Source organism: Heptranchias perlo, chromosome 22 (assembly GCF_035084215.1).
Source record: "Heptranchias perlo isolate sHepPer1 chromosome 22, sHepPer1.hap1, whole genome shotgun sequence".
Taxonomy (NCBI): Eukaryota; Metazoa; Chordata; class Chondrichthyes; order Hexanchiformes; family Hexanchidae; genus Heptranchias; species Heptranchias perlo.
The window spans coordinates 37632012-38208727 of NC_090346.1; the positions used below are offsets into that span (position 1 = coordinate 37632012).

At 43.1% G+C, this 576716-nt stretch overlaps 7 protein-coding genes, 1 long non-coding RNA gene and 1 pseudogene across 19 annotated transcripts in view; 5 read left to right on the forward strand and 4 right to left on the reverse strand.

Annotated features, from left to right (window-relative positions):
• Positions 1 to 3026: 3026 nt before the first annotated feature.
• On the reverse strand, positions 3027 to 25287 carry nme3 (NME/NM23 nucleoside diphosphate kinase 3). Its single transcript, XM_068003305.1, has 5 exons — positions 25083 to 25287; positions 23675 to 23805; positions 19008 to 19109; positions 8498 to 8610; positions 3027 to 6441 (listed from the first exon to the last, which is right to left on the reverse strand). The coding sequence occupies exons 1-5, from the start codon at positions 25126 to 25128 to the stop codon at positions 6324 to 6326; spliced, it is 510 nt and encodes a 169-aa protein (XP_067859406.1). The 5' UTR covers positions 25129 to 25287; the 3' UTR covers positions 3027 to 6323.
• Positions 25288 to 49439: 24152 nt separating this feature from the next.
• Positions 49440 to 82566, reverse strand: LOC137340546 (heterogeneous nuclear ribonucleoprotein A3 pseudogene; annotated as a pseudogene).
• A 31631-nt stretch (positions 82567 to 114197) lies between these two features.
• rhbdl1 (rhomboid, veinlet-like 1 (Drosophila)) lies at positions 114198 to 265909 on the forward strand. Of its 4 annotated transcripts, none has more exons than XM_068003307.1 (7): positions 114198 to 114278; positions 195987 to 196211; positions 198676 to 198824; positions 215083 to 215195; positions 257709 to 257809; positions 263598 to 263658; positions 264781 to 265909. In XM_068003307.1, the coding sequence occupies exons 1-7, from the start codon at positions 114213 to 114215 to the stop codon at positions 265050 to 265052; spliced, it is 987 nt and encodes a 328-aa protein (XP_067859408.1). In that variant the 5' UTR covers positions 114198 to 114212; the 3' UTR covers positions 265053 to 265909. The 4 variants fall into 4 exon arrangements, with proteins under 4 accessions (XP_067859408.1, XP_067859407.1, XP_067859410.1 ...); XM_068003306.1 differs by lacking the exon at positions 114198 to 114278 and adding an exon at positions 183848 to 184000; XM_068003309.1 differs by lacking the exon at positions 114198 to 114278 and adding an exon at positions 183848 to 184000 and having other exon boundaries at positions 195987 to 196097.
• A 4225-nt stretch (positions 265910 to 270134) lies between these two features.
• zgc:112496 (uncharacterized protein LOC541336 homolog) lies at positions 270135 to 282011 on the reverse strand. Of its 2 annotated transcripts, none has more exons than XM_068003738.1 (6): positions 281828 to 282011; positions 281195 to 281371; positions 277998 to 278091; positions 275220 to 275379; positions 274973 to 275125; positions 270135 to 273924 (listed from the first exon to the last, which is right to left on the reverse strand). In XM_068003738.1, the coding sequence occupies exons 2-6, from the start codon at positions 281335 to 281337 to the stop codon at positions 273749 to 273751; spliced, it is 726 nt and encodes a 241-aa protein (XP_067859839.1). In that variant the 5' UTR covers positions 281338 to 281371; positions 281828 to 282011; the 3' UTR covers positions 270135 to 273748. The 2 variants fall into 2 exon arrangements, with proteins under 2 accessions (XP_067859839.1, XP_067859840.1); XM_068003739.1 differs by lacking the exon at positions 281828 to 282011 and adding an exon at positions 281639 to 281720.
• Positions 282012 to 282094: 83 nt separating this feature from the next.
• Positions 282095 to 311866, forward strand: stub1 (STIP1 homology and U-Box containing protein 1). Of its 4 annotated transcripts, XM_068003310.1 has the most exons (9): positions 282095 to 282559; positions 287901 to 287951; positions 295256 to 295454; positions 297538 to 297703; positions 299478 to 299568; positions 302267 to 302329; positions 303925 to 303981; positions 308015 to 308131; positions 308244 to 311866. In XM_068003310.1, the coding sequence occupies exons 1-9, from the start codon at positions 282446 to 282448 to the stop codon at positions 308367 to 308369; spliced, it is 984 nt and encodes a 327-aa protein (XP_067859411.1). In that variant the 5' UTR covers positions 282095 to 282445; the 3' UTR covers positions 308370 to 311866. The 4 variants fall into 4 exon arrangements, with proteins under 4 accessions (XP_067859411.1, XP_067859413.1, XP_067859412.1 ...); XM_068003312.1 differs by lacking the exon at positions 302267 to 302329; XM_068003311.1 differs by lacking the exon at positions 287901 to 287951.
• A 1041-nt stretch (positions 311867 to 312907) lies between these two features.
• On the reverse strand, positions 312908 to 331590 carry jmjd8 (jumonji domain containing 8). 3 transcript variants are annotated; one of them, XM_068003315.1, is made up of 9 exons: positions 331334 to 331590; positions 325823 to 325912; positions 324304 to 324352; positions 323696 to 323792; positions 322483 to 322551; positions 321631 to 321750; positions 320120 to 320187; positions 317592 to 317726; positions 312908 to 315105 (listed from the first exon to the last, which is right to left on the reverse strand). In XM_068003315.1, the coding sequence occupies exons 1-9, from the start codon at positions 331435 to 331437 to the stop codon at positions 315025 to 315027; spliced, it is 813 nt and encodes a 270-aa protein (XP_067859416.1). In that variant the 5' UTR covers positions 331438 to 331590; the 3' UTR covers positions 312908 to 315024. The 3 variants fall into 3 exon arrangements, with proteins under 3 accessions (XP_067859416.1, XP_067859418.1, XP_067859417.1); XM_068003317.1 differs by lacking the exon at positions 331334 to 331590 and adding an exon at positions 330002 to 330193; XM_068003316.1 differs by lacking the exon at positions 321631 to 321750.
• On the forward strand, positions 331302 to 367167 carry LOC137340673 (uncharacterized). 2 transcript variants are annotated; one of them, XR_010966851.1, is made up of 5 exons: positions 331302 to 331715; positions 337716 to 338093; positions 344855 to 344956; positions 362350 to 362457; positions 366371 to 367167. It is a non-coding gene; the product is annotated as an uncharacterized lncRNA (long non-coding RNA). The 2 variants fall into 2 exon arrangements; XR_010966852.1 differs by lacking the exon at positions 331302 to 331715 and adding an exon at positions 336453 to 336564.
• Positions 367168 to 422573: 55406 nt separating this feature from the next.
• fbxl16 (F-box and leucine-rich repeat protein 16) lies at positions 422574 to 531085 on the forward strand. The gene is made up of 6 exons (XM_068003741.1): positions 422574 to 422875; positions 447182 to 447901; positions 490929 to 491437; positions 522986 to 523070; positions 524752 to 524815; positions 527515 to 531085. Exons 2-6 carry the CDS (start codon positions 447194 to 447196, stop codon positions 527661 to 527663), a joined length of 1515 nt encoding a protein of 504 aa, XP_067859842.1. The 5' UTR covers positions 422574 to 422875; positions 447182 to 447193; the 3' UTR covers positions 527664 to 531085.
• Positions 531086 to 548648: 17563 nt separating this feature from the next.
• The window catches only part of cramp1 (cramped chromatin regulator homolog 1), a 62372-nt gene continuing 34304 nt past the window's right edge, over positions 548649 to 576716 (forward strand). The window contains exons 1-10 of one of the 2 annotated variants that reach the window (XM_068003319.1): positions 548649 to 548738; positions 552173 to 552450; positions 561108 to 561307; positions 563968 to 564121; positions 566096 to 566179; positions 567563 to 567611; positions 569791 to 569876; positions 572197 to 572320; positions 573300 to 573381; positions 575289 to 576617. In XM_068003319.1, the coding sequence (XP_067859420.1) occupies positions 552174 to 552450; positions 561108 to 561307; positions 563968 to 564121; positions 566096 to 566179; positions 567563 to 567611; positions 569791 to 569876; positions 572197 to 572320; positions 573300 to 573381; positions 575289 to 576617 (2385 nt within the window). In that variant the 5' untranslated portion in view covers positions 548649 to 548738; position 552173. Of the gene's footprint in view, positions 548739 to 551466; positions 551752 to 552172; positions 552451 to 561107; positions 561308 to 563967; positions 564122 to 566095; positions 566180 to 567562; positions 567612 to 569790; positions 569877 to 572196; positions 572321 to 573299; positions 573382 to 575288; positions 576618 to 576716 lie in introns of those variants that run through there. The other variant, XM_068003318.1, reaches the window with a different exon arrangement.

Sequence of the window (576716 nt, forward strand, 5' to 3'; positions counted from 1 at the left end):
TTTTGACCCAGCGGTGATGAAGGAACGGCGATATATTTCCAAGTCGGGATGGTGTGTGACTTGGAGGGGAACGTGCAGGTGGTGTTGTTCCCATGTGCTTGCTGCTCTTATCCTTCTAGGTGGTAGAGGTCGCGGATTTGGGAGGTGCTGTCAAAGAAGCCTTGGCGAGTTGCTGCAGTGCATCCTGTGGATGGTACACACTGCAGCCACTGTGCGCCGGTGGTGAAGGGAATGAATGTTTGGGGTGGTGGATGGGGTGCCAATCAAGCGGGCTGCTTTGTCCTGGATGGTGTCGAGCTTCTTGTGTTGTTGGAGTTGCATTCATCCAAGCAAGTGGAGAGTATTCCATCACACTCCTGACTTGTGCCTTGTAGGTGGTGGAAAGGCTTTGGGGAGTCAGGTGGTGAGTCACTCGCCGCAGAATACCCAGCCTCTGACCTGCTCTCGTAGCCACAGTATTTATATGACTGGTCCAGTTAAGTTTCTGGTCAATGGTGACCCCCAGGATGTTGATGGTGGGGGATTCGGCGATGGTAATGCCGTTGAATGTCAAGGGGGGTGGTTAGACTCTCTCTTGTTGGAGATGGTCGTTGCCTGGCACTTGTCTGGTGTGAATGTTACTTGCCACTTATGAGCCCAAGCCTGGATGTTGTCCAGGTCTTGCTGCATGCGGGCTCGGACTGCTTCATTATTTGAGGGGTTGCGAATGGAACTGAACACTGTGCAATCATCAGCGAACATCCCCATTTCTGACCTTATGATGGAGGGAAGGTCATTGATGAAGCAGCTGAAGATGATTGGGCCCAGGACACTGCCCTGAGGAACTCCTGCAGCAATGTCCTGGGGCTGAGATGATTGGCCTCCAACAACCACTACCATTTTTCTTTGCGCTAGGTATGACTCCAGCCATTGGAGAGTTTTCCCCCTGATTCCCATTGACTTCAATTTTATTAGGGCTCCTTGGTGCCACACTTGGTCAAATGCTGCCTTGATGTCAAGGGCAGTCACTCTCACCTCACCTCTGGAATTCAGCTCTTTTGCCCATGATTGGACCAAGGCTGTAATGAGGTCTGGAGCCGAGTGGTCCTGGCGGAACCCAAACTGAGCATCGGTGAGCAGGTTATTGGTAAGTGCCGCTTGATAGCACTGTTGACGACACCTTCCATCACTTTGCTGATGATTAAGAGTAGACTGATAGGGCGGTAATTGGCCGGATTGGATTTGTCCTGCTTTTTGTGGACAGGACATACCTGGGCAATTTTCCACATTGTCGGGTAGATGCCAGTGTTGTAGCTGTACTGGAACAGCTTGGCTAGAGGCGCAGCTAGTTCTGGAGCACAAGTCTTCAGCACTACAGCTGGGATGTTGTCGGGGCCCATGGCCTTTGCTGTATCGAGTGCACTCAGCCGTTTCTTGATGTCATGTGGAGTAAATCGAATCGGCTGAAGACTGGCTTCCGTGATGGCTGGGATATCGGGAGGAGGCCAAGATGGATCATCCACTCGGCACTTCTGGCTGAAGATGGTTGCAAACGCTTCAGCCTTGTCTTTTGCACTCACGTGCTGGACTCCGCCATCATTGAGGCTGGGGATGTTTGCAGAGCTTCCTCCTTCTGTTAGTTGTGGAATCGTTTAGCCCTGTCTATAGCATGTTGCTTCCGCTGTTTAGCATGCATGTAGTCCTGAGTTGTAGCTTAACTAGGTTGGCACCTCATTTTTAGGTATGCCTGGTGCTGCTCCTGGCATGCTCTTCTACACTCCTCGTTGATCCCCTGGCTTATTGGTAATGGTAGAGTGAGGAATATGCCGGGCCATGAGGTTACAGATTTTGCTGGAATACAATTCTGCTGCTGCTGATGGCCCACAGCGCCTCATGGATGCCCAGTTTTGAGCTGCTAGATCTGTTCTGAATCTATCCCGTTTAGCATGGTGGTAGTGCCATACAACACATTGGATGGTGCCGTCAGTGCGAAGACGGGACTTGGTCTCCACGAGGACTGTGCGGTCACTCCTACCAATAGTGTCATGGACAGATGCATTTGCAACAGGGTAGATTGGTGAGGACGAGGTCAAGCAAGTTTTTCCCTCATGTTGGTTCGCTCACCACCTGCCGCAGGCCCAGTCTGGCAGCTACGTCCTTCAGGACTCGGCCAGCTCGGTCAGTGGTGGTGCTACCGAGCCACGCTTGGTGATGGACATTGAAGTCCCCCACCCAGAGTACATTCTGTGCCCTTGCTACCCTTAGTGTTTCCTCCAAGTGGTGCTCAACATGGAGGAGGACTGATTCATCAGCTGAGGGAGGATGGTAGGTGGTAATCAGCAGGAGGTTTCCTTGCCCATGTTTGACCTGATGCTATGAGATTTTATGGGGTCCAGAGTCAATGTTGAGGACTCCCAGGGCCACTCCCTCCTGACTGTATATCACTGTACTGCCACCTCTGGTGGGTCTGTCCTGCCGGTGGGCCAGGACATACCCAGGGATGGTGATGGAAGAGTCTGGGACGTTGGCTGAAAGGTATGATTCTGTGAGTATGGCTATGTCAGGCTGTTGCTTGACAAGTCTGTGGGACAGCTCTCCCAATTTTGGTACACATCCCCAGATGTTAGTGAGGAGGACCTTGCAGGGTCGACTGGGCTTGGTTTGCTGTTGTCGTGGCCGGTGCCTCGTGGTCCGTCCGGTTTTATTCTTATGACTTTTTTTAAGCGAGATTTTACAACTAAGTGGCTTGCTAGGCCATTTCTGACAGTAATAGTGCTAGCCTGATACAGACAGCACTTTACTATCTGTATTATCTGCCAGTTGATGCAGTCCTATGCAGATTTGATTGAGAGTCACAAAACTTTGCATTTTCAGTTATCTGAAGTTTTAACCTTTGGCTACAGCCATGATTCTTGGAATGATGTTTAAACTCTACATAACATAGGCAAGGTAAATTTATAGACAACTATTCAAACTGAATTTTGAGCAAATGCTGCTTTTAAAAAAAAACACAATTTTGAACTGGTTTCTGTTTGAGCTGGTTCCTTATTTACTTACTGGCAAACAAAATACAATCAAACCCATCTCTCATTGAGTGCAATACCTGGCATCATATGGCTGTGTTTTAAATCACAGCCCACCAGGGACATACATATGAGCTTCCTCAATACAGTAGCACTGTGAAGGACTCTTGGGAAGACCAGTGGAATTTTCAACCCCAGCAGCAAAATTGAAACATTCTGAAAGGACAGAGAAAAGGCCATTCAGGTACCTTCAATACCCATGTAAAGTCAGAATCCATCAAAAAACATGCAGCATTCCAATCTCACACTACAGGCAGTAATCAGACATGGATTTGTAAAGTTTTTTGGTTTTATTATCAAATGTGAATATAAATAAAGTCATAGTACTCATGACTAAAATGTTTCAGTGACCACTGCAGAATTGCTTGATTTCAAAAAAGTATTCCAACTTTTATGAAATTCTTTAAACACCAAAAGTAAATGTATCCACATTAGTAAGGGGCTGAAAATTGTTTTAATGACATACTAGGTGAGAACCTGAGCCACTCAGATGTGTCAGGCCATTGCATGGTGGACTGCATTACAGCTTCAATATGCTGCACATCCTACAGAGTGGAAGAAAGGGGTTCACTTCTATGATTCCTGACACAGCAAGATCTGGGTCTCGTCGTTGGGTGCCGGTGCAATAAAGGTTAGGTACTCCCCACAAAGAAATTGGGTTGGGAAATAGTGTACTTCCAAGCAGTCAACATACTTGGCTAGAGATTATTTTTGTGTGCATGGTAAGAATGGTGCATAAAACAAGGGGACACAAGAAAACATTTTTTTTTAAATGTGGTTAAAAATTGATAAAAAAGGTTTGTTCAGACCTTTCAGAGTTCATTATTTTACTCACGTTCTATCATTAGAAGCTGCCAGTGTAACACTTAACTCTAATGACCACCAGTGGCAAAACTTGGTTACTGCAACAGTACAATACAGCATGAGTCATTAAATCTTGGTAATGCTAAAAATCTGGCTTGTTTGATTTTTTTTTCTACCCTGGAACTTATGCCATTGGAATTTTCAACCCCACCCACAAAATTGAACCTGTTAAGAGAATAAATGTGTTACACCACAAAATGAATAGACTTTGTGTATACCCAAGGCAGATTATTAATTATAGTGCTCTGGTATTATAGTAGGTACAGCACAGGAGGAAGCCATTCATCCCATCGTGTCTGTGGATAGCTCTTTCAAAGAGCAAACAATCAGTTCCCTGCTCTTTCCCCATTGCCCTGTAAATTTTTTCCCTTCAAGTATTTATCCAATTGCCTTTTGAAAGTTACTATTGAATTTGCTTCACCCACTCTTTCAGGCAGTGCATTCCAGATCATTACAATTCCCTGCGTTAAAAAAAAATTCTCACGTCACCTCTGGCTCTTTTGCTGATCACCTTAATTCTGTGTCCTCTGGTTACCGACCCTTCTGCCACTGGAAACAGTTTCTCCTTATTTACTCTATCAAAACCGTTCATGATTTTGAACATCTCTATCAAATCTCCCCTCAGCCTTCTCTGTTCCAAGGAGAACAACCCCAGCTTCTCCAGTAACTGAAGTCCCTCATCCCTGGCACCATTCTAGTAAATCTCTTTTGCACCCTTTCTAGGCTAGGAGATCTGTACCTTAGTGTTAGGTGTATAGTAATATCTCTTAATGGCCTTGTCCTATAGTTTGATTCACTAACCTTAATACTTATCCGGCATCATTGCCTTTACATTACATTCAGGATAAATCAAACAAGTTGTCTGTGTGAACTGGCATATCTTTAATATAATTCATAAAGAAAATTCAAGTATATTGACCTATCTTGCACATACAGTGTAGTATGGGTACTGTACATATTCCTAGAAACTATAGTTTGCTGTGAATTTCCCTGGTATAATAATCACGCTGAATAAAGGAGCTTTCAAATTCATGTAACGACACTGAGGTGACACTGAAATAAATCTGCTTGGACTAACCCAGGACACAGTGTGACATAAGACCACTGTCCGAAAGCTCCAGCAACAAAAAATACAAAAATAATAATTAAAGTGGATGCTAGGAATGGAATGAAACAGTTTTTCCCATTTCATTATAACATTTTAGCTTCATGTTCTGACAATCGAGGAACAGTCTACAATACAAACCCACACAACATAAAATCTGGTTAGTAAGGTTTGGGATTGAATCTCCTGCATCTTATTCAGCATAATACATTTAAGAAGCTGATCTAATTCACTGTTTAACTTGCCCTCTCAGGACCAGACATACTGTCTTGCTAGTTGTTTCATAGATTGCAGAACGATCTCACTATTTAAAACCATATGATTAATATCAGTATTGCAATAGTGACCGGATAGAGGTAAGAATAATTAGTATTACTCCACAGTCCTTTTTACTGAATTTCACCTGACCTTGAACATTCTACTCAATCTGAATAATCACTCATCACACCAAATCCAAACACCCTTCAGCTGTACTGTTGGAGATGGATGGCATTAAAAAAAACATTCTAAAGCACCATCAATTTCAAGTAACAAGAATCACTTTGGCTACCACCAGTCACTCTCATTATTGACTCTACAAGAACAGGCTTGTCTATAAGAAACTACCAACTTCTCCAGATCTTCCTGCACACAGCCTGCTCTGTGCAGAACCCTAGACATAAAGAAATGAAGAATTCTACATTGATAAAAATGATTAAATAGTACTTTATGGACTGACTTGATAAGAGTTTGATGACCAGACAAAGTTAGAATAGGCCAGACTTACACCCACATGTAGGTTATTGCCCCACCCGACACTGAAACCATTGGTGGTGTGTGGGTCAGTTACAGTCCCATCCCACACAACCGAGGATTGAAGTGTTTTTAAATTTTCATTTGTCAGATTTAGTTGGATGGTTCTCACATAAAAACACCATCCCTGTATTACTCTGTGTCCATGTCACACCTGCAACAGGTTAAAAAAAAAACCTGGAGATGTTGGAAACCAAATAAAAACATTAAAATGGTGGAAATAAGTAGCAGGGCTATCAGTGAAGATAAAAGACAGGTTAATGTTTCAGATCTAGAATCACCCAAAACACAAGCTTTTTTCTTGGTAAATTTCAATTGGATTCTTACGCTCAATTTAGTTGAGCCCAGCATGGAGGCAACATAGTTTTGAAAGAATTTATATACAGAAAGACAATCTCAATGGTACAGAGGTCTATTGCAGTCACAGCATAGACAATTATAATGATGGCACTTCAGTATTGATGGGTTTGTTCCTGAGTGAAGTCAGTCAAAAGACTGGTTTACTCGTAAATCCAGTCATCAGCACAGTCGTTCCAGCAGACCAGCTCGTCCGGGCGGAACCAGAGGGAGATTTCATGTATGGCGCTCTCCACCGAATCACTGCCATGGATTACATTTCTGTAACACACACCAAAATAAACAAACTGGGTTAAACGCTCCAGAGATTCAAGCTGCATCAATGCCGAGGACACCAAAAGTAAGAGTAGAAACCGATTTTTATTATTCATTCATGGGATGCGGGCATCGCTGGCAAGGCCAGCATTTATTGCCCATCCCTAATTGCCCTTGAGAAGGTGGTGGTGAGCCACCTTCTTGAACCGCTGCAGTCCGTGGGGTGAAGGTTCTCCCAGAGTGCTGTTAGGTAGGGAGTTCCAGGATTTTGACCCAGCGACGATGAAGGAACGGCGATATATTTCCAAGTCTGGATGGTGTGCGACTTGGAGGGGAATGTGCAGTGGTGTTGTTCCCACGTGCCTGCTGCCCTTGTCCTTCTAGGTAGTAGAGGTCGTGGATTTGGGAGGTACTGTCGAAGAAGCCTTGGCGAATTGCTGCAGTGCATCCTGTAGATGGTACACACTTCAGCCACGTTGCGCCAGTGGTGAAGGGAGTGAATGTTTAGGGTGGTGGATGGGGTGCCAATCAAGCGGGCTACTTTGTCCTGGATGGTGTCGAGCTTCTAGGGTGTTGTTGGAGTTGCACTCATCCAGGCAAGTGGACAGTATTCCATCACACTACTGACTCGTGCCTTGTAGATGGTGGAACGGCTTTGAGGAGTCGGGAGGTGAGTCATTCGCCGCAGAATACCCAGCCTCTGACCTGCTCTTGTAGCCACAGTATTTATGTGGCTGGCCCGGTTACGTTTCTGGTCAATGGTGACCCCCAGGATGTTGATGGTGGGGGATTCAGCAATGGTAATGCTGTTGACTGTCAAGGGGAGGTGGTTAGACTCTCTCTGGTTGGAGATGGTCATTGCCTGGCGCAAATGTTACTTGCCACTTATCAGCCCAAGCCTGGATGTTGTCCAGGTCTTGCTGCATGCAGGCACGGACTGTTTCATTATCTGAGGGGTTGCGAATGGAACTGAACACTGTGCAGTCATCAGCGAACATCCCCATTTCTGACCTTATGATGGAGGGAAGGTCATTGATGAAGCAGCTGAAGATGGTTGGACCTAGGACACTGCCCAGAGGAACTCCTGCAGCAATGTCCTGGGGCTGAGATGATTGGCCTCCAACAACCACTACCATCTTCCTTTGTGCTAGGCATGACACCACCCACTGGAGAGTTTTCCCCAATTCCCATTGACTTCAATTTTACTCGGGCTCCTTGGTGCCACAGGCAGTCAAATGCTGCCTTGATGTCAAGGGCAGTCACTCTTACCTCACCTCTGGAATTCAGCTCTTTTGTCCATGTTTGGACCAAGGCTGTAATGAGGTCTGGAGCCGAGTGGTCCTGGCGGAACCCAAACTGTTCATAATCACTATTTCCAGATCATCCATTATCATTTCAAACTTCCATTTCTAGTTAAAATTAATGAACAGTTGGACACCACATTTAATAACACCTCTATTCCAGCCATAAAGTTCAACTTTGGGCTGGTACTACAGGTAGATCAACTGATCAGATGGGCATTGGTTTGAGCCATTAGCACCTGTTGCACACCTCTCTCCCGATTGGGAACCCGTTTCTGCACATCGCTGGGTTACCCACAATTCAAACAAGCCTGACACTACTCGAGAACAATTTTAGCCACTTTTCTCAAAGAAACATCTTCCTATGATGGGATACCCTGTGGTGGGGTTGGGGGGGGGCGCTCAAAGGAAAGCTTCATTATGATGGAATACCTACCATATCATTTAATAAACTCTCACTTTTACAGGGTATCTTTTGGGTAACTCAATGGAGCATCCAACTCTGATGGGATATCTTCATAGTACCTGCCAAGTGGCAAGGATGTACTTGCAGGAATCAGAAAAGCAGGAATAAAACATTAGAGATTTGCTGCAGAAACCACTCCTATTTAATGTTACACACAAAATGTTTTACGTTTAGAAATGAATTGCTTAGCTTGTTTTAAAAGATTTTAATCAGACACGTTAAGGTCTTCCATGAGAATTCTATTCAACAAAGAGTGACCTCAATTTCTGCTAAAACCAACTAAGAAAATTCTCACCTGCTCACTTCTACACAGAGGTCCCCTCTGATGGTGCCAGGGGCAGAATCTGCAGGATTGGTCTCTCCCAGCATGGCCCGAGCGGTTTTAACAACATTCAATCCTTGCCACACCTGAAACATTGAGGAAATAACAGTCAGTAACAGAGATTTTGTGGCACATCTTGCAGAATAAGAGGGTCACCGTGTCATTGAATCAAATTAAAGTTGCTGTGCCCTTCACAGCAATGATTCAGTAGAGTAGTTCCTAAAGATGATGACAACAATGCTTCTTTGTTATTTTAAACTACAAACATTTTGTGGCATACATACACACACATTTTTGAAATGGGATTACGACAACAAACAGTTGTCAGCCTTGTAGCTGACTGTATACTTTGCTCAAAGCATTATATCCTGCAAATGTCTACATAGAAGCAAAATGGTTACAGCACGGAAGGAGGCAATTTGGCCCATTGAGTCTGTGCCAGCTCTCTGCAAGAGCAATCCAGCTAGTCCCACTCCCCACCCTATCCCCATAGCCCTGCAAATTTTTACCCTTCAAGTATTTATCCAATTTCCTTTTGAAAGCCACGATTGAATCTGCCTTCACCGCCCCCTCAGGCAGTGCATTCCAGATCATAACCACTCGCTGTGTAAGAAAGTTTTTTCTCATGTCGCTTTTGGTTCTTTTGCCAATCATCATAAATCTATATCCTCTGGTTCTTGACCCCTCTGCCAATGGAAACAGTTTCTCTCTATCTACTCGATCCACTCTATCCAGACCCTTCGAGATTTTGAACACCTCTATCAAATCTCCTCTCAACCTTCTCTGCTCTAAGGAGAGCAACCCCAACTTCTCCAGTCTATGTATGTAACTGAAGTCCCTCATCCTTGGAATCATTCTAGTAAATCTCTTCTTTACCCTCTCTAAGGCCTACACATCCTTCCTAAAGTGCGGTGCCCAGAACTGGACACAATACTCCAGTTATGGCCGAACCAGTGTTTTAAAAAGGTTCATCAAAACCTTTTTGCTTTTGTACTGCATGCCTCTATTTATAAAGCCCAGGATCCCATATGCTTTTTTTCTCAACCTGCCCTGACACCTTCAACGATTTGTTCCTGCACCCTTTTTAGAATTCTACCCTTTAGTTTATATTGCCTCTCCTCGTTCTTCCTACCGAAATGTATCACTTCACACTTTTCTGTATTGAATTTCATCTGCCACATGTCCGTCCATGCCACCAGCCTATGTCCTCTTGAAGTCTATCACTATTCTCCTCCCTGTTCACTACCCTTCCAAGTTTTGTGTCATCAGCAAATTTTGAAATTGTGCCCTGTACACCCAAGTCCAAGTCATTAATATATATCAAAAAAAGCAATAGTCCTAGTACCTCCCTCCAGTCTGAAAAACAACTGTTCACCATTACTCTGTTTCCTATTAGTTAGCCAATTTTGTATCCATGCTGCCACTGCCCCCTTTATTCTATGGTCTTCAACTTTGCTGACAAGCCTATTATATGGCACTTTATCAAACGGCTTTTGGAAGTCCACACACACATCAACCGCATTGCCCTCATCGACCCTCTCTATTACCTCATCAAAAAACTCTATCAAGTTGGTTAAACATGATTTGCCTTTAACAAATCCATGCTGGCTTTCCTTTATTAATCCACACTTGTCCAAGTGACCGTTAATTTTGTCACGGATTATTGTTTTTAAAAGTTGCCCCACTACCGAGGTTAAACTGACTGGCCTGTAGTTGCTGGGTTTATCCTTACACCCATGTTTGAACAAGGGTCTAACATTTGCAATTCTCCAGTCCTCTTGCACCACCCCCATATCCAAGGATGATTGGAAGATTATGGCCAGTACCCCTGCAATTTCCACCCTGGCTTCCCTCAGCAACCTAGGATGATCCCATCCATACAGGACGACCTATCTACTTTAAGTAAGGTCAGCCTTTCTAGTACTTCTTCTTTAATCAATTTTTAGCTCATCCAGTATCTCAATTACCTCTTCACTTACTGTGATTTTTATAGCATCACCTTCCTTGGTAAAGACAAATGCAAAGTACATTTAGTACCTCAGCCGTGCCCTCTGCCTCCTTGCATAGATCTCCTTTTTGGTCCGTAAACGGTCCCAACTCTCCTCTTACTACCCATTTACATGCCGACAGAAAACTTTTGGATTCCCTTTTATGTTAGCCGCCCATCTACTCTCACTCTCTATTTGCCCCTCATTTCCTTTTTCGCCTCCCCTCTGAACTGTCCATATTCAGCCTGGTTCTCACTTGCATTATCAACCTGACATCTGCTTCATCTTACTCTCTACCTCTTTTGTCATCCAGGGACCTCTGGTTTTAGTTGCCCTACCTTTGTCCCTCGTGGGAACGTATCTGGACTGTAACTGAACCATCTCCTCTTTAAACGCTGCGCAATGTTCATTTACAGTTTTAACTGCCAATCTTTGATTCCAATTTACCTGGGTCAGATCCGTTCTCATCCCATTGAAATTGGCCCTCCTCCAATTGAGTATTTTTACTTTAGAGTGGCCCTTGTCCTTTTCCATAGCAAACCTAAACGTTATGATACTATGATCACTGTTCCCTAAATGTTCTCCCATTGACACTTGCTCCACCTCATTTCCCAGAACCAGATCCAGCAATGCCTCCTTCCTCGTTGGGCTGGAAATGTGCTGGTCAAGAAAGTTCTCCTGAACACACTTCAAAAATTCCTCCCCCTCTTTGCCCCTTACACTATTACTCTCCCAGTCTATATTAGGATAGTTGAAGTCCCCCATTATCACTACTCTATGGTTCTTGCACATCTCAGTAATTTCCCTGCAAATTTGCTCCTCTATATCCTTCCCACTAGTTGGTAGCCTATAGACTACCCCCAGTAGTGTAATGGCACCTTTATCATTTCTAACCAAATAGATTCTGCCCCTGACCCCTCCAGGACATCCTCTCTCTCCAGCTCTGCAATATTCTCCTTAATCAATATTACCATCCCCCTCTCCTTTCTTTCCTGCCTTATCTTTCCTGAACACCTTGTATCCAGTCCTGCCCTTTTTTGAGCCAGGTCTCAGTTATCGCCACAGCATCATATTACTGTGTGGCTAATTGTGCCTGCAGCTCACCAACCTTATTTATCATGCTTTGTGCATTTATATACATGCACTGTAAACCAATCTTAGACCTTCTAGTATTCTCTCTTAGTCTGATCCCATCTAATGCCGTACCTATTTCTTACTCTAGTGCTATCTGTCTCTCCCAATCCTTTGTGCACCTTGTTTTTCCTTTCCAATGCTACATCCTGGTGCCCATATAAGTGCAATACAAATATTCAATCGGTAATGAGGTAGATGAAATACTCAATGACTGATTTCACTGATCTATGAGCTGTTAAACTGGTGAACAACTCAAGGTCAAAGTATGCTGTATTACTGTTAGAGTCCACAGTGTTTTTTTTCCCCCCTCTACTCAATTTTCCACTTTTTCTCCCTTCCTCTCAAGATGCTGACTGTTTGCTGGGGTACAACTCTACATGCCAAGTATCTCGCCCAAGTGGCCCATTCTTAATGGTGAGTCTGGACAGTGAGTGTCAGCAAGTTGTTAAACCATGGGAGGCATCACCCAGGCCTAATCCTGTCTTCACCCAGGCCTAATCCTGTCTTCACCCACTGTCCACGAATGTACTTTCCAACATGGACATGGATAGTGATCTGGGCAAGAACCCTGACTGATTTTCCTCTTTCCCAGCTCAAGAACGCTGAGTCAATTGCAGCACCTAACAATGAAGTTCATCGGGAGAGAGAGGGAAACCGGGGAATTATAGACCAGTTAGCCTAACATCTGTTGTGGGGAAATTGCTGGAGTCTATAATTAAGGATAGGATGACTGAACACCTCGAGAATTTTCAGTTAATCAGAGAGAGTCAGCATGGATTTGTGAAAGGTAGGTCGTGCCTGACAAACCTGATTGAATTTTTTGAAGAGGTGACTAAAGTAGTGGACAGGGGAATGACAATGGATGTTATTTATATGGACTTCCAGAAGGCATTTGATAAGGTCCCACATAAGAGACTGTTAGCTAAGATAGAGAGAAAAGTATGGACTTGGTTAGGAAATTGGCTGAGCGAAAGGCGACAGAGAGTAGGGATAATGGGTCAGTACTCACATTGGCAGGATGTGACTGGTGGAGTCCCGCAGGGATCCGTCTTGGGGCCTCAATTAGTCACAATATTTATTAACGACTTAGATGAAGGCATAGAAAGTCTCATATCTAAGTTTGCCGATGACACAAAGATTGGTGGCATTGTAAGCAGTGTAGATGAAAACATAAAATTACAAAGGGACATTGATAGATTAGGTGAATGGGCAAAACTGTGACAAATGGAATTCAATGTAGACAAATATGAGGTCATCCACTTTGGATCAAAAAAGGATAGAACAGGGTACTTTCTAAATGGTAAAAAGTTAAAAACAGTGGATGTCCAAAGGGACTTAGGGGTTCAGGTACATAGATCATTGAAGTGTCATGAACAGGTGCAGAAAATAATCAATAAGGCTAATGGACTGCTGGCCTTTATATCTAGAGGACTGGAGTACAAGGGGGCAGAAGTTATGCTGCAGCTATACAAAACCCTGGTTAGACCGCACCTGGAGTACTGTGAGCAGTTCTGGGCACCACACCTTCGGAAGGACATACTGGCCTTGGAGGGAGTGCAGCGTAGGTTTATTAGAACGATACCCGGACTTCAAGGGTTAAGTTACGAGGAGAGATTACACAAATTGGGGTTGCATTCTCTAGAATTTAGAAAGTTAAGGGGTGATCAGATCGAAGTTTATAAGATATTAAGGGGAACAGATAGGGTGGATAGAGAGAAACTATTTCCGCTGGTTGGGGATTCTAGGAGTAGGGGGCACAGTCTAAAAATTAGAGCCAGACCTTTCAGGAGTGAGATTAGAAAACATTTCTACACACAAAGGGTGGTAGAAGTTTGGAACTCTCTTCAGCAAACGGCAATTGATACTAGCTTAATTGCTAAATTTAAATCTGAGATAGATAGCTTTTTGACAACCAAAGGTATTAAGGTAATGGGCCAAAGGCAGGTATATGGAGTTAGATCACAGATCAGCCATGATCTTACCAAATGGCGGAGCAGGCATGAGGGGCTGAATGGCCTACTCCTGTTCCTATCTGGTAAAGGCCAGAAGGTCACATGTTCCTCGTCTGTGATGATCAGGTAACTCAGTAAAAACCAGCAATGAGGCTTTCCGTGATGAAATTCTTGGTTAGGAGCTTTTTGTGTTGACATTAGTAGAGGTGTGAAACAGATCATCCATCTGTAGGTTCAAGGAATGATAAGTTCTTAGTCTGTAATTACTTCTTTAATCCTTCCCATAATTGGTCATCATACAAATCAAAAATATTCCAGCCATTGTTCTCAATGCTGTGGAATGGTTGTTCTGCAAGGTAATTATTTTACCGTTCAATGTAAATGCTCTTTTAAAATGGAGGCGCAAAAAGGTTCCTCCATGCAGTCCTATTAAGAATCTTTAAAAACAGACACAGGGAAAAACTAATTGTAGAAGATCGATGTCAGGGTAAATATCGATCACTTTTTGTACTTATCTTTTACATTGAAGGTCTCCTTTAATTATTCAGAAGAGGAGCAAGAGGATAAAAGGCGGAGTCCGTGCAAGGCCAGAGTGAGCGAGCGAGAGCGAGGGGAACGCAAGCGAGGGGAACGCGTACACGTGGTTTTTACACAGTTGGCGTCAACTCACACAGGCAGAAATTGAAAGTGATGTCACAAGTCAGCAGGTAGGTGATTGGTTGGTGAGTGTCACTTTTTTTTCTCTATCTAAGTCAGGACAGGAGTTTAACTAAGAGCTTAAATTACTAACTTAAACTAGATAAATTAATTAGTTAATAAAACCAAAAATAGCAAGCGATTAAAAACTTCAATAAAGTAAATAAATAAATTCTGCTTCGACAAGCGATGACAGGGCAGGTGGTGTATTGTAACTGCAGTATGTGGGAGTTGGTGGAAAGCAGCGTGATCCCTGGCAACCACATCTGCAGTAAGTGTCTGCAGTCGAGGAACTTCGGCTCAGGGTTGTTGAGCTGGAGTACGAGCTGCAGACTGTGTGATGCATCAGGGAGGGGGAGTGTTACCTGGACACTTTGATCCAGGAGGCAGTCACATCCCTTAGATTAGGTAGTAGTTTAGATTCAGTGATCATGGACAGGAGGATGTGACTGAGAGTCAGGCAGGTATGGGGACCCAGGTTGTAGTGATGGAGGAATCTCAGCCCTTTACCTTGTCCAACAGGTACGAGGTACTTGCTACCTGTGTGGATGAGAACAAAGGCTGCAGGGAGGCTGGGCAAACTGACCACAGCACTGTGGTACAGGAGGCCATTCAAGTGGGGGGAGTAAAAAGGGATGTGGTAGTGGTAGGGGATAGTATAGTCAGGGGGATAGACTCTGTTCTGTGCAGCCCCAACCAAGAGTCCCAAAGGCTGTGTTGCCTGCCCGGTGCCAGGGGTAAGGACATCTCCTCACGGCTGGAAAAGAACTTGGAGCATGAGGGGGGAGAATCCAGTTGTCGTGGTCCACATAGTTCTACCTATGTCCTAAGAATGGGGTTCTGCTGAGACAGTTTGAGGAGCTAGGGTCTAAGTTAATAAGCAGAACCTCAGAAGGTAATAATCTCTGGATTACTACCTGAGCCACGTGCAAATTGGCATAGGGACAAACAGATCAGACAGCTAAATGCGTGGCTCAAAGTGTGGTGTGGGAGACAGGGGTTTCGATTTATGGGGCATTGGCACCAGTACTGGGGAAAGAGAGCTGTTCCGTTGGGACGGGCTCCACATAAACCTGGCTGGGACCAGCATCCTGGTGAATCGAATAACCAGGGCTGTAGATAGGGCTTTAAACTAAAAAGGGGAAGGGGGGGGGGGGCGGAGGGAGGGGTCAGGTGAAGGGAAATTTAGAAATCTCATGAGGAAAGTCAAGCAATAGAGCAGTGTAGTGATTTGGGTAAAGATAAGCAGCGTTTGGCAGGAAGGCACAGAGAGTTTACCAATAATAGTGGATCAACAAATAGTATCAAAGCAGGAAAAAATGATAATGTCAAAATTAAAGGCTCTTCATCTGAATGCACGGAGCATTCATAACAAGATAGATGAATTAGTTGCACAAGTAGAGATAAATGGGTTTGATTGAATAGTCATTACAGAGACATGGTTGCAAAGTGACCAAGGTTGGGAACTAAATATTCCAGGGTACATGACATTTAGAAGAGACAGGCAGAATGGAAAGGAAGGGGGTGTAGCCCTAATAATAAAGGATGACATAAGGACAGTGGGGAGAAAGGATCTTGGCTCGGAGGATCAGAAAGTAGAATCAGTATGGGTGGAAATAAGAAATAACAAGTGACAGAAAACACTCGTGGGAGTATCTTATAGGCCCCCTAATAGTAGCAATACCGTTGGACAGAGTATTAATCATGAAATAATAGGAGCTAGTAACAAAGGTAATGCAGGGGGACTTTAATCTTCACATAGACTGGGCAAATCAAATTGGCAAAGCTAGTTTGGAGGACGAGTTCATGGAATGCATTCGAGACGGTTTCCTAGAGCAATACATCATGGAAGCAACCAAGGAACAGGCTATTTTAGATCTCGTATTATGTAATGAAACAGGGTTAATTAGTAATCTCACAGCAAGAGATCCTCTGGGGAAGAGTGATCATAATATGTTAGAATTTCACAGTGAGTTTGAGAGTGACGTACTTAAGTCAGAAACTAGAGTCTTAAACTTAAATAAAGCCAATTACATAGGTATGAGGGGAGAGTTGGTTAAGGTAGATTGGGAAACCAAATTAAAGGATATGACGGTTAAAAAGCAATGACAAACATTTAAAGAAATATTTCAATATTCTGAACAAATATACATTCTATTGAGAAACAAAAATTCCATGGGAAAAGTAATCCACCCGTGGCTAACTAAAGAAGTTAAGGATAGTATTTGATTAAAAGAGGCCTATAATGTTGCCAAAAAGAGTAGTAAGCCTGAGGATTGGGAGAGTTTTAGAAACAGCAAAGGACGACAAAAAAATTGATAAAGAGAGAAAATAGAATATGAAATTAAACTAGCAAGAAATATAAAAATGGATTGTAAGAGCTTCTACAAGTATTTAAAAAGGAAGAGAGTAGCAAAAGTAAACTTTGGTCCCTTAGAGGCTGAGAGGGGAAAGATTATAATGGGGAAATCAGGAAATGGCAGATGTGTTAAACAAATATTTTGTATCTGTCTTCACAGTAGAAGACACAAAAAGCATACCAAAAATAGTGGGGAACCAAGGGTCTAATGAGAGTGAAGAACTTAAAGTAATTAATATCAGTAGAGAAAAAGTACTTGAGAAACTAATGGGTCTAAAAGCTGATGAATCCCCTGGACGTGATGGTCTACATCTGAGGGTTCTAAAAGAGGTGGCTGCAGAGATAGTGGATGCATTGGTTATGATCTTCCAAAATTCCCTAGATACTAAAACGGTCCCAGCAGATTGGAAGGTAGCAAATGTGACCCCGCTATTCAAGAAAGGAGGGAACTACAGGCCAGTTAGCCTGACATCAGTCGTCGGGAAAATGCTGGAGTCCATTATTAAGGAAGTGGTAACAGGGCACTTAGAAAATCATAATATGATTAGACAGAGTCAACATGGTTTTAGGAAAGGGAAATCGTGTTTGACAAATCTATTAGAGTTTTTTGAAGATGCAACTAGCAGGGTAGATAAAGGGGAACCAGTAGATGTCGTACATTTGGATTTTCAAAAGGCATTCGATGAAGTGCCACGTTAAAAGGTTGTTACACAAGATAACGGCTCATGGGGTTGGGGGTAACATATTACCATGGATAGAGGATTGGTTAATGGACAGAAAAGAGAGCAGGGATAAACGGGTTATTTTCAGGCTGGCAGGCTGTAACTAGTGGGGTGCCGCAAGGATCGGGGCTTGGGCCTCAGCTATTTACAATTTACATTAATAACTTAGATGAAGGGGCCGAGTGTAATGTATCCAAGTTTGCTGACGATACAAAGCCAGGTGGGAAAGTAAGCTGTGAGGAGGATACAAAGTCTGCAAAGGGATATGGACAGGTTAAGTGAGTGGGCAAGGTAGTGGCAGATGGAGTACAATGTGGGGAAGTGTGAGGTTATTCACTTTGGTAGGAAGAATAGAAGAACAGAATATTTTTTAAACGGTGAGAAACTATTAAATGTTGGTGTTCAGAGAGACTTGGGTGTCCTTGTACAAAAAACACAAAAAGTCAAGCATGCAGTTACAGCAAGCAATTAGGAAAGCAAATGGAATGTTGGCCTTTATTGCAAGGGGTTTGGAGTACAAAAGTAAGGAAGTCTTACTACAGTTGTACAGGGCTTTGGTGAGACCTCACCTGGAGTACTGTGTACAGTGTACAGTTTTGGTTTCCTTATCTAGGGAAGGATATACTTGCCTTAGAGGTGGTGCAATGAAGGTTCACTAGATTAATTCCTGGGATGAGATTCCTATGAGGCAAGGTTGAGTAGAATGGGCCTATACTCTCTGGAGTTTAGAAGAATGAGAGGTGATCTAACTGAAACATAAAAAATTCTGAGGGGGCTTGACAGGGTACATGCTGAGAGGTGGCTGAAGAGTCTAGAACTAGAGGGCATAGTTCTCTAGTTATGGGGTAACTAGAGGATATGGGGTCGGCCATTTAAGACTGAGATGAGGAGGAATTTCTTCACTCAGAGGGTTATGAGTCTTTGGAATTCTCCACCCCAGAGGGCTGTGGATGCTGAGTCGTTGAATATATTCAAGGCTGAGAGTCAGCTTTCTGGACTCTAGGGGAATCAAGGGATATGTGGATCAGGCAGGAAAGTGGAGTTGAGGTTGAAGATCCACCTTGATCTGATTGAATGGTGGAGCAGGCTCGAGGGACCATGTGGCCTACTCCTGCTCCTATTTATTATGTTCTTAAGAGTTTGTTCACCGCTGTTCCCAAAAAGCTGCACCTCAAAAATAGACCAGCTTTTTATTCTTTATCACTTTTTAATATTCAATACTAGTGTTCCTACATTGAACATTAAAAAGTTAAGTCCTCTTCCACACCAGTGTACACGAGTCTGTACCTAATACACAGGAAGATGCTGTGCCATTAAGTAATAGGACTTGGTTCCTAAAATTTGCTGGATAGTTATTCCTCAATCCCAGCCACACCATCTATGAGAGGCAGTAAGTGGTTGTGACCCCTCTCCCTCATCTTCAGAACAGTTAAGTCAGAGGTGAATCTCAGATAACCTTGTATGCCTCCTTAGAGTTGACTAACAACCGAGTGAGAACAGAAACACCTGGGAACAAGTCAGCCAGCTGCTCTTTTTATCTTGCCAAATTGCAGGTAGACAAGTGGGAGAAATACAACTTATAAATTTGGATTAAAAGGAACACACTGTATATTTCTGGCTGCTTTAACATACCATAGTGACCAAAGGGCCAGAGCTCATGTATTTCACCAATCTATTATAGAAAGGCTGGTCCCTCAGTTCAAAGTAGTGAGCTTTTAGTAAGTCTTCTGAAGCCTAGAAAAAAACAGTACACCATTATTTAATTTATTAGACTTCATCCTATCAAACCTTGGAGAATAATATGGAATTAACCTCAAAATATCTGAATGTTATATGTTATATTCTTGAATGATGCGCCAAAGTGAGCAACAATATTGTCATACTAACAGTACATCAAATGGACCAATGTTGAGATTTTTTTTTTATTAATGCACAACATACCTTAGCAAGAGCTGCTACTCATTATTACATGCCCTACATATTTGGACATGACACAAGAAAACATTTTGGTTTCCAACAGAACTTATGGGAATGAATTCACTGAAGCGCTTAAAGCTGGGAAATACCTTTATGAATATCAGTACAGTTCTATTGGTTATATAACAAGAGCACTGTTCCCTTTAAGCTGCGTGAGCATGCGGCTGCACAGCAGTTTGTTGTGTGCCGTGCACTCATCATTCCATCCGCGCACCAAACCAGTGCTCTCTGGTGGAGTTGCTGCTGAGATGACGCCAGCTTCCAATCACTTTGCAGCAAGGGTGGGAGTTAAACTTAGGTTGGACGGGAGCGTTGGGAAAATAGTGTAATAGTTGGATGGGAGCGTTGTACTGCAGATGTCAGCATCTAGTGCGGGTCAGTGGTACAGCTGCTCAGAGACCAGTCTCCACAAATAGTGTACTGTCCGATGGATGTGTGTGTGTATATATATACACACACACACATACACATTGGATAAATAGTGTGTTACACATATATAGGATAAATAGTGTAAAAGTTTTATATATAGGATAAATAGTGTAAAAGTTTTATATATAGGATAAATAGTGTAAAAGTTTTATATATAGGATAAATAGTGTAAAAGTTTTATATATAGGATAAATCGTGTAAAAGTTTTATATATAGGATAAATCGTGTAAAAGTTTTATATATAGGATAAATAGTGTAAAAGTTTTATATATAGGATAAATAGTGTAAAAGTTTTATATATAGGATAAATAGTGTAAAAGTTTTATATATAGGATAAATAGTGTAAAAGTTTTATATATAGGATAAACAGTGTAAAAGTTTTATATATAGGATAAATAGTGTAAAAGTTTTATATACAGGATAAATAGTGTAAATGTTTATATACATTTCCATCCCTTCATGATATAACTGATTTGAGCTTCCAATCAGAAAACATCAGCACACAAGCATTCAGTGAGGAGATGCATCCAATTAAATGAAAGCTTTTCATCTCTAGTGCGAATTGTGGAGAACTGTTACTTTAGTCTAAAGACAAACACGTTTAAGGCATTGGTAGCAAATTACATTGGAGGAAGTCTACGATTAGTGCAATTAACAGTTTTTGTCACCATCCTATTCGACGTTAGCTTCTGAAGTAAACTACAAATGAACCCAAATTATCTGGCATATTGTAATAATTGTTCATCAATTTCCATATTTCATATTTACAAATTAAATATATATATATTTTTTAATTCGTTCACGGGATATGGGCGTCGCTGGCAAGGCCGGCATTTATTGCCCATCCCTAATTGCCCTCGAGAAGGTGGTGGTGAGCCGCCTTCTTGAACCGCTGCAGTCCGTGTGGTGACGGTTCTCCCACAGTGCTGTTAGGAAGGGAGTTCCAGGATTTTGACCCAGCGACAATGAAGGAACGGCGATATATTTCCAAGCCGGGATGGTGTGTGACTTGGAGGGGAACGTGCAGGTGGTGTTGTTCCCATGCGCCTGCTGCCCTTGTCCTTCTAGGTGGTAGAGGTCGCGGGTTTGGGAGGTGCTGTCGAAGAAGCCTTGGCGAGTTGCTGCAGTGCATCCTGTGGATGGTGCACACTGCAGCCACAGTGCACCGGCGGTGAAGGGAGTGAATGTTTCGGGTGGTGGATGGGGTGCCAATCAAGCGGGCTGCTTTATCTTGGATGGTGTCGAGCTTCTTGAGTGTTGTTGGAGCTGCACTCATCCAGGCAAGTGGAGAGTATTCCATCACACTCCTGACTTGTGCCTTGTCGATGGTGGAAAGGCTTTGGGGAGTCAGGAGGTGAGTCACTCGCCGCAGAATACCCAGCCTCTGACCTGCTCTCGTAGCCACAGTATTTATATGGCTGGTCCAGTTAAGTTTCTGGTCAATGGTGACCCCCAGGATGTTGATGGTGGGGGATTCGGTGATGGTAATGCCGTTGAATGTCAAGGGGAGGTGGTTAGACTCTCTCTTGTTGGAGATGGTCATTGCCTGGCACTTATCTGGCGCGAATGTTACTTGCCACTTATCAGCCCAAGCCTGGATGTTGTCCAGGTCTTGCTGCATGCAGGCTCGGACTGCTTCATTATCTGAGGGGTTGCGAATGGAACTGAACACTGTGCAGTCATCAGCGAACATCCCCATTTCTGACCTTATGATGGAGGGAAGGTCATTGATGAAGCAGCTGAAGATGGTTGGGCCTAGGACACTGCCCTGAGGAACTCCTGCAGCAATGCCCTGGGGCTGAGATGATTGGCCTCCAACAACCACTACCATCTTCCTTTGTGCTAGGTATGACTCCAGCCACTGGAGAGTTTTCCCCCTGATTCCCATGGACTTCAATTTTACTAGGGCTCCTTGGTGCCACACTCGGTCAAATGCTGCCTTGATGTCAAGGGCAGTCACTCTCACCTCACCTCTGGAATTCAGCTCTTTTGTCCATGTTTGGACCAAGGCTGTAATGAGGTCTGGAGCCGAGTGGTCCTGGCGGAACCCAAACTGAGCATCGGTGAGCAGGTTATTGGTGAGTAAGTGCCGCTTGATAGCACTATCGACGACACCTTCCATCACTTTGCTGATGAATGAGAGTAGACTGATGGGGCGGTAATTGGCCGGATTGGATTTGTCCTGCTTTTTGTGGACAGGACATACCTGGGCAATTTTCCACATTGTCGGGTGGATGCCAGTGTTGTAGCTGTACTGGAACAACTTGGCTAGAGGCGCAGCTAGTTCTGGAGCACAAGTCTTCAGCACTACAGCTGGGATGTTGTCAGGGCCCATAGCCTTTGCTGTATCCAGTGCACTCAGCCGTTTCTTGATATCACGTGGAGTGAATCGAATTGGCCGAAGACTGGCTTCCGTGATGGTGGGGATATCGGGAGGAGGCTGAGATGGATCATCCACTCGGCACTTCTGACACAGATCATGTGTAATACTATTAAAGATCCTTCTACAATTGTGCTGAAATATAGAATACTTTCCAATAACATTGGTACATTGTAATCAAAACAATGAAGTTGATTTAAATTGTTTTATACAACTGCTATCCAAAAGCCCTCAGTTGCCCAAAGGATTGTCTCTTTTTATCTTTGCCTCCCTCAGTTCAGGTTCTTCATGACCAAACTTCTCCCTGCCTTACATAGAGGCAGCCAAAACTAATGATACCTGCAAGATGTACAACTGTAATGCAATAATTTTTTAAACCCTGCTGACGATTCAATGGGGGGGAGGGGGGGGGAGCTTTAATTAAACTGTTCCCTATCCCCAAATTCACACTGACTGATTTGACAGCTGTTTTGTATTTCTGACTCAACTAAAAAATTCTGATTGCACAGGATTTATTTCTGTTTGAATCAGAGTCATTAAGCTGATTCAACAAAAAGCGGATTGGAATCATTCCCACAGATCATTTTTAAATATAACGAGACTAGTCTGCTCAATCTTAAGTGCAACTTAACAAATCCATTTCATAAATTATATGAATTTATCAGCCAATATAACATTAAATTGTTACAATTATCCATTATTTTGTACATTTGTTCTGTTTGTTATATACCCTGAATAATGTTTTCTAAAAAGATGTTCTATTCAAAGTTGTGATTTTTTTTTAATGGTGGTGCACACAGCCTTTATATCGGTGCACAAACCCAAATTCATTCCGCACATGGCCGAAAAAAATTAGAGGGAACGTTGAACAAGAGATCATGAAATAAAAATTCTTTTGGCCCATCACGCCTATTCTTCCACAGAACATGTGCAAACCTTCCTATTATGGACCCTAACCAGCTATTTAACACCTGCAAGGAAAGTTCTTCAAGTTTTTCTGGTCTCAAAGTAAATCACGTAAACTTCTTGAATATCTATTTAACCTAAGGTCTCATTAACGTATTTTCATTCTTTAAAAAAAAAATTTGTTCATGGGATGTGGGCGTCACCGGTGAGGCCAGCATTTATTGCCCATCTCCAATTGCCCTTAAGAAGGTGGTGGGGTGAGCCACCTTCTTGAACCGCTACAGTCCATGTGGTGAAGGTTCTCCCAGAGTGCTGTTAGGTAGGGAGTTCCAGGATTTTGACCCAGCGACGATGAACGGCGATATATTTCCAAATCATATATTCACCAATCTTTATATTGCATCCAGCTTAATGAATCAGAAAAATAGCACACATGTTTTGAAGAGAAACTATGCCCACTTTAAATGATCCCCTTATTCCCACCAAGTACCTGTGTGTTACTTTATCCATACACAAAAGGTACCTATTTGTACTGAATTACACCTAGACATTCGATGCTAGGTACCTATAGTTCACTATATCCAGAAACACACACTAGGTACTGTACCTGCATTATTTTCATTCCAACCAGTTTAAATCCCTTCTGCTCAAACCGATGTATGATTTCTCCAACCAGACGACGCTGAACTCCATCTGGTTTGATAGCTATGAAGGTGCGCTCATGTATTCCAGTAACTACTAAAAAGTAAACAGAAAATGCAGAGATTTGAAAAGACAGACTTGCATTTATATAGCACCTTTTACGACCTCAGGATGTTCCAAAACGCTTTACCGCCAATGAAGTGTAGTCGCTGTTGTAATGTAGGAAATGCGACAGCCAATTTGCGCACATCAAGGTCCCACAAACAGCAATGTGAGAATGGCCAGATAATTTGTTTTAGTGATGTTAGTTGAGGATAAATATTGGACAGTACACCAGGGAGAACTCCCCTATTCTTCAAAATAGTGCCATAGATCTTTTACATCCACCTGAGCGCAGACAGGATGGCACCTCCAACAGTGCAGCATTCCCTCAGTACTGCACTGGAGTCTCAGCCTAAATTTTGTGCTCAAGTCTCTGGAGCGGGGGCTTGAACCCACCACCTCTTGATTCAGGCGAGAATACTTCCTCTGAGCCATGGCTAACATACTCGGTCCACTTCCCAATGGAATATGGTTGTGACAAAGCTCGTGGGTGACTTATTTAGATGCTAGCTATTAAGTTTCTGTTTTGGCCTATTCTACCTGCAGTGATCTGGCTTCCCCACACAATACAGAATAATAGAATTGTTACAGCGCAGGAGGCCATTCCGCCCATCGAGCCCGTGCCAGCTCTTTGAAAGAGCAATTCAATTAATACCAGTCCCCCACTCTTTCCCCGTAGCCTGCAAATATAGACATCTCACTTCATTGCTGCAAAATGTCATTTATTGCTTCATCTATGCAGAAATATGTACCTACACCAAAAGTTGACACAAAAATGTGACAAAAAGCATGACAGCATGAAGTAAAGTTTTGTAGATAGGAAATGCACACAGATGTTAGACTTTTAATAGGCTATAAATGGATACCGTTCTATACATATAACATTAGAGCTCATATGTTCACTGTTGCAAACAATTTAAATACAAAAAGCAAATTGAGCAAATCTTCCTCGGTGGTATGTAAAACATTGAATTGCTAAATATTTGACTTTCTGTCCTGTGATTAGGCTACGTGAACCACATGATTGTAATTTATCATTGGGCATTAACGTTAATTCATTACATTGCCACACAATATTAATATATTGCACACAGTATAGGTACAATGTGCTGAGTGTTAAACGTCTCAAACAGTTGCCATCCAGTGGCTGTGACTAACCCCTGCTGAGTCAGTACCGGCTCCGTCCGACACTGGACTTCTCTCACCTCCTTCCCACCCTAGGCTGGAAAATGTCCTAAGTAGTCTCTTCCCCGGTTATATCCCTCTCTCACCTATTTGGAACATGTACGCGAAGACGGCCAACGCCACACAAATCATCCTGCCTTCGATGCACCTTTCCACTAGACGAGGAAGGTAAAAGGGAGTCAGCAGTAGCGCGCACAGCGTCACCTACAATAGGTAGCAGTAACACTGACGGGAATGCGCACAGCGTCACCCACAATAGGTAGCAGTCACACTGACGGGAATGCGCGCAGCGTCACCCACAATAGGTAGCAGTCACACTGACGGGAATGCGCACAGCGTCACCCACAATAGGTAGCAGTCACACTGACGGGAATGCGCGCAGCGTCACCTACCATAAGGTCGCAGTACGTGCGCGGCAACACCGACGGGAATGCGCACGGCGTCACACCCCACGGACAGGGGCGCGCAAACTCCTTGACGGAGCGCCCCCCGCCGCTGAGGGGAGCACGTGACCTTCAACTGACATCGGAAGGCGGAGATAACGCTAAGGGAGGAGGTGAGAAGTGATATTCAGGTTGTCAGTCTGAAGGAGATGAACGGCATTATATTCATGTATTTGTTCTATTAATTTGCTTGAATTTCTTTACGTTTGTTCTGAAATTCTCCCCACCTTCCGTGAGTTATGCTGAGTACAATTCCTTGGCGTTGTCGTCTCAAACTGCCCAGGCTCTCTGGAACTTTCTAAAACGTATGTCTGATTTTTAAAATACACTCGCCCATTTTTCCATCTCCGTGTCTCTTGAGGTTTGGGCTTTCGTTGTCTGTTGATTTTCAGTGAATTTTCAACAGCACAGCAAACACCAGAACTCAAGACATGACTCCTGCCTCTCCTCTACTTCCCATCAGGACCTCTGGATATGTCAAAGGGTATCAATCCTAATGGTTCCACCAGTACCCTCTGATATACCTTGCCCCAGTGAACATCCTTCAGTTGTTGAACCTAGAACATCGATAGACTGGCCAACTCTGGGGTGGAGGGGGGATGGTGGTATCAGATCAAGCCTGATTCTGCCGTCATTTGCCATCCATACACACGCATTTTAAGCATAACTTGCTGGAAAGCAGTCAGGCGCATAAACCCCAACTGATTTTAATTTTTTTTGCCAGAGGACACAGGCAAAGGGTGTACAGCCCACCATCAACCCAGATGAGATCAGTGAATTGGAATGGACCAAACTAGGGATTAAAATTGGCTCTTTTTTATGGCTCAGTGCCACAATTCTCTCATCATCTGGAGGAAAAAAAAATCAATCTTTACCACAAATTCCCAGTTCCAATTTTTAAATTTGATTCTAGCTAATGTTTGCAATTATGTTGTGAGAACTTTATTTTGGGGGGAGGGGGGGGGGGTGAAACCTGCACTGAGAGTAGAGAGGGTTGTGATTACGGTAAGTGATTTGATGCAATGCAACACCCGTGACAAATCCTATGTATTTCTGTACTTGCAGCGCTAGAATGATTTGCCTAATTATTGTAATTTTAAATAAACACACCCCAAATGAAGTGGAAAATGCAGGCTTCTGAATGACAAATCACTTACTCTAGTTAAATCTCCTAGCTCCAATTCAGACTGCAACCACTGGTAACCTTGACCAACAAACAGTAACAAACAGATCTTAGCCAGAATTGGTGAAATGGCAGGTTTGTATAGGAGGGAAATTCAGCACAGGATAGAAGTTCCACTTCCTAATATTGTTCATCTAATCTTCCCTTGCTGAGATCTGTAGGGGAAACCTGAATGAGGAAAGCAGAGATGAAACCTTCTCCAGTACATAAACAGGTTTGACGACGTGAAAGGGGTGGATCCTTGACAGGGTGGTTAGGTAGTTTCCACTTAAACTCAGGAACTGTGAGAAAACATGGACTAGACAAATTTAAGTGAAAATTTGGAGTCTCTATATTAAATAGAACAATTTGGTATCTTGGGGTCTGCATTGTTCTGATTGTGAAATATGCCCTTCTTGGCCTGGAGCTCCTGACAATGTTCCTAATAATTTGGAGAGTAATGGATACCTGGTTGTGATTATGGCCGGATTTTCTGCTTTTGTACTTGCCAGATGGTGATTTTTCACCCATTCAGTTGTGGACTGGTGAACCCACTACCAGAAAACTAGTAAGTCTGTAATCTAATCAAGGAGTTTAGAAGATTTATGCATAGGCAATTGTGGCAATTACAAAGCTGTTTTGGACATGGGGACCAAATTCGCACCCCAATACGCCAACATTTTCATGCACAAGTTCGAGCAGGACTTCTTCACTGCACAGGACCTCCAACCAACGCTATACACCAGATACATCGACGACCTTTTCTTTCTATGGACCCACGGCGAAGAATCACTGAAGAGACTACACGATAACATCAACAAGTTCCATCCCACCATCAAGCTCACCATGGACTACTCCTCAGAATCTGTTTCTTTCTTGGACACACAAATCTCCATCAAAGACGGGCACCTCAGCACCTCACTACCGCAAGCCCACGGACAACCTCACGATGCTCCACTTTTCCAGCTTCCACCCTAACCACGTCAAAGAGGCCATCCCCTATGGACAGGCTCTGCGAATACACAGGATCTGCTCAGACGAGGAGGAACGCGATGGACACCTACAGACGCTGAAAGACGCCCTCATAAGAACGGGATATGACGCTCGACTCGTCGATCGACAGTTCCGATGGGCCACAGTGAAAAATCGCATAGACCTCCTCAGAAGAATAACACGGGACGCAACCAACAGAGTACCCTTCGTCGTCCAGTACTTCCCCGGAGCGGAGAAACTACGCCATGTTCTCCGCAGCCTTCAACATGTCATCGATGACGACGAACACCTCGCTAAGGCCATCCCCACACCTCCACTACTCGCCTTCAAACAGCCACCCAACCTCAAACAGACCATCGTTTGCAGCAAATTACCCAGCTTTCAGGAGAACAGCGTCCACGACACCACACAACCCTGCCACGGCAACCTCTGCAAGACATACCAGATCATCGACACAGATACCACCATCACACGAGAGGACACCACCCACCAGGTACATGGTTCATACTCCTGTGACTCGGCCAACGTTGTCTACCTCATACGTTGCAGGAAAGGATGCCTCGGAGCATGGTACATTGGCGAGACCATGCAAACACTGCGACAACGGATGAACGGACCGATCTTCGGGTAAGCGTTCTCCAAGGTGGCCTTCGAGACACACGACAACGCAAAATCATCGAGCAGAAATTGATAGCCAAGTTCCGCACCCCATGAGGACGGCCTTAATCGGGATCTTGGGTTCATGTCACGCTACACGTAACCCCACCAGCGAATAAAAGTTATCTGTTTTTAATACAATGGGTCATTCTCTGTCTTTCTCTTCCTTTCGGATGTTTCTCCCTCTCTCTCTCTCTCTTTTGTTCTGGCCGTTTGTATATTCGGTAGTCCTGTAGGTAACATCTCTCTGTCTGAACACTTTGATTGCCTTGACAACGGGCAGTTGGAAAGATTATCTGTAATCACCAGATATTGTTCTCTGACTATAAATGCGAAACGTTCAAGGAATCCCACTCACTCACCTGACGAAGGAGATAATCTCCGAAAGCTTGTGATTTTCAAATAAAACCGTTGGACTATAACCTGGTGTTGTAAGATTCTTTACATTTGTCAACCCCAGTCCATCACCAGCATCTCCACATCTTGGACATGGAGAAAGGGTGTGTGGAAGTAATTACGAGACTGTAATCCATTTCACGGTTTGAATCATTTATATATGGACCTACCTTATCTTACTGGTCTAGACATTAGTATTTCCTCTGTTTATTCTGTATCTCTCCCTCCACCCCATCTTTTATAATCTGAAACACTCACTCCCCACACTTACTGACTTAATCGAAAGTATGTGATTATTATTATTGTATGATATACAATATACATCCAATTTTATGGAATGAGATTTCTAAAATAGCTTGCTTTACATTTTTTGCGCATATAGTCATAGTCACACCACTGAACTGTCAATATGTTTTTATATATATATATATATATATATATATATACAAAATATATAAACATTTAATTGGAAATGTATAAGAGATGTTATTTAACCATTTGTGTATATTCATTTCACAATATCTTGATTTTATGAGTTTGGCAAAAGTGGACTTGAGCTGGCCCTTGATGCAGGCTCATTGACACTGGTAGCTGAGGGGGTGTACCACATTGAATCCGAACCTCAATTTGAATGGTCTATTAGCATATGAAAAACTTGCCCAGAGAACTTGGCCTGTAGCACATACCATTAAAGGGCATGTTATGGTGGTGACAGAAAGGTTGACATTATTCACAATGGTACAGGAGAAATGTGAGCAGCACTGCTACTTTTTAGATGCTGAAGGGTTGGAGGTGTTGCTGCATGAGGTGCATCAAAGGATGGTTGGCCTACTTGGGGGTGAAGACCATCTGCCAGTAAAATTACAGATGCAAGCTAGGTGGAGAGTGGTCACCAGGTCCTTCACACCTGAGTGCAAATGAGAAGTCATTTGCTGGTACGAGGAGGAAGGTGAAGGTAACTACTTGTTAATTTTACTCATGTTTCTTATGAGGCTATTAACAATGGTCCAAACCTAATTTGGGAACTCCTGTACCCTTTGGGAGATATCAGTAGAATCTTTGTACACAACCATTGGGCTTTTGCATTTGCTTTTTAACTGCACAACACATTTCTCTTGAAGATGCAGATGGCAACCAAGGAACAACAAACAGATGCTGAGGCGTCCAGTCTGAGTTGCTCCTTCTGCCGTTAGGGGGTCAATTAGGAAGATCAACAGCCATGAATGCAGGCGATAGCCTTGTTCTCCTAATAGCCATGCATCCAGTGTTTCTTCCCCAAATAATGGAGGCACCATGGAATGCTGCACAATGAAGGCATGATGCTTATTTCCTGTACAATGAAAAGCAAATTTATTGCTGCACTTATGATATTTTATCCATTTATCGGAAAAATACATATACTGGCCAGCTTAACAGAACCTCATCGGCCTACCATGAAAGGTCACATGAACGGTAACATGAAGGTAATCATCAGCACAATAGTCTTAAAGAATACACAGCAGTACAAAATTTATGATATTTATATATATCTCCATTATATGGTCATGTCATCCCAACTGGCTGTAGCTCCCTACCCTGTGGAGGGAGATCAGAATTTGGGATTTAGAGAGGGTACACTGATTTTACGCCACCTTTAAGTTCAGCTTTAAATTGTGCTGGAAGTGCAGCCTTGCAAATGATGGGTTTAAGCCAGGATGTCAACGTACGTCTTAAATTCTGACATTTATGCTGTATGCCAATCTTACTTATGCTGCTATAAATCGGGTAACTTAAAACAGCAGCTGAGGAAGACTGATGCTGGCATCTTAAAGGTGAATTGCTTTGCTCCATTGTTCTGTTAGAGGCTCATAACTACTTTGGTTTGGCCTATTGTTTTTCGTGCTCTTTATTTTGGAAACCCCTATATTTCATTTAGAAGTCTCCCATGAGACTGTTTTTCAGGAGTAAGAGATGGAAGATCAGCAGGCAACCCAGGAACTCAGGCTCATAAGGAAGCACCTTGGAAAATGTAGACCCTCCCACATATACTCAATCACCAGGGTTGACAGCTTCAGAAAATCATTCCTCAATATATCAATGGAGTTGTGTGTCAGGAGGCCTCTGTGGGACATGTGCAAACATTCCTGGAGCTGCCACAGACTTTTTAAACCTCTGCATTGAAGATTAGCTCTTGGCATTGGACTTTGCCACCATCCCTGCCATCTGCTGCACATCTTCAGAGAGTCTTCGCAGAGACTTTTTATAGTTCTGAAAGCATTTGTGTTTTCACGGCAGGACCATGGAGATCATTGTTTGACTGCTCAGCAGATAGGGTCTGATATCTCCTAAGCCTCCACTAAGGTACATTATGCTCCATCTCCAGTACCTCATCCTATAGCTTCCTTATGAGATGTGAATCATTGTATGTCTATTCCTCATCTAGACTAATGGGGCTCGATGTTACCAGGGCTACGGGTTTGCGGCGGGGGGGGCTGTTGGGCGTGTGGGTAACGCCCCCGGTGAAATCAGTTTGCTCCCCACGCGATCGTAGCCTAATTGGATCCACTTACCTGGTCTTCCGGGTTCCCCACTGCTGATCTGCGCGTCGGGCGGATTGTGCATGCGCAGTAAGCTCTGTCAGCTGGAGGAGCTCTATTTAAAGGGGCAGTCCTCCACTGACAGATGCTGCAAGAAATTAGAAAAATTACAGCATGGAGCAGCCCAGGGGGAAGGCTGCTCCCAGTTTAATGATACCTCACTCCAGGCATCATTAGATGGGGTGAGGAGGAGGCGGAGGACAGAGATCTTCCCCCCGGCGGGTGGGAGGAAGCGGCCTGCCTCTGCCACCAGGAAGGCCTGGCTCGAGGTGGCATAGGAGGTCACCTGCACCACCAACAAATTGCCCACCTGCATACAGTGCAGGAGGCGCTGCAATGACCTAAGTAGGTCAGCCAAAGTGAGTACACTTACTCTGTCCCCTACACTCCGTCTGCCACATCACCGCCCCCACCCCACATCTCCTTCTGCACTGCCAACACTACTCTGTCACATCACCCCTCATACCCACTCAAAGCTCATCCTCATCTTACCTGCACTTACTCACCTCGCCAGTACTCATCCCGCCACTACCACTCAACCCAATCCTCATACAATCTCATGGCTCTATCTCATACTCACCCTCTCATGCATCTCTTTCACGATCAGCCTCTCTCAACCTGCCACTACCTGTGCTGCAGCCACAGGGCATGCATCACGTATGTGCAGTAGGAAGTGTAAGGCAAACGTGTTGTGAGCATGAAGGGGATGCACAAGGGTGTTTGAGGGTTTGTCATGGTTTTTACTTATATTTGATTTCTGACCAACTCACATCACATATTATATTGGCACCACTACTGCCACGTCTTTGCGAATCTTGTCTGGTTTGTGCAATAATGCCTGTTCCTGAGGATCACAATGGAGACCCACACCTGATGTCGCCCATTGTGTCACTGCAAAGTGGGTGTAGGTGTATTTGTAGGGCTCTTTTGTGCAGACGACTGAGAGACGTTGGCGATGTCCCCGGTGGCACCCTGGAAGGATGCGGAGGAGAAGTTGTTGAGGGCAGTGGTGACGTTGACAGCGACAGGTAAGAAGATGGTGCTCGGGCCAGCCGGGTCCAGCTTGGCATGAAGGAGGCTGCAGATGTCCATGACTACATGTCGAGTGACTCTGAGCCTCCGTGTGCACTGCTGCTCAGAGAGGTCCAGGAAGCTGAGCCTTGGTCTGTGGACCCTGTGGCAAGGGTAGTGCCCCCTGCGACGCATCTCTCTCTGCGGTTGCCCTCCCTCCTGCTGTGCAGGTGGATGTGTCACAGCACTGTGTTGTGGAGCTCCATGTGTCAGAGGTGGACGGCTTGGCCGGCGAGGCTGGTGATGCTGTTCGCCCTCCGAGGAGGTCATGACTGCAGCTACGGCGGCCCCCATCCGGAAGATGTACATCTGAGGGGGTCCGCAAGGTAGGTACATGTCTCTGGACCCCGGGGTAAGTGTGCAAGTTGGTGAATTTGATTGTCAGGAGGAGGGTGGTGGAGGCCAAACTTTGTCCCAAGTGACAGAGTGGCCTCCTGCAATTAGTGAGGGTCTCCCCCCCCCCCACCCCCGTCAAATGGACCTTTGCAGCTGCCACAGACTGATAGCTGCAACACGTCCATTTCAACCGGGAGTGTTTCCCCCAGTATGGGAAACAGTCCCAGTTGTTTCTAAAATCCCACCCCTCCTGACATATTCCCTTAATCAGGTCTGTTAATGACCTGAAATACCTAGGTAAATAGTCTCAAGTGGCACCCCGCTGGCTTTAATTGCCTGCGGGTGTCCCACATGCGGGGGCTGCGCGCGCACGTCGACGCGTCTGTGGGGAACCCGGAAGTGGGCGGGTTGGAGCCAGGCTCCCGACCCGATCCGGGATTCCCCGATTTTCGGAGCCCCCCCACCAGGAACGCACCCGATAGCGGGTGCTAAAATGGAGGCCTTGGTATCATCCAAGTTGATCTCTCTGGGCTGGTGAATGCAAGTGATGGAATTCATGACGGAGAGGGCCAATTTCTGATGTTTATGCCAGATGTTGAAGGTTCTGGCCATCTTTCTTGCTTCCAGCTTCTATGGAGATAGAAGAATGAGAAATACAATGAGTTTTTACCATTCCTTTTGGCTCATGTAACGGTCTTCTCAGAGTATGAGCCTCAAAAAAAGAGAAACTACTTCCGATTTTTGACCATTAGGACTTACACAAACCATCTGTGGGCACAGGCCCTCCCATGTGTCCATTAACTGTGTGAGTCCCAGGATTTGCTTTGCCTCCTCCTCCTGCTGTTTCTCCTTTCTCTAGCCTGTGCTTCTTAGGAATTATGTGCAATCTATACTGGTTATTAGACATAGACATTGGGTTAGACAATTATTTGAGAAACCTTATCACTTCTCTTATGGAATTCCCACAGAAATAGTTAGGTTTCAGTGGGCATGTATGCATTGTACAATTCTGTATCCATTTTTAATTGAAATCTTCCACGTGCAGATGTCACTACAGATCATTTAGTGCACAGGGTAGATTTGTGAATGCACTTTTAGGGAAAATGTAGGTCCTGTCTCAAATGTACTAAGTACATATTAATGGCGAAACAGCGGTTTACTTGTACTTCTTTCAATTCGCTGCTCACAATGCAGTCTCCTCTACATTGGGGAGACCAAACGCAGATTCGGTGATCGCTTTGCTGAACACCTCCGCTCTGTCCGCAAGCGTGACCCTGACCTGCCGGTCACTTGCTATTTTAATTCCCCTTCCCACTCCCACTCTGACCTCTGTCCTCGGCCTCTTACACTGTTCCAATGAAGCTCAAGGAACAGCATCTCATCTTTCGTTTAGGCACTTTACAGCCTTCCGGACTCAACATTGATTTCAATAACTTCAGATCATAACCAGTACTCCCATTTTCTCAGACAGCAAATGCTGTTAATGGTTCTGCTGTTGCCATTCACAGCTACTCTAGACCGATCTTTTGTTTCTTAACTTGTCCCATTACCACCCTCCTTGCCTTGCACCATCATCCGTTTTGTCATTTAATCATACTTGCCCTCAACCCTATCACAGACCTTCTCTTTTGTTCTTTCCTCCCCTCCCACCCCCCCCCCCTTTTCCCTGGCTCTGTACTTGCTTAAAAACTTTAACTCTTTAACATCTTCCAGTTCTGACGATCGGTCTTCGACCTGAAACATTAACTCTGTTTCTTTCTCCATAGATGCTGCTTCACTTGCTGAACTTTTCCAGCATTTTCTGTTTTTATTTCAGATTTCCAGCATCCATTGTATTTTGCTTTTGACATATTAATGCCAGCTTGCGGCATTCAGACTTACCTTTGCTAACCTGAGGTCATCAAATCTCTTCCTGCATTGGAGGGGGATCATGGGAGTTGGAAAATTCCCATTGACTACTTGCACTATATCCTTGCACGTAGTCGTGGCTGCTGCATTGGCAGGTCTATGGCACTCAGTCCTACAGTTACATTGTACTGTGCCTAACTTCAATTCTCAAGAGAATTCGAGTCATTCTCTTGAGAGGTTTGAGGCTCTGCTTCTTAGTTCCTTTTTGATCCATGGTTTCAAATTGCCGCGTGCTGTTTCTGCTTTAAGAGCAGCCTATCTCTTTAAATGCAGCATGCAGTGCCCTTAACGCTTCCTCTGTAACCCCCTCCCAGGACATGCGCCTTTGTCCTGTCCAGCAATTTTTAAATTAGCTGGCCTCGGGATTTCTGATGGCGTTAGCATCAGGGCGATTGGGCAGGTTGAAGTCCTACGCTGCTGCACTTATGTTGCTGGATTGCAGGACTTGGAATTTTGGGCCTGGGACTTTTAGGGAGTTATCAGCGCCGGAGTGGGCACATTAAAATCAGTGGAATCAAATTTCCCGCACTCTGGGAGACTGGTGATCAATAGGACGTGGGCAGGTCGTAAAGAGCCCACATAAGCAAGACAAAGCTGCTCATTGCATTGCACCCATAATATTAATATTGGGGGAGCATTGCTTTTCTTAACTCAATGCTTGTCCTTCTAAGTTGCCAGACGAGAGACCTGCTGATGAAAAGAATAAAATAAAACTAGAGCAATAAAATAGTTACAATTGGGGGGAAAAAAATCAGTCAACAAACTACAAGACTTCTTTTGGTTTCTTTAGGAACTAAACCAACAACCTACAAACAGTTTTTTCTCTGTGACAGATGTTATTTAATCATAGTAATTGTGTTGTGGATCATGTTTGATTAAACTCTAATCTGCCTAGCTTGGGCATGTACGATTGTCAAAAGATAATGAAAGGATACTTCAAAGTGATTACTAGGTTGTAATCTAATTGAGGGGTTTAGACAATATTACAAGCCACGAGAGTGTAGATGAATGGTTTATTACCATTATCTGAAAAGCAACATTCAACTGCTTTGAAAGTAGGTATTATGTTTTATAATATATATTGTTAATTTTTAAAGCTGACACTGATTTTAGGGTATGGTCACTGACTGCCAGCACACTGTGGTTCGAACTTTATTTTTGAGTGTGTTGAAGTAGCATTGCATGTGTCTCAGCACTTGAGGTACCATTTTATTGCATTTGGTGGAAGAAAATATCATTTAATAACTATGAAAGTGCTCATTTAATTGGATTTTTAATGTGTTAAAATTTAGGAGGACTGTAAGCCCAATTCATCCTTGGTTTATTATTTTTATGAAGTTCATGGGAGTAGATTTATTCAGTTTTTGGTCAGGCTTTTTTAAGCCAGCAGTGATTAATGGTTGAAGCTGATAGCCAATACATTTTGTGTGTGCATAATGATATCCACATTGAAAGATTATCATGCAACAATCAATAGTTGATTATTAAGAAATTAATGCAAATGCCAGTGCTAGCTGTTTAGCTGGAGCTATCTACTCTAATCCAATTTCTATGCCCTTTCTCCATATCCTTTTATATTCTTTCTTTTAAAATATTTATCCAATTCTCCTTTAAATTATGTTATCATCTCTGCCTCATTTTGCATATGTGGGAAAACATTCAGGGGCAAATTTTCCTCCTTTACACCAAGATGTAAATAATTGCCTGGGCAGAGCACATTGAGGAAAATTGAGCATGGAGGATCACACGCCTGTGAAGGAGCCGGCCCAAATATCCTCTACGCGCTCGACCTAGGCAATTACTTACGCCCAAGCATAAGACAGGAAAATGTGCCCTTCCATGTTCTAATAACCCTTTGTATGAAAACATTTCTTCTGACTTCCCCAAATGGGCAGTTGGAATTCAATATGGGGAAGTATGAGGTCATCCACTTTGGATCTGAGAAAGACAAATGGGAATATTTTCTTAATGGTGAGAGACTAGGAGCAGTAGAGGAGCAAAACCATTTAGGTGTCCATGTACATAAATCATTATAAGCTAGTGCAAAAGGTAATCTAAAAGGCTAATGGAATGTTGACCTTTATCTCAAGGGGGTTGGAATAGAAAAGTGAGGAAGTGATGGTTTAGTTGCACAGAGCCTGGGTCAGACCCCCTTCCCCCTATCATTCTCTGTTCTAGTGAAAAAAGCCCCAGTTTTGGAAGCTTTCCTTCGTAACTATAATCTCCAATTCCTGGTATCATCCTAGTGACTGTTGGCTGTACCCTTTCCATGAATTTAATATTGTTCCTTTTATGGGGTGTCTGGAACAGCACACAATACTCCAGCTGTCGCTTCACCAATGTCTTGTTCTGTGCATTTGTGTTTAGTGTCCCTATATATAAAACCTAGAATATCATTTTCCTTTCTATGCATTTTCTACTGTGGTATGTATGTGCACCCCTAGATCTCATTGTTCCTCCACTATGTAAAGAATATTATGAAATAATATTGTCAGTTGTATATCATAATAATACTTGCAAGGTGCAGTGCTTTGTGTTATCAGACTTTAGGACCATATGGATTCAATTAATTCCAATCTGATTCACATAGATAATACTATTGTAACTGTGCAGTGTTGAGACCACTGATCCAGAGGTCTACTGTGTGCCTGCCCACAAATGAGGTCATCTCGCCCTATAATGTAAGGTCAGCTCATTGAAATGTTTGAATTTGCTCCCAGCAGATTGCTAAGAATGTACTGGGAGAGCACTGAGTTTGTGGAGGCAAGATTTCCTGTGACAGCAGCAGATAAAAGGCCTGTGTGATCGATTATATGGAGACCTGATGCCATTATTGGTCCTATAGTGTCACACAATTTCAATTTGAGTTATGCAGTATACTTGCAATGCCATTTCATTAGGTGTATTATTGGCTCCCAAGTGTTAAGTTTGCAATTTGGATGATAGTATTATGATATACAACCTCTTTCACTAGCAAGCAGGTTGGTGTATTGCAACAGTTCAGTTTTGGTGGTGTGCTGTTTCTAATCTCTAATGTGTCTCTGGAAAGTCATCTGTAGTAATCCTTCCACCAAGCTCTATGACAATCTGTTCCTATCACTACAGCCTATCTTTCTCCTTGTGCATATTTGCATAGTTATACTATATATCTGCATTTTAACTTAAATCCAATAATCTTCCACAACTTCTAAATAACCTTCTCTAAACTTCCTAATTTAGATGAGCTATATTCAGCCTTAAATATCTTAAACTGAACTACTATTTCAAGTAATCTGACTGTTCATTAATTTGCATCAATCATTTCAAGATAAAATTCAGCTATATAAACGTAACCTAGATGTCTTTCTTTCATTATCAACTCATATACTCCCAATGCCGCCCCTATAGTGTAACAAGCAATAAATACCTGGAAGCAATTTCAAGGCTATAATCTCATTTTAGATTTCAGTTAACAATTCTAAACCACTCAAACTGTGCTCTTGCAGTTTCATGAAACTTCTGCTTTGTAATCATTCCCAGATACCCTTAGTATCCTCTGTGTTTCATAATGGGAATTCTCCAATGAACAGTGTCACCTAATAAATAAGGTGCCTGACTTTAGTTTGAATAATTAGCATTCCCATAGATCTAGTGTACTACATTTTCAAATAGATTAATATATTTATTGATTTCGTATCCACTGCTCCCATTTTTTCCGTCAGCAGGTTCTGATAATGGTTCTGCTGTTTCCATTTACAGCTCCTCTAGATCCATCTTTTGTTTCTTTACTTGACCTATTACTACCTCCTTTGCCTTGCACCATCATCCCTTTTCTGATTTAATCACTCCTGCCCTCCACCCTATCACAGAACTTCCCTTTTGTTCTTTCCTTCCCTCCCCTTCTTCCCCCTCCCCTTTCCCTGGCTCTGCACATGGTTAAAAACTGTTAAATCTTTACTTCTTCCAGTTCTGATGAAAGGTCATCGGCCTGAAATGTTAACTCTGCTTCTCTCTCCACAGATACTGCCTGACCTGCTGAGTATTTTTATCATTTTCTGTTTTTATTTAATAGATTTATATTTGTTAGTTGTATACACTACCACTAATAACAGTAATTGATCACAACTAAAGTTTGCAATTTTAAGGAAAATAAATATTATCCAAATCTATGTTGAAAACTGATGTATGTCCAATCGCAATAAACCTGTTGGGCTACTCAGTAAGATTCAAATTTACTCTGATCCCTTGCTCACCCATTCCCTAGCCCTGACACATAAATATTTCAACAAAAATGGCTACTGGGAAAGAAGTAAAAGCAACTCTGCTGTAGAGAATTGACCCTCCAGGCTGATGCCTGCATTCCAAGTCTTTGGTAGAAACAGTCACTGCGTGTTATCATAGTTGGTACAGCACAGGAGGCCATTCAGCCCATCGTGCCTGTGCCGGCTCTTTGAAAGAGCTATCCATTTAGTCCCATTCCCTAGCTTTTTCCCAGAGCCCTGTAAATTTTTTCCCTTCAAGTATTTATTCAATTCCCCTTTGAAAGTTACTATTGAATTTGCTTCCACCACCCTTTCAGGCAGTGCATTCCAGATCATTGCAACTCACTGCGATAAAAAAATTCTCCTCATGTCGCCACTGGCTCTTTTGCCGATGACCTTAATTCTGTGTCCTCTGGTTACCGACCCTTCTGCCACTGGAAATTGTTTCTCCTTATTTACTCTGTCAAAGCCGTTCATGATTTTGAACACCTCTATCAAATCTCCCCTTAATCTTCTCTGTTCTAAGGAGAACAATCCCAGCTTCTCCGGTCTCTCTACATAACTGAAGTCCCTGGCATCATTCTAGAAATATCTTCTGCACCCTCTCTAAGGCCTTGACATCCTTCCTAAAGTGTGGTGCCCAGAATTGAACACAACACTCCTGCTGAGGCCTAACCAGTGTTTTATAAAGGTTTAGCATAACTTCCTTGCTTTTGTACTAAATAGGCTCAATTTTCAAACGGAGCCGGGAAGGGAGTGGGGTGGGGGGGGGCATCAATTTGAGGTCAGGAAACCCATTTGTACGGGTTTATTGGAGTCCTTATGATTTTGACCTAAGGACGTCTTTTATTTTGTTTTGACGGTTTCCCGTCCAACTGACTGGCTGATTGACAGGCTGGTCTCAGTCGGACGGGAAACTAGCCAGGGAGAGGACGTCTGCAGGTAAGCCTGCAGGTAAGTCTTTGTTTGCATGGATGGGGGGGCGGACAGGGGGGCATGGGTGGGCACGGGGACATGGGTGGGCAAGGGGTATAGGCGGGCACAGGGGTCGAGAGTCATGGGGGATGAGATCGGGGGTCAGTCACGGGGGGGCGGGATCGGGGTCATCACGGAGGTCCGCAATCATTGAGGGGGTCAGAAGGGGAGGATCGGGGTCGGAGGATCGGGGTCAGGGGTCCACGATCGGGTTGGGGGGGTTGTTGGGGGTCGGTGCAGGTAGGCTTGTTGGACCTGGGGGAAGCACTCCTGCTCCTCCGGGCCCACAAGCTGTGCCTTTCTAAGCATTTACCTGCAGTTATACAGCGCCTTGGTGAGATCACACCTGGAGTATTGTGTGCAGTTTTGGTCTCCTTACCTAAGAAAGGATATACTTGCCATAGAGGGAGTGCAGTGAAGGTTCACCAGATTGATTCCTGGGATGGCAGGACTGTCGTATGAGGAGAGATTGGGTCAACTCAGCCTGTATTCACTCGAGTTTAGAAGAATGAGAGGAGATCTCATTGAAACATATAAAATTCTGACAGGGCTAGACAGACTGGATGCAGGGAGGATATTTCCCCTGGCTGGGGGGGTCCAGAACGAGAGTTCACCATCTCAGGATACTGGGTAGGACATTTAGGACTGAGATGAGGAGAAATTTCTTCACTCAGAGGGTGGTGAACCTGTGGAATTCTCTACCACAGAAGGCTGTGGAGGCCAAGTCACTGAATATATTTAAGAAGGAGCTAGATAGATTTCTAGGCACAAAAGGCATCAAGGGGTATGGGGAGAGAGCGGGAATATGGTATTGAGATAGAGGATCAGCCATGATCATATTGGATGGCGGAGCAGGCTCGAAGGGCCGAATGGCCTACTCCTGCTCCTATTTTCTATGTTTCTATGCCGTCTCGGGCCTTCTCGCCTTCTTTCACGAGGCGTAAAAGGCCCGGGAATCCCAGCCCCCGGGCTTCAAATGGGGAATTAATTAAAAATGGAGGCCTGAAGCCTTCTTGAAAGGTTTTAAGCCCCCTCATCCCGCCCCCCTGAAAACCGGAAATGGGCGGGTTGGAGGCGGGTCTGAAATGGTGGCAATGTTTAATGCCTCCCCTGCCACCAACCCACCCGTTTTTTACTTTGAAAATCGAGCCCTATGCCTCTACTAATAAAGCTCAGGATTCCACATGCTTTTTTAACAGCGTTTTCAACTTGCCCTGCCACCTTCAAAGATTTGTGTATGTGCACCCCCAAGTCTCTCTGTTCCTGCACCCTCTAATAGAGCTAGAGTATGTGTCACCTCTATCAGTAGAGGTGAATAAGCAGTAATACATATTCAGCTGGACACTATGATAAGCTTGTTGCATTTCTATAACATTTTGAAACATCCTTTATCACTGGCTCCAAAACTTTCCTGCTTCCTTTAGTTATCTGTAAACAGTCTGTAAAATCAGTTGAAGGAAATATTTCAAATTTCTATTGAATGTATCATTCTGATGTTTTTTAAAAAATTATAACTGTTTGCAATCTGCTGCCCCTTACATTCCAATGCCTTTTACACACTGATATTTTTAAAGGACCACCAATGCAAAGCTAGCCAAAAGTACACTAAGTTGACTATGGTTAGCTCATTTGAATAGTTAGCATGAGCTCTCTGTGTGGCTTTGATCTTGTGCTCAGAGCTAGCCTAATGGGAGATGTGGAAAGCCTGGCTAGCATGTAGCCCTTAAAGGACAGAAGCCCAAAGCTAAGTGACTGCTTGTGGGAGCAAATATTGCTTCACTTCTCATAAAGATTCAAAATGAACTTTGTCAGCCTTTGCACAAGTAGTGTGGAGGGGGAGAAAGTGGCAAGCAAAAATGAAAATGCAGAGGTACTAAACAGAGTCTATAGGCAAATGTCATAGTGGTGAAGCACCCAACCTCCATTTTAAAGCTGGTGCGGTGGAAATGCTGCTGCATGAGAGGGGAACAAGAAGGATTTCCCTATTTGGTACTCCAGGACACTCTCCCCAGAGGACAGCAGTACACCATGCCAGTCAAGCTCAACAGTGTGTACAGTGCCTGCAGCACCTAGGAACAGAAATGGGAGAAGATGGCTCACTAAGAATTGTTGCAAGGCAAGACTACGGAACAATAGCATATACCATGTCAAAGGCCAAAGATTGGAACACAAAAGGTTGTCTGTTAGCTTGTTGCATATTTACTTCTTACCCATGGAAAAACTTCCACACAATCTTACAGCTCTTTCATTACATTTCATACATACCCACACTACACTTAAGTACACATTCAAGATGCAAGGGCTTCACGCATCAATTCATTGTAGCACAACCTAGCTGCATGATGCAAGTTTACTTGGCCTGTAGTTGGGGAACATGTCTGCCACTGTGCATGTGCTCCTTCAACTTAAGCATCTCAAGGCTACTTTCCTACTAGTCCCCACTGGAGAAAGACTCTCAAATCACAGGCCGTTGACTCACTTGGAGGAGGCCACCCTGGATATTTTAGCATATCAGAACTTGAAGGAATAGGAAAAGATGAAACAGTGGGCTAACCCCAAGATCAGGGCTCGTACCATCCTGTTATTTGTATTATCTCCCTTCTCTCTCACTCCCACATAGCCATACATTCAATCACACCATGACCATACACAGTATCTTGCAATGCAAGCTCTGTTTAAAGGTATGACAGCATTTTAATATTTGTTTCTCTTCAGTCATTGTAGGCCTGAAAGAGGAGCCTGTCAGTACTGCCAGTGACCGAGAGCAAGGCAAGCACCTCGGTTATATAAATTCAAGATCTTGTGGTTAATCAGTTTGATAAGGTAGCACCAGTTGAGGCAGAGTGCACAGGTGAGGAGGAGCAAGTGGCTGAGGAGGTGCAGGAACCTGCCGACCTTATGGGTGCCATCAGTGCCCCCTGTACTTTATCAAAACCAGCAGTGCAGTGAAATTGGCAACCAATTTCATGCTCCAGTTCCTCTTCAGTAGGAAAGGAGCTGAAAGTGCTAGCCATAATGATTGACGCTTCACTTACTTGCTAGATACATGGGTGGCCAGCATATTAGCTGAGAGTGCAGTGCTAGACTGAAGTGAACCACAGCCATAAATGTTGAGGGCCCTGGTCACCTTGACTGCCATTGGCAGTGCAATGCCAATGTTACAGGTTGACTGCATATAACCTTGCAATACGTAAGTCAAAGCCACAACTCTCTCACTGCTGAGTCAGAACCTGTGAAAGCACTTGCCCTTCATCATTATCAGGTAGGTGTGTGCCAAGGACTACAGATGTTTTCATTTTGTGGTAGGGCAAGGACTCCAAGGGTTAACAATTCCGTTAAAATAGCAGACAAAAAAAATCATATGAATTTGTTAAATCACCGCACAATTTTCTCAGGAACTTAAGAAAAATCTCCATTGAGAACAATGCAATTGTATTATAATTAGTGCTTTAGGATCTATTTTCCCCCATTATAATTATGGTTTTAAGTTTCTATTTCCCGATTATAATTAGTTTCAGGCTACTAACCCCACCCCCCACCTCGATTATAATCACAGTTTGAGGTTTCTTTCCCCCACCAATTATAATTATGGTTTCAGGTCTCTATTCTCCCCCAGTTATAATATGGTTTCAGTTTTCTTTTTCCTCTCCCCCATTTCTGGTGTTTATTTCTAGCCAAACGTAGCCTTTTCATTGTTTTAGCAAAATCCAATTTAAGGATTTAAAAACCTGAGCTCTAAACACTGAACCTAAATTGGTGCTAATAACAGAGTCAAAATGATATGGACAAGCTGCCTTTGTGGCTGTTTTTATTTATTGGATCTTGTTTTGTAACTATAGAACTTTTATTGAACCCTTCAGAATTTTTACATATACACGTGCAAAAAACATAACGGGCAATTAAAAGAATTTCTATTGGCACATTAGTAGCAAGAGGATAGTCAAAAAAGTCGGTAGAGTCACTAAGAGATGAAGGAGACAAGCTTGTAGTGGAGAGTGGGGAAATGACATAGATACTAAATAAGTACTTTGCCTCAGTTGCTACATACGAGGTGGATATTGAGATTGTAGAACCACAGGAGGTAGGTGTAGAACAATTAATGGGTTATTATTCAAAGAGAGATGATATTTAAACTTAAGATGGATGAATCACCAGGACTGAGTAGTTTACATCCAAGGGTCCTGAGGGAAGCTTGGACTATAATTTTCCATTTTTTTTGGCAAAGAAAATTGTGCCTGAGGACTCGGAGGTGTCAAAGGAGACAAGAGATAAGCCAGGAAATTAAATGGCTGTTAGTCTCACCTCACTTGTTGGTAAACTGCTACAGCCCATAACACAGAATATGACACTTGAAGAAACATGAGTTATCAGGGCCGGTCAGCATGGATCCGAAGGCAGATCGTCCTTGGTGAACTTTTATAGAATTTTTTAAAGAAATAACAAAGAGGGTAGATAAAGGAAATGCAATGCGGTTTATATAGATTTTCAAAAACTATTTTATGAAGTAGCACACAAGAAACTTAAAGCAAAGATAACAACACATGGGATTAAGAGAAAGATGGCCACAAGCACTCAGGGAGATAAATGGTTGGAGGGCAGAAAGCAAAGAGTAGCAGTAATAGGAAGTTTCTTGGACCTAAAAGATGTGGCGAATGGTGTTCCACAGTGGTCTGTGTTTGGGCCATGTGCATAAATGATCTGAACTTATGAATTCAGGGAACAATATTGAAGTCTGCTGATGAAACCAAATTGGGGGATATTGCAAATTGTGACAAGGATTGTGAGATTGCAGAAGGACTTAAATAGGCTAGGAGGACAGATAGGTGGTAGAAGAATTTCAAAGTAGAAAAATGGGAAGTAATACATTTTGAAAGGAAGAATAGGGAAAGGAAATACACCTTAATTGGTAAAATGTTAAATGTAGTATAGGAGCAGAGAGACCTTGGCGAGCAGACACATAGTTCACTAAAAGCAGCAGTGCAAGTAGATAGTGCCATGAAAAAGGCAAACAGAATCCCCGGTTTATATCTAAAGGCATAAAGTACAAAAGCAAGGAGGTAATGTTGAACTTTATATGCCCTTAGGCTTAGTTGTACTGTGTGCAGTTTTGGGCACTATTACAGGAAGGATATAAAAGTAATAAAAATGCTGCATTGTAGATTCACTAGCATGTAACTGGAGATGAGGGATTACAATTATGAAGAGAGACTTGAGAAGTTGGGGCTTTTTTTACGAGATCTGAGAAGGATAAAGAGAGACCTAATAGAGGTCTTCAAGATTATGAAGGATTATGATAAGGTAAATAGTGATAGATTGTTTCCACTGGTTAGTGAGTCGGTAATAAGAGAGCACAAATTTAAGATAATCACTAAAAGAATTAAAGTGGAGGTTAGAATGAAAGATTCTTTACACTGAGAGTGGTTAGAATGTGGATTTTTTTTTTGCCACAAACCGTTGTTGAAGCCGAGTCCATAAATTCTTTTAAAAGTGAATTAGATAGTTACTTGAAAAATAGAAATATTAAAGAATATAGGGAAGAAGCGGAAGAATGGGATTAGTCTCGAGGGCTGGTAGCCTGATTGGATGTTCCTGGTGATTGGCACTTTCAGGGAGGGGGTATCACAGCCTCGCAGTCTCTAACTTTCTGCTAATTTATAAGAACATAAGAAATAGGAGCAGGAGTAGGTCATACCTCAAGCCAGCTCCGCCATTCATTAAGATCATGGCTGATCTTCGACCTCAACTCCACTTTCCCGCCCTATCCCCATATTCCTTGATTCCCCTAGTGTCCAAGGGCTCAATTTTGAAATGGTGGTGGCTTGGCAGCGGTGGGGTGAAGGTGCGTGTGGCAAATCCGAATAAACAAAACTTACCGTTTCCAACACGATCGCATTGTAATTGATGGTGATTAACATGCTCTCCAGGTTTTGCGCCCGGCAGCCCGCCTGATTGACAGGCTGGCTGCCGTCAGGAGTTGCAACGCGAAGGGGGGAGAAGAGAGAGAGCGAGACGTCATCCAGCGCTAGAATGGAAGATCGGGGGTGGGGGGGAAAGTGGAAGATTGGGGGTGAAGAAAGGGAGATCGGGGGGATATCGGGGGGCTGAACAGGGGGAGATCGGAGAGGGAGACATCGGAGCAGGTTGGAAAGGTAGGTTGATTTTGTGTCTTAACTTTGTGTAATGGTTTTTTATTTAATTTATTTTGTTTCTTTTTGCCTGATCTGGCCAAACGTAAATCAGAAGCCGTGGGAAAGCCGCCCAGGTAAGTTAAAAATCGTTCTAACTACCTAATATGTCACAAGTAAAGTGCCTTAAATACCTCAATGGGGTGGTATTGTTGGTTCTGGCCATAAAGTAAGCTTCTCAAAACACATCTTTCCAACCAAGCTTTCAGTCACTTCTCCTAACCCTCCCACAAAGGCTCAGCACCTGTTGCTTCTCTTCTGTGAAGTGCCTTGCAATTTTTTTTTCTAAATTAAAGGTGCAATATAAATGCAAATAGTTCATTCATCATTCTTCGTGCCACATACCATATTTTATCTGACTTTACCAAAAGATCACCCATGGGTATATCCCTCAAACATCATGGGCTTAATTTTGAAATGGTGGCGGGTTGGCAGTGGGTGGGGTGAAGGTGCACGTGGCAAACCCGAATTTTAAAAAAAATTACCTTTTCCGACTAGATTGCGATGTAATTGATAGTGATTAAAGTTGTTTCCTGGTTTTGCACCTGGCAGCCAGCCTGATTGACAAGCTGGCTGCCGACAGGAACTGCAACACCGAGGTGGGGGGGGGCAGGGGTGGTGGAGAGAAAGCGAGACGTCATCCAGCGCTGGAACAGAGAATGAAGGGCGCTGAAGACGGAGACATCAGGGGGAGAGGGAGACATCGGGGAGAGAGGGGGACATTGGAGCAGGCGTGAATCGGAAGCCGTGGGAAAGCAGCCCAGGTAAGTTTAAAATCGTTTTAACTACTACGTCAAAAATAAAGTACCTTAAGTACCTCAATGAGGTACATTTGGTTCTTTAACTATCATCCCGCCGGCTTTAATTGCCGGTAAGACTTCCGAATTCGTGAGGCGCAGGCGCACAGACACATCTGTGGGAAACCTGGAAGTCGGCGGGTTGGAGCCGTCTTCCTCACCCGCTCGGGATTTTCCCGATTTTCGCGCCCCCCGACGTGCCCGCAATTTCCTTTGAAAATCGGGACCCACGATTTTATTAAAATTTAAACAGAAAATACAAATCCAGAGAAAGACTGGAAAAAGAAGAGGGTGATTGTGGTCTCCAAGGATAGCTTAAGATTAACGTGACAAGGTTTATAATTATGGCGGTTAAAATTTGCTTTGAGCTCTTCTCCCTCAGCAGGTAGGAAAGGAAGCAACCCTAATCAAATCAAGGGACATATCATCCTGCGGCCAAAACCAGCAACTGCACCACGAAAGAAAACAAGCTCCCACTGATCACATTTATATTTTTTTGAGAAACTGAGCTGTTAGGGTTGAGGCCCATAGTGCAGACAACCAAAATTGAAAAAAAAATGGTAGATTAGGTAAATCAGAAAGTAGTAATTAAGTGAGAACAAGCTTGTGTTTTAAAAACCTGAGGTTTGTAGAGGGAAGGAAAATTCTGGATAGAGAGTTTTCAGTTTGTGATCTGAAGTTCCAAATTTATTTCCTTGGTTAAGAGTTTTGAACTTAAGGCTGCAAGATTAAAGTTATTTGCCAGGAGAAATATTTCTCTATGAAGGGGAGGCCTTTTTCAAAAGAGATTACATAGTTACATTGGGGGTAATTTTAACCCGGACCGGGGAAGTCGGGGGGGGGGGGAATTGAATTGCGGATGGGAAACCCGGAAGTATGAGTTTCCCGGTTTCCCGCCTGACAGGCTGGCCTGATCAATAGGCTGGTCTCAGTCAGACGGGAGAAGAGCAAGGAAAGGTAAGTGTTCAGGTAAGTTTTAGATTGGATTGATGGGGCCGGTGGGGGGGGGGGGGGGGGGCATCGGCAGGCATGAGCTCACCGGAGGGGGGAGGGTGGATCAATCACCGGTGGGGGGGAGTTAGTCATCGGAGGTCAGTCATCGGCAGGGGGAGTTAGTTATCGGGGTCAGTCATCGGAGGTCGGTCATCAGGAGGGGGGGGGAGTTAGTCATTGGAGGTCAGTCATCAGGGGAAGAGTTCGTCATCGGAGGTCAGCCATCAGGGGGGGAGTTAGTCATTGGAGGTCAGTCATCGGGGTGGGAGTTAGTCATCAGGGGTCAGTCATAGGGGGGAGTTAGTCATTGGAGGCCAGTCATCGGGGGGGAGTTAGTCATCAGGGGTCAGTCATCGGGGGGGGCGGTTCGTAATCGGAGGTCAGTCATCAGGGTGGAGTTAGTCATCGGAGGTCAGTCGTCGGGGAGGGGGTTCAGTCATCAGGGGAGCGGGGGTCAGTCATCAGGGGCTGGGGGGTCATTGGGATGGGGATCGGGGTCAGTCATCGAGTGGAGGGTCTGGATTGGGGGTCATTGGGGGTTGTCGTGATCGTTGGAGGGGTGTTGGCAATCGTTGGGTGGGTCGCTGCAGGTAGGCTTGTTGGGCTTGGGGGAAGCGCTCCTGCTCCTCCGAGCCCACAAGCTGTGCTATAAAGGCACTTAACTGCAGTTTAGGGCCTTCTCGTCATGGCGTGAACGAGAAGGCCCGGGAATTCAGGCCCCCAGAGGCTAAAATCACAAAACTTGAGGCCCACGGCCTCCTTGAAAGGTTTTAGTGACCAACCCGGCTCCTGAGAATGGGTTGAATGCCCGCCCCTCGCCCCGCCCCTGTGAAAACCAGAAATGGGCGGGTTTGAAATTGTTTCAATTTTTAATGCCCCCTCCCCGCCTCCAACCCACCTGTTTTTCCAGGCTAAAATCATGCCCGTAGAGTCTACAGCACAGAAACAGGCCATTCGGCTGAACAGGTCTATGCCGGTGTTTATGCTCCACACGAGCCTCCTCCCACCCCTCTTCATCTAACCCTGTCAGCTTATCCTTCTAATCCTTTTTCCCTCATGTGCTTTTCTAACTTCCCCTTAAATGCATCTGTTATTCACCTCAACTACTCCTTCTGATAGTGAGTTTCACATTCTTACTACTCTTTGGGTAAAGAAATTTCTCCTGAATTCCCCATTGGATTTATTAGTGACTGTCTTATATTTCTGACCTCTAGTTTTGGACTCCCCCACAAGTAGAAACATTTTCTCTACGTCTACCCTATCAAACCCTTTCATTATCTTAAAGACCTTTTTTTAAATGGAAAATTCTTTATTCTGAGTCATGATCACAACTAATACATTTATATATCACTTGAATACTGGAGCAATAAAATCAAAAAAAACATTCTAATAAAAACTCACTGGAATGTTCATTTTACACTTCTGGAGGGGGATGGGGAAGTCACCAACTATAAAATAACCTGTTGAACAGTTTATCAAAATATCAATTACAGTCCTTAGGCAGATATCCATGCATGTGGGTTTAATTTTTCCTTTAAAGTCCATGAATTCAAACACTGACTTTTCTGACTAAAAAAAGTCATTTTTCTTCCAGTAGCAGTTGTGCCCTGTGCTTGGCTGAGATTTGTATTGTAGTAACCTGCTGTCTCTCCCTGTCACAATCTCCTGGCTCATCCTCTCCTGCTAAGTACTGTATTCCTGACTTTTAAAAAAAAAAGTTAGAATCTCCGACTAAAGGAACCACCACCACCACTTCCTCCTGCTCCAGAGCCGCCATAGTTACTTCCATAGGGGCCACTCGAGTTCCTTCCTCCATAGCCACCGCCTCCTCCACTACCACCCTTCATCGGCCCGTAGTTAGAGGACTGCTGGTTTGGATAGTTCCCAAAGTCGTTGTAGTTGCCACCACCTCCACCTCCAAAGTTGCCACCGCCAAATCCGCCGTTGTAGCCATCATAACCATCGCTGCCCTGGTTGCCGTAGGTAGGGCTGCCTCTGTATCCAGGGCCACCCCTACTGCCGCTGTAACCACTGCCCCCACTGTAACTGCCACCATTGCCAAATCCATTGTATCCATCGCCGCATCCTCCATAGCAGCTGCCCCCTCCACTACCTCTCGAGCCGCCTCCAAAGCCTCCTCTGCTACTGAAGTTCCCTCCTCCACCACGGCCACCAAAGTTACCTCCGGAGTTACTAAAGTTGCCTCGGCCAAAGTTGCTGGAACTCCCTCGCCCTCTCTGGTTCATGCCTGAATTCTGCATCTCTTCACGGGACAGTGCCTTCCTCACTTCGCAGTTGTGTGCATTGACTGTGTGGTACTTTTGAACAACAATCTTATCAACAGCATCATGGTCATCAAATGAAGGCGAACCCCCTCTTCTTTCCACTCTGTCGATCAGTCATCACTTCAGTGACCTCAATTTTACCAAATTTCTCAAAATAGTCCCGGAGATGATGCTCCTCTGTATCTTCTTTAATGCCACCAACGAAGATTTTCCTCACAGTTAAGTGTGCCCCAGGTCTGGTGGAGTCCTCTCTCGACACTGCACATTTAGGCTCTACAACACGGCCATCTACTTTATGAGGCCGGGCTATCCGGTCACCCCTCACTCAGCCTTCTCTTTGCTAGAGAAAAGAGCCCCAACCTGTTCAGCCTTTCCTGATAAGTATATCCTTTCAGTTCTGGTATCATCCTTGTGAATCTTTTTTGCACCTTCTCAAGTGCCTCTATATTCTTTTAATAATATGGTTAGTGTGGTCAAACCAAGGTTCTATACAAGTTTAACATAACTTCTCTGCTTTTCAATTCTATCCCTCTAGAAATGAACCCCAATGCTTGGTTTGCATTTTTTATGGCCTTATTGGCCTGCTTCGCTACTTTTAGTGATTTGTGTATCTGTATCCCTAGATCCCTTAGCTCCTCTACCCCATTTAGACTGTTATTATCCAAGCAGCATTGGCCTCCTTATTTGTCCTACCAAAATGCACCACCTCAACTTATCTATATTGAAATTCATTTGTCAATTACATGCCCATTCTGCAAGTTTATTAATGTCGGCTTGAATTTTGTCGCATTCTTCTTCAGTATTAACTATACCCCCAATTTGGTGTCGTCTGTAAATTTTGAAGTTGTACTTCAGATTCCTGAGTCCAAATCGTTATTGTAAATTGTGAACAGTGGTCTCAGCACCAATCCCTGTAGAACACTTCTTACCTTTTGCCAGTCTGAGTAGCTACCTGAACCTTTACTCTCTGTTTTCTGTTTTGTAGCCCGCTTGCTATCCATTCTGCTACTTGTCCCCTGACACCACATGCTCTGACTTTAATCATGAGTATACAATGCAGTACCTTATCGAAGGCCTTTTGAAAATCCAAATATATTACATCTACTACATTACCCTTGTGTACTCTTTGTTACCTCTTCAAAGAATTCAATAAGGTTGGTCAAGCATGACCTTCCCTTTTGAAATCCGTGCTGACTACTCTATTATATTTTCAGTTCCTAGATGGCTTCTCTGTCCTAGCCAACAGCAAAAAAAAAAGGTTAACTGGTCACTCATCTCTCCTTTGTGAAATATTACTGCTGCAGAATATCTGCCATATTTTTCTACTGGTCACTCCATTTCAAAAGTAATTTGCAGAGTGAAGCACAAACATTTTGAATGAATGTGGGAGAGAGGAGAGAGGGAGAAGGAGATACCTATGCAGATGTCCTGTGGCGTTGCTCAGTGTGAGTCAGAGGATACACTATTTTACACAGTAGTATTATGCAATGTAGACCATAACATCAGGACCACTGATTCACAGTGACTGAGTAAGTCAAATTCCATCTTTATTAATTGGTTTTCTAAGATTTTTACCAGTACTTTGGTGATCGAATTCCCCAACTCTGTTCATTATTCTGTGAAAACTATAAATGGGTGGCATTTATTGTGTATATATTCCTTTATTTAATTAAGTTTTATCCCTCATAATTTTTAAACTGAGGTTACTCAGCAAGACGGTATACACGGTGTATTCAACTGGGTGCAGCTACTTGGTATTTAGCAAAACTGGAGAAGGGTTTGGGAGTAAGGTGCAGTGGGAGGCAGTGCTGGGTTTTGGTAGTACTGATGCTTGGTCCTAGGTTTTTGCAGAACTGGGGTGGAGATTCCTGGAGTGTGGCAGCAAGGGAGGGATCCTGTAAATTGGCACCAATATGGAGGGGGAACCTGAGTGTTGGCAGAATTGTGGAGTTGAACCAGCTTGGTTCACTGATGGATTCCTGAAATACAAATAATTGTATTTTTAAAAAAATTGTTAAGAATATAATTTAATATAAAACTTCTGAGGAAAGAAAGTCAGGGTTAAAGAAAATTTATTTTTTTGATTATTGATGTCCTCTTTATTATAAGAGAATAAGTTTCAACTCATTGTAGGCAATTTTAACCTAACCCGCCCTTCGGGAAACTGACCGAATTGGGTGCATCGCTGGTTTTACAACCGTCCGATTTTGCCCTCCTTTGAAGTCAATGGAGAGTAATATTAGACAGGATGATAACCAGCATTCTACCTGATCCTGTAGGCTTCCCGTCCAGCAAGTTAGGTTGAAATTGCCCCCATTATGCTTGAAGCTCCTCTTGTTGCTGAAAAGAACCTAAGCATGTGCTGTTAACTGATTCTGGCCAGGAGAAGGGGCTGCTATTGGTCTCTGTGCCCTTGGGCTAGGGAAGAAGAAAAAGTCAAGCTCCTGCTCCTTAACACTCAATCCAGATGGAAAGTGTGCACACGTAGACACTGGATGAGGATAGGATTGGGCTTCCACTGATGCAGTTGAATAGCCTCCCAGAGTGTCAAAATTCACATAATAATAGCCACTTGGATGAGGTACCAGAAAACAAAGTGATGCCATATAATCAAAACCCTACAAGCAGTCAACATGTTTAGAAGAGAATGGATGGGGAGAAAATTGACATGAAAAGAAAACAAAAAAAGAACTGACGATGGCCACCTGAGGGTGCTCCTGTATAATGCAAGGAAGGTCACATGTTTGTTGCCAATTCCCTTATAATTCTAGTGATTTTCTGGTTGGATTAGTTGCTATTCCCCTGTAAGCAAAGTGTATTTCTCTTTAGCTAAAGAATGATTGCAGCACCTAAAGGAAAGTAATTGTCCTTTTCTTTTTTCCTCCCCTTCATGCCCATATCTGCCTTTTAATTTACAAGCACTTCCTCCTTCAGCCAGAGGGGTAGTGCAATCTGGGCCACAGATTCCTCTAAATCTACTATCAATGCTATTTCTTAGCGTGCCTGACAGCAGATAGGGTTCTCTGGTATGCCACTGTCCTCTTCCTCCTTTCCCCCCCTCCCCACTCCCCACCTTGAAGTGCTCCACACAATGATATTCCACCAGGAAAGTAGAAAAATGTATCCACAGAGCAATTACATTCCAATGTAACTTGAGACTGGGACTCAATCTGACAGAGCTTTGATTAGAACTCTAATAGAGTCTGTTAAGGACTTACCAGTCTGCATTAACTTGGACATTTCTATCACAGGACCTGTAGCACATAGTGTCCCATAGTAAAAAATATATATATTTTTGTTGATTATTTGATTAACCTTGTTGGTTTTGATTGTATTCATAATGTTGATTTCAATTAATCATATACATAGCATTTAATATTTAAATATATAATAAAAATGTAAGTTATTTTTCATTAAACAATGTGAAGGAATATATTCGATATGCATAACCATGAGATTTTAGAGTTCATTTGACCCTAAGGCCTTTTGAGAACACCAGAGCTTAGCTACACCCATATTCCCCTTCCCAAGATTCCCAAATAGCTCAGATGCATGGACAGTACACAATTTCTAGCAATACCAATAAGAGAAAATATAAAACAATTTAATTAATGTACATTTTAATAAGTTTTATTAACCCTCATAGTAGTGCCGATGAAAAATTGCCTCTGGGCTTTCAGACAAGTTTCAATAAGCATCACCGGTTTGCTTCACATATAGGAAATGTGGTATGGGAAATTTTGGGGTTTCAAAGCCAGAAGGAGAAGCAGCTTTCTTTTGAAAATCAGGAGTAAGATTTCCTTTATAACAAGTTTAACATCAAAGTTTATGCCATTTCCAGAAACAAAATATTTATAAATCCCATTAGAAGAACTAACTCTAAGTGCGAGGAGATCATGGACTTTGACTCAAAAATTGAGACTATTGGCTTGGCCTCTTGGCCTACAATACTTGACCCTATAATACTCTTCAGTTTCTCCCCTATGTTCTCCACTTTTCTGACTCAGTTGCTCCATGAAACCCACCTTCTCCTTCCTCAGCCTCCTGACCACTCAGAAACTTCTCCTCAGCTTAATATTCGTGATTCTTGACTGCTCCTTCTCCCCAGGCATTGTTCCCTCTTAATCTGTTATCATGCTACTCCTTAAAAATCCTTCAGTCTTCTCCAACTACCAACCCACTTCTAACTTCACAATCCGATGCAAAATCCTCCAAAGTGTCATTGACACTGAACTCTGGGTCCACCATTCTATGTTTGAATTCCTTCAGTCTGATTTAACTTCTGCCCACAGCACCGAGATCAATCCTGGTCAAAAATCAGATCTGCAACTACAATGCCCAAGTCCAACTCATCCTCCTCAATCTCCCTGCGACCTTCAATACGATCAATCACTCCATCCTCCTCCTCCTCCTCTGCTTGGTGGTTGATTTCTGTGGCACTTCCCATTCATAGTTCTATTCTACCCATCCCAATATAGCCAGCACATGTCCTGCAATGATTCTTCTTTCTATGTCCACACGGTCACCTTTACTGTGTTTCAAGTATCTATCCTTGGTCACCCCGTATTCATTTACAGCCTGCCTTTTGCCAACATTATCAATAAGCATGGGGCCAGATTCAATATGTATGCCATGACATGCAGCTTACCTGTCTGCAGCAACCCTTGAAACCACAGGTGTAGCTGAGCTGCCTGTCAACATCAAGTCATGGATGAGGCAGGATTTTTTTCTAGTTTTAAAAATTGGCAATCAAATGCCACTTAATTTGATTTCTGTCAAATTTCACTTTACTTCCCAATTCCATCTCCTTACCCGGCTGCTCACTCAGGCTGAACCGGATGATGCACAACCTGTGTGACTCTGAGTGGAACTTCAAACCCCACACCTGGTCCATCACCAAGATCACCTACTTCCATCTCTGTAATATCACCCACTTCCATCTTACATACTTCTCACTGAAACTTCATCCACATCATCTTTTCCAGTTTCAACTTCTGTAACAGTCTCCAACTTTCTGAGCTCCATACACAGAAACTCCAACTTACCTCGAACTCCACTGGCCGCACCCTATATTCTACTAAGTGCCACTCACCTATCACGTGATCTTCACTGACTCCACTAGCTCACTGGACCCCAGTTTATTGATTTCAAAATTCTCGTGCTTTACAGATCTCCCCCATTGCCTTGTGCTTACCTATCTATGCAACCTCCTCCAGCCCTATGTCCCAGATCAGACTCTATGCTCTTCTGACTCTGGTCCATTATTTTGCTATTATTGATGACAGAGCTTTCAGTTAACATGTCTTTATACTCTGGAATTTTCTTCCTATAGCCCCTTGCTATATCTCTTTCTATCTTCAGAGGTCCTCAAAATCTACTTCTTCAACCACATCTTCAGTTACATTTCCTTACTCTTCTCCCAAACCTTATTTCTTGTTTGAATTCATCCAGTAAAGCTTCAAGGGATATTTTATTGCATTAAAGGCCCTATATAAATGTGAGTTGTGGTGGTTACTGCTGTACTTTTAGTAGAAAATTTAGGTAACACTATGGCTTGAAAAAATATATAAATGCAGCAATGACAGAGAATTAAAGAATGGTTACAGCACAGAAGGAAGCCATTCGGCGTGTCAAGCCTACGCCAGCTCTCTGCAAGAGCAATCCAGCTAGTCCCACTCCCCCGCCCTTTCCCCTTAGCCCTGCAAATTTTTTCCCTTCAAGTACTTATCCAATTCCCTTTTGAAAGCCACGAGTGAATCTGCCTCCACCACCCCCTCAGGTAGTGCATTCTAGATCCCAACCACTCGCTGTGTAAAATAGTTTTTCCTCATGTCACCTTTGGTTCTTTTGCCAATCACCTTAAATCTATGTCCTCTGGTTCTTGACCCTTCCGTCAATGGGAACAGTTTCTTTCTATCTACTCTGACTAGACCCTTCATGATTTTGAACACCTTTATCAAATCTCCTTTCAACCTTCTCTGCTCCAAGGAGAACAACCCCAGCATCTCCAGTCTATCCACATAACTGAAGTCCTTCGTCCCTGGAACCATTCTAGTAAATCTTTTCTGCACCATCTCTAAGGCCTTCACATCCTTCCAAAAGTGCGGTGCCCATAATTAGACACAATACTCCAGTTGTGGCCAAACTAGTGTTTTTTAAAGGTTTATCATAACCTCCTTGCTTTTGTACTCAATGCCTATATTTATAAAACCCAGGATCCCGTATGCTTTTTTAACCGCTTTCTCAACCTGCCCTCCCACCTTCAAAGACCTGTGCACATATACCCCCAGGTCTCTCTGTTCCTGCACCCACTTTAGAATTGTACCCTTTAGTTTATATTGCCTCTCCTCATTCTTCCTACCAAAATGTATCACTTCGCACTTCTCTGCGTTAAATTTCCGCCCATTCCATCAGCCTGTCTATGTCCTCTTGAAGTCTATCACTTTCCTCCTCACTGTTTTCCCCAGTTCAGGTCTCAAGTGTCCCTTTTTGAAGCAGCACGGTGCTTCTTCAGTTTTTGCCTCAGCTGGGTGGAACCTTTGTTGTGCTGCTAGAGGTATGGATACCTGCCTCAATAATTTAAATGACCCTGTCTCCAGGATGTGGGATGAGGTCAGTGGTATAGCAGGTGGAAATCCTGCCCACCATACTTCCACCCCTCTCTCAAAGGGTCCATGGTATTTTTAGATCATGATTATATTCAGTTAATCATTATGTGTGAATTCTCAAGTTTCTGAAACAGCTCTTTCCCTGTTTCCAAAATGCAGTAAGGAGTTGACGGTCATTTTTCTAACTCCTGCCATGTTGGTATAATACGTGTTTCCTCCAGTCACATCTTTCTTTTTGCCACTATGATTTTCTGATTTTATTTCACTTATAATGTCGGGGTCAATGAGATTGCCACAAATCTCAGCATATGCAAGGTTTACCAGCATGCTAATTCAGCAAGTTTCATTCAGTCAGTGATGGGATGTCATCATCTGGCAGAGGCAATGGCTTGTGCTCAGAGGGAAAAAAATGAAGCTGAGACTGCTTTTATATCGAAGGCAGGACAATCCAGTTCAAATTGCCTTTAATAGGCATTCCCATGAGCTGTGAAATTCTTTCCTAGAAAATAAATTCCACTGTACCCCCAATAAGTAAACCTGACAAAATGTCTGGCAAGACTTCACCAGTTACATGACAGTGCCCTTTTAAATCAATAAATTCATAGCAACTTACCCTCTAGCGGTCCTAACCTCTAAACAGCAGTGTAATTTAAAAGATGAAACCAACTACATCACACATTCAGTCAGTATCCATATGATTAAGAAAATAATATAGCTGTCCTCCATATGACATGAACAAATAGTTAAAAATGTATCATTTTTAGGCAAAAGTACAAGGAGGGAAAAAGAAAAATAATGTCCTGATTTTTAACTAGGTGCGAAGCTAAGCTTGAAGAAGGTGGGGCAAGCATCAGGCTGACATGAAGCCTGCGCCATTTTAACTCTCAAGCCTCATTTAAATGAGTTAGGCCCAACTCCCGCCTGATCCTGAAGTTAATCACATGGTGCTGGCAGGCGGGAGTAGCCGAGCATGGCAGGAAGTCGCCATCAGGACGCGTGGGAACGGCCCCAGACAAAGGTAAGTCTAAAGGGGGTGGGGTAGTTCTGGAGGCGATAACAGGTGGGGGGGGGAAGGGAAGCCTGGGGCAGGGGCGGCCCTAAGTTTCCTTGTGCGGCCCAGAGGAGCTCTCTTGCTCCTACTGACCCACAAGGAAACCTTTTCTTAAAAATTAGCGTACCTTTTTCTGGTTCTGTTGCTCCTTGCAGTCTGTAGTTGCTGGCGAGTGCCGAATGTGTGATTGAACGTTAAAATGCGGTCGGGGTCTGAATTATGTCATCAGACCTGGACTTTTGAATACAGTGGGCAGGTGTTAAAACACTTCCCAAAACCCAGGAGTTAAAATACTGACCTTCGTGGGTGTGGCGCCATGCTGGAGGGCAGGATGCTGCTACTATTTTAATCCCCCGCATGTCCCATTTTTGTTGGATGTGGAGGTTAAAATCGGTCCCAATATTTTTCCCTTGCCAGTCGGGCTGTTTTTGAAAATGCACATGAAAGAGTCATCAGGCTTCAAAACCCCCCTGGCTAATCTAATAAAGAAAGGTGGATGAAAACTGATTGATTCCTGTTACTGATTGCCCACTGACTAACTAGGAAGGTTTGAAACTCTCCCAGTGGCTAATTGTAACTGTGAAGGGGTATATTTAAACAAATAGAAAAAATAATCCTGTTTGATTTGATTGCTTTCTCAGCCAGGTTCTATACATTTTTGCCATTTGATTGAGATTGAAGATGGAGAGGAGGGTATCTGACTGGAGCTTATCATCAAAAGGAAGAAACAAATGCTGCTATTTATTGGGCAAGCCTGGGGAGCTTCTACGCTTAGTGCTGATATGTTTCTCAGAATGCTCCATTTCCTTGTGCTTGTATTTCATCAGCTATATTGCACCCATGACGGTTGGTCAATACAGGTCAGAGCATCCAAACAATTCAATTTTGCTGCTATCAGAAGAGGGGCTGGTGTTAAAACTGAAGCGCTGATAGTAAACAATTGTAACTGCAGATACACTAATAATGTTTGAAGGAAATGTATTCCCTAACCAAGTGTGTTCACCTAAATAGATTAATTACAGATGCCAAAAGAGTGGTATTTTGCTTACACCACAATTTGGAAGACATTTTCATTTACATAATGCTCTCAATAAATGGACTTCCATCAGAATTTATGGGTAAGAAAAGATTAGGCTTCTGAAATAGAAAACATTATTTCTCATTTTCTAAGACCTGGTAATTTAGTTTTATTGTTTATTTAATGGTAGAGGATTATTTTTTTTTCTGCTTTCCCAATACAGATCTATGCAAGTCTCTTAAGTGTTTAATTTATTTGAAAAGATTGGGTTTGGGTAGCCCTTGCAGCTGATGAACATAATGTACAAATCTATGTACAGACCATATCTGAGCACACTGTACTCAGATTCTGTACAAAAAATATTATTGAATGCAATCTTGTTCCATCAGTACCTGAGTCCTGCTACATTTTACCAGATGGGTGGGAATCATACTGTGGAATTTCTAGTGTTACAGTATTTTGAGGACACTGCGCAGACTTTTATGTAGCTTCCTGTGCCCATTGATCCTAATCATTGACGAACATCTGACTCTACCACTGGTAAATTGAAGAAAGTGGCAGGATCCAGAAAGCCATTTCAGGGAGCCAGAACCTCGTTGTTTAGTGAATGAATTTCTAAAGAGAAATGTTGAAGTTAATGAACTGCAAAACCAATATGCTAGCTAGCACCATCTGGGTACCGTAAAGTGAAAAAAAACTGGTTAAGTATAAATAAAATTGCAAAATACTAAGGGACGTTGAGGATTCTCATTAGCATCAATACAATTTAAAATGGGTGGCAAGAGGGAAGACAGGCCATGGCAATGGACTGAGGCACAGAAACAATGGGACTCCTACCCATGTAAAAGATGATGGCCCTCATCTTTTTTATACGGAGTGAGAAGGGGACTATATACAGACAGTTTGCAGAACTGCAGAATCTGATAATCATTGTAATGGGACTAATCATTATAAAGGTTACCATGCTTTTGAATATTAGCCAATGTAATCTGGCACAGAACAATATGGTTTTAAATAATACATTAAAGATTATAAAAATGCCACAGTAAAATGTTTAATATCTATACTTGAAAATAAGGTGCCAGATTTTAGTGATATTATGCTGAAGAAGTCTTTAGAAATAATCTATAAACATAATACACAATCTATACCTATGGTTCCTTCCTATATATCACACAGCAGGTTTATCTACAGACCACATTGGAGGCATGAACAATACCTTCATCTCTCTATTACAGGAAGAGCAGGAGGGAAGAATACAGTATAACCAACCATACTCCTCTTTTTAGAGCTTTGTCACTGCAGGATTTTGCATGCTCCATCTCCAGTTCTTGGAAATACCCTGTTCTTAAAAACTTGACCGCAGAGCCACCACATTGCTCAGCACTGCAGCAGATGCTACATCTGCGACAATGCAAACTTTGTAAATCTATTTTTCATATATTTAGTTTTGATCAAGGATAAAAATACATTTTGTAGCATCCTATGCAATTTGAGAAGAAACATGAACCGACGAAAAAGGACCAGTAAAAACCAGCTGGTCGATTGAGCCTGTCCTATACTGTTGTGGTGTAACTTCTGCGCACTATCACTCCCATTTCCCCCCCACCACAAGTGGCCATGTGGGAGAGGCAAAAAAAGAGTACAATACCTTAGGTCAATTTAAGGAAAAAACTGAAAAACCCTTTCTGATCCCTGAAGGTGATCAAGCAAGCTTCAGGAAACCACTGTGACTGGGTGTGACAACCCTTGATGATTCAGCTACTTTCTATATGTAGATATGTTAGCCACTGTCAGGAACTCATTCAGCTCCCTACAGAATGCTTGTGAATCCATACTCACTGCACATGCCGGCAACTTTTACATAGAATTACATTACATAGAATCTACAGCACAGAAACAGGCCATTCAGCCCAATTAGTCTATGCCAATGTTTACACTTCACTCGAGCTTCCCACTCTAATTATCTCTTCCCACACTGCCCTCGTATCTCTCTATTCCCTTCTCCATCATGTATGCACCATGCCTCCTCTTAAATGCATCAATCCTAGTTGCTTCAACCACTCCATGTGGCAGTGAGTCCCATATTCTTACTACTCTCTGTAAATAAATTCCTCCAAAATTCTTTATTTGATCTGTTAGTGGCTACCTTATATTTATGCCACCTTGTTCTGGACTCATCCACAAGTGGAGACAGTTTCTCCATGTCCACTCTATTGTGCCCCATCATAATTTTAAAGACCTCTATCAGGTCTTCTCTCAGCCTCTTTTCCAGGGAAAGAGCCCCAGCCTTCTCAATTTTTCCTGATAGTTGCATCCTCTTAATTCTGATACCTTGTAAACCTTTTCTGCATTTTTTCCAACTTATTCCACAGGACTGTGTGAAATGAAGTACCTCCTAGCATCTGACCTAGTTTGTTCAGCAGCATGCAACCATACATGGTACATACATGCTTGGAGTTGCCCCTACCTAAGTGTATCATGCTACATTTATCTATATTAAAAGAGATTTGCCAGATATGGGCCCATTCCCCCATTGTATCTAGATCCAATTAATTTTTTACATCTAAAGTCCTTATAGCCGCACATGTCTTTCGTGTCATCTGTGAACCTGCAGCTAGTTTCATCCAGATTGTTAATAAAGGTGGTGAAGAGCAATGGCCCGAACACTGATCCCTGTGGGACTACATTAGTGATTGGTCTCCACACAGAACCACTACCGTTAACAACTATTTTCTGTCTACATGAATGCAGCCAGTTTGTTATCCAACCCAAAATCTGCCCACGAATCCAAACTTTGATTCACAGCCTTTTCTGCAGCAATTTAAAAGGCTTTTTGAAAGTATAGGTATATAGGTGGAAATTTTAATTCCTCAGCGGCGAGAGTTGCAACAGGGGGTCCTGCTGATTTTAACGGCCATGCCTCACTAACACACCACTGGCCGTCTTCCCGACCAAATCGACTGGACAGTCTGTGGGAAGCAGTGTAAAGTCAGACAGCACAGAGGCTGCCTGCTAGGCCCAAGGTAAGTATGTGGGAGGAGTGGGGGGGGGGGGGGGATGGAGACAGGGGTTTTGTGGCAGTTAGCGCTTCGTAAAGGGAGTCTGGGCAGGGTAGATCTGCACTTTCCTGTGGGGCCCAGAAGAGCCTGCTCCTTTGGCCCTACAAAGGAAAGTTTAAAACTTACCTGGAAAGGCCACTTCAGTCGGCTGAGACCAGGTTTCAGCTGTCAGAGCTGATGCTGCGGATACCCAGCTTACTTCCGGGCAGAGATTTGGTCGAGGTCCTATTGACGTAATAGGACCCTGGTTTACATTAATGTATGAGGCTTCCGCTTGACTCAGGTGGGCACATCATACACCTCAAAATTCAGGCATTTTAAAATTGCAGCTAAGTAGGAACGGAGTGGGTATTTCACCCACTTCATTTTAACATTTTCAACTGTCCAGTTCCTCAAATTCCCACCACAGTATGAGCTGGGCTTCCAAAATGCACCAACTTTGCAATTTCCTCAAAAGATTCAACTGAGTTGGCTAGACAGGGCCTTCTTTTCCAGAAACCATGCTGAGATTCCGTAGTCATAGAATCATAGAAAGGTTACAGGACGGAAGGAGGCCATTCAGCCCATTGAGTCCGCGCCAGCTCTATGCAAGAGCGATTCAGCTAGTCCCACTCCCCTGCCCTATCTCCATGGCCCTGCAATTTTTTTCCTTTCAGGTACTTATCCAGTTCCCTTCTGAAAGCCATGATTGAATCTGCCTCCACCACCCCCTCAGGTAGTGCATTCTAGATCCCAACCACTCGCTGTGTAAAATAGTTTTTCCTCATGTCACCTTTGGTTCTTTTGCCAATCACCTCAAATCTATGTCCTCTGGTTCTTGACCCTTCCGCCAATGGGGACAGTTTCTTTCTATCTACTCTGACTAGACCCTTCATGATTTTGAACACCTTTATCAAATCTCCTCTCAACCTTCTCTGCTCCAAGGAGAACAACCCCAGCTTCTCCAGTCTCCACGTAACTAAAGTCCCTCATCCCTGGAATCATTCTAGTAAATCTCTTCTGCACCATCCCTAAGGCCTTCACATCTTTCCTAAAGTGCGGTGCCCAGAACGGGACTCAATACTCCAGTTGTGGCGGAACCAGTGTTTTATAAAGGTTTGTCATGACTTCCATACTTTTGTACTCTATGCCTCTATTTATAAAGCCCAGGATCCCGTATGCTTTTTTAACCGCTTTCTCAACCTGCCCTGCCACCTTCAACGTTTTGTGCACTTATATCCCCAGATCTCTATGTTCCTGTAGCCCTTTTAGAGTTGTGCCCTCTAGTTTATAATGCCTCTCCTCGTTCTTCCTACTGAAATGTATCACTTTGCATTTTTCTGCGTTAAATTTCATCTGCCACCTGTCCACCCATGCCACCAGCCTGTCTATATCCTCTTGAAGTCTATCACTATCCTCCTCACTGTTTTCTACCTTTCCAAGTTTTGTGTCATCTGCTAATTTTGAAATTGTGCCCTGTACACCCAAGTCCAAGTCATTAATATATATCAAGAAAAGCAGTGGTCCCAGCACCGACCCTTGGGGAGCACCACTGAACACCTCCCTCCAGTCTGAAAAACAACCGTTCACCACTACACTCTGTTTCCTGTCACTTAGCCAATTCTGATCCATGTTGCTACTGCCCCCTTTATTCCATGGGCCACAATCTTGATGATAAGCCTACCATGCAGCATTTTATCAAACGCCTTTTGAAAGTCCATATACACCACATCAACTGCTTTGCTCCCATCTACCCTCTCTCTTACCTCATCAAAAAGCTCTATCAGGTTAGTTCAACATGATTTGCCTTTAACAAATCCGTCCTGACTTTCCCTAATCAATCCACACTTGTCCAAGTGACTGTTAATTCTGTCCCGGATTATCGTTTCTAAAAGTTTCCCCACCACTGAGGTTAAACTGACTGGCCTATAGTTGCTGGGTTTATCCTTACACCGTTTTTTGAACAAGGGTGTAACATTTGCAATTCTCCAGTCCTCTGGCGCCATCTATGGATGTTTGGAAGATTATGGCCAGTACCTCCACAATTTCCACTCTTACTTCCCTCAGCAACCTAGGATGCATCCCATCCAGACTGGGTGACTTACCTACTTTAAGTACAGCAATGAATGGGAGGACCCTAGGCAAGACAGAGGGTCAGAGGGATCTTGGTGTGCAAGTTCACAGATCCCTGAAGGCGGCGGAGCAGGTAGATAAGGTGGTAAAGAAGGCATATGGGATACTTGCCTTTATTAGCCGAGGCATAGAATATAAGAGCAAGGAGGTTATGATGGAGCTGTATAAAACACTGGTTAGGCCACAGCTGGAGTACTGTGTGCAGTTCTGGTCGCCACACTACAGGAAGGATGTGATCGCTTTGGAGAGGGTGCAGAGGAGATTCACCAGGATGTTACCAGGGCTGAAGCGCTTCAGCTATGAAGAGAGACTGGGAAGATTGGGTTTGTTTTCCTTGGAGCAGAGGAGGCTGAGGGGGGACATGATTGAGGTGTACAAAATTATGAGGGGCACAGATAGGATGGATACTAAGGAGCTTTTTCCCTTCGTTGAGGGTTCTATAACAAGGGGACATAGATTCAAGGTAAAAGGCGGGAGGTTTAGAGGGGATTTGAGAAAGAACTTTTTTACCCAGAGGGTGGTTGGAGTCTGGAACTCACTGCCTGAAAGGGTTGTGGAGGCAGGAACCCTCACAACATTCAAGAAGCATTTGGATGAGCACTTGAAATGCCATAGCATACAAGGCTACGGACCAAATGCTGGAATATGGGATTAGAGTAGACAGGGCTTGATGGCCGGTGCGGACACGATGGGCCTAAGGGCCTCTATCCGTGCTGTATGACTCTATGACTCTATGACCTTTCTGCCTCGTGGGAATGTGCCTAGACTGTACCAAGCCATCTTCTGTTTAAAGGCCGCCCACTGTTCAATTACAGTTTTGCCTGCCAATCTTTGATTCCAATTTACCCAGACTAGATCTGTTCTCATCCCATTGAAATTAGCTCTCTTCCAATTGAATATTTTTACTTTAGAGTGGGCCGTGTCCTTTTCCATAGCTATTCTAATGGTACTAGGATCGCTGCTCCTTAAATGCTCCCCCACTGACACTTGCTCCACTTGGCCTGCCTCATTCCCTAGAACCAAGTCCACCAATGCCTCCTTCCTTGTTGGACCGGAAACGTACTTGTCATGAAAGTTATCTTGAACAGATTTCAAAAATTCCTCCCCCTCTTTGCCCCTTATATTATTATTGTTAGCCCAGTTTGTATTAGGATAGTTGAAGTCCCCAGTTATTACTACTCTATAGCTTTTGCACCTCTTTGTAATTTCCCTGCAAATTTGCTCCTCTATATTCTTCCCACTAGTTGGTGGCCTATAGAATATGCCCAGTAGTGTAATGGCACCTCTTTTATTTCTTAACTCTAACCATATTCCATATTCTCCTTCCATATTCTCCTTAATCAATACTGCCACCACCCCCCCCCCCCCCCCCCCCACTTTCTTTCCTTCCCTGTCTTTCCTGACTGCTTTGTATCCAGGAATATTTAGTACCCAATCCTGCCCTTTTTTGAGCCAGGTCTCTGTTATCACCGCAACATTGTATTCCCATGTGGCTATTTGTGCCTGCAGCTCAAAACCTTGTTTACCATGCGTTTACAACACATGCACTGCAAACCAGTCCTAGACTTTCTTGCTCTCTCTCTTAGTCTGATCCCATCTAATACTGTACTATCACTTGCTCTAGTGCTGTCTTTCTCTCACGATCCTTTATGCCCCTTGTTTCTCCTTTCCAATGGTGCATCCTGGTGCCCATCCCCCTGCCAAATTAGTTTACCCCCCCCCCCCCCCCCCACCCACAGCACTAGCGAACCTCCCCGAGAGGACATTGGTCCCAGCTCCGTTGAGGTGCAACCCGTCTGGCCTGTACAGGTCCCACCTTCCCCAGAACTGGTCCCAATGCCCCAGGAATGTAAAGCCCTTCTCTTTCAGTGGTACAGTGCATCTCTAAATGATCCCTTCTAGCAACTTGGCTGTAACTGAAGTGAAACTAATGGGCCTATAGTTTCCAAATTCTGAATTATTGTCCTTTTTTAATATTAGTACATGAAGGAAAGAAAGTGTCAGGAACCAGAAAGCCACTTTTATAGAGTTAGAACTTGGCTGTACAGTTAATGGATTTCTAAAGAGAAATGTAAAAGTTTGGACTGCAAAAAGTGCTCAAAAATTCCTGACCTCATCGTTATAACCTCGGTTTATAAATATGATAAAGTGTTTTGGAAAGCACTTCACTGTGAGGATACCTTATGCCTGTTAAGTGAGCCTGTGTGACATTGTGAAAAATCTAACATGAATGCACTAATCTTTTACCCCTGAGTTTCACAGAGGCCAAATTCTTTATCAAGAATTCACATTAAATACTTGGAGGATTTAAATAATAAAGTCCTAGGTGACACTGCATTAATGTTGGCAAAACTGCTATCCTATGAGATTTTTATACAACTAGGCTTGTGCCATTTAATTCAACTATTTAATTGAAAATTGTAATTGATAGAAAGCATAACTGACTAATCATATTAAGCCAGATGGTGTGATACAGTTGGGGAGGGTACAGAATTCACAAATATTGAGTGGGATGCAGTAATAACACATACTTTGGATAGGATACAAAGCTACACACACATTTATGGGATAACACTGCATACATAGGAGGGTAAGATATTATAGTATTATGCACATATTTATGGGGGTGGTGCAATGCTACACTTGGACTCAGCTGTCAGCATTGGGAAAATGTTATGTGATGTCACAATTCTGCCAATGAGGATATCACAATGATGCTATAAGGGGATTTAAATTCTTCTCTAATATCTGCATCTATATAATACTTTTAAAATCTTGTGACTGCACACACTTCTTGTTACACTTACTTTCCGTTCCACGATTTTGTCACACCTGTGTGTCAGTTAGCAACACCTGAGTAATGCTTGGATAATGCCTGGGATGTAATGCCTTGAGTTACACCTTAGGTATCTTACGTTTCCCTTATTTTTCAAATAGATGAGGAAACAGGAATTTGGCTACGAAACAAGTTTGTGTCCGCTGTGAGGACTGAACTGGCTACAAGTCTGTAAAATAAAAACTCAAGACCAAGAGTCTCGAGGCAGCTCCTCTTTAATACAGAAGTTGAAGCCCATCGGCAGGTTTCTACCAATCTCCTTGACACTTCTCCCCTCAATTATAAATCAAACAAGTACTGGCAGGTGTTTAAACATTATACAGAAATAGCCAACATAACATAAACACATCACAACCTCAATAAATTTTGAGACACACATAATAGAATATACTGCAACTGATGTTAAATGTGATTGGCTTCAAAATGGTCACATATTTGATTTATGAGACAAAAATGGTATTTGAGTAGCACCTGGCATGATTCTGTCTGCCAGCAACAGGCATATCTTTCCTAAGTGTGTGGGTCTAATTCTTACGAGCACTAATCTTATCCTCTGCACTACTCTCTTAATTTCTTTATATGTATGCCTTAGCATTGTAAAATCATTTTCTTAATATACTTTCCTGTGAATTATGTAATCATATATTCCTCTAATGATGACAGAAAAACAGTTACTTACAATCTTCATTCAATGTTATTTCAACATCCCTTTTAATTTCATTTTTTTGGAACTATAGTCATGGTTGGTGGTGAATAAGTAAAACACTAATTTAATCTTGTGATTCAAATGACATTCATAAACCACTTCAGCTTTCTTCTCCGTATATGATAAATTACAGCCGTATTACTTATTCCCAACAATCTTTAATTCCACAATAGTGATATTCTCACGGTCCATTTTTTTTGAAAATATATTTTCTATATTATATATTGTGCTGGCTGAATGGACTTCTTTTGTGCTCTAATTTCTATGATTCTAAATATTTATTATTTCCTTCGATTTCATTGCTCACCCACCTGTGATACATGGAACAGAAATTGCGAGGCTGTCTGTGCAGAACATTGTTAGATTCATGTGTGGTTTGGAGCGACATATTTGTACCCCTGATTCTGTGCCCCGCACCTATATCCAGGGAGGCTTTGTGCCATCAGTGAAGTCTTGCAATTTCTGTCCTTGTTTCTCAATGCATTTTAGAATAAATTGGAAGAACATGTCCCAATTTATATTCTATTTATGATCCCAGTAACACAATTTTGAAGAGGTATTTTTTCTAGTCCTAAGAAAAATCAATTGAAAGTGCTCTGTAATGTTATTTTGTCATTGAGTTGTTTCTTATTACAGTCACATGATTACTAAGGACCAATGAACAGTGGTTACCATGGACAGATAGGGTTTCTTGTCATATAGTTCCCACAGATTAATCACAGTGCTCAAAACCATGATTACTAGGGAACAATAAGTCAGTATTCTATAAGCAGAAACCTACTGAATCCCTACCCCCACTTGGCCTGGTTTTACTGGCATTGGTCCAGAGCCCTATCAATGTACAGAATAATCATGATTAGCTGCAGCCATTGAGATTGCTCAAAAGCAGCATAAACAAAATGGCCAAGTGAACTCTACTAGCCAATTGGATTGCTCAGAAGGGACACACCCTTTTATGTACAGATATATAGATAGATACAAACAATCTTTAATTCTATTCCTGCAATACTTAGGGACATCTTGACTCAGCCACATCACTCTAAACACCACAGGGACAACGCAGTTTGGGATTGAAGTGATATTGCCTCTTTGCTAAAATAATTATGAGCCATCCTTGAGTATCTACAAAAATTCAATGGATTTTTATCGTCCATTTTTTATGATCATTTATCAGAATTCAGAAAATAGTTTGTGTATATTCTGGTATACTGTATATATTCAAATATACATTTCTAACTATACAAGGATTGGCCAAATGGTTATGAATAATTGTAAATCTGCATAGTCTATTGGCCATGAACAACCATCAAAGATCATCAAATAGGGTAGGCAAATTTCAAACTATTTCATTTCAAAAGTCTTTGAGCATCGCTCAGTAGCATTTCATGACATTTTATAAATATTCATTAAAATGCCAGCTGGTACCTTCACCCATATCCTGCACTGGCCAAAAGCTCATTGAAAAACACCCAAATAAAAACATCTACAGAGAGCCAAAATTCAAATGAGTTAAAACTTAAAACAAATGTTTGGTTCAAATTAGGTTATTCATTTAAAACCACTAACAAGGGAATGCTTTGGTAGCAATTGACTGGGGCTAAGTATGAAACTGGTGACATGTTGTTGGAAGTAATTTATTTCACAAATCAGTCCACAAAATTTAAATAAGAAAGTCATGTTCTGCACTGAGATATATTTAAAAGCAGTGAAAATAACCTTATTACAGTTTAATAATTTCTGGAATTTTTCAATACATTTTACTCCTGGATAATTTAAATCCATGAAAATAAATCATATTTTACCATTAGTTTTGCTTTCTAAAAGTGGTAATTGTAATAATAGTTTCAGAAATAAATATATACAAACACTTAGGACTTGATTTTACCACCCGCTATCGGGTGCGTTCTCGGCAGGGGGCCCCGAAAATCGGGGAATCCCGGAGCGGGACCGGATCCCGTCTCGAACCCGCCCACTTCCGGGTTCCCCACGGACGCGCCAGCGTGCGCGCGCAGACCCCGCAGGTGGGAATCCCGCAGGCAATTAAAGCCAGCGGGATGCCACTTGTAAGTATTTATCTTGCTCGTTCAGGTTGTTTACAGGCCTGATTGAGCTGTTTTATTAGGAAGGGTGGGATTTTACCTTGAACTGAGACTGTTTCCCATACTGGGGGAAACACTCTCACTCCAAACGGACGTGTTGCAGCCAGCAGCCTGTGGCAACTGCCAAGGTGCATTCCACAGGTGGGGGGGGGAGACCCTTCACCAACGCAGGAGGCCACTCCGTCACATAGGGCAACGCTTGCCCTCCACCACCCTCCTCCTAGCAAGAAGATTCACCGACGTGGAACCGCAACCCCGGTGCGAGGACAAACTTACCTACCTTGCAGAACCCCTCAGACCTACACCTTTCAGATGGGGGCCGCCTTGACCTCCTCGGAGGACGAACAGCATCACCAGCCTCAGCAGCCTCGCAGGCCACGCCGTCCGCCTCAGACACGTGGAGCCCCACAACACGGTGCTGTGGCACATCCACCTGCACAGCAGGAGGGAGGGCAACCGCAGAGAGAGATGCATCGCAGGAGGCACTACCCTCGGCACAGGGTCTACAGACCGAGGCTCAGCTTCCTGGACCTCTCTGAGGAGCAGTGCATACGGAGGCTCAGAGTCAGTCGCCAGGTAGTCGCCGACATCTGCAGCCTCCTTAATGACGAGCTGCTCCCGGATGGACCAAGCAGCATCTTCTTACCCGTCGCCGTCAAAGTCACCACTGCCCTCAACTTCTTTGCCTCCGGATCCTTCCAGGGTGCCACCGGGGACATCACCGGGGTCTGTCAGTCGTCTGCACACAAGTGCATAAGGCAGGTTACCGATGGGTTGTTCCACAGGGCCTCACACTACATCAACTTTGCCATGGATGACCGCAGCCAGATGGAGAGGACGGTTGGATTCCATGCTGTGGCTGGCTTCCCACGGGTGCAGGGTGTAATTGATCGCACCCACATAGCAATACGGGCACCTCCACATGAGCCAGGACTGTTCATCAACAGGAAGGGGTATCACTCCATGAACGCCCAGCTCATCTGTGACCACCCCCAGAGATTCCTACACGTGTGCGCCAGATACCCTGGCAGCTGCCACGATGCCTTCGTCCTCAGGGAGTCCACCGTCCCGCCCCTCTTCCACTCATCCAACACCGGCAACGGCTGGCTCCTCGGCGACAAGGGATATCCCCTGCACACGTGGCTTATGACACCTCTGAGGCACCCCATCACCGAGCTGCAGCGTCGATATAATGACAGCCACATTGCTACCAGGTCTACAATTGAGCAGGCTATAGGGGTGCTCAAGATGCGCTTCAGGTGCCTTGATCGTTCTGGGGGAGCGCTCCAATACGCGCCACTCAGAGTGGGATGAATTATAGTTGTCTGCTGTGCCCTGCACAACATGGCACAACAGAGAGGGGTGCCGCTGGAGGAGGCCCCATGCACATCCGCCACCCATATTGAGGACGACGATGAGGAGGAGGAGGAGGAGCAAGAGGAGGAGGAAGGACCCATGGGCCGAACACTGGCTCACCTGGATGCTCGTTAGGCCAGGGAGGCACTCATATGTCAATGGTTCTCCTAACATCAGACTGTCTGAGGCGTCCAGACCTCATCACGTGCACAGAGGAGCGGCCATACCAGCCCCCTCCACAGAAGAGTGGTGCCATTACTCCTGCACCCACTGTAGTGTGAACCAATGGGTAGGACCAGGTGTTCGTCGTCATGATGAGCCCCACGAAAGGGACCTATTGCACAAGCCGCTCAAGAATGGACAAGAGGTGGCAGTAGTGGTGAGAACAATTGTGTTTATTGTGTATGTGCAGTAAACGACTATAAATAAAAACATAACAAATTGTCATACACCCTGTTGCATTCCCTTTGTGTTCATAACACCCTAGCCTTACGTTTGCGGGGACCCCTACGTGGTGCTACCCCTGTGGCTCCAGCAGAGGTAGTGGCAGGTTGCTCTTGTTCGTGCCCTGACCGGGTAGATGCTTTGGGCCGACGCCCCCTGGGTTTCGGTGCCCGTGAGGGCACCTCCACAGACTGCTCCTCCTGCACCTGTGTAGGGGCAGACTCGGCCACCTGGAGAGGAGGCACCATTGCGGGTACTGGTTGAGAGGGGGGCAACGGGTGAGACGTGGGGACACTTTGAGTAGCGTCCCCACTTCCATGTCCCCGTTCACCAGCTTCCCTCTCATGGCCTAGGCCCACATCACTCCTTCCACCCTGCTGGACGGCAGTTTGGATGACCCGTGTGAGACCTTGCAAGGCCACCTCTAATGTATCTGTCAGCCTGTTTATGGTGGCAGAATGTTGCTCACCCTGAATCCGAACATCCGTTGTCAGGGCCTGGATGGACTCAATGTTGAGCTGTGTATGATGCTCGAGGGAGGCTAGCCTTTCCTCCACCGCAGACGTTCCCGCACCTACCCGTGACACTATCTCGCGGATACCCTCCTGTACTTGTGCCACCATTGCCCTCATGCAGGAGTTGGACTCCTCCATCACCTGCGCGATTGTGGAGAGTGCGTGTGGCACCTCTTCCAGTACCTCGGCAATGTGCTGGTGCCCCTTGATGACTCTCCTTTTGACTGGTGGCCCCCTGGGTTCAGCATCTGGGTCCGGCTGAGCAGAGCCTGAAGAAGAGTGCTCCCACCGACGCGGACTCTTCGCGGCTGCCCCTGCCACCAGGGTCTGCTCATGCTCACATGTGCGCAGTGACTCACCATGTGCAATCCCAACTAATTGAGGAGGGGGACCCACCGAGGTGTGTGTATCTGCGCTGGTGGATGCTTGGCTCATATGTGACGATGGACCCTCAGAGACCGGCATGTCCTCTGAGGAATCGCCCTCCACAGACACGGCGCTCGCAGACGGCCCTGCAAGAGAACAAAGGGCAATATCAGGCATGTGCACAAATGTTGAGGTGCGGCAGATGCCAAGTGATGCTAAGATCATTCGCGATCATGAGTACTGAGTGTCAGCTTTCCGTTACCGGACGTTTCTGCAGCCCCAGCCTCGCCATCCGCCACGGACAGGCAATGCAGCGTGTGGCTGATCTCCAAGGCGTCCAGCTCTGCGTGCGTTAGAACCACCTCGTGTGGCGGGCCCCCTTCAGTGCGTGCCCTTTCCCGGGTGTTCTTGCATCTCTTCTCCTGTCAAGGCAAAACACAGATGCGGGATTGAGTGATGATTGCATTGTGAGACGCTTCAAGCATTGGTGTGGGTGGGTTGAGCGTGTGGGAGATGGATGGGAGGATGCGTGTGCCACTTGCCCATCCCATTGTATGGGGATTGGGGTGTGTGGTAGTGTTTGAATGGGGACAGGGACGGTGGGTACGTGCAGGCACGGTGAGGATGATAGTTGAGTGGCTGTGAGGATTGATGCGGGAGCGCTGTGGTGGCAGTGCAGAAGGGGTTGTGAGGTGTTTGAGGTGATGTGGAAGACGGAGTGTGGGAGAATACGTTAGTGTACTCACTTTGCCGGACCTAGTGAGATCATTGAATCTTTTGCGACACTGGATCCATGTTCTTGTGGTGTTGCCCCTGCTGCTAACCTCCGCGGCCACCTCCGCCCATGCCTTCCTGGTGGCGGAGGCAGGGCACTTCCTTCCATCGCTGGGGAACAACGTCTCCCTCCTCCTCCTTACCCCGTAAGGAGTGAGTCGTCAGAAAATCGTGGGGCAGCCTTACCCCTGGGGTGCTCCATGGTGTGCTACTTCTTGTTTGCAGCAGGAGGAGCATTGGTGGACTGCCCCTTTAAATAGAGCTCCACCATCACTCAGACGTCACTGCGCATGCGCAGGCCGCCGGCGCGCAGCTGAGCAGCAGAAAACCCGTAACCACAGGTAAATGACTTCAATTATCCTGTGATCGCGCGGGGGATGCACTCATTTCACCGGGCGCGTTACCCAAGCGCCCGATAGCCCCCCCGCTGGGAACCCGCAGGCCTGCTAACATCGGGCCCTTAATCTGTGAATCTTCATATAAGGATGGATAGAAAGAAACATGGATGCAGGATGCTGACTATGAATTTTATTTTTTCATATAACTCAACAGCAAAATCATACAGTAGGAACATTCAACAAAGTATTCGGCACATTAATAACAACGCCTAGAGCAGTTCAAAAACTGTATCCAATTCTAAATTTCACTGTAGTAACAGCTCACATGACCTAGCAACTTTGACTAGATAAGCTATCCCAAATCACTCATATTTTCTATTAAATATACTAGTTAGTTTTCTAAAGCTGTAGACACTCATTGCCTGAATCCTGAAACAATATTTCATACAGCCAAAGAAAATAAACCTAAACTGAAATAGAACCTCCATCTGCAAGTATGCAAAAAAGAACATGGCTAACAACATCTACACTTATTCGTAATTAATTAAATTAACTTTACATTTATATTCGTTTGTTGATTTAAAACACTGCATACCATAAATGCTGCAGAAGGCAATGATTTTTTTCCTTGGAAAATGTTTATCCCTTTGCCAAAATCAATGCAGAATTTTTTTTACGCTTTTATTTTACAGTTTAGATAGCAAAGCATATGAAACAGATTGTAGGAACATTTGGTACAGAGTGGGAAAGAAAGCTTCAAGAACACATTTTAACAGGATGGAAGAGCAAAGATTTAGAACAGATCTTCATTTGTATATTCAACAAATTGAATATTCAAGACTATGCATATTTATGTGAAAATATTAATATTATTTTATTTCAAATGCTGCATAACTTGTTGCCAAATATTTTTGAGGATTAAGAACGAATCAAGGTGACCCATTGCCATACCTGGTTGGTTTACCATTGTGTTGCACATTAAGTAGTATAATATGGATTTATGCCTGTGATTTCTTTGTAAGATCCTGATTTTGAACAGGTGGCTGGGGGAGTTATCATTAAATAGCCCAGGCATTTACTTACATGGGGCAGGGAATACAGAGATAAGTCTTGGCATTCATTCTTGTGGTCAGCTGCAGAATGGCTGAAGCCAGGGAGGAGGTCACCCAGCTACCCTCTGAGCTGAGGAAAGATGCGACATATAGAAACCTAAGCGAGTGACAAAATAAGTGAAAAAATATGTATGCTTGGGGGGTTATAAAATAAATTTTAAAAAGAATAATATATGTGCTAAAACCAGCACTAATTTTGATGGCTAGTTTGTTTGAAGGCCACTTGAGACCTTTTGATATGGCATTACTTACGCTACTTGTGTAACTTGCAATGAATTTGTGGGTTTTAGGCCAACTTAAAAATATCTAAACAATGCCAAAGTATTATAATAAAGCTTACTGGAGCACATTGTGCTCAGGAACTAGAAATTGCTCAGTAGTTATAATATACCAAAGAACAGCAATTGCAGCTCCAAGCAGATGGTCCAAGTAGGAAAAAGCTGAAACTGACAAATAGAATATATTGGAGTCACAAGACCTTGTTCCACCTGAACTGAATTACTCCAGATATTTTCAGTTCAGCATGAATCTTGGTTGATATCTGTTGTGGTTTGCAGAGTGATTTAGAAATTAATTCTGTCCTTACACTGCTTGCCCAGAACAGTTCAAATGATCGAAATAATCGACATTTAGGCTACTATTACTTTCAAAGCACGTTCTGATGATTTGCACTAGAATCAGCATGGCTACCATACTGGAAATGTATACAGCAGGTTGAACTGGCATTGGTAAAGCGAGCACGTCAACACATACATGTCTAAAGAACCTAGCAGCATGAATCTTTGGAATTCTCTACCCCAGAAGACTGTGGATGCTGAGTCATTAAATATATTCAAGGCTGAGATGGATAGATTTTTGAACTGTTGGGGAATCAAGGGATATGGGGATTGGGCGGGAATGTGGAGTTGAGGTCGAAGATCAGCCATGATCTGATTGAATGATGGAGCAGGCTCGAGGGGCCGTATAGCCTACTCCTGCTCCTATTTCTTATGATTCTTATGTTCTTATGAAATGGGAGTACAGCAACAATTGTTTGCCATTGTTATATTTCCAAGAATCCTGGGTACTATCAATTGCACATATGTAGAAACATATATCTGTGACAAAAATGGAGAATTCGTCCGTTGTTTAGTTTTCCTTTTTCTTTATGGCAATTCTGTGGTTAAATTAGGTTTTCATAAAAAAAACTACCACACTCAGTCTGGCAACTGCACATTCTTTAAGCCAGTGTGTTTGTCCCTAGAGTCAAACTGACCACGTTCTGCTACAATGGGAAAAGGGCCAAAGAATCCTGGAGCCCTATTCTACCATTGCATGGATTTCCAGCTGCCAGTTGTGACCCCATTGCAAAACCTGGGGATGGGGTTATTAACATAAAATGGGCGGGTGCCTGCACCATCTATAGCATCTGTGGAGAAAGAAACAGAGTTAACATTTCAGATCAAAGACTGTTGCCGAGCTTTTCCAGCATTTTCTGTTTTTATATCAGATTTCCAGCATCTGCAGTATTTTGCTTTCCATCTATTGCATCGTTTGGGCATCTGCCCTGCAATAGCCCAGGAATTTCAAAGAAGAACCTTGCCACTGCACTGGGGGAGCAGGCAGTTGCGGCTAAAAATAATTATTTAAAAAAATAAAATATGTAGCTAAAAATGTTCTTTTCAATGCGATTGATTGTTGCTGGGAACTAGCATTAGGCCTTCACCACCACATTGCTAAATTAAGTACACATGCTGCATACAGGTGTACTTTCCTTTAGCCCTAGTTAAGCCAGAACTGGTAGGACTCTTTGATTGATGTCACAGAGGATGGAGTGGACACAAGAAGTACCTGCTCCCATCGTGGTTGGAATTTTCCCACTTAAAAAAAATGAGTGGAGATGTAGGAACAGGAGTAGGCATTTAACCCCTCGAGCCTACTCTGCCATTCAGTTAGATCATGGTTGATATGTACCTCAACTCCATTTACCCACCTTTATTCCATATCCCTTGACACCCTTACCAACAAAAATCTATTGATCTCAGTCTTAAAAAATTCAATTGACCCAACATCCACAGCCTTTTGTACAGCAAGTTACCTCCAAGTCCGTGCGCTGTTATCTTTGCTAATAATTTCTTGTGCGGAACCTTATCAAATGCCTTCTGGAACACCACAGAGACAAGATCTATAGACACTCCCTTCTCCACCATGCTAGTGAACTCATCAAAAAATTCAACTAGATTGATCAGACATGACATATCCTTCATAAATCCATGCTGACTCTCTTTGATCAGCTGATACTTGTCCAAGTGTACAGTCACTCTGTCTCTGACTATAGATCCCAGTAACTCTCATAATTGATGTTAAATAGACAGGGCTGTAGTTAACTGATTTTTCCCGTACTCACTTCTTAAATAATAGTGACATTTCTAATTTTCCAATCCAAAGGTAGAATTCCTGAATCTAGAGAGCTTTTGGAAAATTATGATTAATGCATTTGCAATTCCTCACTGATTTCTTTTAATACCATGGGATGGAAACTATCAAGTCTTGGAGATCTGTCTATCTTAAGTCCTATTATTTTCTCCATTATCTTTCTGCTGGACTTAAATCTTCTTCACAACTTCCAAAGACAAGGAATTTTGGGGCCAAGATGTCTTCAATACGTTAACATTTTAATTACAAAATTGTTAGTGCTAATGCTTTGCTAGAGCATTTCCTGATAATGGTCTGCATTATCTGTCTATTAAACATGGCAATTTGTTAGCTTTGCACCTTGTTTGCTTTGTAATATGGATATTCATTTTGTAGTCCTCCTCTGGAAAATTACTTAAAAGGAACAGTTTTGAAATCAAAGTGGCAGGATGGCTAATAGGCTTTAGGAGATCAGTCTTATATCTTTGACCTTTACTGTGATTGACAACTTGATTTAATTGTACCGTGAAAGCTATCTCTTGATATTTTTCTCTGGGGGCAGGAGCTGATTGGCAGCTCCTTGCCAAGGCAGAGAAATATATTTAACCACTTTTTGCCAGTTCAGCCATTCTCCCTATTGTACTATACTTCTGCCAATGCAGAGCTTGAGATAGAGAATGGACTTGAGAATAAGCTTTTGGTCAGCTGTAACCATGGTCTAAAAACATTGCTAACCATTGTAATACAGAATTTACTGCCCTCGCACGGGGAAAGTATCAACTCACTTTATTCTTAAATAGACTTCTGGAGTGTTGAAAATGTGCTTTTCATTTATTGATCAGTCTGCTAGAACACCTCACCCGGACAAGCTGACACATACAGTTATTTGTAACAGTATCAGGGTTTATTCATATAGGTGAAGTCAAGATGGATAGTATCTTGCATACCTTTCCACACGATCTGGACATTAGATCAAGTTATTCGATAACAATATTGTGTTTGGAGTTTCATGCCTCTTCTAGCATTAGGAAGTCTTTTGAAAATTGAAAAACAACTCCTGATTAAGGTGATTAAAGTGTCCTTTTTTATAGGTTTCTTATGGATGATCTCTTGCAGTTTCTTAGTCTTCAGTGGTCATCCTGCTGGATTCTCGCCACCTCTCATTTTCAGCAGCTGAAGAGGTGAACATATTTGTGATGGTGGGATCTTGTAAGTCTCCAGTTCTTGATCCACATTCACAGTGGTTGGTGTCCCCGGATGCTGGTAGTTTTTTTTATGTTTTAGGTCCAGAAAGGTATGTTTGGATGAAGCATGGTGACAGCAAACCAGTGCGGACTATGTGGATGCTTAACTGAATGAAAGCAGAATAGATTATCTAATTTGTGTAATAAGAGGAATGTGAAGATGGACTGTAAATTACAAGATATGACAGAATGTGTTAAATACATAGTTATTATATTTGATGTCTGCACGAGACAAATAATCATTTAAATTGCATGGACTTGTGGCTAATATATTTTAATATACTTATGACTGTAGATTTCAGACTTAGCAAAATCACTGAAGTTTTGCAACATTATCTGTTGACCTTCCACACCCAGCTGGCATACATCACCTTCTCATCAACAATGTTCAGTGATTTTAAAGACAAGGAACGTATTTTGCCTTGGGTATTAGTGTTTAAGAAAAATAGACATAACCAAGTTGGTGAGCAAAAGGAGTAATTATCCCTAATCTCAGTTTCACTCAGAACCTGAAATGTATTTTTTTAGAGTGGCAAAAAAAACCCTGCCAAAAGAAATCTGTTGTTGATGTCTTGTTCATGAATGTGAAGGTCTCATTTAAGGCCTATTTCAGAGGTCTCCAAGTGGCAAGAGATGTCTGGCTCTTGACTGCAATGATGTTTTATTCAGTTCAAAGGCAGTATATTAATTTAGCGAATTCCATTCAACATACATACATACATGGCAAGTCCAGTTAAAAAGTAGGGAGGATGGGAGTGGACTAATCAAAGGAAAGGGTAGGTTTAGCATATACCTATGAAAGGAAGGGTATGATAATAATGGTAAGTACAGGTAAAAACAGTTACTATGGACTGCCATGTTGCAGCAGGGGTAGTGTGGGGAAAGGAGATACAGGAGACATACCAGGTTTACAACTTTTTTCCATTTCATGTAAAAATAAAGCAATATAGTAGCAAAATAATTAAAACTTTTTTTAATGGTAAAGAAAAACATTCAATCAATAAAAGTAATAAAACAAATTCCTTTCATTTATCATCAGGCAGCAACATCTTGAATATTATTTTCCTTTCACCACAGTGTCAAACTCCTCATGAAAATATCTAGCCTATGCTTCAGGATTTCAAATTAAAATTGTTCTTTGAAAAACAACTTCAGTCACTTTTTTAAAATTTCTGTCAGCATTATACTAGATACAGAAACCTCTGCTCTAAAACAGCAATTTAATTTCAGCTGGCGATGACCTCTTGGTCTGGGCTTAGGAGTCAGGCTGAGGTTAAACAGAACCCAGCAATTGGGCACTAAGGCCAGTTATCAGAACACTGAGCAAAGGGGTACCAAAGTTCTGGACCTGGATTGTACAGAGGCTGTCCCGGCACTGAAGCTGGGAGAGCGGCAGGCCTGTCGCTGAGACCAGGGAGACTGGTGGGTGAGACAAGTAGGCTGTGCGCTGAGGCTGGGGAGAGTAGCAGGCCCAGTATTGAGTCAATTTAAATGTTTATAACACTGTCAAGAAAGGTAGAACATATTATGTTGCCCATGATAACATATACAGTGTAACTCCTTTGCTATTGTTTAAGATGCGGGTTTCATAGAATCATAGAAATTTACGGCACAGAAGGAGGCCATTTGGCCCATTGTGTCTGTGCAGGTCGAAAAAGAGCCATCCAGCCTAATCCCACTTTCCAGCACTTGGTCCGTAGCCTTGTAGGTTATGGCACTTCAAATGCATATCCAGATACTTTTTAAATGTGATGGGGGTTTCTGCCTCTACCACCTTTAGAGGCAGTGAGTTTCAGACCTACACCACCCTCTGGGTGAAAAAATTTCTCCTCAACTCCCCTCCAATCCTTCTACCAATTACTTCAAATCTTTGCCACCTGGTTTTTGACCTCTCTGCTAAGGGATACAGGTCCTTCCTAGCCACTCTATCTAGGCCTCTCATAATTTTATACACCTCAATTAAATCTCCCCTCAGCCTCCTCTGTTCCAAAGAAAATAACCCGAGTCTATCCAATCTTTCCTCATAGCTAAAATTCTCCAGTCCTGGCAACATCCTTGTAAATCTCCTCTGTACCCTCTCTAGTGCAATCACATCTTTCGTATAATGTGGTGGCCAGAATTGTAAGCAGTACTCTAGCTGTGGCCTAACTAGTGATTTACACAGTTCTAGCATAACCTCCATGCTCTTACATTCTATGTCTTGGCTAATAAAGGAAAATATCCTGTATGCCTTCTTAACCACCTTGTCTACCTGTCCTGCTACCTTCAGGGATCTGTGGACATGTACTCCAAGGTCCCTCTGTTCTTCTACACTTCTCAGTACCAAGGCTGGTGAGGAATAAATTCATGGATGACAAGCATTTTTCGGGGCTGCTGACCTTAGTGTAAAAAAGAACTAAAAATGGCAAGTCCCCATCCCTGATTAGCTTCCATTTACTAAAATCTCCACTCCAATTCTTTGGACTTCTGTCACATCTCTCATCTCATTGGTCAACAGCCCTGTGACTGTAATACTGTGGACCAGTGATAAATGAGAAATTTCAATCATGTGGTTCATGTAGCCTAATCACAGGACAGAAAGACAAATATTTAGCAATTCAATGTTTTAGATACCACAGAGGAAGATTTGCTCAGTTTGCTATTTGTAGCTAAATTGTTTGCGTTTGCAACAGTGAACATGGGAACTCTTATGTTGTTATATGTATAGAAGAGTATCTATCTATAGCCTATTAAAAGTCTAACATCTGTGTGCATTTCCTATCTACAAAACCTTACTTCATGCTGTCATGCTTTTTGTCACACTTTCGTGTCAACTTTTGGTGTAGGTACATATTTCTGCATAGATGGAGCAATAAATGACATTTTGCAGCAATGAAGTGAGATGTCTATATTTGCAGGCTATGGGGAAAGAGCGGGGGACTGGTATTAATTGAATTGCTCTTTCAAAGTGCTGGCATGGGCTCGATGGGCTGAATGGCCTCCTGTCCTGTAACAATTCTATGATTCTATGTAAGCTGGTACTAAGGTTCAAGTAGTTCCACAAAATGTCATACAGTTAGGGTGAGGCAAATTGGATATTTAAATTATTCATTTCTATTTGGTTATTGCTGTGTCATATTATCATAAGGCATTGATAATGGTGGGACATAGTGACATAGTGAAGTAATTAAAGCTCATGATGTTATGAAGCAAATTACCCTCACCCTTCAGGATGTGCATTACACCTCCTTAATCACTCATGGATTGATATGTTAATGTTGATACGGTCTCCCAAAAAAATCATATGAAATACTCTTTCACCTAGCTGCAACCTGCTCTGTTTATATGACAGTCAGGAAGAACCTGATTTGATTAATGCAAGAAAGTTATTTATTATTTATTTGAATGCATGAACTCCTGCATGGCCCCGGTGCATCCTAGGAAACATTCAAATAATAAACCACTCAAGTAAAAATACATTTATATTTGTTTTTTTCAAAGGCTGCACACACAATCTGAGCATACATTTATATATCGCAGGTGGTGTTGTTTCACCTCTTGTATTAGGTTTCAGGCTATGTACTACTGCCTCTCATTCTGAACCCTTAATAAATATGTGCTATCACAGAGGAAGATTTGCCCAGTTTGCTATTTGTAGCTAAATTGTTTGAGTTGCAACAAATAGTGAACATGAGAACTCTTCCTTATATTGTTATGTGTATAACCTGATATGTATCTATTAAAATCTTAGTCTATTTGCATTTCGGCCTAGACATTCGATCGTACCCAAAAATGGGCATGCGGGGGTGGGGTGCACATTGCATGTGCCTGTTGATGTTGTCCCGGGCAGCACGTATTATTCGTGCTGCCTGCTCATTATCATGACTCAGGTGCGCAGTCAGTGTTACCCACGCTATTCATTGGCTGCATGCCTGTTTGGGGGGCTGGACATTGGGCCACTTAAAGGCAGCAAGTACCTCTTAAAGGGGAGATGCTGTCTGGCTGCAGATAACAGGGAAAACTTTTAAGGAGAGAAATAGCTGCATCGAGCACTGAGAGGGCACCAAGGTTCTCTGATCCTGCTTGGAGGCCCTGGTGCAGGCGGTGGACAGGAAGAGGGAGACCCTCCCCACCTCAGGGGACAAGAAGCCCTCCAGACATCAACTCTGCTACCAGTGGGAAGAGATCACTGAGGAGGTCAATGCCAGCAATTTAGCTCCAAGGACATGGCAGCAATGCTGCAAAAATTCAATGACCTCACCAGAGTTGCCAAGGTAACAATACTGCCCTCTTACTCTCTGCTCACACCTCCAGCAACCCCAGCCTCACTACTCACAATACTCCCCTACCCCCACTTTCCATCACTCTCCTACAATCACTGCAGTACACAGCACTGCTGCAGAGGACTCGTATGCTGACTTCGAGGGCTCAGCCTACCGAAGAAGGCATAAACCAGGAAATACTAGGTGCACTACCTGCCAGCAAGCTTGTGCACAATTACTCAGAGCATGGTAGCGTCCAGCGCCAACTTGGGTCATGGCTTCGTGTAGAGCATGGAGATCATTCTATCCAACGTGGACCGAGCGGTCAGCTCCATCAACACGACAGTGGCGCCTTCTGTTCTGGAGGCTCTCCTGATAGTTCTCACAGCTGCCATGGAAGCTCAGATGGCTGCCATTTTGGCTTTGGTTTGGGGTGGGGGCCACTGTCGATGGGGGCTTCCAGAGCATTATATCACTCCTTCACTCTGTTCTCGGGCAGAGCCACAGGAATGCTGAGGCGCCGACCCAGGAGAGTGGCCGTGGTTCCATGGGAGAGGCACTTACTGTCCTCTCTAAGGATGATAGCATGCCAGTTGGCTCGCCATCCACTACTCCAGTGCCCTTGTTAGTGCCACACAGCCAACTCACACCGAGATGCTGCATTCTGCAGCCGGGCTCTCAAGGCCCAGAGCTGCTTAAGGTTACCTATTACGGCCATCTGAAGTGTCTACAATGGAAGTTCATCATCCTTCCGCCTCCCAAGCTGCAGCCATGGGGGAGACACTTCATAAGAGCATAGGATAGGTAAATGAGCACATGAGACAGGCACTACAAGCTTGCACAAAGGTGAATCATAATTATATCTGTTCACTGTTAGGTACAGATGGAATTGAGTTGTTTGATAAATTTGTTTTTTGTTCTGGATTTGATGTTACTATTTATATTTGTAGTGAAGTGAAGGCAAGACCCATAAGGCTGGACTGAAGGAAGGCAGTCAGATGGCAGTTGTAAGGATGGTGGTAAGGATTATGGGACCATTGGTGTATTGGGGATTGGAGGGATGGTTTAGGTGAAGCGCTCTTTGATAAGCTGCTCTCTGCGTGCTCTGGCAACTAGGGGTATTGGTGGTCTTTTCATGCGCCTCCTCCTGCTGCACTTCTTATTGCCCAGGTGGTGATAAGGGCTAGACCCTCATTATCGCAAAGTTATGCAGCATGCTGCAGACAACCACAAATCTGGATACCTGCTCAGGGGTGTACTGTAAAGCTCCTTCGAAACAGTCCAGGCAGCAGAAGCATTGCTTGAGCACGCTGATTGTTTGATCACGTTTCTTATGGCAGCATGGGTCTCATTGTAGGCCAACTCTACAGCTGTGCCCAGATTCCTGACAGGAGTCATGAGCCACGCCTGGAGGGACACCCTTTGTCGCATAGTAGCCAGCCTTGATGGCGCAGGATGAAAGAGTTCATTACTGCTGCCAGGATACCGGACACAGACCTGCATGATGCACTGCCTGTGGCCGCAAACCAGTTGTACGTTCAGGGAGTGGAATCCCTTTCGATTGATAAAGATGTCAGGTTGGTGGTGGGGAGCACGCAAGGCAATATGAGTGCAGTCTATGGCACCGTACACCATGGGGAAGCCTGCAATACGAGTGACACCTACCGCTCTCTTGTCCTGCTTCACTTTGTCCATGGGGACAAGAGAGCCCCCTTGGTGACCTCTCTGATACAGCGGTGGACCGTGAACGTGATGTGATACGTCGCTGATGTCACCTGCTGCAGCTTGAAAGGAGTCCGTGGCATAAAGGTTAAGGGCCACGGTGACCTTGACAGCCACAGGCAGTGCTGTTCATGCCCTGGTGTGAGGGTCGACTTGAAGCTGCAACAGTTGACATAGCTCAGAGACATCCTTCTTTGTGAATTGCTCCCCAGTGAAGATTACGTAATACAAGAGCTTGACTACCCGCTGTGGGTTTGGCCTCCTGCGCAGTTCCCTCCTTCTCCTCCCTCTTGTCGCAGCCTCTCCTGCTCTCTGCTGTCTTCCTTGTTGCTCTCCCTCGTCCTCCAGCCCCGAAGGCAGTCCTACCAGACCACCAACGACTACAGTCAAACTGTTTAGAAGGCAGCCAACAACAGTACAACAGCAGCAAAATCTTCTTCTCAGCAGTCAAACTTAACTTTCCAGAGTCAGAAAATGAGCCAAAAAGTGCCCGGAAGCTCACCAGCAGCCAGAAATGACTAACAACTAACCTGTAAGTTCTGCATGATCTCTTTATATAGTGCTGGTGAAGGGTCCTTCCTGCCTGTTAGCACCACGAGTTGCTGGGCGAGTTTAGCATGTGGCGAGTCAGGCACTGGGGCATACCAAAATCGGAAAATGGTCCTCCAACTCGTGCAGGACCCTAATTTGAATAAGTTATTCAGTGTTTTCCATAGTTCTGTCATGCACTCTGGACGCCCATGGAGGAGCCCGATCCAATATGCATCAGTGGCATTCAAGCTGGCCATATGATAGGATGCTTCTGTCTTTGTCTCTAACAAAATTTATTTGTCTGTTTTTCCACACTATTTGAACACATGCTAGAAGGCAAATTTCAACAGCTTTATTTAGGTAAAATTTATTAGTGTATTTTTTTAAAAAGTAGGACCCTGTGTGTGTGAGAGAGAGCGAGAAAGAGAAAAAGAAAACATGACTAACTGTATAGATTACATACCTATTGTAATTTAGTTAGTGTTTAAATTATAAATACTCTATAAACTTCAGGAAGCACATTAATCTGTGAGACAGATAGATAAAGATCTTTCCTCATCCAAATTTGAGTTCTTTTCTTGTGAGACAGAGTGAGAGAGAGAGAGAGACACACACACACACGCACACACACATACAAGCAGATAGAGAGAGACTTTCAGATAGAGACAAAGGCAGAAAAAAAGAGAAAGAGACTAACACAGAGAAACAAATTCAGGAACCAATCACAAAATGTCAAATGTAATGTTTAAAGAGATCTCTAAATTACAAACCAGTGCTATCAACCCTGAGATGTCCCCATGCTTACCCCCACCCAGTGCTGTCAGATCTGAGATGCCCCCATGCTTACCCCCACCCAGTGCTGTCAGCCCTGAGATGCCCCCATGCTCACTCAGCCCCATGGTCTCCCACTCTCCTCACTGCTGAGATACCAGGAATTCACCACTAAGGGCTACAGAGGGAGTAAAAGGCAGCATTCCCAGCTAGCTTTGGAGCTCTCCCAGACATCTGGAAATGCCCCTTTGATGTGGGTGATGGTGGGGGGTGCAAGATTGCCCCACCCATGAAAATGGCAGATTGAAAAACATGGAGCAGAATCCTGTCAGAATTGTGTTCTGCCCTATCGTCTGGTCCCCATTCCAGAGATTTGCCAGGATTCCGACTTGGCCCTGATGGGAGTTTCAGAGCCTCAGATATCTAAGTCTAACCAGTACATCTTGCACACCATCTTGCTGTGTATTCTCAACATTAAAACTGGTATGGAATAAAAATTAAATATAGAAGTAAACGAAAATAGAGGCCACTCATTTACAATTTTGACAGAATAATGGAAATCAATCCCCCAAGCGCCAGTAAAGATCCTAGACTGCCATTTAATAAAAATAGAATTTCATTTATTCAGTTACTGTAAATCAATCGTCCTGATTTTAACCTATATATATATAGATATGTGTGTGTGTATATATTTACATACACTAGCAGATGTCCACACCGTTCCTCATGCTGAATCAGAAGTCACAGTGTTGTGGGGACAGGGTGGTGGGTGCTCGGAAGTGGGGGAGGGGATCGCGTCCAGTGAAAGAACATGTAAAAAATTTTTATTTTTTTTGTTGTTTGGTGTGTAGGGATAGCTGAGCTGCTAGAGCAATCTCACCAATCAGGGAACTAGTTCTGTTTTTAACCAAGTTGTGTTTTTAGTCAAGAGCTCTATAATGTGATCCTTTTGCCCTCCTCTCATGTGGATATAATACACAGTGCTATCTCCTCATAGGTGAGTTAAAGTTTCAGCATGTTCACATGTTAGACATGGTGCTTACAGGTGGATTAGGTATCTCAAATACTCTCTCACTCCGTCTCATAAACAAATAGAGGTAATCCATGGGGTTCCGTTCAGTATATAAGTACAGCAAATGCTTCAGTATGCCATTAATCTCTCTACCAGCTCTCTCTGAGGATAGTTCGGGGTGGATTGAAGCTGCTTTATTTGGCTCTGTTGGTATTAATGTGTAACTATCTGAATCATACAATTAGTATCCTAGTGGGACACAATCCCTTCTGGGAACCCAAGTCAAGTGAACATTTTTAACAATGCTACAGACATGATTTCCATGTCCAGTGATGCGAGAGCTACTGCCCAGGAACCTTGATGTATCATCTACCATTGTCAATATGTACTATTTCCATGATCTATTCCTGAAAACCATGAGACCTATAATATCTAAGCCCACCCTCTGACTGGGTAGGGATTGTTGCAGTCCCCTGCTTTACCTATACGCTGACATTGGTCACGTGTATTACAAAATTTAGCTGTGTCCTTAGAGATACTGCCCATGAAAAACCAAGTTACTCATGGTCTCCCACCGTAACTTCGAAGGGATACTGGCGGAATCACTGGAGAAGCAACACAAATGGCCATTTTCAGACATTTACGCTATTTCTCAGGGGGTCTTTACAGATGGAAACTGGGGGAATCCTCACAAAATTTCAAGGCCAATAAAAATGCTGCAACAATTTGCTCTATGTGTTTCATTCCTGATATACTGTAAGTGGAATACCATGAGCCACCTTTAATAAATCTTAGCAGTATGCCCAGGGCTTCTACTGGAACACTTAGAATCATAGAATCATAGAAAGGTTACAGCACGGAAGAAGGCCATTCGGCCCTTCGAGTCCGTGCAGGCTCGATGCAAGAACACTTCCCGTGCTTCAGCTGGTTCTGATCTCCATTGTCAAATCAAAAACCCTCATACTAATACCACTCCACTGGCTCAGGTGGTGAGCCACTGATGCCCCATGCGGCCTGAGCTTATGGAACTCCTAGAGTGGGATCAGTCGGCTAAGCTTGGTGCAGTTCAACCTTCATAGGCTCCCCTGGTCGATTGTACTCTGCTCCCTTGCATGCTTTTATAAAGTTTACTGCTGCCATGGCAGCAGGAACTTCCTCATTATGCGGCTTTGGCACTGCCTTCAGTTTGGATTGTGAAATTGTATGCTCTGATCTACTGCAGAAGGCGGCTGCTGCTGGTGGTGCTGGTGCAGCCTGGGTCTGGCTTCACTTTTCAGTCTTTACCTGATTCTGGAATAATACGTACGCTGTCTCTGCCTTATACTTAAATTTGTTCCCCAGTAATACATGGTGGTTTAATCTGTTCACAGCTTGTACTATGCATTCATCCATCCAGGGTGGAAAGTCCAGTAACACCTTGGCTAAAGCAACTCATGCTTTCCTTATAAAAACATGAACAAGGATCTTTCTCCCTTTCAGGTATTGATCTTCCTCGACCAGCTGTGAGCTTACTGTGAACACCCACATAAGCACCACATAACTCGATCTTCAGCTTCTAGACAGAGCTCCATACATGGTCATGTATAAAGAACAAAGTGTATTTAATCCTATCTGGTAACAATAATACAAATTAACCATTGCAACTGCACTCGTCTTCTGCGTCTCTTTCTGTCTCTATCATGCCCTCTCTTTCTGTCCCTCTCTATCGCAGCCTCTCTCTCAGTCTCTATTGCGGCCTCTCTGTCTCTCTCCAGAGTCTTTCCTTACATGGCCAACGTCCCTTTCCCCAGGGATGGAAGGGGATCACAAATCCACCTTCCCACAGCCCAGTCCCTCAAGATCGTTACAAGATGAGAGTACATTCTGAATACCGTAAAATGGGAAGTGAGCTGATTATTTGTGAGTTCTGGACTGTGAACCACAGAAGGCTTTGTGAAGGTTAGGTTGAGGTGCAATACTGGGGTTTGTGGCAGTATTTAGACTCCCTGGCTGTGCTGCAGGCTTCCATTTGGACCAATAATTAGTCTCTCGGTGCACCTTCTTATTATAATTGGAACACAACCTGTAAAACTTTACGAGACCCTGTGCTACTGCAGAACCTTGACCATCTGTCATTTTCTGTCAAGCCGCCTACTGTGTATGAGGCTCCACTGGCGGTACAAGGCCCCACCGGTGGTGTGAGGGCCCATAGGTCCCTGTTGTCACCCTTTTGGGACATATTCTGGGATGCAGCTCCAAGGACACAGTGCTACGGCCGATTCTCCAGTTAGTTGGATCACCCTTTGGTTGACCGATGTGAGTGGTTCTCCCCTTCCATGCACTTACTGGTTCCTCAAAACTCTTGGGGCTGTATAATAGTTGGCATTTTTAGCTATTTCACTTACGAGGTGATTTTACGAACTTGTACTCTTGGCTCGGAGCTTTGCCTGCTGGGAGTGCACATTGGGAGCTCTTGCACCCACCCCACAGCTTTCCATCCATCAAAAATAGCGACGGGGGGGGCGCATATGTCTAAATTCTCAATATGCATTCCCGGTGGGTGAAGCTCCATGCCAGTAGCACAGATTTGGAAATGACCCCTCTAGAGTTTTATATTTGTTTTCCAGTAATCAAGCGCATAAATCATCTGCAACTACCTCTAGAAACTGGCATCAGCATATGCTCACCTATTTCCTTCCTTAATTCTGCAACTCCTCTTGCTTTCACCATTCTCTTTCCTCCTGATGTTTGTGCTGCTCCTTTGCAGCCTCCAGTTTAAGCACTTCTAACTGATATGTGCATCTTTATCTTTTTTTTGTTATCAGAGGGGCTAGCTCTCAGTCCACATACTTTAAGCCCGGATACTTTTTTTTAACTGCTCTTTGCTTCTGCTTCTTCAATTTAACTTCAGTCTGTTTGGTTTGTGACTGCATTGATCCCATTTTAGTTGCTGACAATTGTTATTGTTCGCTACAAAATGCAGCTTCTGCGTATAAACCTATTACCAGCACCTCAACCTTCTTTGTTACGTATATGGGAAATACTGTGTTGCAGGGCAAATAATCCTTCCTTATATTGTAAACTTTCTACAAGATAATATGTATGATTCCACTGTGTCCGATGTCAACTTCAAAAGATTGATAAAATCCAGCCAAACTTTTTATATCAGGATAAACTATTAAACACGTTTAATAACGAAGGGAATTATTTAGATACAAACAGTATAGATGAAATATTGAAAGTCTGAAAACAGTCAGATAATATCCTATAAATTCTTCTTACAGAACTTGTGGGTTTTTTCTTAAGAAGAAAGAAACAATTCTGTTCCTCAGAGAAAACAGAGCACAGTCTGTGTACAAATGACGTAAGTGCAAGCCTACAGAACCTCATTTATCCTCATGTTCCATGGCAAGATAAATTGAACAGCTAACACAAGAAATGCGCTGTTTTTTATATATTTAATTCCCGTGACGAGCAGGCACTTGCTTTTAAGACCAATCTGTCACATAAAGGTGATTGACTAAGCAATACCAACAATCTTTACATATCAATATATATTAGACACATTCCATTCACACTTGGTTCAAAGCACCTTTCATTTAATTGATTTTTCTGATCAGAAACAAGCAGCCTTCTTCCCACAGCTTGTCCTGATGGGAATACAGGAAGTGCTTTTGTGATATATCAACTCTCAACAGCTTTGTAATCTAAACATTAGCATGTCAAAATACTTCACCTTTTCAAAGAGCTACTGCAGCAGCAAATCAGACACCTTATCCAGATTCTTCCACAGGAGCTATGCTGGCTCCCTGGCATAACTCCAGTGCATGTTTTTGGAGCCGCTCTGTTGGCTCCCCGCTCTCCCCTACCATTTCTGGATTTTTCCGCTGGACGTGATTAGAGATGTAGAATAATATGGTTATTCTAATGACATTCAATGTCATTCTACTAACACACAAATGATGGGACTATGCCATCTGAAGTATTTCCCGTTATTTGTGCCCTAGCAACACTGGGAACTAGGAATGTGGGTTAAATCTTGTCGGGGAACCATTTAAAGTTAAAGGGCCACCTTGGCTTTGCAACTGATTGGGCCAAAACAATTTTGGCCAGTCCCAGGATCCGCTGGCTAAGTTATGCTCCGGCAGACACGCTAAACCTGCTACTGCCATTTTACGTTCCCTCTACCCTGGCAGGCTGTCCTGCTGGGAGCCCACCTAAAACATGCAAAAGTGCCTGACATCGGTGAAGAGTGCAGGAAATTCAGGGAGTGGGTGCAAAGCTGAGATTCCACTGGAGTGGAAAATCTTTAAGCGAAACATGCAGGCCCTGAAATTCCACAAGGGTTTTCCTAGTCTCCTGTCACAACTCTGGCGGGAGACCAGCAGAAGCTCCAGAGAAACAATGTAAATGGCCATTTGCAGTCACTTATACCATTTCCCCAGGGGTTCCACTGATCCCCTATTGGAGTTATGGCAGGAGACTGGGAGAACCACCATGGAATTTCAGGGCTGCTGACTTTTAACGAAGGTGCAATCTGTAATTTGAGTGTGGTGTTTAAAGTCTCTATTTGAAACAAATAAAAGCAAGAGGAACCATGGAAAAAAATTGTACAGATGTTTTACCTTGTGTTTGATCTTTGGGACAAAAACAAATTCTGGTTACTTTCGCGGTCTTAAAACTTTTTTTCTGGAGGCATTCTCAGTAACTTTCCATTGGAGAGGCCAGGGCTTACACACAGCAAGTTCTGGCATGTTTTGTGAATGGCCAGTCTTGCTGTCAGCCATAAACATTCTTATAAGTTGCATGCACAGATGTATGCTGTGAGCACTAGCTTGCTGGCTTGAGTCTCCTCACCTAATAATAACTTCAAGTCTCAGGCTTATCACATAGGCACAGGTTTATATCTACATTCACAAGTGTTAAAAAGTGTTACAGGTATTTAAAACACAGAGGCCAAAAAATTTGAATGCGCAGCACTCATTTTTCAGGAGCTAGATGGGCTCCTAAGCTTCCAATATGGCAGGCAGGAAGTGCACGCTCATTACCAGCTGGAAGAGCACTGCCTGCCATATTAGTAAAGGCCAAAAAATCAGCGTAAGCAAATAAGGGGCCTAACGCCTTTTTGAAGCCCTCACTGCAGAAATTGGTTTACCCTGAGGCAACAGGTGCCAGCTGCACTCAGGACAACTAGGTCTACATGCAGTCTACATCGCCGGCTTGATGATAATGAGGCCCAATATTGGGTGCACCTCGGGCCTCACTATTCAGGCGCAGGGATCGTACTCAGAAAACGATCCCTTTAAAATGGTTATTTTTCTTCTATCATGTATTTCTTATAACATAGCGGAAAGTTTAAGCCAGCTGAGAGCACAGAAGGACCTGGAACATTTGTTCTGGTCTAACAATTCTGGCTCAGCAAGCGATGGCTAATTCTGAGTTTTAAAAAAAATTTGTTCTCAGGATGTGGGCAACGCCATCAAGGATACATTTATTGCCCATTCCTAGGTGCCCTGAAGGCATTGAGAATCAACCATGTAAAATGAGACTGGAGCCATGTATAGGCCAGACCAGGTAGGGATGGCAGGTTCCCTTCCCTAATGCACATTAGTGAACCATTTGGGTCTTTACAACAATCGGGTAGCTTTTATGGTTACTTTATCTGCTGCCAGCCCACAAATTACCAGATATACTGAATTTAATTTCCCAACTTGCATTTGGGGATTTGAATTCAGAACCTCTAGATTTCTAGTCCAGTACCATAACCACTCAGTTAACTTTTCAAATCCCTGTGATCTGAATAGCTGAATTTTACCTCACTTAAAGACCACTTCAGAAGTAATGTCTAGCCCTTATGTGTCAACCTCAGTTCAGTGGTAGCACTTTTGTCTCTGAGGCCAAAGGTTGTAAGTTCAAGTCCCACTCCAGAGACATGAGCGCATAATCTAGGCTGACACTTCAGTGCAGTACTGAGAGAGTTCTGCACTGTTGGAGATGTCATCTCTTGGATGAGAAGTTAAACTGAGATCCAGTCTGCCCTCTCAGGTGGATGTATAGGATCCCATGGCACTATTGAAAGAAAAGCAGCAGAATTCTCCTGGTGGCCAACATTTATCCCTCAACCAGTACCACCAAAAACAGATTGTCTGGTTATTTATCGCATTGCTGTTTGTGGGGACTTGCTGTGCATAAATTGGTTGTTTTGTTTCCCTACATTACAACAATGACTATGCTTCAAAAGTACTTCATTGGCTGTGAAGTGCTTTGGGATGTCTTGAATGCGCTATATAAATGCAAGCTCTTCCATTGTTTACTACAAATTCACTCATTAAGTAATATTTATATCACCTAGAAATCTGTAAGTGATGTCAAACAAAAGACATAACTAATGAAGGTGTGCTTCCAAATTCTACTGTAAAAACTTGGATAAAATGTCAGTATTAACATTGTAAGAAATGTAATAATTCATAAGATTTATAAATTATTTGAAATGAATCTCTGTTAAAAGTGTCATTTCAGTCATGAGAGGTCATGTGCAAGTGTTCAGCCATTGTACCATATGTTTATAAGCAACTGAAACAAGGTTTATCAAACACTTTTGCATGAAGAGTCCATCCCTTGAACTGAATGTAATAGTGTCAGGCCTGGGGCTTTATACGCAGGCTTGAGGATGTATGGTGGTTACCATTTTAAGTTAGTCTGTAGCTGCTGTAATAAAGCAGTGTATCTACATGTATATGGAAAAGGACGTATTTGCTGGGTCAAATTGCCATTCATAAATACATACCAAAGTGGAACCTGATAACACTATTCCAGAGTGTATGTAATATTCAGGATTTGTGCAGCATTCAGGCCCCGATATTTACACCGCAGCGGGGAGGGAGCGGGGGCAGGGATTATAGCAGCTGGGAAACCCGGAAATACCGCAAGCTGGACGTCCTGCCAAATTTAACAGCAGGACCTCATTTAAATTTTTTGTCTCCATTTCTCAGCTGGCAGCCAGCCAGAATGAGAGCCTGGTTGGCTGCCGTGCTGGAAGGCCTGCGCTGGTAGGCCACAGCCAGGGAGCGGAGAGGAGGGAGGGAGGGAGAGATCGTGGCGGTCGGGTGGTGATCGGAAAGTTTGTTGAGGGGGGAGGGGAGATCGGAAAGGATCGGAGGCTGGGGGGAGATTGGAGGTCTTAGGGAGATTGGAGGCCATGGGGAGATCGGAGGTTGGGGGAAGATCAGAGGTTGGGAGAGGTCCGGGGGAGATCGGAGGCTGGGGGGAGGGGAGATCATAGCCGGGGGGTGGGGGAGAGAGAACGGAGGCTAGGGGAAATCAGAAAGGACGGAGTGGGGGTGAGGGGGGTGGTGGGGTGGGCGGGGGGAGATCGTGGGTCAGGGTGGGGAGATCGAATCTCAGAGGGGTCTGATCCCTGTTGGGGGTGGGGTCAGCTAATCATAGGGAGGGAAGCAGGTTTGCTTAGTGGTCTGGGGGGAAGCGCTCCTGCTCCTCCTGGGCCACATGCAGTGCCTTCAAGTTTTCCTTCTTAGCTAGATTGTGATGCAGGGAGACTCCAAAAAGAGGGAAAAGAAGAGAAGAACCTTTTTAAAAAAAAATGTAAAAATAAGATTTTTACATAATTGGTTCTAAAATTGATAAAATAAAATAATGTAATACCAGCAATCTCTTAGAGGAATCACGTGAAAGACATGTTGAGCTAGGAAAGGGTTAATACTTGAGTCTTTAAGATGCTGTATACCTCTCTGTTTCTCTGCAGAGCAGCAGTGTGACTGTAGGGTCCCCGTATCACTGCTGTAAGTGTAATTATGTTCGAGCAGGGCCCACTATCTCTCATCAGAGGGAGCTGTTGAGGCAGCAGCTGTGTGAAAAATCCTACAGTGAACATTCGAGCCATGTCACTCACTCTCAATTTGTTTGGACATGATTGGCTGCATCTCTTCTAGGAGCTTGTTGGCATTCTGTTGTGTAGATGTTGGCTGTTGAAGGACGTTGTGCAGAGAGGGCCTGGATCGTTACTGCTTTGCAAGCTCTCCTCAGTGCCTGTGAGTGCTTGTGCTTCTGTCTGAGTACTGGGAGAGGCAGAGAATTCTTGCCTGGTGTGTGTGCAGCAAGCTCAAGGTTGTATATGGATAGGAGCTCTCTGCTTCAGCTCATACAGGAGCAGGTCAGTATGTCTTTAGTCACCCTCCCACACTTGGATCATCTCATTCCAGAGTTCTCATCTTTTATTACTCTGAATGTCATCTCATATTATTGAATCACAAGCCACATCTTCACACGGTCTTTTACATTTTATCTGTCTGGTTGAATAATTAGCTATTATCAGTGCAATGCGAACACTGGAGCTGAGGAGAGCGAATGCAAAAATGTAGGAAAGAAAGATGAGATGCAGAAAAACCAAAAGTAAGAGGGAAGTCAGAGAGCAGGTTATTAAACTAACAGCACTTTCCTCAGAAAGGGAGGGGAGAAAGAGAGGAGGGAAGTCCTGAATTAGAGAATGATAAAAGGGAAAGGGGATAAAAATGAAAAGAAAGGGAAAGAGCCCTAGATACACAGAATAAAAATAACTTAAAAAGGGAGTGAGAAATAAGGGGTGAAGATAAGAAAGAAAGGAAATGAATTGGAAAGAGAAAGCAAAGCAGAGAATGCAGTGCAGCAACAGAGTGATGGAGAAAATTTAGGACAGGAGAGCAGTCAACTGCAGATACTCACTGAGAGTAGGATGTAGAGTCACAAACTCTTATAATAATAGAATTTTGGCACTGGTCATAAATAAGGTCTTATTCAATTGTAAAGTAACTTCTACATTAACTAATAGGTACAATATTCTGGGAATTGAATCGACATGAATAAAAACCTGCTCTACCTATAACTATGGTCCTCATTTCTTTTAACTCAGCCCTTTTGACTCTAAATTCCCATAACATGCTTTTGCCCTGATGTTATCTTACAATCTGTACAGAGTATTATACATTCTTGTTTTATATTATTTTTTAGAAGAGGGCCATGCTAAGGATTATTTAACAAAACATAGCAAGTACAAATTAGACTATCCAAGCCATAAGTAAAATGATTTTATGAATCTTTTAGCTATAGATTAAAGTGTGTCAGAAATATTGCTCTAAAAGATTCATTAATACAGTCATTGCTGATAAAAAATTACTGATTTTCCAAAAAATGTTATGCTTGAAACGTATTTCTTGAGATTGATCTTTTTAAAAGGAATTTGTAATATATGTATCTTGGTTAATTTAATCACTGATACTACAACTGAATCTATTTTTGAATGCCTTATTATGCACCATACAATTCTTACAAGAGCTGTCAGTGTATGAAAGATGACTGACATGGTCTGAACTGATATTTTTCAGTATGCTATTGCATAGGTGGGTAATTGGGGGATGTTTTATACTTCAATCAGAGTTATGCCTTTAATAGCTATGCCTCAATCAGGAATTTTGTACAATAGGAATGAATGAAAAGCCATTTGGCCAATTGTAGTTCTTTGGAATGGGAATGAATAGGAAGTGATTTGGTTAATTGGATTTCTACATAATGGGAGTGAGTGAGGATTGATTTAGTCCAAAGAAATTCTATGCAGGGAGAGTATATGGGAAACAACTTGGCTTATTGAAATCTTTAATAATGGAAATGTTGAAGAAGTGACTTGGTTCATTGTAAGTCTGTATAATAGAAATGAATAGGAAGTGATCATTGGAATTTTTGGTTTTTTTTATATTAATTCACGGGACACGGCCATCACAGGCAAAGCCAGCATTTATTGTCCATCCCTTGTTGCCCTTGAAGAGGTGGTGATGGGCTGCCTTCTTGAATCAGTGCAGTCCGTGTGGTGATGGTACTCAGACAAAGTTGTTAGGTAGGGAGTTCCAGGATTTTGACCCAGCGATGTTGAAGGAACGGCCATATATGTCCAAGTAGGGATGGTGTGTGACTTGGAAGGGAACTTGGAGGTAATGCTGTTCGCATGCACCTGCTGCTCTTGTCCTTTTAGATGTTGGAGGTTGTGGAGGGCTTGGAAAGTGAATTGTAATGAGAAATTTGATTGTTTTTCTGTTATTCAAATCCCAAGAATATGTTACAGCCTGAAACGTCAGAACGCCTCTGTTATTTAAAAATAATTGAAAAAGTTTAATTTCATTATATTTCCCACTACCACTTTTTAATGTTGCCATTATGGCTGCCAGATTTTTCAGCTCAGCTCTGGACCATGTGACACAAAGAAGAGACACTTTACACAGAGCTGTTAGCACTGGGCAAATCTTAAGTGTGAGATTTGTAGCCGCATACCCAAGGCAAAGACATAATTTTCATTAAACATGATGGCCTACAGTTTCCTCTGCATTTGCGCCCAGATACACACGTAATCTGGGTGCAAAGAAATTAAGTGGCTTAACAAATAAGCGAATTTTGGGCATAAGTGAGTTACACACTTAACTACAATACGTCCAAGTCTCCTCGATCTTTTACCTCCATCCAGCAAACCTTTTGTCTGAACAAATCTCCTCCCACAAAACTGGCCATGCCCCTGATTTTCAAATGCGAGTATCTTCTAATTGCTCTTGTTCGTTGGCCCCTCACCATTGAATGCAGATTTTCAGGCGCAGCAGGCAACAAAATCAATGCAAATTGCAATTCTTTGAGCGTTTAAAAAAAAGCCTTACTGAGATCTGCTCTGTATTACCTGTTTCTTTTAATGCATTTTTATGGCAAAATATGTCACATTAAAAATTGAAAAGCTACTTCGATTGTAGGTTCTTAAAAATGCTGTGCCTGATGTGCATGAATGATGGTTAAATGAGTTGAAACTTCAATATTAAGACTCAAAGAAGAAATATACTGGTATGGGTTTGGCGTTTCCTTGGCCCCCGATTGTTTCCACTGGTTTCTGCTGATTTGTGCCAGTTTGCCCATTTTTTGTCTGCGTGAATTCTAACGAGATTGGGAGGATACATGGGTGTTTTTTGACATCGGCAAAATGGGCACAGCTTCAGGCAAATTTCAGGTGCAACTTCCGGGTTGCACCCACAGAGGAAAGTCCGGGTCGACAACTGATTTTTAAGAAAAAGGCTTATCTATCTGAGGTCAACAAAACAACAACTTGCATTTATATGGCATCTTTAACATAGAAAAACATCCCAAGGTGCTTCACAAAGGCATATGGGAAAAAAATGGATGTTGAACTGGAACTAGGAGTCCCAAGCACAGTGGCTAAATTTGCAGATGAAACAAAGCTAATGAAGGTGGTAGACTGCAAAGCTGAACATAATAAACTATAGGTGGACTTGAAAAGACTTGGGAATTGGGCAGACAGGTGGCAAATGAAATTCAATCTAGAGAAATGCAAAGTGCATTGGGGACATAAAAAATTCAGGAAGGAACTATTACTTAAATTGGAGGAAAATAATATGTATTGAAAACGAAAGAAATCTAGGGGTCCTGGTTGACAACAAATTGAAGCTATTGCAACAATGTCCAGTGGCAGTGCGTAAAGTAATTCAGATGTTGGGATGTATTAAAGGGTCAATATTAAACCAAAATAGTGAGATAATCCAGCCACAATTGTTGGTGCGATCTCACTTACAAAATTGTGTACAGTTCTGGTCAGCGCAGTACAGAAAGGATATTGCAGCTCTTGAAAGGATACAAAAGAGGGCAACCAGAATGATTGAGGGAATGAAGGTATTGGATTTTGATGAGCTTATTATGAGTAAATTGGGCATGCTCTCTCTGGAAAAGAGATGGTTGAGAGGTTTTATGATTGCTGTTTTGGGGATTTTAAAGGGACGAGAAAATGTAGGCGATGACAAGCTGTTTCACCTTGTCCAGAACAGACAAACCAGAGGACATGGCCTGTGTATGAAGGGGAGTAAATTCAAAACTAATCTGCGGATACATTGGGGTCGATTTTGAGTATTCTCGCCTGGCATTAATGGGGCGGTAATGGCCTCAAAATGGGGTCAGCATTACCGCCCTGTTAACACCACTGATGCAGCTGGCTCCATATTCAAAGGGGCCTACTGCTGGGTGTCCAAAGCACCCACCTTTTTAATAGGGAAATCAGGGTGCTATGACATAAATAGGACCCCCATTACCATTTTAGGTGGGAACGAGTCGGAGCCTGTGCAGTCCACGGGCAATGGAAGAGAAGTGGCCCGCTAAAGGTAAGTGTTCAATTATTTTTGTGGGCCCCGGGATCGCCCACCCTCCACGATCGCGACCCTGACTATAACTTACCTTACTGGCGGCAGCTCTGGATGATTTTCAGTGTTTAATCTGGCGAGCTGTGTCGGGATGCCTTTTCGGCCTCACCGGAATGGGGGGCTGATCTATGCACTCCCCCGGTCAGCCGCCCAAAAGTCAAAATCTATCCCATTATTTCAGTGAGCAACTGGTAAATCTATGGAACAGGCTCCCTAAGGGGACAGGGTGAAGGCAGATAGGGCTATAAATTGGGCCGTGTAATGCCCGTTTTGTAGGCGCTACGCAGCCTCCTAAGGACCCAAAATGGAGTCCGGAATGCGCATGCACGCTTCTAGCGTGACGTGCGCTGGATGCTATCTTGGAAAAGGCATTTGCGCAGGCACAGATAACCATCAGCATGTAAAGTAAGGAGAATATGCGTTAGATCAGTGTGCAACGCTGATTTAAAGGGACAGATACGATTTTGGAACTCAGTGCTCCACTGTCTTCTCCTCGCACAGCTGAACAGGTCGTAAACACCATGGAGGACCCCCCACCGGCGCTACTTAAAGAGATTGTGCAGAATTTACAGGTTAGTTGCTGGATTATTGCTTCTGGCTGCTAATGCATTTGTAACTGTTTTTGGAGGTCTTCTATTCTTGAATAGTGGGACTAGGGGACATAGCCTAAAAATTAGAGCCAGGTCTTGCAGGAGTGAAGGAAACACTTCTACACACAAAGGGGGGGTAGAAGTTTAGAACACTCTTCTGCAAATGGCAGTTGATGCTAGCTCAATAGTTAATTTTAAATCTGAGATTAATAGATTTTTGTTAACCTACGGTATTTAGGGATATGGAGCTAAGGTGGGTATATGGAATTAAGTCACAGATCAACCATGATCTCATTGAATGGTGGAACAGGCTCGAGGGGCTAAATGGCCTACACCCGTTCCTATCTTCCTATGTTCCTATAATAAAGTTTCAATACTCTACAGGGAGTGGGATGGCTGACAGGCAACAGCAAGAGCACTGGCAGAGAGCCAGGGGTGAGACAGCAATGCTGTCATCCTGAGGGAGGTCAGCAGGTTCATGTTCCATGGAGCCACTGCCACTTGCTGCCTCCTGTTATGCGCCACATTCTCCTGCAAGAAAGTAGGACATGTCAGTGAGTGCCCTGCAGGATGTTTGGGTGATGTGCCTGTCATGGTTGAATAGTTGCCAGTGTTTGTGATGTTTGAGTTGTGGGTGGGCAGCTTGCAACAGTGGTAATGTGTGAGGGTGAGAGGAAGCATCTGATTGGAAGAGTTAAGTACTGATTGAAAGAGTTTGTTGGTATGTTGGTGATGGGGGGTGTAGTGCGTGGAGCAGTGGATGTGGCTAGTGGTGTAGTTGATAGGAGTTGACAGTTGACCTCACTCACCTTGACCACTCGTGTCAAAGCATTGAACTTCTTCCTGCACTGCATCCAAGTTCGTGGTGCTATGTTCCCGGTATTGACTTCGTCCCCTACTACCTCCCACTGCCACTTGAGCATATATCTGGAGGGCTTCTTGCCCCCCCGTGGATATAGGATGCCCCTCCTTCTGTCCATCTCTTGCACCAAGGCCTCTAGTGCATCACCAGAGAACCATGGTGCATGCTCTCTCGCAGGCCCGGTACAAACTCAGATTGGCAGATTGGTGAGGTCTGGCATGCAAATTGGAGGATGTGGAATTTAGTAGTGCGCAACCTTAATTTAATGTTTTAACATAACTCAACAGTTTTAAACATAGGGACAGGATCTGCATCTGTGCTTTTTGTGTGCGATGTCTGATCTCCGTTCAGACTCCGAGCGGACCCGTATCTTATATTTTGCAAATAAGAGATGCAGGCTGCCTTTAAGAGGTCCCGGCTGCCTTTAAGAGATACAGGCTGCCTTTAAGAGGTGCATGCTGCTTTTAAGAGGTTCAGGCTTCCTTTATGCGGTGCTAGCCACTCGCACGATATTGGGCCCACCCGTGCTGGTGAGCAGCCACTCAACAGCGCAACTAGGCCTGGCTGCTCGCAGTTATCAGGAAAATGACCAGGCAGCACAAATCTCACGTGCTGCCTGCATCTCAACAACTGGGCGCGTGTTAGTCGCGCACCGCGACCCCCGCGCCTGGATTCGGGGGTTAGCGAATTTAACCCCCATAGTGTTGATTAATTCAAATGCAAATTAGATAGATTTCTTTCAGAAAATAATATTTTGGCATACAGTATATGAATAATTTGAGACATGATGTGGTAAGTGTAGCATGTTTAGGAGGAACAGGTGACTTTGGACCTATGGTTCTGAAATCTCTCCACCACTGGAGATTTCCCTCGCTTCATGTCTGGGTCTGTTGCAGACTAATTGATAGAGATTGATTGCTGTGATTAGTCAACAACTCCATTATTATTGTATAACGCGACTACCAGGATGGCATAAGGCGAACTAGGTGGACTTTGGTCCTTTTCTTCGTCTAGCAATTCCTATGTTCACCAACAACAACTTGCATTTATATATTGCCTTTAACATAATAAAATGTCCCAAGGTGCTTCACAGGAGCCACATAAGGAGATATTAGGACAGGTTTTAAGGAGTGTCTTAAAGGAGGAGAGAGAGGGAGACAGGCGGAGAGGTTTAGGGAGAGAACTCCAGAGCTTAGAACCTAGGCAGCTGAAGGCACGGCCACCGATGGTGGAGCAATTAAAACGGGGATGCGCAAGAGGCCAGAATTGAAGGAGTGTAGAGATCTTGGAGAGTTGTAGGGCTGGAGGAGGCTACAGAGATAGGGATGGACAAGGCCATGGAGGGATTTGAAAACAAGGATGAGAATTTTAGAATCGAGGTCTTGCCGGACCAGGAGCCAATGTAGCTCAGCAACAAAGGAGAGATTAGTAAGGTGACCAAAAGCTTGGTCAAAGAGGTGGATTTTAAGTAGGAAAGAGTATTTATGGAGGGAATTCCAGAGTGTGGGGCCTAGGCAACTGAAGGAACAGCCACCAATGGTCAGGCGAAGGGAGGGGGTGCACAAGTGCCCAGAGTCAGAGGAACGGAGAGCTGGAAGCAGATTGTAGAGCTGGAAGAGGTTACAGAAATAGGGAAGGGTGAGAGCATGAGGGGATTTAAGGATGGCAATTTTAAATTTGAAGTGACAAATAGAAGCCAGTGAGGATGGGGTAATGGGCGAGCAAGACTTTGTGCAGGATAGGATAGCAGAGAGTTTTGGCTGAACTGAAGTTTACAGATCGTGGAGGATGGGAACCGATCATGAGAACCTTGGAGCAATTTGGTCTGGAGGTGACAAAGGCATATATGAAGGTTTTAGCTGGAGATAGACAGAAGTAGGGACGGAGGTGGGCAAGTTCATTAACATGTTACTGCTGATGCAGAAACTGCCATTGATATTCTTCAGTTATTGCTGGAGGGTAAGAGAAATCAGCAGAAACATTGGACTGAAGCTGGGTATTACTGGCATAATCCATGGAGATGTGACATTATGCTCCTGAAGTGGGAGGGCAGAGAGTTGAATCTCATGCTCAAGACCCTCACCCAACTTGGGAGTGTTGCTAGGTCAGAATGAACACATAGGCCCTGATATTTATGGGGAGGCAAGGAGGGACCGGGGATGACTTTTAGTGGCCAGGAAACCCGGAAATATGGGGCACGCGGAGGTTCTGCCAAATTTAATGGCAGGACCTCATTTGAATTTTTCTTTTCCGTTTCCCGCCCGGCAGCCGGCCAGATTGAGGGCTGGCTGTTGGGCGGGAAGGCCTGTGGTTGAAGACCACGGCCGGGGACCGGAGAGGAGGGAGGGGGGAGGAAGAGATTGCGGGGCGGGGGGGGGATGCAGAGGGGGGGAAGAGATTGCATAAGAACATAAGAAATAGGAGCAGGAGTAGGTCAATTGGCCCTTCGAGCCTGCTCCGCCATTTAATAAGATCATGGCTGATCTGATCCTAACCTCAAATCTAAATTCATGTCCAATTTCCTGCCCGGTCCCCGTAACCCCTAATTCCCTTTACTTCTAGGAAACTGTCTATTTCTGTTTTAAATTTATTCAATGATGTAGCTTCCACTGCTTCCTGGGGCAGCAAATTCCACAGACCTACCACCCTCTGAGTGAAGAAGTTTCCCCTCATCTCAGTTTTGAAGGAGCAGCCCCTTATTCTAAGATTATGCCCCCTAGTTCTAGTTTCACCCATCCTTGGAAACATCCTCACGGCATCCACCCGATCAAGTGCATTCACAATCTTATATGTTTCAATAAGATCGGCTCTCATTCTTCTGAACTCCAATGAGGAGAGTCCCAATCTACTCAACCTCTCCTCATATGTCCGCCCCCTCATCCCCGGGATTAACCGAGTGAACCTTCTTTGTACTGCCTCGAGAGCAAGTATGTCTTTTCTTAAGTATGGAGACCAAAACTGGATGCAGTATTCCAGGTGTGGTCTCACCAATACCTTATATAACTGCAGCAATACCTCCCTGTTTTTATATTCTATCCCCCAGCAATGAAAGCCAACATTCCGTTGGCCTTCTTGATCATCTGCTGCACCTGCATACTAACTTTTTGATTTTCTTGCACTAGGACCCCCAGATCCCTTTGTACTGCAGTACTTTCCAGTCTCTTGCCATCAAGATAATAACTTGCTCTCTGATTTTTCCTGCCAAAGTGCATAACCTCACATTTTCCAATATTGTATTGCATCTGCCAAATCTCCGCCCACTCACCCAGCCTGTCTATATCCCCTTGTAGGTTTTTTATGTCCTCCTCACTCTCTACTTTCCCTCCCATCTTTGTATCATCTGCAAACTTTGATATGTTACACTCGGTCCCCTCCTCCAAATCGTTAATATAGATTGTAAAGAGTTGGGGACCCAGCACCGACCCCTGCGGAACACCACTGGCTACTGGTTGCCAGTCCGAGAATGAACCATTTATCCCAACTCTTGAGCATGGGGGGGGAGAAGAGATAGAAGGGGGGAGTAAGAGATCACGGGGTGGTGAGATCGCGGGGAGGGGGTTGGCCGATCGTGGCAGGTTTGCTTGGGCAGCCGCATTGATGCATCCTGCTCCTCCTAGCCCACCAGCAGTGCTGGAAAAGCACTTACCTACTGGATCTGGCAGTTCTTGCCTCCCTTGAGCTGCCGGGTTTCCCAAATCCTGGGAAACCTGGCCTGCAGCCGTTAAATCTAAATGGCTGCTAAAATCTGAGGCAAGCAGCCTCATTAATGTATTTAAATTACTGACCCACCTCTTGAGAGCAGATTACTCGCCCGACCTAGTTAAACCAGAAGTGGCCCGTTCACAGCCGGTTGGGGTCGGGTTTCACATTTTCAGGAATTTGGACCCACCCTGCCCCTCTCCTGCCCGTCCTGGGGAGTTAAAATCCCCCCATAATTGCTGGAGATGACTCCCATCTTGTGCAGACACATCAGTAGCCTTGACCTAGTTAGATGCAGGAATTCTGACATATTCATATTAATGACAGGTGCACAATGGGTGAACTTTATGCAAGTTAATTTCCCAGAATGTTCACCTGCAACCACAAAGGTGAAAATCAGAGCCATTAATATACCTTCTTACTGTAACAAAAAGTATATACAGTAATGAGAACACTTGTCAGAGCCTTATAAAGGACAGACTAATCACAGCAATAAAGAACCAATACTTAATTCTCAGGAAGATCTTAAAACTTCTTTTCCCTGCCATTAGAAGAATATTTTAAAAGATTTCCAGTCATCCAACTCAACTCCCTTCCTACACACCACATTCTCATAGCTGAACAAGATCGCTTGTGTTTTTAAAATTTTTATTCCTTTCTCCATGTCTCTCCGCACCAGGCTGCCTCCTGCTTAATCCATGTTCTATCTTCAAACAACTATTACTGTATCACAGTACTGCTATCACAGCCAACTGGTGGGATCTATGCACATGAGCTCCTTTCAGCATTATAGTTTATGAAGACATCCCTCGGGTTTTCTGCACCACTTTTCACTGTGGGAAAAAAAGCTCTCCACAGGCTGGAGATTGAAATCCTTTGCTGGGGGATGGGGGTTGGCCGATTCCTGCCAATACGACAGCTTTGGATAGGCTTGGTTTTACAATATTGTGAAGAAAGTAGACGCTCTGATTTTTGAGCTTTTTTATTCCCTGAATTCGGCTCTGAGCAAAGATATGCTTTTGCTGGTCAAAAATGAAACCGAATGTTTGTAACCTGAAAATGTTGAGTTTAACCGACAAAGCAAGTTTTGAAGGACTAGATAAAATATTTTAAATATTCTTATCACCCCCTCACCAATGAAACTTGGTTCAGCCGTCTGTATATCAATGTTGTCCAACAGTTAGGGGAGAAGATGAAGCGCCCCTGTGCCAAACAGGAAAAGCAATTGCATGTGTCACACCTAAACTGCAGCATGCTGTTGTAGGTGTTTCCAGGTTTTATCAGGTTTAATCCTAATTTTGCAATTCATCTTTTGGTGGGTAATTATTGGGTTTAACCCTAACATAATAAGGTTTAGCTATAATAGGGTCAGCTAAAAGGTTACGTTTTGCTGTGAAATAATTCCCCTGTACATATTATAATTTTGCGGCACCTTTTTCTATCAATTCATCAATGACACTGCCTTTTTTTTAAAAAAGAGTTAACAGCTGACTGTAATGTGACAAACTTGGACACTAGTGGCCTGAAACAGGAGGCCAAGCTGAAATGCCTGTTCTTTTCTATTTTAATAGCTGAGACCAGCCAAGAGAGCAAGGAGTAGCTTAATGATTCTGCAAGAGGTAAGGAAATGAATCAGTTCAGGGCCAAGCAGTGGAGAGTCTGTGCTTGGGGTTATTTTTAGAAGATCCATGGTGGAACTGGGTGATTTATTAAAAAGTAAATGGCTGAAAGGTGTTGGGAATATAACTGGTAATTGCCAAAGGGTGATTGAGGTTTATAGGTCCAAATCAGTGGTTGGTTGTTTTTTGGTAAATCACTGAGTCCTGCCATATTTTATTTGCACCACACTCATTCAATGAGCTGACCAATTTGTTCTCCCTTAAAATTTAAAACAACAAAGTGCTTTATTTTAAGTAGACTTCCAGTGTCTGGAGGCTGATGTGCAGCCTGTGAAACAGAGTTACTATATTGCAATGCGGTCATATGGCACTTGCTAGAAGGTCGATGGGCAAAGGTTTTATTGTTTTGCATTGTTAGGATCCTTATGTTATAATACGTACAGTTTTTTCAATCACTTGTCTTTGCACTTAAGTAATTGTGATGAGAAGATTTAAAATGAAATTTACCTGGTATAAGAATTTTCCTCTGATTAGTAATTATTAACCATGAGGCTAATAGCCAGGGAGAAATGTTTCCTTTATTGTGCACATATATGCATGCAGCAGGGGATGCATCACATGACTTTGGGAGTCAAATCAAATACTAGGCTCAGAAATAATTCATTACAAAGGAACCACTAATAATCAATCTATACATGTGCTATAAAAAAATCATTATCTGAAGCACACGGTGGAAGGAAGTTAAAATTCACTCAAGTTTGATGTTTTACAGCTCATGTATGGCTCCTGTACAAATAGGGTAAAACTACTGCATGATTAGTGTGAGATGTGAGTGGTATGAAATCAGGGCCAGGTTTGAGTCAGAGGTACAGTGGATATACTATCGCTGTAATGCTTTGGTGAAGAACCAGCTGAATGTGAGATTGATTGTTATAGGAAGCTGATTCATTTAACGATGAAAGTCACAATCTTGGAGCGCTTTTTTTCGTGAAACGTAATCATAACGGTCTATCACTTTCACTTTTGTGTGCAGGGTCATTGTTAACAACACTTATGTAGAACAGCATAGCAACAGTGGTAATGACTCCTGGTAATGTATGTCATTGCTCTTTATGGGTGTAACTGTCAGAATGCCATTAAGGTCTAACATATGTAAAATAGACACAGTGTTGTTAAGCTATTGCACTTGCTCCAGCCCGATATCTTTTAATGGTTCACTAAGATGTAGTACTGAGATTATTGCTGTATTTTATTTATTCATCACTTTTAAAAAACATGGTTAATTTTTGTGCTCATCAGGTTGAACGATGTCTGTGCTGGAGAATGGAACACTTTGTCCATTTTAGTCAAACTCAGCTCAGGTACAACATAGGTTAGGTGGAGAGCAAAGCCCTAGAATGTGTGTTAACCTCAACCTCAGAAAATGGCCTCCTTTTGTACCACTATGATATTTACATTTCCTCCATTATCCACCTTTATGGCCTTTTAGAGTGAGAATGTGAATTTGTAGCAAATTAAGAAGAGTTTTGAGCTGTGGGTCTGTCCACAAACTAGAAACTGGAGATGCAGAGTCTCACTAGATAGTAGAGCTGATTTGAGAGTTGAGCACAGTCAGATGGACAAACTCACTGCACTTCCCATGTTTCAGTCATTAATTATAATCCGACAGTCTTTTAAATGCTGGCATGACTTGTTGATAACTTCAAAAAATGTAATGCTTCAAACCTCAGTAAATGTAGATAATGTAATAGTCACAAACACTTTGTAATGAATCAACCTATCAACCACTACAAATTGTTAATTATTACTGGAAAAAATATATTTCTACAAAAAGTTGTTTGTTCCTAAATTACATCTTCACAATACAGTAGCCTATAGTATTGATAATGTCAACCTCAAGCATATAATAACCATCAGGGATATTCAATAGTTCCTCTGTTTTGTTGCTATCATTGTGTTTGACTTAATGAGATCTATGGCAATTCCTGTATTTTACAAGGAAAAAGTTACTTGCATTCATAAATGAGATGGAAAATAAAGAAATTTGTTAATTAATGACTGAAAAATCTACAGGGAAGTATGTTTGTACCTTAGAGAGAAGGGGCGTTCTGATAATTCATTAATAGCCCATGCATAGGTTTCAGTTGTTTGTAAGCTGGAACATTACATGGTGTATGAAACAGAGTACGCAGAATGTGTGCCTCTTCCATTGAATGTAACCATCATGGCACCATGCTGCTATTTCTATGGTTTTAGTCATATTTTTTATTAAATTTTCAGACATAACAAGGGAATACAGAAGCTTTTGCATCAAGCACTTTTGCAAACGAGTAATTTTCAATACATGAGATTTATTTTAACAGTGACACTTATGGATTAAGTATGCAAGTCCCAATATTATAATAATTTCTGCCCAGATTGTCCCTGTGTTGTGATTACCGCGCTTTTCCTGCCGATTGCACATGTCACCAATGGTGGTAATCCAATACTTACTGTAATCACCGCTACTAAGCATTGCCCAAGTTTTATTTAAATAAACTATAATTGAATATTGTATATTTGTGTTGAAATTGTGATGTGTGATATTAGTAGCAAATATGTTCATTTGTTCACATGAACGTCACCTGTCCGCAATGTTAATGCTGTTTTGAAATAAGCACCTAAATCCTTTTATTAAAATAGTGGACAAAAGAATTTTGTACGGATGTATTAATGTATTTGCTGCTCATATTGAAGAACTGGATTTCAACACCATTGCCTATCAAACACCAATTACGACAGTTATTTGGGGCAGATTTGAGTAAAGTAAGGAAGATATCAGTTTCATAAAATAACTTCCACCTCCATTTGAGGTATTTAGTCATAATTGAATTAGCGTTAGATACCACTGTCCAGGCACTCACTGCTCATGAGACATTCACGAGTTAACAAATCTCTCATATTACTGGTGCCTTTTGCTTTGGTCATTGATACTGTGCATCATAAGTTACTATTACCTTGCATGAGTGCCATTGAAGGCAGTGGCATGGTTGTAACAGCACTCAGATGTAAAGAGGCAACCTCTAGTGATCTGACAACACTATAGACCCAATTTTTTGTGGGTCTTGTAATTTGTCATCAGCTCTGCTTTGAGTTGGTTCAATGGTGAATTTTAAAAGTTCCACCTGGCAGAAACTGGGTGGGTAGACAGTTAAAATCCACCGGATATCTTACCTATTAATGTCCTACCAGGATCTCACCATTTCTGATATTTACTGGCACTTCCTTAAAGGTGGTTAAGCAGCCTGCCCAAAGCCTGCAGGGTCCTTCTTTAAAAATGTGGATTGGGGTCCGATGATGTCATTGGGCCCTAACTGTAATTTTAACTCCAGTCCGAGTGGGCAAGCTGCTGTGACTGTCCTGCCAGGTGAAGGCCTGTCAAAATAGGATTGGAAGCAGAAATGTCCATTCAAGGTAAGTTTTTTTTACTTCCCTTTGTGGGGCCAGGAGGAGCAGGAGTGATCCCCTTGGCCTCACAAAGGAAATTCAGACCTCCCGAGCCCTGGACTACCGCTCTCATCCCACCACGATACATCTGGAACCTCTGTCTCCACATTTACCTGAGGTCCAGGGTGGGAAGTCAGCCAACGGCAGGTTGATGAGGCCCAGCGTTTAAAATCGCCATGGCCTCATTCTGCCACATGTGGGCAGAAAATTAGCAAGGCAGCGCAGTTTCTCACTGGAAACCCACTATGTTAAAATCCATGTGTTTGCGTGCTTGTGTCCTGACACTATGAGGTGCATTTCCCTTTGGTTCAGACATTGGGAGTCCAGCCGGCAGAATGTAACCGCCAGCCATCTGATAGCTCCAGTGGGGGACCGGGTCTATTTTGAGGACAGGGCCTCATTAGCATTTGGCCAGTGGGATGCAGGTGGAAAATAAGCACCCGTGGCAGCCCGCCAACTCTGGGCCTCTGCAATATCGGGTGGCCTTGCCCACATCCAGAAGGTATTACAAGGGCCTACTCCCGACTCAGGTGGGTGCTCCGGCCGCATAATGGTAGGCCCAGGGGAAGATTGCGGCAGCCTCAGCAACGGTGGGAACTGGGCAGTAAGTCATTTCCCACCATTTTCGGGATAATACCACCCCATTTCAGCTGGGTGGGAGGCCTCAAAATTGCTCCCGAATTTGCTTAGTTATAGAACCACGCAAATTCACAGAAGCATCTCCACTGTAAAATTTTTGTATTTGAAAACTTCGGCAGAATTTTCCTCTTATTTCAGTTGCACCTGTCATAAATCTATTAATTTGAGTGCAGATATTGACATTTCCCGGACCTGTCCTGAACCACCTCCTGAATCAACCTTTAATGGACTTCCAGGAAAAGTGGTACTAGATGGCAGTAAAAACAAATGAGAGTGGCACACAAAGCTTGCTGGCCTCCGTTGGAGCATCTCTCTCCCAGGAACCAATCCACAAGGTAAAGGTGCCAATGGGCAAAACAAAGGAATGGGAGTGTAGAGGAGGAGGGAGAATCCTTTATGATTTATATATCTCGTCTATTTTACACATCTCTGGAACTCTCCCCTGGAACACTTTGGTGATTCATCTGTTATTGCTTTGGATCTCTCCAAAGTCCTTGACGTGATCTGTTTGTATTGGCCCCTTTGGTAAGGGCAACTTTTGTACCACTATGTTTCGGAATTAATTGTTAAACCTAGACATGCTAAATCTATAATTGAAGTGAATAAGACTCAAGTTTATAAGTGACTCTTTCTGCTTATGGAATTTTTTTGTCTAGCTGTGAACACAACAGCAGATGGTGGGAAAAAAGCTTAACTGTAACAGGCTCATCCACTGCTTCTTTTTTCCACCAACTCAGAGGCTTCCCAGGACCCTGTGCTCTCTTTATACGATTACTTCCTCGGCTCAACATCCAACCTTATCCACTGTTTTGCTAATGATTTCACTTTTCAAATTGCATCCACTCATTGTTCACAACCTCTAGTCCTCTTGTAATGCAATGGGATGATTACTAGACTTTGATCCCTTCCATGCCTTTCAATGGGGCATTGGAAATCTTGTTTCTCCAATTGTTAAAAGACACAGTTTCTTCATGATTCTTGTATTATCTTCGATAGCTCTTCCTTTGATGGCTCTACCTTTAGCCCTTCCTTCTGGAATCACAAGGTGCAATCTGTCAGACATATTTTCAAAGTGGTGGTTTGCGCTTACACTGAAATAAGATCATCCAGATACAACTCTATGCCTATATCAATCAACTGAAAAGGTTTCTACTTCCTGAATATGCAGCTAATTTTAAATATCAAACATCAAATTCTGAAGATAACTTCAGGTTTTCCAGGCTCTAGTCTCAATGCTTTCATTTGGAGTCGGTTGATATTGGATTGGCTCTTGCACCAAGGGGACCAAATGAACCCATGAATCTTTGGGGACTCTGGTTATGACCTGAAACCACCCCCAAGAACACCTTTTCACTGCCCTAAAATTAGAAGAGTACTGAGGTAACAAGGTACTTTGAATAACCAGCAGCAGTATTGGTTGTACATTTGGCCTCCTGAAACAAGGATTTTAATGTGTACATCACCCTGGATGTGCTCTCCAATATGTACTACATAAGTACACTTTTACATTGCAGGCATAACCTGGCTACATAGAAGAGCATACAAATTGACATTTTGGAGAAAAGATGTGGAATTCTAGCAACCAGAAAGAAGAGATGTCCTGGCAGTGATAAGAGAATTCCAAGCTAATCAGATGTAAGAACAATTTTCCCAAAATATTTCAGAACTACGCAATGTGAAATCTGCTGAAAGCAATATTACAAATGTGAATTTTTAAAACCAACAGAAACAACACAACAGCAATGATCATTGTTATGTTAATCATGGTAGAAAAGAACTACAGCATGTTGTCAACTTATGCCGTTTGAATTGCCCCAGGGAACAGCAAGACTTTGCGCTGTCTCACTTGAAGCCTTCTGTTGTCATTTCAAATTATGTGTATTTTGCACTTCACACTACCGCAGGCATGATGCTGACCAGAGAGCTGCTGTCATAGGAACATAGGAATAGGAGTAGGCCATTCAGCCCCTCGAGCCTGTTCCTCATTCAATTAGATCATGGCTGATCTGTATCTTAATTCCATCCATCTGCCTTAGTTCCGTAACCCTTAACAAAAAGCTATCAATCTCAGTTTTGAAATTTTCAATTGACTTAGCCTCAATAGCTTTTTGGGGGAGAGAGTTCCAGATTTCCACTATCCTTTGTGTGAAGAAGTGTTGTCTGACATCACCACGGAATGGCCTGGCTTTAATTTTAAGATTATGCCCCCTCGTTCTGGACTCTCCCCCCAAAGGAAATAGTTTCTCTCTATCTACCCTATCAAATCCTTTATTCATCTTAAACACTTCAATTAGATCACCCCTCAATCTTCTATATTCAAGGGAATACAACCCTACTCTATGCAACCTAGCCTCATAATTTAACCCTTTTAGCCCCAGTATCATTCTGGCGAATCTGCACTGCACCCCCTCCAAGGCCAGTATATCCTTCCTTAGGTGCGGTGCCCAGAACTGAATGCAGTACTCCAGATGGGGTCTAACCCGAGCTCTGTATAGCTCAGTCCTGCCAAAGGGGTTCCTAGTCAAATTGTACAGGATTTTGCAGAGCAGCCATATTAGTGTCTAGGTGGAAGAAACTAGTGTGCATGACATCCCAAATGTCTGTTAATACTTCATGCAGAAAGGTCTGTAACTCAGCCCAAATGTGAGCCAAGCCAACATTCGGAGCTGAACGTATTCTAGGTCCCATGTCAGCAAATCAAGACAATATCAGACAGCACCTCAACACATAATCCAGTTAAACCAACCAACAAACCAGATTGTAAACTAGCCCCATCTTGGATAAAACAAACATGCATACGGACCGAATTTCTGCCAAGAGAAAATCCATTACATCATTAAATTTTACAGGTCTTACATGCCTGATTTCACACCATTTCTTTTCATGCTGACCATACAAAATGGAGTTCTTCCATGCTTTGTTGCACTGAACTACACTTGCACAAATGTTGTCACTGTGGGTATAGAAAAATTTAGACTGCTAAAAATAAAAGAAAAACAAAAATAGGAGAAAACGACTCTCACGTGGGTGGCATTTTGTGTTCCTTGTCAAGAGCTACCTGTCATCATAGCAATTAAATAAGGAGGTGAGATCTATAGCTGGACCTGTAGCACCAAAATGAGAACTGATTGGGCATTTTATCCCCTAATTTTTTTGCCTTCTCCTTTCCTGAAGGTGGAGATTCATACTGGGGTGGGATTTCATGAGGTCCTATTTGGTGGTTCACTCAAGTGGTCATTCTTCCCATGTACGCCTGGACAAAACCAGTAAGGCTATTTTATCACAGAGGCCATCACATCTGAGCTCTATCCTCTCTTTACCTGACATATTGCACGCATCCAGCAGAGTTACTGGATAGTGATCAGGTGCAAGGACCCTGTCTGATTTTTTTCTGCCTCCCTGGCCTAGAGATGCTGAAGTCAATTAAAATGCCCCAACCAGTTGTCATTGGTTAATTCAGCATATTACAGTGGTTCAGTCTGGGATCTTACTGGTTTGTATCGCTCAATATTACAATCACACAGTTGTTTTTTTTTGAAGTAATACAACTTAGTTCCTGCAGTTTAGTTGAGACAGAAGTTGTGTCCATAGTCCATACTGGGCTAAGGCTAGATTATGTAACCATTCTTTCTTGTGGTCTAATGGAGATGGGAGTTTGTGCTGCAGAGCATCATAGTCCAATTGGAGAGGGACGTTTACCCGTAGTTTTTAGTGGTCTCATGGGAGAAGGATTGTGTTCTTATTTCTTAAAGGTCTATGGAGGTTGAGGGGGCAAGTTATTTGTACTCCTTGGTGATCTAGTGATTGAGTATGTGCTTGTATTTTGTAGTGGTGGGGGTTGTGTCCATATCTCTGGTGATTTAGTAGGTATAGTCATCCATAATCCCTTAAATTGGCTGATTAATTGCTTTGGGAAGGAGGTCTGCATCAGATTTTTGTTAATGAATAGGTGCTTTTTTATAGTCTGAGCAGAAATTCCAAACTCTTGAAAGCTTAAATCGTAACATAATGAAATCTTGATATTAAAAGGACTATGGAAAAAATTGCAGGATCAACGTAGAAAAAAATGGAACTTTAAAGCATTCTTATAGTAAATGTTCTCAAAAGTACTGGGATGTGCTAGGAATGTATCCGGTTCCTGAACAATATTATTGCTCACTTAGGTGAGTTTGCATATTCAGACCTGAGAAATACGTTTAAAATATTTGCAAATGTAATTATACAAAAGAATGAGATTGTTGCTGGAAGATCCCTCGGAGCTGCTGCTGCTCCGCCAGTGTTACTGCTCCAGAAGTGGGGCGGAAACCTCCTTGAAATACCACACCATTAAGAAGACGGCTGTTGGGTTTTGCTATGATTCCTCACAGGGTGAGACTCTATTTGTAAACGGCCATCTGGGGAGGTGCCAAATGAAAGTGTGGTGCATCTCCTAAGGAAGAAGGGAAAATTGGAGGGTAAGCCAACCTAAATTTAGACTCTTACCAAGTTTCTAATAAGAAATGTCATTGACAAAGGCTTTGGTACAGGTAACGTGCTTTTGATTTTTGTTGAAGAATTAGTGTATCATGTCAATGGGCTAAATTTGGAGGGAAATAGTAACTTATAATTGGGAATGGCGGTAGTAAATAAATAAATTAACATACAGTAATGATTGAACATGCTCTAATTGTCCTTCCTTGATATGTCTTGCAGCTCGATCCAGAGAATACTGGTTTCATTGCAGTGGAGCACTTTTCCAATCTGCTTCAGAGCCATGAATTACAGCTGGACCCCACCAAACTTGAGATGCTGTTTGCTCTTGTACAGAGCAATGAGCAGGGCCAGATCTGCTACCACGAGCTCGTCACCCTGGTGAGTAACAGGACTATGCAGAAAATTCAGCAGGTGCCAAATGTGAGACCTTTTATAGAGATACTAGGCAATACTTTAGTACAGTAGTACCAACATGTGACAGGATACAGAGATGTTAGATTGTATAGGAATGCCAATGTGTGATAGGACAGAGATACTAGGCTATACATTAGCAACTAATGCTAATGTGAAATAGGACTGTACATTGATAGCACTGTGAGCTGGATATACAGATACTAGGCTGTACAGTAATGCAAACATGAGCGAGGATACAGGATACTATGTGAAACTGGATTTATGGATAGTACAATTTGTATAGTCTGTGTCTCCAATGCTTTGATCATCATAAGTGCATTGGTGTCATTTTAAAGACAAGATTGTTCTAATGAATTAAATTGGTTGAATTTGATTTTTTACAGTGTGGAATGGGGTTTTGTGCAACTCCACGTGCTGATTGTCATTCTGGCAGAAACATTCAGTCCAATTTTCAACTGTGATATGGTATTTCCACAAAGCTTCCATTTATTTCTCAGGAGCCTTGCTGCGTGGTGGGTCTTGATAGTTTAGGAGCACAATTTGCTGTTAACATTGTTACTGGTGGTGATCAATATGTAAAATTCTGCATGAAGAGATGCCTACACAGGCAGCTACGGGTAATGGAGACCGATGGGTATGTTACCTCACAGATTTAACTAAATTATGGGTGTTTGGGGGTGAAATTCAATTTTGTCAGGGTGCAAAATAGGCAAGTCGGCCACCCGCTATACACCCCCGCCGAAATTGAACTTCACCCCTCTGATGTTATGTGCAAGATTATAGAAAAATAATGTGCACGTTGTGGTCTAAGAACATATAATTCACAGGTACATAATTTCCAGAAGGTACAAGGCATCAAAACAGCTTGTATGTAATATTGCTACTGGAGATATAAAGGGAAATTAAGTGAGGCTGAGCTCCTGGAACAAAGGCTTTCTAGGCAGGAGCGCAAGTCAAAGATAAAAGCTATAAAACTGTAGCTCTGATTCTCCAATTGTGCTCCCATGTCGCATGGTTCCACACTGGGAGCTCAGTCTCACTGAATTTGCCCTATGGTGCCTTCGTTAGATTTTAGTGTTGATTAAGGCGAAGAATGTTAATGCTGGTGAATTGAGCATATTTTCACCCTTGCAAAGGACTCCCATATGATGCAGCAGCTAGATGCAAAGAAAAGCTCTCTGTAGAACATCACTCCTATTTGCAGCTGGTAGGAACTGGTGTTACAAACTGGATAGCCAGGTGGTGAAGGATAGAATACTAGAGGCTAGTCTTCAGTTGCTTCCAAGCCTTTATTCACAGAGATCAACATTACACACACCACACCTTAGATAAGCTCTCTTATATATGGATACAAGAGAGCCCCAACGGATACACACCACCTGAATACAATTAACACTAATTGATATAAATCACATGGATACAATTAACAACCGGGTTGAGTTGAGCTAGTATTACAGGCGTGAACAAAAAGTTCTGGGTTGGATTTGTATGCTGATCCGAGGATTATAAGGACGATGTGTTAAGCCATTGCACCAACAAGTTCTCCCACCTTCTATACATGCTAAATAGACTGGATTACAGTGCATTGTATATTACTAGAGTATTTTGTTTATGTACCAGAATATAATAATACCATGGCCCTTGCAGCAGCCCCCCTCATACTGCTTGTGCTTACCACCAGGTAAACTAGAACTGCAGTCCAAGCGGGAGAAATTGAACACCGTTGAGCCCATTGCGGGGGGATGAATTTTGGGTCGCAATTTCCCATGCATGAACTCTCCCAGAAGTGCGCAGGCTGCCGAATTGGAAGCAGATAAATTCTAGGTGTGCAGGGTGCCTGCCTGGAACAGGTGTTAGGCACTCTGTATATGTAACTCAAGGTCCCAACACTTCTTGTAGGACCCCAATCGATATCGGTCAGCAAATAGGGTGTAGCTCCGGCCAGTTGTTTTGGGTCCAGCGGCTTAACCAACGGTTTTTAAATGGCGGTCCTTAAAGTGCTCATCCTGACTGCACAAAAATGCTGCGGGCCGCTGCTCGCCCATGCCCAGCCTCTTCTGCTTTGCTTCCCAGCCTCCTCCCAGGACATACCTTCAGACCGGTGCGACGATGGAGCCGGCCAGAATTAAGGGTACGGTAGCATAGTGGTTATGTTACTGGGCTAGTAATCCAGAGGCCTGGACTAAAATCCAGAGTCATGAGTTCAAATCCCGCCACGGCAGCTGGCGAATTTAAATTCAATTAATTAATTAAATTCAATTAATTAAATAAAAATCTGGAATTAAAATACTAGTATCAGTAATGATGGCCATGAAACTACCGGATTGTCGTAAAAACCCATCTGGTTCACTAATGTCCTTTAGGGAAGGAAACCTGCTGTCCTTACCCGGTCTGGCCTATATGTGACTCCAGACCCACAGCAATGTGGTTGATTCTTAATTGCCCTCTGAAATGGCCTAGCAAGCCACTCAGTTGTAAAATCTCGCTACGAAAAGTCATAATAAGAATAAAACCGGACGGACCACCCGGCATCGGACCACAAGGCACCGGACACGACAACGGCAAAACACCAAGCCCAGTCGACCCTGCAAGGTCCTCCTTACTAACATCTGGGGACTTGTGCCAAAATTGGGAGAGCTGTCCCACAGACTAGTCAAGCAACAGCCTGACATAGTCATACTCACAGAATCATATCTTTCAGCCAACGTCCCAGACTCTTCCATCACCATCCCTGGGTATGTCCTGTCCCACCGGCAGGACAGACCCACCAGAGGTGGCGGTACAGTGATATACAGTCAGGAGGGAGTGGCCCTGGGAGTCCTCAACATTGACTCTGGACCCCATGAAATCTCATGGCATCAGGTCAAACATGGGCAAGGAAACCTCCTGCTGATTACCACCTACCGTCCTCCCTCAGCTGATGAATCAGTCCTCCTCCATGTTGAACACCACTTGGAGGAAGCACTGAGGGTAGCAAGGGCACAAAATGTACTCTGGGTGGGGGACTTCAATGTCCACCACCAAGAGTGGCTCGGTAGCACCACTACTGACCGAGCTGGCCAAGTCCTGAAGGACATAGCTGCTGGACTGGGCCTGCGGCAGGTGGTGAGCGAACCAACACGAGGGAAAAACTTACTTGACCTCGTCCTCACCAATCTACCTGTCGCAAATGCATCTGTCCATGACAGTATTGGTAGGAGTGACCACCGCACAGTCCTCGTGGAGATGAAATCCCGTCTTCGCACTGAGGACACCATCCAACGTGTTGTGTGGCACTACCACCGTGCTAAATGGGATAGATTCAGAACAGATCTAGCAGCTCAAAACTGGGCATCCATGAGGCGCTGTGAGCCATCAGCAGCAGCAGAATTGTATTCCAGCACAATCTGTAACCTCATGGCCCGGCATATTCCTCACTCTACCATTACCAACAAGCCAGGGGATCAACCCTGGTTCAATGAGGAGTGTAGAAGAGCATGCCAGGAGCAGCACCAGGCGTACCTAAAAATGAGGTGCCAACCTGGTGAAGCTACAACTCAGGACTACATGCATGCTAAACAGCGGAAGCAACATGCTATAGACAGAGCTAAGCGATTCCACAACCAACGGATCAGATCAAAGCTCTGCAGTCCTGCCACATCCAGTCGTGAATGGTGGTGGACAATTAAACAACTAACGGCAGGAGGAGGCTCCGCAAACATTCCCATTCTCAATGATGGCGGAGTCCAGCACGTGAGTGCAAAAGACAAGGCTGAAGCGTTTGCAACCATCTTCAGCCAGAAGTGCCGAGTGGATAATCCATCTCAGCCTCCTCCCGATATCCCCACCATCACGGAAGCCAGTCTTCGGCCAATTCGATTCACTCCACGTGATATCAAGAAACGGCTGAGTGCACTGGATACAGCAAAGGCTATGGGCCCTGACAACATCCCAGCTGTCGTGCTGAAGACTTGTGCTCCAGAACTAGCTGCGCCTCTAGCCAAGCTGTTCCAGTACAGCTACAACACTGGCATCCACCCGACAATGTGGAAAATTGCCCAGGTATGTCCTGTCCACAAAAAACAGGACAAATCCAATCCGGCCAATTACCGCCCCATCAGTCTACTCTCAATCATCAGCAAAGTGATGGAAGGTGTCGTCGACAGTGCTATCAAGCGGCACTTACTCACCAATAACCTGCTCACCGATGCTCAGTTTGGGTTCCGCCAGGACCACTCGGCTCCAGACCTCATTACAGCCTTGGTCCAAACATGGACAAAAGAGCTGAATTCCAGAGGTGAGGTGAGAGTGACTGCCCTTGACATCAAGGCAGCATTTGACCGAGTGTGGCACCAAGGAGCTCTAGTAAAATTGAAGTCAATGGGAATCAGGGGGAAAACTCTCCAGTGGCTGGAGTCATACCTAGCACAAAGGAAGATGGTAGAGGTTGTTGGAGGCCAATCATCTCAGCCCCAGGGCATTGCTGCAGGAGTTCCTCAGGGCAGTGTCCTAGGCCCAACCATCTTCAGCTGCTTCATCAATGACCTTCCCTCCATCATAAGGTCAGAAATGGGGATGTTCGCTGATGACTGCACAGTGTTCAGTTCCATTCGCAACCCCTCAGATAATGAAGCAGTCCGAGCCCGCATGCAGCAAGACCTGGACAACATCCAGGCTTGGGCTGATAAGTGGCAAGTAACATTCGCGCCAGATAAGTGCCAGGCAATGACCATCTCCAACAAGAGAGAGTCTAACCACCTCCCCTTGACATTCAACGGCATTACCATCGCCGAATCCCCCACCATCAACATCCTGGGGTCACCATTGACCAGAAACTTAACTGGACCAGCCATATAAATACTGTGGCTACGAGAGCAGGTCAGAGGCTGGGTATTCTGCGGCGAGTGACTCACCTCCTGACTCCCCAAAGCCTTTCCACCATCGACAAGGCACAAGTCAGGAGTGTGATGGAATACTCTCCACTTGCCTGGATGAGTGCAGCTCCAACAACACTCAAGAAGCTCGACACCATCCAAGATAAAGCAGCCCGCTTGATTGGCACCCCATCCACCACCCTAAACATTCACTCCCTTCACCACCGGCGCACTGTGGCTGCAGTGTGCACCATCCACAGGATGCACTGCAGCAACTCGCCAAGGCTTCTTCGACAGCACCTCCCAAACCCGCGACCTCTACCACCTAGAAGGACAAGGGCAGCAGGCGCATGGGAACAACACCACCTGCACGTTCCCCTCCAAGTCACACACCATCCCGACTTGGAAATATATCGCCGTTCCTTCATTGTCGCTGGGTCAAAATCCTGGAACTCCCTTCCTAACAGCACTGTGGGAGAACCGTCACCACACGGACTGCAGCGGTTCAAGAAGGCGGCTCACCACCACCTTCTCGAGGGCAATTAGGGATGGGCAATAAATGCCGGCCTTGCCAGCGACGCCCACATCCCGTGAACGAATAAAAAAAAAAAATCAGAACATCTGACTGATTTTTGCAGCTCGATGGTTCAATGCAAATGAAGCCCGAGGCTCAATTTCACTCGGGCCTCAGGCTGATATCTTTGGGTGCGCATTGGGATCACACTGCCCATTTTGCTCCGGAAACTGGCACGAGTTGAATTTCATCCTCCTTGACTGTAGTGTCTGTCATGAACAACGATCAGTTGTCTTCTTTGAACATGTCTCAACTTTCTTTCTTTTCATTCATTAAGTGCTTTTTCTTCTTCTCATGGGTTAAGACTCCAGGAACCTCTTAGGAGATCATTGCCAAATGACTGATTCAAGTTCACAGTAAGGCTAATCCTTGAGAGTGAGGTCCTGGAGCTTGGAGTGGGCCATGGTAAAAATCAGAAACTGTACTCCAGGCCTCGGACTACCCATGGTCAATGATATAGGAGATGTACTAGTTTGTAAATATAGGATGATACAATAATGGGTATAAATTAAACAGCTTCTCCCGTCCTGCTCTAATTCTATTAAAGATGTCTTTAAAGTACTGATCAGTAATTCACTAAATCAAAGTCAGCAAACACTCATCTGAGGGAGAGAGAAGTGTTTTCTTGGTAATGGAGTGCAGAGCATATCCAGCAGTGTTCAGTTCTAAGGTTTGTGTGTGGAGGTCTGGATGAGAGATGTAAGGCCAGGAGTAGAAACAAGCAGCAGTCATCTCCCTTTGTAATACACAATGGGTCGATTGGATTGTACAAGGAAACCTCACCAGCCACTTTAAAACAGATACAGGGTCAGACACGAAAGCTTTACACATCTCTGGGAGATAAAAGCCATCATTAAGAATACTTTGTTCTACTGTGAGAGTTGCTGTTACTGCAAAAACACTGCAGTTTCAATAGGATTAAGCATCTTATTAATCTTAATATCTATCATGTGTAAAAGTCAGTTGAAAAGTGATGCAAATTTATACAGATTCAAAGCTTATTGTAAGAACATATAATTAATGACAAGGAGAGAAGTTCTGGTTGTTTTCAGTCTATTCTTGTGAGGTGATTGATGAATTTACTGAGTTCACAGTAGCAGCAGTGAAAAGTAACCTGGAGATACCATTTGAACTGAAGTCCTTAAGATATAGTGGGGTAAATTTTCACCTTCACCGCATGGGTGGTAATCTGGCATCACCACATTGCACAGGTCAAAATGTACTGTTCAGGTGGCCATCACGGTTTATATCCTTCCTTGTGGACCCAGCAAAGCAGAAAGAGCAAGCACTCAACTTTTATCCAGTGGCAGGAATCCTCCAGGTCCAGGGTTGGATGGGACCTATGTGCCATGAAAGGCTCCATTTGACCACTCTCTCAATTACATTACCAGTTATGATTATCATATACTTAATGTACAACATTACCACACACTACCACTCTTGATCTCAGGCACTGGGAGAAGGCATAGTGATATTATGGAAAAGGAGTGTTGTTGCGGGTCGTGAGGCCATGGTAGGCTAGGAGGTGAGTCATGCTTCTAACTTGTCTCAGGGTGTATTTGGGTACTTGTGACTTCACTTACCTTGGTCATCCTCTTACGGTCATAAAATCTTTTTCGCCACAGTGTGCTCATGTGTTGGGTGGTGGAAGTGGCACTGACTGCCTGAGTCACCTCCTTATATACTATGTGAACTATCCTCTTCTCTGGCTTCCTGTCCTTTGTTCCCTAGGATATGTTTCTTTTTTGCTCATTTCATTTGAGAATCTGGGGCTCTTAACACAGCTGAAAACATTGAGGCTACTTCTCCTTTCCACATTCTTGAGTGCTCCCACTGCTGTCTCTATGATAATGATTTACTTAAGTTGCCTGCCCCCAGTTGCAACATTTTATACACTACAGACTGGGGTGGGCAGTGGCGGTAAACCTGTCAGGAGTGAGAAGACCACTCCAAACCTGCCTTGTATAGGAAATTATATTGGATGAGGAGAAATTTCTTCACTTAGAGGGTTGTGAATCTTTGGAATTCTTTACCCTAGAGGGCTGTGGTTGAGAATATTCAAGACTGAGATCGATAGATTTTTGGACTCTAAGGGATTCAAGGGATATAGGGATCGGGCGGGTAAGTGGAGTTGAGGTCGTAGATCTTAATGAAAGATGGAGCATGCTTGAGGGGCCATATGGCCTACTTCTGCTCCTATTTCTTATGTTCTTATTAGCCCCGCGCCATGAAAATAGCACAGGGTTATGCCGGGGTCACATATGCAGGTAGAAGTTCCGCCACTCTGCACACATGGTGGGAGGAGGAATGCCCAGGCCTCCTTGTCTGTATTGCTCAGTGCTACACCATGTATTACATTTACGTTGTGTCCGCCACAGACAGACAGGCGGGGGACATCCGTGAATATATTAAAATCTGGGTCCCATGACACCTGATGTAATTTTAACAAAAAGTTTTAACTAAAACAGAAGAGGCTAGAAAATATAGTCATTTTTAGTGCTTTTTGTTTCCTTGTGGGCCAGGAGGAACAAGACTGAGGAAAAATGAGTTTGAGTATTCTCACTACTGTTACTGGAGAACACATAACCACAGCACAAAATTCCATGGCCCCAATTTTCACTCCCTCCGCCCAGCAGGAATGGGGCAGTAGTGCCCCAAAAAACGCAGCAATACACCTACTGTCCTGTTCCTGCCTGCTGCTATTTTGTTTGTGGTCTCCGCATGGGATGCCCAGGCGCTTGCCTGTTTCAGACAGGAGCCTATTTGTAATTTGCTAATAGGGGTACCATAGAAAGAAATAAAGACTTGCAATTATATAGTGCCTTTCACGTCCTCAGGTCATCCCAAAGCGCTTTACACTTTTGAAGTGTAATCACTGTTGTAATGTAGGAAACGCGGCAGCCAATTTGCACACAGCAAGGCCCCACAAACAGCAATGTGATAATGACCAGGTAATTTTTTTTAAAAAAGTGATATTTGTTGAGGGATAAATATTGGACACGACACCGGGGAGAACTCCCCTGCTATTCTCAAGATAGTGCCATGGAATCTTTTACGTCCACCTGAGAGAGCAGATGGGGCCTCGGTTTAACATCTCATCTGAAAGACGGCATCTCCGACAGCACAGCACTCCATCAGTACTGTATTGGAGTGTCAGCCTAGATCTTGTGCTCAAGTTTCTGGAGTGGGACTATGAACCCCCAACCTTCTGGCTCAGAGGTGAGAGTGCTACCACTGAGCCACAGCTGATACATAAAGGATGCACAAAGGACCCCTGACGCAATTCTGAGGTACCAATGAGTGGAGCGTGCACTGTGCTTACTCTGTCCGTTGGTTACCAGGCACGAGCCACTTTCAGCACATCACCAGGTTGTATTTATTGGAAATACTTTTCCATTGAAAAATTCCTCATTTGAAGAGAATGTTTAAAGCACAAATATTCTAAATCCCCACTTGCGACAATAGATTAATTCGCATGTGGGCTGCCTCAAACTGCATTGAAAACAAACCACAAAGGAACAGAGTGCATCATTAAACGTGTCGGAGTTCTCCCCCTATCCCACCATAACTTTGGCGACAGATTGGCAGAAACCCCAGGGAAGTGGCTGTTCAGAAGTTTCCACTGAAGTTACAGCAGGAGATTGGGAGACTCCTTATGGAAATTCTACCACATCTTTTTGAACCTTTGTATCTATTTAAATTTACCTCATTCTTTAGCAGGGTAATGTTTGCTGCTGCATGCTGAATAGGACTTTCCTGTTCATGAGTTATTAGCCCAGTCCACTCATCTGATTTAAATCATGTCCCATGGGTCTTCAGAAGAATTCCTCTATTTTTATATGCAGATAGCATTTTAAGAGCAAGATTTTGACACCTCAGTTATTTTTTAAATCCAATATGACCTTGTGCCTTATGCTTTTTGCCTGTAGCCCAGTTATTCAAGAATAGCTACATAACTTCTTGACCCAGTTCTTTTGAATTCCTTACAGTAACTCCCCCGCCCCATCACATTTCTTAGTGTTGCACACAAGCTAGCCTGGCATTGACAGCTCCCCATGGTTGCTGTAGCTGTACACTTCAGCAGGTATCTTAATTTATGGTGTAGGTGAGCTATTTGTCTTTGTACCTAACCTAAATCGACTATACTAACCACTCAGGGATTATATCTACTCTCCAAGCCGGCAGGGCATTTCATTAAATGTGCCTGTTCTGTTAAGTCAGTGATTGGTTCTGGTATTACAAAAGTTACCTAGTTCCAAGCCCACCATGACCGGATAGAATGCAAATATTTATTTTTATTCATTCTTGGGTATGAGCGTCACTAGCTGACCCACCTTTATTGCCCATCCCTAGTTGCCCTTGAGAAGGTGGAGGTCAGTCTTCTTGAACTGCTTCGGTCCATATGGTGAAGGTGCTCCCACAATTCCTAAGGGAATCAGAGAGGAATTCTCCAGATTTCTTTTCTCCTAATTGACCTGGGTTTTTATCTGGGTTTTTTGCCTCTCTCAGGAGATTCCATTGCTCCGGGTGGGCTGGGGAGTGTGTGTATTGTGATGCAAAAGGCATCAGAACTGTATGGGACAGGCTGGATGGATCAGCAGGTCTTTTTCTGCCTGTCATTTATCATACGTTCATAACTCCTTCTAAAAAGGTGCTAAATTATTTTATTGTGCACTATTTTTAAATAGGCTGATTTCATTTGTAAGTTTAACACTACTTAGTGACAAAAAGGGGGGAGCTTTAATCTCCCCAGGATGAGCGGGAGAGGGGCGGGGGGGGGGGTTAAATTCATAAAAATGTGAAATCCGACCAAAACCTGCCGTGAACGCGCCTACTTTTGGTTTAACCAGGGCGGGTTGGGGGGCGGGCGAGTAACCCGCTCTCAAGAGGTGGGTCGGTAATTTAACTATGTTAATGAGGCTGTGTGTCTCAGATTTGAGCAGCTATTTGAATTTAACGGCTGCAGGCCAGGTTTCGGGAAGCCCGGCAGCTGAAGGGAGGTGAGAACTGCTGGATCCAGCAGGTGCTTTTCCAGCACTGCTTGTGGGCCAGGAGGCACAGCAGTGTTTCTCCCTGGCCTCCCAAGCCAACCTGCCGCAATCTGCCTCCCTCCCCATGATATCCAGACCCCCTTCCCACGATCTCCAGACCTCCTCTCCACGATCTTCAGACTGGCCCCCCCTGTGATCTCCAAACCCCCACCCCGCAATCTCCAGGCCGACCCGTGATTGCTCCCTCCTCCACGATCTCGCCCTCCCTCCCTCCCCCGCAATCTCGCCCTCCCTCCCTCCCCCGCGATCTCGCCCTCCCTCCCTCCCCCGCGATCTCGCCCTCCCTCCCTTCTCTCCTGTCCCCGGCTGTGGCCTTCTAGTGCAGGCCTTCCTGCCTGACAGCAAGCCAGGCTTTCAATCTGTTGGCTGCCAGCCGGGGATCGGTAAATTCGGGAGGACCCCGCCTTCCCCAGCCACTAAAAGGCGCCCCCGCTCCCTCCCCACCTCCCCGTAAATACCGAGGCCCAAGTGAAAGCTCATGTTTTAATTTACTCCACCCACTATCAGTGTGATTGGATGTCTGTGCCATGTCATAGGGATTAGAATCATAGACATAGAATGGTTACAACATGGAAGGAGGCCATTCGGCCCATTGAGTCCGTGCCCGCTCTTCACAAGAGCAATCCAGCTAGTCCCACTCCCCTGCCTTTTCCCTATAGCCCTTCAAGTACATATCCAATTCCCTTTTGAAAGCCACGATTGAATCTGCCTCCGCCAACCCCTCAGGCAGTGCATTCCAGATCGGAACCACTTGCTCTGTAAAAAAGTTTTTCCTCATGTCGTTTTTGGTTCTTTTGCCAATCACCTTAAATCTATGTCCTCTGGTTCTTGACCCTTCAGCCAATGGGAACAGTTTGTCTCTATCTATTCTGTCTAGACCCTTCATGATTTTGAATACCTATCAAATCTCCTCTCAACCTTCTCTGCAATAAGGAGAACAACCCCAACTTCTCCAGTCTATTCATGCAACTGAAGTCCTTCATCCCTGGTACCATTCTAGTAAATCTTTTCTGCACCTTCTCTAAGGCCTTCACATCCTTCCTAAAGTGCGTTGCCCAGAATTGGACACAATGCTCCAGCTGTGGCCGAACCAGTGTTTTATAAAGGTTCATCATAACATCAGTGCTTTTGTTCTCTATTTGTAAAGCCCAGGATCCCGTATGCTTTTTTAACCGCTTTCTCAACCTGCCCTGCCACCTTCAACAATTTGTGCACATATACCCCCAGATCTCTCTGTTCCTGCACCCCTTTTAGAATTGTATCCTTTAGTTTAAATTGCCTCTCCTTGTTCTTTCTACCAAAATGTATCACTTTACACTTCTCTGCGTTAAATTTCATCTGCCATGTGTCCGCCCATTCCACCAGCCTGTCTATGTCCTCTTGAAATCTATCACTATCCTCCTCACTGTTCACTACCTTTCCAAGTTTTGTGTCATTTGCAAATTTTGAAATTGTGCCCTGTACACCCAAGTCCAAGTCATTAATATATATCAAGAAAAGCAATGGTCCCAGCACTGACCTCTGGGGAACACTGCTGTATACCTCCCTCCAGTCCGAGAAACAGCTGTTCACCGCTACTCTCTGTTTCCTGTCACTTAGCCAATTTTGTATCCATGCTGCCACTGCCCCTTTTATTCCATGGGCTTCAACTTTGATGACAAGCCTATTATGTGGCACTTTATCAAACGCCTTTTGGAAGTCCATATACACATCAACTGTATTGCCCTCATCAACCCTTTCTGTTACCTCATCAAAAAACTCAATCAAGTTAGTTAAACACGATTTACCTTTAACAAATCCAGGCTGGCTTTCCTTAATTAATCCATTCCAAGTGACTGTTAATTTTGTCCTGGATTATCATTTCTAAAAGTTTCCCCACCACCGAGGTTAAACTGACTGGCCTGTCATTGCCGGGTTTATCCTTACACCCTTTTTTGAACAAGGGTATCCTTACACCCTTTTTTTGGGACAGGAAAATGCCCATTGGTGCTGGCTTTAAGCAGCGACAATGTATATTTACAGCTCAATGGCACAAAAAATGCCACCTCCCAACTCACTGGAGATAGGCTGAATGTATAGCACACTGCTCATATTATCTCATTTTTGAAAAGCAATGCGTACCGCTACCCCTAATAATTCTGGGGGGACCCAGGCAACCTTTTAGAAAATGTTGGTGGAAGCAGGTGTTCTGCTTCAATATCTGCTAGTGTATAATGGTTCCTCTATAGCATTTCAGTAAAATACCTCACACTTAAAAGATCGTAGCTCCACTTAAATTTTAATGTTGTGCTGAACAAAATTGGTTTTAATGCTAATTTTTATGTGAATAGATATTGTAAGGATAAAGTCAATCTGGGCCTTGTTGTTGTTTTCATATCTTCACACTCTTCCCTTGGAGAATAGTGTGAAGTAGTGAAAGGATTCGCAGGCTGATTAACAGTCGACAAGACAACAATGTGAACGGTCCTTCCATCACCGTAACCATCTTTATACCAAGCTGACAGGGTGGTTAGTCCTATATGGCAGGAGGATTTTATGGACTCCCACAACCCATAGGATGAGAGGAGGCCATCCACACCCATTGGACCTGAGTATATCGCTGGATGTCAGCCCAGAATTCAAAGCCAGCACCAGTCTCTGTTCAGCAGGACTGTCTGGAGCAGGGTTTGAAACCTGCAGCTTCTCACTCAGAGGCAGGAATGTCACCAGTCAGCCAAAAACTCGATCCATTCTGGGGGGTTGGGGGGTGGTTCTTTATGAGCTATGGAGCCATAAATAATGTGTTACATCAGAAATGAGGACTGCTCACACTTTAGCGGGCTGGCCATACCATCAGCAGAATTTTAACTTTGAAAAACAGGTGGGTTGGTGGCAGGGGTCATTGAAAATCACATCAATTTCAGACCCGCCTACAACCCGCCCATTTCTTGTTTTCACCGGGGTGGGACGAGGAGCGGGCAACCAATCCGCTTCCAGTAGGCGGGTTGGTCACTGAAACCTTTCGGGGAGGCTGCGGGCCTCCATTTTGAAAGGTTTTGCAATTTCAACCCCTGGGGGCTGGGATTCCCGGGCCTTCTCCTTCACGTCACGTGAAAAGGAGGCGATAAGGCCCAAAACTGCAGTTAAGTGCCTTTTTGGCACAGCTTATGGGCCCGGAGGAGCGGGAGTGCTTCCCCCAGGTCCAACAAGCCTGCCTGCAGCAATCCCCCAATGATCGCGGACCCCTGCAATGACCCCCAACTCCCCCCCAACGATCATGGACCCCGCGATGACCCCCGATCCCCCCCCCAACGATCGCCGTCCCCCTCCCCAAAGATCACCAAACCCCAGCGATGACCCCTGATCCTCCCCAACCTCGGTGACTGACCCCCGATCCCTCCTCCCCATGACTGATTCCTCCGATGACTGTCTCCCCCCCTCTCATGACCCCCTTGCCAATCGGTCCCACATGCCCACCGGTACCCCCATGCCTAATGGTGCTCCCATGCCCATCCATGACCCCATACCCACCCATGTCCTCCCCCATCCATACAATGAAAGACTTACCTTTTCACGTCCTCTTCCTTGCTCTGCTCCTGTCCGACTGAAGCCAACCTGTCAATCAGGTTGGCCAGTTGGACGGCAAACTGACAAAAAAAAAACGTCCTTACGTCAAAATCGTAAGGATGTCCGGGAAACCCGTACTTCCGGGTTTCCCATCCGCGATTTGACCGCCCCCGCCCCCTTCCCGGCTCCGGGTTAAAATTACCCCCCATGTACCCGTCTGCTTTGCTGAAGAGGAAAGAGACATACTTTGAGTGACACAATCAATTCCTCCGAAGATAAAGGAACATTTTCCAACCAAAACAACTTCTTTCCCAGAATAGCTTTTATCAGAAGGTCACCTTTCCTCTGTTAGTACTTAATTACATTGAGCTGATGCATCAAGTCTTTCACTGCCTCCAGACGCTGATTTACCTATTTTATTCGGTGCTGCAAAGCATTACTTCACGCCGTTGAATAAAGTATTCATGAGGCCATAAGTATCTACTTTCAACATGCTTTTACGCCAGTGCATTAGATTTTTATTGGGCACCTCAGAGTGGAAATGGCCTCATGTGATGCGTACAAAACACAGTCTTTTCCAAACCAGGATAGAAGAGCAAGTGGAAAAATATTTCAAAAATTAAAATGAAATGACACTACAGATATTCTGGACCTTGAAGCCTAACCTGGAAGTAAGGGTATTTTTATTGTATAATTTTGTAGCTCTGGACCACACATGCTCCACTCATTCATGGAGTATTTTGCAGCATGGTAGTAGCAGCAGCAGTTGCCCTGTTGAAACTAGGACAAGATAATAATAGCCATGATGTGGAGATGCCGGTGATGGACTGTGGTGGACAAATGTAAGAAATCTTACAACACCAGGTTATAGTCCAACAGTTTTATTTGAAAATCATAAGCTTGTGATTTTCAAATAAAACTGTTGGACTATAACCTGGTGTTGTAAGATTCCTTACAAGATAATACTAGGCACATAGTAACAGGAGTAGGCCATTCAGCCCCTCAAGCTTGTTCCACCATTCAATTAGATCAGGGCTGATCTACATCTCAACTCCATTTACCCACCTTGGCTCCATATCCAGGTGATAATGATAGTACCTCTGGATCAATAATAGTGCTGCCTCCATCCCACCTCTTCCTTGGTGTGCATCATAATTAAGTGGATTAGCCCTGAAATTCTACAAGGGTTCCCCTTGTCTCCTGCTGCAACTTTGCCGTTTCCCCACTGGAGTTATGATGGAGGAACAGGAGATTCTCCTGTGGAAATTCAAGGTCATGGTGTCTTTGTTGCCTTAGCTTCAGCAATTCCTTCACTGCCTTCAGCAGTTAAAGGATTGGAAGGAGCGGAGCTCTGTAATAGGCCCTCTCCCTCCATTTACAACATTTGGGGCCATTACTGTCGCTACCCTGGGCCTATAGCCAACTTTCACCTGGTGGTTCCAGGGAGCAACAGGAAGAAAGGTGGATGGGAGGGTCCCACACTCTCGTTAGCATTTACAGGGGCGGGCATGGAAGATGTGACCAGTGGCAGACCGGGGGAGGGAGGGGAGGAAAATCAAGATTGTGGTGGAAGGTGGCAGTAGGCCTCATCACCTTGTTCCCTGTTATCTCACCTGATTTGGAGCGGGATAGCAGAGGAAAATCCAGGCCAGTATAAGTCTAGGATTCTACTGCCAGTGCACATACACCCTGTTGTCACTCCATCCCACCCAACCCCACCCCACTCGACTCTACTCTACTCATTCCCATCAGTCTGGACTGGATTTGAGCTCTACTTGAAGAAAGGACATAGGAACAGGAGTAGACCATTCAGCCCCACGAGCTGTTCCACCTTCCAATTAGATCATGGCTGATCTGTATCCAACCGCCTTGGCTCTATATTTCTTGGTTAGAAAAAAATCTATCGATCTCAGATTTAAAATTATTAATTGAGCTAGCATCTACTGCTCTTTGTGGGAGAGAGTTCCACACTTCTACCACCCTTTGTGTGAAGAAGTGTTTCCTAACTTCTCTCTTGAATGGCCTGGCACTGATTTTAAGGTTATGTCCCCCTGTCCTAGACTCCCCCACCAGCAGAGAAAGTTTCTCTAAATCCACCCTATCAATTCTTTTCAAAATCCTATAAACCTCAATCAAATCACCCCTTAACCTTCTACATTCTGGGAAATACAAGCCTAGTTTATGTAATCTCTCCTCATAATCTAACCCTCGTAATATTCTGCTGAATCTGTGCTGCACTCCTTCCAAGGCCAGTATATCCTTTCCAAGGTGAGGTGCCCAGAACTGTACACAGTACTCCAGATGTAGTCTAACCAGGGTTTTGTATAGCTGTAGCAAAACTTCCTCCCCTTTATATTCTAGCCCTCTACTTATAAAGTCTAACATTCCATTAGCCTTTTTGATTATTTTTTGTACCTGACCACTACATTTTAGTGATCTGTGTACATGGGTCCATAAATCTCTTTGGACCTCCACTGTCCCTAGCTTTTCACCATTTAAAAAATACTTGATCTATCTCTTTTTGGTCCAAAATGGATGACCTCACACTTACCTGCATTGAAATCCATCTGCCACAGTTTTGCCCACTCATTTAATCTATCAATGTCTTTTTGTAATGTTATGATCCTGCTTACACTACTTACTATGCCACCAATCTTGTGTCATCAGCAAACTTGGATACATGGCTCTCTATTGTCTTATCTAAGTCATTAATAAATATAATAAATAGATGAGGCCCCGGCACAGATCCTTGTGGGACACCACTAGTCACTTCTTTCCAATTCGAGTACATACCTATTATCCCTACTCTCTGGTTAGGCGGTAGAAGACAATCTAATAATCAGATCAATAATTTGCCTTCAATTCCATGAGCTTTAATTTTAGCTAACAGTCTCTTTTATGGAACCTTATTGAATGCCTTCTGGAAGTCCATATAAACTACATCCATGGACATTCCCCTGTCTACTACTTTAGTTACTTCCTCAAAAAAATCAATTAGGTTTATTAGGGCAGTGGCCTAGGCCCAACCATCTTCAGCTACTTCATCAATGACCTTCCCTCTCTCAAGGTCAGAAATGGGGATGTTCGCTGATGATTGCACAATGTTCAGTTCCATTCGCAACCCCTCAGATAATGAAGCACTCCATGCTCGCATGTAGCAAGACCTGGACAACATCCAGGCTTGGGCTGATAAGTGGCAAGTAACATTCGTGTCAGACAAGTGCCAGGCAATGACCATCTCCAACAAGAGAGAGTCTAACCACCTACCCTTGACATTCAATGGCATTACCATCGCCGAATCCCCCACCATCAGCATCCTGGAGATCACCATTGACCAGAAACTTAACTGGACCAGCCACATAAATACTGTGGCTACAAGAGCAGGTCAAAGGTTGGGTATTCTGTGGCAAATGGCTCACCTCCTGACTCCCCAAAGCCGTTCCCCCATCTACAAGGCACGAGTCAGGATGAGTGCAGCTCCAACAACACTCAAGAAGCTCGACACCATACAGGACAAAGCAGCCCACTTGATTGGCACCCTATCCACCACCCTAAACATTCACTCCCTTCACCACCGGTGCACCGTGGCTGCAGTGTGTACCATCCACAGGATGCACTGCAGCAACTCGCCAAGGCTTCTTCAACAGTACTTCCTAAACCTGCGACCTCTACTACCTAGAAGGGCAAGGGCAGCAGTCACATGAGAACAACACCACCTGCACGTTCCCCTCCAAGTCACACACCATCCCGACTTAGAAATATATCGCCGTTTCTTCATCATTGCTGGGTCAAAATCCTAGAACTCCCTTCCTAACAGCACTGTGGGAGAACCTTCACCACATGGATTGCAGTGGTTCAAGAAAGCGGCTCACCACCTCCTTCTCAAGGGCAATTAAGAATGGGCAATAAATGCTGGCCTTGCCAGTGATGCTCACATCCCATGAACGAATAAAAAAAAACATTAGATATGATCTCCCTTTACAAATCCATGTTGGCTCTCTCTAATCAGCTCAAATTTCTTTAAATGCTCAGTCACTCTTTCCTTAATTATAGAGTCCAATAACTTCCCCACAACAGATGTTAGATTAACAGGTCTATAATTTTCTGGTTTCTCTCTCTCACCTTTCTTGAATAATGGAGCTGTGACTCATTGTCATTTGTTCCTTCTTGCAATAATTCTTTTTGCAATATGGAATATTAACTTTCAGTTCTTTCAGTTTTTGCCTGAGTGTTTCTGTTGCCGTTTCCATTTACTATTTACTGAACCAATTGTTTTTCATTAAATTACTAGATGTTTTATAGTAAATGTCTGCAGCTACTGCAACACGCAGACAGGATGATGCTTACTATGGAAATGTGTGAGGCACAGAATACAATATTTTTCAGTGGTTAATCACCCATGGAAATAGAATACTGATTAATAGCTCTTTGAGTGGGGGTGAAGGGGATGTAGAACAGGGGTCTCCTCCCTCAGAGAAAGCCACTGGGAAAAACAAAATGAATATAGAAATGTGAACTATCTGTTCTTGCTGCCTCTGGGAAGTGACACATTTAATATGAACTGAAGGTTGAAAAGTTAGGCTTTGGGCCACATGAAGAGCCCAGGGTCTCAATGTGTAATGATTCTTGCACTGTTAAGCCATGCGTTGCATTATATAACCAATAAATTTCCTGCAGAGTTACATGCAGTACATCATGTAAGACAAATGAATTACCTGCCAGACCATATGCTTGTTTCAATAAAATTGGGCTTACAACTGTGTCCTGCATTCTATTTAAAATTGGGCAGTAGGGGAAGGATTATATTAAATATAAAAGCAAAGCATTTACTGTGTAGTGTCTGAGTTACTGTGTGAATTTGTGTTTGAAAATACATGCATATGTGCATTTGCATCACTGCATGTTTGTATAAATATTGTACATCCATATGTCATTGGGGTAGAATTTCTCCAGGTGTTCCCTGTTCTCCTGTGTAACTTTGGCGGAAACCATGGAGAAATGGGGTAAATGCAGTTTACAAAATTTTTCTGGGATTTCCAGCGATCTCCTACCAAAGTTACGGCAGGAGATCAGGAGAACCCCTGTGGATAGTCCAGGTGTGTGTGTTTCTGTGTGATGGCCAGTGTATGTGTAACAGTGTGTCTGAGTTTCTTTGTGTATACCTGTGTGGCTGCATGCGTTTCTAACTCTGTATGCAGCTGTATGTCTCTATGTGTGACATTTTGTTATCTAACTGCATGTCTGTGTTTAATTGTATGGGGTTCCCCGATCTCCTGTATAAATTCGATCTCCCGTTAAAGTTACGGTGGGAGATCGGGAGAACACATGGAAATTGCAGGTATGTTTCTTGTGTCTGAATAAATGTTTTTCTATACGTAGTTTTGTTTCTCTTCAGTCTTCTACATTATAATACTACTCTCTTGGAATTACTTTTAAACTACACCACCAGTTCACAGTTGAAGTGCATGTGCAAATTGGTTGTGATATTTTAGCTAATATGCATACGCTGAGTGCTGATATTGTGACATCAGTCATGACATCAATATGGAGTTAGTAGATACATTTGAACTTGATGACATCAGGAAGCAACATCATGGGCAGAATTTTAACAGTGAAAAAGGGGGGGGGGGGGGGTTGGAGGCGGGTAAGTCACTAAAACCTTTCAAGGAGACTGTGGGCCTCCATTTTGAAAGATTTGCGATATCAACCTCTGGGGGCCGGGATTCCTGGGAACTTCTTCTTCACGCTGTGTGAAAGGAGGCGAGAAGGCCCAAAACTGCAGTTAAGTGCCTTTCTGGCATTGCTTGTGGACCCGGAGGAGCAGGAGTGCTTCCCCCAGGCCCAACAAGCCTACCAGCAGCGACCACCCCCAACGATCGTGGACACCCCCAATCTCTGACCACCCACCCTCCCCCCGCCACGATTGCAGACCCAACCCCAGATCTCCAATCTCCCTCCTCAATGATTGCGGATCTCCACGATGACCCCCGATCCCGACCCCCCCCCTCATGACTGAACCCCGATCCCATCCCCCATGAATGACTCCTCCGATGACTGACTCCCCTCCCATGATCCCCATGTCCATCGATGCCCCCATGCCCACCCATACCCATTGGTGCCCCCAGGCCTATCAGTGCCTCATGCCTGCCCATGCCCATCAGTGCTCCCATTCCCACCCATGCCCCCTGTGCCCACCCATGCACCCCCCCCCAACGCATACAAACAAAGCCTTACCTGGACTTACCTTGTCACGTTTTCTTCCTTGCCCTGCTCCCATCCGATTGAGACTAACCTGTCAATCAGGCTGGCCAGTCAGACGGCAAACCGACAAAAAAAAGACGTCCTTACTTGAAAATTGAAAGGACGTCTGGGAAACCTGTACTTCTGGATTTCCCATCTGCAAATGGACCCCCCCACCCCCACCCCGTCCCCTTCCGGGCTCCGGGTCAAAATTCTGGCCCATGACATCACCACTGAAACACATTGCTGCCATCACAATAGCACGTTTACTAAGTATTGATGTATAGAAATCCCAGTGGACAATGAGCCTTTCTTGCTGCTGGTCCAAAAAATATCCAGCAAGTTTATATTGATGTTGCCCTTGGCAACCGGAGTCCTGTGCTACCCAAGTCAGTAGCTGAAAAACATTGGGTCAGAATTTACTGTGGCCAGTGAATGAACGGCGCCCGCTGTTTGTTAGACTTGCCTTTGCCCATTTAATTTCCATGAGACTTTGCACTGGAAGTTGCTGTAAGTGGGAGATGGAAACAGTGCAGCGCCCTCTACAGGGCATCTGGGATATGTGTGAACACGGCAAGCAACCGTGTATCTCCTTAACCAATCAGATTTATGGATTGTGAAATGAACAGTGCAGAGTCTGAATCAGGAGGTGTAGGTTAGAATAGTGAATTCAATGTCAAATCAGGTACAGAAAGCAAAATAAAGAGAAGGAAAGAAAAATTGGATTGTGAGAGAGAAAAGAGATAGAAAGAAAAAGTAAAAAAAAATTAATTTAAATTTAAAAAATATCTCCAACAACAATTTAAAAAATGAAGGAATGAGACTTCAGGCTTATAATAGTTAATTTTCAGTGCCAGAGAGGTTGTTTGGCAGTAATTAAGACTTATGGCACCACTAAAAAGGGTACTTAGACTGAAATGGACAAAATCTAACTTTCTGTGGTGAGTTTAGTTCATATCTACCGTGCAAGTACAGGAGCTACACGCCGGTCAATGAATTCGAATGGTGAGTCAGACAGCAAAATGCCGTTTTCGTGAAGCTAATGGCGGAGTGGCACATCTCAGACAGCAACTTCCGGATTTTCGCGTTTAACCTTGCATCTGCCCTCGCCTGACGTTGCTGTGCAATTTGTGCATAAATAACGGTGAGGGCCGTTAGCCTCACCATTATTTTGACAGCAAACTCTGGGCCAATATAAAAGTGTCCCGGCCAAAATTTATTCCTCAATCAACACACCAAAAACGGGTCTTTATCTCACTGCTGTTTGTGGGACCTTACTGTGCAAAAATTGTTATGTTTCTCTACATTACAACAATGACTACACTTCTAAATACATCATTCACTGTGAAGTGCTTTGGGATAACCTGAGGTCATGAAAGGCACGAAATGAATGCAAGTTCTTTCTTTCTATAAAAGTGCCATGTGAGTGCATTTTGTGTGTGTGTGTGTGTGTGTGTGTGTGTGTGACTGACTGCCTGTTTATCTGTGTTTGTGCGACTGACTACATGTTTGTGTGAGTGTGTGACTGACTGTATGATTGTTTGTGTGTTACAGAAACTGTCTATCAGGCAGATGTTCAGAGTGCTGCACAGAAAAACACTAGGGTAAAGTTTTATCAGCCTTCTGCACTGGGAATGCACAGTGGGATTTCGAGTCTTGCCGAATTAACAAGTGGAATATCGTGGGCCTCTGAATTGGGCACACCCTAACTCCCTCTAGGGATGATTCCCTAGGATTACCCTGTGCAAGGCAACAGTCCATAGAAAGTGCTGGTTGGGAAATTGCGGGCCCATAGCACCTAATTATCTGTCTGTTAATTTAAACAGACAGAAAATCAGGGGTTACGGACGGGGATTTCCTAAGTATTGATCCCTGTGAGGGCTGTCCCATGCTGGGAACATCCGATCATGGTATCAGCTCTAACATATGCTCCCAGTGGATTAGACTGTACACCGTAAGTGCTAATGATGAAAATTTACAACATGTCAAGACAGTAACTGCATACATTTACTGAGCCACTGCTGCTGAATATTTCACTCCATTAGTCGTTATGTCACGTCTGTTATAAATGAAGCTGCTTAATCTACTGACACTTGGTCAGGTGGGATTCCAGGATACTGGCACCTATTAGCTAGCTCCCAGCATTTACACCGCAAAATTAGGCTGCATTGAATCATAGAAGTTTACAGCACAGAAGGACATCATTTGGCTCATTGTGTTGGTGCCGGATCTTTGTTAGAGCAGTACAAAACTAATCGCACCTTCCTGTGCTCTCATCTTCCTCTTCAAATATTTACCTAATTTCCCCTTAAAAGATGCAATGATATCTGCCTCATCCATTCCCTGTGGCAAAGCATTTCACGTTCCAACAACCTTCTGCATAAAGAAATTTCTCCTGATTTCCTTATTCTCTTAGTGACACTTTTAAATTGATGACCCCTCATCACTGATTCCCCAACCAGAGGAAATAGTCTTTCCTCGTTTGGTCTATCAAAACTTTTTAAAAACTTCTATTAAATATTCTCTTATCCATCTCTGCTCCAGTGGAAATAATCCTGGTATCACAAGTCTTTTCTCATAACTATAGTTTCCCATCCCAGGCATCATTCTGGTGGATCTACACTGTGTGCTCTCCATGGCTTTAATGTCCTTTCTATAATGAGGTGACGAAAACTTCACATAATTTTCTAACTGTGGCCTGACCAATGTTTTGTACAGATTTATCATTACTCTTTATTCTTATGCTCTATGCCCCTATTTATAAAACCCAAAATGCTGTAGGCCATTTTTATGGCTTTATCTACCTGCGCTTGCACTTTTTGGGAATTATGTATTTGCACCCTAAGGTCTCTGTGTTCATCCACACCCTTCAGTGTCTTTGCATTGAATCACATTCCTTGTTTCTCCACCCATTACCTCACACTTATCCACCATTTTTCCTTACATCTCTGTGAAGTACTTTGGGACGTTTTTCTATGATAACAGTGTGATATATATACACAACTTAGTGTTGTTGTTAAATTGCATCTGCCATCCCATCTGCCAATGACACTATCTATGTCTTCCTGATGTCTTTTACAGTCCTCCTCGCCGTTTGCCAAACCCTCTACTTTTGTGTCATCAGCAAATATTAAGATTGTGTGCCTTATATCAAAATCCAAATCATCTTTGTAGCTGTGAATAAAAGTGGACCCAGTACGGACCCACTTTCAACCCTTCTCTAATCTGAACAATGCCCACTGACTCTAAGGGGGTAATTTTAACCCCCTAGAATGGGTGGGGGAAGGGGGTGGCGTTAAAAATAATATAATGGGAAACCCAACCCCAACCCGCCTCCAAGGCGCCCACTTCTCGTTTTAACAGAGGCAGGTGACTAACCTGCTCTCCGGAGGCGGCTCCTTAATTTAAATATTTTAATGAGGCTGCGTGCCTCAGATTTTACCTCTGTTTCAGGTTTTACGCTGGCCGGCCGGGTTTACCAGGCCTCAGGAGACCTGGCAGCTGAAGGGAGGCAAGAATGGCTGGATCCAGCAGGTAAGTGCCTTTCCAGCACTGCTTGTGGGTCAGGAGGAGCAGGAGTGCTTCCCCCGGCCCACCAAGCAAACCTGCTTCCATCCCTGCGATCGGACCCCCCGCAATCGGTCGACCCTCCCATGATCATTCGACCTCCCCCCACCATGATCGATCAGACCCCCGACCTACTTCTCTGGTCTCCGACCGATCTCTCCCTCCTCTCCGCTCCCCAGCCACAGCCTGGTGCCACAGGCCTACCCGCCGACAGCCAGCCAGCCTCTCAATCTGGCTGGCTGTGGCCGGGAAATGGAGTCCAAAAATGTTAATTAGGTCCTGCCGTTAAATTCATCAGGATCTCCGGGAAACTCATACTTCCGGGTTTCTCGGCCGTTAAACCTCCCCCCCCCCCCACCACTTCCTCCCCGCTTTCCCATAAATATCAGGGCCTAACTCTTTGTTCCTATCCATTAATCAAATTTCTATCCTTCTTTTACATTTCCTCTTGTACCATACAACTAAATTTTTCTAACAAACTACTGGCCCTAAAATTCTCCCATCGTAACCCTCAGAGAAATTGTGTGAATGGCAAAAAAGGCTGTTTATGCGGTTTCTCTGGGGCTTCTGTGGGTCATTACCAAAGTTACAGTGGAAGACAGGCAGAGCCCCTCAGAATTTCAGGGCCACCATAGCTATTGCGTTCCCTTTAACCTACAGGTCACTTCTTCAAAAATAGATCACATTTCTCAAACATGACCTGCCTTTAACAAATCCATATTCCCTTATACTAGTGACAGAGTTGGAGCTAGCTCCCAATGGGGCTGTGCAAACCATCGCAACTACTCTCCAAACCCCAGATTACCTGTGAACAACACCTTGGAGATCAGTTAGGGAGCATTCACTTTAAGTTTAGTATATTCTTAGAGAGTCTAACTCCACTTTCCTCCAGTGTTAGGTCGGGCACTGATTCTGGATTCAGGGCGCATTTATACTGCTACTTGTGTCATTGCAAAGCGATTTTGCTTAATAACCCAAATTTTCCACTCTGCTTGGCAGTAAGCTACGTTGGCCCATCGTCAGCCCATATCAGAAAATTGCAGGTGTGAATCAAAATATGTGGCTAAATTTAAAATAGCAAATGACCAGAAAAAAGCCCTTTAGTGAAGAATCAAAGATACATAGCTCCTAAAAAGATTTTTAGGGGTTGATTTTAACCTTACCCACCAGCAGGTGAGCAATTAAAAATGAGCAGGTTACTTACCTGCTCAGATCCAGACCATTTCCGATATTAATCTGTAGGTAGGTGAGGCGCACGCCTAAAGCAGGCAGGAGCCTCACAAATCTATGCAGATTGGGGTCCTATTGATCCCGATGCAGTTTTAACTGGGGCCTGAGTGGGGGAAGCCGATGCAATTTTTCTGCTAGGCAGAAGCAGGTCTGCAGCTGGTCTGAAGACAGAAGATGCCCTCCAGGTTCGTCTTTCTCCTCCTGGCCCCACAAACGGCCTCCCCTTCCCCAGACTCCTCCACTTCCCTCTCACGAGACCCTCTCAAAACTCTCTACCTACCACTTACCTGGAAGACAGCGGGAGGCCAATGGCAGTCATTCTGCACCAGATTCACAGGTGGGAAGTGAACTTTTAAATGAAACCCGGCGGTTAAAATCACCATGGACTCTTGCTGCCTCTGCCGGGTGGGAAGTCAACTCACCAGAGCAGTTTCCCACCGGAAATGCGTTCAGAGTTAAAATTCACTCATTAACCTAGAATTCGTAAAAAACAATTACTCACCTGAATCTTCTGATTCTGGTACATGCTCTGGTAAATGTTTCTTTTTAAATTGACTATTAAATAAAAGTATCATAACAATGTTCAAAAAGTCTCATGTTTAAACTTGCTAATCATATTTATTTAGTAAAGTCTTGCAAGTCTCATGGATAGTGCCAATTAAATCACATATTGTTTTCTTTATAAAAATGTTGAAATCTCTACTTTTCTATGTGTCCCTTCAGAAATGCATTAACACAATGCGATGTAAACATGATTTTACACATATTAAACAATTTTGGTAAATCATTCATATTGTTCAGCTTCCACATTATGCACCAGTAAGGTTTAAGCACTCATTTTAGGTTATCTGTATGTTCATGGCTAAATGTAGCAACCAATTTGTTACTGAGTCATACAGACCAAGAAGGTCTAAGATTCACTCCCCAGTCTGTGCTGAATTACTCTATTGCAGCCATCTTAGCAGTCAGGCCATCTCATTTGGCCTCAGTATCCCTGGGTCTGGGAGGGGTAAATATACTCGGGTTCCTGATCCTCATCACCATCCATTGTCCTCTATTGAAGTTGTGGGTGTGTGGATGCCAGGTGAAGTCATTGTTAAACTTGACCATGGTATGTTCTGTGATTGAATACCCTGCTAACTCTCATTGCCTAAGTCAGCAGCACTCAATTTTTAACCGACAAGCCAACTTGCGAGCCTCTGTTGCCATCCTTGGTCCAGTTTTGTTTCTTACTTCACCTGCTGTTTTGCCCTTGCTGATACCGCTACCATTGCAGATCCTGCCTCTGGTGCTGCTATTGTTGTCGTTTCCTGATCCCAATATGGTCACCATGGTTTTGAGGAGCACAGGTTGGAGGGTGGGCAGCTGAACACTCAAAAATCCTGCTCAAAACTGGTGTCCATTTAATTGGTTAGTTAGCCTATTACATCATGGACTGACTAGCCAACATAATGGAGAGACATTGTTATTGGCCAAATAGATCAGAGTGCCATAGGCTGATGGGCCAACAGCGTGGTCTTTCCATTCTAATGGCCAGTTTCATGAGTTGATTGGCCAATAGAGTAGTCTCTTATATTCTATTGGCCACTCACATGGACTGATGGCCAATTGAAATGCCACTAGCAACTGGTGAATGAAACACCTGCAGGTAACAGTACATACAGCTGAGAGAAAATGAATGCACTGTTCACAGTACAAACATGTGGGCTGAAAGAAAGGACTTGCATTTATAAAGCGTCTTTCATAACTTCAGGATATCCCAAAGCGCTTTATAACCAATGAAGTACTTTTGAAGTGTAGTCACTGTTGTAGGAAAAAGCAGCAAAGATTTCATGAAAGACACTTGAAGGAAAGAAATAGGGAAAAAGTAAACAGAAATTGTTATTATGTATTTTTGTGTAGGCAACCTTTTTTGAGTGGGGTAATGTGTGTATTGTGTCCCTACTTGGCTCATGTGGTTTCTCTGTACTACACACATTCTATGCCTAACAGGATGGGCTGGAGACATGAGTCCACAGTGTTGTATCTTAGCTACAATCAACCAGCAAACAGTTCCATAGGTTTTCCTGGGCCTGATAATAACTCGGAGCTGGGAGGAAGGATTTGCGGATGGGAAACCCGGAAGGAAGGGTTTCCTGCAGGTCCTGCCAAATTTAACCACAGGACCTGTTTTAAATTATCTCAACAGGTTTCCTGCCCAACAGCCAGCCAGATTCACAGGTTGGCTGTCTTGTCAAGCTGGAAAGCAGCCAGGGAACGGATGGCAGGTAAGTCCAACATTGTGGGGGAAATCGAACATTGAACATCGGGGGGCGGGGTTTGGAGGTCGGCTGATTGCGGGGTGTTTAAAAGGTAAACTTGGTGGGCCAGATGGAAGCACTCCTGCTCCTCCTGGCCCACAAGCAGTGCAATAAAGGCACTTACCTCATGGATTTGGCCCTTCTCGCCTCCTTTCATCTGCTGGATTTCCCGACGTCCGGGAAACCCGGCCTGCAGAAGTTTAAAATAAAACATTATTTAAAATGGAGGCAAGCAGCCTCCTTAAAATATTTTACTGACCGTCCCGCCTCCTGAGAGCAGATTGGTCGCCCGACCCCCAACCCGCCTCTGCTAAATCTGGATGTGGGTGGGTTGGAGGCGGATTGGGGGTCGGGTTTCCCATTTAAAAAATTTTTAATTGCCCACCCGTCCTGGGGATTAAAATTACCCCACATGCCTTTAGGTTCCCCTTGGTCCTCGTTCCCAAAAAAGAAAGCTTCTGAAATTGGAAAATTCAGTACCCAACTGTTACAAGAATGTTCCCGCCTTGGACAGGGCTAATGATTGTAAAGGATAATGAGTGGCAAGGAAAATTGTGGAGTCCATCACTGTCGGGAATCCAGAGCTGATATATGGTTTTGTGAAGGCAGGTCTCCACTGCGTCCTCTTGGAAAAATGAATGGCGCAGGGTTTATGAAACTGGCAGTATCTGATCTACAACCAAATGTTAGACAACTGGCTTGTGGGTATGTTGACAATCTAGTTCAGAAAAATAGTTGGCAATCTACCTCATTGTACTGTTTCCAATGCTAAGTAAAAACTAAGTTAATTATAGGATGTTTGTTGGTATTTTCTTTTTAAGTGTGTATATGTGGCTCATATACTATTGTTGAAAATAAGCAGATGGGTTGCCTTATGATGAGTCTGAGGGAAGCTCTCAAGCAAGTCCTTGCTTGGGACTGTTGAGTAAACATTAGTGAGTACTTCTGGTGTAAAGCTCATATATGAGGCATTTGGATGAAGTATCAGAGGGATGTCAATGGAAGTACGTTCAGTAAGCATTAGCACCATCAGGAGACGAGGGGGGAAAACTGGGAAAAAAATGCTTACTTTAAATTGGAAATTCTACCACTCATTTAGAAAAATGAAGATAAATGTACTGACTTAGATGCGTCAGTAGTATTAAAACCTAGTTGGAATGTGACTTATATGCTGGTAGTATAAGGAGCTTCAAATATCTGAAGTTACTTAAGGTGATTGGATTTGCCTCCTAAACCAGTGCTTTTAGCTCGGGTGCAATAAACGTTTATTGCTGTGCTAAACTCATATTGGAATACACAGCATGTCACTACTACTGCTAAAAGTGCCCTTGCTATCAAGAGAACCATTTTCCACCTGGTAATTGGGCTGTAAAATTACCTTGGCAGACCTTTTCCTGTATGTCTCTGTGTACGTATGTTCGTTTGTGAGGTTCAGGAAGCTGCTGAAAGCATTTTTGAGATATGTGGGCAAGGAGGTGGCTATTAGTGAAAGTAGTTTAAGGGAAGCCTACATTGTGCGGGATTGAAATCCTTGCTGTGTGCTTGACAGACCTTTTTTTTTACTGCAGCTAATGTGACCCTACCATAGACAGAGCACTCTGTACTAGGGAGATCTTTTTATTGATGTCCAGGCTATAAATTCACAGAGCTGGCTGTGATTTCAGCTGCCCCTCCTCCTAAGTGATTAGTGTGAGGGCCATAATGCTAATTAAAAAAAAATTTCCTGGGTTTTCCAATGCTGAGGTAGTGAAGTGGAAGATCTTCCATCAGCGTTAAAAACCATCAATCCCTTTATTACAACTTCACTTCTGCTGTCTTTTCTTATTAAATCAATCATAGCTCAGAAATTAAGAAGAGGAGCAATGCTTCTGTATAAATTAGATGACTAATGATGGGCTCAATTTCTTTTCGTTTAAATGTAACACTGTTGTTAATCACTTCACTATATGAGTCACTAGCTTTTTAAACTCGGTATCCGGAACACTTTGGAATGTGCCAGGATTCTTTCATACACTTTGCCAAGTTAGAACATAATGTTGTCTGTGCCACTGCATTACAAATGTTGTGTTGTAGGCACTTGTCCAGGAAAATTAGGCAACACAACCAGTCATTAATGGACTTGTAGTTCTCAGGCACATTCGTGTAAGCAGGACCAATATTTTGGTTTGTGCAGAGAATGCACTGTGTGATGATCTATCCTGCAGTTCTGCATTGTTCCGCGACTATTATTCTGTGACTGTACTACTATTCAGTGGCTATTCTTCCATTTCATACTGTTCCCTTGCCCTGTATTGCTCTTTGGGTCTGTTCTGTTCTCTGTCTCTGTATTGTCCTTCTTTTCTGTGATCCTGTACTGTTTTGTGGATCACGCTGTTCTGTGGCTCAGTGTTATTCTTTAGCTCTGACCTGTTCTCTGCCTCAATGCCATGCTCTGGCCCTATTCTGTTCTTTGCCTCTGTATTATTCTCTGGGGCCGTACGGTACTCTGACTGTGCACTGTTCTGTGGTCCTGCGCTATTTATTCTCTGGCTCTGTCCTGCAAGCTCTGTACTGTCTGTATGTTTCTCTGATTCTATTGTTTGTTGTAATCTATAATTTTAGAATAATGCTGAGAGTGCCTTTTTTAGGGCTTCCTCCCATGCTGTAGAAGTGAGGGGCAGATTAGTCAACAAGTTATATAATCAAAGGAACATTTAAAGCTTGGACTTTGCACTCCACTGGCAGAGAATAATTATGGCCCTGGTGCAGCTAATTTCCATTTTAAATACTGGGTATGAACTAGAGGGAGGACTGACAGATTTGATACACTCAATGTGGGAAATATATTAAAATATTCCTTTTTCTCCCTTCCCTCAATCATTCTGGAAACCCATGACTGGAGCCCTACCTTACTCAGGCTGTGGCTCATTCGTTGCGCAAAAGGAGAACACATTTTTAAAAAACAGAAATCTAGTGGTGTGGCGATGAAATGCCTCTCTTGTTTTACCAATTGTATTGCTTCACTTCGGATAACCATTTCCATCTACACTCGACCTGTTTACATGGCAAAATATTCAATCTCTTCACCGGCCGCAGGAAAATCTTTGTGATTATTTCTTAATCGATGAGATTTGATGCTGTGAGGTGACGTTATGCCTCCCGCTGGAGGGGTTAGATGACCAGCATCTCTCCACATGTCGAGAGTATCTCTGGGCTTCATTAATGGAGTGCCCGGGGGGCAAGAATTTGTCTGGTCAGAAATAGCAACGTGGGAGCATTTCCCCTGTTCAATATTTCTAGCAAATTTGGTATAAAAGAATGTCTTTATGGCTTTGTCAGAAAGACTGAACAGAGGAAATCTTCACAAAGACGCGTACCGTATTGCCCCACATAGCAACCAATCTTTACTCACTGATGGTCAGGCGTAACACTTGACGAAACTTTCTGAGTCCCTGTGCTTGCACGCCGCAGGTGACATCGGAAAATCAGGAGTGTTTTGTCTGTGATTTTCCCTCCACTAACTGATATTAATGATGTGGAGATGCCGGTGATGGACTGGGGTGGACAAATGTAAGGAATCTTACAACACCAGGTTATAGTCCAACAGTTTTATTTGAAAATCACAAGCTTTCGGAGCTTACCTCCTTCGTCAGGTGAGTGAGTGAGTGAGGAGAACCCCTCACTCACCTGACGAAGGAGGTAAACTCCAAAAGCTTGTGATTTTCAAATAAAACTGTTGGACTACAACCTGGTGTTGTAAGATTCCTTACATTTGACATTAATGGGCAGAGAATCTCAATCAAAGCACCTCTGGTTTTCCGATAAGCCGCTGGCAGTGTCTGAGACCTTGCTGAAGACGCGAGGTCTCAGAAGATTCCACCTATGACTTATAAAGAATTCACACTCCTATTTGAAAACATTCTTAGTCCTTTCATAGTAGGGATCTGATGCTGACGAAACTAGCAGCTAACTTTATAACTGTTGCAATACTGTTATCCCCAGCTTCTGAGAGACCCACCAGAAGAGCTGGTCTCCAAACTGGGGGCACAAACTGGAGATGAGACTTTGATGTGAGTGCTGCTATGAACAAAAGGAACACTGACACCAAAGCCGTGGACAGCAGAAAGACGCGACCACTAACAGACTGAGTGCCTGAATTCCTCTCACCGCCTCCTGTATAATTAATGAAATAAAAAGAACTGCGAGTCCTAAAGATCTAAATACAAACAGAAAATGCTGGAAGTGCATAATAGGTCAGTCAGCATTTACAGCTAAGCAGTGACCTGCAGTTGCTAATGAAGCTGTTTTTGTGTGGGGGAATTCATCCCTGTGGATTGTGGGAAGCCGACCAATCATTGAACCTGTCAGAACACACAATTAACACTTGTGGAGCAGATAAGAAGCCACTTAAATGGTGGCAAACCTGAAAAGGTCATTATTCCAACTGGTTACTGTCAAAACTCATAGGTCACCTCGCCCAGATACCAGCTCAGAAATTCCTGGTGAGGTCTTTTGGGGCAGAACTTCAAGGCTGTGCTCATATCCTGAGTTTAGCGTCATTTACATATCGTAGAAAGGATGCCCACACCAATTTACAGCACCGATGGGGGAAATTGTTTTGGGTGGCGAGGGAGGAGTAAATTCACTGTGGTATCTATATGCAGAATAAGTGGGCCCATGACCCTCTGGGAGGGGTAGGACAAAGTTAAAAATTTGGCTGGTTTCCTACTAGGCCATTGTCCGTAATTTAAATTAACATTTTAAATCCCTCCCTGAAGGCCTTAACAATGATGGACACTAGGAAATGCTCCCACCCATATTATGCTGTTTCTCCCTCACCAGGCCCCAGGAATTTCAGGGTGGTAATTTCCATTCTGTAGCACTAGAAAATACAGCACCATAGAGTAGGACACTAGAATGAATAACATTTCCCTCAGTCTTACAGTATTAAAAAATAGCAAGAGTTGTGGGATAAGTTATTAATAGTCCAGTGGAACTTCAGTGTAACAGGCCTACCAATAACATAATCCTGTTTAGAGCCCTGCACATTCATGACCTTCAGCAGTCCTAATTTGGCCTTCTGTACTTGCCGACTATAATTGCAATGTAGTTGGCAAGTCTTCTGTTGTTCAGTCTTTCCTCACCCATACGCTGCTCAGCTGTTTAAATTGTTGGTGAGTGTGTTGTTGATTAGCTGGTTTTCTGTACATTCAATGACATGCAGGTTATTTTTTTTTGTCTCCAGGACTACTCAGTGATGTGCCCTGAAGCTGTAGTAAACCATTATTCTACCCCATGTCACATGATTAACTGGGTTCCCCTCGGGTATAACCATCATACTCCCTGGGCCTCGTTTCAGTTGTAGAGTGAAAGGTCCCATTGTCCAGACTGCACACCCAAAATGTTTATTAGAATCTCTAAAAGTCACACATATTCTCCCAGAACCAGCAATGAAAACAACTCAGAGAAGAGATAGTGTAATCCAATTGAGGGGTTCAGAGGATTACAGACAATCTTTGTAACATGCTTTTAAGTCATTTTGCTGCAATTTTTCTTTAAATGGATTTCTCATTCCTGACATGAATGTCAAGGTCTTTACTTTAAGTCAGTAAGAAATCCACTTAAAACATTTCCATTTTCTTCCATATTACCGGTGATTGTGTTGTCAGCTTAGAGAACTGATTCCAGCCTAGCCATTTCCATTTCACTACACTTGAAGCACAGCAACTTCACTTTTCAAAAAAAAACAAAGAAAGAGATCAGTCTGGTTAGGAAGGCATAGTAATACGCTGGCACCCGGCTAAGTGGTAGAATGGAGGCTTGGTGCCATGGAGGGATTGCTGCTCCTGATTGTTATTCCATGCTGGAAAGTGCATGCTTGGGGGCATTGGGTAACATCACAATTGGGCTTGGCTATGGATACCCCATGGTCATATAGCCTGGCGCTGCTCATTTACATGTAAAAAATGGCCACCAGCGAGATACTAGAGTGCTGCCGTCACCCATGGAACTGGACCTCTGCATGAGTCAACACTTTCAGAGAGAAAAGCAAAATCTGGGGAAGTGGAAAGTATTTAAAAGCTTTCTGCACTGTGCTGTATGGTCAGAGTTGTCTGCTCAATACTTTTGAAAGCTTCTAACTATTGACAGTACAGCAGATGGATGTCATTTAGAAATCCTCACAGTGAAGATTGTTCCAGAATGCTCTTCCATTCTTTATAACATTATTGTTGCAGATGGAATATTCTCTTGAATGTAACAACATTAATTATTTTGAATGATTTCCCCCATTCCTATTTTTTGTTAATTAAATGTTTATTTTTTATTGATTTTCATTAGAAACCTACTTTTACATTTAAAGATTTATAAGAATGATTCCTCAAAATACTGCATACGTATGCAATACATGCCTGTACTTTTTGCACAATTTTTCAAGTTGCTTCTCGGTGGGCCTAATCTAATGGTGTCTACTATCTCTGTAACGTCCTCCAGCCCTACAACCCTCCGAGATCTCTGCGCTCCTCCAATTCTGGCCTCTTGCACATCCCCGATTTTAATTGTTCCACCATTGGTGGCCGTGTTTTCAGCTGCCTAGGCCCTAAGCTCTGGAATTCCCTCCCTAAACCTCTCTGCCGCTCCTTTAAGATGCTCCTTAAAACCTATAGCTTTGACCTAGCTTTTGGTCACCTGTCCTAATTTTGTTTGATAATCCTGCTGTGAAGTGCCTTGGGACATTTTACTACATTAAAGGTGCTTTTATTGTTGTTGTTAAAGTAATCTTGCATATATTACTTCTGTGATTAACAGCACCATAATATAAAAATTGGGGGGTAGAAATTGGTCATCGTTGTGCCTGTTTTCCGGATGAAAAACAGGGTAAAAAAATGACCAATTTCGCAGGGCTATGCCTTGCGCCCCAAGTACACGTGAAAAACATTCAACTCCGTATTGGCCTCAGAAATTTTCAAGCATCTGGGGCGGCCACCCAAAACAGGCGTTAGGCCCCTTGTATATGCTGATGAGGGTCCTGACGCCTGTTTTAGGACCCCTCTGGGAATTTGGGCTACCCTGAGCGGAGCATATGTTGGGTCTACTTCGCTCAGGTTTTCCAGGTGTGGTTGCAGCCTAGCAAGCGGCCGCTATCAAAAAGGTAAGCTTCATTTAAAAATAATTCATGTGGAGCTAGGAGGAGCAGGAGAACTCCTCCTGGCTGCAGAGCACTCCTGCCGCCCATGATTGATCCCCTTCCCGCTGTCTTCTCCCCCTCCCCCTGGTACTTACCTGAGGCCCTCTGCTGGTGAGGAAAATGGCCCGAAATTCGATTGCCGAAATGGGTCAACTGCCTGTGGAGGCACAATAGGCGCCTGCAGCTCGGCAAATCATTGAAATGAGGCCTGTGGCCCAGCCTCGGACACTACCGGTGCCAGATGAATTTCCACCCCAGAGTGTGATATGGAAATGGTGCCTCGATATAGAAATAAATATTATTGTTATACTCTACTTACTGGTTGGGATAACTGCAGACACACATATAATTGCAGCAAAAGTGTGACCGTTTGTGTGTCTCTGTGGGATCAGGCTGCGTGTCCATGGAGAATGCTTGAACACAATCCAAGGTATTTACATAGGATTGTGTGATGTTGTCCACAATACAAAAATGCAAGATATATGGATGCATGTTTCAGCACTGTTGTAGAATCAGAATTGCTTCAAATACTGAATTTATATAAAGCCTTGCTTTGGCCAAGCAATTTGGATTTGGGGTTTCGTTGGCAGGTGTAATCCAGTATTGAGAAGCGCATAAACTGCGTTTCCTATGGCAACCTATTTCCAGTGCTTTAGTTACTTCTATAATTGTCCCAAGTTTGCATTCCTACTCACTCTTCTAGTCCTGTTCTGTGGTATTCAGCCATACAGAAACATCAAAATCAACCAGTAAGAATTGCTTTACCCAGCACACCAGCTTGAGTCTAAGTCCCTGAAATCTATGTGCATCCCAATGTAAGTGCCAAAATGTGCCTCCACCACTGACTCCGCCAAAATTCACAGGGACAGGAGAGGTCCACTAACGATTATCTGAATGGCGGGCATCAACATCACTGGAGTACATATTCGGCACCGACTGCCCACCAGAGAGTGATAGGTGAGGGGGGTGGGGATGGTTATGTGGGCCCCCCGGAAAAAGAAGATTGGTAAGGGGTCCTCTTTAAAATACTTTGTTGTTAAAAACATGTGTTTTCCCTTTACTGCTGGTTATTGGCAAGCTGTGCATGGTCTTGCCAGGTATCCCTCTGCCAATCCAATGTCCCTTTGAGGGCTGCAGGTGTGGAAACTTCCAATGTAGGAAATCCACAGGACCTGACGCATTTAGATCCTGGGCTAGATTCTAGCCCTTCCGGTGGACTCCTGCCAAAATTATAGCGGGAGTAAAAAAATAGTGCTGGAGAAATTAATGGGACTGAAAGCCGATAAATCCCCAGGGCTTGATAATCTGCATCCCAGAGTACTAAAAGAGGTAGCCATGGAAATAGTGGATGCAATAGTTGTCATCTTCCAAAATTCTATCTATAGATTATGGAACAGTTCCATTGGAGGTTGGCACATGTAACCCCACTATTTAAAAAAAGAGGGAGAGAAAACAGGGAACTACAGATCGGTTAGCCTAACATCAGTAGTGGGGAAAATGCTAGAGACTATTATAAAGGACGTGATAACAGGACATTTAGAAAATATCAACGGGATTAAACCAAGCCAACATGGATTTATGAAAGGGAAATCACATTTGACAAACCTACTGGAGTTTTTTGAGGATGTAACTGGTAGAATAGATAAAGGAGAACCAGTGGATGTGGTTTATGTGGATTTTCAGAAGGTCTTTGATAAAGTTCCACATAAGAGGTTAATGTGCAAAATTAAAGCACATGGGATTGGAGGTGTACTGGCATGGATTGAAAATTGGTTAACAGACAGGAAACAGAGAGTAGGAATAAATGGGTCTTTTTCGAGGTGGCAGGCAGTGACTGGTGGGGTACCGCAGGGATCAGTGCTTGGGCCCCAGCTATTCACAATATATATCAATGATTTGGATGAGGGAACCTAATGTAATATTTCCAAGTTTGCTGACGACACAAAACTAGATGGGATCGTGAGTTGTGAGGAGGATGCAAAGAGGCTTCAAGGAGATTTAGACAAGTTGAGTGAGTGGGCAAATACATGGCAGATGCAGCATATTGTGGATAAATGTGAAGTTATCCACTTCGGAAGGAAAAACAGAAAGGCAGAGTATTATTATAATGGTGATAGATTGGGGAATGTTGATGTACAAAGGGACCTGGGTGTCCTTGTACACCAGTCACTGAAAGGAAATATACAGGTGCAGCAAGCAGTTAGGAAGGCAAATAGTATGTTGGCCTTCATTGTAAGAGGATTTGAGTATAGGCGCAAGCATGTCTTACTGCAGTTATACAGGGCCTTGGTGAGACCACACCTGGAGTATTGTGTGCAGTTTTGGTCTCCTTACCTAAGAAAGGATATACTTGCCATAGAAGGAGTGCAGCGAAGGTTCACCAGACTGATTCTTGGAAGGCAGGACTGTCGTATGAGGAGAGATTGGGTCGACTCGGCCTGTATTCACTCGAGTTTAGAAGAATGAGAGGGAATCTCATTGAAACATGTAAAATTCTGACAGGGTTAGTCAGACTGGATGCAGGGAGGATGTTTCCTCTGGCTGGGGGGTCCAGAACGAGGGGTCACAGTCTCAGGATATGGGGTGGAACATTTAGGACTGAGATGAGGAGAAATTTCTTCACTCAGAGGGTGGTGAACCTGTGGAATTCTCTACCACAGAAGGTTGTGGAGGCCAAGTCACTGAATATATTTAAGAAGGCGCTAGATAGATTTCCAGACACAAAAGGCATCAAGAGGTACGGGGAGAGAGCGAGAATATGGTAATGAGATAGAGGATCAGCCGTGATCATATTGAATGGCGGAGCAGGCTCGAAGAGCCGAATGGCCTACTCCTGCTCCTATTTTCTATGTTTCTAAGTTTCTATGTACACTGGGAGAGCCAGTCCTTATCCATCAAAGCTATCTGCAGTAATGTCTGCCTCATAATAGAGATAATAAAAATGTAATTCTTACATAATGGTCCCAGGTTGCATGGAATTATGTTTGCAACTTTTAAACACACAAGTTTTCATCAGCTAGACCTTTTATAAGCTCACTGATAGCTTTGTGGGTAAAGTTGCTACCTTTCTTAGTATTGTGCCATAAAAACCGGGAAGGTCTCACCTTCAATGCCAGGTCTGTGCTTGGACAGCTGAGCTCAGCCTGGCGCTACTACTGCTGTCAGCATCTCCTGGTCTAGGAAGGGGAAAACTCAGCCACTGCTGATCACTGTCCAATCCAGGGTTTACGCTCTTGATCACTGTCCATAAGGGGAGAAAATAAAATAAAATCATAAACCATTCTCCTGATGGCTTAATGAATAAGCGTGTGGTACACCTGGTCTCTAACCTGGCTTCCCAAAGTCTCTCCTCCGCCATACACTTCAGTTAATACAATACTCTGCTGCCCATATCCTATTCTGTACCAAGTTACATCACCTCTGTCCTTGCTGACCTATATTGGCTCCAGATCCCCAACATCTCAAATTTAACATTTTTATCCTTGTGCTTAAACCCCCCTCCCATGGCCTTGCCTCTCCCCATTTGTGTAATCTCCTCCAGCCCTACCAGCCCTCCCCACAACCTCTGTTCTTCTTCTGACTCTGGCCTCTTTTGCATCCCACCCTTTTTTCACTCCACTATTGACAGCGAATCCTTCAGCTTCTCAGGTCCCTCTGTGAATACCTCTGCATTTCTACCTCCTTATCTCCCTACCATTCCTCTCCTTCTTTAAGACCCTCCTTAAAACACCAACCCTTTTGATCAACCTTCTGATCACCCCTCTTATGCTGTCCTTCTTTGGATAGTCATGCCTCTATGACGTGTGTTGAGGCCCTTTTTCTACAATAAAGATGCTATATAAATGCAGTTTGTTGTTGTATTAAATTACAGATCAGCAAGGTACCAGTTTGATCACTCATTGGTGTTGAGTTAGCTGAACCAGAGTAGCTCTGTGAGTGCTAGAATTGGCCATGTTGTCCCCAGTTTATGGAAGGGGAAAAAAGTATTCATCCAGGGTTCCTGCTCCTGAAAAAATGACAAGTGTAGATATCATGAGGATATGATGACCGGGATTCTCCTCTTTGAGGAGGAATTTCAGCAGGCAGAACTTCCAACCACGCCTCTGAATCAGGCCCAAAATGATCCATTACCCTGGATCGGGGATCATTTTCAGTGGTCAGCGGGACTCCTGCCACTGAGGAAACCTGCCAGTGCAAAGAGGACAATCCTGATGGTCCATCATCGGGTCACCATAACAGCACCAGAAGAGATGGCAAGGGATCTTAAAGGGACAGAAATGCCCGAAAGTTGGCATCAAGGCTCCCAAGACTGAGGCCGTCAGCAGATAAGTGCTGGGCCTGAATTGGAGGGAGAGGAGGCTGCTACAAGGCCCTCTCCCTCCAGTGGGGAAACCTAGGGTCTTTAACACACTTCTCAGGGCCTACTGCCATCTTTCACATCATGGCCCCAGGAAGCAGTAGTAAGTGGGTGGACAAGAGGGAGATCCTCTGGGGATCCAGGCATTGCATCCCCGTCATCATTTGTATGCAGCGGGTGGAGAAGGAATGATCAGTGCCGGTCCCGGCGGGGGCTGGGGGATGGAAATACTGGTTAGTGTGGTGAGGTGGGGATAGGCCTCACTGCCTGAATTTTCCATTGTTCTCCGCCACTATTGCACCCAATTGCAGGTGGGATTGCGGAGGAGTATCCAGCCCAATGTATCTCGACTGTGGCGCCAAGTCAACCAGGTCGTTTCCGTATTCTCTGAACGTGATAAAACAAAAAAGAAATATTTTCAGCTACTGTTCAAGTGTCTCAGTTACTGATATGGGTTGAACAAATCCTTAATAGTCTTTTGAAGCCCTCTAATGGGATCAATAAAAGTCAATGGGCACTGATGGAGAATCTCCACGTTTGTCAGAACAAGGTCCACCTGGAGTGCGGAGCCATTAAAGGAAGTGACAAAATCACTGAATTGTGAGAATCAAGGATTTAGCAGGTAAATGACAAAAGCTTAATCAGTTGTGATAAGAAAATGTCTCTATGTAGCCTTTTTAACTTCTTTCTCTTCAGCAGTAAAAATAAACACTTTGGTTGTTTCGAGGTTTCAATTTCAAAGACTGAAAGGTTGGGGATATTGGCCTCCAAAACCAAGCTCAGACTGCAGTCCTTTTCAGACCTGACAAACATTAGTATATTCGTCCCATTAGACCTCTTAGGATAATATGCCTTGCCACCATTATGTGCTTGGGACTTGGTTACATTCTCCCCTCCCCCTCCCCTCCCCCATCAGATTGCTTTAGGGAATGGCCAAACTCTTCCCAGTAGACCACTCGGGATTGAATGTACTTCTCCGACAGGCTACTTGAGATTGGATTAATAAACAGGCCAACAATCAGAGTGTTTTAAATATGAGATGGATTGAATACAAAATAAATGTATTGCCATAAGGTAAAAAAAGAAGCATATCAGAGAATAGGGGCTCAATTTTAGGGGGAACTTGCGGGTGCGTTGAGGGCGGTGGGGGGGGGGGGGGGGGAGTGGGGGGCTCCCAAAATTGCGGAAATCCCGTTCGGGTTTGGAAGCCGGCTCCAACCTGCCGACTTCCGAGTTTCCCAGGGATCCACCTGTGTGCGCGCGGACGACCAAAAACCGGAAGTCTCGCCAGCAATTAAAGCCGGTGGGATGACATTTAAAGAGCCAAATGTACCTCATTGAGGTACTTAAGGCACTTTACCTGTGACAGATTAAGTGATAGTAATGATTTTTAACTTACCTGGGCGGCTTGGTGAAATCAGGTGCGAAGGGCCGGATCAGGGAAAAAGAAACTAAATAAATTAAATAAAAAATCACAGAAGGAACACAAAATGAACCTATCTTTGCACCCTGCTCTGATGTCCGATATCTTCCTCTCCGATCTCCCCCTCTTCACCCACCCCCGATTTCCTCCCAATGTGCCCCTCTTAACCCTCCTGATGTCCCCCTCTTCACCACCCCCTGATGTTCTCCCGATGTCCCCCTCTTCACCCCCCCAATGTCCTTCCGATGTCCCCCTCTTCACCCCCGATCTTCCCTTCTCCCCTGATCTGCCCCTCTTCACCCCCGATCTGCCCCTCTTCACCCCCGATCTGCCCCTCTTCACCCCCGATCTGCCCCTCTTCACCCCCGATCTGCCCCTCTTCACCCCCGATCTGCCCCTCTTCACCCCCGATCTTCCACTCTCGCCCCCCCCACCGATCTTCCAATCCAGCGCCAGATGACGTCTCGCTCTCTTCCACCCCCCTCCCCCCAGCATTGCAGCTCAATCAGGCTGGCTGCCGAGCCCGCAACCCGGAAAGGATGTTAATCATCAGCAATCACCATGCCACACCCACCTACACCCGCCCCCCCCCCCCCCCCCCCGGTGCCAACCCGCCACCATTGCAAAATTGACCCGTAGGGCTCTGTGGATATATAGAGAGATTAAAAGTAAACTGAAATTTAAAAGGGAGACATAGGGCTCGATTTTACCACCTGCTGTCGGGTGCGTTCTCGGCGGGGGGGCCCCGAAAATCGGGAAATCCAGGAGTGGGACCGGATCCCGCCTCGATCCCGCCCACTTCCGGGTTCCCCGCTGACGCGCCGACGTGCGCGCGCAGCCCCCGCTGGTGGGAATCCCGCAGGCAATTAAAGCCAGCGGGATGCCACTTGACAATATTTAGTTAGGTATTTCAGGTCATTAACTGACTTGATTAAGGGACTATGTGGGATTTTTGAACAACATGGGACTGTTTCCCACACTGGGGGAAACACTCCCAGCTCGAATGGACGTGTTGCAGCTGTCAGCCTGTGGCAGCTGCAAAGGTCCATTTGACAGGTGGGGGGGGGGGGGGGGGGAGACCCTCACCCATTGCAGGAGGCCACTCTGTCACTTGGGACAAAGTTTGGCCTCCACCACCCTCCTCCTGACGGTCAAAGTCACCAACGTGCACATTTACCCCGGGGTCCGGAGACATGCACCTACCTTGCGGACCCCCTCAGATGTACATCTTGTGGATGGGGGCCGCCGTAGCTGCAGTCATGACCTCCTCGGAGGGCGAACAGCATCACCAGCCTCACCATCCACGCCGTCCACCTCTGACACGTGGAGCTCCACAACAGAGTGCTGTGACACATCCACCTGCACAGCAGGAGGGAGGGCTACCGCAGAGAGAGATGCGTCGCAGAGAGCACTACCCTCGCCACAGGTTCCACAGACCAAGGCTCAGCCTCCTGGACCTCTCTGAGCAGCAGTGCACACGGAGGCTCAGAGTCATTCGACATGTAGCCGTGGACATCTGCAGCCTCTTTCATGCCGAGCTGCTCCTGGCTGGCCCGTGCACCATCTTCCTACCTGTCGCTGTCAAAGTCACCACTGCCCTCCCGAACTTCTCCTCCGCAGCCTTCCAGGGTGCAACCGGGGACATCGCCGATGTTTCTCAGTCGTCTGCGCAGAAGAGCCCTGCAAATACACCTACACCCACTCTGCAGTGACACAATGGGTGGCATCAGTGGTGGGTCCTCATAGTGATACCCAGGAGCGGGCATTTTGCACAAACCGGACAGGATTCGCGAAGACATGGCAGTAGTGGTGCCAATATAATGTGTGATGTGAGTTGTTCTGAAATTCAATATAAGTAACAACCATGACAAACCCTCAAACACCCTTGTGCATCCCCTTCATGCTCACGGCACGTTTGCCTTACGCTGCCTACTGCACATATGTGATGCATGCCCTGTGGCTGCAGCACAGGTGGTGGCAGGTTGAGTGAGGCTGGCCGTGAGAGAGATGCACGAGAGGGTGAGTATGGGATAGAGCCATGAGATTGTATGAGGATTGGGTTGCGTGGTAGTGGCGGGGTGAGTACTGGCGAAGTGAGTAGGTGCAGGTAAGATGAGGATGGGGTTTGAGTGGGTATGAGGGGTGATGTGACAGAGTAGTGTTGGCAGTGCTGAAGGAGATGTGGGGTGGGGGCAGTGATGTGGCAGACGGAGTGTAGGGGAAAGACTACGTGTACTCACTGTGGCTGACCTACTGAGGTCATTGGACCGCCTCCTGCACTGTATGCAGGTGGGCGATATGTTGGTGGCGCAGGTGACCCCCTCTGCCACCTCGAGCCAGGCCTTCCTGATGGCGGAGGCGGGCCGCTTCCTCCCGCCTGCCGGGTGGAAGATCTCTGTCCTCCCCCTCCTCCTCACCCCATGTATTGATACCTGGGGTGAGGCATCATTAAACTGGGAGCAGCCTTCCCCCTGGGCTGCTCCATGCAGTCATCTTTGCTATTGGTTGCAGCATCTGTCAGTGGAGGACTGCCCCTTTAAATAGAGAGCCTCCAGCTGACAGATCTTACTGCGCATGTGCAGCCCGCCCGACGCGCAGATCAGCAGCGGGGAACCCGGAGGAGCAGGTATGTGGATCCAATTAGTGGTTTGCCTGCTACGATCGCGCGGGAAACCCACTAATTTCACCAGGCGCGTTACCCACGCGCCCGCTAGCCCATCCGCCGAGAACCCGCAGCCCTGCTAAAATCGGGCCCATAGATTCATAGAATGATACAGAAGGAGGTCATTCGGACCATGATGCCTATGCTGGCTTTTTGAAAGAGCTATCCAATTCGTCCCACTCCCCTGCCCAGTGTTTTATCAAGGTTTAGCATTACTTCCTTGCTTTTGTAATCTTTGCCTCTGTTTATAAAGCCAAGGATCACATATGCTTTTTTAATAGCCTTCTCAACTTGTCCTGCCACCTTCAAAGATATGTGCACCTCCAGGTTTCTCTGTTATGATAAAATTAGGGCTAACTACTAACGATAATAATGTGGAATATAGAAAGTGTATTGGGGAGGTGGAAAAGGGAGATTAGAAGGGCTAGGAACTGTAAGATAAAAGGAAATAGTAAAAGAATAGTTAAAGAGAGGGTAAGACCATTCAGCAACTAAGGGGGGAGTCTAATTATGGAAGATAAAGGTATGGCAAAGATATCGACCCTAAAATTCTGTTGGGGTTCTCCTGGTCTCCCGTCCTATCTTTGGCAGGAGACCAGCGGAACTCCCTTAGAAACGGTGTAAAGGGCTGAAAATGGACATTTAAATCATTTCTTTGGGGTTTCCGTTGGTCTCCTGTTGAAGATAGAACAGGAGACTGAGAGAACCACTGCAGAACTTTAGGGTCGATAGCTCTGCCATACCTTCATCTTCTACAATTAGACTCCCCCCTTCATCGCTGAATGGTCTTTCAGGGCCATTACATATTTTACAAATGATGGTGGAAATGAGAATGTAGATGTACTAGAAGAGGATACGCAACAATTGTTAGAGATAGCTGTAGAAAAGAAATTGCTTCTGAAAAGAAGAACTGAATTCAGGATGTTGAAAGAAGTCAGAAATGTGATAATAGAGGCTCTGGCCACAATATTACAATCCTTAAATATGCAATTGCGCCGTTGGACTGTAGAGTAGCTGATGTAAAACATTTGTTCAAGGAGGGAGAGAAGGATAAACCGGCTAACTATAGACCAGTCTAATGTCAGTTGTGGATAAACTTAGAATCCATACTTCAAGATAAAATTAGTGAGCTTTACAAGCGCATAGGTTAATCAAGGACAGCCAGTGCAGACTTATTAAAGGCAAGTCATGTTAAATTTAAGGCCCCGATTTTAACTCCAGTTGGGTTTTGGGTAGGTGAGTGGTGAGGTGAGTTGGAAACTCATCCGTTGGTGCAGAAATCAGGCCTGGGCTATTTTAATTGCCAGGCCTCATTAACATGCCAAAAGTCGACATCCCATTCGGACCGGCGGCATATTAATAGGCGGGAAGCGGCTGCTGACCAAGGATGTTCTAAACCACATGAGTGTTTCATAGGAAGTTGTTCAGATCTGAAACACAGTCTGAAGGTCAGAACACATTTCTTTATTCATTAGCTTTTCTGTTCAAACAAGTGTCATCTGGAGAAAGCAGCCTATTGATAGCAGAGGGTTAAACTACTTGGTAACTCAGAGTCTGAAGGAATCAGCTTAAATCACAGTGGCCTCATGCATCAGATAATGCAGCATGAAGTGAAACTATATTCTTTTTCAAATTTTCTCTTATCTTACTTAACACATTGTCAGACATTCTGCCACATGTGATTCATCCTATTTCAAAGTGACTGTTGGGTCATTATCTGTTTATAATGGAGTCTGTGAAATGTGGATTGTTTGTTTTAGCTCATACACCACTCAGAGCCTACTCAGCTGGTACTGAGTAATCAAACAATGTTCAGTACTACAAGCAAATCTGTCACCTGGGCTCAAATCTATGTCAAAAAAATTCAAGCCTAAGAAAAAAATATGAAGATCCTATAGATTAATTATGGAGTCTGCTATGTGCCATAGTTTTGTTAAATTCCATTCTAAGTCCTGAACCAATTATCAGTTCTGTATTGAGGAGAATAGGGTTGAATTTTATGATTTGTTTGCAGAAGTTCTTGTATCGTTTTGTAGATAGTTTTCCCTTATCGATCTTCATTTGGATGACCTTAAATCTTCTCAACTATTTCTGCCTCAGCCCATCTGCCACTGAAACCCTTAACCATGCCATTGTCAGCTCCAGACTTGGCCAGACTGTACTCATTTAACATCTTCCAGTTCTGACGAAAAGTCTTCGACCTGAAATGTTAACTTTGTTTCTTTCTCCACAGATGCTGCCTGACTTGCTGAGTTTCTCCAGCATTTTCTGTTTTTATTTCAGATTTCCAGCATCCGCAGTATTTTGCTTTTGACTATTCCTATGCTCTCCCGGATGGTCTCTCATCCTCCACCCTCCATAAACTTCAGCTCATCCAAAACTCTGCTGCCCATATCCTATCCCTCACTAAGTTCTGCTGACCTACATAGGCGCCCGGCCTCCCAAAGCCTCCAATTCAAAATTCTCATCCTTGTGTTTAAATCCCTTCATGTCTTCATTCCTCCCTATCTCTGTAACCTCCTCCAGCCCCACAACTCCCCCCGAACTCTCCATTCCTCCGACTCTGGGCTTTTGTGCATTCCTTCCTCCATTTGCCTCACAATTGGTGGCCATGCCGTCAGCTGTCTAGGCCCCATGTTCTGGAATTCCCTCCCTAAACCCCTCCACCTCTACACCTTCCTTTCCTGCATTGAGGTCCTTCTTTCACCAATCTTTTGGTCACCCCCTTCTTCTTTGTCTTGGTGTCCATTTTTGTCTGGTTACACCTCTGTGAAGTGCCTTGCAACATCTTTCTACATTAAAGGCCCTATACAAATGCAAATTGTACATCTGCCTGCCTATTTCTCTAACGCTTGCACACACACACACACGCACACACACACGGTTGAGTGCTGGACTAAATTCATAGGGGTTCAATTTCCATGAGGGTTCTCCCATTTGCCTGCCATAATGTTACGGCAGGTAAGCAGAAGAACTCCCGTCGAAATTCAACCCCATCTTCTATGCTGACCAACATTTGGTCACTTTATGTTAATTGATGAATATTCACTTTGACTACAGAAGGTTGCCCTGATTCAGTTCTTTGAGGAAGTTTATGCCATATTTCCAATAGATTACCAAGAATTATACATACATAGGGTATTAGAGCCCCACCAGGGGTAATATTTGTTTTTGGCATTATGCTGTCACCCATCTCTCCTCTATAAGGGTGCGAGGCTCTTTTGAGTTACAAACATCCAGCTCTTGTCACACAAGTTATTTTGGAACAACAGGAAGGAGAAATAGCTGGTGGAAAAATGGGTATCCTTGAAAAAGCTCAACTCTCCTGATTATAGTTGATACCTACAAAATCTACATTCACTTATTGATGGAATACTGTAGCACTACTTGGCAGGAAGCAGAATGAACTCATCTGTTGCTCTAACATAATTCAGTCCAAAGCCTATAATACCAGAGTTCGTTCCCTACATCACAGAGATTCTGGCTTGGCTGCCAACCCTCTGCAGTGTCATGATTGCAACAGCTGCTAACACTTAAGTCAGACCTCCATATTTGTGGATGGCAAGAGGCACATATCCATAGGAACTGGAAAAAAGGACTCATTAATTCACGGGATTGGTTAGCAGAACGCATCCTCCCTTTGGTGTCCAGGGCTGAGTGTTGGTCATTTAAAAAGCAGGCCTAATATACCACTAGGTTTATTTCTCAAATGTAATTCTGAAATTATTTTCTGAAATGTAATTAGATCTCTTAAGATATAGAAGAGTCTTATACACATGATAGTTTACCATATTCTGTAGGTTATTGGAGCATTATATTTTGGTAAGGTTATTGGATTCTTCAAAGTAGCAAGTGAGCCTTGCTTGTAACTATCCCAGCTTCCATTTTCTTTGCTAGAGTGGATAGTCAGCATAGCCTTATAGGCAGGAGACATTGCAATATATTTTCTCTCCCACCTGTGCGTACAACACACTAAAAATAACATAAGAACATAAGAAATAGGAGCAGGAGTAGGCCAATCGGCCCCTCGAGCCTGCTCCGCCATTCAATAAGATCATGGCTGATCTGATCCTAACCTCAAATCTAAATTCATGCCCAATTTCCTGCCCGCTCCCCGTAACCCCTAATTCCCTTTACTTCTAGGAAACTGTCTATTTCTGTTTTAAATTTATTTAATGATGTAGCTTCCACGGTGTACAATGCAAATTGTATGCAGTACTGATCACAAGCTGTTTGTTGCTGAATTTTAAATATGTTTACTTGTTGAGAATTTAATGGGAATTAGTTCAGTGGAGGGGAGTAGGAGGAGATGGCTTTTGATTGAGCCCAAAGGCTACATATGACTGAAAACAATGCAAAGATGGATTTTCCACTGGGGTTGTCCTGATTTATTGCTGTAACTTTGGCAGGGGATCAATGGAATCCCCGAGAAATGGTGTAAATAGCTAAAAAATGGCCACCAACATTTCTCCAGGGTTCCTGCTGATCTTCGGCCAAAGTTACTCCGTGAGATTGGGAGAACTCTGCGGAAGTTCTCCCCTCGTATTTAATTCTATTTCAGTTATATGTATCCTTCTGGCTCAATCTAATCCCACCTCCTTCACTCCCCTCCATTGAACTAATTCCCATTAAATTCTCCCTCAGGATTTAATCTTAAATTCCAAAAATTTAAAAAGCATAGTCACAGTTTCAGGCAGAAGACCTACAGTCCATTAGGCCGCCACTGCTGCCTCTCCAGCCCATTGTGGGGTCATTTTAACTTTGTGCGATAATGTAAAATGGGCAATAGCAAATCAGCATTGATGTCAATGGAAATGAAAATCGGGAGAGATGTATAACAGGCAGCTGAAGCAATATTGCCCATTTAACACTATCGCCCAAAGTCAAAATTATCCCCATTCTCTCCCTTCCATGGTTGATTCACGCCCTGTGAGTGAGCTTTCCTTGATTTTTCTTGGCAATTGCATAGCGACATACTAAAAAAGCTGAAGTCTGAAACATCACTGACTTTTAAAAAAAATCACAATGGACGTCTGAATGCTTGTGCGTGTGTGTATGTATACGGCTTATGCAAGCATTGTGATAGTTTGAGTTTTTTAATCTTTGCTTAAAACTTTGCTCTGTGAGCGCTAATGTATAAAATTATCCTGTAGTGTGCAAAAAAAAAAATCAAAAATGCTGGAAAATGCATAGTTGACATCTGAGAAAAAAAGGTAGTTTAAGATTTCAGGATCCAAAATATTAACCTGTCTTTCACTTTCAGATGCTGACTGACCTGCTGTGCATTTTCTGTTTTTATTTCAGATTTACTGCATTGACATATTTTCTTTCTATCTCTGACATACTGAAGTCTGGATTTTCCAATTGGACACTCCTCTGATGTGTTCAACCCTGTCCCCTCTGTAGCTTCTACGGTCATCCTCATTAGACTATTATGGGCAAGCTGCAGACACCAGAAATATCTTGCTCCAACACTTCTTGATATCTTCTCTGCTGCACCTGGAGGTGTCTTCCTCCTCCTCAGCTTCCATAACAATGTCTCTTTGTGGAGCAAAGTTGTACAGCATAAGAAATTCTAGAAGCTCTTTTGCAGGACACCCCAGGTTGATCTAGGAACTGGATTCCAGTAGTGTGCTTAATGGTAACTCTGGTGGAGGCATGCATCTCATTGTATCTGGGTCCAGCTGATGATCTGGGAAACTGCAGTGTTATGATCCATGGCTGTAGAGTCTTTAATCCCCACAGTAGCTTGAAATGCTAATGCATCAAATCTGTGTACAGTTATGAATTTAGCAGTTCTGCCTATGGTGGAGCCAAAAACACATGTTCCTATTTGAAAAATCTAGGTTTATGAGTTGTTTTTTTTCAGTTTTTCTTTAAATGAATCTCTTGTTCCTAACATGAAGCTCAAGATCTTTACATTATGTCAGTAAGAAATCCACTTAAAACATTTCCATTTTATTGCATATTACCAGTGATTTTGTTGTCAGCTTTGAGAACTGATTCCAGCCCAGTCATTTTAATTTCACTACACTTAAAGCACAGCAATTTCACAAAAACAAAGAAAGAAATCAGTCTGGTTGGAGAGGCATGATAATGCACTGGCACTCTGCTGAGTGGGAGAATGGAAGCTTGCAATAAATGATGTATTTCTGAATAATTTCCAGAACTCAGCCAAGCCACCTTGGAGGGAGGGAGGTGGAGGGGGGGGAGGTGTGGGGTAGGTTGCTGAATAGGGAAACACACTCTTGATGGACAGGGAAGGGAAAATATCTCCAGTTTGTCTTACATAACTCCCAATGGCTGGTTACAGTTCTAACAAGAAGTTGGAGGGGATATCAGGGCAATTCCAGTTTTTGGAGCTTGGGTAGAAAGGCTGGAAGATGGTGACATAACCCATGTCAAAAAAAATTGAGGGGAGATAACATGACCCTCTTATCACCCCCCTCTCCCCTCCAGTATTTGTGCCTATGTGGGGGGAGGAACAGCTCCACATTGCTCTTGCAGAACCTCTAGTGATTGGTTACAGTTTGGGAAGAAACTCCAGGTTCTGATCAAAGTCTGTACCCTAAACTCTAATCTATTTTTCTCTTTCAGATGATGACTGGATGCTGTGCATTTCCAGCATTTTTTGTTGGTTCCTAATCACCCTGCCAAGCTTTCTTTCATGCAGTACTATGTAAAGCATGGCGTGCTGTGATTGGGTTGCTTCAGAAGAACCATCCAGCATAAGTGTTAATCAGATATTCACATATTGTGATGCCACCAGGGGTCTGCGGGCACAGCTGTCTTTGGGAAGAGGAGCTGCCACCAACATCTGCCAAAGTGAGGTAAGCCACTTCTCTTAGCAGATGTGGGGGGTGCGGTTGCCAGCTGGAGGGCACGCAGCACCTCTCTGACAGCCCTTTGCAGCTTTTCCTCTTCCTTTGAACACATCAGCTCGGAGGCGAACCCCCTGGTGGCAATAGGGGGCACACTGGGCAAAAAAAATCAGTAACCACACATGCCATAGTTAAAAAAAATAAAAAATAAATACAAGAAGAACATAAGAACATAAGAAATAGGAGCAGGCCCCTTGAGCCTGCTCCGCCATTCAATCAGATCATGGCTGATCTTCAACCTCAACTCCACTTTCCTGCCTGATCCCCATATCTCTTGATTCCCCTAGACTCCAAAAATCCATCAATCTCAGCCTTGCATATACTCAACAATTCAGCATCCACAACCCTCTGGGTAGAGAATTCCAAAGATTCACAACCCTCTGAGTGAAGAAATTCTTCCTCATCTCAGTCTTAAATGTCCTACCCCTTATCCTGTGACTATGCCCTCTAGTTCTAGACTCTCCAGCCAGGGGGACACAACCTCTCAGCATCTACCTTGTCAAGCCCCCTCAGAATCTTATATGTTTCAATGAGATCACCTCTCATTCTTCTAAACTCCAGAGAGTATAAGCCCATTCTACTCAACCTCTCCTCAAAGGACAACACTTTCATCCCAGGAATCAAACTAGTGAACCTTCATTTCACCGTCTCTAAGGCAAGTATATCCTTCCTTAGATAAGGAGATCAAAACTGTACACAGTTCTCCAGGTGAGGTCTCACCAAAGCCGTGTACAATTGTGTAAGACTTCTTTACTCTTGTACTCTAACCCCCTTGCAATAAAGGCCAACATGCAATTTGCTTTCCTAATTGCCTGCTGTACCTGCATGCTAACTTTTTGTGTTTCTTGTACCTTTTAAAAAACCTAATGCCCTTTAAAATCTCTGGACGTTTTAAAAGCCCTCCAGCTTGCAGGTCTGCCCCAGGCCTTCTTCCTGCTAGATTTCCATGGGAGTGTTGCAAACTCAGGCCTAGAAATTGGGCATTGAGTGCCGCACCGAAACTGGTGCGTAAAAAGACCACATAAAATTGGTCCTTTTGCATCATCTGGATGCGACCGGTGTGCTGGGAAATGCTAGTCGTGCCCCAAGAGGCGATGTACCAGTTGCAAAGAGGAGGAAAGTCGGATGGCAGGGACGCTGGCACCGGGCCTATGGTAAGTCTGAGGGAGGAGGAGGTCGGGATTTCCCAGTTTCAGCATGGTCACCATGGAGGAGCAAAGGCTCTGGTTCTGTGCAACTATTACAGTTTCAGAAATTAGATACAGAGTAGTACAGGGGAAGGGGGAATTATAGCTTCTAATGCCACCCCCCCCCCCACTCCCCGCCCTCCAAGTGAAATGAATTGAACTTTGACTTGTACCTGCGAGGAAATAATCCTCCCTAGATCTGGCAGACTGCAGAATTGCTTTACTTACTATTATTGCATAGTGAAACTCAGCTTATATAACGTTACTGCACCAAACTAGGGAGTTGCACACCTCCTTAACATAGTATTAAGAAAATAATTGAGTGTTCTATTTCTGTCTATATGAATGGGTTTTGATTCAAATCCATCAAAAGTTAGATGTGCTGTACAGCAGCCATTGGCACACAATCAGCAAGTGAGCAAGGCTCGGGGAGAAGTATATCTTAATATTGAAAACAATCCTACTATAATTCATCCTTAGGCTCAGAATCTGCTTGTATAGATGATTGCTTAAATTTGTTTGCAAATTCTATCTGTTCTTGACAAAATTGACATTAACGTTTAATAATGAAAAATAAGGATTTTCAGTTGATCAGGAGAAATGTTTGTTTGTTGGAGATTAGCCATTTCATAAGTTTGCATTGACCAGATTTTTTCTGTGTATTTGTTCACATTGAACGGTGTTAGTGCTGGGAAATTAAACACTCCCACTTTGGATACCTAGAGTCATCAACAAGGATTCCTAAGTCAGGTGTAGCACAGTTAGACTCATAGTAAAGCTTCCTCTACTCTTCCCTAATAATGTGCCTCAGCTCCAGCCTTAGATGAGCACCCCTTATTTCACCAGTGTGTAAATTTTCTATTTCCCACACCGGTCATCCTGTGACTTCTCCAAGAGAGATTGCCAAACTAGAGAACTTTTTATGCTGTGGGCCATTAGAAACAGGATTGAAGCTGCCATCAGTCTAGGCTTGATTTGAAGCCAAATCCCGGAGATTGGAGGCCAGAACTGAACTCATAGCACCACCTAGTCTCACTGATCAGATATTGGCAAAAATATTTATTTTAATTAAGAACTATCAAGGCTATGTGCATTAAAGAGATATTGTCATTTAACAAAGTGTCTTTTACTGTTACTAGTAAACAAAGGTTGGATTTATCTTGAAATCTCCCATAATTTGACTACCATTTGCCACTATAAATGTGTCTAATTGTGTATTCCAAATCAGTGTGAGCAAAATCAAGACCATGGAAAGGAATTTTCTGACTTTGCATTCCTAGTGGGGAGCCTGTACTTTTACACACCCACTTTTAACCTGGAAGTGGAGCAGGGTTGCGGTCACGACTCAAAAAACTACTCATTCTTGGGGGTTAAAAATTCCCCCAGGTAGGCTATCATGCCATGATGCCAGTAATGGTTTGGATGTAATGCACACCAAAGAGTAAACTGCTGTGAATTCATAACTGGACCTCCTCGTTCAGACCTAATCATCCCCCTACGGTGAGAGACATGAAGATTGTATGCACTGAGAGTGTGCAATCTGAAGGAAGTCGATGAGTGCACAGTAAGATCATTAGCCAAAGAATGGACAGAGTCCAATGATGAGGAAGTCATTTATGTGACGATGGAACAAAGTAGGAGACAGGACAGTGGACTGGGGACCCCCTGAGTTAGTGGGAAAAGAGTCAGGGAATGAATCATCAACCACAATGCAAATACAGCAATTGGCAGGAATCTGAACTCCCAAACCCCCTCCTCCCACTATAGGATTTTTGGTGACCCTCAAATCTGGTATGCTAAACCTCCTACCCCCAACTACAACTTGTGTGTTAATGGCGAAATATATTAGGCCACAGTTGCTGTAAAAATAACGGCGCTCACGACTAATGGCGCTTGATGTTATTTAAGGGTAAATGGTACAGCAACTTCAGGCGAGGAGCAGATGCACATTTAAATATGAATATCCAAAAGTTGCTGTCCGAGTTACGCCTCTCTGCCGTTAGCTTCACGAAAATGGCATCTCACCCTTAGCCTCCCCTTTTATTTAGGAACTTGATGTATATGCCCATTAATTGCCTATTAAACTCGCCACAGAAAGTTAAGTCTTGGCATTACAAGTGTAAGTACCCGTTTAACGACGTGATGATTGTTAATTACTGCCAACCAACCTCTCTGGCACCGAAAATTAACTATTACAAGTGTGGAGTCTTATTCCTTCAGGTTTTGAATTTTTCAGGGAGATTTTATTCTTACTTTTCCTTTCTGTCTCTTTTCTTCTCTCAATCCAATCTTTCTTTCTTTCCTTCTCTTTATTCCTCTTTCTGTACCTGATTTGACATTGAATTCACCCTTCTACTTTACACTTCCTTCTCAGTCCTTCTTGTGTTTATTTCCCAATCCTTAAATTTCATTGGTAAAGGAGATACCCGGTTGGTTGCCCTGTTCACTCAGATCCCAGATGCCCTGTTCCCCTCATTGCGCCGTTATCAGCTCGCACTTTCAGCAACTTTGTGGGCAAAAGTTTTTTGAGCTGAAGGGTCTAAATAACAGCAGACACAGTTAGATGCCTTTCTACAGCAAATTCTGGCCCATTTCTTTTTGTTTTTGCTTGAGTGGTTTTGTTTGTAAAATAATTCATGTCTCAAAGTCTAGCAATCTATCACAAGTGCCCAACACAAACACAGATTATTTACAAGAACCACTAGTCTCAATGTCATAAGATTTGTCTTTTCCTCAAATTATATATTCTCTATGAAAATTAAACTTTCACCAGGGTGGAGGAAAGGAGGCTTTATTCAGTTCTGACAAATCTCTCAGCTGGTGTATTTCAATGTCTCCTCGATGTATATTCTAATTATTATTTGTCTATCTCTGTTACCTCTGTAGGATTATGCCTTGTGGTTCTGTCGTGCTGCATTATTCTACTATTGAATTATATTGTTCTTGCAGACACTGCAATAAACAGGCATGTTACACAGTGAAGGTGCTGATACTCCACTAATCCTTCTGCAGATCTTTTTGACCCAACCAAGTGCTCTTGACTTATTTGTTGACTGTTGCAGTGTTCACATGTACAGTGAGCTGCCTAGCAGTGTCTTCCTTTTGTCAGTCTCTCTGTGTCTTGACGTGGAATTTAGTTCAGCTTTGGATGTTGTCCTTGGTTTTTCTAGTATGGGCTTTCTGTTCCTATATATTCCTTTCATCTTTTTTGGCAATTATATAAAAAAATGTTTTCTTTCTCCCGTCTCTCTCTCCATATCGAACATTACCTCTGCTTGAGGGGATGGCTGGGGATCTGCTCCCAATGCTTTGCCAATGTTGTTTTTCAGTTGATGATTAGATAACTTTCCCAATGATATTCCATACCTCTCCGTAAGGAGGTGCCTGGCCCCCACTGCTGGCACCCCCCGAGATTAGGAAATTCATTTCTGGTGGGGAATGGTCAGTGTTGTGCTTTTTTAAAATCACAGGTAGGGTTGCAAAAGGAATTATTCGGAAACAAATGCATCAGATCTCCCAAACATATCTGACTACATTATATCCAAATGAACTTGTCTTTACGCATACAAATAATAAGTGCCAGCAACTACAGGCTAACAGCATCATATAAATAATTAAAAATACTAAATCAGAGGGTAGGGAGACAGCACAGCCAACCTCTGGGCCTGCTGGCTTCAAAGAGAGAGAGAGAGAGAGATGGAGAAATTTCCAGTGTCAAATCCTTCCTAGCGCAGTGATTGAAATTGTGTCTGGTACCCAGCAGAGGGTGCAAGTGTGTGTAGCTGGCAATTCTAGAGCAGGGTCAGAATTACATCTGGGGTGAATAACCCTGGACTATAGGAGCTGTGTAATTACAGCAGTCCGGTGCACCTGTCCAAATATATAGGAGAAATGGCTAAATTAAACACAAATACAAGTTGTGCGTTTGTACCCAAATTTGTACCCTTGCCATGTAAGAATATCAGGGTCCACATTGAACCTGAGAGTAGTCCATGGAATGATCAGCCATGTCCTCAGAGCAGTCAGTACAATAGGCACATGTGCCCTGGGAGTGGTCAGTAGTACAGGCACTTTCAACCTGGGAGTGAGCATCATAGGTACATCCAATCTGGGAGTGAGCATCACAAACATATTCAATCTGGGAGCGAGCATCACAAACACATTCAATCAGGGAGCGAGCATCACAAACACATCCAATCTGGGAGCGAGCGTTACAAACACATTCAATCTGGAAGCGAGCGTCACAAACACATTCAATCTGGGAGCGAGCATCACAAACACATCCAATTTGGGAGTGAGCATCACAAACACATTCAATCTGGGAGCGAGCATCACAAACACATCCAATTTGGGAGTGAGCATCTTAAACACTTTCAGTCTGGGAGCGAGCGTCACAAACACATTCAATCTGGGAGCGAGCATCACAAACACATTCAATCTGGGAGCGAGCATCATAAACACATTCAATCTGGGAGTGAGCGTCACAAACACATTCAATCTGGGAGCGAGCATCATAAACACATTCAATCTGGGAGTGAGCGTCACAAACACATTCAATCTGGGAGTGAACATCACAGGTACATCCAATCTGGGAGTGAGAATCACAGGTACACCCAACCTGGGAATGGCCAGTATTATGGACACATGTAGCCTGTGAGTGCTCAATGCCAGAGATGCATGGGATTTGGAAGCTGTTGGTACTGTAAGGGTATTTAATCTGGTCATTGCAGTCTTTATGCTATTATCACTCATCACTAATTAAAATGAATCAACAAAATAATTTGAAATCCCAGTTGGAAGAGCAGCTGAACTTTGCTGAAATGGAAATCCTCCATAAATACAATTTCAGGGCCATCATGAGCACGTGATGCATCTTAATTTTTTTTAGCAAATTAATAACCTTGCATCAAGGCTGGATAAAAAGAGACTTCCCGGTGTAGTAACCCTGCTCTCAATTGGTTTTATTCTATGGTCTCAGTGCTGTATATTGTAATTATTGTTCTTAATTGCATCACGTTATAGTCTCCTAGCTAATTTGATTTAAAAAAAACTTGAGAATTATAGCAATTCCTGGGAATTGATCAGCCCCCACTCGAGGTAACAGTGTTAAACTACCCTCAGTGCTGAGAACTTAGTTTTTTTTATGGAACTTGCATCATTAATAATTCAGACTTGCATTACAGAAGCAATAGATTTTCTGTTCCATTGGGAATTGTGAAGTTTGTTTCTATATTTGTTTCTTATGAATTTGTGTGATCCTCATTCAGGCTCTCCCTCAGGTACAGCATTGTGATTTTTCCAACTGTTTTAACTGCTAAGTGTTCAGCTGCCATTTTCTTCCATGTTCTTCATATCACTTTGGAATATCTGAGTATATCTTATTCTCCAGAATCATTTAACATGCACCAGCAAACCCACCAACATCTGGCAGAATTTATACTAGTAATGTACTTTAAAATAATCAAAATGCTTTTCAAAATAAATCCCCAAAAGCCTGTTGGGAGCAACGCAATAATAGTTAAGTACTTTGGAAGAAAAACTACTTGATAGGCTAATTGTATGAAGTGCACTTAGCATTTTAAACAAATGCAGCTGGTACTGTGTAAAGGCTGATAGCGATACATATATCATACACATCTCATATAGAAGCTGAATACTGCTTTATTGGGGAGATAGGCAACAGCAGTTGGATAAATGGCGTACATCTCCTATTTGAACAGAGTCTATCAGAGATGCCATAAGAGTGAAAACAAGCTCCTCCATCACCAAGACAGCTTGTCCCTTTAGTGTTATACACACAGTCCCTAAAATTCCTGGGGCTGGAGAGGGCGGGAAAGCAGACACATCATCCCCCGGGAGGGCCGGAATATGGGGTGGAACCTAGGATTCTGGCCTGTTTAACTTGTGCAAGAAATTCTGGTCAGGGAGAAGTGGGAGGGTCTTCCATCTATGTCAAGGGTGCGTGTCTGGGGGAGTTCCCTGGCTACCATGGGAATTCCGTCCAGTACACCATATAAGCCCCAATGGGACTTTTGCCAACTGGGAGCTGGTGAAAGTTCCTTTGACGGCTGTATTAAGGATGCAAAAAGTAGCACAGGTGCAGGCAAAGGTAACCAATCCCACAACTGTACCTTTGTGACCTTTCCTGGGTCTTCCATTTGCCATCAGCGAAACATAATGCTGCTCTGATTTTCTGGTGTGCTGTTGGGGAAGGCACTTCCGATGCATCTTTATAGTTGTGGCCGCCTGCCCCAAGGATTTAAATGACCCCGTCCCCCAATTTGGGATGTTGAGGTCCATGGGCAGATAGTAGTTCTGCTCTGCCACACTCACCCCATTGGAGAGTAATTCCAGAAGTGAGGTGAGAGTGATTGCTCTTGACATCAAGGCAGCATTCGACTGAGTGTGGCACCAAGGAGCCCTAGTAAAACTGGTCAATGGGATTCAGGGGGAAAGCTCTCCAATGGCTGGAGTCATACCTAGCACATAGGAAGATGGTAGAGGTTGTTGGAGGCCAATCAATGCAGCCCCATGACATCGCTGCAGGAGTTCCTCAGGACAGCATCCTAGACCCATCTATCTTCAGCTGCTTCATCAATGACCTTCCCTCCATCATAAGGTTGGAAGTGGGGCTGTTCGCTGATGATTGCACGGCATTCAATTCCATTCGTAATTCCTCAGATAATGAAGCAGTCCATGCCCGCACGCAGCAAGACCTGGACAAAATCCAGGCTTGGGCTGATAAGTGGCAAGTAACATTTGTGCCGCTTAAGTGTCCAGGCAATGACCACCTTCAACAAGAGAGAGTCTAACCACCTCCTCTTGACATTCAATGGCACTATCATTGCTGAGTTCCCCACCATTAACATCGTGGGGGTTACCATTGACCAGAAACTCAGCTGGACCAGCCACATAAATGCCGTGTCTACTAGAGCAGGTCAGAGGCTGGGTATCCTGCACCAAGTGGCTCACCTCCTGACTCCCCAAAGTCTTTCCACCATCTATAACACACAAGTCAGGAGTGTGATGGAAGATGGAATACGATCCACTTGCCCAGATGGGTGCAACTGCAACAACACTCAAGAAGCTCAACACCATTCAGGACAAAGCAGTCCTTCTGATCGGCACCCCATCCATCCAAGACCAACAGCACCATCATTTCCAAGTTCCTCTCCAAGTCACACACCATCCCGACTTGGATGTATATTGCCATTCCTTCATTGTTGCTGGGCCAACATCTAGGAACCTAACAGCATTGTGGGATTACCTTCACCACATGGACTTCAGCGGTTCAATAAAACGGCTCACTGCCACCTTCTCAAGGGCAAATAGGGATGAAAAATAAGTGCTGTCTTTGCTAGCGATACCCACATCCCAAGAATGAATTTTTAAAAATCCTGGAATTTTGGGGTCATACATTCCAAGTTCTGTGATAGATGCAATCAACTGGGTGATTAACAGAAATTCAGAGATGATGTGAGCTAGAAGCACATGAATGAGGAATAGAGTGTAATAAGCAGCACGTGCAGTATATTTTGAGATATTTTAAACAGAAGCGTGTCTTGTGTCCTTTATTCTCTACAATTCTGTTCTTAGACATTGGCTTTCTACAGTGGTTAACACAAAACTTACAACATTTAGAGGAAAAAACTACAGGAATTAAGGCAGAGGTATGTACAAGCCATGTAGTGCCAGACGAGAATTAATAGTCAGCTTTTGTCCAAATGATGCTGTACGTATATAGGAGCTGGCTTCAAGACATACATAAAAACATAAGGTATGGAATGAGCAGATTAGGACTCCTGATTCCAGCAGACCACATACAATTTGCTATCATGGATTCCCACCGACTTTAATCTGCCAATGAAGGTGAACATCAATTAATTTCCAACAAGGGAAAGATCAGTAAAATTTCTTTCTGAACCAAAATGTAATTGAGGGAGAATTCCAGCAAGTTAATCTAATATTACAATCTATATTATTCTACACCTGAAAAGTTGCATTTCACAGATGAGATTCCCCTGGTCTGAATATGACGAGAACGATATTATCCTGTATAGTATATGACCCCAGAGGGCAATTAATTATTACCTTTTTACCCAATGTACATTCTATGGATGAAATTATATGCTATGTACTATGTCAAAGCATACGTGACATTTATGTAATGGACCTGTCTAGTCTCATAAGTAGCCCAGCGAATCTTCTACATGGTTGGGGCCATATCTGGGCCCAATCTATACTGCTTGACAGCAAAGGCCAGGAAATGCCCTTAACTTACATAAGCTCAGATTTTTCTTTGGTTTGCAGTTGCTGCCAGAAGTGCAGTGGGGGCAGGACTTTTGCCTGCAGCAGCTTAAAGGGCCAGACATCATCACAAAGGAGGAGTGAAAATCATTTCAGAATGTCATAAAGATCTGTTGCAGAACAGAGAGGCTGCACTGGAAATGCAGCTGGCCCAAATAAAGCAGAGCAGGAAATCCCTTGTTTGGGATTGAGCAGAGAAGGCCCTTAAAAGGAGCCTTCATGAGGAGGAGGAAGCATTGGAGCTCCTGGGGATGTAGACAGTACATAGGAACATAGGAACAGGAGTAGGCCATTCAGCCCCTTGTGTCTGCTCTGCCATTTGATAAGATCATGGCTGATCTGTGATCTAACTCCATATACCTGCCTTTGGCCCATATCCCTTAATACCTTTGGTTGCCAAAAAGCTATCTATCTCAGATTTAAATTTAGCAATTGAGCTAGTATCAATTGCCGTTTGCGGAAGAGAGTTCCAAACTTCTACAACCCTTTGTGTGTAGAAATGTTTTCTAATCTCGCTCCTGAATGGTCTGGCTCTAATTTTTAGACTGTGCCCCCTACTCCTAAAATCCCCAACCAGCGGAAATAGTTTCTCTCTATCCACCCTATCTGTTCCCCTTAATATCTTATAAACTTCGATCAGATCACCCCTTAACCTTCGAAACTCTGGAGAACAACCCCAATTTGTGTAATCTCTCCTCATAACTTAACCCTTGAAGTCCGGGTATCATTCTAGTAAACCTACGCTGCACTCCCTCCAAGGCCAATATGTCCTTCCGAAGGTGCGGTGCCCAGAACTGCTCACAGTACTCCAGGTGCGGTCTAACCAGGGTTTTGTATAGCTGCAGCATAACTTCTGCCCCCTTGTACTCCAGTCCTCTAGATATAAAGGCCAACATTCCATTTGCCTTCTTGATTATTTTCTGCACCTGTTCATGACACTTCAATGATCTATGTACCTGAACCCCTAAGTCCCTTTGGACATCCACTGTTTTTAACTTTTTACCATTTAGAAAGTACCCTGTTCTATCCTTTTTTGATCCAAAGTGGATGACCTCACATTTGTCTACATTGAATTCCATTTGCCACAGTTTTGCCCATTCACCTAATCTATCAATATCGCTTTGTAATTTTATGTTTTCATCTACACTGCTTACAATGCTACCAATCTTTGTGTCATCGGCAAACTTAGATATGAGACTTTCTCTGCCTTCATCTAAGTCGTTAATAAATATTGTGAATAATTGAGGCTCCAAGACAGATCCCTGCGGGACTCCACCAGTCACATCCTGCCAATGTGCGTACCTTCCCATTATCCCTACTCTCTGTCGCCTTTCGCTCAGCTAACTTCCTAACCAAGTCCGTACTTTTCCCTCGATTCCATGGGCTTCTATCTTAGCTAACAGTCTCTTATGTGGGACCTTATCAAATGCCTTCTGTAAGTCCATTGACATTCCCCTGTCCACTACTTTAGTCACCTCTTTAAAAAATTCAATCAGGTTTGTCAGGCACGACCTACCTTTCACAGATCCATGATGGCTCTCTCTGATTAACTGAAAATTCTTGAGATGTTCAGTCACCCTATCCTTAATTATAGACTCCAGCATTTTCCCCACAACAGATGTTAGGCTAACTGGTCTATAATTCCCCGGTTTCTCTCTCTCTCCTTTCTTAAAAAGCGGAGTGATATGTGCAATTTTCTAATCTAGAGGGACAGTTCCTGAATCTAGAGAACTTTGAAAGATTATAGTTAGGGCATCCGCAATGTGCTCACCTACTTCCTTTAAAACCCTGGGATGGAAACCATCTGGTCCTGGGATTTGTCACTCTTTAGTGCTATTATTTTCTTCATTACTGTTGCTTTGCTTATGTTAATTTTATCGAGTCCCTGTCCCTGATTTAATATAAGTTTTCTTGGGATTTCTGGCATGCTATCCTCTTTTTCGACTGTAAATACTGACGCAAAGTAATTGTTCAACATGTCCGCCATTTCCCCATTGCCAATGACAATATCCCCACTTTCAGTTTTTAAGGGGCCAACACTGCTCCTGACCACCCTCTTTTTCCTAATATAACAGTAGAGGGAGTCAGAGGGCTGCTGCCAGCTGAATGCTCATCATGACATTCTGCTTCTCTTCTTTCTCATGCCATTGGACCACATATCAGCTGTCAGCAAACTAGATCATGTCACTGTCAAGAAGAAGCAAAGGAGAAAGAACAATCAGACCTCTCTGCTTTGGCCCTGCCAGCACTTTGTCACATGCACTGTCACTCACGCTTTCCCTATCACCACCTGAGGGGCATTAGAGAGTGAGCAAGAGGGGAGTACACATGGTGATACATAATATATAAGTGGACAGGAGGAGGAAGACATTGCTTCCCAGAGGGTCAGGTGGCATTACCCCTTGGGCGAATAGCCTTGGGATCCAAATCTCCTGAGTCCTGCTTTTAGAAGAAGTTTGCTTTCAGAGCATCAAATGTATGTGCGGGCACTCTGAACAATTTCCAACTATCTGCATTTGCAGCTCCATGATGTATGGGTTTGCAGTATCATAGTCCACCCTGGAGTGTGTGTGTTCCAGGCCAATCTGCAGTGGAGGCCCCCATGGCAGATTCCCTAAAGATGGTGTTAGCTTCTTCCAGGGATGCTCAAACTGCTGATAAAGAGGCTTTAGTCGCCAGAATGGACAGGACTGTCTTTTTTGGCTTTGACAGGCTTGCTGAGTGGTTACAGACAACCATCTCTCAGTGCTTCACTGATCTGATTGGCACCAGTAGGTCTGCTTTCGTGTCAGTCAACAGCTATGCAGAGCCAATGCCCGGTACTAGTGGCATGACAGGAATGCATTCATATGATACTGTGTCTCTCAAAATAGCAGTGCATAAACAGCCCCTCCACCAGCCCCCTATGATGCCTGCACACGGCAGAAAGAAGGCAGGGCCAGGCTGCATAAGAGGGGCACCTGTATCTCTTGGGACCTAGCTTCCATGAGACAAGGGCCACCTCAGTTCCAAGATGCTCCTAGTGGAACACAGCAGGCAGCCAGTTCAGGTACTCCAACCACTGAGGTAACATCTAGGAGAAGCATCATGCTAGGTTTAAGAGGTTACACATCACCCACTGACACCAAGAGAAAGCAAACATGGAAAGCAACATTAAGCATGCAAATACAGTATGGGTGTTGATTAAAATTGTAGTTGCATTAAGATGTTTGTGGATGATGGCACCTTTGTGGTAGGAAGATGTAAACAGGACTGTTCATGCACTGGGTAGAGGTGGTATTCAACAGGTCATGTAACAGATTGACATAAATGTCTTTTGCAGTCATAAACAAGTTGTCCTCCACATCCTCTTCTGGCTGCTGCTGCTTCTCTGGCTGATCCACTTGGTGCCCTTGTGTACCTTTCTCTTCCTGGACTACCACGAGGAGACCTCTTTGTAAGGCAAAGTTGTGTAGCACGCACCACACCATGATGTTCCTTGAGACCCTAGCTGGAATATATTGCATAGCAGCCCGATGCTGATCCAGGCTCTTGAAGGGTGCTTTCAGAATTCTAGTTAAGAACATAAGAACATTAGAAATAGGAGCAGGAGTAGGCCATATGGCTCCTCAAGCCTGCTCCGCCATTCAATAAGATCATGGCTGATCTTTTACTTCAATTCCACTTTCCCACCCTATACACATATCCCTTAATTCCCTTAGTATCCAAAAATCTATCAGTCTCAGTTTTGAATATACTGAACAACTGAGCATCCACAGCCCTCTAGGGTAAAGAATTCCAAAGACTCACAACCTTCTGGGTGAAGAAATTTTTCCTCATCACAGTTCTATATGGCTGACCCCTTATCCTGAGACTATGACCCCTAGTTCTAGGCTCTCCCAGCCAGGGGAAATAACCTGTCAGCATCTACCCTGTCAAGTCCTCTAAGAATTTTATATGTTTTAATGAGACCATCCCTCATTCTTCTAAACTCCAGAGAGTATAGGCCCATTCTACTCAATCTCTCCTCATAGGACAACCCTCTCATCCCAGGAATCAATTTAGTGAACCTTTGTTTCACCCCCTCCACGACAAGTATATCCTTCCTTTGGTAAGGAGACCAAAACAGTACATAGTACTCCAGGTGAGGTCTCACCAAAGTCCTATATAATTGCAGCAAGACTTCTTTATTCTTATACTCCAATCCTCTTGCAATAAAGGCTAACATACCATTTTCTTCCTAATTGTTTTCTGTACCTACTTGTTAACTTTCTGTGATTCGTGCACAAGCACTCCCAAATCCCTGTGAATACCAACATTTACTAGTCTCTCGCCTTTTAAAAGATAGTCTGCTTTTCTATTTTTCCTACCAAAGTGGATAATTTCACATTTCCCCACATTATACTCCATCTGCCACCATCTTGTCCAATCACTTAACCTATTTATATCCCTTTGCAGCCTCTTTGCGTCCTCCTCACAGCTTACTTTCCCACCTAGCTTTGTATCGTCAGCAAGCTTGGATATATTGCACTCGGTCCTCTCATCTAAGTCATTGATATAGATTGTAAATGGCTGAGGCCCAAGCACTGATCCTTGCGGCACATCACTAGTTACAACCTGCCAACCGGAAAATGACCCGTTTATTCCTACTCTCTGTTTTCCGTCCGTCAACCAATCCTCAATCCATGCTAATATATTACCCCCAATCCCATGAGCCCTAATCTTGTGTAACAACCTCTTGTATGGCACCTTACCGAATGCCTTTTGAAAATCTAAATATACTACATCCACTGGTTCCCCCATATCTACCCTCCCAGTTACACCTTAAAAACCTCTAAAAAATGTCAAACACGATTTCCCTTTCATAAAACCGTGTTGACTCTGCCGAATCATATTATGATTTTCTAAGTGCCCTGTTACCACGTCCCTAATAATAGATTCCAGCATTTTCCCTACTACCGATGTCAGGCTAACTGGCCAAAAGTTCCCTGTTTTCTCTCTCCCTCCTTGTTTCAATGAAACCACCACTCATTCTTCTAAACTCCAGTGAATATAAGCCCATTCTACTCAATCCCTTGAATACCGGGGTTACATTTGCTACCTTCCAATCCATGGGAACCGTTCTAGAATCTAGGGAATTCTGGAAGATCAAAACCAATGCATCCACTATCTCTGCAGCCACTTCTTTTAAAACCCTAGGATGTAGGCCTAAAGGTCCAAGGGATTTGTTGGCTTTTAGTTCCATTAATTTCTCCAGTACTTTTTCTTTACTAATACTAATTACTTTAAGTTCCTCACTCTCATTAGACCCTTGGTTCCCTACTATTTCCGGTATGTTTTTTGTGTCTTCTACTGTGAAGGCAGATACAAAATATTTGTTTGAAAAATGTCTCTGCCATTTCCTTATTCTCCATTATAATTTCTCCTGTCTCTGCCTCTAAGGGACTCATGTTTACTTTGGCTAATCTCTTCCTTTTTACATACTTGTAGAAGCTCTTACAATCTGTTTTTTATATTTCTTGCTAGTTTACTCTCATATTCTATTTTCTCCCCCTTTATCAATTTCTTGGTCATCCTTTGCTGATTTCTAAAACCCTCCCAATCCTACTACTTACTGCTCTTTTTGGTAACATTGTAAACCTTTTTTTTCAATCTAATACTATCCTTAAGTTCTGTGCTTTACGATGATTCTGGTGCAAAAATGGACTTTGATATAGTGTTGCCTCAGCTGCTATCCTGGAAAACATGCTGATTTCATCAACCATGGTTATAGATGGTAAGCCTTGGCCTCCCAGGATCCGTTCAGAGACTTGCCTTTCTGGGTCAAAGAGTGCTGGCATTGTGGACTGCTCTAAAATGAAGGCATTATGGCGTTTCCAGGAAAGCAAGCATTCAATGCATGATGCAGTGCTATTGGTCAGAAATAAATTGGAGATTGAAAGAGTGGAATCCTTTCCTATTGGTATAAGTGATGGTATTAATCAAAGCTGTTCTATAAAACAGTGGTACCTAATTATGCAGCTGCTGGTTATCCATGGGGAAGTGGATGGACTGGGTTGCTGTCGCAAACAATGCAGCTGAATCTTGCTTTATACATCTGTACAGAGCTGATTTGCCAATACAACTGAAATCCCCACTAGGAGCCTGGAATGACCCTATAACATAATAGTTTGGGGTGACTGTGACCTTTACAGCTACTGACAGTATGGTGCCTTTGGAGGAGGTGGGCTGTTGGTCAGGTTCCAGCATTAGGCATAACTCATTGATGGCTCCCTTTGTGAAGTGCAGCATCTTCAAGTATTGCTCGTAGGTCAACTGGCGATAGAAGTGCCTTAGTCGATATATTCTGGAATTAGGGCACAGGCAGGTAGGTGCCATATGCCCCATGGGTGCCTGACCAGCCTGACCTTCCTTTATTGCTTCCTTCTCCTCGTCTTCCAAGAAATCAAATTACAGGGATATACCCAATGTGAGACCTTTTAGAATTGGGGGTGGGCCCAATTAGTCTCAAAAATGGGAGCCATACAGTAGAAGGCACAAAGGTAGATGGTGGAGCAGTTGTCAGCAGTGAAAAAACAAAATGAAATAATCAAATATGGCTGACAAACTTTTTATGAAGCCTTTCATAAACGACCTGGCGGGGTAATTTTGTGAATCAAAGTGATTCTTTATTTAGTAATTTAAAAAGAGCACATAGCAAGCATGAAGCAACTCAATTAATACAAGGATTACTCTACCCGATAATACAAGTGGGGGTTCATAACATTCCTTACTTAATGATTTAAAAGAGCATATGAGCAGACAAAAAACAAAGCAAGCAAGTAACGGATACAACCTTATGCATCAAAGCAGTCGTCTAGGTCAAAGCAGTCGTTTAGGTCCAAAAGTAGGGAGTTGATTACTGTGGTAACAGGTGGTGTGTTGAATGATGTGTTGGTTAGTAGGTCGAGGCTCCTTGGCTCATCATCAGTGTTTTCCTCTTTGTCCTAGTTCAGTAGTAGAGTTGTGAGATTCTGTGTCTTCCCATTTGTCTTGTTGTCAAATTGCACAAGTCGAGTCTTCTTGTCAAAGTCCAGAAACACAGACTTTTTGTCGAAGTTATTTAAATGTACAGTCTGTTGGTTGAAATTCAGAAGTAGAGTTTTTTCTTCAAAGTTCAGAAGCAAACTATCAGAGTGCCCATTATTCGAGGCGCTCATGCCTGTTGAAGTTCCTTCCTGCTGCTCTGATGTTGTCTATTGTCTGTTGTTTTGACTACTACAATGTCTTATCTTTATATGCTTCTGAGCAAATAGGTGTGAACCAAGTTACGAGAAGGCCCAATTTGTCCATAGCATTAAGATGGGTGGCTGGTTGGACCACTCATGAACCGTATGAACCCCTTATATCCTCCCCTTTGTGCAAAGCCAGGTGTCCTCTTATCTTTGTCCTTTGCAGTTGTTCTGAACATTGAAAACCTTCTGGAAGCTTCTGGAAGCTTTTCCTTATCAATTGTTATTGAAAGTTGCAGCCTGTTTACAGTTTCTGTACTGTATTGCTCCTGCAGTGTTAAACTGATGTTCAACTGTCCAATTTAAATGGTTTGCATTTTGCTGTTTTGCAATTGTGCATTTATACTGTAATATCCAGGGTAAGTTATCCCTTGCTTTCAAATGTACTGTAAATGTACTATCCAAGTGAATGTCCAAACCCTTAAAGGGACTGATTAACCCTTTATGTTGAATCGTCCAGTAGTTCAAAAGAGTAAAATGGGGTTTGACCCAATGTCCAAAATCCTTACAGCCCTTTAAATCGACCTCCACCTTTACATTGTCACCTCACAACCCTGCACACTTGTTTTATATGGTTGTAATGAGTAATGAGCGGTTTTGAGGTATTAATGACAGAAAATGAGATGCATGATATCACCCTGGCATCACCAACTCATTTAAATACAGGCACCCATTTTAGGGTGAGTGCTTCTAGCACTGGCCAGGAATGATGGTGGGAAATTGGGCGGCTGAAAAAAATGGGTAGTAAAATCCAGCGTTACAGTTCATGCCCCATTTCAGCCTGCTGAATAAAGGGGGAAGGTCTGTGATAGGGTGGAGGGCAGGAATGATTAAATGACAAAAGGGATGATGGTGCAAGACAAGGAGGATGGTAATGGGACAAGTTAAGAAACAAAAGATGGGTCTAGAGTAGCTGTAAATGGCAACAGCAGAACCATTACCAGCACCAGCTGTCTGAAAAAATGGGAGCAGTGGTTATGATCTGAAGCTATTTAAATCAATATTGAGTCCAGAAGGTTGTAAGTGCCTAATTGAAAGATGAGATGCTGTTCTTTGAGCTTCATTGGAACAGTGTAGGAGGCTTGTTATTTAATCACTCCTGCCCTCCACCCTATCACACACCTTCCCTTTTGTTCTTTCCTTCCCTCCCTTCCTCTCCCCCCACCCCTTTCACTGGCTCTGTACTTGATTTAAAAACTGTTAAAATTTCAACTTCTTCCAGTTCTGATGAAAGGTCATTGACCTGAAACGTTAATTCTGTTTCTTTCTCCACAGATGCTGCCTGACTTGCTGAGTATTTCCAGCATTTTCTGTTTTTATTTCAGATTTTCAGCATCCACAGTATTTCGCTTTTGGTAACGCAATTATGTCATTAAACAACGGCGCCCCTTTAAGTCGACCGTGTATTATTAGGGGATCGCACAGTGATCCTTCTTTGTTCTTCAGGAAACAAGAATCTTGGGCCAGATTTTACTCTGAGCGACCGTTCGTTGGACTTACACTTGCCCATAGACTTTGTATGGGGTTTTGCACGGCAAGTTGCTGTCAGCCAAAAAGCACAGCGCCCTCTACAGGGCATCTGAGACCTGTGTGAACAGGGCAAGCAACTGTGTATCTCCTTAACCAATCAGATTGAAGAATCGTTAATAAGCAGCACAGAGTTTGAACCAGGAAGTTTAAGTTAGCATAATGAATTCAATGTCAAATCAGGTACCTAAAGCAAAATAAGGAGGGAAAGAAAGATTGGATTAAGAGAGAGAGATAAAAGAGACAGAAAGAAAAAGTAGAAAAAAATGTATTTTGTTTAAAAAAAAATCTCCAACAATAATTAAAAGCTGAAGGAATGAGACTCCACACATGTAAAAGTTAATTTTTAGTGCCAGAGAGGTTGTTTGGCAGTAATTAAGACATACCATGTTGTTAGAAGGGTGCTTAGACTGGAATGCACAAGCCCCAACTTTTTTTGGCACGTTTAGTCTGTACCTCTGAGGTAACTACAGGAACTTCACAACGTTCAATACATTTGAATGGTGAGTCAGACGGTGCGATGCCGTTTTCGCACAGCTTATGGAGGAGCAGGGCATCTCGGACAGCAACTTCTGGATTTCTGCGTTTAACTGCGCATGTGCAGTCGCCAGAAGTTGCTGTCCGATTGGCACATAAATAACAGTAAGCACCATTATTTTTACAGCAAAATCCGGCCCGTTGTATTTAGAGCTATTTATATTTTCAATTGTATTGAATCTAGTTAATAAAATAAGATCTCAACTGCTTATGTGGGATTAATTTGTCAGTTACTTTTACTACCATTAAAGGAGTTTTCAGCAATCCCTGGACAATAATTAGTTTTGGAATTTTCCAATATTTGGGAATTTTCCAATGTCGCTCTGGTGATTACTTTAATGATTAACCTACTGAATTGGTAACATGTGCTGACCTAATCCCTCAATTGGAAGAGTACTTTCTGCTTAAGGTAGGTCCTCTGTAACAGTGCGTCCATTCACAGCCTGCTCAGTGGGATCCTCATCACTCTATGTCCCTTTGTTTTAGCAAGGCTAACTTTCTTACAAATATGCACAAACCTCAATGCACGGTGATTGTAAAACTGGTTCGAACTGATTGTGTAATCAATAAAATACGTGGTTGATCTTCCTAGCGCTTATGGGAACACAATGATCTCTAGTCTGCGCTTCTAAGTATACTAATATACCTCCAATTGCTCTCTGAAAGTTCTAAAAAATGTCAACATTAGGAAATCTTGTTGATTTTCTAGGCTCTGTTTTAGCCAATCCAGTGGCACCAGTAATGGGGAAGTTTAGCTTGAGCCCAGGAGAAGCTTGATGCACGTTAATGCAGGCTGTAACTTCAGGCTGGCTAGAGAACTGATCCAGAACCACTCAATACCACTGGCTGCATACAATTACGTACTCAGCTAGTCGAGTGTCTTCTGGGATCAGTCAGCACAGAACCTCCTGCCAGGCTGGTCCAAAGTCCCAACATCGTTGAAATGAATAGAGCAAATCTGGGATGCAGATACTCGTCTCCACATCTGCTGTCAGTGGAATGACTGAAGAGGGAAGGAGACCCAAAATGGTAGGTCTTTGTGAGTCTAGAAAATCAACAACATTTTATGATTGGTAACACATTTTGCTATAATTACATTTTTTTCAGAGAGTGATTAGGGTACACTTTTAACGGACACTATAACCCCCAGACTTTCCTACCCCTATAATGATTACCTCGTGACTGTCGCCCTCTGTCTTTGCATCATTGCACTCCAATGTAATTGTTTGATTTAAACACAAATATAAAAAAAGCAACAAATTTTACAAAAATTTAGTCACCTCATGATTACTTCACACAAAAGCTCCTATGCCAATTAATGTCATAGAGTTTGCAATTAAACCCTACACCCAAAGGCTGTTCCTCTATCGAATCATTTCGCTACAGATGATCTCTCATAAATTCATTTTATACAAGCTCCAGAACCTTTGCATAGATCCGCTCCTCCTCAAGCTGTTGGCAGTTTCAGTGAACGGTGTTCATAACTGACCCAGAGCGTATGCACAGATCAGCTGTCCTTTTTATTCAGTGACTCTTTAAACAAACAGATTCATTTTATTGGCTTTAACCTGGGACAGTGTGTGGGATTCAGAGGAGCATGTCCTGTAAATTTGATTATTTTTTCCTCTGCTATATTATTTGTAGTCCTGTCAACATGTTGGGCTGTTGAAATAATCTAATAGGTTGCTATGCTGGGACCTTAGCAACAGAGCAGCCAATGGCTGTACTTTTTTTTACTACAATTTCAGCCTTATCAGTGGAGCTAGGGGAAAAAAACCCCCAGCACATAGATTGTGTTATAAAAAAGAAACAGCTCATTTAAAAACATTCTACTGCTTCCCTTTATTCTCCTCAGTCGGTACCACTTATCTTTATAGCCATTATATACAGTCTGCTACTGCTGGGAGTTAGCTTTCATTCCCAAATCTTTGGGAAGAGAAAATTAAATGTCAGAGACAGAGTAGTAAAATATTCACTGCAAAGTGCAACAATGGAGCTTTGTGCCCAAAGCTGTACATGATACCCAGGGCCTGACGTCCATCAGTTCAGAAAACACAGGCGTAAAGCATGTTTTTTGATCTTTTAATAAATCCTGCAATGAAATCAAAGTAGTACATGGCACTCCTAAGTACTAACTATGAGAAATGGGAATTTGTAAGTGCCAATGAAAAATTAGCAGACAGGAGATCAGTATGTTTTTAATGCAACAACGAAGGAGGCAGTGCGGGATCTGGCTGTAGGAAATTAATGGGGACAAAAGATACGGTAGGAGTAGGGGAACATCTAAGAAACAGCAACTGTAACACAACTAGGTTCATTATGAAAATTGAAAAGGAGAAGGAACAGTCAAAGATAAAGATACTTGATTGGAAAATGAAAATTTTAATGAAATAAAAAGTTAACTAGCCTGGCTAAATTGAAAGGAAAAATTGGCATATAAGACAGTGAATAATCAATGGGAAACATCTAAACAAGAGATGATTAGGCTACAAACTAGACATATTCCCACAGGAGGTAAATGGGGTGCAGCAAAAACTGGAGTTGCTGGATCAGTGGAGAAATTAAAATTAAAATGGGACTTAAAAAAGGATCATATACCAAATCTAAAAATATTAATACAAAAGAAAATAAAGTGGAAGGGACTGGAAGCAAAAAAAATTAGAAAGGTCCAGGAGGGTTTTGTGAAGAAAGACTGGCAGGAACATAAAGGGAAATAGTAAAGGATTTAATAGACACATAGGAGAAGATTTTTAACTCCCGGCATGGAACAGACAGGCAGCCATTTTCAGGGCCGGGCCTCACTTTCATACCGTCGGCAAGTTGCGTGCCCTGAATGGGTGTCCTGCTGCACCTCGCCGGCTCTGGGCCAGCCCGATATCGGGTGGCCTGGTTGCCTAACCAATCAGCAGGCAGGTAAGTCCGGGGATGGAGGGGACTGTACGCGGAGAGGGGAACCCGAGAGGGCAGCGGCCCACAGTATTCTTGTGGAGCCCAGAGTAGCATTCATGCTCCTGACCCCATAAAACTGTTCTGTACTTACCTTTTCTGCTTCACCGCCCAGTATGTACATCATAGCGCCCCCTATTTGCATGCAGATGTGAGATTTCTGTGCTTGTTGTGCGCAAATTGGCTGCTGTGCTTCCTACCTTACAACAGTGACTACACTTCAAAAGTACTTAATTGGCTGTAAAGTGTTTTGAGATGTCCTGAGATCATGAAAGGCGCTGAATGAATGCAAGTCTTTTCTTTCTTATAGTGTTGAAAATTTGGTGTGGCTCAAATTATAAAAGTCACTGGGCCCTGCTGGTAAAATGCAGAGGGAAATCAGAGAGGAAATTCGGAGGCTCTGACTATGATCCTTCAAAAATCCTTGGACATGGAAGTTCTGACAGAGGACTGGAGGGTTACCAATGTAACCAATGTAATGGGACAGAGTAGATAGATACAGACTGTTTCCAGTGATTGAGGAGTCTGGAATGAGAGTACAAAGAAATGATTAAAGGTAAGAGATTTAGAACAGAGAGCAGGAGAAACTTTGTTCACACAGAGGGTTAGGAGGCTGTGGATGCAATGACTATATCAGCATTTAAGATTAGGTTAGATAGGAGGTTGAAGGAAAAGGGAATAAATGGATATGCATTCCACATGGGATTAGGATTATGGCTCTTGTGGTGGATGAACACCAACACAGACTGGTTGTGCCGAATGGCCTGTTTCTGTGTTGTAATTTCTATGTAATTCTTTTCGGTTAGCTATCCATAAGAAGTATGGAGAAAATCACAATACACAAGGAGCAAAGGCGGCAGTAAAACACATGAAATATGTACACTACTTGCACTGCACATCTTAATATTAATTCAGTGTTACTATATCTTGCAGCCTGTCGTTCTTTATTGCATAGAAAATAAAATGTCAATTGTCGAAAAACTAAATAATAAAACATATGTAGCCAATTTATGCACAGGAAGATCCCACAAACAGCTTTGAGAAAATGATCAGATAATGTGATTTAATGATGTTGATTGAAGAATCAATGTTGGCCAGGAAACCAGCAGAACGTATTTCAATACAGTTAAATGTGAGATGGCGCATTTTGGTAGGAAGAATGATGAGGTTGCATATTGCTTGGATAATAAGTCTAAATGGGTTAAAGGAGCAAAGGGATCTAGGGTACAGATACACAAATCACTAAAAGTGCAACACAGGTTAATAAGGCCATAAAAAAGGCAAACCAAGCAATGGGGTTCATTTCTAGAGGGATAGAATTGAAAAGCAGAGAAGTTATGTTAAACTTGTATAGAACCATGGTTAGACCACACTTGGAGTACTATGCCCAGTTCTGGTCTCCATATTACAAAAAGGATATAGAGGCACTGGGGAAAATGCAAAATAGATTCACAAGGATGATACCACAACTGAGAGGATATACCTATCAGGAAAGGCGGAACAGTTCTTTTCTCTGGAAAAAAGGAAGACTGAGGGGTGACCTGATAGAGGGTCTTTAAGATAATGAAAGGGCTTGATAGGGTAGATGTAGAGAAAATGTTTCCACTTGTGGGGGTGTCCAAAACTAGAGATCATAAATATAAGATAGTCATTAATAAATCCAATAGGGAATTCAGGAGAAACTTCTTTACCCAAAGAGTGGTAAGAATGTGGAATGTGCTACTACAAGGAGAAGTTGAGGCAAATAGCATAGATCATTTAAGGGAAAGTTAGATAAGCACATGAGGGAGAAAGGAAGAGAAGGATATGCTGATAGGGTTGGGAGGAGGCTCATGTGGAGCATAAACTCCGGCATAGACAAGTTGGGCCAAATGGCCTGTGCTGTAGACTCTATGTAACTCTCCTACTCTTCTTTGAAAAGTGCCACGGGATCCTTGTCCACTTGAGAGGGCAGATGGGGCCTCAGTTTAATGTTTCATCCAGAAGTCAGCACCTCCGACAGTGCAACACTCCCTCAGTATTGCACTAGAGTGTGAGCCTCTGGAGTGGGGCTTGAACCCACAACCTTATGACTCAGAGGTGAAAGTGCGACCATTGAGCCACCTAATTAGACAATATTAGGTAATATATGCTAGCAATTTTAATTTGCAGTTCAAATGAAAAAAACCTGTGCCTGGACCTGATAAAAAGCATTTAGAAATGACTTTTAAATGGATTTTCTTACAAAAATAAGACGAATCTTATAACTTCATCCAACCCTATCAGCATATCCTTCTATTCCTTTCTCCCTTATATGCTTACCTAACTTTCCCTTAAATGCGTCTATGCTATTTGCCTCAACTACTCCTTGTAGTAGCACATTCCACATTCTTACCACACTTTGGGTAAAGAAGTTTCTCCTGAATTCCCTATTGGATTTATTAATATCTATCTTATATTTATGAGGCTAGCTGTAGACTCCAAGAAGATATCAATGGGTTGGTGGAGTGGGCGGAAAAGTGGCAAATGGAGTTCAACCCGGAGAAGTGTGAGGTAATACACTTAGGGAGGGCAAACAGTGAAAGGGAATACGCAGTAAACGGGAATGTATTGAGAGGGGTAGAGGAAGTGAGAGACCTTGGAGTGCATGTGCACAGGTCCCTGAAGGTGGCAGTACAGGTAGATAAGGTTGTGAAGAAGGCATACGGAATGCTCTCCGTTATTAGCCGAGGTATAGAATACAAAAGCAGGGATGTAATGATGGAACTGTATAAAGCGCTGGTAAGGCCACAGCTGGAGTATTGTGCACTGTTCTGGTCACCACATTACAGGAAGGACGTATTTGCTCTGGAGAGAGTGCAGAGAAGATTTACAAGAATGTTGCCAGGGCTTGAAAATTGCAGCTGCGAGGAAAGATTGGATAGGCTGGGGTTGTTTTCCTTGGAGCAGAGGTGGCTGAGGGGAGAATTGATTGAGGTGTACAAAATTATGAGGGGCCTAGATAGAGTAGACAGGAAGTACCTGTTTCCCCTAGTGGAGAGTTCAAGAACTAGAGGACATAGCTTTAAGCTGATTGGCGGAAGGATTAGAGGGGACATGAGGAAAAACTTTTTTACCCAGAGGGTGGTGGGTGTCTGGAATTCACTGCCTGAATTGGTGGTAGAGGCAGGGACCCTCAACTCTTTTAAAAAGTACTTGCACCTGCACCTAAAGTGCTGTAAGCTGCAGGGCTACGGACTGGGTGCTGGAAGGTGGGATTAGAATGGGCACCTGGTTGTTCTTCGAGCTGGCGCGGACACGATGGGTCGAATGGCCCCCTTCTGTGCTGTATCTTTTCTATGGTTCTAACGTTACCATCCGAGGACATCATCAGAATTTTCCTGAATGTTATACATTTCCTTGCCATTGTTCCTATATTTGTTCCTGTAGGCCCACAGAAGTGAAAGTTTAGCAACCTTTCAGCAATACCAGCAAAAATAATAAATTGGCACTATTTAAATAGCACATTTAAATAGCACCAATAGTCTCAAAGCAGTTCATAAAGGTGTAATCAGAAACATGGATGCCAAGCCAAAGAAGTAGATATTAGAAGGGACCAAAAGTTTGGTAAAAGAGGTGGGTTTAAAGGAGGGCCTTAAAGGAGGAGAGATAGAGGGATTTAGGGAGAGAATCTCAGAGCATGGAGTTGAGGAGGCTGAAGGCATGGCCGCCAATGATCAGACAAAGGGACGGGGATGCACAAGTAGAATGGAGAGTTCGGCGATGGGGTGGGGGGAATGATTGTAGAGCTGGAGGAGCTTATAGAGATAGAGAGTGGTGAGGACATGAAGGGATTTAAACACATAAAATTCTCCTGGTATTTTGTAAAATGGTGAAAGAGCGCAATAGTCCTGTCTGATTGAGACTGGAAAACCTCATTAACATATAAGTGCTACTTAGCAATAGATGCCATGCATTGAAATTGCTGGTTTGGTGGCACCCTATTATATAATCATGGAAGATGTTCATATTTTACCTGTACCGTGATGTCTCACTTTTAAAATCTCTGCAATCTGTTAAGAGGCTGTCAAGGGGGATGCCAGCAGATATTTTAGGGAGCATTTTAACTGGGAATGGATTTGGGTGGGTGGTGGGCGGGCAAGTGGCCAGTGCCTCGGCGTTGGCAGTGTGAGACCTGGGCGATTTTAACTCCTGGGCCTCATCTGCATGCCACCAGTCAGCTGCACGCCCAAAATGGATGGCAAGTGGCAGTTGGGCCGAGGGCAGGAACAGAGGTTCAGGCAGCAGGAGGCCGTCTGCCAGCACCAAAAGAAGGCAAGAAGGAAAGTGGTGGGCAGGGACTCTTGGGAGGGTCTCGTGGGAGGGAAGCTACAACGGCTTCTCCGCTTAGGCCAGAGTTAAAATTGCAGTCAGGGCCCATTGGCATCATCTGACCCCAATCTGCATATCGCTGGGTGAGTCACCCCGGACATTTTAGCTCACCACCCGCCCGGGCAGGCAGGGTTAAAAGAACCCCCTTTATCTCTATTTCTGTCTCTCTCACAAGCTGCATTGTATTGGGTTTGTGTTGTTAGTACTGCCGGCTCCTGACGTGAGCCTTGTGCAGCCGGGGCAACCCCCAAGCAAACTTGATGGATTGCCAAAACCGACCATTGAGAAGACCCAGCAACCATTTACTAGCAAATTTTCCTGTAATTATGTAAACCCTGTAGATTTGGATTGATTATCCAGTCATGTTTGTTTATGAACCCTGCAAATATAGAGGGATGTCTTATACATGAGTGCAATTTGTACAAGAAGCCTCTGATATACGTAGTTTTATTTTAACTAAACTGGAACATAATGCCCTTGGGACCATACAGCATTTACATCTACTGTATAATTCACCTATCTATCCATTATGTTGTACACCATAGTGTGCCTGCCAGCAGTGCTCTACCTCAGTAACATAATTAATTAAAAATTCAACAGTTAGCTGCTTAGCATTAACAGGCGAGAAGGCCCAGAGCACAGGGGCTCCAACACACTGTGCTACATGGGCAGGCATTTGTCACTTCCCAAGAGTGAGTTCCGAATCTGAAGTGTCCTGTTGAAGGGCAGAGGTTGAGAAGAGGCAAATTTGTTCTACACAAGGAGGGAGGGTAGGCTTGTACTGAAGTCACTGTGGACTAGCGTTGTCCAAGTCCCCTTGTTGATTCCTCCCACCCTGTGGCTTATTGTGGAGTAGGAGTAAAAAATTACTACTGGACTGACATTTTCCTACGTTTGTTAATTTTACTGAATTTGAAAATGTGTTTTGTAAATGATTATTGATTCGTTAAAATGAATATACAGAGAAAAATATTGAGGCCGATCTTAGCATTTCACCATAACTGAGGTCTGCTGTCTTTAACAGTCTGATTGTATAGGAGAATTTGATTTGACTGTAGACCCTGCCAGGGTGTTAACTGTGTGCCAACCTCTATATTTACATGTTTCTGGCATACACCAATATTGTAAAGACTGAAAAAAGTGGAGGCATGCGGACATCAATTAACATGCTAGAGATAATTTAAGTGCATCAGTTCAGAGCATATGTTCCAATTGGTCAGGCCTGATTTCCATAGTTACAACTGCAGAGCTGTGGGCTGTTGTCATGGAAATACTGCAAGCTAATTACAAAGTGTGTTGATAAGGCACATACTGAATGAGCTGGGTGATTACTCTCCCCCACCCCCTGCTGGATTCATCATACTCTTGTGAACCTGCTCTTTACTTTCCTCCCTCCTTCTTGCAAAAACAATCAGATCAATTTTAATTTTATTTCAGCACTCTTATTAAAGCTGTTTTGGTTTTGAAAGGATTCAATGCAGAGAAGGAGTGCTGAACTCACATGTTCTAGATTGAGCATATGAAATTTTTAGGTTGCAGGTGATTTTTTTTGTTGCATGAAAACAACAATCAGTGTTCAAGAAGTGACAACAAGTAGAGGGCATTCATTCCCCATTAAAAGGATCATATACTACCTTGGAAGACATGCAGAAATTCTACTCCTCACACCAGTATGTCAGCGTGGCTAGGATTCTACACCTCACAATGACAGTGAAAGAAAGGACTTGCTTTAATATAGTGCCTTTCACGACCTCAGGACGTCCCAAAGCACCTTAGAGCCAATGAAGTACTTCTGAAGTGTAGTCACTGTTGTAATGTAGGAAATGCAGCAGCCAATTTGCTCACAGCCAGATCCCACAAACAGCAATGTGATAATGACCAGGTAATTTTTTTTAGTGATGTTGGTTGAGGGATAAATATTGGCCAGGAAGAACTCCCTTGCTCTTCGAAATAGTACTGTGGGATCTTTTATGTCCACCTGAGAGGATGGTTTAATGTCTCATCCAAAAGATGGCACCTCCGACAGTGCAGCAAGGGAATGTTAGCCTAGAATTTGTGCTCAAGCCTCTGGAGTGGGACTTGATTAGCAAGGATCAGAGACTATCCTCCCTTTACACAGGATCCGCAGGGATCAGAGACTATCCCCCCTTTACACAGGATCCGCAGGGATCAGAGACTATCCTCCCTTTACACAGGATCAGCAGGTATCAGAGACTATCCTCCCTTTACACAGGATCAGCAGAGATCAGAGACTATCCTCTCTTTACACTAAATCTGCATGATTCAGAGACCATCCTCCCTGTAAATTGGATTAGCAGGGATCAGAATCTATGCTCCTTGTATATTGGATCAGCTGGGATCAGCGACTATCCTCCTTATAAGAAGTAATTCTTATTTCATCCCATTAGTCTTGTCTTGATTCAGACCCAGGTCCCAGAGGTGAAAGGGCAGTGTGCTAACCCACTACACCAGGTATTCCTTCGAAAGAGTGGTAATCGAACACAAAAGAATTATCAAAAATTTGTGAGGAGGGGAGTTGGGGAGAGAGGGAGGTAGGAAGTATCTAGTCATAATGCTCCGGCCATCATGGTGTGGGGCAGACATGATGGACCAGCTGGTCTTTTCCTGCCTGTCAATTTTGTATGTCTGTAAAAGAGGGATGGGAAACTGTGAGTTAATATTGTGTTGGCACGGAGCACTGTAGCACCAAAATGCATGTCAGTTTAGGTTGTCAGATAAAGACAGTAATGTGTTGTGAAATCATGTAAAATACTCCAGGTAACTGCCTTGCAGATACTGTCAGAGAAAGGTGCATGATGTGACCCTAACTTTTCCAGCTACATCATAACAAACTAAAGAAAAAGAGAGACATTTTATTTCTCAACCAGCGAAACTTTGCTTATAAATTAACAGAGATGTAGAAGCCGTTCTATAAGTGAGTATGCTGTATATCATGTATGGTATTTATTTTTGGGACTGGGGTGAGGGAAGGATTCACGTCAGCTGCTTAATGATCTTAGGTCTATCTCATTCTTTACCACATCATGGGACCACTTTTAATTCGCTCCAGCTGGTGTAAACAAGATGGTATTGGCCTCAAAATTGCAGCGATGACCTTACCACCCTGTTTGCGCTCCCGATCCACCCGCCAACCTTATTTAGGGTCCTGAGAAGTGCGGCCCAGGGGTCTGCCTGTGGGAGCCTCAATGCAGCATGCAAATCAAGGTCCTATGACGTAGATAGGACCCCAACGCAATTTTTAGGTTCCAATTGGTAGACCGTGTGCAACACTCGCTCTGCCCATTAGTATCAGGCATTGCGTGGCCAGACCAGTAGTTCTTGAAGGAACTGCTACAGGAAAAGTTAGGAAAATTTTTCACTTTTGATTTTTGTAGAGTGTAACTGCTCCTCCTGGCCCTGCAAATATCTTCCGGTGCGCTTCAGAGCCACTGGAATTCCCACCTCCCTGCCTGGACTGGTGAGCTGCCTGTGAATACTGGAACAGTCCAGCTGGCCTAACATAAATGAGGCCTGGCCCTCAAAATGGTTCAAGTCTCTTGGCAGGGTCATCGGGTGAGTGGCGCAATCGCCCCATCTGCTGCCAGCCCAAAATCCTCCCAAATTTCTAATTGACCCCCCAAGGGGGTCATTCTCAACTTTGCTGCTTGGGCAAAATCAATGGAATGAAAACCGGGCTGGTTCTACAATGGGACGGCAAGTTACCGCCTAGGCGACCCATTGAAAAAGACCCCCAGTTTCTTCACCATGTCCTGCCATACATCTGAACTCTCCAGAGTTACGCTGTGACCCAAAAATTCAAATTCTGGTTTAAAAACCCCCAGTTGATCTGACTCCAAAGTCAAAAAGTCGCTGTGGTCTGTATGAATTAGACTATCCCATCCAAGTGCTAATAACATAAGGTGGAGCTGCCAACGGAATATGAAGCCCATTAATCCCGTAAGCATACAGTACAACTGTCTGTTTACACAAGAAACTTAAAATCACAAGAGACTACGGGTTTAAATTTCTGACGTTAGCTAATATGAAGCAAAATTCAGATCCCAGCATGGCATTACTGGCAGTTTAATTTGCAAGCTGGAAACCTTTGGATACTCGCCAACGTGAATTTGTTGCCAGAGGCAGGTGATAGATAGTGAAAGCTACGACATGAATCCTCAACAACATGGTTGATAGACACTGAGTAACTAATGATTGCAGTTATGCAAGAAAAGCTGGAATGTGACACCCTGGAGGGTTGTGTTTGTTATTCTGACATTAGCAAATATAGTATGCCCTATGTGACACCATAAGATATCTGCAACTTAAGAGAGCAGGAACTGTTGCATAGTTATGATCCTCTTAAGATCCAAGCAATTAAATGGAAACTTTGAAAAGCATTGAGCATATCTAGCTCTACACCTGAAAGGACAGAATTCTTGTATGCATACAATCTGGTGTTCTATTCCAAGGTGTTTGAGAACCAAATATTTCTTGGCCAATTTGGAGCTATCACGATTAGGTTTATGTCTTCTTCTAAGACCTTGGGAACAAACCTGGATGTTAGAGGAAATGGTGGAAAAGTGTAAAGAAACTTCCCCACTCAAGAGACCATCTAGTGCCTCAATTTGTCTAGCTTGATCCTTGGTTGTCTTTCTGTTTGTAACTCCAGCTGTCAAAGATTATTTGTATTGTCCTTAAGTAATGAGCCCTTACGAAAGACTTACGAATCCCTATGAGATGTTGGACAAAGAATAGTGAAGTTTTAACAACAGTAATACGTTGCATTCAGAATTAATCCCTCTCTACTTGTTTATGAACCTCATAATGGTGAAATTGTCTGTCTGATTGTTACCAATTTGGCAGCCACTCATTCTTTGAATAGCAAAACTAACCACACTATTCAGAGCTTGAGCCAATTGATGTGTCACGATATGTGTTCAGGCTAACACCCTGCGTCCATGCTCATGGTGCAGCATGTATTTGGGAAGCATTGGCTTCAGAGTGAGAGGCAGTGGTGGAATGTGTGGTCCTGCTCGGTACTTTAATTTCTTCAGACTGCTACCTTAAGGTGTTGGCTGCCTCCCGGTTGATTTTGATGTCTTGGGACATTGGAGAGTTTGAGTAATGGTTTCTGTCAAATGAAAAGCTAATTTAGATGAGTCTAGAAAAGTCCTACTCAGAAAATATTTCCGACGTTGGTTTGGAGTATGTGTGTGTGTGGGGGGGTTAAGAGTTAAACAGCTGTGCACATCAATCTGGTTTGTGTTTGCATATGCACATTTGTGTATGCGCAACGGTCTGGCATGCACCTGTTCATGCAGGTGTCAGCCTGATGTGCACACGTGAACACTGGTTAGTGCATGCACGTATCAGTCTGGTGTGCACGTGTGTGTCAGTATGGTGTGCACATGTCAATCTGGTATGCACTCATGTTTGTCAGTCTGGTGTGCACATGCACATATGTGCGTCAGTCTGCTGTGTACATATGTGCATCAGTCTGATGTGCATCTGTGTGTTCATCTGGTGTATGTGTTAATCTGATCTATGTGTGTGTGTCAGCCTGCTGTGCGCGTGTGTGTGTCAGTCTGCTATGCGCAAGCGTGCGTCAGTCTGGTGTGTGCATGCGTGCCTGCACGTCAGTCTGGTGCTGATTTTTCTGATGTTTCTTTGTGATTTTGTGTCCGCTATTTTCACAGGCCTCCTTCATCTCTTGTTGCAGATGAGCAGCAAGCGCTCAAGCAGCTTCCGACGAGCAATATCCAATGGACACAGGAACCTGCCACGTGAATTCCTGCTCGATGAACCCGGACTTACTTTCTACAAACGTTTGGTGAGGCATGTAGCATACGAGATCCTACCGTGTGAGGTGGACAGGCGCTGGTACTACAGCCAGTATCGAGGCTGCCCACCGCCTCTCTTCATGACAGTCCTCACAACCATTCAGGTCAATATCAAGTTTGGTACAGTTCTGCCAAAAACTGGTTATGCATTTGTTCCTTATAATCACTCTTGCATTCTAAACTCAACACTGATAACAGCAAACTCCAGGAAATATCTCCAAAAGGGCATTGCTAATAATCCCTGTAATCTTCTCGTTATTTTGTGTGTAGAGTAAAAAATCTACCAATGTTTTAAAAACTAAATATGTGGGGGGCTCTAAGAAAATTGTTGTAAAATGGGATGCTGATTCATTACTGGCGAAGACTAATCTCAACCCCTTCAACTTTCACCATCACTACATACAATTCCAAGATCCATACCAAAAGGCAATTATTTGTGAGAAATCAGCCAGTGGTTGATTATGTAAGTGCTCTCATCACAGAGCCATAGCAAAATGAAGTCCGGGGAGAATCCTCATCTTCCCACACACAGCTATTTGTTGGTAACTGCTTTATAATGGTGGTTAGTAACTGCCAATCAATCAGGTGAGATAATGTGATTAAAGGACTGGAATTTCTTTTTAAGAGTTTTTCTTCACATATAGATTGGTTCCAAATAATGTAAATAGGGCCAGGCTCCTGCCAACAACTAGCTACTTGTCTTACAATCTTTTTTTTCCCTGTTCTAATGAACAGACTGTTGGCAAAGAAGTCTGAGTGAGATGTCCAGTGGCTAAACGTCTGATAGATTTTGTTGTTATCTCTACAGACTTACCGTGCTACTGTGGGAAAAGAGGGAAAATGGGAGAAAATTGGAAGACAGGCTAACCAGCGTTACAGTTTTTTTTATTTAAAACTGATTTTAAGATTTTAGTTTATAACACAGGATTTATATTACAATAGTAAAATCATTGTTGACATTTGAGTAGTCTTAATACTTTTAATATTAGAGTTTGTTTCAACATCTCAATGTATCAGCTGAAATCTTGGCCAACCCAAGGACTATGGAATCTCCCTACACCTGTCAGCATTCTAAGGGATAAGGACATTGGACCTGTGACTGTGGAGCCAGATAATATTCTAGTATAAGAATTTAAAATAAAAACAAGTCTATTTCTTGATAAATGCTACAACCATATTTCCTTTTACAGTACAGACATGTTGTTGATATACCTGCTGCTATTAGAGTGGGGGACTGCGCTCGAAGGGAGTATGGGTCGAAGAATAAGGGCTAATGTTGTAGCCCTGTCTTCAATTCATGCTCCCTTTCAGCAAGGCTTTCTTGCTTGGAGTGTGGCATTGCTGAGTTTATGCTATCAAGTTATTTTTATTCTTAAATTGGAAAAATTATTTTGGTATTAAGAATAACAGGCATTACTGTTAACATGGGCAGACATCAAACTACAAGCTGCATTAAATGAAGTGTCAGTCGTTAAAAGTGGAACAGAAGAATTAAAATAAATAGGAAGAAAGCAACAAAGTCAGTCACTCACCTCCCACTTCCACTAAGCCTGGCATTTGAATGACACAAAAGTGATTCACTGGATCTTTAATGAACAGCGCTTTAATCCTTCATTAAAAAGTTGCATTGCTTTGGCTGCATAGCTTGTTGAATTGACCTCAATGATTACAGTTTAGTTAATATTTAATTGACATTTTTTGCTGACTAAATTAACTAGAACAGGATAAATGGAAGTATGTTGCATTTTTTCACTTGACTATGAATTGCTGTAACAATGTGAGAAGATGCAAAAGTAAAGAAAGAATTAACAGCTTTTCATATCCTCAGGACATCCCAAAGTGCTTTACAACCCGGGGATTTCTTTTGAAGTGCATTCACTGGGGGTAATTATGACTTTGGGTGATCATGTAAACTGGGCGATAGCAATTCAGCCAGTTATACAACTCTCCCGATTTTCATTTCCATGAACGGGTGGCCGAGCCGATATCGCCCAAAGTTAAAATTACAGCCAGTGTTTTTATATAGGGGAATGCGGCAGCCGATGTGTGCACAGCAAGGTTCCACAAACAGCAAATGAGATGAACGGCTAGTTAAGCTGTTTTTGGCAATGCTGGTTGAGGTAGGAATGTTGGTTACGGCATAGAGAGAACTCCCTGCTCTTTTTCACTCTACCTGAGCAGGCAGACCATTGCCAATTGAGTCCATGAGCATTTTATTTTTAACAGGTCAGTTTGGAGTAGAATTGTGCAGAACATTCAATTTACAAAATAGTAATGGGTGAGGCCTGAGAGCAAATCTCTTCTCTGCTGGAGAATGGGGCACGGCATGAAGAAAAATATAAATATATAAAGTAACTCACAATGGAAAAAAATCTAGAGTTATTGCAAATTATTTCTTTTAATTTTGTCTCAATTTATTTTTATAAAGATAATGGCCTCCTCTTACCAATTTGTCATGTCTCTTTTTACCTGGGTTTTATAAGCTGCTGGTTTGATTTGTAGAGCTTTTCTATGTGAGCAAACTGAGTGAATAGAATGCTAAGGTTCTTAATTATATTTCTCTTTCAGATTATTATATTTATCTGCTATGGAGCCATGCTAAATAAGTGGGTTCTACAGACGTATCACCCAGACTACATGAAGAGTCCTCTGGTCTATCATCCTGGACATAGGGCTCACGTCTGGAGATTCTTCACCTATATGTTTATGCATGCTGGGTAGGTTGGACAGATTTTGATCCATGTGATGGATTAAACAGTACATAAATATCAAAACCCTGATTACAGCTATAACTGGAGGGATGGAATTCATGCCTACAGTTAAAGGATTTAATTTAGAAAGTCTACTGTAATTCCACCAGAAACCACGTATGGTCAGACAGTGAGGGGAAGATCATGGGCCCGATTTAAGCACCCGCTATCGGGTGTGTTCTTGGCGGGGGGGCTCCGAAAATCGGGGAATCCCGGAGCGGGTCGGGAGCCCGGCTCCAACCCGCCCACTTCCGGGTTCCCCACAGACGCGCCGACGTGCGCGCGCAGCCCCCGCATGTGGGACTCCCGCAGGCAATTAAAGCCAGCGGGGTGCCACTTGACAGTATTTATTCTGCTATTTCAGGTCGTTAACAGACCTGATTAAGGGAATACTTCAGGAGGGGTGGGATTTTAGAAACAACTGGGACTGTTTCCCATACTGGGGGAAACACTCCCAGTTGAAATGGATGTGTTGCAGTCATCAGCCTGTGGCAGCTGCAAAGGTCCATTTGACAGGTGGGGGGGGGAGACCCTCACTCATTGCAGGAGGCCACTCTGTCACTTTGGACAAAGATTGGCCTCCACCACCCTCCTCCTAACAACAAAATTCACCAACTTGCACACTTACCCCGGGGTCCAGACACATGTACCTACCTTGCGAACCCCCTCAGATGTACATCTTCCAGATGGGGCCGCCGTAGCTGCAGTCATGACCTCCTCGGAGGGCGAACAGCATCACCAGCCTCGCCGGCCACGCTGTCCACCTCTGACACGTGGAGCTCCACAACACAGTGCTGTGACACATCCACCTGCACAGCAGGAGGGAGGGCAACCGCAGAGAGAGATGCTTCGCAGAGGGCACTACCCTCGCCACAGGGTCTACAGACTGAGGCTCGGCTTCCTGGACCTCTCTGAGCAGCAGTGCACACGGAGGCTCAGAGTCACTCGACATGTAGTCGTGGACATCTGCAGCCTCCTTCATGCCGAGCTGCTCCCGGCTGGCCCGAGCACCATCTTCTTACCTGTCGCTGTCAAAGTCACCACTGCCCTCAACAACTTCTCCTCCACATCGTTCCAGGGTGCCACCGGGGACATCGCCGACGTCTCTCAGTCGTCTGCACCAGGGAGCCCTGCAAATACACCTACACCCACTCTGCAGTGACACAATGTGTGGCATCAGGTGTGGGTCTTCATTGTTATCCTCAGGAAAAGACATTATTGCACAAACCAGACAAGATTCGCAAAGACGTGGCAGTAGTGGTGCCAATATAATATATGATGTGAGTTGGTCAGAAATTAAATAGAAGTAAAAACCATGACAAACCCTCAAACACCCTTGTGCATCCCCTTCATGCTCACAACACGTTTGCCTTATGCTTCCTACTGCACATATGTGATGCATGCCCTGTGGCTGCAGCACAGGTCGTGGCAGGTTGAGTGAGGCTGACCGTGAAAGAGATGCATGAGAGGGTGAGTATGAGATAGAGCCATGAGATTGTATGAGGATTGGGTTGAGTGGTAGTGGTGGGATGAGTACTGACGAGGTGAGTAAGTGCAGGTAAGATGAGGATGAGCTTTGAGTGGGTGTGAGGAGTGATGTGACAGAGTAGTGTTGGCAGTGCAGAAGGAGATGTGGGGTGGGGGCGATGATGTGGCAGATGGAGTGTAGGGGAATGAGTAAGTGTACTCACTTCGGCTGACCTACTTAGGTCATTGCAGCGCCTCCTGCACTGTATGCAGGTGCGTGATATGTTGGTGGTGCTGGTGACCTCCTCTGCCACCTCGAGCCAGGCCTTCTTGGTGGCAGAGGCAGGCCGCTTCCTCCCGCCCGCCGGGGGGAAGATCTCTGTCCTCCCCCTCCTCCTCACCCCATCCAATGATACCTGGAGTGAGGCATCGTTAACCTGGGAGCAGCCTTCCCCCTGGGCTGCCCCATGCTGTAATTTTTCCTATTTCTTGCAGCATCAGTCAGTGGAGGACTGCCCCTTTAAATAGAGCTCCTCCAGCTGACAGACCTTATTGCGCATGCGCAGTCCGCCCGACGCGCAGCTCAGCTGCGGGGAACCCGGAAGACCAGGTAAGTGGATCCAATCAGCCTGCGATTGTGCGCGGGGCAGACTGATTTCACCGGGCGCGTTACCCATGCGCCCAGTCGCCCCCCCCGCCGCGAACCCGCAGCCCTCCTAATATCGAGCCGCATGACTTTGTGCGATAGTGTAAAACGGGTAATAGTGAGTCGGCAGCCCATTTTACATCTCTCCCAATTTTTATTTTCATTGACGTCAATGAAAATAAGCAATGTAACAGACTCCCTGGTGAAACGGAGCTGCCAGATGCACTGCTCCTCACTTAACTGGAGGTATGATGTTTTGGTCCTGTAAACACACATGGGGAAGTTTGTGCAGCTCTGAAAAATAACTTGCAATATTTTGTGTTCTCATCTACAGCAACCAACACAGCCAGAAATAGGCATAAAATTACAGGAAAGATGTGATTGCACTAGAGAGGGTACAGAGGAGATTTACACGGATGTTGCCAGGACTGGAGAATTTTAGCTATGAGGAAGGATTGGAATAGGCTTGGATTGTTTTCCTTGGAACAGAGGAGGCTGAGGAGTGACTTAATTGAATTGTCCAAAATTATGAGGGGCCAGATAGAGTGGATAGAAAGGACCTATTTCCCTTAGCAGAGATGTCAATAACCAGGGGGCATAGATTTAAAGTGATTGGTAAAAGGATTAGAGGGGAGCTGAGGAAATTTTTTTTCACCCAGAGGATGGTGGGGGTCTGGAACTCACTGCCTGAATGGTTGGTAGAGGCAGAAACCCTCAACTCATTTAAAAAGGACCTGGATGTGCACCTGAAGTGCTGTATCCTGCATGGCTACGGACCAAGTGCTGGAAAGTGGGATTAGGCTGGGTGGCTCATTTTCGGCTGGCACGGATACAATGGGCTGAATGGCATCCTTCTGTGCCATTAGTTTTCGATGATTCTATGATTCTAAAAGCAATCTAAAACAACTAATCAGGTTCTTACCTAACTGGAGCTGAGCATCCCTTTAAGTAATTTGGTACAGCCTCCCTCCTGACTGTCCCTGCCCGGGATTTGAGGGTGGGTTTTAGACTGGGCCAATTCAGTGCTCAGGAAGTTGAATTTAGCAAGAGGTCCTTAAGCAGGCACAGGACTCACGTTTACATATATTTATTAGGTTCCACCGGTTTCAGGTGGGCTACCGTTTCAGGTGACTAAAACCCGCCCGACCCAATGTACATCAGGCCCAAGAGATCACCACGTGAAATTCGGAGGGCTACTGCCCATTTTACCAATGCAAAATGGGCGGCGATGAGTTGAATTTCTTCTCCTCTGTGTGTGATAAATGGAGAGAGCATATGGGACAAATGAGCGGTGTGCGGACAACAGAGGATCAGTATGTAGGTGACAAAGGGAGAACATATATGAAATAAATAAACAGTGTTCATGCGGGGTGAAAAGCCTGGGGAATTGTTCATGTTGAGCCTATTGGAGGTTTTCACATATGCAGAATTCTTCTCATTCCAATAACATCCTGACTGTGTTACTGTAAGGTTCAGGTTATGATTGATTGCAACTTTAACAGTTTGTAATTGAAAATCCTTCCACTGGCAGTTGGGCTGAAACAGCATCACGATGCATCAGCATTATAGTTCCATTGGAAACATATCTTTGTTCTCAGGAGGGAAATACTTCCACACACACTCTGTATCTGCTTTCAAACAATTACCTTGTACATCGAAACTCACCAGCCTTAATACAGTGAATATTCAATTTGCTCTGCAGCTTTCAAAATATGCACACTGTTTGCCAGGTATCTTGCGCAGAAATTATGTTGTTTATTTCTAGTAGTAGATATAAATCTGGAGAGACATGGTCGTCAGCACGTACCACATGATTGTTCATTCAATAATGTGGGCTGGATTTTGTGTCCACATTCCTTGATATGCATTCCCATCACATCAGCCTCTGCACTGTGAGTGCAAGTTCATAAAATTTGCCCCTGTATATAAATAAGAATATCCTTCATAAAAATGCTTTGGGCTCAATTTTTACTTCTCCTGGCAGAAACCAGGCTGGGGGGGCAGTTAAAATGGAGTGGGGGACTTACCCACTCCTATCCCACCCTGATCTGGCCGTCTGCAATTTTAAATTGCAGTCGGCAAGGACAAATGTCCTCAAGCCGGTGGGGTCCTTTATAAATATGCAGATGATGACATCTGAGCCCAATTTGCCATTTTAACTTGTGGCCTGAGCAGGGGAGCAGTGGTGGCTTCCCCACTAGGCCAAACCTGCTGAGAACATCAGCATGTACTAACTCCTATACCAAGATGGCGTCCGGCGCACGTCATGCTGGAAACGTGCGTGCACATCCAAGACGCCATCTTGGATCTCAGAGAGGCCATGTAGCGCTGAAACAACGGGCACTACACTGCCCAATTTAGCGCCCATCTTGTCTAAAATCTTACCAATAAAGCCATAGTCAGTACAAAACAGGCCTGTTTGATATTTGTGCTATTCCATGTACCCGGTAACCATGTCAATAACTATCAGATGGAATGAATCCCTTAGGATAATGGAGTTTTCAAGAACTGGGAATTTAAACATTTAATTATTTGATAGAAATCATAGAAAGTTATGGCACAGAAGGACGCCATTCAGCCCATCTTGTCCGTACCAGCCGAAAAAGAGCTATCCAGCTTAATCCCACTTTCCAGCACTTGGTCCGTAGCCCTGTAGGTTACGGCATTTCAAGTGCACATCCAAGTACTTTTTAAATGAATTGAGGGTTTCTGCCTCTATCACCCTTTCAGGCAGTGAGTTCCAGACCCCCACCACCCTCTGGGTGAAAAAATTTCTCCTCAGCTCCCCTCTAATCCTTCTACCAATTACTTTAAAACTATGCCCCCTGGTCACTGACCCCTCTGCTAAGGGAAATAGGACCTCCCTATCCACTCTATCTAGTCTCGTGATAACAGTCCGCCAATCCCCTGGCACCACGCCTGTAGCCAGGGAGGATTGGAAAATGATGGTCAGAGCCTCCATTATTTCCTCCCTTGTTTCTTTTAACAGGCTGGGATACATTTCATCCAGGCCTGGCGATTTATCTTCTTTCAAAGATGTTAAACCCCTTAATACTTCCTCTCTCACTATGTTTATCCCATCCAATATTTCACACTCCTCCTTAACTACAATGTCTGCATCGTCCCCCTCTTTTGTGAAGATAGACGCAAAGTATTCATTAAGAACCATACCAACATCTTCCGCCTCCATACATAGGTTATCTTTTTGGTCTCTAATAGGCCCTACTCTTTCCTTAGTTATCCTTTTGCTCTTTATGTATTTATAAAACATTTTTGGGTTTTCCTTAATTTTACTTGCCAGTATTTTTTCATGCCCTCTCTTTGCTTTCCTAATTCCTTTTTAATTTCACCCTTGCACTTTCTATACTCCTCTAGGCTTTCTGTAGTATTGAGCTCTCGGTATCTGACATGAGCTTCCGTTTTTTGCCTTATCTTACCCTGTATGCTCCTTGTCATCCACGGAGCTCTAAATTTGGCACTCCCACCCTTTATCTTTGTGGGAACATGTTTACTCTGAACCCCTTGAATCTCCCCCTTGAATGCCTCTCACTGCTCTGACACTGATTTACCTTCAAGTAGCTGTTTCCAGTCCACTTTTGCTAAATCACTTCTCAGCTTAGTAAAATTGGCCTTTCCCCAATTGAGAACTTTTACTCCTGTTCTATCTTTGTCCTTTTCCATAACTATGCTAAATCTAACTGAATTAAGATGACTATCACCAAAATGCTCTCCCACTGATTCTCCTTCCATCTGCCCAGCTTCATTCCCTGAAACTAAATCTAGAACTGCCCCCCCTCATGTTGGGCTTGCTACGTACTGGCTAAAAAACTTCTCCTGAATGCAATTTAAGAATTCTGCGCCCTCTATTCCTTTTGCATTGATTGTATCCCAGACAATATTAGGGTAGTTAAAATCCCCTACTATTGTTTTTGCACTTCTTAGAAATTTGCCTACATATTTGCCCTTCTATCTTCCTCTGACTGGGGGTCTTTGGTACACTCCTAGCAGTTTGACTGCCCCTTTTATGTTCTTTAGCTCAACTCGTACGGCCTCATTTGATGATTCTTCTAACATATCATCCCTCCTCACAGCCATAATTGTTTCTTTAACCAATATTGCCACCCCCTCCTTTTTTATCCTCCTCTCTATCTCATCTGAAAACCCTGCAACTAAGAATGTTGAGCTGCCATTCCTGCCCCTGATTAAGCCATGTTTCAGTAATAGCTAAGATATCATACTTTCATGTGTCTATCTGTGCACTCAGCTCATCTGCCTTATTCACTATACACCTTGCATTGAGGTATTTACCATTAAGCACTGCCAAACTCCTTTGTTGTCTAGTTTCTAACCTTTGTATCCTCTGCCTTCCAAACTCACTTACTAATTTTCTGCCTTCCATTTCCAGCTCTGCTTCTCTCCCTTCTGAATCTACACTCCTATTCAACTTGTTGATGTTTGAGACATTTCCCCTCCCCAAATGTGGAAATGATTTATGATCGGTTTACCCTGTTGTTCCATGGAATCTCTTGATGCTGATGGCCAGCTCTTCCAGTGGACAGGAAGGAGTTTCATAAAACATTATTTGCTGAGGAACTCCACCTTATATTGGAAAATAGTATGACAGTCATAAAGAGAGCCATGGACAGTTTTATGAATTGGCGCGGACGGTTTTATGAATTCCCTGTATAAAATTAAAATAATGGACTTATTTAGTGTTGTCCAAGGGATAAAAAGCTGTTGCAGTGCTTCATAGTAAATCAATTTCAGAGAAAGGATGATTTGTGTTAACTGTGTAAGGTCAGGCAAGGAATAGATTCAGCACATATCTTAAAAAGATGACTGCATTCTGAATTTCTACATAATCCTCAAAGTCATAAATAAAGGGCCAGAAATTGCTCCCGATATAACGGAGGAGCTCAACAGCACTCTCCGTTTTTAATGACAAATTGAAGGAGCAAGCTCCCGTGTTTGCACACGCACACTAAAATGTGGAAATCATGAACTTGCTCCTGTTGGTTTGCTGGCCACTTGACAGCTTCGAATTAAAGGGCCAACACACGCTGCAATTGAAAAATCGTAAACTTGCTCATTTGCCCAGCTGGAAAGTAGCTAATTATGCCACCAAACAGTTACCCTTAAAAATACCAGGTCTAAACTAAGTTTTAAAAGCGCGGTTAGTCTTAATGACTGCCAAACAACTAAAAATGAACTTTTAAAAATGTGGTGTCTCATATTACTCCTTATTTTAATAGTTTTTGGTTATTAAAGAAAATTTTTTTAAAATTATAAAATGTAAATTTTTTTATTTTTCCCTTCTGTCTCTTTAATTTAATTCAATTATTTCTTTGGCTTTTTATATAAAAAAAATTAACTTTTATTTACAATGAAATCCAGAATACTAACTTTAAATGAATGAAGTCTGCTTGTCTGCTTGGGCAATGCAGCCTGAATCTGTGGGCGTGACTTCTCTTCCTGACAGATTTTGTGGGCGTGTCTTCTATTCTCAAAGCCTGTTCCATGCGCGTCAACTCACGCTGCTCAGAGGCTGAGTTGATAGCGCACAATATTTTTTAAAGTTCAAAATCGAGCAATTCGACGCCACAGAGCCCGCAGTAAGTATTTTCGTTAATTTAATTCACAGAAGCTGCGGTGAGCGTTGTCACCCTGCTCTGCGCGATTTCTGGCCCAAAGAATACACTTAACAGCACCCCTCAGACTTTCCATCTGCTCATGTTTTATGCTTTAAAATTGTCGGGGATCAAACATTTTACCAGTAGCAACATATGCACATATGAAAAATGACGGACAGGAAAAGACCTACTGGTCCATTCATACAGTTGTGATTCCTTATGCATCATAAACATACACTCCCCAGCCTACCTGGAGCCATGCAATCTGCTGGGAGAGGCAAAAAAACATAAAAATCCAGACGAATTAGGGGGAAAAAATCTGGAAAATTCTTCCCTGACCCTTTTAGGTGATCCATACTAGTCTCGGAGACCACCCTGGCCCTGATTAACGTTACAAGGTACCTACCTCTTCTACGAGGTGATCTCCGCCCCAGTCGGAAACAGATCCAGCACTCTTCAACACGGTGAAGTTCTGCTCCACTAAAATAAATGAAGGATGCTGCCTGTGGCTTTGTGAATTTCAATCCTCATTCAAGACATAACGAGAGTGAAATCTCATTATATTACTGCAGGGGAAAATCTTCATAAAATATATGCTTGTAGCCTCTAGCCAACCACAGCACGGCAATGAGAAGGATGGAAAGATACCAGTAAGTGTGTGGGCATCTCAGTCTGTAAAAATTAGAACTGCTTGGCAAGTCTGATGAATTTTATTCATCCACTTTTCTCTTGGCCTCTGCTGAACGCAGTGACTCACGCTTGGTTACAGTCCCCCCTGTGTCTCACTCAAGTCACCATTCCTCATGTGTGAACCTGGACTGTGATGGATGGTAGACTGTTTGACTATTCACCACGTGTAAAGAATGTTCAAGCTCAAGTCTGACTAGCCATCGTAGGATTGTGATCAGGAGGAAATATTATGGGTGCCCCCCACTCCCCTCCTGGCCCAGGTAGCACCCCCACCACAATCCCAACTGAAAGTATGAATCAAACAACTAAGTATCATCAAACATCATTGATTGACTTTGTTCCAGTTATACTTCTGCTTTCTAAGTCTGCTGAATGAGGAATTGTTGAAAAGGAATAATTACAATTAATGGGCCAGAAATCGCTCACCACCAGACGCCGTTCCATAATGGTGTCCTCTCTCTCCGCCGGCAAATCCAGGGAGCAAGTTCACGAATGTACACGTGCACTAAAACCCATTGGTTCACCAGTGGTTTGACAGCTGCGAATTAAAGGGGCATGGTACACTACAATCACTGGAATCATTCAAAAATCGTAAACTTACCCATCTGGCCAGCTGAAACGAAAATATTCAGACCACTAAAAGGTACGCTGAAAAATACCAGCTCTACACTAATTTTTAAAAGCGCGATGATTCCTAATGACTGCGCAAAAGCTAAAATTTAAATTTTAAAAATGTGGACTGTCATATTTTATTTTAATATTTTTTTGATCAAAAAAAAATTTAAATTAAAAATGTAATGCTTTTTTACTTTTAATTTCTGTCTGTTTCATTGAATGAAATCATTTGCTTGGCTTTTTATAAGAAGATATGTTAAATTTTTATTTACACTGAAAGACTTTGAATGATTTCTACTTGCCTGCATGTGGGCATGGCTTCCATTCCACAGACATTTCCCATGTGAATCAGCCCAACCTGTTCAGAGGCTGGGTTAATGTCACAATTTTTTTCAAAGCTTCAAAATCACGCAAATCTATGCCACAGATCCGTGGTAAGTAAATTTGTACATTTTATTCGCAGGAGCTGCTGCGAACATTGCCACGCCAATTTGAGCAATTTCCGGCCCTATGGGCTCAATATTAGGAGGAAGGCGGGTTGGCAGCAGGGGTTCGACTGGGAGCGTGGGTAATGCACCCAGTCAATTCGGGGTGCTCCGCACATGATCGCAGCCTAAGTGAAGGCTTTGCTTCCGGGTTTCGCGCTGGAAAACTGCGCAGCGGGCGGACTGCGCAGCCGCATCATAGGCTGTCAGCTGGAGGAGCCCTATTTAAAGGGGCAGTCCTCCACTGACTGATGCTGCAGAAAGGAGCCAAAATTACAGCATGGAGCAGCCCAGTGGGAAGGCTGCTCCTAGGTTTAATGATGCCTCACTCCAGGTCCTACTGGATGGGGTGAGGAGGAGGAGGACAGAGATCTTCTCCCCGGCGGACGGGTGGAAGTGGCCTGCCTCTGACATCACGAAGGCCTGGCTCGAGGTGGCAGAGGAGGTCACCAGCACCACCAACATATCACACATCTGCATACAGTGCTGGAGGCGCTTCAACGACCTAAGTAGGTCAGCCGAAGTGAGTACACTTACTCATTCCCCTACACTCCGTCTGCCACATCACCGCCCCCACCCCACATCTCCTTCTGCACTGCCAACACTACTCTATCACATCACTCCTCACACCCACTCAAAGCTCATCCTCATCTTACCTGCACTTACTCACCTCGTCAGTACTCATCCCACCACTACCACTCAACCCAATCCTCATACAATCTCATGGCTCTGTCTCATACTCACCCTCTCATGCCTCTCTTTCACGGTCAGCCTCACCCAACCTGCCACTACCTGTGCTGCAGCCACAGGGCATGCATCAGATATGTGCTTAAGGCAAACGTGTCGTGAGCATGAAGGGGATGCACAAGGGTGTTTGAGGGTTTGTCATGGTTTTTACTTATATTTGATTTCTGATCAACTCACATTACATATTATATTGTCACCACTACTGCCACGTTTTTGCAAATCTTGTCTGGTTTGTGCAATAATGCCCTTTCCTGAGGATCACCATGAAAACCCACACCTGATGCCACCCATTGTGTCACTGCAGAGTGGGTGTACGTGTATTTGCAGGGCTCTTTTGTGCAGACGACTGAGAGACGCGGCGATGTCCCTGATGCACCCTGGAAGGATGTGGAGGAGAAGTTGTTGAGGGCAGTGGTGACTTTGACAGCGACAGGTAAGAAGATGGTGCTTGGGCCAGCCGGGAGCAGCTCGGCATGAAGGAGGCTGCAGATGTCCACGACTATATGTCGAGTGACTCTGAGCCTCCATGTGCACTGCTGCTCAGAAAGGTCCAGGAAGCTGAGCCTCGGTCTGTAGACCCTGTGGCGAGGGTAGTGCCCTCTGCGACGCATCTCTCTCTGCGGTTGCTCTCCCTCCTGCTGTGCAGGTGGATGTGTCACAGCACTCTGTTGTGGAGCTCCACGTGTCAGAGATGGATGACGTGGCCAGCGAGGCTGGTGATGCTGTCCGCCCTCCGAGGAGGTCATGACTGCAGCTATGGCGGCCCCCATCCGGAAAAAGTACGTTTGAGGGGGTCCGCAAGGTAGGTAAATGTGCCTGCACGCGGGGTTAAGGTTACAAGTTGGTGAATTTTATTGTTAGGAGGAGGGTGGTGGAGGCCAAACTTTGTCCAAAGTGACAGAGTGGCCTCCTGCAATGAGTGAGGGTCTCCCACCACCTGTCAAATGGACCTTTGCAGCTGCCACAGGCTGGTGGCTGCAACACGTCCATTTCAACTGGGAGTGTTTCCCCCAGTAGGGGAAACACGCTCAGTTGAGATGAAAATCCCACCCCTCCTAAAATATCCTACAAATCAGGTCTGCAAACGACCTGAACTATGTAATTAATTGCCAGCGGGAGTCCTGCATGCGGGGGCTGCACACGCATCTAAGCGTGTCACTGGGGAACCCAGAAGTGGGCGGGTTGGAGCCGGGCTCCGGATCCGCCCCAGGAATCCCCAATTTTCGGTGGCCCCCCCGCCACGAACTCGCCGGCTCGGACGTTCAAAAATTGAGCCCCATGTGTTTACAAAAAGGTGGAGGTCTTTAGCAAACTATACTGAGTATAAAACAGCTCAAATGGACTAACACAAGGGGTTTGATGACGTTACAAACTGTGAGATTCAAGTTTTATTCTCCTTTGTTTGCCTCTCCCATGAGTTGCCATTAAAATCATAGAATTTTACAGCACAGAAGAGAGCCATTTGGCCCATCACACCTGTACCGGCTCTCTGAACGAACTTTCCACTTAGTCATGTTCCCTGTCGTTTCCTCATACCATTTAATTTGTTTTTCAAATATTTATCCACTTCCTTTTTAAAGGCTATCATAGATTCTGTTTCCACCAGTGTTTCTGCTAGTACGTTCCATGTCCTAACAACCCTCTGCAAAAAAAATTCTCTTAAGCTCTATCTTCATTCTTTTGATGATGATCTTAAATTTGTGACCCCTTACTTACTGACTCACTGACCTATTAACTTTATCAAAACACCATGTAAATTTGAACACCTCTATCAGATCTCCTCTTAACATGTCTATGTCCTCCTGAAGTTCTTCCAGTCCTCTGCACAATTAATCACACTTTCTATTTGAATGTCATCTACAAATGTTGCTATTGTGCCCCCTATATCCAAGTCCATATCACTTATATATATTGACATTGACCCCTGGAGGACACCACTGTTAACATCTCATCAGTCCAAAAAACATCCATTAACCACTGATCTCCGTTAGCTGTCCTTGAGCCAAGTTCCTAGCCATGTTGCCAAATATGTAATTAATACTAAATCAAAAGCAAATTACTGTGGATGCTGGAAATCTGAAATAAAAATAGAAAATGCTGGAGAAGCTCAGCAAGTCAGGCAGCATTTGTGGAGAAAGAAACAGAGTCAACGTTTCAGGTCGAAGACCTTTCCATTCGTCCCTAGACGAAAGATCTTCGACCTGAAACGTTAACTCTGTTTCTTTCTCCACAGATGCTGCCTCGCTTTCTGAGCTTCTCCAGCATTTTCTGTTTTTATTATGTAATTAATACCGCACACCTTAATTTTATCAACAAGCTTCTTGTCACCTTATCAAATGCCTTTTGAAAATTCATATACACAATATCCATCACATTTCCTTTATCAATACTTTTTTTTGGCAAAGAACTGAATGCCTTTTCCAGTGTGAGTTCCACCAACTATTTTGTTACAATTTCCTTATCTGCAGTATCGTATCTAATTGTTCTACCTCCTCCTCTATTTCTTCACAAGATTTCCTTTTATGTCTCTACTCAGCTCGACCCATTCTTTAACAATTCTTTTATTTTTTATGTGATTATAAAATCCTTGACTATTTCTCTTCATGTTTTCTGGCAGTCTTTCTTCATAACTCCATCTTAGCCTTTCTAATCTTTTTCTCATTCACTCTCTGGTTTCTATGGCCCGGCATATTCCTCACTCTACCATTACCAACAAGCCAGGGGATCAACCCTGGTTCAATGAGGAGTGAAGAAGAGCATGTCAGGAGCAGCACCAGGCGTACCTAAAAATGAGGTGCCAACCTGGTGAAGCTACAACTCAGGACTACATGCGTGCTAAACAGCGGAAGCAACATGCTATAGACAGAGCTAAGCAATTCCACAACCAACGGATCAGATCAAAGCTCTGCAGTCCTGCCACATCCAGTTGTGAATGGTGGTGGACAATTAAACAACTAACGGGAGGAGGAGGCTCTGCAAACATCCCCATCCTCAATGATGGCGGAGTCCAGCACGTGAGTGCAAAAGACAAGGCTGAAGCGTTTGCAACCATCTTCAGCCAGAAGTGCCGAGTGGATGATCCATCTCGGCCTCCTCCCGATATCCCCACCATCACAGCAGCCAGTCTTCAGCCAATTCGATTCACTCTACATGATATCAAGAAACGGCTGAGTGCACTGGATACAGCAAAGGCTATGGGCCCCAACAACATCCCAGCTGTAGTGCTGAAGACTTGTGCTCCAGAACTAGCTGTGCCTCTAGCCAAGCTGTTCCAGTACAGCTACAACACTGGCATCTACCCGACAATGTGGAAAATTGCCCAGGTATGTCCTGTCCACAGAAAGCAGGACAAATCCAATCCGGCCAATTACCGCCCCATCAGTCTACTCTCAATCATCAGCAAAGTGATGGAAGGTGTCGTCGACAGTGCTATCAAGCGGCACTTACTCACCAATAACCTGCTCACCGATGCTCAGTTTGGGTTCCGCCAGGACCACTCGGCTCCAGACCTCATTACAGCCTTGGTCCAAACATGGACAAAAGAGCTGAATTCCAGAGGTGAGGTGAGAGTGACTGCCCTTGACATCAAGGCAGCATTTGACCGAGTGTGGCACCAAGGAGCCCTAATAAAATTGAAGTCAATGGGAATCAGGGGGAAAACTCTCCAGTGGCTGAAGTCATACCTAGTACAAAGGAAGATGGTAGTGGTTGTTGGAGGCCAATCATCTCAGCCCCAGGACATTGCTGCAGGAGTTCCTCAAGGCAGTGTCCTAAGCCCAACCATCTTCAGCTGCTTCATCAATGACCTTCCCTCCATCATAAGGTCAGAAATGGGGATGTTCGCTGATGATTGCACAGTGTTCAGTTCCATTCGCAACCCCTCAAATAATGAAGCAATTTGAGCCCGCATGCAGCAAGACCTGAACAACATCCAGGCTTGGGCTGATAAGTGGCAAGTAACATTCGCGCCAGATAAGTGCCAGGCAATGACCATCACCAACAAGAGAGAGTCTAACCACCTCCCCTTGACATTCAACGGCATTACCATCGCCGAATCCCCCACCATCAACATCCTGGGTGTCACCATTGACCAGAAACTTAACTGGACCAGCCATATAAATACTGTGGCCACGAGAGCAGGTCAGAGGCTGGGTATTCTGCGGCGAGTGACTTACCTCCTGACTCCCCAAAGCCTTTCCACCATCGACAAGGCACAAGTCAGGAGTGTGATGGAATACTCTCCACTTGCTTGGATGAATGCAGCTCCAACAACACTCAAAAAGCTCGACACCATCCAAGATAAAGCAGCCCGCTTGATTGGCACCCCATCCACCACCCTAAACATTCGCTCCCTTCACCACCGGCGCACTGTGGCTGCAGTGTGTACCATCCACAGGATGCACTGCAGCAACTCGCCAAGGCTTCTTCGACAGCACCTCCCAAACCCGCGACCTCTACCACCCAGAAGGACAAGAGCAGCAGGTACATGGGAACAACACCACCTGCACGTTCCCCTCCAAGTCACACACCATCCCGACTTGGAAATCTATCGCCGTTCCTTCATTGTCACTGGGTCAAAATCCTGGAACTCCCTTCCTAACAGCACTGTGGGAGAACCGTCACCACACGGACTGCAGCGGTTCAAGAAGGCGGCTCATCACCACCTTCTCAAGGGCAATTAGGGATGGGCAATAAATGCCGGCCTCGCCAGCGATGCCTACATCCCATGAACGAATAAAAAAAAATACTCTGCTTATTTTGTTTTGTATTATTGGCCCTAAATTTGTCATATCTCTCTTTTGTAAGTCTCTTTTTAATTTTAGTTTGTTATTGATCGGAGAAACTCCAACTTCACTTCTTGTGGGAATATGTCCAGTTTGTGCACTAATCATCTCCCGTTGTTTGCCCACTTTCTTTTAGCGACCAGACCAATTCTTCATCCATATATATGGTTAAACATATTGACTATTTGAAACTCTCTTGTCTTCTAGCAATTTGATTGCTCTGTGCACACAACATGTGCCTCAATCTACCAATTGAATTGATCTGTTGGAAATATATGACTAATTCTTCCAATTATCTGCTTATAATATTTCAAAGGAAGTTTGTTGCTTTATAACATCCTGATTGGTTTGTGAGAACTACATGATCTATTTTCTGCCTCCACATTTTGGGCCATGCATGGCCCTGCTGTGGTTTAAAGGTTTCCCAGACCCACTGAGATCTCCAATCCAGAGCCCTATAATGGTTCAAACTCTGACAGTTTCTGTTGGGGATGAGCGGCACTGCTAATACCAGAGCCTCTGTCTGTGCTGTCCCAGCTTCCACATTCAGGAATACAGTTGTTAAAGAGCTACAAAGCTTTTATTCAATGGCATTTCCCTCCCCAAAGTAAATAACATGGCCTTGGTACAATCTGATGGTTGTGGTAGAAAGAGACAATGATTGATGTTAGTATTGACTGATCAGAATTGACACCACACTGTAATGTGGGAGTTAGCATGTGGGAGAGTGGCATTGGGCAGGTGTAGCACAGATGCCAGCACTGGGCCCACAGGTTAGGATAAGGCATGAGGTGGCCTTGGGCTCTGTTACTGGGGACAAAGTATTGGCCAATGCGGGGCCAACATCTGACACACATTTCCTGATGCAGGGGCCACAAGAAAGGAACACTGTGGGAGATGCTCAAGTATTGTTTGGATTTTGAAAAGGCGTACTGATTTCCATTTGTTATAAATATTTTTATTCTGTTGCAACATTTTGCATGTCAGTCGGGTCATGTTTAGTTGATTTTACAAAATTGCAGTAAGTATACAACAATGTACTTTAAAAGAAATAAATGTAATTGGGAGTTGAGCTCATTGAATGCTAACATTTACAATGCTTAGAAATCCTCTAAAAGCAAGTTAGTTTGACTTTAACACAGGCTCTTGTGGTTACCACAGGTTGGAGCAGCTGGGGTTCAATGCTTTCTTGCAGCTGATGATTGGAGTGCCACTCGAGATGGTCCATGGGATTATGCGCATTGGTCTGCTGTACCTGGCAGGTGTGCTAGCAGGTGAGGCAGCCCTTTGGTGAATGTACACACTACAGTTTCATTCAGGTAAGGCTCACATACACAAGCATAAATACACATAAATATTGCTCAGGTGAGACTGACAATTTTAAAATTTGGTTTGGGATTTCGTGACATTGGCTGGGCCACATTTATTGTCCAACCCTGTGTTACCCTGAGAATGTGGTGGTGGCCCTTCTCTTGGAATCACTGCAGTCCTTGTGGTGATGGTGCTCCCATGAACGTATTAGGTAGGGAATTCCAGGATTTTAAGCCAGCGTTAATGAAGGAATGGCAGTATATATCCAAACCACGATGGTGCATGACTTGGAGGGAAACTTGCAGGTGATGGTGTTCGCTTGACATTGCTGCTCTTGTCCTTCTCAGGTTCTGAAGTTGGGAGGTGCTGCCAAAGTAAGCGTGGAGAGTAGCTGCAGTACATTCTGTAGATAGTACATACTGCAGCCAAGGGAGGGGTTGGAAAATGAGTTTGGGGCGGGGCACTGATCAAGCAGAGTGCTTTGCCCAGGATGGTGTTGAGCTTTTTGAGTGTTGTTGAGGCTGCACCCATCCAAGCGAGCGCTGAGTATTCCATCACAATCTTGAGCTGAACATTTGTATATATTACACAATAACTCAGGTGAGGCTGTATTAGAGGCCATATTGTATCTAGTTCCTCTCTTGTTGACAGGTTTAGATCAAGTGCTGGGAACACTGACAAACAAAATCATTTAATTGAGGGGACATAATCTTAAAATTAGAGCTAGACCAGTTAGGAGTCAAATCAGGAAGCATTTTATTCACACAAATGGTAGTGAAAATTGGGGACTCTCCTCCCCCAAAAGGCTGTGGATGCTGGGTCAGTTGGAATTTTGAAAACTGAGATCAATGGATTTTTGCTTGGTAGGGGCACAAAGGGATTTCGAGAAAAGGCGGGTAAATGGAGTTGAGGTACAGGTCAACCATCATATAATTGAATAGCAGAACAGGCCAGGGACGCTAATTGACCTACTGTAGTTCCTATATTCCTATGTAAAGTACAAACAAAAGTAGATGTTTCATGTGGTATGGAACTGAATCACATTGCCAATCACATGCTGGGCACATTTATCTCAATGACATTCTCAGACTTGGCTCCATCTTACATACCAATTCCAGTAATTTGCTGATTGACAATACAGCCACACTCTCTACCTTTCTAGTTGGATATCTTCATATGGCTGAACCTCAAATTCACCCATGGTCTTCTACCTTGGCTCAAGCTGAAGGGGATGAACCTCTCACTTTATCACAATATAATGAGTCCTAACGCGCCATAAAAAGAAGCTCATAACTTTCACCATATACAATTCCACAGGCTATTATGTTGACTAGAATAACTTTGTCTGGGGCTATTACTGTGACTGTGACTGAATATGGCTCTGGATGTAGTTATCTCTGTTGTTAATATGTGTCAATTTTACTCTTCCACAACTCCACCTAAGTGAATTGTATAATGTTTATTTTCAGCTGCTAATTTGGTAAAGCAGACATAAGACTAATTATGTTGCCCAACTTTTGAGTCATGTCGGGTCATGATTGTTACCAGCACTTAGTAGTGTAACACTAAGTATTGGATATATAGTATAAGTAGAATTGGTGACTTCCCAAGCAGTTGCAATAATTCATCTCATGACACCAGGCAGAATATAGCCCACCTGGCCTTTGGTTCATGAATTATTTTCTGCTGCTTCCATAGGTAATTGTATGTACTATATGCCAACTGGATATTTGCTAAGGCTGCTGCTCGGTTACCATTATCAGTGCTGTACCATATAGACCAGTGTACTTTGTAGGCTGTTGATTTTTTCTTCATTACTCCAACCCCTATGAGCAGCAGCAAGACATTGGGGGTAATTACCTCAGGGGTTCTGATGCTCGTCTGCCGTAACTTCAACAGAAGAGTCATGGAAACCCCTGAAAATGGCGTTTACACACTTCCTGGGGTTTCTGTGGCTCCTATGCCAACATTACGGGGGACAAGCAGGAGAACCCCTGTGTAAATTTGCCCGCACTGTTACAAAGTGTTGCATGTAACGAGCTGGCAGAACCCGTGGCAAAGCTTGCCAAGAGAAGGTAGCCAAATCTGAGGCAATTCAAACATAGAAAGACAGAAAGAAAGAAAGACTTGCATTTATATAGCACTTTTCACAACCTCAGGATGTCCCAAAGCCCTTTACAGCCAATGAAGTACTTTTGAAGTGTAGTCACTGATGTAATGTAGGAATATTTAATAAGTTAATTAAATACACTAAGGCATAGATTCATATATGTGCTTCTTGAAAAGTCCTAATTCACAAAATGGATAGAATTGACACATAGGAAAGTGTCACCACCACCACCACTGCATTGTATGTAGCGTATCTATATTGTGATCACTTCCAGAGAAATTATGATAATCAGCTCATCAAGCCAGCTCCTTGTGACAAAGAAAACACTGACCTTTCTTCCTGACAACCAAAGGCAATTGAGTGAAAGCTGCAGGATATGAGTCTAAATTACTGATCACTGTCCAATTATACTGTACCAATGTATTTTCAGTGATCTTAACAGGACTGGGGCTATAAGACTAAAAATGACTATTTCTGATATTAGTGGACAAAAGCTTAACATGCTATGACAGTCCTCTGTCCACTATTTTAATTGTAAATAATTTTACAACACCAAGTTATAGTCCAACGATTTTATTTGAAATTTACAAGCTTTCGGAGGCTTCCTCCTTCCTCAGGTAAATGTCAGGAACTCCTCGAAGCCCACGCGTTTATAAATCACAGAACAATACATGGTGATTACAGATAGTGTTTGCAACTGCCCGTTGCCAAGGCAATCACCGTGTTCAGACAGAGAGGTGTTACCTGCAGAACCCCTGAATATACAGTCAACAAAAAAAAAACAAACAAACAGAAAAAAAAACAGAGAGAGAGGCAGAAACATCCGGAAGGCAGAGAAAGCCAGCAAATGACCTGTTATATTAAAAACAGATAGCTTTTGTTCGCTGGTGGGCTTACGTGTAGCGTGACATAAACCCAAGATCTCGGTTGAGGCCGTCCTCATGGGTGCGGAACTTGGCTATCAATTTCTGCTCGACGATTTTGCGTTGTCGTGTGTCTCGAAGGCTGCCTTGGAGTACGCTTACCCGAAGGTCGGTGGCTGAATGTCCCTGACTGCTGAAGTGTTCCCTGACTGGGAGGGAACTCTCCTGTCTGGCAATTGTTGCGCGGTGTCCGTTCATCCGTTGTCGCAGCGTCTGCATGGTCTCGCCATCAAGCTCACCATGGACTACTCCTCAGAATCAGTTTCTTTCTTGGACACACGAATCTCCATCAAAGACGGGCACCTCAGCACCTCACTCTACCGCAAGCCCACGGACAACCTCACGATGCTCCACTTTTCCAGCTTCCACCCTAACCATGTCAAACAGGCCATCCCCTATGGACAGGCCCTGCGAATACACAGGGTCTGCTCAGACGAGGAGGAACGCGATGGACACCTACAGACGCTGAAAGACGCCCTAGTAAGAACGGGATATGACGCTCGACTCATCGATCGACAGTTCCGACGGGCCACAGCGAAAAATCGCATAGACCTCCTCAGAAGACTAACACGGGACGCAACCAACAGAGTACCCTTCGTCGTCCAGTACTTCCCCGGAGCGGAGAAACTACGCCATGTTCTCCGCAGCCTTCAACATGTCATCAATGACGACGAACACCTTGCTGTGGCCATCCCCACACCTCCACTACTTGCCTTTAAACAGCCACCCAACCTCAAACAGACTATCGTTCGCAGCAAATTACCCAGCTTTCAGGAGAACAGCGTCCACGACACCACACAACCCTGCCACGGTATCCTCTGCAAGACATGCCAGATCATCGACACAGATACCACCATCACACGAGAGGACACCACCCACCAGGTGCATGGTTCATACTCCTGTGACTCGGCCAACGTTGTCTACCTCATACGTTGCAGGAAAGGATGCCCCAGAACATGGTACATTGGCAAGACCATGCAGACACTGCGACAACGGATGAACGGACACCGCGCAACAATCGCCAGACAGGAGAGTTCCCTCCCAGTCGGGGAACACTTCAGCAGTCAGGGACATTCAGCCACCGACCTTCGGGTAAGCGTACTCCAAGGCAGCCTTCGAGACACACAACAACGCAAAATCGTCGAGCAGAAATTGATAGCCAAGTTCCGCACCCATGAGGACGGCCTCAACCGAGATCTTGGGTTTATGTCACGCTACACGTAAGCCCACCAGCGAACAAAAGCTATCTGTTTTTAATATAACAGGTCATTTGCTGGCTTTCTCTGCCTTCCGGATGTTTCTGCCTCTCTCTCTCTTTTTTTTTCTGTTTGTTTGTTTTTTTTTTGTTGACTGTATATTCGGGGGCTCTGCAGGTAACACCTCTCTGTCTGAACACGGTGATTGCCTTGGCAACGGGCAGTTGCAAACACTATCTGTAATCACCATGTATTGTTCTGTGATTTATAAATGCGTAGGCTTCGAGGAGTTCCTGACATTTACCTGAGGAAGGAGGAAGCCTCCGAAAGCTTGTAAATTTCAAATAAAATCGTTGGACTATAACTTGGTGTTGTAAAATTGTTTACAATTGTCAACCCCAGTCCATCACCGGCATCTCCACATCATCATTATTTTAATGCAGGTGTTGACCTATTTATTTAAAACGGTGGACAGGGTGCCTATGAGTGCATTAAACATATCGGAAACAGTAATCATACATTTCCAGTGAGGATTCACACTCAAAAGAAGCACAGATCAAAGATAGATCTACGACACACTTGTAGCATTGATTCTTTGAGGCTGTAGTCCCCTCAAGCGTGGATTAGTGGAATTGCCCTTTTACTGCAACTTATTTGTATAGTATTGGCTCTCTTTTTCATAGCCAGATAATCAAGTAGCTCCTTTACATTACAATATTAGAAATCAAGGTGCTGCTCCTTTCAAATCAGACGCATCTGTTCCAACTTTCAGAAGATGCTTTTAATCAGTAGTGGGGTACCTGTAATGGGTGCATTCAACCAGAGAATATTTGGTTCCCATGGCATCCCTCCTTAACATTTATAAAAAATCAATAAGAACAGTCGCTCCCTCCCCAATGCCAGAGCTACTTAGCTAATGCCTCCCCATTCTAGAGCACGGGAGGCAATGTAAAAAAGAGCTTTCAACATGGAAGTAAGTGTCTTTATATGCCATTTGCAATAATGTATTTGAAACATATAAAGAGCAACCCAGACGATCATTTCATTTTGTATTTCACTTTTAAGGATTCTGACTTTGTTTTATTTTTGTAAGCTTGCTTTTGAATCCTGGGTTTAGGGTAGGAAACACACAAATACTCTCGGAAATCTGTTAAATCAAGGTAGAAGAGTTTCTTTTTTTTTTACATTAGGTGATCAGAGTTGTTGATTTGGAACAATAATCAACTTTTTCTATGGTATATCTTTTCCCACACAGTAGAACTTGTCACATTTGGTTCTGTTGACATATTCTGCACAATCACCTCCTTTGCTGTTCATTATTCTCATTAAAATTCAGCTTGCACATTCAAATGTGCTCACTGCCCTTCGGCTGTGTTTTCAACTAAAATCTTGACTTGTCAGACACTGATTATAGTTCTTAAGAGAAACTGTCTTTGCCACAAAGGCTGTCATGTCTCCAGCACAGGCTGCTTCAAAGCTGTGCAAGAATCAACCGTTAATTTGAGTGGGTGTCTTCATCAATAGAGGAACTTTAATTTCAGCCACACTTGACACAGTTCAAGTCACATCATGTGAGTGTTGTATGCCGGAATAAAGGGAGTGGTTCCTTCTGTGTATGTGAAATATGTGTATTCTGAAAGCAGATTCAATAGTAACTTTTAAAAGGGAAATGGAAAAGGAAAAATTTGCAGGGCTTTGGGGAAAGAGCAGGGGAGTGGGACTAATTGGATAGCTCTTTCAAAGGGCCGGGACAGGCATGATGGGCCGAATGGTCTCCTTCTGTGCTGTATGATTCTATGATTCTGTGTGTATTTTTATCCATTTCACTCCACTTTTCGCTCCTTTTGAAGGTGTTGACTCATGCTGAAGTATGTTCCAAGCCATCAACAACCCTCCTGCAATTTGCTCAATTAATCGTTCTTCATGCATGGAGTAGATCTTGACTTTGTGGGTTAGTGTAAAACGGGCAATAGCGATCCGGCACCTTGTTTTATATATCTCCCGATTTTTATTACAATGGAAATAAAAATCGAGATGTAAAACGGGCGGCTGAACCGATATAGCCCGTTTTACACTATCGTCCAAAGTCCAAATTACCCCGAGTGTCAGCAGACTATTCAGCTGTAGGGAACACCAAGCCCATTCTGCTATCAGTCGACGTCCACACATCCATGACTTCCCAGCATAGGATAGCAAACAGGAGCGGGAACCCTGGCTGGTTTTTCACTGTTCCTTGCACAGGAATGGTGAGGCCTATTGTAGCAACCTTATTTCTATCCCAGCTGAGATCATCTTGATCAGCAAGCCCAGAGATCAAACCTGGGACCTTCTTGGTCTATATGGCTCAGTACCACACGGGAGTGCGCATTTACATACTGACAATACCTCGATTTTAAAATTCACATCCTTGTTTTCAAATCCCTCCATGGCCTCGCCGCTCCCGATCGCTGTAACTTCCTCCAGCAGGGCCTATACTCTCTGGAGTTTAGAAGAATGAGAGTTGATCTCATGAAACATATAAGATTCTGAGGGGCTTGACAGGGTAGAGGCTGAGAGGTTGTTTCCCCTGGCTGGAGAGTCTAGAACTAGAGGGCATAGTTGCAGAATAAGGTGTTGGCCATTTAAGACTGAGATGAGGAGGAATTTCTTCACTCAGAGGGTTGTGAATCTTTGGAATGCTCTACCCCAGAGGGCTGTGAATGCTGAGTCATTGAGTATATTCAAGACTGAGATCGATAGATTTTTGGACTCTAGGGGAATCAAGGGGTATGGGGATCGGGCAGGAAAGTGGAGTTGAGGTTGAAGATCAGCCATGATCTGATTGAATGGTGGAGCAGGCTCGAGGGGCCATATGGCCTGCTCCTGTTCCTATTTCCTATGTTCTTAGCCCGACAACCTCCGAGATCTCTGCACTCCTCCAATTCTGGCCTCTTGCACATCCCCGATTTTACCATTCAGCTACCTAGGCCCTAAGCTCTGGAATTCCCTCCCTAATCCTCTCCGCCACTCCACCTTCCCCTCCTTTAAGATGCTTCTTAAAACCTACTTCTACCTGTCCTAATATCTCCGTGTCAAATTGTGTTTGATAACTCTCCTGTGAAGCGCCTTGGGACGTTTCACTACGTTAAAGGCGCTATATAAATGCAAGTTGTTATTGTTGTTGTTGAATCACTGAGGAAGCTATATGGGTGTGTATTAAGTAAATAAAGTTTGGAAGTATATTCAATGCTGCAATGTACTTGATAGGCTCAGATGACATTAAATTGTCAGAGCACAGCTTGTGAACATTCTACAGTTAATTAGATCTTAAGAGTGTGTTACAACTTTGGACACAATTTCAGATTTTGTTCTGATGAAAGGCACGACCTGAATCATTACACCATCTTATTCTGATACTGGCTGACTATGCTACATGTGCAGCATTTTCTGTTTTTATCCCAGTCATCACTTACGATGAATAATATATACAGTATTTTAATTACATCATTTTTGGAGTATTGAAGGTCAAGTTTCACTGGAGACCACGTGTACTGTCACTGCTGCAGTTGTTTCAGTATTTTACTGATATAAGCATACTGAGTTTTCCACACAGCTGTATATCACAAGACGGGAAGACTCTGCACTTCATTTGATTATTATGCTAGATTGTGGTTGCAGTTGGATGAACTGACAGAAGAAGTTTTAAAGTTTTAATAAAAATGCTTGCTTTTAATCAATTTTAGGGGTACTATATTGCATTCCTGTACATACCATATAGAGTCATAGAAAATTACCTCACAGAAGGAGGCCATTCGGCCCATTATGTCTGCGCCAGCTGAGAAACAAACCACTCAACCTAATCCCACTTTCCTGCATTTGGTCTGTAGTCCTGTAGGTCACGGCTCTTCAGGTGCACATCCAGGTATTTTTTAAATGAGTTGAGGATTTCTGCCTCTACCACCGTCTCAGGCATGAGTTCCAGACCCCTACCACCCTCTGGGTGAAAACATTTTTCCCATTTCTGCTCTAATCCTTCTACCAATCACTTTAAATCTATGCCCCCTGGTTATTGACCCCTCCGCTAAGTGAAATAGGTCCTTCCTATCCAGTCTATCTAGGCCCCTCATAATTTTGTACACCTCAATCAAACCACCCCTCAGCTGCCTCTGTTCCAAGGAAAACAACCCCAGCCTATCCAATCTGCCATCATAGCTAAAATTCTCCAGTCCTGGCAACATCCTTGTAAATCTCCTCTGCACCCCCTCTAGTGCAATTACATCCTTCCTGTAATGTGGTGACCAGAACTGTACACTCAAGCTGTAGCCTAACTAGTGTTTTATACAGTTCCAGCATAACATCCCTGCTCTTATATTCTATGCCTCGGCTAATAAAGGAAAGTATTCCATATGCTTTCTTAACCACCTTATCTACCTGTCCTGCTACCTTCAGGGATCTGTGGACATGCACTCCAAGGTCCCTCACTTTCTCTACACCTCTCAGTATCCTCAGTATTGTGTAGTCCCTTGCCTTGTTTGCTCTCCCCAAATGCATTACCTCACACTTCTCCGGATTGAACTCCATTTGCCACTTTTCAGCCCGTCTGACCAGTCCATTGATATCTTCCTGCTGTCTACAGCTTTCCTCCTCACTATCAACCACACGGCCTAACTTTGTGTCATCCGCAAATTTCTTAATCATGCCCCCTACGTTTAAGTCCAAATCGTTAATGTATACCACAAAAGCAAAGGACCTAGTACTGAGCCCTGCGGCACACCACTGGAAACAGCCTTCCAGTCACAAAAACACCCGTCGACCATTACCATTTGCTTCCTGCCACTGAGCCAATTTTGGATCCAATTTGCCACATTCCCTTGGATCCCATGGGCCTTTACTTTTTTGACCAACCTGCCATGTGGGACCTTGTCAAAAGCCTTGCTAAAATCCATGTAGACTACATCAATTGCGTTACCCTCATCGATCCTCCTTGTCACTGCCTCGAAAAATTCAATCAAGTTAGTCAGACACGACATCCCCTTAACGAATCCGTGCTGACTGTCCTTGATTAGTCCATGCCTTTCTAAGTGACAGTTTATCCTGCCCCTCAGAATTGATTCCAATAATTTGCCCACCACTGAGGTTAGGCTGACTGGCCTGTAATTACTCGGTCTATCCTTCGCTCCTTTTTAAACAATGGTACAATGTTAGCAGTCCTCCAATCCTCCAGCACTATGCCTGTATCCAGTGAAGTTTGGAAAATGATTGTTAAAGCCTCCGCTATTTCCTCCCTGGCTTCTTTTAACAGCCTGGGTACATTTCATCCGGCCCTGGTGATTTATCCACTTTCAAAGATGCTAATCCCCTTAATACTTCCTCTCTCACTATGTTTATCCCATCCAATATTTCACACTCCTCCTCCTTAACTTCAATCCCTGCATCATTCTTCTCCTTTGTGAAGACAGATGCAAAGTATTCATTAAGAACCATACCCACATCTTCCACCTCCACACATAGTTTACCTTTTTGGTCTCTAATAGGCCCTACTCTTTCCTCAGTTATCCTCTTGTTCTTAATGTATTTATAAAACATCTTTGGGTTTTCTTTGATTTTACCTGCTAATATTTCTTCATGCCCTCTCTTTGCTTTCCTAATTTCCTTTTTAACTTCACCCTTGCACTTTGTATACTCCTCTAAGCTTTCTGTAGTATTGAGTTCCCGGTATCTATCATAGGCTTTCTTTTTCTGCCTTATCTTACCCTGAATGCTTCTTGACATCCAGGGGGCTCTAGATTTGGCAGCCCCTCCCTTTTTCTTTGTGGGAACATGTTTACCCTGAACCCCTTGAATGACCCCTTTGAATGTCTCCCACTGCTCTAACACTGATTTACCTCCAAGTAGCTGTTTCCAGTTTACTTCTGCTAAATCACTTCTCAGTTTAGTAAAATTGGCCTTTCCCAATTGAAAACTTTAATTCCTGCTCTGTCTTTGTCCTTTTCCATGACTATGCTAAAACTAACTATGTTATGATCACTACCACCAAAATGCTCTCCCACTGCTACTTCTTCCACCTGCCACTCTTCATTTCCTAGAACTAAATCTGGAACTGCCCCCCCTCCCGTTGGGCTTGCAATATACTGGATAAAAAAATTCTCCTGTATGCAATTTAAGAATTCTGCACCCTCTATACCATTCACACTGTTTGTATCCCAGTTAATATCCCCTACTATTACTGCCCTATTGTTTTTGCACTTCTCAGAAATTTGCCTACATATTTGTTCCTCTATCTCCCTCTGACTGTTTGGGGGTCTATTGTACACTCCCAGTAGTGTGACTGCCCCTTTTTTGTTCTTTAGCTCAACCCATACGGCCTCATTTGATGCTCCTTCTAAAATATCATCCCTCCTCACAACTGTAATTGTTTCCTTAACCAAAATTGCCACCCCCCCTCCTTTTTTATCCTTGTCTCTATTGCGTCTGAAAACCCTGTAACCAGGGACGTTGAGCTGCCAGTCCTGCCCCTCTTTAAGTCATGTTTCTGTAATAGTTAAGATATCATATTGCCACGTGTCTACCTGTGCCCTCAGCTCATCTGCCTTATTTCTTATAATTGTAAACAATTTTACAACACCAAGTTATAGTCCAGCAATTTTATTTTAAATTCACAAGCTTTCGGAGATTTTCTCCTTCCTCAGGCAAATGCACATTTGCCTGAGGAAGGAGAAAATCTCCGAAAGCTTGTGAATTTAAAATAAAATTGCTGGACTATAACTTGGTGTTGTAAAATTGTTTACAATTGTCAACCCCAGTCCATCACCGGCATCTCCACATTATTTCTTATACTCCATGCATTGAGGTAAATACATTTAAGGACTGCCAAACTCCTCTGTTGTTTATTTTCTAACCATCGATCCCTATATATAAATATATAGAATAATAATGAATATCCTGCATTGGTTCCATGCTATGGTCTAATCAGGTGGTTTATATATAGAGTAATGGACAAAGTGATTACAAGGCTGCTTCAGTGAAGTCATTGAACGAAGAGACTGAAGCAATTATAAGCATCATCTTGACCTCTGAGAGTAGATTACAGCTTTGATGGAGGCCTCTGGTACCTTATTATTTCTAATATATGCTGTTTCTGTTTTATATGTGATATTTTATTCTATTTTCTTGCAGAATTTGTGTCAGCAGTAACTCTCAGTGCAGATGACAGCTGTCAGGAGGCTCCATTTCATTGGTCTATGTTGGAATTCTCACAGCATGACTAGCAATAGTGATGTCAATATGGCTACTTTATTGAAAAATAATGTGAAGTTCGTTCCTGGCAAACTCTACCTGCAGACTGCACTACAGATTATGGGACCAATTTTCACAGCTTCCATCTGACAGGAACGAGGTGGTAGTGCGCTGATAATGTCAGTGCACCACTTGCCACCTGGTTCCTGCTCCCAGTATAGCTGCTGCCATTTTCGTTGGGGCCTACACATGGGTGGCCCAGGCGCCTACTTGTAATACGCTCATTGGGTTCCTATGATGTATATTGGACTCTGTCGAAATTTTGAGGTCCCAATTGGGAGAGCATGTGCTACCCATTGATACCAGGCATTGAGCGGCCTAACCAGTGGTCCTTAAAGGGAGCGTTGCAGGCTGCTCAGAAAACAGCCCAGGTAAGTTTTTAAAAGATTTCTGTGGGGCATGAATGCTCCCCCTGGCGGCTCATCCATGTTCTCCCTCCCACCCCCCCCCCCCCCCCCCCCACCTTTAAGATACAACTTCTGGTTTGGTTCTGTGTAGGAGCCAATGGAGTTCCTGCCCCCCCGGCACCCCGAGGAGCTGCCTGTGAGCGTTGGCAATAATCAAATGAGGTTCGGGCCTCAAAATGGCTCAGGTCTCATGGCAAGGATTTCGGGCAGGCGGCTCAAGTGCTCCTCCTGCCACCCACCCAAAGAAAAATTTACCCCTATTTTGGTGGCATTGTTCAAGCAGATTATATGAGAAGTTGTACTGGCTTTTGTCCTTGGTGCTGCTGTTTGTTGTTTTTTATTGGAAAAGCAGGAGATCGGAGATTCCAATAGTGGGCTTAATATCCCACAGGATCCTGCTCCTCGTAGAGAACTTTTGGAGCTCAAGGCATGAGATTAACATCCAACAGTACGTGACTTCATGTTAATATCAGTAGAGTAGAAGTGATCTGTAAGGTCTTGAAAAAGGCTGGATAGGAGGTGGAAAACCATTAGGAGATAAATGAAATTATCCGTGTAATGTTTGGAAACAGAAGGCAAATGTAATAGGCTGTGTCGGATCTTTGGATCTGGCTTGAAAAGAAAAGGCTGTAGAGGGATAATGGGCCTAATTACAATTGTTTCCATTGCAGCAGCAGTCAGCCAAACACTGCAGGTTTGGGTTTCCCACTCTGAGAAGAAAACCCAGTAGATGTGGTTTTGCAAGACCAGAGAACCCAGCACCTGCAGCTCTTAGCGTCATATCTTGCTGGGAGTGGCTCACATGAAAGCTGCCAGAAAATTCAAGGAATTCCCCATTGAAGGAGCAGGTGGTGGGTGTTGGATTCCTGCCACAGAGAATGGATAGGAGGGTAAGGCCATTCACTGCAGCTTAGATGTTGCCTTAATAGAATCTTACAATTGTGTTTCTAAACTAAGATTGACCGGCCACCTCTGCTTTGCTTACCGATCCCTCCGGGTACCAATCCCTCCCAGCCCTGGTCACTCCTCCTTCCTCACTTACCTCAGGGCCGCTGCTAGCATCGCTTCAACCATGGCCAAGAGCCCTGCGAGCTGCCTCTTACTCTCCGTAGCTCGCCCGTTTCATGGAAATGAGTCCTGAGGCTCAATATCGGGGGCACCTCAGGCCTCACCATTCAGGCTCAATGATGGTACCCCGTGCCCCCTGTGCGGCCACATTTCTAGGCCGATGTGATTTGTTTTTTTAAAATAACCGAGATGGTAAAACTCTCCATTTTTATTTGATTGTTGCTGTAATTTTTTGTTTCTCCCTGTGGGAAGTGCATGGCCTCTCCCACAGTGATGTAACTGATAGCAGGAGGTCCCCCTACCATCATGTGGTGCCAGGTGATGGTGCTTCAACATATGCTGCTACCTATTACCTTCGGGTCCCTCTTTTATCAGTGGATTGAATAAAGGACTAGGATTGAAATCCAGTGAATGAGCTAAGGCCAGAGGCAAGACATCCAAAGGAGAATTTTCTGACATCTAAAAAGAGGAAGAAGGTTGACTCAGATACTAAAAGCGATTAGCCAAACACGATTGCCAGTTGATTGATATCATTGGGTGACAGCAACAAGCAGCAATTTTTAATAAGTGGCATTAACAGGAAATAGTCTTCAGCAAGTGACATCAGTGGAAAATAAACACAGAAATTGATAGCTGACATTATCAAGCATGAGCCATCAGTTGCTCAAAAAGGGGGCACATATTTCCTGCTTTTAGATATATTTAGCTCTAGCATTAATGCACAAGTTTAGCCTGAAGTTTTTGGGATATCACTGGTAAGGTGTTTCCCCTTATCTCAGCAGTTTTGCAACTGTATTCAGTACAGACACAGTGTATTATTGCACCTTTATATTATTGTACCTTTGGAATGAAAGAAGTAACTTACGTATGAGTTTTTAGCATTCTCTGACAATTGGCATCAGCAGTATTAGTCTTCAGTGAGTGAAATCAGTGGGCAATAGAAGAGACTAATGTCCATTGTAGACACAAAGAAAAGATTGTAACTGGTACAAAATGGGTGAAAAGGTTTCCTGAGGCATTCTATCACATTACATAATTTTAACTTTAGAACATACAACTGGGGCAGACCGAGGAATCAGGAGGTGCAGAGTTTGGTTTCTTTTTAAGTCTCTTGTCCTGTCTCTCCTTGTTCTCTGCTGCTTGTAGAAACATATCTAAGTCAAGAGAATTAATAAATACTGACTTCAAGCTATAGAGTAAACCATTGCCTATTGGCTAACAGAAAGGACCTTCTATGTGCAATAATTCTTCAGCTTCAGTCATTGTAACAGAGTCTCAGTCACTTCTGTAACCTTCAGGTTGATATTTTAGCATTAAATCCTTCAATTGCATGCATCATTTGTATAATATGGACTCCAGCAAAGATACCAGTGTACTGTTGCATGAGTTCACACAGGTTGACAGCAGTTATTTCCCACAGAGTTAATTCTCAATATGCCCGCGGGGAGGGCACTGAACAGAAGGCCAGGCATTTGCTTACAGGAGAAAAGGATAATTAGAGAGATAGCTAGCCCTGGGACTGCATTATATTTCTCATACTGACAAGTTACAGGTTGGTACTGCCAGAGCTTGCAAGACCTAAAGAGGGAACGAGGCAAAAATATATATAACAGTTGAAAAATTGATTCCATCATAAAAAGGGGATGTGCAGACATTCAAAGTTTAAAGACAATAACAATAGTTATCAGTAATCAATATTATTACACAAAAAATAAAATGCTTGAATATTCAATTTGTACTGCAGGGGATGAATCACATATCTAACACATTCAATATTACCTGAATTGATGCATTGTTTTTTTAAGTGTTTATTAATGTTTAATTACTATTTAAATTAGTAGCGTGCACGACACAATTACAGAGACCACGTTGTTCTTTTCACTCTTTGCTTCCCCTCATCCCGAATAAGCCATCAATTATTTTTTTCTTCAGATAGGCATCATCCTGCCATTAGTTGCGAGCCAACGGGAACTCAATCCGTTTCAACTGGAAACCCCACAACCGACTGTTGCACTTGAACTTAATCTAAGAGTAAAAACTCCATTCATTTTATAATATTTTGCTGTTGCAGGCAAGCCTCTTCGCTCCGATCAATACAAGTAGTCTATTTGATTTATATTTTCTGTTACATCTTCGATTGAAATGTAGAATGCGTTCGAGGCAGTGCGCTTGCTGTGTTTGTGGATACTAAGAGCCTCTACTCTTCCTGACATTTTGCTGAAATATAAAGCCTTTCAATTACACAAGGGAATAATCATCATCATCATTATTTAATGCCTGCCAGAGCCTCATTTCTCCAGCTTAAGCGTCCGTGAGGTCGTGTTTTAACATTTGGCCAGTATTTACCTGTGACTAATAACGGAGATAAATTTGGTTCGGTTCAATTTGGGTATAGTTTTATGATGTATGACTTTTAACTGTCTTCAGTCACACAGCCACGACTAACAGAGTTTGCCTCCTTGATTAACAGCCCACGGGCTGTGCGGCTTTAATAATGATGTACTCTTAAGACTCAGCTTTGATGACATAATCATTAAAAGCGTTGAACCTGTTAACTGACACACGCTACTCCCCACAACATCGTAGGAACATCACGCAGATAACAGCGCTACCTGCAGCACCAGCCATGGCGAGGAATCTCTTCACAGTCACGCTCCAGTGCACACATTTCAGCACCCCGTCACGTTCAGCACTCCTTAGACACACTGTCCATAAGGCACTGGCAGGCCTGACGCACACGTTTATTTGCAGAGTATTTAATCTTCAGGACAAAATTATCACCTTGGAACAGCAAGTATGTGAGCTGTTTGTGTCAACAGTATATATTTTGGGACTATTGCCAGTGCATGGAGAGCATTTGTAGGATTAGATCATGTGTGGATAGGAACATAGGAACAGGAGTAGGCCATTCAGCCCCTCGTGCCTGCCATTTGATAAGATCATGGCTGATCTGTGATCTAATTCCATATACCTGCCTTTGGCCCATATCCCTTAATACCTTTGGTTACCAAAAAGCTATCTATCTCAGATTTAAATTTAGCAATTGAGCTAGTATCAATTTTTTTTTATTCGTTCACGGGATGTGGGCTCCCTGGCGAGGCCAGCATTTATTGCCCATCCCTAATTGCCCTCGAGAAGGTGGTGGTGAGCTGCCTTCTTGAACCGCTGCAGTCCGTGTGGTGACGGTTCTCCCACAGTGCTGTTAGGAAGGGAGTTCCAGGATTTTGACCCAGCGACAATGAAGGAACGGCGGTATATTTCCAAGTCGGGATGGTGTGTGACTTGGAGGGGAACGTGCAGGTGGTGTTGTTCCCATGTGCCTGCTGCTCTTGTCCTTCTAGGTGGTAGAGGTCGCGGGTTTGGGAGGTGCTGTCGAAGAAGCCTTGGCGAGTTGCTGCAGTGCATCCTGTGGATGGTACACACTGCAGCCACAGTGCGCCGGTGGTGAAGGGAGTGAATGTTTAGTGTGGTGGATGGGGTGCCAATCAAGCGGGCTGCTTTATCTTGGATGGTGTCGAGCTTCTTGAGTGTTGTTGGAGCTGCACTCATCCAAGCAAGTGGAGAGTATTCCATCACACTCCTGACTTGTGCCTTGTAGATGGTGGAAAGGCTTTGGGGAGTCAGGAGGTGAGTCACTCGCCGCAGAATACCCAGCCTCTGACCTGCTCTCGTAGCCACAGTATTTATATGGCTGGTCCAGTTAAGTTTCTGGTCAATGGTGACCCCCAGGATGTTGATGGTGGGGGATTCGGTGATGGTAATGCCGTTGAAAGTCAGGGGGAGGTGGTTAGACTGTCTCTTGTTGGAGATGGCCATTGCCTGGCACTTATCTGGTGCGAATGTTACTTGCCACTTATGAGCCCAAGCCTGGATGTTGTCCAGATCTTGCTGCATGCGGGCTCGGACTGCTTCATTATTTGAGGGGTTGCGAATGGAACTGAACACTGTGCAGTCATCAGCGAACATCCCCATTTCTGACCTTATGATGGAGGGAAGGTCATTGATGAAGCAGCTGAAGATGGTTGGGCCTAGGACACTACCCTGCAGCAATGCCCTGGGGCTGAGACGATTGGCCTCCAACAACCACTACCATCTTCCTTTGTGCTAGGTATGACTCCAGCCACTGGAGAGTTTTCCCCCTGATTCCCATTGACTTCAATTTTACTAGGGCTCCTTGGTGCCACACTCGGTCAAATGCTGCCTTGATGTCAAGGGCAGTCACTCTCACCTCACCTCACCTCTGGAATTCAGCTCTTTTGCCCATGATTGGACCAAGGCTGTAATGAGGTCTGGAGCCGAGTGGTCCTGGCGGAACCCAAACTGAGCATCGGTGAGCAGGTTATTGGTGAGTAAGTGCCGCTTGATAGCACTGTCGATGACACCTTCCATCACTTTGCTGATGATTGAGAGTAGACTGATGGGGCAGAAATTGGCCGGATTGGATTTGTCCTGCTTTTTGTGGACAGGACATACCTGGGCAATTTTCCACATTGTCGGGTAGATGCCAGTGTTGTAGCTGTACTGGAACAGCTTGGCTAGAGGCACAGCTAGTTCTGGAGCACAAGTCTTCAGCACTACAGCTGGGATGTTGTCGGGCCCCATAGCCTTTGCTGTATCCAGTGCACTCAGCCGTTTCTTGATATCACATGGAGTGAATCGAATTGGCTGAAGACTGGCTTCTGTAATGGTGGGGATATCGGGAGGAGGCCGAGATGGATCATCCACTCGGCACTTCTGGCTGAAGATGGTTGCAAACGCTTCAGCCTTGTCTTTTGCACTCACGTGCTGGACTCCGCCATCATTGAGGATGGGGATGTTTGCAGAGCCTCCTCCTCCCGTTAGTTGTTAAATTATCCACCACCATTCACGACTGGATGTGGCAGGACTGCAGAGCTTTGATCTGATCCGTTGGTTGTGGAATCGCTTAGCTGTCTATAGCATGTTGCTTCCGCTGTTTAGCATGCATGTAGTCCTGAGCTGTAGCTTCACCAGGTTGGCACCTCATTTTTAGGTACGCCTGGTGCTGCTCCTGGCATGCTCTTCTACACTCCTCATTGAACCAGGGTTGATCCCCTGGCTTGTTGGTAATGGTAGAGTGAGGAATATGCCGGACCATGAGGTTACAGATTGTGCTGGAATACAATTCTGCTGCTGCTGATGGCCCACAGCGCCTCATGGATGCCCAGTTTTGAGCTGCTAGATCTGTTCTGAATCTATCCCATTTAGCACGGTGGTAGTGCCACACAACACGTTGGATGGTGTCCTCAGTGCGAAGACGGGACTTCATCTCCACGAGGATTGTGCGGTGGTCACTCCTACCAATACTGTCATGGACAGATGCATTTGCGACAGGTAGATTGGTGAGGACGAGGTCAAGTAAATTTTTCCCTCGTGTTGGTTCGCTCACCACCTGCCGCAGGCCCAGTCTAGCAGCTATGTCCTTCAGGACTCGGCCAGCTCGGTCAGTAGTGGTGCTACCGAGCCACTCTTGGTGATGGACATTGAAGTCCCCCACCCAGAGTACATTTTGTGCCCTTGCTACCCTCAGTGCTTCCTCCAAGTGGTGCTCAACATGGAGGACTGATTCATCAGCTGAGGGAGGACGGTAGGTGGTAATCAGCAGGAGGTTTTCTTGCCCATGTTTGACCTGATGCCATGAGATTTCATGGGGTCCAGAGTCAATGTTGAGGACTCCCAGGGCTACTCCCTCCTGACTGTATATCACTGTACCGCCACCTCTGGTGGGTCTGTCCTGCCGGTGGGACAGGACATACCCAGGGATGGTGATGGAAGAGTCTGGGACGTTGGCTGAAAGGTATGATTCTGTGAGTATGGCTATGTCAGGCTGTTGCTTGACTAGTCTGTGGGACAGCTCTCCCAATTTTGGCACAAGTCCCCAGATGTTAGTGAGGAGGACCTTGCAGGGTCGACTGGGCTTGGTGTTTTGCCGTTGTCGTGTCCGGTGCCTAGTGATCCGATGCCGGGTGGTCCGTCTGGTTTTATTCTTATTATGACTTTTCGTAGCGAGATTTTACAACTGAGTGGCTTGCTGGGCCATTTCAGAGGGCAATTAAGAATCAACCACATTGCTGTGGGTCTGGAGTCACATTTCGGCCAGACCGGGTAAGGACGGCAGGTTTCCTTCCCTAAAGGACATTAGTGAACCAGATGGGTTTTTACGACAATCCGGTAGTTTCATGGCCATCATTACTGATACTAGTATTTTAATTCCAGATTTTATTTAATTAATTGAATTTAATTAATTAATTGAATTTAAATTCGCCAGCTGCCGTGGCGGGATTTGAACTCATGACTCTGGATTTTAGTCCAGGCCTCTGGATTACTAGCCCAGTAACATAACCACTATGCTACCGTTTGCGGAAGAGAGTTCCAAACTTCTACCACCCTTTGTGTGTAGAAATGTTTTCTAATCTCGCTTCTGAAAGGTCTGGCTCTAATTTTTAGACTGTGCCCCCTATTCCTAAAATCCCCAACCAGCGGAAATAGTTTCTCTCTATCCACCCTATCTGTTCCCCTTAATATCTTATAAACTTCGATCAGATCACCCCTTAACCTTCGAAACTCTGGAGAATACAACCCCAATTTGTGTAATCTCTCCTCGTAACTTAACCCTTGAAGTCCGGGTATCATTCTAGTAAACCTACGCTGCACTCCCTCCAAGGCCAATATGTCCTTCCGAAGGTGCGGTGCCCAGAACTGCTCACGGTACTCCAGGTGCGGTCTAACCAGGGTTTTGTATAGCTGCAGCATAACTTCTGCCCCCTTGTACTCCAGTCCTCTAGATATAAAGGCCAACATTCCATTTGCCTTCTTGATTATTTTCTGCACCTGTTCATGACACTTCAATGATCTATGTACCTGAACCCCTAAGTCCCTTTGGACATCCACTGTTTTTAACTTTTTACCATTTAGAAAGTACCCTGTTCTATCCTTTTTTGATCCAAAGTGGATGACCTCATATTTGTCTACATTGAATTCCATTTGCCACAATTTTGCCCATTCACCTAATCTATCAATATTGCTTTGTAATTTTATGTTTTCATCTACATGTAATGTAAATGTAATGTTGGGCAGCTTACCACCAAATGCATAAGACCAAAAAGGCTAGATGCACTAATGCCAATGAAGTGCAGATGGCAGGCCATAAAGTTTATCTCTTCTTTTTGAACATACCATTTATCGATTTAACTGTCCATTGTACGCTGATGGAGCTAACACGTGCCCGAGGTATAGTGAGGTGAAATTAATTTAATCTGTTCTAATACTCCTGCTGAATTTAATGGATTTAATTATTTGTGTGCCAGCGCTGGTTCATTTAATTAGTCAGCTATTTTCTCAAGTGTGACCAATGAGGGTCTGTAGACCATTATTCTAAATGCTATCCATGACACTAACCAATATGTCAGCAACATGGAAAGATGAATCTTTCATTGTCTTCATCTATGGTAATCAGTTACACTGTTTTTCTTGAGGAGCACGCCTAGAAATTTGAGTGTGCCCACAAATGGGCCGCCAGGAGGGCAAAGAAAACAATCCCTGCGCCTGAATGGATAGGCCTGAGGCATGTAATATTGGTCCTTGGGCCTCATTATCATTGAACTGGCGAGCTGCGGTCACCTAATGGGCACCTTCAGGCAGCTTGCTGAGAAGAGAACTCAAAGATCAGGCTGCTGCGTCTCCTGCAGTGGCCCTCAGGTAAGTCCTTAAAGTTGACCGGGAGAGGGGTATTGATGGGGATCGGGACATCGGTGGAGAACAGGAGAGGGGCATCGGTGGCCAGAATCAGGAGGAAAGGTAGCAATAGCCAGGGTTGGGAAGGTGGGTTGTGGCGGAGATCAGAGAGGCTAGCAACGATGATCGGGAAGACTGAGGTCGTGATGGGGGGGGGGGGGGGAAGTGGCAGCTGGCAGCGGCCCAAATGGTTTTAATGTGGGGCCGGGAGGAGCAGCTCCACATTCAGGTAAGTATATTTTAAAATTTTACCTTTTTGGTGGCAGCCTGCAGTGGTCCCTTTAAGGATCACCTGTTAGGCAACATGTAAACCATGTTTTCCTGAACGCCGCATATGCAAAGGACCTAACGCCTGTTTCATGCATGGGCTGTGGATGCTCGATTTTTTGCCTATACCAATATGGCGTGCGGTGCACTTTTGGCTTGTAATGAGCGTTCACTTCCTGGCTGTCATATTGGAGGCTCAGAGGCCGTTTAGCACCTGAAAAATGGGCATGGTGTGATTGAATTTCTAGGTCTGAGACTCAAAATATATTCCACAAATAAATGGCTTCACACCCCATGAGCATCAAAGCATTCACAGGTTATCCAGACCATTTAATCATTAAATTCTTTATGTATTCTGCTATGAAATATGTAGTATTCTGTTTGTGGTAAGTATGTCATTATAATCTTGAGTCATTTTTGCAATTTAAAAAACCCATTTTTAAATGCCAAAAAGCTATTAATAATAACATGATAATATAATAAAATAGTCAATGGGAAATTACTGTCTGGAAGAGGTTATTTAGTGTGAAACTGCTGTGCAAAGACTGAGGATCCCTTCATCTGGAGGATGATATTTGTCATGCATGGGTGGTGGTGTTAATGCCATGGTGTTTTGTCAGCTATTCTCTTCCATCTTCCATTTCTCTGTGAGGTGACGTTACGGTGATGATTTGCTTTGTCTCATGCTATATCTATTGATGGTTTGATTTCAGTTTCTACAGATGTTGCATTGGTACATAGCATGACATGAAACTGAAGCAACCTCAGCTCAGGTTTGATGGAAGTTAACAAATAAGTAGCGTAAAATAGCTACTGCAATGTGGCTGTGTTACTCTACTGAGGACTTTTCAGGGGGCACTGCCTGCACCGAGAGCTCTGCTGAATGTGTTGACTATCAACAACAAGAACAACTTGCATTTATATAGTGCCTTTAACGTCCCAAGGCACTTCACAGGAGTGTTATCAAACAAAATTTGACACCGAGCCACATAAGGAGATATTAGGTTAGGGAGGTAGGTTTTGAGGAGCGTCTTAAAGGAGGAGAGGGAGGTAGAGAGGGACAGCGAGATATAGAGAGGGAATTCCAGAGCTTTGGACCTAGGCATGGCGGCCAACGGCGGAGCGATTAAAACGGTGTTGCGCAAGAGGCCAGAATTGGAGGAGTGCAGAGATCTTGGAGGGTTGTAGGGCTGGAGGAAGTTACAGAGATAGGGAGGGGTGAGGCTATGGAAGGATTTGAAAACAAGGATGAGAATTTTAAAATCGAGACGTTCCCGGACCGGGAGCCAATGTAGGTCAGCGAGCACAGGGGTGATGGGAGAACGGGACTTGGGATACGAACAACAGAGTTTTGGATGAGCTCAAGCTTATGGCGGTTGAAAAAGGGAGGCCAGCCAGGAATAGCCAAGTCTAGAGGTAACAAAGGCATGGATGAGGGTTTCAGCAGCAGATGAGCTGAGGCAGGGTCAGAGACAGGCGATGTTAGGGGTGGAAGTAGGCGGTCTTGGTGATGGAGTGGATATGTGGTCGGAAGCTCATCTCAGGGTCAAATAGGATGCCAAGATTGCGAATGGTCTGGTTCAGCCGCAAACAGTGGCCAGGGAGAGGGATGGAGTCGGTGGCTAGGGAACGGAGTTTGCGGCGGGACCAAAGACAATGGCTTCAGACTTCCCAATATTTAGTTGGGAGGAAATTCTTGCTCATCCAGTAGTGGATGTCGGGCAAGCAGTGTGACAAATCAGAGACAGTGGAGGGGTCGAGAGAGGTGGTGGTGAGGTAGAGCTGGGTGTCGTCAGCATACATGTGGAATTTGACGTGTTTTTGGATGATGCCGCTGAGGGGCAGCATGTAGATGAGAAATAGGAGGGGGCAAAGGATAGATCCTTGGGGGACTCCAGAGATAATGGTGCGGGAGCGGAAAGAGACGCCATTGCAGGTGATTCTCTGGCTACGACTGGATAGATAAGAATGGAACCAGGCGAGCGCAGTCCCACCCAGCTGGAGGATGGAGGAGCAGCATTGGAGGAGGATGGTGTGATCAACCGTGTCAAAGGCTGCAGACAGGTCGAGAAGGATGAGATAGGATAGTTTACCGTGGTCACAGTCATATAGGATGTCATTTGTGACTTTGATAAGGGCCATTTCAGTACTGTGACAAAGGTGGAAACCTGATTAGAGGGATTCAAACATGGAGTTGCGGGAAAGATGGGCATGGATTTGGGAGGCGACAGCACATTCAAGGACTTTGGAGAGGAAAGGGAGCTTGGAGATGTGGCAGTAGTTTGCAAGGTCAGAGAGGTCAAGAGTAGGTTTGCGCTGCTGCAGACGTTATATCTATTGGAGAGGAAGATTAATTGCAATTATCTCTATCTCAGGGGAGAGGGATTACTTGGAATGTAAAGTTAAATAAATTCATAGGGGAGAAGTGACATAACACAAGGATGTCAAAGCTCCATTGCAAACAGGCCTTAATGTATACCTGCCAAAATATCTCCTAATACTTTTTGCTAGTGGCCAACATCATTTTTGCTACTTAATGAAACAGGCTTGTAATTAAAAATAGTGACATATGTGATGTTATCTCACCTGTATATGTATTACCAAAGTCCTGGTATAAAGATAGTGTAGTTACTAGTGAGGTCTCCTACAATTCCACTGATTAGTATTCCCTGTCTAGCCCCATAGAACATTTTCAGTATCTGTCATCCTCTGCTGCAAATTATGTCTCTGTCTGGTATTTTTCTATTAGTACAGTGCAAAAGCCTAGAATATAATTGTTTGAGTCAGATATGTGACAGTTCACATTATTATTAATGTAGGCCTTCTGAATTTCCACATGCACATCTAGATCGCTACGTGATATAGTAGAGAGAGAAAATATAGATAATTTTGAATGGTGATGTAACTACATAAAGGTATGTGTGTGTGGGGGAAAGGGGGGGAGGAGGCGAGAGGTGGGAACCTCACTAATCCTTTGTGAAAGTGTAGAGAACAAGAAACGTTGAATAATCCTGAGAGATCAGAGTAGCTGGGTAACCCTGAGGGCAGATTACAAAGAGGAGCTGGGTGATACTGAGCAGAGGTTACATGTGCTGATTAATTCTGAGGAGAAATTAAGTGGAATAGATAATTCTGAACAGAGTTTGGAGGACTTGGGTAAATGCAAGTTGTTGTTATTATTGGAATTTGCGAGCCCTAGGTTGGGTAGGTTGTGATAAGACAACGCCAGTTAGGATGGGCACCGTGCGCACAATTGGAATTGATCTGTAAAGTGCTAGTGATGTGATGGCATTATTCACAATCTTCAATTACAGGTTATTGAAAAATGAACGGCAATGATTTTAATGCAGTGATATTTTTAAAGACAATAATTATTATGCTTTGTCTCTTTTTATGTTTTTAATTTGCTTGTATCAAAATTACTCCTTAAACCAGCTTTTACTTTTTCTTTACATGTTATTTTTCCATTTGGGTGTATTTTTGCTATCTGTTCGATCTAGAAAGTTAAATATTGCTGGAGTTTGTGCTATGTTGGGAGAGACATAGCAACAAGTGGAGTTATGATCATTGCTGCTTAAATAGTGACTACTTTTCAAAAGTACTTCATTGGCTGTAAAGCACTCTGGGTCGCCCTGAGGTCGTGAAAGGCGCTATATAAATGCAAGTCTTTCTTTCTTTAAACTGTAAAGACTATGTCTGACCAACTCAGAGCCTACAAATCCCTGCACACAAATAATAATACTTAGTCTGCCAGTTGAAAAGAAGAAAGATTCTAGTTTTGCTCCTTATGTATCTAATTATTGATTGCATATTCAATAATTGTTGTATCCTCTATTAGATCAATTGCTAGTCTCCCAATTAAAGCTGTACTGTATGGTATAGCTATGTAATGCTATGACTGCAGCCTGTCATATTGATTTGTGTCTCTAAACTAGCCTAGAACTAACCCTTCTGTCATGGTCTGACTGAGGAATAGTGACGCAATATAATTTGTGGATGTTCTCTGTAAAATTACTGTAAATCATCAATAATGGACAGACATTGATTGAACAGTCTAAGAACAGACAAGAAGAGAGAGATTTATATCCAAATCCCTCTCTTACTCAGTGCTCCACCAGACATTAAATCATTCCATTTCTACAAAGGGGTTTTATTTCAATTAAGTTCATGAGGCTGCTCTCAATGCAGAAATAGATTTGCAGACAGTCTGATTACATAGACTTAGCAACACAATGCATTGTGTAGAGAGCACCAGTGAAACAACGCATGATTAGAATAATTTAGAAATACCATACAAATGGATCAAATATAGTGGCTCGCACTGATGACCAGTTTCATTCCTAAATATCAAAGTTACGTCATTTGTGGGTGTTGGAATGTTTTATTTATTTCACCTCCATTATCGTTACTGTCTGAACAAAATTAGTGGGAATTGTTTTAAACTTTTAAATTGTAATGTTGTACTAAATTGTTTTTAACAGGTGTGATCACATTAATGCTTGTGGTTGTTGTGGGCATCAGGCTTCATCTGCTTTGGCCTTGTGTTATCAGTGGATTGAAGGCTAGGTGATTCTGAAATGTTGGTTGTTTAACACTATGATTTATGATTGAGGGACAGTATGTGATTGGGACTGTGCATAGTATTTTCAGACGTGTATTATCAAATTTATTATCAGTGATGTGACATCACACATAGGATTCTGTCAAAATGTACATAGTACAAATAAAGTGCTATTGAAATGTATAGCACACAAAGGACAAGATACAATGTTGATGAGTGGTTCCTGGTTGTTGAATGATAAGTGGACATCTGGTCCCTCGGAGCCTAATGGTGATATGGCCTTAGCTTTGAGTATCACGAAGCCATTAATTTTGGACTCTGGACATTTAAAATATGAACCCTCAGTAGAATTTCCCAGAACTGGTGCTTTGATGTTACATTTAATACATTAAACACAAAGGGGTAGAAATTGGTATGCATTGTGCCTGTTTATTGGGTGCAAAACGGTGCAAAGAATACCAATTTAGCAGTGGGAAGGCCTACGCCCAAACTGCAAAGTCATTGATCCCATTGCTAAATTCGTGAGGACCATTTTTTAGGCGTTCACGTTAGGCCCCTTAAATATGTTAATGAGGGGCCTGACGCCTGTTGAAGGACCCTGCTACAAAATTTGTTACCGATGAGCGGTGCAGGCATTGTGCCTGCTCCACTCAGGATTTTCAGCAGCCCTTGCGGCATTTTAAAAATGTATTTAAAAAAACATCTATTTGTGGAGCCAGCAGGAGTAGGAGTGCTCTCACCGACTCTACAGTTCTGGCAATTGCCAACCCCCCCCCACACTGGTTGCCCGATCCAACCCACTTCCTGGAATTTACCTGAGGGCTGCATCATTTTTTTTGTGGATGCGGTGCCTGCGTTGGCATTTCGACCCGATGATGTAGATGAGGCACGAGGCCCATTGTGGGACTGCTCCAGGCTGCTCTGATTGGGCGTGCGGTCCAAGTCTGGGCCCCAAAAACGGGCTTAGACTAATTTCATGCCCAAAGTGTTTTTCTGTTATAAAGAAAGCTAAGAGTGGACATATGATAAAGACAACAGAATAGTCATTTATGTAAAGCATTTCTGTTCTTTTTGGTGGATTGACCCACTTAAAATTGGATTTGTTCAAGGTCCCACAGTTCAGAATTCAGCTTTTAGGGCTACCAAAAAAGCTGCATCTGATTATCAAAGGTGAAGTTTATCAGTTCTCTGATGGGAATAAGGTTTAATGGACACTTACTTAATGGAATGGTTGGATGAGATAAAGTGAAAGCACCCCTCTCTTTTGGCTAGCTGTTGATTGGGGATTTTAATAGATTGGCCACTTCCACACTCAAAACTAATTATGCTGAAAATTGAGAACAAACCCATTAAGAGATGGCATTATCTGCAATTTGATTTGAGAGAATATGTGGGAGTATTATGTTGACACCCATTGATCTTTCGATGTCCCTGAACCATGTTTTGTGTCCGCACAGCCACAGAAAACCCAAATTGAAAATCTTAAAGCAAAGGGATCTCTTGAAGCAATGAACTGGAACACATTTATATTATGTACATGAGCAACTGCTAAGAACAGATCCTCTCTTTCAGCAATTCATGAGTCCATAAATGATGTGCTCTGCTAAGCCATGGTTGGTGATGAAGCCACAGAGTAGGAGGATGTGTTGTCTCTCTTGATTCCACACAGGTTGAGAACAAAATCAATGCTGTGCCATGAGGGTTAAGCGCTGAGCTGGAGGCCAGGTCCTCCCCCAAAGGTGGTGCAGAAAAACCACTGGTTGAGGCCAATCTTGAATAGGGATTGGTTACAGAGCAACAGAGGGGGTAATTTTAACCTAATCCGCCTGGCAGGAAACTGACTGGATCAGATCAGCTGCCTGTTTTACACCTTGCCTGAGTTTACTCTTGATTGAAGTCAATGGAAAGTAAAATTGGGCGAGGTGTAAAACCGGAGTCTGACCCGATCCCATCAGTTTTGCATTGGGCGGGTTAGGTTAAAATTAACCCCGGAGGCTTAAGATCAGCTGCACTCTGGAGAACTCTAAAAGAGGGATAAAGGAAAAATGTAGAATAATTTCAACAAAACAAAAATAGTTAATCAAGAAACAACAGACAGAGTTCCTTGCTGGCATTGTTTCATTGTACAGTTGACGTGAAATAAAATAAGAACATAAGACAGAATGCGAACAGGCCATTCGGCCCATCAAGCCCTTCCTTTCACAGATGCTGTACAGTCTGCAGTATCGTGGATTCTAATCAACTTACACGAGTTCTGCAAACTTTTTTCTTGTCTCCCAAAGGTAAATCAAGAAAAATTCCAACTATGAGTGGAACTTTCCAAAGCCCCACCTCTGGTAGGGCCTTGCACACAGTAGATGGCTTATCGGAAAATTGTGGGTGTGTTGCCTGTAATTTCCCACCCATTTAATAGACATAAAATGCAGGTAATACACCCATTATTTTCTGATAAATTACCTGCTACGTGTGAGGCCCTACAGTTGGCGCAGGGCCTTGTAAAGTTCTGTCCTATCTATCCAACTTTACATTCTGCAGGATACATCGAAGGCTGGTTGCTTTTCTTGACACGCCATTTCCATGGTCTCAACGACTCAAGAACCATCATGTTCTACACAGTTTTCTATTATTTCTATCTGAAGCTGTTCTTAATAATCCTCTACCTGATTCCTAACCAGTTCTTTTTCCAGTTATTTTCTAAAGATGCTAATTGGCTCCCTGTTGGCTTAGTAGATTCACCCTTGAGTAGCTGAGCTACATAAATCACAGATTTGATCCCTGGTCTGTGCTGAGTTATCTGATTTCAGCCAGAGTGCGGTAGAAGCGCTTCCATTGGTTTCAGTGGCCTTGATTAAAGAGGGGAAAATCAGCCAGGATTCCTGCCTCTAACTTACAATCTATTGTCCTGCTGGAACTGTGTGCGTTAGGGCACTGGATGACAAAAGGAGCAAATTTGGCCATCATGTGCTTATGGTCAAATAGTCTTACTGTCCCTCGTTGTCAAGGCTCATGCAGGAAAAATGGGCACTTTGGAAAGGTAGTAGAAGGCAACCAGTGCCCACTAGGAAGTAAGGAGAAGAAAAAATGGCAGCAAAAATTGGGAAGAAAGAAAGTAGAAGTGTTGATCAATGCAGCATTAATTGCTCTAACCGGGACTGTATTCCACATTTCTGAAAATCTGTGGGGAGAAAATCCTTTTAATATCAAGTTTTGCTGGAGGCTTGTTAATTTTAGATTCATGTTTTCTAGTTTTATGATCACAGTCTGATGATTGAATATTTATTTGAGGAGCAATTTTCAGCCAAGTACTGAGTGACCTAGTGACACAGTCTGTTACCCTTACTGACCAATATTATACCTCCCATTATAGTGTTTCTGAAATGGAAAATTAAAAATACATTTTTGCAATACAGGCAGACATTTTTTGAAAGTTTGTTTTCAGTATGCCTGGCTGGTTGATGTTGTGAATGAGCTAGCTTGCTATTTTTACGGGTGGAAGGAAGAAACAAAGAATGCTGTGGTGACGTGAAGTGTGGTGATATATTGAAAGCAAATAAGTTTAAAAAAATTTTTCCAGTAGGATAATTTGGAGTTAAATTATAACAATATTAAAGTAATAAAAGTATGGATTTGCCCACATTCACTGCTTGAAGATTTAAACTTTAAGAAAGAAAGAACTTGCATTTATATAGCATCTTTCCTGATCTCAGGATGTCCCAAAGCGCTTTGCAGCCAATAAAATACTTTTGAAGTATAGTTACTGTTGTAGTGTAGGAAATGCAGCAGCCAATTTGTGCACAGCAAGGTCCCACAAACAGCAGTGTGATAATGACCAAATAATCTGTTTTATTTATGTTATATGAGGGATAAATATTGGCCAGGACACCAGGGAGAACTCCCTGGCTTTTCTTCAAATAGTGCCATGGGATCGTTTACGTCCACCTCAGAGAGCAGCCAGGGTCTTGGTTTAACGTCTCACCCAAAAGACTGCATCTCTGACGATGCAGCACTCCCTCAGTACTGCACTGGAGTGTCAGTCTAGATTTTCTGCTCAAGTCCCTGGAGTGGGACGTGAACCCACAACCTTTGGACTCAGAGGCGAGAGTGCTACCACTGAGCCATGGCTGACACCTGAAGATTTCTCCATTCTGATATTTTGGATAGAATTGCTGCTTCATTCCATCGCATTTAATCAGTCTGATGGTGGGTGTGCTGTCAAATCTAATCGCATAGGCTTGCATCACCTGACAAGCCAAGAACAACCCAATTACAGAAATCGTGTGAGGAGGAGCTCCATGCTCTGGTCACACACATAGTCTGACAACACATTGGGCAAGAAATCACGCATAGCGGTGAGGAAATGCTCACCGCAGGACCTGCAAATTTAATTAACGAAAATACTTAGTGCGGGCTTTGTGGTGTCGCATTGCTTGAATTTGAACTTTAAACAATTAATCCAACCTCTGAGCAGCGTGAGTTGCCGCGCGGCTGGAAAAGTCTGTGAGGAGAGACTGCGCCCACAAAATCTGTCAGGAGGAGAAGTCACGCCCACAGATTCAGGCTGCACTGCTGAAGCAGGCAAACAGACTTCATTCATTTAAAGTTAGTATTCTGTATGTCATTGTAAATAAAAAAAGTACATTTTTTCAATAAAAAGCCAAAGAAATAATTGAATTAATTAAAGAGACAGAAGAGAAAAGTAAAATTTTTTTTTAATTATTTAATTTTAATTTTTTTTTAATGACTAGAAACTATTAAAATAAGGAGTACTTTGAGACTACACATTTTTAAAAGTTAATTTTTAGTTGTTTGGCAGTCATTAAGACTAACCGCACTGTTAAAACTTACTTTAGACCTGGTATTTTTAAGCGTACCTGTTTGGTGGCGTAATTAGTTACTTTCCAGCTGGGCAGATAAGCAAGTTGGCGCTTTTTCAATGATTTCTCTGATTGCAGCATGTGCTGGCCCTTTAATTCGAAGCTGTCAAATCGCTGGAGAACCACTAGGAGCAAGTTCACGATTTCCATGTTTTACTGCACCTGTGCAAACGTGGGAACTTGCTCCTTCAATTCACCACTAAAAACTGAAAGCGCTGTTGAGCTCCTCCGGTAGCAATTTCTGGCCCATTGTGTTTATTCATATTAAGTACAGTCTCTCTGCAGAATGCCTGATAGTAAGGGGTTGTGGATATGGATATTATCAGGGACATGCTGTATCTATCTATAGTGTTTAATTTGCTCTGTGCATTACAAGTAGCACACAGGCTAATTGCAGGTTATGCAGAAGTAATTTTGCGATTTTTGTATTAATTTTACCTAGGCTCCTAAATTTGCTCCTGGGTACATACCGGCCCAGACCAGGTTTTAACACTTTTTTTTGTTTGTTAATTGCTTGTTTTGCAGCAGTTTACATGAAACAAGCAAATTTACTAAAGATTTACTTAATTGCCACACTATATTAACTTCCTTCCCTTAAATTTGGTGTTAAAGCACTGGAGGGAGAAGGCAGAGTTCCGGCAGTGACCAGAGTAGGAGATAATGCCCAAGGAGGAGTCTTTCATTGAACTCTGCAGTACAAATATTGCATCAAGTTCAAGTGCTTCAAACCTTGGAGGAAGAATATCAGAGTCCATGAACACAAAAGTTCAAGGTCATAGGAGGCAGTCATATAGCCTTGGTATTACCTGATGGAATGTGACTTCCACTGATGTGTAACTCACATGGACTTCAGCAAGGAACAGTGACCCTGAAATTCTGCAAGCGTTTTCTGTTTACTTTGTTTCTCTGAGAGCTCCGTTGGTTTCCTGCCAGATTTATGGTAGGAAAACCGGGAGAGATCTTTGGAATCTTAGGGTCAGTGTGTAGGGAGACTGTATCTCAACAGAATTGTGATCTCAGACTTGGCTTAACTCCTGGAATCCAGCCTGCAGCAATGGAGCAAGATCCATATGGCACTCAGTAGAACTAAAAGCAATCACACTATACAGACTGTTCCATTAATACAAGTGGTTTTGAATCCCTTCTTGATGCTTTTCATAGTGTGTTTCCATGTGCATCAAAACTTTGTTGAGTCTTGGACAGTGGACCTTATTGTCTCAAAGTCATCAACGACAATGTCTGTGAAAGATGCTGCAAACGTGTTTGCTGCCTCTGTATCTGAGGTCTCCACTGCTGATGACACTGATGCTGCTGGCTGCTCAATGGCAGTCCACGGAGCAGGTATCTCTTGCTGCACAACACGATGGCCGAGAATTTTATCAGGCTGTTCTTCCGATCGGCCGACGTAACATTGACAGAAATCGGCAGAAACCTGTTTATGCGGCGTAAAGAAGGTTTCTGTCTATCTTCTGCCGAAGTTACGACAGCTGATGTCAGAGAAGGAGACAAGACTAGTGGGATAATTAAATCCAATGCAATTTCTGCCAGTTCAGCCTCTGGTGCCCCCAAAATACCGTATGCTTGTATGAAGTGGGCGTACAGCACTGCCAGGTGGTGGAAGTGGGGCCCACCAAAATTTGGAAAGGCTGGTTTCCTTACAGCAGCCAGTCATAAAGCAATTGGCTGCCCTAAGGATAGCAGCCTTGCTCTTCACCTACACCTGCCAGCTATCCTCTCCAGTGGTTTGTCTCCACCATCAATCTTTTACCTTCCCAAATAACGGGCTGCCCCTGCACCACTACTTGTGCAGGTGCCCACGTACTTCTTGGAAACGCCCCAAACTTTGGGAATTCAGACAGGGTCGGGGTGCCTAGGCTAGCAGAGTAAGTGTGAGATGTTCAGACAGTGGCTGCAGATGCTAGGCTTGGAACCCAATTTTAACTCCGGGCCAGTTTCAAGCAGATGGGTAGCGGTGGGATTAAGAAACTCATCTGGGGTATTTTAACTCCTGAGCCTCATTTAAAACCTCTCCTGCCGACTTCACACCGGTTCTGGCTGGGAAGTTGGCATGAAGCGGGGGAAAATCGCGCGACCCAGAGGGCGCACACCCGAGACCAGATAGGTGGCTGGACCAGCTGCTGGGGCCGTCCCACAGGGGTCTCTCGATCAGGGAGGGAGGGCAAGTTCGTGGCAGTGAAGACCTCAGCTTTCCTTGTGGGACCTCTGAGTTAAAATTGCAGTTGGGTCCCCGATGACATCATCGGGACCTGACATGCATATGTGAAAACGGACCCTTCCACCTTTGGGTGCCTGCTCAGTTGAGTAGGTTAAAATTGGGAATTGTCAGCTCCTGGCATCTCCAGGGCAGTTAAGTGTCCTGGCGATTTTAACAGCGCAACGCCTGGTTACAGCCGAACGGGTAGGGCTAAAATTGCTTCCTTGAACTTAAGCCTAATTCTGACCTGTGCCAGCAAATAAAATTGCATGTGCTTATTTTTAAAAATTGTTTTGTTTTTTTTCTTCAAAAGGTTATGGTTTTGTGACATTTCCTGAGTCCAGCCATGTACTAATCCAACAGAGGCAACATTCACAGTGAAATGGAAATTAACTTGCTCTTTTATTTAATTAATGACTGACCCAGCAGCAGAATGAACGGCAGTTGCCTGACAGACCCATTAAATTAAAACTGCATGTTTCTCACACATGAATATTTTTCATTCAACAATGTAATCAAATATTTGAACCTTAGTGACCTGTAGTTGGGACTGATTAATTAACTCTTCTAACTTTAGAACAAACAGAGATAGCTGGTTCCATATCAGGTTAGCACCTGGCTATTATAAGTTTTCAATTCCTTGGCTTTCTCTGTGTGGTGGTTATGTTACTGGACTAATGATTCAGAGACCTGGACTAATACTCCAGGGAATCTCAGTTCAAATTCCACCACGACAGCTTGAGAATTTGAATTCAGTTTAAAATAAATCTGGAAATAAAAAGTCAGTGTCAGTAAAAGTGACCATGAAGCTGTCGGATTGCTGTAAAAACCCAACTGGTTCACCAACATCCTTTAGGAAAGGAAACCTGCTGTCCTTGCCTGGAAGGGCCTATATGTGACTCCAGTCCCACACCAATGTGGTTGACTCTTAATTGTCCTGTGAGGTAGCCTAGCAAGCCACTCAATTGTATCAAACTACTCAAGAAGTAGGCCCGCGACCACCTTCTCAGGGCAAAGGAGGGATGGGCAATAAATGTTGGCCTTGCCAGTCATGCCCACATCACAAGAATGTATATTAAAAAGAAATCACTGTAGACTTTCTGATTGGTGTTATTTTAATGCTTGCATTAACCTGTTTTAAAATAAATTAGTAATGCCACCATTGAAAGAAAATCAGAGAATCTAGGCAATGAATACAGTAACAGTTTACATGCTGGTGATCTGCTGCTTACAAAGCAAACTCAATCCTTCAGTACCCTTCATATGATGCCACATAAGTTCAGTCCAAACATCACAGTCAGCTTCACTACCCTTTCACCTGGGGCAAATTTGTATCTGTAGCCCGGGATGTTTATGGGCCCAATGAGGTGTATCATAGCAAAAGCAAAATACTGCGGATGCTGGAAATCTGAAATAAGAACAGAAAATGCTGGAAATACTCAGCAAGTCAGGCAGCATCTGTGGAGAAAGAAACAGAGTCAACGTTTCAGGTCGTGACCCTTCGTCAGAACTGGAAGATTAAGCAGTTTTTGAGCAAGTACAGAGCCAGGGAAAGGGGGGTGATGGGAGGGGAGGAAAGAGCAAAAGAGATGGTCTCTGATAGGGTGGAGGGCAGGAGTGATTAAATAACAAAAGGGATGATGGTGCAAGACAAGGAGGGTGGGAATGGGACGAGTAAAGAAACAAAAGATGGGTCTAGAGGAGCTGTAAATGGCATCTGCTGTCCAAAAAGAAAATGGGAGCAGTGGTCATGATCTGAAGTTATTGAAATCAGTGTTGAGTCCGGAAGGTTGTAAAGTGTCTAATCGAAAGATGAAGTGCTGTTCCTTGAGTTTACATTGAGCTTCATTGGAACAGTGCAAGAGGTGGAGTTCAAGAGAGGTCAGAGTGGGAGTGGGACAGGGAATTAAAATGGCAAGCGACCAGCAGGTCAGGGTCACGCTTATGGACTGAGCAGAAGCGTTCAGTGATCACCCAATTTGCATTTGGCCTCCCCAATGTTGAGGAGACTGCATCATGAGCAGCGAATACTAAATTGAAATGAGATCAAGTAAATCGCTGTTTCACCTGGAAGGAGTGTTTAGAACCCTGGATGGTGGGAAGGGAGGAGGTGAAAGGGCAGGTGTTGCATCTCCTACGCTCAGGAAAGTGCCTTGGGAAGAGGAGCGGGTGTTGGGGGTGGTGGAAGAGTGGACCAGGGTGTCGCGGAGGAAGCGGTCCCTTCGGAATGCTGAAAAGGGAGGGGAGGGAAAGATATATTTGGTGGTGGCATAGCGCTGGAGGTGGTGGAAATGGCGGAGGATGATACGTTGAATGTGGAGGCTAGTAGGGTGGAATGTGAGGCCAAGGGGGACCCTGTCATGGTTCTGGGAGGGAGGGGAAGGGGTGAGGGCAGAAATGCAAGAAATGGGATGGACACGGTCGAGGTCCCTGCCAACTACTGTGGAGGGGAATCCTCAGTTGAGGAAAAAGGAAGACATTTCAGAAGGTGGCATCATCAGAACGGATGCGACGGAGACAGAGAAACTGGGAGAATGGAATAGAGTCCTTACAGGAAGCGGGGTGGGAGGAAGTGTGGGAGTTGGTGGCTTATACTAGATATTAGTTGACAGCCTATCCCCAGAAATGGAGATAGAGAAGTTGAGGAAGGGAATAGAAGAGTTGGACCATGTGAAGGCATGGGAAGGGTGGAAATTGGAAGCAAAGTTGATGAAATTTTCCAGTTCGGGGCAAGAGCAGGAAGTGGCACTGATACAGTCATCAATGTACATGAAAAAGAGGTAAGGAAGGGGACCTGAGTAGGACTGGAACAAAGAATGTTCCTCATATCCCACAAAAAGGCAGGCATAGCTAGGACCCATACGGGTTCCCACAACAACATCTTTTATTTGGAGGAAGTGAGTGCAGTCAAAGGAGAAGTTGTTCAATGTAAGAACAAGTACAGCCAGGTGGAGTAGGGTGGTGGTGGATGGGGACTGGTTGGGCCTCCAGCCAAGGAAGAGGCGAGGGCCCGCAGGCCATCCTGGTGGGGATGGAGGTGTAGACGGACTGGACGTCCATGGTGAAAAGTGTATCATGGGGTTGCTAACCCTCCTGGATAGAGTCTTCCAGAATTAATGATTGATCTACCGGGCGCTGCTGCAGACAAACCAGGAGAAAAATACTTTTTATTTGTGGCTCAGCCTTGCCCGCCTCCGTATCCCGCACTCTCAATTTACGCCCTGCACCATCCTACCTGCCTCTCTGGCGCTCGACCCGTTGGTTATCTTCAGTCTCAGCCACAGGCTGCTGGAATTTCCTCGTGGCTGGTCCGCCCCGCCGCCATAAATATGCCAGAAACGCAGCTTGCCGCATTACCGCCGAAGTTATGCCGGTGGAGCGGGACCAGCCACGAGGAACTTCCCTGTGCCTGTTTCGATTGCTGTCTGAGAATTTCAACGGAGAAACTCTCCTCATCTCCTGTCCAACCAACCTGTGACTGATTAGTGATAGAAACTGTGCATTCCAGTTCCACTCTTCCCCATTGAGAGTATTTTGTTAGTATACAAAATGAACAAGGAAGTCAATGGAAATAAAAATCGGGAGAGATGTAAAAAGGGCTGTCGATTCACGATCACCGTTTTACACTATCGCACAAAGTCATGATCTACTCCACTGTCTTTTCCCCTTTGGGACAGTAATCATTTAACTGGTTCACCACTGCCTGGAGTAATTCCCTCTATACTGTTGTGACACCACCATCAATTTGACATCCTTCTACGGTAAGGAACTGCAGTGCAAATTTTGCCAACTGGAGCTCTCCAGTATAGAACGAGTTAACAGAAAATTTTCTTTATTTGATCTTTTATTCAGTGGGACTGATATAACTTATTCTTGGGATATTTCTTTCTCTCGCTTTTAAAACATACTTTATTATCTCATTAAGACTATAGCCTTTGGACATGCTAAAAGAAATATCAATATCATTCATAGAAACTCCACAAAATTATTAATCTTTTTGGGGTAATTGGTGTAGACCAGAAACATTATAACAACATTTCTCCTTTTCATTCTGTGGATGCCTCACACACCAAAAGGATACCTGTTTTTCACAAGATACCTGAGGGCAAGGGTCAGTGAATATTTTGCTAAAACTTGTGAGGAGTTTTAATAAAACCAGCAGATAATGTACCCACAACCTTACTGATAAGGAGTTAGGAGATAAATTAAAAAGCAGGACCTCAAAGGTAGTGATCTCAGGATTACTACCAGTGCCACCATTTCTGTCTTTTGTTTCTATCCTTGTTGATGAATGTGTGGCTGCAGAGATGGTATAGGAGGGAGGGATTTAGATTCCTGGGACATTGGGACCGGTTCTGGGGAAGGTGGGACCTGTACAAGTGGGATGGGTTTCACCCGAGCAGGACCGGGACCGATGTCCTCGTGGGGGTGTTTGCTAGTGCAGTTGGGGAAGGTTTAAACTAGAATGGCAGGGGGATGGAAACCTGAGCAGGGAGACAGAGGAGGGGGAAACAAGGATAGAAACAAAGACAGAAATGGAAGAAGCAATAGTGGAAGGCAGAGAAAACAAGGGCGAGAAACAAATAGGGCCATAGTGCAAAATAAAACTAAGCTGACTAGCAATCTTAAAAAGACAAGTCTAAAGGCATTGTGTCTTAATGCATGGAGCATTCGCAATAAGGTAGATGAATTAACAGCGCAGATAGTTATTAACGGTTATGATATAGTTGCGATTATGGAGGAATGGCTGCAGAGTGACCAAGGATGGGAGCTGAACATCCGGGGTAGTCAATATTTAGGAAGGACAGACAAAAAGGGAAAGGAGGTGGGGTAGCGTTGTTAGTAAAGGAGGAAATCAATGCAATAGTGAGGAAGGATATTGGCTCGGAAAATCACGATGTGGAATCTGTATGGGTGGAGCTAAGAAACACCAAGGGGCAGAAAACGTTGGTGGGGGTTGTCTATAGGCCCCCAAACACTAGTGGAGATGTAGGGGAGGGCATTAAACAGGAAATTAGAGACACATGCAAGAAGGGTACAACTATAATCGTGGGTGACTTTAATCTACATATAGATTGGTCAAACCAAATTAGCAATAATACTGTGGGGGAGGAATTCCTGGAGTGTGTACGTGATGATTTTCTAGACCAATACGTTGAGGAACCAACTAGAGAACAGGCGATCCTAAACTGGGTGTTGTGCAATGAGAAAGGATTAATTAACAGTCTTGTTGTGTGGGGTCCCTTAGGGAAGAGCGACCATAACATGATAGAATCCTCATTAAGATGGAGTGAAGTAATTGAATCCGAAACTAGGATCCTGAATCTAAATAAAGGAAATTACGAAAGTATGAGGTGTGAGTTGGTTATGATAGATTGGGGAACTTTACTAAAAGGGATGACGGTGGATGGGCAATGGCTAATATTTAAAGAATTTGTGCAGGAATTACAACAATTATTCATTCCTGTCTGGCGCAAAAATAAAACAGGAAAGATGGCTCAACCGTGGCTTACAAAAGAAATTAGGGATTGTATTAGATCCAAAGAGGAGACATATAAAATTGCCGGAAAAAGCGGCAAGCCTGAGGATTGGGAGCAGTTCAGAATTCAGCAAAGGAGGACAAAGAGATTGATTAAGAGGGGAAAAATAGAGTACGAGAGTAAACTAGCAGGGAACATAAAAACTGACTGTAAAAGCTTCTATAAACATGTCAAGAGAAAAAGATTAGTGAAGACAGATGTAGGTCCCTTACAGTCAGAAATGGGGGAAATTATAATGGGAAACAAAGAAATGGCAGAACAATTAAACACATACTTTGGTTCTGTCTTCACAAAGGACACAAATAATCTCCCAGAAATGTTAGGGAACCAAGGGTCTAGTGAGAGGGAGGAACTGAAGGAAACCAATATTAGTAAAAAAAAATAATGCTAGGGAAATTAACGGGGTTAAAGGCTGACAAATCCCCAGGGCCTGATAATCTACATCCCAGAGTACTAAAGGAAGTGGCCCTGGAAATAGTGGATGCATTGGTGATCATCTTCCAAAATTCTATAGACTCTGGAACAGTTGCTACAGATTGGAGGGTGGCAAATGTAACCTCACTATTTAAAAAAGGAGGGAGAGAAATCACAGGGAATTACAGACCAGTTAGCCTAACATCAATAGTGGGGAAAATGCTAGAGTCTATTATAAAAGATGTGATAACAGAACACTTGGAGGGCATTAACGGGATTGGACAAAGTCAGCATGGGTTTATGAAAGGGAAATCATGCTTAACAAATCTACTGGAGTTTTTTGAGGATGTAACTGGTAGAATAGATAGGGGAGAACCAGTGGATGTGGTGTACTTGGATTTTCAGAAGGCTTTTGATAAGGACCCACACAAGAGGTTAGTGTGCAAAATTAAAGCACATGGGATTGGGGGGAATATACTGGCATGGATTGAGAATTGGTTGACAGACAGGAAACAGAGTAGGAATAAGTGGTGGCAGGCAGTGACTAGTGGGGTACCGCAGGGATCAGCGCTTGGGCCCCAGCTATTCACAATATATATCAATGATTTGGAGGGAACTAAATGTAACATTTCCAAGTTTGCAGACGACACAAAGCTGGGGTGGAATGTGAGCTGTGAGGAGGATGCAAAGAGGTTCCAATGTGATTTAGACAAGTTGGGTGAGTGGGCAAGAACATGGCAGATGCAGTATAACGTGGATAAATGTGAGGTTATCCACTTTGGTTGTAAAAACAGAAAGACACGTTATTATCTGAATGGTGATAGATTGGGAAAAGGGGAGGTGCAACGAGACCTGGGTGTCCTTGTACACCAGTCGCTGAAAGTGAGCAATCAGGTGCAGCAAGCAGTTAGGAAGGTGAATGGTATGTTGGTGTTCATTGCAAGAGGATTTGAGTACAGGAGCAGGGATGTCCTACTGCAGTTATACAGGGCCTTGGTGAGGCCACATCTGGAGTATTGTGTGCAGTTTTGGTCTTCCTATCTGAGGAAGGATGTCCTTGCCATGGAGGGAGTGCAACAAAGGTTTACCAGACTGATTCCTGGGATGGCAGGACTGCCGTATGAGGAGAAATTGGGTCGACTAGGCCTATATTCACTTGAGTTTAGAAGAATGAGAGGTGATCTCATCGAAACATATAAAATTCTAACAGGACTAGACAGACTAGATGCAGGGGGGATGTTCCCGATGCCTGGGGAGTCCAGAACCAGGGGTCACAGTCTCAGGATACAGGGTATGCCATTTAGAACCGAGATGAGGAGAAATTTCTTCACTCAGAGGGTGGTGAACCTGTGGAATTCTCTACCACAGAAGGCAGTGGAGGCCAAGTCATTAGATGTATTCAAGAAGGAGACATATATATTTCTTAATGCTAAAGGAATCAAGGGATATGGGGAAAAAGCGGGAACAGGGTACTGAATTAGACGATCAGCCATGATCATTTTGAATGGCGGAGTAGGCAGAATGGCCTACTCTTGATCCTATTTTCTATGTTTCTATGATTGGAACTGATGGACATATTTTGCAGGAGCAGTATGGTTATTTTAATGTTTTTCGCAACATGAAACTGCCCTGCAACTCTAACCCAGCTGATTAACAAATCTTATTAGAGACTGAAATTAAAAATAATAAGAACAGGTTGTGATCAGTCTGTGACCACAGCGATGATAGTGGCATCATTGTTATTTAGCAGATGTGTTGCAATGGGATCTCCTTGCCGAGGTACTCCCAATAAGCACATTGGGTAAATAGAGGGCTACATAGTGAAGTCTTGTAATGTGAACAGTTAATGAATATTAACTGGGGCACATCACAGTGGGAAGTAATGAAGACAAAAAGGAAGAAAAAAATAAAGATCCATAATGAACTTTCCAATGCATCTGAAACATCCAGCTGAGTTCAGGCATGATGTAAGGGTCTTGCTGTTGTATTGATTCACACCCGCTAGAGTTCTACTGCTTAAACAGTGTCCTCATTCTTTCAGAAAACAGAATTGTAGGAATTGATAATGATACAAATATTGGATTAAAAAGGATAAACAACCACAACTTGGGTAGTTTGGAGTCACTGGGGTAGATCTTGATTTTGTGCGACAGTCAATGGGAATAAAAATCGGGAGAAGTGCAAAACACGCTGCCGACTTGCTATCACCTGTTTCACACTTTCGCACTGTCAAGATCTACCTCGCTAAGTGTTAGTGAACAGTACCCAGCAAGGAACTGGTTACAGACTTATATACACTGACAAGAAATTGGACTACATTAGCCACAAGGGTACTAGCCTCAGACTCAACAGTAACAACTGGATGCATTTTCAAAATTAGAATGAGAGGAAAATGCAAAAATCCAAAAATAGCCAAGACAATACTAGCCACCAGGGAAATGGGCACAGACCCAACACTAGTCATCAGAGAACCAAACAAAAATCCAACAGTAGCCGTTGTGGAACCAGACACAAACCCAATACTAGCCACCATGGAACCAGACGTAGCATCAACACTAGCCACCAGGGAACCAGACGTAGGATCAATACTAGTCTCCATGGAAGGAATCTTACAACACCAGGTTATAGTCTAACAAATTTATTTTAAAATCACAAGCTTTCGGAGATTATCTCCTTCGTCAGATGAATGAATGAAAAGGTTCTCAAATCGCATATCTTAAGATTCCTTACATTTGTCCACCCCAGTCCATCACCGGCATCTCCACATCAAGTCTCCATGGAACCAGACGTAGGATCAATACTAGTCTCCATGGAACCAGACGTAGGATCAATACTAGTCACCATGGAACCAGACGTAGGATCAATACTAGTCACCATGGAACCAGACGTAGGATCAATACTAGTCACCATGGAACCAGACGTAGGATCAATACTAGTCACCAGGGAACCAGACGTAGGATCAATATTAGCCACCAGGGAACCAGACGTAGGATCAATACTAGCCACCAGGGAACCAGACATAGGATCAATACTAGCCACCAGGGAACCAGACGTAGGATCAATACTAGCCACCAGGGAACCAGACGTAGGATCAATATTAGCCACCAGGGAACCAGACGTAGGATCAATACTAGCCACCAGGGAACCAGACGTAGGATCAATACTAGCCACCAGGGAACCAGACGTAGGATCAATACTAGCCACCAGGGAACCAGACATAGGATCAATACTAGCCACCAGGGAACCAGACGTAGGATCAATACGAGTCACCAGGGAACCAGACGTAGGATCAATACTAGCCACCAGGGAACCAGATGTAGGATCAATACTAGTCACCAGGGAACCAGACACAAATTCAACACTAGCCACCAGGGAACCAGAAGTAGGTTCAAAACTAGCCACCAGGAAACCAGACACAAAACCAACATTAGCATCAGGGAAGGCTGTACAGACGGGATGACCATCACCTAAACCGGAGAGGCAGCTGTTGCTTGCAGGAAGTAGAAAATCCACACTGTTCATTAAAAAGTGTGAAGAAAAGACCAGTAGGGCATATGGGCAGGGTGGGGACAGTTAGCCAGATAAGAATTCTGTACACAAATGCACATAGCATAAGAAATAAAACATGTGAGTCAGAAAAGGGAACTTTGAAAGTTAGTAATATCAACACCTTAAATCTGTAAGTGCTCAGGATACTGAAGCTGGATCCTGACTCTAACAGGTCACAAACTTAATTATAGGTGGAACATGGACGCTTTCTGCTCAAAGAATCGACTCCCTGGCATATTGGAAATGCTATCCTGGCTGATTGGATTTACACAGGGTAATTCTATGTTTATAATTACGTACGTGTCATTCTGTTTTTGTGTTGCAGGCTCCTTGACCGTTTCGATCACTGACATGAGGGCACCCTTGGTTGGAGCCTCTGGTGGCGTCTACGCGCTCTGTTCCGCACACTTGGCCAATGTTGTCATGGTAATAGATTTATTTGTGTTATTATTCCTACAGCAGTTATACAAAACAATACAAATAAACCAGAGTAATATTGAGTCGTATTGAGGGTCAAGGTTTATGCTCTCCAGCAGCAAGTGCTTTTTTTTGGCAAAGTACAAATCCTGAATCATGTGTTGTGTCTTGAAGAGGATCTACACCCCCATAGTGAGTTCCAAATCTCTGCCACTTTGTCAGAGGAAGGCAGGACTGCACCATGGCATTGCAATTGGTTACAGAGTGTTATTGCCATGGGTCAGGAGCAGTTTGTACCAGTGGGATAATTGGAGAGTAAATCTCTTCAGTTACAAAATCCAGGAGTTTATTTTTCTCTCCTTCTTTAGGTTCCTCCCCGCTCCTTTCACTATTTCTTGGCCAGGAGGGTGGGTAAGCAATGAGTTTCCACACTCCTGCCAGTAACAAGCTGTACCTAGCCACTGGGAGGTGTGAGAGTAACCTGAGTGATTTGCCCTCAGGATGTGCTCTGCATGTACAGGAATGGTGGTGATGTTTCCCTTTACCCAATAGTTAAAATCCTCCCCCCCCACCCAGAGGAAACCGGGCAGGAAGGCAGTTAAAGCAGAGCGGGGCGATTCACCCACTCCGTTCCCGTCCCGATCTGGCCGACTGCAATTTTAAATTGCAGGCAGCTAAGACACTTGTTTCTAGCCAACTGGGTCCTTCTTTAAATATGCTGATTGGGCTCCAATAACGTCATCCAGGCCTGACTGCTATTTTTACATCAGGCATTAGTGGGGCAGCAGCGGTGGTTTCCCCACCAGGCCAAAGCTGAAGGCAGCTCCATCAAGGACCAGTAAGATAGGTTTTTAAAATTTATTTGAAGCTTCCTTGTGGGCCAGGAGGAGCAGGAGTGCCCCTCTGGGTCCCACCAGGAAACCTTGGGCCACCCCTGCCCCAGGCTTTTTGATCAGACCCCATCTGGAGTACTGCATGCAGTTTTGGACAACAAACCTCAGGAAAGATTTTTTTGTCTTGGAGGGTGTACAGCACAGATTCACCAGAATGATACCAGGGTTTAAAGAGTTAAAATATGAGGACAGGTTGTAGAAACTTGGTTTCTGTTCCCTTGAGTTTAGAAGTTTGAAGGGTGATCTAATTGAAGTCTTTAAAACAATAAAGAGATTCAATAGGATAGATACAGAGAAACTATTTCCTCTGGTGGGTGAATCCAGAACAAGGAGGCACAATCTTAAAATTAGAGCTAGGTTAGTGAAATGAAATCAAGTGAAATCAGGAAGCATTTTTTCACACAAAATTTAGTGGAAATCTGGAACTTACTCCCCCAACAGGCTGTGGATGCTGGGTCAATTAAAATTTCCAAGACTGTCATCGATAGATTTTTGTTAGGTAAAAGGTATCACTGGAGCAAAGGCGGGTAAATGGAGTTGAGATGCAGGTCAGCCAAGATCTAATTGTATGGTGAAACAGGCTCAAGGGGCTGAATGGCCTACTGCTTCTCCTATGTTCCCTCCCCAACCGCGATTGCTACCTGACCCCGAGTCAACCTACCTGATTATCAGGGACCATTTTGGCGGGTCCTGCTGCCGCCCAAATTTCCGCTCCCACCTGCCAACCAGGTAGTGAATCCCACCGGGTTCAGGTGGAGTCCGATCTACATTATGGAAATGAGGCCCGGGACCTAAAATCACATCAGGTCTCAAGCTTACTGCTCGCAGCCCCCCGCACTCCCCCCACCTCCCCGACATCGATCCTGCCTTCAGAAAAATCAACCCCCAAGACTCGGTCTGGTTCCTTTGTGTGATGGCCTGGCCAAGATCAAGAATTCACTTTGTGAAGAGCTGTAGGAAATATTAGCATTATATCTGAATAAAGTGATCAGAAAATTCCAGTTAGTTCCTATTGTCAGTACAGATACAGCGCCTGCTGTTCTAGTCACAAGTTGTTCAAAAACTCTAATCACTAAACCAAGCTGTCATATATGAGTGGATCGCACGGTATAAAAAATGGATTACTGTAGTTGGCTGTATGAAGTGCATGACCTGGGAGGCACTGGTAAGAGGATAAAAGTGAGAGGGATGAAGAAGGAATATATACCCTTTAAAATAGTTAAATGGCTCATTTTGGGTTAGGGACCTTTGATTTATGGTAATGTTCCTTGTTTGAACCAAAAAATGGATCTGTGTTTTTTTTTAGAAGCTCAGGCAAAGGGCCAAAGTCCAATAGTGCGGGACACCAACAAAAGAGTACAAGATAAATCAAGAATTATTGACTAGGTGACACCGAGTGTAGGTACAAGTGAAAGAATCTGAAAGCTGATACAGCTAAACCTTGCAGTTGTGTGGCTGCATTTATCCCTCTGGCTCTGTTGGATTGCAGGGTTGCTGACAGCACCCAAGTTAATTTGGACTTTTCATTGGTTGGAAACTGATCTTTAAAGCTGGAATTCATCCATTAAAAAACATTTTTTATAGTGTCCCTACCTCCAAAATGGACCATAAAGGCAAGGAGGCAGAAGAAGAACAAAAGGGGAAAAAATGTTAGAATATAGAATCAGGATAGAATCGGTAAAAAAAAAGTTCAATTGAAAGTTCAACTAAAAAGTGCAACGGAGCAAATAGAAGAAAAAATAGGAGGAATACAATGGAACGGCAGAGTGCGAATAACTTGGGTGGTTATTTTCCTATTTTGATGCAAAATTTGTGTTTTAGGTGTTTAATTAAGTAGTGCTAGGTTAATGTTACTTGTTAAGGATGTTTGATTAGTCCCATTACTGTAATATTAATATTATTTTTAATGTCACAGTGTGTGAGCTGACAGCCCAGGGAGACAGAGAAACTGCAGGTCAGGGTGCTGGACATACATTCCCATTTATTATATAAACAAATCTAATAATTCATCATGCCCAGCAATGTTTGGTTGATTTTTATCTTCATCCCAATTCCTGTATGTGTAGAGCACATCCCCAGTAAAAGGTAATGCTCATTTGTTGTCTAGTGTTGCATGGCTTGTGTGTGACTTCTGTAGCTGCTGTAAACCGGGGTAAGTTGTACATCCACTGTAGCAGGCAGTGGTTGATATCTGAGAACAAGAAACCCGTGCTGTTGGTAGAGGAACTGGTGTCCATGTGTCCAGTATTTCAGGCGGGCACAGCAGCTGTACAAATCATTCACCTCCCATACAAACATGTGCCATTACACATAGCTCCTGACTAATACATGTGCTGGACTCAGTACAGTGCATTCTGTGAAAAAAGCCACTTTTGAGTCACTGATAACTCAAATGTTCCTTCCTGTGGTGTCAAATGAATGATTTGCTAGAAGTTGAATATTGTTTGATGTGCCAGCCAAGTCTGGCCAGTTCCACATATTTCTCGCACTGTTAAACAGTCGTCTGGAGTCTGGAAGCAGATGATTTAAGACACTGCAAATGTAAATTACAAACTTCAGAGGAGCTAAGATGGAGTTAAGGAATGATAAATTAAAACAAAGAAAACTTTCAAGAGCTGGATTCCCAGTAAATTGGTAACGGTGAAATACTTAAGAAAATAAAGCTGTTGAAGAAATTGCACAGCTAATGCAAGGAAATTCTCCAGAAAGCAAGGAAGAAGGGAAAGAGTATTTGCCTTGGGGGAAGGCACAATACTGAGCAGCAGGGGTCTCTCCGTCCTTTGGCTCCACCTTTGGGTTGTATACATAACAGTTTCAGATCAGATGCAGCTTCCAATTATTTGACTTGCTTGTCAGTTGCAGCAGACCGCCAGCGTGTTGGTGCCATCTGGTGGCTGAAGCAGGAAATGGAAATGACAGCCTGTGTTAATTTGGTGAGATGTAAATTAGGCAACAGCTCAACCAATAGCAGCACCTGGATTTAGGCACATGGTGCAACAGGGACAATTAAAGGTCCAGACTGTCATTGAAATTGCTTGTTTAACTGATTAACTTGCAACAAAAAAAACAGTTCCACAGTTAGATGGCATTCTAAAGAATGAAATTCAAATATCTTGTTTAAAGACATTGCTGTTTTCTTTGTTGCCTTGATTAATAAATTTAAAAAAATAAACGTTTGAATTTTTAAAATGGGGTTGATGTTTTGTCAACCAGTTTTGTGTCATCGAAAGTTCTGTCAAAAAAGGTGATTCTGCAATTCCCTAATTCTCTAGGCCATGAAGTTATGCTGCAAGGCATAAGCAAATGAATGGTTAAAATGTCTGTCTGAAATTCTTCTCTCTACTATTTTAGTGTTAATTTTTAACCCATTTATTTTAAATGTGTACATAAAGCCAGAAAATGTAATGACTAATCCTAAATGAACAAAGGTTTTTGGTGTTTCCTTGACTTTCCGCTACCATGTTCCATCTAAAAATGTTAATATCAAGTTTATTCATTTTCAGAAATTGTAAGACAATTGTTAGCAAATTCCTCAATCTTGTTGACCAGTGAATCATCACAATGTAATCCAGTGAACTAGTCATTGAAACAGCAAAACTAGTTAACTGCAAATTGTCACTACACCAGAATGTCAATCAGTCACCATAAGGAATTTACAAGTGTCACGGTCCAGGGGTAATCTCCTGTCATAGTTTTTTGCTTGCTGTGGATCTTTACAACCCTAATAATGGGGCAGAAACATCCTACTTCATGTTTTAATTCTGTGCTCTTATAAATGTCACTGTATACTTTTTAACATAGATAATATTATATGTGTAAATAACTTTTTTCTACAAATGTATGCACATCAAGTTGGGAAATCTCCAGTTCGGAGGCTGAAATATGTCCCAGTCTTTCACTTCATGTCGGCATAGAGCACTTCCTGCTCGGGTATAGAGTGGATTAGAAATTAGACTTTCATCTCATTAGTGGGGCTTGATTTTAACAGAGGCGACTGGACAGTGTGCTAACCAATTGTGGTACCCAGCTATCTGTACATAAAAAAAATATTTTGGTGCAGCTGTGGAAACTAGGTTCATTATGGAATTAAATTGGAAGCTTGAAGTTAACTGCCTAACATCACTTGTTACCATATATGTTAGGAAGCATGGGTGGTACTCATTCTAACATAACAAAGATGTAACTCAGCAGTTTAAGGCAGCAACACCAAGTTTCCAAATGTCAGCACAAATTGCAAATTTCCCATTAAAACCCAGGTATGTGTTATATTGTGGAAACACACGCCACCCAAATGATTCTATATGACACATAAAGCTAGAGTGTGGGAGGCTGATCTTATTCCACTTTCATCAAGTTTTCCTTAATGTTGGCAGGAAGTTTGTTGTACAATGATTTGAACTGCAGTGATAAACAAATTTTTTATCACTGCGCACTACAGGGAAAGAAAGGACTTACATTTACATCATGTTTTTCATGCTCTCAGTACAGTGCTTTGAAGTATAGTCACTGTTGTTTTGTAGGCAGATATGCCACCCAACTTGTGCAGAGCAACATGGGTAAATAACCAGTTAATCTGTTTTTGGTGGTGTTGTTTGAAAGATGAATGTTGGCCAGGATACCAGGAGAACTCCCCCGCTCTTCTTCTAATAACATTATGGGATCTTTTATGTCCACCTGAGAGGGCAGATGGGGCCTTGGTTTAATGAAAGATTGCACTTCCAACAATGCGTCATTACCTCTGTAGCGTATTGAAGTATCAGTCTAGATTATGTGTTCAAGTCCTAGACTGGAGTGAACCATGAACCCTTCTGAGTGCTACCACTGAGCCAAGACTGACACTTACAGAATAACTGGAGTATAACGCACCCTGAGTATGTTACAGCATGTTATCTATTACCTTTCAGAACTGGGCGGGAATGCGGTGTCCCTATAAACTGCTCCGAATGATCTTGGCACTTGTCTGCAGTAAGTACCGTGTTTTTATAAGGGCTTTGTACCATGCCGCAGTTGTTCTACACAAGCTCACACAACTGTTCACTCATTATCAGGACTAGGGCCCTTTGGTCCTTTAGGTTAAGCAACTTTTTAGACTGTTGTTTATCTTCTGATTGGCAAGCACAAAATGGAAGACAACAAACAATGGCACCGAGAAAATCCCTGGGATAGATTTCCTCCATGTGGTTTTCGGATGGCCGGCTGGCAGAGCGCACTGGTTGGCGACGGGAGAGGCAGTCCATTTTGAGGGCCACCCCACATTAACATAGGGCTACCTGTGGTAATCGAGCACCAGAGGGCAGCCCGTCGGTCCTGGGTCCAGGAAAAGGGAGGTGTGGGGGGATGGGGGGGGGGTCCCGCTATCGGGCAGAGTGGGGGAGCTGATGCAGTAGGACTCAGGTTGTTTTTGTGGAACCTAGAGGAGCAGTCCTGCTTCTCTTGGCCCTACAAAAATAAATTAAAACTTACCTTCTGGACTCCTCTTTGGCTAGATGAGTAGAAACTGTGCAGCGTGTGCATGGTTCATGCTTTGCACAGTTAAGTCCTAAAATAGGAATCGAGGTCCTATGTCCATCGTAGGAGCACAATTTGCACTCAAAGAGTGTAGGGCCTGACTCAGGCGGGCTCTCTGACCACCCAGCAGTGGGCCCTTGAGAATATAGGTCGGCCATACCATCGACGGAACGGGGCGGTGAATCATATCCCACCATGTTTGGGGTGCTAACACCCCATTTCCATCAGCCATGATGCCTCAAAATCTCCCCCCCCCTTCTGATACAGTAGGCTTGGCAATACATTCAACTTCAGATGAACATATGCCCTATTCCAGGCATAGGATTACAAAGAAAAAGCTACATCCCATTCATTCCCACTGTATAGAGCCTCACCGAACCAGATTGTTTCCTGTTCACTCGTTAAAATACCAAAGTGCCTAACCCCTTCGTATTCACATGGTAAGTACTGCAATAATGTATTTCATATTTTGTTTGGAAAATTTATACAGGTGAAAGGACAGAGTTGTAGCTTAGATTATCTACTTATTTTGTTCCATGTTTTGAATTTTTAAACTTATGTTCTCTTTCCTTTTGGCAGTGAGCTCTGAGGTTGGCCGTGCAGTATGGCTCCGTTTCTCCCCTCCACTACCCTCTTCTGGCCCCCAGCCCAGCTTCATGGCACACCTGGCTGGTGCAGTAGTGGGAATCAGTATGGGACTCATCATCTTGCGCAGCTACGAGGAGAATCTCCACCAGCAGTGTGCCTGGTGGGTCATGATTTTCTCATACGCCATCTTTGTTGTATTCGCAATTTTCTGGAACATTTTTGCATATGATCTCCTGGGTGTGCAGATTCCACCTCCGCCGTAGGCAGCTGTAACTCTGCTTTGGAACCTGTCCCAGCAGAGAGGTTTAGTTGGCTGCGGAACCTCTTTGTGAATGAAGAAACATGAAATGGACGTTTCATGAACAACTGTTAAAATTGACATTGTGACTACCGATTTCTATCATCATTGTGTTTGGCAGGATTTGTATCTCAACGACTAGACAATGAGTAAACACCACACAAGTGATAAATATCACTTGCAAATTATGGGATTTTGAGAATATAGATGGAAGATTGAAAATATTTTTTTTGGTGAGCCAGGTGTTGTGGAAATCTAACACTATGCTAAAGAATCTCCAAGCCAAACCACTGAAAAATCCAAATAAGTGGAGCTTCTGTTTAACCTGATATGGAGTGCACATTTTCATCCCATAGGGATGCACCCCACTTGCCTAAGCCCAGAGAATTTAGGTGCAGGTTGGAACGAGCCAAGGCTTAGGAACCACCAAGTATGCATAGGAATGTTATCGGCTAAACCCATTTACAGGTTACAAGCACAGAGCACTGGTAAGCGTCATGCTGCTTGTCCATCTAGGACCACCCTTATCTGGTATGATGGTCTAAACAGGCATAAGTGAGAAAGCCCACATTCAAACCCACATAAAATTCCTTTTACTATCTCTCCATTTTCTCAAGAACCTCACTGTATTTTATGTACATTTCATCAAATGGGATATGAAGGTATACTGAAAAAAATTTAAATGACAAGAATTATATTGTGGACAATGACCTACACCATCCTTACTTTGACCTATAGCTGCTGGTTAAGTCTAATGTGTTAAATTTCATACGGATGTTTTCAAGCCAAAATGTCTCAATAAATATTGACCTTGATCACAAAGGCCCGTTTGTACATGTTTGAATGAAGAACTAGATTTATCAGTTTTGTATCAAGAGCTACCCATGGAAATAAAAAAAAATCATATTTCCACGGGCTTGATGGCCGGCGCGGACACGATGGGCCGAAGGGCCTCTATCCGTGCTGTATAACTCTATGACTCTATGGTATGACATTGTGATCACTGGGGATGAAGATTACCATTGTTCGCTATTTCACTGGAAATCCACATCCCTAGTGATCACAATGCCAACCCAGTGGAAATATAACTTTTAAAATTCCCATTGGTACTTTATACAAAACTAAATACAAGGGAAGTCCTACTCAACACAAAGGAATCTTTATAGAGACTTGCAAAGGGATTGAATTGGAACATAATTAATACAAAGAAACTTGAACAGCAGTATTTTGTTTATATTAATCAGTTATTTAGTGAGAAGTTATTAAGGGAATGATACAAGCCATGATATAAAAAGCCATGTAGTTAATAATATGAAAAGATCAGAGGATTAGGATATATATATACTTCAAGAAATAAACTCGCATTAAAGTATACCTTGGTGTGAATAAAATGTTAAGAAAAACGTTTGTAAAAAGAACGGATAGTATTACTGAAAGGAGATTTGGATTTTGTTAAGAAAATAAAGTGGAAAGACAGGTTAATTGATAAGTCACTAGCTAAATGTGCTACATTAGTGAAGAATGAAAATTCACATGGTAGACAGTCTTGAAAGATTGTTAGGAGTCATGTGAAAAATAAGAGGAATGATGTACCAGATGATTAGTTATGTGTAAAATATATTTAAGATCTTGGAGGACGATTAGGGGAAAAGCAGTGACCATCGGGGTGTGGAGAATGTAAACAAGGCATTAGGTATGGACAATAACACAGTATGGCTTCTGTGTAAAATGGTATCAAAAATTACTAATAAAAGTAATTGTGGTTGGGATTCAGATGTGTGGATAAAGAGATGTTACAGGAGACAAGGTTAAATCTACAGTTGTTTTCTTACTAGGGCATAAAATGAACACAGAGAACTTAAAAGACTAGAAAATAAGCTGAGGTTGTACATGAATGATCAGTGATGCCGTCTACTCTTAATTCAAAGTTGTTTAATTCAAATTAGCTGATGATTTAATTTTTTAATGCTAAATTCCCACTTTGCTGCCATTTATATTGCTTAATTCATAGTAATGGATAATTAAACTACTTAGCCCAAAAAAATGACTTTTAATTGTCAGGGGTAGATTGTAGAGGCAATAGGTATTCTTAACGATGGGTAAAGGTGTATTTTCCAGTTGCTAAGGTCAGTGGCATTGGAACGGAAGATGTGCTGGAGGACTGAAAAATCTTGCTCAGATCCACGTAACTAGATCTGCTCCATTTTAGTGTGATTTTCTACCAGGCCTTTAGACTAGTCTAATGTGGTCTTACCTAAAAAGGAGCTGTGAAACCTAGATTTTCCTCACCTTATCAACAGATTTTTGGACATTATATAGTATTGGAAAATGAGCGGAGGTCCCATTTTATCAGAAATGCATGCTAATACATTTTCCAGAGGGTGGGACCAGTGGCAGTAAAAGTGCCCATTTCAAATTGCAGATTGAGGTTCCTTCCTTTCTGAGTCTAATAAAGAATCACACATGTCAGAACTTGCAGTTTGTAAGCCTCTTCCAGTCCAGTGATAGAAAAGCCCAGAAGTCTGTAATTCTTTACTATACAAAAACCTTAAAACATAGTAAACCATGAACATTTGGATTTTTTCCAAAGTACCTGCCAAGGTACAACATTAACTCTTCAACTCTTTCTGGAGGTAATTTTCCTGAAAACAGTTTAGGTTACAATATTCAAGGGTAACATATGACAAATGAAATTTAAAAGAAATGTCAAATTTCAAAGTGTAATCTTTACATTTGTAAAGTCACAGCATCTGCCTTTCTTTTATACTGAAAATCAAAATCAATGCTTTTTTCGTACTGATAGATTTATTTATCGATCTGTGGAATATTTATCTCCCTGCAGTGAGCAAGGAAGAAAAATATAATTTTCCAGGAACCAATCAAAAAAACACTTGCTCCACTGTTTCTGGGCAGATGGCTTACAAACTTCTTTCCAAATTCTTTCACTGGAGATGTGCACACCTGTCCCACTTCCACAGTCCAGCAACCACCTCCTCCCCCTTGGAACAGCATTACCATTGACTCACTGACCAATGCCATGGGAAATCTGCTGGTATGTAAGTTCAGCATGTATTACCCATTACACCTGCCAGTATGCAAAGTGTTTTCTGTATTATACTTCAAAATAAAGTATTTAAAGAGAGAAAACCAGTTAGTTGGAATCTACAGGGAAATTGCAGAAAAACTCCCCTAGCAACAGATTATCCCTTGTTGACCCAGGAATCAGAATGTGTATAACTTTGCCATAGCTATTGCACGTAAAAGAAAGTCAGCCTGACCTATAATTAACCCGAACATTGATTTCAACAATGCAAAGCAATTATACTTAATAGTCTACAGGTTAGCAACAGGATAGTACAATTTGTATTATGTGGTATAATGTTCCTGCTCTTGTGAAGCAGCATATCCTGTGACTTACCTACCATGAGGAGCACTACAGGAAATCCACTCATATCTAAATATATTTTAAATGGAGTAGTAACTTGGTTTTGAGATAGAAGTCTGGAGATGGTCTGGCTGTGAGGAAAGATAGACTCCTTTTTAATCAGGATTTAATTACAAGAAAGCTTCTTTGATCTAGTTCTCAATTGAATTGTATACAACAATGGTTTTAAAAGGCTTGTATCTTAGACAATGTAAGTTTAAATTCTCCATGGGATTGGGATTGTCTTTGTGCTACTGTGACTTGATGCTACAAGTGTTGGAGCGATTGTTCCTGTGATCATAGATTGATTGACTGACAGGACTGCCTCCAAAGGAATTAAAAAGATATATGATGTTAAATATTTTAAGTGGGTCAATAGAGGTTAAATAGATGTTCAGAATGTATTGAACTTCATGGCTGTTCGATGGCAACATACTCTATGTGAAACATCTTCAAATAATTACCCTCCAATTAAACTACCAACAAATCATAGGCACTACAGGTGGGGAGGCTGCTTAAAGGGATATTAACCTGCTCTCATTTAGAATGCTACAAAGCTTTGGCAGACATTTTGCTGGTGGTTTTTGGCAAGTCACTCGATTCCAAAGTGCTTGTAGTGGCTGGACACCCTTCTGAAGTTATAAGGGGCTACTTTTTCCAAAATGGGCAGACACTGGTGGAAGGAGCACATGAAGCTGCAGCTGCAGGGAGATCACCAGAAGGAAGTGAGCTTGCAGGAATCCTTACGTGTATCAATTTCAGTTCTGATATGGCTGGTGGAACTGCTCTGTACTTAAGGAAAGCACCATCATAGGTAAGAGTGGGTATGTTAGAAAATAAAAATGTTGTCCACTTTGTTATCAATTCCAATCTGTCACAATAAGATCACCACATAGCAGGAAACTTTGTGCCCCACTATCCCAGTTTGAGCAATATTGTTGCCAAAAAGATTGTCACTTCGATGCTAATCCAATTGGGATAATTGCATTCTGATTTATAAAAAAATCTCATAAAAGTTAACACAAAACAATTTGTCACACTTAATATCGAACAAATGCTTTGAAATAAATCACTCTTCAAAAGTTACTAGGAGCTAAGCAGACTCAGGCCAACTGGAAAACATAAGGAACCTATCGAAGAGCAATAAATTATGCTGCTGCCAGGCCACCAAAGCCATTATTTTTAAGTCTAAGTGGCAGCAGCGCGAAAAATGGCTTTCATCCAGGAAAATGGCGATCGCCATTGATTTTAATGGATATGCTAATCAAGAACCTAATCCCCGTTTTAGAACCAGATGCCAATTTCAGCAGGACTTACCTGCAGGCTGGCTCATCATCAAACCCGGCCAATTTTGGGATGCTCCTGACCAGTGAGCTGCATCGGGACGCCTGCTTGGTGTTCCGCAGCTCGCCGGTATTATGGAGATGAGGACCGAGGCCCAATTTGTGCAAGCTTCAGGCCTCCAGCTTCCGACGCGCGTTCTAGATGCATCGCCAATTTTGAGCCAGTCCCTGGCAATAACTGAATTTCTCGGCCATTGTTTCGTAACTATTTCTTGTAACTAGCTCAAATTGCATAAATTAGTGAAAGAACTCAAGTCATGTGACACGCAAACCTGTAATTTGGACTTTAATGTGTATTCTGGCAGAAAAGTACAGACTAGGGTTTTGTTCGGTTTTTTTTGCATCTTCCCACTCTTCCCTTGGAGAATAATGTGAAATAGTGGAAAGATTCACAGGCTGATTAACAATCGCAAATGGCCTTAACCATCTTTAGACCAGATGATAGGATGGTTAGTCCCATACAGTGAGAGGGTTTTATGGGTTCTTACAAACTCATACCAACCGGAGGTGAATATCTCGCTGGATGTCAACCTAGAATTCAGAGTTGAAACTCACTGGGACCGTCTGGAGAGGGGTTTGAACCCTACATCCTCTGACTCAAGAGTTGGGGATGGTACCACTAATCCAAAGGCTCACTCCTGCTGATTATGGTGATTACAATAGATGTAGACAGAAATTAAAAACACTCGGTTAGCATTAATATTCACTTAAGTGCAATCAGCTGTACACTATTCTTTAGCGCAAGTGTCAATTATTGTCTGATTGCACTCCTGTGAAGCGTCTTGGGACGTTTTACTATGTTAAAAGTGCTATATAAATGCAAGTTGTTGTTGAAAGCTCTGCTATAACGCACTAATAAGCTATGCAATCATCTGACATTGATCTTGCATCAAGACAAATTTTGAAAAACCTCTCTCTGCAGGCTTCACTTTGGATGACTCCCCACACCTAATAATGTACAATGGATTGAATAAAGTTGGTGGACATGACTGACCATGTAAACTTTCCACGGTGTCTGGCTGTAGGTGGTAGCTTTTATCAGACACACACTTGGTCTTTCCATTCAACTCCCAACATTTTATTAGAAAGAAATGCATACAGTCTCCCCATTTCATTTAAAAAGATACCGCAGAGCAAGTGAGATGAAGAGGCCAGTAGTAAAAAATCATTTTCAAAAAAAAAGTCCAGCTTAAAAAAAGTACAATCTACAATTCAATTTTACAAAAGCTCACAATTAACTACGACATTTACAAAGCATAACTCCACTACTGCCAAACACAGACGCAGGACAGCGTACGTCAATGGTGGTAGTGTGGTGTTACGGTGAGGTCAGGTACATGGAGCAATATCAATTTCAAATTTATTAACAGATGGCAGGCATAGAAAGTGGTAGTAAAACTGAATAAATTACAAGGAAAGAATTTTGTTGTGTTGCAAAGCAAAGCAGAAGTAACAGGAGAATTGTACAATTTAGAATGGCAAAATGTTCCCAGGTCAGGAATTTGGAGAAAATAGCAAATTTAATCACAGTAAACAGCTCAACTTGAAACTGCTCAGAGATAGTGATTCTCAGGGAGTGAGTTTCCGCAGGGTTTCTCCCATTTGCCTGCTGTAACTTTGGTGGAAGAGTTGCGGAAAACCCCGGAAAAGCTCAACCGGGAAACCCCTTCCCCACCCCCCAAAGGTCTGATCCAAAGAAAGTTATTCCACCTTCACTTCTTCAGGTTGCACGCTTCACCGGAAACTGAGCACGTAATTGAGGAAAATAATCACTACCCCAGACTTCATGGTTCTGACTGTTTCACTGAAATAAAGTCGAAATTTTTTTTTTAAAGTATAAAATTGGTGGGCAAATATTCATATCAGGAATTTCCTCGGCGGGGGGTTCTCCTGATTGGCAGCCGTAAGCTTGACAGAAACCATGGATGGATGCAAAATCTGGGTTTCCGCCAAGGTTAGGCTGACTGATGGGCAGAACCCCCAAGGAAATTCCTGGCATAAAGACCTTGTGAATGGAGCCATCAGTTTTCGTTGATTTGAGATACAATTAACTGCTCTATATAGCAGAGTGTTCCCTCCCTTTATAAGCAGGCTCTGCTAGGTTTAATATATATAACTGGTCAAAATGATCTGTAAATTTTCATCAAATTGTATTGCTGACACTTCTGCTAAAAATCTACAGCCTGAGAAAAGCTGCAAATTTTCATATTTCACTTTCTACACCCTCCAGTTAAGAATCGGAATAGTTTATGTGTAGCTGTTTATTTTGCAACTAGGCATTGGTGCCAATTTCATGTGACTGTGCAATCATCACCTCAGTAACATTTGTCATTGTGAAATTATATATATTTTTTGCTCACAAACTTGCAGCATCAATAGAATAGGTGCAGTGGGAAACAGGAAATGATTCAAGTCATGATGTTGCAAAACCTTGTAATTCACTCAGACATCTTCTACTCATTACCAGTGATTCACTTTCTTGTGCGTCACTATTTCATCTCTCTTTAAAAAAAAATAACCCGTACAAGCGGATCTTCTATAAGATTATTCGAGGGTACAGATACACAAATCACTAAAACTGGTGACGCAGGTTAATAAGGCCATAAAGAAAGCAAAACAAGCAGGGGGGTTCATTTCTAGAGGGATAGAATTGAAAAGCAGAAAAGTTATGTTAAACTTGTATAGAACCTTGGTTAGACCACACTTGGAGTACTGTGAACAGTCCTGGTCTCCATATTATAAAAAGGATACAGAGGTACTGCAGAAGGTGCAAAAAAAATTTACAATGACACCAGAACTGAGAGGTTATACCTATCAGGAAAGATCAACCACACTGCGGCTCTTTTCTCTAAACAAGAGAAGACTGAGGGGTGACCTGATCGAGGTCTTTAAGATAATGAAAGGGTTTGATAGGGTAGATGTAGAGAAGATGTTTCCATTTGTGGGGGAAACCAGAACTTGGAGCTATAAATATAAGATAGTCACCAACAAATCCAATAGGGAATTCAGGAGAAACTTTACCCAAAGACTGGTTAGAATGTGGAACTCGCTACCACAAGGAGTGGGTGAGGCGATTAGCATAGATGCATTTAAGGGGAAGCTTGATTAACACATGGGGGGAGCAATGAATAGAAGGATATGCTGATATGTTAGATGAAGTAGAGAGGGAGGAGGCTCATGTGCAGCATAAACACCAGCATGGACCTGTTGGGCCGAATGTTTTTGTGCTGTACATTCTATGTAATTCTATGAGATATGCTGGAGGGTACTGGCAGGAGCATATAGCATGTAACATGCAATGTATTATTTTCTGCCAAGGTGGAGCTCTTTTTAACCTGGCCTTTCCCTTTCAGACCACAAAGCCAAACTGCTCAATAGGCATATTGTGAGGTCAATTAGAGGCTACATAGTGTTGATGAACAAAGTTTCTGTGTAGCTTCTATAAATCTCCAGTTCCACCCATTGAAGATAGGCCAGGTTATCAAGGTCAGTAGAAACCAGCAAGAAATGACTGGCTTTATTTAATCTTTTTAAAGCTGCTCCTTGCTCCTTGGTAGGTCCGCTATGTTCAGTTGGGATTTTTTGTCATTTTATGAGCCAATCAGGTGCAAGTGTTACACAAACTTTGCATGTGCAACACCTTCAAATGTGACAGATGCACTAGATGCAAGAGTACATAAATAGCAATAATGCTTTATGTCGCATGTTACAGAGGGATGATGACGTTGCTTTCCCTTCATCCCGGGCTCAATTATCACTCCCAAGTGTCTGCCTTTTCTGAATGGTTTCAGCCCTCAATACTAGTTGGTACACCTTCCAAGAGTGCGAAGCTGGAACATAATATCGCTCACTCTGCATTATGTGGCTGTTTTCATAAAGGGACTGACTGGCTTGTCATTGTATCTTCTGCCTTTTCACAGGTCTCCTTGCCTTGTCTTTTTCTTTATTCACTGTTCTGTTTTGATGCAGCACAATGTCCTCCAGCAACAAGGGTTTAATATTTTGGCCCACAGCCCAGGTCCAAAGACACTGTTCAATTCTGTGAGGTGTCCAGTCCTTCACCAAATCAACTGTAAAAGATGAATACATCATTACCTCATGGCAAAGCCTACTTATTGTCATGTCACATCACACTGTAACATAGGCCATCACCGCATAATACATTCCCTTAAACAGGAGTGCACCACTGAGCATAACCACTGCATGTCTTATAGAAGGTAAAAAGCAACCTACCAAGGAGGTGAATTTCAAAATTAATTGAATATCAAAATAGCTACAGTACAACCCTCCGTTTATTTACTGTTATTCTGTAGAGTTCTAGTGTGAAGAACAGGGTTGTAATCATCACTAATAATTACCATTATTTACATAGACACTACTTACATTGTAAATCTAGAGATGGGAGAAAACTTATTCTTGTTGAATTTTCTCCTTCCTTTGACCAAGGTGCCAACTATCTGTGAGCTGTCTCAGAGAAAAAGAAACTGATAGGACAGCATACTTGGCCAAACTGGTCTCCTAACATGTGTAATTGACAATTGTATGATACCAGCCTATTGCAGCAGGGGGGTCCCAAGCTTAGTCCTGCTTTTCCCAAATAGACCACTTTAGCCACATCGCTGACATGCTTTTATTGGATGAAGACAGAACTTGCGTTTATATAGCACTTCTCATGACATCCCAAAGTGCTTCACAGCCAATGAATTACTTTTGAAGTGCAGTCATTGTTGTAATGTAGGGAAACAGGACGTACACTGAACAAAACTCAAAGACTAACAATTTCAGCACCATACAGTTTTGACTTCAAGTAAGGCTTCCTTACTTGACCACAGTCCAACAGCCTGCTCATAACTCTCATTCAATCATCAAGGTCCTCCTCTAGCCCCTTGTAATCACCTTGTGCATTATACATACAGAGTAGGGCCTTTGCAAGAAAATACTTTTAATACATTTACCTATTAGACTAGTAAACACTAGTTTAGATTGGTTCAGACCAGGTGTATACAACAGTAACTCCTGGGAAATCGTTGGCATTATTACATTATCACAACAGCAGGATTTCCTTTGGCACACAGCAAGTGAAGAAAGTGCACATCTGTGAAAATGGGAAAAACTTACTCTCGTTGAGTTGTCTTGCACATTCCCTCACTTTGTCCAGGTATAGGACGTAGTGTTTAAGTGTGTACTGAATGGGAACCAAGCCTGGGATTGACTGCACCACTTCATCGGCCATGAATGCAGCTTCCTGTGGAGCGCCAGCCACCAGCACAGCTAAGCAGGAGCAAGAGAAAAGCGTCCATTAGAATACAAATGTACCGCACGAATAGGGAATGTAAGTAATCTGACAGGGTGTTTTCTTTCCTACCTGATGCAGTAGCAGGCCCTAGTGCTTTCAGCTTACTGATCTCTGTGATTGCAGCTGATATGTCGGGAAGGAGCTTGAACGCTTTTCGTGTGCACGACTCCACACTGTCCGTGGAATTAGTCTTTACCATCTGCTGCAGTCTTGGGCGGAACTTACCTCTCTGCAGGTAGTAGGGTGGAGGGAAGGGAAAGAAAACTCAAATTAAAATGGAGTCAAGGTGACTGACTGACTGATTTTTAAGCTTAAAGATTTGAAGGTTAATAGAATTGGTAAATAACTGGGTCATCACAGAAATTGAGGAGTTCAAATCTGCACTCTCCTGCAATAGCCTCACTCAAATATACAGCACATTGCCATCGACCACAGCACCCTGTCAGTTAATCCTAGAGACAATGCAGAGATAATGTACATTCCTCAAGACAAAGTGACCATCCTGAGGCACTGCATGTGCCTTTAGCCCACAGTGTCTTCCCAAAGCTACATTCATAAGATACACTGGCTTTCCTTTAAGTGTCCTAGCACAACCAGATTATATCTTTTACTAAAGTGTGCTGGCATACCCACAGGAATGGTAGGTTTAATTGCAGTGGTATAATATCTGAATATGAAGGCATCGCAGGACTTATCCACATTTTTATACTGTGGAGAATGAATTTCTGCAAGGAGATTTAGATGCGCTGGGGGAATGGGCCAGAGTCTGGCAAATGATATTTAACCAAGGTAAGTTTACATGGAACACAACTGAAATCAGTTGAGAGAGAAAAGGATCTTGGTGTTATAGTAGATAATTCTCTAAAGGCTCATGACCAATGCCGAGAAGCCGTAGCCAAAGCAAACAGGGTATTAGGTTGTATTAATAGGACTATTGACTATAAAACAAAGCACATCATTTTGTCCTTGTTCAAGACTTTAGTTAGACTGCATTTAGAATGACCAGTGATGGTCCCCTCATATGTTGGATGATATAGAGGCTATGGAAAAAGTTCAAAGGAGGGCCATTAGAATGATTCCCAGCTTAAAAACATTAGTTACTATGAAAGGTTTAAAAAGCTGGGTCTATTCACTTTAGAGATGGGTAGACATAGGGGTAAATTGAATGAGGTATAAAAATAAGTTAAAGGACTAGATTGTGTTCCTAACGATAGATTAGGGAGACCAGTGGTCTTGTGTACAAGTTAGGCAAGGGTAGGGCTAGATTAGATGTTAGGCAGTTCCTCTTTTCCCAAGAGGATGGTAGACCTATAGAACCAATTACCGGCTCTGTGGTGGGTCCTGACTCTCTGCAAACCTTCAAGAGAGCTGGACCAGTTCCTCATTGGGGCGAAGATCACGTCTTAGAAAAAGTTAGGTAAAATATCAGGTAATACCAGAATGGCCAATGTGGCCTGGACTTGTTTTTGACTGCCAAAGGTGGTCAGAGAGGAATTTTCCAGATTTCCTTCCCCCCCCCCACCCCATTAATTGGCCTTAAATACGAAACTTGCAATCAGACTGGGAGGCTCTGGACCTCGCAAGCCACCAGGCAAACTGTAAACAACAGCATTTTGCATGGATTAAAATGCTGTATTATTGTATGGATAAAGTTTCCCTCTGGACTTCCCTATCTTTGTGCAATAACAAAACTGTCTTCCTCATTGCGTTTCTAGATTTCAAAAGCCCACAGTTGCAGCTGTGTAAAGGCTACAGACCACGAGGCAATATCCAGAGTTTACTCATTGCAGTCACTCCTGGTACTACGAACATACAAAAAGATACTACGAACATACAGGCTGTAGAAAAAACATCTGGTTGATCAAAGCTGACCTACAGAGTCCCGATGCGAGAAACATCATGATTAGATACCCCCTAGCCATCGAAGCAGTGTAATCTCCTGGGAGAGGCAAAAAAAAACAAGTATAGCACCTTATGACGTCCCAAAGTGCTTTACAGCCACATCGATTACTTTTGAAGTGCAGTGACTGTTTTGCAAGCTACCTTGGCAGCCAATTTACACACAGTAAAGTCCCACAAACAGCAAGTGAATGTCTGATCAGATACTCTGTTTATAGTGCGGCTAGATATTGCCTGCTAAAGGTAGTGTGGTGTGCTGCAGCTCTAATGCGTTGTGCCAGGAAGTGTGAGGCAAGTCATTCCCCTCACAAGTAAGCTCCTGACCACAATTACCCGTCCAGTAGACAGTAGTTGCTTCCCTACAGGAAGGAACAAAATTAAAAATGAGCTGGATCAACAATGCAGTTGATCTGTTAAGCTCTTTTCAGTCACAGAATGATAGGCTGTTTAGGGAGAACCATGAGAAGGAACAGAGAATAGTTATTTCCCCAGTGCCAATAAAGAGCCTGAAGATAGGAAACAAGTTACATCAGATTTTAATCCCACCACAGTGCATTAATGACAACAAAAAGGGAGGATTTTCTCTGCCACTCTATTGCGCCGAGTTTTAGTAGAAGGGGGAGAAGTACTCTTGCAGGATTTAAACATGAAAACAGAACTCTTCCAAAGGCCTGGTCAGATGGTAACATTAAGCCACACTGACACATAAATGTCAAGTTTGATCCTAGTCTGAGTAGAGATAATGGATCTCAGCCCAAGGACCACAACTGGCCTCCATTCCCCTGGGTATGGAGGAGGGAAAAAGATTAGCAGAGTTCTCACTCTTGAATGTTATGTAGTGACCTCTGCTGTAAAATAAAATTTAAAAAAAAACATACAAACATCCTGAAACAAATTTGATTTTCTTGACATTTTACATATAAACCCGACCCTGCCCAGCAGACTTACTGTCAGTTTCCATTCCATCAATTGAACCAGCTCGGCATGAGTGAGGAATTTCTCTGCGCGGCTACAGACAGCTGCGGGTAATTCTTCTTGATACCTGAATTAGAACAGTAAATATTGACCATAAATACCTGTCAAGAGCGTGAGAGAGCGCGCGCGCAAGTATTTTAACTAACTTTTCCCCATCCCTACGTACAATAAACCGAGGCCCTATCTACCTTCTAATGTTGATGTAAAAGATCCCATGGTATTTTATTGAAGAGTTGGGTGTTCTGCTGATGTCCTGGCCAACAGTCTTCCCTCAAACAACACCTTCAAAACAGATCAATTGGTCATTTATCTCATTTATTGTTTCTGGAAGCTTGCTGTGTGCAAATTGGCTGATTCATTTGCCTATAAAACAACACTGATAATTTGAAAAGTAATTTGGGATGTCGGACGACATGAGGGGCACCCTATAAATACAAGTTATTCTTTCTATTTTTTTTGCCCTTCTCAGCATCATGATCACAGACATCATTAGCCTGTCAACACACTGGCCATGGTACTGCTCTCCTGGTTCCACTCCTACCTGTCAGACCATTGATATTACATTGCCTCAAATGGTTTTTCCTGCCATGTCCATATGGTCATCTTTAGCGTACCCCAGTATTCCATCCTTGGCCCTTTTTTTTCCATTTACATGGTGATTACTTTTACTCCAAATACTTTGGTGATGCTATTGAGAAGCATGGAGTCAGCTTTCACATACATGTGATGCCATCCACCTCACTATCTCCTCCATCGTATTCACGGCTGTTGCTATCACCTTCATTGGCCAATCCAACATTAAGAACCGAATGAGTCTAAACTTCCTGAGCTTAATATCAGCAAACATTAATGTGCTTCCAATTTCAACTCCATCTATCTCTCTGGCGGCCACTTCAAACACAGATGTGGAGAATCTTGGGGGGAATTTTAAACCCCCAGGATGGGTGGGACAGTGGCAGTTAAATTGTTAAAAATGGGAAACTCGACCCCAACCCACCGCGAAAACGCCTACTTCCGGTTTAACCGGGGCGGGTTGGGGGTTGGTCGAGTAACCCGCTCGAGAGGCGGGTCGGTAATTATAATATGTTAATGAGGCTCCGTGCCTCAGATTTTGTCAGTGACTTGGATTTAACATCTCCAGCATGGGTGGCCCTGGAGATGGAGCACGCGATGTCTACCGGTACGCTTGAGGCTTTCCACGACTGGTGGGCACCGCAGGGACTGGAGTGCATCCTGGACCAGAATAATAACATTTTGATTTGACACTTGTTTTGGTTTTTTTGGTTTCTGCACATAATCACACCCTAAACCCCCCCCTTCTTATAAAAGGGGGGGCCTAAAAACACACAAAAAAAAACATTTCCAGCATGAGTTTCCCGGGACGCAGGAAACCTGGCAGCTAAAGAGAGGCGATCCAGCAGTTAAGTACTTTTACAGCTCTGCTTGTGGGCAGGGAGCAGCAGGAGTGCTTCCCCCCCCGGTCCCCCAAGCAATCCTGACATGATCGGCCGACCACCCCCATCCCCATCCACGATCCAATCTCCGCTCCCCCGATCTCTCTCCCCACCCCCCAGCAATCCGATCTTCTCCCCCCCCCCCCCCCCACCGTGCGCGCGATCCGACTTCCCCCACTCCTCCTCCTCCTCCTTTGATCCCCCATTCCTGCCTGCCAGTGGCCAGCCTTTCAATCTGGCCAGCTGTGAGATGGGAAACAGAGTAAAAAAATTCTAATGAGGATCTCTGCCTGCCTGATATTTCCGGGTTTTCCAGGCGCTCCCGCTCCCTCTCCGTATATATCGGGGCCTTGGTGTATTGCTTGACGTTGAGCTCAGCTTCCTCTCTGACATGCAATCTGCCACCAAGGCTACATCCCCCCCACCGCGCTCCTATGTCTTTGTCGCTAATGCTGAAAGCTTTATCCTTTCTTGGCTGGGCTTCTCTAATGTTCTCCTTGCCAGCCTCCCCACATCTGCCATCCATAAAGTACAATTCATTCAAAATGCTGTGGCTCATGCCCTCACCCACACTAAGGCCCATGTCCCCATCACCCCTGTCCTCATCAAACTCTACTGGCTTTTTGTGTTGCAGGGAATCAACAATAAGATTCCTGTCCTCACCTTCAAATGCCCCTATCACCTTGCTTCTTCCAACCTCCATGACCTCCTACAGCTCCTGTCCTGTATGAACTCTGGTTCAGCAATACCAGTCTACTTCTCATTCCTTCTAGTCCACCATAGGCAACCACTCCTTCAGCCACCTTTCCCCCATACTCTGGAATTCCCACCTTCAGCACTCTACATTGTCACCACACTAGTTGACTTCAAAACTTCCTTAGGACCATCTTCATCGAGTGTGATATTGCTATTTCCAGAGTCTCTTATTCCCACCCACTGTCCACTCACAATCTCCTGCTCTCCATGGTTGGAGATGTCTCTTTCCACAAAATGAGCACTGTAGAAATTTAAAATCTTTTCCTCGCTTAAAAGGTGTTAAAATCCAGGTTATTGTTCACAGCACTTGATCATTGCAGCTTCAAGGTAACGTGTATCTTCTTTGTGACGAGCACTTTCATTCTTCATTATACACCTATCACACTTGCGTATGTATTTCTGTAACATCCTCCAGCCCTACAACCCTCCGAGATCTCGGCACTCCTCCAATTCTGGCCTTTTGTGCATCCCTGATTTTAATTGTTCCATCTTTGGCGGCCGTGTCTTCAGCTGCCTTGGCCTCAAGCTCTGGAATTCCCTCCCTCCCTCTCTCCTCCTTTAAGATGCCCCTTAAAACCTACCTCTTTGACCAAGCTTTTGGTCACCTGTCCTAATATCGCCTTATGTGACTCGGTGTCAAATTTTGTTTAATAATGCTCCTGTGAAGCACCTTGGGACATTTTACTACGTTAAAAGCACTATATAAATGCAAGTAATTTGTTATATAATGGAAATCACAGGTTCAAATGAGTGGATTACAGTTTTCTAAATATACAACAGTCTTAATCTCAGGCCTGAGTGCATAAATTTGCCAGATTAGGGAAAAAAAAGATCAGCTGATCAAGTGAAAGAGAAAGACAGAATAAACCAAACAAGAGGCTGTGATTCTCCCTCTCTCCCAGAAGATTTTGTTTCTCTGCCTTTGTTGTCCTTGTACAATATGCCAGATCTACCTCTCACCATTTATCCAGTGCAGCTAGTTTGCCTGCCTTCCCTCCTTTGGACGCTGTTGTCTTTGCTTCAACCACATCCCAATAAAGAGCAAACACAGACCTCCATACAGCGGGATCCTTACAGTTATACAGTCCTCCATCTCCAGACATGGCTTCACTCACCAAGCAGCTTCAACCTGTAGGGCTACAGAAATTGGTCATTTAAAATTACACAGAACTAGATCTACCGGCTTAAAAATTTGCTGCACTAATACCCACTGAGACCTAGAACTTTACAGATTTGCCTGGGATGAAAACCACCTCAGGAAATTCAACATTTCTCCTTAAACGTACAAGGCAGGATCTGTATAAGAGATAGAATACGACTGGGAGCAATCAATCCCGCTCGAACTCACAGGAAACAAATCAGACTTTAGATAAAACCAAACTCTGACATTGGTTGGACACTTACACGAAGCTTGAGCTGCTACACCTCAAAGTGTTTACTTTACAACATAAATTGCACCAAAGTCACTAACAATCCCACAACTTCCACATTCAAAAACATCGGCCCAACCCCCCGCGGCGCCTGTTTGTGCCAATCATTCGCAGATTCATACCATTGACTATTTCGTTACTAAATAAGTGTATTTAATTGTACCTGTTTTATTTAATTTACGAAACGCGTACACATTATCCTTTATGCGTAAACATCCATTCATTCATTCATTTGACTTTTAGTCTCTAAAGCGGGGAAGGCACCATTTCCATTAGCAAGATGGCGGCGCGGCAGCTTCACTGCACAGTCACCACAGCTTTGTGCTGGTAATCGCTTTCCCTTGTCAGTGCAGAAAGATGACGTCACCTCGCCTGAACTGGACATCCCATCTTGTGGCGGCACATAGAGATTGCGTCACTCGCACTAAGACGTCACTCGTGGGCGGCGATGGAAGACGTCATTGAGCGCGGCTGTTTCCGTGCGTCTTGTACACAAACAGCGCTCGCGGCTTTAGACTCTTTTAAAGCGGTTCCAATTACAAGAGACAGCCGGGCCCAGACCCCGAGCCCCGCCGTGTCTGCCCCCCTGAACTCTGGTTACCGAAAGAGAGCAAATCATTAGGGATTCCTCTTCCTAACTGGCCCCGTCCCCGCCGCCTACGGCCTGGGCCCACTGCATAGCCTCGGAGTTTCCCCAACAGCTACAGGCCCGTCAGCAGCTGCAGGGAAACCGGCTTTTTCCTGCGCGTGTGTAGCTTCACCAGGGATCCGGAGAAACAGCATGTCCGGAAGCCCCGAGAAGAGCCTGACAGCCCAGGACTTGAAGGAGCAAGGGAATCGCCTCTTTCTCAGCAGAAAGTATCAAGAAGCAGCGGCCTCTTACAGCAAGGCCATAGTGAGTATCTCAGCTAATGTCCATAGAGCAAACAGCTCAGCTTCAAACAAACTCCCCAATAACAGCTCAAAGCACAATAGCACATGAAGTACCAGTCACCCTGTCATTCATTATGCTTTGTCATCCCTGCTTGTAGTATTTGGCACTTATGAATATCAAACACCAGAATAAAAGGGCAAGGGTTCATGTGACCTGTTCAGGAATAACAATCGTGATACAATGGTTGCAGGCCGTTGTTGGCTCTCGCTAGTTCCATATGCAGTCTACCAGTTTGCTCCTCTGCCACATTCAGTGCTTCTGCAACCTAAACCTAATGGTTCAAAATCTAGCACTTATTCTGTGCATATGTAAAATACATATACATGGGAAAAATATATATGTACTATAAATCACATTACACTGGTCCAATGTTTTTGAGCTTGTTGCATAATTGAAGGGCCTGTGTTAGAAGGCTGAGTGTTTTTGAAGATCTATGAAATGTGTATGTTGGGATTTATGTGATCATAAGCTACCCAAGATTTGTTCTTTGTTGTTTACAATGTCATCTGAATCATTATGGTGCCACACTGTTGTAACAGGCTCCAAAATTATCTGTCTCATTTTCCTCAGCCATTTTCATACTGTAGCCTTGGTATATGATTCACTAATGTACACTGCTGTTGTGATCCTGCAAAGACTGAAGTATGACTTTAGTCTATCGTTTATCAGCTGGCCAGTTGATGTGCATGCGTGTTAGATCACAACAATAATGTAGAAGAAATAGGATTCATTTTGCATCATCTCCACATGCGGCTGGATATCTGGATTTTTGTTACAGTGATGCATGTTAATTAGTTGAATCAGTAATTGACAGACTGCCAAAATCATGGGTGCATTCTTAAAGATATGCACTTAAGGGGCACAGTGACATGAAGTTCTTGATAAATCTTTTAGGCTATGCGAACATTAGATGAAAATTGTACTTGATTCTACTTTTACAAACAATGCATGGTCATTCCACCCGAAACAAAGTAAACATTTTTTGATGAAGACACTGCCTCTTTATTTCTGTAAACAATTTTACAACACCAAGTTATAGTCCAGCAATTTTATTTTAAATTCACAAGCTTTCGGAGGCTTCCTCCGAAAGCTTGTGAATTTAAGGAGGAATGAAGGAGGAAGCCTCCGAAAGCTTGTGAATTTAAAATAAAATTGCTGGACTATAACTTGGTGTTGTAAAATTGTTTACAATTGTCAACCCCAGTCCATCACCGGCATCTCCACATCTTTATTTCTGGATACAAGCTAATCATTCAATTTCTTCCTAATTAGCACATGCTGAATAACAAAATCAATTCTTTGTTGACTATTTACTTTTCTCCTCTTTCTCTCTCTTTCCCCCCCCTCCCATTAAGTTAAGTTTGAAGATCCTTATGATGTTTCAACTCTTTAATTGAACTGTTGGAGATCGCCCTCATTCTGATTTGCCCACACTATCGTAATACTATGTTTTAACATACAGAATTTGAGCAGTTTTTTTAAGGTTATTTTACACATTCATCTCTCCAGAGATTACTGTTAAAACATTAGTTTTAAAAGAAGCAAGGGAGGAAATAGGGAGGAAAGCAAAGGAACTGTGACCATCATTTTCCAATCGTCACTGGATACAGGCGTGGTGCCAGAGGATTGGAGGACTGCTAATGTTGTACCATTGTTTAAGAAGGGAGTGAGGTTTACAGGCCAGTCAGTCTAACCTCGGTGGTGGGCAAATTATTGGAATCAATTCTGAGGAACAGGATAAACCGTCATTTAGAAAGGCACAAAGTAATCAAGGACAGTCAACATGGAGTTGTTACGGGAAGGTCGTGTCTGACTAACTTGATTGATTTTTTTGAGGAGCTAACAAGGGTAGTGCATTTGATGTAGTCTACGTGGATTTTAGCAAGGCTTTTGACAAGGTCCCACATGGCAGACTGGTCAAAAAAGTAAAAGCCCATGGGATCCAAGGAAGAGTGGCAAATTGGATCCAAAATTGGCTCAGTGACAGGAAGCAAAAGGTAACAGCCGATGGGTGTTTTGTGACTAGAAGGATGTTTCCAGTACTAGGTCCCTTGCTTTTTGTGATATATATTAATGAATTGGACTTAAATGTAGGGGGCATGAATTAGAAGTTTGCAGATGATACAAAAATTGGCTGTGTTTTTGCTGGTGAGGAGAAAAGCTGCAGCCTGCAGGACGATATCAATGGACTGGTCAGTTGGGCAGAAAAGTGGCAAATGGAATTCAATCCGGAGAAGTGTGAGGTAATGCATTTGGGGAGGGCAAACAAGGTAAGGGAGTACACAATAAATGGGAGGATACTGAAAGGTGTAGAGGAGGTGAGGGACCTTGGAGTGCATGTCCACAGATCCCTGAAGATAGCAGGTCAGCTAGATAAGGTGGTTAAGAAGGCATATGGAATACTTTCCTTTATTAGTGGAGGCACAGAATATAAGAGCATGGAGGTTATGCTTGAACTGTATAAAACACTGGTCAGGCCACAGTTTGAGTACTGTGTACATTTCTGGTCACCACATTACAGGAAGGATGTAATTGCACGAGAGAGGGTAAAGAGGATTGTACAGTTGCTATGAGGAAAGATTGGATAGGCTGGGGTTGTTCTCTTTGGAACAGAGGAGGCTGAGGGATGATTTAATTGATGTGTACAAAATTATGAGGGGCCTAGATAGAGTAGAAAGGAAGGAACTATTTCCCTTAGCAGAGGGGTCAATAACCAGGGGCTATAGATTTAAAGTGATTGGTAGAAGGATTAGAGGGGAGCAGAGGAAAATTTTTTTCACCCAGAGGGTGGTAGGGGTCTGGAACTCACTGCCTGAAAGGGTGGTAGAGGCAGAAACCCTCAACTTATTTAAAAAGTACCTGGATGTGCAGCTGAAGTGCTGTGACCTAGAAGGCTATGGGCCAAGTGCTGGAAAGTGGGATTAGGCTGGGTGGCTCATTTTCGGCTGGTGCGGAAACAGTGGGCCGAATGGCGGCCTCCTGTGCCATAAATTTTCTATGATTCTGGTCAGTTTTTTTTAAGGTGCTCCTGTCTCCCTCTGGATTATCTGCAGTGATGGGATAGTAAGCCATTTGTGTATTATACTGCCCCACAGGAACCTGTGGAATAGGATTAGGTTCTAGGTGGGTATGAATGTTCTACTACCATTTTCTTAGGAACAGGAATAGGACGTTCAGCCCCTCGAATCTCGAACCTCACCCCTCAACCTTCTAAACTCAAAGGAATACAAACCAGATTTATGCAACCTCTCCCCATAATTTTACTCTTCAAGTTTTGGTATCATTCTGGTGAATCTGCACTGTATCCCCTCCAAGGCCAGTATATCTTGAAGTGTCGTGCCCAAAACTGAATGCAGTACTCCAGATGGAATTTGACCAAGGCTCTGTACAACTAAGGTGTCGCATCCTCACTTGTATTCCAACTCCCTTGAGATAATGCCCAACATAAGAACATAAGAAATAGGAGCAGGAATAGGCCATAGGGCCATTCAATAAGATCATGGCTGATCTTCGACCTCAACTCCACTTTCCTGCCCGATCCCCATATCCCTTGATTCCCCTAGAGGCAACAAATCTATCTATCTCAGCCTTGAATATACTCAACGACTGAGCATCCACAGCCCTCTGTCGTAGAGAATTCCAAAGATTCACCACCCTCCGAGTGAAGAAATTCCTCCTCATCTCAGTCTTAAATGGCTGTCCCCTTATCCTGAGACTATGCCCCCTAGTTCTAGACTCTCTAGCCAGAGGAAACAATCTCTTAGCATCTACCGTGTCAAGTCCCCTCAGAATCTTGTATGTTTCGATGAGATCACCTGTCATCTAAACTCCAGAGAGTAAAGGCCATTCTACTCAATCTTTCCTCATAGAACAACCCTCTCATCCCAGGAATCAATCTAGTGAACCTTCGTTGCACCGCCTCTAAGGCAAGTATATCCTTCCTTTAGATAAGGAGACCAAAACTGTACACAGTACTCCAGGTGTGGTCTCACCAAAGCCCTGTACAATTTTAGTAAGACTTCCTTAGTCTTGTACTCCAAACCCCTTGCAATAAAGGCCAACATGCTATTTGCCTTCCTAATTGCTTGCTGTACCTGCATGCTAACTTTTTGTATTTCTTGTACGAGGACACCCAAATCTCTCTGAATACCAACATTTATTAGTTTCTCACCATTTAAAAAATATTCTGTTTTTCTATTCTTCCTACCAAAATGAATAACCTCACATTTCTCTACATTATACTCCATCTGCCACCTTCTTGCCCACTAACTTAACTTGTCTATATCCCTATGCAGACTCTTTGTGTCCTCCTCACAGCTTACTTTCTCACCTAGCTTTGTATCATCAGCAAACTTGGATACATTACACTCGGTCCCTTCATCTAAGTCATTAATATAGCTGAGGCCCAAGCACTGATCCTAGCGGCACTGCACTAGTTACAGCCTGCCAATCTGAAAATGACCCATTTATCCCTACTCTTTTTTGTCCGTTAACCAATCCTCTATCCGTGCTAATATCCAGGCTAACATTCCATTAGCCTTTTTGATTGGTCTTTGTACCCGTGCACAAGCTTTTTACTGATGTGTGTACAGGGATACCTAAATCCCTTTACTCTCCACAGCTCCTAGTCTCTCTCGATTAAGAAAATATTCTGTTTTGCCTTGCTCAGATCCAAAGTGTATGACCTCACACTTCCTCACATTGAATTCCATCTGCCATAGTTTTGCCCACTCATTTAGTCTGTTTATGTCCCTTTGTAACTTCCTACTCCCATCTACACAACTTACTATGTCTCCTAACGTAGTGTTGTCCCACATTGGAAGTGGCAGCCCAGGTTCACACAATTCTTTCTTTTTTATAACATTTTTTAAGAAGCTATATTCAGAGCCTATTTTAGTTAGATTGTATCCTTAAGTCTAACTCAATTTGTCTCTTAAACTTGGCAACCAAATACTGTGCGAACTCCTCAGAATCTCTTTGCTGGGGAAGGAACAGAAATGTGATGTTTTGATAAGATGTCTTGCTAATCCGCTCTGGTGGTAATCCTAGACTATATGATCTGTATCTGAACATATTGCATACTGTATGTCAATTTTTACACCACATGTGTGGACCATTAAATTATTATTCAGTGGCATCTCATTTGTATAATCTAGGTATGAAGATTAGGACTTCTTCCCTATGCTGTCTCATCAGTGCTCCCAAACTGTGTGCGTTGAATGATTTGTCACGGAGCCAGTCTAAGCTTCTATCTCCGTAGCTCACTGGCACTATAAATATAAATATTTTTTAAAATCGGCAGGTCAGGAAGGAACTGAAGCGGAGAGAGTGTCCCTGTTGCTGGTGGAGATCGGTAAGGCTGCATGCTGGCACTGATGAAATTTTACTTATATTCTCATAATATTTAGAGTGAAAGGTCTCTGCTAGAATAAATATATATATATATGATTTATTTATACATAGTTTATAGATACAGATTTATTTATATATTATTTATATATATATATATATATATATATATATAGATTTTATATATCACATTTATATATATCTCATAAATAGATTTATTTATATATATCGTGTGTATATATAGCTTTATTTATATATACATCATATATATAGCTTTATTTATATATATATATGTCGTATATATAGATTTATTTATATATATCTTGTACATATAGATGGATTTATATATCACACATAGATGGATCACATGTAGATGGATTTATATGTATCACACATATAGATGAATTGATATACATAGACACAAATCTGTATACATCATGTATGTATACAGATTTGTTGATATATGTGTGTACATGACATGAGATATATATATATATATATATATATATAACTACACACATTTTTATTTATATATATATATATTAGTGAGCCTTCGCGTCTGTGCATCTAATGTTCATTCTAGCTATGATGTTTTCAATGTGGTGGACAAAATTGTCTGGAGGGGGAGAGGCAAGATGGTTCACAAAGATGTGGGTGATGTGAAAGCAGCTTTCACATTTACAATAGCGCAGGATGGAAATTGATACAGCTGTAACATTTTCTACTGTTTAATTTACACTACCCACATGGCTGATGGCAAGCTGTTGATTATGGATTTATTACACTTGTTAGCAGGATTTGCACAACTTGCAAATTTCTTTGGATACATTCCATATCAGGCAACTTGCCATGATTGGTGATTCCTTTCACAGGTTGCACCTGTATCGCCAATAGCACTGGCATCAAATGCCAGCACTGAGTTGCGTGATAATTATAGACTATGTAGTTTCAGAATCTGAAACAACATAAAATAACAAAATATACATTAGTTGGCGGGTATCAACTCCTGTAAGAAGATTTTGTTTAATATTTTATATTCGTCCATTCTGTTGAATTAAATGCACCAGTTAACATTTATTTATTTTTTTTTGTTAGGGAAGGATATTAAGGATTACGGAATCAAGGAGGGTATAAGAAGTTAAGATACAGATTAGCCGTGATCTAATTGAATGGCGGAACAGGCTAGAGAGGCTGAATGGCCTACTCCTGTTCTTACGTTCCTATTAAAGGAAAAGGAAGGCTAGAGGGAGGCTGTTGGAAAATAATCCTCTTATCTGAAACCCTCAGACTGGTTTTAAAGTCAACCCCCCCCATGTCATTTGCAATGGATCTGCTCTGGAATGCACGGGGTGGGGGAGATGTCTCGCATAATTAACATCACCATAGTAACCCAACTCGAGGATTTCCATGTCAATGATTAAACAAAAATATCAAGTGTTAGGGGCGTGCTATTTTCTAATATAAAAAGAGGAAGGACTTTGAGCAAGAAGTGTCTCCCACTAGACTTTCCCAGCCATATAAATTTATAGAGCCTTTGGAGCTCATGGGAGGTTTAAATGCATTTCTGATCATTTTTGTTTAAAATTGACTTTAAGAAGGTAATCCACCCTAGTTTGAAGTAGTATAACTATAACAGTACTGGACAGAAGCAGTTATAGAAATCAGGCAGACGGATGAACCATATATAGATTGTGTCATGGATGTGAAGGTAGCAGATTTTGTTGCATTTAGGATCAGCTGCTCTTATTTAGTTGATTACCCGATGTAAGCAGTTGTGCTCTTTGAGCAAAAGCCAGATGTGCTTTGTGTAACAGCTAGTCACCTTGTTTGACATGATTCAGCATAACCACCTGCTACTGCCATAAACTGGATCTTGTGCTGAAGAGCTCAATGGGATAGTGTTCTTTTTTTAAAAAAAGAAGAACCTTCTCCCAGGTGCGTAGTAATTAGTTGACATGTTCTAGGTTTTTAATGAAAGCCCCACCATATAAATTTCCTGAAAAAGGATATGAGGTGTACTTCTTACACAAAATATATGAATGGAAAATAATTATACCTAGTCGATCTCCTGTAGTGTTGCATGTGGGAAGTCATGGGGTGCCAATGAAGTGGACTGCTTTGCCCTGGATAGTGTTGAGCTTTGAGTGTTGTTGGAGCTGCAGTAATCCAAGCAAGTGGAGAGTATTCCATCACACTCCTGACTTGTGCCTTGAAGGTGGTAGAGAGACTTTGGGGAGTCAGGAGGTGAGTCACTTGCTGCAGAATATCTAGCCTCTGACCTGCTCCACCTTGTGCTGCTCCTGATTTTTTTTTTTAAAAACATTTTTAGTGACCTTGATTTTTATTCCTTTTTTGCTACTGTCAACTTTTACATCATCTGTTTTTAAACACCTTTTTGCTGCTACTGATTTATTTAATTATTTTTGTGCTGTTGATTTCCCCAAATCTCTGGATGTGGTTTTTTTTAATAAACGTTTACTAACCTGATTTTTTTTGCGAGAATTACTGGCTTCAATTTTTTTGGAGATATTTACTGTCATGATTTTTGAAGAGATTTATTTACTGGCTTGATTTTTAAAAAGATCCAACGTTTAGTGCTATTTTTTTTCCATTTTTCGCTGCTCTTGATTTTTTTCACGACTATTGCTGATTCTGTTCTGCTCACCCAAAGATTTAGTTTGTGCTTGTGGGTGTGAGTAACGTAACATTTGCTCACAAGTAGAAGATTTTACATTAAAAGCCTTTACACAGTACAACCTACAGGTGTAGTAGCTATTGCAGGTAAATGTGGCTATCTTTAAAATGAAAAGCAGGGACTTGGGCAGAAGGTAGAAGCAGCAGTTCTGTGATTTAGGTGGGTGGCCACTGTGTCTGGGGTGTAGAAAGAGAGGCCAGTGATGCTACCATGTGCTAGGGATGGAGTCAGAGATTTGGTTGGTGGCCACCTGTAGGGGGCTGGGGCTTCTCGTTCTCATGCTCAGCCTTTGTGAGCCTGCATCATTCAGTTGATCCAAAGTGGGCTATTGTCCCATTTCTACACCCAGTGCAGAGTCACAGATGGGGAATGTGAGCACTACTAATGAAGAGTGCTCAATCCTAAAAAATCCACTAGGATAAACGGCTGATTTGTTGGTAGGTTCGTGGGAATTTTAAAAAAAAATCATAGGCAGTGCCAGCAGCTTTGTCAGCAGGAGTGTTCTGGATTCATGGGCACCTTTTGCTCCCTGCAGTGCTGCTTTCCTCCTTCAATAGGGACCTGCAGTATTGTAGACTCCTGAGGTAGGACCCAAATGAAGCATGAGAGCAGCACTGCTGTGAGTGGGGGCTGCACGCTTATCCGGTGCCAGAAAAGCTGGTAACACTGCTAGTAATTTTGTTTTGTTGCCACAAACCTATCAGAAGATCAGCTGTTCTGGTGGGAAGGGTCAAAAGGAAGGCCTCTGTGGGCTGAATAAGAATGGGAAACGGACATGATTTGGGCTGTGTGTTGGACACACTCAGATTACAGTACTTACCTTAGCTGGTACTTTAGTTCCTTGGCGATCATTCCAATGTTTGGACTGTAGTCCTTTTTCTGAGGCGATCTACTTCAACTGAAGGACTCTGCATTAATCATCACTTGCATGAAGAAAAAATGTCTCTATGTTCTTCTATCCTTTGAATGCTGACACATTTCTGACATTTGGTTTTCGGAAGGAATTGTTCAGATGAATGCTGTCATCAAATGATTTTCCATCTTGATACTTAATGCACCAACCATTATTGTGGCACTGATGATCCCAGTCAACCCATTTCACCTTCCAGCTCCATTGTCTGGTATGAAAATGGAGGAATTGTCAGCTGCAGATCAGTCTAGTTCCAGAAATCTGGACCAAGTCTTATTTGACTAGTTTGACATGTAGTTGGCATGTTGAGTATCACAAAGAATGAAGTGACAAAAGGCCATTTGATCAGATGACATTCCCATGATCCCAGGATTAGAAGCTTATTATTGCATGGAATTTTTAATAACTTGAGGCTATGTTATCCTTATAACTCTCAATCCATTTCATGAATAAGTTATTATCTAGCTCTGTTTTAAGGAGTTGATCAGTGAATCATTAACTAAATGGGAGTCTTCGGTATGATATTACTCTTGTTTTTGATTGGGTAATTTTACAGTCATGCACTCTAGTCCTATGATTGCAGCTTAAGGTAAATAACTTGATTACATTCACATCATCCATTTTAAAGACCTGGATCATATCCCCGCACAGTCTTTTCTTCAAGGAAATACATTCTGCCACATTATCGTAATAACCATTTGAGTACTGGGATTATCCTTGTTACTCTTTTGAGAATTCTCTTCAAAACATCAATACTCTTTTTGAAGATAATGTGCTCAAAACTCCAAAGAATACTACAAATTTGTCCTTGCTGATGGTTTATATAGGGCTTGAAAAAACACTTGGTTCTGCTTCTAATCAAGTGTCTTTGAGATATCTGCCAGGATTTGAGTAGCCTTGCTGATAATGATTTTCTATTGACAACATGCATTTAGTGAATAGCTAATAATCACACACGGATTTTTATTTGCTTCCATCTTTCCAATTCCAAGAAACATATCTGTGTGCAAATGGGCTTCACCCAATTCTATATCTTGTTGGCTTATTTCAAAATGGGTCCTCTGAATACCAGTTTCTGGTGTTTACTTCTTCATTGGGATTGGTGGGCACCGTATGATATGCTTTGTATAACTATCTCTGCCTTTAATAGTTAATATTAGTTTGAGTTTGGTTGTCATGTGTTCCCTGTTTAAGATGAGACATTGGTTTAAGAAAAAAAAATTACATGTGCCTTCCACTTGTTGATGTGTTCCTGTGGATGTTGCTGTGAGTGACACCAGTAAAATACATAAATATTTCATACTTCCTGTATTAAACTGCATTGCTTACATTTTACTGCATTAAATCCCATCTGCCTTGCCATGTCTGCTTCAAGGAGAAAGGAACTTAATAAATTTTATTTCAAATATTGCCTTTAATATGCAGATTTTTATGTATTTTTTAAAATAGCAGTATTGATGGCAAATATAAAATGTAACTATAATGATGCCTCCCATTTATGACCAGTCTGCTAAACAGAAAGTAGTTACTTGGGGGGAGGAGGGAAGGTATCTTAGTGTGCCTGTTGTGGCATCAGACTTCATCCAAGATGGTAAGAAAAAAGATTGGTTACCAATATTAAAATGAGTTTCATTAATGAGACTAAGCAAGAAAAACATCCTCTTCACACCAAAGTATTGTCTCATGGCCTTGCCATAATTTTGCCCATTCAAGTTGCAACAAAAAAGAGAGGACACTTGGCATACCTGCATACAGTTCAGTCCACAAGTAGTATGAAACCATTACAATTCAAAACATTCATTTAAAAAGAATCACAGTAGGACTACTGACCAGCACTTCAGTTGCTCTTCAGCATTCTCTAATGCTGAATTAACATTACAGCCTAATGTATTTAAACTCCTTTTCTGCCCACATCTGTTTTCTTTGAATTTTTTTTAAATTAAAAATTTTGGGGAATTCTGAGATGGCTTCGCATGATGAGCTTGGGTAGGAACTGAACTGCTGGTTGCTGTCCGTAAGTAGTGTAGTCCTGGATGCAGAACTTTAGCAAATGCCCTATAATGATCTAAGTGCAGTAGATACACTTACTTACTAATTTTAGGTTGGATTTATACTGTAAATGTTGGCACCTCAGACTGACTTCCTGTAGAAGGTCTGATACCTCGGGGTCTTAATATACTCAGTCATCTTATGAGTTATACAGCTACTTTTGAATTTATGTACACTAAAAACTACTTTCCATGGATGTAAAAGCAATTGTATAAGTGCAGCCTTAGTAGATTTGTGGGACCAATCCAAGTATAACTTGTACTACACATTCTAAATGAACATTAATGGTGTCATGTAAAATTCTCCTAAGCATTTCCCTATAACGAATGGTAGACTAGTTGTATAATTTCCTGACTTGTATCCTGTTCCTTTTATGAACATTGGGATTACTGTGCTTGAGCCATCCTGCTGTCATCAGGTATAGCCTCAGATATTTGTAAAGCTACTAAAAATACTAAAAGGAAGTATACCTGTAGAATGATTACATGAATGGGAACAGTGGGCTGTGGGATTCAATTGGAACTTTTGATATCACATGATGGATGTTCAGCACAATGTCTGGTTCCAGCCTGTATCTGCCCAGCAGTTCTAAAGCATAAATGATGATGCCAAGGGTTGACCGAGAGGCACCAGTGAGTGTGAACATATCTCCCTTTATAACATTTAAGATTATGTGACAGGTCAGTAGAAGACACCTCTGTTTACTAGAGCCTCACCTACATTTTCAGGCATTCCAGGTTGTATCATGCCTGGTTCAGATGCCCAGTGGTTATAGACTTCAGTCCTTGGATTGACTTTGTCATTCAGAACCCTGTCCTTGGGAAGGATTCCATTTTAAACTCATTCTCACCAGCTTCTTAGACATTCTGGCTCCAGGAGCTTCAAACATAGATAAGGCATACATCTGGATGCATCCAAAAAAAACTACACGTGGGACTTGGGTTATCAGCCTATTTCCTGGTGCTATTTCTTGCACATCTTACAGCAATTGGGCACTATGGGAGATTGTCTTTACAAATTTGCACGGTAGTCAAAAAGCATCATTGGATGCCTGGGTCACAGACTTTGTCACATTCCTGGCGTATATCCAAAAGTTCATAGGGTCCTTTTGAAATGGGTAAGAGAATGCATTATTGACAGAAAATTCCTGGATGGAAATGGAAGGTTTCCATTCATAAGCCACATAAGAAGAAATTCTTTAGCCCAGGAAAAAAAATAGCCTTCTTTCCCATCCCTTTGATCTTCTCCTTTCCCAAAACAAAAATACAGATGAAACATACTGATATGGGACCCAATGCAACTGAATTGGAGGGGCTCCGCGGCGTTGAGACACTAGTTTGTCAGTCATTGGAACCTTGATTATCTCTGTTACCCATACAACTTTTTTCTATGCTTTGATTTTTTTTGATTTACACATCTATAGCTGCCATTGCCTGAAAGCGCAGAATGAGAAAGGATATCATAGATCACCAGGTTCCTTCTGATTAAGATTTCAAAGGAATTCACTGTCTTCTAATATAATATAGTGATCTTTCTGTGTGAAGCACTGATATCACTGTGTAGTACTGTTTAGTTTGCTGACTAGAGCTGTAACTTTCCAGTTTACCTTCTACTCTCATGATATTTACTTCCATCTCTTGGCTTTGTTTTTCAGAACCGTAACCCATCTGTGGCTGTGTACTACACAAACCGTGCTCTGTGTTATGTGAAGATGCAGCAGTTTGACAAGGCGGTGGCAGACTGTAAACATGCCCTGGAGTTAGACAGCCAGTCTGTTAAAGCCCACTTCTTCCTGGGACAGTGCCAACTGGAAATGGAGAATTATGATGAAGCTATCGGCAACCTGCAGAGAGGTCAGGGGTCCTGCTTTTAGCCGTCTTAGCCAATCAGTGCATAAGTGTTTACTGAACTGCATTAATAAGAATGATGAGGGATCTAATCTTTTTAGCCCTGTGGTTAAGAGCTGCTAGCGATTGGGAACTCAGCATGTGGACGATTGTGGGTGCAAATCGTACCACTGTATAGAGCTGGTCATTTGACATGAATCCAGCCACTCTGACCTTGATTGTTGACCTAGCAACAATTTGAGTGCTTTAAAGTTTTCAAAGAAACTTTCAATTTTTGTCATTAAAGTGCTGTTTAGCAATGACCTTAGAAAGCGGTTGCCATTTAGTTTCTTGAGATTCTGCTCTCCACAAGTGTAAGAGGGTAAGAATGTATCAGTGCTTCCATAAAACCATATTTTTTAATTAATTGTGTCTCCACTGTCCAACTCAAGACTTTTATATAAATACCTTGGCTTTTTTATGAATATTTCTACTCTGACCATTTGATTAAGTGAGATAATCAAAACACAGTTTTTATGGGATATTTGCAGTCTGGTTAGCTGTGCTCAACAATAGTAAGGATACTAATGTTAGGGAGTGAAACACTTTCCCACTTCATCATGTGCAATGTCCAGCATTTCCAAGATCAGGTGTTGCACAGGCCAGATGCAGGGTAGGGCTCCGTCTGCTTTGCTTCAGCAATGTGCTCACCCGCAGAAGAACAACCCTAATACACCAGCCTGACATTTTCTGTACCAACCATAACTGAGTCTCTGAATGACACTACTAGATGTGTGCAATTTTGAATTATGGTTAAATGCTTAATGGAGCTGGGTTGAGATTGCTTCAAAGTCATTTCATAAAGGATCTAATGGCTACTATCTGAGAGGGGAGACTTTTATCTCATTAGTCTGGTAGATGAGGGTAAGAAAGGAATGAAAACATAACTTGTTTCATTGTAATCACTCCTCAAGGCCACTGACAAGTTATCTCATCAGGCCCTTTGCACTTGTGAAGGGTAGTTCCAAAAACATGTCACTCCTGTGATGTGACCAAGTCAAATGTTGATGTTTAATCCCCATATTAGCTGGAAGACGGTTTCAAAGGCCAGTTTCCCAACCAATCAGGTCCCAGGTCCGGGGTGGAGGGTGGAATGATGGGAGAAAAACAAAATTTATTTTATTTTTAAAAATTTACATGTAAGATTTGAAACAAAAATTGAGCAAAGAGAATAAGGAGGAAAAATAACAAAACAGAAGGAAACTTTTAAAACCTTATAATAAAGCTGCTTCGGAAACTTTAATAGTATTCTTAGTGTAATAGGGTTTTATCTATCTCTGTGTGCAAACTGAAGCTTTAAATTAGGTGACCAGGCCAAGTAATACAAGTGGTCGAGGGGTTAAATTTATTGCCTTTGAAAATCCTTTTTCATTGACAGTTGGGTGTCCTGTACAAGCTGCCAAAAGTCTTGTTTATGCCAAGAACCTGGTGCTGTAATCTGGTCTTGACATTTGGCGCCACACCATTGTTAGGCTGGTGAGGAGCTTTACTAAGTACTTTTTTTTTGAAAGCACATGGGTGCGCATATGTTATGTGCGTAAATGCGCACAGACTTTTTCTTATTTAGATATTCCATGGCATGAGGCCGTATGAGGGGATAAGTGATGAGTAGAAAAGAGGAGAAACTTAGTGACTATTCTGCAAAGATTCAAATTGTGAGACTATTGTCAGGTTACAATTTTTTTTAAAAAAGCTTCTGAATTGACACTGTTGTAAAGTCTGTTCCTGAGATTTTCAGAAAAGTCTGAACACCTGAAACCCCTCGTAAAGGGGATAATGAGTATACAGTGATCTTTAACAGGCTGCTGTTATTTATGAAAATTAAAGAGAGATCATGGAGTGAGATGCTATTAATGGCAGAGTAATTGTCATTAATAATTGTTCTGAACAGAGTTTTGTAAAGTTGGATTCAGTTTCCTTAGTTCATAGTATGTTAAAAGTAAAATTTAAGTAATGGCTGCCCTTATTTGAGCACTGCTCATTCTTGGAAAGCTAGGGTAATCTGTTGCTTTCTGTTTTTATAGCTTGTATACAAACTCCCTTTTTCCAGCTTATAATTTAGCAAAAGAACAAAGGCTGAACTTTGGGGATGACATTCCAAGTGCTCTGAGGATAGCAAAGAAGAAGCGATGGAACAGCATTGAAGACAAAAGAATTCAGCAGGAGAATGACCTCCACGACTACCTCGCCAAGCTGATCCTCTCAGAAAAGGAAAGGTATGGAGTGGTTAGTTTTATGAGTGCCTCAGTTCACAGGCCAGTGAAGAAATAAATAGTCTTAATTTCTAAATATTTTGAAAAACTGCTAAATTTTATGCTCATCAAGGTTAGGGACATTACTGGGAAGGAGGCGACATGGAACACTTTTACCACGTGTTGTCAGCAGTGTGCCTCTCAGGACAGGTACGTCATTGGTTACAGAAACGGAGAAGCTTCCTCTACACCGACGAACAATGTTAACTCCAAATTCAGCACTTTGTGACATTTCCACTTCCTATCCCAGTATTCTTTTTGGTTTCTCTGGCTGCTGTCGCCACCCTTGTTGCCTGGGAAATGGATCATACTAAAGGTAGGTATCTAAACTACATTAAATATAGGGTAGAGAAACTATTACTCTTGACTTTTTAATAAAAAACACGTTCTGCAGATCATTAGTGGTGGAATCACATGAGAAATTCTATTGTAGTGGCATGCCTTTGGCAGGATTGCAATAGTATTAACGGACAGCCAGTGGAAGTATCCCATCTCAGCAATTCCAAACTGCATTAAAAGGATTGATTTTGTAATTCCATTGCTGCCAGGCCATTACTGTATAGGGTTCAAATTCACACTAACAGTTTTTTTTTGCTTCAGATTTCTAAGATTTCAATTGGGTTTTCCAGTGCTTTTTGGCATTAATTTCACGCATTCTGATGGAGCCTCAAGCACAAATTGTGCTTATTTGAATAGTTACCAGGAATATACTTGCACTAGTAAATCTTATCATTGTACCTTGTTTAAGCAACTGAACAACAACATGCATTTATATAGTATCTTTTAATGTAGAAAAACATCCCAAGGTTCTTCAGAGGCGTAATCAGACAGAAATGGACACAGCCAAAGAAGGAGATATTGGGAGGAGTTGGTCAAAGAAGTGGATTTTAAGGAAGGTCTTAAAGGAGGAGAGGGGACGGAGGGGTTTAGTAAGGGAATTCCAGAGCATTGGACCTGGGTGGCTGAAGGCATAGCTGCCAGTGATGGCGGAAATGGAGGGTGAATGCATGAGGCACTATAGTTTGTGAGGGGGTGTGGTGCTGGGGGAGGTTACAGAGATGGGGAAGGGTGAGGTCATGGAGGGGTTTAAACTAGGGGGCCTGCCTGTTCCTCCAAAGACCACAAACTGCGCCGTGCTGTGCCAGGTTAAAGGGGGAGGTGGTTCCACCTCCCAACCCCTGATGGATAAAGCAACGCCTCCTCAGCCCCCCTTTTAAGGAAGATGCTTTGATAACTTTTTTTAGGAAAGTGCTAGAGTTAAATCTTCCCATGTTCATGCCATGATCCTAGCCTGGACACTCGGGAGGGACCCCACATGCATCATTTGGGACCTGATGGGCCTGGCGTACTACTGCTGGTGATGTGCAAGCTGATGGGAGGCTGGGGTTGTGTGAACTCCTTGCATTAGGAGTCCTTGGTCCCACCCCATCTTGCATAGCTAATCTTGTAAGTAGTGGGCAGAGGGCTTTGCTGCCTTTATAAGCTCATGTAGAATCCCCAGTGCAAAGCCGAGACCTAGAGTATCTGAGTCCTTCTGATGCACTCCCGGTTGCGTTATGATAGGAGTACACGGGAAGGACCATGGAACTTTGGCCTTTCTGACTTGGGAGCCCACCAAAATCAAAGCAGTTCTGCTGCTCTGGTGACAGGGAATAAACTCTTGTAGTAGGTTACTGTGACAGGCTCTAGTGCATAGGGATTTTCTGATATTTACGGTATTATTTTTTCCATCCAACAGGGAAGTGGAAGAATGTAAACGAAAACTCCATGAAGAAAACATGGATGAGGCCCGAACCCGAATGGAAATTGCAAAAATAGAAGCCAGACATGTAAGGCCTGTTTTTCCTTGTTGTTAGCGTTTACCCTTTAAGCACTAAAATGGAATAATATAGATGTACAATCTTAGGTCTCCATGAATTCGGTGAAGGAATCTAGTGAATGTTATTGTGGTTCATAGTTGAGATTATTTGAGTGGTGTTGCACCAAGCACTGGGCCACTTTTTTATTGTATACAGATTATTTTCCTTTTCAGAATCCATACCTTGTTTTACAGCTGGGGAAATGATTTTTCTCTATTTCTGATTTTATTTCAATAAAAGAAAAATTGAACATGTGAATTACAGTTCAGTTTTTCCAACACATTTTTCTTGTGTTAATGGCTTTATGGCAGGTTCTGTAAGCAGATTGTGTCAGCCATGAATGGAGTCAAAGTACCCCAGGTCTAACAATGAACCCTAATCATGGCAAATTACTTCTTGGTAAACATATATGATGTCCACTATAATTCAGGCATCAGTAAATAACATATTTAGATAACATTGTGCAGGCTAAATAATTGTTTAGGTTTCTTTACAAATAAAATTATTCACAGGATCAAAAACATAAGCATGATGCTGGACAGCACAATATTGAATGAGAGGACTGGAATCAGTCCACAAAGAGTTATTCTATTCTTTTCAGAATGTTGCTGTTAGTTTTTCTTTTAGTTTCTTAGAATGAGCAGCTTTTTTTTGATGAATCAGATGAGCTTTCACTTGTTCTGTGGTAAATTGCATAGAGTTTTGAAATGTATCTTTCAGGATAAGATGTTACATGTGAGCTTCAAATGGCAACGGAGCCGGGTGTGCTCTTGCTAGAACTGGGGCATTTACCCAATGGATCCTCTTTGGTGTAAAACCATGTCTTTTAATAAGTCAAGCACACAAAATATTAAACCTTGACAAGACAGTGGGATAATGGCCAGTAATACATGCATTTTCTTCATTTTAACAAAATGAGCAACACCCTGAAACTACATCTCAGTCTGACGAATGCTGCATCCTTCAATATTTTAATCATGATGCCTCATTGAAGGAATCCTTTATCAACTAATTTGTGATCATTAACCTTGCCTGGTTCACGCAGCCTGAATGTATCTAGCACACTGACTTACATTTGGCAAAGGACCACTTTTTATCTTAAACCCTTGCTATTTAAACTAATAGAAAACCAAAGGCACAAATTCCTACATTTGTCACAATATGTACTGGACCAAAGTATACAACTTCATCCATGAGAGTAATGGAGTGGCCAATGCATTTGAATCTTTATTTCTTCGCCAACATCTAAAATATAATTCAGTCCTTAAAGGGTTAATCTTACTGACTGTTATATTGCAGTAATACTGCATTTACTGTTGGAAGATGTTACGTTTTTAGGTTCGTTTACTCTTTTTTACTCTAGATATTTTTGGTTTTTGTTCTTCAGACCACCGTGCTAGGATGCCCTAGCTCTCTTCCCAGAGAGTATTTTCACTTGCTCTCATATATCGTAGGATGTCTGGGATAACGAGTAAAACCATTTTTTGATACTTGATACACTGGTTTTATCCCATGCCTCCATGGGATCCTCCCTATCTTTGAAAGTCGGCAGAACGACGTTACACTAGACCTTTTGTTTGGCAGCTAAAGCCCAAAATATGTATTAAACGGTACAGTAATACAACAACAGTAACAAGACACATATGTTTACAGTAGTTAAACTTTGCGAATTTGGAAAGTGGTAAATAGTTTGCAATTCTTTTGATGAAGCTGTGATATAATTGCTTTTTTAGGTAGTGCTGCTTTAATTTTTTTCCTTACTGAGTACAGAAATTATCTGGCTTAGCTAATTCTCTTCAGTGGTTCTCTTCCAGGGCTACAGATCAATGTCAGTGATTTGATAAAAGCAGCCTGATAAATATCCCTGAAACAGTAACTGGAGCTTCATAACTTTTAAGTACAGTCCACTTGTCTTAAAATCCCTTAATTCAAGTTATCTGATAATTCACATTTTTAAAACTAAATTCCCATTTTTTTCCTGTTAAGGACATTACTTAATTCAAATTATTGGATAATTCCATTTTTTTCGTGCAAAAAAACCCACTTCCAATTATCAGATGTAGACTGTGGCTTGCAGCTTTTTGAATTTAACCCACAATCAGTCCACAACATCTTGCACAGCCTATATTTACTTGAATCCTTGGCTCCTCCCTCAAGCAAACTGGTGACCAACCGAACAGTCATCGTAAATTATATCGAGTTGGGACATGATTTCTGTGTGTAGCTGGGTTTTAACCTTTTATGTACTGTGGCAGAATTAAAGAAGTCAAAACCAAATTAAATATTAGACAAAAATGCTTCATTTTTGTCAGCAACCTCATCGGCTTCAATACCACTGGCTTTCAAATCAGACCGTCACCTGCTATCTTTTAAAAACTGACCAGTTGAATGTCCAGATTGGTTTTGGTGTCAGCAGATAAGGGAAAGTATGTCCTCTGCCTCCCTGCATGCCATTTTCCTTTTGCAGTTGGATTGCCGTCCTATTTTTCCACTGTTTGCTTGACCACTATGCAGGGATCGAATGAAAAAAAATAAACTTTAAGATTTCCTGCACAAGCAGATGCTTATGAAAGTGCAGCAATTTCTTCCTCTTCCCTTTGTGTCTAAAATGTTTCTGACTTGGTGAATCATAGAAATACATCGCTTTTTCTGTTTTGCCTTTTCACAGCAAATGGGTCCGGAAGGGATGCATCCTAGGTTGCTGAAGGATGTAAGGGTGGAAATTGCGGAGGTACTGGCCATAATCTTCCAATCATTCTTAGATACGGGGTGGTGCCAGAGGACTGGAGAATTGCAAATGTTACACCCTTGTTCAAAAAAGGGTGTAAGGATAAACCCAGCAACTACAGGCCAGTCAGTTTAACCTCGGTGATGGGGAAGCTTTTAGAAACGATAATCTGGGACAAAATTAACAGTCACTTGGACAAGTGTGGATTAATTAAGGAAAGCTAACACGGATTTGTTAAAGGCAAATCATGTTTGACTAACTTGATTGAGTTTTTTTGATGAGGCCGCAGAGAGGGTTGATGAGGGCAATGCGGTTGATGTGGTGTATATGGACTTCCAAAAGGCGTTTGATGAAGTGCGACATAATAGGCTTGTCCGCAAAGTTGAAGCCCATGGAATAAAAGATGCAGTGGTAGCATGAAAACAAAATTGGTTAAGTGACAGGAAACAGAGTAGTGGTGAACAGTTGTTTTTCGGACTGGAGGAATGTATACAGTTGTGTTCCCCAGGGGTCGGTACTAGGGCCATTGCTTTTCTTGATATATATTGATGACTTGGACTTGGGTGTACAGGGCACAATTTCAAAATTTGTAGGATGACACAAAACTTGGCAGGGTAGTGAACAGTGAGGAGGATAGTGGTAGACTTCAAGAGGACATAGACAGGCTGGTCGAATGGGCGGACACGTGGCAGATGAAATTTAATGCAGAGAAGTGTGAAGTGATTCATTTTAGTAGGAAGAACGAGGAGAGGCAATATAAACAAAAGGGTACAATTCTAAAGGAGGTGCAGGAACAGAGAAATCTGGGGGTATATGTGCACAGGTCGTTGAAGGTGGCAGGGCAGGTTGAGAAAGTGGTTAAAAAAGCATATGGGATCCTGGGCTTTATAAAAAGAGACATAGAGTACAAAAGCAGGGGGGTTATGATGAACCTTTATAAAACACTGGTTTGACCACAACTGGAGTATTGTGTCCAATTCTGGGCATCGCACTTTTGGAAGGATGTGAAGGCCTTAGAGGGTGCAGAAAAGATTTACTAGAATCGTCCAGGGATGAGGGACTTCAGTTATGTGGATAGACTGGAGAAGCTGGGGTTCTCCTTAGAGTAGAGAAGGTTGAGAGGAGATTTGATCGAGGTGTTCAGAGTCATGATGGGTCTAGACACAGTAGGTAGAGAGAAACTGTTCCCGTTAGCAGAAGGGTCAAGAACCAGAGGACACAGATTTAAGGTGATTGACAAAAGAACCAAAGGTGACATGAGGAAAAACTTTTTTACACAGCGAGTGGTTATGATCTGGAATGCACTGCCTGAAAGGGTGGTGGAGGCAGATTCAATTGTGGCTTTCAAAAGGGAATTGGATAAGTACTTGAAGGAAAAAAATTTGCAGGGCTACGGGGAAAGGGCGGGGCAGTGGGACTAACTGGATTATACTTGCAGAGAGCCGGCATGGGCTCGATGGGCCAAATGGCCTCCTTCTGTGCTGTAACCATTCTATGATTCTATAAATCCTGCAGCTGTGCTCTTATATGGTAATGTATAGCTGACAATTATGATTTGCTATTCATGCTTAACTACTGATTTTACTTGTATTTCACAGGACAAGTATATGAATGAAATGGATGATTTATTCTCCCAGGTGGATGAAAAGAGAAAGGTGAGTGGCTGAATAGGACATTAGCGATTGATTAATATCCGACTCCTATGTATCTAGACCAAACTGGTGCTAGTTTATATTGAAATCAAACAGTTATTATTCATAGTACCCAATTCCCCAAATGCACTCACACTGTGCAGAGTAGTATCTAGGAGCTGGTCTGATCAGCATGAGTGGTAAAGAGAAGCACTGCAGTAATCAAGACATTCTGTGTACCACCCATTATGTTTTTTTTCAATTTATGTTTGCCTCTCCTAGGAGATTGCATGGCAGGGGAGGGGGAAGTTGACAGTTGGTTGCACCGTCGGGTTGGGATAGATTTGGTGGACCTTGAGGGCCATTTCCTGTCCTTTTTCATTTGTTTGTATGTATGTAACAATATGCTTTAAGGTTTTTCTTTGTTCCCCCTTTAACCCCAAAAGACAGAAAGCAAACAAAGGAGACAGGCAACAGATGTAGCAATGGGGCAGTGAAGGGGAAAAAAAAATAAGGCGGGGAATCTAAGTGACAAAGGAAAAGAAACCTAAAAACGAAAGAACACAATGTGGAAATTAACCTACCGTATCAGTGGTGTTGCTGTATTTTGCGGAGCCATATAACTCATTTATATCATGGTTTTTCATGTGTGGGCTTTTAGGGAAGATGTGGTTTGCTGAATGTTGACTAGGTTGTAACTCAAATTCACAAATTGGAGGATGGATTGATCCATGCTGCTCTTGCACACCCAATAGTCAGATCAACAGCTGCATTGCTAGAGACCTGGAAGCAGGTTGCCTATTTACACATTCAACTAGGGAATGGTTTAAGGCCCAGAATCCTGAAGGAGGTTTTGTTACTCAAAGCTTTGATAGTAGCATCTTTTGAAAATTCTATTCCATCCCCAATTTCTGTACTTTGGGTGAGCAAAATAAATTGCAACTACAGATTTTTATTTGCAGATAATCATGCATGTGTCACCATCGGCCATTAATATATAAAGTGCCAAATTTGAGATGTTGTGTACTATTAGTAGTGCATCATTGTTTGATCTGAGTGGATCAAGCTTATCTTCAGGAATTAAACTTTGTCTGAAACATGGTCTTTCATTTTCTGTGCTGTTCAATCTAGCAGTATATACATGAAAATCCAATTAGATAAAATTCAATATGACTGCCACTGGTAGTATGAAGTTCTTGTGACCACAGTAGTTTTAAATTCACCGGTTCTTAAATGTGCTTCCGCCAGCCAGATTTTGAACCCTTTCTAAATTCAGTATAATTTGACCAGCTTTGCGATACCCATCATGGATTTGTCTATTTTCTTGCAGTCTTGTTATTTCTAAACCATTGCTAAATTTTACCTGTAGATTTCTGTCAGACTCGCTGACTATTTAATTGAATATAATTGTGCATAATTGAAGAGATGGTTTTCTAGTGACTGTCATGACTGAGACTGTGAATGGGATGCCACCACATTTAATCATAATTGTTCTGATCAAAACAAAGATGACTCCAACCATATAATTTTTTTCAATTCCCTCTTTTTCCCATATGACTCACAGTTAATCTCCTGATTGGTCTTTGGCAATAGTGTTTTTTTTAACCCACACTTCAGTCCAGAATTTTCTGTCAGGAAACATCTTGCCTGTGCATGCCACCTCGCTTTAACAAACTGAGATTGGCAACCTCAGGCTGTTTGGAAATTATGGACATGTGTTTTTTTGTTTTTCTTTTGCTAGATATACCACTTGGGTTCAGTGTCAATGGCCACTCCAGTAAGTAAACCTTGTATCCCCTATGAACCAGAAGGTGTCTTCATCTGCCCAATATCTAGCTAAATGTAACGAGGCCCAGGGACTGAACAGAGGGCCGTTGCCACTACATTCCAGCTTACTGGAATATATTGTGTGCCGACATTTGAATTGTCTTCAGTAGGCTGAGGCTCAAGCTATAAACCACCAGATGAATTTATTTAACATTAAATGTGTTCACTTGGTTAAGTGGTCGCACTCTTTCCTCTAAGTCAGTTGATTCAAACTCCACTCCAGGACTTGAGCACTTAATCTAGGCTGACACTTTACTGCAGTCCTGAGGGAGTTCTACATTGTTGGAAGTGCTGCTTTTTGGATGAGGTGTTAAAACAAGGCCCCATCGGTATGTTCAGGTGAACATAAAAGTTCACATGGCTCTGTTTTTGACGAAGAGCAAGGAACCTTTCTGGTTTCCTGGCCAACATTCATCCCTCAATCAACACCACCAAAACTGGTCATTTGTCTCGATGCTGTTTGTGGGATTTTGCACAAATTGTCTGGTGCATTTCCTTATAAAACAACATTGATTATACTTCAAAAGCAATTAATTGGTAGTTAAGCACTTTTGATGTGAAAGTTGTTAAATAATTGCAACTCCATCCACCCAGCCTCTTTTTTACATAGTTCTGTTTTCAGACTGATAAAGGCAGAATAATGTACAATTGGAGTTATTACATAGTGGTAATTTAATTAAAGGATTCTGTTTATTTATATAGTGAATAATGGGAATTTGGGATGAATGTAAAAGCTGTAAACTAATCCCAGTTTGCGACATGTAGTTGCAACACAATACCTACACTGAAGAATTTTTTTAAAATTCATTCATGGGATGTGGGCATTGCTGGCAAGGCCAGCATTTATTGCCCATCCCTAATTGCCCTTGAGAAGGTGGTGCTGAGTCGCCTTCTTGAACCGCTGCAGTCTGTGTGGTGAAGGTTCTCTCACAGTGCTGTTAGGTAGAGAGTTCCAAGATTTTGACCCAGCGATGATGAAGGAACGGAGATATATTTCCAAGGCGGGATGGTGTGTGACTTGGAGGGGAATGTGCAGGTGGTGTTGTTCCCATATGCCTGCTGCCCTTGTCCTTCTAGGTGGTAGAGGTCGTGGGTTTGGGAGGTGCTGTCAAAGAAGCCTTGGTGAGTTGCTGCAGTGCATCCTGTAGATAGTACACACAGCAGCCAAGGTTCGCCGGTGGTGAAGGGAGTGAATGTTTAGAAGGTGGATGGGGTGCCAATCAAGTGGGCTGCCTTGTCCTGGATGGTGTCGAGCTTCTTGAGCGTTGTTGGAGCTGCACTCATCCAGGCAAGTGGAGAGTATTCCATCACACGCCTTACTTGTGCCTTGTAGATGGTGGAAAGGCTCAGGAGGTGAGTCACTTGCTGCAGAATACCCAGCCTCTGACCTGCTCTTGTAGCCACAGTATTTATGTGGCTGGTCAATGGTGACCCCCAGGATGTTGATGGTGGGGGATTCGGCGATGGTAATGCCGTTGAATGTCAAGGGGAGGTGGTTAGACTCTCTTTTGTTGGAGATGGTCATTGCCTGGCACTTGTCTGGCGCAAATGTTCCTTGCTACTTATCAGCCCAAGCCTGGATGTTGTCCAGGTCTTGCTGCATGCGGGCATGGACTGCTTCATTATCTGAGGGGTTGCGAATGGAACTGAACACTCTGCAATCATCAGCGAGCATCCCCATTTCTGACCTTTTGATGGAGGGAAGGTCATTGATGAAGCAGCTGAAGGTGGTTGGGCCTAGGACACTGCCCTGAAGAACTCCTGCAACAATATCCTGGGGCTGAGATGATTGGCCTTCAACAACCACTACCATCTTCCTTTGTGCTAGGTATGACTCCAGCCACTGGAGAGTTTTCCCCCTGATTCCCATTGATTTCAATTTGACTAGGGCTCCTTGGTGCCACACTTGGTCAAATGCTGCCTTGATGTCAAGGGCAGTCACTCTCATCTCACCTCTGGAATTCAGCTCTTTTGTCCATGTTTGGACCAAGGCTGTAATGTGGTCTGGAGCCGAGTGGTCCTGGTGGAACCCAAACTGAGCATCGGTGAGCAGGTTATTGGTAAGTGCCGCTTGATAGCACTGTCGACGACACCATCCATCACTTTGCTGAGTTTGTTTATTAAGTGATTCACAGTTTGTCACTGGGAAATAATCAATATAAGTTATAATTAACAAATTCCTCTGTTATTGCTATACTGTGTCTAATGTGATCCACTCTGTTCTGCATAGAAGCGAGATATTCCCGACTACCTCTGTGGAAAGATCAGCTTTGAGTTGATGAGGGAACCATGCATCACACCCAGTGGGATCACATATGACAGGAAAGATATAGAAGAACACCTTCAGGTAGGGAAAGGAAAAACTGATGAACTGTGACATTTGTGAATGTTGTGAAGATTTGTGGTCAGTTACTGTGCATCAAAGCAAATGCATTTAATCTGTTTATTTCCTTTTTCAGCGAGTGGGACATTTTGACCCTGTGACTCGAAGCCCTTTGACTCAAGAACAGCTGATTCCAAATCTGGCCATGAAGGAGGTAATTGATGCATTTATATCAGAAAATGGCTGGGTGGAAGATTACTGAACTGGATTCAACACCATCAGGACTTGCACATTTGCACTGCAGCGGCAACTCGATGACTTGTACTAACCAGATGAGTGAGAGTGAGCAAGCCACAGAGACCGAGCGAGGGAGAGAAAGGCGATATACAGGGGACGCCTGTGGCTCTGTACCTGAGGGACACTTATCATTTTGCTTGTGTTTAAGTTTCTTTATGTGCATGTATATAAATCTCATTTGCCACAGGAAATCTGAACCTAGAACAATTATTAAAGTGTTACTGGCTCTTTAATAATGCTTGGTGCAGTGGGGGTAGTCTCTTTCACACAGTTTTGGTTTCTTTGTCTATTTTTGTCTTTATGTATAAAGAATAATTGAGTTCTGTTCTGTAGGCTATTGAGTGCATTCTCCTTTTTAGATTGTGAAATATTGGTATCTGGTCTCCTAGCGAAGTGAAAGTCCCTGACATCGAGCACTTAAGCAGCCTGTATGACTGAACATGTAATTTGTGTCCTGCATTTACATTTTTGAGGACAGATTTTAAATTGTTTCATTCACAGTTCTTATTTCACTCCTTACTTCCCCCCTCCACCATTAGATTGCCTTGTTGCCATAATACTTTGCCTTTCAGCTGGCAGGCTGGCTCACCAGCAAGAATCTAGACTGCAGAGTTCTCCATGGTCGCTGTCAGTACTACTCTTATCAGCTGGTGTATCTCAAGAGGACAGTGTAGATCGGGCTGTGGAATTTATGACTGCTTTCAGTACTGCTCCTGGGCTCACTCCAGACAGGTGGTATGTGTCAACAGGTAGGGAGTGTGGGATGGACCAGAGACTTTTCTGGAGCTGCTCTTCAGGTGATTTCCTTTTGATACTTTTCAGAAAATCAGAATATATCTGGCACATCTGAATGCAAGTATGCCACACCCTAATCTATGACCAGGCTCCTGCGGGGTTGGATGAGAATGGTTCGTTTCCCTCTTTCCTGAAATTTCTATGGATCCTTAATTAATCAATGTACAATGTATGCCTGCATGACATGCCAGTAATAGATCAGGAGCCCAAAGGACAGAGCAAGTAGCCTGTGTTTAAGTTTCTAGATGTTGTGACCTCACTAGATATTGGAGAATGTTTCTTGCAAGTATCTGTGGATCATTTTAGATTAGCTGTGTTCAGAGTCTGCTTGCCCATCCGAGAGTTAACAAATCTGATGGACTGAGAAGGATTAGATACCTGTTCCCAGGTATCTGGCCAAGGCTTTCTATTGTGTATTATCTGGTTAGTGCACCACATGGTAAAGATGACATCAGCAGCTAAATCTCCACTTGATCTTTGATTCAGGATCAGTCCCCTTTTCCCGATGCAGATTAAAGCAACACTCATCCGTGCCTACAATAACATGGCCAGTATAAGCCATTCAGGGTAACTTGTTCATTAGAAAGGACAGGTTAATCACTTGCAGAAAATGTGAATAAAATGCCTACACAGTAACTAAATACTGGTATCTAGACAGTAGAGATTTCTGAAGCAGAAAAACTTGGAATTCAAAGACGTGTAACCCATTCCATGGATGTTTTTTTATTCGTTCATGGGATGTGGGCGTCGCTGGCAAGGCCAGCATTTATTGCCCATCCATAACTGCCCTTGAGAAGGTGGTGGTGAGCTGTCTTTTTGGACTTTGCCCATCCTTCTTTTAAGTAGGAAGATAACTGTTGGTGAAAACTGAAAATCTTAATTAATTGCCCCATGTAGTGCTTTTTTCTTTCTTAAAACGTTTCTCAAAAAGGAAGTGTGATATCAGCCCAGGAGATCCCTGTCTTAGGTGCTTTTATATCAGTACTTCACTTAGTAAACAGGTGATTTCCTTTTGATACTTTTCAGAAAATCAGAATATATCTGGCACATCTGAATGCAAGTATTGAAATATTCTCACTTTAAGCGTTAAGTCCCTTTAAAGAAGGTATTCACTATGTTAACAAAATTATAAATAATTGGAATTTTGATTAGTGTGTAAATTATTCAGCTCCAAAACTGACAATATTGAGATGTCTCTTATTCCCCCTCCTGCCCAACTGCTTATCAGTGGTCTTGTAAACGGGGATAGTGGTGATATACCGCACCAAAGTATTTATGGGTTTCAGCGTTGGTGATATCCAGTTGCATTGAAGGAGTGATGGGGTGGAGACAGATGATCTATAAGCATCCACTCTTGGGATGTAATGGCTTTGGTTTGCTTCCGCCTCCCTGGAATGTTGGTCTCTGATTAATCCATGGCCAGTGTCTGTCTGTGTGGTATCCCTGAATAAGATCAGGAATTCAAAGTACAAGAAATTACTCTTGTCTTATGTACCTGCTTTGTGTTGAATGGGATATTCTAACTTCATAGAGCAATTGTATATCAGCTTCATGTTGTATTATTTGGTTTTGGTTGATAATTGTTTATAGTAATTGTACACTTTTTGTTTTAATCCATCTAGTGTGGGTAAAAATGACTGGAGACTTGGAACTTTTATGATTTCTGTTCAGTTTTACTTTGAAGATTAAATGGTTGATCTATTGGTTTCCAGCCAGCTGAGAGATCTCCTTTGTGTTTTGTGTATGATTTATTGAATAGACACAGAATTAAACAGTTGTGAAAATCATAGTTCACACTGCACTGTGCTAGTTTGTACTGTATGTAGGATGAGTTGGATGCAATCTAAAGCATAGCTCAATTTACTCTTGTGTACCTCAAACTGTACAGAGAATACTCCACTGCACCAATGTCAATTCAAAAAGTGTGTATCATTACTCTGCTGTCCTCCTGTCGCTGGAGAATGTGACTGGTCTGACTTGTTAATTTATTCACTCAGCATTGCTCTGTACCATGGAAGGGCATGTTTTGCAAATCAGAACAGGCTGCCTAACTTTTTTTTAAAAAAAAAACAATTAAATCCCCAAACTCATCACTCTTTCCCACTTTCCCCACCCCAGTTCACCAACACTATGTATGGTCCAGATAGGAGGACAGCGAATTTTGTGAATGCTGTCCTGACTGCTGATCAAACTGTCTGGGGATAGCGTTCCTCAGATGACTTGGCCAAGACCAGGAAACTTGGTCTGCATAGGAATCTAGAGTGTGAATCCCTGTTAAGTATGGAACAAAATAACTCAGTCCATTGCTCTACCATTGTAGCTATTCAAACATGCCCAAATGTAATCTTTCATGAATTGCATCCTAGACTTGTAAACTTTCTAAGACAGCCACATTTAAAGTCACCTTTTGCTGTGGATTTGAGACTTTTATCTAATTAGCTGTCTGAGGGAAAACCATCCTCTTATTTCTGGACCGGATTTAATACATGTCTAAGACTTAGAGTCAATGTTTGTTTAACAGTATGTTGACTAGTCATAATGGTTAGAAAGTTTTACATTCTGTAATGAATTCCAGAAGTTGTTAATTGACAATGTTACCTGATCAGTATCTGACTAGAAGAGAGTAAAACCATGTGATCTAATAAAGTAACAGGAGTTTCTTCTATACGTCCTTGGGAGGTATTAATTTGTGTTTAATGTTGTGATTTTTTCTTTGTTCTTGTATGTGAAGAATGTATTTGGAATCAGAAGTACTAAATTATTTTTTTTAAAAAGTTACTCCCTTTTGGGTTTGCTTTCATCTCTTCTGTCCCTTCCATCATCCCCAGCTACAGGCAGGCAGATAACCTCCCAGACTTCTGATGAAGCTGGTCTATACTCATTCACTAAGGCATTCAAGAGAGACTTTTTTCAGTTCTTTTCATCTCCAAGACTGGTAACTTCGATCGTGAATCATAGTGATATAGGAGCAACGTTGGATTTAGTAAGACTTAAAATTGGGTTCTTCAAGTCATGATGGCTAATTGCATTGGGTCTGTTGGGACTATGTGCCAGGGAAGAACTCTGTCCTCAGGGGGTGGCCAAACTGCTGAAACTCCACCTTAGTCTGTGGACTGAAGCATGGCTCAAATGATGCTGCAGACATGTTTTGATACATGTTGTGGTATCAAGCAGTCAAATGTTGATCTGTATGAATGAGAAATGGAATAATGTGATTTTACTCTTCCATCTTGAAGGAATACTGAGATAGGGTTGCTAGAAAACCTTGGTGAAATACTATTTGGGTGGTGGTGGTGGGTAAGACTCAGTCCTAATTTGCTGAATGTTTAGATACTAAGATATATGGATTTTGTTCACACTAGTTTTTACTAGTGAGATTTATTACCTTACTTGTACTCTTTTTGCAGAACAGTAATTCTATTTGGAGTTAATTACTATACATTTGTACAATAAGTTGCTGTCATACAGTACTGCCCCCAATGTGATGACATGAGATGTTGCCCATAATTCCCTATCAGTGGGTTCATGTTACTGAGATAGGGAAAATGCAGAGTAAAGGCTATATCCTTGTGCCTGGAGTGGCACACTTGTAGATGGTTACAGAGAACAGCATTGGTAGGAGTCTAGACTCCAGTTCAGTGGTAAAGAGGAAACTTTACAGAGAAGGACTGAAATAAATCTTTGCTCTCAGACTACTTTAAGACACTATAGGTTTGGCATTTTTAATTTCCTCTGAGAATGAGGAGGCTTCTTTCTATGTTTACAGTCAAACATTTATTTTTCACTGGGGTGGTCCAATGCATCTTTATTACAACATTTCTTAACTTTTCCTGCGATCTTTCGCCTGAGAGGCTGACTGTGGATTACATGACTGTCTGAGAACTGGCTCCATGGTCCGTCAGAATCTGGCTGGTTCACTATTGTGCCCATCCTTGTGTCCTGGAAATGTGTGAAATTGAAATGCAAAAGCAGCAGATAAAGGCAACACAGTGGGGCCTTTGAAAAGTGCCATGGAAATGTTTCATTTGACTATTGAAGAGCACCAGATTCCAGTTAGGGCAGACTCTAGTATTTCAAGCCATCTAGAGTGCTAGCCAAATATTAGTACAAGACAAAAACATTCAGTACTAATAAGTAGGGGAAAAACATTTTAAAAACATATGCCTGAAAACTTCCTAGTGACACTCAGGCATATTTGTGCAATGCAGGGATCATAGATTAGGGACAAATTACTTAACACATAGTGATTTCTCCCCATCCTCACCATCTCACTGTTACTAGGAGCTGAACACTTAAATTTGATCTTTCCTGGAATGAGATATTAACATGTAAACATAATACAATATGCAGTCATTTTTTCACTCCTCAGGAGTCAATGTCAAAGGTGGTTTGGGTCAGAGAACTGGTGCTAGAGTGATGTAGTCTTATCTCCAAGTTGTGCTCCCTTCAATTGCAGTTGCACACTGGGAACGTAGGCTTGGTAAATTATTCCTTGATGTAGATATGATTTCCTCCAGAGATTACTGTAATAACATGACTGATTTGATGAATTACAGATGCTTCAGTCACTTGTCTAGCAGATAAATATGTCACTGTGTATATTACAACTATTTATTCCAGGGGTGTTCAAACTTTTTGATTGCCCTGGAGCTCCTTTTGAACAATTACAATACAAAACACTAATTCATCATGATAAGGGTGTGAACTCAGAAATCAACATGGGGTTGGTTCAGTTTGAGAATTTATTAAAAAATAATTTTGTGTTGAATACTGATAGGTGAGGTGTGCTGAGTGCAGTATCCTGGAATATGAACAGGGGGCAGGTTTTGGATAGTTGAAAAATTTGTGTGTAGTTGTATTTCATGGTCGAGGTCCTTTTTACTAATCTAGTAAAAGGCACAATGCAAGTCATTCAACGTTAATAAATGCACAGAACACCAGAACAGCTTGTCTTTTAAGGTTCGTTGAAGTATATTGTCAGGATAATGTAAGTGAAATTTACCCTTGTTGCTAATTGAAGGCATGCTTTATTTTCTATTGTCTTTTTTTAAATGCCTCCCTATAATGGATCCTACCATGTGCCCCTGTGCATGACCTTCTCTCTTCGGGAGGTGGTGGAGTGGTAACCACACGGCAGCAAACTAGGAGACAGCATAATACCTGCAACAACTCTACTTACAGTGGGAATCATTTAGTTACTATCTATACAACCAGCAGTAATTACTGGTGGGGGGTGGGGGAGGGGAGAGGAGAGAGGCAGGGCTTGTAGACCATAGTTTGGACACCTCTGGTTTACCACTTAATTACTATTTTTATGTTGGAATCCAAACACTAATACTAATTTTTTCACTCAGTCAATGCCATCCGTGTATATACTGCTGACATCTCTCAAAAGTCTCTGGTGTTTCACATGCCTCCTTTATGTTCATCTGCAGCAGCTTTGCTTCAAACAGTGGTCTTGAATGGATTCTCTAGTGGTCAAAGGATTTGGCCGGCCCCAAAACAGCACCCTGAGCAACACAGACCTGTGGAAATTTTAGATGAGTTCTTCCTCTTCCCACCCCCCCCCTCCCCCCAAAAACAGGGAAGGAGGAGCAGAGACTCTTAGAAATATTTGGTTAGGGAAAGCTCCTTCATAACCATATTTGACCCTACAAACAAATCCCAGCTAGATGGACTGCAATGGCCTTTTCCAGTCTTGTTCATTGCCAGACCCATTCAGGGTAGCTAATTTAGAAGAAAGTTTATGATCTCTCAATGCAGTGTAGATACAGAGAGGCTTGAAAGAAAATGGCTGGGGTGAGTTATATGAATTTTCTTTGAGGTCACCCTAAAAATGTGGAAATGAAGACACTGGTGTCGATATTAAGGGTTGCATGCCACCAGCGATCTGGAAAATACAGCACCTGCAACAGGAAGAACAAGTTTCAACTAACATTGAAACGGTCTCAGAATATGACACACTATAAATGAGATGGGCTTTAGGCACAGTGCACTAGATACAGTATAGCAGAGATGTCAACCTTTAAGTATTGAAATCAGTGAGATAGACTCTTTAAAACCTGGGGGGGTCGAGGGCCCTTTGTATTAACTACACTCCCCAATTTGGTGACATCCGCAAATTTTTAAATTGTGAACAACAGTGGTCCCAGCATCGATCACTGTGGAACACCACTTCCCACCTTTTGCCAGTCTAATTAGCTACCCTTAACCCCTACTCTGTTTTGTAGCCAGCTTGCTATCTATTCTGCTTCCTGTCTCCTGACTCCACACACTCTGACCTTAGTCATGAGTCTACAATGAAAATCCAAATATATTACATCTACTGCATTACCCTTGTCAACTCTTTCTGACTGTGGAAACATCATGGCCAAGCCCAATCCCTTCCCGATTTGCACTTGCACAGCAAGCGTTACTGGATAGTGATTAGGAGCAAGAACCATCCTGATTTTTTGTTCCCTAAACCAGGGGCACAGAGGCCAATTGTGCTTCTTCTGGTACCCTGGCTGAGATTGACTAACTCAACACAGACCAGGGATCAAACATGACACCTTTCTAGTCTGTGGGGCTTGGGTACTCACTAGATCAACTCATGGAGTCATCTGGGAACTCACAATATTGTTTAATTGCCCAAGATAAAGATCTGTTGATTCTTCTGACAGCTTGAGTGGGTAAGGAAATTTTAACCTTTGTGCAAATGTAGACAATTGTAAACAATTTTACAACACCAAGTTATAGTCCAGCAATTTTATTTTAAATTCACAAGCTTTCGGAGGCTTCCTCCTTCGTCAGGTGAACGATGTGAAAATGAAATCCTCGAAATGAAATCGCATTTATAATTCACAGAACAATGCTTGGTGAGTACAGACAGTTTTTTCAACTGCCCGTTGCCAAGGCAATCAGTGTGCAGACAGACAGGTGTTACCTGCCAGGTCTCACAGAATATACAAATCACCAAAAAAAAAACAACAAACAAAAAAAAACAGAGATAGAGAGGTAGAAACATAGAAAAGACAGCAACTGACCAGTTATATTAAAAACAGATAACATTTGTTCGCTGGTAGGGTAACGTGTAGCGTGACATGAACCCAAGATCCCGGTTGAGACAAGGCATCGGTAAGATGGGCTAATTCTGTGTTTGTATTTTTTGATAGCAATATGGTCATGTGACAGACAGGTAATCATCTCCTCCTGAAGCCTTTATTTATTTATCCCAATCCTGATTTCTTTCATGCAGGAGTGTACAGTTCCATGTCTTGCACAAGTGGCCATTTGTTATGCGTGAGCCTAAACTACTAATGGTGGTAGGCTATTCAATCATGCAGTAGGGACTGGCTGGCATTACACTCGAGCCCAATCCCGTTTACACAAAGTCCATACACTTGCATTTTCCAGCTGAGGTCAATTGATAGTAATCAGATGCAGGGACCCTACAACCAATTTTTTTTTCCCCTACTTACCCTTCCAAGTGCACTAAGGCCAACTGTAATACTCCCACTGCTACATTCGTCTTTCAAAAATATATATATTTTCTACTATTCTGAAGGCACTGATTCTTGCTGAGGTTAAGTTTCATTTAGTACTTTGCCCAAATGGACATTCTTTATGTACGCCTAGGCTGTTCATTCAACTCCAGAGAGGCATCACAGCTGAACCCGATTCTGTCCTACATTGGTAAGACCAAAGCCACCATCTTTGGCACCCCTAAAAACTCTGTACCCATACCATCAATTCCATCCCATTCCGCAGTCACTATTTCAGGATGAACCAGGCTGTTTGCAATCTTGGCATCCTATTTGACTGAGCTGAGTTTCCCGTTCCATATCCTCTCTATCACAAACACTGCCTACTTCCATCTCCATAACATTACGTGTCTCCGCCCCTGTGTCAGCTCATCTGCTGTTGTCACCTCCAGACTTGACTATTAAAGTTCTCCAGCCTTGCCTCCCATCTTTCACCCTCTATAAACTGCAGCTCATCCAAAACTCAGCTGTCCATATTCAATCATTGGTTCCCAGTTCCTGAACACCTCCAATTTAAAATTCTCATCCTTGTGTTTAAATCTTTGTGGCCTCCCGATCTCTAACTACCTCCAGCCTTACAATCCCACCACCCCCCCTCCCCACTCCAAACTTTTAGTTCCTCAGCCACCTAGGCCCCACACTCTGGAATTCCCTCCCGTTCCACCTTTGAGACCCTTAGAACCCACCTCTGTAACACCTCTTAATATCTCCTCCTTTGGCACGGCGTCCATTTTTTCCTTGCACCTCTGTAAAATGTCTTAGGATTTTTTTTTCTGCATTAAAGGCTATATATAAATGAAAGTATTTGTTGTCATCCTTGCCAATTATCCATATATGTGTTGTATAAAATGTACATTATTTTAGCTCACCTCTCCTGGGTGTATGGTGCACTCCATTGGTTTATCCACCTCTGATAAATGTGGGTATGTGTCAAACATCCATGAAAGGGTTGTCCTGTTCGGGTGAAACTCTGGCATTTTTCCCGGTGGGTAAAGAAACCAGCGCTGACCAAAATATTTAAGAAGGAATTAGAACAAATGGATTGACTCAGAACATGAGTATTTACAAATTAGTATTTACAGGCATTCCACTAACAGTAGGTCTAAAGTGTAGAACTTTCTGAAAAACAAAAATATACTGCTACAGTGTCTATTTAAGAATCCACTTGTTTATCACAAAAGCTGACCAATATAAGACTAATGAATCATTAGCCCATTGGTGAACTGCCTCCCAACAAAGAGGACAAACCCTCTGAATAAGTAGTCAGGGGTGCAGGGAGCAGAAGCTTGGAAACAGAATGTGAGCCTCAGAAACACTAACATCACAGCTTGTGATCAGCAGGCCATGTGGAACATACAATTATTAGTCAAATATAGACATTACATCCTCATTTGACACAATAGGAGCTGTGACACCAATGGAAAAGATACAACAGAGATTTATGCCAAACAGGAAAAGTGGCTGAACATAATTATTGAAACACCTATCTGACAGACATTATGGGATGAGATTTCAGTCTTATCCATAAACCAATATTAAATGATGTTGTGGTGGCAACAGGACCCAACTCAGCTTTATATGATGCATTACTGGCAAATTTCAACAATTTTAAAAACATTTTTTTTTCTAGAGACATCAGTTAAATATTTGAGAATAAAGCCACACCTTAGAGTATTTATTAACAGCTCTCACTAACAACCACAACATTGCCTTTGGGACTGTAACAGCTCGCATGATTGATCATTAAGGACTCTCAACGTGGAAGGCAAAAGAAGTGGGGAGAGGGGAGGAGAAACTAGAAAGCCAAAGAATTAAAAATTTATTCCATGAGTTTAAATGCCAGGCAAGTGCTATACACTCAGACATCTGTTCAAATTTTTTCTTTAATACGTATTACCTAATTTTACATAAATTATATGGTGAGAATACAGGAGCAAGATTGAATAATCACTTACTACAGTGCATCAACTAGGGTGGAACTAGCTGTACAGAGCTAACAGAAACAAATTGCTTTATAATCAGTGAATTTCTTCCTTTTTGAAAAATTAACTTTTGATTGGTCTTTTCTGTAAATGTACTTCACTGATTGAAAATAAGTTAGAACCATAGAAATTTATAGCACGAGGCAATTCATCCCATCGTGTCTGTGCCAGCTGTTTAAGCAAACTAAAACTAATCCCAGTGCCTCAATTTATCTCCATAGCTCTGTATCTTCCTCTACTTCAAATGTTTATCTAAAAGCTGCAGTGGTCTCTGCTTCAATTGCTCCCTGTGGCAAAGAATTTCATGCTCATTATCAACGCTCTGCACGTGGAAATGTCTCCTAATCTCTCTCCTTTTTAACTAATGACCCCTTGTCACTAACTCTCCAACCAGAAGAAATAATCTTTCCCCATTCTTTACCAAAACTCTTCATAATTTAAAAATCCTCTATTAAATCTCAGCATCTCTGCTCTTGCAGAAATAATCTAAGTATCTCAAAACTATAGTTTCTCAACCCTGGTGTCATCCGGTTGAAACTATGCTGTACACTCTCTATGACTTTAATGTCCTTTCTATAATGGGCTACCCAAAACTGCATACAGTTATCCAACAGTGGCCTAACCATTGCCGTGTACAAATTTATCATAACCTCTTTGATCTTGTACTCTATGTAAAACCCAAAATGCTATTAGCTTTTTTATGTCTTTACATACCTGCACAGGCACGTTCAAGAAATTAAGCATTTGAACCCTAGCTCTGTCAGTTCCTTCACACCCTTCAACATCTTTCCATTGAGTGTACACTCCCAATCCTTGTTTTTCCTCCCAAAATGCATCACCTGACATTTCTCTGTAATAAATTGCATCTGTCACCTGCCAGCCCATTCTGCTAACCTGTCTATGTCCTCCTGAAGTCTTTTCCAGTCCCTCTGGCTGTTGCCAAATCTCCATCATCAGCACATTTCGATATCACTCTCCCTATTCCCTCCCTATGAGGGGTTTTGATAGAGTAAATGAGGATAAACTTATTGTTTATTGGCAGGAGGGTTGGTAAACAGAGGACACAGATTTAAGATAATTGGCAAAAGAACCAGAAGGGAGATGAGTTGTTTTTTTTTTAAACCCAACGAGTCATGATCTGGAAGGTACTGTCTGAAAGGGCAGTGAAAGCAGATTTAATAGTAACTTTCAAATGGGAATTGGATAAATACTTGAAAAGGAAAAATCTGCAGGGCTATGGGGAAAGAGTAGGGGAATAGGACTAATTGGATAGCTCTTTCAAAGAGCCAGCACAGGCACAATGGGACGAATGGCCTCCTTCTTTGCTGTATGAGTCTGTGATTCTATTCCTAATAATGCTTATGAAGAATCTGCTTCTGCAGGTAGTGAATTCCATAGAGGACTGAATTTCTCACCTTTCGTCCGTATATAACCTCGGAATATCCCGCTCCATGCCAGTGGAATGGCACTCCTGTACCTACACCTAAAAGTCAACACCCCCCAAAAAAACAAAACACTTTAAAGTTTTTCCTTCATTCCATTCCAAATTATATACAATCAAGAGGATGAGAACAAGTTCATCAATAAACCCATGCATGCTGACCCAGATAGCACAGATTTTAATGTGCATTCTTCATACCCTTTATGGATATGCTTGGTAACGAAGGCAGAATATGACCGAATATGAATTCCCAACCCCCCCCCACCCCCAGGATAAAATTAGTCCTTTAATTGAGGCTAGGATTAAAATAATTTTCATAAGTAATTAGGCCTTTTTGTCATTAAGAGACTCCTTCCTTATTTTCTCTGTGACTCCTTGGTTTTCACATACCATCGGCATGCAGTCAAGCAACCTGCTCCCAGGTTTCTATCTGCGATGCTCTGAAACCAGCTTCCAGGTTAGCAAGAGCAGCCCAAGATAATTCTTCCCTCTGATTTTCCCACCCTCCCTTTATGAAGGCACTGGGTCTCCACTACATCTCCCTGTTTAAATAGCAAAGATTGGCCTTCCGTATATGTGGTGTCCCAGTCAAAACTACTACCAGAGGTTAAAGCAGGCTGGAAATGTCCAGTAGGCCATTTGGTTCTTGCTTCAACCAGCCCTTGTAGTATTGTCTCTTGTAATCAGCTACATCGTCACTGGCCACTCCTGATCTCTCGAGATTAGTAAAAGACTGAAATATGTCTATTGAGCATGCACCAATCTTGTGCACATCCCTGCTTCAATTCAGGTTTCATTGTCTGACACATGCTCCCAGCATAGCTTTCTGTGTTACTGCAGGTACACTGCTTGATTTTAAATTTGAAAAGTTCATATTTTAATCTCTTATAATGTTATTCTAACATTATGTGGCTTGGTGTCAAATTTTGTTTTATTACGCTACTGCGAAGCACCTTGGGATGTTTTACTATGTTAAAGGGGCTATATAAATGCAGGTTGCTGTTGTCGTTACCTGTCTTGTTGCTTTGCTGCTCACTTTACCAGCCTAGACCTTGCTCTTCCTGTGCCTAATGGCTCAGACCCTGTGGTCTCTGTTCTGACACCCACAATTGGCTCTGATTCAGTGACCCTGCTCTCTCTTCTCCACCATTGGTTTGAACTCCATGGCTTTGCTGCACCCATTCCTGCAGGCTTCAATCTCACAGCCTTGCTGCTCCCGTTCATGCTGTCTTGGGCGTGTGGCCTTCCCAATACAAGGTAGGTTTCATATTTGAACCAATTTGAAGTCAGTCCAGAATAAACTATATCCAGGTTTACTACTCCATCTAAGCCATTCTGCTTGCCACATCCCTCTGTTCTGGCCACTGTATTATTAAGTATATTTTTTGGCTTGCACATATGCAATATTACACATGCTATAAAAATAATCTATCGGCAATGGGCTTGTCTTGTTCAGATCCAGCAGTGCAGAAGCTATGGACTTACCTGCTATCCCAAAGCTATAAGCTCCTTTGGTACAAGGTAGCTGGTATGGAGGCTGGATGTATGTTCTGAAGAGCGAGTCCCACTCTGTGAAATTGTTATCTCCAAAGAAGTACAATGTATCTGTTCAAACAGGAAGCATCATGAATACTATTTAAACAGCTCGTGAGCGCAGGCCCCGATCACCGCGCTCACTACTGTCCCACTGTAATCACATGTTACAATAAGGGGCTTCGTGGGGAACACACTAGTTAACAATATGCTCATCTTTAATAGGTGGTGCAGTATGCTGGAGACCTACACACTGTAGCACCACACTGGTGGAACGCAGATTCAGTTTCCCCCGTACCAATGCGGCCTGATCTTGGCCATGTTGTCTTGGGGAGCTCAAGTGCCTCCCCACAGAGGAGAGTGCATTGATGAAGGCTCGGAAGCAGGTAACCAGGTCAAAAGTTGTGCATAGCCCAATGTGATACAAAAAAAAAGTTTTTCTCTATTTACATCTTCATTTGAAATGGGTCTCGTTAAAAGTGAGTTTTGAGGTAAGTTGTTATGGTACCAGATGTGAACTCTCTTTTGTTATTGATTCACTCAGTGTCCAAAGTTTAAATAATAATTCTGGAACTGGAACTGACGTGATGTATTAATTTGAAAATATGATTTGAGTCAAAGTGCAGGAACCTCCTGTTTGAACAGAAAGCTCTGAGGACACTACGTTTTGACCCATTATTCTTTCTTTGTCTGTTGTTTCTGCTGTGTACCTCTTGGTCTTCGTGTGTATGAAGTGACGGCTTTTGGAATCAATAATGTTTTAGTTAGAGTTACATGATCAAAACTTGGAGAAAAATAACTCACCACTACCCAAAGAATCCAAAGACTGAGGCTTCATCATGTGCTCAACATATTCTTTAAAAGGAACATCAACTGTGAGGAAGAGAAGGGAAACTATTTAGTTACAGACATGCCAGTGCAGAGAAAGAACAGTTACAAAGGAGAGTATGCTGCATCACCTGGAGTATTAATGCACAGGCCCAGAGTGGTGGTGACTTAGGGTCATCTCCCCAATCTTCTTAAATTAGGTAGGCTCTGTGCTCGGGACAGGATCCAAGTAGGGGAAATAAAGCAGGTCCACCAGATACGCTGAGTGGGGGGGTAAGAGCCAAGGGAGAAGACACAAGTGTGCTTTCGCTTCTGTTATACTGATTTCCACGACAGATGCAGATAGTCTATTCATCCTCAATTTTTAAACTTACAATATTGCTTGCATTTTGGGAGGGAAGAAAAGAAAATACTAGAAAAGCATTGGGTTGATATATATCTGTTTACATTTATTTCATAGTAAGCAGCTCCTTGATTCACTGGTGAATCACTAATGGGCCCATATATTATAGCAGCCAGACAGGTGTGTGAGGTTGATTAGCAGTTGGAACCTGGGAGGCCACAAAAATTGTTCCAACCTTGATGTTTCACATTTACACTTTCAATAAATTCAGTAAGAAAACGGTGTGTGTTTGCCAAAGAATGAAGAGAACTGTAAAAGACTTCAAGAAGACATGGGCTAGCAGAATGGGGAGATAGGTGGAAGATACAAATGAATGTGGATAAGTGAGAGGTAATACACGTCGGAAGGAAAAGGAAGGAATGGGAGTACACACTTAATGGAAAGATGACGACGGGTATGGATGAACAGAGACAGCTAGGGGGTTCAAATATATAATTCCCAAAAAGTGCGAGTACAGGTACATAAAGTCATAAAATTGACTAACAGCATTTTGGTTTTTATAAATAGAGACCATAGTGTGTTTCAAAGGAAAATTGGATAAATATTTGAAGCAGAGGAAGATACAGGGCTATGGGGAGAGAGTGGGGCAGTGAGATCAGTTTTGGGTTGCTCTGGCAAAGAGCTGACACAAGCATGATGGGCCAAAAGCTTCTAAAAATATAAAATAAAAGGGAGATGTAAGCAAAATACATTGAACTCATTCACTGGAGAAACTAAGGGCGCAAGGTTAGAATTATATTTAGCCTACAAAGGGGTATGGAATGTGTTTACTCAAAGCATGTGTACCTTTCTGATAGGAGTAGGTGTTTGCGGTGCTTAGTCTCACCAGCCGATTTCCAAACTCCTGCAGGAGACTTTGTTTTGAGCAGAGCGCCCGGAATTGCTGTAAAATACAAACACACAAAATGCCAGGTCACAGTATAGCTTTCAGAGAGGGTTTAGCATTTCATTGTTTCCAGTCGTGGTATCTGACACTAATAGCTGCTATGACATCCCTATATTTTGACATCACATGACGAGTGGAATAATGGATTGGCTTGGAGTGAATAATAAGACTATAATTTAAATGATGAGTGCAAATTACATCATGAACCACATGACTGAAGCTTGAGTACGAGATTAAAACTTGAGCACGAGATTAAATTACAGCCCTGGTATCCAGTGCACAACTGTGCTTCCACTCAACAGCAGAGTACAATTAGATTTTTGTTTTGTTTAGCACAGCAACAGTCAGCAGGTGTCTGGGGTATTGGGCTGGCTTTGGTTTGTGTGCATGTGTGTTCAAAGCAAATATCTATCAAACATGAAATGCACTCGAGTACAAGATGCAGCAAGATTTCTTCTCACTCAGTTAAGTTTGGACAGAAAACAGCACAACATCAAGGGTCATTCACCTCATTCTGTGTGATTCCTCGGATAATCACTGGCTTCGAATATGCATACCTGTAAAACAAGGACATTCTATATTTTACTTTAGAATTGGAATATCCAAACTTTTTGTCATCATTGGCTGCTAAGTGCGTACCATGAAGTCGGGAAGTGGGGTGGGGGGGCCACATAAAGTTTAAATCCATGCTCCCATTAATTTGCATTTTAAAAGAAGTTTTAATACTAACTGAGCTTGATCTTCTCATTTGGTATTTACCCATCAATGAGGCAGCAGTGCCAAGAACAACCATTTTCAAACCTGTAGGCCACAAAATTCAAACATGATAAACCAGGACACGAGAAATACAAACACAAATAGCTCAAGGGCCCCACATGGCCCTTTTGCCCATTTCACATATAAAAATGGTTCTCCTACTTCAATTCCTCATCCCTGTTCCCAGCTTTAGCTACAATGTTTGAGCATTCCCAGATCAGAAGAGAGCAAACAAAGGCCTGGAATTCGCTGCAACGGAGATATTGCGACAAAGGCCATAAGTTGGATCCTCCAGTGGCAAATCTATGCCAAACTTTTCTAATTAGAATATGTCACAACATGCACAGCAGCGAATCAGAATCAGAAATCAATGGCCAATGTATTGATCCCACCTCTAATGGTGCGAGAGGCCAGTCCCAATATCCAGAAACTTATAATAACATTTCTAATTTTTTTTCTATTTTCAGAGGACCTTGTTTGGACTAGAACCTCAATTCCTCATTAATAAACACAATTCTTTATTTGTGCAGACTTTTAATTTCAGATATCTCTTGTCTGCACGTCAGGTCATGTAACAAATGGCTATGGTCTCTTTCAGGGCAGTTTTTTTTAAGTGGCCGCTAGCATAAAAGTGACTGTCTTGCAATTAGGGTTTTGCTTGGATTCACGGAATCAGGAGATGTGAATATATCTCGCAGAGGATCATGCTACTTCCCAAGACGATAGCTCTGTATTGATCAAAGGAAAAATCCGGCCTGTAGATTGCTTCCCAATAATTACAGGCTAATTTGGGTCAATAGGCAAGAATTGGTGTGTGATCTGTGCCGAGCTCCACAAAGACTCCCAACCCCTGCAAAATAAAACAACCCGCTTCCTCAGATACAAGTTCATAAATCAGGCTGCTGCCAGGTCTCCAGAGCCATTAATTTTCAGTCTAAGTGGCAGCGGGGTGAAGAATGGCTTAAATGTGGCACTTTTGTGATAGCCATAGATTTCAATGGGGTGGAGCTATGATAATCTGTTTCTGTTTTTGACGAGGGGCAACGGCGGAGCGGCACAAAAGTCCCAGGAAATTATAAACTGGCGTAAGTCACTCAAGCCACAATTTCCTGGAACTTCTGCGCTACAATCATGGTGTACATTGTAGATGCGCCTTCTGGGCCTTTAAGGTGGAGGTGCTTGGAGCAGATGAAACAGATTTGATAATGGGACTGTGCTCAGGCGAGATCTACTCCAAACTCCAAGAGGATTGCAAGGCATGCTGTACTTACCGATGAATAAATTCAGAATAAGTCAAAGAGTCTTTCACTTCCACGTTGCAGGGCCCTTTGCCAACCATCTGCTTGGAGTGGTCTGTGTGCCTGCAAAAATGAGGTGCAGAAATGTTGGTTCCAAGATATCGTACATTATGATTGGCAAACGTGATTAAAACATTCAAAACAGCAAATCAGCAACAGATATCCAGAAGGGAGCTACAAGGCTGTAATTTGATCTGGGTTTGCAGAACAAAACAACAGTGACTTCACTTCAAAAGTAATTAATTAACTGTGAAGCACTTTGGGACATCCTCAGGACATGAAAAGCGTTGTATAAATGCAAGTTTTTCTTTCCTTCTTTAGACACGAAGAACATCAAACTGAGTGGTTTCCAAGCGACATCTGAACCTCAAAACTAAATTTGGGCCATTTAACTCACTGCCAAATATTTAATTATCTACACCATATAGTAAAAATATTTCTACCACTCACATGGACATACAGACCACCGAATATGTTTTAGTTATTTTATGGAACTGTATTTGTAGAATTTATTCAGCTTTGGGACGGGACTATTTTCCTATAATCAATTCAGTTTCCTGAATTGCCACAGGCAAGGTTCCCAAAGCACCATTATAATCTGCCAGAGCACTAGTCTACATTTCTATCACTGTGACTCACAGGTACTGTAAAAATATTGTGTTTAAAATTGACAGTTCAGAAAGGAACCGTAACAGTTTGTTCCTCTAAATGAACAGACATTAGCAATGCCAGTGTTAGCAAGCTATTAATCACAAGAACAGAACATTTCAAACTAACTTCAAGACACTGATGAAAGTACACAGCCACTAGTTACACTTGCTCATAATTTCTAACTTTAAATCATTGTTAATGACCATTTCAAAGTGACAGACAAAATCTTCTGGAGAGGTGAAAACTGCTTCACAAAGCCGTAGGGTATTACAGTTCACTTTACAACTACAACATACTAAAATAAAATTAACATAATAAATCCAAACTCGCCTCTATTATATTTATACTACACATGATTTAAAGAGAATATACAATGGCAAATTGATGAATATGAAAATTTACTACATGAGTGAGCAGGTTGTAGCCATGGAGTTTGTGAGGTATTTGGTAACCCCAATCAGGACATAAATTGTACATTGAATGCTTTGCCCATCAAGTAGCATACATATATATAATCTAAATATATATGTGCAAAATTTGCCTTACTGACCATTAACGAATACTGCACGGAAGCTTTCATTACGAGACTGAGATAGGAGCTGACTGACCCAAAACTATACGATATCAAAACTGAGATGAGGAGAAACTTCTTCACTCAGAGGGTGGTCGGTCTGTGGAATTTGCTGCCCCAGGAAGCTGTGGAAGCTACATCATTAGATAAATTTAAAACAGAAATAGACAGTTTCCTAGAAGTAAAGGGAATTAGGGGTTATGGGGAGCGGGCAGGAAATTGGACATGAAGCTGAGTTCGGATCGGTCAATGCCCTGTGGGTGGCGGAGAGGGCCCAGGGGCTATGTGGCCGGGTCCTGCTCCGACTTCTTGTGTTCTTTAGATTTGTGGTTGGGATCAGATCAGCCATGATCTTATTGAATGGCGGAGCAGGCTCGAGGGGCCGATTGGCCTACTCCTGCTCCAATTTCTTATGTTCTTATGTTCAAACTGGTCTGTCTTTCAGCGAGGATTTGTTAGCAGCATGTCTCTGGTTTATCAAATGTTTAGTATTTATTATGCCAATTGCATAATAGACAACTGGCAAGGAATTACAGGCAGTAATTCAATCAGGTAGTTCTGATAATGTTGTAAACAGTGAGAGTGAAGTATTCAATATTTGCAGAACCTATTATTAAAATCAGCTCATGGAGACTTGGCTGGTGTATTCACAGAAGGTGGCTGTAGGTGGAGAGCAGGAAACACGTGGAATAAATTTACAACGATGCATAAGTGAAAAAAAGTGGGGGGGGGAAGAAAATCTCCTGCAGAGATAATGTTTTTTTTTTATTTGAAGTTGACACTGGAGCCGTGCAGTAGGCATGTCACTATGCATTCCTTGGCTCAGTGGTAGCACTCTTGCCTCTGAGTCAGAAGGTTTTGGGTTCAAGTCCCACTCCAGAGACTTGAGTGCATAATCTAAGCTGACCCCTCATACTCTTTCCCAGCTCCTGCTACATTAACTCCATTCCCACTAAACTGCTGACCAATTTCCTACCCAGCCCCCATGTTAGGTGTAATTGCAAATGGTTCCCTCTCACTTACTGCACCACTCCCTTTCAAAACTGCCATCATCACTCCCCTCAAAAAACCTACCTTTGACTCTTCTGTCCTTGCACTCCATCTCAAATCTCCTTTTCCTCTACAAAGTCTTCTACCTCCATAACATAACCCAATGCTGAAATGCTCATCCACACCTTTTTCACCTCCAGATTCGACAATTCCAATGCTTTCCTGGCTGGCCTCCCATCTTCCACCCTCCATAAACTTCAACTCATCTAAACCTCCTCCAGCCCCACAAGCCTACTCCGGACAAACTTTCTGTTCCTCTGGCTCTGGCCTCTTGTGCATCCCCTTCCTTCGCCAACCAATGGTGGCTGTGACTTCAGCCACCTATGCCCCACACACTGTAATTCCCTCCTTGAACCTCTCTGCCTCGCCACCTCCCTCTCCTCCTTTAAGACCCTCTTTAAAACTCACCTACATTAAAGGTGCTGTATAAATGCAAGTTGTTGGAAAGGAACTCGTTGGGAGTTTTTCCACCACTTCCACTGATGTTGGGGAGGGTGGAAGGTGTCAATGGTGTACGTGGCTGCACTATGCCTAGATGGAGCAGGCGTGGCAGGTGATCTTTTCCCATCCGTTGTTTCACATGTTATTTGTCCTTTTTATGGTCATATCTACTTGCGCTGTCACCTTTATGAATCTGTATATCAGCACACCAAGGTTTCACTGCTCCTCTACTCCATTTAAAAACTCACCAGTTAACACATATTTCCCAAAGTAAAATGTATCCGCATCCTATATCTCTGTTCCTCCAATTTTAATTACTCACCTGTAAAATTGCATTTATTAGGAGTGAATTTCACTCATTTTGGTATAAAAATGTGACCTATTTTAATCTGTTAACAATAAACATAATTCCATATGGTTAAATGGGTCTGTCAGTATTACTGCTTGATCTTGAATCGCAGCAATCACAATTCTCTGATCCTGACAGCTTTCTTACCTAATGTGGTACTATAACAACAACTTGCATTTATATAGCGCCTTTAACATGGTAAAACATCCCAAGGTGCTTCACAGGAGCGTTATCAAACAAAATTCGACACCGGGCCACATAAGAAGATATTAGGGCAGGTGAACAAAAGCTTGGGCAAAGAGGTAGGTTTTAAGGAGTGTCTTAAAGGAGAAGAGGTAGAGAGGGACAGACAGGTTTAGAAAGGGAATTCCAGAGCTCAGAGCCTAGGCTGCTGAAGGCTCGGCTGCCAATAACGGAGCGATGAAAATCAGGGATGCGCAAGAGGCCAGAATTGGAGCACTGAGATCTCGGAGGGTTGTAGGGCTGGAGCAGGTTACAGAGATAAGGAGGGGCGAGGTCATGGAGGGATTTTAAAACAAGGATGAGAATTTTAAAATTGAGGTGTTCCCACACCGGGAGCCAATGTAGATCCACGAGCACAGGGGCTATGGATGAATGGGACTTGGTGCGAGTTAGGATATGGGCAGCAGAGTTATGGATGGGCTCAAGTTTATGGTGGGTGCAAGGTGGGAGGCCGGCCTGGACAGCATTGGAATAGGCGAATTTGGAGGCATAACTGAGGGTTTCAGCAGCAGATGAGCTGAGGCAGGGGCAGATGATGTTATGTTGGTGGAAGTCGGCGATCTTGGTGATGGAGCGGATATGTGGTCGGAAGCTCAGCTCAGGCTCAAACAGGACTCCAAGGTTGCAAACAGTCTGGTTGAGCCTCACACAGTGGCCAGGGAGAGAGATGGAGTCGGTGGCTAGGGAACAGAGTTTGTGGCGGGGACCAAAGACAATGGCTTCAGTCTTCCCAATATTTAATTGGAGGAAATCTCTGCTCATCCCAATACTGGATGTCGGACAATCAGAGGCAGCGGAGGGGTTGAGAGAGGTGGTGGTGAGGTAGAGCTGGGTGTCGTCAGCATACCTGACGTCATGTTTTCAGATGATGTTGCCGCTGGGCAGCATGTAGATGAGAAATAGGAGGGGGCCAAGGATAGATCCATGTGGGGAAGACAACTTCTTGCAACTTTTATCACTGATGTTCCCAGACCAGCCATGCCATGGGCTATCAAAAGCAAAATACTGCAGATGCTGGAAATCTGAAATAAAAACAGAAAATGCTGGAAAAGCTCAGCATGTGAGGCAGCATTTGTGGTGAAAGAAACAGAGTTAACGTTTCAGGCCGAAGACCCCTTGTCAGAACTGGAAGATGTTAGAGTTAAGTTTTTAATTAAGTACAGAGCCAGGGAAAGGCAGGGGGAGGAAAGAACAAAAGGGAAGGTCTGTGATAGGGTAGAGGGCAGGAGTGATTAAATAACAAAAGGGATGATGGTGCAAGACTAGGAGGGTGGTAATGGGACAAGTAAAGAAACAAAATATCAGTCTAGAGTAGCTGTAAATGGCAACAGCAGAACCATTACCAGCATTTGCTGTCCGAAAAAATGGGAATAGTGGTTATGATCTGAAGTAATTGAAATCAATATTGAGTCTGAGTAAAGTGCCTAAACGAAAGATGAGGTGCTGTTCACTGAGCTTACGTTGAGCTTCATTGGAACAGTGTAAGGGGCCGTGGACAGGGAGATCAAAGTTTGAGTGGGACGGGGAATTAAAATGGCAAGTGACCGGCAGGTCAGGGTCACGCTTGCGGACAGAGCGGAGGTGTTCAGCAAAGCGGTCACCCAATCTGCGTTTGGTCTTGGGGAGATCACAGACCTTCCCTTTTGTCCTTTCCACCCCCAACCCCCTTTCCCCTCTACCCTTTCCCCGGCTCTACCCCCAACCCCCTTTCCCCAGCTCTACCCCCCCCTTCCCCTCTACCCTTTCCCCTGCTCTACCCCCCCCCCTTTCCCTCTACCCTTTCCCCTGCTCTACCCCCCCCCCTTTCCCTCTACCCTTTCCCCGGCTCTGCACTTGCTTAAAAACTTTAGCTCTTTAACATCTTCCAGTTCTGACCAAAGGTCTTCGCTAACTCCGTTTCTTTCACATCGTTCACCTGAGGAAGGAGGAAGCCTCCGAAAGCTTGTGAATTTAAAATAAAATTGCTGGACTATAACTTGGTGTGGTAAAATTGTTTACAATCCGTTTCTTTCCTCACAGATGCCGCCTGACGGTGCTGAGCTTTTCCAGCATTTTCTGTTTTTATGCCATGGGTTGTAAGGTGTTCTCCATGGCTCCTCCCATTAACCATCCGCTCCCCGCACCGAGTGACTCTCGACCCAACATGAACAGAACAGGAAGCGCAGTCTCCGTCTCTCACCAGCCTCCATCCGCCTCCAGGTCTCCCGGTGAAGCTGCGGCGAGCAGCGCCAGGGTGAGCAGGGCCGGGGCCGGGGGGGCGCACCGCTCCATCGTGCCGCTCATCTTGTGCAGGGGCGGGCGAGCTTGTATCTCCCGGGGACCGGCCGCTGCTCTCAGTCACCCCGCATTAACCCGGGCCCTTCCAGATTCAGGAGAGACAGCGCCCGGCAACGACCGCTCGCACTTCGCCGGAGGAGGAGGAGGAGGAGGAAGGTGCCCGCAAAGCATCGCGGGAGCTGTAGTCCACTCGCTCCCATCGCACACCGCGCAGGGCGACGGCGTGGTGCATCACGGGAGCTGTAGTCCATTCATTCCGTCCCTGGCCAAGCACGTGCTTCCAGGTACTTTTGCCATAGTTTTGCTGAACTCCATGGGGGTCAGCGTTTGCAGTTGCACATTTCATATAATCATCCCTGTGTACTAGAGTCGAAGCATGATTTATATCGTAAGATAGATGAAGGTGGCCATTTGGCCCCTCAAGCTCATCCATTCAGAAAGACCCTATAGTTCCCTCATCACTGCATCCAACTATACTACTTAAATGATTCCGGGGTTTTCATCCCCACCACCATATCCAGAAGTCTGTACTGTGTGTTGATTACTCTTTGTGTGAAATACACCCTTTTCTTTGGCACTGTCCCTGTCCCCTTCAAAACCACCATCACCACCCACTACTAAGAACACCCACTTTTGATGTAGACTGGCCTCTCTAATCTTCCTTTCTTCTTTAAGGTCCTTGGGTATGCTATTGTCTCTGAACTCCGTGCCCACCTCTCTCAAAACTCCCTGTTTGAATCCCTCTACTCTGGCTTCCACCCATCCTATAGTACCAAAGCAACCCCAGCCAAAGTCATGAACTGCTTCTTCTGTGACTGTAACCATGGTATGCTATCCCTCCTTGCCCTCAGCGCAGTGTTTGACCCAAATGCTCCTAGCTATCTAGATGAAGCAATAGCTTCTGTTCCTAACCCCACACTGTCACCTTCAGCGTCCCCCAAGGACCTTTCATTGGCCCCCTCTTCTGCTTTATCTATGTGCTGCTCCTCAGCAACATCATCTGCGGACATAGGGTCATCTTCCATATGTCTACTTCTGCACCAGTCCTCTTGATTCCACAATTATGTTGGACTGCCTATCTGACATCAAGTCTTGTTTGAGCCACAACTTCCTTCCGCTGAACATCAGGAACGCCGAAGCCATCATTTTTGGTGCCCATCATAAACTCCACTCCTTGACCAGTGATGGCATTCCACTCCCTGGACACTTGTTTAGGGTGAATCCTAAAGTCCACTTTACTTCCACCCCTGCAACATTGCCCACCTCCGCCCCTAACTCAGATCCCCTGGTGCTGAAATCCTTATCCATGCTTCTGTCACCTCCAGACTGATTTCTCCAATGCTTTCCTTGCTGGCCTTTCATTCTCCTCCACCCATAAGCTCCAACCTGGCCAAAATGCAGCTGTCCACATCCTGTCCCGTTAAGTCCTACTTGCCCATAACCTCTGACCTGACTAAACTACATTGACTTCCTACCCCTCAATGCATCCAATTTAAAATCCTTGCCCTCATGCTCAAATCCGTCCATAGCCTCACTCCTCCCTACTTCTACAACCTTCCATATCATTTGGTCCCCGGATTCTGGCCTTCTACGTATCCCCCTCCTTTTACTCTGCCATCAATGGCACAGCTTTCACTCACCCCAGCCCTACTCACTGGAACTTCATCCTTAAAGCTCTTCACCTTTCTACTTCTCTATCCTTTAAAAACATTCTCAAAATCCATCTTTTTGAAATAGCCTTCAGTCACCTCTCCTAACTTTTCTTCCATACCATGGCATCCATTCTTCTATTGAGTCTCTGTAAAATGTCCTGGGACATTTTGTACTATTATGTTGCTATGTGGTTGGATGCATATAGAGCCTCTAATTGTACTGATGGGCACTTCTCAATCTCCTTGGAACAACAGCTATTTAAACTGATTGATTACCTCATTCTCCATTGTATAGCCTCCCTCATATCCACTCCTGGATATGCACCATTCTTAATTATAATAAAAACAGAAGATAATATTCAGCATGTCAGTCGGCATTTGTGAAGAGAGAAAGAAGTTCATGTCTTGGGGTATATCTTTCATCAGAACCCTTTGCCTGTTCTTATTTGGCCGAACCACACCAATTTCAACTGTTTTGCTGCTAGCAGTGAGTTGTCACTCCGTCGGACTGCGCAAACAATTTATTCCACAGAGTAACATCAGTTATCTCCCTTAAAGCACAACTAAGAGCTCCAAGGAAAAATGCTAAAAGGCTGATCAGACAAATATTTTTACATAATCGACCAAGGGCATTGTATTGGGATTAGCATTAGCACCTGCAATCTTATAAATCCCAGATCTACACTCCAGCTACACACCCAGCCTTCATTATAAAACTCTCAGTTATAATACATAATGCATCCCAACCTCAGTTCTAACACCACTTTTATTACCCCTACCTTCATTATAATGCTCTCGGTTGTAACATTATCTCAATATATTTCTCTCTCTAATAATGGTGATTTCTAACACTACCCTTATTATAAAGTTTGATTCCAGCTTTTCAAGGTTCCATTTCCTACTGTTATTAAACATTCACAGTAGCGTGCACCTTGTAATAACAAACACAGTGCCTGTCACTGCTACGGATGAGTTTGGTCTATGTATGAAATGCCTTCTCAAGATAGAAGAGCAAGTAATGATTTAACTTGTAATATTTAAAAATGCAGCACATACAAAAGGATGCTTACATGTGTTACATGTCTGTTGCTATTCTTGTAGTGCCTCTCTTTTTCTGATCTCTTTGGGCTTTGTTACATTATCTCCTTTCAGGAAGTCACTTTCCCAGCTAGGTATCGGGGCATTACTGTGGTGAGACACTGAGTGTCATCAAGTCAAGGCTTTGGCTGAAACATGAGTCACAATGTGTTCCACCATTCCTTTGTGAGTGGCACCTGCAAAGGCTGGGGTGGTCAAGGAAGCAGTTTGGAGTCCTCAAGCCACAGTTGTTAATCTTTCATGTTTGTCAGGCATTTCATATTGTGTCCCTTTTGTCCGTTTGGGTTAGGTTGGGGTCCTGATTGGGTTGGGGTTCTGATTTTTCCACAGAAATAAATAGTAAACATTCTTACAAGAGATGAAATAAATTCAGCCCTCAATGTGTCTAGTGCTCAGCACTCAGTGGTAGATAACCTTACTGTATTATTATAATTGATACTGTCTGGCATTTAGCAGTGTACAGGCCTGCCAGCTGGAAGAAGAAAGTCTAGGACACTGCAGGTCCTGATGCTCTTTCACCATTAATGCTCCAGAATGAACTAATTTGGGATTCTGTGTACTGGCGCGTGTGTGGCACAAATCTCACATTTATGCACTGGTGCACCTTGGTTGTAACATGGCCATTGTGGGTAATTCTTAGTCTGCCAGCATACATTATACTAATACTAATGCTCTACTCATGCGTTAACCCTAACTCACTTCATTAGTGGAGCTGTTGTCATCTCTTACTGCTATTATGAAAACAGATGTGGACATATGTTAGCAATGAGTCAGTGTAGTCACACTGCAGCAGGCCAAGATTTCAGTACACTGTTGGCTCTTATGGAGCATAAACACCGGCATAGACCAGTTGGGCCGAATGGCCTGTTTCTGTGCTGTACATTCTATGTAATTCTATGTAAATCGCTGAAGGGTGATAACCTCAGATTTCAGAATTACACATTCGTTGCAAGGGGTACAAGACCACTGCAGCTGACACCTCCTGCTCAAACACTCTCCGCTCTCTCACTTCACCTGACATTACTGAATGGGATTCAAACATTGTTCCTCTTTCATGCCATCTGACACCTTTGGATAGTGCTCACTCCACTATTTCTTGCCATCTCATAATACTGCATTGCATTCAAAACCTCTCCCTGCCTAATGCCAACCAACAATACTGCAGGGCAGTCAAACACTCCTTATGCCAAAACAATCACTGATATGTAAAACCTCTGACTTAGTCACATCAACGTGATGAATTATTGGCTAAATACCAAGTAAAATTGTGGGATCATTTCAAAAGCTGCAGTACCATTGGATACCTCCTGGTGGCGGTGCTGATATTATTTCTCACTGTGCTGAGTATTGCCACCAACAGTGGTGCAGAGCCCTGAATACAGAGACTTCTCCGTGTAGCAATTCAAATCTGTTATTTTCTGTTTCGGTTTATTTAATTTAATGATATAGTGGATCTACAGGTATCATGCTAACATGCAAAAAAAAAACTATTGCTCAAAACACCAACAAAGCAATAGGACTGTGCTATCTGGGATCAGTCAGTTGCACAGAAGTAAGGCTACACTAATGTGGGGTCAGGAAGAAAGAAAGGACTTCCATTTATATAGTGTCTTTCATGAGCTCAAGACATCCCCAAGTGCTTCACAGCCAATGAGGTACTTTTGTAGTGTAGCCACAGTTGTAATGTAGGGCAATGTGGCTGCCAATTTGCACACAGCAAGCTCCCACAAACAGTAATGAAATAAGTAACCAGGTATAACTTTTTTTTTAAATGATGTTGGTCAAGAAATAAATATTGGCCAGAACAACTATCCTGCTCTTCTTCAAATTTGCCACAGGATCTTTTGCATTCGCCTGTGTGGGGACACCACAGGGCCTTAGTTTAACATCTCAACAGCCAGATGGCACCTCCAACAGTGTAGCACTTCCTTGGTACTGTACTGAAGTAATGGCCTGGATTATGTACTAAGTCTCTGGAAGGGGGCTATGAACCCACAACCTTCATGGTTTAGAGGCAAGAGTGTGCAACCACTGAGCCAAAGCTGACACTACTATTTAGGCATAGCACAGCAAAACTTCTCGATCATGGGTCAGTTAGTCACACTGCAGTAAGAATGCAGTAACATTGGTTCAGTTCAGTCACATCGCAGTGAGATTTTTCGAGTTTGTGTACTTAAAACCATAAAATCTCTATTTTAACTTTTAAATTTTTTTTTAGCTGGACCAAGTATTGCAAATCTAAACTGGGTTTCTGTCAGCTGTATTCTAAAATAAGTTTCTTTAGTCTTTGAGTAGGGGAAGTGAGACGAGTACGCAGACACCATCTGGAGAATAGTTGCCAGCTGCAAGGAGAGGTGACTCGTCTCAGTTTAGTTCCTTGCCCGTAAGTAGAACCTAATCAGCTCAAGGTTGTTTGGCTAATACCTCAGTTTTTAAAAATGATAATGTATGCAAGTTTGCCACTGTGAAGGTAGGCGGAGGACTAGTTGCCTGTGGTTGCTCCAATGATTAAAGGAGTGCCATGCCAGATGAAAATTCCAAAAAGCTTTGTTTCAGGCCTGACCTAATAAACAATCCCCCAGACAAGCCTCCCCACATCCCATCCACTCTGGTAATAAAGATAATTAATATAATTACTGGCCTGCTGAGAAAGGATCAGGAAGTTCTTCAAAGGAATAGGCTGAGTGTGAATCCTTTGATCTGGAGCGTTGAAAGCCTGCTTGCTTGATAGAAGTGCAGCTGGCTTTCCTCATTCCGCTGTTCAATTCTGGTTGTTTGTAAAGATGGAGGCTCACTTCTGTGGCCAAGGCAAGAGCATCGCCTCATATATACAAACATCGGTACCAGGAATTCTTACAGCGCATTGACTATGTATGTACAGATACATACATAGACAGATTACGCTGTAAAGAAGATAGTTTTAAACTGTTCTGGATTGATTTGGGGGAGTGGGACTAGCTGGATTGCTGTTGCATAGAGCTGGCGCGGACTTGATGGGTCGAATGGCCTCCTCCCGTGCTCTAACCTTTCTATGATTCTATGATTTAATCTTTATAATTAAAACCCATCTCTTTGATCAATCCTTTGGTCAACACTACCCCCCCCCCTCCAATATTTCTTCTGTTTTCAGCATCCATTTTTGTCTTATTACATCTCTGTGAAGCGCTTTGGGCTATTTTACTATGTTAAAGGCACTATATGAATGCAAGTTATTGTTGTGTACCGGCACAGGCATGATGGGCCAAATGGCCTCCTTCTGTGCTGTATGATTCTATGATTCTATGATTTGCGCTGTCAGTGTCTTGCTGTACCTTTTTCATCTGTGTAATCCTAATTCTTGTAAATAAATTGAATTTATAGTTTTAACTTGACTGATATGGGTCCAGTGTGCTGTTTTTCTGATTTTTGAAGTGCAAGGTGGATGATGCGTGCAGACTCCAGTGTGAGAAAACTCAGTAAAAAGGGTAATTGTTAGTGCTTTGGCACACTACTCCTGTTCACAGAGTATGTAAAGGTGTACGTTTCTGATCATAGGAGACACATGACTGCCCGTGGAAACTACAGTTTGCTGCAGACATGAATGGAGTTGGGAAACAACCCGAATTGTAACAGTCATCTCACAGGAGAAGAAAAAACTTCAAATAGACAGAAACAATCTCCAATGAATTGTGTTCAATGAGAGCAGCATAAAAGATTATGTCATTCTGGCTGCTGCCAACAACTTGTAAATCTGTGAATCCAGCAAACAAGTTTTATTGTGAGTATTCCCAGGGCACAGTGTCAGCACATCCAGGGGAAGAACTGTAGAAAATCCACCAGAAGAAAATTAAAGGCTGGCTATCTGACAAAGAGTTCCATGATCTTCAGTTGTAACAAGAGGAAACCACCGAGGAGCCATTCGTCTCATCCTGTGTAAGTTTAAACGGAATTTGACTCAATAATTATGGAGATAGCAAAACCAAAAAGCTTTTCCAGGCTTTAGTCACCTTTAGGCCCACAGATATGTTTCTATACAATACCCCACTACGCTAGTCCAAGCATATGTCATCAAGTAGTGCCTCTTCTTGCCTTTACCCAAGCACATGTCACCTTGCAGGGTTCCTGCCCCTAGTCTGCCTAACCCAGAGGCATCACCCTGCATTTCTTGCCTGCTGTAACCCTAGGATATATTGCCTTACAATGCCCCATAACGCAGCTCTATTGATGACTGTTTTGCGTACTGAACCCTGTAAAACATTGTGTAATATTATGCTTGACCTGCCAGAGGCCCACAATGACAAGTGGGTAGTGGAGGTAGACAACCAAAGGGGATGCACAGAAACAAAATCATACATCAAGTGGCTGTGAAATGATATTAGCTAAAATCAATCTTCATACAAGTGATTGGACATCAATGTCTCACACTTGTGTGCAACGCATTGAAACAGGTAAGAATGATGGAAACATATATATGCACTTTTTTATATATATTATTTGTTATGAGATATGGACAATGCTGGCAAGACCACATACAGTGCCCATCCCTAATTACAAGCAGTGTGCTCACAGATAAGCGTGAAGGGTACACAAGTCCAAATGCGTAAAGGGGGTGGATAATTCCATTCAGCTTCACATTTTCTCGTAGCTCCTAAGACGAGTGATGTCTATAATCAGGCCACCTTCAACAACGGAGATATGGACAAAATCCCAATCTCTGTCCTGCCCTACTTTGCCCCTTAGTGATAAATGGTGGGCCGTTGTTGTGACCACCTAGTGAATAAACACCAGACCCAATAGAGTGGCTATTGTGATGATCACAAAGTAGCTGAATCTGCCTGTTGGAAAAAAATATATCCAATGAATCTCTGTTATATAAAAACACATAAAATATCATTAGGATGACAAACGTTGCAGAAATAAAAACAGCCTCACAATCAGATTAATGTGACACTACGTGTAGTGATATCATGGAGAGTGTGACAATTTTGAAAGTACGAGAAATAGAATATTACTAGGGTTCTGAAGCGAATGGTTATCCTATTGGGATATGACGGATGGTGGGCAAACAGCTATCAGGGTTTAAATCATTAGTGCAATCCAGCACAACTATATAAGGAGGAAAATAATACCACAAGCATCTTACGTGTTGTCTCCAGGTCTGGCCTCTGCTGCTAGAATTTACAATCCTGCAGCACTTATTGTGGCTGTTAAAGTGCTAGAAAATGAACTAATCATGTTCTTTCTCTGCCAATCAGCTCCAGAATACCCACAGATTACGTCAGAGTGGATAATCCTTGCGATGCCATCAAACCTCGGGTACATGAAGCATTCTGCCTCCCCAATTCCATAGTCTATTTCTACATAAAAGTTCTTACAACTAGCACACTTCAATCACACCTCAGACATTATACCCACAGTGTTGAAAGTATTAAAAAGAAAGAAAGAAAGCCTATCATTTTTTGCTGGTTATAATGACCTTGAAAACCAGGACTCTCCCCAAAGTAGCTGCCAATCTACAGAAACTTTCCCTCACAACTAACCTCTAGCTCATCCCAGGGTGCGCCTATTTTGACTACTTCCCCACAAGGAGCATCTGAGCGGTGGCCTTGAAGGGACAGGTCATGTTAAAACACAGCTCCATCTTAGCAGCTAAACACTGCGACTGTGCTCCACACTGCAAAGCCACAGGAGATCAGCTAGATTATTAAAATAGTTACTTGGGAATGTCTTCTAGGCAGTAATTTCATGTGAATGTTCATGGGGCAATTTTAAACCAGCCCAGGTTCACTCTTCACGATTTATCATGTTATCCGAATCCTTTAATAAAAGATCTGCCTGGTAATCACTCCCCGCTATCCATATTCTCCATTTAACACAGCATCAAGTATAATAACCTGAATGAATGTAGCAGGATAATGGTAAGGAGTAGACAGTCCACATTATCGTAGGGTTGTACAGTACTCTGGCTCTATGGAATAGTTTATATAAATATAATCTTTTGTTTCTTTTAGAGGATGATTCATGCCATTTCACAGATTTTTATGTTACCAAATCACATAGTGCCACTTAGCCATTAGATGGCGCTTTGAAGTACATAAAACAGTAAATTTCCCTGTGCAGTTTGCAGCAGCAGATTACATTCAGAATCTCATTAATTAGAAGTGAAGAGCAGTTGATACAATTCGAACTAGATTGCCGTGTCTTCCAAGAAATGACCAATGCTCCCAAACTTCTGGCTGTTTTCTCTGGTCATTTCCCAGTATCTTCACAATCCACATCCAGAAATATCAAACATTTTTTTTGAGTGTTCTCACTTGCGTGTGTATCTGAAGGAAGACTTTTGATCCAAGATTATAATCTAACATTTGCTCTGACGTATCTTTCTGTTTCTTCGCCTCAGCCTCTATCACCAGCCACCCTGCAAAACAAAAGTAGGAAGACAGGAATGTACATTGATAGTCTGTGACAAAATCTCAAGAAATTGTCCTTTGTTGGGTACTTTATTCAAAGTTCTGATGCCCATGGCTTTAATGGCTATGAGATCCACTGAGTCACGTACCACCAAGGTTTCACTCCATGAATTAATGAAAGGGAGAGCGATGAGAACCTCATTACATTTGATGTATCAGGATATGTCTGAGCCTCAGTATCTTGACTCAGAAGCGGTATGTTAACCAATTACGTAATCTTTGCAGCTGTTAATACTGGACAATCTAAAAAGGCCAACAAAAAGTATTTTGACACCAAAGTCAAAGCAGTAGAATGGGATGTGGAACAAACAGTGATGGTAAAAACATACCAATCAGCAGGGCCATTCGCAGCTCACTTTTCTGGACCATATCCCATTGTGGATAAAGCCAGTCCATCTGTCTACAAAGTAGCCCTGAAAAAGGGAAAAGGAAAATGGCTCTATGGTGCAATATGTTTTCATCCTCCTTGTCCCATAATATGGGAGGGAGGTGAGTAATCTCTTCCTCCATTGGGCTGATTACACCATGTACATGTCCCTTGTATTCCTTTTTAAATCATTAAATAAAGTGCGTTGCGAACTGTATTATTGGGTAGAGTAATCCACGTATTGATTGAGTTGCTTCATGCTTGCAATGTGTTCTTTTTGACTCCTTAAACAAAGGATCACTTTGATTCATGAAACTACCATGTCAGGGTGGCTTTCTTTGTCTGAACTATTGTCCAGGTCCACGAATCTCTGGGAAAGACCCAAAATTTCCTACATGCTCTAACATGCTGCATCGCATATTGCCTATCTCTCAACCTATGTTTGATGGCTACCTCCTTCGTCAGGTGAACGTCAGTGTTCCACCCGATCCCATGGGTTTCCTGCCCGGTAAGTTAGGTTAAAATGACCCCTCTTAGACTGTATTTATACTATGTGCTTTAGGAACTCTAACCAGTGTGAGATGACATTCTGGAGGGATGGGCTTACATCTCAGAGTTTGAGGTCTCATAAACAACAACTTGCATTTAAATGGCACCTTTAACATAGTAAAACATCCCAAGGCGCTTCACAGGAGCGTTATCAGACAAAAATTGACACCACAGGGCTATAGTGTGCTGGTAGCGTTGTGAGATATGCTATCACTTTTGCATTAATGTGCACCTAAAATACTTTGCTTGTTGCATGTGTTAGAGCAACCAGCGATGCTGTGTGTAGAATCTCCTATTGTACTAGAAAACCCAGGGGCAGCGGGTGAAACGTCAGAAATAATGGATACAGAATGAAAAATAGCTCTGTTTCACAGCTTGGACTGTAAGTGGCCTCTTGCATCTGACTGATTGCAAACACTTGTAGAATTTATTGAATAGATTGAATAATACCGGAGGATTATGGGACCGAAAAAGATAATACACATGGACACATCATCAGAGCCCGAGGAGGAATTTCTAGCAGCAGCTAATTAATTCATTTTAAAGATCTGTTCCTTTATTTAGCATCCAGGCTTGGCTCCCTAGGTAATTTCTGTGTCTGTAAGTGGAGAAGTGGAGCCCAGGGCTATAAACACAGGGGACAGTAACAAAATTCATATCAGAGTTTGCTAACCCAGTTGGCATGCTAATGCTTTCATGGCAAGGCATCCTGGGAAGACACGTGTAAGATAACTGTCAAATAATTGACTTTCTTCTGTGGTGATGGAGGTTGGTGATCTGAGTATTGCCTCCTGGGTCTAGAAACCGTTTTGAACCAGATTGTAGCATGTCACGAGGTACTCGAGGGTGCCCTGACTAATACTGCAGATCACCTCCACTAAGCATGATATATGTAGGCAATCCTTCAATCGGGCTACCTGTTCTGTTGGGAGCTAGCTCTCCATTTGCTTTAATCAGTCTGAGATCTTATATATGCCGCAACAGGGCTAGTGGGATTACTCACTTCAGCTAGCGTCAGAATATCTGAATTTTATTACTTCTGTCTCATTTTAGAAAACGGCCTATTCTCCCTTTTTTTTTTAGGCACCTTTCCCATGTATTTGCTGACTGAGTGAGTGGGCAGGCGACCTGCTTACAGAGCCAGCACAGGCCTGATGGGCCGAATGGTCTCCTTCTGTGCTTTATGATTCTCTGAGGGTCTCTGCCCTTACCCCTCTGTAACACTGTAAGAAATATGCAATACTGTCTTGTGGTCATTCACCTTCCTTTCTTTCTCCCCTGCTTCCTTTCTTATGGAGGAGTTTCTCTGCAGCAACTATCCCCCCCTCGATCCTTCAAGACACCCCAGCTGAGACCGGGATCATACTGTGAGGGGACCCCAGGAACCAATCCACATCCTACTGCTCCGCAGCATAATCTATAGACAGACCAACACGACACCAATGTCAGGGCCAACTCTTGGCCGATGGTTGTGAGCATGGGCTGTATGCCTGGACATGGAAGTTTCCAATTGGATGCTGGCTTTTTATCATCTACAGATGAGATTTTAATTTCTTGGAGTAAATCCAGATACTGTTAGAATAACATTAATAAAATCCTCAGAATCCTCCCCAATAAACAGAACTCTAGGGAACCCTCTCTAGTTGCAGAACTTTATATAAAGAAATATATTGCTGGCAGCTTCATCAGTCCCTGAGAACTAGGCCGGCCTTTCTATTCCGATAGCCTTGATGTAGAGAAGTCTTCTGTGGTTTGTCCTTTAATTCTCTTCCTTCCAGTGCTCATTAATGTAATTCCACGTGGCACATTGTAAAGAGGGTCCCCTCAGCTTTCACCATCTCTTTTGTTGAGAACAGGAACTGACTTTCGTTTTTGTTGCCAAGTTTGAATGGAGCGCTGGACACAGTTAGACAAAAAATAAAGCAATTTACTAAGACACAAGAAAAGCAGATTGTCATTCAGTACTCCATGGGCCACATGCCATGTTGCAGATCAGGCTGATATACTATACTGCAAGTGACCTCAATAACACATATCATCAGGCCTGGCTGCGCTGTGGTAAGTGGGTGTTAGTATCTTACATACAGTTACATCCATTCCGGCCAATGTCTCGATCAGCTTAGCCAAACCAATTCTCGTGCAGCTACATATGGTTGGACCTCATGCTCTTGGTGGAAGGGGAGAATTTCAGTAGATATGGCATAAAAGGGATAGTTTTTGGTCTGGGCCCATTAGGCGCTGCGTGACTAGCCAAGAGGCCGGAGGAGCGACAGAAATTGGGTCTCGGTGTGAGCTGTCAGTGCTGGTCGCGCCTCCATGTGCAACTCGCCCGAGCGAAGACATCACTGACATCAGCCGTCCGGTAAGTCCTGGGAGGAGGGACAGCAGCGGTCTACGGGGAAAAAGGGTGGGGGGACAATTGCCACTCCTGTGAAGTCAGAGCATCACTCCTGCTCCTCCTGGCTGTATGGGATGATTTTTAAAATATTTCTTTTTTAATCTTACCTGTTGTCGGCAGCCACGGGGGCCACTAAAGAATCCTGAGTGGGGCAGGCCCGAATTTTGAAAAGGGGTCGTTTAACAGGTATTAGACCCGTACTTATATATTTAAGGAGCCTAACGCCTGCGTCAGGCGTCCGCCCAGGATGCCTAAAAAAAAGGCCCCCACAAATTTAGCAGTGGGACCACCACCTCCGTAGATTGGGCGCAGACCATTCCACTACTAAATTGGTATTCTTTGCACTCGTTTTAAGCCCAAAAAAACAGATGCAATGCATACCAACTTCTACCCTAAAGTATCACAATAGGGCCATCCATTCTGGGCTGTATATGCAGCTCGTAATTTAACTTCTCGTGATATATGTGTCACAATGCTTCACCCAAGATAAATTGCTGCACTGTTTTCCTCTTAAACAACTTAAAATATTTGTATCACATTGTAATTTATACACATTACATCACAGCCTACGGTTATAGTCGCTCATTATTATGTGGCTCACAGCTAGGACCCAGATCTAGCCCCAGCCCTCCTGAAATTAGAGTGGGAAAGCCCTTGACACTATTTTACAGCTCAAGTGAGACAAAAGAGATGGATTTTGTAACTGTATACTTAATCACAACTGGGTAGTGAACAGAATAGCAAAAGTAAGCCCGAATGGTTAAAGACGTCGGTCTAACGCCAAACTAATTCAAGCTGAAAGGGAATGTGTATGTAGATTTTTCCCTTAATCTTTAATATTATTAAGAGTTACATCTGTATACTTTCTGGTGTGATTTAGTTCCCTTCTGTTATTGGCTTCTCTGTCTAGAAAAAGATGATTGGAGGCTGCCTGCAAACACTGCCCTCAGACCACGATTCCTATTTACACGATGGCACTGGAATGGAACAAGCAACTCTGATAAGTGCACAGGTAAATCTTTTATAACATTCTAGCTGACAATTCAGTAGAATAAATTTTAACCCTTTTGAGGACTGTGGGGTCAATTTTCAGATGGCCGAGCGGATGCGTTCGTGGTGGGGGGGTTCCTAAAATTGGGGATTCCCAGAGCGGGTCCGGAGCCCGGCTCCAACCCGCCCACTTCCGGGTTCCCCAATGACGCGAATCGGTGCGCGCGCAGCCCCCGCATGCGGGACTCCCACCGGCAATCAAAGCCGGCGGGATCCCACTTAAGATCATTATCTGGGTACTTGAGGTCATTGACAGACCTCATTAGTTGGAGATTTTAGGAGGATTCGGATTTTGGACTACCCAGAGCATGTTTCCCATGCTGGGGGAAACACTCCCTCTTTATCAGACGTGTTGCAGCCAGCAGCCAGTGGCAGCTGCGAAGGTCCATTTAACAGGTGCGGGGTAAACCCTCATTCATTGCAGCAGGGCACTCTGTCACCTCAGACAAAGTTTGGCCTGTCACACCGTTGTCTCCACACTCCAAATTATTAAATCATACCCTAAACTCTGCTGTCCAAACACATTTACCTACTTTGTGGACCCCCTCACACTCTCACCATCAGGATTGGGGGTGGGGTCCATTGCTGCATTCATCACTCCATTGAAGGACGAGCAACATCACCAGCCTCGCCAGGCATGTCGTCCACCTCCGCCACGTGGAGCTACACAACACAGTGCTGCGCAACAGGCACCTGCACAAAGTAGTCGTGCAACTACACATACACCCACTGTAGGGTGACGCAATGGGTGGCATCAAGGGTGTTCATGGAGAACCTCATGAAAGGGCATTATTGCACAAGCCGGTCAAGAATGGTCAAGACGTGGCAGTAGTGGTGACAATATAATATGTAATGTGAGTTGATCAGAAATCAAATATAAGTAAAAACCATGACAAACCCTCAAACACCCTTGTGCATCCCCTTCATGCTCACGACACATTTGCCTTACGCTTCCTACTACACATACGTGATGCATGCCCTGTGGCTGCAGCACAGGTAGTGGCAGGTGGGGTGAGGCTGACCATGAAAGAGATGCATGAGAGGGTGAGTATGAGACAGAGCCATGAGATTGTATGAGGATTGGGTTGAGTGGTAGTGGTGGGATGAGTACTGGCGACGTGAGTAAGTGCAGGTAAGATGAGGATGAACTTTGAGTGGGTGTGAAGAGTGATGTGATAGAGTAGTGTTGGCAGTGCAGAAGGAGACGTGGGGTGGGGGCGGTGATGTGGCAGACGGAGTGTAGGGGAATGAGTAAGTGTACTCACTTCGGCTGACCTACTTAGGTCATTGAAGCGCCTCCTGCTCTGTATGCAGGTGCATGATATGTTGGTGGTGCAGGTGACCTCCTCTGCCACCTCGAGCCAGGCCTTTGTGATGGCAGAGGCAGGCCACTTCCTCCCGTCCACCGGGGAGAAGATCTCTGTCCTCCCTCTCCTCCTCACCTCATCCAGTATGACCTGGAGTGAGGCATCATTAAACGTGAGAGCAGCCTTCCCCTGGGCTGCTCGAACATGTAATTTTGGCTCCTTTCTGCAGCATCAGTCAGTGGAGGACTGCCCCTTTAAATAGGGCTCCTCCAGCTGACAGCCTATGATGCGGGTGCGCAGTCCGCCTGCTGCGCAGCTTTCCAGCGCGAAACCCGGAAGCCAAGGTAAGTGGCTTCAATTTACTTACGATCACGTGGGAAACCCACCGATTTTACTGGGCGGGTTACCCACTCGCCCAGTCGACCCCCCGCTGGCAACCTGCCTCCCTCCTAATATCGGGCCCTGTGTGTTACTTTTTCACTAATATAAATGTAATCAAGAGCAGTACTATATTGCTTTGAAAAGGTGTTTCCCGAATGCTATGAATTCAGAGTGTGAGATGCCACAGGGTACTGGAACTCCAGCACATTGTATCACAGAGTGATAGGATGTGAAATTGTACCTGTGAATCCCAACATCTCAGATTCCTGTTCTCCTAGTTGAGTAAATAACCTGGAGTTACACGTTGAAAGGAGTCCCAGGTTCCATTTTAATGTGGTATTTGGGGCACAGCTCTGTATCCTATTTAATTATAGTACATAAATTGCACAGTAATTTTATGGTTTGCCACGTGGATTGAAATAAAACAGTCAAGTAAGGTGGACTCCATTCAGTGGGTATCTGTGTCACAGATATTTCATTTGACACAATGTGAAATGATATGAGGGAAAAATGGAATGTGGGTCAGTACCATTCTGTGGGGATTCCCTGCAAACTTAGGCTGATGTTGATGAAAGGGTTAATAGAAAGTCCCGAGGGCCCAGTGAACATTCTGTTTTAAATAATAAATTCATAGGGAGGAGGGGGAATGAGGTTGGGAGGAATGACTGACTGCTCAGAAAAGCACTGTTGCTTTTTGTGAATGTGCCACCATTGGTGGAAGCTGGAATTTCTCCTGGTACAGCTGGTATTGAATTTGTAGTAAGAATTGGATTCAAACCCTAAATAAAGTGATTATATATCACCCACAAAGAGCAAACACTCCACCCCGCAAACAAAAATGTGGCCAATTCCACCATGTCAAATACTTAAGTTAAAGGAGCACTGTTGTCCTGACAGTATCAAGTCAGCTCATTTCCCGTAGTGTCTAATATGGTAGTCTCGCAGTGGTGTTTTCAAAACAAACCGTTTCAGGAACTTAGTACACTTGAAAACTTCCCACTACAATGAGAATGCCTCTTTAAACAGTAAAAATGTTTTAAGATAAACAATTCTGTGACACAAACAGAATACGCTGAGACTGTTTAATATTTCAGAGGGCACAAAGCTCACCCAATTACTGACCACTCTCCTTGCATCAGTGAATCAGCAATCTTCCTGGATAATTTCTTCATTAACCCTTTGCTGGACCTGCTGCCAGGTGTGTCCATATCTTGTGATTATATTCACCCACTTTGTATGACTTAATCCCGGGCTTCCTTCTGATCCTGGGATTTGGGGCTCTGGGCTTTGGACACCATCTGATGCTCTGTAAAGCATGGCTTGTATGTTATTTTAGCAAAGGATGGCACATTTCAAATCAGCCCTGCCGTCAGTATTACCATATGGTTATTTACATGAACTAAAGGCTTTTTGTGGCTTCTTTAGTTGTTTGTAACCATGGTTATGATTGGACTGCAATTATTGAGTGACTTAAATTTCTGACAGCAGCATAAGAGAATTCAAGGGAAGTTGATGGATGTACTTATACTGCAAAGCTCTCAAAATACCTCTATCTCCAACTATCTCATTTTTGGGCGGGGTGGAGAGGTTTTTATCCTACTTATTCCACAATACATCAGACCCGGGACTGTTTAATGCTGCCAGCAGGTTAAAAAAGTGTTATTCCATTACCCTGCACCGACTTGCCTCCCTTGTCTTAAATGAGAAGAAAAAAAATTCAACCTTAATTTTTATCAAAGGAGCAGTGGGATTTTTCCTTTCCTTCGTTGGTTCACTTTTTGTTGAATCCCAGACCACCTCAATAATAAATTAATAATTAAAGAACATCCAAGGAATGTGTTATAAATTATATCCCGATATTCACCACTCTACTTTATTCTTGCTGTTTATTCATTTTTAGTCTCTGCCGGCGAGGCTGAATGAAATTTTAATAAGTGTGGATTTGAAGGAGCTCTTCACTGGCGTGCTCTTGCTATTCTTACCCACACGCAGCACTGACATTTTAATGGTTATCATTTGTTCAGAGACGGATGGATCTGAAAATACTGAACCTTGAATAGGCTGGCGCTATTAAGAAAAAAGACAGCTGGGACAATGGCTGGCCTCTCTTTGCACAGGGAAACAAAGAGGAGAGGCAACAATCATTCCCGTCAGCCTTTAGCAGTGTTTTCTTTCATCTCTCTCCACTCCAGGTCCGTGCGCGCAAGTGCTGACGCTAATGGTTGGAATTAAGCTGATCCTGCACATATAAACAGTGGGTGAACCCGAGAATAAAGAGCAGCTGGGCAAAAAGGGGCATGAATGAAATACACACACACACACACACACACACACGTACAGAAAGAATTAATTATTCAGAGTGCAGCTTACCCTGCGTTATCAGACTTAATGTACTGCATGTTTTTTCGACAAGCGTGTTCAGGTTCCAGCAGACACCAGCTTCAGATTCGAATCTGTTGCCAAACACCCTCGTAGGGCCTCTGTTTCTTCCTCATGAATAGATGGTGATAAATGGTCTGGCCTCATAAAGCATAACATTGTTTGTACATTACTACAATCAAGCACTTATATCTGACCGGAATTTATGTATTTGGGCAGGAAGGTTGTCTACTGTGTCTCACAGCACGGTGTATACATGAGTACAATCAGACCTTATGCTATCGCTGCATATAGTTTATAAATACTGTATATTTATATCATGATTTTATATACAGGTACCGTCTGGTCTGGTGTCCGCAGCTCTACTCATTTACAGAGTTCAAGCTTAAAAACTGAATGGACAATTTGGTACAATATTTACTAACTCTTTGAAATTTTTGGTGGTAGAAATTTGGGCCTGCTGGGCCGGGAGGTGGGTGGGGGTCGGAGGCTGAGAGAGGGGCCAAAGGCTGGAGGAGAATGGAGGCTGGGGTGGAGGGGCAGGGGGGGGGTCACAGGTTGGGAGGAGCACACCTGCTCCTCCTGGCTGCACAGTCAGGTAAGTACATTTTAAAAACTTACCTTGTTGGTAACAGGTAGTCAAAAGGTCTGATTTTCCTGAGTGTAGCCAGTGCTGGCACGGGCTACCTCAGGGCAAACCAATCTTGTAGTTGGGGCCTCAAACAGGTGTTAGGCCCCATATTTGTATATGTAAAGGTCCTAATGCCTGTTTCTGGCATGGGCACTGGACAATGATTTTTTGTCCTTTCCCAACATGGTGGGCAGCAGACTTCTGGCGGGAAATGTGCACGTATTTCCTGCGCGCCACGTTGGGGGCTTAGTATGCTGGTTAGTGCCTGAAAAACGGGCGCTGCACAGCCACATTTATAGGTTTTGGTATCAGCGCAGGCCAGGGCTGTATATCACACTGAGTAATTAATCCCGTTCATGTTGCGAAGCTTCTAAGCTACTGGTTTTGAGAAGCCCAACAAAGGAGCACCAGAGACGTTAGAAGTCAGCATTTTTGGAGAGGTACAAGTGTCCCAGGCTTGACTCCCTCTGTGATAAGCCCAGAGATTCCCTCTGCCTCTCTCGGCCCATTGAAGTGCTTGTCGCTGCCTCCTTACAAGCAGCAACCCCAACCATTCTCTTCTCTCACCGGCCTTCCCACCCAGTGCCCCCACTGAGGGCTAATCTTGCCAATCTCCTTTCTATCCCACTCATCCATCCCACCGCTGACCCCGTGGACTCTGCCAGCGGATCAACAATCACCACCCCGCTCCACATCCCCCTCCAGAATGAACGTTCACTTGTGAACAAGGCCCTTGCCATCTATGAGTTTATGGTGGATTGACATCATGGCCTTGACAAAAACTTGGCTCACGGGTGATGACACCTTGTCTCTTACTGAAGCCTCCTTGCTTGGCTATACCATCCGCCACCTGCCCCGCCCAAATTGCCGCAGTGGTGGTGTAGCCCTTATCACCAAATCTCACCTTGGACTGTCCCCCTATTCCTCTGGCACCTTCTCCTCCTTTGAGCACCTCACCTCATTCCACCCCTCTCGCCTACTTTAAAATCATTGTTTTCTACTGTCCACCCAAGCCCCACGCCAAGCTTCTCACTAAAGTATCCTCACTTCATCCATCTCTGATCACTTCCTTGTATCCCCTAACCACTCAGGTCCCCCTTTACCCTTCCAATCCCACTTTCTTCTGCGTCCGCTCCTGGAAAAAATTCTCCCCCGTCACTTACAACAGCGCTTTCAAATTGCCAACTGTCTAGTGTTATGCCTTCCATCGCCACAATATTTCTGCAGCTACTGATCTGCTCAATCACACCCTCACTTCCACCTTTGATGCCCTTGTCCCAAGTAAAACCTTTACTCTGTCCCAAAGAAACAGCAAAAGAGAAAGAAAGGAAGAAAGGAGAATTACATTTATATAGCATCTTATTATGGTGCTCAGGATGTACCAGAGTGATTCACATCCAATTAATTGCTTTTTGAAGTACATTCACTGTTTTATAGGCAAACATGGCTGCTAGTTTTTTGCACAGCAAGGTCCTACAAGAATGTTGCCCAAGACATGAAAGAAGTTCAGCTGTTCTTCAAATAGTGTCCTGAGGTCTCTTGTCCACCCGAACCATTGGAAGAAGCAAACAGGTCATCAGTTTAACATCTCATCTAGAGGATGGAACCTCTGACAATGCAGTACTTCTTCAGCATTGCACTGAAGTGTTAGTCTGCAATACGTGCTTAAGTCCTGGAGTGGGGCTTAGAAAATGTTGCCTAGGACGTTGCTCAGTACAACGTCTAACCAATAAAGTCATACAGGTCTCCTTCAAGAGTGGAATAATCATTGTATTCAGCAGCTTCCATGCAGTGGTTTATTATTGGTGTAATTATTGCAATAATTAAAAAATATATAGAATCTACAGCATAGAAACAGGCCATTTGGCCCAACTTGTCTATGCTGGTGTTTATGCTCCACATGAGCCTCTTCCCACCCCTCTTCATCTAGCCCTATCAGCATATCCTTCTATTCCTTTCTCCTTCATGTGCTTATCTAGCTTCCCCTTAAATGCATCTATGCTATTCGCCTCAACTACTCCTGGTGGTAGCAAGTTCCACATTCTTACCACTCTTTGGGTAAAGAAGTTTCTCCTGAATTCCCTATTGGGTTTATTGGTGACTATCTTATATTTATGACCTCGAGTTTTGGTCTCCTCCACAAATGAAAACATATTTTCTACGTCTACCCTATCAAGTCTTATTGAAATTTTTTTTTGTTGTAACATTTAACCTAGTGTGGAAGTCTTTTTTCTTGCATTGAGCAGAGCTTGATGTCTGTAATCATTATGGTGCATGTGATACTATCAGTTGGCAGGTGGTCGTCAAGGATGCATGAAGGAATGTGTGTTCCTGGTGGTTATCAAGTCATAATAGGAGGCTTGCTTCAATCAATTTTATTTTAGTACTGGTTTTATAATCTTATTACTGTAGGTAATTAGAGATATATTGACAGTTTGCTTTATTTGACTTTATTAAGTAGGTAATTTTATAATTTAGTTATGGTAAGTAAATTAGTTTAGGTAAGTAAATTATTTGCTGTCATCTGGGTTGTGTAAGCATGTTTTGTTTATGTTATTGCCACAAGGAGCCCAGCTGTAGATCTGAGGCACAAGTTGCTATGGTTACAGCTGGTTTCATGCTGGTGTTGAGAGTGTGCGTTCAGCTTTTGATATTTTATTTTGAATTGTTGCTTCCTTGTGGGAAAGTAAGACCATTTGGCAAGGGCCCCAAAAACAGAAATACAAGGTTTAGCACTTGCCCCACTAATGGGAGGCTCGTGCGGAGTTTAAAGAGATGTGCACATTGTCCAAGGATTTCAGAGTCACTGTTGGAGCAACAGGAGGAGCAGGAAAATGGGCAAGTCAAACATTTTGTGCACCACCAATTTATTTTATATTCTATGCCAATGTAATTTTGTCTGCCCTACCAATATTATTTTGCTTCTGGTGACCCTGTTGCGCCATCAGCTCACACGCATTCACTCATTCACACACACACACACACACACACACACACAAAGTCCCACGTCCTACAGGGAATCATAGAATGTTACAGCATAATCTGCACCAATGAGCCACCTAACCTAATCCCATTCTATTTGCTTCCTATACCCTTTAGTGGTCCTCTTTTTCAAGGAACTATCTAATTCCCTTTGAAAAGATTTTTTGGACTCTGCTTCAACAATAGTTTGTGGTGACAATTCCACATTCTAACCACCCTCTGTCTAAAGAATTCTTTTCTGATCTCCCCTTTAATTCTTTTCATGACCTCTCATTACCAGTGAAAGCAACCTATCACTATTTATCCTTTCGTAACCCTTCAGAACCTTGTGGATCTCTATTAGATCACTCCTTAATTTTTTCAGCTCCACTGGAACGTACGTACATTTTCCCTATTCTCGTCTTTCTTTGGATAATTAAAATCTCCCACAATCATAATTCTAATGTTAATATACATGTCTCTAATTTTTCTACAAATTTTCTCCTCAATTTCCTTTCCATTGTTTGGTCATCAATAATATATTCCCAATAATGTATATTATCCCTTGCTATTATTCAGCTCAATGTAAAGGAATTCTTTTTGGATTACACTTTTGTTTAAATTCTTAAGTTCTAGTCTATGATATTGGGCCCTATAACAACTGAATTTAACCACAGGACCTGTTTTAAATTATCTGGACAGGTTTCCTGCCCAAAAGCCAACCAGATTCACAGGGGGAAAATCGGGCAGTGCGGGGGGAGGTGGGGGTAATCGGGCAGTGGGGGGGAGGTGGGGGTAATCGGGCAGCACGGGGGGAGGTGGGGGTAATCGGGGCAGTGCAGGGGGTGGGGGTAATCAGGCAGTGCGAGGGGTGGGGGTAATCGGGCAGTGCGGGGGGTGGGGGTAATCGGGCAGTGCGGGGGGTAGGGGTAATCGGGCAGTGCGGGGGGTGGGGGTAATCGAACAAAGCTTTTCACAGTAGTGATTTGATATTTTTGAATTCAATCATAATCAATGGGTTGGAATATAAACAGGATAGAAATATATTTCATTGCAAAAAACACAAATCTTAGCGTCTGCAGGAAATGAATAAGTATATAGTTCGGTAGAACTGAGGGCAGTGTACTCTGGCAGGTAATGCCTATTTTTAAGTTCTTGCCCCATTATTATTTTGCCCAACTGTTTTTTTGTTCTCCCCTTATCATGCATCCTTATTCTTTAGGCGATGAGGCAGCCAGCAAACTTTCTCCGGGCCTCTACCAGTACTGCTTGGAAACTAGCTACTAGCTACTAACAGATGTATGAGGACTGCTGGGTTGAATTGCCTTCATGTTTTAGCCATGTCCCTCTGCCAAGTGCTTCTTCAGATTTCATAGGTAAAATGAGAAACTTGCGCTAAGGGGGACTGTGGTGCTAACGCCAATATTAAATAATGGGTTAGTATTAGACCTGCATTTGGCCATCACAATTTGATCAGAAAGAAGTTGCACTGAACAGACTCAGTACTTTCTCTCCCAGGTCCCAGGTAATGGGGAAACATACAATCCGGACATTAAAATCTGGACTTTAAATGCTCCAATCTGGTAGCTGGACTTTGAGCTCTGATTTTGTTCTGATGCTCAACTGGGGATTCAGATTTTATGTTGAATAGGTGGGTATTACTTCCACTTTTCCTTCTACAGTTACCTGTGTGGCATTTTGTTTTCCACACCACCCATCCTTAGGGCTGTTCTACCACCCAATCCCTAAGACCTTGCGTTTTCTAAGGGAAGGACCACGTAATATATTAAATGCGTTATTTTGTTCTCATTATGGATCATGGAAAGAAACGCACTCATTTCATGCAGCGGCAGCCCGAGAGGTTGATTGTAATCTCATTCCCCGTCCTATTGCCAGCAGTTTATTAAATTGAACATGGGGAGTGGGGGGGAAATTGAACATTGTGGGGGGGGGGGGTTTATGATCAAACACTGCGACTCCCCCCCACAATGGGGGCAGGTGGGGGTCGGCCGATCGCTGTGTGTTTAAAAGGTAAGCTTGGTGGGCCGGTCGGGGTGGGGAAGCACTCCTGCTCCTCCTGGCCCACAAGCAGTGCAATTAGGGCATTTACCTCATGGATCCGGCCCTTCTCACCTCCTTTCAACTGCTGGGTTTCCCGACGCCCGGGATACCCGGCCTGCAGAAGTTAAAAATAAAACATTAGTTAAAACGGAGGCACGCTTAAAATATTTTACTTACCGACCCGCCTCCTGAAAGTGGATTGGTCGCCCGCCCCCCAACCCGCCTCCATTAAAACCAGAAGTGGGTATGTTGGGGTCGGGTTTCCTGTTTTTAAATTTTTAACCCCCTGCCTGTCTCCTCCCCCACCCACCCTGAGGGGTCAAAATTGCCCCTTATGTCTCTAATTAATACTTCCACTCCTTCCTCCTTTCTTCCTTCCCTATCCCTCCTGAAAGTCTTATACCCAAGAATATTTAAGTGCCGATCCTGACCTAGCAGTCATGCTTCGGTTACTGCTATTCTGTCATGATTTTCTATTTTATTCTAGTTCCCCAATTTTGTTTCTTGCACTCTGTGTATTAAAATATATGCATTTTAGTTTGCATATGTGCAATATCATATCATGTTACATTGTATAAATTGTGTTGTCAAATCAGATATTCCATCATTGGGAAAACTTGTGTAAATCAGCAGAGCTAAGCTCCCGAGGCTGCTCATATTTTATTCTATTCTTTTCTATACTCCTGATGTGAAACCCATTCATCAATTCCAGTATGTTTTTGAAATGTCAAGTGATACCCTTGGAAATACAGCAGATCTATCCTGCTTACCTCTTTGCTCCGAATGGTTTGCAGAAGGCTTGTTCTGGTCTCCTTCACACAAAATCCAGAAACATTTCTTTGAACATGGGAAATATCTCCCTTGATTAAGACACCAACGGTAATCCATTTATGTAATGAATCGGGGGACTAATCAACATTAGTCTACCCCACAAAATAAAATGTCGATCATTCCCAAGATTAATTACATAAATGGGCTAACAGAGGTAATGATTGAGTGGTATGCATTTGTACATTTAACTGATAACTAGCAACATCACATAATGTAAATCTGTACGCTGTATTTATCAGGGTTCAGCACCATGGAGAGTGTTTAGAACTGGTTCCACTTTACATTCATCAACAATTCGACATTTACCATACGGTGGAGGAGCTGAAACCTAAATGCAAAATGCTTTAATACATTGTATGAAATTCCCCTGTCCCTCATTCAATGTTAAAATAATGGACAAGCAAATATCCAATAATCGCATTAACATGTTCATTACAAATATTACACAGTGATTTCAGGCATTGGCGATATTACATTGGTGTGGTTAACCTCTTTGCTGATCAAAAGACACAATCATGAGTGATGACAGTGTTTCTCATCAGGGAATATTGCACACTCACCCATTATATATTGCATTTATAGTATAAATGTGGGAAAATGTAATTACATTTCTGAAGTATGAAATTCACACCTATATTACAGATTTAATATGCCTTCAAGTGCAATACCATGTGGTACTTTGAAATATCAACAGAAATGTGGCACTGCAACAGGAAGTAAAGCAATGGGGAAGGAATTGCAATACATGTATGTATTATAAATAATAAGTTATTCAAGAAATCTTGCAGAGAATTTGGGAAAGTAAGACAATTAGAGGAGAGTTTGCAGGCAATGAATATAAACAAGCCAAGTTTCACTTTTGCTTTCTATGACATTATTTGAATTCCTTGTAATTCCTGGAGAGTTATCCATTATCTTCTGTACATTAGACTGATAAAACATTGAGGTAGACTATTTACCTTTACTGCCTGGGCATTAAATATCTCCTGGGCAGAACACAGAAAGGAAAATCTGGTGGAGAGGGTTGCACGCTGGTAACAGAACCTGTCTGATTTTCCGTTCATTGAAAGTAAAAGAAGGAAAATCTGGTGGGTTCTGTAAGGGGCGTGTGATCCTCCCTGCCAAGTTTTCCTCTTTGCACTCACGTAGGTGGTGAATTTGTAATATAGGTGTGTGAAGTTCATACGCAGCGAGTTGTTATGATCTGAAATGCACTGCTCGAAAGGGTGGTGAAAGCAGATTCAGTAGTAGCTTTCAATATACTTGAAAAGGAAAAGATTGCAGGGCTCTGGGGAAAGAGCAGGGGAGTGGGACTAATTGGATAGCTCTTTCAAAGAGCCAGCACAAGTATGATGGGGTGAATGGCCTTCTACTGTGCTGTATGATTCTATAAGATGTATATGTGCCCCATTTCCTCTCACAGTACACAATATTTTATTGGGTAAGGCAGGGTACAGTGCTAACTGACTGCAGTCACTTAACATATCCCTTTGCATCGTCACTGGAGTGTGAAGCTGGGTTTGAGGTAAGAGTATCAGACCTGGATCACTCGAGAAAGAAAGAAATAGAGAGTAATTGCACACAATGGCTCCGATTTCATCGCGGGGTGGGATCAGTCTGTGCGAGGGTACTGGGTGAGTAACAAGCTCGCATGTCGAGGCCCGGAGAGATTTTGGGCTCAATTTTGAAATGGTGGCGGGGTTGGCAGCCGGTGGGGGGGGGGGGGGGGGGTGTGCGTGGTTGGGGGAGGGGTGAAGGTGCACTTGGCAAATCTGGAAAAAAACATACCTTTTCCGACGCGATCGTGATGTAAAGTTCTTTCCGGGTTTTTCACCCTGCAGCCAGCCTGATTGACGGGCTGGCTGCTGACAGGAGCTGCAATGCCGGGGGGTGGTGGTGGTGGGCGTGGGGGAGAGAAATGGAGAGAGAGTGAGAGAGAGAGTCACATGTCACCTGGCGCTGGAATGGAAGATCGGGTGGGGGGAGAGAGAGTGGAAGATCGGGTGGGGGGAGAGAGAGTGGAAGATCGGGGGAGAGAGAGTGGAAGATCGGGTGGGGGGGGGGGGAGAGTGGAAGATCGGGGGGGGGAGAATGGAAGATCGGGGGGGGAGAGTGGAAGATCGGGGGGGGGAGAGTGGAAGATCGGGGGGGGGGAGAGTGGAAGATCGGGGGGGGGAGAGTGGAAGATCGGGGGGGGGAGAGTGGAAGATCGGGGGGGGGAGAGTGGAAGATCGGGGGGGGGAGAGTGGAAGATCGGGGGGGGAGAGTGGAAGATCGGGGGGGGAGAGTGGAAGATCGGGGGGGGGAGAGTGGAAGATCGGGGGGGGGAGAGTGGAAGATCGGGGGGGGGAGAGTGGAAGATCGGGGGGGGGGGGAGAGTGGAAGATCGGGGGGGGGGGGAGAGTGGAAGATCGGGGGGGGAGAGTGGAAGATCGGGGGGGGAGAGTGGAAGATCGGGGGGGAGAGTGGAAGATCGGGGTGGGAGAGTGGAAGATCGGGGGGGGGAGAGTGGAAGATCGGGGGGGGAGAGTGGAAGATCGGGGGGGGGGAGAGTGGAAGATCGGGGGGGGGGAGAGTGGAAGATCGGGGGGGGGGAGAGTGGAAGATCGGGGGGGAGAGTGGAAGATCGGGGGGGGGGAGAGTGGAAGATCGGGGGGGGAAAGTGGAAGATCGGGGGTGGGAGAGTGGAAGATCGGGGGGGGGAGAGTGGAAGATCGGGGGGGGAGAGTGGAAGATCGGGGGGGGAGAGTGGAAGATCGGGGGGGGGAGAGTGGAAGATCGGGGGGGGAGAGTGGAAGATCGGGGGGGGAGAGTGGAAGATCGGGGGGGGAGAGTGGAAGATCGGGAGGGGGAGAGTGGAAGATCGGGGGGGGGAGAGTGGAAGATCGGGGGGGGGAGAGTGGAAGATCGGTGGGGGGGAGAGTGGAAGATCGGGGGGGGGAGAGTGGAAGATTGAGGGGCGGGGAGAGGGAGATGTCAGACATCGGAGCAGGATGGAAAGGTAGATTGATTTTGTGTTTTAGCTTTGTGCAATGGTTTTTTATTTAATTTATTTTTGCCTATTCCGGCCCTTCACCATGCGTGAATCAGAAGCCGTGGGAAAGCTGCCCAGGTAAGTTTAAAAATCGTTCTAACTACCTAATGGGCTTCATTTTAGCACCCGCTATTGGGTGCGTTCCTGGTGGGGGGGCTCCGAAAATCGGGGAATCCCGGAGCGGATCAAGAGCCCGGCTCCAACCCGCCCACTTCCGGGTTCCCCACAGACGCGCCAATGTGCGCGCGCAGCCCCCGCATGTGGGACTCCCGCAGGCAATTAAGGCCAGCGGGATGCCACTTAACAGTATTTACTTCGCTATTTCAGGTCATTAACTGACCTGATTAAGGGAATATGTCAGGAGGGGTGGGATTTTAGAAACAACTGGGACTGTTTCCCATACTGGGGGAAACACTCCCAGTTGAAATGGACGTGTTGCAGCTGTCAGTCTGTGGCAGCGGCAAAGGTCCATTTGACAGGGGGGGTGGGGGTGGGGTGGGAGTGGGAGGCCACTCTGTCACTTGGGACAAAGTTTGGCCTCCACCACCCTCCTCCTGACAAGAAAATTCACCAACTTGCACACTTACCCCGGGGTCCAGAGACATGTACCTACCTTGCGGACCCCCTCAGATGTACATCTTCCGGATGGGGGCCGCCGTAGCTGCAGTCATGACCTCCTCGGAGGGCGAACAGCATCACCAGCCTCACCGGCCACGCCGTCCACCTCTGACACGTGGAACTCCACAACAGAGTGCTGTGACACATCCACCTGCACAGCAGGAGGGAGGGCTACCGCAGAGAGAGATGCGTCGCAGAGGGCACTACCCTCTTCATTGTGATCCTCAGGAAAGGGCATTATTGCACAAACCAGACAAGATTCGCAAAGACATGGCAGTAGTGGTGCCAATATAATATGTAATGTGAGTTGGTCAGAAATTCAATATAAGTAAAAACCATGACAAACCCTCAAACACCCTTGTGCATCCCCTTCATGCTCACGACACGTTTGCCTTACGCTGCCTACTGCACATATGTAATGCATGCCCTGTGGCTGCAGCACGGGTAGTGGCAGGTTGAGTGAGGCTGACTGTGAAAGAGATGCACGAGAGGGTGAGTATGAGATAGAGCCATGAGATTGTATGAGGATTGGGTTGAGTGGTAGTGGCGGGATGAGTACTGGCGAGGTGATTAAGTGCAGGTAAGATGAGGATGAGCTTTGAGTGGGTATGAGGGGTAATGTGACAGAATAGTGTTGGCAGTGCAGAAGGAGATGTGGGGTGGGGGCGGTGATGTGGCAGATGGAGTGTAGGGGACAGAGTAAGTGTACTCACTTTGGCTGACCTACTATGGTCATTGGAGCGCCTCCTGCACTGTATGCAGATGCGCGATATGTTGGTGGTGCAGGTGACCTCCTCTGCCACCTCGAGCCAGGCCTTCCTGGTGGCAGAGGCAGGCCGCTTCCTCCCGCCCACCGGGGGGACGATCTCTGTCCTCTCCCTCCTCCTCACCCCATCTAATGACACCTGGAGTGAGGCATCATTAAACTGGGAGCAGCCTTCCCCCTGGGCTGCTCCATGCTGTAATTTTTCCTATTTGTTGCAGCATCTGTCAGTGGAGGACTGCCCCTTTAAATAGAACTCCTCCAGCTGACAGACCTTACTGCACATGCGCAGTCCGCCCGACACGCAGATCAGCAGTGGGGAACCCAGAAGACCAGATAAGTGGTTCCAATTAGGCTGCGATCGCGCGGGGGGCAGACTGATTTCGCCGGGCGCGTTACCCACGCGCCCAATAGCCCCCCCCGCTGCGAACCCGCAGCCCTGGTAACATCGAGCCCAATATGTCACAGGTAAAGTGCCTTAAGTACGTCAATGAGATACATTTGGTTCTTTAACTATTATCCCAATGGCTTTAATTGCCGGCAGGACTTCCGGATTCGGGAAGCCCGTGCACACACAGGTGCGTCTGTGGGAAACTTGGAAGTCGGTGGGTTAGAGCCGGCTTCCGAATCCGCTCTGCATTTCTGCAATTTTCGCAGCACCCCTGCCCCCAACGCAACCGCAATTTAAGTTTAAAATTGAGCCCTTTAACTCCCAGGCCTCATTTTAATATTCAGGCCCTGACTCCCGCCTGATACTGGCAGAAATCATTGCCTGGCTGACGGGTGGGAACAGGAATTCAGGTGGCACGAGTCCACACACTGGAGATTGCACACTGCCCAGCCAAGAGCATATCTGTGCATACCATATTCACATATTATATCATCTGCAGTGCTCTATTCTGTGGGATATTGTACAACACTGAAGTAAAGCCTTGCTCTTTATAATTGTTGCCTTACACAACTGTGTGCTGTCTTATATCACATGTCAGTTCATCATGGCTACTCCACTCTTAGTAATTTGTTTATTTGCTAACACTATTTGCAACGTCAGCTTAAGACTCCCATGAGGACTGCAAGTACACAAATCCTAAAATAATATCACCAGCACTTCTGAGAGTGTAAGAAGATACAAACTCCACTGGGTATTTTCACTAATGAAAAATATATATAGACATAAAATTCTTCCTGTATAATGTGGAACATTCAACACACACACATTCCTAATGAATGCAAGCTGAAAACCCGAGGCAAACGTGACATGTGGCAGTGTCATATCTAGGTGAGAGGCAATGCAAGTATCGTTTGTGACCATCAGCAATGGTGAAAGGACTAGTATACCATTACTATATTAGAAGTCAAATGCAGAGTGCACATTTTATGCCCATAAATCTTACTTCCTGTTATCATAATTTTTGTGTTAATGTTCCCCATTATAACTTCCTGTGTCCACATTTCCCATTCAATTTTGTTATGTCAACCATCACGGTGCAGTTGCAGGCTGTCTACTATCCTCTGGAAAAGAAGAACCCCCTAACGTCTAACCTGGCCCTACCCTTATGTAACTTTTACACATAGATTATTTCAATTTGACAAATTAGGGAAGACCTAGCAACAGAAATGCAATCTAGCCCTTTAACTAGTTTATATATCTATCAAATCACCCTGCAGTCTACGCATCTCTAAAGTAAGTAGGCTCAGCTTTTTAAGCCTATCTGAGTTACAAAGGTTGTTTAAGCTGGGCCCTCCTCTGAACCTTTTCCAAAGCTTTTATATCATCAATTATATGAGGGGGCCAAAACTGGATGCAGTATGATAAATGTGGTCTAACCAAGCCTGGATCGATCAATACAGAATATCGAGGTCACCTGCAGGAACTCTTGTGATCCTAGCAGAAGCATGGTGGTCTGGCTTAAAGACAACTCTTGCAGTACTCTTCTATTCATAATCTTGTAGAGGACTGACGACCCAGCCACATACCTCTGAGGTGGTGGGTTCTTGAAAAGAGTAGGAAGTTCTCAAGAAGTTCATCAATCTACATGAAATTTAACGGGGCAAGATTTCTACATCACTGGTCAGGTACAAATTGGGAAAACTGTGATGTTACCAATGGTGTGTATTAGGGCTGAGTTTTATTGTAGATTCCCACTCTTCTACCAGCTTTTCCAGCTGTTGTCAACATTTGTTTGTTCCAGCATGGATAGCATATCATTTCCAAACCAAGGAATTGAATGCTTGTGACTGAAGAGAGTTTTAATCCTTATGGATTGGAAATAGTTGGACAAGATTACAGCAACTGGAATTACCCACATGGAATTATTGTCACTTGTCCATTCACTGTCTAATTCTGTCTATTTATGCTTGGATTATTTGGTGAATGCTTGTCTTTCAGAGACAGGAAGCTAACCAATCTACAGAAGATGCTGCAGGGTTGCAATCCCAGATGTCTATTTGGATTCTGGGATTTTGGGATTCACTCTTGCAAAGCCTGTGAATCCAGGTAGGATTTAGGATTACTATTTACCATCATACTATGGTTTATGGATCTGGTATTTATGTGCTCATCTGTTTCCCTGGTGTAACACCAAGAACCTTCCTCCAGTTTTGATCATTTCACTTTCATAAATCCCCATGTGAATCTAAATCCAAAGTTACTCATTCCTGTGCTTTGCTCAGGATACAGTGCCATTCTATTTATTTCTCTGGCATTTCAATTGCTGGTTCATTAATACAATCACAAAACTATTGATCTGATCAAATACTCAAGATGCATAAGAATTGGTTTTCAGCATTTTTATAAATGGCTCTGACTGATACATTATTGTTTGTCCCTTATGCCATTCTTTTGTAGCATACTCTAAGACTTGCATCTGCTTTCTCAACCAAAGGCTTTTTTTGGAGTCCACAGGAGCAGTAAGGGTTGAAGGCATATTTTTGAATAACAGTGTCCAACATAGTTCAGACAGCTTGGCTTGTGTAAGCACAATCCTAAAATCCCAGGAATTTTAGGCTGCGAATTTAGGATATTAGGGCCTTTAAAATGGCTGGGGTCACAGAGTTGCAGGGGTTAATACGACCAGCAGGGAAAGCAACATCACTCTTAATGACATCCACTCGTGATTAATAAAGGGAAGGGATCAAGTGTGTTTCCCTGAGGAACCTCTGTGTAGCTGCCTAAAATTTACCTATTACAAATAAAATAAGCTAGCAGAATATACATTTTAATACATGTATCATAGCAACTTAACAGATACCACAAGAGAACAGCTTTTTATGGAGGCCTGGATGCCTTAACGCATTAGTGGGCCATAGAAATGTCATGGTAGCTTCAGTTATTTCATGGTAAGTTCATTATAAACATTGTCTGGAGGGCTTGAAATACAAACGTTGATTCTCAGGAGGTTGAAATAGCTTCAGTAAACCACAAGAAGTAGTGATGAACCAGTGCTGGGCCCTAGAGCCACAGAGGTGTCAATCGAGGCCAGAAATCACAATTAAGCTTGTTTCATACCTGTGCTAGTGTTACAGGTACCCATGAGGTGTGAGAGACAGTACTGTGGAATTGGTGCTTTTAGGCACCGTTTAGCGGCCAAAAAACAGGCATAGCAGGGTCCAATTTCTACCCTTTTATATATATGACATTTTAAATCTTGGAATATTATAATTTTACCAAGTAGGGTGCTAACAGGGAGCTATCTCTTTCAGAATGGAAAATGCGTGCAGTTAATAATTTAGGCTCTTTTGTATTACTATTTTTACAATTCCTTTATTCTGTATATTATTTCTTCCATTGTTTTCCTCAGTGACATGGATGAATTAATTATACCTTCTTGCATAATAAAGCCTGAAGCTAGCCAATTCACTCCTTCGTCCTCCCTACCACCAACACAAAACACCCTGCTGTTGAATAACCTTATTAAATAGCTCATATTTATCTTGAGAAAATGTTGAGGAACTTGGCTTATGCTTCAGGTCATTTTTAAAGAGATGATATTCTATCTAGAAAATTTATATCACATAATTGTTTTCAATTAAAATATCATCTTAAAAATAGGCAGAGTGGCAAGTCTGCTTCTCTATCAGTCCTGTGGTTTTCCAGTTTGCAAGTGTGTCAGGCTCTCTGTTACATCTTTGATACTATTGATAGCTTAGAGGCAGAGCAAAGGGAATTGAGACCAACTGAGGTGAGGGCTCAGGAGAGTGACTGTTTAGAGCATAGGAACAGAGGAACAGGAGTAGGCCATTCAGCCCCTCCAGCCTGTTCGGCCATTCAATTAGATCATGGCTGATCTGTATCTTAACTCTATTTACCCGCCTTGGTTCCGTAACCCTTAATACCCTTGCCTTACAAAAATCTGTCAATCTCAGCTTTGAAATGTTCATTTGACCCCTAGCCTCAACAGCTGTTTTTGTTTTGGGGGGGGGGGGGGGTGGGGTGGAGAAAGAGTTCTCAATTTCCACTATCCTTATGTGAAAAAGTGCTTCCTGCCATCACCCCCGAACTGCCTAGCTCTAATTTTAAGGTTATGCCCCCTTGTTCTAGACTCTCCCACCAGAGGAAATAGTTTCCCTCTATCTATCCTATCAGCTTCTTTAATCATCTTAAGTCTCTCAATTAGATCACTCCTTAATCTTCTATACTCAATGGAATTAACACCGTGGCTAGGCATTGGCCAATTCAGTGGGTTGGAATATTTTCCGTTCATGTCTGGATCTTGGACCCGAAATCAGATCGGGACGATGGGATGAAATTCCGCACTTTGCCAGTTGTAAGGGTAATAAATTCATTTTGACATTTGTAGCCTAGTTCCTAGTGGATGCGACCTGAACACCCAAAAATTGTTCATAATTTGGCAGTGAGAAGCTACAAGGATGACTGTTGTGGGAAATGGAAATGTAACACTGCTATTCTTCTAAGGTTGGGGACTCCGGTGCAATCTCGGGTCAGTGTGGGGGGAGTTTTATGCTGTAACTGAATTGGAAATACTTGCTGCCAACACTGGATTCCAAAAGTGGGAAAGTGTTCCATTCTTCAGCACTGACATCCCCTATTTTAATGAGCACTAAAAATGTACCCTCCAAGAGACTTAGTAAGAATTCGAAGCAGTTCACTCAGCAGGGAGTAAGCTACGTTAACATCAAATTAAAACTATAATAAACAAAGTAATCCTCAGCATTAAGGAGAGTTACCATCAAAAATAAGTTATTATGTGCTCATTATGAAATAGAGCTCTTGAGATAAGTGCAAAATCATTAAATTAATTTACTTGATCTGTGAATGTATTTAAATTCATGAGTTTAAAATAATTGATTAAGTAAAATAAAATCTATGCTCTTTCTTGATATATTTAATTCTTAGCTAAAACCCAATAAAACACTTCTTCTTCATCATTGTGTGTTGGGTTTAGTGTATATTGTGTGAATGGTATAGTTGCATATGCCATTGATGAAAGTGAGGGTTTGTTTAATCTGTGTCTTTTTAGGTAGCTTAAGTTACTAATGACATCTTCTAAATAAATGGATTAAAAAAAACCTATCTCTACTTTAGAATGCTCCTGAAAACTGGATATAGCAGTTGCGTGTGTCCATAACTCAAACAATAGTCTTCAGGTCATCAAGTTCAGCATGGTGAAAGCATTTGAAATTCAGGATTCCGATCTGCTCAATTAGTTCATTGATGCAGATGGAGTCAGCCATTGGCTGCCTCCCTGGTTGGCCATCGTGCTCGCTGCGATGTATTCAAATTACATCCCCAGGAAATTTAGGTATAAGTTCACAATGGGAAGACTGACTAGCGAAATGGCCTAATCTACAGTGCACGTCGTCAATCGCTCTGTTCCAAGGAATTCTGGGCCAACGTTTCAAGTTTGGTCTGCTACATGCTGTGTGATTGGTTCAGTTTTCATGTGACTAACAGGTCCTCTTTAAAATTAAATGATCAGATATTCAAAATCCAGAAAATCCCAGTATACTCTTTCCTGGGATATAAAAAAAGGAGTTGTTCTGTTCAAATTGGAGGATTAGAAAAGAACCAGTCAGTTTGAGACTCCTGATAGAGAGAAAGAAAATCCATTTGAATTTCTAAGAAACAGCGTAGGTTAATTAGACTCCCATAGTGATTACAAAAAATTTAAAGGAAAAGAAACACCAGGGGTGAAATTCCTCTTGTAGGTAAAGCAAAATGGCCGTTAGGGAATTGGCAGCCTGTCTTACACTCGGCCCGATTTTCTTTTCCATAATTATTGAAAATTATTTACAAAGACATAGCTTAATTCTTAAGAGTTGCAATTTTTTATTACATTGTCCACTCGAGGAGTTGGGGGAAGGATATCCGCTTTAAATACATCATTATATATCATACTTGTTTATCTTTTGTTTAATAAATTTGCTAAGTATTTGCAATTTAAAACTAGGTCTGATGTGATGTTGAACTCCTTTTGAAGACTGGAGTAAGATTTCATGGATACATAAGGTAAGTCCGGTAGCTAAAAGCATCTACCAGATATTTTCCCCAAGCATGTTATGAAAACCGTACCTAAATCTCAAGGCAAGGATAAACATTGTCAAAAATATGGAGAGTTGGGATCACCTTTGATACGATACAACAGCTGACTAGAGGAATTCTTACCCCATGGTGCCTTACATAGGGCCTGCAGTATATTATTCCAACTAAAGGTCACTGTGTGGGCATGCCCTTCATTCACTATCTCAGCTAACCGGAAACCGTGTGGAAACGTCTGATTCATCCACCCTATCAACTAAAGGACAACTCATGGACTTACCAACTTTCTCAGATAGAGGGCACTTTGTGGACTGTCCATGGCTCACCAGTCCTCTTCGTTGGACACCATGATGCAGGCCCAAAAAAAATGGAGAATTCCTGTTCTTGACTGCAATTAACGACTCGCTAACAAAATTGTGGGAATGCGTGGCTTTGAAATGTGTGCTTTTTGAGAATGTGATTTCATTAGCAGATTGTTAATTACTTGTGTGATGTGACAACTGAAGGTGAGGTGACAACTGAAATTCAAAAATTAAGATATCATCTCAATTATAATAAAACCAATTCAGTTTGTCATTGTACTTTTACATTGATGCCTATCTCTTGTTGGCTTCCATTTTATAAGTGTTTGGTACAACACAAGGCCATGAACTGCTCTGTAAAGACTTAAGATTACTACTGTCTTTGGAGACAAGTAATAAAAGGAAGGTGGGTAATTTATGAACCCCAGTATAATCCTTGCTCCAGTGTTTCGATAACCCCATGAAACTCTGAATATAAGCTGTTGTTATCATCACATGCAACATCTGCATCACATCAGTCAACAAATGTCATGTTCTGTAGGCCTGGGTTTGAATTTATTGGTTTAACCATTGATTTGTTTTAAAGAGAGTTTAAAAAAAAATCTGTGACAGCGTGTGGAGAACAGAGAACAGTGAGAAAGGATTGTTTTCTGAGGCTGACTCAAGTTGCATTCAGCTGACTTTCTGTGCTGTGGAGCGGAAGATTTGTTCCAGTTACTGTACAGACTGGAACAAAACCAAGCATGTGATCTTAATGCATGCATTGATTCTCCTCAGGACTGTGATGGTTGACTCCAAATACCAATCTCTTTTTTTCTTGATGGCAGTATGCTTTGTGTCTGCCCATCTCATACATTTTGTCTGACACTCTAGGCAAGCTTGAAGATTGTATTAACATCTGACTCCTGCTGTTTTAGTAGTGGGGAATGCATCCACTTTAATAGGCGGCCGAGGAAGGCTTTTTCTGTCAGAATCAAGCTTTAGGCTCTGGCTCATGAACACAGAAATTTTAGACTTTTCAGGGTTGAGACCCAGTAACTCATCCTTAATGTGTAAAGAAAGAACAAGAAGAAAAAGCACCTTTACAGCCAATGATGTGCTTTAGAAGTGTAGTCACTGTTGTAATATCGGATACAATTTGCGCACAGCAAGGTCCCACAAACGGCAATGAGATAATGACCGGATAATCTCTTGTAGTGATGTTGGTTGAGGGATAAATATTGGCCAGAACACAGGGAGAAGTCTCCTGCTCTTTTTCGAAATAGTGCAGTGGGATCTTTTACATCCACCTGAGGTGGCAGACGGGGCCTCGGTACAACATCTCATCCAAAAGACGGCACCTCCGACAGTGCAGCACTCCCTCAGCACTGCACTGGAGTGTTAACCTTGGTTGTGTGCTCTAGTCGCTGGAGTGGGACTTGAACCCACAACCTTCTGACCCAGAGGTGAGAGTGCTACCCACTGAACCATGGCTGACACCTACATATTGTCACATAGGTCTGTACACAGAGAATCACACATCCATCTTGAAACACTAGCCCCAATTTTAACTCTGAGCTGGAATCGGGCAGGCGGCGGCTGAGGTGAGTGCCAAAACCCCTGACCTCTGCAGCGTGAGACTCGGGAGATTTTAATTCCTGGGCCTCATCTGCATGCCCCCGATCAGCTGCCTAAGCAAAACCAGCGATAGCTGTCCGGCGAGTGGGAGCAGAATGTTGGGCAGCAGAAGGCTGCCGGCCAGGACTGAAGAAACGGTTCCCCGCACTCGTAAGTTGCAGGGTGGAGTTTTCGGGAGGGTCCCGTTATCAGGAAGTGGGGGAGCCTGGGGTAGGGGAAGCCTAAACTTTCCTTGTGGGGCTCGGAGGAGCGCTCCTGTTCCTTCTGGCCCCTACAAGGAAAGTTTAAAACTAACTTTAAAAACTTACCTCTTTGGGTTTCTTTTGGCCCCGACTCTTCTTCCCACTAGCTTTCCCTGGCGGGAAAGCCACAACTGCTGCCCCACTCAGGCCACTGGTTAAAATAGCAGTCAGGCCCCAATGATGTCATCGCAGCCCAATTTGCATATTTAAAGAAGGACCCCCTCAGGTTTCAGATGGGTGTCCTTGCTGCCTGCTTAGAAGAGCAGGTTAAAATTGAAGACTGTGGGAAGGGAGCAGGACATTGGCAGGTGATTTTAACTGTCAGCCCGGACTGTTTCTGCTTTCCACTACTGATCATAAAGAAACATGGCTTCCCCAGATAGTTCAGTTGATACATGAAGTACATGGTATGGAACATAGCCAGACATAATGGGAAGGCCCCCAGGCTCAATTCCTGGTTCTATGTTGAGCTAGCTGATCTCAGCCAGGTTGGCAATTGAGGTGCTACAATAGGTCTTAGCTAGGGATGGGAAACAAAAAAATCAGCCCAGGTTCCCACCATTGATCACTATTTGGCGATCCCTGCCGGAACACATGCAGGAGTGGATATCAGGTTGGGGACAAGATTGGCCTCATATGATGCCTCCTGTGACTAAATAGTTGCCAAGAAACACTGACGAGGCTTACACATGAAAAATTGCCGTTTGTTCAAATGTGTGCCGGTGGTTTTAGGAGGGGAGACAATTGGAAGAAAAAGGAATATTGACGGCAGCTATGGAAAACCCTTCTGATTACACCATCCTGTACTGCCAGGTGGAGCAGGTTTGTGGTTTCAAGTGGCCCTACATTGCCCTGGGATTAGTGATGGCGATTGGCAAGCCCCATCACGGTCCTTGTAGCAGTGCTCCAACAGAAAAGCCTAACTCTGTACTGCACGTAGAGTGTAGTAAAATGTTCCAAAGATGTTAAAATCATTCTGCTTTTTCTGGGCACTATTCTGAAATGATTGTAATAAAATGATGACCTGTGGAGAAAAGGACTTCAGATTCTTCCCTAATCCACTAGATGGAGTGAGGGTGCACATGACATGAGTTGGGGACACCTATCTCTGTGAAAAGGTGATTAAACAGCGGTTAGTAACTCGTCCATCTGAAACGAATGTTATACTGAGGTGACTGCTCAGTCTGCTCAGATCCTGTCTCGTTGCTGATAAGCTGAAATGTATTTTCCTTAGTGGGGCTGTCTAAAGTTGCACTCTGCTATATTCACACTGTTTTTACTTATCCAGTTGCACCTCTTCTGACAAGGATGACCGGGATGCATGCTGCCTAGCAACTGATTTGTTAAGGGAGAATAACTGGCCACTAGGTGAAGTTTGGGTTAAATCATTTCATTTCTCATCTGAGACCTGCATTAGAATCCAGTCGAGACAAAGGGATGACAGTGTCCATTCTGATTGAAAACTTAATGATGTGATCGGTTACAACACTGTACTATTGTCTCAAGATCAAACCGAGGCCCTACAGGTGAGAGGAAAGCATGCTAAACCACTTCACTTACTACTGCCCAATTTGGACTGCCTCAGTCCATAGGTCAAGTCATTTTACCCTGTGCTGTAAAGGTTATTGTAGTTAGGGTAAGATACAATGTCAAAGGAAATATAAGGGGCTTCCTAATTTGCATCTTACTATGTCACTATTACGAGTAGAAACAAGAGGATTGATTTTAACTCAAGGCGGGCGGGAGTCTGCCACGGTCTCCTCGGTGTGTGGCCTGGGTCGTTCTAACTCCTGGGCCTCAGTTAAATTGGGTGGGTATTGTCCTCCCACTTCCTGGTGGTGTAAATACACTTCTACTTTAATTGCACTTGGCTGGTGTCAGCAATTGCAGCATAAATTTATTTGCACTGTCTCCCCTACCCCCCCAACCTCGCCCGAAGTCGGCAGGAACGAGCTGGGCAGGCGGGAGTGGGAAATCAGGCAGGAGGTCCTCGCTGCCGGGGACCCAAGGGAATGGGTCCCTGGCATAAGGTTAATGCTAGAAGGGAGGTCTCCAAAGAGCTGCCGGTGGTGGGAGGGAGAGTGAAGGCCGGGGCTGGTGAGTCCCCGAGCACTCCTGCTCCTCCGGGCTCACAAGGAATCCTCACTAAAATGTAAAAAAAAAACAATACTTACCTTGACCTCTTCTGGCCACTCTGCTGCCTCCTACTATGTTTTGCTGGCAGGTTTGGCGCTGTCAAGTTAAAATGGGGCTGTTGCGCCGATGACATAATCAGGCCGCGACTTTTCCATGTAAAATAAGCCCCCGCCTCTTGCGCCCGATCTAAGATCACTTAAAATGTTGGTGGGATGGGAATACGGCGCTATCCCCCTCCATCGTAACCCCCCCACCCGCACCATTCCCACCGAACGGGCAAGGTTAAAATCAATCCTAAGTTTCTGTTCCCACCAAAATATATTAAGTTCTAACAAAATGCGTGAACATATAAACTATTATATCTGTTGTATTCAAGGAAGTGACATTGTTTTTATCAGTGAATTAATGGATAGTAAATATCATTAGGTGAAAGCAAGTGAGAGTCCCACTATGTTATATTGGAAAGTTTGCCAGATATTCCTTTGGCAGCCATATTGGGGCTGTCTAGGATGGGAGGTGAGATACCAAGTGAAAACAGAAAATGCACCGCATGTCAGTCAGCATCTGAAAGAGACAGTTCAATGAAAGCTCCCCTGTTCCTCTTCCGCGCAAAGAACTCCATGACACTGTGTGGGGTACCAACAAACTGCACCATTTCCAGATTTTATACATAGCCGCTCTATGTCAAAGGGCGGGTGTCCAGTGGTAATTTCACACAGCTTCACTTTGATATAAGGGTCAAACCTAACGCAACATTGAAGATGCTGGCCCAGAGTTATTCCAATGTTACACTATCTGCAGAACTGCTAAACATCAATACACCAAGAAGCCTCAGTCCAAGCCTAGAAAACATCCTGTTGCTAGGAGATGTTGGTTTCCATAACAACAGCTGTGCACCAGTCATCAGCAGCCTAACCTGTCCCCGGCAGTGTCAGTCGGCAGAGGTTTTGCCTTAATTCCAACAATTTTTAAAAGGACTCGGTTCTGTGACGCTCAGGTCCTGACAACCAATCACAACTCTTTAGCGATTGGTGAGGAATCAGGTCCCTCACACAATCTCACCCCAGTGAATGGACACCAGAATAGCGCACACTTTACATACTTATACAGTGTCAGCTTGGAATCCCAATCGAACAGGAAAGAAATTGTTAAGCCTCTGGATTAATAATACCATAAACCTTTTGAAAAACTCGTTCACACAGCTTCATTTTGATATAAGGGTCAAACCTAACGCAACATTGCCGGGGACAGGTTAGGCTGCTGATGACTGGTAAATATTAGATATGATGCATTATTAGTTGAATAATTGAACAATCCTGCTTTTTGTACGCCTCATGTGTGCCCTCAGAATGAATTGACCAAGATACTGGTAAGCACCTGTAGCACAATCCAGTAGCAGTCTGGAGAGATGTGGAGCAGGCGGCTGATCCCATATCACCCATTTTACACTATTGTCTAATGTCAAAATTACCCCCCTTTCCCGCCGCCGTGTGCAATGCCACGTGAAATCAATTATTGTTTTGCTCACTGATAGTCAAGCATTTGGAGCATGGTTGTGATGTTCAATTGCTAACTTGGCCTGTCCTTACAAGCCAATGATCTAAATGGGCAAATCCAGTTATTTGTAGCTACTTATAAAGCACTGAGGTCAATCAGAGGGCGTTTAGAATTGCTGGTAAATTTCAGGCTCCAGGTCAATGAATGGCAATAAAAGATGAATTACTTTTGCCACTTTGAAGTGTGATGCACAATGTGCTAGACAATATGGGCCCGATATTAGGAGGGCGGCGGGTTTGAAGCAGGGGGTTGACTGGGTGCGTGGGTAATGCGCCCGGTGAAATCGGGGTGCTCCGCACGCAATCGCAGCTTGATTGAAGGTATTTACCTTTGCTTCCGGGTTTCATGCTCGAAAGCAGCGCAGCGGGCGGACTGCACATGCACAGCATAGGCTGTCAGCTGGAGAAGCCCTATTTAAAGGGGCAGTCCTCCACTGACTGATGCTGCAGAAAACAGGCAAAATCACAGCATGGAGAAGCCCAGGGGGAAGGCTACTCCCAGGTTTAATGATGCCTCACTCCAGTCTTAGTGGATGGGGTGAGGAGGAGGGGGAGGACAGTGATCTTCTCCCCGGCGGGCGGGAGGAAGCGGCCTGCCTCTGCCACCAAGAAGGCCTGGCTCGAGGTGGCAGAGGAGCTCACCAGCACCACCAACATATCGCGCACCTGCATACAGTGTAGGAGGCGCTGCAATGACCTAAGTAGGTCAGCCAAAGTGAGTACACTTACTCTGTCCCCTACACTCCGTCTACCACATCACCGCCCCCACCCTACATCTCCTTCTGCACTGCCAACACTACTCTGTCACATCACCCCTCATACCCACTCAAAGCTCATCCTCATCTTACCTGCACTTACTCACCTCGCCAGTACTCATCCCGCCACTACCACTCAACCCAATCCTCATACAATCTCATGGCTCTATCTCATACTCACCCTCTCATGCATCTCTTTCACGGTCAGCCTCACTCAACCTGCCACTACCTGTGCTGCAGCTACAGGGCATGCATCACATATGTGCAGTAGGAAGCGTAAGGCAAATGTGTCGTGAGCATGAAGGGGATGCACAAGGGTGTTTGAGGGTTTGTCATGGTTTTTACTTATATTGAATTTCTGACCAACTCACATTACATATTATATTGGCACCACTACTGCCACGTCTTTGTGAATCTTGTCTGATTTGTGCAATAATGCCCTTTCCTGAAGATCATAATGAAGACCCACAACTGATGCCACCCATTGTGTCACTGCAGAGTGGGTGTAGGTGTATTTGCAGGGCTGTTTTGTGCAGACGACTGAGAGACGTTGGCGATGTCCCCAGTGGCACCCTGGAAGGATGCGAAGAAGAAGTTGTTAAGGGCAGTGGTGACTTTGACAGCGACAGGTAAGAAGATGGTGCTTGGGCCAGCCGGGAGCAGCTCGGCAGGAAGGAGGCTGCAGATGTCCACGACTATATGTCGAGTGACTCTGAGCCTCCGTGTGCACTACTGCTCAGAGAAGTCCCAAAAGCTGAGCCTCAGTCTGTAGACCCTATGGCGAGGGTAGTGCCCTCTGTGACGCATCTCTCTCTGCCATTGCCCTCCCTCCTGCTGTGCAGGTGGATGTGTCACAGCACTGTGTTGTGGAGCTCCACGTGTCAGAGGTAGATGGCGTGGTCGGCGAGGCTGGTGAAGCTGCTCGTCCTCCGAGGAGGTCATGACTGCAGCTACGGCGGCCCCCATCCCGAAGATGCACGTTTGAGGGGGTCCGCAAGGTAGGTAAATGTGTCTGGACACCGGGGTAAGTGTGCAAGTTTGTGAACTTTATTGTTAGGGGGAGGGTGGTGGAGGCCAAACTTTGTCCAAAGTGATAGAGTGGCCTCCTGCAATGAGTGAGGGTCTCCCCCCATACCTGTCAAATGGACCTTTGCAGCTGCCACAGGCTGATGGCTGCAACACGTCCATTTCAACTGGGAGTGTTTCCCCCCAGTACGGGAAACAGTCTCAGTTGACTTGAAAATCCCACCCCTCCTAAAATATCAGGTCAATCAGGTCTGTAAATTACCTGAAGTACCTAGTTAATTACTTTAAGTGGCATCCCGCTGGCTTTAATTGCTGGCGGGAGTCCCACATGCGGGGGCTGCGCGCGCATCTAAGTGCGTCCCTGGGGAACCTGGAAGTGGGTGGGTTGGAGCCAGGTTCCGGACCTGCCCCGGGAATCCCCGATTTTCGGAGCCCCCCCGCCACGAACACACCCGCTCGGGGGTGCGAAAATCGAGCCCTAAGACTTTTTATGTTTAGGTTTGTGGTTCAGTTATGATGCTTTTGAAAAATTAATTGTCATAAAGTGAGATTGTACTTGATTGGTTTACTCAGTCATCCAAACCCCAAGCCTTCTTCCCAAACATTTGTCTTAGATCAATAAATAGTTTGCCATTCAGCTCCTTTGAGCTTTCTCATTGATACTTGCAATTGGAGTTTGTAGCCCTTAATTTTTGAGGGGGTTTTCCTGGTCTCCTGCTGTATCTCTGGCAGAATCCCCAGGGAAGTGGCATTTTTAGCCATCGATGCCATTTCCCGGCAGGCCTTGCAAATTATGGCAGAAAACCAGGAGAACTCTGGAGCAATTTTGGGGCCTTTATCTTATATTACCACTGATAATTGGCAGCATTATCCTTGCCTTTTACAGTGTTCGGATATTGGGCCCGGTCTATAACAAGGTCAATTGTCAAGAAGAGAGGATTTAGGTGAGAAATAATGCAGATGATTAACATTCCTGTATTTAAGGCAGTGGGACACATCTGAGTTTTTGAAGCAAATGGTGGTCATCAATTAAATGGTCATTAAGAAACTGGAGTATTTGAAGGGTCATAAAACAGGAGGCCCAGGTGCAATGCTTTGGAGAGCTCAAGGAATTATGGAAAAGGATTAGAAAAAGATCAGAAACATGATGATTAGAAAGAAATTCAAGACTGGCGAGAGAGAAAAAAGGTGATAAATCCAAACTGACATGGGTTTAACATACTCTATCCATGAAAGCCCCAGGGCTCAGAATGTGTACTGATATTCTGTGAAGCCACGTGTAGCATTGTGTCACAAATAAAGTCACTTAAACAGTAGCATGTGATGTTTCATGTAAGACAGGGGAATTACCATGTGCTGGTGTTGATAGACTGTTTTGGTTTCTACACCTGTGCCCTGCTTTCCCTCGAGCCTGGGGACAGGTTTTGTTGAACACAAAAGCTTCAACCTGCGACATAAGGTTATTCAGTAGATTGCAGGCTCTAGCGTACCACATAGAAATGACTGCAGGCTTCATTGCAATATGTTAAGTGCCTGGTCGCATATACTCTGAAGTCCTACCTCTAGATCCTTATCGCCATTTCTTGATACTGACTTTTACTTTTATTTGTGTTGCCTTTTTAGACATTGCATGAATGGTTGTACAGCTGTTGGTTTGGGCAGGGTTTCACAGTGACGTTTCCTATTTGAGTCGATATGCCAACTAAATGGACGTGTATGGAGATTGTTTATTTAGCTACACACAGCTTTTCTGAGGTGGGACATGTGGGAGCTGTTTTTAAGCTGTACGCAACTGTCAATAGATAGGATATAGGTGGGGACTGTTTTTAACTGAACAGGTGATTTAAAGGGACACTGATATGATGAAAACATGTTGGACGTCCTTCTTTCTGTGCTTATCAAATACTTTGAGGGTGGAATTCAACTTCCTCAGAGGCACAGAACAGGTGGTAACGGATCAGTTGCCTATTATTCACCTTGGCCAATTTTCCTTTTCATTGACTCCATTTTGTGCCCCCGCTGAAGTTGAATTTCACCCTCTATGACTTGCTGAAACCCATCACTGCACCACGAAAACACTACTGTGAATGATTATGATGACAGTAGAAAATTCTGGAAAGCCACAGTGGGGCCAATTGTTATCTCACTACTGCCCTTTTATGTCTGTAGATGAGGCAGTAGTGGGACAAAAATTGCAATAAATAAAAAGCCAATTTACCACTGGAAGTCCACTTGTTCTGATTTTCGAGTGGACCTTGATTTAGGTGGCCAGTGCTCTCGCTGGAAACAGGTGGGGCTTGATCATTACTTACTAGGGTGGCGGGGAGGTGGGGGTAGGTATCTGGTGCTGTTGCAGGGATTTAAAGGGCTGCAGGGTCAGTTTAATCAAAGGTGTTCTTGGTGGTGAAAGATCTTTTAACTTAACAAAGTATTTGACAATTGTACAGAGGTGACATAAAGGCAGCATTCGACTGAGTGTGGCATCATGGAGACCTAGCGAAACTGAAGTCAATGGGGATCAGGGGGAAAACTCTCCAGTTGCTAAAGTCATACCTAGCCCAAAGAAAGATGGTTGTGGTTATTGGAGGCCAATCATCCCCAACCCAGGACATTGCTGCAGGAGTTCCTCAGTATAATGCCCTAGGCCCAACTATCATTAGCTGCTTCATCAATGACTTCCCCTCCGTTGTATGGACAGATGTAGGGCTTTTTGCTGATGATTGCACAGTATTCAGCTCCATTTGCAATTATTCAGACAATGAAACAATCCATGCCTGCATGCAGCAAGACCTGGACAACATCCAGGCTTGGGCTGATGAATGGTGAGTAACAGTCACACCGCACAAGTGCCAGGCAATGACCATCTCCAACAAAAGAGAGCCTAACCGCCTCCCCTTGACATTCAATGGCACTACCATCGCCGAATCCCTCAGCATCAACATCCTGGGGGTTGCCATTGACCAGAAACTGAACTGGACCAGCCACATAAATGTTGTGGCTACTAGAGCAGGTCAGAGGCTGGGTAGTCTGTGATGAGTGGTTCACCTCCTGAATTCACAAAGCCTCTTCACCACCTACAACATAGGAACATAAGAACAGGTGCAGGCCACTCAGCCCCTTGAGCCTGTTCTGCCATTCAATGAGATCATGGTCAAGACACAAGTCAGGAGTGTGATGAAATACCTTCCACTTGCCTGGATGGATGCAGGTGCAACAACACTCAAGAAGTGGCAGCATCACCTCCTAAACCCACAGCCTCCACCACCTTGAAGGACAGCAGGTGCATGGGAACACCATCACCTCCGAGTTCCTCTCCAAGTCACACACCATCTGATTTGGACATACATCACTGTTCCTTCATCATCGCTGGGTCAAAATCCTGGACTGATCTCGCTATTTCCCACGGCACGAGCAGAGTTAGATAAGGGTATCAAGGAATATAGAACAAAGGCAGGAAAATGGAGTTGAGGTACAGATCAGCCATGATCTAATTGAATGGCAGAACAGGCACACGGGTCTGAATAGCCTTCTCTTGTTCCAATGAGTGCCTGCCCAGCAGTTCAGTGGTCTGCTCCTCATAGGGGGTGAGCTCACTGAGGTCCAGAATTCCCCCTCAGCTCCTTTGTCTCGCACGGGCATTGTGCACAAGTTTCTCCTGTGACAAAATTGAGTGAATTAAGTGTAAACTGGTAATTGAAGAATGTCTCCCAGGCAGCATCAGTTAGCTGATGCAATAAATCTGCTAGTATCACCCTGTAGAAGTGGAGGAAGGGGTTTTAAATTTCTGCATCCATGTAATTGCTGTTGGGGGAGACGGCAACACAGATTGGAAGATACTAAACAATAATACAGTGCGACAGGTTATTTGTGCAGGTATAAATTTTTGAGGGTGAACAGTGTGTTCGTGCCTAAGGAAGAAAGGCAGAGTGACTGTTGTTTTACCTTGCTTGCCCTCGTAAGGTCATTGAACTTCCTCCAGGACTGGTCTACAGTTCTGGAGGTAAGAAAGGTGGCACTCAGTACCACTGCCACCTCCCTCCACATGGCATGCAAGACACTCCCAGGGACACCCAGAAGTCTGTGTGTGTCTCTCTCTCTCTCTTTCCTTTTCATTTAGGAGTGTCTGAAGGTCAGTCTCATTAAAATTGTGTGCTCTTCTTTTCCATGCAATGCCCTAGTCCCTGCTTTGACTGCCTTTGCCAGATCTTCCAATGGAAGAAATGCTTTAAAAGAGGCACAAAATCACATATGAACCATACAGTACAGCTACCCAACCGTCAACTCACTGAACCAGATACTTTTCTACTTTATCTTCTAGTCCCCAACCTGTTACTTTAATCTTCAGCCATTCCTAGCTTCTTAATAACTCCACTGCAATTTCAAAGCCCCAATCCCTGTTACGTAGCAGTTGCACTACTGAACCAGCAATGGGTGTTTAAAGGAGCTGACCCCTCAAATAACGGCAGGGTCAGCACTGTGGAGGGTCGGCGGGCAAAAGTTCCTGGCTCAGGGGCACAAAACTGAGGTAAACGGTCCCATGGAATTTAGGGAACTTGGTTTCCAACCTTTTATTAATAATTTAGTAGTTCCGCTACAAAAATGTCCCTTGATTAAAACATAAACATGGGCTTTACTATTGAGCAGCCCAAATTTTTTTGTGGGGTCAGGTAGGGGTCAGAGGCTGGTTTGCAATCGCCTGTATTCCCACTGACATTAATTTCCGGAATTTGACAGCTCTGAAATGAGTGCGTATGCCCCAAGCTGCAGAGAGACAGAGAATGAATCACTTGCAGGAAACACACAGAAAAATGGAACGCACTTTTGTCTCCTCTTCCCGAGCATGCCGCTAATCTGTTCCTTTCTTTGAATCCAGTGACCATTTTGATGTTGAAGGCTTTATTCAAAACAGAAGACTTGTTCCCAGACAGGTCAATTCAGAGGGTGTGTATTCGTCATCACATTTGAAGAAGTCCGTCAAAATGGCAGTGGTGTAAGGAGATGAGAGTTAATGATATGAAAGCAGCAGACGGTTTTCAGCAGTTGCCTGATGAATAGTAAATAGCCATCATCTTTCTAGTGTTAAAAGGTTAATCAGCAACACAAGCAGGCAGTCACCAGTGATTCATCAGGGCCATTAGACTTCTGGCCTGTGATACTTCAGGACAGGAGATAGTGCCTTTGTTGCTTATTTCCTGGTTACAAATTACAGTACGCATAGTACCAAAAAATGATGGACTTATACCGTCCGGACCAAATCCAGGTATATTGTTCATCCTAGAGTATTACTTAGGTTCTTTAAATTTAATTTTAACCTTTTATGACCTAAAGCTGTATATTTGGTAGCCTCTCACTACAAGAGTCTCTGATACACTTCACCCTTCACTAAAGCATCATACTCACTAAAGCACTTTCTGATATACCACCTTTCATTATGCTAAGGTTTAACGCACCACGTCCTTTGTAATAACACTGTCTGTTACATAATGCCCTTCCTGTAAAACGCTCTAATAGTGCACCCCCTTACTATAACACCATTTTATATGTTGCATTTCTCATTATAACACTGTTTGATAATGCTGTTCCCCTCATTTTAACACTGAATGATGTACCACACCTTAGCTATAACACCGTCTGATGAATCACACTCTTCCTACAACACTCTCTGGTGTACTACATCACTCACTAAAATACTGTGTGATCATTCTTCACTATCCAAATGTCTGATATACCACACCCTGACCATGACGCTGTCTGATAAACAATGCCCCACACTATGGGCACGATTTTAACATTAAAAAAACGGGTGGGTTAGGGGTGGGGGCATTCAAAATTGCAACCATTTCAGACCCGCCCCCAACCCGTCTCCAAGCCGCCTCCAACCCACGCACTCTGGTTTTCACGGAGGCAGGACGAGGGGCGGACAACCAAGCCGCTCCCAGGAGGCGGGTTGGTGATTAAAACCTTTCAAAAGGGCTGTGGGCCTCCATTTTTGTAGAGTTTCCGATTTCAACCCCTGGGGGCCGGGATTCCTGGGCCTTCTCCTTCACATCATGTGAAAGATGGCGAAAAGGCCCGAAACTAACAAGTAAGTGTCTTTCTGGCACAGCTTGTGGGCCCAGAGGAGCAGGGGTGGTTCCCCCAGGCCCAACAAGCCTACCTGCAATGACCCACCCCCCGCCCCCAACGATCGTGGACACCCTCCCCAATCTTCAACCGCCTCCCAAAAATCATGGACCTCCACGATGAATCCTGATTTCCCCCCCCCACAATGATCACAGACCCCCGATGACCCCCGATCCCCCCCAATGATCATGAGCCCCCGTGATGACCCCCAATCCCCCCTAACGATTGTGGACCCCCGTGATGACCCCCGATCCCCCCCAACTATTGTAGACCCCCGCGATGACCCCTGATCCCGACACCCTCCCCCGTGACTGACCCCTGATCCCTCCCCCCATGACTGACTCCCCCGTGACCCCCATGCCCGCCGATGCCCCCGTGCCCACCCATGCCCCTGTACTCACGTGCCCACCATGCCCCCTCTGCCCCTCTGCCGCTATGCCTGTGGCCTTGTGCCCACCCATGCCACTGTGCCACCCCCATCCATACAAACAAAGACTTACCTGTGCACGTCCTCTCCCTGGCTGCTCTCTTGTCCGACTGAGGCTAACCTGTCAATCAGGCAGGTCAGTCAGATGGCAAACCGACAAAAAAGATAAGACGTCCTTACGTCAAAATCGTAAGGACGTCCAGGAAACCCATACTTCCGGGTTTCCCATCCACAATTTGACCCCCTGCCCCCTTCTCAGCTCGTGGTCAAAATCATGCCCTATTACACTGTCTGATATACCCTGCCTCTCACTATAACATGTATGATATACCATGCCATTCACTCTAACACTGTCTGATGTAACATGCTCTTCAATGTTATGCTGTCTGTTGTACCATGCTCCACAGTATAAGCATCTAATACATTAATTTGGCCTTGCAGATCATGTTCCTTAGGGGTATGCAATAGAAACTGAGCTCGGTTTGAAGTCTATAAATTAGACCATTTATACGAATCCTGTGATTTGAGTATTTGTTCCCACAGGGCACCAATTAATTTGCACCAGAGGTATAATGCTGACTTTTTTGCAGGAGTCTAATTCCATTCCAAACCTGCCTACCGCACTTTTGTCTGTAACAGGACAATATGTAGGAAGAAGAGAGGGAAAGATGTGCCACAGCTGTCAACTTTTCCATTTTTAATAACTCACAAAATGAGACAGCTAGTTTTGAGAGGCTTGGAAGAGCATTTCTTTTGCAAATAGGAATCAGAATACTCTATGCAAACGAGCTACATTCAACACATCAGGCTAATCAGAAAATAGATTTTACTTTTAGCGCAAGAAATACAGATCCCATCAACATTAAACTAATCAGCGTATAATGATTCCAGCAAGAGCAAGAACAAATTATTAAAATTTGATCATTGGGCCATATCATCTTATGGTAGTTTGTTCATATCTTGATTATTCTCAAAGGAAGCACAGGTTAATAAAAAATATAATTGTGTGTCAGTTGTGGATCAGTTGGCTGCACTCTCGCCTCTGAGTCAGAAGGTCATGGGTTCAGGATCCATTCCAGAGACTTGAGCACAAAACGCAGGCTCACACCTCAGTGCAGTAGTGAGGGAATGCTGCACTGCCTGAGGTGCCATCTTTTGGATGAGACGTTAAACTGAGGCCCCGTCTGCCCTCAGGTGGATGTAAAAGATCCCACGGCACTATTTCAAAGAAGAGCAGCAGTGTTCTTCCTGGTGTCCTGGCCAATATTTATCCCTCAACCAACATCATTAAAACAGATTATCTGGTCATTATCTTATTGCTGTTGATGGGACCTTGCAAATTGGCTGCCGTGTTTCCCTATATTACAACAGTGACTACACTTCAAAAATACTCCATTGGCTGTGAAGCACTTTAGGATGTCAGATAGGTAAGAGAGGAACCAAGCGAGGGCAGTCCCACAGAGCTGGACAACGGAGGAGAAGCTTGAGAGAGGATGGTGTGGTCAATGTGTCAAAAGGTGCAGAGTGGCTGAGAAGGACGAGGACGGATAATGCACACGGTCATGGTCACAGAGGATGTTATTGGTGACTTTGATTAGGGCCGTTTCGATGCTGTGGCAGGATTGAAACCTGATTGGGGAGATTTAAATGGAGTTGTGGGAAAGATAAGCAAGGATTTGGGAGGTGACAACATGTTCAAGGACTTTGGTGATTGGGGATGGAACAGTAGTTTGCAAGAACAGAGGGGTCAAGGGTAAATTTTTTGAGGGGGGGTGATATTGGTGATTTAGAATACAATACTCTAGTACAAATCCCACTCCAGAACCAATCCCACTCCAGAATCACTCCCACTTTAATACAGATCCCACTCCAGAACCAATCCCACTTTAATTCAGATCCCACTCCAGAACCAAACCAACTTTAAGACAGATCCCACTCCAGAATAAGCCCCGTTCTAATACAAATCCTACTCCAGAACAAATGCCACTTTAATATAAATTCTACTCCTGAACAATCCCCATCCTAATACAGATCCCATTCCAGAACCAACATATTCCCATTCCAGAACCCACCCCACTTTAGTACAGATGCCACTCCAGACATATCCCACTCTAATGAAAATCCAACTGCGGAACAATTTCCAACCCTCTGCAAACTCTGCTTCAGTATAAACCTTATCCAGAACAAATCGCAGCTATATATAAGCTCCAGCCCAGGAGAGATCCCCAGTACAAATTCCAGCTCAGTACAATCATAAATACAGACTTATGCTCTACTGAAAGGATCCTGCTAAATATGAAGGAATATTTTGAGGTTAATGAATCGGTTCCCAGGTGTTATTTGTGCTTCATATTTTTGGGTGTTTCCTTTAACTGACAATAATATTGGTCCAGATATTGCTTTTAAAATAATGGTGAGCCTAACAGCTAGTGGCGAAATCGAAGAGCAAATTCTGGCGCCCACACATGCGTAATCAAATGCCAAAAACCGGAACTGGCTCTTCCTGGTTCGTCGGTGATGTGACAGCTTCGCCTTAAAGGGATATCACCGGCTGAAATCAATAGAATCAACAGACCAGTGCCAACTTGCTCTCCTGCACAGCTGGAAATGAACAAATTTCGCCACAAAACAGGTACACTCAGTTTTTTGAGTCTAAACTAAATTTTAACAGTGTGGTGTCTTAATGACTGCCAAACAACCTCTCTGGCACTAAAAATTAACTTTTAAAAATGTGGAGTCTCATTACTCCTTATTTTAATAGTTTTTGAACATTTAAAAAAAAATTAAAAATTAAAACCTTTATTTTGCTTTTCCTTCTGACTCTTTTGTCTCAGTCTTTTAATCTTATCCTCTCTTTATTTTTTTTCTCTATGTCAATCTATAATACCTTATTGGGCACATCCAGGTTTTTAGCCTGCGCGGTTTGTGAATGAACTGCACTTCCTGGTTCTCACAGCGTGGCTTGCTTCAAGCTGATTGGTTGAGGGGCCTTACAGATCCTTTCACCACTCACACAGCCCGGGAAAGAACACTGATGTTTTTTGAACTCACTGTTCAAGGGAGCTGCCTCCAAAAAGAAGGTGGTAACTTAATGGGTGAAATTAAATCTAATGAGCGGCGAGCACCGCTGGTTCGCCACTTGGAGCAAATTACGGGTCAATCTTTCACTATCATTGTGTCAGTAATTGTTTGTTTGTTCCCTTTACTGTTGAGGGGTGACTTTCCTTCACGTGGAGAAAATTGGAGGGTTTTGTGGCATGGAGCACATATGACAATAACACTGCTTGTGCTTAGAAAGACAACAAGGTAGCAATCACAAAGAGCTCACTGTATGAGCAAGGCAAATCTGAACTGCTCCTTTGGACTCATAATTTATTTACAATGTTATTCATATTAGTATCAGTGAGGGGTTCAAACACATTGCCGATGCATTTTTGTTGAAATATTCATATTCAGCGTTGTCCTTAATTACGAGGTTGTAGTGATTTCTTACAATTCTCTTCTATATCCATCACACAGCAACAGTGGTCTAGGATATTGTGACACAATGCCCCAAATCTTCAGCATTACATAGCAGCTGGGCACCCTGGGTATCTACACCATTCATAAGGTCAGTGTAATTTATCTGGAATGTGTCTCTTGCCTAAATGCACAGCTGTGCTGTTGGTATGAGTGAACTGGGCTGAATGGTTCGAATGCTGTTGTTGGTGTCTCAGACTATCTTGGGTTCACTTTTTTCATAACATGTTCCTTTTATATTTTATTTAGCTTCAGTCTTCTTTGTGTTCCCTCTTCTGTTTCCTAGCTGATTGGGTGGGCAGGGGACTTGCTCATTGTCAGTGTCGCTCCGTAATCAGCCACTGGAAGACGTGTGACAAAGTCCATGGTAACTAGTCCTCTGCATTTCTTTTTCTCCTTATGGAAGAGTGCCTCATCTCTGCTTAGCTTCTCCGCCTAGATGAGATGAGAATTCACCATGTGTACAATCACATGTACAAATCGGACATCGGTGACGTGTTGCATTTGGCTACTCAGTTTGTTCCTTTTGATTTTGTGTGTATGCAACCTGGGGGGTCATTTTTACCTTCACCTCCTGGGCAGTAATGAGGCAGAACAGATCGCCGGCCCATTTTAGAAATTGTCCGATTTTCATCAATCAATGGGTTGAAGATCAGGGGAGCTCTAGAACAGTCGGGCGGTTTGCTCTGCCACATTACCACCAAGGTGGTGCAGGTGAAAATTACCCCCTGTGGTTTCATCAAGGTGATAATTGTCATCTTGGACAATGTGAAGCAGAACAGGTAGAGAATGGTTCCTACTGGGGCAGTGTGAAGCAGAATTGGTTTAGTGCAGAACAGAATGGACTGGCATGAAGCAGAATCCGCAAAGCATGGGCAAGAATAGGACAGTATGAAAGGGAACAAGTATAGTATCGGTCAGATTGGACAATCACTATGCAGCATGGATATACAGGCATTCTATGCTGTTTGGGTATAGCATAGGTCAGAATGTGGGAAACATGCATTTATAGCACAAATTTAACCATTCCAGCTCAATAGATGTTCACAATCTACCTACCAGCTATAACAGTGAATGTTGCAGTACATTTTATGCTGCAATATGGAGCCTCAATCCACACATGGGAGTGCCTCAGGCTTTAAAGAGGTTTCTGTCCTTGATTCCAGCATCAATGCACTGCAACATATATTAGAACTATATCCATACTTAAATATTAACATCACTGGTATTCCTATTAAATACTGAAATTGGCCTTTTACCATCTGAGGCTGTGCAGGAAGTCTAATACGTAATGTCACCAACCATCTGTGCATAGCTGTAACTGTCCCATAATGTAGTGGGGGGGAGCAGCTTGGTAATGTAATTGTATGTTAGAAGACTAACCTGCTTAAACATTAATGTCTCTCCCACCATAAGGAGCCCATACTGTCTGTTGCTCATAACTCTTATTGCTTATTAAATATTTCTACACAATAAGGACATGGGAATTCGTCACAGTTAGGCAACACATCAATCACTAGCACAACTCAACCAAGTAGACTGCAGTAGCTTACAGTTATTCATTACAAACCTACTTGGTACCACACACACATAGAACAATCAAATTAATTCAAATTCTAATGGCATCAGTACAATGCACACTGCCCATAGAAGGTCCTGATAGTAAACTGCAAATTATTGCAAGTGGAATCATCTTCTCTACATCTGCCCCCATCCACATATCCTACCTTATCAAACCCTTTCATAATCTTAAAGACCTCTAGTAAGGTCACCCCTCAGTCTTCTGCACTTAATCCTGTACAATTAGCCCACTAAGCAAGGTTCTAACTGAATGTAGGTGCATGATGTATGTTCATTGCTTTGCACACAAATTGCGATGCAATTTGGTCACTTGGGTGTCAAGGGCTGAGTTCTTCAGTTTTTAAAAACTTTGTATCAACTGGCGGGAGAAGTTTGCTGGTAACAATATGTATGGTAAGTCGCCTCTGTTTGAAGGGATCTTTTGCTGTCTCCATTCTAACACCTGTTCCTCTTCTGTTCCTCCTCAGATAGTGACAGTGAAGAAGCCAGCAGCTTACATCACTCACCCTACCTGGTGCTGGCACCAGCTTAGATACACCAACACTGTGGGTTTTAGGAAGTCCGAATGAGGAAGAAGCACTGGGTGAGGCATTGAGACACTAAGCATGAGTGAGGACGAGCGAGTGGAGGTGGCAGCATAGGAACAGGAAGCATCTGGCTCAGTGCAGAAGTCAGCCCACACGGCAGGGTTTTTCAACTATTCATTTTAATGGATGGAAAATCCTGTGGAACCCACTGACCTCCACACAGAAATTCCTGATATTCACTCCTGGCATGTAAAGCTCTGTGTTAGGAGCGCAGATTGATAAAATCTACCCTAAAATAAATATGTCACGAATGTTACCCGGATATTGAGCATTAACTTGCTTTATTTGGTGCATATGATCATGGACAATTTGTGCATTCATTAAACAAAGCCCCCTTTCTGTTTCTGCATACTATGGGGTTGGTGATAGAGGACTATGATGGTCACATCAGTGCCACCTTCAGGAAAACCTGCTACCTAGCAAAGGTTCTATGTCCGCTCATGATACTGCCACTTTCTCACAGGGAAACTGATGATAATTTCCCCTGGCAAAGAACATTTCTGTTACTTGATGTGTCTGCACAGTGGACTGACACATTGTGCAGATATCACCGGTGGTGACTTGGAATGATCTAGCGGTGCAGAAATTAAAGGCTGTTGACACCTTCACAGTCACCTGTTGTCAGTGTATGCCCTGCGCAAGGAGATGACACAACTCAGTCAATGCCTCCACCGTGAAGTGTAGGTGGTGAAGGCTGATCTCCTCTGACATACCAAAGTATCTTTGGCTTGGTTTACCCCTGGTGTAAGGGCAGGTAAGGGCAGACACCTCACGTGTAATTATGCCTGCGTCTGATCCCTTCTCAGGAGCTTCTCTGTAATATGTGAATTAAGCGGTGGGTGACATTGTTTTTCCTGCATGCTGCGTGATGAGTTATGAATGCTCATCGTGCCCATATATAATGGGCATTCATGGTTGCTAGGGTATCAGTTGCTATGGGGTTGGTGGTAAGGGCGTGGATGGCCACACATGTACTGCCTGTAGGAAAACCTACCATCTAGCAAAGATTCTGTGCTTTCTCATGATGCTGCCACCTTCTTACTTTAAAGACCTTGTAAGAAGATTCAGTGAACAAATTTTGGGCCATTTCTTCGTGTTTTTTTTCCCCTCTGTGCTGCCATTTAGGTTTTCAGGAGCCTTTGTGGCATTAGTACTGTTGCTACCTTTTCCCCGACAGCTCCATTTGTGTCACAATGGGTTTCCCACTATGAATCTCTGAATAGCTAAGCTTTTTGGAAGAAGAAAAGGACCAATGTAGGGATGCCAGGCAGGTCCAGATTGCACCACAGCTGTCCTGTATCCACCTGTATCTACATATAGAGGTGCACATATCTCACTTTGACACAGCATGAGTGCCAGCAGAGGCTCCAATTCCCAAGGGAGGCTATGTCAGTAAGTCCAATAACCCAAATATATGATGGCCTAACTAGCCTCTTGGTGCTGGATGTTTCTTCCACTGCACTTCAATCACAGTATTTCATGCTTTAAGTGGCACTGTGTGAAAGAAGGCATTCTAGTATGATGAACAGTTACCATAACCTGATTGCCATTGTCTGCCAAGTCCCACCAACCATGCCTCCAGTCTGTAGCGTACTCACCTCGCAACAATCATGGGGAGCTGTTTTCACAGGTTCCGGTCAGCAGGGATCCAGATGTTGAACTATGCCATCTGCTGCAAGGACACCTGTATCTAAGATGCAGCATACAGCTGGCACTGCCAGTAACAGTTAGTTGAAGCCTCAAATCTGCTTCCACATCCTTTCAGGACCTATGGGGATGGTATCCTTGTGTGACAAAGAGGACCACCCTCCTTGCTGCCACCTCAAAAAGCACCATCAAACAGACGATTGGGTGTTGGGCTGCTCCATCATTGCCTGTGGATTCCATTTCATGCCTCCACATTAAGCTTTCTTTCACTTCACTTTTGCCTGTCATAGCTCTCCCCCTCAGCCTGGACAAAGACTGCCAAGGAGTTGAAATGCCTTTTGAGCTTTTCCAAAAGCTGTAACAACTTTTGGCCCTTTATTCCACCACTCCCCATTAGGTATCCACATCCCTTTAAATTTGACCTAAATTGCAATTTTCCAGTCCTACTACCCCCTGCACCTGGAGGTATGAATAATTATGATAATAAGCTGACCACAGAAAAATGCTTGCAATCAGCATATACTTCAGATGAGCTTTGTACTCATTATCAGCGATTCGTAACTGAGTTGTACATTTACTGCAAAATCTAGGCTCAACTCCCAAAGGCCCAAACATCCCTTCCCTCCAGCGCCCATTTTATATGGGTGCTCTGTGCTGTTAGCAAATTCCTGGTAAAAGGCAGGGGAAATTGCAGCTGGCAATCATTAACATAAATCTGCATCTGTAATGAGGCTCTTGCATTCTTAGTACAAAAGCATTTGTTTTCTTGCTGCTTAATTATACCTCTTATAAATTGGGTGAAATAAAGGCCTAAGGCCTACTTACCTGATTCTCTGACCTTAGCTCACCCTATCATGCCTGTGCTACCAATGTATCCAATGGTGAAATCTACCCTTACCTATATTAACTATGTACACTCTTTGATTTCACTATCACTCTCCGTCCTCCCTTTTCATTAACAAAAAATATGACTGCACTATTTTGGGTTATTCATTCAGTCTCATTCTCTCTCTCACATACAATATAAAGTCTGCACGGCTGTGAGATTGGTGAGTCAGTCACACAGCAATAGGTCTGCAGTATCATTCATAATCTGAAAATATCCACCAAATATGTTCTGTTTATAAGCCCAAATTCTCTGTACAGTTCCATAGATAGCCATAAACCACAAGCTAGCTATAATGATGTCACCATTCCCAGAATGAATTAAATTGAATGAATCACTGTGCTATATTTAATTTAACACATAAGACTAGAATTGAAAATTGTCCCTAAATATTCCTATTTGCAAAGCAAGCTGGTTCAGACACTTGAATGTTTTCACTGTGTTGGATGCGATTAACCTGCGGTGAAGGATATATGTTCTTGCCTGCGATCCCCTACATAGTGATCTTTGATTATGGGCTGGGTTGTTTTGGTGGGTGAAAAGGGGAGATCAGGTGCTTCTGCGCGGGAGGGATGGTGTGTGTGGGTGGGGCGGGGGGGTGGGTGGGGGAGCCAACAGACTGATAACTCTGCGGTGAACGATACACACGTCTTAAGGAAGGAAAGCATGTGGGATCCCCAGAAACCCGAAAGCAGCATATGTGTGACCTCCCTCCTGGCTAGGGTACAGAACCTGGCTCATGGCACATGCACAGCAAGGCCTAAGGAGGAAAAATAGGATCAAATAACAATTATACAAAATCAACCTCCATCAATCCTATGGTATTAGCACCTGGTTTTGACCTCGTATGGAGGAAATTCAATCCAGAGCATTAGATATTTTGTCAGTAAGTCAGCTTTAAAATACACTTTGTGAATTTACTGTGCTTTTGGCACAGTTAAATCTGCTTTTTTGTCTCTCAGCTGCTGTTCTGTGCCCTCCTGGATCCAGTATCAGATAACAGATTGACTATGAGCATCGTCACCGTCCTGTCAGCCGTTGTTTCATTCCAGGGAAATGAATACAACCACTGTCCCGATCCTGAAAAGCAGGACTCAAGAGTGGCAGGATGAATCTCGCTCAGTTTCTGGCTACTATGACCTCACCTTGCTCGCCAGCTGTTTAGTTGCACGCGACCGAACGAGCGACTGGCAGAGCTGAGCTGGTACCAAGCTGTGACCGGCTGATGTTTTTATCTCCAGGTCACGCTCGCTGCTCACAGGCCACTGGGGAGCTTTTCATCAGCTTTTCTGCTGTCAGGAAGGAGGTGGGAGCTAATCTGTCCACGTTCTCCACGCTCTGTTCTCGCTCATAAGAGCTTGTCCTTTAGCCAGTGAGAGAACAAAGCTTGCAACAACTTAAAGCCGGCATCAGCATAGATTTATTTTAGCACTCGATGTTTCACTGACAACATAATGAAGAGCCGCCTTGACATAGAAGGATTATATTGGCATTGGATGCCTCAAGGCTTCTCATTTTTTCTTGTCTATCATGAAATTAGAAATGGAAGCTCAGGCAGAGCAGTGCGCTGACGTTCTGCATTACCGAGTGTAGGAGTGGGACTGTGTTCACAGCCTCCAGATAATGAGAATTACGCTTCGTTGGGCCTTTTGGCGCTGGATGCTACCATAATGCATTTCTTTCAGTTGTCTCTACATGCATCCCATAATAATTGACAGGGCTCTGACTAGGGCAAGTGATTTAGTGTGTGACAACATCCCATAACAAGTTCCATAAACTTGTAAATTTATTGAGTGTGGTGCAATTGGCTGCCCAAGTACTGCAGTTTTGCATGGTCTCAGAGACCATGGGAACGCAAAGCGATAACAAATCACTTGCTTTAATTATGACACAACCCTCCTGATAATGGGCCAATTCACAGGAAGAGAAATTTTTTATCGGGTAACAGTATCCTGCAATCAGTGCAATATTTTATTAATTGAGTTCAGTAGCTGGATAGATTACACTGTAGAACAGACCTGTAAGGGGCAGAGATCCTATGCTATCTCCACCAACCCTTTATTACTGAATAGCTGTCTCTGCATCTCTTTCAAAGACATCCTCTCCACGCTGAAAAAGGTAACCCAAAAAATATTAGGACCTCATGTTGACGAGTTTACCAAAGGTTATTTGTTGGTAAGATATAGCTTTCAGCTCTCTCTTGTTCCGAGCAAGCTACAAAAAAAAAAGGGCCATCACTTGTTTCGCAGGGAGGAGAAAAACAGCTCTCAGCAGCCACATGGGGTTCATTCTCTAATCTGTAAAAGCAGCTGCACAGCATTTTCAACTTGACAGTATTGCAAATTCCAGCTTTTGTGACCGATTGTTAAAGTGAGGCGTTTGGGGCAATATGGGACTACCCTGAGCTCTCTGTGTAGCTGGGCCAACAAGGGAAAGCACACAGATAATCATTATGGCGAGAGAGGATTAAGTAAATAAGGTTATTTAAATGCATTTTTATTTTTATCATAATAGGGTACCAGATTCAAGTGAGAAGGCATAGGAATGGGTTCTGTGCTCCATGCTATTCCACTGGCATTGCTGAGCTGCTCACAATAGCAAATGTGCACTACTGTCAGACTAGATAAGGGCAGACAAAAATCAGGATGCACAGAGTGTGATTATGTGGTATCATTGACTTATGACTTATGTGGTATCATAGCTTTAGAGGAAGCAAAGTATAAACTTTTGTGAAATTTATTTTGAAAGCGATTAATGTTATTTCAGCATTACTCCCTGCACACTGCAAGCATATATTTAAAAATCTAAAATACATTGTAGTATATATCATACCATTGTGTATGAGTAATGCAATGTTGCAGTGAGCCGGTGGCTGACAGGCTATACCATAGTGTGGAAGATGTGTGTTTACAACTTGGTGGGAAGCTGCAAGCCTCTACTCAGCATTTTCCTCGCTGAGAAAATGAGAGAATGAGTCCTGCAATATTCAGCTCAAATGCAACACTAATACTAACCGTCCAGCGGAGATCTGGGAGAAAATTGAGTGCTGGCCTGTCTTGGTTGGAGGGTGCTGCATTCTATAGGGACTCTGGAGAGGGTGAGGAAAGAAAATAATAAAATGTCTTTTAATTAAATAAAAACTAGTTGGTCTTCTGTGGCGTTGTACATGGGGATTCAAGGCCAAGTGCAGAATTCAGGTCAAACAGGGTCAGAAGGCAGTGGGATAACTGGATCCAGGTGCAGAGGGAAGGGGAGGGTGGAGGTCAGAGTGGACAACAGGAGAGAGGGGGAAGGGGAGATTGGGAAAGGGAGAGAGGAATGTGAGAGGAGGAGGATTGGGAAGAGCAATGAAGGAAGGTGGACAAAGCGGGGGGAGAGGGAGAGAGAGGAGGAAGTAAGGAAGGGAGAGGGAAGCGGATGGGACAGGGAAAGATGGGTAAGGGGGGAGAAATAGGGAGGAGGATGAGGAGGAGGAGGGGTGGAGGAGATGGGGGAACAGTGGGATGGGCACATTCAAAAAGCCCCGCATTGTGTCTCTTTTGGGGGGGAGGTGACCTTGCCTTGTATGATGTCCTTTTTTTGTCTTGGAGTGGGGAGGGTGGGGGAGTTCTATAGAAGATATATGTAATTCTGCACAGTGGGTGGGTGAAGTTCAGCGCAAAATTCAATGGGATAATCGTGCCAAATGATGGGGGGAATATGGCACAGGGATGTGTCAGTGGCTTTGGGCAGTGATGTGGCTGGAAATTCCAGTAAGGTGGGGTTTTTGGACCCAAGTTTGGTGGTGAGATGGCCGTCTGGCCAGAATGTGGTGGGAACATTGAGTTTATGGTGCGGAGGGACCCTGGGGCCAAATTGCTGGTACAGTTCAGAGGCAGCCAGTAATAGAGTTTTCAGAGAGGTGACTTTATTAATGAGAGACCTGAGGAGACAGCCGCAAAAGGTTTCAACAGTTGGTCAGTGTGTGGGAAACTGTTATTCTTGCTAATGTTACCACGACACATTTAAAATGGAAACTGTGCATTTACAGCACCTCTGACAGGTGTACGTGATACTGCAGGTACATGTTGACACTTTTATAATGGCTTTTCCCATTGACCGAGCCTGATACAGGAATTTGCAATGCTTTTTTAAATGGAATGTTGTGACCCACTCAGCATTTTTAATATATAATAGATAAGTAGTGGATCAGTGAGGTGCGATACTAATGCAGTGTGATGTAGAATGGTAGAATTTGGATTTGTATCTGTGATCCTTCACATAATGAGCACCTGATTTCAGCAGTGTCGTCATGGGGGAGCCATCAAAGAGAGTTAGTGCTTCCATCATGGTAGAATAGTCAAATAGCTTATCACCTGAGGCCACTGTTGTGCAGCTAATGACTAATGGGGGAATGAGTGGAGGAGAAGGGGGTATAAGAGAGAAAAAAAGAAATAATTATTTGAAATTAGGACCTTTGAATATTCCTGCGCTGTTATATCCAACTTAAAATAAATGGGGTTAATGCCACCATTACTGAGAAATATACTATCTTTTTCTCTATCTCTGTCTCTCACTTATATATATATATACACACACACAGATATATACACATACAATGTGGTAATAGAGGTTTTACAGGGGTGTGATGCTTTTGTGTTACATAATAATGTACTCTGTTTAATAGAGATGCCTCCTGCAGGTATATTTTATATAATGACTTAGTTTCATATTTCTCCTTTTTTCAGTGTAAGAGATGCTCCTATTTATGTCTTGTTTTCACTGCTGCCTGCCAGGAATGCTGTGCAACAGTGCTTTTATTGCTGCCATGTCTGGTGTGGATGTATAAGTGTCATTGTTGAATAGTCCAGGTTCTTTGACAGATTAATGAAGTGTGCTATAACCATCTGCTCTGAAATTCTCACAGGATAAGAATGCTCATCCATAGACTGGAACTGCTTTTTGTAAATTTTCAGGTAGAACATGTTCCAGAAACCTTCTGAAACATCCCACACTTGAAAATTATCTGGCCAGTAATAGTCACAGTGCTTATGGAAAGATGTAGATATATTGGAAAGGTTTAATCAAGAGCAACACAGATACTACTGCGTCTTAAATCAACTTATGAAATAAAAGGCTAAAGTAATAAATATGTTCTAATTGGAAAATGGGGCTAAGAGAGGATATAATCTATTATAGACACTCAGAAAAACCTTTATTGTTTTCCTGAACTATCAAAATTCAGCTATAATTAACCAGAAGATTCAGTAACTGAAAGAAATAATTAATCTATTTAATCTGTTAATCAGCTCCCTAGTTATGGTAAACATGTCCCATAATGCACATTGGTTATAGGATGTGGAACTAAAACTGTGAGAATTATAAAACACCAAAATTAGGAAATCATAATAAAAGGAGTGGTAGTCCCATAGCCCATTGCTGTGCACCCATTCTGTTATGTCAGTATTAATTAGAAAAGGTGTGTATTAGAGCATTCAGCATACAGCATAGATTCACCAGATTTTTACCTGAGATGAGAAACTGTAGTTAAAAGGAATGATTTGAGGGACTGGGAATATTTCCACTGGAGCAGAGGAGGGAACAAAGAGATTTAATAGAGGTTTTTTTAAAAAATGAAGGGTTTGATAAGGTGAATTGGAAAAGACTATTTCCTTTGCTGGGAGTCAGTGATGAGAGGTCATGAATTTAAAACTGGCACTAAGAGTGAGGCGAGAGATCAGGAGAGTTTTTGGAACATGGAATGTTTTGCCACAAGGAATAGTTGAGGCGTAAACAATTGTAACTTATTAGAGAAAATTGGATACATATTTGAAGTGAATGAAGATACAGAGCTATAAAGAGAGAATAGAGCAGTGGGATTAGTTTTGGATTACGCTAGCAAAGAGCCAGTCCAGACATGATGGACCGAGTAGCTTCCTTCTTTCTGTAAACTTTCATGGTTCTAAACTATACATATGGTTCTATCATATATAACAGCCTTCTGAATCAATATGAGCCACAAAAATAATTTTAAGAATGCATTTGTTTTCAAAGCCTTGGTATAATGAGAATTATGGGAATGCCACACTCGGACCAGTTGTACTGTCATTAGGTAGAGTTCAACACATGGGCTCAGAAATTGCTTAGAAAAGAACGATGGGCTCAATAGCGCTCACCGTTGTTAGTGGCGAAATCGAGGAGCAAGTTCCAGCATTCACACATGCGCAGATAAATGCAGAAATCCGGTACTTGCTCCTCCTGGTTCGCCGGCGATATGACAGCTTTGCATTAAAGCAATATCGCTGGCCGCAATCAACAGAATCAAGGGACCAGCGCCAACTTGTTCTGCCCAGCTGGAAAGTAACTAATATCGCCGCAAAACAGGTACGCTTAAAAATATCAGGACTAAACTTAGTTTTAATAGCGTGGTAAGTCTTAATGACTGCCAAACAACAAAAAAATAATTTTTAAAAATGTGGGGTCTCATTACTCCTTATTTTAATAGTTTTTGGTCATTAAAATTTAAAAAATTAGAAATTTTTTTTTACTTTTTGCTTCCTTCTTTTTTATTTAATTCGATTATTTCTCACCCTCTCTGATTTTAGTGCTGAACCTTCCACTTCCTGGATTTTACGTTCTTGCTTGCAGAAACCATTCGTAATGTGTCAAAAATTGTGCAATCTGATTGGTGGAGGGGAGAGAGTGATCCTCTCACTTCTCCCATGAGTCCTAGCTTCGCTGGAACTGACGCGGGGCTCTTCTCCGCTTCCTTAAAGGAAGTGCCTGCTGTAAAGACCACGGTAAGTTAGTAGGCTAATACTATTGATTCACCGCTCCGAGCAATTTCTGGGCTAATACCTGAATTAGGACCAGGAGATTGGCAATACAAATTTGTGCTGTAGCCATAATAAAGATACAATACGTGAACGACTGTCCAGATGAGATGAGGAGAAATTTTTTCTCTCAGAGGGTCGTGAGTCTGTGGAATTCCCTTCCCCAGAGAGCGGTGGAGGCAGGGTCATTGAATATTTTTAAGGCTGAGTTAGATAGATTCCTGATTAACAAGGGAGTCAAAGGTTATAGTTGGTAGACGGGAAAGTGTGGTTGAGGTCACAATCAGATCAGCCATGATCTTATCAAATGGCAGTGCAGGCTCGAGGGGCCAAATGGCCTACTCCTGCTCTTAATTCGTATGTTCATTGGTTCGTATGTGACACCAATCTCTCAAAATTGGAAAGTTAGAGCCCTATGTATTAGGTTTGGTGACTGAATCATTAGTCTGATTAGGAAGAGAGAAGCATAAGTGACAATGCTAATGTTGCCAAATTGCTTTTAGTGATTGTGAGCTGAGTGCTGATATCTCTAGAAATTGGAATAATTTTCATTTTAACAACCAGTGACAGAAGAAACATTGCCAGATTCAGCAAGGGGCACTCAAGAGCAAACAGTAAAAACAGAAAATGCTGGAAAAGCTCAGCAAGTGAGGCAGCATCTTTGGAGAAAGAAACAGAGTTAACGTTTCAGGTCAAAGACCTGTCATCAGCATCTTGTTGGGTTTACAGCAACAAGTGTTACCGTGAACATATGGAAAAAAATGCATTTCATACAGAAAGTTGTCAGGAGGGAGATTTTATTTTTGATCAGCCAATTATTCGCCATGTGCAAAAATCCATCATAAGAGTCTCCAAACATGCTACTGAGAAATTTACACGCACCTGTAGGGTTTCTGCTTGTCTAATATGGAGTTCACATTCCGTATATCCAAGTCCTGAGAGTCACCAAATGTGCACTGGGATATCCCTAGAGTTTAACCAGTTAAAACTGCACATTTTGCCAGCACAGAGCACTGATAAGCTTCCCACTGTTTAGTCAATAAGTGCCACCTTTCCTGCTAGGGCATTGGCTTGCATAGTTATCTGGAGCCGAATGAGGAGAATCCAGCCGCAGTGGTTTGTCAACCTCTCCGAGTCCCATTAGTGAGGCAGGCTGGCTAGACAATCATCAACTGTGCCCTGATGCACTGCAAATCTGCTGGGTTCAGCTATCAGATTACTGAGTCTACTATGGAAGGTGGACTTGGTTTGAGCTTGCATCCCCATCTTTGAGCTCTCTTGACCCCAACAAGCCTCACTTACCTCCTCTCCGAGGAAGATAGTCAAAAGTTGGTTGTTAGAAAAGTGACAAGTATAGATTTGACCCCTAGCAGGTAAATAGGAGTTCCTCAGAGCAGCATGATTCCTAGCACTTAGCATGAGATGTGTGAGTGCATCCATCCTCCTGACCACAGATTGGACATGCACTATATCCCAGTGAACAGTAGATCCACTAATTGGAGGTGCAGAGCTTCAGCAGAAACTGCTTGCCTCTCTGCAACACAATCACAGTTGTCTCAGAGCCACGGTCATGCGAACGCATGTTCTCATATCCAGTCTCCAAGTAACATCTTCTAGCAGCTGACATCCCAAGAGTCCCCATCAGCTTTACAGAGGGCATCTACTTTCAGCATGGTGGAAGGATCTGCACAAGGCAGCTTACATCGTGTCAGTCACATTGATGTTCAAGCCCAGTGCTGTGTACCAGGCTTGCTTATCACCAACTGCTAAATTCAGGTCCTCATGTCAGGGGCTTCAGCAAAGAGGTGTGCTCAGCATGAGGCTAACTCACTCTCCAGGGTCCTCAGTGAGAGGTCAGTGTAGGCCAGAGCCCTCCTTCACTACAACTGCTTCTCTATTTTTACCACAAATCGAGCTCACAGCGTTGTCCTGGATCTTGCACATGTGCCTGAGGAAGTTGAAGAAAGACAGGAACGACCAAAATGCCTTTTGCCGCTTTTTAGTGCGATCCAGTAGGCCTGCATCCAAGCTGAAGTTGGCATCCACTAGGACCTCCACGTACCGCTATGAATCAACATTTGAGACACATGTTTCTCACATTTTCCATTCAATACTTTTGAGGTACCCTTTTCAGCTGTGCAGGGCCATAATACTGTACTTGGGGGAAGCCACACTGCTTGAGTGCTGTGTAAAACGCACTAGATTTCGAGGAGATTTTGTCAGCAGCACAACATCATTTGTGAAAAGGAGCACTGCAATACTTTCAGAACAGAAGACAGTGAATAAGATGGGTGACTGTGGGCAATCTTGCCTCACTGCTCTTTTGAGACAGATAGGTTCATTGAATTTCCTGTTCACCTTAAGATGGATTTTGGAGCGGACGTACACAACCTGGATAAAATCCAAGACTTGGTCTCTATTCCCACAGTCTCCAACTTCATCATAAGGGCTGCATGAGGCACTAGGTTAAGAGGCTTACAAAAACACTAAGTAGGATTTCCCTGTTGTCCTGCGATCTCATATGAAACCACAACCTGCCTACAGTTTCCTCACAAAAGCAAAGTCCTGTCTATGCCTTTCTGATTGTTCTGCTATCCTCTGATATTTTCTGTGACAACCCAAAGAACCACTTTAAGAACCGTTGCTATCAACAAGAATCATCAGTTGCTTTCAGGTTCATTAATACCTCCCTTCTGATGGATAGAAACCACAACTGCACTCTGGGACACTGAGGGTCAGCCTGCCTCCAAATGAATCCTATTCACCAACCTCGGAAGGGCAGCTCCAAGGTGAGTTCCTGGTTGCTGGTGCTTTTGTCCAAGACAATTGCATTTTCCCCTCTCCCCCACACACACTCAGTGGAAAGAAAAGTGCATGCCAAGATAGTCACAACTACATAGGCAATTGTTGTGCCTCTCAGGATCGAATGCTGACATCGCATAATTGGTTAACCCCAATAAGCAAACAGAGAACACTGCTAGAAGGGTTTGTTTCTTTGAAGCTCCAGGCCTGATATGTTCCAGTCACCCAAGAGGAGCATTGCTAAGTCAGGAAAGTGTTCTGCAAGGCTACCCAGACAAATAGTTCAAACCAAGCACTGCCCATTATCTGTTAACAGATTTTAAAGGCAAGCAACCAAATTCTTACTGCATCAGCAAACAAGCATTCACCTCAAACCAGCGTAGACCTAATCCAAACACGTAAATGTTAGAATTCTGCTGTTGGCCCGCCAGTGACAATGATTGAAAAAAAATACAGTCCATAATTCAGAAATGTTTATTCAGACTTGCATATGGGAAGCTCCACGGTTTGTCACAGGAAGGAACAATGCCAATTCTCCCAGAATACAGGATGGTCAATCCTGTAATCTGCCCATTGTGGGATCAAAGGGACTGTTCTTATTAGGGGTTACGGGGAGCAGGCAGGAAATTGGACATGAATTTAGATTTGAGGTTAGGATCAGATCAGCCATGATCTTATTGAATGGCGGAGCAGGCTCGAGGGGCCGATTGGCCTACTCCTGCTCCTATTTCTTATGTTCTTTCTTATGTACACTGATTAGCCCATCAGACAATACTGTGGGTTCAATTCAAGAAAAATACCCATCAACCTTTGGACAGCACAACAGATCATCTCCCAAAAGATGCGCACTAGGACCACATCCAGAAGATGTGGACAAAATGCTAAAATCTTCACATCCTCCCTGGCATTGTACCAGTACCCCTGCAGACCATTTATATAAAAGTTGGGGTGGGGGGGCGGTATAAAATACAATCTATGAAGAATCTTCAGTTGCTTTTCTTACAAACAATTACTGGTAGTGTCTTTTGTTTTGGGATATATGACTGCAATAGTAACATTGGAAAACAATATACATGGGTCAGAAATATGCAGTCTATGTCTAGAAGGTAAGTGGGTTAACAGATAACATATGCGTGGCCAATGTGACCTCCCGGACTGGTTTCAACCGCCTGAAGGGGTCGGAGTGGAATTTTCCAGAGTTTATTTAGTGGCCCTGGTTTTGTTCCCTGTATTTTTTTAACCTCCAGGAGATTGGGAGGGCTGGGGGAGAGAGGTGGGGGAGGTGATAGGAAATGTCTTGTCAGGATGCTCCAGTCACCGTGAGTGTGGGGCAGGCTTGATGGACCAGATGGTCTTTTCCTGCCCGTCATTTTCATATGTTCGTATGTACATATAAGAACTTGTTGCTTCTCACTTGCTCACTACATTCCACAATATGTTGACCAGCTTGCATACTGGTGCGAACCAGTTCCATGTCGTGAGAAAATAGTAGCAGTGATGGGCAACCTTGCTGTACACTACAAATTAAATTTAGATAGTTTAGAGCAACACCATTTGTAAGAACTGCAGAATGAGAAGAAAAATACAGGACAAAGATTAAATGGGATTATTCCTCACCAAAACCCACTGTCTCCATGACCTCCAGCTGGTCCGTCCAATCTAAGGCCTCCTCTGCATCAAAGAAAACGCAAGAGCTGGATAATTCAATGAACACAAACCAAGAATAATACTGTACAGACATTAAACAGGATCCATATTAAAAAGGAAATGTCCTCCTCAGAACTCCTTTAAAGGAGGGAGCTACAGGATCAGGACCTCTTTTAAAGATCACCATCGTCAAAGATCAGTAAAAGTAATGGGCGTTTTAGGACCAATTTTCCTCTTTACAGTTCCAATGCGCTATGGAGAAGAAAAGTGGGAGGAGACTCGGTACATCAGATCAGCACCCCCACTGTGTTTTCCAACTTGACGGACATGGGTCCACTCCTGCAATATGCATAGGCCCAGTGTTGCTAGGAAAACGAGGTAGGAGAGGATGGTCCTTGCCCTCCCATCTCAGTTTCCTCCGTGTATGTCCATGGGGCACCCAAATGCAGGACCATTTCAAGAAGCTGACCGTGAAGCTTGCGTAGGACCTGCCTCAGATTGGAGAGTCTGAGAAGGGGTCAGAGAGGCATGATATCAGACTTTTTGAAGAAAGAATGGGCCTGATGCCAAGCAGCAGGACTGGCTGTTAATGGCCCGGGATAGCAAAATTGGGTCTAGAGAGGCCTCGACAGGTGCAGTACATTTTGGGCGTGCTGCATTAACTAGTGCCAAGTGTTGGTGAGGTGCGGGGTGGGGTGAGAGGAAAATCTGTCCCAAAATCTTTTTATTTGTTTCTTTTTCAATTGATTTAAAAAAAAAATATTTTTGTATAAATATCGAGTGCTGATGACACATGAGGGGTCTGTTTTGGAGGAATTATAAAATTCAACTGTGTAAAATAGCTGAATTGACACCCACACGGTTAAAATAACAAGATTACTGAAGCACCCCTGAGTTAATGGCTGTATCATTACCGACGTTAATCGAGCTGCATTACATTGCTGGGCTCAGTAACTACTCTGACAGTTAAATCAATGATGTCATCATCACTCATTGTTTAAACAAAAAATACCCCAAAAAGTAAGTACAAAAGCACATAAAGGATAAACAGAAATAGCCATTACAATGGATATTAAAGCTACTAATAACTGTCAGAATTTTAAAGAGTTACAGTTGGTGAAATTCCTTGGGACTAATAGGGCATTGGTAGTGTCTGAAACGCTAATGTGCTTTGGTTGCCATCCCCAGTATTATCGGATGCAGAGGCCTGAAGGTACTTTGTTCCCGATGTGGCTAGTGAGCCATTACCCGCCTGGAGTGCTTTGAGCACTGAGAGTCTGCCCACAGACAGTGCAAAAGGCTCAATATGGCCTCAATGAGGAGGTCCTCCCCATAATGCCACTGGGAGGTGTGAGTTCTCCAAAGACTGAATGCATAAAATGGCTGCTACGAGGGAGACCTGTTCCCTTCATTTGGGTTCTCATTGTTAAGAGTGAAGTGCTGCTCCAGACAAACGTCTTAGCCTTTTTGATTAACCTGTAGGGGTGACACTGAATTGCCCCAGTGTCACTGGACGGAAATACAAAAATGTTAAGGCAAGTGCCCTAGGGCACCACAAATATGATAAATAAACAATAAATAACTATGCATAATTCAGCGGCATTACACAAATAATAATTAAATCATAATGTTATTGTGAATATTAATGATCCCCTCTATACCCCATGATGCCCACCGGTCATGAAAGGCCTCAAGGTGTACAGTACATGCTCTGAATGTCTTAGCATTTGATTGTTTCTGCACTGTTTTTGGTTTTGCTAGACAAAGAAAGTTATTGAAACTTGTTGGAGCCTTCCTACTAGCTACTTAAAGCTCCATTGCATCTTTTGTTATTGGTTGTACAGCTGCAGTTGTTAAAGACTTTATTGGCCCCCAGCTATGGGTAATCCTATGGGCATATCTATCTATTTGCAGATTCTGGGGGAGGAGGACCAGAGGAAGCATGACAGACAGGTGACAATGTACCTTAGATGCTTCATTCAGATACATCCTTATGCTGACACTGATATTTACAGGGCCAGAGTCTCTTATCTGGACTTGTCTGAATAAACCTTCCTAATATAAGGAGTATGCACGCCTCATGAGTGCTGTTTGTGCTGATGGTGCAACAGGAAAAAAATTACTCCTTACATCACCTCAAATGGTTTCTCTTCCTGTGCCTACATAGTCACTTCTGCTGTACCTCAGGGTTCCATCCTTGGCACACTCCACTTCATCATTTACATGCTTCTCTCTAGTGATGTTATCCAGAAGCATAGGGTGAGCTTTCACATGTATGCTGATGTCACCCAGGTGTACCTTGGTAACTCTTCCAGTGACCCAACAACTGGCTCCAATCTGACATAAAACCCTGGATGAGGCACAACTTCTCTAGCTTATTGTTAGAAAAGCTGAAGCCATTCTCTTTGTCTCCTTCAATCACCTACACAACCTCGACTTCATCTCCCTCTTTGGCTGCCACCCCTGGCTTAGACCAGAAGTTCAGAACCTTGGCATGTTGCTTAACTCTGAGGTCAGCTTACTCACCCACATTCAATCTGTCACCACGACAGCTTTTCTTTCACCTCTTCACCATCACCAACGACTGCTCCTACCCCTGTCATCGCTGAAATCCTAACCCATGCTTTGCTTCTCCATTGCTCTCCTTACCCAGCCGCCATCCTTCCAACATTCAGAATCTACAACTGATCCAGTACTGTAGCCCATGTTCTCATCGCCCTAAGGCTCACACCTCCATAACTCCTGTCCTCACCAAGCGTCACTGGCTCCCAAGTCTCAAAGGGTCAACCCTCAGATTTTTATCCTCAGTTTCAAATCCCTCCACAGCCTCACCCCTCCCTCCTCTGTGGCCTCCTCTAACTCTATGTCCTCCATCATCGGCTTGCTTCTTGTTCTACACTCTTTCTGTTCCACCATTGGCAGGTGTTCCTTCAGCCACCTTGTCCCTGCCCTCTGGAACTTCTTTCCTCAACATCTCCACCTTGCTACCAACCCCTGTCTTCAAACACCTCCTTAAGACTCTCCCTGTTCGACCATGCCTTCGTTGCCTCCTATCACTCATCCCTGTTTCTTTTTTTTCCTTCTTCTCCCACCCTGATTGGTGTCAACTTGCAGTCCACCACCCTGTAAAGCTCTCTGAGGTATCCCTTATTACATAATGAGTGCGTACAAATATAAATTGCTGTTGTGGATTGCTTTCCTTACCTTCAATCATTAATTTCATTGACACTCAAGTTGAGCCATAGATGACCTGGTCATTATGGTGCTGATAATGTGATGCTTGGTTTCTATTACTCAGGTGTACATCAGGTGCAGATGGCTTATATTATTAAGCACTGAGACCTGAGGCTTGCTGTTTGCCTGTTGCACATAGTAGTATAAAATAAATTGGGGGAGTGCCTGTGATACTGAGGGCCTGTGCATCAAGCATGTGCTAGGCTCATTAAGACCACCAAAAAATGTGAATGAGGTCCTTGCCCCATAATGTGGTCTCAGTGCTTGAGCAGCGGTGCTGGATGTCAGTGCCTATATAAAATGGGAGCTGGGTGGTCAACCCATTTGTTTAGGTTGGTTCTTGTTCCATAAGGGAGGGTGTGAGTAGGGCCATGGAGCAAACTAAAGATGAGCAACACATCAGGTAAATCACTTTAATAGGTGCACGTTAGTTACATATTGATTTTCTTGTTTATGTAATGTGATCCTTGGGTTTAATTATTGTGGCTATTCACATCTTCTTAATGCTACACTTCATCTGCCATCTGTGGGTGTCAGTTAGAGCGAACTGTAATTGAGCTCTGCCTAAATAGAATCTATGGATATCCCAATGGCCATCTGTTTCTATTTGTTGGTTCTGGAGGAAGAAGCAAAAGATCAGAGAAGGCGTGCGGTACGGTTCAGCTAAATCATCCAACTTATTAATTAACATGGCTGATTTCCCGCCGAAATTGGGTGGGAAGTCGGCGGGAAGCGGTGGAAGGTCGAACGACCCGGAGACCGCCTGTGGGGCCCAAGGTAAGAGCGAGGGCAGAGGGGGACAGGCATTCCATGGTGGTCAGCAGTTTGCGAAGTGGGTTGGTGGGGTGGGGTGGTGGGGTTGGGATAGAGAGTCCATGGTGGAGGAGGCCCACACTTTTCTTGTGGGCCCCAGCGGAGTACTCCTGCTCCTCCTGGTTCCACAAAGGAAAGTTTTAAACTTACCTGGCAAGGCCTCTTTGGTCTTCGGACCTGGTTGTAGCCGCAGTGGGTGCCTCGCTCGTTTCCGGGTTAAGATGACTCTAGGACCTCGATTTGCATAAATATATGAGGCTCCCACCTGACTCAGTCAGACACCTCATGTGCCTGAAAAATCAGGCATTTTAAAATTGTAATAGAGCAGGAATGGAACGGATATTTCAGCCGTAGCATTTTAACTGCCCACCTGCCCGGGTTTCCGCTGGGCGGGGGAGTTAAAATTCCCCTCTGAGGTTACAGGTGATTGTATTTTGTTGAATTGGTTGTTTTAAATTTGACTCAGTTGTAGCCAGGGTTACACAATGGGAAGGTACAAATGTTACAAATTAGTTATTTGTTTTACAGGAAGTCTACAGAATTCCTGATCCAAAGAAAATCCTAATTAATGTATGTATGTCACCTTACCAGCTCTATAATTATTAGATTCAACCGTGTAACATCTACACTGCTAGATACAGAATACTAATCCCAAGACAGCTCATTTTGAAATCTTATTGCAGAACAATTCCTCTCAGACTTGGTAGAAGTTTTAGTGTGTTTAAGGAGATGGAAAGAGAAAGGACCTAAAGCAGATATGTGCAATTCATTTACAATCTCTCCACTGATATTGCTGGGGAGATTGCATTTGAGATGTTGACAGATGACATTACACAAGTATTTATTGACTGGGTCGAGGGCTAGAGTGGGAACCTATTGACTAAAGGCTCACAGAGGTCAGTGAGTGTGTCATAATGACAAAAACCAGAGGCCATTGAACACATTGATTACTTTGATTTCCTGCTGTCTATTTAATTTTAGTTGTATTAATGTAGGCTGAATGTTTATGTCTCCTTTGGTCAACTTATCACAAATACTGAATTGAGATCAGCCAGAGTATAGCTAGCATGTTTTAGTAGAATTTCTAACATGTTTTGTGCTATTTTTATCATCTCGAGGGCATGTTGAAAATACAAGTTCTGTTGGAATTCTCATATATAGTAGCGTGGGTGGTTAGATCAACACATACTTCATCTGTACATAACTGTAATTCCAACAGAAGAATTCCAGGAAGCTAAAGCCCTTTCCATTCATTCCTAATGTACAGAATTTCAGTGAAATCGTTTATTCCCTTCGTATAGAATTCCAGTGGACAATTCTTTCCCATTGTATAGAATTCTTCATCCAAGCTGAATATTGAATCCTTAACTAAGTGTGAGGGCCAAAACTCCATGTCATTTACATCAGGATCACACCTGCCGCAACCCTCCAGTGCTGACCCTGCCAGAGTTAGTACAGTCAGTGGCACCCCATTAGCTTCGGACCAGCGGGCACGAACACCACTAAAGGTGCATCTTGCAGCACATACTTACCCCATGCTGCTGGAGACTCCGATGCCTGCTAGCTATCGGGAGGTGGGGAGGTACCCAAGACCAGCCTCTTCCCTCACCCCCACCCCAAGAGGCCACATTCTGTTTCTTCCTGATACTATTTTTTTTTAATCCTCATCTTCAGAGGTCCAGGCTGCATCTCTAATCTGGTGGTGGGGCCTACTGCCGGCCTTCTGGAGGCTGACACGCCTCATCTGACTAGATATACCGTACCCAAGTGTTACACTGGATCCCTTATGTGCTCGGGAAGCAGGGTTTCCCATTGTAGGAGGCCTCCGCCCCCTGGCTTCGCCCCCTCTGACATGGCTGGCCTTGCAAGATGTGGACAAAGGCTCTATCCATAGCATTGCCGAGAGGGGCTACCCAACTGAGGCCCCACACTGCGCAATTCCACTAGACACCTGCCAAGGAAATCCAGGCCCAAGATGTTGTCAAATTGTCTTCTTTTGGATATTCTCCACACTCAACTTAAGATCAGACGAGAAAAGCCCATTCAGTCCATCAAAACTCATCCCTAATTCTCCAAACCCAGCGTCCCACTACATTTTGAATACTGCTAATGACTTTGTCAACACTACCCTGCCTGGCAGATTGATCCAAATACACATCACCCTCTAAGTTTAAAAAAAAATCATCTTAACATATTAGAAATTTACTTTTCATTCATTTACATTTATGTTTTCTGTCCCCACTAGTTTGATTTACTTCTAAGTATTATTCCAGGTTTACCTGACTTTCTAATATTTTATACACCTTTGATGAGTCCCTCTTCAACCTTTATCTTCTGGACTTCAGAGTTAAAGCTTCTCTAATATTGTCTCACAGCTTATCGCCTTTAAACTTGGGGTCATTTTTATCCCCTTCTGTGCACTTTCTTTGGTGCATGCAGATTTTTTTTTGTAGCATGGTGACCAGTATATTTTAAAATCTTACTATAACCTCTAGATTTATAAGGACAGACTGAGCCCTTGTCGTCCTCTGTACAACTAGAGAGGAGAGCTGAGCGCCCAATTCAGTGAGATCAGGCCATTATAATAATATGAATCCATTCCCTGTGCTTTTTCCATGAGCTGAGGGAGCACAATAAATGGAAGATGGTGGGGAATTCTGAGAGCAGTAGGTCTTAAAGTGCTGCTGCTCCATTTGAATGTTGCTGGTTACACTGGCTGAATTGAAGAGCAGATATAAAAGGCTGGAAAGGGAATGTGGGCAAAATTGACCCCTTCGTTGATGGAAATTTTGAACGTTCTGTTGGAAGAAGTGTACCAGAGCAGTGTGGCTGTATCTAGGGCTGAGGAGAACCATAATGTGCAGCACGAATGGCAGGTGGTGGCTGATAAGAGTGAAATGCATTCAGGAGTGAGTGCCTGGGGAAGTACACTGCACAAATGAGGAGAAGCAGAAAGGCAGGAATAACCTGAATGGAGAGCTAGGCTTAGATGTTCCTCTGCTGCAGGGGTCATGGATTTTTACCTGAAGGGGGCTGCCTTCAGAGGCCATCTCACTAAGGAACAGATACACATCATGCAGTCCTTTAAAAATATTCACAGCTCCCTGTATGGTATATCGGAGATTATGCAGAAGTGCTGCCCTGACACCTGCGCAGTATTGAGAGAGGAATTGGCAAACCTGTCCACCATGGAGCCAGTGACAACTTCATGAGCATCACCGAGCCCCCAAGGATAGAGGACCACAGAACAGATGAAAACTTCCACTCATGCCGCTGTGACTATGGCTGTTGAGGCCTGGCTTCAAATTTACAGGAGGTGCTCAGCTCTGACTTGGAGAGCCTAGGGAATCAGCAAAATGGAGCCTTGATGGGAGGTTTCACACTTCTAGCATGGCCAATGTTCTGTTCCCACACAGATCCCTGGTCATCCATAAGGAGTACCCAGCAGCTAGGGCATGGCAGGGGGAGGCACGGGTAAGGTAGCTACCTCTCTCGATGATGCTAATGGTGTCCAATCAAATCGGCATCCTCAGAGGACTGAAGAAGTAGACAGGATCAGTCAAAGTGTTGGCCGTAGTTACAGGGCCATTTCATGACCCAACACAGTGCCATAACCTCATCATGAGGCTCCCATTGAAGAGCAACAAGATGCTATCACACTTGCTCCACCCACTGAATGTACATTGAGAGGGAACACAAGATTAGGAAAGAGACACCACACACCATATACCCTCACCAAGGGCATGCACTGGGGAAGAATACAGTAAGAGAACACACACAAAAGAGCAGAATGGAAATAAACTGATTTCATATTCTTTTGAGTGTAGTGTGTACATTCTTTTCAGAAGGGACATGTTAATGTAGCAAATGGTGAGTTGATAGGCATTTATGGTAGTGCTGTTGATGAGGCAAGGAATGCTGTTCATAAGGCCACTAGATTGTGCTGAAGACCATTGGACGGGGCACATTTACAGAGTTAATTAAAAGTCCTATCAATGAATGATGCATCAGTTTCCCTGGCTGCACATCGCATCAGCCATTTCTTCTTTCTCCTCCTCCTCTTTTGTCAAAGCTTCACACTGCCCCTCCTGCAGAACTCTCTTCCACAAACAGCAGTTGATGCTAGCTCAATTGTTAATTTGAAATATGAGATTGATAGATTTTTGTTAACCGAAGGTATTAAGGGATATGGAGCTTAGGCGGCTATATGGAGTTAGGTCACAGATCATATGATCTCATTGAATGGCGGAACAGGCTCGAGGGGCTAAATGGCCTACTCCTGTTCCTATGTTCCTGGTCCTCCTGCTGCATCACTACCCATCTGTGAAAGGTGGAATAGCGCTACATACAGCAGACACAGATAATATTTGACACCTTGTCAGGGTTATAAATCTGTCCCTTATCTGTCCAAATAATGGACCATTTGCTTGAGTGGGCCAGTTGTATGTTCCACCAGAATTCAGCGCAGCTCTGAGCTTTGTTCTATCTGCAGTCTGGCTCTGTTAAGAACTTTCTTAATGGAGTCATTAGCCAGAGCTCTAAAAATAGGTGTTTGAGGATTTTTGGCATGTTTTAATTTAATGGTATGTTTATTATATTGTCTAGCAATTTCTTGTATATTTTGGTGGGGTTTGTAAATAGTTTGATTGCATTTCTAGTATATTGTGATGGAGTACGTTTGGTTTAGTTTACAATTTATCTTAGTGGAGTGTCTGCTATTATTTTTTGATTGGGATATATTAAAGTAATGTGGACCAAAGTTTTATGTAAATCCATGTGGTCAGTATCAATACACAATCAAAATATACCACAAACATCCAAGTTCTTGGGCTACGACTGGTTAAGTTTGAAGTCAGAGCACCCCTGTACAGAAAAGATCTGAGACTCGTGATACAACGAAGACTGAGGGATATCTTTAGATTATGGAAGCAGGCCCTATTCTAGAATTTCATTTATTTAGCCACTTTTTGTAGGCTAGCTACTGGGTATTAAAAACTCCATGAAGATAAAAGAGAAACTTTCCCAAATACATAAAATATGAAAAATCCTAACTCAGTGTTACCGGTGAATATCTTTATTCTGGATTGTTTGGAGGTTACATCAGTTCCTCATCTAGGAATTCACTGAATTGCGGACAATGATGGTTTAATTTGGTCCCTTCGCTCACACCTAGAATAACAGGACATCAAGGCTATAGTTCAACTGAAGAATTCAGATGACTTCAAAAACCCTGAGAGTGAAGCTTAACCAATTATGAACATAATCATAACCCTGAGACTGAATCACTGTCTCTAAGTCATTCAAGTTATTTTATATTCAATTACGCCCATATGAAAATACCTAACCAAAATGTGGGAAAGATCATATTTTCTTGTCTAATTTTCTTAATGATTCTTGTGGAGGATGCTGCACTTGGTTGCCTGCCCACCTTCTTTGCCTGGAAATAATACATAGCATTGGGAAATCTGGAAGGAAGAAAATATTCAGAATGGACTGGAGATATATATATATATTTTTACCAAAAAAACTGTTCCTCTCATAGAGGAAAATGTCAGTAGAAGGAGACATAACATCAGTTATAAGGGGCTATTCCTATCCCCCCATTATCCCCAATGAAATCCTACTTTTAGTGCTTCAATATGGAAATAGATGTTATTACAAGAACATTACATTGCCAGTTACACCGACCTTAATGTGCACATGAGACAAATGGACTGGTGTCACCATGATACAGTTAGCAAAGCATCTCCTTATAAAATCAATTGACCCAAGCCAAGCAAGTGTCAACTGCTGGACCACATCTCTCAGCAAAGGGAAGAAAGGTCTCTGACTCAGCATCTGCATGAGGGAGCTCTGCTGGGAGATGCTTCTGTCTGCTAAAAGAATATTCTTCCTACAAGGCCTCTGTCACTGCCAACCTTCAGGCCAGCAACATACATAATAACGAACGGCATACTCATGGTAGAAACTGTATATTCTTCTTCAATGATCTAGTGAAACTGACAAATACTTTTTAACCTCCTCTTCCTTCCCTTCACTGTACCTCTACATTGTCCCACATATATAAAGAGATAGGGTAAGCCATTTTGAATTGATTATTTCGTAACTCAACATGCAATATTTTGTTTGTAAAATTTTAATACACTATATACACATGTGGTATAAACAGAATTACTATCTCAGGAGCTTTAAGATACAGGAAATAGTTCAACTTGTCATGTAAAGGAGCACTTAACCCACTCAGCCTTTAAATCGGTGAGTAATGCCTCCTCAATGTGAATAACATTTGTATCGTCTATGCCCCATCAGTAATTGTATACATACCATGTTAGTACTCTGTGTTATTGATAAAGTGCAGCTTGTCAAGAAGATGAACCAAGCATGGCAATTACAACACTAGTTACCATACTAAAAGAAGCTGCAAAGGAAATAATACCATCTCAGATGTGGGATGGGGTGTCATGATCATCGTCCTAGCTTACAGTTTCACTGGAACATCTGCCACATGAATCATTGAAAGTAGATAAGAAAATATGAAGTTTCCCACATTCTGAAAAGATATTTTCATATAGATATAATGGGCTTCAATTTTCTGAAAAAATAACCTTGTTTGAACGATGCACGCTATTATTAATGTGCAAATCGGCCAGCAGCTCGTGGTGAGGAAGAGCTACCCAGCGAATTGCGAACCGGTACAAGTTGCTGGACTATTTGCACTGCTCCGCCGTTAGCTTTGCGAAAATGGCATCTTGCGCTTAACCTCTCCGTGAGTTTCATGAAGTTGCTGCATTTGCACATTAGTTGCCCATCAAATTTGTCACAAAAAGTTAAAGCTAGTAATTAATAGCATAAGTACCCTTTTAACGATGTGATAATTGTTAATGACTGCCAATCAACCTCTCTGGCCCAGAAAGTGAACAATTAAAATGTGGAGTCTCGTTTCTTCAGGTTATTGTTGGAGATTTAAAAAATGTCAGGGGTTAAATTCGATAACCCCGGAATCCGGGCATGGGGGTCGTGGTGCGCGATTAACCCGTGCCTGGTTGTTCCGATGCAGGCAGCAAGTGAAATTCGTGCTGCCTGCTCATTTACCTGATTGCGGCGTGAGCAGCCAGACCTAGCTGTGTTGTTCAGTGACTTCTTACCAGCAGGGGGGCCCGATATCGTGTGAGTGCCTTGCATCTCTTAAAGGCAGCCTGCTCCTCTTAAAGGTAGCCTGCACCTCTTATGTGCAAAATATAAGATATGGGTCCGCACGGAGTCTGAATGGAGATCAGACATCGCACACCTAAAATACAGATGCAGATCCCGTCCCTATGTTTACAAACTGTTGGGTTATGTTAAAACATTGAATAAAGGTTGCGCACTACTAAATCCCACATCCTCCAATCTGCATGCCAAACCTCACCAATCTGCCGATCTGAGTTTGTACCGGGCCTGCAAGAGAGTGTGCACCAAAGTTCTCTGCTGATGCACTAGAGGCCTTGGTGCAAGAGGTGGACAGAAGGAGGGGCATTTTACATCCACATGGGGGGGGGGGGCAAGAGGCCCTCCAGACATATGCTCAAGAGGCAGTGGGAGGTAGCGGGGGACGAAGTCAATACCAGGCACACAGCAAAGCAAGAAGAAGTTCAATGCTTTGACACGAGTGATCAATGTGAGTGAGGTCAACCATCAAATGGCGTCTCCTACCAACTACACCACTAGCCGCATCCACTGCTCCATGCACTACACCCCCCATCACCCACCTACCAACAAACTCTTTCAATCTGTATTCAACTCTTCCAATCAGATGCTTCCTCTCACCCTCCACTCATAACCACTGTTGTAAGCCGCACACCCACAACTCAAAGGTCACACACACTGGCAGCTATTCAACCATGACAGGCACATCATGAAAACATCCTGCAGGACACTCACCGACACATGTCCCACTTTCTTGCAGGAGAAGGTGGAGCGTAACAGGAGGCAGCAAGTGGCAGTGGCATTTAACCCCCCGAGTCTGTTCCGCCATTCAATGAGATCATGGTCGCTCTGTGACCTAACTCCATATACCCGCTTTAGCCCCATTTCCCTTATTACCCTTGGTTAACAAAAATGTATCAATCTCAGATTTAAAATTAACAATTGAGCTAGCATCAACTGCCATTTGCAGAAGAGCGTTCCAAACTTCTACCACCCTTTGCGTGTAGAAGCTTTTCCTAACTTCACTCCTACATGTCCTGGCTCCAAATTTTTGGCAATGTCCCCTAGTCCTATTATTAACAGGTACAATTGTATCAGCAGCCAGAAGCAATAATCCAGCAACTAACCTGTAAATCTTGCATGGTCCCTTTAAATAGCGCTGGTTGGGGGTCCTCCACGCTGTCTACGACATGTTCAGCTGTTCGTGATTGACAGTGCATTGGCTGGAGTGTTGAGTGCCAAAATGGTATCTATCACTTTAAATCAGCGTTACACACTGATCTAACGCATATTCTCCTTAATTTATATGGTACCGGCGTTTGTTATCTGCGCGTGCGCAAATGCCTTTATCAAGATGGCGTCTGTCGCACGTCACGCTAGAAACGTGCACGCGCACTCCGGAAGCCATTTTGGGACCTTAGGAGGCCGCATAGCACCTGAAAAAACGGACGCTACCTGGCCCAATTTATAGTCCGTCAAATTTTAAATTTAAAATTTTTTTCTTACCTTTCCTTTCTGTCTCTTTTTCTCGCTCTCTCTTAATCCAATCATTCTATCCCTCTCTTTATTTCTCTTTCTGTACCTGATTTGACATTGAATTCACCCACTCTAATTCACCCTCCTTCTCAGTCCTTTATTTATTTCTCCATCCTTAAATCTCATTGGTTAAGAAGATACCCGTTTGGTCACGTCCTTCACCAAGGTCCCAGATGCCCTGGTTCCCTCACTGCGCCATTATCAGCTCAAACTTCCAGCAACCTACAGGACAAAATATTTTTGAGCTGAAGGGCGCAAGAGAAAATCTGTCTAACCGGGCACGTCGTGAGATGCCCCACTCCAGCAAATTTTATGCCGATGCATTTATAAGGTTCTTGCATCCTATCTGGCATCAAGTCCTGGATGAACTAATTGGCTGCAGATGACCAGCTGATGCAGTGCATTGATGTGCTAATACTGTCTGCAATGGAGTGATGGGATTTAGTTTCACGTCCTCTGATTCCCCAACATGGTAGGTTCCTGGCTTCAATCAGGCTGATGGTGAAAACACGGAGCAGAGACAATGTACTCCCCCCGTCAGGAGGGGAAAACTGGAGGCTGACTCAATGTGTGTCACTTTTGCACATCACCCAGTGGCCAAACGGAGCGGTGTAGGCATAAATCTAGCAGCAGGTCAGGGGATGCTGTGCAGCATTTGGCAATAAGCCTAAAAAGGCTGAAGGATTAACTAAATAAAAAGGATAAAACATTTTTCTTCTTAAGTATTTTCAGAACTTGCCAAGAGCAATGTCCTTAGACTACCACCCACTCAATATAAACACTCAAATGAAGGAACTCAGAATGAAATCTTATGCTCTCAAAACCTGCTGGGACAAATATATGTGTGTGGGGTTTGCAGCAGTTAGTGCTTTACAATTCTCATGCCATGGATAGGATTACACTGCAGTGTTATCACGTGTACCCCTCAATCCCTCCCGTTCACTTATGGACTGAAAGCCTCTCACTTTCTGCTGTCTGCCTCTTTCCCTTTTTGATCCTCTCCATCAAGCAGCTATCTTTTATCAGTCAGTCCTCTCGTTCTCGCCCTTCCATTCCTGACTCTCCTTCCTACCCACTGCTTTCCATTCTGCCATCGCTTTACAGAACTCCTTGAAGCGAACAGTGTGACCCATAATCACAGGCTGAGCCCCTAATAGCACTGAATCAGATGAATTGCTACATGTACAACATCAAGTCACTCATCTGTCCACTTGCTCGCGGAACAGGACACAATATTTAAAAAAATGACACCAGATACATAGGAACAGGAATAGGCCATTCAGCCCCTCAAACCTGTTCCGCCATTCAATGATCATGGCTGATCTGCATCTTAACTCCATCTACCCGCCTTGGTTCCATAACCCTTAATACCCTTGCCTGAGAAAATCTACCAATCTCAGTTTTGAAATTTTCAATTGACCCCCGCCTCAACAGCTTTTTGTGGGAGAGAGTTCCAGATTTCCACTACCCCTTGTGTGAAGAAGTGTTTTCTGACATCACCCCTGATCGGCCTAATAAAGAATTACAGGCAGTGAATATAAATCCAGTGGTGCATTACAGAAAACAAATGATTGAGTGATGTGACTCGTATAACTCAGTTGTGACTGCCAGTACCACCTACTCAATGGTTTACAATCCACTGCTGTCTGGAGCGTATCCTCGATGATATTGTTCATTTTTGTTACAAAAACTCTTTAGTTGTCATTGTTTTTTAAAAGTTTAATATCTTGCTAAATATCAAAGGGTGGGTTTCTAATGATGCAGCCATTGGTATGATAGAAAACATAGCTTTAAAAGTGAGTTCTTGACTCCAATTTCTGACTCTGTAATATTCCATAAATGTGCATGACTGGTGTGTTATGGAGCTGAAATGTGGGCCGAGATCATTATTGCTGAGTTTCCACCACAATGCTCCTTGATGTGAATTTCAGCGGATCAAATGAATGATGCAGAAAGTTCATGCCAGCAAAAGGCTGGAGGTACATTTTAATATGGTAATTAAGCAGAAGTGACATCATTGAGACACTGATGCCATTTTACAGCAGTTATGCTGGAAGTACACTACTTTTTAAATTTGCCCGTACAAATTGGGCATCCAGTGTTGATCAACTGTGTCTTTATATACAAAGTTATTTAATGGAATGGCCTGCAAATTTATGCTGTGCATTCAAATCGCTTTTGATACTTTTACTGTGTTTATTTTTGGCCAATTCTGTGGCTGAAGTGCACGGTTGGCTCCTCGAAGATCTGGACAACCCTCTGCAGCCCTGGCTCATGGCACCTCTAAAGGAGCCGGACACTGAGCAAAGGCACAATGAAATGCATGTATCTATAACAGTCATTATTGAACACTCCATAGGCATGGTGAAGCAGACCTAGGCCAATCAAGGGCTCCTACTTTATAACTCAAAGTCTCATGCATCACTGTAGTTTGCTGCATGCTCCACAACCTCACAGGCTGGCTCAGGCCCTTGCAGACTGATATCAAGACCCACCTCAATCCCAAGAGCTTGTCAGGGACACACAGCAGCCATATACTGCGCATACTCCTACCACTGGGAGGGGTGCAAATAGAAGAAGCCCTAGATTAGGTTCTAGAACACATTGGTCACCAAGAGAAAGACTAGGGTGACCAGCAGTAGCAGTATATACTAATTGCATTTAAGGCAAGAAAATTTGGTACCCTATCCAGAGAGTGTTCTTGATATGATGTGGATACTGTATTAGTAGGTGACAGGAATTGTATCTTTGGCAGTTTGGTAGCAGTAAAATCAATGGAAGTGAAGTCACATTTGTTGAGTGCATGCTGAAGATACAGGGAGGACTATTCAGGCAAGGGGTGATAGGCTAATTATGAGAAGATATCCTTAAGGTCAGCCTGGAAAATGGTTCCGCCAGCTGCATCCATAGCCTCCTCCGTTCCTCTACATTGTCTCCTTGCTGATGCTCATTGCCTTCCTCTTCCAGGTAGCCCATGTTGATTCTTCATTGTACTGTGAGGTTGTGGAGCAATGCAGCAAACCACCATTGTTATACGAACATATGAACATACAAAATTGACAGGCAGGAAAAGACCAGCTGGTCCACCAAGCCTGCCCCACACCCTGATGGCTGGACCATCATGGCTAAATACTTCACCACTCCCCTGACCATCCCCCCCACCCCCACCTCACCCCTGCAGCCATGTAATCTCCTGGGAGAGGCAAAAAACAGAGAAAAAACCCCAGGGCCAATAAGGGAAAAAATACTCTGTAGAATTCCTCTCCGACCCCCTTAGGCGATCGAAACCAGTCCAAGAGATCACATGTACCAAGTGTTACCTATAAAGACACTTACCTTCTATATGATGTGATCTCTGCCCCAGTCAGGAACTGGTCCAGCTCCCTCATGAAGGCATAGAGAGAGTCAGCATCCATCACACTAGCCGGCAATGTATTCCAGAGGCTCACAGTAACATCCAGTCTATTCCTACTCTTATATAGTTTAAACTCGTGTCCCCTGGTCTTCCCCAATCTGTTAAACTGGAATAATCTATCAATAGGGATGCTGACCAGCCCTTTAATTATTTTATAGACCTCTATTAGGTCACCTCTAACTGTGCGCTGCTCTAAAGTAAATATGATGTGGAGATGCCGGTGATGGACTGGGGTTGACAATTGTAAACAATTTTACAACACCAAGTTATAGTCCAGCAATTTTATTTGAAATTCACAAGCTTTCGGAGGCTTCCTCCTTCCTCAGGTGAATGTTGTGACACAACATTCACCTGAGGAAGGAGGAAGCCTCCGAAAGCTTGTGAATTTCAAATAAAATTGCTGGACTATAACTTGGTGTTGTAAAATTGTTCACTAAAGTAAATAGACCAAGGTCCTTGAGCCTATCTGAGTAGCTGAGGTTCTTTAAGCTCGGAATCATTCTTGTAGCTCTCCTCTGGACCTTTTCCAAGGCCAATATATCACCCAGCATGTGGGGGGACCAATACTGGGCACAGTACTCTAAATGTGGTCTGATCAGCGACCTGTATAGGTACATGTACTCCATTGTGCCTTTGTTTGGCAGGCGTGTGCAGCTTCTTTGGAGGTGTCATGAGCCAGGGTTGCAGAGGATAGTCTTGGTCTCCAAGGAGCCAACCTTGCATTCTTCACCACAGAATTGGTCAAAAATAAACCCAGTAAAAGTATCAAAAATGATTTGAAAGCACAGTTTAATTTTGCAGGCTATTCCTTTAAATAAGTTTGTATTGAAAGATCAACACTGGATGCCCAATTTATATGAGTAAGATTAATCTGTAGTGTAGGCTTAAAGGTAAGTGGATCCTGCCAACTAATGGGCAAGCATCCAATAACGGATATTGTTCATGCCAAGAGCTCACCTACAAATATCCTCAGATCCTGGAAATATACTCAGGGCCAGCACACTGATGGTCAGGTACCCAATTCATGTCTCAGTGAAGGCCACGCATGAAAATTTGGGACCTGGGACTCTGATACCTGCAGTTTCTGATATGGATGCCAGGTAATGAATGTAGCATGCATCATACTGCATGCTAAATATTATCATCTTTTTCCATAAACACCAGGGCATGGAGTTTCTGCTTTAGGTACAATCAGCATTTGGATGCAAATTGTGTCTGAAAATTGCGCTGGCGCATTTTACGTTGAGTTTATACTAAAATGCATTAACATAATCACAAACATAAAATCTGTCATAGACCAGCACAATTCCGCAGCTTAACATAGCATAATCGTTTATTTTTTTGCAATCAAAAATGGGCTTATCACTAAAAATAAGCATTTTTAATAAAGGTGTCCAGTCCTCTGCCTGTGAGTAACCTGATTTAAAATCACTGAAAATGACTCAAAAAAACTATACTGAAGCATTTACTACTTTCATTGGTGTACGCTAATCAGTTTCTTAGTAAATTAATATCTTTAATATTTAAAAACGTTTAAACCGTGCCTACTAGTGCCTGTGCGCCTAAGAAAACAAGCGCACAAGCTTAATTTTAAAACCTCCTTGAACGGCCGCAGGCGGTTGCAATCTGCGGAAACTCACCTTCCTCGTTGTTTCCAGCGGGGGTGGGGAGGTGGGGTGGGCGGCTGCGTGGCCAGTTTTGTGGCTGGTGCCGGCTTCAGCCTGATTTTTTTTTAGCATGCGCAAAACATCGCGGAAACTCGAAGTACGGCCAGTGTAAATCGAAATTCTGCGATGTTTTACTCTGAATCGGACGGATTGCGCTGAAAAAGCCAGCGCAATCAATGGAAACTCTGGGCCCAGATTTCCCACGTATGGTCATCCTTGCACACCCACACAATACTGGCCCCAACCTACACAAACATGCACTCGCCTCCACACACACAATCAATAACAACAAGGCAGATACCTCTCAGAGCTCTAAAAACTCTTACAGAAATTGTTTAGGTGGTGAGAGTAATAACTGAATTACCAGAATCATTGTGTCTCAGTGTGTTGGCTCCTAATAAGCTATGATGCAAACACAAGAGGGCTAATGTAAAGGGAGGAGGCATAATGCTGAGGAGGTTCTAGTTCTCCTGCAAATGCCTTTTAGGTGGTCTGGTAGTGGCTCTTGCTATTGTTGAACACTTATTGAGACCCATATTTTCTCACAATGCCCAATTTCCAAAAGTACATTTCAAAGACACACTGCCAGATCTCTTGTTCTGGATGCTGCTGATGTTCCAGTGAGGTGTATGCACTCACGTGGTGCATTTTTCAAACAAGTCAACCTGAATCAGGAACAAAGCTTTATTTCCATGGCAGAAAGGTTAGTTTTGTACCACTGTCTGCCTCAAGTAAAGACAAAATAGAATGAATTCAGAATGCAAAAACAATTTCAGAAATTCATAATTGTTTTGGAATAGTTCTGTCATATTATAAGTTCTATGTCTCAGTTGGGGCATCAAGATGGACTGTTGAGTGAAGAGCAGCCATCCTTCAGAGCAAGGAATGTGTGTGACATTATTACCCACTTTTTAGCAACCAGTTCCAGAGTAGCAATGTCAGAAGTCTGAAAACGGGCAGTCAGGTCATTTTCTCTGCCGTGGAATGGTATGTGCCATTTAAAAACCTGAAACGGGTGGGGTGGGGGAGATGGATGGAACTTGATGGTCCAGTACATTAGCCACTAGCCTTCCAACTCAATGACATGGATATAAATCCACCCAAGCACAGAACTGCAACTTAATTTGGCTGTAAGGGTTATATTTCCCTCTGTTTAATGGTCTTAGCAAAACATGTGTGTAAACCAATGGTAGGAAATGTTAATGAACTAGTTATCTGTGTTTAGCACTTCACTGAAGATTGCTCCTATCCAAAAACGAGTTTAGAAAATTGTCAATAAGTGAGAGGAAACAGAGCTAAAGGCTTAGTAAAAGCCAATCTTGAGACCTGATGCAGAATTACTAAATGTGAAGGTTATTAGAAAAGTGAGTATTTTAATTATTTTTAAAGTATTTAAGGTGTCTAACTCCAAACTAGACATGAGTGACTTTAATGAAGACTAAGATTTCAAAATGCCACAGCACCAATGATAGAACTGGAGTTTTCTATCCCAGAGCATGGGTATAGTGGCCACTGGAATCCTGCAGTGCAGAAGCAGGAGAAGCATAGGGTGACGAGAGAGTACAAAAGGCATTGAAGGCACATGTCTGACAGAACAAACTACTCCTGGCACTGGGTCTGCTACATGTTATAATGGAGGAGCAGTGCATGAGTATGCTCACATTTGGCAGGAAGGCTGTGGTTAAGGTGTGATGTCTGATTAAAGATGACTTACAGGAACAGTCTATGATCTGCTCAGCTCAGGCAGTGAAGGTCACCAGTGCCATCAACTTCTACGCCACAGGGTTCTGACAAACATCCACTGGTGGTAACTTAAACTGTAACCCCATGCATCCAGCTACATAAATTTCAACATTAACCAGCAACAGGCTAGCTGGTGTAGGCAAGGGAGCAGCCATGTTAGGAGATCTACTATATCCACACTTTCAAGGCCTCCCAAAGCCTTGCTCCCTAGAAATTCATTTCTCATATTCAGTGAAAGGTTTTGGTGATAGGGTACACCATCTACAAACAGAGAAGTTTATAGCCCATTGTGTCTGTTTTGGCTCTCCTTGAGCAATCCAAAACTAATCCCACTGCCCTGATCTCTCCCTCCATAGCCCTGTAGCTGCCTTTGCTTTCAATACTAATTTTCCCTTAAAAAATGCAATGGTCTTTGCCTTAAGTATTCCCTGTGACAACCCAAGCTCCAACAACCTTCTGTGTAAATACATTTCTCCTAATGCCAATTTTAAATTTATGACCCCTTGTCACTGACTCTCAAACCAGAGAATTTAGTCTTCCCCTATCCTCTTTATCAAAACATTTCATAATTTTAAAGCTCCTCTCAGCCTTCTCTTCTCCAATAAAAAGAAATCCCTGTATTTCAAGTTTCTCCTCAAAACTATAGTTTCCAATCCTGCCATCATCCTGGTGAATCTGGGTCCACAGCTCACAGTTTAGCAATGAATTGGCTCTCATCTGGGGGCTTTAGTTTTCTCTCTGCACTGTTTTCTTAGCACACTGCTTAACACATTGATGTTAAATTCCTGTCTGTGCTATCTTAACACAGCTATTAACCCACTTATTTTCAAAAGGTTGCATAACGCAGATAGGTGTTTAATGTGATGGAATCGATCAAAATTGTGCTTAGAGGAAATTAATCCCCATTGGATTGCTCAAGGTTGTTTGTACCAGAAATAGAAATATTACACCAGTCCAGTGTTTTGCTGAAATTGAGGTTGAGAAACATTTTTCAGAATGCTTGATAACGACTGGGTGCAAAAGTGAAAAAATGTCCTGATCCACCACATTACCATTTCTCACCCTCACTGCACCATTCCCCAGCTGGTTGGGTGACCACAAACCTTTCTTGGGCCTCTGTCAACATTGCTTTGTAGCTGGCCGCTAGGAAAGAGATCCGAGTGCACCTTAATTGCTGTAGAATGCCACAACAGGCATCCAAAACTTCAATCAGTGATTATTAGTACAAGGAAGAAAAGCAAAATACTGTGGATGCTGGAAATCTGAAATAAAAACAGAAAATGCTGGAAACACTCAGCAGGTCAGGCAGCATCTGTGGAGAGAGAAACAGAGTTAATGTTTCAGGTTGATGACCTTTCATCAGAACTGGAATAAGTTAGAGATTTAACAGTTTCTGAGCAAGTACAGAGCCAGGGAAAAAGGGCGGGTGGAGGACAAAAAGGAAGGTCTTTATTAGCAATAGTACAGGGAGGGGCAAGTGGTTGGTTCAGAAGCGAAAAAGGTAAAGTTACTGAAAGAGATGTAGTGGGTGATTGTTTTTTTTGTACCTGACATATAAAATGGGTAGAATCTCCGCATTCTGGGGGAGTGATTGTGCTAGAACCAATCGACTTGCAGCCCCACGGTCCTATTATGTAATCCTGCTCCCGCTGAGCATCTAGACTATATATAAAGTGTTAATTTGGATCATCATAAACAAACTGAAGAGGGCAACAATTTAATTTAAAGGAACAGTGCACCTCATCTTAGAACGGAAGTGAGATGCTCCTCTGTGTCTAGCTTGTAGGACTGTAATCTGTCCAATCCATATTTAAAATAATGGTACAGACATTGCAGCTGGAATGTTACATTTATTTTTAAAAATCTATTTTAATTGTATATCTTTTATTTGGCAGCTTGAAAGAGTCGCCAACAGCAGTGATGGTTAGTGTGCCTTCCTTTAAATAATTCAAAAATAGCAGCTTTTGTCCCTCCCCCTATTTTCTCCCCCTCTGCCTGGATCTACTGCATCATTCTCAAGAGTAAGAGGGCAGGTGGGCAAGCTGTTCACAGGCCCCTGAGGACGCCACTTGGTCTAGCTCTTCGGATCTGTTTCTATGGGGAACCAACTGGCTTACACTTGGTGCCCACTTCTGATGGCACGATTGAGATCAGAAACTCAGAACATGGGAAATTATCAGAGGGACTCAAGAGTTACTCTCCCCAAGGCACAATTCACTGTAAAAGCATCCTTGTGCTGCTTTGGCGCTATCTCGGCCTGTCTTTCTTTAAGTATTATTTGTTTTTTCTTTGCTTCAGAATCGTCGTTCCGCCTAAAGCCCTGAATCTTTCTCTTAATTAGTTAAAAACCCCTCCCCTTCAAACGCAGTGCAATTTTAGAATGAATCGCAGGAAAATCATATATTTATTAACAAGTCAATAAGTTCAATTCTGCAAAATGCCCATTGATTTACATCTCAAAAATCTAAATCGATTGAAGCAGCTTGTTTTTTCCCCCCCGCTGGAGGTTTAATCGTTTTCGGTGCTGGTGATTTCAGCAATAACGAAATTGCACATGAAAAGGGGGAGGAAGATCCCGGAGCTGAAAATAGAGAGATAAACAAGGGGAGGGGGGGTAGGGAACAAAATCAAATAAACACCAGGATCCCTGTGCAATTGATTAAATTCGCCTTGAGGTTTAACGCAATGTAGCGGCGGAAAGAGAATGAATTGAATAAACGTAAGGAGGTTGAGTGCGAAACCGGAAGAAATGGGCAGGTGACGACACTGCGAGATGTGGCGACAGATCCCAGCCCCTGCCATGAATTATTGAGCTTTCAGCTGCTCTCGGGCTCCCAGCACAGGGCTCGCCAGGCGCTGCTGGCCGTCTCCACAGCTCCGGGATATTTCCTCGGTTTGGGGCTTTCTTGCTCACCTTCTCAGGCCCTTCCTCTTCCTTTTTGGTTCGTAATCGTTAGGCAGAGGAAATCGGGAGTTGCACTGCGTTGTGTTTTTTTTTCGACCCCGGAGACGCCTAATCGCTGGCGTGTGCGTGATTGAGAGCTCGGGGCGGTCACACTGCGAGGGGCTGGTTTTAATTTTAAAATTTCAATAAAATCTTTGCCACATTCTCCGGGGAGAACGCCAAGGAAACAATGGACCAGGGTCAATTCTAAACGGTAAGAGGTTGCTTTACGTCTGATGAAATCCATTCTGCTGAAATCACGCCGATAACATATCTCTCTCCCTCTTTGATTTGTTGCAGAGTAGATGTTCAATTCTGGTATAATTGTAAAACACCATTAGGAGCTGGGTGTCTGGCCCTGGCAGGTATAATGTGGTAGGACATGTTGGGATAGTAGAATCAGGGAGGAGTGCAGGAATGACAGAGCTTGTGTGTGAGAGAGACGGAGAATATATGTGTGAGAGTGAATTGAGTGTATGTAAGAGAGGATGTGTGCAGGACAATTTATATGTGTGAGAGAGTGTCGATGTGCATGAAAGAGAATGTGAGAGATAATGTGTGAGAATGTCCATGTGTGTTTAAGGGCGAGAGAATGTACGTGTGTAAAAGCATTTTTGTGTGAGAATTTACTTGTGAGAGAATGTATATGTGTGTAAGAGAGCGTGTGTGTGCGAAACTATGTGTGTGTGTAAGAGAGGGTATATGTGTATGTAAGAGGCAGAATATATGTGTGTGTGTATGTCTGTGTGAGGGAGAGGATGTACATGTGTGAGAGAGAATGCATGAGTGAGAGAGAATTGAAGCCGAAATCACGTAAACATTTAAGAATAGATTAGATAAGTGAATGAAGGAAAGGAGTATAAGGGGATATGGGAACAGAGGGGACACATGGGATTAGGACTACTGCTCTTGTGGCAGATAAACGCCAACACGGACTGGTTGGGCTCAACGGCCTGTTTCCGTTATGTAATTCTATGTATAGTGTGTTTAAGAGAGATGTGTGTGTGGATGCACGTGTGAGACAGGGAAATGTAAGTGTGCACGTGTGTATGAGATAATGTGTGTATGTCAGAGAGCCAGTGAGATGTGTCTGTCTGTCTCTATGAGCGAGAGATAGATAGGGAGAGAAAAAGCTTGTACGACGGAGTATGGAATCAATCGTATGAGAGAAAACTACGTGTTGGAGAGTGTATAAGAAAAGGTAAGTGTGTGTGAGCAGTGTCTAAGTGTGCGTGTGTGAAAGAGAAAAATGTGTATCTGAGTGAGAGAGGAAACGGGAGAGAATGTATATATGGGTGTGTGCTTTACAGTGAGTATCTGTACATCTGAGAACGTACATATAGCGCGATGATTCCTGAGTGTATGTATGAGGCTGTGTGTTTGTGAGAAAAAAAAGCATGTCAGTGAATGTGAGAAAGCATGTGTACATGGGTCGAGTAGAGTTGTGTGTAAACCGTTTCCTTTTGTACATTCGTTTTCTTATTCGGTCGAATCTCTGTGATCTGTTGGGAGATCCTTTTATCTCCCAACTTTTCATTCCTTGGCTTTGAGATTGAGAGTCGAGCCCAACGGGCCCTCCCTCCCCCATTGCAGGATTCGGGCACAGACCCGGGCACAGATCCACTTTGTTTCAGACACTAACGTCACACGGGTGTTGGCTGTTAGAAACTCCAGGATCCATCAGACCTGACGGGGAGAATCCATCTGGAACTGAAATCTGGAATCCTATCTCTGGGACAAGCAGTATGATTTTTTTTGAATATACAAAATCTATCGCCTTAAATCACCTATTTGTTAAATATTTGAGTGTGTGTGTTTGTGTGCGAGAGTTGGTGTGTGAGGGGGTCACTATTGGTAAGCTTTATGGATCTGGAGTTTCTGTGATTCTACCAATGATCGTGTTGTGCAAATAGACAGCGAGGCCTGTGAAAATGCCCACACAGTGTTCCTGGTTAATATATATAATAGTTTATTTGTACAGTGAATATTTTTCATGATTTCCGAATTCTTGTTGCCTTTAGTGAAGATGTATATACTCTTTGGTCGCCGGACTACCCTGGGTTACTGGAACTGCTTAGTGATTGATGTACTATTCGGTGAATGTTCAATTTACACTCCTTTTAAGTGACGGGAATAAGTGGGGATTGAGGACACGGTCGAGGCCGGTTTGTTTCAAGGTTTCTGAAATTATTAGTCTAACGTGTGGTTTTGTTGGGCGCTCAAGTTTACAGCCATTTTCGATGCCACATTTTGGCCCGGACGCTTCCAGTCAGTGGACAGAGCTGAATTACAATCCATGGACCGAAATTGTGTTTAGAAGGACAGCTGGTGCTGAAAGGACAGTTCCATTAAAATGAGTTTTTTTGAGGGCAGAGCCCAACGGGCAGACTCCGGTAATGCCCCAGGTTTACTTCTCTTGTGTTGACACCCATAGAATACAATAAGCAATCATTTAATTTATGGGAATGTGTGTCAATCCTCTTCATATTAATAAGATCACACTCATCTCCCACAGGTCACATTTTCTTTGAACGCTGCCCTTTCCTCTTTGAACATATTTATGGAGTCGTTTTATTAATTTTATTATGCCTGCGAATCCTTTTTCTTAATGCTATAGGCCCCAATAATTTTACTTTGATTTTGAAGTATTTCCTAAAATTTGTAATAGGGAAAGGTAAGCAATTGAATGGAGGAACAGGCTGGAAGGGCTGAATGGCCTACCCCCGTTCCTATGTTCTTACTATTGAAGCTGTTAGTCAATCAAGTAGACCTAATCTTGATCACAGACTGTTGTTCGACTTGACTCAATGGTTATAGTCACGCCCACAGGACGGTCTGACTGCAACGAAAGTAAACAAATGCATCAAACTTAAAACACAACACGCCATATAACAGCATGCTTTTTCTTTATAAAGTCAGCTTTATTTCGGGGAGTGCATTAGAGTTAGGGCGAGTAGTGAAACCTTGCAGCTTTAAGTTCAACTAGAATTGATAACGTTTTAATAGGAACTTTTCTCCTACACTCTGTTTGACACTTCCATTTCCTTATCGGAATCATGTCCAGAAATTTCAAGTTCTTTTATTTAATCGAATTCAACTGGCGGGCTTTTGCTTTCAGAATCCCGCATCCAGGAGATAATATCCAATCTCCAAACAAAACGGGGCTGAATGGCTCTGATCTTTTCATTAATGCTATATGTAGATAATCCCCCCTCCTCTCTATGTTGTAATTATTGGGTCTTTCTCGGTGTCTTTATATTTTTCTGAGGTCTTTTCTTTCATGGCATGATTGAAATTTAGCTACACGTCATTAGCGCATGGTCTTTACTGAAACTATTGACTCCTTTCTGGAGTACAGTTCCACAGGTACCTCTGGTAGCTCATCCAAGGAGCCATTATTCATGCGTCGACCTTGACAATGTCAGCGGGCTAATGGACCACGAACATGATGGTCAAGCCCAATTCTATGCTCATCTGATATCCACACACATAATTTCAGCAAGGGCCCCTGGCAAGTGATTGTGAGGAGGATGCAAAGAGGCTTCAAGGCGATTTAGACAAGTTGATTGAGTGGGCAAATACATGGCTGATGCAGCATATTGTGGATAAATGTGAAGTTATCCACTTCGGAAGGAAAAACAGAAAGGCAGAGTATTATTATAATGGTGATAGATTGGGAAATGTTGATGTACAAAGGGACCTGGGTGTCCTTGTACACCAGTCACTGAAAGCAAACATGCAGGTGCAGCAAGCAGTTAGGAAGGCAAATGGTATGTCGGCCTTCATTGCAAGAGGATTTGAGTACAGGAGCAAGGATGTCTTACTGCAGTTATACAGGGCCTTGGTGAGACCACACCTGGAGTATTGTGTGCAGTTTTGGTCTCCTTACCTAAGAAAGGATATACTTGCCATAGAGGGAGTGCAGCGAAGGTTCACCAGATTGATTCCTGGGATGGCAGGACTGTCGTATGAGGAGAGATTGTGGTGACTAGGCCTGTATTCACTAGAGTTTAGAAGAATGAGAGGTGATCACATAGAAACATATAAAATTCTGACAAGGCTAGACAGACTGGATGCAGGGAGGATGCTTCCTCTGGCTGGGGGGGTCCAGAACGAGGGGTCATAGTCTCAGGATACGGGGTAAGACATTTAGGACTGAGACGAGGAGAAATTTCTTCACTCAGAGGGTGGTGAACCTGTGGAATTCTCTACCACAGAAGGCTGTGGAGGCCAAATCACTGAATATATTTAAGAAGGAGCTAGATAGATTTCTAGACACAAAAGGCATCAAGGTGTATGGGGAGAGAGCGGGAATATGGTATTGAGATAGAGGATCAGCCATGATCATATTGGATGGTGGAGCAGGCTCGAAGGGCCGAATGGCCTACTCCTGCTCCTATTTTCAATGTTTCTATGGCTCTATTAGGAGCAGGAAACCTTGGCTGATTTTCCTTTCCTTAACTCAGGGCCGCAGAGGCAAATAGCGGTGCCTCTACTCTGCCTCAGTTGGGATCAGATAACTCAGCACAAGACCTGCGATCGATTCTGGTGACCTCCTGGTTTATAGGACACAGATACTCCCTGGTTAAATAGGGTGAGCCGGGATGGAGGTGAAACTCTCGGGTCTGTTGAGATCAGTGGGGAGCCATCCGCCTGTATTATGGCAGGAATATTATGATGAAGCTGTCATCATTCCGAAAAGAATTGAAACTCTATTCGCGGTCGCTTTACTGAAAGATGTAAGGAATGTTTACAACGCCTTGCTGCTTTCTTGTTGTTGTCTAACCTCTTTAACCTCGAGGTTGATTTTCTTTTTGTTTGGAAATTTGGATTATAATTAAACACACGACATTAACTAATAACACACAGAGTTGTGATGGCCTTGGAATATAGATGGGTCGGTGGAGATCACGGGTCCGCCAACAGCTGGCACAGTCTGCCAAGTAGACGGGAGCCAAACATCACCCATAACAATGATCCGTTCATCTCCACTTTACAGCCGAAGAAAGGAATATCTATCCTTTCATGCCCATCTCTCTTAATAAAGGCTCATCTACCCACCCGTACCAGTTGTCAGGAACATCTAACCTATCACGTGCGGCTTTTCTTAGTCCTGTTGACTGGTCTCCAAGATCCCGATACGGGTAAGGGGGGGGGGGGGTGGGAGAGGGGTGTGGTGGGGGGAGGGAGTGACTCCGTTCATTCACCGCTTTTCAAGGACCTGATCCAGTCATCACTCCGCGAGCTCTGTTCAGCTATCGCTTCCCAGCGTCGTGGTGCGGAGGCCTGTCCCTGGGGGTCTCACTTAATTGTTGCTCTCCAGAGTGCTGATCCAGATCTGTCGGACCTTGGTCTAGTTATTTGCTGCTCTCCGAGGTTCTGATCCAGCCGCCGCCCTCGGGATCTTGGTTGGTTTAGTCGCTGCTCTGCAGCCGTTCTTGCTGGAATTCTCATCTTCAATATTGCGAGTTATAGTCCCTCCTGGGTCGTGATTGTGGTCCGCCGTGATCGTAAATTAAAGCAGCTCACAGCCGCCTAGCATCCTCACGCAGGTCCCTAGGCAGCCCTCGACTAGCCCCTTTTGTAAGTCCGTAGACGCTGGCCAGAAGAGTAATACAAATCCGGGTCTGACCAGGACACACACGGACCGGGAATGATCCCAAATTGATCGGGACGCCCAGGGAGACCAGCGACAGTGATCCCAACCCGCAAGGAGATCGGGCAGACCCAAAACTGACTGGACCGACTTGTGTCCAGAAGCAGGATTTTGTAAGCGTTTCTGAGTGAGAAGCGACACTGATCCATTCAAAGTCCTTGAATATTTTATATATGTCACCACTCATTTCAACTGAAACCGCGTCTCTTTATTGTCCGCCAAGTTGCGTGTCGACAGATTCAGAATTCGGTGAGATATCATGGAATCTTTATTCTGTTTTTGCAAACCTTTTGGGTAACGCTGTTTAGTAAATATTAAAGAATTGTGATCGTGATGGTGCGTAAAAGAGACAAAAAAGACAATTGACAAAGAGAGAGAGAGCAGATATTGAAGGGTGTTGACACAGTAAGAGAATAGATGAGCGTATTCATGGAGGAAGGGCAAGAGAGTATTAAATACAACCAGAAAAGGTGGCGGGGTGGGGGGGTTTACCAGGGCAGTTACTAAGAAAGAATAGTGTGTCAGCGTGTTGATGTGTGTGTTAGGAGATGGGCTGTGTAAAAGTGAGAATGTGTTATGTCAGACATGAGAGGGTGGGACACGTGAACGAGAATGTGTGTGTGTGTGCCAGAAACAGAGGGAGAGGATTTCAAACAGAACATAATTATGTACACGCCTTATCTGTGAAAGTGTGCGTGGCCGTGTGTTTATGTGAGTGGGAATGTGTGACTTAATGTGGGAATATTACGTTTGTGAGTGTTGTGTAAATCCGAGTGTGTAAGAGAGTGAGTGCGCGGGTGTGTGAGAGCATGGTGTGTGTGTGTGTGTGTTTGCTCGAGTTAAGATTAATCTGGGAGTGCGTGTATCAGAGCTCAGATTCAGTCAGGCACAGCGCTCAGATTCTCAGTCTCTGTCTCTCTCTCTAGAGACCCGAGTGGTAAAAATATCCTTCAAACGGCTCAGTCTGACGTGAGGATCTGCAGCTAAGAGGCTGGGGGCGGGGAGCAGAGCCCAACACGATACAAAAAAAAAACACTGCAGTCCTGACGCAGTCTACCCTTATTTGTTTCACATCCGATCAGTTATTAGTGGCAGATCTGGTCAGTGGGACCCAGCAGCCCGATCAGCACCAGAATCAGTTTAGAAGGGACCGACACCAGGTGTAAGATAACGGTCCCTAAAAAGGATGCGACCAGATGGCGACCGTGCGTTTTAATTCGCCGATTAATAAACTATTGTGTGCTGTCGGGCTGAGCATCTGGCTGAGGTTTGGTTGTGGCAAACGATCCTCGGGATGCTCCCTCTCCAACTGGGGTCACAATCTGAGCGCTGCTCCATCCCACTGCGAGCAGGTACCAGATCCTAGCGGCCCTTGCTTTCTGCTTGAAGTGACCAGAAGTTACCACCCCGACGTTGGTTTTAAACTATTTGTAACGGGCGCACACGTTTATTTGGCAACGTGTCCATTTTATTGAAGCGGCCCCGCCTGAAATGCGACGTGTGTATGTGTGTGTTTTTTTACAAAGAACCCCATTCGCTTCCGGACACGTTCGCCTCACCTCCTCTTCCGCCTTCTAAGGGCTTTTACTGAGGCGGGTTTCTGGCTCTTATGCATTTCTCGGATCTTTATTATTTACAAATGCTTTCCTGCCCAGCTACCCATTAAAAAGCGTGCTGTAGCAAAGTCCGGATATAAAAAGCTTCTCAGGACCAATAATCCACCAGGTACTAACCCGATGACCCCCAGGTACTAACCAAGCATCCAGGACTGGCTCTTCCTGCTAGTGAATTTCACAGATAAACGGGATGAATGGGATTCACAGTCCATCGCCGCCAGGATAATTTATCAGCACTTGACACAAGGAAACGACATTAGGTTATAAAAGTGCTTTTATAAATATAGAAACACGGTCACCAACTCCAAATATTAAGTAAATGAATTGGAGGGAAATAATAGCGACGTTTTTCTGTTAATGTCACTCATTTTGCTTCTCTGAACCGAGACATTACTCTATTCGTTATAGATGCTTGTTACACATTTTGAGATAACCAGTTTCTGCTCTAGTGAGGGGTGGGAACCTGTGACTTACCAAAAATGCTGGTTACAGCAGCTTAGGGGAGAGGCAGCTTCTTCATTCAATGAAACTATATAGTTTGAAATTCTTGGTGTTGCAATGCCGTTTGTTGTAGATGTTGGATTTGTACGTGTGTATCTGGGGGCGGGGAGGGAGGTCGGTGTCGCTTTAAATCTGAACTCACTCCCCTTCTGCTCATGACTCGATTTATCAGCCGCCGTCAGGAATTGCGGTCTCACCAATGGCGATGACTCGGGCTATTTTTACCAGCGGGTTTGGAGCCGCTGGCGGAGTTGTCAGCGCCTGATGTCTCCGGGGGGTGTGTGGGTGTTGTCCAGCTGACTGTAGGTGAGAGAGGAGATGTTCATTTTAGGCCAGTCACAGCCATTTCTCGGTTGAATAGATGGAGAGGGGGAGACATGGCGATTTAAATGGCTGTTGCTCCAGCACGGAGAGGCTTTGAGTGGCAAACGGCAGGCACCAGGAGCAGGTAGGTAGGGCTGCTTTGAGTGAGTGAGTGAGTGAGTGTGTTTTTAAACAGTCAGATGTAATTACAGCAACTCATCCATCATGAAAATCCGAGAGGGAGAAAGGGAGGGCAGTTTAGCAGAATATTCATCCCTAGATCCAATCGGGATATTTCGCACTATCCTTCAAACTGGCTGCTTTGAAATCGGTCGCATTATATCGACACACCTGTTTTATTCTGCTCTCTTATTCATCCCCCCACCCCGGAAATCCTTTTAATTCCTTCCGATGGTCGGGCCACAGTCAGACGGGAAGGATGTTAGGAGCCTCATTTCAGGGTGGATGTGTTTAATACCCCTGAATGCCGCTTCAGAGACTGAGCTTCATGATGAAGATATAAAGCTAAATCTATCTTTTGTTATCCTCCTACTAACAGTCTCAAAGCCATGGGCCTGTCTTCCAGAATGCGTTCGATTGGATCCCTTTATGGATTCACCATTCCGGCTTCACTGGGACTTAGTCTCGTTGATGTTTTTTTTTTCTTGAGTGAAAGAAATCTATTATTTTCGTCTGCTTTTTGGGGCTGTTTGGACCCCTGTGTCAAACTGGTTGGTTTGATACCATTCTTGTAGGGATCGCCTGCACGTATCAAACAGGCCTCAGTTCGACGTGAAAATGAAGTTGGTACGTATTCGACCATGTGTTGCATGTTTTAGGGTCTGTAAAGGAGAGAGGGCTTCATCCGCTTCTAGTGGGGAGGCTCCCCGTTGGATAGGGCACTAATTGTTATTAGAGCAGCATGATTCCTATGGATGAGTGGGTTTATCTCCAGGTGTTTCTGGAGTTCTTGGGGAGGGGCACGACTTCACTCAGAACCCCGTGATATGGAGTGGATTAGGCTGATTAAATCGCAGTGTTTGAAGCCTTCTGCGCATCTGTGGTTGATCGTGGGTATACTCAACAGGTTTACAACATGTCTGTGTGTTCGGTCATTTTGGAGTGGACATTCTCCTCGACCAATCATTGTTGCAAAGTAGATTGTGAGCTAAAGTGGTCTAATGTTGGTGGAAAGTAGCAATTGCCTGTTGGCCCCGGGTTAGACCTTCTCCGAGTACTGTCTAGCAAAAATGAGGAAACGAAGTTTGATTGTTGCTTGTGAGGAAGTGATGCAGTACTTCAAGGCACCATCAAATGAAACAGTTGTTACTTTACTCGAGATTGGAACTGGATGTAGTGAGCTTAAGGAAGTGGAACATTTTTAGGGATCATCAGAGCAGTGAGAGAAGTGAATAGTACAGAAGAGTTTTCTGTCCCAGAGCACGGGTGTAGTGGCTATTTGGAGGTATATCACAGTGGAGCAGAAGAGCTTGGTTCAGGAGTGCAGAAGGCAAAGGAAACACGTAATGTACATGTAATGTACAACAGGTACTATCCAGGCAATGGCTGCACTGTAACTATCAGCTATAGTGCATGAGAAAGCTTAGCAGGAAGGCAGTGACTGAGGTGTGCTATCTGATCCGTGAACACCTACAGGCATAATCAACAAACTCCCAACGCTAGCAATGGCTGTGAAGATCATCTCTCCATCTAAATCTTATTCCACAGGCACACACCACTGCTAATTCTATGCTGCCCCCCCCCCCCACGTTTTACTTTAGAAATATAAGATTGAAGCAATGTTACTTGGCCCATGGAAATTCCATCCTACAATATATTTTCTTTCCCATCATAGCACATATAATACCCTACTATTTTCAGATTTAGTATCTTACTTGCTACATTTTTGCTAATGTTTGTCAGTATAGCATGTTACAATTGTGCACAGTTATGCTCTCCATATTATAAAAAAGATATAGAGGCATTGGAGAAGATGCAAAAAAGATTCACAAGGATGATACCAGACCTGAGAGGATATACTTATCAGGACAGGCTGGGGCTCTTTCCCTAGAAAAGAGAAGGCTGATGGGTGACTAGATAGAGGTCTTTAAGATAATGATAGGGTGGACACAGAGAAAATGTTTCCACTTGTGATGGAGTCCAAAACTAGAGGTCATAAATATGAGATAGTCACTAATAAATCCAATAGGGAATTCAGGAAAAACTTCTTCACATTTAAGAATGTGGAATGCGCCACCACAAGGAGTACATGAGGCAAATAGCATCGATGCATTTAAGGGGAAGCTAGATAAGCACATGAGGGAGAAAGGAATAGAAGAGTATGCTGATAGGGTTAGATGAAGAGGGGTGGGAGGAGGCTCTTGTGGAGCATAAATGCCGCATGGACCAGTTGGGCCAAATGGCCTGTTTCTGCGCTGCAGTCTCGGTGTAATACTTCCTTCATACCTACATATTTCCTGTGTTGCTATTATGCAGTAATATTTTTGCTTTATTTTTGTGTTCTCCTTTAAGTCATGCAATTTCTTCTGCACCTCACACCAGGCTGAAGCAGAGTTCTGTCAGTCAGTAACATGTATGGTTGCTTGGCACCTCCTTTGCATTCTAAGGGGTTGTTGTCTTCCTACCAAAAATGCACACACATCACTGGTACATAAATTACCAGCACTTGTTAAATTGAGGTCTTTACAATTGTTGTTCAACCATTTTCAGCATTAAATTTTGCATTCCACAGCTGGATGAATAAACTTTTCAACATTCAAATGCAGTTGGTTGCTTGTTAAAGGGTCATCATTGTGCATGGATCATAATTGGCTATTACTTTTTGATTTCCACCAAAGGAGTTTCAAATCCACATGTTCCCATAATTTTACTCGTGCTTTGTTAATTACACTGAAAAATGGGCATTCTCCTATGGTAAAGGAATATCAGCCCTTCAGTCATCCAACATATTGAAAGGAAACAGATAAATGAGTCAAAAGAATAAATGGAAATGAAACTTGCTTAAGCCTGGACATTTCAACCAGATTTGTCACTAAACTAATCCAGGTGGGAGTGTAAGCTGAGACCTGTTTTGCCAGATGCAGGAACAGAACTGGTGAATATTCTAAAGCACTCCCATGTCAGATTTACAATAAATTATATATTTTCCCTTTTATTTCTTTGATAACTTCTTGTTATTTTCCTCCATGGCCACAAAAAGATCAGAGACCACAAAATTATTACAATATTTTCTTAAACAGTGAAGAATTTAGGGTAAAAAATCTATATGAAATGGCTGTCACTAGATCTGTTCTGTGATCCTTGCTCATTTTAAGAAGTCAGTACTTCTGTTGCTGGGGTGGAAATGGAGACTGAATTAAAGCAAACCATGCTGTACATGTTCTACACTCAAAGCACCAGCTGCTGAAAAATTGAGTATAGTAACATGCACGGAAATATACTTTTACCACAAAGACATTTTTAAAAAGGCACCAGTAAGGGACAGTCCAAGGCGGACTAGTCTATGAGCATTGAATGGCGCTCAGACATTCTCCCCTACCTCACATCACTCAGTAACATTGAATGGCATTCAGACATTCTCCCCTACCTCACGTCACTCAGTAACATTGAATGGCACTCAGACATTCTCCCCTACCTCACGTCACTCAGTAACATTGAATGGCACTGAGACATTCTCCCCTACCTCACGTCACTCAGTAACATTGAATGGCACTCAGACATTCTCCCCTACCTCACATCACTCAGTAACATTGACTGGCACTCAGACATTCTCCCCTACCTCACGTCACTCAGTAACATTGAATGGCACTCAGACATTCTCCCCTACCTCACGTCACTCAGTAACATTGAATGGCACTCAGACATTCTCCCCTACCTCACATCACTCAGTAACATTGACTGGCACTCAGACATTCTCCCCTACCTCACGTCACTCAGTAACATTGAATGGCACTCAGACATTCTCCCCTACCTCACGTCACTCAGTAACATTGAATGGCACTCAGACATTCTCCCCTACCTCACATCACTCAGTAACACTGAATGGCATTCAGACATTTTCTTTCCACACAAAAAAAAATAAGATTAATACTTAACAGGGGAATAAAAAAAAACTAGCTCACAACACTCCTCTCCTTCACACACACAACCCTGGTGCTGCCACCTCAAAACCACTCATTCCGTTTCCGTTTCTGTGCAATATAATTGTAGCTAAACTATTTTGAAAACAGAAATTCACATCCTGTGAGAAAAATTGTATGAGGGCTTCTGATATAAATATTCAAAGTGAGCTGGTTGACAGTAAGTTTCTTCCAGCCCTGATTTTTCCAGGCTCTAACGATGGTGCAGAATGTCACTGGTGGGGGACACATTTTGGAAAATCTGGCCCGAACCTTGTGCCCCCATTCTACTGCACAAAATGACACTGTGCTACAGCATGCTTGAACCTCATTAGTATGAATTATTTATTTTAAATTGGTCCCATACCAAATTTATATATTTGGGCAAAGGTCCAGCCACAGTACACATATCGCCTGTATCAGTTGGGTACAGGTGGGGTCCTGGAACCTGACCCACTTAAATAGGATTCTTAAAGGGAGATTGTCGTTTGAGTGTGTTTTTCTCTTTGGATTTGTAAATATATTCTGACTCATTTTGCTCCGTGCATTGATTGGTTTTATTGGGTAGTTGGCATTTTTTGTGTTTTCGTCCAATGCTTTCCTTCATTATTTTTGTTTTCTTTGAAAGAAAGAAAGACTTGTAACGCCTTTCATGACCTCAGAATGTCCCAAACTGCTTTAGTCAATTAAGTGCTTTTGAAGTGTAGTCACCATATGATGTAGTCATTTTAATAGTATCATACAAAGTGGTGAGCAGGGGAATACCTTTGGGGCAGGTTCCCAAAGTACTACATGGTTTGGACGAGAATGAAGGGCCAACAAATGCAGCCACCGCCATCCTGGGTCCTGCATTTATTGACTTCTTTACACATACTTGGACATGTCAAAGGAGACCTGTCTTTGCTGCTCTTGCTTCACTGGACAGGCTGACACAGAGATGTACCATCTGCCACTGGAAGACCTGCAGACAATAGCTGGAACAGGAACAATTTCTCCCATAAAAATGAAGGTTGCCACAGCCTGTATGGACATCATGTTACCACGTCCATCCAAGCCACTGCAGGGGGCATCTGCCACATCAGGCAGTCTACAGTGCACACACGTATCATGCTCGTGACATATTACATTTGTAAGTGGCAGTACCTTCATCAATTCCCCGTGACAGGGAAGTATCAGCTAGACAGGGTGCAGAGCTTTCACTGGGTGGTAGGGTTTCTTTGAGTGCAAAGTGCCAAAGACAATATTATGTGAATATCTGGGCTCCTCATTGCAACCCCATTGTCTACATGAACAGGAAGGGTTTGCATTCAAGTAATGTTCAAGTGGTATCTGACCATAGAAGCATAACTATGCACGAGAATAGCCATTATCTAGGAAACAGCCACGGTGTCTTTGTTATGCCGCAGACCATAGTGTCGTCAATTTTTGAAAGAGAAGAAACAATGGGGGGATGGCCCTTAGGAGACCCAGGCTAACTTCTGCATTGATGGCCGCTGAGCCTGCTTAGAAACCCACTGAGAAGTCTCCTAACAGTGGAGAATCATCTCAGGTTGGAATCCTGAACATGATTTTGTTGTTCCTTCGCCACTTCCTTCCCTTGCAAGGAAAGTGTGTGGTTCAGCTTTAGCACAATGAAAGAATGTATGCAAAAGGACAATGGCTGTGGACAGTGCTCAAATTGTACCTCGGGTATGTACAATGCATGATGGGCCTCACAAGAGATATGTGTAAAAGTGAGGAACACACTTACAGTCACTTTCCTTCTGATACCAGCAAACTCCTTCCTCAATTGCAGCCAGGTATGAAGGATCTGGGTGACAGCACCAACATGGTTAGCAATCTTCTTCCAAGCAACTTGCACCTGTGCTTTTACTGGAGAGCAGTCTTCAGCCCCAAATAAGGCTGCCTTCCTTTGGTGCACCTCCTACAGCAGAACCTCCAACCCTTCAGCCCAAGTGTATACACTGTGCCATTATGAACAATTAGTCCACTTTTCTGCCATTGCCATAACTTTTTTTTATTCATTCGTGGGCTGTGGGCATCACTGGCAAGGCCAGAATTTATTGCCCATCCCTAATTGCCCTTGAGAAGGTGGTGGTGAGCCGCCTTCTTGAACTGCTGCAATCCATGTGGTGAAGGTTCTCCCATAGTGTTGTTAGGTAGGGAGTTCCAGGATTTTGACCCAGCGACAATGAAGGAACAGCGATATATTTCCAAGTTGGGATGGTGTGTAACTTGGAGGGGAACGTGCAGGTAGTGTTGTTCCCATGTGCCTGCTGCCCTTGTCCTTCTAGGTGGTAGAGGTTGCGAGTTTTGGAGGTGCTGTCGAAGAAGCCTTGGCAAGTTGCCGCAGTGCATCTTGCAGATGGTACACACTGCAGTCACGGTGCACCAGTGGTGAAGGGAGTGAATATTTAAGGAAGTGGACGGGGTGCCAATCAAGCGGGCTGCTTTGTCCTGGATGGTGTTGAGCTTCTTGAGTGTTGTTGGAGCTGCACTCATCCAGGCAAGTGGAGAGTATTCCATCACACTCCTGACTTGTGCCTTGTAGATGGTGAAAAGGCTTTGGGGAGTCAGGAGGTGAGTCACTCACCACAGAATATCCAGCCTCTGACCTGCTCTTGTAGGCAGAGTATTTATGTGGCTGGTCCAGTTAAGTTTTTGGTCAATGGTGACCATGTTGATGGGGGATTCGGTGATGGTAATGCCATTGAATGTGAAGGGGAGGTGGTTAGACTCTCTCTTGTTGGAGATGGTCATTGCCTGGCACTTGTCTGGCGCGAATGTTACTTGCCACTTATGAGCCCAAGCCTGGATGTTGTCCAGGTCTTGCTGCATACGGGCATGGACTGCTTCATTATCTGAGGGGTTGTGAATGGAACTGAATACTGTGCAATCATCAGCGAACATCCCCACTTCTGACCTTTTGATGGAAGGATGGTTAATGATGATGCAGCTGAAGATGATTGGGCCTAGGGCATTGCCCTGAGGAATTCCTGCAACGATGTCCGGGGGCTGAGATAATTGGCCTCCAACAACCACTACCATCTTTCTTTGTACTAGGTATGACTCCTGCTACTGAAGAGTTTTCCCCCGATTCCCATTGACTTCAATTTTACTAGGGCTCCTTGATGCCACACTTGGTCTTGATGTTAAGGGCAGTCAGTCTCACATCACTTCTGGAATTCAGCTCTTTTGTCCATGTTTGGACCAAGGCTGTAATGAAGTCTGGAGCCGAGTGGTCCTGACGGAACCCAAACTATGCATCGGTGAGCAGGTTATTGGTGAGTAAGTGCCGCTTGATAGCACTGTTGATGACATCTCCCATCACTTTGCTGTTGATTGAGAGTAGACTGATGGGCGGTAATTGGCCAGATTGGATGTGTCCTGCTTTTTGTGGACATGACATATCTGGGCAATTTTCCATTTTGTCGGGTAGATGCCAGTGTTGTAGCTGTACTTGAACAGTTTGGCTAGAGGCACGGCTAATACTGGAGCACAAGTCTTCAGCACTACAGCTGGGATGTTGTCGGGGCCCATAGCCTCTGCTGTATCCAATGCACTCAGCCGTTTCTTGATATCACATGGAGTGAATCGAATTGGCTGAAGACTGGCTTCTGTGATGGTGGGGATCTCGGGAGGAGGCCGAGATGGATCATCCACTTAGCGCTATTAACTTACTAGTGAGCTACAGTTCTTTACCAGCTACTGCCTTGCTGGATTTTACACTTCCCTGCTATGCCAAGGAAAACGTTACATTTGCCTGTAGCCAAAGCACATTAGGGGGAAGGGCTGACACTGTTATGTATAAGGTAAGAGGTGACTGGCAGTGTGTTATGTATAAGGCAAGAGGTGACTGGAAGTGTGATATGTATAATGTAATGGTGGCTGGTGTTATGTTATATATAGGCAGTAGATATCTGACAGTGTGCTAAATGCAAGTTGTTATTGTTGTAAACTTCAGCTCATCCAAATCTTTGCCCGTATCCTATCCCGCACTAAGTTTCGATCGCCTGTCACCCCTATGCTGGCTTACCAACATTGGCTCCCAGACTCCCCCCCCCCCCCCCCCCCTGCCATGTCTAAAATTTAAAACTCTCATCCTCGTGTTTAAATTCCTTCATGGTCTCACCCTTCCATATCTCTGTAACCTCCTCTAGTCCTACAACCACCCCCCACTCCCCCCCCCAAATCTTTGTTCCTTTAACTCTTGTCTTTTGTGTATTCCCTCCTCCCCTTTGACCCACTATTGGTGGACATGACTTCAGCTGCCTGGACCCCACACTCTGCAATTCCCTCCGTAGATCTCTCCACCTCCCTCTCCTTAAAACCCACCCCTGTGACCAAACTTCTGGTCACCTCTGCTAATATCTCCTTCTTTGTTCTTAGTGACCATTTTTTATCTGATTACTCCTCTGTGAAGCACCTTGAGACATTTTTCTATGTTAAAGGTGCTATATAGATACAAGTTGTTGTTGCTGGTGGTGGTGGTGATAAAGGAAATAGGTTAACTTCTCTATTAAAATAAAGTACAGAGGATTGTCATGTAAACACATTAATTTCTAGGGCAATGTGAGTAAAGTTGAAGTGACCAGGAGGGAGTATTTTACTGAAAAATGATACTCCTGTACATATTATGGTATAATAATGTAATTGGGATTTAATACTTCTATAAGTTTTGTCTAGTGGTTAATTAGTGGTTAATAATACTTCTGCATTTTTACGTAGTTAATATTATTTCTGTTGCTGTTAAAATAGTCCTGTATTTATTATTAACACTTTTTACTTTTGCTGGGGTCTAACTCAGATACATAATTTTGTTTTCTAGTGATATAACACTACTGTGTATATTTGTACAGTGTGGGTTACATAGGTATGTCACTGCTGTAAATGTACTTCAGATGCTCTCTATTACCATGTTATAACACATTCTATATTATTAATGGTTATGAAGCAGGACAGCTTCTGCTGCTGGGCTTCAGTGGTAATGTGAATGCTGGCTTTCCTGCTGTTCACTGCTTGACACAGGCATCTACACAATCCAGGCTGAAGCTGGGGATTTATTGCAAAAAAATGTATACAACACAATTTATGCAAAATGTGCTTATAGTCATTTGCACTAGGGAAAAGGCTCAGCTTAAGAAACAGTATTTATAACAAAAACACGGAGATTAGTTCTTTTTTTTGGAGAAGAAAACTCTTAAGCTCCATATAGATTCTGTTTAATACACGGAGTGCTCTGTCTTTATCCAGGATCTACCACATATTCATTTTTTATCATTGGACGTACATAGGAAAAAATTCAAAGTGCGCACTCTCTTTACTGAGCAGCTATTGGTCAGTGTGGAAAGGCTGCCCATAGTCTCTCCATGTAGTTCAGCCAGCAATATGGCAACATTGTTATATATCAAAAGGCAAAGAATAATCTCTCAGGCAGATCTCAGTAAATGGGAAACCTCCACAAAATGATAAAAGTGAATGTACGTTTGGAACAGAATGAGGTAGTGGGAAAGAACTCTGTCCTTCTACCTCTGGGACTTGAGTCTGAATCCAGGCCAAATCAATGGATTGAGAGGCTCCTCTCTATCTACCAACTAAAACACATAAATCCAGGTAAAATAGGTTTGAGCAATCTCAACCCAGTTCCAGGCAGCACCAATCGGTAACATCACTCAAAGAAGCCACCAAAATAGAAATGTCACATTGTTGCAGTAGAGACTGTTTTTCTGAGGTTAGGGTTGAGGCATCTTTGGAGATGAGTTCCTCTGGTTGCTAAGTGTAATTTGTTAAAGGCAAATCATGTCTGACAAACTTGATTGAGTATTTTGATGAAATAACAGAGAGGGTTGATGAAGTGTATATGGACTTACAAAAGGCATTTGATAAAGTCCCACGTAATAGACTTGTTGGCAAAATTGAAGCCCATGGGATTAAAGGGGTAGTGGCAGGATAGATACAAAATTGGCTAAGGGACAGAAAGCAGAGAATAGTGGTGAACGTTTGTTTTTCAAACTGGAGGGAAGTAAACAGTGGTATCCCCTAGGGGTCGGTATTAGGACCACTGCTCTTTTTGATATATATTAATGACCTGAACTTGGATATATAGGAAAGATTTGCAGGGCTATGGGGAATTAGCAGAGGAGTGGGACTAATTAGATAGCTCTTTTAAAGAGCCGGCATAGGCATAATGAGCCGAGTGGCCTCCTTCTGTGCTGTACAATTGTATGATTCTATGTAATAAAATTGTGAGCATGGCAGGAAGATTTCCTATGTTCACCATTTCTAGCAAAATCATAAATGTATCTATTAGATTGATAAATGTATATATTTGTTCGATATGTTGCTAGCAGTAATGAATATAAGAAATCTTTTCATTAAGTTTATGATGTTGCTACACATGGCAACCAGAGGAAATCCTCCTCATTTCATGGGAAAGATTCAAGAGATCGTTATATGAATCCAGCTCAAGGTATAGCTGACCTGGACGTGCCTGTTACTGATGTCGGAGGAGAGTTTGGTCACTCCTAATCTATCCTCTGGCTCAGCATCCATTTTCCTTTCTGCCTCTGTGAAGTGCCTTGGGATGTTTTTTTATGTTAAAGGTGCTGTATAAATGCAAGTTGTTAGACGGGATGTAATAAGTGGAAAAAATATTCTATTCCCCATCCTGAACAGCTCTCACCTTTTAATAAGCACCAAAGTTTACCAAAATACTGGAGGAAAGTTTAAGTATTAAATTAATTTTTGGAGTCTGGAGTTACCCTTCAAAAATGTTTTAACAAATTGCTTAACCCATTAGCAAGAACTCTGCTTGCTCAGTGCTTCCCGATACAAGACGTTCAGTTGGTTCCATAAATGCTTCCAATTTTTTCTGAGCTGCAGGATTCCTGAGGGTTAGTCAGATTGGGACACTGACATGAAGTGACGTGAGATGATGCCAAAGATTGTTACCTACACAAAGCACCTATATGGGAAACTGAGGGTGTGGAGATTGCAGTGTGGGGAGAGGGGTTCAGCTCATCTGTCATGTGATATAATTTATTATTCTACAATGCCTGTGATTACTAATATTTTTTCCTTCGCATTGACATTCCCCATGTGTTCTGGGGATAAAGCTGGGTGTGTTTGTTTAAATTTTAAACCTAGTTCTTCAGCAAGTTTCAAGAACAAACAATGGCATAAACCTTGACCTTGGGCTCATATCCAGCTCTGACAGCTGAGGTGGATACTTGCTTGGCCTGATGGCACTACTGTCTGTCCTTGGGTTGTTAAAATGTACGGCTCCCTCCCGGTTCTAACAGTGAAACGGATCCCATACTAACCTCTTGTGCTCATCAGTTTCAGATCCTAAATCTGAATCTCCCCTTTATCACTGTTATGGTACTGCCCTTTTCTTTCCCTTTGAAAAAAATCCATGAGTTCAACGAACAAAGCAAAGCTGATGGGCGATTCATTTCAGATCGGGGAAGTTATGTAAACGTGATACCGCATTTTAGAAAACGCATTCTGCATTTTATAACTTTCAATGCTATTATAATTTTGATACCTGATCCATTGTTTATTGAGATGTCCTGTGTTTGCTCTTAACAATTTAGGGGATTTCATCATTTTTATATCTTTAAAAAATTGCCCTGGAGGTTCCACACCACATCTGCACTCACCCACTGACCTATTAGGTAAACACATCATGTGGTGTGGTAACAGTCATCGGAGGCTCCTGGGAAGTGTGTGTATGTAGACAAGCGTTGGCTTGGTGTGATGCCCTCCTTGGTCAAGTAGCTTGGACCTGGCTCCATCTTGGAAGACTGGCCTTATATTTTACACAACTGGCATTAATGCATTATTACATTAAGTTCACTCAGAAAAAAACACAAGCACTTAGATTATGGGAAAGGCCAAAGTCACACTGCTGTGGGGGAGAATGCTGTTCTAAGCACTGTATGTAGACTGTGCCAGATACTTTATTCAAAGCTTCATTAGGGATAAACAAATCTCCTCGTGCTGAGCACTGAGCTTGGTCAGTCCCAGTGCTGTACTGATCCTAGTCAGTGCTACATTATTGGAAACAATGACTCAGCTCATAACCCAGTAAAAGAGTGAAATGTCCCTTTGATGCGACTTGTAGAATAACACATGTGAGAGTGTAACAAACAGCTCCCTCAGACCCAATCCCATGCCCATTGGGCCTACCTCTGTACAGAGGCGGAGTACTCCTTTTTATATATTTGTATTTACACTGTCAAAGGGAGGTGGGGTGAGAAGCATGATCTTACGCTAAGTAGTGACAGATGTGCTACTTTTGATTTGCCTGGGGAGCTTGTTTTCCAGCTGGTAGGTTCATTAGGCCTGGGTCTGAAGGAATTGTGTCCAATCATATTGTGTGCGGCCTCCTGGACTGCTGTCCAGAATGGCTGAATGAAGTGTCCAAGTGGACATCTAAAACAGTCGTTAGGCCTCTTGAAAATGTAAATTTAGGGCCTACGCTTGCTAAAGGACCCCTTTCAGAATTTAGTTCATGATGAGCAGGGCATGTGCCCGGCCAGAAAAATCACATTTTCTGTGGAGCCAAAAGGCTCCCCGACTCCACAGTCCTGGCGATCGGCCTTCCCCCATTGTTTGATCCAAACCCCCTTCCGGAACTTACCTGAGCACTGCTGCTGGTGGCCTGAAATTCATTTCTCTCATGGAGCGAGCTGCCTGTGGAGACACAACAAGCACCAGCAGCTTGCCCCAAATATATAGATGGAGGCCCGAGGTCTGATTTCAGGCCGACTTTGGGCCTCTCTGTCCGGGCGTGCTCTGCTCGCGCAGCGCTGAGCCTGGGCCCTAATATGTGACTACTCCTCCATAGTACTTCATTGGCTGTAAAGCACTTTGAGACATTGTGGAAAGGTGAGATACAGATGCAATTTTGCTTTTTCTTTTCCAACCAGTACCTTCTCATCAGCTGTTGCTCAATTTCTTCAGCGCTATGACATTCAAATGACAACTCTCGTTCCTGACTTCAGCCATGCTCCTTGATGCTGTTTTTAACCGTCCTCTCTCCTGTGTCCTGTTGGGCTGTCTCTGATTTCAAGTCAGCACTGGGAGCCTGGATAGAAGTCAAGAGAGAAAGTCATCACAATGCTGGAGGAGTGGTGCAGAACAACAGCTGACAGAAACAGCTGCTAGGAATGAACTGGTTTGTTGTTGCTGGATCCACTGTCTTTCCAATTATATAGAGTACTTATGGTATGCAAGGTATTCGAAAACCCCGCCAATCCATCTGAACTAAAAGCAGCTCACCCACATCTTAAATTGATCATGAGGGTCAGCCATTGCTTTATCTTGGCGTGTGTAAAGACAATGGCTATAGTTGTCTGTGTTGGGTCCATATGTCCTTGTAACGCTAATTTATAATTTAAGTTTAAAAGCAATCTGTTCAATGGTAAACCAGTTCACAAAGAAACGCCACAGGCTAGAAGCTCAGATTGCACTAAACAACACTTGTGGGTGGCGGTAACAAGTCCACCAAGTCTCCTGGAGGTTTAGCTTCCTGTTTGCTGGTTAAGAAAAAATAAATTGCTTGAGGTGTCGATTGTGTCTACAGCGAGCGCCATTGCTGCCAGAAGATTCATGCTCAAAATGTCTGGCAGATGACATGCCAGCACCTTGCCATCATGCAGCCCACCAATCAAAAGCACGGAAGTGACTCCTGGGTTCTGGCACACCACATGGCTGTCATTTCAAGCTACAGCAGATGTGAACTGTATTTGCTGTCATTTTAAAAAAAAAAATCCTTTTTTGTTTTTGTGGAGATGAGGAAATTATACCTACGGGGGGCAGACTTGGCAAACTGGTTACCCATCAGCTGCATGTCCTGTGTATGAAATTGGAGCCTGTAGCCTTGCAGTACTCCTTCAACTGCTGATACTGTTCTGTTCCCGGCATATGAAAGACAATTGTTTAATCCCTTTGAAGCTGAAGGCTTTACAACGCAGCTAATTCCTGAACTGAGAACATTTTTGGCTACTGTACAATCTTAATTTATGGATAAAGCTTGTCAGCGCCTGATTCTATGTGGTTTTAGAAATCCATCCCATTGAGCTCCTGAAACAATAAAACCACATCTCTAATGAAGCCATGCTATAATTACAGTCAGTAAATGATCTCTGACTTGGCAACAAATTATGAGCCACCTGGCTGGAGTCAAGGATATGTGGGTAATAAAAGACAAGAGTATCACCATTAGAACCCCATTTTAACAGTTACACGGAATGTTTTACTTCAGACTTTAAAAAAAAAAATAGCTTAAAGTCATTGCTGATGGTATAATTGGAGAACGGAGAGGTACTGATCATGTGAGGAGGCTGAATGCATCTTCACTGATATTCAGTCATTAACACAGAATGTTGCAACCTCGGTATCAATGACGCCTGATAGCTTAGCTCCTTCAATGTATCAAGTGGACAGTAAATATTCGCAAAGCTGTCAACATTTGGAGTGAGGTCTATGATCACAAAGACAGACAGAATGCAAATCCATTTAAATGGATGAGTCTTGTAAAATGGATGAGATTTCTAAACGCAAATAAGCAAATCTCATCCCATATGAGTGAAAGCTGACAGGTTAGCAATAAACAGAAATTTTTTTTTTTTTATTCGTTCACGGGATGTGGGCGTCGCTGGCAAGGCCGGCATTTATTGCCCATCCCTAATTGCCCTTGAGAAGATGGTGGTGAGCCGCCTTCTTGAACCGCTGCAGTCCGTGTGGTGACGGTTCTCCCACAGTGCTGTTAGGAAGGGAGTTCCAGGATTTTGACCCAGCGACAATGAAGGAACGGCGATATATTTCCAAGTCGGGATGGTGTGTGACTTGGAGGGGAACGTGCAGGTGGTGTTGTTCCCATGCGCCTGCTGCCCTTGTCCTTCTAGGTGGTAGAGGTTGCGGGTTTGGGAGGTGCTGTCGAAGAAGCCTTGGCGAGTTGCTGCAGTGATTAAAGATGTCCAAACCAGAATCATATGTACCAGTAATATGTATAGTTACAAATTATGTTGGTTATCTAGCAGCAGGAAACCACTACTGCATCAAGAATTTCTACACTTTGAATTCTTGAATTTAACACTGGACTCCTAAAAATCGAGCATGTGAGTCTGAATGAACTCTTTGGGGAAAGGATTAATTTGGTCACTGTGGCCGAGAATTTCCTCGAAACTAATTACACCACTGTTGCCCCTTTAAAAGAAATTTGTGCCCACTGGTTTCCTGCAGGGGGAGTTACACATGGGTTTCCTGGGTCTGTCCATTGGTGTAGTCAGTGGTGTAAAACCCATGTAGAATGGGTGTAAACAGTTGGACTACCTGGAAACTCCTGTGCATCCTTTAAAAAGACAGTTCAGCCTGCATTCTTCAGCAGCAGACTGGGGGGCAAACGGGAAAGAGAGGAACATCGCTGGGCTCATTCTTGTAAGCTCTTGTGACTGGATATGATTACAAATCATTTATCTGTCGTCTTAGTCATGGAATAGTGCAAGTTGGGGATGGGGTGGAGTTCCTCTCCTGTACATTGTTAGTCATTATTCTAAAATAGCACTGATGGTTTAAGACAACAGAAAGCCAGACAGAAGACTGTTAAAACTAATCATGGTTCTTTTAAACTGTTTAGTTTTAAAGGATCCTGGTAGTTGGTGTCACTCTTTAACTGATGTCTACTGTATTGGGAGTACAGGTTCACAGAACATTAAAAGCAGCACTTCAGGTTGATAAGGCTGTTAGCAAAAGCTAATGGAATTCTAGGTTTTATCTCAAGAAGTATAGAATATAAAAGCCACGAGGTAATATTGAGCCTATATAAAATCTTAGTACAATGCAAATTACAATGACACATTGGAAGTGTTTAAATTATGAAAGGATGGGACAGAGTAGATAGCAGACTTCTAATAGTTCTTGTTTCCAGCAGCTGAGGGGTCAAGAATGAAAGGCTATAGATACAAGATTAACTGTAAGAGATTGAGAACAGGGAGCAGGAGAAACTCCTTTGTACAGAGAGCTGTGAGGCTGTGGAATCCACTTCCAGGGTTAGTGGTTGAGACAGAATCTATGTCAACATTAAAGATTACATTGGATAGATGGATGAAGGAAAAAGATTTGAAGGGATATGGGAACACGGTAAGTGTGATTGGAACTATTTGCTCGCATGGAAATTAAGCAGCAACACGGACTGCTAGGGCCGAATAGCCTGTTTCTGTGCTGTAACTTCTTTGTATTTATATGTATTTTGATAATCGTTTCTAGTGTACTGACCTGTGATCTTGGTTTGCCTGCAGTGAATTTGAGAAATGTCTACACATAGCTCCAGTGACATCAAGCCTCCCTGCATGCCTAGGAACGGACTAGTCAAGATTCCAGCCCAGTCCAATGGATTAGGATCAGCCAGCATCACCAAAGGAACCCCCGCCGCTAAAAACCGATTGTGCCAGTCCTCTTCTATTCCAACAGTGCTCCCACCGCCTCTACCTAACCACAGTGAACTGGCTTCAGTACCACAGGCAGCGCACGTGCCATCATCATCTCTGTGCGGAGTGACTGACACTATTCCACTGGTGGAACCAAACTCTGACGAGATCTTGCCAAGTATATGCCAGCCATCAGGGTCCAAAAGAAAACTTTCAATCTCTTCAATGGAAGGACAGTTGCCTATTTTGGATGAGAAGATCCTCAACCGACTCTTCTGGTACTTTTCCTCTTGCGAGCGATGTGTTTTGGCACAAGTGTGTAAAGTATGGAGAAAGGTGTTGTACCAGGTCAAGTTCTGGGAAGGTATCACCCCCATTCTTCATGCAAAGGAGCTGTATAATATACTTCTTAATGGAGAAAAGGAGTTTGTCAATCTGCAAGGATTTGCTATTCGTGGCTTTGATTCTTTCTGCCTGATTGGAGTCTCTGATCTGGACATTTGTGAGTTTATAGATAACTACCCTCTGTCCAAGAAAGGTGTGAGGTCTGTGAGCTTGAAAAGATCAACCATCACCGATGCAGGACTTGAGGTGAGATGGCAACTTTCTATATTCCTACTTTTATTGACCCCTGTTACTCTGTGGTACTCCTTCCCCCTGCTATCTCACCTCTCCAGACTAAGCTTCTCATCTCCTTTTATTTAGCCTCCCATTTCACAGGCCATATGTGTAGTGAGTCATGTAAGTCGTCATCCTGAAAACAGACTGTAACTAATCAAAGGCAGTCAACAGGCTCCCATCTTGTTGAATATTGCCACTTTATCCATGTGGCCTTGACATATTAACATGTTTTGCAGTGGCGGGGAGAGGGGTGGGGTGAAAAAGCATCATTAAAAGAGGTACACACAATAAATAAAAGCACTAAAACTTTACCAGTTTTTTTTTCTGTTTGCAGTAAGTCTGTTTATTTTAAAATTGATTTTATTGACCTGACAGCAGTGAACCACCATTTTGGAAATAACGTTTCAAACAGCAGGGCTGTCCCAACGTGGAACTAGCACTGAAGTTGATTAAAAATGGAATTTGCTACAGGCAAGTGCTTAGGGCAAACATTACAACAATACTTTTAGGCCCTGATTTTAACTCTGGGTCAGTTTTGGGTGGGTGAGCTGCAGCCAAAAACAGACCCGGGGTATTTTAACTCCAGGGCCTCATAATCTCACCGGCGGGTTTCCCACTGAACTGACTGAACCAGCCGGAAACCCACCCACTTCCGGGGAGCAATTTCCCACGGGTCAGCCATAAGCCTATTTAAAGTGGGAATGCATCTCTTAAAGCGAGGTTGCATTACCTTGTGGCTTCGTTCATTTCCAAGGTGCTAGAAGAAGAATCTTCTCTGAAATGAGTCATAGGCAAGTCAACAGGTTCTCAGAAGCCTCTCCTGGAGGTACTTGTGGAAGAGGTGAGGGCGAGGAGGGATCTTCTGTTCCCCAGCAGTGTCAGGAAGGTTGCCAAACATGCTGTCCACCTGGCATGAAGAAAGATCTCAGAGGTTGTCAGCTCCAGGGGTGTGACCCCCCAGGATGTGGATACAGTGCAGGGAGTGCGTCAAAGACCTACACAAGTAGCAAGGGTGAGTACTGCCCTTCATTTATCCTTCTCTCTCTACAACACATGGCAGCAGTCCTTCACGTTCGTCCCCCAACACTATTCCCTTCCCTCGGTCACTTCCGTCACCACCCAGCACAAGGCAAAACTACACCAACTCTCATTCTCATTACAAACACACATTCACTTTTTCCTTGCTTCATTCGCACCAGCCACTAATACCATTCTCCCTTCACTTGCTAGCCTTTGGACAATCATCAACTTCTATCAGGATTCCTTCCTCGCTTCACACTTGCTTCCCATTCAACACCTCCTCATCCTGCTTGCAGCTTGCTTCTATCTTCTTCTCAGCACATGCACAAGTCCCACACATCTGCACTCTCCCTTTCAGTAACCACTCACTAACTCTCGCCTCTCTTTCTGCAGGACAAAACGGCGCACAATAATTGTTTCAGGATCAAGACCAGAGGAGGACCAGCTGACCGTATGATCCTGAGTAAGCTGCAGCAGCAACCCTTGGAAATGTGTGGGCCCGACAGAGCAGTGTGCATCGGGCATTTCGAGGCTCGGGGTTTCGTTGAGCAGGGTCTCTGACAATTATTTGTACCTCTTCATTAAGCATTGGAAAAACGCAGGTTAAGTCAGCTTGACTACATCAATTCACATTGTGATGCAACCTTGCGGCCTGCGAATGCCGTCCTAATTCTTGTCCCTTTTCTCTTTCCTCTAGGTCCTTCTCAACAGCCACAGCCCCCAAGGAGGACACCGCTGAGGAGGAGAATTCTTCTGAGCAGGCACCATAATGCGCTCCACCCCACCCAAGCATCAGCACAGGGATTGGCACCGTGGCTGGGTTAGAGATTGAGTTAGAGAGGTATGCACGTGGTGAAGCGCCTAACAATAGTGCACAGAAACAGGTACTAGTGGCAGGGACAGTCCAGGAGACAGGTTGCCGAAGTGCATGGTCCTCTCCGAGGAGCACAGAGATGAGGACTTCACCCGCCCAGCATTGGGAAGAAAACTGCTTGCCTCACACAGGTGAGATTTTGGAGGCCCTGCCAAAGAGTTTCACCGTCTTGGCTGAAAGTATGGAGGAGTCCATTTCCAGCCTGAGTGGTGTCATCTCACATGTCTGCAGTCTATCTTGGAGAGTGTGGCCATGCTCAAATGGCTACCATGCATATTCTGGGGTCAAACCTGTGCTCTGGCTTGGATAGGCAGACATGTGCCTTGGAGAGGTGACGTCAATCTTGGAGAGATTGGTACAGCAAGTCAATAGGGGCTTTCAAGGAGTCACTCATCTTCTGTACTTTGCCCTCCTGCAGGTGGAAGTGATGAGCCCCAGCCCCATGGGAGTGGCACGTGTTGACTCCTCAGGGTGTCAGCACATTTGGTCCCTTGTCACCCCTCCACCAATGCCCAGGACGGTGCCAGGAAGTCAGCTGGGCCAGACTGCCCTGGCAAAACTCGAAGTGCCAAAGTTTACACCCGGGCCGCCTCAGGCTCGAGCACCCAGGAGTCGCCGACCACAGTCATCTCAAGGGTTCCGAGCAATAGCAGCCATCCAATGTGGGGGACATCTCATAGGGGTAATAAAGGAAACCTTCTTTTAAGATATGCACTAAGGGTTGAGCACTTGGGTGTCAAAATATTCAAGTTCAATCTTTTGTTTGTAAATAAATTCATAATTTATTCACATTTGGGAGTTTGTTGTATGATCTCTTTTTATTGCAGCTAGTTAGTCTGCATGGTCGGAATGGCACTGATATAGAGGTTGGCTGAATGGTCTGACTTCATTAATGCAGAATGAAGGGAGTGGTGAAGTGGGTAAGAAAGACTTCTAATGCAGATCGGGCGATTGAGCAGGCCAATGAAAGCGCTGAGAGATCAACTGCTCCCCGGCCTCTCTAACTGCCAGGCATTGTGTTGCCCCTCCTTCTTCTGATTCTCCCTCACCGTCACCCAATTCTTCCTCATCAGATGATGCCTCTTGCTATTTCTCCAACTCCAATCCTCGTTGCACGGTCATGTTGTGCAGAAAGCAGCACACGACTACGGTACGACCCACTTTTTCTGGGGCATGTTTCAGGGAGCCCCCAGTCAGATAAAGGCACCAGAACCTTCAAGATGCCAATGATATGTTCCTGGTGGCCCCAGGGTTATTATTGTACCTGTGCTGCTCAGGTGTGATGGAGTTTTGGAGAGGTGTCATTAGCCAGGTGCGGAGGGGGTATCTCTTGTCCCTTTTGACATTCCTGGAGGGGTGGAATAATGGGGGAATGAATGAGTGTCTGGGGATGAAAGCATTGTGGCAGCCGTCAGCAAAACTGTCACAGACTTGCATCATCCTTTGGCGGCAATCACACACCAAAAGTAAAAAGAAAGAACTTGCATTTATATAGCGCTTTTCACAATCTCAGGACATCTCAAAGCACTTCATAGCCAATGAATTACTTTTTGAAGTGTGGTGACTGTTGTAATGTAGGAAGGAAAGCTCCTGGCTGGTCCTCTGGAGCCCTGATAGCTACATGTGCACAGTCAATGATGTCCTGTACACAAGAGAAGTCAGCCACTGCTGCGAATCCCAGAGCATGCTCATTTAGGTTGTTGGTGTCCATTGGAAAAGTAATGTACTGATTGGCTCTGGTTAAGAGGGCATTGGTGACCTGCTTAAGGCAGCTGTACACTGCAGACTGGGAGAAGTGGGAGATGCCGCCTGTAGCAGCCTGAGGTGAAAAAGTTCAGGACCTGGAGTGACTTGTGCAGCCACTGGCAAAGCATGGCCCCCTGGTCCAGCAGGCAGAAGGTCCTGGCATACTGCTCCTCTGTGATGCCCAGGAAATGACTTTTGGCCTACAGATCCTGTGGGCTGGGTCAGGCCTTCTATGGACAGCCCTCCTCACCTGCTGTCTTATAATAGGCCAAGCTGCTGCTCTTCTTCCTTCAGCTATTTCTCCATCCAGAATAAAGAAGCAAAAATTTCACCCATGATAGGCTGAAATTGCTTAGTCAGGGTGAGTAAGGCAGACAAATCAAAAAGAAGCAATCTCGAAGCTCTGAAATGCTTGGCAATCCACCAATCAGAAAAGCACAGTGATGCGAATAATCCAAATGCCTGCAGGTGAGTGCCTCTTTAAACTAATCTTCCAGTCATGTCAGTCAGTTTTTGAGGCCAAAGTTTTACTGACCGGGTTGGTCACTGAGCAGGACAGAAAATAACGTCGGGGTCCCAGTGACAACATGGGACGCTGATTTGAAGATGTTCACCAGTTTCCAGCAGATGCGTTTCTGAGCTGAGTCAGTGACATCATTAAGTTCACAATCAGGGAGATGACGGTGGGAACGGGGCTGTGAGTGGATTTCTGCAATTTTAACCACTCACCTGCCCCGTTCCGGCCAAGTAGCTAGGGTTAAAATTGGGGCTTTAAAACTTCGGCTTATGTTATGACATTGGCCTCCTTTAAATTCTTACAAATGCAAAGACAATTGAACAAAATTGATCAAGCCACAAAAGATAAAAATCCTTATTAAACAACAGTTCAGTTGGTTTTCAATAATTACTAGGTTGCACATTAATGGGAATTGTGTTTTACTGTTTACTCAATCAATAGTTGGGAAGAGAACACTCCCATTTGTAAAATTCTCTTCCCAGATCTGTTAATATCAATGCAAATCAAAAAATTTAAAAAGCACTGCACAAGTATATTTTGTGATAATTTGGTTAGAATCATTAATGATTGATATTTTAGTAATGTCCCATTTACATTTCTTTCTTGAGATGCCTATTTTGCTTTCGTCGTTTGTGTAATTCCCGTTTGCTTTTAATTTGTGATTTCATTCTGCTTCACCTCCTCTGAATTTTAATGTATAGGTTATCTCACCATGTGTTTGTAAATCAGCCTCTGCCTTGTTCAATGTTGTCTTCTTTGAAACTAACAGGTGTCTTTCTATCTGTTTATCTCAGACTCTAATATTTTTCAACTGCAAAATAATTTACTTGTATAACAAAGCAGTGAACTTTTCCTGCAATTTACTGTCAAATTTACTGTGTACAACTGCAAGAGACTATTCCAGGCAATCAACATTCCTGCTGGCCCTGTTCCTTAAATTCAAGGCTCTATCAGGCTCCTACATCATTCAGGCCTCTAAGGTTCCTACATCCTTCAGGTCCTACATCAGAAAGTTAATATTCCAACAGGTCCTATGGTACAAATTCAATATTTGTTGGACCCAATGGCACAAATCTAACATTCCTGCACCATTAATACACCTGCTCGAGGGGCCGATTGGCCTACTCCTGTTCCTATTTCTTATGTTCTCATCAGTTCCTATGTCACAAATCTGACATGCTTCAGGTCCTGTTATAAAATCAATATTTCTTTATATTCTATCCTGCATAGGGAAAGATTTCCTCTGTGCACCATGTGTAATGAAATCTTAAACCTGTTTGTATAAAGAATGCATTTACGATTTTGTTACATGAAGTGCACAGAAGAATCTGCCCCCCATGGTATTTTGAAATGGAAATGGTTATATGACATTGCGATAGTAGGAAAAGTAATTGGAAAAAGAATTCCTTACTATGCATCTACGGTATTATTAATGGTGACAACCAGCTCCTGGTGAACTGAAGGCTGCCATTTAATCATGGAGTTTAAGATGGTGAATATAAAACTCTCGAGCTTTGCACTTAGGCTTCATCTGAACCCCTCAAAGACAATTTAAAACTGAGAATGCTGGAAAAACACAACAGGTCCACCAGCATTTAAAAAGAGAAAGTACAGGTGAATCTTTCAGGTGCAGACCTTTCGCACAGAGTCTATACCCAAAATGTTAACCTGCCTTCCCTTTTTCAGATGCTGATGGGCAAGTTGTAAATTTCCAGCGCTTTTGTTTTTGGTTCAGATTTGCAGCATTAACAAGTTTTTTTTACTCTTTAAAGAAAACACTGCCTCATAGTCAGCGAGAGGTATCCACTATTCTTCATATTATAATGCCCCTGTGAATCATGGGACAGCATTACTCTGCAGCAATTACAGTCTTTCAGTCTTAAACAATTATCATTTCATCATCACCTTGGACTGTCATTACCATGGTTTTCATTTTATTGAGACTATGATATATATCACATTGAACAATGTATTATTGTGAGTAAGTTTAGCTTAATTTTGTATTTTAAAGGATTTCAACAAACCATTTGAACTTTGGTGTTGTGGCTAATGACATCATCTGAATCAGATTAAATTATGACCACATTACCTTCTCCCACCCATGCTCGATATTATGTGAAATGTAAATGTATAGTGATAATAGTACACGGCATAATGATGACCTATACACCCACCTCCCAGCCTGGGGGTGGGCGGGGGGTTAACACCTGTGGGGGAAAAAGGGAGGAACCTGTTAATACCAAATGACAAGTGATGCAACAAAATAGTTTAAAAGTTCTTAAAGAAGAATCTTGGATTAGTAATTAGTTGGATGTATGCTACATAATCTATGTGTGGCCCCTTTCAGGTTCAGTGCTGAACCCTGTGTGTCACCATCTTTGTGTACAATACGAACCCTTTGTATGGAACTTACTACTGTATGTATGCATAAGTCATGTAATACCAGGTTTAAGGGACTTATAAAAAGTGCACAGAGAATGCACTGGAGCTAATACGATGTGAGTAAACATTTTTCTCTGATGTGACTACTGCTGTGTGTGATTTATAACAGTGATAAATGATATTGTGGTCATTCATAGCACTCCATTTGGTAATGAAATGTGGAATAAGTTTGAATCAAAACTTATGTTTTGAACTATTATTGAGACTTGAAGCTAAAAGTAGTTACTAGCCCTGTGGCCCTGTCCTGTAACAGTACAACATACATTACTTAAACCCCACTTAGCATTGATATGATAGCTAACAATGTGGTGTGGGCGGGGTAGGAATACAAGAAGTTTTTGTCAAGGTTTTATTCTATGGCAGTGAAAAGACACCCAGAGTTCTGAAGTTTATTTCATTCCTTTCCACAGCATCGATGCAAACATTCTTGCATCAATAACCAGGGCAAACCTAATCACTACTTTCTGATCTATCTTGTCTTCTCTTTTATGTTTTTGAACCATTGCGATTTCCTGTACTATGAACTTTGACCTTTCACCTAGGCTAACCTGTTAAAGAAAAAGTTTGAACTAGAGAAGACCAGTACAAACTCCATACTGGGATAACAGCTCACCAGTTTGATATGGGATTAACTGGTATAGTGATTGTTCCTGATATAGAAACTTACCCATAGTGATTGATAGTGATGTACAAGCTAACCTTCTGGGCATGTGACTGATGCTGATATACAAACTCGCCCATGTGGGTTTATGATTGATGCTGGCAATCGAACTTATGTATGTGGGTGTGTATTGATGTCAGTACAATAATTCACCCATTTGGGCGTTTAACTGACACTGGTATGTTGTGGGATTGACACTATAATATCCCATTTCTTGCTGTGTGGTAGACACTTCCATTGCATTAGCTTTAGTGTATTCCGTTCCATGCTTTGTGACACACACTGTCAACAATGAATGATTGAGACATGAAAAAATAGAGCAAGGGTGTGAGCCAGGAGTTCATGGCTAAGAAATATATTATGACCAATAGTAGATTAGATGTGAATTATTTTAAACAGAAGTGTGTCCTGGGTTCTTTATTTACCTGAGTCTAGAAATTGTTGTCAGAGTTAAGCCTAATGCCTTGAATCGGGTTGATTGGAAAACCCTACTAAACAGAAAGAAATGGAATGCCTTTAGAACCATCCTAATGCAAAGAGTCATAAGAAGGGTAGATTGTCAATCAAAGCCAAAGTGGCTAACTGGTTATATGCACGGATAAATCAGACTTAAACAAAAATACTTTTACAGACTAAAAGAAAATAATTCTGAGGAACGGGGATAGGTATTGTGCTCAGCTAAAGGCAACGAAAGCTGCTATCAGAGCAACCTAAAAGTCATTTCGTTCCCTCATATGGTGACTGATATGGAGGCCATGGAAAAGGTTTAAAGAAGGGCCACTAGATTGATTTTCCTTCTTTCCACCTGTGTTACCATCTCTTTTCAGCACTGCAATGAGAAAGGCAGCAATGGGCCCCAAGAAGCAACAGTAACCACCCTGATGTGGCCCCATGAAGGGATAAGGCCTTGTAGCAGCCGTCTTTCCCTTCATTTCACCCTCAACACTTACTTGTTAAAGGTCTTGGTATCGACAGAGGCCTTCAGTGGGACAACTCCTGTAATTTTCATGGTACTTCTGCCCCTTTAAAGCCCCTCACCAGAACTTCTGGTGCTGCAGCGGTATCTTCGCTGGAATTCATCACCTTTGCACTGGCAGGCTCCCTCTTGGCACTGAAAATCTCACGGTATCTGCCGTGCATATGTAATGAGCCCCAACCCAGGGAAAAGGAGTCGGGGGCTGAGGCAGATACGGAGGGGCGGGTGGAAGTCCTGCTCCACTGGAACTCCGGCCTGAAGAGCAGAATCCCTCCCAATCATTGTAAATTTTCTTTCCATGCTCTAGGTTTCAGTGTACAGTGGGGGCTGCTTTCAACATCACATTGGCACTGGACATAGCAGAGAAGGCTGACTATGATGTCAGGAAGAACATACGGTGTATTGTCTGTCAATTCCCACTATTTTACTACATAGTGGGATTACAGTACGAGGCACAGCTACCTGGCAATGACTGTGGAGATGTACCCAAGGTTGCTGAGATTTAGCAGGAAGCCAGCTCCTAGAGGAACCCCTCCAGACCACACGTAACATCTATATGCACGGTCAATGACTGTCAAAGTCAACATGGTTCTCATTTTTATACATTAAGCACCTTCCAGACTAACACTAGGGATATCTGCAAGTGTGTTTGCTGTCCATCTATGTATTAAGGAGGTCACAGATACATTAATCTGCAGGGCTAATGATTTCACCAGTTTGTTCCTGACCAAGAGCAGCAACATGGAACAGCAACACAATTTGACAGAATTGTTGGTTTTCTCAGGGCTTCGAGGCCCCTTGACTACACCCGCATGTGGCCATTCATGTCTCTGTGCACATTGCTGTGATCTGTAGGACCTGAAAGGGATTTGATTCTGTCAGTGTGGACAAGGGATATGACACACAGGTTAATTCCTGCTTCCCTGGAAGCTCTTGTAATGCCTTCATTTAAAGCCAACATCGAGCTGCCCTTATTTGAAGGAGAATAAAGGGTAGAAGAATAGCTCCAGGAAGATGAAGGGTACCTAAATCCATCATGGCTCATGTCACTCATGAACAACATCAGAGGGCGGGTACAATGAGGTTCATGCCATAACTAGAATTATTATCGAACATACCATTGAGATCCATGATTGGGGCAGCCTTACACTACAACCCCCTCTCACCAAAAATCTCATTTGCAGCATGCTTGATAACTTTATTTTAGAGCAAAGAGGTGCCAACATGCACCTTGACGACCAAGACGTCCAAGCCATGCAAGAGTAAGCAGGGGAATGCCAATGAGAAATTCTGAGTGGTACCAGCAATGCCACTCGGAGGATTAGTCGGATGCCTTCTAAGGAATGCCACAATTACACTATTTATCAAAGGGAACATCACACCTGCAAAGTAACCATGCCCAAACCACTTGACCCGACATTTTCACAGTCAGCTCTTGAAATCCCATCTAGTGCAATCTTATCCTGCTATATTATAATCAATGACAAACAAATATTGAACACAATGTTCAAATTAAGTTTATTTCCTTTATTGTGATTGTGTATTGTGTACCTGTTGACAACCTGATTTGGCACAGTGCCAACCCTTCATGCTTGTGCTATGTTTAGAGTTGTAGCACCTAATCTATTACTCCTTCTATGTGTTTCCCTTGTGGAAGGAGTAAGTGTGTTGACTGATTGCAAGGTTTCAGACAACCTGCTGGGATTCTAATTATTTTTGACCTCCTTGGGCTATGCATTGTAAGGGGCACTGGTGCTGCCTGATTTCTGCCACCACCTCCCATGCCTAGTGCACCAGGCACATCTGGTGGGAGGAGGGGGTGTTATCAGTCCAATAAAACGAATACCTTTTCTGTTTGACTCCTTGCAGTACAGCTTTCAGCCAGTTACCCTGCCTTTCCTCATTCTAAAACTCAATTCTATAGCAAATTCGCTCAGTAAACATCTGTGCTTCCCATCGCATTACTAATTCAACTGTTTAAATGCTTCCTAATTGCACTTCACAATGATTAAGAGGATTTGTGCTTCTTCCTTTTCATTGGCTGGCCTATTGTGTGGGCGATATAGTGCACATTTATGCCACAGACTGAAAACAGCAAAATTGCATGTAAATCAGCAAGCTTTGTTACTCCCACAATTTTTGATTTCTAGTTAACCCCTGAATATCACCAACTTTCTCGCGTGAATTGAGAATGTTAACTTGACAAAACCTAGCAAATACAGGATGTGCATGTGAATCAGAAGTGGTGGTATCGCTGAGTCATTGGTCATTATAATAACTCTGCGGTGCACAGTAGCCAATGTGAATTATTCACTGTGCACCATGAAATCTTTCAGCATTATAAAGAGTAATTTTTAGGCCGCCCTTCCAGTGCAAACTGGGCAGTAGCACCCCAAAAATAGTGGGGAATGACTTACCTTCCCATTCCTGCCGTGGCAATGTTCCCCCAGGTGGGCAGCCAGAGTGAATCAGGCAGTAGGCCCATTTAAAATGTAAATTGGGGTTCTATGATGTACAAAGAACCACAATTGCCATTTTAGAAGAGAAGTGATCAGGTCATGCTTCATGCACGCTTTGACCAGTTTCATCAGCATTGGAGCCAAAGAGGCCCTGACATGGTAAGCTTCATGTTATTCTTGTGGGGCCCAGATGTGCAGGAGTGCTCCTCCAGGTCCCACAGAAATACTGTGGGCCGCTGCCGGCCTGGGCTCGCCTCCCCTCGGCCTCACTTTCCCCCCACCCCTATCTCAGAACCTACTTGCAATTGCCACCATTATCCCAGCCAGCTGACATTCCTGTGACCCAAAATCAGCGAGCTGCCTCAGGACACCCATTTGATCCACATTTCCACTACACACCGACATTGTCCACAAAATTTCAGGACCTAGATTACAAAATATTCAAAAGACTGTTCGATATCACTTGAGTGCAACTATCCCACATTTAGTGTTAGCACAGATCTTTTGTGCCATTTTGAGTAGTGATAAAACTCATGTTTCAATATAAATTATAGGATAATTGATACCTGTGCATGGTAGTAACATGTTGAGGGGGTTACTTCTGGCCCTCAGTCTGACAATCAATCAACTGAGCTACCTGGCCCTCATAAAGTTCTAAATCGGTTGATAATTTAAAAGCCAATTTTACTTGAGAGACTCCAAAAGAGTAAGAAGCTAACTTTCCATGAAACTTGTCCTCAAAGTATAGTTGAGGTCTTATCTTGTATCCATAATTTATTCTTGTTGAAACCAAAGATGTGCCCCAGTTTCAAACAGTTAAACCTTTGAAAGAAACTTCTCTTGAAAAATTACCCATAAAATTAGATTAAAATCTTGGAAACCCTTCTCAAGTTATTTGTTATTTCTTCATTTTTATAAATTGATTACAGTTGTGTTTGCATATACTGTACACTGTAGATGTAGACATAAGGGTCATGGGCATAAGAATTTGAAGCGTAAATAACCAGGTAGCAATCACAGCCTTTGTTATGGTAAGTTTGATTGACTTACTTTTTTAAAATTGTGGACGGGTCAAAGATGAAACAATCAGATATATAAAACAGATTTGTTCACCTATGAAAAAGCACCTTTTTAAGTCATATTTTACTGGTGAAAATTACTTGAAATATTTGGTATAAATGTGTTTATTTTTGTTTCCCTTTAACCTTGTTGAGCCCCTTTTCCATCCTTCACCCAATGTCTTTGACACATCTTGTAGAATGTTGGCGGTGAAGTAATCTGTGAATTATTAACCCCCTTTTTGATATTGTGAGGACAGAGGTGATTTTATGGTTTAGATTACGTTGCCATGGAGATGATTTATGTTTCTTGCTATTTTTTAAATTTGAACTTTGCTCCCGGTAGTTTATCATTGAACTTGGATTTGTGCCCACACAAAGCTATTCCCTTGTGTGTTTCTTGATAGTAATATTCCATATAGAGGTTTGGAATGATTCTTTCCCCCATTAGTGAGGTAGAGATTAACAGTTGGAGCTGAAATATGCAGGAGGGGCTTTCATATATCTGCCACAGCCATTCGCATGTTCTTAAAGTAGTGTGTCTGGCTGTGCCTGATTCTTACTCAAGATATCATAGCTAGCCTCTTCTGCACATACATCATGTCAGAATGTGCACAGAGGAGATTAGTTGCTGTATTGAATGGTTGAGAGTCAGTCGCAATCAGACGCGCTATTGTAGGAGCCATGGCGCGAATGGGGGGGGGTTCAAAAAAGGGAACTGCCCGCTGAAAACATGGATGGTCGACAACCATGCTAGGCCTTCGTACTATTCTGTAAAGCTCTTCAATAAACATCCTGCAACGCAAAACAGATTTGCTAAACAATCCTTCGTGTTAGAGGACAGAGGTCTTTATCTTTATACACAGTTGCCATGGAAAGACCATCCTGTAACAGGGGGAGCCAAGCCATGCAGTGGGAAGCTAGGCCTTGCACTTGGGGAAGCTGGGACGAAGTCTCATTCATTAAGAATGATGATCAGGTTTCAAAATTTTGATATATGTAACTCTTCAACAATAACCTCAGTGTTTAAACCGATTTATGATCTGGCTCACTCTGTCTTGCTGAATGACAAATCTCACTTCTTACATTTCCCCAGTGTCCTAGTTCTGAAAACTGGTCCTGTAGTGAAGGAAGCCACACCTGAAGTTGGGTCCTTCATTAGAGAGGCTGAACTAGTTTTAGTGATTTAGGGTGCATTTACACTGCAACTATAGCATAGATGCTTTGCTTTCCACAGATGCTATAATTATAATGCAAATGCAGCCTTATAATCCAGAATCGGGACTCAACCTGACACTGCAGCAAAGTGCTGTGAGAATCTCTGATGGAAGGAACCTCCTTCTGCTTCACTTCAGATTCAGTTTGGGCCTTATACCAACCGATTAACACTCCACAAATTTAGTGTTGGTGTGAAGCTGAAACTGCTTTGCATCAAATGTAAACCTGCAGTGCAAATACACCATGAATTGCATTATTCCAGTGGTGTTTAATGTGGCAGGGGCAAATAGTTACATAGATTCCTATATTAATTCTTGCTACAGGTAAAACAGCAACAGCATGCCATTGTAATCTCACATGCAGCAAATTAGTATTATTCTTTGAAGTCAAATAAGGTTGGCAGCAGACATCCCAGTATGAAAACATTAGCAGCAAAATGCATTCAACGTATCACGACTTGCATTAAAATGCAAATTCAAATTACAAATAAATACAGTGAAAGTCCAAAGAAGATAAAACTCCATCTGCTAGGATGAGCTTTTTTCAAAGATCTGGCATGGTACATACTCAGCAAGGGAATTCAAACATTTAGTGGAAATATTCGGATATAAATGATAGATGTTTAAGAAGAAGAAGGAAGAATATTGGAGGGAACTTCACAGTCTCTTTCATTTTTGTCTTTGAGCCTATGATAGGTCATCTCCTCATTCACTTTCTTGTCTTTTCTCCTTTTTCTTTACTCTGGGTAGAGCTGATAGTAACACTAAGGGAAACGATTACATTAATTGACTAGTCGATGAAAGCTGGTTCTCTTTGCTATATCTGCACAGAATCTGATATATAAACTGTATAAAAAGCCCAAGGTTAAGCTAGTTTAGAATGCGGTGATATTTGAAAAATGAAAGGACTGAATCCATCTATCCAGAGTTCTGTAGCTTCATCATGATATTATGGTCACTGCACTTCCAGTTACTAGCAATGCAGCCCAGTGTCAGTCATGTCCAAAGTGTTGCCTATGTCACTGTCTATGAAGTGTTCAAGTGAGTTGATTTTCATGTAAGCAGCTGTTTGAAGACCAGAGAGTCAGTGACAGCAGTGGGAATCTCAAGCATTTTGTTGTTAGAAATTAACTATTGATTGGCTGTAATTTTTTTTAATAGCATTATGGCTGTGATACACACTTGTGTTATGTTATCATGTTTACAACATGACTCGAGAATGTGTCACCACTTCTTGGGTTTATTGCATATTTGAATTTAATGCAACAGGAAAAAATGTTCTGATGATCACCAGTACAAACCACCAGTCTTCATGGCGTGGGTCTTGTATATCACTTTAGATTAACTCTTGCTGTGTTTATACTGAGATCTTTTGCCATAGGGTCAAATCTGTACAGGGAGATCACAGGAAGGTGCTCCATTTTTACACTAAAGCAGTGGGACAGCCTTAAATTATTTTTAAAATATTTTTTTTAATTGTTCATTTATGAATTCTTGGAAGGCATGTTTGTTGGAAATGAAAGACATGTATAGACTAGTAGATACTCGACTGCAGGAGGTGGATTCAGCAGCCTTTCCAATGGCGCTTTCTCTGAAATGTTTTAATGGTTCTACATTATAAAATTGGTTATGTTTTTGTTTAGTTTTCTCTTAGACTTTGATTTAGAAATAAATTTGAAGCAGGGACAGGACATGTTTTCCAATAGTATCATTGAGTTGTCTATTGGGGTTGTTGTCGCATAATCCTTGGTACACAAGCGTAGCCAGTTGTCTTGCAAGACATTTTATCGTGGCTGCAGCAGTCCTTTAGAATAAAATCCTGTTAGATCAAATCTTGTTTAAGGCAAATCTCTCTGGCTACTCTTGCCATGGAGCTGCATGAGCTTGAATAGAGATAAAGCCATTAACCGCGAATATTTTTGTGATCATGTCACTTCCACGGTCTGTATGTTAGTTCAGCTTCCTCAAAGATTGTTTTTTTAAGCCAGTTCCCTGATGATGTCATCAACATGCCCTGAAAGTCCACATGGGTTCTATTTGTATTGTATCGTAACTCTGACAGAACCCCCCGGGAAACACCATAAATGGCTGAAAGCGGCCATCTACGCCTTGCTTTGGGGATTCCGCTGGTCTCATGGCCAGACTTACGGTGGGAAAACCTCCGCTGAATTTCAGGGCTAGTATATATTTTTTTGAGGCTGAAATTAATCATATAAACAAAAAGCAAAACAACTCCAGATGCTGGAAATCTGAAACAAAAACAGCAAATGCTGGAAACACCCAGCAGGTCAGGCAGAATCACCGGAGAGAATAGATGAGTTAACATATCAGGCGTAGATCCTTCATCAGAACTGGAAAAAAATTGCAGGCGAGCAGTATTTAAAAAGGAACAGAAAAAAAAGAGGGTGGAAAAACACACACACACGGGGAAGAATTAGAATGACCTGTAAAGTGCTTAAATGGAAATCAGAAGATGCTTAAATGGCTGTAGTAATATCTGGGTATCAGGGATAGTGAAGATATGCCTGAAGTGACTAATGACAGTAATCTAAAATATGGAAGCTGCAAAATATACAGTAAGAAAGGTAAAGACCCCAAAATGTAACAGTGATTATGCTAATTTTATTGACTAATGTGTACAATTCTTGGTTTACATGTCAATGAGGGGGAAAATTGAGGAAGCCTATATTACAAGCCTCATATGCTTGAATCAAGATGCACGAACCGCATCTACATCGTACAGCTGAAAAAGAGTGACTTTTTTGTACAACTGCCAACTCAAATCCGCAGTAATTACAGCCTCAAGACTCCCATTAACTTGCCCTGTTGGGCTGCACGTACTCTGGGCTGAGTACACACTAGACATTATACTGTTGGATAGGACATTTGCAGTATTGAGTTGCATGCACCCATTGTGCTGCCTTATACACTACATGAAATATCTTGCTTCACTTAAATGATTAAGCTCACGTGGACTAACCTTACATCATGTGATTCACTTAATAGGGACCAAAGGAAAATTCTTTTCCACAAACCATTACGCACTGGAAGATTTTAATTATTTACCCAATTAATTAAATTGAGGGCCGTTTACCATATCTTGGTTGCTTACAAAGGTTCCCGTAAAATAGTTACAGCATTTGTTATTCTGACTGAATGGAGTTTCTCATTAGGATGTAAAGACTGAGGTGCTGGGCGCGATGTTGGTTGTGCTCACTACATGCCTATGTATGGGTTCTGTCCTGTGCACTATTTGTTTCGCAGGCATTAACCAGCATATTGTAAATGGGTTAATTCCGGCATAAAAATAGTCCACAATGGAATGTAATACGAATGCACTAAGAGTTTGCACGTAAAGTTTGCCAGTTGGAATTTCTGCTTTATGGACGGTTTTGCTGGTCTCCTACCGTAACTCCAGAGAGAGAGACTGGTGGAACCCCCAGGAAAGCGCCACCGATGGTCGTTTGCAGCCGTTCATGTCATTTTCCTGGGGGTTCCCACTGATCCCCTACTGGAGTTAGACTAGGAGGCCGGTAGAACCCCTACATTATTTCAGGGCCACAGTTTCCGGTATCTGAAACTGCATAACAGCATCACAGTTAAGTATGGTTTTAAAGCAAAATATGCTGATTTTTGGTGGCCTATGACTGAGGAAAGTGTATTCATTCTTCTACTATCTAGTAGACGCTATTGACTATAACAATTCACTCCATTTCACATCAATGAAACCATGATTTAAAATATTGATTTAACATTTCTAATTTGATTATTCTAGAAATATATTCATAAGATAGCAGCTTACGTTACAGGAAAACTGACAGAATCATGTTCATAATTTAATTTTCCAATATTTGTTTGTTAAAATGTTTTTTTTTATATTCCTGTGAAATCCATCCCCTTTCCCAGCAGTGACATCCAAATGTAGCTCTTTGAAGTCATATTTTTGAAGGAAATATGTTTAATTAAAAATCTGTTTTGAAGGACAGTTCATAGTTACAACATTGAGACTAAATGCAAATTGCAGACTTATTGACATTTGCAGTTAGGTGTGCCTTGGAAAAAGTTTCCAAGCCTCAGCTGAGGCATTTAGTGGAGGGATAGCAGTTGGGCTGGATGAGCACCCTTGGGTGCTTTAACAAGTCAGCTGTTGGGTTGACTGAGGAGCTTCATCGACCACGTTCATGGGAGGGTCCACAGTTTGGACTATCCAACAATGCAGACCAAGCAAGATAGCATAGGATATTTTCAAACCGAATGGATCTGTACAGGAACATTAATTGATTTGCGTACTTCAGGGTGTATTTACTCCTGTGCATTATTTGACACTCCTGGGAGGAAGAATTGGTGAACCAGGTGGAACGACTCTGCCACTTTAGAAACCAGAGTTACTCTACCAATAGAGAAAGGAGAACCTGTTCTTCAGAGTGACAGTGATGTTCACGAGGACTGATGTTCCTGTTGTATACTCCCAAGAGAGTTGAAGTGTGCAGACAGTTATCTTCCTGTAACACTGTTCTTTGCTACTGTAACACCTGATTCTTGCCATCCCATGTCAACAATGAAATCCCTAGGTCAGGTATAGCACAGGCCAGATCAAAGTAAAACTCCTACTCTGCTCTCATACTGTACCTTACTGTAACCTCAGAAAAGTATCCTTTACTATGCCAGAATTATTTTTCTCTCATTTATTTGTGGTATTTTGGTTTCTTTGGCCCCCCTCCCCAATATTGAAACACAAATGCTCTGGGTATTTTTATTTTAAAATGACTTTTTATAGAGCTTGGAGGAACCCATGGGCAGTTGGGGGCTCCTCTACCAAGCACTGATACCTAAATTGTTTAGATAAATTGGCAGATCATCTCATGGTGAGTCAGGGCTTTGAACAGGGATGTTATGCCAAGTAATATTACCAAAGACACTGACTTATCAGCACTGGGGCAGCCCCAGGATCTTGGAGCACTGGGAAGGGGACCTAGAGTAATGGCAATATTGGGATGAGATCTCAGGGTCCAGCAGTGTTTTAAGGGATGTTTCAGAGTCTGGGAGCACTGGATCAGAGGTCCTGTGGTTTCAGAAACACTGAAGATGGGGGTTCTGACTATACTACAGCAGGTCTTAAGTTCTGGGACCATGGGGCGTATGGTCCTGGGATCTTGGAGAATTGAGGTGAGAAGTCTTAGGGTCTGGGAGCATTGGAGGCATTTCTGAGATCAGGGCAAACTGAGAATGCAGCCTTGGAGTTTGTGGATCCTGAAAGGGGGGTCCTAGGATCTGGAATTAGGAGAAGTCTGGAGGGTCCTGGGTCTGAGAAGGCCTGGCAAGAGGGCTTTGGAGCATTAGCAAAGGGCACTTAGGCAATATTATGGTGGGTTGGGACCAAGAAAATGGGACCCAAACTGCCCATGATGCCTTTAAAATCATTAAACCACAACCCTTTATCATGTTGTCACTTATCAGGTTCCTCCCCCAACTCTCAGGACCCAACCTCCATTTTTACCATTTTTAGATGGTTCTTGTTTTAAGGCATTTAAGTGTAAATTTTCTTCTTAAAATTAAGGGATGGAAAATCATGCCGGAAGTGCACAATTTCCCGATATGTCGTTGTGGCCTGCACCAGGAGTTCAGAAGCAGAAAAATTACCTTAAGTGCACTATTGTGAGTTTGTCAATTTATACAGTCTTTAATAAACATCACTTTTCATAAACAAACAAAAATTATTTTATAAAATGCTCAAAACGTCATCATTTGCATAGTTTCCAAGTTTTTACATAAAAAATTCCGTAAGCCTCAAAAATGGTTCAGAAGAGAGATTTTTAAATTGAATTTTTAACAACAGTCCATTCACTATAAACAATGGCCCTGAAATTCCACAGTACGTTATGTAGATGGGAGCAGGGAGTTATAATGGGACATGGACAAACCTTTGGCAGATGGAGTTTGATGTGGGGAAGTGCGATCTGAGAAAGACACACTGGAGTATTAATGGTGAGAGACTAGAAGCTGTGGAAGAGCAAAGGGATTTAGGTGTACAGATGTACGCAAATCACTAAAAGCTAGTGCACAGGTAGAAAAAGTAATTTAAAAAGGGTAATGGAATGTTGGCCTTTATCTGAAGGGGGTTGGAATTCAAATGTGAGGAAGTGATGCTTCAATTTTACAGAGTGTTGGTCAGACCCCATCTGAAATATTGTGTTCAGTTTTGGGCAGCGAACTTCAGGAAAGGCATATTGGCCTTGGAGGGGGTACACCAGAATGATACCAGGGTTTAAAGGGTTATATTATGAGGACAGGTTGTGTATCTTAGTTTGTATTCCCTTGAGTTTAGAAGTTTGAGGGGTGATCTAATTGAGCTCTTTAAAATGAGATTCAATAGGATACACACCGAGAAACTATTTCCTCTGGTGGGGGAATCCAGAACAAGAGGGCATATTCTTAAAATTGGAGCTAGGCCATTTAGGAGTGAAATCAGGAAGCCCTTATTCCACACAAAGGTAGTGGAAATCTGGAACTCTCTCCCCAAAAGGCTGTGGATGCCGAGACAATTGGAATTTTCAAGACTGAGATTGATAGACTTTTGTTAGGTAAGGGTATCAAGGGATATGGGGCAAAGGCAGGTAAATGCAGTTGAAGTACAGATCAGCCATGATCTAACTGAATGGCGGAACAGGCTAGAGGGGCTGAATGGTCTACTCCTGTTCCTATGTTTCATGTTGGGTTCTTTCAGTCTGCTATTTTCAGTTGTTTACGCTGCTTCCCCCAATCTCCTGCCAGAGTTACGGCGACACACTACCAGAACCCCTACTGAATTTCAGGACCAATCACTTTGCTTTCTTTTGTAATCATCAATAAAGAAACCACGATCGCAGGTGTTTTTATTCACAGATGTTGTCTGTCTGTCAGTTAGGTGAAACGTTTTTTGAACATCCTTTTTAGGCGAAGACCCATGAGAGCTGAATCCTCTAATGCCACATCCTCACTCAGTCCTCTGGCTCCTTTATACTCTGTGACTCATGCAGTGTTGCATCCTCCCTTCCACTATCTACAACCACCCAAGGTAAAAGTGTCTGAGCTGGTGTGTGGGTGTGGAAAAGCAAGTGATGGAAGGAGTGATATCGAAAGGGTTGGGATAGGGGAACATGGGGCATGATCTTGATCCAGGGACTGCTGGGTGGCCTGGTCCTCATCACCCTCCTCCTCGTCATAACCTGTGAGGAATAAATTTCTTCCCTCCCTCCTCCTCTTTCCGTTGTCCTCCGTCGCTGTGATAGATCTGCAGGAGAAGAGGCCATAAACTAAGAATGGATGAGCGTAATCCCTAGAGATTGAGGACACAGTAAAAAGCGAGGATTTCTCTGCAAATTTGATTCTTTACAGGGATCACATGGTGAATGTCTAAGTCTACACCAACTGACCTGGAGCTTGCACAGTCCTACCGACCTCACCATCTTCCTCAGGTGGAACAGAGTGCCCCACTAAAAGTACTATGGCTTGCTCCTCATAGGGAGTTATCTAGTTTATGTCAAAAATGCCTCCCCTGGTCACCTGCCATTATAAGCCAATTTCTCCATCAAACAAGATTGAGTGCATTAGTTGAAGGCTAGTATGTAAAGGATATCTCCCAGGTGGCATCAGGCAGCTGGTGTTATAGATCCGCTGGTAGCACCCACTTAAAGTACAGGAAGGATTTTTAAGCTTCTGCGTGCAAGTCAGTCTTATAAGGACGGATGCCCAACACATATTACAAGGTGAAGAGTTAAAGACCTCTTGAACCGCAGCTCAGTGTGAAGGACAACTTGTCCTGTGAGTAAAAATAGAGGTTGATTAGTGTGATGGTGCACATGGTGATCAAGAGAGTAAAGGGACCGTGGCAGTTGAAATACCTTGCCTCGTCAGGTCATTGAAGTTTTTCCTGCACTGGTTTGCTGTGCTGGTGTGAGAGGGGTGGTACTCAGCTACTGCCACCTACCTTCACATGGTTTGTGAAACACTCTTTTGGGATTACCTCCCATGGGTACCCAGCAGTCTTTCTCTCCTCTGCTGCATTTAATCTATGAGTCTGAAAGTCAGACTCACTGAAACTTTATGCCTCATTGCAGTGGACTAATCCTTTCTGTCGGCTCCTGTAGTTGGATCATTCCTATAAAATTGTAGAAAATCTCTGGTACGACATCTATGCACACAAGCTGACATTCGATAAACTCGACAATCAGTACTTACCTTCAGAAAATTTTAAAAGCTGCTGAACCAGTTTCTCCTTCCCCTGATGGAGTAGTGCCATGTTCCACAGGACTTGTGTTCCTGGCATGTCAATGGCTATCTAAATGAGCTGATCCCATGTTTTACAGCGAGGTCAGCACTGCAACACATCGCTGGACAGAAGTCTTGCCTCTGAAGCACAAATACAGAATAACTAGCCCCTTGAATCTTTGGGTACAATGATGTACAAATTAGACTGGGCCTGTTTTTGGGCCCAGATTCAGCATTGTGCGTGCAGCATATGCCAGAACAGAGAGGCCTGAGGCCGTCCCTAAAATTAGGCCTCGGGCCTAGGGTTGCCAACCCTCCAGGAATGTCCTGGAGTCTCCAGGAATTGAAGATTCATCTCCTGGACACTGCTGCGAGCAAACCAGGAGAAAAATCATAGGGGCAATAAAAAAGACTGTATGTTTCTTTCTCCATTTTCTTTGGAAACTTTAATTTCTTAGTTATAGAAAAAATTGCAGGTGAGAAAAACTGCTGTTTGGGGGTGGGGCAGATGGATTCAGGAGGTCATGTGATGAAACCTCCAGGAATACATCCAGCCAGAGATGGCGACCCCACTCGGCCGTCATCTACATCTTCGCGGCGAGCTGCTGGAGCCTGTCGCGCCTCCACAGGCAGCTCGCCCCATGAGAAAAATAAATTATGAGCCGGCAACGGAGGGAGAGAGGGAATCACCAGGTCTATGGAGTTGGGTGGGGTGGGGGGTGGGGGTTGGGGAGCACTCCTGCTCCTCCTGGTTCCACAGAAAGGTTATTTGATTTTAAAAAGTATATATTTTTTTGAATTTTTGTTATAAAACTAACCTCGAGTTGGTGATCGCAGGGCTTGCTGAAGATTCCTGAGCGGGACAGTTCCACACCTGCCCCGGCTCATCGGTAACAATTTCTGTGGAGGAGTTCTTCAACCGGTGTTATCCCCCCTCATTAACATAGTTAAGGGACCCAATGCCCGTTTTAGGCATCCGCCAATGCCTAATAACTGGTGCCACACAAATTTAGCAGTGGGACCAACGCCTGTGCAGATTGTCCCACTGCTAAATTGGTTTGCTTTGTGCCCGAAAAAACAGGCTCAATGGTACCAATTTCTACCCCAACATCTTTAGATGGTGTTTTCATTATAAACGTTTGCATAGGGATTTTTGAATGTTAAATGTTGGCATAAAAAGTGGACTCAAAATGATGACAACAAGATGTAAGGCTTGCAGATAGGAAGTGTGCACCATAAGCAAGATTTTAAAAATAATATAGGTAGAGGTGCAGAACGAGCAGACTGAAGCAAAAATGCCAATGATATTATTGCAATTTTTAATTCCAGTTATTTTGCAAATGTTCCATCCAATTCTGAGCACTTTTAACAATCTGTCGTCCTACCTTTGCTTTACAATATCAGAGCACCAGTAATGCTTTTTCTGGAAGGCAACCAATTCAGCCGTGCAAAGAGAATGATTTATTTATTTAAATGGCTTCCTGTGGCTGGAACCTATGGGAATCAATGGGGAGGAAGAATTTGATGGAAGAAATAAAATGCTTTAAAAAAAAATCTATAAAACCATTTTTGTGATTGAGGCCAAGTGAATATTAATTCTTAAACTGGGGCATGCTTCGTATCAAAACATGGGAATGGAAATATTGCATAGGTGCATTTAAGGGGAAGCTAGATAAGTACATGAGGGAAAAAGGAATAGAAGGAGAGGCTGATAGGGTGGGAGGCAGCTTGTGGGGAGCATAAACACAGGCATAGACCAGTTGGGCCAAATGGCCTGTTTCTGTGCTGTAAATTGTACATAATTCTATAGAATTAATCACCTGTGCAATAATAATACTGGCTCCGTGCACCTGCCTTATAACTAAAGAAATCCTTAGTTTTACTGGCAATGACTGACTGATTATTGTGCAGAAATGAGCACATCCCGAGCAACACTGGCTTCTCATCCCGAGCAACACTGGCTTCTCATCCCGAGCAACACTGGCTTCACATCCCGAGCAACACTGGCTTCTCATCCCGAGCAACACTGGCTTCACATCCCGAGCAACACTGGCTTCTCATCCCGAGCAACACTGGCTTCTCATCCTGAGCATCACTGGCTTCACATCCCGAGCAACAATGGCTTCACATCCCAAGCAACACTGGCTTCACATCCCGAGCAACACTGGCTTCTCCTTTAGCTGACAGTACACCTCTATGTCGGAAACAATTAAAGGCACAAATATGATTGGGTTTCTCAGCCAGCTCCTTCACACTATCGGGTTCAGTACCTCTTGATGCCAGATATCTCAAAGCTGTTATCAACAGTAACTTTTAAAACAAAACCATTCAAATAAAATTCAACAGAAACAGACGAGGAAAAATATGTTAAATAATAATTCACTGCAAAAAGGTCCTAATTGCCCACCCGTTCTTTACAATTGATTAAACTACTGCATAGTCAATGGAGATCCCACAATCAATGAAACTGGGTATCTCTGATGCACATGTCAGACACATTAACATTTAACCATCTGCTCCTGCTTTCAACCTCTTAACTCTTAATAACATGAAAACCTAAGGGATCACCCTTAATTGTCATCATTTACAAAGAGTCTTCAGTGTGGGTAATGCTCGGTGTGTACATTTAGATGTTGTAATGTGTATTGGGAGTTCTCTGTTGCTCTGATGATCCTACAGGATGATTTTGGTTTTCTCCTTATTCTTATATTCAGCGCATATGTGAAGAAATCTTGGAATTGTTTTTATTAAGTGTCCAATGTGTGATATCTACAGGTCACCTACCTGATTTCAGTTTGATGGCCTCCTTCACAGAGTACTGACAATAAGAACCCAATTCAACATTAAAATCATCCATTTTCAGAATTTCTTACTTTACACTTTTGGTAGGGGAAAGAAAGATGCAGTGTGAAAAAAAAACTCTCCAGAGTTGATCATTAGTTATTTTCAATACTATGGCACACTCAAATCTTCTTTGCTACATTGGATGAAATATTATGGGCAGTAATCGCTCCACTATTGGCGGCCGTGCCTTTAGCTGCCGAGGCCCTAAGCTCTGGAATTCTCTCCCTAAATCTCTTCTCCTCTCTACCTCATTAGGTCTGCACTTTGGTGAAAAGCCTCATAAGAAGCAGCTAATCAAACAAAGAGTTTTGTTTCCAAAGGAGTTTCTTGGGGTTAATTGAGACACAGCATGTCCTCAGAGAATATGCTAATCAAACTCAAATCTGTCCACAGACTCTGTCAGGCCACTTTGGTATTGCTGTGAAGTTTTAACATTGGCACATAGTTGAAAACTGCCTTCTATATTTTTAAGCCCTGAAGTGTAAGCCTGTGTACTCCTTTATAGACCTTTTAATATAATCTACAATGTTGTAATATACTCACCCTGAGTGAGACTTGATAAGTCTGTATGGGGGAGCAATTCAACCTACGACCATCTGTTTTGTGCCCGAAGTGGACGCAAATTAGCTTGGGCACCTTTTAGTCATCCAGGTCGTCTGCCTGAAACATGCATTAAGCTCGTTAAATACAACCTATGCCGGTTGTAGGACCCCGAATGCGAAATTCAGGTGCAAATGGGCGGAGTTTGCATTGCGCATGCTCCACCTAGTTTACCAGGTGATGAGCAGCCTCACCAGCAGTCCTTAAAGGGGCACCTGGAAGCCGCTCAGAAAAACGCTCAAGGAATCTCCAGTTTTTATTTTTCTGGGCCCAGGAGAAGCAGGAATCCTCCTCCTAGGCCCACAAACAAACTCCAGCTGGCTGCCAGGGCGTTTGAGACTCCCCCCCCCTGGGATGACCCCCATCTCCCCCCTTCCAGACCCAATCTGCCGGCCTGCTCTTTGTGAGAGTTGGCTGATTTCCCGCCCTCCTTGGCCAGTGAGCAGCGGAGGAGAGCCTATTTGGCATCGGGCTTCAGGCCGGCATGGACTGTGGTGTGGAGCAGTTGCTCCGTCAGCATTGCTCCCATTTTGGATGTAAGTCGAATTTCTACCCCTATATCTGAGGAAATAATACAACTACTAATGGATATTTGCTGTAAATCATTCTTACTGACCCTGCTTAAGAAATGCTTCCCTGTTGTGCTCTCTTTGAAAATAAGAACAGCTTGACTTAGTTGATGGCACTCTTATCAGATGGTTGTAGGTTCACAGCTCTACTCTAGGAATTGGACACATAGTTTAGGCCAACATTCCTTTGCAATACTGAGGGATCACTGCATTGTCAGTGGTGCTGCTCTTCAGGTGAGATGTTAGACTGAGGCCCTGCTGCCCTGCCCGTTCTAGTGGTTCTGATGAACGTTAAAGATTCCATGGCACTATTGGAAGATAGGACATGAAGTTTTCCCAGTGCCCTGAGCAGCATTTTTCCTCGAGCAACACCACCAAAAACAACTCACAAATCACTGCATGTTAAAGTAATACAATGGGGTAAATTTTAACAGGGAGCAGGAAGAGGGTGGGGTGGGGGGGAATTCCGGATGGGAAACCCGGAAGTACGGGATTCCCAGACGTCCTTACGGTTTTGACGTAAGGACGTCTTTTATTTTTTTTCTGTAGGTTTCCCGCCCAATGGGCCAGCCAGATTGACAGACTGGCTGTCAGTCAGACGGGAGAGCAGCCAGGGAGTGTATGCCAGCTGGTGAATCTTAGATCGGGGGAGGGATGGGGGGGGTCGGTCATTGGGGGGAGTCATTGGGGTCAGGGTCAGAGATTGTGGGGAGGAGGTGTCGGAGATTGTGGGCGGGGGGTCGGAGATTGTGGGCGGGGGGGGGTCAGAGATTGTGGGGAGGGGGGTCGGAGATCGTGGGCGGGGGGCCGGAGATCGTGGGAAGGGATCGGAGATCGTGGGAAGGGGGCTCGGAGATCGTGGGAAGGGATCGGAGATCGTGGGAAGGGGGTTCGGAGATCGTGGGAAGGGGGGTCGGAGATTGTGGGGAGGGATAGGAGATCATGGGAAGGGGGGTCGGAGATCGTGGGAAGGGGGTTGGAGATCGTGGGGAGGGATCGGAGATCGTGGGAAGGGGAGTCAGAGATCGTGGGCGGGGGGTCGGAGATCGTGGGGAGGGATCGGAGATTGTGGAGGGGGGTCGGACATGGAGGGGGTCGGCCGATCGCTTATGTGGGATCGCGGCGGATAGGCTTGTTGGGCCTGGGGGAAGCACTTCTGCTCCTCCTGGCCCAAAAACAGTGCAATAAAAGCACTTACCTGCTGGGCCGGGCCTTCTCGCCTCCTCTTACATGGCGTGAAGCAAAGGGCCCGGGAATCCCGGCCCCCAGAAGTTAAAAATAAAAAACCTATTAAAATGGAGGCCCGCAGCCTCCTTAAAAGATTTCACTGACCCACCCACCTCCTGAGAGGAGGTTGGTCGCCCGCCCCTCGACCCGCCTCTGTTAAAACCGAAAGTGGTCGGTTGGGGTCGGGTTTTACTTTTTGAGGATTTTTACCTTCCCACCCGCCTTCAACCCAACCGTTCGTGGGGTTAAAATTTACCCCAATGTGTGGGAAACACTTTGAGATGCTTCTGAGTGATAAAGTGCCACATAAATCTTTCTTTATAATTTAAAGCAGAGGTAAACCCAATTGGTGAAGTTGCTCCTTATAATTATAATGGCTGAACTTCACTCTAGTTAATTATTGTAAATGTTTGCTGTTCTACTGCCCAGAGGATTCTGAGCTCACTTGTTTGGGCCACCTGAGTTACTGTGACATGTATTTTCAATTTCTGTGGGTCAATATATTGCAGTCCCTTGGTTCCTGCCAGGGTTAGCAGTCTATGGCATCACTCTCTTTTAAATACTGAAACTGAAGTTACTGATGTGGGCTTCAAACTGGAACAGTGAGTCATTTATTTTACAGCACAATCTTTTATCAGAATGATCTCAGTCCTGGTAATGCATTGACCTTAGTAACTATTAATATGTGCCCTCCTTGTTGATTCACTGATTAAAACATGGTTGACCTAATTTTTTTAACAAGGCAGCAATGGAGTATAGATCCTTTTTGGAGAATTAGTGTACAGATGAATTAGAATGCAATATTGTTTGTGTGGCTCTCACTCAAGTGCTTAGAATTTCATAATCCTGCAAAAATTGTCAAGCTGCAGATCTAATTCACCATGTGAATGAAAGGGTGTAGACAGATGCTTGTGATTCCTGTCACAAAGTTTCTGATTACCAGAACTGAGGTATTGAACTGAGGCCAGGTGCTTGCTTAGAGGAAGAATTACATGCAGAGAAAATCAGAGGATGTGCACCATTGTTCTGCACCTCTTAGCAACCAGCTGCAGAGCAGCACGAGGAGATGCTACTTTTTACAGAAGCAAAATACTGCAGATGCTGGAAATCTGAAATAAAAACAGAAAATGCTGGAAATAGTCAGCAGGTCAGGCAGTATCTGTGGAGAAAGAAACAGAGTTAACGTTTCAGGTCGATGACCTTTCGTCAGAACTGGAAGAAGTTAGAGATTTAGCAGTTGTTAAAGCAAGTACAGAGCCAGGGAAAGGGGGGTGGGGGTGGAGAACAGAGGGAAAGGCCTGTGATAGCGTGGAGGGCAGGAGTGATTAAATGACAAAAGGGATGATGGTGCAAGGCAAGGAGGGTGGTAAAGGGACAAGTAAAGAAACAAAAGATGGGTCTAGAGGAGCTGTAAATAAGAACATAAGAACATAAGAAATAGAAGCAGGAGTAGGCCATCTGACCCCTCGAGCCTGCTCCGCCATTCAACAAGACCATGGCTGATCTTCTACCTCAATGCCATTCTCCTGCACTATCCCCATATCCCTTGATGCCTTTAATATCTAGAAATCTATTGATCTCTGTTTTGAATATACTCAATGACTGAGCCTCCACAGCCCTCTGAGGTAGAGAATTCCAAAGATTCACCACCCTCTGAGTGAAGAAATTCCTCCTCATCTCAGTCCTAAATGGCCAACCCCTTATTCTGAGACTGTGACCCCTGGTTCTAGACTCCCCAGCCTGGGGAAATATCCTCCCTGCGTCTATCCTGTTGAGCCCTGTAAGAATTTTGTATGTTTCAATGAGATTAGAAATGGCAACAGCAGAAACATTACCAGCACCTTCTGTCCATAAAAATGGGAGCAGTGGTTATGATCTGAAATTATTGAAATCAATGTTGAGTTCAGAAGGTTGTAAAGTGCCTAATCGAAAGATGAGGTGCTGTTCCTCGAACTTCCGTTAAGCTTCATTGGAACATTTTAATTCTCCATCCCACTCCCACTCTGACCTCTCTGTCCTCAGCCTCTTACACTGTTCCAATTAAGCTCAATGAAAATCCCTGATTTTCTTCACTCCACCATTGGTGGCTATGCTTTCAGCTGCCTAGACCCTAAGCTCTGGAATTCCCTGCCTAAACCTCTCTGCCTCTCTACCGATCTCTCCTCCTTTAAGACACTCCTTAAAACCTACCTGGTTGGCTAGGAAAAGGCATGCGAAGTTAGTGCATCTGTAGAATGGGAGTGGGGAAACATAGCTGAAGAGAGGAAGGAGAGAGATAATTTTTAAAAATTTAATAATCTACAGAAACCAGCAGTGTTGCTAATCATTTTTCTCATTGCATAAGTAGGAGTTAAGGAACCTGACCAATGGGAAAAAAGGCTCTAATTTTTGGCACAACTGAGTTGGGATCAATTTCAACAATGAGGGTTTGTATATGGATGACTTCAACCTCTACTCAGCAACCTTGAGTTCTGGCTTTGTGATTCTCTGGAGCCTGGAGACAAATAATGTACATAAGAAATAGGAGCAGGAGTAGGCCATATGACCCCTCGAGCCTGCTCCGCCATTCAATCAGATCATGGCTGATCTTCGACCTCAACTCCACTTTCCCGCCCGATCCCCATATCCCTTGAAAATGTAAATTAGCAACCTGAGTACGTAATCTGAGCATTTGCGATGTTGATGTGCTCTGAAGGTTTGGATAATTTAACAATGGATGGAATTAGAAATAAAACTGTGTGGAGATACATGGAGTGAGGTACAGCAATGTTTTAGAGTTCAACAACATTTATTACATTGTGATAGGAAATGATTCTTTTTCTCTGGCTACTGCTGCAAATCTGCCATTTTCATGTTTTGTATGATGGCAGTATCACACATACAATCTGACATATGGATTGAAGCAGCAAGGGTGATGCTTCTCTCTGTATAGTGGCTAATGACAAATTTGTAAATATCTGTATCTACCTATCTATAATCCAGTGGCCCCAAATTCCTATGGGCTTAGCAGCATACCTGGTGTTAGTTGACTGAAGTGCAGCAAAGGGGATGGAAAATTGAGCTTCCATTGGGGCCTGTTTGGGCCAAACCCTCAATCCATCACAAACAGGGGCTATGCACCAGAGAGCTCACAGTCCAGGGGAGGGAATACCACAGCTGAAATTTCCTAAAGCCTCTGTATTGTCTAACTACAATTGGTTCGGGGTTGACAATTGTAAACAATTTTACAACACCAAGTTATAGTCCAACGATTTTATTTCATTTACCTGAGGAAGGAGGAAGCCTCCGAAAGCTTGTAGATTTCAAATAAAATCGTTGGACTATAACTTGGTGTTGTAAAATTGTTTACAATTTACAATTGGTTCAGCAGTGTAAGAGGGATCCACCAGGGTGTCCAGGTCAGGTGCATGTAGTATCCATTTCCTGTCCATCACACTCTTCCATCGTACTGTAAACATTGTAAATTTCTGTGTCACACTTTAAAAATGTATAAAAGAAACCAAGCCAATCATTGGGAATATACAAATTTCACCCAGCAACTGAATGCACCTTTATTGACACAAGAGCCAGAATGTCTGTAGCTCATGACTGGTCTTACCAATCACACTTTAACAAAGGAAGAAAGCCAAGGTTCTGACCTGCTGCCTGAAGTGCAATTAAACCCTGATCTCACCCAATATTTACCTAATAGCAATAAGACCATGTAGCCGTAAAGAGATATCTTAGGGGTAAAACAATATAATATGCATTATGTGGTATAGTGCTTCTGTTCTTATTAAATGGTATATCATGGCTTACCATGAGTAACACCACAAAAGATCCACTAGTAATAAATTAAAAATGGCTCATCTATTGGGTGCACACGTCACACTCCAGATGTCACATTCCAAATAGATGCCTTCCCAGCTGGTTGCATTTTATTACTGATAGACCAGAGACAAAGAAAGAGGTGAGAAAACTCAAAATTAAACCTTGTATATGCCAATGAACTGCTCTGCTATTTTGAGAAGGGAATAAACCGTTCCCATGCTTCAGCTAGCATTTGTTGCCTGATTCTTTGTACTTGCACTGAGCTGGTTCCTGAGAGCAAGTATTTACACCTTTCTTAAGAAAATATTCACTGCCAATGCCCCCCTAATTCAGTCATTAAATAATATAATTTCTTGTAGTCATCTATGCCATACATCTGAATGTTTTGAATTTTATTCAGTTTCAGATTTATCAAAATATAACTGTGTATGTTTGTCTGTATGTTTGTGTACTACCTTTTGTGGATATTGAAGTAATACAGCAAAAGGCCATGGTGCCTATATTTTATAGTGTGTTGGGCCTTAACACTGATAGGTGATAATATCACGCTTAAAACAATCAACTAGCCCGGGGAGATTTTCAGTAAAATAACTGCTCACATGTATATAACTTTTTTTTAAAAAGTAACTTATCAGCAACCTTCAATTTTGCCTGTTATCCTCCTTATGGAGACTCACCATTTGAGATCTCTAATCACACCAGCACATGCTTCAGTGATTGATTGTGGGTGTGCTCACCTACTCACACCAATGCTTCAGATTGCATGTGGTTCTGATTTAGTGGTGCCCTAAAATGGAAATGTCTGGTGAAAGCTGAGTACTGCAATGTACTCAGCGGGTACTAACTTTTCTCAGATCAAGTACTTATTAATGACATCCAGGTTGATCTAAAATGCCAACTTCTGTGTAATTGACTGCAACCTCACCAGATTACTTGGGAGCTGCCCCCATCACCTGTGTAATTGGAATAGTTCTGGGTGCGAAAGGAGCTTTGAAATGGCAGGTCCACAGAAGGGGAAAATGAATTGCTCAATTGAAGGTATTTCCTTTAAGGAAACAGATACACTTCTGATTTTTTTTTACCTTACAGTTATACACTTGAGAGTATATTTTTGCTGAAGGTAATTCCCACTAGACTTTATTTCTCCCTCAACTGTACACATCTGTTAAATATTTAATTTGCATTTCAGATTAACTGTGTTGTAAGCAAGTTGTGGACAGCTGGTTTGGTGAGGAACTAGAGAATTCATACCATACATCAAACAAAATCTTCACCAGTATCGTGCGTCTCAAAGAGTAGCTTGTAAAACACATCTGATTCCTTTACCTCCTTCTAAGCCATGAACGTACATTACAGTAGGAACTGGCAGCTGCTCATTTTACTGCCACGACCATTTTCTTAGTTAACGTGTAATGTATTGACACCATCTGTTGTAAAGACTCTGCCTGTCATTTTTCATAATCTCTTTATAATACGCGCAACTCTCCTTCTAGTTGATTAAACAGTAATATGCTTAAGGCTTAACTGAAAGCACTGGGCATGTATTTTGTTATGAAGATAACTCGTGGATATTGAACTTGCCTAATGTTTGTACTTATATTAATAAAAAAAAAGGTTTAAAGACTAGCCGAGACATCAGATTCTCTGGAGTTTTACTGTCAAATCAGATCCATAGTTAATTAACATTCTAATAAAAAAAAGGATGTGACTACCAGGCAGCCAGCTGATAGATTAAGTATTTTCACAGGCTAAATAAAATGGTTCGTAAACTGAATCTGAAATTAAATCATGCATATTTAAGTTGATCCATAAATCAGTTGCCTAACAAATTGGTTCACAAATGTATTTATTGATTCAGTTATTTACTAATTATCAAATGCATTCATATATTTGTAAATTAATGCAATTTAGAAATTAAAAATGTACATTTACCTGAATACAGACAATTAAACTTAAATGTATAAAGTAAAAATATACCTTTTATACATAAATTGGAATCTAATTCTTAAGCTTTAAGACTTTTACTTTAACAGAGCACAGTTCAATGGATACAGTTAAATACTTACTCACATAGATGCAATCTAAGCATAGAATTCCAAGTGACCAAATTATTTCCCACTAACTTTTATTTTATGAAACTTTAATAGACCACCATAGATCTACAATGTGCTGAGCACATTTGCTCTTCCAATTATATAGAATTCTAACAGATTCAATTACTTCCCATTCACTTTCATGTTATATAATTGCTGATGTGCATATAACACCAAAATGATTATTCCTTATGGAAGGATTAAATATGTTCCCATTCTTTTTCCTTTTTCCTGTGCAGATCACCCTGGTTCATACATCATCTTCAGCACACACACAGCTTCTTGTAGAAGATCATACTCAGTGTGATTTAAGATTCAGCATGCAGTTTATATAAAATATACATTTGTAGTGTATTTGTTATGTTGAGAGTTTTATTCAGTTTGGATCCTACTTGCTACCTATTGTCAGTTTTAATGCACTCTGTGTTGATTTGTGTTGATTCTGACACCAGAGGATTACTGTTTGTGATGCCATAGCTTCATCCGCATCAATTGTAATCTGCTGTTCATTACCAGGGAAGTCAGTGGGCAGTGTGTATCCTAAATCAGTTAACTAGAAAATTGAGTACATTTTTTCAATCATTTGCAAATACAAATATTCTAAAATTTTGAATTACATAACTAAACAAACTTACAATTGTATGACCTTATTTAGCAGTTAGATAATTCATTAATGGATACATTTTTGGATTACAAATCTTTTATTCTCTAACCGTATACTTTGTGTTATATTGTATTACTTCCCTTTCTGAGGAGCAGGCCTCACTACTCAGCTTTTACCAATGACACTCTGCTGTTAGGCACAAGGTTGAATCCGGGACAACTCATTTTCCAGACTTCTGTCTCTTCTTCATGTCACAGTTCAAATAGGAAGCTCGTTAAGAGAAGAATGGGGATGGGAGCTCATGCCCCAATAAATAGCATTTAAGCCCAAAGATTTCAGTTCTGATTTAATTAAAGTTGCAGCTGGAAGTGTTGTATGTACACCTGACAGAAAACGCTTCATTCTATAAAAATCATGTGTGGGGCTTAATGGAGTGGTGGTCGGTTACACATGGCACACGGCAGGAGTGGCATTTTGTTGCATGAGAACTGAGAACTTCATAGTATGAGTGAAGTGTACAGTATCGGTTGAGTATTGCTCCATTTCACAAGGGGAGTGCGCAGGACTGAGATAGAGGCATTCCAACAAACAGGGCAGAAGTAGCAGCACCAATAGTTAATGTAAGCTGAGAGAGGAGAAGGAACCTGATCAGGGCCATGAATCATCCATACTAAATGCAGCTAGGGCCTCATTTAATAGCCATTGCTGGTTTTCCCAGAGGATATCTCACTTTTCCAATACCAGCATAGCTGAAACACTACAGTTTTTGGGAGGCAAGATTCAAGTATTTCCAGTGCAGGCGGTCAGGATTTGGAGTGTAAGTCAGATGCACTAAATTTACACCCCTTCTAAAATACACGCTAAATTATGGTGCAAGTGGGTGCTAGCTGAAGATGTGCCCACCCCCAGAGTGGCGCATGTATCCAAATGAAAGGATAATGAGGCCAAAACCTGCTGTCACAGAAATTCTGTCATTTACCCCTCAATTGCACCTGACTTAACTTAAGCTTGTAGAAAAGAAGGGTAAGTTACTTGCATGAATTGTCAAACCAGGAAGTGGTTGTTTACAGACTGAGGGCGCTAAATTGGGCCATGTAGCACCTGTTGTTTCGGCGCTACACGGACTCTCCGACACCCAAGATGGCGTCTTGGAATCGCACGCACGTTTCCAGCGTGACGTACGCTGGACGCCATCTTGGTATAGGGGTCAGCGCAGATGCAGATGACGCACCCTGGAATCATGTAAAGTAGGGAGAAAATGGCTTCAATCAGTGTGCAACGCTGATTTAAAGTGATAGACACCATTTTGGCACTTAACGCTCAACTCAACGCATAGTCTTAACTCCAACCATTTGAACGTGTCTTAGAGTGCCTGGAGGGCCCCCCACCGGCGCTATTTAAAGGGATCATGCAGGATTTACAGGTTAGTGGCTGGATTATTGCTTCGGGCTGCGGAGACATTTGTAACTGTTTTTGGAGGTCTCCTACACTTGAATACTAGGATGCGGGGACATAGTCTAACATTTAGAGCCAGGCCGTGCAGGAGTGAAATTAGAAAATGCTTCTACACGCAAAGGGTGGGAGACGTTTGGAACGCTCTTCTGCAGATGGCAGTTGATGCTAGCTCAATTGTGAAAGTTAAATCTGAGATTGATAGATTTCTGTGAACCAAGGGTATTAAGGGATATGGGGCTAAGGCAGGTATATGGAGTTAGGTCACAGGTCCACCGTGATCTCATTGAATGGTGGAACAGGCTCGAGGCACTAAATGCCACTGTCACTTGCTGCCTCCTGATATGCGCTACCTTCTCCTGCAAGAAAGCGCAACATGTGTCTGGGTGATGTGCCTGTCATGGTTGAATAGCTGCCAGTGTGTGTGGCCTATGAGTTGTGGGTGGGCGGCTTGAAACAGTGGTAATGTGTAAGGGTGAGAGGAAGCATCTGGTTGGAAGAGTTGAGTACTGATGGAAAGAGTTTGTTGGTATGTGGGGGATGGGGGTGCAGTGCAGTTGGTAGGAGACGCCACTTGACAGTTGACCTCACTCACCTTGACCCCTCATGTCAAAGCATTGAACTTCTTCCTGCACTGAATCCATGTTCATGATGCTGTGCGCCTGGCATTGACTTTGTCTCCCACTGCCTTTCGGATATATGTCTGGAGGGCCTCTTGCACCCCCCCCCCCCACTCTTCCCCACCCCGCCCCCACCCGCCGATATAGGATGTCCCTCCTTCTGTCCACCTCTTGCACCAAAGTCTGTAGTGCATCAGCAGAGAACCTTGGTGCACGCACTCTCGCAGGCCTGGTACCAACTCAGATCGGCACATTGGTGAGGTCTGGTGTGCAGATTGGAAGATGTGGGATTTAGTGGTGCGCAATCTATATTCAATGTTTTAACATAACTCATCAGTGTGTAAACATAGGGATGGAACCCGCATCTGTGTTTTACCTGTGCGATGTTTGATCTCTGTTCGGACTCTGTGCAGACAGTAGATTGTTATTTTCAGCAAATAATGGGTACCAGCTACCTTTAAGAGATTTCGAAGAAACATCCTCCCTTTAAGAGATTGAGCTCCCCCTGGTGGTGGAAAGTGCAAATTACATTGATTTCATGTGCAAGGCCTGGAATGGAACGCTGATTGCAGGTAAGACTTTGGGTGGGCCCAAACTTGGGTCCTGCCTGAGCAGGGGCCATTGGGCGCGGGGTAATTGCACATCACAATAGCTGCGCCCAAAAATGGCCCCTATCCAATTTTTCCCCCTGAGTGTCCACAATCTATGAAATGTCAGTTTTGACTGAAGTGATTAAAAAAAATTTCCTCAGCTGTGTTGTTGCTAAGACAAGATTCTGCACAATGCCTTTCAGCAGTTTCAGGCAGGGAAATCTTTTGCTTCCACTCTTCTCTCATGGAGCCCTTACTATCTGGTTCACTGCGACCATTCCCATATATGTCCTTATGATGGAGACAGAACAGGTGCAGAAGAAAGAAGAAATGGGAGAGGCATGCAACAAAGGAGATGGAAACCAACAAGAAGATACCCTCTCTCCAGAGTCTACAGACCACGCTACTCCTCGACAATGTATCAGAAGAGACCTGCTTAAGGAGACAACGGTTCAATAAGGAGGCAGAGAAGGAACTGTGTAACATTGTCTCACATTGCAAACTAGCAACCCCCCAAACACAAAAACCCAAACAAAGAACAGACATACCACAGAACACTGGACTTCAAATCACAAAGTGGTTTTACTGTGCACACATATTTACAACAAGCACTTCTTTCTACCACTGGAATCCCTCTCTGCCATTCTCACACACTGCTCAAGCACAGCCGAGGCGAAACCTGAGGGCTAGTGGTGCTTGGCTGTGCTGTGGTATTATAAGCCCCTTGGGGCAAAGGTGGCCCTTGTCTCAGGGCTTCTAAGGTCTAGGACGACTCCTTATCAGGCTGTATCACCACTGCAGATGCATGGGTATCCTGGTCCTGTAGCCTGCCGCCAATACGAGCAGGCATCTTGGAGATGTTGGAAAAGCCACATGAGCTGTCATCAGGAGAGAGGATAGCATCATGAAGGTAGGTTCTGGGCACACTACTTTGCGAGATCCTATATCTAAGTGGTCACTGGTCAGCGAGAGGGCAGACTTGATGGTATCAGTTAGATCCTACATATTGTGAAAGATGTTGCTGCAAAGTTCTTGGAAGCTGATTGCTCTTGTTATCTACAAATGATCCCCCAAGGCCTAAAGACCAGTGGTCAAAACATCCATATTGGATGCACAATCTGATCTGAACGCCTCTCTGTTAAGGTGGTTGAATGTAGATGTTCCTGGCGCTAACACCCGTTCCAGGTAATGTGCATTGTGAGAAATCCTTCTTGTAGATTGGCACTGAGGATGGCATTGGACTCCATTATGAATCCTGCTACTTGTCTGAGGTCCTCCCAGATAGCTTCTCAGTACTTCCGTATGAGTGTGATTCTCATCCCAGATCCTTCTTTCTTAGAGCAAAATCATTGAGATCTGAGTCGGCAGGCTCGAGACCCAGAGCTAACTACAGTGGAGCCACCGCTCCCCACTATAAGATCTCACTTTAACCTCACATCTTGTGTCGCTCCCAGTGAGAAAACCTCATCAGAACTACCTACATCCTCTTCTATGGGTCCTGCTACATCTCTTTCCCCGACAGATTTAGGCGCATGGTTCCCCAGGATCTCCAAGCTTCGTCCTCATGAGGAATCACAGATTTAGGGCTGCGGATACCACTTCCTGTGGCCTGAGATTCCTGATGTTATGGGCCACCTTCTTTTGTGAGACAGAAGAAAAGAGAAGAAGTCATGAATATAACAGTGAAGGCTGGATAGAGTCTTGTGAGAATAGTTCGACACATAAAGTGGCAGAAAGCAAGAAAGAACAGGTGTTGTAAGTTAGGAAGGCTTCTTCATGCATGGTTATGGTTTAGTCTATGTGTCCATGTGTTGACCCATGCTCATATACTGGTATCTGCTCAGTTCATGGATTTGAAGAGGTAGGGTGGGAGGGATCAGATTTCAGTAGCTTTTTCCATTCCAGCACTGAGAGCAGGCTTGCTGCAAATGCTGGTAGATGTGGTACTATTAGTATGCGACCAGCCCTAGTATTGCACTCGTGCTGCTGTAATTGTGATGTCACCAGCCTTGTACAGCTTTGAATGCTCCATTTCCCATTTGGGACCAGTGGTAATTCCATGCCGATCACTACTTGCTGCAGAATTCCTGTATAGCTTAGGTACAAGAATCTGCTGCCGACTTTCCATAACTGCTTAAATCTATCTGTTGTGCCTGTACGAATAACATGCACAAAGGTGCACGCAGGACACATGTGACGTGTAAAGCAATGGGATTTAGTTGAATGACTGTGACCATTGATATTTTTACTTCATGAAAACACTCAAACTCTCACCAGTATTGCCTTTTTGTTTAACTTGGAATAGGATCGCCTGAAAAGTTACTAGCTTTGAGGGTTAAAAAAAACCAACAGAACAAATATCAGAGGACAAACAAAGCACATTTGTTTTGCTTGCATTCCTGTCACATAAAAAGCCATGATGACAGGTAGAATCACAGGAGATTACAAATAAGATCAAAACCCTTCATTTCTGTGGGTATAATCCAAGAGCTAGAAATATATGGGCATTAGCGCACATAGTGATAAAGTACAATGCTGTGGTCGAACAAGAAGCTCACATTATACCCTAAAGCAGTAAAAAAATATGTATACATGCCAACCTAGAAAATTAGTAAAAGCTGACCAGCTGCTTCACAAAAGCTGACACAGCCTCAGAAAAGGTGCAGAGGGATCTGGGTGTCCTAGTACATGAATCACAAAAAGTCAGTATGCAGGTACAGCAAGTGATTAGGAAGGAAAATGGAATGTTGTCATTTGTTGCAAGGGGAATGGAATATAAAAGCAGAGATGTTTTGCTCCAGTTGTACAGGGCATTGGTGAGACCAAATCAAGAATACTGTGTGCAGTTTTGGCCTCCTTATTTAAGAAAGAACATAATTGCTTTAGAGGTGGTTCAGAGAAGGTTCACTCGACTGATCCCTGGGATGAGGGTGTTATCTTATGAGAAAAGGTTGGACAAGTTGGGCTTGTATACATTGGAGTTTAGAAGAATGAGAGGTGATCGTATTGAAACATATAAGATCCTGAGGGGACTTGAAGGGATAGATGCTGAGAGGATTTTTCCCCTTGAGGGAGAGACTAGAACTAGGGCACACAATTTAAAAATAGGGGTCTCCCATTTAAGACAGAGATAAGAAGAATTTTTTTCTCTCTGAGGGTCGTGAGTCTGTGGAATTCCCTTCCCCAGAGAGCGGTGGAGGCAGGGTCATTGAATATTTTTAAGGCTGAGTTAGATAGATTCCTGATTAACAAGGGAGTCAAAGGTTATAGTAGGTAGGGAAAGTAGGGTTGAGGTCACAATCAGATCAGCCATGATCTTATCAAATGGCAGAGCAGGCTTGAGGGGCTGAATGGCCTTCTCCTGCATTTAATTCGTATGTTCGTATGTAAAAGCTGACAGCTGAAAAACAACCCTGAATAATAGGCCTTATGACACAAGAAGATGAGAGGTTGCATTGAAAGTGCAGCGGCACATGAACAGGTCTCCTTAAGCTGCAGGTGCACCCAACTTTTGATCACTTTTATTGTAGTGGAACAATCCTAGAGTACATAAAAGGGCAGTTTGCAACAATGATCATAGAATCACACAGCACAGAAGGAGGCCATTCGGCCCATTGTGCCTGTGCCGGCTCTTGATAAGAGTTATCCAATTACTCCCACTCCCCTGCTTTTTCCCCATTGCTCTGCAAATCTTTCCTTTTCAGGTATATATTCAATGCCCTTCTGAAAGTTATTATTGAATCTGCTTCCACCGCCCGTTCAGGCTGCACATTCCAGATCATAACAACTCACTGAGTAAAAAAAATTCTCCTCATCTTCCCTCTGGTCCTTTTGCCAATTATCTTAATATGATGACTATAAAAATTACTGAAGAGGAATGTGAGCACTGAAGTGTGAGATTTATTTTCAACAGGGATCTGTAATATGTCTCCCCAAAGAACGTTTTGATTTTTGACACCCTTTTGTATATTTTCTGGCATTTTAGAGACTATTATAATTCTGCCTTTCAAACCAAAAACACTTTCTGGAAGGATTACAGATATTTTCAATATGCAAATAAAACTAGTTATCTGGACTTCATCACAACATTATAGTTAAAGTTAAAATAAATGAATTAAGCCTTCCCGCTAATGAATAAAGAAATGTCAAACCAATGTGTTGAGCATTCTCCTCCTATTATTACCAACAGTAATTTCTACCCTATGTTGCTCTTTTCAGCCTGTCATAAAAGGTTTATTTTATCTTATTGAAATAAAAACCATTACATTTAAATGGTGTGCACAAAAATGTGGCTTCCAGGAACAGGCATTAGGGACCTGAATTTTGTGCTGTCATGTGCACCTGACTGATTCCCTCCAGTATGGGGGTGGCAATCTATTATATGTTATTGATTATTAATGTCATTCTCATATTTCCCTGCGGATATTGACTGCTCTAACACAGGTTGTGTGGGATCTTTTCTCGATCACTCCATGTACAAAGGCACCTCCAGCATGTGAGTGCAAACAGACTGAAAAAAGTTATAAGGACATAACCAGACACTGTGACTCACACACACAAACAAGCCCCACTCCCCACAATGGTCAATATCACATCGTAGCAGTGTACTGTAGCAAAATCCGACATATGGGAATCTCAGTGTCTCCTCAAATGTTTAAATTAAATAAAGCTCATCACCATTTCTATCCCACTTTTTGGCCCTGATATTTACGGGGAGGCAGGGACGGAGTGGGGGTGACTTTTAGCGGCCGGGAAACCCGGAAATATGGATAACACGGAGGTCCTGCCGAAATTAACGGCAGGACCTCATTTGAATTTTTTCTCGGTTTCCCGCCCAGCAGCCAGCCAGATTGAGAGGCTGGCCAGTTGCCGGGCGGGAAGGCCTGTGGTAGAAGGCAGCAGCCAGGCAACCAGAGAGGAGGGAGGGAGAGATCACGCGGAGGTTGTGGGGGAGAGATCACGGTGGGGGGTGGAAGAGATCGCTGGGGGGGAAGGTCACGTGGGGGAAGAGATCGCGGGGGTGGGGGCGGAGATCGCGTGTCGGCATTGGATTGTGGGGAGGGAGGTGGTCGGCAGATTTTGGGGTTGGGGGAGGGGTTGGCCAATCATGGGGAGGGAAGCTGGTTAGTTTGAGAGGCCAGAGGGAAGCACTCCTGCTCCTCCTGGCCCACAAGCAGAGCTGGAAAAGCACTTACCTGCAGGATCCTGCTGTTCTCGCTTCTCTTTAGCTGCCGGGTTTTGCGAGCCCTGGGAAACCCAGCCCATCGCTGTTTAATCTAAATGGCTGCTAAAATCTGAGGCACGCAGCCTCATTAACATATTATAATTACCGACCCGCCTCTCAAGAATGGGTTACTCGCCCGCCCCCAAATCTGCCCCGGTTAAACTGATAGTACGCGCATTTGTAGTAGGTTGAGGTTGGGTTTCACATTTTTAAGAATTTAACCCCCCCCCTTTTATTTCCAAACCCTGGTCAATAAAGTCAGTATTCACAACAAGGAGCATTCTCCTTATCTCAAAAAAAGTGGCTGCAAACAATCTTGAAGAAACGAAATGTTTAAATAAGTCAACACCTGGGCCTCCCTCGAAAGTTCCTTTGAAGAAAATTGAAAGTTTTAAAAAGGTGCATTTTAACAGCTTTGTTATGTACAACTTACTTATTGACACACATTAAATCAAAACACTTGCAACTCAAATTCTCAGAAATCATCAGATCATCTCAAAACTTTTCTGTCTCTAGTTTTTCCTGAATGAACAGTGACTGAGAAAAGAATGGTCCCAACAGCCTTCAGCTCTGCCCCTTACCAATGATCTAATTGGTACTGACAGCCTCCATTTGTGCCTTTTGACTGATCTGATTGGTTCATAGTAACAACCTCCAATCCTGGTTTAAAATTAAGTTGATTTTTCTTGTGATATGCTGATAAGTTACACGTACAGATGGCCCGGAGCACTGCTACAATCAAATAATAATGAAACTAAGGCCCTTCATTTCCACAGGCTTCTCCTGATTAACTTTTACAGAACTAGTGGAAAAATGGTGTAAACGGCTGTTTTTAGCATATTTAGCCTGCCCTGTAATTGTGATATTAGGGGTGATTTTCCTCTACTGTTGCAATTCCAGCTTTTTTTGCCTAGTTACTGCAGCAAAGCTATCCCAGCAGCAAAGTAAACCGACTGTCCCCAATTTTCCATGGTTGGCTCATTTGAATAATTATTCATAGCTGCCCATGCAGTTTGGCCTTGTGCAGAGAGCAAACCTAATGGGGATATGGATGATCTGGCCAGTCGGTCCAAATTAAAGGGATGCGCACAATTAAAGGTAAATGTCTGCAAAAAAAAAAGGACAAGTATTGTTTCATCCTTTCTAAAACATCCAAATGAATTTTACATATTTGTCAACCCTTGCCAAAGTTAGGGAGTGAGAAGTACTGGGCATGAATGAAGTGAATGGAAACCCGTAGTGCAGGCGCTGAAACAGATTTTGTGGGCAAGTGGCAAAGCACCCAATGCCCTGCTTGATGGCTGGTAAAATGGACATGCAGTTGCATGAAGTGAGTGTAAGGAAGGAGTGCCCTCTTTGACACTTCAAGGCATCTTCCTCAGAGTACAGCTGTCCACCATCCTGTGGAATCTGACCGTAGATAATCAATATGTAGTGATTGGATGTGATTTATATATAATTTGTGACATTGACCGTAACTCGTGAGCCCTTTCATAGAGGTGAATCCAACAGGTCAGCCCACTTATGGGATTATGAATCACATCCCACAGGTTTGAATAATGCATGTCCTATGTCAACTATCCAGTGAACATTTGGACGCACGACCAGATAACCATCACTAATTGGTAGGATATTAAAAGGCTGTAATGCAGTCCCAGAGTTCCAATGAAATTATTAACCACTTAGGCTTTGTTCTTTAAGTCTGACATCACCTGAGCTCTTGTATTCCAGCTGTATAAATTACAGCTGTACTAAAGCCAACTGTTGTTCTGTATTTAACGTTAAATCACAAAATAGGACATGACAACTGCACTGAGTATGAATTATGCAATAGCTATTTGAGTCAGAAATCAAATTTCCAAAGGTTGTCCTCTTGGCTGATTATGCTGATCACGGTTGACGAGATTAAATGGTATGAGGAAAATTTCTATTTTGGAAAAAAAAAATCACTTCAATTAAAAAGAAATGACTATATTCACATTCTTTCTTCTGTCTTGTGTTTGATTGCTGAGATGGTGCAGGGGGACCAATTCAGTTCTTTGTCTCATTAAGTAAGTGCGGTGCCAATTTAAAGTTATTGGGATGTGCAGGTAAGGAATCGTTGCTACATTATTTTATACATTCTCTCCACTCTTTCCATTCCCTAGGTAATGTTGGAGCAGATGCAGGGACTCGCCCATCTGGAGCTCTCCGGCTGCAACGACTTCACAGAAGCAGGCCTCTGGTCCAGCCTTAATGCACGGATTACCTCCCTGAGTGTTAGCGACTGTATCAACGTGGCGGATGATGCGATCGCCGCCATTTCGCAGCTGTTGCCGAACCTTACTGAGCTGAATTTGCAGGCCTATCACGTGACGGACACGGCCATGGCCTATTTCACTGCCAAGCAGGGATACACAACACACACGCTGCGCCTGAACTCCTGCTGGGAGATCACCAATCACGGTGTGGTGAACATGGTGCACAGCCTGCCCAACCTCACCGCCCTCAGCCTCTCCGGCTGCTCCAAGATCACCGACGATGGCGTGGAGCTGGTGGCAGAGAACTTGCGGAAGCTGCGCAGCCTGGACCTGTCGTGGTGTCCACGCATCACTGACATGGCGCTGGAGTATGTCGCTTGTGATCTGCACAAGCTAGAGGAGCTGATTTTGGACAGGTAGACCAAAGGCTACATCTGCATTGATAGTAATAATGTAGGCAGTTCATAGGTTACCGTAAGACATATTAAATATTAAATTGGTATCTGGTAACTCATTCAGTAAAGCAATGCACAATGTGAATTTTCATATATAAGTGTGAAGACCCACATAAGGGTCTTCAACTTCTTATAGATAAATCTCCAAATGCAGTTATGAACATAGAACAGAATGTATTAACTGGCAACAATAATACAAGCCAACGACTGCAACAACGCGTCACCTCCTGTCTCTTTCTCTCTCTCTCTCTCACTGTTTCTCTGCACAGAACTGTCCGCTTTTACTTTATATTCTAAACTTCCCCCTGTATTTCCCCAAGGTGGGAGGAGCCATGGCTCCACCTTCCTACAGCCCAGTTTCCCAGGACCGTTACAAGAGCAGCCGGAGTGTAAAATTTGCACATCGACTTGATTAAGTGAGAGTCCAGGTTGTTACCACCACCTGCACTTTAACCAAAAGAACCCGGACGGTGGAGACACCAGTTTAGTCAACGGGAGGCACCAGGTTCCAAAACCACACCTTAACTCAGCCCAGGTCTGCTGAGAGAGTCACTGCTGATAAACTGGGATATGGATGGAAGTTAGTTTAATTTGAAACTAAGTGGGGGTAATTAGATGACTGGCCCCATCTGTTGTTTCTTTGTCCCATGATTCACTTCACACACACACAGCATATTCTTTGTCATTGAATATAATGTTCACATCCATTGTTGCTGTGCTGCAAAACTATTTTTTGTTTATTGATTTACAATAGTTGTTGTTTTGAAGGTTCGTGAAATTTAGTTGTGATTTGGGGAGCTTAAAGAGGCATCGTATACACACAAGGGCTTGCTAGGGAAATGAGGAATCACAGCAGCAGTACAAAGCTGACATATTCATGGTAACAAAATGTTTCAAATGCAATTTAGATTTCAGCTTTCAAACTTTATTATTGAGATGTTTTGGGCACTTATATCTTCACTACAGCTATTGTCAATAGCTTGAGATTGTCCACTGAATTAGCCATGATCTGATTGAATGGCGGAGGAGGCTTGAGGGGCCGTATGGCCTACTCCTGCTCCTATTTCTTGTGTTCTTATGAATGAGCCCTATTTACTGTCATGTACACTAAGTTGCCTAACAACCAAACTCCTTTGACTATCCATGAAATACACATACAGATAGATTGGAGTGTGTATTTCTCTGCATCTCTTCTAATTAACTTATCCTTTCACTACCTACTGCAGACCATGGGAGATATTTTTATCTGTTACACATAAAGGCACTTTAAACAGATTACTGTATTGCCATTAACTTTGTTCATTTTACACCGAACAATTAATGTGCCCAGTTTTGGTTACTCTGGACATCATCATACAGTTGGCAGAAATTGAAACCATCTGAACAGATGTTGGTTTATTTATACAAATTTATTATTTTTATCTATGTAAATGAGCCTCTTGACCTATGTAAGTGATCTGACTTAGTAAAGACGGGTGAGAAGTGATACACGAGGTCATGCTTCAGCAAAAGGGAACTTAATCCACTGGTAATCAAATACAGAAAAAGAATCTTTTCTAGGAAACAAAGCCACTCTATCCATGGCACATGACCATTCTAATGCATGGGTCAGTATTACCAAAGGAATGAATCGGTAGACTGCAGAAATGCCATTGATTGTTGAACGGGAATTGATGACCTTAACTATTCAGCAAGGTGTAAATTACAAAACCTTTGAAAGATCAAACCTATACCACTGAGCTATGAAAGGACACCAAGGAAATTGCTAACAAGGCCTGAAAAAAATCATTATCCTGATATTCCATTTGCAGTGTGACTTAGACATTATCCACTCCTCTGAGGCTGCTACAAGATTTGGTAAGTCATGAATTAATTTCCATGTAGTTTTTCAATAAAAATGGATATTCTCACTGTAAAGTATATAGTCACTGTTATATGGATACTAATGGTAAAGTCCGCTAATAATTCTCTTTCTTGTTGATTGTGTGGCAAAGGAATAACTTAGTTGCTTATTGTCCATCATCTGGAATAGTACTACTTTAGACACATTGGAAGTCTATACAGAGTTCAGAGTCTAATAACGTAAACTCTTTTATTTCTCCACAGATGAGCTCACCATTGAGATGACGCAGGAGACTGTCACAATTTCGGAAGATGATGAAAAGGCAATGGAATTCCTCCATCAAGTAGGACTAGGGCAAACACCCATAGGTTTTGGGGTCCAGACAGGTGACAGTGCTGTTTAGTGACAGGGGAACACATCACCTGTGACTAGAACCTCCCTTTGAGCCTTTACATTCTGCAGTGCATGATGAAGAGTTGTGCTAGAATGCTCGGGGACACACCCGGCTGACAGGACAAGTGCTGCCATTTTCCACCTCCATTTCACACTGAGCATGTTGAAGGAGGCCATTTGTTACTTACATGAGACAATGCAAGTGTACATATAGAGTGCACTCTGGGAAACCTCGATGTGCAGTGACGTGACACTGTTGCATATCATTTAGATGGGCACAGCTGGCAGTGCAAGTTGCCTCTCGAATCAACTTGCTCACCACACTGATAAGCCACCAGAAACCCTACACCAGGTACCTCCGGGATGTCACTGTTCAGAGCACTCTCTTGGTCCATGGGAGTGTGAAGTGTGCACCAAATTCGATTGTGTAGTCCTCGGGCTGATATTCCCCCACCTTGACTATCACTGTGTGGAAAATTCCCTGAATGATGACTCCTTCCAGAATTCCAAACAGCTCATGGAAATATATCTATGAAAAGAATGAGTACACATAGTTTGCATGTTTAATCACTTACAATATGTCGTGCATAATTAATATTCAACTGCCTTATTTTTTTGCATTGTAGGTTATTTCTTCCAAAGTGAGAAATGTAAGAATACCCAATTATAAAAGTTTGTAGAGAATTGCTGCTTTTTAGGTTTATGTGTATATGTAAAAACGAAGTAAACGATCTATAACAAAGTCATAATGCACGCATATCCAGTGTATAGAAAATACAACTGCATTTATATACCTTATAATATTTATCACCTACGCTGAGTAAAGATCTTTATTTAATCACTTCTGGATTCAGTGTTTTATTTTTTGTCCTCTACTCCATGCTAATTTGGAAATGTACACCAGAATGAATTTTCTACTTTAAAGCAAAATATCTTCTCCTCTCAAAGATTCTCCCACACCGGACACCCTTTTATCTTGTTGGACCTGTAGTGTTCCTGTCATGGATATATTCATTCTGAAGGTGATTAACATTATGCCATATAAAGTTTTGCATTGAAAATTTTACACAAAAACATGTTAAAGTTTTTTTAGTATCTATTGAGAATACTATAAGATACCCTTAAAAGGGTATCCTGATAGGGTTAGACGAAGTAGGATGGAGGAGGCTTGTGTGGAGCATAAACGCCGGCATAGACCAGTTGGGCCGAATGGCCTGTTTCTGTGCTGTAGTTTTGATGTAACTTGATGTAAAATGGAATAGTATTCAAATGATTGCATTAGACATATGGCAGATATAAGCAGTATTGCTAGCACTCAATTCAGATTATTTGATGATGCATCACTATTCATCAGTAATGTTAAAGAGAGGGACCTAGAAATTGGATGGCCCAGCCTCCGTTTTTCAGGTGAAAAATGGCCGCTCGTGGGTCCAATATGGCGTCCGATGTGTGCATGCTCATTCCGCGCCGGGTATACGCTGCATGTCATATTGGTTAGCGCACCTTGTAGTCGCCCAGGACGCCAGATCGGGGTCCTAAAGCCTATTTCAGGCCCATTCCCGGAATTGGTTGGTGTCTGACCACAGCCTGTACCGCACATACTGTGACCAATTTTCTCAGGCACAGAGCAGCCAAATCAGCGGTCTTTAAAGGGACCGCTGGAGGCTGCCACCAATAAGGTAAGTATAACATTTTTAACTTAACTGAATGTGAAGCCAGAAGGAGCAGGCCACACTGTTGCTCTGGTGCCGGTGACCCTGCTGGCTGATCTTCATCCTCTTTGTGACTGGCGCACTGCCTCTTGGGGCGCAACTGACATCTCCAGCACGTCGGTCACATCCTGATGACACAAGAGGGCCAATTTTGTGTGGTCCTCTTGCTCATCAGTTTTGGTGCCGCAGTTTTCGTTTGATGTTGGGTTCATGCCCAAAGTTGGGTACAAACCAATTTCTAGGCCATAGAATTCTGTCCAGTTTCCAAAAGACCCATCACGAAATGTATTGGTGGTGTTAAATCAGGTCCAAGTGTGACTTATAACACAAGTGAGTGAAGAATCAGTAAAGAAAGAAAGAATCTGCATTTATATAGCACCCTTCAGGACATCCCAAAGTGCTTCGCAGCCAATTAACTTGTTTTAAAGTGTAGTCACTAGTGTTATAAAGGCAAATGCAGCAGGTAATTTGTGCACAGCAAAGTCCCACAATCAACAAATAAAATAAATAACCAGTTAATTTATTTTTGATAGTGTTGTTTGAGGGATAAATGTTGACCAGGAGAACATCCCTGCTCTTCCTCGAATAGCACCATGAGGTCTTTTATGTCCACCGATTTGGGCAGAAAAGGGCAAATATTGTAAAATGCAATGTTCTTTAAGTTGTTTGGATTCTCCTCCTAATAATTGATTTAATTGATAAAAACCATCTAATGCTGTGCTAAATCCATGTTGGAAATTGTAATTCAGCACTAACAGCAAATTTGCTTTTTTCAAATGCTGCTGTCAGCATAAAAATTACTGCAAGGTGGAAAATAACCCCCCCCCCCCGCCCCCTCAGCATCTGCGGAATTGAAACGACGTCTTTCATTTTTTTTTGATAATTTACCACTTTCACTCTAGATATTTTTGGTTTCTGCATTTCAGATGACACTTGTAGGTGAGTCTTCAACCCCTGTGTCTTCAAGAGTGTTGTCCTGATATCTGGGTAAAGTACTGCAATGCCCAAGGTAATGAACAGAGAAACCATTCTTAGATTACATCAGCTGCTGATTCTATCCCGTGCCTACACGAGATTTTCCTTGTCACTGAGAGGTGGTAGAATAACACTGACAATAAGCTTTAAAGGTCAAACTAATTTATTAAAACAGTAAACAAACAAACAAATAATGGCAGAAACATAACATTTATATTTATAGTCATTTTAAACTTTGCTCACTCATCATACAGTAGAAAATAAAAATAACTAGTGCTAAAACTATATTAGAATTACTTTTTTACATTAATCCTTTCCTACCATCTACATAACTTTGTGGCACACACTCTGCCGATTGGTACCTCAAAATTGTGTTGGAGTCCCATGTGTGTCATAGGTCTCCAATTTGCATATTACAAGGTTATGTGAAGGTCCCGACCAAATGTTGGCGGGGGTATTTGTAGGTGTGTGCATGTATTGGTACATAAAACCTTGAAAAGAGGTGTGAATCCTACCAAACACAGATCTGCAGTTCCTAAATGGAACCTGCCAAAGCACGTTATTCTCTTGTTTTGTAGAGATTTTCCAACATTTACCCAAGACCCCAGCAATTGACATAGGAGGGAACATGGCCGTGAATGGAGACTCCGAAGGTAAGGAGTTCCAAACCTCTCATTCGGTGGTTGGATCATCCTATTGGATGAAGTCAGGTGTACTTGCCTACAAGCGACAGAAGTGTGGCCCACCTGGAGATTCAGGCCTGGATTGTGGCCTCGAACCCCCAGGATTGAGGTCATATCTTTCATAAATCTTACAAAGGGGGTTGAGGAGGCACTTCCCTCTTCCTTGTGGGGGTTGCCCTGGCATCCCCACACAACTGGCACACTATGCCACGGCATACTGTCTTCTTCACTGGGCAGATGCCTGAGATGCACCTCTAGTGGCTTGGGTGCGTGCCTGTCATATTTAAATTCAGAGTTCCTCCAACCTCGCAAACTTTGGTAGGGTCAGCACTGAAGGTCCTGGGTAGGTGCCTCCTGGCACTCTGGGATGTAATTCTTGCAAGTGGTCCATCAACATGGTTTCCTTATTTTAAAAAGATGTGTGGCCTTTAAATCTCATATTAATAAACTGATTTGTGCAACCTAACCAATTCCAGTCCACTATAATTTGGGGAAGAAATGCAGTTTACTTTTTCCAATTCAGTGGAATAATTTACTGAAAACCCATGCTCAATTTATATTTCTGAACTGAGTTACAGATCGCCCAAAATATCAGTGACAGGGCACAAGAGCTTGAAGAAATGTACATGTGAAGAAGACAACTGAAGGTATAAAAGAGCTTATCGTTCAAGGAAATCACTCTGGGACATCCCAAAGAAGCTAATCCATGATGTTGCGCTCCAAAGCACATTCTCTCATGTCCAGATAGATTGATGGTTAGGGACCATGGCTATGGAATGCAGATGAGATCTGAGAGGGATATTCCAGATTGATTCAAAGGCAGAGAGGTCCCCACCAATTAACTGACATGGAATCAAAGCAAAACTCTTCAGCTGAAAGTTTACAGAGTAATGAAGAGTCATTAAACCTCCTCCATCAGTGAATATTCTTATTGAATTTTGGAGAAGAATCGAGAATAAGTGGTGTGTGATATTACAGTCATTAGGGTAGAAATTATGATCGGCTCTATGTAAATGCTTAATGCACTCGTACCTAATTCCACTCTGTGTTGTTTTAGTGCAAACATTGTTAGCTCAATGGGCTAAGGTTTGTACAAGAACAGCACCATTGTAATTTCTGCCTTATTTTGTCAAATCAGCCCATCCTAAAGCAAGGAGAAAGGACTCAAGGTTTTGTATCTTACTTTGGAGTCTTTCTAGTATGTTATATCCTAGCCATGTGATGCATGAAACAGCAGTAAAGAAGAGACAGATTGGTTAATTAAAAAATCTTGTATATGTGAGTCAGTTCATGTGACGAGAGGATAAAGATGGCTTTGTAGCCTTTTGATGAAGTTGAGGAATGAGATTCTATTCTTGGGATGAGTTTGGGATCAGATTCCATCCTTGTGACTGAGCATGAAGTCCTTGTGTTGGAACATTAAGTACAATAGGTTTAAATGCTTTGAAGGCAATTTGTATTACATTAAGCAAACTAAAGAGCCTCACCAATTACATTTTTTTGAAATTGGCAATAAAATAGTGCATTGAGCCTATACAGAAAGATATCTGATCATTTATCACTATGCTGACTATAGCAGTAACGTCAACTCTCAGCAATATTATAAATGAAGCACCCATTTTGTGAAAGAATAAAGACAGTTATTTCCCTGCCAACTGATATTTAGCAATGTAGAACAGCAAGGGAACTTTGTATGTTCTGTATTAATGAGAAGATGCACAGTAACCACAATACCAGTAGCTCTCTCTAGTGGTTTCAGCTAGTGCCTCAGAGAGACCAGTCTGAGTTCTTTCCCATTTGTGATGAAAATGTCAGGTGGTTGACATTGCCAAAAATTGTTTGTTGTCCTGAGTAAAACCGTAAAAAGACAGATACATTTTGGGGTTTGCAGTGGTAGGGACCACAGGGATTGTGTTTCAAAATGTTATTTTTTTAAGATGACAGCATTTTATTGTTTAATTCCTGATCTCAATCAAATTGACAGTTTTAACCACATCACCACCATTTGTAGAAGGCACTGAGTGTATCAACTCTCTCAAGAATATCTCTAACATATACTGACTGTATTAATTCCATAATTACTGTCTCTAGCACAAAATGACTGTATGATGCATTTAAGGGAAGTACATGAGGGAGAAAGGAATAACGGGATATGCTGTTAGGGTTAGATGAAGTTGGGTGGGAGGAGGCTCATGTGGAGCATGAAAACACCGGCATAGTTGAGCCAAATGGCCTGTTTCTGTCCAGTAAATTCTATGTAATTCATTATCATCTACAAAACACACTGAGAATGGAAGTGTCATATCTGACAGTAAATGAGTGGAGTGGCTCCAGCAAGTTTGGGAGGTTGCTGTCCTGTGCCAGAAAACCAGAAGGTGTTAGTTGGCATCCAATTCCTTGCTCCCCATCCCCTCTCTGCTCTTGGGGAGCAATCTTGCTCCTGCTTGGTGTCTTCCAACAGAAGAGCAGCTATGATTGGAACACAGTGGCATGGGGGCTGAACCTGTATTCCTCGATCTGTGGTGCACTTTGTTGGTGCTCAGGCCCATGTACCACTGGACCACTTTTCAAACTTATTTAATAAAAATACAAATTTAATCCAAGTCAAACTTGCATTGATTTGCCTTGGTCAAATCACTCAAGGTTTGCTTTGTCTCCATACCTAGCATGATTCCAAAATTTGCCTTCATTACCAACTCAGAATGGTCTGCCCCACTGCATCAGTATAACACATAGGCCTTGATTTCAACCCCAGGAGTGCTCCCCCGAGGCCTCACAAGGAAGACTTCGGCCCCTCCCTCCCAGCCCCAATCACAGCCCCGACATTCTGCCTCCCCCGATCACGGCCTCGATCGGCAGGTCCTCGATGTCCCCGGCCTTGCCGGGTTCTTCACCCACTACCGGGCTACCCCGCACCCTCCCCACCTCCCCGTTAATATCAGGGCCTATATAGATTCTCACCAGCAATTCTGCCATGCATCTCTTGGTGATGCTGCTCATTTAATGCTCACCTGTGTATTCTTTTATGCCATGCCATCATTTCTATGGTGGGTAACGGGTTCATAGCCATCCACACTCACTAAACAGCTGTTTAAAAGAGAGACTGTAGCCCTGATTTTAACACTGGGCGAGAGTAGGCTGAGGCGGGCGGTGAACCATCCTAACCTTGCTCTGAGACCCAAGAGATTTTAGGGGCGAACTTAACGTTGTCAGCTCGGCAGAAACTTGTGGGGGGTGGTGTTGGGGCTGGGTGGGGGGTGTTGGGGCTAGGTGGGGGGTTGGGGTTGGGTGGGGTGGGAGAGAGCAGTTCAAATTCCCCATGGGACTCACCTGCCGACGTCCCGCAGGTTACGATTTTAACCTGCTCTTCTGAGCATGCGAGAAGGATACCCACCATAAAACAATGGGGTCCTTCTTTGTATAAACAGACTGGGCTCCAGTGACGCCATCGAGGCCTGACTGCCATTTTAACTGTGGGCCTGGGAGGAGACGTGGTTGTAGACCTAGTGGGAATAGGAGTTGGAGCCCAATCTGCATATTTAAAGAAGGACCCAGCTAGTTTCCAATGGGTGTCCCCCTTGCCTGCACAGTAGAGCAGGTAATAATCATAGCCTGTGGGATCGGTGCGGGACGTCGGCAGGTGAGTCCCAGGGGCGATTTTAACTGCCTGCGGCAGTAGCAAAATCGCCCCTTTTAATTCTGGGCTGGATTTGAATTCAGCTTTCAAAGCTGGAAGCCTCATAGTTTAACTTCATATTATCATAGTTGCAGCAAAAGAGGCGGCTATTCGGACCATCGTGCCTGTGCCGGCTCTTTGAAAGACCTATCCAATTAGTCCCATTCCCCTGCTCTTTCCTCGTAAATTTTTTTTCTCTTCAAGTATTTATCCAATTCCCTTTTGAAAGTTACTATTGAATCTGCTTCCATCAGGCAGTACGTTCCAGATTGTTACAACTCGCTGTGTGAAAAAATGTTTCTTCATGTCACCTCTGGCTCTTTTGCCAATCACCTTAAATTTGTGTCCTCTGGCTACCGACCCTTCTGCCACTGAAAACAGTTTCTCCTTATTTACTCTATCAAAACCCTTCATGATTTTGAATATCTCTATCAAATCTCCTCTTAAACTTCTCTGGAGAATAATACCAGCTTCTCCAGTCTCTCCACATAACTGAAGTCGCTCATCCCTGGTACCATTCTAGTAAATGTCTTCTGCACCCTCTCAATTAACACAATACTTCAGTTGAGGCCTAACCAATGTTTTATGAAGGTTTAGCGTAACTTCCTTGCTTTTGTACTCTACGCTTCTATTAATAAAGCCCACGATCCCATAATGCTTTTTTAACTGCCTTCCCAACTGGTCCTGCCACCATCAAAGATTTGTGTGTGCACCCCACATCTCTCTATTCCTGCACCCCCTTTAAAATTGTACCATTTATTTTATATTGTCTTTCCTCATTCTTCCTACCAAAATGTATCACTGCGTTAAATTTAATCTGCCATGTGTCTGCCCATTTTGCCCATCTGACTATGTCCTCCTGAAGTCTGTTACTATCCTCCACATTGTTTACTACATTTCCGAGTTTTGTGTCATCTGCAAACTTTGAAATTATACCCTCTATACCCAAGTCCAGGTCATATCAAAAAGAGCAGTGGTCCTAATACTGACCCCTGGGGAACACCACTGTATACTTCCCTCAGTCTGAAAAACAACCGTTCACCACTACTCTCTGCTTTCTGTCCCTTAGCCAATTTTGTATCCACGCTGCCACTGTCCCTTTAATCGGTGTTTGATTTGAATGCAGTTCCCAGCGCTGAAAGATAATAGTCAAAGACATCACAGTACCTACTGTGGATATTGCAGAGGAGGGTGAGTCTACACAGTGCTAGTCTTTTGTTCAGCTATTTCACCTGTTTTTGCTCAAAGTCAGTTTTAGCATTGTGCAGGGGCTCATTAGTAAGATTTGTGGTACTGGGAATTAAAGGTAGTCAGTTTTAATGTGGTATGTGAAATTATGTTTTTCGTTTTCTGAGGTTCATTTTTGTACAAAAATTCCACATTTTTATTCATTTTTCCTGTGCTGACTGCAGAGGGATAGCAGCAGGATGAAACCTCATTATCTGTTGCCCTGGTGATGATCGAAAATAGTCCCATGAGAAAGCGGTGTCACACTCATGTTATCACACTGCCCTCGAAGCTCCAGCCCTTTTCTAATGAATGCTGTATATTTTTACAGCGCAGAGATGCATTAGACCGCAAAACCATTTTGCCTGCCCTTTGTTTTTGGACCAAAATCCAAATGTCTCCCGTGCCATAATTCAAGCCTGGGGATTTACTTCGTTTTTTTTAAAGTGTGAAATTGATTCCCTGACAGCAGAGCCTATCGGGTACTCATTGCTATGTATTATTCAAATATTGTCCTCCTTTGGTGTTCATAAAGTCCGCTAACGGCAGAAGTGCTCTTTGGTGCTCCTTGCAGACGAATTGCCTTCACAGGCAGGGAATTAATCTGGCTCGGTACTCTCACTTTAACTTTAATTAGAAATGTGAGACTGTGTAGCGGCTGATGAAATAATGATGAATGATCCAGTTTCACAATAAATGAGGTCACACAAGCTGCAGCTTTCCTCATGCATAATGGGAACCTGTTTTATGTGTTGGGCAGACAAGTGATTGATCGACGACCCCACCCATATGTATCATGTTTTTTCCTGGGATTCTAATCCTATCACACAACGAGGAATAGAACCTTCTCACCAGTGACTGTGGCACATAAATGATGCTATCCTGGCAATGCATTGATTATACCCTATTGGTTCATACACTGTGCATTAATGTACATTAAGGTCCTACTTCTTGAACAGCTCGACTGCTACAACCTGGTTGTTATGTCAATAATCTATTTACTAATGGTCAAAGTAAACTTCCTGACATGTTTCATACTGGAATACAGGATGGAAAGCTGATCAAATACTAGACTTTGCCTCATGCTTTAATCGGCTCCCTGACTCAAAGCCAGTATAAAACATACCGTAACATTCATTATATGGAGCATAATGGATAACTGGGTATTACAAGGCCCATTCAGGGGTTCAGGTCAAGATTAACAATTGTGATATCAATCCTGCAGGTTCCTAAAGAAATAATCTATAGTTGATTGACAGAACATAGATTACCTAGCGAATAATGGCTATCTGACAGTGATTACTAGGATGTAATCTTCTCAAGAGTTCAGATGGCATTTATATTAACCCTCTGAACTCCACAATGAGATGACACTAGCAGTGGACTCCTGTGTAGCCATTATTTTTACTATATAACCTTTGGATTTTTCAGGAGTAGTTTTATTTAGTCTTCATCCCATTTATTTTCTTGGCATAGCAGAGATGGACATCAAAGGCAGATGGAAGATTACTAGAATTTAAAGAGGCAGAATCCTCAAGCAATGGGTGTGCGAAATTTTTTTAAAAAATTATGATGTTCCAGGATAGTGAACAGTCAGGAGAAGAATGCATCGTTTTCATCACAGTGACATTTAAATGTGACTTTTATTATTGTGTTGTACCTTTGTAAACAAATGAACAAAGGTTTATAAAATATGTTTTCATTAAGATGGTGCCCCTTGAGTTGATTACTGGGAAATAAAATACTGCATTTATTATAACTATTAATCCCTGTATATGCAATGATCCAGCATTCTAAAATAGAACACATGGATCATCAGAACTAATGGTCCTAACATGGAGAACAAGAGCTATACCATTCCACTCAAAGTGTGCAAATAGTTCTTTCTTTTTGACCTGTGCAATGAATGTGACTGGTAGTTCTGCTTGCTGACTATGCTGGTGTGGAAGACCCATAAGCTCATTACAGACAGCAGAAACTAACCAGTCACTCTTAGAAAGGTATATGGAATCATAATGGGGGCAATTTTAACCGAACCCGACTGTTGGAAAACTGATAACGCTGGTTTCACACCCCGCTTGATTTAACTCTCTGTTGAAATCAACGGGGTGGGGGTGTAAAACCAGCGTTCCACCCGATCCCGTGGGTTTCCCGCCCAGCGAGTTAGGTTAAAATTACCCCCTAGGTCTCCTGTTGCTCTCGGTGGATCTGGACCCCTGCTGCCTCACTTCACTGAGATGTTATTGATTTCTAGTTCAAATTCACTTTGTATGCCGTGTGAGGGAGACCAAAGAAACTGTTATGGCTGATTATGTTTCACCCAGAAGTGACTTCACTGATGTCATCTGACCTCAGGTCACCAAAGGTCAGTGAAAATTATAAACGTGTTAAATGCGATTTTTTTTCTTATCCTCAAAAACCACACAAGCACGTGACACTAAATATACTAGAGTGACACTTGGACAGACAATCAATGTAAAACACTTAGCAGATTGTTTTAGATTTGTGTTAGGTTCCAGTGAACATAGTATATATTCTAATAGAAAGAAAAAGCATGACTATTGGAAATTTTAAAAAAAACAGAAAATACTGGAAATGAACAGCAGATACAGTCAGTATCTGAACGAGAACACTGGGTTAGCAGTTCAGGTGTGACTCTTCATCAGAACTCATAATTTATCTTTTACTTGAAAAATATACTCCAGGTTCTCAGCGTTCTTTTCCTTGACTTATCTAAATGTTTTTTCAGACCTGTATGAAATTCTGCTTTTTAACAGTTTGTTTATTTTAATAAATTTTTATATTGCTCAAGTTTGGCTGCCATCTTGATAGGTGCCAACATTTTGTTCCTGAGATTTTCCCCACTTGTAAGCAGATTGATGGGCTCTGCATGATACCTTAATGCAAAGCAAAAAATCTTGCCCAAGCCTTTCGATACCCTGTGACATGTTGCTTCAAAGATGTCATTGTTAATAGCTCGTTTTCAGCTAACAGCAGAATGTCCTATGAAGCTGGTTAGTGGAACTTCCTCGGAGAATGTAGAGCACCGATGCAGGGGTCTGTCAGGGAAACGTGCTTAGCCCTATGCTGTATGCTCATCTTCCTGAACCAGTAGACCCTATCAAAGCTGGCATTGCTCTTTGTACTGATCGTCATTGAAATTCTGTACAATGGGAAGAGAATGGAAAGATGTTTGATGTGATATGTCTCTGCGTTTACACATAGCCTTCACACAAACAACAAATTCACAAATAACATAAGAACTATGACTGAGAATTTCATACTCTCTATATTAGTCCATGTAACTATTCAAATGTTACATTTAGGTCATATTGGGGTGCGGAATATGAACAATAGCACAGAAACTATGTGCAGGGGCTGAAGTAGTTTGTGTTGAGGTCACATCCAGTCTCAACCGGGAACTGCAGAGGAAATGGTGGTTACTTTGGGATAGGTTGTTACTCCTGGCATGGAACAGGCGGGCAGCAGGAGGAACACCCTGCCGGCCGGAGGGCCGGGCCTCATCACCATGCGGCAAGGAATGGATGTTCTGCAGCAACTTGCCGGCTCTGGGCCAGCGCAATATTGGGCCACCTGGTGGTCAACCTGGCCAGCGGGGAGATCGTGGAGGTGGGGGCACCTAGGGAGGCAATGACCCACATTATTCTTGTGGAGCCTTGCTGGAGGAGCACTCCTGCTTCTCATGGACCCACAAAAATAATTATTTACCTACATTTTTGGGGCTTCTTCTGCTTCACTGCCCACTTCAACTGGGTGGAGCGTGCACAACATACTCTCCATCCAGTTATCCCTCCAAATTGCATTGGGGTCCCATATGTGTCATAGGACCCCTATTTACAAACAGTAATGAGGGAGAGAGCGGGAATATGGTATTGAGATAGAGGAGCAGCCATGATCATATTGAATGGCGGAGCAGGCTCGAAGGGCCGAATGGCCTACTCCTGCTCCTATTTTCTATGTTTCTATGTTTCCTGACGGATCCCGCCTGTCGCCATTTTTCCCGGTGCAGCACGTTGGTGGCGTGGAAGTGAGGTCTGGCCCTCCCGCTGGTGGGAACAGGTGCTGCTTGCCCATTTTATGCCGTGAGCTTGGGGCTGGTTTTCATTCTCGGCAGTGGCAGTAAGCTGGCGATAGCGGATCGGCTGCCCGTTATATGCCATGTCTGATTTCCTTTCCGTTGACATTAATGGAACGGAAAATCGGAGGGGGTGTATAACGGGCGGCCGATCCACCATCGCCAGTTTTCCGCTACTGTCAAAAGTGAAAATTAGCCCCAAACTCCCAGCATGAAACGAGCAAGCAGTGGACAGAATGTGAAAATCAGCCCCAAAATCGCCCTCTCAATGTTTGAAAGTGGAAGAAGCAATATGACAGGATGGCATAAAGAGAAAGCTGGCTTATTATTAGTGCTGTCCTGTGCTGCCATTTCCATAGGTCGTGTGATGCTTGCAAGTTATAAGTTAGGCTTTATTCAACCAGTGCTGCTTTATTCATTGAAAGTAGTTACTTCACTGTTATGTCACTTCACTGACGTAATTAAATCATCACTGACGGTGTACATATAATATGAAACATTTTTCAAATGCTTCAGTAAACTTTATCTTCTATACGTAGGAGGATTAAAAAAAGTGATAGAAACCTAAACCATAGGTCTCTTGACGAATCCAGGTCAGGTCATACTTCGGCTCCAAGGTAATCAAGGTAAAAGAATCAGTTCAATTTAAGGACTCTGTAGAGCTGGAAAGCAAGTTGTAAACTCCACTCACTTTCAAAGGTTTGAGGTTGAGATCAAAAGATGATTGCTTTGGTCTAAATGTATGTACTCAGATCGGAAAAAAAATACTTTTCTTTGGACCCTTTGATGTTTATCAGGGGTAAAACATATGGGACCAATTTTCTTGCCCCCCCTCCCCACCCCCCACTTGGCTGGGCATTGGACAGGTGGAGTACACCTGAAGTGCGCTCTACCTGTCTGGGCCCCTGAGCTCTCAAATTTGATGGGCCGGGTAATTAGCATGGCCCAGTTTCATCTCCAGCAGTGGCCATCCCCTGGCAGAAAACAGGAGGGTGGAGGGAGCAGGAGCGCAGCTGCAGGACAGGCTGCCAGCCTAGGGCCCTTCTGGTTGCTGTTGGAGAGCAGCCAGTCGACTTTCAGGCTGAAGATCTGTTAGGAGGCTGCAAGAGAAAGGGAGCACTTATCTTTATAGCCTCCCTTGCCTTGCTGCCTGGCTTTCAGACCCACCAATCTGAGGGGGATCCAGGCACAAGGCCTATCACCACTCTCTTTAAGCAGCTCTGGAAATGGCCCCCCCTTTGGACCAACCCACAGAAAAGTGAGGTGGAATGATTGGGAAAGCCCCCTCCCACCTCATTTCAATGGGAGCACTTAACCTGCATCTATTGCAGGCACAAACCCAGATGCATCTCTTTGGGGAAGTCCTGGATATCTCTGGGGAATGTAGAGGGGGTAGAGATCTGGCAACGTGGGTCGCAGTCCTTATTTTCTGTCAATAGGCCCTGGGGAATATGCATTTCCCGGGTGCGACTGACAGCCCCACGTGCCTCTGAAACCAAAGGCTGTATTTGTGGCATAAAGTTGTGGGCATTTAACGTTTTTTTAAATAAATGGAAAAATATCAGTGTTATTTTCCATATCTTCTCATGAAAAGATCTGTATCATGTGCACGTGTGGGCATTGAGTGAGGAGTGGATTGGGCTCAGTTGTGACGCCCCTCACTGTCATATAGCCTACCATACTGCACTTACTATATAGACTCGCATACTCATTTTTTTTGGTCAGCTTGGTGCCTGATGTGCAGAAACTCATCACTCTTAAGTCTCCAAACCAAGTCAATAAGAAATTCACATAGGTGGAGATTCTGTCTGCCTGATAGGGAGTGCACTTTCTAACCATAGGGGTACACCCCACTTTCCAGAGAGCACATGTGTGGGTTGGCAACAGCCAATGTTTAAGGACCTCCAACTGCACAGAGATACTGTTGGATTTTAACCAGCTAAAATCTCATAATGGCCACTTGAGAGAGGTTCTGGCCGCCGATAAACAATGAATTGTACCCCAGCAAAAGCCACCGCTTACAGGAGAGGAGGGGAAGAAACTGAGGACAAAAGAGCGGAATCATTAACCCTCTTCCTCATCCAACATCAAAAGAAATTTATGGATATGATCGTAACCTGAATTATTTAAGGATTTAGGCAGCGACATCCTGGTGGCCCTCAATTCAAGCCCCCCTCGAAAGCGAACTGAAGATGAGGGATTCAGCTTTCCCTGTCCTGACAGGTCTGTGTTCATAATATATATTTAAAAAAAAGCAGCTTTCTTTGAGTTGTACAGGGGCAGAGTAGAAACGTTTCAAAGTGAATTCGTGTAATGTGGAGACAAACTGTGGAGATGTGCGTGGGCTGGACACAGCGGAGGAGGAATTATTTTGCCAAGAAAACCACTTTTATGAGGAAGCTGAGCTCAGCCCGCACACGTGTGTGAATACGTGATGCTGAAGAAACTATAATAAAGGCATTCTTTCTTATGTTAATTCACTATTAAAATATCTTCCATTCCACTGACAGCAAACATAATTAAACATTCCGGCTACAAATTAGCATGAAATATACTGTCTTCAAAAATACAACTCCTTACTTCCCAGAGTGTCACTCCAGCTGTGGAACGCTCTTGTCGGGGTTTGGAATTGGCTTTGCATGGAAGTGGGAGAGGTTACAAAACAGATGTGAAATTCCCTTTAATGTGGCTATAGGATATTCAATTAACATGAATCTTTCAAGATGGGTCAGAAAGGAAAATGCATAATTGTTTTAAAATATATTAATGTCATCCAGCTCCAGTAATCAGCTAATTCTTTACAATCATAATATAGAAACTTCTGTTGATAGAGAAAAGAGAGTTTAATCATTCTTTTCACGAAGGGAAGTGAGTTAAAGGACTGATTTCCACCCTCCCGCCCCCATTTATTATTTTAGGGATGATAATTGCTCTCATGACACCTACGAATCTTGCCTACATATACTGTACAATTGTATTCCATACCAGAACTAAGTACTACTTTATCAGGAAAGGCTGAACAGGTCTTTTCTGTAGAAAAGAGAAGACTGAGGGGTGACCTAACAGAGGTCTTTAAAATTACGATGGGGTTTGATAGGGTGGACGTAGAGAAGATGTTTCCACTTGTGGGGGAGACCAAAATTAGGGGCCATAAATATAAGATAGTCAGTAATAATTCCAATATGGAATTCAGGAGAAACTTCTTTACCCAAAGAGCGGTAAGAATGTGGAACTCGCTATCAGACGGAGTAGTTGAGGCGAATAGCATAGATGCATTTAAGGAGAAGCTAGAACGGCACATAAGTGAGAAAGGAATAGAAGGTTATGCTAATAGGGTTAGATGAAGAGGGGTGGGAGGAGGCTCTTATGGAGCATAAACGCCGACATAGACCTGTTGGGCTGAATGGCCTGTTTCTGTGCTGTAAATTCCATGTAATTATGTTGTTCATCCAGTAGGATCTTCAGCAATTTCAGAATATTTTATGGAACTGATCAGGAGGCCATTCACTGATAGGATGTACACCGGCTCTCACCATTTAGAAGTGACTGGCACCTGTGGACAAACATTGGCCCCATAGACCTTTATCATTCACTCTGCTGAATTCCTCTGGACAAAACTTGGTGAGGAACAGTTAGCCCTCTTTAGTCAAAAGCTCTACCCTCGAATTGGAGAATTTTCTTCAGACTAGTCCCTACCTAATAGATTTACGCAATATGAAGAATTGCAGGATATTATTTAGCCACCAACAAAAGATCGGTGTACAATAATAATGGCGTGTGAAATGAAAACTCACAGGAAGTTACAAGACACAGGAGTAATCCAAAAAGAACCACTTAATTAGCAGGGAATGCTGTCATGTTCCATCTTTTTGGGATTCATGGCATCTTGGTTTAGAAAGGATAGGATGGTGCCTTTAATAGATGCTGAGGTACATTTTTGTCCCTAGTGCCTGGGCATAAAGCATCGCCTGGGCACAGCACAGCAAAATAAAATTGGGTGGGGAGAATCGCATGCTTGTAATGGAGTCCATCTGATTTGGAAAGAAGATTGAGTGCTGTGAGCACTTGATCGTTCAGGTGGATTTGCACTGGTTCTGTACTATTTAGAACTGACTTGGACCTGTAGACAAAATTGGCCCTGTAGACTTTTACCACGAGGGAGACTTTTGGGTTGTGCGCCAAACAGGCGAAATATTGACAGTGTGCCTGCTGCACCTAGTTAACACGGCAGTGGGGAGGCCTGAAGCACTTTTAGGTTCATTTGGTGCCAAATGGGCGCTTTGCTGCAGTTCGCTGGTCTATTCAGGAGCAAAATCAACCAGCAACTGCATGCAGTTGACCGGTAGGTAAGGCCTGTTTGGTGTGGGGGGGGCGGCAGATGCACCTCCAGCTCCTCCTGGCTCATCTAAAATTTTACCTTTTGGGTGAGGCCTCCAGTGATCCCTTTAAGGACTGGTGGTTAGCCCTCTCAATGCCTGGAGAAACTGGAACTGCCATCCACTGTGCATTCTTTGCCCATTTCACCATGAATGTTGCAATCCTACAACAAGCGTCGAACCCTGACTTGCATATTTAAACATCCCCTCACCTGTTTTGGGCACCCATTTAAAAGCCTGCCTGAAAGTTCACTTAGGTAGGCAAATGGGTGCACAAAGTCCCCACCAGATTTTCAACTGTCAGTCGCCCGTTTTCAGGCGAGAAATGAGTGGTCAGAAGTTGAAAGTTTCCCCATCATGTTTCCACTAAATGCTAATGTCGGCTACAGTGACTGAGTTCACATTGCAATTAGCAGGGCCGAATTTCTTCCAGTTACATCAGGCAAAATGGCCACCTGTAGCTACCTCCGCGATTTCCTGCTGGAAATAATGTTGGGAGTGGAATATGTCCACCCATTATATGGGCAGGCATATTGCTAAAAGATGAAAATGATGGAAATACAACATACAAACTATTTCCTGACATTTGCTCCATAGCAATACTGGGTGCTAGGAATGCCATGCTATATGGCCGTAGGGGAGATTTAAATTGAACAGGCCACCTTGTCTAGTGCAGCCGATCAGGCTGGGCAAGGTGGGAAAATTGGATACATTTGCTTCTTCTCCCACCTGAGGTGGGCAACCCATTGGTGGCAGAATTGCAGCCCGAACCTGCCAAAATTGTTCAAATAGAAATCAGTCGAGGTGAGGGGCGCATGTATGAGGTGGGCAGAAGTTCTACCCCCATGGTAGCCGACAAAAAAATCTGCCCCAAGCAACGTGCTCCTTATGGAGGACCTGCACTGCTCTTTGTTGCGGCAGTCTGTAACCCACGTGTATATGTTCTGTACTACTGATCATTGCTGGCTTTCGAGGCTGTGCTCAAATTTGCTGCTCAACTACTGCACTGAAAACTGGAGGAACGAATAGACTGATGAAAACATTTGGCTTGGGTACAAGTTACAAGTGAAAGGTAATTGAATTATTTATACACCCCCAATGCATCTACTGTCAAAATGAAAGGCCAGATTTTCAAAAGTTCATTCCCTCATTGCATAGCTGTCGCATTGCAGGAAAAAATGTTTTGGATTTTTTTTTTGCTCCCTCTGCATTTTCAGCAATGGATTTGCAAAATTCAGAATGGTGAGTAATAAATCATAACAACCAATCAGAAACATGAGCAAAGCCATGTTAATGATACAGGTCCTCTATTTCCAAATTAGTTAGGATAAAAGTCAATACAAATCAGGTGTAAACATGTTCCAGGAAGGCAGAAAGAAAACCAACAACATTTTTTTTAACATTCTTCATGACGTGGGCTTCGTTGGCAAGACCGGCATTTATTAGCCATCCCTAGTTGCCCTTGAGAAGGTGGTGGTGGGCCTTCTTCTTGAATCACTGAAGTCTGTATGATGAAGGTACCCCCACAATACTGTTAAGTAAGGAGTTCCATGAATTTGACCCAGTGACAATGAAGGAACAGCAATATATGTCCAAGTTTGGATGGTGTGTGACTTGGATGGGAACTTGGAGGTGATGGTGTTCCCAAGTACCTGCTGCCCTTGTCCTTCTAGGAGGAAGTCACGGGTTTTGGAGGTGCTGCTGAAGAAGCCTTGCCAACATGCTGCAGTGCATCCTGTAGGTAGGACACACTGCAGCCATGGTGTGCCGGTTGTGGAGGGAGTGGATGTTTAAGGTGGTGGATGGAGTGCCGATCATACGGATTGCTTTGTTCTGCATGGTGTTGAGCTTCTTGAGTGTTGTTGCAGCTGCACCCATCCAGGCAAGTGGAGAGTATTCCATCACACTCCTGACTTCTGTCTTGTAGGTGGTGGAGAGGCTTTGAGAGTCAGGAGGTGAGTCGCTCGCCGCAGAATACCGAGCCTCTGGCCTGCTCTAGTAGCCACAACATTTACGTGGCTGGTCCTGATGAGGTTCTGGTCAATGGCAACCCCCAGGATGTTGATGGTGGGGGATACGACAATGGTAATGCCACTGAATGTCAACGGGACATGGTTATGCTCTATTTTGTTGGAGATGGTCATTGCCTGGCACTTGTGTTGTGTGAATGTTACTTGCCACTTATCAGCTCAATCCTGGATGATGTCCAGGTCTTACTGCATGTGGGCATGGATTGCTTCGTTGAGGGATTGCAAATGGAGCTGAATACTGTGCAATCATCAGTGAACAGCCCCACTTCTGACCTTATGATGGAGGGAAGCATTGATGAACCAACTGAAAATAGTTGGGCCTAGAACACTGCCCTGAGGAACTACTTCTTGTGCAACAATGTCCTGGGGCTGAGATGATTGGCCTCTAGCAACCACAATTATCTTCCTTTGTGTCAGGTATGACTCCAGCCACTGAAGCATTTTCCCCATTGACTTAAGTTTTAATAGGGCTTCTTGGTGCCACAATTGTTTGAATATTGCCTTGATGTCATGGGCAGTCACTCTCACCTCATGTCATGTCTCGAATTCGGATCTTGTGTTCATGTTTGGACCAAAACTGTAATGAGGTCTGGAACTGAGTGATCCTGACAGAACCCAAACTGAGCACTGGTATAGGTTATTAGTGAGCAAGTTCCACTCGATAACACTGTTGACGACTTCTTCCATCACTTTGCTGGTGATTAGGAGTAGACTGATAGGGAGGTAATTGGCTGGGTTGGATTTAACCTGCTTTTTATGAACAGAATGTACCTGGGCAATTTTCCACATTGTTGGGTAGATGCCAGTGTTGTAGCTGTACTGGAACAGGTTAGCTAGAGGCCCAGTTAATTTTGGAGCACAGATCTTCGACACTACAGCCGGGTTGTTGTCAGGACTTGTAGCCTTTGCTGTGTCCAGTAAACACAGCCATTTCTTGATGTCAAGTGGAGTGAATTGAATTGGTATCTGTGATAGTTGGGACCTCAGGGGGAGGCAACAGTAATCATATAAGCAAAACAGTTGGTAACAAAGAAATGGCTCAGGAGGATTGAAAGTAATACTTTAAGGACTCAAGAAAAAGGATTGCACTGTGAACACACCATATTGGTGTAGAATAACTCTGCCTTGGAGTAATGGGAATCGGGTCCATGCCCAGATTTCCCTACATAGTGAGTTCTCAATCTTACCATGGTCATCATCGGTAGATGGCGAGTGAGATTGTAAAAACATCAGACAGTGTGTCAAATCAAGCCACACTTGTGTTCCTCCTGGACCACTGCTTGAGGTGCATTGGTACAGGTTTTGACGGAGGTCATCTGCCTGTTTTATCAACTAGGAAGTGGTGCATAGCAGGAATGCAGGATCAGGATGGGGGAGGAGACCTAAAAAGAAATGTCAATAATCTGTGTATTACTGGATAGCAATAGCACTGTCATTTTCTTGAGGAAACATCTTCAGTTCAACTAGGTTGTTTCATTGCAGTCTTCATTCAATTCCTTTTGGTCTATCATCAGGATTGTGGTTCTTGCAATTTCTGATTGTCATGCTAGATTTTCCTGCGTTTTATGTAAAACAAAATTTAAGTTCACCTCAAGAACACAGAATCCCTATTTTTACCATGCGTCAGTCCCCCGGTTCAGAGTTTGTCTATCATTGAATAGGATGTGACTGCCCCCTGCTGTCAGGATCTGTGTATGCTCGAGTCCATTCTGTATGGTTGTTCATATTTGTTGGTGGGAGGATTGTGCAGAGACATAAAAGGCAGTGATAACAAGAGGTTAATGTTTTGAATAATGTTGGTATTAATTATCCCCTTAGAGGATACAGTGTGTTCAATCAACTGATTAAATCCTGCCCTCTGGGCACAGGAATGGGATACATAAAATTGTAAACAAGATTTTGGCTTCATGCTTTCTTGTTATTTTTCTTCCCTTACTGTTCCTTCCCCCAAGTCCATTATCCTCCTCAACCGGGTCGGCAGCCCAAGAAACATATTCCACGCGAGCACTGCTGGGAGCCAGAGCCCTTGTTTCAGCAATCTAGGAAGGGACAGCTCCAGTGTGACTAAAGATCTTGTTATCTTCGGACTGCCATCTGACACTGGTATTCTCTTGAGTCCTGGTGCCGAGCAGCAGTTTAATAACAATGCAAATACCAGTCTAATCCTTGGGTGTCCAAAATATGGCCTGTGGGCCAACTCCAACTGTCAGTCTAGTTATCTGGCCTGTGAAGCTGCAGCCCCTGATGCTGCATTTCCTATTTGAGCATGTTAACTAGATTTGCTCCACTGCTAGGCTTATTTTCTTGAACTTCTATTACAACTGGTACTGCCTACTGGTGTTACCTGTCCTGCCATTACTTGTACCTTCTATCACTAGCATTGCTTTTCCTGTCACCACTAGCACTGCCTCTACTACCAATTTGTAAGAGTGAGGGGACAAATTCATCTAATCTCTAATCTTATTTGAAGTTTATTAGTTCTGTACTCAACAATCTACCTACTTCTACAGGATTCCTGACTTAGCATTTCTAAATAGTTAATTTCAGTAGATTTATGAGCACAATTTACTAAATTCACACTGACTGCTCATTTTGGCTTTGGGGCTCATTTGATGAACATTCATGACATCCCATAAAATGTTGTTGATCGCTTTCTCCAATAGAGATGCTAGGATAACTGGCTCATAATTCTTGGAATCATGTCTCACTCCTTTTTGATTATCAGGATAACTACAACAATGATGCCTTGCTTTTATTTAGTACCTTTGAAATACAAAACATCCCGAGGCACTTTACAGAGAAAGAAGAGGAATGGAGGACAAGTCATGTGAGCTAGGTTAGCAGAGCTGACGGAAGACTGGGTTGAAAAGATGGGTTATGAGGAGGGTTTTAGAAGACCAAGAACTAGAGAGGCAGCAAGTTTTAAAAAGTAGGGATTGAAATCTCACCAATGGTGGGGCAGAGGGAGGGGGGATGCACAGAAAATTAGAGGGCTGAAGTATGCAGGAGGGGATGTGAGGCTGGAGGAGGTTGCAGAGGTCGGGAGGAGCAAAGCTGTGGGGCAACTTGAAGACGAGGACAAAGATTTTAAATTGGATGTATTGAGCCACAAAATGCCAGTCACTGGGGATGGGGTGATTGGCACGTCGGATTTAGTGCGGGACTGCGCGTAATCGAGTCTGCATGTGACAAAAGCACGGATAAGGGTTTCAGCATTGGGAGGCTGAGGTGGGCTGGAGATTTGCATGGTCTTGGTGATGGAGATGATGACGATTATGAAGCTCAGGTCAGGATCGAAAATTATGCCAAAGTTGCACATAGTTTTGTTCAGTCTAAATAACTGGCCAGGGAGGGAGATGGTATCACTGACAAGGGAGCAGAGATAGTAGGATAACATTCACTATCCTCCAATCCTTAGATGCAGCCCATGTTTATGGCATTCTTTAGATCACTAACAAGAGCCTCACCTATTTTCTCTTTATTTCCCTGAAGATTCCAGGCTGTAATCTAGCACCATGCAGAAATTAATTCCTTAAATTCTATAATAATGTTTATTCCACTGATCTCTACATTTGTTATTAGTTGCTGAGCCAAAATGACTGAAGCTGATATATGCCATTGTCAGTAAATAATGTTGTGAAGAATCATTGCATATTTCTCTCACTTCCTTATAGGGCTCCCCTTTCAGCTTAGCTGATTAAGGCAGTGTGTAGCTGACCCATAAAGACCAGGGCCTAGAATTTGGATCTCGCCGTGCCCGTTTTACAGGCATAAAATGGGCGCCTATGTGTCCAATATGGCAGGTGATGTGCGCACGCTCATGCCAGATCAGAGGTCGTGATGTACAGTGTCCTTGCTTACTATCTACCCAGTTTTAATGAATCCCTTGCTGATAATGAACAGTTTGAAATATCTTGGTTTAAATCGGTGTAGCTATATGGTACTACCACTCATTTGGAACAAACAGATTATTCACCAATAATCTTAAATGCAAGTGGTTTTACCATGAATTCAGAACATTTAACTCTGGACTGGAGTATCTATAGTCAACCACCATTATGCACTGCTCCTCTTTCCTGCTGGAGGACTCCTGACCTGTATGCATTCCATCACATCCTATTTCCCAGATGAAAGTTTTGGAAAGTTAATGAGTAGACAATCAACTGTACCTCCACATCCTGCTCTGGCTGTTCATTCTCTTGCGTAGTAGGTGAGGTGGGGAAAGAGTTTTCCAGTGTTACACACAAACATAACTTGATGTTCTGTAAAAGAACTCTTATTAATACAGACACCTGGATCATTTAGAAGGTTCTCTTCAAGCTTTGCAGATCTCATGTCAGGATTTATATTTTACACCCTTTCAGTTCTCTCCCAAACACTAGGCTGATGAGGATAAAACTTGCCAAATCAGGAGTTTTCAGTGTGGTAAATAGCTTATCACGGACTATCACTATTCAAAGTAGAGCAGGGGAGTTCTCCCCTTGTCCTGGCGAACATGTGTCCCATAGCTAACACTGCTATAATAGATTATCTGGTCATTCACCTCAATGCTGCTTGTGGGCCTTTGCTGTGAGCAAATTGACGTCCAGAGGTCATGAAAGGAGCTATATAAATGCAAGTTCTTTCTTTCCATTCTTTATACAGTACACCCCTTCCTTCACTATTGATATTCTTTGTGTATATTCAGATCTTCAAAAGGAAAAGGGAAAACATTTAAAAATGGGACTGGTTAAAGTTTATATAGAGTAGAAGTTAAGAACAGTCAACCCCACAATAAACACTTACCATAGCAAGGTGGTGTTCATTATATGCAGGGTTAATTATATTAGTGGGTGTTATAGTGAGGCACTATGTGTTATATTAGATGTGGTATTTCACTGAAGGGAGCAGTGAAAAATTGTGTTATATCAGAGGGTATACTGCAGCAGTATTATTGTAAGGAGCTTGTGTGTTATATCAGAGGGTGTGGTTTATCAGAGAATTATAATAAGTTATGGTAGCTGCTAACAATGGATTGTGACTGCTTTTGTAAAATTGAATGGCAGAAAGATGCATTTTAGGAGTTAATGCATACCCCTGGAATGAGTTCTCCTGAGTGGAATTTGGGGAATGTTGTAGGAAACGCACCGGCAGCATTGTTGGCACATTTGCCAGTTCCATTTCTCTAATGATTCTGTTTGGAGCAGGTTCATTTCCAGGCTACTGCTGTTTCTGTTGCTATAATTATCAGCAGCTGACCTTGAAACCAGCTAACAAAAACACTTCTTCCAAGCGAAACCTAGCCATTTTGTTCCTTCCTACCTGATTAATTGAGTGCCTGACAGCAGACCCTTCTGTCACATGGCTGATCATAAACCGAACTGTGATGAATGGGCTGACAGGCCCGGACTTCTGCGTGATTTATCCCAGCAGCTCTGCCTGTTGTTGTTTCCTCACACACCTCACGTACCTTTCCATTCTGCACAGAAAAGGAGATTGAGGAGGAGATGGGTTTTTAGCATTGAAACTAGACCTGTTTCATCATAGGAACTTACATCAAATTTAAATAAAAGGATGTATATCAAGTGTGCTATTAAAGCAATGATTGTGCTGAAGAAACAGATGTATTAGAATTATTGAGCCTAAAACAATAATGCCTAATTAGTTTTCATAAAATAGCAGTATGACATTAGTGCCAAAGTCAATAAGCAAATTGATACAGCAATGAACAGAATCTTGAGACTTGCCAAGCAAATACAGCAAAGCCATGCTGTAACCTGCAGCTTGTCAGTCAACAAACAGGAGGAAACAACAAATGAGATCAAAATAAATGCAGACCTTGAAACTTGAGGAATATTTTATGAAGGTGACGACTCAGATGTTTAAGGCCCTAGAAGTATTTGGTACTCAGGAGTAATCTGAGCCATAACTGAGACTCTGACACAAGGAATTGTGATGGTCTAGACTCACTGCAAGACTCCCTGCATTCCCTATTGATGTTTCCCACCACGATTTCATGGTGAATCAACACTCCTTTAAGAGAATTTGTGCTCTTTGGACATGCAGAACAATTTGTTCTTTTCATACAAGAAGCATGCACAAATTAATTATATTTTAACAACAATGAAACCATCATCCTCAGGCTCCTTAACTTTGTCACCCCTTTCTGCCAGTCTGGGCTCTTTTGTATAGAAGACTCATGATAAGTACACTGGGATGTGATTCAAATCTTTGAATTTAACCCACCTGAGAACTCATTAATGATGAAATTATGAGCGAGTTATGGCCAGCAACAGCAATAGGATATAAATCATAGGGTCGATTTTAATCCAAAGCAGATTTTGGGCGGATGGAGGGGAGGGAAGTATGAAACCCAACCGCTCGTCTAAATTTCAGGCCCAGGGTATTTTAACTCCTGGGCCTCATTCACATCTGACTGGTGGGCTTCCTGTCCAACTGTGTTGGGAACGAGAAGCATGCCCATTTTCTGGACCGAATTTCCAGCGGGTATCCAGAGCCCTGTTTAAAGTGGGAAAACACCTCTTAAAGGGAGACTGCATTCCCTTCTGGCAGATTGCTCTGTGAGATTGCTGCAAGAAGTTTTTCTCCAGAAATGAGTCTGAAGTAAGCACCCAGGTTCTATGAGGCCTTCCTGGAGGAACTGTTGGAAGAGTTGAGGGCAAGGAGGGACATACTCTTTCCCAAGAGTGACAGGAAGATTGGAAAGATTGACATATGCCAGGCCTGGAAAGAGGTGGCAGAGATTGTCAGCTCCAGGAGTATCTTCTGGGTTCAACATTTCAAAGATCTGACAAGAGCATCAAGGGTGAGTATAGCTCTCAATTTCTCCATCTCTCTCAATAACAGTCCTCCCCTCACCAGCACTCTGAACAATTCCCTCCCCTGCATTGCATCCTTCACCACCCATCACAAGGGGACACTATGCAAACACACACCCATCTCTTGCTTGTTGCCCTCACAGCAGCCACTAACAGCATACTGTTCTCACATAGTAGCAATTACAGAACAAGGAATTCCTCTGTTAATTCCTTCCTCACTTCACACTTCAGCCACTTGCTTTCCATTCAACACCTCCCCATCCTGCTTGCACTTGCTTCTTCTCCCTCTCAGCATATCTACAACAAGCAGAAGTTCCATACACCTGCACTCTCCTTTTCAGTAGACACTCACTAACTCTCGCCCTCTCTTTCTGCAGGATAAAACGATGCAGAGCACAAGAGAGAGGAATCAGACTGGGGCAGGAATACCCAGCATCATGGTCCTCTCCGAACTGGAGCAGCAAGCTCTCAAGATCAGTAGCCTCACAAGAGCTGTCCAAATTTGGGATTTCGAGGCTTGCAGCTGATTTGAACAGGGTCTCTGACTATTATTTGTATTTTATAAAAATGCACACTGAACCAGCTTGACAACATCAAGCTGCATTGTGAAGCTGGTCATCTGCTACTGTGCAGCCTGTCAGTGCCAGGCTAATTACTTTCTCTTTCCTCTAGGTCCTTCTCAGCAGCAAGAGCCTCCAGAAGAATACACCTCGAAGGGGGACAATCATTCTGAGCAGGCATCATCATGCGCTCCATCCTCCAAAGTACCAGCACAGAGATTGACACCCTGGGGGGTTAGACAGTGAGTTTCAGCACATGGTAAGGCGCCCAACACAAATGAGCCAAAGCAGAGAGCGGTGGTAGGGACGGCCCATGAGATGGCTTGCTGGAGGGCAAGGTTCTCTCCCAGCTCTGCTGAGGAGGACAGAGATGCAGACTTCAGGGGCCCAGCAATGAAAAGAAAACTGATTGCCATACACAAGCAGTTACATGAGGCATTGGAAGGCCGACCAACGAGCTTCAGTACTATGGCTGAAAGTATGGAGGAGTTCGCTTGCAGCTTGTGTAGTGTCATCTCACATGGCATCACCACTCTGCAGTCTACATTGGAGAGTGTGGCCGCCTCCAGGGACCCTACAGCCAGGCCCTCACAACAGATGTCTATGTTACCAACCTTTGCAGCTTTGGTGGAAGCTCCAACAGCTGCCATCCAGACTCTGGGCTCTACCCAGAGACTGGTGGACCGAATAGATAGGGGTTTTCAAGGCATCACACACCTCTTGCAGTCTGCTGCAGATCAGTGGTACTGCTGAGCCGCAGCCGCATGGGAGTGTCAGTGGCGCGATGGGAGCGGTACGTGTTGCCCTCTCTCAGGAGGTCACCATGTCTGCTCCCTCGTAACCCCCTCAACCAATAATCGCCATGATGCCAGAAAGCCTGCTGAGTCAGACTGCCCCGGCAGCAGCCGAAGTGTTACTGTCTACAGCCGGGCCCTCGCGGGTTTGAGCTCCCAGAATTCGCCAATCGCGAGCATCTCAACGGTCCTAACATGAGCAACAGCAACTTCCCGCCAGCATCACTTGAGCCACTGGGGGAGCACCTCGTAGGGGCAATGGAGTTAGTAAACTTTCTTTTAAGAAAGGAACTATGCGTTGACACTTGGGTGAGAGATGAATTCGAGACAGTTATTGTGTTTGGCATTAAATGAATCACCTTTACCACATTTGTCACTTTGGTCTGCAGTGTCTTTTCATAGCATCTTCGGAGTCCGCATTGTCTGTATGTCAATTGTATAAAGGTTGGCTGAATGGTGATGTGTTAGTGGGCCCTGGTGACCTGCTTGATGCAGCTATGCACTGCAGACTTGGGAGACGTGGGCGATGTCCCCTGTAAAAGCCTGGAATGAGCCTGAGGCAAAAACATTAAGGGCAGCGGTGACTTGACAGCTACTGGCAAAGCTTGGCCACCTGGGCCAGCAGGCAGCAGGTCCTGTTGCAGGAGGCTGCATATATCAGCAACAGCCTGCCTGGTGAAGCACGGCCGCCTGATGCAGTGCTCCTCAGTCATATCGAAGAAAGTGAGTCTTCTCCTCCTCCTCCTTTAAGGTTTTCATAGACTGTTACTGCATAGGTTTTTGGGTGGAAGGGCTACTTGATTTTACTTAATTATGCAATACGTAATCTAATGGCAGGATCCACACAGAGCAATGCAGCACTATGTAGAATATTAATAACTTAGAACCATTTAAGCTGTATCATTCTTGCCACATTTTAGTTATTCTATTTTATTGCAATAACATGCTAACGGAATGTTTGGTGTGCAATTCTGACAGGCTTACTGATTGTTTTTAATAATCACTTGATTAATGTAAAAGTGTGGTGTCAGTAAAGTGCTCCGCATTCATTATATTAGACTAAATGCAGGATGTCTGATTCAAAAGCAGTAGAGTGCTTATTTTGTTTATTTTTTTGAGTGAATTTTGTGCTTATTGGGATGAACATCAGTGCAATGATTTAAACATTTTTGTGATTTGCAGCAGTGTCAGCACCAGGCACTTGGGAAGGCAATTTTAGATTGTATTCTGTGCAATTATTATTGTTTTAGAAGTATGAAGCTTATATAGTTTAAATGCAATTTTACTAGACTGACATACAATTACCATCGCCGAATCCCCCACCATCGACATCCTGGGGGTCACCATTGACCAGAAACTTAACTGGACCAGCCATATAAATACTGTGGCTACAAGAGCAGGTCAGAGGCTGGGTATTCTGCGGCGAGTGACTCACCTCCTGACTCCCCAAAGCCTTTCCACCATCTACAAGGCACAAGTCAGGAGTGTGATGGAATACTCTCCACTTGCCTGGATGAGTTCAGCTCCAACACTCAAGAAGCTCGACACCATCCAGGACAAAGCAGCCCACTTGATTGGCACCCCATCCACCACCCTAAACATTCACTCCCTTCACCACCGGCGCACAGTGGCTGCAGTGTGTACCATCCACAGGATGCACTGCAGCAACTCGCCAAGGCTTCTTCGACAGCACCTCCCAAACCCGCGACCTCTACCACCTAGAAGGACAAAAGCAGCAGGCACATGGGAACAACACCACCTGCACGTTCCCCTCCAAGTCACACACCATCCCGACTTGGAAATATATCGCCGTTCCTTCGTCGTCGCTGGGTCAAAATCCTGGAACTCCCTTCCTAACAGCACTGTGGGAGAACCTTTACCACACGGACTGCAGCGGTTCAAGAAGGCGGCTCACCACCACCATCTCAAGGGCAATTAGGGATGGACAATAAATGCTGGCCTCGCCAGCAACGCCCACATCCCGTGAACGAATATAAAAAAAAAATGTTACTGACCAGCAAATAACTGAGAGTTAATGCCCATCAACAAATTTAGAATGAATTCATGTGACTCTGCATGTGATTATGTAATTGTCAAGAAAACTCGTGCACTTTCTCCTTGGCAGAACCATGTTGAGTTCTACAGCACTGGTCTCAGTACATCTGAATATTGAAAACCATTCAATTCCACTTGGGTAATGATCTCATTTGACAATGGCTGGTTATTAATCACACTTAACTATAGTTGGTTGTTAATCTCACTTGAACAGTGCTGGTATGTTTATTCCCCTCACTCCTTCTAATCGTTCCACTTATTGACATTGTAGGTGTGTGCGGATCACTGACACTGGACTTGGCTATCTCTCCACAATGTCTTCCCTGCGCAGTCTGTACCTGAGATGGTGTTGCCAGGTGAGTATTGTAATATTCACACATTCAGGTAAAGGTACTCAAGTATTTCCAAGACACACTGATAACTAAAAAAAAAGCCATGAAAACATTTGAGTCAATCTGCCTGCCATAGTAACACTGAATATCGTCAGAATTAATATAGAAGCATCATGCTTGGTGCTATCATGAATACATAGTGTTCACAGTGACAGATTCATACAAATATATAGTGTGGTGGTGTTGGCAGTGTGCCCAGTGTTAGCATTAGCATAGATACAGTGTATAAGATAACAGTATTAATACAGATACAACATTGAGAGTGGCAGTATTAATACAGATAATTTCCAAGTTGGTAGATTTAATATTAAGCAAAATGCTCAATGACAGAATCAATACAGGCACAGGATTTTCAGTAAATTAATATGTACTTAGTACATTTGCCTTGTAAACAGTGATGAGGAAAGGCAGGTAGTGCAGGTAATGAAAAAAAGGAGTTGTAGAACTGTTGTTCAGTGAGTAAAGGCCATTTCCAAACATGTGGATTTAGATAAAGATCTAAGAACTCTTTCCAAAAAAACTATTTATTGCAAACTTGCAGGAGAGTTGATGAATTGAACACCTTACTTTACTGTCAGCAGTCATGATGCTATAGCGCCAGTCGGGATCTATGAAATACCAATACTTCTTGTTGTCTGTTTCCTTGCTGAAAGCAATGCAATAGGTCACGGAACAAAGGAACATAGGAACAGGAGTAAGCTAGTCAATCCTTCAAGGCTGTTCTGCCATCCATTTAGATCATGGTTGATTTGTATCTTAACTCCATCTGCCCGGATTGGTTCCGCAACCCTTAATACCCTTGCCTAACAAAAATCTATCAATCTCAGTTTTGTAATTTTCAATTGATCTAGAATCAACAGCTTTTGGGGGGAGACAGTTACAGATTTCAACTACCCTAAACGAGCTTATTGACATTGCCTGTGCCTTAAGAACATAGGAACCTAGGAATAGGAGTAGGCCATTCAGCCCCTCGAGCCTGTTCCGCCATTCAATGAGATCATGGCTGATCTGTGACCTAACTCCATTTACCGCCTTAGCCCCATATCCCTTAATACCTTTGGTTAACAAAAATCTATCAATCTCAGATTAAAAATGAACAATTGGGCTAGCATCAACCGCCGTTTGCGGAAGAGAGTTCCAAACTTCCACTACCCTTTGTGTGTAGAAGTGTTTTCTAACATCACTCCTGAAAGTCCTGGCTCCAATTTTTAGACTATGTCCCCTAGTCCTAGACTCCCCAACCAACGGAAATAGTTTCTCTCTATCTACCTTAATATCTTGAAAACTTCAATCAACTCACCCCTTAATCTTCTAAATTCCCAGGAATACAACCCTTGTTTGTGTAATCTTGCCTCATACTTTAACCTTTGAAGTCCAGGTATCATTCTAGTAACTCTACGCTGCTCTCCCTCCAAGGCCAAATATTCTTCCTAAGATGCAGTGCCCAGAACTGAACACAGTTCTCCAGGTGTGGTCTAACCGGGTCTTTGCATAGCTGTAGCATAACTTCTACCCCCTTGTATTCTAGTCCTCCAGCCTTCCTCGAGTTACCACACACTCACCCCATACCAACAGAAGCTAATGCAATTCATATCTATGAAATATCGTCTGGGTGAATAACTTATTCATATTTTCCTATCCACAGGTACAAGATTTTGGTTTACAGCATCTCTTTGGAATGAGGAGTTTACGATTACTTTCATTAGCAGGTGACTAATTTCAGTTTTTTTAAACATTCCAGTATCTGTTGATTTAATATGTGGAAGGGACTTCTCCCAACTTCTATTCATATGACCTATTTCATATTAAAAAAATGCAAGAATACTTGAACTCTCCACTTGAGGGATATCAGTGCTGGACAATGAACACTGACAGGTCACATCTAGTATGTGTTTGATGCAGAGCACACCTCCCTCTACTTGTGCAATGTAACTCCACCTTAGAAAAGCATGGCTTACTGCACAGGTCTGATATTTATGGGATCGATTTTCCCGGGAGGTGGGATCATTGTGGGGGCAGTCTCAGGTGGGCAGCAGACCCAACATTGTCGCCAGGGTGAGGCCCTGACTTATCGGGCTGTTCGCCTGATCACAACGGCAGTAGGCCATCCCGTCTGCCTGGCTTGCGTAATTTCTGGAGGAAGCCCCGGACCATCATATTTAAAGGGCGACTGCACCTCTTAGGGAGGTTGCATTCATTTACTTTCAAGACTTTGACGGCTTCAAATTGTGAATTTGCTGGCGCTTTCAGATAGCAGGCATGGAGGGGGAAAGATAGCCCTCAGATTTTCTGACGCCTCCGGGAAGGTGTTATTGTCCGAGGTGAGACAGGAGGGATGTACTTATCCCACACCAAAGGAAGAAGGTGCCCGACAATTTGGCGAAGAAAGCATGGCTCGAAGTCGCAGATCAGGTCCGCAGCAGGGACATCAACCCAAGGACCTAGATACAGTGCAGCAAGAGATTTAATGACCTCACAAATACAGCTAAGGTGGGTACAGTCACTCCTTTTCACATCTCTTGCATTGTACCTGGTCACAATCCCTCTCCTTTCTCCTCCAGCATTCAGAGCTGTAACCACTCCTGCATCCCATCCCTCACGACCAATCACAAGGCACCTCCTTTCATTCTCACCCCTAATATAAACTCACCTGCTGCTTGCTGCCTTCACTGCTTCCATGAACGGCATGTTCTTCTCACCTGCTCTCAATTGCACAACCCACAACTCCGCTCATGACTCCTTCCTCAATTCGCACTCAAGCGAACAGTTACTTCCCACTCCAAACCTCCCCATTCTCCTAGCATCCGGCTTCCTTTCCCTCTCAGCTTATGCACTACATGCAGAAGCCCCACACATGTGCACTTGCCTTCTCGGTATCTATTCGTAACTCTCTCCCTCTTTTTCTGCAGGAGAAGGCAGCGCACAACAGAAGGGAGAGAGATATGACAGGTGGAGGAACACCAGTCATCATAGCTCTCAGCTAGATGGAGCAGGAGCCAATAAAAATATGTGACACAGCAAGGGCTGGTGACTTCTTTGAGCAGGATGACTGCTTATCACTTGAACCTTTTCATGAACCGCAAGCAATTGCACCTTCAGACAACTTTAAAACAGTGTGGTCAAACTTATGCGAATGTCCTTCCTCTCAATGCCATCCAAACTCTTGCCTCTCTCTTCTTTCCTCTAGATCCCTTTCAGCAGCAAGAACCTGATCAGCAACCTGCTGAAGATGACACCTCAGAGGAGAACATCCCTCCTGAGGAATCACAGTCATTCACTACATGTTCAAGAAGGCGGCTCATCACCACCTTCTCAAGGGCAATTAGGGGTGGGCAATAAATGCTGGCCTTGCCAGCGACGCCCACATCCCATGAATGAATAAAAAAAAACATCCTTCCCAGGCACCAGCACAGAGATTGGCACCCCTGAGCGGGCGGCACAGATAATGTGTTAGAGGGGAAATGCACAGCACAAGTAAGCAGGAACAGCTACTGAATTGGGTCGTGATCCAGGTACAGAGCATGCTTCACGCACCTAAAGAGGCCGGTGGTAGGACCACGTGAAATGGTCCGCTGCCCTCATTTGTTGATTATCGGCGAGCTGCGAGCGCCAATCGTAGCTCCAGAGGCAGCTGGTTGGTCATAGGTAGTGGTGGCTGGCAGCAACCAGTGAAGTTAATGTGTAACTGGAGAAGCATTTCTGCTCCTCCCGTATCCAAAATAAGGTAAGTAAATAAATTAAAACTTATCTTTCAGGATGCAGCTTCCCACGTTCCGTTTTAGGACCATTGGTTTGCCTGAGAATACTGATCGCAGTGTCCATGGCGCAGGCTGCGGTCAGTCACTAATGATTTTGTAAATGTAATATGCAAAGGGCCTAACCCCTGTTTCAGGCACGGGACGTAGACTCACATACAGGAGCCTTTACCAATATGGCGGGCGGTGCATTTATGGCATGGAATTTGCACGCGCATGCCACCCACCATATTGGATGCATAGGTGCCCATTTTATAGGCATTTTATGCCTATAAAATGGGCACAGCGCCAACGAATTTCTGTGCCTTGCTGTCTAGGCTCACACGTGAAGAATGGCCAATTAGTGAACTACCAGAGGACTGCAGAATTGTAGCCCATTATGAGTCACTGCCTTCAGAAGAGGTGGCCATAAAAAGAGAAAAATAGAAATAAAATGGAATAATTAATGTATGTAAATAGGTTACTTAATGAGGCCATTTAAATCTAGAATACATAACTCGCAAGCAACAGATTGTGAGTGGATTATGTTGTCCTCATTTTCGGGATTAACAGTTCCATCTCCAGCTGCAAACCTGTCAAGTATTTCCCAGGTGAGTGGCGTGTTTGGTATTTTTTTTAAAGCTGGGTGATGATGATGCTCTTTTGTCTCCTAGGCTGCCCATTGCTGACCACTGCTGGCCTCTCAGGCTTGATTCAGCTGCAAGACTTGGAGGAGCTGGAACTTACCAACTGCCCTGGTGCTACCCCTGAGCTCTTCAAATATTACTCCCAGCACCTGCCCCGCTGTATGGTGATTGAGTAAAGACAGCAGGGATTGGCTGTTTACACAGAATTACCACCTCCAGCCAAACCCAGCACTGATTACCAATCAGAGTAAAGCTTGGAGAAGAATGTGCATCTGATCAATGTTAGGAAAAATGTTTAACGGTGTCAGGAATGAGAAAGAAACTGTGAATATAAACAAACTGAGATTATTTTGCTTTGGTGTGCACCAGAGTCATCCCATTCTCTGTCTGGATGTGTGAATTCCACAATCATTCCTGCTCATCACACTGCTCTTTTTTTCTAAATGTGGAGTGGTTGTGACCAGGCTTGTTCTGAGCATGTGCAGCGTTTGCGGGTAGCTGCTGTCACATGCTGCTGCTGTAACTCCTGTGTTTCAGTGCTGGATCTCTGTAATGTGTCTAACGTCTGTGTAGAATTCCGTTTGCTGAAATGTTTCCCTCTGCGGATGTGAGGCTGTATTTCTGTTATTAGAAACGAGTTGTGGTGATCATTCCTTATATCAGGAATGGATGTTAAGCATCTCTTCTGGCCGTTGTCAACTGGTTCTATTAACTATATCTGACTAACAACGGAGACCTTTCTTCACCAGCCCTAATATTGGCAGATATTTTGTTTTTAAATTGATATTTTCCTTTTCAGTTTCTAATGCTGGCTGGTTCACTGCTGGAATCTGTAAGGGGAACAAAGTGGGGGAACTGGGATTAGGTTTAGATGTACGAGTGCAATGCGTGACATTTTTGTGCAGGTTGAAGGACATATGGGGAAAAATCAGCATCAGCGATGATCCATTTCATTCCTGAAGACTTCAGGGATCAGCTGAGCTGAACTGTTTTGATATCTGCAGGAGTATGTTTTCATAGAGACCAAAAGAAGCCCACTCTGGTTGTGAGCCTCTTGTGAAAGCAGGATGCTTTGGGACTTTCTTACTGTATATATTTTTCTGTCTGTTTGGATACTCTTTAAAAAAAGTTATAGCTTATATTTGCTAAGTGTTTTCCTGTGCTGTCAGCCACTGGCTCGCCTGTGATTTATAATACGTCGCTTTAAATTAAAAGGTCCAAGAAGAGACAAGACGAAGAAGGTGAAGAGGAAGATGTGCACTTCATATGTCAGCTGTAAAAACACCAAGCTGCTCTACCCCACCTCCCCCTCCTCCTCCCTCTCACAATACAATGGAATTTTACAAAAACATTCAAAGCAGAAGCAGCAATATTATTTCTAACATTGCTTTCAGCTGAATTGTGATGCCTTTGTTGTGTACAGTGTGATGCTTCCATGCTGCAGTATCCTTTCGGAAAGTCAGTCCACTGTCAGTACAAATATTCTTAAAATAAATATTCCAAACAAAACCCCCAGGCCTTGCTAACATTATTGAAAGTGATATTTAGCTTAATTGCAGAACGCATACATCCAAGGCCATTCCAAACTAAATCACCGTGCTGGTCTACTACCAGTCTAAGCCCAAATGCTTGCCTTGCTAAAACCCAAATGCTTGCTAAATCAGTGCCGTTTCAGTGTTGTTCATGGCTGCTAAGCTGATATTACCCTAACAGCCCATTCTGCCTTGCTAAGCAAATGATTGGCCATTTTGTGTTGTTCAGCTACAGATGTCGCATTAATTTTTCCTTTGAATTTGTTTTAACTGTTACACTGATGCCATTATAAAAAAAAACAGTAGTATTTTGAGGCTTCATTTGGACTTTTCAAATTTGTATATTGATTGAAGAGCTCACCATCAATCTAGATGAGCCACTTTGATTGTTGTCAATCGGAATTGCAGAGACCATGATGCCCAGACAGGGGAACGGAGGTATTGTGTCAGTGAGGTAAAAGTCTTGCTAAAAACAGAAGGATATTTTAATATCCTAAGGGGGGTTTTTTTACAAAAAATTAGGAAAGAAAATTTTCCTTCTCTCTTCATAATGTTCCAGTCATACTTTTAGCCTGTGTCAGGCTTGGCTCAGTGGTAGAGCTCTTGCATCTGAGTCAGAAGTTTGTGGTTCAAGCCCCACTCCAGAGACTTTGAACACATAATAGTATAGGTTAACACTTCAGTGCTGTACTGAGGGAGTGCTACACTGTTGTAGATCCTGTCTGCCCTCTCAGGTGTTTATAAAAGATCCCATAGCACTATTTGAAGAAGAGCAGCAGAGTTTTCCCAATGTTAAAATCAACCCAAATGAGTGTCCTTCTTTGGGGTACAAAAAAGTAGAACGATGACCTCTTCCAGGGCAGAGCTAATGTAAAAAGAGAATGAAGAACTGCAAGTATCATACAATCAGCCCAAGAACAACGGAGGAAGAGCAAAACAACTTTGTACTCGTCATGTTAAAACAGAGGAGGCACAGTGACGGATATAACAGAATTATGATGAATTTACAAAGCTGGTGTTTGTAAAATATTCATATTTGATGCAGGAAGCAGAGCAAAAAGGTGTGACTGGAAGATTTGGAAGAAGAAAAAATTGACCATTGATTTTAGGAAGTAACTCTTTCAAAAGCTGGTAGAAATCGAAATAAACTGTCCCACAATGCAGTGAGTGCAGTAACAGCCCGATCAAAAAAAAAAGCTGGGCAAGTATTTATTTGAGCAGTTTGAGGATCGCATGCCCAAAATCATTTCCACTTGGACAAGTACAGGATAAGATGTACAACAGCAATGGTAATGAGACTGCGGATACGATAATCCAGGCAGAGAAGTCTGGGTCAGAGAGGAGCAAACTTGATTGGCTAAATGTCCTTATTTTTATATGCCTTCATTGTGTTTTTCTGCAGCAATAAGTATCTGAATTTAAGTGAGGAGATATATAAACAACAGGAAGGTTTATCTTTGGATGAGAGAGCAAGCGAGATAATTATGCATTGTTCTTGCCCTCTGAGCAAATCCCAGTGATTTCGCACCATGTCTGAGGTACTATTGAGACGATTTAATGAAACTCTGACTTATTACTGTGTAAAGCATTATAATAATATATACAGGATTGTTATTCTTCAACAAAACCCTTTGCTCCTGTCAAAAGATTTCCTCGTAATCATGTAAACCTCCCTTTTTCCTTTCATGTGATGCAAAGTCACAAAGTAAAGCACTGTGGCCATGATGGTGGCAGTTGACAGAATATGTGAACTCCAGCACTAAGCTCGAGTGGACAAAGTTGGAAGCCTGTAAATGATATAAATATCAATAAAAGTAGTTGGAAGCGTATTAAAGACTGTAACACACTCATAGGGTTTGGTGGCATTTATAGACAATTTGAGTTTTTCTCCTACAATTTCTGGCATAATTTAAACCCTTCAAATATATTTCAGCCTTCAAACACACTCCCGGTATCTAATTCTCTGTATAATGTATGCAAGCTATGACATTCCCCTGTATCATTCAGAAATAAATCCCTATTTCACTGTCTTGTTAAGTCACGTGATTCAATCTGTCCATTAATAACACCCTTATTAAGGAATAAGAAATGAAATTGGTGAATGGTAAGGTTTTATTTTATATAACTTATATGCTCATGGGTAATCTGAGTTGGAGCATGTCTCTAATGTTTAGTGTGGTTCCATTCTAAGCTGGGAGTGGAGCACAGAGGGGATGTGGGATGGAGAATGAAACACAGTGGTGATGGTGGGGAGTGATGAATGGAGTACAGTGGGAAGAGGTAAGGAGCAGGGTACAGAAACAGTGACTTACCTGTTTAATGGTGGCTGAGACCGCAGAGCACTGTGATGGCAGCTGTTCTAAGAGAAATCTCTTTCCGAGATCTGATTTACAATGTATGTGGGAGAAAATGTTTTTATTTGTCCATCAGAAAATTGGGACTTTAAACACCCTTTTTATGCTTGACATCAAGATTAACTAGTCACAGAGCAGGCCACAACTTCCAATTGTGATCCCTACCCTCCCTGTCCAATACTGTAGTAGACTGAATAGAAAGTGACAGGCTGAAGCTGCATTCTGGGAGTTATACTGTATCAGAGTGACATGCACAATGACACTGGTGCATTCTGGGATTTATTGTCCACATGTGTGAAATGCACAGATTGACACAAGTGAATTCTGAGGGTCTACCGTGTGAGGTAAACTTCTTGGAAGCATTTCTAATAAGACAATGGCTGATTTAATGGGTAAACTTAATATTGTTTTTCATAGTTATTGTTTTTTTAATACATTATGTTATCTATAAACTATATATTTATCTAGATCAGAGATCAAGATAACAGCTAAAACCAGTTTGGGGAAAGATGAGCAATGTGATTGTTTGATTGTGTGGTAGCTGCTGTTTTAGAAATAAAAAATTGAGCAATTGAATTTGCTTAATTTAACAGATTGTGATTGCTTGAGCCAATCAGAAAAGCATGGTGCAGTCAGATTTAATGGGCCACTCTAATGTAATGGTTGGCATAAACATTGTAATGCTTAACAAACTTTGAGATATATTCACAGCTGTAACATGTCTCAAGGTTCTGATGACATTAATTAAACTGTTTGGGCTTCACTGTTACAGTTCATGGATGTCATTTCACCTCTAGACGTGCTACTACCTTGTAAAGCAATATATACTGTCCAAAATACTATGGGATAAATTTTCACCTTCAGCCTTCCCGCACAGAGCTTTGCACACCAGACACACATATTGGGAATTTGGGATTGCAACCTGCCTATCATTTTCCATCCATTAAAATTAATTAATGGATGGATAATCATTGGCGACGTGTGCCTGAAAATTCCCAATATGTGCTCCTGGTGTGTGCAGCCCTGCGAGTACTGAAGATGAAAATTTACCTCTACATATACCATACTCTCAATCTCCACTGTTCTCTGTATAACACTTCCCAGTTGTTCTCATTATATAAACACACTTCTGATGGAAAAATTAAATCTATAGAAAATATTATCTTAATTCAAATTAAACTGTGACAACAGGATAAGGGGGTACATTTCAACTGAAAAAAAGTCAAATTTTGAGGAGGAGGCCACCCCCACAGCAGGTCTTCAGGGAGCACTTCTCCAAACTCAAATCCACTGAGCAGCGATGTGTGGGGCACCTTTGCGTCATCAAGGAGGCTGTCACGGAGCAATGTCACTTGCTGTAGCTACAACTGGAACATCATCAAACCAGGGTATGGACAGCACTGCCATTGGCTGTCAAGGTCAGCATGGCCCTTAACTTTTCTGCAACGGGCTCCTGCCAAGTTGCAGCAGGTGACAAAAGCGACACCTCCCATTTGCTATATCTGGAGGATCACCGAGGCTCTCGACACCAGGAGGAACACCTACATCACTTTCCCAATGGACAGAGCAAAGCAGAATGAGAGAGCACTAGGTATCGGCCGCATTGCAAGCTTCCCCAGGGTCCAACGAGCCATAGACTACACCCACGTTGTCTTGCGTGCTCCCCATCATCATCCTGCATCTTTTTCAATAGAAAGGGATTCCACTTCCTCAATATCCAGCTTGTTTCTGACCACAGGCAGTGCATTATGCTGGTCTGTGCCCGATTTCCTGACAGCAGTCATGATTCATTCATCATACGCCAGTCCTCTGTGCTGTATTTATTTCAACTAGGCCGGCAGGTCTTAAACGGGCTACTGGGTGACAAGGCATATCCCCTTCAGACATGGCTCGTGGCTCCTGTCTGGAACCCGGGCCCAGCCATGCCTCCACCAGAAATATACTCAAGCAATGCTTCCACTGTATGGACCATTTATGAGGAGCTCTGCAGTACACCCCTGACCGGGTATCCAGATTTGTGGTTGTCTGCTGCATGCTGCATAACTTTTCAATAATAAAGGATCATCCCTTACCACCACCTGGGCAGCAAGAAGTGCAAGAGGAGGAGGAGGAGGTGGAAAAGGAGCATGATAAGGAGGAAGAGCAGGAACAATGTCAACCACCAGTGCCCCTAGCTGCAAGAGCACTTAGAGAGCAGCTTATCCAAGAGCGCTTCACATGAACCATCCCTCCCATCCCCAATACAGCAACAGTCCTGCAATCCTTATAATCACTGTCCTTAGTACCACCATCCGATTGCCTAGTTAATATGTGATCTTGCCCTCAGGCGTGCTGGCATCTATGGCGTCCTAGTCCCCTATCCTAGGTCCTGCACACCTGTGGTTGGTGATTCATCAAGTGATGACCCCTCCTGCTCCACGTTCGGGTAAGTAATTTTTTTTAAAAGTACCTTTCAGGAGGCGGCCTGCTGAAATTCAAGGCAGCCCAATTTTACAAAGAGGGCATTAAACTGGCATTAGGCCCCCAATTTACATATATAAAGGGCCTAGCACCTGTTTCAAGTGGGGGCCCTGGACGCTTCTTTTTCTGCCTTTATCAAAATGGTGGGCGGCACACTTCTGGCACATAATGGGCCACTATATTCGATGTTTAGGTGCCCATTTTGCTCCTGAGAAATGGGCACGGCACAAATTTCTAGGCTTCAAACTTTACATCATAGATTCATGGCCTGTACTGCAGGGAGACTTGACCTGTTTCATTAACACCTAACATAAATCCCCATTGAAATTTCTCTTTTGTCTGTTAGATTATCAGCAGGGCAGGTCAACAAACTACAGTAAGGACATTTGCATCCCTAGGGATTTAGCATCTAAAAATAACTAAACATGCATTGTGCTTTTGTACATATGCTGTGGACTAATGGAGAGCTGCTTCTTCACAGGCTGAAGAGAATGTATAATATTTGAACAGAATATGTACTCAACATTTCCTGCTAATTTGTTGGAATTTGACATTTTTCAGCATTATGACATATTTGTTGACATTTGTGAATTGTTCAATAATTTGTTGACCTGCGGAGTTTACACCAGGGTGTTACTAATGAGTCGCTGACACTGATGGATGAATTATGTGTTCAGCACTGACAAGACGGTGACAAGTGTCCCTTGTTACAGATGCTGTCAGACATCTTCAGCATATAATCCCCATTGAAATTCCTCTTTTGTCTGTTGGATTATCAGCAGGGCAGGTCAACAAGTTTAAAATTCGCCCGCCTACTCACCACTTTCCAAATTTAATAAATTTGCCAGCACTGTTTAAGATGTGTCACAAGCCAACCCACCCATCCACGTCAGAAATGATATCTGTCGAATTATGTAAAGCCGTATCTTGTGTGTTTAATTAGCTTGTTTAAACAATCACTTGTATAATATGCACGTCATGAGTGCACAGTATGAGGCAGCTCAACTGACTATAGTGATAAACATTAAAATACAGGCAAATAAGTTCATCCAATGATGCACTGACTTCACGTAGGATGCTGAGTATTTACTCTATGACTTAATGACAACAACAACAACATCTTGCATTTATATAGTGCCTTTAACGTTGTAAAACGTGCTTCACCGGAGCGATTATCAAACAAAATTTGACACTGAGCCACATAGGGAGATATTAGGAGAGGTAAGAGGTAGGTTTTAAGGAGCGTCTTAAAGGAGGAGAGAGAAGTAGAGAAGTTTAGGGAGGGAATTCAGAGCTTAGGGCCTAAGCAGCTGAAGGCAAGACCGCCAGTGGTGGAGCGAAGAAAATTGGGGTGCGCAAGAGGCCAGAATTGGAGGAACACATTGGAGGGTTGTAGTAGATTACAGGGATAGGGAGGGGCAAGGCCATGGAGGGATTTGAAAACAAGGATAAGAAATTTAAAATTGAGGGTTTTCTAAAAGAATTAACACAAAAAAAGGGGAAAATGACAGCAACGGGACGTTAAATATTCCAACTGCACACTCGGGTTTTTCCGTTTAATGCATTGTTAAATTGAGAATACGTGATTCATTGTACATCTGAGTACATTGTCATTTGATTTGAATTCAGTATATGATATTTATAGCTGCAGTACTTTGCTGATCTTGTATTTGCATATCAGAACCAGATTTCCTGCAATCTGTATATATTGGTAGAGATAGTTCTAGGCAGAAAAGGGAACTATTGGCTCATTTCTTGTAAATTGCTTCAAACAGTACTAACAGAATATAAACATTTGCACAATTCTTTGCAGCGTAGGTAACATGGCACTCGGTCTTTCCTATTATATGAAAGACCTTTGGGCCTCCCCTCACCTTGTAAATGTACTGACTCAAGCACTCAAATAGGTAAACCTGGGTACCACAAGCTATTTGATGGGGCATCACAGTGAAACCCAACCCTTCCCTCAACCAATGTCCACATGTACACATTCACCACCATCAATCACTGGATAGTAATTAAGAACCCTGGGTGATTTTTCCCTAACTATCTCAAGGCACTGAGGCCAAATGTTGCTCAGTATAAACTGGACATCCAACCTGGGACCTTCATAGCTTGTTAGCTCTAGGCGTTTATTACGCTCTTTTTCAGGTTTCAGTTTCTAACATCAATAATCTGCTTGCATAGATTATACGGCCAATTTCCTTTTACATCATGGTGGCATTGAAAAGTACCTTTGAAGGTGTCTTCAGGTGGGAACATTCAGGTATGGTTCACACTGGTGACTCTATAATCTGACTTCATGACTGTGTATTCAACCCTAACAGGCAGTGACTCAAATGTGTTTAATTTCACTACATGATGACTAACTACTTATGCTGTGCAATGAATAATCGTGGTTAATTGCACCACACAGGAACTTCTTTGTCCTACTGTAGTGGAAACGCTAAGGTCAAGAAATCTTGATATAATTCTGACGTATACACACATTACCACACCAGCAATTAGGTAATGGGTAATTTATTGGCAAAAATACTTCGGAAGAAATTTCTATTAAAAAGTCACCTTGCGTTGAGGGGCATCACAACCCAGCCGTGCATGATGAATCAGTCTTCAATGCCAGTGCAGACAAACTGTGCTAGAAAAATAGGGAAAGACTAAAGAACCCGCGAAAGGAAAAGAAATAGAAAGTCAAGGGCAAAAAAAATTTAAAGGGAATGGAAGAAATGAGAGAAAGGAAAGGACAGAGGCATGAACAAAGATGAGTCAAGGGGATTGAGATAGAGAAACAAAGGAGCAGTTTTATTTATTTTTTTATTTTTGAGAGTTTTTTGCCCCTAGATGTTTTCAGACCTATATCAACATTTTAGTGTTGGTAGGGGTGTGTTGATTTTAGTTTTTTGTTTTTTTAGGTAGATGTTTTCCTGTGAAATTTGAATGGAAAGTGATAGCTCCAGTATAACTGGTCACGTGTTCCCAAGTTGTAACTATTGAAAGTAATCAAGTGCAAAAGTGGTTCCAACTGCTCCTAAGTCCTTAGCCTCATGGACCATGCTTCTGTTGTGGTCTGGTCTTAGTATAAACCAGTAAGCAAATCTCTGGTGATGCAAGTCTTGCTCAGTGAAAAGTAATAGGATCCCAAAACTTAGTCATAAACTAAGAACCAAGGGGGTCATTTTAACTGGGAGCGGGTTTCAGGCAGGAAGTGTCAAACCACCACCCACCCCACCCCGACGTCATTGGTTTTAACTCTTGGGCCTCATTTGCATCCGGCCATCCAGCTGCCCACCCAAAACGGGCCAAAAAAGGCAGCTGGCTTGCTTCGGGCAGGTCAAAATGGTGTGGCCAGGAGGTCGTCCACCAGCACCACGGTAAGTTGCAGAGTGAATTGGGGCCGTCTTGCGGGTGAGAAGGGTGGCGGGGGAAGATGTCCTGGGTGGCAGAGGCGCTGACTTTTCTTGTGGGGCCCTGATGAGCACTCCTGAATGGGGTGGGGGGGAGAGAAGAAGGAAGGCCACCAAGTTAAGGAAAGGGTTTGATAACTTAGAGGCCACCCTCTTCTTCCTCACCCCCCCCCCACCCCATTCAGTAGGCCATTAAACTGCTATTGAGATTCTGATGACATCATAGTACCTTGATTTGCATGCATTAATGAGACTTCTGCCTGAATCAGGCAGGCGCCACGACTGCCTAAAAAAAAGGGCCCAGTTAAGATGCCAGCAGACAGGAATTGAGCAGGAATGAGGTGGTACGTCTTTGCACAGGTATTTTAACTGCCCGTTCACCCCATTCCTGCCAGGTGGGGTGGGTTAAAGTTCCCCCTAAGGTCCCAAGTGGGCTGGCAGTCACTGAGAGCAATAGTGAGAGCTTTTTCCCCCAACTCCTGCAAAATGAATTCTCCCTGAACTGTAATGCTGAATGTGATAAAGCAAAAGTGGAGAGATGTGCAGAACATTTTTTAATTCTCCATTATACTCAAAATAACTAAAACGAATAATTTCAATTTATATTTCTGACTTTAATGCTGAAATGCCACTACAGTCCTCAGAGGAGTAAGCATACTTTGATACATTCTTTGAATTTTAATACCCCCAAAATGAAGAGTGCAATATAGCTGCAACAGTGACTCATGAGACATATATCACTCCCAGAACTCACACACATAATAATTTGACATGATTAACTTGAACTGGAATCTGTTGATACCATTTTCTAGCTATTAAAAATAATTTAATAAATAAAGTAGACATTGTATGTGACAATGTCACTGAAGAGCTGCTACATAATGATGGTCTGTTGTCAAAGTATTCAGTAAAAGTCTCTGAATACTGAATCCCTTGATTGCCACATGGCAGATTATTGTGTCTCATTACCTCCCACCTGTATGAACATAAGGTGGTAAAATTCTGAAAAGGGGACGGAAGACAATGAAATCCGTAGCACATTAATCTGCAGTAATGGTGATGGTTTAATGATTTGATTTGTGGTTTGAATTACATTCAATCAGCCCTGGCATGTCCCTTAGTGATGACCGATCAATTGTACAGACAGCTGAAAGCAAGATCTACAGCTGGAGAAAACATAAAAGGAAGAAACACATTTACAGTGATGTTAGTGTGTATAAACTCAATTCAATGACAGGCAGCTAAAGGGGGATTATTCATCTTACTCTGTAAAAAGCCTACCCCTGTCCCATAATGTTCTCACCAACCACCGCCTTACGCCCAACCTCTCTTACCTCTCTAAGGTTGGGAGCATGTCATTGTCACACAACTCTGTGCCCACCTCTCCCAAATGCTTTCGATCTGCCTTCCATCCTGCCCACAGCACTGAGACTACTTTAGTCACCGATGACATTCTGTGGGTGAGAATGACCTACTCATCCTACTCAAACTTGCTGCAGCTTTCAACATGGTCAACCATGCCTTCCTCCTCCACCACCTATCCTTTGAGGTTCACCACGAAAAGGCACTGCCTTCTTATGGTTCCAGTCTTGTCTTTCCCAAAGTCGCCAAAACACCTCTTGATTTGTAAAAATAATTATCTGTTATGACCTTGTGGAAGCATAGCTCCCCTTAAAGCACAAAATGAATCTTTTGTTTCCTAAGTGAAGTAGCTTCCTCTGCTGGAGAGTACTGTAACTGCAGTTGCAGTAATAAATAGTTTTGGCAACTTTGTCATTGGCTAATGCAGATGGCTGACCTTGGCCCACATCTGAACCCTGCAATTTCTTTTCAGACCTCCAAAATGTTCAGTTCATAGGAAAAACCTTTGATAAGTGTAATCACAATTACCGTTTACTCCATTCTATATACACTTCTTTCTTACAAATCACTTACTGACACAATTAGTTGGATTTCTTCGCACTCATAGCCAGGGCACACCTCTGTTCTTCAGGGATATTATAGTGGATACCCCTGAGGATAGCCATTTATGCAGCATACAAGGAGAAAATTTACTGACTTTCACTGGTTCATACTGCTAGGCACCACCTAGATAATCAAGGAAGAAATAAAGAACTTGCATTTATATAGCGTTTTTCATGACCTAGGACAACCCAAAGCACTTCACACCCAGTAAAGTACCTTTTGAAGTGTAGTCATTGTTATAACGTAGGATGACAGAGCAGCCAATATGCACACAGCAAGGTCCTACAGACAGCAATGGGATAAATGACCTGGTATTCTGTTCTAGTGCTGTTAGTTGAGGGATAAATATTATCCAGGACACCAAGAGAGCTCCCCTTCAAATCATCTTCAAATAGTGGCATAGGATCTTGTATATCCACCTGAGAGGGGCAACGAGGCCTTCGTTTGAGATCTCATCCAAAAGACGCCACCTCTGACAGTGCAGCACTCCCTCAGCACTGCACTGAGGTGTCAGCCTGGATTGAATGCTGAAGTCTCTGGAGTGGGGCTTGAACCCACAATCTTCTGACTCAGAGGTGAGAGTGCCACATGGCTGACACCTTAATCAATTTATGCTTCAACAACTCAAAAGGCAGAGAAAAGGGATGAGAGGGGGAAGAGGAGGAGGAAGGAGATGAGTGGGAAGTGGAGGAGAGACGCATATTTTTGGGTTCTGCCAGTCCCTTATCCTGTTGTAGCAGTGACAGCTACTTATCCTTGATTTTTCTTTTCTCCATCAACACCAATTGCAATACAAATACAACCTAAAGAATTCACATCTCACCGTAGCCTCTGTAACATCTACTACTTGCTGTTCTTACTTTATCCCATAGTTCTGCAACATTTGTGGCATCTCTTTGAATCTTGATTCTGTCCAATTCCACCCCAAGTCATTTCACCTTCATCTATTTATTTTCCCTTCAATTTTCCCAGTTCAACTAATTTCCTAGAGCTTTTCACCACCTCAATTCTAACTCTTACACTGTATCAGTTTAGTCACTGCAGAGCTCTTTTGAACACTGTGTCATATCTGCTTCTTTCAGAATACCTATCAACAAATCACTCTCTGTAAATGAGCCTTGTTTTGTTTGGCATTATAATTCAGCCAACTGGGATAGTCTTCGACAATTCTTTGCTGCGTTTCTTGGTCTAACTCCTGCTTTTAATTTTCTGATCCTTCTTTCTGTTGCCAATGAAATAATGGGTTATTCGAAAGCTGGCATACAAAGTTTTATAATTACTCTTCCTCTTCTGTCAGATAAGGTACTGTATCTTGGCTCAATTATGTCTGCATTGAGCAGACTCTGGTAAAAATTCTCCCCAAGTCTAAAGCACCCTGATCCAACCTTATCTCTATTTGTAACCTTGCCAAGTAAACTATTAGAGCTACCAAAGGCAACTTTATTGAGAAACTTCCTGCATCTTCAGCAGCTTTCCAATGAATGTCAAAGTTAAATTCTGGGAATCATTCATTCCATCCTTTTTTTTGTTCTGATAGCTCTCCTAAAAGCAAAGCTAACCTGCTTGGATCACTTTTCTCCTCCATCTCTAAATTTCATACTTTTTGTAAGGCACTTCCCTCCATTGCTGCATTCTGTACGTTCATTCTAATGGACAGGTTTTATTCCCACCAGATGTGTTGGATCGTCTGTTCTCTGAACTCCAATATGACCACTAGCCCTGATGATATTCCTTCCATCATCCTTAAGATATGTGCCTCTGAATTTACAGTGTCTGCTTGGCTCAGTGGTAATACTCTCATCTCAAAGTCAGAAGTTTGTGGGTTCAAGCCTGGCTTGAGGACCCATAACCTAGGCTAACACTTAAGTGCAGTATTGACCAAATATTGCACTGTTGATGGTGCTGTCTTTCAAATGATATGATAAACTAATGTTCTGCCCACTTGCTTAGGTGGACGTAAAAGATCCCATGGCACTTTTTTAAAGAAAAGCAGAATTCCCTGGGTGTCATGGCCAATATTTATATCTCAACCAATATCCCCAAAACAGATCAGCTGGTCAATCATTTTCTTGCTGTTTATGGGACCTTGCTGTGCGCAAATAGGTTGCCATGTTTGCAACAGTGACTATATTTTAAAGGTAATTTGTTGGGATGTTCTCAGGATATGAAAGGTGTTGTATAATATGAGCTCTTTCTTTATCCCTGTTTTGGATAACATTTTCCTTCTCCTTGGACATTAAGAATGATAATCTCTCTTACTCTTCCAACCACCCTCACTATCTTTGCATTGGTCTTTTCCAAAGTTATGAACTGTGTTTTAGCTTTCAAATTATCCACCCGTTTGACAATTCTAGCATAATCCATGATTGCTAATAAGTTTTTTGGCATGGCCATTCCATTGGTAATTTTTTTGTCTTTGTTATATAGCTCTGGAACTCTAGTCTTGATAGCTCTAGTGAATCATTGTCTGCCATTACCCTGAACATCTCCAAAGCCCTTGACAGGATCTGGTATCATGCACTTCTAGACAACTTACCAATATATGGTCTGTCACCAAAGCTATGTTTATCGTTGACAATATAAGGATGACATAAGGACAGTAGTGAGGAAGGACCTTGGCTCGGAAGAGCGGGAAGCAGAATCAGCATGGGTGGAGATAAGAAATAACAAGGGGCAGAAAACATTGGTGGGAGTAGTCCATAGGCCCCCTAACAGTAGCTAGCTATATTGTTGGTCAGAGTATTAATCAAGAAATAGTAGGAGGTTGTAACAAGGTAATGCAATAATCATGGGGGACTTTAATCTTCATATAGACTGGACAAATCAAATTGGCAACGGTAGTTTGGAGGACGAGTTCATGGAATGCATTTGAGATAGTTTCCTAGAATAATACATCATAGAACCAACCAGAGAACAGGCTATTTTAGATCCTGTCTTGTATAATAATAGGATTAATTAGTAATCTTATGGTAAGGGATCCTCTGGGGAAGAGTGATCATAATATGATAGAATTTCACATTGAGTTCGAGAGTGACATACTTAAGTCAGAAACTTGAGTCTTAAACTTAAATAAAACCAATTACATAGGTATGAGAGACAAGTTGGCTAAGGTAGATTGGGAAATTAGATTAAAAGGTATGATGGTAGATAAGCAATTGCAAACATTTAAAGAAATATTTCATAATTTTCAATGAATATACATTCCATTGAGAAATAAAAACTCCAGGGGAAAAGTGATCCATCTGTTTCTAACTAAAGAAGTTATGGATAGTATTAGATTAAAAGAAGAGGCTTATAATGTTGCCAAGAAGAGTAGTAAGCCTGAGGATTGGGAGAGTTTTAGAAACCAGCAAAGGAAGACCAAAAAATTAATAAAGAGGGAAAAAATAGAATATGAGAGTAAACTAGCATGAAATATAAAAACAGATTCTAAGAGCTTCTACAAGTATGTAAAAAGGAAGAGAGTAGCACAAGTAAACATGAGTCCCTTAGAGGATGAGAGAGGAGAAATTATAATGGGGAATTAGGAAATGGCAGATGCGTTAAACAAGTATTTTGTATCTGTCATCAGAGTAGAAGACACAAAAAACATACCAGAAATAATGGAGAACCAAGGGTCTAATGAGAGTGAGGAACTTAAAGTAATTAATATTAGTAAAGAAAAAGTACTGGAGAAATTAAGGGGACTAAAAGCTGATAAATCCCCCGGGCTACATCCTAGGATTCTAAACGAGGTGGCTGCAGAGATAGTGGATGCATTGGTTATGATCTTCCAAAATTCCCTAGATTCTAGAATGGTCCCAGTGGATTGGAAGGTAGCAAATGTAACACCGCTATTCAAGAAAGGAGGGAGAGAGAAAATAGGGAACTGCAGGCAAGTTAGCCTGACATTCATGGTTGGGAAAGTGCTGGAATCCATTATTGAGGAAGTGGTAACAGGGCACTTAGAACATCATGATATGATTAGGCAGAGTCAACATGGTTTTGTGAAAGGGAAATCATGTTTGACAAATCTATTAGAGTTTTTTTGTGGGTGTAACTATCAGGGTAGGTAAAGGGGAAGCAGTGGATGTAGTATATTTGAATTTTCAAAAGGCATTCGATAAGGTGCCACACAAAAGGTTGTTACACAAGATAAGGGCTAATGGGGTTGGGGGTAACATATTAGCAATGGATACAGGATTGGTTAATGGACAGAAAACAGAGATTAGGACTAAATGGGTCACTTTCAGGTTGGCAGGCTGTAACTAGTGGGGTGCCGAAAGGATTGGTGCTTGGACCTCTGTCACTACAATCTATATTAATAAGTTAGATGAAGGGACCGAGTGTAATGTATTCAAGTTTGCTGACGATACAAATCTAGGTGGGAAAATAAGCTGTGAGGAGGACACAAAGAGTCTGCAAAGGGATATAGACAGGTTGAGTGAATGGGCAAGATGGAGTATAATGTGGGGAAATGTGAGGTTATTCACTTTGGTAGGAAGAATAGAAAAACAGAGTATTTTTTAAATGGTGAGAAACTATTAAATGTTGGTGTTCAGAGAGATTTGGGTGTCCTTGTCTACGAAACACAGAAAGTTAACATGCAGGTAAAGCAAGCAATTAGGAAGGCAAATGGTATGTTGGCTTTTATTGCAAGGGGTTGGAGTACAAGAGTAAGGAAGTCTTGCAACAGTTGTACAGGGCTTTGGTGAGACCTCACCTGGAGTACTGTGTACAGTTTTGGTCTCCTTATCTAAGGAAGGATATACTTGTCTTAGAGGCGGTGCAATGAAGGTTCAATAGATTGATTCCTGGGATGAGAGGGTTGTCCTATGAGGAGAGATTGAGAAGAATGGGTCTATATTCTCTGGAGTTTAGAAGAATGAGAGGTGATCTCATCAAAATGTATAAAATTCTTAGAGGACTTGACAGGGTAGATGCGAAGAGGCTGTTTCCCCTGGTTGGAGAGTCTAGATCTAGGGGGCATAGTCTCAGGATAAGGGGTGAATGATTTAGGACTGAGATGAGGAGGAATTTCTTCACTCAGAGGGTGGTGAATGTTTGGAACTCTCTACCCCAGAGGGCTGTTGATGCTCATTCATTGAGTATATTCAAGATTGAGATCGATAGATTTTTGGACTCTAAGGGAATCAAGGGAAATGGGGATCGGGTGGGAAAGTGGAGTTGAGGTCGAAGATCAGCCATGATCTTATTGAATGGCGGAGCCGGCCCGAGGGGCCATATGGCCTACTCCTGTTCCTGTTTCTTATCTTCATATCTAATTTATTCTCAATTACTTTATCTATGCTGTGGTTGACAGCACATCCTGTGACTCTTCCATTAACCCAGGATTCCCTCATGCCCTTTCTCCTACTCTGTTTGTTTTTCATATTAATGGCATCCTCCACTCACCATCCAAAACTATCCACTTTTTTTACAGATAATCGGACTCTATATTCATCAACTTCCTCCTGATCACCATTGCACGTAATGCAATGGCTGAATCACAATATCTTGATCTTCTCCATGCCTTTCGAAGGGCGATTAAAATCTTGTTTCTTTTAATTCTTTACAGCCTTTTTTAGTCTCTTGTAAGTTTAACCAACAGCTACTGCCTTCTAATGTTGATGGCTCACTCTTAGCCTTTTTTCATTTTCAATATTCTTGGTCTCACTATCTCCTCTGATCTCAAATGGAACTCCCACATCTCCTCCATTGTTAAATTGCCTCCAAAAAGCACAGTATCTTTCTTCTAACGCTATTTAAAATTATGTCTGTCCAAGACTTGAATACTATTCCCATATCTGGGAGGTCTCTTCTAACATACAGTTCACATTCTTGAATAGGAGTCAAGAGAAAGCTTATTGTCTGATGGACAATCTCTGCTTCACCTTTAGCCTCCATCTTCCCTCTTTCACAACTTTTCTTGACTGCTCATTTTTTGATACTACTATAGTCAACACTCTAATGCATTTGCTCTCCGATTCCTCCTAAACTGCAAATATGCCAGCCTACATGCCCGTCCTCCCTCCCGCCCTCCAATCCACACTGTGTTGAAATCAAGTCTCATTGCACAGATTCTTATTCTTCTCCATTCTTTCCCTGGAGCTCACTGCCAATGAACTCCTTACCTCTTTTAGTGTTTTCTACCTCCTACAATCTTCCGGTTTTTAAAACATAAGCTTGGCATCTGCTACTCACTATTTCTTGATTTGCCTTATCTTGTCATTTACTGCTTACAACTGTGTTAATGTACTGCACTGTCCTTCATTTTGGTTTCTCATTTCTCAATAAAAAGAGTTTTTGAAACATTAATTACTTTCTTGATTTTTTTCGCAGCCTTAAAATATGCGACCATAATAGGCTATTAGTGCTATTAATAACAGACTGACGGATGCATAGTTTTGCAACTGAAGACAGGTTCTAACTATAAAAATTGAGGACAGCAAATGTTCTTCAGTGAATTGCTTCCTGATGGAGATTTAGAGAGAGTAAGAAACAGTGAGATGGACCAAGAAAAAGAAACCAGAGATGTAAAAAAAAAGGTACAAAATAGGTGTGTGTGAGAAAGAGAGAGAGAGAGAGAAACGGAAAGAGAGAGAGAGAATAGCAGAGACAGACAGTGAAATTCCACTTTTTTTTAGTTTTATCCTAACACATTCAGTTATTTCATTGAGCATTTTGGTTTAGCTGATTTAGTTTGGCAATTTGTTGCATGATTCAGTCACGGAGGCAGCTGGTGCCAGTACTTTGTTCTCCTATTGAAAACAGTGTGGGTGTGATTGCTAAATATTCCACCTGAGCTGATGCATTATCCTGCATTTTAACAATGTTAATCAATCAAAGTACATGCTGGATGAGTTATAATACCCTTTGTTGAACTTAAATTTTATTGATGACTATATACTTTTATACAATTAGTGAAAAAATTGTAGAAGAACGATTCATATATAATTTCTTGTCATAACATAAAAAGATATTTATTTTTTGAGAAACATACGTGAAGGATTAAGTTTGCAGAGTAGGATATCAAATCTGAAAAGAGTAGAGAAGATGAGACAAATGACGAAGTAGTGATCAGGTAACGCCAAGCGTGGGTTTTAAAACCTGTGGAATGAGAAAGAAAAAAAAGTGGGGAGATAGAGTTCCACAATTTTGAGGTCCTGGGAATGGGTTACAATAGGAGACTATGATGAGTCTTCATTTCAACACAGAGGGGATGTGGGAAGAGGAAAAACATGGACATTGAATTTTCTTGCTATACCATTATTGCATTAAAGTGATCAAGGAAACTTGCATTTTCGTGGATTTGGGTAAATTTATGCTTTTATTGCGAAATAATGCAAACCTTAAGCTCATCAAAGCCCCTCAGGGCTTATTTGCAGAGGTGCACTGTTCAAGTACATGGAGATTTCCTGAGCTTATGTCACTCCTGCACTTGGTGTAAGTTACACCCATTACTAAATGGTCAAACTGCTCCCCCTATCACTTCAGTGAGGAGTTGAGGAGCTGAAGAGGGCACCAACTTCACTTACTGATATACAGGCTTCCAAACAACTTCTTTTAACCTGTTCCTTCACATTTTTATTCACTGACACTTGCACCTTATTTTACTGTAGTGTTTTCCTCTCTTCCCAGACAAAGATTTTGGGACCCCTGACTTCCTCCAACCCCAAACCCAAAGTCAGATTTGAACAAAGGATGGTTTTCCCCATGGGCAAACCACTCTATGCCACCATAGGAGAGGAGGTGTTGCAGCAGCAGTATTTCCAGACCAGGAAAATCAAACATCATGGCTGAGGACAGCAACCCATAGGTACTACCTTCCCCAACCCCTGTCCAGGCTACACCGGTCCTATAAGGACCTCTCCGGGGAGCAAGCTGTGCGTCTGACGGCTGTGCCTCTCGCCAAGGATGCCATTGAGCATCTCTATGACAGCAGCAAGGATGCCATTGAGCATCTCTGCCAACTTCATCATGCAGATTTGCAGACTCACTCCACTGTCACAACTGCTCTATCAGTGGCAATTAAAGTTTCAGCCGTCAACAACTTTTATGGCTCTGAATTATCCCAAGCTGCACATCTGTGCAACATTAGCCAATGAGCTGTCATGGTTTGTATCGTGCGGGTGACGGACACCCTCTTTCATATAGCAGCCGAATACCTCCACTTAGGCATCACCCCCAGGCAGTACAGGAATAGAGCCAGGGATTTCTACATAATAGCTGGATTCCCCAGGTTGTCCCAATGGCATGCACATGGCACTGATTGTACCAACCAAGCAGCTTTGGTGTTCTGCCCCAATGAGAACTACTGGTGAGGAGTTGTTCAAAATTATTTTCAATTTAAAAAGTTCGCTGTGTTGTACCAAAGAGCTGTTCAAATATTTGTCCACTTTGCTCAATGTATGGGTGTGAAATGAGATTTTCTACACTTACTTACATTAAAAACAAATATATTTTGAATGTAGAGACTGATTTGCAGTTGAAACTCTCCGAAATCAATCCAAGATTCCACAAATTGTGCACTAGCAAAAAAGCTCATTTTGCTTACTGAGATAAAGGTGATTCATCAAGTGTTCTTTTATATTCATGTTTATTCGGTAGTATAGTACTGCTGTGGGGTTTTTAATGTTGTTTTCTGACTGAAGCAATATGTTATGTAAGTTGAGAAAATAAAATCCTCTTGATCCATGCTAAAGTACTGAGGGTAATTTTAACCTAACCTGCCTGGCCAAAAAGGAGCGTGTTCTGGTCGGCCACTTGTTTTACCGCCCAATTTTAACATCCATTGACTTTAATGGAGCGTACAATTGGGCGTAGTGTAAAATGAGTGGCGGAGCCAAACCCACCCCTTTTCTGCCATGTGGGTTTGGTTAAAATTGCACTATTCCTATGAAAGAGGATAACGCACATGGAGCATGAATCTCCTCAGGGGGTGGAGGGAGGGGGGCTCAGCAGAACAAGTTGAGGAACATCTACCTGTAGACATGGGAGTGTTTCAGTGGTTTAACTTATTGTTTTTATGGAGAGGAATTTCAGCCTTTGATATTCAGTTAAGTACATGGTCATGGAAACTTTTTAATATGTTTCAGTAAGTTTCAGTCTACCGTCAATAAAAACAATGACTACAATGTTTCAGCAGCTGTGGATGACAGAACTACCTTCAGAGATCAGCTGGAGGACCTCCAACACTTCCCTGCACCTCCTGCCCTGGGTCATTGAACTTTGCTTGTTCTTCAATCGATTGTGGGCGGATTTTGGACTTTTATTGGTTGCTGCTCCTGTCGATCAACGATCATGACCTCCTCACCTGGAAATGACGCAAGGGAAAAACAGATCCCCGCCCTCAGATGGGCGGATCCGAGCCGGCGGTGAGCTTCTGATTGGTCGGACGGATCCGCCCGTTAGCCGTTGCCCCGACGCTGTTGACATCACGTGCGCACGGCGCTCCAATGGCGAGCGGGTGCAGGCTCGCGTGCGCTGGGCGCCAAGTGATGTGGTTGCGAATGGACGTGTGGAAGATGTGAGGGAGAAGCCTTTGTGGCAGCAGGGTAAGAACTTGAGAGGCCGGCGGTAACCGTGGTTAACGTGGTCCGTATTCCTGAGGGAGGGAGAGGGAGAGGGAGAGGAAGGCCGGCCGGCTGGCCGGCCGCTCTATGACAGCAGCAAGGCCGACTCGGCCCCGGAAATCAGCAGCTTCAGGGAAACGGCGTCTGTCTCCCCTTCCCCTTCCCCTTTCGGCGTAGCTGTGAGCGGGGCAGCGGTAGAAATGGTCCCATTCCGTTTCCCGGAAGGTAAGGAGGGGTGCAATCCCTTCGAGGAATAACACATCCACTGGTTGGAATAATATCGGCCTATCTTAACCCTAAGATGTGTTGTCATGGATCTCGCTCCCCGGTTTGTTGTTTTGTACGAACGAGCATTGGGATGTCTTGCAGTTTTCTGTTGGTTTTTGCCTGTGAACTTTTCACAGACAGTGAGAGATGGCAGGTTCTTGTAATGGATTGACATCTCTGATATTGTACTTGAATTTTAGCAGTAATATTCAGATTGATTTAATTGAATAGCGGAATGACAACTCGCGTGTCTGTATGTATATAGTCCGAGCAAAGAAAGACCCAATACTGAGACCGAAGTAAAAGGAGATGTATGTATAACGTACAGATAATTAGAACAGTGGGAATCTGAGCAAGGCTTAAGAATTATGGCACAATGATGCTGTGTACCTTTGTATTTCACCTGGTGAATTACAGCACTGTGTTATGTAAACGGTATAAGACCAAGTGGTGGGAAATGTTTGTATGTTGTAATGATGAGACTGTAAGAGACCCCAATCATTGTGTGTGCACATCTATATGACATTATTAAAATGTATGTTTTTGTTATGATTTGAGGTTTTCAATCTTCAATGCAATTGACGTTTGGGCTCTTTATTTTATTTATGGATAATGTAAATATCACATACCTTCAGTTCATGATACTATAACCAGAATGAATACTGAGTGTTATTAATTCAAGTATTCCATTTCCCATGTTGAGTCATGTGGTGCCATTTATCTTGTATTTTATCAGTTATGAGAATGAGCTAAAATGGCAGGAATATGAAGGCAAATAGTAGGAAGGCAGGATACTATTTGAGCTTGGTTGGTGAGGATGTGCCATTATAAATGAGATGTGCGCTCCTTACACAAGAGAAGTAATGTGATCTGGATCAGTGACAAAGGATCAACTGGGCTCAGGAAAATTTGGTAGCCTGAACTGACTTGGCAGCGTGACCTAGAGCTGGAATGACTGTGTCAACTGGGGAAAAGAAGTGGTGTGAGCCAGAATAGGGAAAAATACATTGATTAGGATGCCAATGAATGTCATGGAATGTTTGTGCTGGGGTGAGAAGAAAACTTGCTTGTGCATGAGAATATAGTAGCTTGTGAGTTGTTAGAGATTTCCCAAACCTGTTTTTTTATATGATAGAACTGGGGCTACTCTGGCAGAATATTTGATAGTCTCCCTTTACTCTCTACAAACTTCCAGAGCAAATTGTGCCACACAGGAGGGATGTTTAGTAAATCTTTTTGTGACCATTTTATGGTGTGGATCTTTGGAGTGAAAATCATATTTAAATAATAGTTTGTGCCATTTTATTTGGTTTAATTTTGGGAATGTAATTGTTTTCTTAAATCAATAATAGTCTTGTTTTCAATCTAGCCAATTTGGTCATGATACCCTAATGTGCACACAACTATTTGGCAGGAGTGCAAACATTATTGTGGTAAGAAAATGCTGATATTTACAGTGCATAATGTACAGTGACTGGATTGTGAGTTATGTTATCTAAGTGGAATTTATGAACTATAATTCAGTAATTTACTGCAGCAATAATATGTTTTTATGCTGGGGAAATATTGTGTTCCTTTATATTTTAAACCAACAATGCTCATGGATAAATGCACCAGTTGACAACCTACTTTATAATAAGTTTGATTTAATAAGATTTTGTCCAATCCAAAGTATATCTGTAGCAGCAATAAAACTATATATAATTTAAGTAGCTACTTTTGCTGGACAGAACATTCTTTGATGGACTGTGTTTTCTCCTGTAGAATGCTGCTTACTTTATCGGAGATGGATAGAGTATGTTTCCAGGTTTGTTCTGTTTGAATGTTACATGGAATATAGCTGTTAAACATACACCCACCTTGTAGTTTATACACTGATGTTCTGTGTTTTTATATAATTGCACTTTGTGTTTGTGTACTGGAGCTATCCTTTTCATCTTGCATACTAAAAATGTTTACGTTGAAAGTGAACAGCAGAAACAGCCCAAAATATCATGAAAATACACCTCAATGTTTGCTTGTTCCAAATAAAATAGGTAAACAATTGTTAGTAAAAACATTTTATGAAAAAACTTCTATATAGACCATGAAATATTATTAGGAATAATTACAATTCCTAATTCAATTACAGCTTCCATGAGAGATGTTTTCATGTCTTAGATTAATCGACTTGAGTAGAACATTTCTATCTGTTCTGATGAGAGTAGGATTTTATTTTAAGTGAATGCATGTTTTAATAAACTCTTGCAGAAAATGCCTTCTTAGATAATAAATATATTTTAGTCTGTTGATGATGATGATGATGTGTTTCCATCCAAGGCAGTTTGTGTTGAAGTTTGGGGAACAGCTGTAGTGACGTAGCGAGCAAAGTTCAGAGAGGGAGAGGAGTGAGAGTGGAGTTGGTGACATTTGTGTTTTGGATTAAAAGAGCTACCGAGGTGCTGGCTAGGGGGAAGCAGCGTGTCTTTGCCCGGTTCTGGGGGAAAGATGGCATGTGATTGAGACTCTAGATTTGCTGGTGTATATTTTTCTGTGTTGCTGATTTCCTTGTGGTGAAGGGAGTTGAAGCCCGAGAGAAAAAGAGGGGAGTGAGAGCTGAGGGGGAAAAACCAGCCACTTTCAGAAGCTGGAAATATGAACCTTTGGCCGCTGAGACCCCGCACGAACAGGCCGTGCCCATGGTGAGGAGGAAGAAGACAGTCTCGGCTGCCGAGGACCGCCAGAATGGGTAGGAGAAGGAGAGAAAGCCGCCTTTCTGGGGGTTTAGCTTGGCGGAGTGTGGGGTGATTTGAGCTGCTCCCGGCCGACATGTCGCGGGTTTGGAGTGAAGCTCAAGGGGAAGGAGGAAGACATTAACACTGCGAGAAACTCCGACTCTCTCAACCCGAATAACCTCAGAGTCGAAAAAAAACCCTTTCACCCTCCGGCTTGTCCAGGGATCCAGCTTCAGGACCCCAACCTGGCCAGGAAGAAGCAAATTTTCAGCGGGTGGTTGCGGGACAGCGATCGGGGGATCAGGAGAAAAACAACGGCGGCCATGTTGGAAAAAAATGTTTACAGCTGCAAGTTGTGAGGGTTCAGAAATGTGGAAATAAATATGCTTTTAAATATGTATTTTACTGATTTTTGTTTTGTTTTATGTTCCCCAGAATGACGGCGAAATGTGTGGATGTGAGCAGCGATGAAGGGCTGAGGAGATTGTGTAAAAGACCTAGAGAAGAGGAGAGTGCTGAAGGAGATGGGGAGAGTGAAGAAGGAGGCAGCAGCTCTCAACACAACACAAAGAGAGAAGATCCATCAGCAGCTGCCACAAGCCCAGATCAACATCATTTCTTAAGATCCAGTGTCAGGCCTCCCAGCAAGAGGTTAAGGAAAGATTCATCTGCTTCGAATGGATCCAGTGCCTTCCAGAACAATAAAGGAAAAGGTAAAATGATGGCTCTTGCTATTAAGGTTTGGTGGCATCAAACATATTACACTCCTGTGTGGATGAAACAGGTATGTGCCAGGCTGTTTCAAAGAACCCCTTCCTGTGGAGGGGAAGTGGATATTGCAAATATTTTTTTTAAAGATTGAATGTAGTATTAAAAATATATTAATCCATACATTATATGTGGATATGCGACCAGCAGTTATTGTAACCTTCCCGTAACTCACAGCCTTGCAATGGACGCCACTTAAGCAATAACATTTAATCCTCTTCACTGGAACAGCTATATTCTATTTTGTTTGTGTATACTTTAATTCCCAAGAATATAACCTACATATATACATGTCCTTTTCCTATGAAGTATATATAGTAGTAGTGTATCTGAGCACTTGGCTTGTTTTTCCAGTGGAACAGCTGACCAATTCTAATGTGAACAAGTGGCTGATCTATGGACAGTAGACAGCAGTGTACAATTTTTAAAATAGTATATTTTAATGTTTTTTAAACATTTTTGTATGGTCTATATAAAGACAAAACTGTGTACTTGTAACTCAGTGTAAATTTTATTTGACCTACTGTTCCACAATGGTGCAATTTTCATATACTATCTCCACTCAGTGCCGTATCACAGATCTGAATGCCATTCACAAGTGCAAATTTGAAGTACATGCTGTAACATAGCCTTAGCTAATGAGTCAATGGATATTGCACTTAAATAGTGTTTAGTGCGTTTTCCTGTATTTTGTTAAAGGAACTGTTGTTCATTGTAATACTATTACCATCAGTTCCTTCATCACTATACTCTTCACCTACGCCAGACATTCTTTACCACCCATGGCATGCTGACAACTATTATATAATCATTTAACTTGTTAATTAAAATTAAATTGATTATGCAGTGTAAAAAAAAAACAACTGTCTGAGAGTAAGTTTAAGACATTAATCTTAAGGATTTTTTTGTATGCAACTCGAGCTTTTTTTTCAGATCCTTGAAGTCATTTGCATTTAATTTACTTTCTAACTCACTGCCGGCCATCTGTTAAACTGTCCGTAATGGTCTTTCGTCAAACGCGCAATTGCATTATTCAGATATAGTTCATTAAGCTGATTTCCATACTGCTTCATTTGTAACTGCAGGGACTACGGTGCTAAGGTGTATTCTAGTAGAATATCACTGCTAACTTGGGTTATTTAATTTGAGAAACTTTGTTTCTGGTTCTCAAATGAATTGCAATATAATTCGACTGAACCAGCCTGATAGTAGCACTGAATACTTTGATGTTTCACTGAAGAGTAGGTGAGTGTGGTGAATTTATTAACCATACAGCAGTCTTTTGAGTGAGTGATTTAGTTGCAGTACTCATAATGTTGCAAGATTGTCAGTCATTGGAGTTTGAACACTCGAATCATCCCAACATGATTGTTTGTAATTTCATTGTTTTTGTTGAAGTTTGTTTTCTTTAGGGTGTTTCAGGATACTGCATTGGATCCTCATCATTAATGTACCTAATGAGAATCCAAGTTGTGGACATGGTGAGATAGTAAGTGCTGAAGACAGGAAGGACTTTAAAATATATGAAATATACTCTGAAAGCAAACATCTCCAATTATGTGATTTTTATTCCGATGATATAAACCTCTCTTGAAGCATTTATCATCATAGGAACCCCTCAATGAAGTTGGTGATAAGTTCCATACTCTTGTTTGATATTCAACTATGTATTGCCTATTATTTCCGAGTGATCATCTAGATTATTTTACTCAAATTCCCAATGATTATGTAGCATTAATAAGTTGCTGACTTGTAATCGTTGACTTGTATCCATTCATTTCATGTCATTCACATCATGGTATAATTGCAGTTCTAAAGCACATGTCACTTTGGAGAAAGATGAATTTTACGTACTATCTTAAAAGTAACTAACTTGTGAGTAGTTGGAAATAGGAAAATTAACTCAATGACCAACATTTTTACATATTCTAGTATTCAGAAAATGGTCATTCTGTTCTATGATCTAGAAGACCAGTGATTTAATTACAGTCGTTTTACTGGGGACTAAATTCTGTGATGTCACATGACTTGGGGGTCATGCACTTTTGACATTAATGTTTTTGTGCTTTTGTTGCTTTGTCAATCTAATGTGTAGCATAAATTGGGGGAAAAAAACAACTTGTGGCTTATAGCAAATCTTTTGGGAAGTCAATCATTCATCCTCTGAGATGGATGGTGGTGTTGTGGCCATTACAGCAGTTACTTATGTGCTGTGCAGTTAGATCACTAGCTGTGAGCAATTGTAGTTCACCACTATCTATTGGTTATTAGCAGAAATGACATAGAATCTACAGCACAGAAACAGGTAATTTGGCTTAAAGGTCTGTGCCATTGTTTATACTCCACATGAGCCTTCTCCCGCTCTAATTACTTCTTACCACCTTGCCCCCTGTATCCCTCTATTCCCTTCTCCCTCATGTATGCATCAAGCCTCCCCTTGAGTGCATCAATGCTATCTGCTCCAACCACTCCATGTGACAGCGAGTTTCATATCCTAGGCACTCGGTGTAAAGAAATTCCTAAATTTTTTATTTGATCTGTTAATGGCTACCTTATATTTATGCACAGAGTCGTACAACACCAGGTTATAGTCCAACAGCTTTATTTGAAATCACAAGCTTTCGGAGCTTGTGATTTCAAATAAAGCTGTTGGACTATAACCTGGTGTTGTACGACTCCGTACATTTGTCCACCCCAGTCCATCACCGGCATCTCCGCATCATTATATTTATGCTACTTTGTTCTGGCCCTTAAACGATGACGACTTGTTCTGGATTCACTAACAAGTGGAAACAGTTTCTCCATATCCACCCTATCAAACCCCCTTCATATTTGTAAAGATCTCTATCACTTCTCTTTTCCAGAGACAAACGCCCCAGCCTGCTCAATGTTTCCTGATAGTTGCATCCTCGCGGTTCTGGTCCCATCCTTGTAAATAATTTCTGCACTCTTCAGTGCTTCAATATCCTTTTTTGTAGTATGGCGATCAGAACTGCACACAGTACTCCATGTACAGTCTAACCAGGGTTCTATATAAATTTAACATTACCTCCCTGCTTTTATATGCTATTCCTTTAGAAGTGAACCCCAGTACTCTTTATGGCCATATCAACTTGTGCTGCTACTTTTAGCGATTACGCATCGATATTCCCAGATCTCTTTGCTCCTCTAGCCCATTTAGCTTCTTAATTCTAATTTTATGTCTGATTTTGTTTTTCATGTTTGTTTGTGCCCTCTTCCCTCCTCCTCCTCCCCCCCCCCCCCCCACCCCCCCATCCTATTTAGAAACTGATTATGTTAATTTTCTGGGGGTTGGGGGGTGTAAGTTAGTGCAGGCTGGGACCACAGGTATGAATGTCACTTTACACAAAGTATAAAGTAGTCACCAAGTTTCAGTGAAAGTGCATTAAATTGCCTGTGTAGGATATTTCTAAGCCAATCTGACACATTTAGTTTTTTGGCAACTCTTCTTATCCCTGGAGTCTTGATTTTATTAATACAGTAGATTACCTGCATTTAATTGACCAAAGAAGCCAACATTAATACATAGTAAACGCACGCATTCTTGAACAGACTCTGCTGCTGCAGCTCAATAATTTCAAATTTAAATTAATGTTTTTGATTGTCCTAGTAAACATTTCAGCATGCTTTGACTCAACTGTGTTCATATTTTAATCAGCTTTGTCTCTTCTTCCAGCATTAGACACGCTGAAACATTTATTATAACCATTTGTAATACAGACATCCTACTGTAACCAAACAGTAATTGTTTCAAAAATAAGTGTAAAAAGTAATTTAAAATAACATACATCTATAATATTGAGTAATTAATATGGTTATTAGTAAAGCAATGGGAACAAAAGATGCTCCAGCTATAAAATCAGTTAGGTATTAAAAGCGGTAACATCTTTCAGTTGTGACATTTTTCTTCTAATAAATGGACGGGAACTGAAGAATCTTTCTGTGTGTGACATTTATTGTGAAGATGCTCAAATTTTCAGGTGAAGATGAACTTGAAAAATGTGCCAGTTTGTGTATCTGTTGCTAACGGCTGTTCTTCATCCCTTGGCTCCTGTAATCCCTTGAGCTAAATTAAACTCGGGGTGAAAGCCACTGGCGGGCAGCTTGCATACATGAACCTCGGTGATCCTGAAAGTGGTCTCTCTTTGGGAGATTTCCATGATTAATACAGTCTACTCTTTTTAATTCAAAGTCCCTTAACTAAAATTATCTGATAATTCAATTTCATAATCATTAAATTTACTCTGCTGTATTATTTACATTCCTCAATTCAAATTATTTGATAATTCAAAATCACTTTCTATGCTAAAAGAAAATTATCAGTTGACTGTAGTGCTAGGGTTTCATTCATTTAGTTTTACAGACAGCTAGGCTTCTTTGGCTCTTATCTACATACTGACCAAAAAGAATCGGCCTATTTTGAGCATTCGGATTTAAAAGCCAGTATTCATTTTAACTGTTTGTATTTTGTCAGCAGTGAGAAATAAATTCAGTGACATACTAATGTGTAATTTGTATCTGATGATTTCTGCTGGATGAATTTGGCAGGTATACACTGGTCTGTAAATTGTATGTGGGCACAAATACATGGGTGTAAATCAGTGTTCTCTATGTATCAAAATCAGGGTGTTTGTCGGCATGCAGCAGGAAATGATATCTTGGAATGTAAACAATGGTGCAGGTTAGGTGCACATTCCCATTTGAAACTTGGTCTTGCCCTTTCAGTTTCCATTTTTTCTTCCCTGTACTCTTTTTACTAATCTCTCTCAATTTTGTGCTTTACTTTCTAGGCTACATTGATGTGAAAATTCTGCTTTTTCAGTTTTTGTATATTGGATGCAATGTACATTAGAGGCTTTAGACAGTTCTGAAAGGCTTGGCTTTGAATAGGGGTCCACCAACAGTACTCACTCTGAAGGGAGGGCACCTGTGCAGTCCTAATACTGGCTTGTATTTTTATTGTAGTTGATTTGAGTCTGAACTTTTTTGCTGATCAAAGTGAGTGAGAGTGCTGGATAATGTTTGCTTTTGTATCCATATTAGCATCAAACACTCTTGGCTAAAGTGTAGCAAGGGTTGAAACAGAGTAAGCTATTTCTAATCTGCTACAATAATCTACTTCAATCTCAAGAGTACTTTGAACTACACCAGTGTGAATTTTTCCTCTTCCTCCCACTAGCCATTCTTATGGTTTCTCTTAGTGAGACTCCCAATTTAATGTCTGTTTGTAGGCATTTTGGTATCATGCTCCCAGGAACTGAGTTAAGATTACCCAAAGTCATTTCACTTGGGATCTTAACAGCTATGAGAGAAGGGAGACTTTTGCATTTTCACCTAAGCCTGAATTCAAACCCACGTCCCATAGATGAAAGGACAGTGTGCTAATCACTGTACCACAAACGAGAGAATCTAGAAATATAGTTCAGTGTTCACACCTTAAATGTTTCTCCACTGTTTGCCACTGTAATTGTCTGTTCTGAGTTTCAGTTCAAAAAATACAACCTATTATAAAATGTCATTCCACAGTCACACATGCATCACGCTTTGTTGATGTTACTTAGTCTTGGCAAAAAGGCCTGCTTTGCAGAAAGGACTTGATGTAAGCTCTGTTTTCCTGCTACTGTTGTAATTGCCTTTTTGTTGGTGCAGTGTATGACTGATTAAGCTTAGCGGTGTGAAAATCTCAAAATACTGCTTATTGCAAAATTGCATTTTAAAATTTGTACGATGTATGAGTGACAAACCATTAAGTCAATGCATTCAATCTCTGATGCATACTTTTGACGCATTTGAATGGAAAAAAAACTAACAGGATATGTTCAATATATGACATTCCTGTAGTATTGTAGTTGGTTACTAGGTTTCTATTATAAGTCTAAAGGACTTGTAACTGTTGCTGATGTGATTTTTATTGTATAGCCATTAATATTTAGTGTTAAACAGATAAGAAATCTGTTGTGGTTTTCAAAGTGTCCCAGTGTGATCTAGAGCTGGCGATCTTATCCTGTCAAGATACCGTCCCAAATCACTAAAGATTTGAAATGCAGTAGGAATAATCTTTGCTTATGTGTGTCTATCATATTAATCATCGGTATTGTTTTCAGTGCTACTGATCAGGATTTAAAATCAGTACTAGTCTGCTTGAGATCAGTATGTTGTGTGATTTGTAGGAGTGTGACTGGAGTGATCTGAGCAGGACAGGTACAAACATGTTAACACAGACTCGCCGCATTGTCTTTACAGACATGGGATGCTTTTTGTTGGACTTTTTGCAAACTCAGTCGGTCCTTTTTTAATATAATAAATGCAAAATACCGCAGATGCTAGAAATCTGAAATAAAAACAACATGCTGGAAACACACAGCAGGACCGGCAGCATCTGTGGAGAGAGAAACAAGAGGTAACGTTTCAGGTCCATGACCTTCTGATGAAAGGTCATTGATCTGAAACATTAACTCTGTTTCACTCTCCACAGATGCTGCCTGACCTGTGGTGTTTCCTGCATGTTCTGTTTTTATTCTAATGTTAGTCAGTGATTTTGTCAGCTACTGCTCCTGCTGTCAGTGGTTCGACTTGTTCATTTAACTGTCTCGATATGGCATGATCTGCCTTTACTTCCATTAACCACTAAGTGACCTATTTAGCCCAGCAAACTGAAACTACTGGTAAAGAGTGTGCCTGAGATATTTGTGTGGGCTTCATTTGGATCCCCAGAATGTCTTACAGATGCTGTAAAGCACGAGCATCCAGGTTTTATGTCTTTGTTGGGCACTGAGGTGCACGTTTTGTCGTTTTGTGAGCCACATATAAAGTTTAAATGACTCTAATTTCCACGTATGTAGCTCAAGCTGCAGATAGTAACAGACCTTGGTGTTCTGATTCAGGATTTGTCCACCAGTGAGGCAAAGCTTAAGACCAGCACTTGCCAAACCTCCAGGGCTACAAAATTCAAACAGGACAAATCAGGAAATAAGAAATTTGAGCACAAATGGAACCAAGTTGCCTGGGTTTTGTGGTCTGGACTGCCAGGGCTTCTGAACTACATGTAGTCCATGGGATGTAATTTAGAAACCCCAGTTTTAAGCTACCAACCACAATTCATTCTTTTCCTGATACATGGGACCAAATGTTATTAGAGTCTAAAATATGCACTAGAGCACAGCCGTGAAAACAAAGAACCAGAAACTGACATTGGAAGCAATAAAGGTGTAGTATGTACAGGATTCCCACTGTTTTAAGGAATTGCAAAGATGAGAGTCATTGCTTTCCTTTGAAGTGCATTTAAAATCAATTTAAAAGCCATTCATGTATTTACTAATTAAATCAGTGTTGCAGCCATAGATGATCGCAGTTGTAACCTGTCTTAATGGAAGAAACTGATACTTAAAAATTTTAGCTGTGTCAAACAAGAGAAAAGCAGAATGAAGAATTGTGGCTTGTTTAGTTTTCTTCTGTTGCTAATATCAGCGATTGTTTACTTTGTAAAAACAGCAAACTGACATTCAGATCCATTACTGATTTGCTTTCAGTAGTGGAATGATGGGAGAGTCCTCAATCCATTAGGATATTTTTTCCAGTGGTTATTTGGGCTATTATACTCAGGAAAAATGTAATTTCATGCTGCGATTTGTAGCCGTATTCATTTTGACCATCTTGTTTCAGTTCTGATTAACATCATCTTCTGTAGCCCTGGTGCAGCTGAAGTTATGTGTCCCAGTACTTGTTTTGACCTTTAAATTACATTTCCGAGCAAATTGAGCAATTTAATGTACCATTTGATTCCTCCCAAAGCACCGAATGAGGTTAAGCAGTTGGTTTTTATATTTGGAAAGAGACTCAACATGTTCTCTTGTGACCATATCAATCTCAGAACATTGCCATTCTGCGCTGCCGCAGTCGCAATATTTTAAGTATTTTCCACAGATTATGCTGGCAGTGATGCTAAATGGTACTTATGTTCCTTAGTCCCTGTTTTCTTGTTTCTGTGCTGTACATTCTATGTAATTCTGTGCAACTGTAATTTAACTTGGGTATTGATTTTTTTTATCTCTTTACCTCCCCTGCCTTCAAGGTATTGGGCCATGTAAAGTAAAGGAATTTCAAACTTGGGAGTCAAAATGAAAATTGAGTTGTGTATGCAGTGCACTACATTGATCTCTGTGCATTAACTCTGGGGATATACTACAGCCAATTAGTGGTGCCTGCAGTACAGCCCTGACTGAGATCAACCAGCACATACCAGGGATCAAGACTGGGACCTTCTTAGTCTTTATGGCTCAATATTACGTTAGGCAGCCCATCTGCCTATATCAAATTTGTTTAACAGTGGGCTGGGGTTGCTAACTGTGGGCACTCATTGAATTGTTAAAATGCATGTATTTTTCAGTTGGCTAGGGTTGCTAACTATGGATATGTTTGTTAGGTTGGAAAAATGCAAATATTTTTAAAGTTGTACTGTACAATCTTTGTTGTTTGAAATCAGTGCAGCAGGAAAAAAATCCATTCATTTAGATGGCTCTAATCACACTTTTATTTCTGAATACATTTGACTTATTAAAATAACTTTTTGTACTTTCTGCAGGTCCTGAGGGGGGAGCTGCTACCTCTGGTTATGCATCTGGCATTGCTGCTGGCAGTGCTGCTGGAAGCAGCAAAACCACAGCAAAGAGCTTATCTTCCATCTCTGGAGAAAAGGAGGAAGGGAACAAGAAGAAAGTTCGTAGACAGTGGGAGTCATGGAGTGCAGAGGATAAAAACTCATTTTTCGAAGGGCTGTATGAGGTATAAGTGGTTTCCAGAATTAAAAGTGCAATATGTTAATTTAATGTCTGTTATATTAGTGCTAAGGGAAAAAGTATGATTCTCTAATACTTGTGATTTAAAATCTGATTAACAGTTAAACTTATCTATTACTTGAGTTACAAGGTGATGCCATGGGATCAATGCTTAAATTTCAGTGGTTTCCCATTGGATTATTGCTATACCTTATTTTCCCCCACAAATAGAGGTATCCCGTAACAACTTTTGCAAAAAAAAAACAGACTAACACACAAATGGTACTGTAACCCTGGATGTAAGTTGTGAGTCTTCTATTACAAACTATAGTTTTAACAGTAGTGCTGATCCCAGATTATATGCATTGGGACTGATTTGCTATGGAACAGCCTTTATCTAGTTGTTAAAATGTTTTATAAAGATCTGCCACTTATTTTGGATTTGCCCTGGAGAAGTTTGGTGGCTGCTGGTGCAATAATGATGGAAGTTGTCATCGACAGTGCTATCAAGCGGCACTTACTCACCAATAACCTGCTCATTGATGCTCAGTTTAGGTTCCGCCAGGACCACTCTGCTCCAGACCTCATTACAGCCTTGGTCCAAACATGGACAAAAGAGCTGAATTCCAGAGGTGAGGTGAAAATGACTGCCCTTGACATCAAGGCAGCATTTGACCTAGTGTGGCACCAAGGAGCCCTAGTAAAATTGAAGTCAATGGGAATCAGGGGGAAAACTCTCCAGTGGCTGGAGTCATGTCTAGCACAAAGGAAGATGGTAGTGGTTTTTGGAGGCCAATCATCTCAGCCCCAGGACATTGCTGCAGGAGTTCCTCAAGGCAGTGTCCTAGGCCCAACCATCTTCAGCTGCTTCATCAATGACCTTCCCAACGTCATAAGGTCAGAAATGGGGATGTTCACTGATGATTGCACAGTTTTCAGTTCCATTCACAACCCCTCAGATAATGAAGCAGTCCGTGCCCGCATGCAGCAAGACCTGGACAATATCCAGGCTTGGGCTGATAAGTGGCAAGTAACATTCGCGCCAGACAAGTGCCAGGCAATGACCGTCTCCAACAAGAGAGAATCTAACCACCTCCCCTTGACATTCAATGGCGTTACCATCGCCAAATCCCCCACAATCAACATCCTGGGGGTCACCATTGACCAGAAACTTAACTGGACCAGCCACATAAATACTGTGGCTACAAGAGCAGGTCAGAGGCTGGGTATTCTGTGGCGAGTGACTCAACTCCTGACTCCCCAAAGTCTCTTCACCACCCACAAGGCACAAGTCAGCAGTGTGATGGAATATTCTCCACTTGCCTGGATGAGTGCAGCTCCAACAACAATCAAGAAGCTCGACACCATCCAGGACAATGCAACCGGCTTGATTGGCACCCCATCCACCATCCTAAACATTCACTTCCTTCACCACCGGTGCACTGTGGCTGCAGTGTGTACCATCGACAGGATTCACTGCAGCAATTCGCCAAGGCTTCTTCGACAGCACCCCCCAAACCCGTGACCTCTACCACCTAGAAGGACAAGGGCAGCAGGCACATGGGAACAATGCCATCTGCACGTTCCCCTCCAAGCCACACACCATCCCGACTTGGAAATATACCGCCGTTCCTTCATCACTGGGTCAAAATCCTGGAACTCCCTTCCTAACAGCACTGTGGGAGAACCTTCACTACATGGACTGCAGCAGTTCAAGAAGGCGGCTCACCACCACCTTCTCAAGGGCAATTAGGGATGGGCAATAAATGCTGGCCTTGCCAGCGACGCCCACATCCCATGAACGAATAAAAAAAATACAGGCTAGTGATCACATTAATTGTCCATGTAGAATACTATGTGTGATTATAAGTAAAGGAGCTAAACTGTTCTTTGTAATCTGTTTTAAACTGCTTGAAGGATGGTTAAAAGTACAATAGGTACATTACACTAATGAAAAACACAAAGTCTTTTATAATTCCCTCACTTTCATGGCTCTCTACTCTTTCCTTCCCTAATCCCTCCCAACCAGAACTAAAAGTAAACAGAGCAGTTGTATGTATTGGTAGTTAACAATAAAGTGGAGTACACATCAGAATCTTCCAAGTTTATCCATTTCTATCTAACCACTAAAACATGTTTGCTGAGAGTGTACAATTTTCCATCCTAACTTTTGGTGATTCATCTTCCTCCACTGCTTTTCTTTTGTGGTCCACTTCAGTTTCACCACTCTAGTAACGTGGATTTCCTCTAATGCTTTTCCTTCTGTCCTTGCAAAGTCAGCTCTGACAACCCCCATGGTTTCACTCTTGGCCCCTCCTATTCCTTAGTTATATGTTACCATCAGCAGCATCATTCACAAGCATGGAGGCAGTTTATGTATGTTTGCCAACAACACATTGCTGCCATCCCCCTACATTCCATGATAGTCGTGATGCCGTCTGACTATCTGTCTGATATCACATCTTGAATGAGCCAGCACTTTCTTCAACTCAACATTGACAAGATGGAAGCCATCCTATTCATCTCCCACCAGAAGGTCTATTCCTCACAGGCCATCGCTCCCTGACTGCTTGCTCAGACTGAATCCTAAAAATGTGTTTTGATTTTACTCGTATATTTCCATTTATTTGAACAGCAGTATTAATATATTTTTCATTTATTTTGTAGCATGGGAAGGATTTTGAAGCAATACAGAATAACATAGCTCTGAAGTACAAGAAGAAAGGGAAACCAGCAAGTATGGTGAAAAATAAGGAGCAGGTTCGGCACTTCTACTACCGTACTTGGCACAAGATCTCCAAATACATCGACTTCAATAATGGTGAATACAGAATCCCTGGAGAATATTGCATCCTTCCTCTGCTGCTTTCTGTTTTTTACCTCATGATGTTCATTGGACACTTGTCCTGTGTCAGTTTGGTTTGCTGCACGTGTGGCGCAAAATTTCATCATTTACTATGCAAAACCAATGTCTGTGTAGCTTGTGGTTATCCAACTACATTTACAGAGAGTGGTAGGTTCCTTAATTTCCCATCCAAAATAACTTGGTGGTCCTACATTGTTGTCCATGTTTAACGTCCTACGTTCTTACCAGTATCTTTTTAAAACAAAAACAACAGTTGGTCATCAGACAGTGCCCTAATGGCACTCTCAAAACTTATTCCTAAACTGCCCTAATCTGGCATTTGTGCTATGAGCTGGAGTTCCAATTAATCTGATTTACTGTATAAATTATGTGCAGTCACCAAAATGTAGTGAAGAGAAATGGTAGTGTAGGGATAAGCACTTGAATTGTAATTATATGTAAGAAAGTAGTTTTGCTTTGGCGGAATTAACTTTTTATTCAAATAAGCCAAATTACAGAGATCCTTATGCATGTGATTGATCTGTTCAACACAAAACTTGGCTGACAAAAATAAACCTGTAATCATCTGTACCAAGAGTACAACTTAATTTTGCTGTGATGGACTTGAACTATCCAATTAACTCCAAGGTGGCTGAGTGCCGCCATTAATTCACTCTTACTCCAGTGAAGACTCAGGATAGAGTGTTGCAATGCACATGCATTTCTGACTGTGCTGAATGTTACTGAAGCTCTGTGTTCTGGAGAAATCAGACTATAGTGATAGTTTGCTCATTTTGGAAATGATCTAGGGTAGTTGTTAAATATTCCTAGTTTTCCATGACTTGTTTCTCCATCAGTCTATTCAACCCACATATTCTCCCTTCAGTAGTTGGGAGACATTTAAGAATAACTGCCATTTTACTTTACTTTAACTCCCTTCCTAACAGCACTGTGGGAGAACCTTCACCACACGGACAGCAGCGGTTCAAGAAGGCGGCTCACCACCACCTTCTCAAGGGCAATTAGGGATGGGCAATAAATGCCGGCCTCGCCAGCGACGCCCATATCCCATGAACGAATAAAAAAAAAACATTTTCAGTGGAAAAGAAAATTGGGTGGGATGTAAAACGGACTGCCGATTTGCTATTGTCCGTTTTGCACTACTGCCAAAGACCAATTTCACCTCTAGGGTTCCTGCAAGTAGCTCATCAGCACTGTCGGATGTGGCTTTTATCTTTACTGGCAAGGAAGCAAAATAACCGTACAATCAGGCTTATAACTTAGCAAACATTGGGAAAACTGGTGCATTTAAGAAAACATCTGGTAAATGGTTTGAAATAAATTTAGTCTGTTTTAAACTAATTAGTGGCCTTGCACATTATGCCCCCCTCACCCTTCTAAGTTAACGAGAATACCACAGATGCTGAAACTGGTTCTTTTAAGCTATAAGTGGGTAAAATAAGAGGCACTTGCTGCCTCCATTCTTTTAGTTATTGTCTGTTTCCTCCGCTGCTTTTTCTGAAGGTGTTAACTCCAGATAGGGTAAGTTTCTATGGGTGTTGTTTGCTCTGAAGTACCCTGCCCAGTACCCATGCTTAATGTGCGAGCCTGGACAGTGAGTGATGATAGGCTACAGCCTTGGAAGCCATCGAATCTGATCCCATTCCTCTCCTCATCTGTAGTTATGCCAGTGTAACTTCTAGCAGCGATCAGTGGATAGAAACTAAGAATGGTAATCCTAGTTGATTTTATATCTCCTAGAACGGGATTGAAGAGGTTGAGCTGTTGCTGGTAAATTGGCTGAGATCAGCAATTTCAGCGTAGGCTGGAAATCGAACCTTGAATCTTCTGGTCTATATTTCGCAGCGACATATTGTTTTTACCAACTAAATAATTGGTTGAACCCTGGAGTAATTTGTAAAAATTTTCTGAATTGTATTTTCTTTGCAGTGTTCTCGCGAGGACTGAAGAAATCTTCCCAGGAGCTCTATGGGCTAATATGTTATGGAGAACTACGCAAGAAAATTGGTGGATGTGAGTATTTTGATGGGATTTGGTAGAGAAGGAAGCGTTGTGTGGTTGCTGTAATCGAAACTAGTCTTTTGGATTCCTGTTGATATTGCAAGTAACTATTGATAGCCTTAAAATATTTCATTTCTTAATAATTAGTAATTGCCATTATGTTAGCTTCAATTAATCCCACTACTTTGCTAGAAGGAACTGTCCTCCACCTACAGTATTATTAATACTGAGAGCCCCCCCTGCTTTGTCTCCTGCAAATTGTGGTGTTTTTATTTGGATAGTTTCTGTATTCCAATCTACCTGAAATCTAAATGCCCCATATAATATGCCACTTCAGCTTTGTGAAGAGATTAATGTTTCCTGGTGCATGTTTTAAATAGTTACTTTCCCCATGAATAAATGCAGTATGTTTATTGGGCCATCAATTGATCATTCCATGTGTTGCTTCATAGTGAGAGTACTAGAAAAATATTTGATTTGTTTAAGGCTTCCATTGTCAAAGGTGTCATCTTTTTGATGAAATGTTAGACTGAGGCTCTGTCAGCCTGTTAGAATGGATGTAAAAGGTCCTACGAGACTATTTGAAGAAGAACAGTGAATTCGGCTAGTGTCCTCCTTGTACCAACACCACCAAAAGCAGACTAACTGGTCGTGCATCTCATTTACTATTTGAGGGACCTTGCTCTCTGTTAATTGGACATCAAGTTCACCTACACAAGGACTGTGATTCCTTTTCAAAAGTAAACAGTGGATGTGAAGCACTTTGGGACACCCTTGGGACATAATAAAGTTTTATATAAGTGCAACTTTTTTCTTTCTGGACTAGGTGGCTCACGAGAAAAACACTGATGCAGACTTGATGCCCAAATTACCTTTTTCTGTGCTGCAACATTCCATGGAAAATGTTGAGGCCCCTTTGCACTAGGTGGCTTAATGGAAAATCGTGAGTGCATTGCTCATGATATTCCTCCCATTAATGTCGATGGATGGAGTATTGCAAACAAAATATCCATGATTTTCTTATGTTGGCCGCTGTACGTGAGGCTTTGCCAGTGGTGCAGGAGCGTGGAAATTTCTGAGATTCTATTCGATTCCATTCCATGAATCCAGAACACTAGGTCTGAACAAGTTTTATCTGGGTTAGATTAAAAAGATGAACTGATGTGTATCAAGATATACTTATGGATATTCTGCTTTAAGTATTTTAAAGATTGTCTTGGTGTTATTGCACACCAGCTCGTATGATAAATGCTTAATGACTCTGTACAGGTGAGTTTTATAGTAAAGGCACATATTCTGAACAAGGACAGTGTGGCCTCGAGCAAACAATTAACTCATTCTAAAATTATAGAATGCTTACTAATTTATTACCATGATAATGCATTTATTTCATAGGCATGGATGACAAAAATGCAGCTAAACTCAATGAATTGATTCAAGCTGGGTAAGTGACTTTTTTTAGTTTAAAAGGTAACCTACTGCTATCAGACAATGATTTAGAGTAACTGAACATGACCTTCATCCATAGTGTGTCCTCAAACTGAAAATTAACATTCTTTTCAAAGTTTAAAAAAGTAATTTATGATAATTTGATATAAATTGATGATTAAAATTTATAACCTTATTTTGCACCTGTCTGCTGTCTTATTATGGTTGTGATGGCATGTGGCATTCTGTTATGACAACAGAGGTATATATACCAACACCACCAAAATATATCAGAAGAATGCTAAACCCTATTAGTGTGCTCACTGTACCTTTTTTTTCCTTCGAGTCAGTGATTTTCTGTACATTCTTAACTAGTGAATATCTGTATAGAGTTGAAAAAGGAGCAGAGAATCACTGAACACTTCAGTGAGTCTGTGAAAAACAAAACAATTGTAGTTTTTGATTCACAGTATAATTTTAGTGCTTGATTGGTTCTGAAGACCCAAACTCTCTCATCTGTGCAAATCAGAAGTTCCTATTTTACACAATAACCTGTTGCCACAGTTGTAATGATCAATACTTCTGAGGAAAATTAAGAGAAATACCTATTTTAGTTGTGTAAAAATAACTTTTCCTTCATGTTGAATGCCTATTGTAAAATTTCAATTTAACCAAAGGTATTGTGGTTCCGCTGGATTGGCAATGTCAACTTGGTACTTATTTTTAAGAAATGCATTAAAACAATCCTGGATAACTACAGAGCCATAATCTTGCATCACTAGATGCAAAATAATGGGATTGATCATTAGGAGCGAAATTGAGAATTATCTGTATGAAATAACATAGTAAGTCGCAGCCTGTACAGTTTCAGAAGGGGCAGATCCTGCCTGACCAACCTCCTTGACATTTTTGAGGAAGTGACCTTTTCAGGATGTTTGAAAGCCCCATGATATAATGCTCTTAGACTTCCAGAAAGTCTTCGATAAAGTTCCATATAAAAGGCTACTACACACGCGCAAGGCATTGGATATCATTGGTAAAAGTAGAGCCCAATGAAGCAACTGAAGAATTAAAGAAAGACCTAGACAATATTTGAAAGTGGACAGAACTATGGCCAATGAGGTTGAATACAGATAAGTGCAAGAATTTACACGTTGAAAGATAACTGGGACATGTAGTTAATGATGTTAAACCAACTAGGGTAGAGACTGAAAGATCTGGGAGTGATAGCAGACTCAACAGTTTTTTTTTCTCTTTCCAGATGCTGACAATTTATTTCCATCATTTTCTCTTTTTATTTCAGATTTCTAGTTTTTTATTTTTATTTTACTGACCATGTACAGTGATTTCAGCATATCAATTAACAGAGCAAAATAATATTGCTAAGCTATAAAGTATAAATCAGCAAAGTATAAGTCTGAGGCCATCATGCTGAAGCTATATATTGCTCTGGTCAGGCACACCTTGAATATCATTTCACCACTGGTCACCAAGGCACAAGGAAAACATCCAAGCCTGAGAAATGGTGCAGAGAATGGCCAGAATCTAGTATCTGAGGACAGAGTTATGAGGAAGGGTTACAAAAAATGTGGACTGTTCAGCCTTGAAAGCAGGTGAATGAGAAAGGACTTTATAGAGGTATATAAGATACTAGGTGCAATTGAAAAGGTTAATCCTAAGCACAATTTAAATTACAACCACAACTGCGGGAAAAGGGGTCATAGTACAAACTTGTAAAATGCAAGTTCAGGACTGATGGCAGAAAACACTTATATCTGGAGTGGTCTTATGAAAAGTAGGCAAAAACTGGCATCATTCAAAAGGCATTTGGATACTTTCATGGAGGGATAGTAAGTTTGTATTAGCTAGATAGGTGCAGATGGTCTCTTTGTATCAGTGTTCTGTGTTGTGGTCCTTCTTGCTAAGATTTTGTGACCTGGCCAATCAGACTGCTTAGAAGACTTGCTAATACAAGATTTCTCCAATTTGGAATAGTCAGCCCATGACATAGACTCCTGGTGCTGATTCAAAAGGCTCTTTGCCATAGTGACTTCAGATGGGTGGCCAGATCTTTATTGGAACAGCATGTAGAAAACAGTTGCTTCATAATTTGTCAAGTGAATGCTGAGGTTATACGGTGGTCTTGTCTTCCACCCTGATTAAAGTAATTGTGATTATCTTTCTAACTTATTCAGGGCCACCACGGTGCGATACAAAGGCCGAAATTTGCGTATAAAGGCACCAATGTGCCGAGCTTTGAAAAAACTCTGTGATCCCGATGGTAAGTTCTAGAAAGTGATGTGTGTGACAAAGTGAAATTAAATTCCAGAGGAACTGTTTTAAGACGATGTTAGCAACAACCAAGAGATAAGAGGAAGAATCTATGGAGGGAAGATGTGTGTCTTTACACCTAATGGGTTACTGTTAGATTTGATAACTTATTTGCTCCAACGAAGAGCTGGTGGGATCCTTAATATGAAGCTGGAAACTTCTCCGGTTTACTGACTAGATTTTCAGTTTTTATCTAAAGGGGATTTCCAACTGATTATGAAAATAGTGAGTACAGAATAACTACTTCCTCTTTGCTTTCTCATCACAATATGTATTAATATCCTGAGATCAGGCCTGCCAGGTAACCATTCAATAATGTATTAAATTAACCGAGGCAAATATTTATACTGCCCCTCTCCTTGCAAGTGTGAAAGAGAGCAAGCTCTTTTTTTATTTGTCACAAACTAGTTGGAGCTTTGCCATGTTGCAGATAAGACATTCCCTTTTGTTGCATTGCAAGATATTCCTTGATAGTAACATTTGATACTGCTTCCTTACAATTCCTGTATACAGTAAATGAGATAGTGGATTCCAGTTAGTAAGGTGCAAGGTTGTAATTCAAGATTTCTACTGACAAGAATAGTCTGCCTGGTTCATTGATGGGATCTAGAGTCATCAGTGGGGCGGGGATTCTTTCCTGTCTGCCAGAAGCAACCCTGCAAGCCAACGACCTAATGGGTAGGGTGGCCACAACTGAACAAGCAGCTTGCAAGTGCTCTACGTTGGTAGGCTGCTTGGTTTTAGCTGGTTAAACCTCACCAGTACTCCTGTGTACACTTGGGGATTCCTAAGCCTTGGCTTATGCATGCCTCTCAGTTCTCTGGGCTTAACTAAGTGGAATGTGCCCCTATTCGGACAATGTTTGTGCTTCATATTACAATAGAACCACTATTTATATAGATTTTTCACTGGTTTGATTGGATACTGTTAAGCATGGGAATGGATTTTTGTGCATGCCATCATTTGGCTGACCAAAAAAGCTTGAGCCGTTACCTGAAAGTACAGAAGCCAAAATTTAAATTATAATTGTATATTTCTCATTTATATATCTCTTACGTTTGCTTGCACTTCCGTTAACTTTTTGTATTATAAATTTCTGTGACCACATTTATAATGAAAACTTGTCACTCTATAATTAGGCTCTTCTGCCAGTGGAGGCAATGTGCCACCATCATTGGCAGGAGGGTATAACTACAGCATAATAAGTTTATAAAGGCAGTTTCTAACATAAATGTGGACACAGGAATATATAATGGTCATATAAAAATAAAGACAGAACGATTGACTTTGAAATGGGGATTGAATTATATCTGCACATCCTGATTCAATTATCTTGTGCCCTCTAACCCCATTTCACCTGAACTCTGCACTTAGTCTTGAACCTCCTGTGCAACACCACAGGAGATTGACTAGTGTATGTATGTATATCTATTTCTCCATAATATATTAAAATGCTTGCGTTTGTGCGCACATTTTGGCTGTGCCACTTGACCTCCCGTTGTCATGTTTTTGTCACACTTTTTTGCGTCAACAATTACCATTATATATTCATACATTCACATTCGTTTTGGATGTGTTATCACTTTAATGCAAGCTGCCCCCTGGATTGTGCAAAAACTTTTAACATATTACTGGCATTTCATATGGTAAGTTGGAGAATATGGTCTTAACCTGTCTTTGATGTTTTTTGTTGCTGTTGTTCTCTGTCTCTCTAATGCTTCTGTCTCTTTTTCTCTTTTCTGCTTTTTTCCTCTCTTCCTTTTGCTTTTCATTCCTCTTCTGCTTCCCTGTTTTTTTTTTCTTTTGTTTTGGGCAATTGGTGGTGGATGGTGTGGTGAGGAAAGAAACCACCAAGGCTGCAGGCTGAATTTGGGGTGGGGTTGCCAGGAAAATATGGCCCCCAGCAACTCCTTTCCTATCCCTTCCCCAATCAGTCATGCTTCCCCTCTCTCCCTTGCTCCATTTGCAGCCCCTACACCTTCACTACCCCAATATCTTTTCCATTTCCCACCAATCCCTCACTTCCAGCAGTACCCCTACCTCTTCCCATTCAAACTACATGCTTAACCTTTGTATCCTCCCCTTTTTGTCACTCATCTCACCCTCATTCTCCCCTCCTCCAACCCACTGGCTCCCTCTTCGTGTGGGTGAGTGGCAAGAGGCCAGAAGCCTTCTCACGTTCAACTTGTTCCCTCCTGCTGTCTCTCCCTTTCCATCTTCTACCTCTCACCAAACTGTCTTATGACTTTGTCTTTTTTTATTGGTCCTAGGCATTAGTGATGAAGAGGATCAGAAACCCGTCCGACTTCCTCTGAAAGTGCCCCTTGAGCTCCTGCCTCGCAGTAACTACACCTGGGCAAGAGTTCAGAATTTGGCACAGAATCCTCGACTAAGGTAGAGGCTGAATTTCTAATCTGTTGATCTCTGATTCATTCCTTTGTTTTGCCTATAACCAAATAGAGAGCCTACTCTATTGTGCAGTTGTGTTGCATTTTTGTAGCTATTCCTTTTTATATAGCACAACTTAAAAGTCTCCAGTATCTCAGTTCTGAAACTTTTATGTACCCAATTAGATAAGTAAACCAAAGTCCTGCAAAGTTAATTACTAAAGGCTTTTTATTCACATTTAGCAGAACAGGTCTTGACAGTAATATTAAACAAATGTACCAATTGGACGGGAATTGATTTTCAGGTTAGTAGGTATTGCTTAACAGCCATTTTGAATGGATTATTTGAAACAAAGTATACTTAATGGTGGTACTTACCATAAACAGTTTACATATGATGTACTATAAAAATGCTTAATTTAATATCAGAGGAAACTAAACCTATGGGACAGTTGCCAAACTTGTTAACATTACTGAAAGTTCAATTTAGTTGAATTGCATCAATCGCCGTAGAGTATTCCTTCATCAATGACCAGTGGTAATCTTAATTTTTCTTTTATTCGCCTCATCTATCCCTTCCTACATCTACAGAGGAATAAAGTGGGCAGGCCCCTAATTGTCTGCCAGTTGATCTGTTTTGGAAAGCTGCTTCCCGAAATTCCATAACTCCGTGTGTTGGTATGACAGATCAAGAACTCTCCATGTGCAGAATGATGGCTGTAAATCCACATCCATACACTTTGTGATACAATATGTTGCAGCTTTAGTATGCTTTGTCACTTTGTAAACAAGGAGTTAAAAGTTAATTCTGGAGTTTCTCTGGTGGGAGCTATCAATTGCATTTGTGAGCCCAGTAAAAGCATATTATAATTTATATGCTTTAAACAGCATCCCATATGACTGAGTTACAATATACAACTGGTGTGTTGCATATGATACCGTTATTAGCAATACACTCTGATGGACCAGGTTTTTTTTCCTTGCAGGATGATGGTGGAGCTGCACCGGAAAGTTTCCAGTCTTATTGAATTCCTCAAACATAAATGGGCTTTACAAGAATTCAGAATTGTATCCTTTTCAGCTAAAGGCAAACAAAGAAACCCTGGGGCCGATTTATCAGTGAACGCCAGGTGGACGGTTAGTGAAGCAATCACACTGCCTGCCTAATGTCCTCAGTGAGAGGCCCAAGACATTTTAATGGTCGGGCGTCATTTGCATGTGATCGGCGAGCTGGACGCGCTGTACCGGCGCTCACAGGCAGCTCGCTGATCGGCGGGCTAGAAACCTGGTGGCATTTCCGGGGAGCCAAACCAGAAATCAGTCTTAAAGTGGGGAGGTGGCAGTTGTGGCAGGGAGCACGGAGGGAGCAGCAGTGGGTGGGATGACTATTGTGGGGCTAGAAGGAGCCTTCACGTTCCTCCTGGCCTTCCTTTGCTGCTTTTGTGAGTGGCTTTCAGTAGTGCCTTCAAGGACCGCTGGTTAGGCCACTTTATGCTTAGTACCAATGGACGGACCATGCAAGGTGCAGGCACTGCCCGTTGGTACCTGAAAAAATTGCACGGGGCCCTAAGTATGTAATTGGACACAATTTGCATGCCTTAACGAGGCACCCACCCATTTCCAGGTCTGGCTGGATTGGGAGTGGGAACAGGGCAGTAAGATCAATGTCATGATTTTAGGAGCACTGCCGCCCTGTTCCCGCAGCGGGGAGGCAGTGAAAATTGGCCCCTGTGTATGATGCATTGATATACTTAGGAGCAAAACCACGATGGGCACCTTTTCACTTGCTGTTTTTCCTCTTTCGTTCCTCTATTTTAAATGTGTTTACTCCTTTTTAACTTTCCCTCGCGCACGACTTGTGCTATTTCCCTGTTGAGGGCAGGTGGAGACCTTTACCTCAACGTTTGACAATGCCGCAGAATATCTCTTAATACGTGTTTCTGTGAGGTACACAATAAATTTAAAGAAATGTACCATTTTGTCTATAGCTGCTACTTAAAAAAAAAATTAAAATAGTTACTGTGACTTCATGTAAATAAATATGTCATTGGCAAATCCCATACCTATGTCCATTCACTGCTTCCTGTCTTAGTTCTAATCACCACATGGACTGCAGCGGTTCAAGAAGGCAGCTCACCACCACCTTCTCAAGGGCAATTAGGGATGGGCAATAAATGCTGGCCTTGTCAGCGATGCCCACATCCCATGAATAAATATTAAAAAAAAGCTACATATCCAGTCTTTACCATGTCTGGTTATCAGTTACCTGTCAGTCGTTTCATCATTAATTTATGTTGACCAAACTGCACTCAGAAGGCACCAAACCCTTGTGCTATAGAAAGGCTTATTGTGGTAAGTGTCAGCCTTAGCTTAATGGTAGCACTCTCACCTCTGAGTCAGAAGATTCTGGGTTCAAGCCCGACTACAGAGACTTGAGCACATAATCTAGGCTTACATTCCAGTGCGGTACAGAAGAAGTGCTGCACTTTCGGAAGTGGCGTCTTTTGGTTGAGACGTTAAACTGAGGCCTAGTCTGCCCTCTCAGGTGGATGTAAAAGATTCCATGGCGCTATTGGAAGAAGAGCTGGGGAGTTCTCCTCATGTCCTGGCCAACATTTATCTCTCAACCAACATTACTAAAACAGATTATTTGGTTATTTATCTCATTGTTGTTTGTGGAACCTTGTTGTTGTCATGTTTCCCTACATTACAACAGTTAATACAGTTCAAAAGTACTTCATTGGATGTGAAGCACTTTGCAACAACCTGAGGTTATGAAAAGTGCAATATAAATGCAAGTTCCTTCCATCTTTCCCTCCTTCTTTCCCAGTAACAATAAGGCCCGTACCGTCTGTATGAGGCTGGAGTGCTACCTCAGCTGACATGATTAAAAATTAGGTAAACCAAGCGTAATTCATCTAAATAGGATTCTATAAATGTCTTGTCTCTAGTTTCTCCTTAACTTTGTTCTTTAGCGTAAATCGTTAGAAGAACGCCAGCACGACTCTGGAGATGGTGAATCGAGGATTGTGGGGCTTGAGGAAAAGGCGGAACTCCATCTCTATCCTGCAGAGAACTGTACCTTAACTGCTCTGCCTGGAGTGGCGAAGGTGGTTCACTCGAAAGCCTGTTGTACAGTGCACTGGCAGGAAACAGGAAGGTGCAGACAGAACATCAAGGACGCTCATTTACTCCCACCAGCACAGATCCTAGCTAGAGCCTCTATCACAAAGGACCTGACTGTTCCTCTCAGCCAGGGAGCACAGGCCACAGTGAGGGGACATGTTAAACAAATGCGGGCCACAACAGACGGGCGAACTGGTAGCAAAATGACTGGGTTGTTGACTGGAGAAGGAACACAAAGCACTGAAGAGGAAACTCCTTCTTTGGAAGGTATCTCTGCTGAAGAGGCAGCTTCCCACCAGGAAAGTCCAAAAGCAGAGGAGTTTTTTGATGTTGGACAACAAGAATTAGTAGAAACTGGAGAAAATCTGTTTAATTCACCCAAAGCTAATTCAGACATTTCCACTGAAGAATGCAATGGTAATGAAGCACTGCTAATGGAGTCCCCAGAATCAGCTACCACTACTGAGCTTTGTGTGTGTGGGGGGGTTGTGAATACTGATGAAGCGTCCCTCGTGGACCCAGTTCCTCACTACATGAAGTCTTGTCAGAATTTAGTAGTTGCAGAGAGGTGTGTATGTAAGGATAAATCCTCTGAAAAGGATGTTACTGCTTCAGGCATAAATGGATTTTCTGGTGACCCCAGTGCTGTGCATTCGGGAACTATAGAAGTGATAGAACTCAACACAGAACAGTTTGCAGTTTCAGGAGGACAGTTACCTAATGATACCACTTCAAAATCATCCAGTTCAACCACACTAGATGATGGTGATAATAGGACCCCACCTGCCATTTGCACTCATGAACAGCCAGTGGCATGCACCCACGAGGTGTCTGATACTGACTGCCTTGTGAGGCAGGCCTTGCTAATTGCTTCTCCCTCTCAGGGACAACCTAGTAGTGCCAGCATTGTTCCAAAGCCACCAAAAGAGGATGCTACCCACCTGGCCCAGCAGATGCAGGAGGATGGCTGGAGCCTGAGAACCTCTGAGAATTTGACATTGGCTGAAGTGTACCTCATGCTGGGGAAACCCAACAAACTGCAGCTTGAGTATGACTGGGTGCAGACCCAACGGAATAGCGCAGAGGAAACTGAGAGGACCAATGGTGCAAGTCATCACACACAGAGGTTACTGAAGTGCTTGCTGCAAATTATCACCACTGAGGTGAATCCAAAACCTGTGAGTATACTGAGTAGGTGTGGGAGTGAAAGGGATGGTTTCTGCTAAAATGGTTTAAATCCAGATTGTGTTTTAAAGGCATAGGGAAAGAAGGAATAT

What these genes read in the sequence shown, in the direction of transcription:
- stub1 (XM_068003310.1), top strand. Translation starts at nt 282,446, where the DNA reads ATGTCCGGAAGCCCCGAGAAGAGCCTGACAGCCCAGGACTTGAAGGAG. An exon ending in CCTGTTGCTGGTGGAGATCG is followed by an intron (nt 287,952 to 295,255) that starts GTAAGGCTGCAT and finishes TTTGTTTTTCAG; the next exon opens with AACCGTAACCCATCTGTGGC. An exon ending in ATCCTCTCAGAAAAGGAAAG is followed by an intron (nt 297,704 to 299,477) that starts GTATGGAGTGGT and finishes TCCATCCAACAG; the next exon opens with GGAAGTGGAAGAATGTAAAC.
- nme3 (XM_068003305.1), bottom strand. Translation starts at nt 25,128, where the DNA reads ATGATTTGTGTGGCGTTGGCCGTCTTCGCGTACATGTTCCAAATAG. An exon ending in CGCGTACATGTTCCAAATAG is followed by an intron (nt 23,806 to 25,082) that starts GTGAGAGAGGGA and finishes TTTACTTTTTAG; the next exon opens with TAGTTACTGGAATACATGAG. An exon ending in TTGGAATGAAAATAATGCAG is followed by an intron (nt 19,110 to 23,674) that starts GTACAGTACCTA and finishes GTTTTTTTCTAG; the next exon opens with GCTTCAGAAGACTTACTAAA.
- jmjd8 (XM_068003315.1), bottom strand. Translation starts at nt 331,437, where the DNA reads ATGAGCGGCACGATGGAGCGGTGCGCCCCCCCGGCCCCGGCCCTGCTC. An exon ending in CTGGAGGCGGATGGAGGCTG is followed by an intron (nt 325,913 to 331,333) that starts GTGAGAGACGGA and finishes TCATTTTTGCAG; the next exon opens with GCACACAGACCACTCCAAGC. An exon ending in AGGTTATATACGGACGAAAG is followed by an intron (nt 317,727 to 320,119) that starts GTGAGAAATTCA and finishes TATTTTGGTCAG; the next exon opens with CGCTGGTTTCTTTACCCACC.
- zgc:112496 (XM_068003738.1), bottom strand. Translation starts at nt 281,337, where the DNA reads ATGTCTGGAGATGGAGGACTGTATAACTGTAAGGATCCCGCTGTATGG. An exon ending in CTAGCTGCACTGGATAAATG is followed by an intron (nt 278,092 to 281,194) that starts GTGAGAGGTAGA and finishes GTTCTAATTCAG; the next exon opens with GTATCAAGAAGAATTACCCG. An exon ending in AGGGCCTGCTACTGCATCAG is followed by an intron (nt 275,126 to 275,219) that starts GTAGGAAAGAAA and finishes GCTCCTGCTTAG; the next exon opens with CTGTGCTGGTGGCTGGCGCT.
- fbxl16 (XM_068003741.1), top strand. Translation starts at nt 447,194, where the DNA reads ATGTCTACACATAGCTCCAGTGACATCAAGCCTCCCTGCATGCCTAGG. An exon ending in TCACCGATGCAGGACTTGAG is followed by an intron (nt 447,902 to 490,928) that starts GTGAGATGGCAA and finishes TCCATTCCCTAG; the next exon opens with GTAATGTTGGAGCAGATGCA. An exon ending in GAGGAGCTGATTTTGGACAG is followed by an intron (nt 491,438 to 522,985) that starts GTAGACCAAAGG and finishes TTGACATTGTAG; the next exon opens with GTGTGTGCGGATCACTGACA.
- rhbdl1 (XM_068003307.1), top strand. Translation starts at nt 114,213, where the DNA reads ATGCTGTTTGCTCTTGTACAGAGCAATGAGCAGGGCCAGATCTGCTAC. An exon ending in CAGTCCTCACAACCATTCAG is followed by an intron (nt 196,212 to 198,675) that starts GTCAATATCAAG and finishes TTTCTCTTTCAG; the next exon opens with ATTATTATATTTATCTGCTA. An exon ending in GATCTTGGCACTTGTCTGCA is followed by an intron (nt 263,659 to 264,780) that starts GTAAGTACCGTG and finishes TCCTTTTGGCAG; the next exon opens with TGAGCTCTGAGGTTGGCCGT.